This window comes from Pan troglodytes, chromosome 11, assembly GCF_028858775.2.
Source record: "Pan troglodytes isolate AG18354 chromosome 11, NHGRI_mPanTro3-v2.0_pri, whole genome shotgun sequence".
NCBI lineage: Eukaryota > Metazoa > Chordata > Mammalia > Primates > Hominidae > Pan > Pan troglodytes.
Window position 1 is genome coordinate 36,972,486 of NC_072409.2, and position 576,716 is coordinate 37,549,201.

At 38.4% G+C, this 576,716-nt stretch overlaps 6 protein-coding genes, 1 long non-coding RNA gene and 3 pseudogenes across 21 annotated transcripts; 5 read left to right on the forward strand and 5 right to left on the reverse strand.

The window, feature by feature from the left end:
• Positions 1-5,522: 5,522 nt before the first annotated feature.
• Positions 5,523-19,984, forward strand: ALDOB (aldolase, fructose-bisphosphate B). 2 transcript variants are annotated; one of them, XR_008537157.2, is made up of 9 exons: positions 5,523-5,632; positions 10,455-10,576; positions 11,390-11,601; positions 12,845-12,899; positions 13,726-13,886; positions 14,730-14,813; positions 15,741-15,915; positions 16,326-16,620; positions 19,456-19,984. XR_008537157.2 is itself a non-coding variant. In XM_001136159.5 (9 exons), exons 2-9 carry the CDS (start codon positions 10,465-10,467, stop codon positions 19,549-19,551), a joined length of 1,095 nt encoding a protein of 364 aa, XP_001136159.1. In that variant the 5' UTR covers positions 5,523-5,632; positions 10,455-10,464; the 3' UTR covers positions 19,552-19,984. The 2 variants fall into 2 exon arrangements, 1 of the variants encoding a protein (XP_001136159.1); XM_001136159.5 differs by having other exon boundaries at positions 16,326-16,525.
• Positions 19,985-30,738: 10,754 nt separating this feature from the next.
• Positions 30,739-42,571, reverse strand: ZNF189 (zinc finger protein 189). Of its 9 annotated transcripts, none has more exons than XM_063787622.1 (4): positions 42,216-42,571; positions 41,937-42,008; positions 41,393-41,519; positions 30,739-33,464 (listed from the first exon to the last, which is right to left on the reverse strand). In XM_063787622.1, exons 3-4 carry the CDS (start codon positions 41,424-41,426, stop codon positions 31,744-31,746), a joined length of 1,755 nt encoding a protein of 584 aa, XP_063643692.1. In that variant the 5' UTR covers positions 41,427-41,519; positions 41,937-42,008; positions 42,216-42,571; the 3' UTR covers positions 30,739-31,743. The 9 variants fall into 9 exon arrangements, with proteins under 9 accessions (XP_063643692.1, XP_016816835.3, XP_003312257.3 ...); XM_016961346.4 differs by having other exon boundaries at positions 41,393-41,474; positions 41,873-42,008; XM_003312209.7 differs by having other exon boundaries at positions 41,393-41,477; positions 41,873-42,008; positions 42,216-42,545.
• Positions 42,572-42,633: 62 nt separating this feature from the next.
• MRPL50 (mitochondrial ribosomal protein L50) lies at positions 42,634-51,785 on the forward strand. The gene is made up of 2 exons (XM_520157.8): positions 42,634-42,905; positions 50,898-51,785. The coding sequence occupies exons 1-2, from the start codon at positions 42,814-42,816 to the stop codon at positions 51,280-51,282; spliced, it is 477 nt and encodes a 158-aa protein (XP_520157.2). The 5' UTR covers positions 42,634-42,813; the 3' UTR covers positions 51,283-51,785.
• A 4,005-nt stretch (positions 51,786-55,790) lies between these two features.
• Positions 55,791-81,392, forward strand: BAAT (bile acid-CoA:amino acid N-acyltransferase). Of its 4 annotated transcripts, none has more exons than XM_016961345.4 (4): positions 55,791-56,921; positions 70,319-70,843; positions 73,462-73,664; positions 78,927-81,392. In XM_016961345.4, exons 2-4 carry the CDS (start codon positions 70,378-70,380, stop codon positions 79,377-79,379), a joined length of 1,122 nt encoding a protein of 373 aa, XP_016816834.1. In that variant the 5' UTR covers positions 55,791-56,921; positions 70,319-70,377; the 3' UTR covers positions 79,380-81,392. The 4 variants fall into 4 exon arrangements, with proteins under 4 accessions (XP_016816834.1, XP_016816832.1, XP_054514327.1 ...); XM_016961343.4 differs by having other exon boundaries at positions 55,803-56,921; positions 78,792-81,392; XM_054658352.2 differs by lacking the exon at positions 55,791-56,921 and adding an exon at positions 57,864-58,037 and having other exon boundaries at positions 78,792-81,392.
• LOC129135971 (UAP56-interacting factor-like) lies at positions 58,317-70,312 on the forward strand (annotated as a pseudogene).
• Positions 81,383-83,462, reverse strand: LOC735849 (zinc finger and BTB domain-containing protein 10-like; annotated as a pseudogene).
• A 28,568-nt stretch (positions 83,463-112,030) lies between these two features.
• Positions 112,031-117,375, forward strand: LOC472996 (acyl-coenzyme A amino acid N-acyltransferase 1-like). Its single transcript, XM_054658914.2, is given in 5 exon segments — positions 112,031-112,493; positions 113,415-113,617; positions 116,699-116,860; positions 116,863-116,928; positions 116,930-117,375. Coding segments are annotated over 5 exon segments (1,263 nt in total). The 3' UTR covers positions 117,299-117,375.
• Positions 117,376-126,277: 8,902 nt separating this feature from the next.
• On the reverse strand, positions 126,278-420,498 carry PLPPR1 (phospholipid phosphatase related 1). Of its 2 annotated transcripts, none has more exons than XM_001135665.5 (8): positions 420,127-420,498; positions 269,483-269,590; positions 186,671-186,859; positions 165,298-165,430; positions 141,975-142,225; positions 138,471-138,647; positions 133,930-134,061; positions 126,278-127,390 (listed from the first exon to the last, which is right to left on the reverse strand). In XM_001135665.5, the coding sequence occupies exons 2-8, from the start codon at positions 269,543-269,545 to the stop codon at positions 127,358-127,360; spliced, it is 978 nt and encodes a 325-aa protein (XP_001135665.1). In that variant the 5' UTR covers positions 269,546-269,590; positions 420,127-420,498; the 3' UTR covers positions 126,278-127,357. The 2 variants fall into 2 exon arrangements, with proteins under 2 accessions (XP_001135665.1, XP_001135494.1); XM_001135494.7 differs by lacking the exon at positions 420,127-420,498 and adding an exon at positions 269,774-269,993.
• Positions 420,499-429,094: 8,596 nt separating this feature from the next.
• LOC129136044 (uncharacterized) lies at positions 429,095-506,992 on the reverse strand. 2 transcript variants are annotated; one of them, XR_010148614.1, is made up of 7 exons: positions 506,670-506,992; positions 485,861-485,979; positions 458,061-458,147; positions 446,834-446,931; positions 432,223-432,358; positions 431,512-431,655; positions 429,095-430,866 (listed from the first exon to the last, which is right to left on the reverse strand). It is a non-coding gene; the product is annotated as an uncharacterized LOC129136044 (long non-coding RNA). The 2 variants fall into 2 exon arrangements; XR_010148615.1 differs by lacking the exons at positions 429,095-430,866; positions 431,512-431,655; positions 432,223-432,358; positions 446,834-446,931 and adding an exon at positions 433,986-434,049.
• On the reverse strand, positions 467,449-482,306 carry LOC472995 (glyceraldehyde-3-phosphate dehydrogenase-like; annotated as a pseudogene).
• Positions 506,993-576,716: the final 69,724 nt, after the last annotated feature.

Genomic DNA, 576,716 nt, shown 5'->3' on the forward strand with positions numbered 1-576,716 from the left:
TATGTGCACACGCAGGCATCAGCTGTGTAATGCTCGCTTTATAATGTTTTACACTTATGTAGGTCTTCGTAGTTTTCAGAGCACTAATTTACATGATATCGTTTGATCACCGCAACAACACAGTAAAATTAGGCAGTAGTGGTATTATCAGGCCACTTTACACGTTAGAGAAGGGAGGCTGGGAAAAGCTGACTTTGTTCAGCCCCATGGCCAGTCAACAGCAGAACTGGACTCAGCACCCACATACCTCATGCCTCCTTATCTAGAGATTTTTCCACCCTAGCAAAAGGCCATCTCACCTTAATGCCAAAGAGTTTTATGAAAGTTTTATGAAAGAGTTTCTGAAAAGTTGTTATAAGGAAGAGTGAAATAAATACTGTGCTGGGAGTCATAAATGACCTAGGTAATTAACAACCTGATTAGATAGGGAAAAACTGAACTTTGAGATGATTGAGCAAAAGACAAAGAGAAAACACTGACAAGGCAGTTAACAACCCAATTCAAAGACATATGGAGAAATGGGGGTTGGTGGACACTTCAGACCACTGTGTAACTCTTTCCTGTCAGCTAAATACTCGTCACTGAGTGTGAAATTATTTCCTGTTCACTCTGCCTCTGCAACATCCTAACTGCATGTCCATATTTCCTCAGACAAGGAAATCCTCAGTTCTTCAACATACTTCAAGCATCAGCTTTACTCTTTAGTCAAAGGGGTATTTTTAAGCCCCACAATTTGGATACTATTGAATTTACTTACCCTGGATACTTGAATATACAAGGCACTCTAGTGTTCCTAGAATACACAGAGTTCAGATTTCTTAGTGATGAAGAGCATCTAAAAAAATTACCACAAGGAAATGAAATGGGACCCATGACTCTTTCATTCTCATATCTGCTGCACCCCAGTGGCTGTTGCTCCTGGACTTCATGGTGGTGCTTTAAAACTATTTATACTGTCAGATTTGGAGCATCTTAAGAACCTACCACATCTCTCTCACAAACTGACATCTAATACTCTGATTCTATGAACAGACTAAAAAAACCATTGGAGTGTACATTTTAAGTGGGTGAATTGTAACTATGTGAATTCTATCTCAATAAAACCGTAAAAGAATTGAAAGCAGAGTCTAAATAAAGATATTTGTACACCCATGTTCATAGCAGCATTATTCACAATAGCTAAAAGGTAGAAGCAACCCAAGTGTCTATCAACAGACGAATGGATAAACAAAATGCAACATACAATGGAATATTATTCAGCTTTAAAAAGGAAGGAAATTCTGACACACACTACAATGTGGATGAAACTTGAGGACATTGTACCAAGTGAAATAAGCCAGACACAAAAAGACAACAACTCTATGATTTCACTTACGTAAGGTACATAGTGTAGTTAAATTGATAGAGACAGAAAGCAGAATGGTGGTTGCTAGGGGGTGGTGGGGAGGATGAACGGAGAGTTGTTGTTTAATGGTATAGAGTTTTAATTTTGCAAGATGAAAAGAGTTCTGAAGATTGGTTGCCCAACAATGTGAATACACTTAATGCTACTAATCTGAACACTTAAAAATGGCTAAGATGGTAAATTTTGTGTTATGTGTGTTGTACTAGAATTTACTGAAAGTAGGGAGGCTGTGGTTCTTGTGTACCATTGCAAGGCACTACAGCCTGGATTCCTGTGAAATTCCAAATGAGCAATGATAGAAGAGTTTTCAGAACCTAGTATAGTTTTAGAAGAAAGGAATGTTCATACTCTACTTATTATTTATTTCAAAGTTCTCTGGGATGAGAATTATAAGCCAGTTACTCTAGATTTTTCTGAGATTGATACTAATATACACCCATATTGATACTCATATATCTATTGATTCATTTATTCCACAAAAGTTGATTGGTGTCTAGGCATAGTGCTGGATAATGAGGAAACATTGGTAAGACATTACCGGCCCCTACCCCCGTAGGTCTTACAGTCTGACAGATTGAATCAATTGACTTGGCCTTGTAAAAAATCTCGAATATTTGGGCTTTTCATAGGACTTTTCTTTAATGTTACTTCACACAGTCATCCATGAATGCTGCAGTGACAACAGCAACAATAACAACAACAATCTCTTGGTGTTTTTATGTACATTCTTGTATTTGGTTTGATTTTATTTGATTCTCAACTTCAATCTTCTCTTCCTTTTAGAATGCAGGTTTCTTGAGAATAGGCCAGTCTTACTCACCTCATATCCTCTAAAAACTCTCCATAGCTAACAAAATGCGTCATACACATAACAGCAAAACACTTTTGAGAACCATGCTGAGAAAACATAGCTCTATCTCTAGACCAAAGTAATAACTACTGATTTTGGGGTCCTGAAACTATTCCAACCACCAAAGCAGATTGCAATATGATAAGGAAATATCTGTACCACAGTTTGGAAAATATATTTTAAAATGCCAATCGTGATTCTTCCAGTTGCATTGTGTAATGTGGTCTCTTTTTATGAAAGTTCTTTCTCTATAATATTGCTAATTCTACAGTAAGTGTAACTCTATAATATGTGAGATTTATTTGCATGTAGAAGTTTGCTTATGACTCAGACCTCATGTTATGCATTAATAACACATTTATCTCATGGCCTGTGGATTGACTTATATAGATATCACATTCAAACCAGAAGAAATATCTAGAGTTGGGCAGGGAGTAGAGAATAAGCGAGGCTGTTGTTAGAAGTATTGACTGTAACGATCATGAATAGTATTGTTGTTACATTGCCTATTTTAAGATCCTACAATCAAAGGCCTCTAAACCAGAGTTATGCATTCAGATCTAGCTATTTAATGAAAACCTATTCTGTACAAAGCGCCACTCATATGTTATTTCATTCATGCTTCATAATACATTTCTGACAGAGGCATTCCTAGTTCATTTTACAGATGGGGAAACTGTGGACTAAGGTTGAAGAACTTCCCAGTGTTTCACAGCCTCCAAGTCCAATGCTGTTTCCACATATAATACTCAATTTTGAACATTTTATTGTGTTAGGAGACTTAACAAAAATAAAAATGAAAACAAAAACCCTGCAAGCAGTGTATGTTGGTCAAGAGTTGCTGTTTCTCTAAGGTCCAGTAAGCCCTTAGCTTTGTTTTCCTGAACTTTGAGTTTCAGTTGCACATCAAGCCCCAGAGGTGGGCAAATGCTGATGCTACAAGAACAGCAGCAAGTGGCAGCACTCAGGGCAGGAGTACTCATGCTGTTCTGACATTCCTAGCCAGGCTGTTGTTCACGTGGAGCCATGCCCAGCTCACCAAGGACACCTACGTCTGCCGACGCAAGTCATTCCTCCCTGATTAATGAAGGTTTAATGTTCAAGGTTATAAACTGCTGAGAAGGCAATAGGGAAAGAGCTAATTTATGAGTCTGCAGTTACCAAAATGTAAGCAGCTCTGCTTTAGATCACTGTCTTGGAATGAGACAAACTCTCCAGCTACCTGTACTGTGACTCTAGACCAGTTACTTGCCCTCTCTGAACCAGAGTTTTGTTATGCATAAAATGGGGGTAATAAGCGTTTCTTCAGAGAGTCGCTGATATTGGAGATAATCTATGAAAAGAACCAGGTACATCATAGACTCTCAAAAAAAGGATAGCTATTATTGTTGTATAACAAGAATAATTAGTACTAGTAGCATCTCTCAGCAGGTAGAATGTTTTAGCTATGGTTCTGACTACCCCAGCCCTGACTCCTAACAACTTTCATTACACCCACTCTCTATTCTTTCATCACCATCCACCTCTTGTTCCTCCATTCTCCTTTACCAAAAATCATAGAGGATGAAACCTCACATAGCCCCAAAGCTGGTCACATTGGTCTGACAAATACAGCAGCAGGTGCTTCAATGAGCCCAGTTGAAGATGGGGAAACCAGGAAATATGCCATCAGATAGTAAGTGGAGTCAAGGGAGCTGACAGGACCTTTCCCTGGTCTATCCCTCTACTATCCTCAGGACAGGGCTTGGTGGGAACTTCCCTAGCCAAATGAGCCTCAATATTGTGTTTCAAATACTTCAATTTCCTTCAATATTCACATTCAATGATGAATACTTACTGTTCTCAGAAGCCTTTGTTTTCGGGAAAAACTTGATGGTGGCTGAAAACATGATGGCTCTGCTTGGAGGGAGATGCTTGTTTTCCTCTCTCTAAGTATAAATGCTCATTCATACCTCTCCTGGCTTTTTGAGAGGTGGCAAAATGCCCAAGATTGATTGCCAGTTACATGTGTTACCTGAATGAGGCCCTTGTGAGTCTCTGATCTAGGAAAAACAACCAAAACTAAACCAAAACTCTTTTTAGATCACCTAGTTCTGTTTATTTTTTCCTTCATTTTGTTGACATTTCACCTTTTCATCCATAAATTCTGGTGTTACACTCTGCACAATCAAGCATCTTAGTTTTGTTTTCCATTTTATGAATTATTCCAGAGGAACATGTTCATGAGAATTTACCCTTTTTTGTAATTACGGTCATTCCATCACTTTTAGATTTCCCTCATTTATTTGCCTCATTCATCATTTGCCTCTGGAAGCATATAATATTTTTATTTACCTTTTCTGGAATTAAATTTGGGTTTCATACTTAGGAAAAAGCCCTGCAGAATGAACCCATACCCAGACAGTACCATATTTAGGGGTGCTGATGGCTTAGTTCAATCACTTTAAGTTTAATTCTAGTTTTTAACCAAATTTGAAAACAAAAGCACAAAGGTTAAAAGAGAATGGGAATACAAAACAATGATTTCTGGCATTAAATACATCAGAAAGCCCAGCTAGGTTTTGGAGGACTGGAGAAGATGGGAGAGACAATGATTTTTAAAAACAGAATGTTTTGAATTTTATTTCCAATTTGGACAAAATTCACACATGGGAAATTCAAGGATTCAGAATCAATTTCTTTTATTGAAAGATTATTTAAATTTAACTATAAATTATAGAATAAATTGTTGGAATTGACTACTAATGATATACTGAAGATAAATAATGAAAATATAGCATTGATTACCTAATTTGGAAATAATAATTCTTGAATGCCTACTGCGTACAGACACTATACAACTCACTTAATGCTCCTGTGAAATCGAGATCCCACTTTACAGAGAAGAAAATAACAGCTCAGACAAGTAAAAAACAAAACCAAAAACCCGTCACCAAGTTCATGTGTTTTGTAAGTGTTACAGCTACACTAACACTCTTCCTAGTATCATTTAATGGACCCTAGAGCTCCATCATTGACTAGCTGTATGACTTAAGGGAACCTCCTTATCTTCCTTGCCTTAGTTTCCTCATCTGTAAAATGGAGGGTCTGAATTAGGAACTCCACGGTCTAAAGACATTCCTTGCAGCTTTAACATTCTATGAGCATAAGGAGTATATGGGCATGATTTTAAGGACTGGTTGTTTATGAGCCAATCAGAGGTGTTGAATAAACACCTCCCTACTAGGTCAAGGTAGAAAGGGGAGGGCAAACATTGGAAAAAAAAAACATGATGAGAAGTCTATAAAAATTGTGTGCTACCAAAGATCTGTCTTATTTGGCAGCTGCTGCCTCACCCACAACTTTTGATATCTAGGAGGACTCTTCTCTCCCAAACTGTAAGTAAAAAAGCTTCCTTTGTATACCTGGACAGCACCAGTGAATAAGGGGTTAATAATACTACTAAGCTTATAGAAGAGAAGATTGGTTTGCCTTTGTTTTCGGGAAAAACTTGATGGTGGCTGAAAACATGATGGCTCTGCTTGGAGGGAAATGCTTGTTTTCCTCTCTCTAAGTATAAATGCTCATTCACACCTTTCCTGGCTTTTTGAGAGGTGGCAAAATGCCCAAGATTGATTGCCAGTTACATGTGTTACCTGAATGAGGCCCTTGTGAGTCTCTGATCTAGGAAAAACAACTTGAACACTCCTATCGTTAGGTTCTAATCAGTTTTTGAGATTCCTGTTCATTTCAACTCTCAACTCTCTTTTCATAACAACTACTTATTTTAGTGATTTATTTACATATCTACTGCCTTATGTCATTTTCTACATTCTCTTCCCACACCTACTGGTACTGACACTGAAGTTTCTTTGTCACAGAAATAAACCCTTGGAGTATTTTGCCCTTCGCCTTCACCCACTGCTCAAATGAGGAAATGCAACAGGGTTGGAAACTTCACAGAGCATAGTCGTCATTTGATTATGAATTTCCAAACCCTTCATATTTGACACTTTCTAGAACATTTCTTGCTGGCCCCAGACACTGTGAAGACCCTACAGCTTAAGATAGTAGGAATCAAAAGGTTGTGTATTTTGATACATTTGCTCTACTATCTGAAAAATAGGCATTGTGAGAATATGTTGCCTTTTTAAAAAATAACTTCTCTTTAAATAGTTACCTAGGGCTCCATTAGACAATTTGGATGCACCAGAGCTTGAACTCTGCTACCCTGCTATTCATCACTTTAGCTAAGGCACATCTGGGTAGCACCCAGGCCCAGGTTAGAGCCAGAGATACTGGGGCAGGGAATGGGGAAATGCTGAATATCTAAGAGGTCCTTTGGCTTCAGTCCAAGTTTAGAGGAAAGAGCACCATTCAGGACTCGTTCTGGGCTGCTCCGCGTGTGTTAAAGGGCACTGGAAATCAGGCTGTCCTAGGACTGCCCTAGATCATCCCACTGCACTTGTCACTGGGACATTGGGGTGGATAATGAAGCTATTGGCAGCTTTAAGCATCATGTACAAAAGTGCTGCATGCAGTGCCTAGAAATCATGGGCTTTCAATAAATAAGCCTCCTCATATTTGCCTTAAAAATCCATTTGTCTTGTACATAGAGAAGCAAATGAACTTTCTGCTGCCTTCTATTTCTCCAGGAATTAAATATCCATGTTACAAATAATTATGTTTTCACAGAACGTCTTCAAGGAAGGCAGAAAGAACCATACCATAGGATTCTACCTGCTATTTTGCTGAAGGATTAGAAATAGAATTCTAAGTCATAAGCCAATAGGATGTAACTTGCAATCCTAGAACATCACAACTTAGAAGGCACATCAGACATAGTCTCTCTGGCTTTAGTTTCCTCATCTCTAAAGTGACAGGGTTGACGCAGGTATCTCTGAGGTCATTTGTAGCTCTGTTTTTCTGTGGTTACCTTCTGTTGTTAATACAACTTTCCTCCAGATTTATATACGTATTACTTGTTACATATATGTAATAAAGTGTGTGATAAAGAATGTATAAAATGAAATGTGGCCGGGTGCAGTGGCTCACGCCTGTAATCCCAGCACTTTGCGAGGCCAAGGTGGGAGGATCGCGTGAACTCAGGAGTTCAAGACAAGCCTGGGCAACACAGCAAGACTTTGTTTATACCCAAAATAAAAAAAAAAAATAGCTGGGCATGGTGGCAGGCGCCTGTAGTTTCAGCTGCTTGGTGTCTGAGGTGGGAAGATCACTTGAGCCAAGGAGGACGAGGCTTCAGTGAGTCATGATTGTGCCAATGCACTCCAGGCTAGGCAACAGAGCAAGACTCTGTCTCAGAAAACAAAAAAGAAAGAAAGAAAGAAAAAGAAAAGAAATGTGAGAATCTCTCCACCCTACCCCATTCTTCAGAGGTAACTCCAGAGTTGTTACTCTTTGTTTATATAGACACAAAAACAGTATGGGTATATATCATTTTTTAATTAAAAAATAGGAGGACAGTAAATATTGCATACTTCTCTGAAACTTGTTTTTCATTTAATAATATAATGTGAACAACTTCCATCACACTGAAAAAAGTTGGTTTGAGATCTGAGAGAGCAGAGGCTTAGGAGTACGGAAATCGTTCTTTGTCATTACCCATCCCAGGTTGGCCTCCTGTCTCCCTGTGGTGAACATTGGCCTGTGACCCTGTTTTATGATTAACAGAGAGGTGACATTTTTGCTAACATGGTACAGACCTTTAATCCCACTGTAGAAGTTTAACTCCCTGTAAACAGTATTAGTTTGAATTATCCTTTTCACTGTTATTCTGGTTGAGTCAGCATACCCAGATTGAAGAAAATAGTTTGGTAATAGGCAGTAAACAGAAAAATGGAGGTCCCTTAGGTGATTTTTTTTTCATTAAAAAAAGAGAATTAGTAATACATTGCATTTTATAGTGCTTTGTAAAGAATCTTCATGTTTATCATGCAATTTAACAAATATATTTTGAGCAACTACAATGAGCAGGGTGCTCACAGATGGCATTTGAGTTACCTGGCAAAGAGACAACCAGAACAGTTATTATCACCATTTAATCCATAGTAAACTGAGACTCAGGAAGCTGCCTGACTTGCCTGAGGTTCCAGCTAGATTAAGCAGAGCTGGTTCTTAAACCTAGGTCTGTCTGATCTACTAGCAGCAAACCTCTACATAAATGTGTCAGATGTTTATGAATAAGTAATGTCCATGGTGTAATCACCCACAGCGTAAGGTACTCTGGGGTGTCATCAAGGACATTAGGAGTCATCCAAAGGCCATTTTTTTTCATCAAGCTCACTCTTTCCCTTGAATGGAAAGGAGTACTGCCCCTTATCTCAACTTGATGCCTTATTAGCTATTTGTCCTTGGATAAATAATTTACACTCTCTTATATTCTTTCCTAATCTATTAAATGGGAGGGAAAAAGAGCCCAACCACCTTCTGGGATTATTTTCAAGAAAAATTATATAGTGCATGTAAAGCCATTAGCAGAGTGCTTGACAATACATGATCACTTGTTGTTATTATTATTATTGGGCTGATTTTCCCTTTCGTTTCATTAAGAAAATATCTTTCTTTCTTGGTAATTGTCAACTCCTTTGTACAAATGCCTAAACTGAGAGAGAAAGTTTGCACCTTGCTCTGAAGATCACCCCCAGGTTGGCTTTTTTCAGCATGATGATCTGGAGGCCAGGTCCAAAGCTAAAAGTCTTTGACTCCAATATTACAGCTAATATATAAACAGGGCAAACATGCTCTGCTGGTGGCTGGGACATAATGGGCCTTAGAAGGTCATCTTCTCTAGAAATTGTTGCCCACTAGCTTGTCCTATTACCCCAGTAACAGCACTGCAGTTTCATTCTTTTGGGGTAAGACAAGAACCTCTGTTGAAATGGAGAGGCAACAATGAGGTCATCAGTTATACCTTCTCATGAATTAGCTCAGTGGCCACTGACTTTTTATATCAAGGGACAGAGTACTGACAGCCTACCCTGAAGGGATGCAGAAAATGTGGAGAAATATATTTGTCATGAGGATAGGACTGGATAGGGACTCTGCTTCATCCTAGCTGGCACCTTGAACAAGTCAGTTAGCTTCTCTACGTCTTAGCTTGCTCATTAATTAATGAAGATAATACCTGCTATAATTACCTCATTGCCAGTGGATCAGATGAGACCTGAGGTGTCCCTGGGCTTCCGGGAAGTAATATGTAGACATGGAGCATCCACCCTGTGCTGAGTGTATTGGAGGGAGAGAAGATTAGAGAAAGGAGGAGACCCTGGCATTGGATAGGAAGCTACCCAAGATAATCTTCATTACCATTTTTTCTTTGGTAGCCCAACCTATGCAAAAAGCACTCTTTGTAACACCCAAAGTGAGGGCTCTTTGAGCTTGCATTTTCAAGATTAACCCAAAGTGGCAGCCGAACAGGGGCAACGATCTCCTTCAGAGCACAACCACTGTGGAGGCTGCTTGGTTAGGGGGTCTTCAAGCCAGAGTCTCCCCTTGCTAAAGCAGTGAAGCTGGAGCAGGGACTGCCATACAACTTTAGCATCCTCATAGGCAGTGAGAAACCCGAGCCCAGAGGCACTTAGGAAACATCCTCTCTGGTCTGCCCCAAGTGGTTTCATAGAGGGTTGAATATAAGGAAAAGGAAACTTGCACCCAACCCTCTGTAGCCCAAGGCCAAACGGAAGTTAGCTTTAAGACTATGTATAGATTTCTCCTTTCAAGTTTGTTGCCTGGAGAATAATCTGTTGGAACTACAGACTAATAGAGCAAAGTGGAGGATAACTGCAGAGGTCAAGAGCGACATTGTCCTGGCCTCAAGCCATTAAGGAAATCCAGTGGCACCAGGAGTCCACAGAATAGAGAGACAGTCCATTACTGCAGTCCCCTCTATTAGTCATATTTTAGTGGGTCACTAATTAGCTGGTTCAGTGTTTTGATTAGTGATTCCAAAGGTCTGCTGGTGGAAAGCATTCTGTCTAGGATCACCATGAACATTCAGTAACCCACCTTCATTCATTGCAGCTAATTGCAACTAATAAATGATGGGGGAAAAACACACCTCATTTGCTTATCCACCTGCGGAAATGGGTCAGAGGTGTCACAGAGGTCTGCACAGCATGTCTGCACCCCCAACTGTCTTGGTCATGCATCCATCTGAGCCACCCATGGTTCTGTGCACAACTCTCACACACTCTTTTCCAGACCTGTCACCATGGCCCACCGATTTCCAGCCCTCACCCAGGAGCAGAAGAAGGAGCTCTCAGAAATTGCCCAGAGCATTGTTGCCAATGGAAAGGGGATCCTGGCTGCAGATGAATCTGTAGGTGAGTGAAAAAAGCAGTCTCATCATATAACAACATATTATTTTTTCTACACTTAGCAAAAACAACTTGATAATCATATTCTTTATGGAAGTAAAGGTTTATGTACACAGGAGTGGGAGCAGAAGACTCAGTAAGCGTACAGCTTTTGAGTCCTGTAAGTAGTAGGCACATTCCTGAAAGCCAAGGAAAGAGGCTCAAGCCCTTCATTTTAAGCCAGGGGTCATTTGAATCCAGACTTGTAGTAAGGCCAGAAACTTAGTAACTAGCATAAGGTCAGATACACAGGCATCTGCTACTAGTGAGAAGTCAGTTTAAAGTCAGTTCAAATTCAGTTGAGTCAAGAAGGGCAGGAAAGTATCTGCATCTGGAATAGGACAGGGCTTATGGATGGGAGAACCTCAGGATGGCACAAGGGAGAGCTGTGGCAGAGTTGCACAGCCTGCCATAAAATCACAGAACCCTGAGAATCAAGAGCATGCCCCATCCCTCCTTCTGCATGTACATCCAGCAAGACTGAGGACCAGATCAGGGAGGCTAGAGAGGCCTGAGGGCCTTCCATATCCACCTGGACCTGAGGGTGGCTTCCACCCTGACCTCTATATGCCCAGCCCACATACTCCCTAACTAGCCACCTGATAGCAACCAGGGTCTTCTCCCTGGAACACAAAAAATTGAGGCAGGAGCTTTGACTATCTGAAAAAAGAAAGAGAGTCTTGCTTTCCACTGTCGTGAGGGTCTCTGAGATGATGTGGAGAAGGGTGACAGGAAAGCCCTGGCTTGCTCCTTATGCTGCCCTTGGCCCTCCCACCATAGGTACCATGGGGAACCGCCTGCAGAGGATCAAGGTGGAAAACACTGAAGAGAACCGCCGGCAGTTCCGAGAAATCCTCTTCTCTGTGGACAGTTCCATCAACCAGAGCATCGGGGGTGTGATCCTTTTCCACGAGACCCTCTACCAGAAGGACAGCCAGGGAAAGCTGTTCAGAAACATCCTCAAGGAAAAGGGGATCGTGGTGGGAATCAAGGTGAACACCTCCATTCACACCTCACTTCTGCTTTGTCCTAGGCAAACTCCAAGCACACTGGCAAGGACAGGGCCAACACTCTGAACATTCTCCTCATCATATTTCTCTTCTCACCCTTTTCCATCGTCATCTTCCCACAGAGAACAAGATCCTCTTCTAGAGTTTTCCTCCAGTGCCCTCTTCTTTCACTCAAATTTTCTACACGTTCTTAATCTCTTTGCGTCTCAATCTCATTTCTTAAAATGGGAATCTACCTTATGATGTTCTTACAGGGATGAAATGACTAAAAGTTTCTAGGCTGGACGTGGTTGCTTACTGCTGTAATCCCAGCACTTTGGAAGGCAGAGGCAAGAGGATCGCTTGAGCTCAGGAGTTTGAGACCAGACTGAGCAACACAGTGGGACCTTGTCTCTACTAAAAATCAAAAACATTAGCCAGATGTGTTGGTGCATGCCTGTAGTCCCAGCTACTCAGGAGGCTGTGGTGGAAAGATTGATCACCTGAGCCCTGGAGGTCGAAGCTGGAGTGAGCTATGGTCATACCACTGCACTCCAGCCTGGATGACCCTGTCTCAAAAAAAATGAGTAAGATCCTGTCTAAAAAAAAAAAAAAAAAAGAAAGATAAAAGAAAAGGAAAAGTTTATATTGTGTAATTATTGTTAATGGTAACTATCATAATTATTGAAGCATTTACTATTCTATCTTATAACTAGGTCTTCCAATAGTGCATAAACTTCTCAAAAGTGAAAACTAGTATCCATTGAATAAGAGTTTTTACCATTCCAAGCATTCATTTAATTCTCATAACCTCTGGTAGTAGACTCAATTATTACCCTTATTTAGAGATGAAGTGAGAAAACTGAACTACGAAGAGTAACATAACTTGCCCACACAACAAGGCAAGGTCAGAGCCAGTTTAGGCTAATTCTCAAGCTCATGACTTTTGCCTTTGCTATGTAGAGATTAGAGGTTGTATCCTTAATTCTCTTTACCTCCTGTACTAACACAACACCTGGTGCATGCAGGTGCTCAATAAATGTTAGGGTAGACACTCTCACAGTGTACCTTCCAGGTAACTTCCCTTCTGCTATGGACTGAACTGGGTCCCTCGCACTAATACACTTTACTAATTCAACTCCTTGATCTGTAAAAGATGCAAACTGTTAGTTAGTTCAAGAGTTCTGCTTGTGTATTCCTGACATCTGGCACCTGTTAATTATTTGTTAATTATTTGTATCCACAGTTAGACCAAGGAGGTGCTCCTCTTGCAGGAACAAACAAAGAAACCACCATTCAAGGTAAGGATATTGCCCACTGAGATGAATCATGCCAGTATAAGCTAGAAATGAAGGCAAGTAAAGAAGGAAGCAAGGAAAAACAAAACACAACTATTACACTTGTCTTAGAGCCACACATACCTGATTTTCAATACCAGCTCCTCCATTTAACAACTGTGACCTTGGGCCAGTCACTGAAATATTGTGAGCCTCAGTTCTCCTATCTCAAAATGGGGATTTCTCAAAATGTTGTGGGGATTAACTTAGACAATGTACATAAGGTGCTTACCACAGTACCTTGGACAAAGAAGATTAAACTCTGCACCTGGAAGTATTATTTTTAGAAAAAAATTAGCAGCAGTAGAGTGGAAAGTCCCCCCACTTTGAGGTCAGACACACCTGGGTTTGAATCCTGGTTCTATCACATGCTACCTAGATAATTTTGCAAGATACTTCTGCCCAAGTAGACAAGCATTAACTCACAACATTGGGTTAGCTAAGCAGAATTTGAATCCCAGCTCTGTCACTCTTGAGCAATTCAAACTTGGTAAAGTTGCTTAACCATTAGGAGCTTCAGTTTCCAAATTTGTAAAATGAGTATCATATTAACTATTGGTTTCTTCTATTCTATATATGGAGTAGATAGTATGTATGTCAAAACACTATTTATTAAATCTAAGTCTTCTGGTTCAGTGTTGTGATTAATGCTGATATGCTTGGCTGTTTTCAATCGTCAAGCTCAGCGGATTGAAAGCTAAGCAAAGGGAGAACTCCTTCCCTTTATTAGAAGCACCATGGATCAGGTACAAAGGTACAAAGAAGCCTTTCTCTCTTTTGTGACTTGCAGGGCTTGATGGCCTCTCAGAGCGCTGTGCTCAGTACAAGAAAGATGGTGTTGACTTTGGGAAGTGGCGTGCTGTGCTGAGGATTGCCGACCAGTGTCCATCCAGCCTCGCTATCCAGGAAAACGCCAACGCCCTGGCTCGCTACGCCAGCATCTGTCAGCAGGTGCTCTGCCTTCCCCTTGGGCTGAAAAAGAGTAGGCTAGAGTTTTCTTCAGAGCTTTTCTTTTCGATTATACTATAACTACAAATGAACCTCCTTTTCCCTCACCAGTATATCCTAGTGGCATTTTTCACAACTTTTGCTATAGCCAACTGTGGTAGGGAAAGATTTGGTCCCACAAGCCAGTAGGAGTCCAACTAAGCTATGAGTTCAAAGGATAGTGCCATCAACTGCTGCCCTCTGTCAAAGCTCCATAAGCTGTCTTATAAGTGATCGGGCTTTTGAGGCCAGGGAACTTGGTTGTCTGTACTCCGTAACATCCAAGACATGATCCTCTTAGATTCCTAGCTGAAGAGTGACAGCTCTGACCGAGTTCCAATCCAAATAATTCCTTGGAGGATGGTGACCAGATGCTAAAGTTTCCAACACATACTAAAATGTCTCTGGGTCCGAGTTAAGTTTGATTTTCTTCTGTGAGTACTATGTTGGGGTTACTAGAGTTGTGGACAGCTGGAGATTCCCAATTAGAACTCTAAACACTGCTTGAATTTCTTCATTAACCCAACTTAGAGACATCTTTCTTAATGATTTATGCTTAGATGCCCTAAAAAGGCAGTAGCTAGATTCTGAGGCAGCTAGAATAATCTCTAGAAAGAAATACAGTAATTACGGGTTTGTATTTATTTTTTACCTCATTCTGAAAAATTCTACTGCCTTTAAGTCATCTATGTAGTATTTCTCCATAATGGCTTCAATTTATACCAATTGCAACTGTTGAATCTCCTCCTAAGGAAAGGATAACAGTGAGCACAGCTTCACTTTTGCTTCCTTGATTTTCCTTTTTAGAATGGACTGGTACCTATTGTTGAACCAGAGGTAATTCCTGATGGAGACCATGACCTGGAACACTGCCAGTATGTTACTGAGAAGGTAAGTTTTAAATATGAAGGCCCCAATTCTAGTTGAAAAATCTTAGTTTTAGGTAAGAGCTGTTACTTAACATATAACAGCTGTTATATCTGAAGTAGCCTTTAGGATGGATAGCATAGAGAAGGTAGGGAGGTGCTCATCAGCCCTTCACCTTTTTGGCACATGGTACGCTCCATATAGAAAAAGCACAGGAGTTGCAGTACAAAGACTTGGGTCGGAGAATCCGCTTTTCCACTTGTGGGATCTTGGGCAAGTCATATTATCTCTTTTGACTTCAATTCAATTACATGTACACAAAGAAATTTTAAAATAAGACATGTGGCTCAAATGAGAAGATGTAATTAGAAAATACTTTATTCCATCTGACTTTCTAAATTAGCCACAGTGGATCTGAAAGAGGGTGGTTCTATTCATACACTGTGAGAAAGTAGGAGAGTCATAATGTCAGCTGACCTTAGTTTCTCTACTTGGAAAATTATATGGACTGAAATGCAATCTAAGAGCACTTCCACCTCTAAAATGTATGCTTCTATGACTACTCAGCTTCTGTAAACATGGACAGTGGAGGCCCGTTTAGATGACCCCAAATAGCTAAAGCAATGCAGTCTCAATAAGGAATGACATTGACCAAGGGAGTAATGGAAATAAAGGAATGAAGGGCTTCTAGGAAGCAGAGCCATGCCTGTCATTCATGCAGTGAATGAGAAGCTAGATTAGGGGTGATGAAGACAGGCCAGTTTAGTTGTGCTCAGTGGCTATGGATTGCAACACATTGGTCTAATGAGGCCTGGAGATTGGTTCAGAAGCTTTTGCCAAGCAACAAATAAGAATTCCTTCATCCTGCCTCCCTGCAGTGTAAATGTGCCAAGGTCAGGTGGCTCTATGACTAGCTTTGAGTTTCACCTGGTGGGACCTCTTGTCCTTCAGGTCCTGGCTGCTGTCTACAAGGCCCTGAATGACCATCATGTTTACCTGGAGGGCACCCTGCTAAAGCCCAACATGGTGACTGCTGGACATGCCTGCACCAAGAAGTATACTCCGGAACAAGTGGCTATGGCCACCGTAACAGCTCTCCACCGTACTGTTCCTGCAGCTGTTCCTGGTAAGGCCTTCTTTCTTCTCTAACTCAAGGTCTTAGCCCTCATTCTTTGGAGAGCCACAAGCTTTCTGTTTGTCCGGAAATCTGCTTCTATTCATGAAACAAACATCTGTTATCTCACAGGCAGCCAGCACTTCTTCTCCCACTTCAGAATACCAAGCATCCCAAGTCTGCCCAAATGCCCACAATCCATGTATTTCTTCGATATTTCACTGCCTTTCTTACGTATTTAAAGCACTTATCTCTAGCCCAACTAGCTTCAGCAAAAGCAAACTGATTTCTCAGTTTGCTTTAAGGCAAATTAAGCAGAGAAAAGACTGAGACATTACTTTTCTGGTAGGTTCATTGCTTGCTTTCTCAAGCAGGGTATATAAGGTGGGACTAATAGAGTGAAATGGCTTCTCTCCTACCAGGCATCTGCTTTTTGTCTGGTGGCATGAGTGAAGAGGATGCCACTCTCAACCTCAATGCTATCAACCTTTGCCCTCTACCAAAGCCCTGGAAACTAAGTTTCTCTTATGGACGGGCCCTGCAGGCCAGTGCACTGGCTGCCTGGGGTGGCAAGGCTGCAAACAAGGAGGCAACCCAGGAGGCTTTTATGAAGCGGGCCGTGGTAAGATGCTGCCACCTCTTATCTACTTGATGATGTTCACATTTGGGGCTTGACTTTCCAACACGGAGAAGCATTGTTTTCTTCGGGCCAAGAAGGTATCTACAGATAGTGTCTATTAGGCATTTGAAAATGTGGCAGTAGAGGTCAGTATGAGGATTGAGGCTAGAGAGAATTTTGAATTATCCACACTAGAGTATAGTTGATGACAGGAGACTGAAGGACAATTTCAACAGAAACACTTCAGAGGGAAGGAGATAAGAGGACCAAGAACTGAACCTAGGATACTTTTTATTTTGGGAAGGTGAAGAAGAGAAGCAACCAAGAAAAGCAGCGATTATATTGTAGGGTGAACCAAGCATTCTGGGAATAAAGACTGAAGAATTTCTTTCTTTCATGTTTATTTGTTTGTTTGTTTTGAGATGGAGTGTTACTCTGTCACCCAGGCTAGAGTACAGTGGCACAATCTCGGCTCACTGCAACCTCCACCTCCTGGATTCAAGCAATTCTTCTGCCTCAGCCTCCCAAGTAGCTGGGACTAGAGGCATGTGCCACCATACCTGGCTAATTTCTGTATATTTTAGTAAAGATGGGGTTTCACCATGTTGGCCAGGCTGGTCTCAAACTCCTGACCTCAGGTGATCTGCCCACCTCAACCTCCCAAAGTGCTGAGATTACAGACATGGGCCACCACACCCAGCCAGGTAAACAATTTCAAAGGGCCAATAATAACATGCTATAGAGAGATTCAAAAGAAAGGCCAAGAAAAGACCCTGAGATTGGCATTTAGGAGCATACCAGTGACCCTCACTGAAACAGTTTCAATAAAGAGGAAAGGAAAGGTGCCCACTCAAGAAGTTTTTCAGAAAAAGACCCAGAAAGGTTGCCAGGAGAAATGGGGACCAACAAAGTTTTTATTCAAATAATAACCAAAATTTTTAAAATACGCTTTATGAGCCAAGAACTGGGGTGAACAAATGAGACATATCCATGTCCTCCAGGAAGCTTGGAGTTTAGCTAAATAGGAGAGAGCTTGGCATGTTTAAATGTAAAGAAAGAGGAGCCAGAGGAGACAGTAAAGATGAGGAGAGTGGGGATAATTGAGTGGAGAAGAACTTAGAGGAGCAGGACTGCATGAGACTCAATATTAAGCATAGGTGGCACAGCTGGTGTAAGACAAAAAGGAGGGAAGAGGCAGAAAAGAGAATACAGTTGGAATCAGCTCTATATAAGTCAAGAGATGTAGCAGTTGATGACTGATTACAGTTGAGGGTATCTGCTGAGAATGATGAAGAAATGGAAATTTCAATACTGACAGTCGGAAAGTGTAGAAAAGCAGTTAAAGGAACTTGCTAGGAAATTGATCGGACGTTTTGGCCAGACATAGCCAAGCATCAGGTAATGTGCAGCTGAAATAAGAGTGAGTGTGTGGTAGCTTCATTCCTGAGTTTTCCTAACAGCAGTCTAAAGCATGCAGGAAGATTCAGAACGCAAAATAGCGGGGTAGAAGAGTGAAAGTTTAATAGGAAGATAGAAGAGTGACAAATTTTACCGATAGCCTCTGTTAGCTTGCTGACCATAGAGGAAGCTAGGCAAGGAATCAAGAGTAGTCAGAAGTGTGGTGATGAGGCCCTAAAGGGAAGGAAGGCCCCAGGGAAGCTAAATCATCATCTCACAGGCATAAGAGAGGTATCAGATTTTCAAAGTAGTGCTTTACCTTGACTGTGGAAAGCAGGGTGCAGCAGTGCTGCTGTGTGGCTGATGGACTGAGGAGACCTAGCTTACGTGATGGAGGGATTGTGAAAGCGCAGGTCATAAGGGACATCCACACAGAAGAAGGGAAGCTGAGTTTATCATCAAGGATGGTGCTTCCCAAGCTCCAGTGTGGATCTGAATCACCTGAAGGTGATTTTGGTTTTGTTGTTATGATCTTTTATATTTACACACAATAATTGTATAGATTTGTGGGGTATCTGTGATTTTTTATATATGCATATAATGTATAATGATCAAATCAGGATAATTAGGGTATTCACTCCAAATATTTATTATTTCTTTGGGTTTGGAACATTCCAAATCTTCTCTTCCAGCTATTTAAAAATATGTAATAAATCATTGTTAACTATAATCACCTTACTGTTCTATCGAACACTAGAACTTATTCCTTCTGCCTAACTGTATTTTTGTACCCATTACCGACCTCTTTTCATTTCCCCTACCCCCACTTGAAGCGCTTGTTAAAAATGCAGATTATGGGTCTCACCCACTGAGTTTCTAATTCAGTAGGTCAGGGGTAAGGCCAGGGAATTTCTATTTTTAACATGTTCCTAAGGGATGCTGGTAGACCATGAAACACAGTTGGAGAACCATTGATGTAAAATGTAGAAATAAGTCCTGGAGAGAACAGACAATAGCAACACTGACTGGAAGAAGTGGTACCACTGAGTGACATTCAAATATTGTCATAAGTTTCATAATTCTGAATTTATCTTTAACTGGAATGTATACAGGAAAGCAAATGATACTACAATAACTAAATAAAAATTACATATTCTTCTAGACCTATATAGGTAGAAAATGGAAATGTTTTTAAAATAAACATGTTTTTCTTTTGGTATAGTGTACTATACTAGTGAGAAATTTTTCAACTTTAGTTTCCAGTACTGTTGCTGCAATATTGTTGGTACTGAACAGAGATTTCCCCAGTAACTGACACAAACCTCAAGCTTACCAAAGAAATGCTCAGAAAACTGGGATAAAAAGGGGAGATACTTTATAGAAGGGGATGGTATCCCCAGCAATATTCAGCAACATTGCTGTAAAAAGAAGAAAATCTGAGTGAAGGTTTGACTGGTTTCCCATGAGAGGCAGACAGGGTCAAGGTGGGGTCACATTTACTCTAACCAGTCTCCTCTCTCATATTTGTCTTCTAGGCTAACTGCCAGGCGGCCAAAGGACAGTATGTTCACACGGGTTCTTCTGGGGCTGCTTCCACCCAGTCGCTCTTCACAGCCTGCTATACCTACTAGGGTCCAATGCCCGCCAGCCTAGCTCCAGTGCTTCTAGTAGGAGGGCTGAAAGGGAGCAACTTTTCCTCCAATCCTGGAAATTCAACACAATTAGATTTGAACTGCTGGAAATACAACACATGTTAAATCTTAAGTACAAGGGGGAAAAAATAAATCAGTTATTGAAACATAAAAATGAATACCAAGGACCTGATCAAATTTCACACAGCAGTTTCCTTGCAACACTTTCAGCTCCCCATGCTCCAGAATACCCACCCAAGAAAATAATAGGCTTTAAAACAATATCGGCTCCTCATCCAAAGAACAACTGCTGATTGAAACACCTCATTAGCTGACTGTAGAGAAGTGCATCTTATGAAACAATCTTAGCAGTGGTAGGTTGGGAAGGAGATAGCTGCAACCAAAAAAGGAATAAATATTCTATAAACCTTCAGCTGCTATCGGGTTTCACTTTTCTGCTCTTGCTGTCCAAAGACTCAGTGTATTTCATTACTTTTGACTCTACTAGACATGACTGGGTTTCAACAGTAAAGGTCTTCAACTCTTGCTATTCATTGGAATCAAGCCGCAAAATTTTAAAAACTGAGATGCTCAGGCCACACCCCAGCTCAATTAAATCAGAAACCCTAGACCTGGGATCCTCTAACTATTAGATTTCTTAAAGCTCCCTCAGTAATTCCAATGTACAGTCAAGTTTGAGAACTACCAATCTAAATTTCAAGTTTGAGGGTATTTGAAAATTAAAGCCATTCACAATACGAAGCCAGCTAAAAATGTAGAATGATTTTGAGCAACTTGTGGAGTATAATAAGAGAATTAATGTGACTTCAATGCTTGGAGCATTCTTCTTCAAGTGGCCCAGGTTTGGTGAAACAGGACTACCTTGTCATCTGCACGTCCAGGCATATTTCGTAGTTTTGCGGTAAATAATATTCACATAATGATACTGTATTGACTTTCAATTTTCAGAATTAACCTATAGTTACAGCACTTAAGACAACCAGAGTTATAAAAGAGAATTTAAATATTATAACTTTGGACAATATAAAAGTGATGATTTAACTGACAGAAGCTGGGAAATATAAGGGGGAGGAGAAGTGGAGGAAAGCAAAGAGAGTCAGGAATACTACTTAAAACTGATGGGTTAAGAAAAGGTGCTTTAATTCTATTTAAGTAATAAAAGAAATGGATGCAAATCATAAAAATATATATCTAAAATTAAAATATTGATGGTAGTATGCTAAATTTCTTACCTTGAATAATACAAAGACAAATGGTATTGTGTAGATTAACAAATGAAGAAACAGAGGCTTAACATATTATTTAGAGGAATAAGACAGAATTAGCCAAAGGGGCTTACTCTAAGACCTGGGAGAAAGACCTGGGAGTCGGGGCACAGGAAAGATGACATTTCCTTATTACCTGCCCTCTACAGTATTTGAATGTTTATTTCCATGTGCTTGTCATTACTTTTCTAAAAACAACTACATTCATACAAGCAACTCAAGCCTATATTAGAGATCTATTAAGCCCACGGTTTTCATTTTACAGGTGATAAAACCAAGTCCAGAGAAGTAAAATTACTTACTGAGGGTCACACATTTATGGCAGAGCTGAGAGATTAAAATTCAGGTCTTCTGAACTCAAGTCTCTTGCTCAAAAAATGGATACACAGCCAGAGATCTTACAGGGCAAGGTGACAGGCTGTGTTCATTATCTCTGCCACCCGTGGTGTAGTCTTGTACATTTCTCCTTGTACATTTCAGTCAATCATCAAGCACTTCATCTCCTACTGTGTGCCAAGCTGTCCTAAAAGCAGGTAGGTAACACCTTGTGAGACAAAGCTTTTCTGCCAGATAGTTTTTATCTAGATCCAACTCAGCATCGCTGAATTCTTTAGATATTTTAAGAGGTATCTAAAGAAACCTCTCAGATTCTTATCAGTTAATCATGAATTTATAATCAAGGATGAGTTACTTATATATTTTGGTCAAGGCTGAATTACATTTTACTGGGAATGAGGATTTATATAATGCATTTTCCTGGCTATCATCTGACACATTTTCCCTACTAAGGGACTACTGTTGTCTTTGAAATCTTAATCCCAGTAATTTCCTCCTTTCACAGTAATATGCAGACAAGTGTTTTACAAGGCTACAGAGTTCAATTTCGCTGTGATTACTGAGTGAGTATTTAGTGACTTCCCAGCTTTGGTTACTTTTTCAGATTTACTTTAGTAGTTATTAAACACCTACTAAAACTAAAACCTGGTACTAGACATGAAAAATAGAGAAATTTCAGCTTTAGGGCACACCAGACAATTAAGCTTAAATAGCTAAGCAAGAAACACACAAACCATTGACTGGGGGTTGGTAAGTGGGGTGGAGAGTCAGGGTGTAGAATCAGATGTCTGGGTGTAGGAAAGGGAGAGATGGCATTTGGGTTGGACATTACAGGAGAACAAAAAGGAAAGGAATTCATAGAGAGGATACTGCCTGTGTGTAAGAAAATACGTTCATAAGTCACTGGGAGAAGAAGACATTTTGAAGCTATCAAGAGCCAAGGCCACACACACACACACACACACACACACAAATGACTAAGTTGTGGAAAGAATAAAAAGAGGAATTTGTTTTTGCTCTGAAGAGGGAAGAGGGAAGAAGGAAGGGAATGGGCAAGAAAATGAGGGAAGAGAGGAAGAAATGAGAAAGGAAGGAAAAGGAGGAGGCAGGAAAGAAGCTAGGGCAATATGTAATTGTGGGGAGGTGACAGGCTTTTGAGAAGAGAACTATTGAGAGGAGAACTATTATTAAGCAATCTAAAGATACTGTCTTCTTGTGAGGAAGAACTGAGTTTCTCATTTGAGTCTACAGCATGCTTTATAAAAACAATATACTGAGATGATTCATAATGATTCATAATGTGAATTAATTTAGGAGAAGCAAAAAACAACTGTGACAGTGAGAAGATAAGCTTCTAGAAACTTGCAGCAATCTTGGAGTGAGCTTTAGGCAATGCAGAAATGGGATTTCCAGATCATCTGACTTAGCCCTGCTGGAATGAAAGACTCCAGCTGCCGTCTAGATGTCACTCACAGTGACAGAGGAGAAAACTGGGGTCCAGCGTGCTAAGGAAGTTTTCCAAGGTCACATAACCAGTCGGTGGTGAGATTTAGGCTAGTGTGATTTACAAAGTCCTCTTGGGTGGTAGTACTCAGGGTTCTTCAAAGCACAGGTTCTAGAGTCAGACAGCATAGATTCAAATGCTGGTCCTATCACTTACTAGCCATGTGACCTTGGACACATTATACCTTTCTGTCATTCAGTTTCTTCCTCACCAAAATAAGAAAAAGTACATGATCACATATTGTTGTAAGAATAAATGAGTTAATACATCTCAATAACAAGTTCACAATCCCTTATTCACAATTCTGAAATCTAAAAACTCTGAAGACCAAAAGTTTTCTCATAAGTTTTAGTAAATTATTTGGTGGCAAAATCTGACCTGAACCTATCTGTCATCTTTACTCCATCTGATGAGATGCAGCAATATTAATGTGCTTGATTGCAGGTGCTTCCTGAGACCCTGCAGAGGGAGTTATACAATATATACAATATATTGCATAAGCAATATATTTACTCTCTAAAATCTGACAAAATTCTGATTTCCAAAGCACATATGGCCTCAAGGCTTTCAGATAAAGAATTGTGAGAACTGCCCTTGGAACAATATCTGCCACATTTCTAGAGTAAAAGATAAATTGCCCATGCTCAATGCAGCCTGGAGGGCTCATGCAATGCTACCAATCCCAAAGCCCATTTTGAAGAGAGGATGAATTAAGAGAGAGAAGTGATGCAAAGCTCAACACAGCCAGTCACAGCTCTTTTTCTACTGCTCATATAAACATGGTATTCTGGCTGGAAAGCAGTCTAAGTCTCTTGAAATAATCTAAAGCACTCAGTACTGGGCATCAATATGTATAACATACATAAAAATCAGCCAACAAATACTCTTGCAGCACCCACTGTATGCTCAGCACTGTAAAGATACTACATGGTCCTTCTATGCTTACCATGGAAATGAGGAAGACAAGCATGCAGTTAGAAAACAAAGAAAATGGTACAATAATGTGCTAAATTGCAGTGGCATAGGCTAGATGCTGAGATCAAAAGGGAAGGAATATTTTATGGAAGAGGGAGGATTAGCTGAAGGCAGTTTATTATTAGTTATGTGATCTTGGGAAACATAGTCTCTCTGAGCCTCAGTCTTCACATCTGTAAAAGATGCTTGTTTTGAGGGCAATATTTTATATACAGTGCCAGATACATAAGTAGGGAATAAATATTAGTTTTCCCTGTCAGCTGGCTCTTGAAGAAAGGTAAAGGCTCATGAATGAGAATGAACATGAATTGTGTGTCCTTACTAGAGTACAAACTATGTGTTGAGAGAACTATGGGAAAACAACCTGGAATGGTGAGGCTGATTTTCCATAATGGAGTGGCACATGGATGGGCAGAGAACTTTAGAAAGTCTTGCCTTGAAGTGATGAGAAATAGGGAACTGTGGATGACATTTAAGGAAAGAATAACATAAGAGCAGTGCTGAAAATTACTTTCTAGAATGTAGAGGATCAGGAGGGAACCAGGAGCCAGCTAAGTGTCTATAATAGCAATCCAATGTAGCACCTGGCCTTTTGTCGGTGGGGTAGGTGAGTAGACATGACATCTTTAGACAAGAGAAAACAACAAACAATTCCTTGTATGTAGCATAGCCATTATCATCTTAATAAAGTCTGTTTCATTGCAACCTGATAGGCAAGTGCTTGGGACAAATGAAAGCTCAAAATTCTTTACCTAGTTCTCAAAAAGACTTACATACATGCTGGGCTGAGTACTGTGGTAGATGAAAAATAGGGCATTTTCAATCTAATTAAACTAAAGAGCTTCTGCACGGCAACACAAACTACCATCAGAGTGAACAGGCAACCTACAGAATGGGAGAAAATTTTTGCTATCTACTCATCTGACAAAGGGCTAATATCCAGAATCTACAAAGAAACAAACTTACAAGAAAAAAACAAACAACCCCATCAAAAAGTGGGCAAAGGATATGAACAGACACTTCTCAAAAGAAGACATTTATGCAGCCAAAAGACACATGAAAAAATGCTCATCATCACTGGCCATCAGAGAAATGCAAATCAAAGCCACAATGAGATACCATCTCACACCAGTTAGAATGGCGATCATTAAAAAGTCAGGAAACAACAGGTGCTGGAGAGGATGTGGAGAAATAGGAATGCTTTTACACTGTTGGTGGGACTGTAAACTAGTTCAACCATTGTGGAAGTCAGTGTGGTGATTCCTCAAGGATCTAGAACTAGAAATACCATTTGACCCAGCCATCCCATTACTGGGTATATACCCAAAGGATTATAAATCATGCTGCTATAAAGACACATGCACACATATTTATTGCAGCATTATTCACAATAGCAAAGACTTGGAACCAACCCAAATGTCCATCAATGATAGACTGGATTAAGAAAATGCGGCACATATACACCATGGAATACTATGCAGCCATAAAAAAGATGAGTTCATGTTCTTTGTAGGGACATGGGTGAAGCTGGAAACCATCATTCTCAGCAAACTTTCTCAAGGACAAAAAACCAAACACCCCATGTTCCCCCTCATAGGTGAGAATTGAACAATGAGAACACATGGACACAGAAAGGGAAACATCACACACTGGGGCCTGTTCAGGGCCCTCAGAGGGAGGGGGGAGGGATAGCATTAGGAGATATACCTAATGTAAATGACGAGTTAATGGGTGCAGCACACCAACATGGCACATGTATACATATGTAACAAACCTGCACATTGTGCACATGTACCCTAGAACTTAAAGTATAATAATAATTTTAAAAAAAGAAAAATAGGGCATTTTCTAAACATAGCTCTGATTCTTTGAGCAGTTCAGAACAGCCAGGGCTAGGCAGTAGCCCAGGGTCTCAAGTGTCAGAGAAATGTATTCTGCCCCCCTAAGATAATCAAGGTCAAGGCAACCTTCTGCAGCTATGTACAACTTTTCCTTCTCCTGCTCTGTTACTCTGTCCTGTTCAGAGTGCACTTCTGGGTTGCAGGGACACAATGACTGTCATGTAATGTGAGGATTTACCTCAGCCAGTGGACTAACATGAGAAACCTGTTCTTAGAGCATGGCTCCCAGATAGGCAACAACACAGGCAAGACACACACACCATGTTTTATTTGTGTGAATGAAATCACACAATCAAAATTCAGTGTTTTGGAAAGTTAGGTGATTTTTCCCCCGTCTCATGTAACACATGTGGCTTACTATGCATTCCTCAAGTCTTCAAGTCTCCTTGATGATAAAGGGCTGCTTGACGCAACTATCAAACTGACATAACACCTAGCAGGTATTTTTAAATTTTTTAAATACATGTTAATTGATCTTGTCCCACTTGTGCAGTAAAGCAAATGTGTCTCTCTTCTCTTTGTCTGTGTATTATGGTTATAGACGGACTTAGTTTTAAAGAAACCAATCAACCCACCCCTACTACCCACCTGGGGCCACAAAACACTTTTGAATGAGGGAGAATAATGTCAAATATATCAAATACTGACTGGGAACAGCAACTTTAAAAAAAAGGATTGGAATACTTGGACTGGATTGTTTTCAAAAAAGGAGGTGAAATTTATTCTGCAAGCACTGTGCTCAACTAGGTGTGTTCTGTGTGCCCCTAGATTTGCTGATGACATCCTCCTTTAGGAAGACAGATGAATGTGAAATGCCTCACTCATCAAAATTACAGAGAAATAGAATATTTTTGCCTGTTTTTCTTTTTGCCACCAAAGACCCCTTTTACCTGCTCATTTTAAAATTTTATCTAATCAATAATTTGCTTCATCTACTTTAAGCTCAATTTTCTTTCAAAATTGTCTCATATGTTAATACCCAGAAGAAATATGAGTAATTTCATGAAGTTCATAGTTTTACTTCTTGTGATGCCATAGGAGTAAAAAATAAAAATAATTTTTAAAACAGTTTTACTTCAGCTGGGCTCTAAATAAAATCCCAACTATCTCCAGCTGCTCCTTCAAACCTTTATTATTGACAAGACACCTAACTCTATGCCTAACCATGTCCACCCATCTTCCTTCCCTGATCCTCAAAACATGGATTTTATTATTATTTTTTTTAATGGGTCATCTCAAGTGAATTTGATTTTCCCCTCACCCAACCAGACACCAAATCTGTCCTCTTTCATTTTCTCCCAAGTTGAAGAAGGTCCCTGAAGAAAATCTTTCCATAACTGTTAGTACGCATTTCAGCATATCTAATAACTTAATCAACTTTCATTCTGCTCTCCTCTATCTTCAACCTATCCCTCAACTGGCTATCCACTCAAATTTTTCTTCAATCTCCATCTACAGCCCTCTTTATACTCACAGACGAGTAATCTACTTTTATTCTCTAACTTTATAGAACAGTAAAATTAAGCAAGTAAAAAGAATAACCAATAAAGGGTTGCCATTTTTTTTAAATAAAGACATAAATGTAACAGACTATCCTCCCAAATCACTATTATTTCAAAAAAGGACTTAGTTGTTTTTTTTTTTTTTTTTAGAAAAGAGCATACTTTCAGAACAAAGATCTCTAATAATCAATTTATCTTTTTTTTAACAAGGATATTATATTATCATTATTTTTGCTACTTGAATGTAGAATAATTTTTAAGAATTGACCGTATTTGGGAGCTGATGATCTACTCTCCGGACACCATTTAGCCCCCTGAAAACTGGCTCTTCCTAACTCCAGAAGCTGTTCTTACAGAAACCCATTAATGACTAATTATCAAATCCAAAAGACACTCTTCAACCCTTCCTCAGCCTCTCTGCAGCATGCTTCTGGATCACTTTCTGACAGAAGTTATCACTACATGTTGGGTTTCCCATACTTCTGGTTATTCCTGTCTCCTTTGCACCTTGCCTACCCACTAAACAAAGTAGGCCCTAGGATTCCATCTCTGGACTTCTTTTCTTGCTGTATTCTTTCCTTAAAGCTTAATCCATTCATGTCTAAACACTGGTGAATTCCTAAATCAATTTCTAGCCCAGTTCTTTTTCCTGAGCACCATATCCATATCTGCAATTGCCTCTGGACATCTTTACTATCTCACAGACAGACTAACACACATTCAAAATGTTAGTGATCTCCTCATTCCATACAAGGTACACTTTTTTTTTGTCCTGTCTCATTGAATAAGAGCACCAACAACCCAAACTGACTTTGAATCTTTACTCTTCCTTAGTTTTCTCATCCAATTAGCAACCAAATCTCACTGTTTATAAATATTTCTCAAATTCATCTCTTTCTCACATTCCCACTGCCTTAGTTGAAGCACCATAATCTCTCAACTGTACTACTTTAAAGACCTCTTGAAGTTTTTACACAGAAACAAGGCCCTGGCACAATATTTTCCATGCACAATTTTCTGAGAATTAAGATCCACAAATCTAAGGAAGGTCAAGAACCATGGTCCTTGCACACTTAAGAATCAGGTGAAAATTTAAAAAACAAACAAAAAACACAAACAACCAAAAAACCTGGTCCCAAATCTTTCCCTCCCTATGGAACATAGGATTTTTGGGTTTAATATTTGGAAAGTTGCACAAGGGAAGTATTTCTAGTACTAGTAATGTTATTCTTAAGCTGAGTGCTGGTTACACAGGTGTTTAGTAGTGAAAACTAAGAGCCGAACACTTCAAATATGTACCCTTTTAATATACACAGCATACTTAAACACAAAATAGTACCCCAGAATTTTAGGCAGAATAGTCTCCCTAGCATGACAACTCTTGATCTGCCCTTACAGAAGGGCAGCCTTACCTCCTGTCACATTCCCAATTCACCAAGCAATCAGGAATTCAATTTGTAGCTACCAGTTATCTCACAATTCCCCCGCCTTCAGATACTATTTATCTTCCCTGGTACTCATCTTTTAGCTTCATCTTAAGCACCCTCCTCTTGATTTAACTTTTTTCTTCCCTTCTCTTCTAGATACTTCATTTCCCTCTCTAGAGCCTTCTGCATACTTTTATAATTTTCTTGGGAAACAGAAATGGACACTTAACCTTTTTATTTTTATTTTTATTTTTTTGAGATGGAGTTTTGCTGTTGTTGCCCAGGCTGGAGTGCAATGGTGCGATCTCTGCTCACCGCAACCTCCACCTCCCAGGTTCAAGTGATTCTCCTGCCTCAGCCTCCCAAGTAGCTGGGATTACAGGTATGTGTCACCACGCCTGGCTAATTTTGTATTTTTAGTAGAGACAGGGTTTCTCCATGTTGGTCAGGCTGGTCTTGAACTCCTGACCTCAGGTGATCCACCTGCCTCGGCCTCCCAAAGTGCTGGGATTACAGGTGTGAGCCACCACGCCCAGCACTGCTTTTTTTTATGTAAAAATGGCCATACTGCCCAAAGTAATTTATAAATTCAATGCTATTCCCATCAAGCTACCATTGACTTTTTTCACAGAACTAGAAAAAAACTACTTTAAATTTCATATGGAACCAAAAAAGAACCCACCACATAGCCAAGACAATCCTAAGCAAAAAGAACAAAGCTGGAGGCATCACGCTACCTGACTTCAAACTATGCTACAAGCCTACAGAAACCAAAACAGCATGGTACTGGTACCAAAACAGATATATAGACCAATGGAACAAAACAGAGGCCTCAGAAATAACACCACACATCTACAACCATCTGATCTTTGACAAACCTGACAAAAAAAGCAATGGGGAAAGGATTCCCTATTTAATAAATGGTCCTGGGAAAACTGGCTAGCCATATGCAGAAAGCGGAAACTGGACCCCTTCCTTACACCTTATGCAAAAATTAGCTCAAGATGGAATAAAGATTTAAATGTAAAACCTAAAACCATACAAACCCTAGAAGAAAACCTAGGCAATACCATTCAGAACATAGGCATGGGCAAAGACTTCATGACTAAAACACCAAAATTAACTAAAACACTAAAGCAACAAAAGCCAAAATTGATGAATGGGATCTAACTAAACTAAAGAGTTTCTGCACAGCAAAAGAAACTAGCATCAGAGTGAACAGGCAACCTACAGAATGGAAGAAAATTTCTGCGATGGCACTATGCAGAATGACACCATGGCACATGTATACCTATGTAACAAACCTGCACATTCTGCACATGTATCCCAGAACTTAAAGTATAATTTTAAAAAAATGATTTTTTAGGGTTCTATGTTTTTTATAAGCAATGATGTGTATATGCAGTCAAGAACTGTTCACTGTTACTGGAGTTCTGAGTTGTCCAAGGATTTTAAAATTAAGAAATTTCTATAAATTCCAGATTCATGTCCAAGGATATTAAAAATTACGTAGGACTACCTCATACAACCATAGCCTCAAACTACTATGAGGTCAACAGCAGCCAGTGCTTCTGCTATGGAAGATAACCGTACATGAAACTGATGTGACTTCAACAAAAAGCAAAGAAATGTGTTTCAGTGTACATGCAGTGAAAACATACACAATAGATTTTTAAAATACTGAGAACAGGTCTAAGAACCTCATTAGTTGAGATCCTGATCTGGGAACCACTAGTGTAAAATAACTACAACTGGGAAGGTCCAGGGCAGGAAAATTTTATATGAGTCAGGTGCAGTATGTTGTTTTTTGTACTTTTCCTTGGACTACAAATTGCTTTGAAATGTCAACTGTATAGTAACTATGAGTACCTAATTTGAATAAGGGAGTGCACAAAGATATGTATCTTTCTATACATGTACCATAATCTCCACACTCACATGCAGGTACACACATAAAGAGATGGGAAGATGAAAGTCTGGAGGTAATTTTTAGAATGACTGAGGTACAGGAGAAAGGGAAGGGTCATTTGCTCAAACTATTAGGAAGCTGGAATTACAGAATTCTGCTAATTTGGAATTCTATACTCAGAAACTGAAGAACCTGGGCTTAATTGAGCTACTCCAGAAAAGTTTAACTAGTCACACACAGAACAAATGACAGCTATTTCCTTCCTATTTTTGATTCTAATTTTAAAAACACAGTAATGTGTTAGACAGAATTGGTTTTACACTAAAGTAACAACTCTTACACAAAGCAAAAAACAAAACAGGTTTTAATGGTTAAAACAGATGAATTAATAAGTTTATAATAACCATTAACTAAGGGAAGCCCTAGAACAAGAAATAAGGATTTTTAATTGCATGCAAAACCTAGTTACCATAAAAACCAATGCAATACCAAAATATCTCAGCTTCCTAGCATAGACTCCAGGTCTTTTCATTTCCAATTCTTGGCAGTCATAATATGTACACTTTCATATGCACCTGGTTGTGGAGGGATAAGCTCATTCACATAAGACTACAAATATCTCTCACAGGTAGGAGGGCACAAAAGAACAATATCTTCCTCCACTTTTTTGGGTCCATCTTGAAAAACAAAAAAGGCACTCCCAAAGGTTCCTTGGTAACACCTTTGTTAGGTTTCTTAATTACTAACATAATCTTTACATGTAAGGTTAATGGTCCACTCATTTCATAGATCTGGGAACCATCAGGCATTGGAACTGCCTTTAACTCACATGCCAAACAACTGGCTTTCTTAAACAATGACAAAAACTATATACTTGTTTTAAAAACATTTGGGCTTTGTTTCCTTGACAACTTATATATGCTTAATCACTGGACTTTGGCATGCAGAGCCAAACATATCATGGAACTGAAAGAACCACAATATGACATGGTGACAGAAGACTCTTTGAATCATTATTCTGTTTTCCACTATCAGCTGCTCCAGCTCCCTTATACTAATCCAACTTTGTCCCTCAGAGCACCCATGCTCTGAACCAAGGTTTAATCTCTCTGCTGAAAGATTTATTAAAGATACTTAGATAAATTACCAAGTCTTTCTCTACGATCATCAAAGAGTAAGGGAAGTCAAATGCTCATGGGCAGTTGTCCACTATTCACAGAATCTTTAGAAACTATTTGCCTGAGGCCAAGGAGAATTTGCTTTATCACTAAATCTGACCCATGTTGAGCCATACTAAAACTGCACTTGGGTACTAGTCTCAAATCAAATTGAGCTTATGTATTGCTCTACATTTATTGCATCCATGCTGTGTGCAATTTCTGATGCTGAATAAGAGAAATACGGCAATTAAAGGCTTCACCACAAGCGTCACATTCATGGGTTTCTTGGGTTTTCACCTCTGCATGGATCTTCTGATGGTTGACAAGACTGCGCTGTTGACTGAAACTTTTGTCGCACTTCTCACACTTATAAGGTTTCTCTCCTGTGTGTATTCTCTGATGCTGAATAAGACCCGAGTTCCGGCTAAAGGCCTTTCCACATTCATCACATTTATGGGGTTTATTACCTGTGTGAACACCCTGATGTCGAATAAGATTACAAAGCTGACTAAAGCTTTTTCCACACTGTCTGCACAGATAGGGTCTCTCACCAGTGTGGATTCTCTGATGTTCAATAAGAAATGAGCTCCGGCTGAAGCTTTTCCCACAGACAGTACATAGATAGGGCTTTTCACCAGTGTGGATTCTTTGATGTTGTACAAGATGAGCACTAACACTAAAAGTTTTCCCACATTCATCACATTTATAAGATTTCTCCTTAGGGTAGACTTCCTGCTGTATAACAAGACTGCAATTTGGATCAAAACTTTCCTTAGTTTCATTGTATGGATAAGTCTTCTCCCTGGTGTGAATTCTCTGATGCTGAATAAGACCTGAGCTTCTACTAAAGGCTTTTCCACATTCCTCACATTTATGGGGCTTGTCTCCTGTGTGAATTCTCTGATGACGAGTAAGGTTGCAAAGTTGACTGAAACTTTTCCCACACTCTTTGCACTGATAAGGTCTTTCACCAGTATGGATCCTCTGATGTTCAATAAGGAATGAGCTCCGACTGAAACTTTTTCCACACTCAATACAAAGAAAAGGCTTCTCGCCAGTGTGAATTTTTTGGTGTTGTATAAGGTATGTGCTTAATCGAAAGGCTTTCCCACATTCACCACATTTATGGGGTCTTTCCCCAGTGTGAATTCTTTGATGCTCAACAAGCAATGAATTTCGACTAAAGCTCTTCTTACATTTGGTACAGTGATAAGGTTTCTCACCAGTGTGAGTTCTTTGATGCTCAATAAGGTGTGATTTCCAACTGAAGGCTTTCCCACAGTCACTACATTTATGGGGTTTCTCACCTGTATGAATCCTTTGATGTTTAACAAGGCTCCTTCTCTGGCTGAAGCTCTGTTTACACTGATTACACTGATAGGGTCTTTCTCCAGTGTGGATTCTCTGATGTCTAATAAGGGTTGAGCTCACACTAAAGGTTTTTCCACAGTAATTACACTCATAGGGCCTTTCCCCAGTGTGAATTCTCTGATGTTCAATAACAAATGAACTGCGACTAAAACTTTTCCCACATTCATTGCACTGAAAAGGTTTCTCACCAGTATGGACCCTTTGATGTTGAATGAAATGGGCCTTGCGGACAAAACCCTTTCCACATTCTTCACATTTATGGCATTTCTCTTCTGAGTTTGGTCTTTTACGGATAATGTTAGTGTTTTCTCTGAACATTCTCTGTTCCTGGGTCAAAGATTCCCTTGGTATTTCCCATAGGAAGATCCCTCTTTGTTTATCTAACCTACCAACAAGTTCAAATGTTTCTCTACCCATAGGATCCTGGTCAATTTCACTTTTGATTCTTGTAACTATTACACCCTGTGGTTCCACTTCTTCCTCAATTTCTTCAATCTCTTGTTTTACAGTTGGCTCCTCATCCTTATCTCTGTTCAAAACATCTGGAATAATAAAAAGGAAATACAAAGATCAACCAAGGTCTTTGAAGCAAGGAGAAACAAAGTAAGATGGGCAAACAAAGAAACAAATAAAGTCAAGGTGGGATTAATCAGTCTATCAAGGAAAACAGGGTAGGATGAAAAAAAAACTCCACTAAGTTCAAGAAAATTAAGGATGAGAAAGCATTATTGGAATATGATCAGACGAAATAATTAACAGAAGGGACCAGATGCTAATGGCCAGGCATAGTGGCTCATGCCTGTAATCCTAGCATTTTGGGAGAATGAGGTGGGAGGATCACTTGAGCTCAGGAGTTTGAGACCAGCCTGGGCAACAGTGAGACTTCATCTCTACAAAAAAAAAAATTTTTTTTTAATTAGCCGGACATGGTGGTGCACACCTGTAGTCCCAGCTACTCAGGTAGCTGAGGTGGGAGGATTGATCACTTAAGCCCAACAGGTTAAGGCTGCCGCAAGCTGTGTTTGCGTCGCTGCACACCAGCCCTGGCAATAGAGTGAGACCTAATCTCAAAAAAATAAAAATAAAAATAAAAAAAGATGCTAAGAAGGATAAAAGACAAAGATCCAGGGGAAACAATAATTCATTCATTAACAAGCATTTACTCACTGCCCATCAAAAGCACTCCAGAAACATTGTAATCAGCCAGGATTCAGAGATAAGACATGAAGCCCCCCTGCCAAATGGAATGGATGTTAAGTAAAAAATGGGGAAAGAAAATAATATGATAAAGAAAATATTAAGTAAAAAGCAGCTCCTGTATAAAGAGACAAAATGGCTTTTAAAAACAATAATAAAGGGTTAGGTGACAGAGAGTCTATGATATCGAGATGCAGAATAAAATAAGTATTAAGAAACATGGTCAGAGTTCATGGGAGCAACAACCAAAAAGGGCAGTCTGTGGTAGCTTATGACTTTACCTACCACAAATCATACCTCAAGTACACGTGATTCTAAACTCTCTAACAATATAAGACCCAAGGTTCACCATCTTGTTCCAACTGAGAGGCTGCATGACATCTGAGAAATGAAAATCTTGCATGTGTTGAAGAAAAGACAGCACAGTGGTCTATGATATAACAGAGTGTCATATAGTACATCTAGGCCTGCTTCTGACATCTTCCTGATTTTCCATCTCTTGCTGGAATAGATATTAGATAATTCCGCTAGAAGATTCAATAATGACCACATTTATATTTGGCCCTAAACAAGCTCCTTTTTCATACATCCTCTTTTCTCTCAATTTTTTGTGGAGTCATCTTTGAATTTTCTATTTGCTTACTTCATTATTTTATTCTAAAATAACCTTTTCCTATTCCCCTAAGAAACTACTAGAAATTTTATTTCTTCTAAGGCTTTTTAGTGTCCCCTCTCAAATTTTTCAGTGGGCTGTATTTTCTTTCACATAATGAAAAAACATGAAAGAACTCCCTCAACTTTCTGTCCTCTACCTATAAAATTATCTGCCAATGGTACATAAAGATATATCTGATTCTTATGCAAAGCTAATCCATCCATCACTTACCGATCCTACTCACCTCTGGGCATTTGCTTAATTATCCCGTCTTTCCTCTTTCTTCAATACACACTCTCTATTGACACTTTCCTACCATTACATAAATATGTCCAATTTTATCTTGAACCTGAAATCCTTCTCTTTATGAAAGCCAAGCATTGAAAAAAAATCTTAACACCGAGGTTTTCTATTTCTTATGTTTTCCAAGCCCAACCTCTTCCTATTCAATCTATTCTGCAACCTGTGGCGAAATCTGGTTTCTGTTTCCAGCATCTAGAGAAACTTCTCATTAGATTACCAATGACTCAAATAAAAATAAAATGGGCATTTTTTTTTTTTTTTTTTTGAGACAGAGTTTCACTCTTATTGCCCAGGCTGGAGTGATCTTGGCTCACTACAACCTCCACCTCACAGGTTCAAGCAATTCTCCTGCCTCAGCCTCCCAAGTAGCTGGGATTACAGGCACCCGCCACTGTGCCTAGCTAATTTTTTTGCGTTTTTAGTAGAGATGGGGCACCATGTTGGTCTCGAACTCTGACCTCAGGTGATCCACCCACCTCAGCTTCCCAAAGTGCTGGGATTACAGGAGTGAGCCACCATGCCTGGCCTAAAATGGGCATGTTTCAGTCCTTATGTTATTCAGCAGCATCTAACACTGTTGACCACCCCTATTTCTTGACATTATCTGTTTTTGGTTTCTACGCTACTACATTCTTTTATTTCCTTCCCTACTTCTTTGGCCTTTTCTGATAAAGTTCCCTCATTTATTTCTTTTCCTTTGTCAACTGACTTTTGTTATTGTTACCCACATTTACATCCTTACTTGTTCTGTATATACACCCTCCAGATATCTCCAGTTAAATGCCTCACAAAGGGCTCACAATTAACATGATCATCATCATCTGCTTTCATGCCTTTCCCCACCTTTAATTATCTCTTGAAAGGCACCATCATCCATTACCCTACAGTCTCAAAGCAGCAATCATCCTGTATTTCTCCCTTCTTCTCACTGTTAATCAATCATCCAAATCCTGGATTTCTCTCTAGCACCTCTCTTTCATCCTTCACAATCATGTAGCTGCCTTATAATCTTTGGCTCCAGTCTTCAGGCTGCCAACACATTATATATGCCTTACTGATTCTAGAAGAGATCTCTATAAAACAGAATTCTACTCAAGTCATCACCTGTAGATTTAGCAGCTCCCCATCACCTTTAAGATCGAATCAAGCTCTTTGCTATGATACAACTCTTCATGACACAGTCTCTAAGCCTCAAGTCATGTTCCTACCTACTTTATCACACTTTATGTAGGCAAATTGTTTGTGTTACAGTCTTTCATGTCTTATCTTCACATATCTCATTTACTAAATGTCCCTCAACACTGTTTACCTGGCAAACTTTTGGTTTTACTTTAAGATTCAAAGCAATCTTTAAGTTTAAAGCAACAGTTCCTCCACAAAGCCTTTACTAAGTCCACTAGACAGATTCAGGTGTTCTATTTTTTTATTACCAGCCCTCGACCATAATTCTATTATTGCTATGATTACACTGCATTTTTTAACTGTTCGTTATTTGTCTCTTCCACTAGATTGTAAATTCTTTGTGAGAAGGCAGTCTCTTCAGAATATTTGTTCAGTTATGTTAGTTGGATTAGTGGATACTGTTCTGTCAATTTCATTCAAATGAATAAGACAAAATGATCATTACTTGAAGATGATATGAATATATACCTAAAATTCCTGGAAGAAGCAAATGAAAATATAATCATAACAAGATTAAAAAGCTTGTTCTTAGTACAAAAAAAGTTAGTAAATATTATACAGAAATGATATAAATGCTTCACAATAGTAACAAAAAACATAAAACCTAGGAATAAACATAAGAAATGTGTAAGATCCATAAAAATATTCCATACAATTTTTCTGAAAGACAAAAGGATACAGTTAAACAGAGTCAACCAAATGGCTAAAGAGATTCAATATTATAAGGATCTCAATTCCTTTCAATCTATGAAACTAATCACATTCCAATCAAAAATCATATGAACCAATAAAAAAGTAAATAAATCTAAAGTTTAGAAGAAGGCAGACTAGTGAAGTACATCCTGAAAAAGATTATTAAAGAATGACTTATATTACCAGACACAAAATGTAATATATTGTTAAAGCGAATAAAACAATGACATTCACATAAAAATAAATAGGTCAACAGGGTAGGCAGGTGAAAAACACAAGAGTAAGGCTTCCACACAGAGCAGCCTTGAAGTGACTATCCATTAGATCTGGGCTTGGCAATGCTTATGCAATATCTTCCCATCCTGTGGTCATGGCCAATTTTTCTACACAGATAGTTGTCTCAAAGTGGGTTTCGCCAAAGAACCTGGAATTAAAACTGAAATCGCTAGTTATTCGGAAGGTAGCTAGAATTGTAACCTATCAAACCAGAAGCCAAAAGGACAGAAGAATGTGAACATAAGGAGAAAAGACTAAACCGTCAAGGAGAAAAAAGAGATAAGACAGTGTTATAGACTGAATGTTTGTGTTCCCACCAAATATTCATATGCTGAAGCCCTAATCCACAATGTGATGATATTTGGAGGCGGGGCCTTTGGGAAGTAATTAAATTTAGATGAGGTCATGAAGGTGGGGCCCCCATGATGGGATTAGTGTTCTTATAAAAAGAGGAACAAAGACCAGAACGTTTGCTCTATCTCTCTCCCCTTCTGCCATGTGAAGACACAGTAATAAGGTGGCAATCTGCAAGTCATTGCGGAAAGAGTCATTAAAATTGAAGATGTCAAAGATCTGAGAAATTAAGCTATCAACTGTATCATCGATGTAGCTATTAAAGTTTTTTTTAAAAATAAGCTTGAAAAGGAAAAGTATGAATGAAAAGCCAAAACTATAAAGCTAGACAAGAGTTGCATTATGAAAAGCAGTTAAGATGATGTAGAAGAGAATACTGCATTGCAACAGTAGAATAATAGTGATCTCTCATCAAGGGAGCTCTCACCAAAGGGATGGAGATAGGGTTTATTGAGGAGGATGAAAAGACTGTGGGAGGAGAAATGAAGAATATGGAAAGCTGTATTTAAGCTGAAATAAAGAAGACAGCCTACAAGTAGAAGATCATCTGTGGGCACACTGTCACACCTTGTCCATATGGTATTTACATGCTGCAGTTCTAGGAGAAGGCAGGGCCAGGCACTTACTTGGTTCTATCAACCAGAATACCATATGTATGGATAAGCTGGCAGTGACTGAGAGACAACATGGTATATTAAAACACACACACACACACACACACACATATCAGCAGCTGATATGGCTGAAGACTAAAGTGGTGTGCAGGAAAAAACAGGTGAGGCAAGAAAGATAGGCAGAGGCTATACTTGGAAGGTCCTATATGATAAGAAATTAAGATTTTTATCATTTAAGCTATCAGGAACCATCAGAAGTTTTACACAATTAACTAATACAAAATCACTTTGGTGGCAGTAGAGAGAATATATTTTAAAAAAGGAGACTAGTGGCAAGGGGGTAGTTTAGGGGTTAATGTAATAATCCAGTTAAGAGATACTGAGTCTTAACTGTACTTACTCAGTCATATAAATATTTAAGAAGCATATAATATAGGCCTGGCTCTGTGCTAAGTGCTGGAGAAATCAAATGCAACAGGTATATCTACCATCCTCACAGTAATCAGTGAGGTTAGAAAAGTAACATATATAGAATGATTGTAGTATAGTATGATAAATTCAATAGCAGGAGTATATACAAGGTAAAACAAAGAAAGGAGTGCTTAGCTCTGGTAAAACAAAGAAAGAGAAGGCCCTTGATTTTAATGGATTGAAACTTGCCAGGTTTGAATTACTCATGTGGTCTTCAAAAGATGACTAGGAATTGGAAACTCAACAGAGAAGATGATGACAACAATATAAGTCAACATTTATATTGTTCTTAACTACATGTTAGTGTGTCAAGTGTTTTACATACATTAATTCAGTCAGTGCTCACAATAACCCTATGAGGTAGGTGCTATTATTATTTCCATTTTATAAAAAAATAAACTGAGGCAAAGAGAGATTAAATCACTATACTCACCAGGTTAAGTAAGTGGTGGAACAAGGATTTAAACCTAGGCAGTTAGGCTCCACATTACCTTTCTTAGGTGGAAATAAAGATTTGGGCCACGCACGGTGGCTCACGCCTGTAATCCCAGCACTTTGGGAGGCCAAGGTGGGCGGATCACCTGAGATCAGGAGTTCAAGACCAGCCCGGCCAACACAGTGAATCCCCTTCTCTACTAAAAATACAAAAATTAGCTGGGTGTGGCGGTGCACGCCTGTTTGTCTCGGCTACTCAGGAGGCTGAGGCAGGAGAATCTCTTGAACCCGGGAGGTGGAGGCTGCAGTGAGCTGAGATTGCACCACTGCACTCCAGCCTGGGCAACAGAATGAGGCTATGACTTGAAAAAAAAAATGGGACTTATTTTCACAGAGCGGTAGCTGATGACCTGAGTGTAGGTAAGGTCCCCCAAGGAAAGAGTACAGACTGAGGGGAAGTCTGAGAATGCAAGCCAATGGAGGGAAACAATAAAGAGTTTCACATATTCATAGAGAGGTAGACTAAAATAAGGTCCCAAAAGAGTCTACTGCATTTGACAATGACGTGTTACAGATCACTGTTAAACAATTTAAAGGGAGTATTAGAGGCAAGACAAAGGGGCTCAGACACAAGGGGAGGTAAAGAAATACAGAACACACATTAACTACTCTTACAAAATCTTGACTATGAAGAGAACAAGTAGTAAATTATAGGCAGCAGCAAGAGGGAGAGTCTGACTCATAGGAGGGATTTTTTCTTTTTTCCTCTCTTTTCTCCTATTGAAGAGTTATGAACATACCAATCATCAGAATAAGGGTACCAAGGGAGAAGAAATAGTGACTGAAACTATAAGGGAAAAAAGAATGACTGATTAGTTTCTGGAAAGGTGAGAAGATGAGAGCAGCTTTAAGTGTGTAGATAAGAGGCAGAGAAGTTGAGAGTTCATGCTTATTGGCCTTTATTTTCTCTGAGAAACAGAAGGTGAGCTTCACTACTTAATGATGGATAAGCTTTTGGAATAGTCACTGAAAAGAACAGGGCAGTGAGCATATCAGTGACAAAAAATATTGCTAAGATATAAAAACCCAGTGGAGAGTAGAAGAAAAAGGCCATACTTATATACAGGATATCAATCTTTCTGGTTAGAGAATTTCTCCTGCTATGTTTAGCAATTTGGGTAGGAAAGAGGGAAAGGTGCATTTTATAACAAATACAGGATTTGAAGTTTGCAGAATGGGTAGAGAATAATGACAAGTTAGCAAGAGAGCTTGCTGGTGATTAGATGGGGATACAAGCCCAGAAAGGTTGGACACCTTAGTGAAAAAACAGAGACGTCAAGGGACAGGAAACATCGTTAATAATGAATGGGTTTAGGTGGAAAGGAGTAGGAAAGATAGAGAAGTTGTAGTAAGCTCCACAAGGGAAGAAAGCCTGTCTGTTTTGGTTACCCTCGTCTAGTCACAGTCAATAAACTTCCATTGCCGAATAACTGGTCAGAGAATAGGGTATTGGGATTTACGATTTGCCTGTTATGACAAAACTGGTATGATCAATGATGTAAGGTGCTGAGTAAAAGTGGAAAGCAGGGTCCCTGAAGTAAGATCCACTGAGGCTGAAGTATTAAGTGGGTCATCCATGGCACGAGTTAAAATAGACTATGAAACATGTGACAAAGTTATGTGTGAAGGACCAAACTAAAAGTTGACAGATAGTGAAAAGGAATTGAGTGGAAAAAGCAAGACTGCTGAGACCTCAAAGAAGGAGAGATTTTGTTTGAAGGTGGAAAACTAATGCTTTGGGGACAGCATTTAAAAGCTGAGTGAACAATAACTTCCCCCTTCCAACACGAGACAAAGGATGGGGAAGGAGGAGGATGTGGGAGAATAAGCAGCCCCCACTTGAAAAACTGCCAGAGAAACGTTGTCCTTGGGATAGTGCCAGGTTTCAGTTAAGGCCAGGAGGGAAGGAACATTATGTGAAGACGAACAGGGGCTCCAGAACGCAGAGTGAAAAGGGGTGGGAGGAAAGCTGTGGGAGGATGAGCCAGGACGGAAAGTACAGAACAATATGGGAATGAGATTATGAAGACAGGATGCCCGAAAGGCTCGCAGTTTGGTCACCTCAAGGAAGCTAGGGATGAGAGTTATGGAAACAATTAATGGCTAAAAGGTTTGAATCAGAACTTTGGAACAAAGCAGTTTTGGTACTGGTTTCCGTCCAAATGTTCTGTTAGTCTGATTTCTCTCTACCTTCTTAGATATTTTAATTAGAGAAACAGCAGATTCTTACCCAGTGAGACCAGGTTTCCATAATTCTCCATCATGACATCTTTATACAGGCTTCTCTGAGCTGGGTCCAGATAATCCCACTCCTCCTGGGTAAAAAACACAGCCACATCCTCAAATGTCAGCAACCCCTGAAATAGTATGATTTCTGTAGTCAGTTCCTGTTGTCTCAAGGACAATTCTACCACTAAAAGTGACAGAGGCAATCACTTATTGTGGCCAAGTAGGCTAGGAGGAACATGATAACTGAAAGTTCCATATGTTGCCCAATTCTGGGAACGAACTGTAACTGACAGACATCTCAGACTAGAAAGGACCTACGGATAAGGCTTTTCTGATTTATTATGCCCTGAGAGTTTAATTTTAGTAAACTGCCCCAAGGCCTCTCCAAGCTTCCCTCACCTCACTGCCTACTTCAATTTTCCATTTGCACTGGCTTGTGACTCTATTCAATTCAATTCCTTGAGGTTCTCTAAGCGTGTACCTTGGGGTCCAGGCACAGTGCCAGGAACAGAAGACACAAGGGAAGGTCAAAAATGGTGCTTCACCTGGAGAACTCACAAATGAGAGAGCTAGTCTGGAGCATTACTTATTTTCTCAGGCCGATTTATCAAGTCTCTCTAGAAAAAGAAACAAAAAAAAAGGGAGCCAGTGGGCAGTTTGTTCGCGAACCGCACCCCAATGCACTAGTGGGGAGTTCCTTGCAAGGCGCTGGCCCTAAAGAGGCGGTCAGGAGGTTGGTGGGGGGCGTGGGGGAGAAAGCGGTGGTGCGGCCTAGCGGGGGTAGTGGCGAGACAACCGGGATCCCCTGGGGGGTGCTTACTTACCTTCGACTCCGGCGGGGGGCTCGGGGAAGCCATCTCCCAGGCAGAGAATAGGGGCAGGAATTGGGGGCGGCCTCACGGAAAGGAGCCTCTGGTGAGGCCTACCCGGCTGCTGGAAATTAGGCTCGACGAATACGAGGATCCCTGGCTGGGTCTGGCCAGTGCCTGCCTCGGCCCCCAGACGGTCACGACCCCAACAGCATATCAGACGCGATCCCTGGCTGTCCCCCAACCCCGAACCCCAACCCCTACTCCTGCCTGGTTACGCAGCCTTTCAGGCCTCGCTAGAGCCTCCTCCCCGCTGCCAGTTCCTCCTCCTTTCAGCCAAGTAACGCTATGACCGCCCGCCCCCGGACCAGAAGGCGTCACCCAGATTCTTCCCGAGGCCCCCTCAACTACAACTCCCGTCATGCTCGGAAAGAGCGCCGCGGTCTAGACGCCGCCAGCAACAGCTACTGGACTACATTTCCCAGCGTGCAAAGGGCGAGGGAGCCTTACAGGAAAAAGAAAGCTCTTGCCACTGGGATTGTATCCGATTGGCTGGTCTGGGCGCGTCACTGCTGGCTGAACGCTGCGCTCAGGCCCGTGGATCTCATCGAAGATGGCGGCGCGATCTGTGTCGGGCATTACCAGAAGAGTCTTCATGTGGACAGTCTCAGGGACACCACGTAGGGAATTTTGGTCTCGATTCAGGTAAAGCTTTGTGGTGGACGGTGGGTCATGTTCAAGGAAAGTTAAGGAGGATTAGGGACGAATTCAAAAGAGAGTGTTACGCCATCGTGGTCCCGCGCCTGATCAGAGCAAGGACAAGGAGGTCCGGTTAGGGTCCCGAGTTGAGAAGCACTCATTGAGTGGTGGGACCCAGTCTCTTCCACTCTCGGCCTTAGTTTTCTCATCTTATAACGGAAATACCACCCCCTTTCCTTTTCACTTCACTCATTCATTTATTTATTAAGCAAGCAGGATTAACCTCGTGTGCGAGACACCGAGTGTGTTGTCTGCAAACACATGAAAGCGCTTGGTAAACTAAACTCATTTGCCGGCTGTGTTTCTTCACAAGCAAGGTTCAGTAATGAAGTACTGCCTCCTCATTTTGTTTGTTCATTCATTCAGTCATTCAACAGATTTCTTAGGGCCAGCATTACTCTAAGCGCCTAGGATACAGCAGGAAAAACAAAATCCATTCTCATCCTCGAGGTACTCCAACATATGAGGAAACAGGCCCACAGGAGGGAAGTGATTTTCCCAAAGTCACAAAGCAAGTTAATTGCAAAGCTGGATCTAGAACATATGTCTCCTAACTCCCCATCTACTCTTTTTCTGCTGCACGGCTGCACCATGTGTAATTGTTTGAAGGTAAATCTAATTTGACTTAGATAGTGTTTAGGAAATCAAAACGTATGGTAGGAACCCTAGGGAGCAATGTATGCTCTCTTAGGTTTCAAACAAAAACCACTACAATTAGGAAAGATCTTTTTCATCAGTTCAGATATTAGCTTTCCCTCTTCTTTGGTCAATATTTGTTATTACCTCTCAAATCTTTTCCAAGTTTGTTTTATTCATTCACTCAACAAATATTTTTTAGGCTGTTTACTATATGCCAGGCTATATCTTAGGTGTTGTAAGAATACAGTGGTTACTAAAACAGACCAAATTTTTGTTCTCGTAGGGCGTATGTTCTAATGGAGGAAGAAATGAACAAATGTGTAATGTAATTTCAGAAAGTGGTAAATTATGAAGAAAACTAGAGGAAATAATAGATTACTGAGAATGATGATTATATTTTCTTTACTATTTTAAAATTTTTATATATTTAAGATATACAACTTGATGTTGATTATTAGTCAAGCTAATTATCATATTCATCTCTTCACATACTTTCTGTTTTGTTTTGTTTTAGAGAAAGGAGTTCTCACTATGTTGCACAGGCTGGTCTTGAATTCCTGGGCTCAAGTAATTTTCCCGCCTTGGCCTCCCAAATTGCTGGGATTCCAGGGGTGAGCCACCACACCTGGCCAGTTAGAATTTTTGTGTGTGTGGTGAAAACACTTAAGATTTACTCTCAGAAGATTTCAAGTACACAGTACAGTATTATTAATGATCGTCACCATGGTGTACATTAGATCTCTGGAACTTATTCATTCTACATAATTTAAATTTTACCTTTGTCCAACGTCTGTTCATTTCCGCCACCCCTGGTAGCCACCATCCTACTCTCTGTTTCTATGAATTTGACTTTTTTTTTGTTTGTGTTGGAGATGGAGTCTCACTCTGTCTCCAGGCTGGAGTGCAGTGGCGCTATCTCGTCTCACTGCAACCTCCGCCTCCCAGGTTTAAGCGATTCTCCTGCCTCAGCCTCCCGAGTAGCTGGGACTACAGGTGCCCGCCACCACACCTGGCTAATTTTTGTATTTTTAGTAGAGACAGGGTTTCTCCATGTTGGCCAGAATGGTCTCGATCTCTTGACCTCATGATCCACCTACCTCAGCCTCCCAAAGTGCTGGGATTACAGGCGTGAGCCACTAAACCTGGCCTAATTTGACTTTTTAGATACTACATATAAGTGAGATCATGTGGTATTACTCTGTCTGGCTTATTTCTCTTAGCATAATATTTTCCAGGTTCATCCATGTGTTACAAATATCCTTTTTTAAGGCTGAATAAAATGCCATTTTATGTGTGTGTATATATGCAAGCACATAATATATACATATATTCATACATAGGTACACATATACATATAGACACACTTATGGCATTTTATTCAGCCTTAAATATTGTGTGTGTATGTGTGTGTATACATGTATACATTTACATGTATACACACATGCTGCAATGAAGATGAGAGTGCAGATGTCTCTTTGAGATACCGCTTTCATTTCCTTTGGATATATACCAATTAGTAAGATTGCTAGATCTTAGGATAGTTAGGATAGTTCTGTTTACAACTTTTGAGGAAGCTTAATGCTGTTTTTTATAATGGCTATGCCAATATTCATTCCCACCAGCAGCATATAAGGATGCTGTTTTTTCCATGTCCCCACCACACTTGTCTTTTTGGTAATGACCATCCTAATGGGTATGAGGTGATGTTTATTTGTAATTTTTTTTTAATGTTTATGGATGCATAATAGTTGTAGATATTTATGGGGTACATGTGATATTTTGATGCAAGCATACAATGTGTAATAGCCAAATCTGAATAGTTGACGTATCCATCACGTTATTTATCTCTTTTTTGGGGGGAACATTCTAAATCTTTACTTCTAGCTATTTTGAAATGTAAATAAATTACTACTAACTGTAGTCACCCAATTGTGAAATCAAACACTAGAACTTACTCTTTTTAGCTGTAGTCCTCTTCTCTAACTGTATTACTCCTTTTAACTGTATTTCTAACCAATTTGTCTTCATACCTTACCTCCTCACTACCCTTCCCAGCCTCTGGTAACCATCAATTTATTACTACCTCCATGAGGTCATTTTTTTTTTGGTTCACACATAGGAGCGAGAACATGCGATATCTGTCTTTCTGCACCTGGCTTATTTCACTAAAGGGTGTCCTCCAATTTCATCCATGTTACTGCAAATGACAGGATCTCATCCTTTTTTAATGGCTGAATAATATTCCATTGAGTATATGTACGGTTTTTTTAATATCCATTCATCCATTGGTAGAAACTTAGTTTGATTCCATATCTTGGCTATTGTGAATAGTGCTGTAATAAACGTGGAGTACAGATATCTCTGTTAGACTGATTAACTTTCTTTTGGACGTATACCCAGCAGTGGGATTGCCGGATCATATGGTAATTTTATTTTTAATTTCTTTGGAAAATTTCCATACTTTTCTCCATAGCAGTTGTACTAATTTACATTCCCACCAACAGTGTACTAGTATTCCGCTTTCTTTACATCCTTGCCAGCATTTGTTATTTTTTGTCTTTTAAATAATAGTCATTTTAACTCAGGTGAGATGATACCTCATTGTGTTATTGAGTTGCATTTCCCTGATGATTAGAGATCATTTTTTTAATATACCTGTTGGTCATTGTATATCTTCTTTGAGAAATATGTATTCAGATCTTTTGCTATTTTTAAATCAGGTTTTTTTTGTTGTTGTTACTGAGTTGTTTGGGTTCCTTGTATATTCTGGTTATTAATCCCTTGTTGGATAGTTTGCCAATTTTTCTCCTATTCTCTAGGTTGCCTGTTCACTTTGTTTATTGTTGCCTTTGCTATTCAGAAGCTTTTTAGTTTGATATAATCCCATTTGTCGATTTTTGTTCTTGTTGCCTGTGCTTTTGAGGTCTTAACTCAAAAGGTCATTGCACAGACCAAAGTCCTGAAGCATCTCCCCAATGTTTTCTTCTACACAGAAGCTTTTTAGTTTAGTGTAATCCCATTTGTCTATTTTTGTTCTTATTGCCTGTGCTTTTGAGGTCTTACTCAAGAGGTCGTTGCCCAGACCAATGTCCTGAAGCATCTCCCCAATGTTTTCTTCTAGTAGGGTTATAATTTTGTAACTGCCCAGCGGGTTCACTTTGCCTAGACAGAGCTGATGTATCAAGGCAGAGGAATTGCAATGGAGAAAGAGTAATTCACGCAGAGTCAGCTGTGAGGATACTGGAGTTTTATTATTAGTCAAATCTGTCTCCCCGAAAACTTGGGAATCGGAGGTTTTAAAGATAATTTGGCAGGTAGGGGCCCAGGAAATGGGGAGTGTTGATTGGTTGGGTTAGAAATGAAATCATAGGGGGTGTAAGTGAGTTCTTGCCAACTTACGATCCTGGGTGGGATCACAGAACTGATTGAGCCAGATTACCGGCTTTGGTGGTGTAAGCTAATCCATTGAGTGCAGGGTCTGCAAAATATCTCAAGCACTGACCTTGAATTTTACAATAGCAGTGTTATCCCAGGAGCAATTTGGGGAGGATCAGACTCTTGCAGCCGGAGTCTGAATGACCCCTAACCATAATTTCTAATCTTGTAGCTAATTTGTTAGTCCTACAAAAGCAAACTGGTTTCCAGGCAAGAAGGAGGTCTTTTCAGAAAAAGGCTATTATCAATTTTGTTTCAGAGTCAAACCGTAAACTCATTTCCTTCCCAAGGTTAGTTTGGCCTATGCCCAGGAATGAACAAGGACAGCTTAAAGGTTAGAAGCAAGGTGGGGTCAGTTAGGTGTGGTCTTTTTTTTTTTTTTTTTTTTTTTTTGCTTAGCATTACTTTGGCTATTCAAGGCATTTTGTGGTTTCATACGAATTTTAGGATTTTTTTTTCTATTTCTGTGAAGAATGTCATTGGTATTTTGATAAAGATTACATTGACAGTATATCGCTTTGGGTAGCATAAGCATTTCAACAACATCAATTCTCCCAATCCATGAACGTGGGATATCTCCATTTTTTGTGTGTCCCCTTCAATTTTTTTCATCAGTGTTTTACAGTTTTTATTGTAGAGACCTTTTACTTCTTTGTTGAAGTTTATTCCTAGATTTTTTGTGTGTGTGGCTATTGTTAATGGAATTGATTTCTTGATTTCTTTTTCAGATTGTTTACTATTGGCATATGGAAATGCTACTGATTTTGTATGTTGATTTTTGTATTTTGAAACTTTACTGAATTTATAATTTCTAAGAGTTTTTTGGTGGATATTTAGGTTTTTCTAAATACAAGATCATATATCAACAAGATATATAAGATCATATATCTTACATATCATATGTAAGATCATATATCTTACATATCATATGTAAGATCATATATCTTACATATCATATGTAAGATCATATATCTTACATATCATATGTAAGATCATATATCTTACATATCATATGTAAGATCATATATCTTACATATCATATGTAAGATCATATATCTTACATATCATATGTAAGATCATATATCTTACATATCATATGTAAGATCATATATCTTACATATCATATGTAAGATCATATATCTTACATATCATATGTAAGATCATATATCTTACATATCATATGTAAGATCATATATCTTACATATCATATGTAAGATCATATATCTTACATATCATATGTAAGATCATATATCTTACATATCATATGTAAGATCATATATCAAATAAGGACAATTTGACTTCCTTTCAATTTTGATGTACTTTATTTCTTTCTCTTGTCTAATTGCTGTGGCTAGGACTTCAAGTTCTGTGTTGAATACAAGTGATGAAAGTGAGCATCCTTGTCTTGTTCAAGATCTTAGAGGAAAGGCTTTGAGTTTTTTCGCATTCAATGATGCTAGCTTGTTTTGTGTCCTTGTTTGGTGGGTTTGTCATGCATGACCTTTATTATGTTGAGGTATGTTCCTTCAGTATCCAGTTTATTGGGAGTTTTTATCATGAAAGGATGTTGAAATGTATGAAATGCTTTTTCAGCATCTATTGAAATGATCACATGATTCTTGTTCTTGATTCTATCAATGTGATTATCGAATTTGTTGATTTGCAAATGTTGAACCATTCTTGCATTCTGGGATGAATCCCACTTGATCATGGTGAATGATCATTTTAATGTGTGGTTTAATTCTGCTTGCTAATGTTTTGTTGAGGGTTTTTGCATCTGTGCTCATCAGGAATATTGAACTGTAGTTTTCCTTTTTTATTTTGTGTTTGTCTGATTTTGGTATCAGGGTAATGCTGGTCTTGTAGAATGTGTTTTCCTTTTTTATTTTGTCTTTGTCTGGTTTTGGCCTCAGGGTAATGCTGGCCTTGTAGAGTGTGTTTGGAAGTATTCTCTCCTCTTCAGTGTTTTGGAATAGCTGTGGTAGAATTCGTATTGAGTGGCATTAGTTCTTCTTTAAATGCTTGGTAGAGTTCAGTAGTGAAGCCATCAGGTCTTAAGCTTTTCTTTGATGGGAGACTTTTATTACAGCCTCTTTCTCATTATTTCTGTTTGGGTTTTCTTTTTCTTTGTGATTCAATCCTGGTAAGTTGTCTGTGTCTAGGAATTAATCCATCTCTTCTAGGTTTTCCAATCTATTGACTTATAGTTGCTTGGAACAATCTCTAATTAGCCTTTAAATTTTTGTGGTATCAGTGTAATATCTCCTTTTTTGCCTCTGATTTTATGTATTTGTGTCTTCTCTGTTTTTTTTAGTCTAGCTAAAGGTTTGTTGATTTTAACTTTTCAATAAACCAACTTTTTAATTCATTGATCTTTTTATTGCTTTTTTAGTCTATTTTATTTATTTCTACACTGATCTTATTTCTTCTACTAATTTTGGGTTTGGTTTGTCTTTTTCTAATTTAAGGTGCATCTTTAGATTGTTTATATGAAGTTTTTCTTTTTTCATGTAGGTGTTTATTACTATAAGCTTCCCTCTTACTACTGCTTCTGCTGTATCGCATAGGTTTTGATGTGTTGTGTTTTCATTTTTATTGCTTCAAGACGTTTTAAAATTTCCTTCCTAATTTCATCATTGACTCATTGGTCATTTGGGAGCATGTTATTTTTTATGTAGTTGTATAGTTTCCAGAGTTCTTGTTATTGATTTCTAGTTATATTTCATTGTTGTTAGAAAAGTCCTTGATATGATTTTGAGTTTTATGAATTTGTTAAAACTTGTTTTGTGTTCTATGATACAATCTACCCTGGAGAATGTACCATGTACTCATGAGAAGAATATGTATTCTGCAGCAGTTGGGTGAAATGTTCTCTAAGTGTCAAGTCCATTTGGTGTAGAATGTAATTCCAGTCTTTCTTTGTTGATTTTGTCTGGATGATCTGTCTGTTATTGAGAGTGGGTGTTGAAATCCACAACTATTAATGTATTGTAGTCTATCTCTTCCTTTAGATCTATTAATATTTGTGTTATGTGTTTAGGTTCTCCAATATTGGTTGCATATATATTTATAATTGTTATATGCTTTTGCTGAATTGACCTCATTATGATTATGTAATGACCTTCTTTATCTCTTTTACAGTTTTTGACTTGAAATTTATTTTATCTGATATAAGTATAGCTACTCCTGTTCTTTTTGGTTTCTGTTTGCATAGAATATCTTTTTCCATCTCTTCACTTTCTGTGAAGTAGAATGTAAGTAAAATTAAAAGTCAGGTAGGATGTGATACACTCTGAGAGCAGTATAAACTGCTGAAGAGATCACATGAAATCACAATTATATTTGATTCTGGAAATTAGGTAAAGCATCTTGGAAGAGAACAATTTTATCCTAAGACTTACAGAATAAGCAAGATTTCCATAGGTGAAGATAAAAGACCGGCATTTTAAGATATGACTTGAGCCAACACATTGTGTCAGGAAAGTGGGAGTGTGCTTGGGACACAGGATATAGAGTATCACATGGAGTATATGTAGGTAATCAGTGAAAGGTAAGACCAGAAAGGTAGATTGGGGTGGGATCTTGGAGGATGGGGAATCCCAGACAATGATTTACCTTACTTCTTCACCCATTCTTAGGAATTCTAACAGTATGTAAAATATGTACTTAGTTTTTTTCTGTCTCTCCCATCTCAGTTCAACCATGAACGTTCTAAGGGCAGGGGCCTACCATATTCTTTCCTACTCTCAGTGGTCCCCAGCGGTAATCAGCATGCCATTGTTGATTTTGATTGGTATGCAAGATTTGGTCTGGTGTTTGTCAACTTCATTAATGGATTTGTGTGTTTGTTTTTGATCATTCCAGAAAAGAGAAAGAGCCAGTGGTTGTTGAGACAGTAGAAGAGAAAAAGGAACCTATCCTAGTGTGTCCACCTTTACGAAGCCGAGCATACACACCACCTGAAGATCTCCAGAGTCGTTTGGAATCTTACGTTAAAGAAGTTTTTGGTTCATCTCTTCCTAGTAATTGGCAAGACATCTCCCTGGAAGATAGTCGTCTAAAGTTCAATCTTTTGGCTCATTTAGCTGATGACTTGGGTCATGTAGTCCCTAACTCCAGACTCCACCAGATGTGCAGGGTTAGAGATGTTCTTGATTTCTATAATGTCTCTATTCAAGATAGATCTAAATTTGATGAACTCAGTGCCAGTAATTTGCCCCCCAATTTGAAAATCACTTGGAATTACTAAGCAATTTGGAAGAGAAACACATTGAAGTCACTGTTTTTCCCTGAGCAAGGGGGCTGCTCATTAGACCTTTTGATACTTTACCATGTGAAATACTACCAGAACTGTTCTCTAAACCCACTTTTTCTGTAGAGGAATGTATCATCTCTCTTTTTTCTCATATTACAAATGGACAAATAACGGACTTTCTATTTTCATATTTGCTGAAACCATTTTTTAAATGAAATTAGGTCATTATTTATGAAAAGTTTTGAGAGGGCACTGTCGTTAACTTGGGTTTAAGACAGGAGGACATTGCAAGTTCACACCCTTCATAAGCATAAAGTAGTTGCAAGAAAGTATTTTCATCCTGTTAGGATTCATATCTAAGATAGAGTTATGCATTGCACATACACAAATAAACTTTTATTAGATAGATACCTATAAAAGAAACATAAAAGTATGTTGTGTATTACTGACAGTTCTAGATTAATTTCTTTTAGAATTAAAGTAGATTTGTTAAAGTGTATTGTGTGTTGTAAATTTTTTAAGTGAAATTTTCTTGCGCTCTGCCTTGCCATTTCTTTCCAGTAAGTATAATTTTGAAAAAATTAGAATATGTGCCAAATATTGAGTGCTGTGACTCTTCCTCATAAGAGATGTGTCAGATTCTATGTCTAATTGCATATTCTCTTCAGAGGAGATGATGCTTATTTTAAACCTTTTTCTCTATAACTTTTAAAAAGTGGTGCTGAGTATTCACTAGAGTGGCAAGTCTTTGTGCATTAATGCACTTGATTTGTGGAAATTACTTAAATAGCAGGTTATCAGATGGTTCTGAATGACAAAGGTGTTAAATTCGGGATTTTTTTTTCAAGCTTTAGATATGGCTGGAGAGTAATGAGACAGAAGGAATGTCTTACATTGTTTTGACTGCTGACAATTCCTAAAGAAAAGTGATAGAAGGGTTTTTAACAAAATAAATTGCATTTATTCTCTTTCCCAGGGTTACTCCTTTGAAGAGGGCAAAATTCAGTTGGGAATATAAATTCTGGAATCTTCATGAAGAAAATTAGTTAACAGTATAGACATGCCCTACAAATATCATCCACAGGCACTTCATTCAAGAACTTCAGGTGTCAGAGTGCCTGGAGCTCTGGAGCTTAGACATTAGAGTTGATTCCTTGGGGATTGGTTCCAGGACACCTACTTGGATACCAAAGTCCACAGATGCCCAAGCTCCTTTTATAAAATGTTGTAGTATTTGCATATTATGTATGCACATCCTCCCATATACTTTAAATCATCTTTAGATTACTTATACTGAATAGAATGTAAATAGTATTTACAATTGTGAATACAATGTATTTAGTTATGTAAATATGTAAATTTTAAAGTTATGTAAATATGTAGCTATGTAAATAGCTATAAAATAATATTTACAATTGTGAATACTATGTAAATAGTTGTGAACGTAACTATTGTGAATACTATGTTATATGTTATAGTTGTGAATGTAAATAGTATTCACTATTGTGAATACAATGTAAATAGCTTTCACAATTGTGAATACAATGTAAATAGCTTTCACAATTGTGAATACAATGTAAGTAGCTATGTAAATAGTGAATACAATGTAAATAGCTATGTAAATAGTTGTTATGCTAATTAGGGAATAATGAGAAGGAAAAAAAGTATACATATTCAGTACAGATGCAGTCATCTTTTTTTCCCCTCGAACATTTTTGATCCACAATTGGTTGAATCCACAGATGGGGAACACAAAGTCTTGGTAAATTTAACCAACAAGGAGGGTAAACACATCCCAACAGGGAAGGTAAACTGCACATCCATCAGTACCTCCAGAGGGCATCACTGGTTTATAGTTCAATACAGTGACTATATCAGAATAATGGCCTTTAGTTTTCCTGAAAGATTAAATTAGGCTTGCTGTTGTTGAATGAGATAATCAAACATATGATGTAATTTTAAAGGGTTTACATACAGAAGGCCTGCTGTATGTCCTGCTTCTGCTGTGTAAAAGATTCAGCATGGAATCATTGGAATTTTATGTACAGGATTTCATTATCTCATTTTCTATACAATTTTTCCTTCTGATCCAGAGACACGGAAGAACAAAGGGCAAGATGGAAATAAGGGATGAGAAGGTCTATGTGGAAAAACAGTTACAACTGGAGTGGTAACTGCAAAAACCAAGCAGCTTCATGTGATTGTTAGGACAGAAGAAATTTCTCCTTTGTAGCCTAGAGCAATATTCTCAAAATTTAATGCGCATGTTAATCATTTGGGGATCTTTTATTCATTTTTCCATGTGGGGATCTTTTAAAAATGCAAATTCTGATTTGGTAAGTCTGGAGTAGGTCGTGAGCTGCTGCATGCTTCAGAAGCTGATTATGTTTTGAGAACATGGATCTAGATGCTGGTATTGAGGTGGGAGACAAGTACTGCCACCTGAAACAACAGTCTTGGTAAATTTAGCCGACGAGGGTAAACACATCCCAACAGGGAAGGTAAACTGTACGTCCATCAGTACCACTAGAGGGCATCACTGGTTTATAGTTCAATACAGTGAATATATCAGAATAATGGCCTTTAGTTTTCCTGAAAGATTAAATTAGGCTTGCTAACTTGTTTAATGAGATAAACATATGATGTAATTTTAAAGGGTTTACCTTTTTAAAAATTTAATGATTGCTACATAAAAAGAGTATCAGTTAACTAATTTTACTTAGATGGAACTTCTGTAAGCTTAGTAGGTATGCTTAAATAAAGCCTGCTAATAAAATAGAGATTCAGACTCAATAGAATGGTTTTACATATGTAATATATGTTTTAAACAGCATAAAATAAACTCCCTCCTTTCTTAACGTGTCATTTTTCTGATTACAAAAGTAGCACGTTCTTTTTAGAAAATTGGGAAGGAAAAAAGCAAAAACAAGAATGAAAAAACAAAACTATCTTGCCGCTCATAATTACTTAACATTTTGGTATATTTCCAAATGAAAACAATTATTTTCCTGTATTTTACAATTACTATGGCATCATGCTCCCCTTCACATTATAAGCATTTCCCCATATTTTTAAAGACAAGAATAACAAATTTGATTAATAGCATATTATTGTATAATTAGATGTCATGCAATTATTTAACCAATATTCAACTGGATATTTAAATTGTTCCCAGTGTTTTGCTTTGCTGTTCTTTTTAATCCTGCTTTTCTAGTTCTTAGAGAATTCGTCTGCCATAGATCTTTCTACTCAGAAGTAGAAGATACTGTACTGTAAATTTCTTGACCCTAAACCTAAGAATGAACAATTTGGTCCTATTTCTTTGATTCATAATCCCATTAGCATGTATTCTGTGAATCCTAAAACACAAAGTGACAAGGACTTTGAAATTTTCACTAGGTTGTTTCACAGTGCAAAAATCCTAAAGCTTTTACTTGAAAGGTTTCCAAATTTAAAAATAGTCTGTAACCTCTGATCCTATAGAATTCCAAAGTTAATCTTAGCTGTACAGTAACATACTGGAGCAATTATCAAAGTTTTGCTTTCCATCATGAAATACCAAATTCAAACTATGTAACACTGATGTAACAATAATCATATACTGTCCATATTCAAATTTCACCAATGTCCTAGTAATGACCCTTATAGCAATTTCACTTCCAATCCAGGATCCAATCCTGATTTATTGAGTTGGTCATTAATTATTATGTTTCTTGGTCTCATTTATTCTTCAGCAAATTTTTTCAAGTAATTGATTTCATGTAAGTTACCAAATTAGTTAGCATAAAATTGTTCATAATATTCCCTAATTAATGTCAGTTGGATCTATAATAATAGGCCCACTTTCATTTTGAGTTATTTGTTATTTGTGTCCTATCTTGTTTTTATTTAATCAATCTAGGTTGTAGCTTATCAATTTTTTAGCTTTGGCTTCATTTTATAATTTTAAAAATTGTATTATTCTTCCTTTATCATTCAGTTTGAAGTATTTCCTAATTTCCAGTGTGATTTCTTTTTGACTCATGACATTATAAATATGTTTGATTTTCAAATATTTGGGAGTTTTCTAGATGGCTTAATGTTATTAATTTCTAATTTCATTGAGATACATGATTTCAGTATTTTTACGTGTATCGAGATTTTATGGCCTAACTTATGGCCTATCTTGTTGAACATGCCGTGTACATTTGAAGTTGTTGAGGTGATTAGGGTAAGGTCATTATAGTGTTCAAATCTATGCCTTTACTGATTTTTTTCAAGTTTTCTACCAATTGTTAAAAGGGATTTAAACACCTTCACTCATGGTTATGGAATTGTTATTTTTCCTATTTCTCCTTTTAATTCTGTCAATTTTTGCCCCATAAATCTTAAAATCCATTATTTGGATTTATGATTTTTATGATCTTGTCATATAGATATATGATATATATATATTTTATAATCTTAGTCATTACTACTTTAGGTTTCTTATGCTTACTGTTGCATGGTATGTGTTGTGGGAAGTCAGGGACCCCAAATGGAGGGACTGGCTGGAGCCGCGGCAGAGGAACATGAATTGTGAATATTTCATTTTAATATGGACATATATCAGTTCCCAAAACTAATACTTTTATAATTTCTTACACCTGTCTTTACTGCAATCTCTGAACATAAATTGTGAAGATTTCATGGACATTTATCACTTCCCAAATAATACTCTTATAATTTCTTACGCCTGTCTTATTTTAATCTCTTAATCCTCTTATCTTGGTAAGCTGAGGATGTACGTCACCTCAGGACCACTGTAATTGTATCTGACTGTACAAATTGATTGCAAAACGTGTGTTTGAACAATATGAAATCAGTGCACTTTGAAAAAGAATAACCACGATTTTAGGGAACAAGGGAAGACAACCACAAGGTCTGACTGCCTGTGGGGTTGGGCAGAATAGAGCCATATTTTTCTTCTTGCAGAGAGCTTATAAACAGACGTGTAAGTAGGAGAGATATCGCTAAATTCTTCTCGTAGCAAGGAATATTAAATATTAAGACCCTAGGAAAAGAATTGCATTCCCAGGGGGAGGTCTATAAACGGCCACTCTGGGAGTGTCTGTCTTACGCAGTTGAGATAAGGACTGAAATACACCCTGGTCTCCTGCGGTACCCTCAGGCTTATTAGGATGGGGAAAAAATCTTGCTGTGGTAAATCTGAGGTCAGACCGGTTTTCTGCTCTTGAACCCTGTTTTCTGTTGTTTAAGATGTTTATCAAGACAATACATGCACAGCGGAACATAGACCCTCATCAGTAATTCTAAGTTTGCCATTTGCCTTGTGATCTTTGCTTTGCCCTTTGCCTTGTGATCTTTATTGGCCTCAGAAGCATGTGATCTTGTTCTCCCTTTTGCCCTTTGAAGCATGTGATCTTTGTGACCTACTCCCTGTTCGTACACCCCCTCCCCTTTTGAAATCCTTAATAAAAACTTGCTGGTTTTGTGGCTCGGGGCATCACGGTCCTGCTGATATGTGACATCACCCCCGGAGGCCCAGCTGTAAATTCCTCTCTTTGTACTCTTTCTCTTTATTTCTCAGACCAGCCGACACTTAGGGAAAATAGAACCTACGTTGAAATTTTTGGGGCAGGTTCTCCTGATAGGTATGTATTTTTTTCATTTACTTACTTGCATTCTGTTAATGTAATTTTTCACCACAATCCAGACTCTCAGTAATCCTTTCCTTGCTTTGTTTAAAGATTTACTCCAAAAGTGTGGCCTATAGTTTTAGTTCAGCAAATACAAATTTGAAAGATTTATTTATGTGTATTTATGACTAGTTTCTAATGACATTATGTTTATAAGATTCATCCAGGTTATTGCATGTAGTTGTAATTCATTTATTTTTATTCTCTAGAAGAAGAATTGCTGGGTCAAAAGTTATTCATATTGTCACATTTATTAGACAATGTCCAGTTGCTTTCCAAAGTGGTGGTACCAATTTATATTCCCTTAGTAGGGCTTGAGTCTGAGTGATTCACTTCCTAACCAACTCTTATTTTTGGAATTTTTAATTGTTGCCAACCTTATAGGTATGAAATACACACCATGATTTTAATTTGCATTTCTTTGATAATGAGATTAAGCCTTTTCCCATAAGCTTATGATTGTGTCTTATTGTCTATTAAGTACCTGTTTAAGACTTTTTCTCATATTCACCTGAGATTTTTAGACATTACTTTTTTAGGAATATTTTATGTATCCCAGTTAATAATTCTTAATCAGTTGTATCTGTAGCATAAGTCTTGCAAGGTAGTAGCTTAATAGTTTTCAAGTTTTTTATGGAGTATTTGGCTGATCAGACTTCCTTAAAATTAAGTTGAATTTACCAATAGTTTCCTTTAAGTTTGCACTTTTTAAATGCTCTATCACCTCAAAAAAGATCCAGTACTTTTATGGAGATAGTCCTTTTATTGTCATGTAAAATCCTACTAACACTCTGTTCTGTAGCTATTTCAAGAAACCGTGTGAATTAGTTGAGGAGGATTAGTAGGAGATTTGGTGCTCCCCAAATTCTGAAAGTGGGGCTTGAGTATTGTATTACTCATTACTGTGATCACATTTGTAGTTTTCATCTTTTGTTGTCTCAGGAAAGAAAGCATTTGCAAATGCAGAGCCCTTCAGAAGTTACCTTGAGTATTTTATTGCAGAAGAAAAATATGCCCTAATGGTGCCAATAGGGGTCAAACAACTTCTATAAAGAAAATTATTAAAATAATGTGAGTAAAATGTAGTGGCAATCCCTAAGAGGGAGGGATTTAGAGAGAACAGAAAATGAAGAGGGAAAATAGTGATACATTTATTGGGTTCAATAACTGTTAAAAATTAATAGGAAACTAGAGCAAGAGGTATGTGGTAACCTAGCACTTAAGTTAGCTCTGTTATACTTCCAAAGGCATATTTGAGGTTTTGGCCTTCTGGGCAAGTTTTGGTAGGGTGTCTGTCATTTTCCCTTTACTGCTGGAAAAGAAGGCTCAAGAGGAAGAATCCAGGTACTTTGTATTTTAATGAGGACTATTTATTTGGGCCGATTGGAAATAAGTTAAAATCTCTGCTCTTGAATTAAATCAGAGTTTATTTACCTCAGTGTTTGGAATTTTAGCAGTTCATGAGGACAAATAGTCTTTTTGTTCATTTCATAATCTCAGCTGTAGAGTTGCCCAGAGTGCTCAGATAAGTGTGTCTTTTCATTTTGATTTGCTTAGAAAGGATGTCAGTAGGGACTTGCTATTATGATGATATTGAGCTGAAATTTATATTTCTGAGGAAAATGAAAGACTATCAGAAGTCATTTGTTAAAATTTATTTATTCTGTCTTCCCCATCCCCATCAATATTTCTCCCTCTTTTAAAAGACTATTGCCTAGAATTTTATAGAATAAGCCCTCCTATTCTGGGAAACTGTATTGTGGTCCTATTTATATTTTGTTTGAAGGGTAATTTTCTTTTAATGTAAGACTAATGCCATGTTAGAATTAGATTCTGTGAAAATATTTCTTGAAGCTTTGAATATATGTTATACCTATTTATGCAATTCAGGAATGCTTTCTGGTAGTGAAATGTAATGTTAAAAAATACCAAAAAAAGCAAGTATAAGTTTGAGCTAAAGTTAATGACTTTCTAATTGACTTATTTCCGTTTGGGCATGCTGGTTGATGCATGTGATATTTGAATAGAAATAAATTGAATGGATAATATTGTTAGGGGTGGTGAATATCTGAGTTACTGGTGGCAAATCTGTATGGGTCTGCAGCAATCTCATTTCTTGCCTCCTCGAAAGAAAGAATTCAACTGAGGGGCATAAGGCAGTAAAAGAGACTGAGGCAAGTTTCAGAGCAGGAGCAGAAGTTTATTAAAAAGCTTTAGAACAGGAAAGAAAGGAAAACACACTTGGGAGAGACCCAAGCAGGCATCTTGGAGGTCAAGTGCCTCGTTTAACCTTGAACCTAGGATTTTATATGCTGGCCTACTTCTGGCATCTTGCACCTCTTTCCCTTCATCCTTCCATTAAGGGTTATGGGGAGCCACCCACATGCATGGTGCCCTGCTTGTGCTTGGGATGTGGGCATGCACAGTGTGTTTACTGGAGTTTTATGCATGCTTATCTGAGGCTTTCTTTCAAATTCTGGTGGAATGCCCCTGGAAGGTCATACTCTGCCATTTTGACTCTTAATGCGCATGTTTGAGCTCATTCGCCCAGTTCCTGAAAGCTGCCAATTATCAATTTCAGGTGTTTTTATCAGTTGAGAAACTGCCTCTCCCTGGTGCTGGCTGTGACCAATTGTTATTTTAGAGAAGCAGAGTGACCATCACCTGATAGTCACCTGACATTCTGGTGGGTGGGGGCAACCCTCTCCTGCCCCACTCATGCATGACTAGCTACCTACTGTAACAATATGTAGAAGAAATACTATACCTTAAGCTTATTTAGAGTAGGAACTGCATCTTATCTGTCAGTGACTATGACATGTAGACTCTTGATAAATTCTTTTTGAAGTATAATCAATTTGACTAAGAGTTGGAAATGTAGATTCCATTTCTGACTCTCATGTATTTCTGTATGATCTTAAGTACTCAATTTCTTGATTACAAGAAAACAAATGAAATACGGTACTTGGAAGCTATAGTATCACTTATTTTTAAGCTTCTCAGGAAACATATTCAATGTTTACTCACCACTGAATTATCATTCTCAGGACTTCTCTCTCTGTAGGCTCATTCTTGTCAGCATGTATTTATGACTGTGTCTGTCTCATCTCTCATCTATATATACACATATATATGCAACACAAACACTGTTGCATATATTTTCTTTTACTTTCAATCTGTCTTTTTTTGACAATGTGTTTCTGAAAAATAACCACTTGCTTTTTCAATTAGTTTGACAATCTGTCTTCTTTTTTATTTTTATGTATGTATTTATTTTAGAGATAGGATTTCAGCTCTTTCACCCAGGGTGGAGTCAGCTCTTTCACCCAGTGGCATGATCACAGCTCACTGCATCCTTGACCTCTTGGGCTCAAGCAATTCTTCTGCCTCAGCCTCTCAAGCAGCTGGGACTACAAGTTTGCCCCACCACACCCAGCTAATTTTTACTTTTTTTTTGTAGAGATGGGATCTCACTATGTTGCCCAGGCTGGTCTCAACCTCCTGGGATCAACTGGTCCTCATACCTCAGCCTCCCAAAGTGCTAGGATTACAGGCATGAGTCACCACGCCTGGCCTGTGTCTTCTAATTGGAGTGTTTGATCTGTTTGTATTTAACGTAATGATTGATATGTGTGGGTTTAAACTCCCATTTCCATTCATCCCATTTATTATTTGCTCCTTTATTCCTCCTTTCCTCTTGTGGCAGATTGCATTTCCCAAAAATGTATACACAAATACACATACAAATAAGCACACACAGCCAGGTGCGGTGGCTCATGCCTGTAATCCCAGCACTTTGGGAGGCTGAGGCAGGCGGATCATTTGAGGTCAGGAGTTTGAGACCAGCCTGACCAACATGCTGAAACCCCATCTCTACTAAAAAAACACAAAAAAATTAGCCAGGCATGGTGGTGGGTGCCGGTAATCCCAGCTACTCGGGAGGCTGAGGCAGGAGAATCACTTGAACTGGGAAGTGGAGATTGCAGTGAGCCAAGATTGCACCACTGCACTCCAGCCTGGGTGACAGAGCAAGACTCCATCTTAAAAAATAAAAAGCAAATACACATACACGTTTCATCCACTTAAAAAAATTTTACAATGTGATTGACATATCTCCTACTGTTAATAGGTATCAATGTTTTCTCCACTTGAATTTTGATGGGAGCTTGTGACTGCTATTAAATGGCAGAGATTATGCTATGTGATTTCCAGTGCTAGGATATAAAAAGGATACAGCTTCTACCTAGCTTTTTCTCTCTTGTGTTGCTTGCCCTTCCAACCCAGCCACCATGCTGTGAGTAAGCTTGCTCTGTGGTAAGTGAGCAGGTCTATGCAAACCTACCCCCAAAGGCCAAGGGAGCTGAGACACTGAACAAAGAGAGTGACAAAACAGTTTCTCAAAGAGAAACATTTAATAGGGGCTTACAAACAGAAGCTGTGTCTCAGGCGGCTGTGAGACAAAGGATCCCCTCACTGTTACTCCCCAGACCCAGGGTTGATACACCATAGGGAAAGGATATATATGCTTCAGCAGGAATATGTAGGAATTTGCCTAAGGGTAGGATTTATGGTAGGTGCTCTTATACAAGAGATAGTAGATAAGGCAGAAATCTTAAAGGCATTCGTAGAAGTGGGATTAATCAGATGTCAACATGGCAGATTAGAATTCAAGATGGAGTTGCTATAACCTCCACACTCCAGCTTTCTAATCGGGCTTTTAGAACCTCACACACTGTCCTCTTCTTCAATGGTCTTTGAGTTTAGAGGAAGGGTGCTTGATATTGTACAGCTTTAGCAGCAGTGCACTGGCAATGGGAAACAGATCAGGCCCAGTGGGATTTCAGATGAGAAAAAATGCATAGGCTTTCTTGAATCATCTCTAGTCTTTGGAGTACCATGATTTTGATTTTCTCGGATGAAGTAAAACAATGAGAGATAAATAACATTAATATGCACACAAGGGACTACAATCAAAAACAGAATTTGTATGCCAGAACAACAACAACAAAAAAGAACCTATTCCATTAGGGAGCCAACTAAAAACAACATGAAGAAAATTAAAACCGGGTTTGTCTTTAGAGACTTCTTGTAGCCAGAAAATAATTTAGGATTTAGTCCAAATTGTAGGCAAGTAATAAAAACAATGGTTAAGACTAGAATCTAATCATGGGTGTACAATAGTTTTCTTCTGAAACAATTTTTTTCTAAGTTTCTGTAATTCTACCAAGGATAAATTATTGTAGGACCAATTTATTTGCAAAATGAATTTTAGTCTCATTATGCTTGGCCTGATTATTTGCATAAAGTGCAGCAAGAATAGTGATTGGCCATATAGATTCTTTTAAAATTGGCTTTTTTGGAACTTTTAAATAAAGAATCTCAGATTTTTTTAAAGCCTTGAGGCTAACAAAGCCAGGGATTTGCCATCAGGCTGCAATAGCTGTATAAATTGGGTGAATTCTTCTAAAGATTTCCAAATAACTAGAGGTTCCTGGGCATGTCAAAATGTGACATTCGCCGGACATGGTGGCTCACGCCTGTAATCCCAGCACTTTGGGAGGCTGAGGCAGGCGGATCACCTGAGGTCAGGAGTTGGAGACCTCCTAACAATGGTATTTCTGGTTTTAGATCCTTGAGGAATCACCATACTGTCTTCTACAATGGTTGAAGTAATTTACACTCCCACCAACAGTGTACAACTGTTCCTATTTCTCCACATCCTCTCCAGCATCTGTTGTTTCTTGACTTTTTAATGATCAGTATTCTAACGGGCATGAGATATTATCTCATTGTGGTTTTGATTTGCATTTCTCTAATGACCAGTGATGATGAGCTTTTTTTTAATATGTTTGTTGGCTGCATAAATGTCTTCTTTTGAGAAGTGTCTGTTTATATCCTTCACCCACTTTTTGATGAGGCAGTTTGTTTTTTTCTTGTAAATTTGTTTAAGTTCCTTGTAGATTCTGGATGTTAGCCCTTTGTCAGATGGATAGACTGCAAACATTTTCTTTCATTCTGTAGGCTGCCTGTTCACTCTGATGATAGTTTCTTTTTCTGAACAGAAGCTCTTTAGTTTAATTAGATTCCATTTGTCAATTTTGGCTTCTGGTGAAATTGCTTTTGGTGTTTTAGTCATGAAATCTTTGCCTGTGCCTATGTCCTGAATGGTATTGCTTAGGTTTTCTTCTAGGGTTTTTATAGTTTTAGGTTTTACATTTAAGTCTTTAATCCATCTTGAGTTAATTTTTGTATAAGGTGTAAGGAAGAAGTCTAGTTTCCATTTTCTGCATATGGCTAGCCAGTTTTCCCAGGACCATTTATTAAATAGGGAATCCTTTCTCTGTTGCTTGTTTTTGTCAGGTTTGTCAAAGATCAGATGGTTGTAGATGTGTAGTGTTATTTCTGAGGCCTCTGTTCTGTTCCATTGGTCTATATATCTGTTTTGGTACCAGTACCATGCTGTTTTGGTTACTGTAGCCTTGTAGTATAGTTTGAAGTCAGGTAGCGTGATGCCTCCAGCGTTGTTCTTTTTGCTTAGGATTATCTTGACTATATGGGCTCTTTTTTGGTTCCATATGAAATTTAAAGTAGTTTTTTCTAGTTCTGTGAATAGTATTTATAAATTACTTTGGGCAGTATGGCCATTTTCACAGTATCACTTCTTCCTATCAATGAGCATGGAATTATTTTTCCATTTGTTTATGTTCTCTCTTATTTCCTTGAGCAGTGGTTTGTAGTTCTCCTTGAAGAGGTCCTTCACTTCCCTTGTAAGCTGTATTCCTATGTATTTTATTCTCTATGTAGCAATTGTGATTGGGAGTTCACTCATGTTTTGGCTCTCTGCTTGTCTAATATTGGTATAGTAATGCTTGTGATTTTTGCACATTGATTTTGTATCCTGAGACTTTGCTGAAGTTGCTTATCAGCTTAAGGAGTTTTTAGACTGAGATGATGGGGTTCTCTAAATATAGAATCATGTCATCTGCAAACAGAGACAATTTGTCTTCCTCTCTTCCTATTTGAATACCCCTTATTTCTTTCTCTTGCCTTATTGCCCTGGCCAGAACTTCCAATACTTTGTTGAATAGGAGTGGTGAGAGAGGACATCCTTGTCTTGTGCTGGTTTTCAAAGGGAATGCTTCCAGCTTTTGCCCATTCAGTATGATATTGGCTATGGGTTTGTCATAAATAGCTCTTATTATTTTGAGATATGTTCCATCAATATCTAGTTTACTGAGAGTTTTTAGCATGAAGGGGTGTTGTAAACATTTTAGCTTTTATAATCCTATCAATCCTTATATTTTATGCTCTAGTCTCAGGAACTTCTGTACTCCACCCCCAGACCATTTTACCCTCTCTTGTGAAAAAACCTCTGGGTTCCCAGCAAGGAGTTGAGCCAAGGGATGTGGGCCTTTTTGTCAATCTTTATCTGATTAGTCTGTCTCCACATTGCCCCAGGAAATTATTAATCAGCTTTCTCATTGTAATTTTTGCCTTCTGATTTTTGAAACTTCCCCAATCTGGTGTAAATATAGAAAACTGGTTTGGGGCTCTTTAATGTTGGGGAACAAGCAGGGACTCCCTTTGGTCCACCCAACATTTGATAGTGTTGTATTAAGACTCAAAAGGTAAACAAAAATTTTATTATCTCTCATTAATACTATCCAAAAATCTTGTTCAAAAGAGAAAACTAAATTTTGCTTTGTGTTAGAGTATTATCAATAGTAAAGCTAATTTTAATAAAATTTTATGAATGATTTCATTGACTCTCACTCAGCTTTTGACCACACAAGAATTCCATAAAGCTTTTCTCTATCCAAAGGAATATAAATAAATCACTCTACCATAAAGACACATGCATATGAAAGTTCATTGCAGCACTATTCACAATAGCTTTTCACAGTTTCAAAGACATGGAATCTACCTAATGCCCATTAATGCCCTCTTACAAAATTGCTTTCTATGTTTCTCTTTCTCTAACTTTTAGATCTATTTAGTTGTATCTATATCATTTCTTCCATTCATTTTGAAACAATCTTTAAAATACCACTAAACCGGGCCAGCATGCCTACATACTCCTAGTCTTTGTGCACGAGTGGGAGGTGGCAGGCCTCCAACGATGCAGCTAGTCTTTGTGCGTGAGTGGGAGGTGGCAGGCCTCCAACTGTGGCCTTCTCTGCTGACTGTTCTAGTGAGGCGTCCCCAGCCATGAACCATTTTGGTACCTGGTTGGTGGGAGGCATGGTGACCTCGTTGCTGCCACTGAAAGCCCGCAACAATGAAAATCTCAACAAAATTGGTATGTCTTTGGATGATATCATCAAACTAAATTGACAGGGAGGAAAGAAGCATAATTTTCTAACTGGAGCCTGGCAATTCAGGATGAGCGTATGATGGAGAATTCAACAGAATTCTGGCTTTGGTAAGACTAGTCTGAGCACAGAGGACGAGTAATGCCTGGAAAGAGACAGCTTTATGGAGTTATCACTGGCCTTGCATCTAGGAAAGCAACTGGAATTCACAAAGAAATTAATCCTATGAATCATCCATCTCTAGGTGACAGGAATATAGAACGATATTTTCTAGTGTTAAAAAGGAAGGCAAACCTTCTGGGACAAATATGAAGTGCAGAAAAAACCAGTTGCAGTTCTCAAGGGACCTAACCAGCTAAACAGAAAAAAAAACATTCCAGCCAATTTTACCAAGAATGGAAATAAGCCATCAGAAACACATGCGTCAGGCAACTTTTCATTTCAGAAGAGACGTGAAGGTTCAGACCCAGTTGAACACAACAGCAACTGCTGGATAACGTAGTAGGAAAGAGAACTCATCAATGGCAGATTTTTGTTGCAGGACTTCTTTTTAGTTCAGCTAAAGATGTGGTCCTTGTCCCATGGCCACAAAAATTTAGGCTCACAATTTGCGGAGTGAGAAAAATGGAACTTATTGGGCAAAAAGGAGAAAAGGGTGAACAGTTGCTTTCGGCAAAGCCGGAATCGCAGCTAGTGCGCTCCCTGCCTCGCTATTTGACCCACACAGGAAGAGGAGGGGCCAGGCTCCTCCCTACTGCAAATGGCAGAAACTTCGGTGGCACCCCAGTGTGCATTCCTCCCAGTTCGCCCGCGGTTGGAGTTTTTCCATGGACTCCTTCCCACTGGCTGTCTCACTTTCACCACAAACGGAGGAATTTTGACTCTATCTTTGGACGATCCTGGAGCAGTGCAATGCCTAATAACACAGAAATCAGGATTAATTCATACTGCTGTATCTTCATTTTTAACAAAATGGAAGCAATCTGACATAACGAAAGTTCCTAAAGTGGAACCCTTCAATTGACATAAATTGTGCTGGAAAACAGACAGAGATGACTTTGAATGAGAAGTTTAGGATCCTGAAGGAACAAAGAGCCACTCTGACAAACAACAAAGGAGGAAGCTGCTTTGTAACTGTATTAGTCTGTTCACACACTGCTAATAAAGACATACCTGAGAGTAGGTAATTTATAAAGGAAAGAGGTTTAATGGACTCAAAGTTTCACATGGCTGGAGAGGCCTCACAATCATAGCAGAAGACAAAGGAGAAGCAAAGGCATGTCTTACATGGTGGCAGGCAAGAGAGCTTGTGCAGGGAACTCCCATGTATAAAACCATCAGTTCTTGTGAGACTTATTCACTACCATGAGAACAGTATGGGGGGGAACAACTCCCGTGATTCAATTATTTCCACCTGGCCCTGCCCTTAACATGTGGGGATTATTACAATTCAAGGTTAAGATTTGGTTGGGAACACAGCCAAACCATATCAGTAATCATGGGATAGATCCCATATCAAAGGGAATTTAGAGTGATGACGCTGAAAAATTGAATTGCTTGAAGAGTTCATCACAGAAATTCAAGAAACTATGCTTCAAAACATTCACAAGGCTAACTCATTTTTATTTTTGAAGGTTTTTTTTTTTTTTAAATAAAGCAGGTATAATATAATGCCCTGAGAGAATAACAGGGAATATACCTGTTCTTAAAGATTTCATTGTTGGCTCAGACAGAACAATTATCTATTTGACTTCTTCGGTTCCTCTTATAGCAGAAGGAAGATAGAAATATAGAAACTGATTATTTTTATGATAGTGGTATTTAGGATCTCATTGCCTTTGCCCATTTTTTTAGATTTTATCATGACAAATCTTGGCCTTCTGAAATATGGGTAGGTCCCTTTGTTGCTATCAGTTATCCTTTAATAGTGTTGATGCAGTAAATACAGTTGCCTTGTCTTCATGAGAGATATTTTTTAAAATATTGGAATTCTAGTTTGGAGTTTCAAGATTTATGAAAATATCTGAAACTTGGTTCACTTTTCAGGAACATTTTAGGCTAATGCCCCAGAATTATGAATTTTTAGTGCTGAACTTATAATAAGAAATGTGGCTCTAGGCATTAGTCTCAGCTTAAAATGTTGGTGCTTAAAGACTGAAGATGCATATTTACAAAGTTAATCTGATAGGGCCTTGGAGGAGAGGGTCCAGTTTAAGAATCTGACAGTTTGTATTTAGTGAATGAAAGCATGAGAGCAAGTAGCAAGTTGAAAGGCAGGTAACTGAGATGAAAAACTTCAAAACTTAGGTCATGTGTACTGTTTGGATTTAGTGTAGTCTTGAGTCTAGTGTCCACAAATAATTCTTCAAATGATATTTAGAAGAATTATAATTATTAAATGGAGTCCTTCAGACATTTTGATAGTAAAATTAATAGCCATAGAGTCCTAAACTTTATTTGAAAAGTTACTTCTCATTTGAAAAGTTAAAATTTATGAGCTTTGAAGCTTGCTAAATTAATTTATAGCTCCAAAACCAAAAATATACTTGTATATGTCACAAATAACAGATGCAAAATATATAATAGAATTACATTGTACCTTGTTGTTTACCTTTCACTGATTTCTTGTATGGTATAAAGCTCAGTACTGATGGGGAGAAAAGGGCTTCACCCCTACCCCTGAGACCTTTGATGGGCGGGTGGAGTTAGTCTGTTTGCCAAGACAGTGCTGAGTCCTCAGATGTTGAACACTATAAATTATAGTATAATGACAAATTCAGCAAAATGTTCCATCTATAAGTTACAGGTTTGGTCATTTTGAAGCTTGACGTTTTAGTTTGCTATAATGTTAAAAACATCCAAGTAGGTGATAGTTTCTCTGGAGTATATTATTAATGTTGACTTTTCCTATAAAACAAAACATCGTTATCGTTCAGCCTGCCTTGCATTTTATACTAGACTTCATTCTTGTCTCTCATGCTTCTTGGGTTACTTAATGGTTTATGCTAGCCCTGAAAGCTATCAGTAGAAATTTCATGCTTATATCAAAGAATTAAATCTGATCCTTTAATATCTGATATTTTGCCAGTACTTCTAGTGATAAGGGATTTTTGGAAGTCAGTCACAGAATTTAAAAATAAATTCTAGTCTTTCCTCAACTATTTGATACTCATCCCTGTTCCTGCAAAAGACATGATCACATTATTTTTTATGGCTATGGGGACAAATAGGCCAAGTACTCATTGCCAAGCATTTTTGTAAGTATGCATGCTTATATTTGGTCTAGAAACAATGCATTCTAGATTGGTTTAGAATTACTGGTAGCTTATTTTACAGCAAGGAAAAGCAGCTGAGCAAGAATTTGCTGTCTTTAGAACAGTTTGTGAAATATGATATAAGGGTGTTTTCATCTCCTATTCCCTATTCTCTCTCTACTCTGCTCCTCTGACCCTATTCATTGAAAGGCAGCTGCCTTATTTTACATGAAGGCGTGCAATGCCTCAGATTTCTTTCAGCTTGCACCCCTGATCTCGGTCTGAGCACATGGTGAAGCTCTATGGAAAGTTGGCAGATAGAGAAAGACTTACTCTGTGGCTACAGTTTCTTGGAATTCTAGTTTATCAAACCAATCCACACAAATCCATTAAAAGTGCATTAAATTTTCTGTTGATTTCTCCTTATTTTTTTCTGTTGGGTTTATTTTTTGCTGCTTTATCATAATTGTAAATCAGCATGTAGGAGAGAAAATTTCCTGTTTCCTATGGAGCAGCTTGTCACTTGCTGGAGTTCAATTCATGTAGATTCTTTGCATTCTCAGTAATCTAATGAGTTACAAACAAAACAAAAATAAAGACCAAAAAAAAAAAAAAAAAACCAACAACCCCAAAACTAATTTTGTAGTTTATGCAGATAGTTGTGTTTGTTAGAGAGAGAACAGTGGTAACTCTTGTGGCTCCCTTCACGCTAATCAAAAGGAGATGGGCATTTCTTAATTTTTAAAAGGTTACAAAAAGCTCAGCAAGACTTTTATGTACCTGAATGGCCTGTCAGCTTCTAGTTTTGCTTTCCTTTGGGTAAATCCTAAGTACAAAACTATGGATGTTTTTTCTCTAAAGAGCAATACACACACCACCCCTTTTGTTCTTTCCAAAGATTTTATTCTCATTCTTTTGAGAAGATCCTTCTGGGTTTTTTTTTTTTTTAACTTTTATTTTAGGATCAGGGGGTATATGTGCAGGATTGTTACAGAGGTATATTGTGTGATGATGCTGAGGTTTGACTGAACCTGTCACCCTGATATTAAGTACCCAATAGGTAGTTTTTCAGCCCTTGCCCCCATCCCTCTGTCTGTCCTCTTGCAGTCCCCAGTGTCTTCTGTTCCCATTGTCCATGTGTACCCAATGTTTAGCTCCCACTTAAAAGTGAGAACATGAGGTATTTGGTTATCTGTTTCTGCATTAGTTCACTTGGGAAAATGGCCTTTAGCTGCATCCATGTTGCTGCAAAGGACATGGTTTCATTTTTTCATGGCTGTATAGTATTCCTATTCCATGATCCCTCTATTTTTTTATGTTCTGTTGCAGGTAAACTCTTGGATGCAAGGCATTCTGTTTCCAGGACTTGGGGAAGGGATTAGAGTGAAGTCAGATGTCTCATATATATATAAACGTTCAATAAATAACCATATTTTCAAACCCACATCTTATTTTTATCCTCCATTGTACCTGATTTCTTTTAAAGGTTCTGTATAACAGATTGTGTTATCTTCCTAGATGTATTGATACCATTCATGCATATTTTGGCTGCTGCTTCTTTAACAGTGGTTCATTATTGTTATAAAATTTGTCAGCTTGCTTACTGTCTTCTGGAAATTCATTGAAAGCTCTCAGGTGTCTTGTACTAGAAGACTATATCAGGAAGTTTCTAAAGAACTAGAGGGTTAGAACTGACTCCTAAGTGGTCTGACTGCTGATTCAATTCACCTTTCATCAACCCTTATCTCTACTTTATTTTACTGCTCCTCTTTCTTTCTTTTTTGAGGTTTTGAGGTTTTGCTGAAGATATTCCTGAAGAATCATCCCAGGTGCCACACTAAAAAAATGATCCAGTTGACAGCTACCCCTGTGAGTGCACTTGTTGATGAGCCAGTGCATATCCGAGCTACAGGCCTGATTCCCTTTCAGATGGTGAGTTTTCAGGCATCACTGGAAGATGAAAACGGAGACATGTTTTATTCTCAAGCCCACTATAGGGCCAATGAATTCGGTGAGGTGGACCTGAATCATGCTTCTTCACTTGGAGGGGATTATATGGGAGTCCACCCCATGGGTCTCTTCTGGTCTCTGAAACCTGAAAAGCTATTAACAAGACTGTTGAAAAGAGATGTGATGAATAGGCCTTTCCAGATCCAAGTAAAACTTTATGACTTAGAGTTAATAGTGAACAATAAAGTTGCCAGTGCTCCAAAGGCCAGCCTGACTTTGGAGAGGTGGTATGTGGCACCTGGTGTCACACGAATTAAGGTTCGAGAAGGCCGCCTTCGAGGAGCTCTCTTTCTCCCTCCAGGTGAGTAGAATTACTCTGCTTATTGTTATTCTTGTTTTTCCACTGTAAATACATTATCCGTCTAGAAATTTAGCTTGAATAGCTTGTAGAATTACTCTGGTTATTGTTATTATTGTTTTTCCACTTTAAATGCATTATCCCTCTAGAAATTTAACTTGAATATGGATAATACCTAGAGCACTGCTTCCTGCCTTACGATCAATGTTAACCTTGGGTCTGAACAAGAATGTGGTAATATTCTACTCCAGCTCAAGTTTCATCTCAACAATTCTGAAGCTTGTCTAAGAATGTGACTACATATAGTTTATGGAGTCCCTACATTATGGGCTTTACATAGCTTAGGATTTATGCTAAATTTTTCTGCATTGAAGCCAAGATGGGAGGATTAATAGAGGCCAACAGTTCAAGACCAGCCTGGGCAACATAGCCAAACTCTTTCTCTATAAATACTAAAAAATTAGCTGGGTGTGGTAGCAGGCACCTGTAGTCCCAGCTACTCAGCAGGGGCTGAGGAGGAAAGATCTCTTGAGCCTGGGAGGTTGAGGCTGCAGTGAGCCATGTTCCTGATACTGCACTCCAGCCTGGGTGACACAAAGCAAAAAAAAAAAAAAAAAAAAAAAAAAGATAATGCATGCAAAATGCTTATCATAGAACCTGGCAATACTAAGCACTCAAAGATGAACAAATGTTAGACAAAACTTTCTATGATCTGACTTCTGCATACTTCTTCAGCCTTATCTTATAGCTCTAATCTTATAGCTATATGAAGACCCTCATCTTGATGTGATGGAAACCATATCCCAGATCCTTGTACAGGCTCTGTCAGGTTGAGTTTCAGTTTAGGCATGGGTTATTACCTTGTTGCCACAACAAGCTGGAGATAAGATGGACTGAAAGATTGCAGCAAATATAGAGGATGCAAGAAACTTTGTAACCTCTAGTTCATAAATATTACGTATTTATAGACTATTCCATGAATCTAATAATATAGCATGCTTCCTAATGACTATAAAACTTATCAGAACACTCATAGTTTCCCACAGAAATCTCCAAATACCAATAAATAAGTGGTTTAAACATGTTTTGGTACATTTCTCAGAGTTTATTGTGGGGCCAAATAAAGCAAAGTTAATTTCTCAGAAGAAAAAAAGCAATAAAAGCTTTCCTTTCCAAATTCACCATAACCCATGTACTTGTTCAGATAAATTTGAGTTTTTAAAATACCCAGTAAATAGCATGTAGACCACTTTATTATGTATAGGGACCAAGAATTAAATGGCACAAATTGCTGTGCCTCTATTATCCCACCCCAGTTAAAAATCTGCTTATTGGTACAGGCCTTCCATCTTGGGATGATGTGCTGGTTTAGGGTGTGCTGTTTGTGAATCCTCTTGAACACTGCATGTGCTGGGTCTCCTGCTTCAAGTGTGTTTTCTATAGGGGGAACAAAAGAGAGCTGAGTTGTGTGAGGTTATAAGGAGGTTGAGTCAGATCACAAATATTTCTTGACTGTAATATTCTTCCAAGATAAAAGACTCAGTACTTTTAAGTGTTCCCCCATTCTTGTCAATCAGATGGTAAAAACATCCTTATTCATTTATGCAAGTGATAATTTAAAACTAAGATATATTCAATTTCACTTTATTTATTCTTTATTCATTGTACTTAATTATAGTAATTTTAAAAAATTCCCAATACTCCTTTAAATCAAGCCACTTCTTTCAAATATGGATGGGATCACTCTGTCTTAGTTAAAACCACTTATAAAAGAATAGAATATCCCTAATAAGTGCATCGTAAGTTTCTTTCAGTGTGTGGGCTCTGCTTTATTTTGGAAAAAAGCTGCCTATACAGAGTGACTGTAGAATGATACTCTGGCCGTCCCTACTTTTTACCACGTGTCAGCCTGCAAAAAATGAACATGGCGTTATTGAATAAAAGGGCTCATCATTTACATAAGCTTAGGTGTAAGGTTTCATCACTGTATAGTCAAATGAATGTAGCAGAGCAGTGTTAAGTCAGGATTTTAGCTAATACAATCATTTAAAAAAATTTTTTGAATCATGTATTTCTTTGAGAACCAAATTAAATCTGTGGAACCTCTCATAAGTAAAATTCACCTACAAATATATATATACCATATTTTGCATATATTGTAATTTCAGGATCTTCACGGATTTCCTAAAGCTTATTTGTATACTTCTTTATAGGTTAAGAAGCCCTGGCCTAATTTATATGCCTTTCTTTACAACAAGAGTATAGAAGCTACTGTGAATTCCCATTTCCTCAGCTGCAGAGAGTAAATATGTCTTTGAATGTAGTTCCTAGTCAAACGTCTAGATATTGTGTTCCATTATATATTCAATGGACCTTAATTCTGCCCCAGGTAGAAGGCTGAAAGTGTTGGAATTGTATTTGAATATTTAAATGTTAATTTCAAAATTACATTTGAATGTAATTTTGCATTTCTGCTTTGTGTTCTCATGTTTTTATTATCTTTTCTTTATTTATTTTATCTTTTATTATCTAATCATTTGTATTTCTGCTTTGTATTTTCAAGTTTTCTTATCTTTTCCACACCTTCTCTTCATGTACAATTCTGTTTTGTTATTTTTCAGGAGAGGGTCTCTTCCCAGGGGTAATTGATTTGTTTGGTGGTTTGGGTGGGCTGCTTGAATTTCGGGCCAGCCTCCTAGCCAGTCATGGCTTCGCCTCCTTGGCCTTGGCTTACCATAACTATGAAGACCTGCCCCCCAAACCAGAAGTAACAGATTTGGAATATTTTGAGGAGGCTGCCAACTTTCTCCTGAGACATCCAAAGGTAATTTTTGTCTTTTCAGTAGGTTTGAGTCCCTGGGGTTTTTTTGTTTCTGTTTTTGTTTTTGTTAAAAGACAGGGTCTTGCTCCATCACCCAGGCTGGAGTGCAGTGGCATGATCTGACACTTGGCCAGAAGCCAGTGCCTTTTGATACTACAATGTGCACAGGCTAACTTCCTATGAATTTTGTCTTTCTGAGCAAAAGACACTGGATGAGAAATAAATCATGTGAATTATAAATAACATGGGCATGAATAGAATTTCAAGTTCACTGAGAATCGTACTTGGAAGTTAAGAGAAGTCATAGGATATTATGGTTATTTTTTGAAAAGGGACTGGCTGGGTGTGATGGCTCAAGCCTGTAATTCTAGCACTCTGGGAGGCCAAGATGGGAGGATTAATAGAGGCCGACAGTTCAAGACCAGCCTGGGCAACATAGCCAAACTCTTTCTCTATAAATACTAAAAAAATAGCTGGGTGTGGTAGCAGGCACCTGTAGTCCCACTTACTTAGCAGGGGCTGAGGAGGAAAGATCGCTTGAGCCTGGGAGGTTGAGACTGCGGTGAGCCATGTTCCTGCCACTGTACTCCAGCCTGGGTGACAAAGCAAAAAAAAAAAAAAGGATAATGCATGCAAAATGCTTATCATAGAACCTGGCAATACTAAGCACTCAAAGATGAACAAATGTTAGACAAAACTTTCTATGATCTGACTTCTACATACTGCTTCAGCCTTATCTTATAGCTCTAATTATTAACTAGCTATCATTTTTCTCATCACTATACTTAACTGGACAGATAATCTGTATTTCTTTGAAGAATGAGTCTGAATTTTTAGTTACTCACGAGCCCTTAAACATAATACTATTAGTGCTTTCCAATCCATATGCCTTTTAAAATTTTTAAACATGTGCTTTGCTACTATGATATGGGATAGAGTTGGAGTTTATTAAACCTTGTTAATTGCCCAATATTTTTTCTTTCCTTTCCTTTTTTTTTTTTTTTTTTTTTTGACAGAGTCTCTCTCTGTCGCCTAGGCTAGAGGCAGTGGCACAATCTCAGCTCACTGCAACCTCCACCTCCCAGGTTCAAGCAATTTTCCTACCTCAGCCTCCTGAGTAGCTGGGACTATAGGCGCGTGCCACCACACCTGGCTAATTTTTGTATTTTTAGTAGAGACGGGGTTTTGCCATATTGGGAAAGCTGGTCTCCAACTCCTGACCTCAAGTGATCCACCTGCCTTGGCCTCTATTTTTTTTTTTTTAATAAGAATTGAAATAAAATTAAATCTCCATACTACATGGTTTTTTATATAAGGATCACCAAAATATAATCAGGTTTGCAGAAATAAGATAAGCAACAATTACTGACAATCTACTGATGTAGTGAACATTTTAAATGGCTATTTTTGATGCATATAATGGAACTGCCCTCGAAATGTCAGTCAATATTATCATTGTGAGCCTTCTTCTTGGCTTAGATGAGAAGTGGAGAGGTTATGTGATTCTCTTTTTTCACTGTCTTTGCCTCGTTCCCCTTATATTTGCTGTATGACTTTTTCATCACTGTTCTTGCCAGTGTCACATAGATAGCTAGTTAATGATTAATCCAGGCCTGGAAACCAGATTTTTTTCCCCAGACTCTGAGAAATTCCATTAAACCTACTTCACATTGTCTCTTCTGCAGGATGATAGAACAGAGATCTTTCTTGCAGGTCTTATTTCTCTATGTGTTGATTTTAAGTAACTTCTAAGAACTCATAATTTCCTGATCCCAAATTTTGTGGTAGAAGTTGTAACAAGAGTTACTGTTTTGGCAAGGGACAGAAACATATTAAAAAGCCTGCACAGATATGAGTCATGCTTTTTTGTTCTTTCATGTTATACTTGCTTTTACTTTATCTTTCATGGCCAAATCCACTCTGAGTTCCCATCTTTCCTTAACATAACTGTCGCTCTCTATCTTATATATTAAGATATAGGATTGGGAGGGGTGGGGGAGAAAGGTAGGTCAAAGGGTACAAAGTTTCTGTTAGACAAGAAGACTAAGATGTGGTGATCTGTTGCACAGCATGGTGACTATAGTTAATAATAATGTATTGTATATTTCCAAATTGCTAAAAGATTAGATTTTAAATGTTCTTACCACAAAGAAATGGTAAGTTTGTGAGGTAATGGATATGTTAATCAGCCTGATTTGTTCATTCCACCATGTATATATGCACTGAAATATCACATTATGCACCATAAATATGTATAATTATTATTTGTCAATTAAAAATAAAAATTAGGCCAGGCACAGTGGCTCATGCCTGTAATCCCAGCACTTTGGGAGGCCGAGGTGGGCAGATCACCTGAGATCAGGGGTTCAAGACCAGCCTGGCCAACATGGAGAAAACCCAACTCTACTAAAAATACAAAAATTAGCCAGGTGTGGTGGCGGGCGCCTGTAGTTCCAGCTCGGGAGGCTGAGGCCGGAGAATTGCTTGAACCTGAGAGGCGGAGGTTGCAGTGAGCCGAGATTGAGCCACCGCACTCCAGCCTGGGTGACAGAATGAGACTCAGTCTCAAAAAATAAAAACAAAGTAAAAAATAATACATTAAAATTAAAATTAAAAAAATACAGAATTTCAGAGCTTGAAAGGAACTTTTAATTGATTCAAGCCACCCCTGTTAAATATACAGGGTAGGAAATAGAGAGTATATATGACTCATTCCATTTGTTTAGTTTTTTTTTTTCCCTCTTACCCTAAGAATTTCTCACATTTTCATCAGTTTGGCATGAGTTGTATATTGATTCATGTGTTTCTAAGTAGTAGGGAAAATATCCCAAACATTGGTTTATAAAATGCCTTTAAAATATAGGAGATCAATTAAAATAAATACAGGAAGTCAACAAAGGTTTTAGAAAAGTGATGCTTCTCTCTAGTACTCTGTCCTTGCCAGGAGCCAGTGTTCAAGGAGAATCGGAGCTTTATTTTGTGACACAAAGAACAATTTTCTTTAACTCCTCCTTAGAATTCCCAACCAAATTGGTAACTGGGAGCAATACACTCAATACTCAAAAATAACTCATGAACATGTAGTTTCCTTTTCATTTTTACTGCTGTTACCTTAGTTCAGGACAGTATAATTTTCTGCTTATATCAGTGCATTAAGCTGTGGCTTTTCTGCCTCCATTTATGCAAGTCAGAGTTGTAAAATGGGCCTTCCTAGAACACAACTATTTTACTCACTTGCTTAAGAGTCTCCCTATTTATTATAGGAGAAAGGCCAGGCTTCCTAGCATGTTAGACAAAACTTCCTATGATCTGACTTCTGCATACTTATTCAGTCTTATCTTATGCCCATCCTTAAAATTTGTCCTAATTTTCCTCCTTAGTTAGGAAAAAAACTGAAGATGCTTAATATATCTTTCAAAGCTATGCACCATAAAGTTGGTGTTTTCTGTTTCAGACTTATTATGTTATTTCCCACCTTATACTCTAAATTAAAATAATGAAGAACGACTTGTGGTTCCTGTAAATGCCTTGCTCTTCATTGCCTCTCAGTTTTTGCATGAGTTTCTCCTATGGTGAATACATTAGGAATGTTTTGGCTACATTTCTCAGAAAAGTGGCTGATGGTGGCTTAAACATCAACATAAGGTATCTTATTCTCTTACATAACAGGTTTGGTGATAGGTGGTTCAAACTTTGGCTTAGAAACTCAGTGTAGTTTTCGATCAAGGAGATTAGACTGACATTTCTGCAATTTTCTAGCCTTACTCTGAAGGTCACAAAATGACTCTGGCAGTTTCAGGAATTAAGTCAACAGGCCAGCATCCTAGTCTGAAAAGAATGATCATAAACATAGGCTTTCTCTTCATGATTCTGTGTCATTTTGCACGGGGGGCACAAAAAGTCCTTAGGTAGAATATGTTGGCCTTAGAAGAGAGGCTGAGAAAGGGAAATAGATTAGGAGCCATCAGAATTTATCCCTTGGGGCTGGATATATTGCTATGCCACACAAAATCAAGGTCATATTAGCTTTGAAATTGTGGAGAATGGCTCCTGTGTAGGCAACTAACAGTGTCTGCTATACTCAGCATAGAATACCATTCCTTCTTGTTGACTTTCTTGTAATTTTTATTTCTTGAGACAGGGTCTCACTCTATTGCCCAGGCTGGGATACAATAGCACAATCATAGCTCACTAAAGCCTTGAACTCCTGGGCTCAAGTGATCCTTCCACCTCAACCTCCTGAGTAGCTGGGCCTACAGGCACACAACGCCATATCCAACTAATTTTTTAGTTTTGTAGAGATAGGGTCTCACTATGTTAACCAGGCTTGGCTTTCATTTTTTAATACGAAGACTCTTTTGTTTTGTAGCCCATTTCCTCTGAGAGCCTTTCTTTGATCCTGCCTTTATTCCCTGCTAATCTGGGTTGGCAGTCTAGCCTACATACATTCTCATATCATAGAATTTATGATGCTCCAATCATCTGTTGTGTTTTTTTTTTCCTCCTGTGTCTTCATCTGGCAGTGAGTTCCTTAATGATAAGAGATTGTTCCTTTTCTCTCTGTGACTCCCAGTGCTTGCCGTAGGGTAGATAATTTAAGGATGCTTATTTGATGACTGACAATGAGGGAGGAAGCTGAGCCAAGCCTCCTTTATGACATTTTTCTCCACAATGAGAAAACTTTTGGAAAAAACAAAGCAAATCTAGAATCCTCTGTTCAACTGTATCCTACTGATCTCACTTTCTTTCTCAGTCTCTTCCTACAAGGTGTCCTTTCCTCTGAAGGGAGGAAAGTGTACCAATCATCTATACCCTGACCCACATTATTCACAATAGTCATGTGCCATTTCTTACTTTCCCTGCGACATTTGCATTTCTTTAGGGCATTTTAAACTCAGAACCTAAGACAATACTGAATCCGTAATATACAGTCGGTAAAGCTTGACATATTTTTGGAGTATTTCTTTTGAATACATATTATATATTCCAGAACTCTATAGCTAGGGATGTGGGTAGGATTAATACTTGCTTTGTTCTCATTAGCCAGTGAAGTTCTTTGGTTGTTTGAGATTGTGGAGTTTTCCTAAATGAAGGCTAGAATAATTTCTCATTTCTATTATTTTTTTTCAGGTCTTTGGCTCAGGCGTTGGGGTAGTCTCTGTATGTCAAGGAGTACAGATTGGACTATCTATGGCTATTTACCTAAAGCAAGTCACAGCCACGGTACTTATTAATGGGACCAACTTTCCTTTTGGCATTCCACAGGTATATCGTGGTCAGATCCATCAGCCCCTTCCCCATTCTGCACAATTAATATCCATCAATGCCTTGGGGTTACTAGAGCTCTATCGCACTTTTGAGACAACTCAAGATGGGGCCAGTCAATATTTGTTTCCTATTGAAGAGGCCCAGGGGCAATTCCTCTTCATTGTAGGAGAAGGTGATAAGACTATCAACAGCAAAGCACATGCTGAACAAGCCATAGGACAGCTGAAGAGACATGGGAAGAACAACTGGACCCTGCTATCTTACCCTGGGGCAGGCCACCTGATAGAACCTCCCTATTCTCCTCTGTGCTGTGCCTCAACGACCCACGATTTGAGGTTACACTGGGGAGGAGAGGTGATCCCACACGCAGCTGCACAGGAACATGCTTGGAAGGAGATCCAGAGATTTCTCAGGAAGCACCTCATTCCAGATGTGACCAGTCACCTCTAAGAAGACTAGATATTCCTAGAAAATAAAGAAGCAAATCTCTTTACCAGGACCTTCTCTCAATTTTCATGGTGGAATGTCTCCCCCAACTGCCACACACACATTTTGTATTAATTTTAATGATTAAAAAGAGCATAGGGTAAAAACCTGATATTTCACTTATACTGCATAACAAGCTAACCAAACTGGACATGGTGAATAAATCATAAAACAAATCATTTTACTTATTATTTACATGATTTTTCTTTCCATCAGGTCTTCTAAATAGGACTGAGGTACAGTACACTGGCAAAAATAAGAAAAGGCAAACAAGAATAGCACCAAAGTAACAGATACCTAAAACCAAATACCATGTCAGAAAACACTATATAGTAAGAATTTATCAGATTAGAGCAGCAGGAGAAAATTAATACTAAATTATAATCATTTTAGTGATATTTTTCAACTTCATCACAGTAACTTTGCAACATCATTTTTCATTTGTGGGGTAGTAAAATTCATGTCAAAAAGGAAAGAAGGAATGGAGGAAGTCAGTTAGTTCATTGCAATAAATTACCTCTTCAGTTCTTAAAAACATGCCCATTGGCACATAATTGAGACAAAATAACTAAGACTAGAAGAGCCTTGGTTTAAGTTATGAAGCAAATTAAAATGGAAAATACAAGAAAATAGAACCAATTAGGTTGAAAATGCCCCTTACTGAAAATCTGTATTAAAAATAAAATTAATAAAAGTAAAAAATAAAAATAGAAACACAACTCTACTAGTACAGGCTAGCCTGGGGAGTTTGATAAACTGAGTGATTGGGTCAACTATCACTGTACTTCCATAATGAATTTCTTCAGTCATGTTAGAGTAGCACATGAATGTAAGCTCTATAAGGACAGGTACTATATTTCCGTAAGACCCAATAGTTACTGTACATCCCATAAATAAAAAATACTTTAGTTTGATAACCAACTGAATATATGAGGACTGCATGTAATTCAACCACATGGTTGTTTGCTGTACAGTCCTTTGCAAATATTAAAAAATTTTTTTTGCTATAAGGCTTTGATCATATAGTCCTCATAGCAACATAACTACCATCTAGCATGTACCACATTTTGCAAGACTTTAAGTTCAACATTCCAAACTGCCAATTTGTATTATGTCCAAATGCAGTATCCTTGAGGAATATAGTGGGTCAGTTAAATATCTAGAGACATACAAACATCTGCTAATTCATCTCATTGAGATGGATCATTCTGATCTCCATCATCCACCCACTTTTCATCAGCTTCTCCTACTTCATTCTCCTCATAGTCTTTATCATGAGGGATTCTGTATCCTGTCTCTCATCTACACTTGCTGGCCTTCCTGGTTGTGATTTATTGAAACAGTCTACACAAAAACCATAGGGTCAAGATCCATGTCTTACTCCAACACTGGCTGCTAACATGATCTTACATACCATACATTTGCATTTTTATCCTTCTTATGCACCAAGAAATGTTTTCTTACATGTTTTCTCCAAGTGTAAAAAGTCGCAGCTAAATGATCTCACTCCTGTATGAATAAGCAAGTGCTTTTTTAGTGTTTGTTTGCATTTGGCTGCATAGCTACAATGATGGCATTTTAACTTATTCATGATTAGAGATGATGATATGGTTTGGATATTTGTTGTGCCCAAATTTCATGCTGAAATGTAATCCCTAGTGTTGGAGGTGAGGCCTGGTGGGAGTTGTTTGGGTCATGGGGGTGGACCCTCATGGCTTGGTACTGTCCTCATGAGAGTATGATAGTGAGTGAGTTCTCAAGAGATATGACTGTTTAAAAGTGTGTGGCACCTCCTCCCCATCCTCACACTCTTTCTTGCCTCCTCTCTCGCCATGTGAGATGCCTCCTCGCCGTTCACCTGCTGCCATGATTGTAAACTTCCTGAGGCCTCCCCAGAAGCCAAGTAGACGCAAGCATTATGCTTCTGTAAAGCCTGCAGGACCATGATCCAATTAAATCTCTTTTCTTTATAAATTACCCAGTCTCAGGTATTTCTTTATAGCAACACAAGAACAACCTAACATGAATGATTCACCATTTTCCCAAGTTTCTTGTTTTGGCCAAGATTCTGGCAATAATCCATATTTGAAATCAAAGTATCTGGTATCAATTCATACTTGAAGTCACTTGAAGTGCCAGGCATCAAACCATACTTATTATAAAATCATGTGAAGTTCTAACATCACCTCCATCTTGATTAGACCCAGCTTCAGCCAATACATTCTTATCATCATCTGGCCCTGAAAGTAGAGCAACATCCAAATCTGGTTCTTCCAAGATTTCTACTCAAATATGAGTAGCGTATTTTCCTCTGAAAAGGCAATAGATGGCTGCATCATTGAGTAATCTTCCAAATTTGTTTCATTATTAGATGATGTATTATAAATAAATCTCCTTGTAGTTTGGTTTTTCCTCCGTGTTTCCCAGTTTCTTGAATTCCCTGGGAGCCCATATTATTCCAAGCAAACACTTGTTTGACCTTTGGATTTGTTTTCAGCCATTTCAGGAGATGCATTCTGGACCCAACTATTGTCATTCACTTGGTAGTTTTCTCTTTGGCCCTTGTTGACATTACAGCCATCATTTTTCAGTTTTTATATTACTTGCCAAATTGGTAAGATTTAATGTTGCCCAAAAATTGGCAATTTTTTGATCCCATGATGAAGACAGACCATCTCTATTAACTGAGTTTTGTTTGTTTGTTTGTTTGTTTAGACAGTCTTGCTCTGTCACCCAGGCTGGAGGGTAGTGGCACAATCTTGGCTCACTGCAACTTTTGTTTCCCAGGTTCAAGCAATTCTCATGCCTCCCGAGTAGCTGGGATTACAGGCGTGAGCCACCATCCTTGGCTAATTCTGTATTTTCAGTAGAGACAGGGTTTTGCCATGTATGCCAGGCAGATCTTGAACTCCTGGCCTCAAGTGATCCATGTACAATGGCCTCCCAAAGTGCTGGGATTACAGGCATAAGCCACCATGCCCAGCCTGGTTTTCTATTATTATAGTCCACAACTGCAGACCCATGGAACTTCTGATTTAATGCTTATATTTAATCTTTAATAAATTTAGGCATCTGTAATAAAATTTCAGCAAGTTTGAAATTTCACTTGTTTGAAGATAGGCCACTGTCATTATTTTGGCTTGTGAGTACCAGGTTACCAGAATACAAGAAGTCCACAAGGACTGAAAAATTTTGACTGCTGCAGTATCTAAGTGGGTAGTATTATTTCGGTTAGGGCTTTCTTAGTTTTTAACACTATATAAAGTCTTAAAGAAATGGCTGCCAGCAACCAGGATGTTCTTAGGAGCCTTACAGATTTTCTGCTTACTTCAGTGCTGACACCACAAAGGTTACCTTTCTTTTTTGTTCATTTTGTTGTCACAGAAGTTGACAGCAGTAACAGTTCTCATTTGGTCTGCTAGTAAACTCACAGTACCCCTCCTCTGATGGTATTCTTGACTCCTTGGCATTATCTCCATGGAGTCTGTCCTCAACAGAGATGCGGTACCACAGGAGAAGGGTGTTTTTGTTGTTGTCGGTCTCCCAAGAAAGCTCATCATGTCCCACTTGGGGAAGGTTCAGACCTCCGTCATCCATGGGGTCATTTGGCACCAACCTCAAGATATAAGGCCAGTATCCTTGGAATATTGCAGCTAGGGAAAGTCCTTGAGCTACAAGGTCTTTGAGGAGCACTGCAGCTTCTGCACTAGAGACTTGGACTGCATGAGCGGGAGGTTCTGGACAGTCTCTCCTTCACCAGCTCCTACACTCCTGCCCTTCACAGAGGAATGTCTTCGATCTTTTACTGTAAGAAGGAAGTCACAGCAAGAGAACGGCAAGAGGACTGAGAATGGTCGCCTTAACTTTAAAAGGGAAAAATGGTTTCTACTTAACCCAATATCATACGCTGAGAGTCCCATATTTGTAGAAGTAAACTTAGAGTTCTACCTGACCTAAAATATTCCAGTTTGCAATCATAGCAATACATAAGGGAAAAAAGACTGCCACTGAGAAACTACAGAATGCCTTGGCTTATAAAAGAGACATGAAATGAATCAGAGGTTGATGTTTGTTGATGTCCTGAAACTCAAATTAAATATGCTTAGATCTCTGATATTTTAAAATAGTAAAGCAATTATTATTGGAAAACTAGATCTGGGAAAATAATCTATTAGTTTAAGGCAATATGGAAGTTGATATGGATATAAGATCATAGAATGGGTCTACAATCAATAATTCAGCAAAATCTAATAAAATTAAATAAACTTATTTTTGTGCTTAAAAATGTCCAACATTTTGGCATTCTCAGCAATGGGAAAGGAACCATATGAAATTCACAGAATTGCAACTTGAGGACACAGCCATGATGAGGGGATTGTGTGTCTCTAGATTAGGAGCTGGCAAACTCTTTCTGTAAAGTATTAGAGAGCAAATATTTTCAGTATTGCAAGTCATAAGGTCGCTGTCACTATTACTCAGCTCTGCCATGATAGCACAGCAACACCTATGGACAGTGTGTAATGAATAATGAATGACTGTCTGTGTTTCAATTAAACTTGATTTATGGACACTAAAATTTGCATATAGTCTTTGCATCACAAAATAATATTTTCTTTTTATTTTTTCTCCAAGTATTTACAAATGTAAAAGCCATTCTTAACCCACAAGCAGTACAAAAATAGGCTGTAGGTTATTTGGCTTGCAGGACATAATTTTATGGTCCTGGGCATAGTGCAATCCAAATAACCTTGTCCAAGGTCAACTTTGAGGGGTTTTCTCTAAGGGGCAAGTCGTAGCCCAAATATTTCTGAGCTATTAAATTGCAATGTATGGAAGTGGAAGGTGATTGGTGGATAATCAAGGTGAAGATGGATGACAAGAAATATATTTTGAATCGTTTTGTAGGTAGGTGGGGAGCCAGTGAAGAATTAGAGTAGTGGAAGTAAATTGAGGACACTTTGGTTGTGTGTGCCTAAACTCTTTTCCTTCTATCTGCTTTCTGATACTCCCTCTGTTTAGAGTAAAATCATTCCATTTTGTTGAGTGAGACTAATAGCCTCCCTCCTCTTTCAGTTATAGAAGTGGTCATATTTCATAGACCCAGTCAATAGGAACATCTCCTTTGACTATATGAGTAATAATCATGTAATGGCTAACACCTCCAGTCCAAAGTTATATAATAGTTGTCATAACGGGTGTAATTTTCTTATTTCCTGTTTGGGACTTTAGGAGGAATGTTTTTGCCTATATAGTATGATGTTGGTGTTTGGCTTCATGTATATCCTTTGATGTATAGTCTATGAAATATATTTTAAACTAAGAATTTTTTGAATTGTTTTTCAAGTGCCTTTTTAGCATCATCAGAAATAATTCTATGGTTTTTCTCTGGATATCTAAATGGAATAAATTATTTTTTAGTATTTAGTCATCTTTGCATTTGAGAAATGAAACTCATTTGGTCATGATGTATTCTTAATTAACATTAATAAATGAGATTAAACTGTTGTTTCCTTTTTCATGATATTTTTGGGTTAGATATTATACCAATGTACTTCTTTCATAAACAGAATCTTAAAAATTTCTTTTTTAATATAATAGTTTAATTACAATAAAAATTACCTCCTTTTTAGAAAGTTTAGTAGTACGATCCTGGAGATGTAATTATTCCTGGTAATTTTTTAAAAGACAACCTGGATTTTTATTGATATCTAGTAAAATATATTTTTTCTGTATTATAGAGGATATTTCTAGTCCAAACCAGTTCTTTATATTTTTTAGCCTTTCACATACCAGGAAAATAAAAAAAAATATTTAAAATTAAATTACATGATAAAATCTTTAAAAAAAAAAAACCCTTAATCTGGCACACTAATGTTGCCAGAGTTAAAATAGAAAAGGACATGACCTGACACTTTTCAAGGGAAGCCATACATATGCCCAACAAGCATATAAAAAGAAGTTCAACATTACTGATCATTAGAGAAATGCAAATCAGAAACACAATGAGATACCATCTTACATCAGTCAGAATGGCTACTATTAAAAAGTCAAAAAATAACAGATGCTGGTGAGGTTGCAGAGCAAAAGGAATGCTTATACACTGTTGATGGGAGTATAAAATTCAACCATTGTGGAAAGCAGTGTGGCAATTCCTCAAAGAGCTAAAAATACAACTACCATTTGACCCAGCAATCCCATTACTAGGATTCCATTCCCAAAGGAATAGAAATTGTTCTATCATAAAGACACATGCATGCATATGCTCACTGCAACACTATTCACAATAGCAAAGACATGGAATCATCCTAAATGCCCACCAATGATAGACTGAATAAAGAAAATGTGGTACATATACACGATGGAATACTAAGCAGCCACAAAAAAAGAACAAGATCGTGTTCTTTGCAGGAACATGGATGGAGTTGGAAGAAACTAACATAGGAACAGAAAGCCAAATACTGCAGGTTTTCCCTTATATGTGGGAGCTAAATGATGAGAACACATGGACACAAAGGGGGGAATAACAGACACTGGGGCCTATTTGAGGGTGGAGGGTGGCAGGAAAGAGAGGAACAGAAAAAGTAGCTATTGGGTACTATGCTTAGTACATGGGTGACAAAATAATCTGTACAATAAATCCCTGTCGTATGAGTTTACCTGTATAACAAACTTGCACACTTACCCTTGAATCTAAAATAAAAATAAAAAAATTTAAGCAAAAAAGGAATCTAGATAAATTTTTGCTTAATTAAAAACTATGAACAAAACTTTGTAAAAGATACTGACTTTTTTATTGTGATAAAATAGATACAACAAAAAACAGGCATAAAATTTTTAGTTCTATAATATATATGCTGTATAGTGGCATTAAGAACATTCACAATGATAAGCTATCATTACAACTGTCTATCTCCAGAATTTTTTCATCTTTCCAAACTAAAACTTTATATCCATTAAACAATAACATTTTCCCCTTACCCTAGTTCCTGGAAACACCTTTTTATTTTCTGTTTTTGTGAATTTAACTATTCTATGTTCCTCATATAAGTAGAATCCTTATTTGCCCTTTTGTGTCTGGCTTATTTCACTTAATGTAATGTCTTCAAAGTTTATCTATTTTGTAGCATGTGTCAGAATTTTCTTTTTTACAGCTGAATAATATTCCATTGTATGTGTATTTACTCATCATTTTATTTAGTCATTCATCTGTTGATGGACATTGGGGTTTTTTCTACCTTTTGACTATTTTGAATAATACTGCTATGAATATTGGTATATAAAGATGTGTTTAAGCCCTGCTTTTCAATACTTTTGGATATATACCCAAAGTGGAATTATTAGATCACATGGTAATTCTATGTTTGATTTTTTGATGGACCATCATACTGTTTTTCATAATGGCTCCACCATTTTACATTTCCAACAGCAATACACAAGGGTTCCAATTTCTCTGCATTCTCACACTTGTTTTTTTCTTTTTTCTTTTTGTTTTTCTTTTTTGATAATAGCCATTGTGTTGGGGCATACCTTAGGTGGCTTTATTCAGCTAAGGTAATCCTTGAAGATGGCTGACAGCTGAGCGCCGTTTCCCAGCAGTGCTTTCAACAGCTGGATTACAAATCCTTGATTTCTGAAGGAGGATCTCAGTGCAGCATCAGTGTGTCCACCATAATGGCTTACTGAGTTCTGCCACTTATGGGTCCCACTCTCTATTTCTGACAGTTCTCTTTCTGCCTCACCTGGAGATTGATTTCCTCACAGATGCTTCCTCTTCTCATAGTGTTGTCTCTTTCTGGAAGTGAATATTTGTAATTTGTTAGATTTATCTGTCTTCTAGTTTCACTGAAAGTGTGCCTTTTTTTTGTAACACTGATTGGTTTTTAGGAAGAGTGGGGTAATTTAAAACTAAGCTGCCACAATATTCCTATTAGAGCTAAAAGTCAGGAAAATTCCTATAATTATCTTTGATTTTTTTCAACTCTTTCAAATGACTCTTCACAATTGATTGTTTTCAGAAACTTCTGATGAAATTTGGTAATTCAAAAGATAAAAAGAATCAAATAAATCAAATATATTATGATTAAGGTGTTCGTTCACCTTGCTAGCTTTACAATGGCCATACTCATGTTGTCTTGTATGGAGAACACTGACTGATATAAATTTGATTTATAAGTATAAATTCAGGTTGTTCAAATAAGCAGATCAATTTGCATTATATGTTAACTTGCATGTCCAGTCCAAGTCATGAATACTGTTGTAGAGATGAACAATGTCATCACCTCTTTCAAGTTTTTGTTCAAATCTTGAATTATTTTATCTTTTTTAGAGGGGGACAACACATTTAGTTATATTTCAATAAAATCACAATGCTTTCTTTTCCAGTTGCAGCAAAGTGCATGTAAAATTTTCTATTACAGATCCACTTTTAAAAGGTTTCCTATGACATTGCAGCAAGCCTTTTTTTCCAAACAGCGGAAAAATCCGAAATTCTTCCTCAAATAAAAATACATTACAGTCAATGGTAAATACATAAAATTACAGTAAGCCAGACACTTGAAAGGACAGCCAAGAAGTCTTCCAGCAGTTTATTAGAAAGAATGTAGACATAAAAAAAGTCTCTACTGTCACTAACATAAATTGAGGTTTTCAGCCTTGGTACAAGCAGAATAATTAAAAAAAAAAAAGGAAATTCAAAATCCAAAGTGCACTAACATTTTTTTCACTCACTTGCCATACTTCCAGTACAAATATAAATCTGGTCTAAAGCTGCAGACTCTCAAGCAACAATGTACAGCTTCCTTCATCCTCCATGCTAAGAGAATTAAAAGCTTATGGGCCAAAAAATACCAAATGTACAGGTTTCAGAAACCATCCAAGTTAAGTCATTTACTAGTTTTAGCTAAGATAGATCTGGCACACTGGCAAGTGATCACTTACATACAATAGTGTGAAGTGAAGTTTTTGAACACTAAATGTTAGTAGACTAGTTCTGAAGTATACACCAGAAGAACAGCAGGTTATCAATTTAAGGTGTCAGCCAATTTGCTTCCTCTGCTTTTAAGTCCATATTCTATACCCTAAATTTAGTTATCTTTCCCTAACCTGAGAGCTTCCTATCAGTATCTACATTATGAAGAAAAGGAGACTTAGATGATATGTTTTATTTATCACAACTGCTGCATCAATTGCCTAGGACTGCAACAGCTTCACAGAAGTCTGGGAAATGTTCGTGCATAAGGTTACTGCCTTAGCTGACTTCAAATTGCTCCATCCAAATGGTACATATTAACCCTAAGTGAAGCCTTTAAAAACGCAAACAAGTTGACAAATGGGTTAAAGCAGGCAAATACAGCAACTGCCTTCAGAGCTGTCAACTCAGGTATTCTGTCAATTATGAAATCTTGCAGAGAAGTTGCTTTTCTTTTTCAAAATCTAGGTGATGACAATATTCCTTACTCCAGATCTGGCATTTTTTCATCACTGTCTTTTAAATCAGCATCTGCTCCATTGATTTCTGGTAAATCCACATCCTCCTCACCACCCATGTTGTTCATCATTGTTGGGAACAGGCCCCCAAATCTGGCCATAAATTGGCCCCAAAACTGGCCATAAACAAAATCTCTGCAGCACTGTGACATGTTTGTGATGGCCATGACGCCCACGCTGAAGGTTGTGGGTTTACCGGAATGAGGGCAAGGAACACCTGGCCCACCCAGGGCAGAAAACCGCTTAAAGGCGTTCCTAAGCCACAAACAATAGCATGAGCGATCTGTGCCTTAAGGACATGTTCCTGCTGCAGATAACTAGCCAGAGCCCATCCCTTTGTTTTGGCCCATCCCTTTGTTTCCTGTAAGGAATACTTTTAGTTAATCTATAATCTATAGAAACAATGCTTACCACTGACTTGCTGTCAATAAATATGTGGGTAAATCTCTGTTCGGGTCTCTCAGCTTTGAAGGCTGTTGAGTCCCTTGATTTCCCACTCCACATGCTATACTTCTGTGTGTGTGTCTTTAATTCCTCTAGTGCCGCTGGGTTAGGGTCTCCACAACCAAGCTGGTCTCAGCACATCATCTCAGAGAAATGATCAAAATTAGACATGTCTTCTTCTGAATCATCTTCCCAGCTTTTCCAATTATCGAAGTCCATACTAAGACAATTAAGCTTTGCCCTTTCTTTTGCTAACTTTGGCTGATGACTGGCTAGATTCTCCTTTTCGTAAACAATATAAAATTGAGCTGTCTATTCTTTAACACAGACTAATGAAGTCATTTAATATTAAAGTTCTTTCAGCAACTTGAATAGAGGAATGAGAACTTTTGATATGAAAATAAATAAACTTCAGCATAAAATAACAAACATTTACTATCATTCCCTTTTCTTCACAAGACTGAGAAAAAAATAAAAAATTCAGTACATTTTTAATTACCTAGTTAGGAATTTCACTAAAATCTTCATGCAGTTGGGCATCTATCCATATAAATATATTTCTTTCATATAGGCAATAAATATATTTCACTTCCATTGCAATAGCCTGAATATGTAGGATAAACATTCTTTCATATACTAAATAATTGTCAACTCCTGTAAGTAACATTCCAATGTATTTCTGAAAAGACACTGAATTCATATGAAAATTTATTATGTTAGAATTTATACTACTCTTCTTATCATCTATATTTTACATATCATTTTGATGTAGGGTGGGTGAGCCCCAAAGTAGGGCTTAGCCTGCAAGGGTTCTTTGCTTCACCTAGGAAATAATTAAAGGGCAACCTGGTGGTGGGGTAGAAGAAAATAGCTTTATTTAAGTGGCAGTATTATAGCTCCAGCAGTGTTAGAGCTCTGGTGGTGTTACAGTTCTGTGACTGCTCCTGCAGAGCAGGGCTACCCCATAGGCAGTGTGCTGAGAGTAGCATCTCAGGGCAGTTTTTGCAGTCATATTTATACCTACTTTTAATTACATGTAGATTAAGGGGTGGTTTATGCAGAAATTGCCAGGAAAAGGTTGACAACTTTTGGGTCATGAGTTCATTGCCATGGAAAGGAGCGGCAACTACCAGGTGTTGCCATGGCCATGGTGAGCTGTCATGGGACACTGTTAGGCATGTCTTATGGAAAACTGCTTCTGCCTCATCCCTGTTTTAGCTAGTCCTCAATTTGGTCTGGTGTCAGAGCCCCACCTCTGGTGTTGAGTCCAGCCTTCTACCTCAATTTGAACTTCAAAACAATCATTTTAGAAGTTTTAATTCCCAAAGGTTTAAAATATTTACAGGCTCACTTGAGCACCATCCTTATATATCATGCAGGCAACTTGCTAATTATTAGTCTTATTTTAAAATATCAGTGAAATCAGGGGATTGACACTAGCCTTGAAGTACTGTTCAGAAAAAGAAACCAGACCAAAAATCCAGAATAATATGATATATAATAGTTACACATGTGTTATTATTTTATCATGAAATATATACAATAAGCATTTCTTTTAAAGTGTATAGTATTCTGTATTATTTACATTTTTGTGCATAAATGCTATTATTTAAAACAACAATAGGAGTAGTTAATGGTGACAATCAATAGATCAATAGTAATTAATAGAGGACTAATTAAACAAATAATATGTGTTTTATTTAAAAACATGTTTTCTAAATAATTTTTTATTTTAGAATAGTTTTAGATTTACAGAAAAATTGTGAAGGGCACCTGTTTTTTTTGTTTTAGACAATCCCCCTCCTTACATATCACATACACTGCCCCCATCCTTACAAGTTTATGAAATAATACATGGGTGTCCCTGTTACTTAGCATTCAAGAGATGTCACTTAGCACCTCAGTTTCAGGTCCCACATAGCTCATCTTATGTTCATGAAACAAAAGGAAATAGCTTTCCAGTACTGGGAAGATTTGTGCTATATCAGTGTTGATGGAGGATAATTAATCTTTGGATTTCCTCTGCAAAAGACAAGGCCAAATAATTACCATTGATTCCCCTCAGACAGCATAAATGCAACAGATTCTTGGGTAACAAAATGTTCTTCCCAATAATATAATGTGTATTTTTTTCTCTCTTTTTGTTCGAATTTGTGATCCTGGAGGTATTCAGGATTAGCGTAATATTTGCAATATTTGCATGTGGCAGTTAAAGAACATTTTGCATATAGTTTATGTTAATCTTAGATCTGTATCTGTATTTAGATAAATAGGTGTAAAGTGTGATGTCCCTTCTTTGCATAAATGTATTGATGTTGATATCACTTGGAAAGTGAAAATCACAATATAATTGATAGAAATTTATATAATGAAATTAAATATTTTATAATATTTTCTGCAGTTATAATAATTTATTATTTACAAACTTTCAATAGTTTATCTTGATATGTATATTCATGTTTTATTTCTGAATTTAAGTATTACTATAAAAATGTTTTGACCATTCAGTTTCTATAGCCTCTGCAGAACGAAATTTCTCCAAATTGAAATGACTAAGAAACACCCTAACAACTATTATGACTGAAAGAAAGATGTTTCCTTAGAAATGACTGTCAATAGAACAGAAATTATGTGAAAATAGGTTATAATAAATAACATAATCAGTTATTTTGCTAAAATGAAACACAGAATAAATATACAATAATTTATAAATTATGAACATCTTTATTTTATACTCATTTGAAACATTACTGGCCTATCAAAAGAACACTTAGATATGTACTATAATTATGTTTAGGTATTTTTTGGTATTTGTTGACTTCTAGTCACCAAAAAATTAGAGTTTTACAAATATTTTTTAATTTGTCCTCATGAAGTCATATTTAAAGGTAAAAGCATAGAGCATATTTTATTGAACAGTTTTTCTTGATTTCTTTATTTTAAATAATTATTTATTTATTAAGAGACAGGGTCTAGCTCTGTTGTCCAGACTGGAGTACAGTGGTATGATCATCAGTCCTGCAGCCTTGAACTCCTTGGCTTGAGTGACTGTCCCTCTCATCTCAGGCTGCTGAGTAGGTGGGACTAAAAGCATATGTCATCTGACTAGCTATATATATATTTTTAATTTTGGCTCTTTTGACTACTGCCGTCCACGTAAGATATGACTTGACTTGCTCCTCCTTGCCTTCCGCCATAATTGTGAAGCCTCCCCAGCCACTTTGAACTAGATGGGGTTTTGCCATGTTACCCAGGCTGGTCTCAAACTCCTGGGCTCAAGCAATCTGCCAGCTTCAGCCTCCCGAAGTGTTGGGATTACAGGTATGAGCCATCGTGGCCGGCCAATATTTGAACTGAGTGTGGAGTGGCACAGGAAGAGTGGGGAAGGACTGGAGTGAGCCACTGGCTTCAGGTGGGATGCTCAGGTTTTAGTGAGGAATGGGGTCCATCTGCAGACTCCTCTTCAGACTGCCAGTCATGCTCAGTGGTCAGATCCTCTCTTAACAGGGGTTCCCCACATAGCAGTCAAGTGAGAAACTGGAGATTTGCTTGGAAAATACCCCCATCTGTGTCCCTGCTCTGAGCAGGGTAAAGTTTCTGATAAAACAGCACACAGGGAAAAGGATCAATTCTTTCTGTTGACCGGCCTAGAGTGGTCCTGCTATGAGTCAAGGGGAAAGGTGTAAGAGTATTTACCAAGATATCTTCCCGAGAGCCCTCTGATATTAAGGTCACCTGACCCTTCTCTAAATGGCCTTTATTTAACTGTTTCTCTCAGCCTATAGGACTTGCCCAGTGATATGGTTTGGCTCTGTGTCCCCACCCAAATCTGCAGAGATGGGGCCCTCATGGAGAACTTCTGCTAGGGCAATGTGGAAGGGAAATGTGGGGTCAAAGCCCCCACACAGAGTCCCTACTGGGGCACTGGCTAGTGGAGCTGTGAGAAGAGGGCCACCGTCCTCCAGATCCCAGAGTGGTAGATCCACTGACAGCCTGCACTGTAGGCCTGGAAAAGACTCAGGACACTCCACAACAGCCTGTGAAAGCAGCCATGAGGGAGGCTGTACCCTGCAAAGCTACAGCGGCAGTGCTGCCCAAGACCATGGGAACCCACCTCTTGCATCAGTGTGACCCAGACGTAAGACATGGAGTCAAAGGAGATCATTTTGGAACTTTAAGATTTGACTACCCTGCTGGATTTTGGACTTTCATGGGGCCTGTAGCACCTTTGTTTTGGCCAATTTCTCCCATTTGGAATAGCTATATTTACCCAATGCCTGTACCCCCATTGTATCTAGGAAATAACTAGCTTGCTTTTGATTTTACAGGTTTGTAGGCAGAACAGACTTGCCTTGTCTCAGATGAGACTTTGGACTTGGACTTTTGGGTTAATGCTGAAATGAGTTGAGCCTTTGGGGGATTGTTGAGAAGGCATGATTGGTTTTGAAATGTGAAGATAAAAGATTTGGGAGGGACCAGGGGCAGAATGATATAGTTTGGCTCTGTGTACTCAACCAAATATCATCTTGTAGCTCCCATAATTCCCATGTATGTGGGAGGGACCTGATGGGAGATGATTGAATTATGGAGGCGGGTCTTTCCCATGCAGTTCTCGTGATAGTAAATAAGTTTCACGAGATCTGACAGTATTATAAGGCGGAGTTTCCCTGCACAAGCTCTCTTAGCCTGCTGCCATCCATGTAAGACGTGACTTGCTCCCCTTGCCTTCCATCATGATTGTGAGGCCTCCCAGCCATGTAGAATTGTGAGTCCAATTAAACCTTTTTCTTTTGTTAAGGAAAAAAAGTTTTAGAGATAGGGTCTTACTATGTTGCCCAGTCTGGTCTCAAACTCCTGGCTTCAAGCAATCCTTCTGCCTCAGCCTCCCAAGTAACTGGGATTAGAGACATAAGTCACTGTGCCTGGCTTTTCATTTTAAATATTTATAATATTGTATGTAGGTTTTCATTTTTTACTCTTGCTGTAGGTCCCACAAATGTGAGGGATAGGCTTGTACATCACATATGCCCATTACTATGATCTTAATATTAATGCCCCCAAAATTTATATGTTTAAAAACCTAATCCCCAAGGTGATGACATTAAGAGGTGGGGCCTTTTTGGAAGTGATTAAGCCATATGGGCAAAGCCCTCATTGGGATCAGTGCCCTTATGAAAGAGGTTGAAGACAATCTGCTGAGCTTGCATGTGTGGGGGTGGGGCCCTGTGGCTTCCCCCTGCACCTCCAGGCCACTGAGGTCTGCATCTGCCCTCTGGAGTTCAACCCTCACTTAGTGGCACAGTATGATACCCTAGGAGTGACCGGTGCTCCTGGAGGCAGCTGATACATACCTTGCACCTGACTGGGGTGCCTAAAGGGCCAGTTGAGGGATATGAGGAGGATGAACAGTTTCTGAGGAAGATGCACCGTATGCAGCTGGAGGTGGATGTGTTGGAGGGCACCCTGCAGTGCCCGGAGTCTAGACGTGTGTTCTGCCTCAGCCGCAGGATTCCCAATATGCTGCTGAATGATAAGGAAACTTAGAGTTGATTGTGCCAAGTGCCAGTTTTCCTTCTCATGATCGTGTGAATTTTTGTTGATGTATATCCTGTTTCCTAATTCTGCCACGTGTATCCCCAACCCTTGGCCCAATGGCACACCAAACACACCATATTCTTGAGCTTGATAGTATATGTTTTTTCTCATTAAAGGTTCAAACAAAAAAAAGTAAATAAAAAATAAAAATAAAAAAGAGGTTGAAGGGAGGTGCCTTGCCACCTTCACCAAGTGAGGATGCAGAAACAAGATGCTATCTATGGAGCAGAGAGTAGCCCTTACCAGAGACCATATCTGCTAGTTCCTTGATCTTAGGCCTCCCAGGCTCCAGAACTGTGAGAAATACATTTCTATTGTAAATTACCCCGTCTAAGGCATTTCGTTATAACAGCAGAGACCGACAAAGACAGAAATAAGCACAGAGAGATAGGGTGATGTGTTAATAACAAAACCTAAAAATGGGAAAGCAGCTTTGGAACTGCATAATAAATAAAGGATGGAAAGAGTTTACAGGTCCATTGCCATGAAAGGAGCCTTAGGGGCAACTCAGGTGAGGGTTCTGAAGAAGGTGAGGTTGAAGAAGCTGTAGAAATAGCCTCCATCTTCTTAGAGATTACCTAAGTGGTTGTGATCAAAATGTTGATATTATAGAAATACAGATGGTAAAGGCCATTCTGATGAAGTCTCAGAAGAAAATGAAGGACACGTTATTGGCAACTGAGGACTAGATGATCTCTGTTACAAAGGGGCAAAGAACTTGGCCAAATCATGTTCATGTTCTAGAATAAATCTCTAAGCAAAATGTTGAGGGTTTTGACTACTTATAATAAAATGTGGAAGCAGAACTTAAAGATTTGGAAAATTCTCAGCCTGGTCATATTGTATAGAATGGAAAGGTGTGTTCAAGAGAGAACACCAAGGGTGTGGCTAAGTAACCGTTTGATAAGGAGATTAGTATGGTGAGGCAGAAATCAGGTGCTATTTATCAAGATAATGAAAGAATGACACCAAAGGCCTTTCAGTGTTTATTTGTGCTGTCCTTCCTATCATAGGCACAGAGTGCCAAGGCTGGGGGCAACACATCTATGTCAAAAGAGGAAGCTTGGACACCTGTAGGACCTTGACGCCAGGTGGCCTCAAATCTCCACTTCCTGCATTCTGCTGCAATGCTCCTCACCTGCCCCAGGTATGGTTCAAGCAGGCCCATGTGAAGTTTGGGCCACTCTCTGGAAGGCAATATAGTAAATCTTGGTGGTGTCTGTGCAGTGCTATCTCTACCAAAGTGCAGAGTGCACAAGTCGTGAGGGCACGCCTGCCTCCACTTAGATTTCAAAGGATGCCCCAGAAAGCCTCAGAGCCCAGAGAGAGAACTATCACAGGAGCAGGACCACCAAAGAGACCCCCCGCCCCGACCCCAGTATGGCAATGCCCAGAGAAACCGTGGGAGCAGAGCCACCCCCAAGACCCCAGACTGGTAGAGCCACCAGTGTGCAATTCCAGCCTGGGAGAGCCATAGGCATGTGACTCCAATATGTGAGAAATGCTGTATGGGTTTTGCCCAGCAAAGTCATGGACAGGACTACTCCCCACCCCCCAAGTGTTTAGAAGGTAAAATGTCAAGTCGAAGATTATTCTTGAGTCTTAATATTTGCCCTGTTGGGTTTTGGAGTTAGTCAGGATTTATTATCTTTTTCTTCCTTCCTACTTCTCCCTTTTGGAAAGGAAATGTCTGCCCTGTGCCTATCCCACCATTGTATTTTCAAAGCATGTAACTTGTTTGATTTCAGAGGCTCACAGCTGAAGGGGAATTTGCCTCAGGATGAGTCACACCTTTGAGTCTCAGTCATATTTGATTTAAATGAGACTTTGGACTTCAGACTTTTGAATTGGTGCTGGAACAAGTTAAGGCCTGGGGAGCTACTAGGATGGAATGAATACATTCTGCATGTGAGAAGAACATAACGTTTCGGACGGCCAGAAGCAGAACTCTGTGGTCTGAATGTTGGTGTATCCCCCAAATTTATATGTTGAAACCTAACCCCCAAAGTAATGGTATTAAGAAGTGGGACCTTTTGGGAAGTGATTAAATCACAGAGGCTCTGCTCTCATGAATGGGATCAGCCTTAAAAAGGTTGAAGGGAGTGGTTTTGCTCCTTCTGCCATGTGAGGATGCAGCAACAAGGTGCCATCTGTGGAGCAGAGAGCAAACCCTCATCAGACACTAAACTGGCCAGTGCCTTGATCTGGAATTTCTCAGCATTCAGAACTGTGAGAAATAAATTTCTATTACTTACAAATTACTGAATCTATGTTATTTCCTTATAAATAAAGCAGCCAAGGACAGTTACGTGATCCTAGATCACCCATTGCCATAATGTTTTCAGGTGAGACTTACTGGCCTTCAACTCTCAGCTGCCTTCCAAGCCCATCACTATGAGAATATGGAAACTTCCAGAAACCTTTCACAGAACAGGAGAGCAAAAAGAGACTTGCGTGTGCTATCTTTGAATCTCTATTTGTCTAAACACACAATGTCCCATTTTACTGTGTTTTCCAGAACTCCAAACAGGAAATAGAACAAAAGGTTCCTCCGGGATTTTCAGTTTTTCATAATCCATTCCCACCTTTGGTCAAGGCCTAGACCTTTCTAGGCAGGGTTGCCTTCTTCCCTAGGACAATAAGTCCCAGGTCTTTGCCTTAATGTAATAAAGCTTCAGAAGAACAAGAAAATGATTACTGAGAATTGTAAATGCATTGAGAGATATTATTAAATATTATTCTTGCCTTACAAGTAATAGGTCAGGGAGTAGCCAGATATGGCAAAAATTAAAAAGATGCTACTATAGTGAATTCTTATAATTTTATATTGCCTTTATATGCATGTATACTCAAATGTATCCACTTTGAGTATAAGTTGAACTTTCTCATCCCAGAAGCAGGATTTAGTCACCCTTGACAACAATTTCTAGTTCTCTGTCTCTTTCAACTTCCTCACTGTGGCTGATCCAGATATCTGCTTATACAAATGCCTTTTTGTGACCACCTCCTTAGGGGACAGCTAGATACAACTTACTTGACTTGCCCACTGACCCCCACACCTCATACGAACTGTGCAGATATACTCAGCAACCACCTCTCAGTTGCCTGTGACCTCTTGGAACTATTGCCTGCTTGTTCTAAACCCATCAATTAAAACTCCCCTCGGGAAACCTGCTTGGGTAACACCCTGAACCCCAATAAAGGCTTTGGACCAAAGGTCCCTCTCTCTCTCTTGCTCCCCACATGCTGGTTGAGTGCATATCCTGGACAGCTCTCCCCTTCCCGTTGGCGCTCTTTCCCTCTCTTCTCTGATCTGTAAGTAATACGCTCTTCTGTTATTTCGTGTGTTTTGCTAAGTTGCCTCTTCTGTGTCTCACCTGACCAACACACCCAAATCTACCTTCTACCTTCTTTCTCCATCAGGGCTGTCCTAGAGAGGGGCTGTCTTGGTAGGAATAAACTGGACACAGGTCAGACAAGAGCCCCAAAGGCATCTCCCAGTATAAACAAGTTTTCTGTGAGAGGAACACCCTGTCGTGGGTTGGACACCCAGGCATTAGGCTGTCTGCTGATACAGAAATGTCCCATGAAAGACACACTATAAACATTCATGACCAAATCCCTGGAGCCCTGGCAGGGTAGGGCAAGAGTTTTTACCCATGTTCCTGAGAGAGACCTCAAGACCAAATTAGAGGAAAATACAATAGCTATCTAACGAGTAACTTTTTTGAATATTGTTTACAGCCAGCCTTCTCATTACATAGGTAAGTAACAGAGCCTTGAATTTTTTTTTTTTCAATTAATTTAATGGCAGGACTGGGATTAGAATTCGGGGACTTATTCCTATATTTTCTCCATTCCATTATATTGAGATTTTCTCCCATAGTCTATTAAACTCTGTTCTCTGGAAATTTGAAATAAATTTTGGTCATACACCGTCATTGTTTTTATCTTAGGACAGCTAGAAACACTTCAATTTCTATATTTACCCTTCTTATGGAGAACATTTTTTAGGTTCCATTAATGACTAGGAACATTCTTGGATCTATCACAAAAAGAGTCATAGTTTCCATTGATTGTGCTGTAGCTATGTGGAAACTTCATGGAATCCCTAAGTATACCTGGTGACTTTAAACCATCAGAATAGTCTTCATTGTGGCCAGGCATAGTGGCTCATGCCTGTAATCCCAGCACTTTGGGAGACCAAGGCGGGCGGATCACGAGGTCAGCAGATCGAGACCATCCTGGCCAACACGGTGAAACCACGTCTTTATTAAAAACACAAAAAATTAGCTGGGCATGGTAGCAGGTGCCTGTAGTCCCAGCTACTCAGGAGGCTGAGGCAGAAGAATGGTGTGAACCCCAGAGGCAGAGCTTGCCGTGAACTGAGATGGCGCCACTGCACTCCGGCCTGGGTGACAGAGCGAGACTCCACCTCAAAAAAAAAAAAAAAAAAAAAAAAAAAGAATAGGTTTCATTGCAAAATCATTTATTTTTGCTACCATTTCCCCTCTCCTTATCCATGACTTAAGCAATCAGATGTTCCTAAATTTTAACCTTTTTGTCAGTAATTCTAGATTTTTTAAAAAGATACTTTAAAAGATTATAATGGGCACAATAATATACTTCCAAGATTGCAATCTATAAAGTAAAATTTCCCTGATAAAAGATGTTACATGAACATGGTATAAATTAATTTGATACTAAAATTTATGTTAGGAAAAAGAAGACCTTTTTGCTAAGCATGGCAGGTAGTCAGGAGCAGTTCAGTGTGGTAGGTTATAACAAGAGTCCTGAAATACTTCCTGGGATTCAAAAATGAAAAATAATATTCTAGGATAACTGGAAGATTAATTTTAGTTGTGAATAATCATTGATAAGTGTTATTGAAGACCAATCTACATTGTGACCAAACGAGGGTAAAACATAGAGCTTACTTATGCCTTAGCCAGAAATCATTTTTTCCTTCACTATACAATTGAAATCTCTCATTTAAAGTAGTATTTTCATACTGACATATTTAAAACTAGCCAGTTATTTCCTCCATGAGCATGCTATTCATAACATTTCTTAGGTTTGTCAATCAGCCATTGGCAAATGAGGTAAGATAGGGACAATGTTTCATTATTTCATTCTAATTAAAACTGCTGGCTCTAAACCCCCTAGTCACAGCTACTGCATCCAAGTAAATAAAAAAGATGATGCATTAGTGGATACAGGCTTGAGTTAAAAATAATTGTCATTTCAAAAACTTTCCCCTTTCTATAGATTTGGGCACTAGTCTCAAAGTACATTCCAAAGAGAAAATTCATAAATTTCCCAGTCTCCATTAATCCCCTCCCAACTCAACCTCTAAAATCCCTCAAGTAATAATCACTGGGTTTGGAGGCCAGAATCCAGCAGATAAGGACTGTTTTCTAAGTCCAAACTAATCTGTCATTAGTGATGTAAATACTGATCAATGTTCAAAAACTAGCATATGATTTCTGAGGCCTCACTTTGTTGTTTGGCTTGATTATATAACTTTCTTCCTTCCAAACTGATCTTCCCAGTACTCCGGCCATTTGAATGTTTTGAATTCATTCAGTGCATATTTATTGAGCACCCTCAATGAGCCAGGAATAGTTCCAGGTGATTGGATACTTTAAGGAATAAAACAGTAAAAAAAAAATGCCTGCCCTCATGAAGCTTTTATTATATTGCAGTCCCACAAAGGGGATATATCTATAAATAAACTTGTCCTTCTTTCTAGAAGGCACTTCTATACTTCTTTATCCAGTGAGTCCTTACCCAGGTATCAAGCTCCACTCATAGGTACCACTTCCAGGAATCTTTCCTGCTATGTGTTAGGTGCCCCTTCTGAGTATTCCTAGGATTTTATTTTTGGAAGTGCACTTACCACACTCCATTAGAATTGCCTGTTTACTTTTTCTATCTTTTCAGCTACACCAGGGGTCAGCAAACTTTTGCTATAAAGGGGTAGAAAGTAAATATTTTAGGATCATAGGCTGTATTAGTCAGGGTTTTCCAAAGAAACTGAAACTATTTATGCAGGTTGATCCCTAATCTGAAAATCTGAAATCTGAAATCTGAAATGCTCCAAAATATATGGTCTCTATTGCAATCATCGACTGCCATTGTAAAGTGAAAGGAGCTGTAAATAGCACATAAACAAAAACTTTATCTATTAAAACAGATAGAGACTGGATTTTGTCTGCAGACTGTAGTTTGCCAACCCCTGAACTAGTCTACGAATTTCTTGAGCAGGAACAGGGTCCTGGTTAATTCAAACATCCTTGGACATAATGGGAACTTAATGAATTATTGTTGAATGAATATGGAACTGATACCATAATAGCTATGTGATTGCCATCATGGATATGGATGTTGGCAAATTCACAGTCATCTTGGTTACTATCAGGAACTATATCTCACAATAGTTAAGGATGGCTGCTAATGATTACAAGTATGCTTGATTATGTCATCTGGATGGCCATATGTGTTTTTCTTCAGTTTGCATGTGCATATATTTTAGTTAAGCAAATATGCACATATATAGCTGTGTCATATTTTAAGTTTTCCTATAATTTTTCCAAATGGAATAATACAAATACACCAAATAAAACAGAGGTTTATTTAAAATAATTTGTCAATGTTAGGGTATACAGGCACTCTAAATTCTTCTTCAATTGTTTGCAAGGAAAATCAAGTAACAGTCATTAAGCTCTAAAATATGTCAACTACTTTATACCTTAACCTCTATTTTACAGTTCCTGATCCTTCTGGAGAATGTGGAAAATATTTTCTCCTGAAAACACCCCTGACAGTTATTTGTAGGGTATCCTTAGGGATGTCTCATGTGTTAATCAATAAGTTCTATCTGCTTCCCTGTGACGCTGACCATTCATTTTTTCTTTTTCTAGCTCTGCTTGCTCCAGGCCTTCTTCAGTGATATGACCAAAGTTGAGGAATGTCCTCTCACTTTTGGTGTGTGTGTGTGGCTCATACCTACTACTGACAACTGCGAATACCTCCCTTGTATATGGTGAACACCTTACGTCCAGTGCTTTGCCAGTGTCCTAAATTCTCATTCGCTATATCCCTTGATGGTCTATGGAGTACCATGTACCCTGTTCTGGGGAGCAGGGTGGAGAAGGCCTGGATGTACTTCTTAGCTTGTACTTCGCTTTGCCACCTGGGTCATCATGACTTGCCTACCTTTTTCTGTGTTTCTCTTAGAGTCTTAGTAAAAACAACACTTTCTATTTCTGCTGCACCTCTCCTCCACTTTACCTCCTATGTTTGTATCTGGTTCTGGAAATTAGTCATGAATACGGGGTCCTTGCTATCTCATCAATGTACCTCTCATCCAGTATGAGAACTGTGTACCAAAATACCTCCCTCTTCTTCTAGACATCCCAATATGTCTTTGAGTTCCAAGATCAACCCCTTTTTTCCAAGTCTTATGTTTCACTTTTATTCCATTTTATCATATTACTCCCATTTTACGAATTAGAAGGCTGAAGCACATGGAAAGTTAAGTAATTTGTTTGATGTAAGTCGCACAGAGTAATGAAGTAAGGGTTCTAATCTAAATCTGAGTCCAGAGACCAGTGATCTTCCAACTATAGCTTACTGGCTGCAAGAGATACAAAAACAAAAAGGCAAGGCCCCTCCCTTAAGGAATTCACAGCCTAAAGCAGAGTCTACAATCTGTAAGTTAGCTCATTTATACATTTTGACAATGGCCTTTGGCTGATGGGATTAACAATGGGACAATGAAAATTTCAGTAGTTCCAGTTCTGGGTAGCATTTTTGTCTGGGAAAGCTTTTGCTGTCCTTTGGAAAAGTGGTTTCCAGATTAGGATACACATTAGAAATCCCTGTTAAAAATACATATGCAAGAACCTTATCTCAGACCTATCAAGTCAGAACTTTCAGGTGCAGGACCCAGGAATCTTTACTTAACAGGCTCCTCAGGTGAGTCTTATGCCACCAGCTCACATTGCTCTTAAAATTGGTATTTGGGACTTGCTCTCTTAGACACTGTTCCAGAGGAAACTGTCCAGAGACCACTGACTTAGAGGAGGAGACACAGAAGGAACTAAAGCGAAGGAGATTAGAACCAGGAGTTGAGTGAGTCAAGAGAAAAGGCTTAGAAACCTGAGCTATGTGATGAAATATTAGACTCCATTGTGAACACCTGAACTAAAAAGCAGACTGGAGAGACTGGGCTCTGCCCGGACCCTTCGGCAGCATCTGCTGGTAGCCCTGTCGCTGGGGACTTAAAAACAGGAGTAGTGGATGGTTTCTGTGCAGACAATTTCAACTTTCAATAGGCTGGGTTGTTTTAAATGATATAAATTAGCAAGCAACAGGCAAGCATCCAGTGCTTCTAAGTTGGCTTCTAAGTTCAGAGAGCCATCCTGCTTTAGTCTGCCTCCTGCAGCTGAACTCACGGTGAGTATCTGGGGAGTCAGGGATGTCATTGCTTTGTAGAGAGGGTCTGATTTCTGATACATCTGCCTGCAGGGCATCTGGAAAGGCTGCTTTCATCTTGCTGTGTTTGTTTCTCTCATCCCAGAGGAAAACACAGTTCTCTGAGGGACGAGTAATCATCATCTCAGGTGGTTCATTGCTCTGAAATACAGATTTTTGTCAGATGCATCAACCTAACTAAGAGATTGCTGGATGACTATTTTGGAGGCAACATGCACAGCTGGGCTTCCAGAGTAGTAAGGGTCCAGCTAATAAGAATTTATAGAGATTGTTTCTTGACTTTCAAAACACTTTTCTCTGCGATTTAGTGCACGGGAGTAGGGGGAGGTAAGCTGGGGGCGGTATTTCTACCTGGACTGAGAGATGAAGTGCCAGTGATGACAAAAACAACAGGCTCCTAAAGAAAACAAGAGTTTTGTTTCTTGATTAGTAATTTTAATCTGCATTGGTGACTTCTGTTCTTTTATTCTTTGTTTTCTGCCCCTCTTTTTGGCGCTCTACCAGTTTTTGACTTCTCTTTCTTCTAATAGGCCACTGTCTTCCAGTGATATAGACTTGATCCCTTTTACTGCGGTCAGGGACCTCCAGACTCCATAACATTGCTTTCATGTTCAGCCTCCAATAAGGCTGTCTCCATATTGCTAAGGGCTCCCTCCCCAACCACTTCAAGGCGAATCCTGTGGAAGGCAGCAAGGTTAATGCTGCTTGTTCTCCACTGCTTTGTATCCTTTGTTTCCTGAATACCCTGCAGTGTGAGGAGTCCTGGCTTCCAGTGCAAAAAACTGGGGAAGCTGGGAAAATAAATTCAATTGGATCTTGAAGCATCTCCCATCTTCAGAAGTAGAATATAAACAGTCAAGTTGGCTTCTATTCTTTCTTATTCATCGTCTCTCAGAAATTTTACTCAATTTTTTTCTTTTATGCATATCATTTATTCTTTCAAGTATTCATCAAATATTTATTAAGCAGCCACTTGCTTAGTAAATATGTGTCAGGCCCTATTCTAAGAACTGAAGAACACAGTGTTGAACAGGGTAGAATTTCTGCCCTTGAGGAATTTACAATCTGGAATAGTGCTATCAAATAGAATATTCTCCAATGGCAGAAATGTTCCGTATCTACATTGTTCAATATAGTAGCCACTAGTTACATGTGATTATTGAGCAATTAAATTGTGGTTAGTGTGGCTAAGGAACTAGATTTTTGTTTTATTTATTTTTAATTAATTACATTTAATTAGCTATGTATGGCTAGTGACTACTGTATTTGTATAGAGCAGAAAATGGATAGTCAGATAAAGAAGCAGACTTTCACAATATCATATGTTAAGTTTGTAATGAGATAGCTGTTTAGACTAGTAAATAGATCAGGGTTAAAGGCTTTGATTGAATCAGATTATGAAGGGTGCCAAACACAAAGGACCGTCCAAGTCTAACACTTACAGATTCAGCTGGTAAAGAAATAATGAACTAATTTTAGATTCAGCCAGATTATTACTTATATACATAGTGAAGACAAGAGAAGCTAAAGATGTCAGCCCTGTGAGTCCTTATCCCACACACCAAAAGGACGGCACTGAAACAAAAGGGGTCAGATGGCTTCAGCAAGAGTTGTGATACACCCTATTGCTGGCCAGTCAATTCCAGACTGCAGCTAAACTAAACTGCAGTTCTGCCCTACGGAAGCATAGGGGTTAAGTTGGAAGTCTCATGCTCCTCTGGAACCTGGGAGTTATATCAGAAAACCGCCTCATGGCAGCATCCCACAAGATAGAGGCAGATGAGAAAACAACCTCGCGAAGCCTTCTCTGAAGATTTCCTCCCTTGCCATGTTCCTAGGAGGATCACAGGGCATTCCACCCAGATTTAGGTCATATGGCAGTCCAAGCTTTGCCTGTGCATCCCATGTAGACACATGTAGAGTCTCTAGGGCTCCATGGTAGAGCCACTCCCTTGGAAATGGTCTTAAGTGCTATGCCAAAGGATTTAGATTCTACCCTTAAATGAATCCGGGAGCTACTGGAAGTTTAAAATAGAAGAGTAATTTGACTTCTGAGTTTTGCAGAGGTCAGTCTGACAATATTGTAGAGACTAAAAAAAAAACTGTAAAAAGGAAGAAAGATTTGGGAAAAAGGACGAGAGTTTGTGGGAATGAAGAGTGTACAGTTAAAATCATTTATGAACACATGGTATGTGAAGGGCTCTGTATACAGTAAAGGTGACAAATAAATCAAACAGAATTCTGCCCTCAAGAAAATTTCAGATTACTAGGAGAGAGAAAACACAACATAAATGATTATAAGGCTCAATATATTAAGTGCTTTGAGAGGCATGCTGGAGGGCCCAGAGGAAGGAGAGACCTCTTCAGATGGGTGTCCCTTATACAGTAGGTAGTTTATTGATGATTATGACAATGAAGTGTTGGACAGGAGAAGCCTTAAGGATCTTATAAATTAACACTCTGGAATCTATGAGGAGCTAGCTCTGAGAAGCAATAAGCCTTATCAACTAACAAGGGTATGAATCCATGTATATGGATTAGTTGGGATCCAACCGAGAATAAGGTAATACAAATGTAATAGAAAAGTAGGAAAAAGTCATATAGATTAAGCATGGGGAGAGATGGCAAGGAGAAGGTTTGAAGGCTTTGGATTTTGAGGCCGGCCAGTGTCAACTTGTTCTTTTTTTATTTTTTTTTATGAGACAGCGTCTTGCTCTGTCACCCAGGCTGGAGTGTAGTGGCGTGATCTTGGCTCACTGCAACCTCCACCTCCCGGGTTCAAGTGATTCTTCTGCCTCAGCCTCCTGAGTAGCTGGGACTACAGGCGCACACCACCACACCCGGCTAATTTTTGTATTTTTAGAAGAGATGAGGTTTCACCATATTGTCCAGGCTGGTCTCGAACTCCAGACCTCGTGATTTGCCTGCCTCGGCCTCTAAAAGTGCTGGGATTACAGGCATGAGCCACCGCGCCCAGCTCAACTCATTCTTTATCATTGGACATATTAATAGATGGGTTCTCACTTCCCACTTCTCATCCCCTCATTTTGGCATTTCCACTTTACTTTGTCATCCTTCTTCCACCTAAAGGAGGCCAGTTGATATCCATTGCCTTAAAAAAAGGTAGCACATCAGAAAGAGGGAAAAAATCTTCTTTTGGTTTTTGAGTTATAAAAATCCTAATGGCTGATATGCACTCCAGAAGTCATAAATGAGTATGTTTTGTTTGGTTCACATCTTGTTTTGTTGCCCACTGAATACCTTTAGACTGGGCTAAAGACTAGGTTGTCTTTAGTTCTTTACAGTTCTGTATCTCATTTATTCCTGGCCCTTATCTATAAATTTATATTACCTGCTTGGGTCCCCATGGGTATCTGAATTTGGAGCCTCTGGCATACATTGTACAGCAGGTTCAGAAGAATGCACAATAATATATAAGCTTCCCGAGTCTTTCAGCATTATAGAAGTCACAGAAAACTTACTTGGATTCCAAGTAATTTCTATTTTGAGTCTTTGTTCCTCCAGGTGGCAGAGATATAATCTTAGAACAAATACTTAAAATGGAATTTACTTGGAATCTAGAAAAATAGAAAAAAATACATTTTGTGCACGCATGAGTTTGTGGGCTATAATTCTACTATTTCACTATCTGTCCTGCCAAAGTATGCAACAGGGTGTATACTTAACTAAAAGGTTCAGAGTCAGGAAAAATGAAGATGAAATTAAAAATAAAGTATTGAGAAAGAAAAAAAGGAGGGGTAGGTTAAGAGAAGAGTGAGTTTTCATATTTCTACTCTCATTTGGGGAAAATAGTTAAGGTTTATGTGTTGGGTCACCTGGTATGAGTTAAGATTCTTGCTTCACCATTGACTACATAGGCAAACTTGGCTAAATCATTTAACCTACTGAGCTCTATTTCCTAATTTGTAATGTAAGCATAGTAATATGTTTTTATTCCTACAGGGTTGTCATTCCCACAGGGAATAATGACCTTGAAAGAGCCTTGAAAAGTGAAAAAGCTTTACTATGGGAATTAATATTATCCAGTAGCTAGCTTTTAGTAAATGCTTAATAATTGCTGTTAGAGAAAAATAAATTAAGGGGAGAATAGAATTGCCCAGTCTCAAGTATGTCTTTATCAGCAACGTGAGAAAAGACTGATACAGACTGTATGTCTCGTGGCTGTTTAATGTGCATGCTCGGAGTCCTAAAGACAGTCACTGTCCTAACATACAATTCAACAAGTGATTCAAGGACAGAAACATGATGGAATCATTGTGTTTCTTACAGACTGAAAATCAGGTGTCTACAAACAAATACCCCAGCTTTAAGGAGAATTGATAGTAGTGGGCTGAGATTAAAAAAGTACCCACACTCATGGGAAAAGACTGATTTTTCTGTAGCTAAACTAATAAATCCTACAACTGTTCTCCTTAGTTTACAGTGTGCTGATGCTATCAATTCACCAGAAAGGAATCTATACACGAAAATGTATAATATGTCTTTTCAGTTTAGATAACAAGATCATTTTTTCCGGGTTAGATATATTTCTGTTGGTAAAGGTTAAGTGGGATTATATTGAAAGATCTCTTTTTGGGACTAGGGGCCTCAAAATTTGGAGATTTCTGTACCTTGACATTAGTAGCCTTCACTAATATAGAGTAGCAGAGACAACACAGAGAGGTGGTGAGTGATGTGGGATACCAGACCTTCACATAACAGGGTGAGATTGATTCCATCACATAGTCTAGGGGCATAGCCAGCCTGGTTTTAGGAAGGAGTTTGATGCTGGGATTTTCTCTGTTGGTAGACTCTCAGATATGACCAAAAGGAAACCCCAGACTGTCGGGATATCCTAGAGGAATTTCTCACTCAGTAGAACTTTTTAGAAAAAGTAAAAGTCATATGCTTTCCCAAAGTTTGAATCATAGTCTGTTGGCCAGTAAAAAAAAGCATGCAACTAAGTCAGGAAACTTGGCACCTTTTCTCTCTTGACCATGATATGACCTTACAGAAGTCAATCATCCTGAGTTTGTGAAATGCAAAGTTGAACTAGTTGACTCTTTGATTGCAAGTAATAGTTATCAACTCAAGCTAATGTAAACAAAGGGATTCTATTATAAGGATGCCAGAGTGTCTCAAAGAACTCAAGTACAGTTGACCTTCAGGAGTGGTTAGAACCAGGAATTTGAAATCTAGTAAGATTACTTTCTCTGCCTTTCATCTTTATATCTACTTTGTTCATTCATAACTTCTCTCTCCCCCTCTCTCCTTCCCCCTCTCCTGGTCCCCATCTCCCCCTCCCCCTGCCCCTCCCCATCTCCCCCTCCTCCTCCCCATCTCTCCCTCCCACTCCCCTTCCCCCTCCCCCTCCCACTCTCCCCCTCCCCATCTCCCCCTCCTCCTCTCCCTGTCCCCGTCTCCCCCGTTCCCCCCCCGTCCCCTTCCCCTTCCCCCTCCCCTTCCCTCTTCCCCTCACCGTCCCCCCCTCCCCCTCCCCATCTCCCCCTCCCCATCTCTCCATCCCCCTCCCCTTCCCCCCCTTCCCCTCCTCTCCCTCTCCCCCTCCCCTCAAACTCCCACATCTTTTCCCTAAGACTGATTTTCTGGGATTATCTGGATACAGCTTCAGCTTCTGAATTTTATGGATTCAATTACATGTGAGTCCAGGGCCAGGGTAAGGAAAGAGAGGTTCAAGGGTGCAAAATATCAGGAAGACCTTAGAGGCTTAGTCTCTCAGTGACATGAAAGTAAACTTTGGTCCTCTAGGTGCCTCTCTTGCCTCACCTTAGTCTTGACCCTGAGAGAGTGACTGTTGATCTCTGGGTCTCAATTCTAAGCTAGCAAGGTGAAAACATCATTGCCACATCTTGAATCTGAAATTCAGCTCTAATCCAATCAGCAATGGCACCAGGGCTGATGCCACAAGGTACATACATAGCTCTTGAGTGATCATAGCTCTGGGCTTTAGGAGACTATTCTCAGATAAAAAGGAACTGCAAGTTGGGAAGAAAGCCTCAAATCTTCAATCACACATGTACTATATAATATTTATTTCCATTACATTTTTGGTGCTATTTTATTCTGCCCCTTATAAACCTTATAACTCCTAAACATGTACATTGTATAATTTATTATATCGATGTTGAAAGGATCCCTAAAGTTTTCATACACAGTTACTACCCTTGAGAGGCTCATTTGGGAGGATAAAACTAGATACAGGATGCATGCTGAAGAGTGGTTATAGTAAGCAATTCAAATTAATTAACTATAAAAATAAAAGCTGTATTGGGCTAATGCATTGTACAGAAGTTTCGAGAAGGAGAATAATAGCAAGGAGAGGAAGAATCAATGATGTCTTCTTAAAGATATCTTTTTGGGGGACAAAGAGGACAGCAGATACAGAGGCTTACAGGAAGGAATCATATCAGAAAATATTAATACCTACAGAACACTGAAATGTTGCAGGGGACACCAGACATTCTTTTTAATATTACATGTCCCATCTCCCTAACATGAATGAAAGACTCATGAAGTTGGAATTGATGCCACATTCTGTCAAGAACTTTCCCAATATTGAGAAAATATATTCATAATCATTCTATTTATTCAAAATTATTGTATTGACCATGAATTTAAGTGTGTGTAAAATGGTCAGTAGTGCTGTTTGTTAATGAGGTTATCAGGTGGGAGTGTGTACTTTGTAGAAAATCACTTTTTAAAAGTAAATGCAAAAAGACGTTTTCCCCTTGATCCTCTTCTACCTCTGATGACTAATCTCTTCTCTACAGTAGAGAATTGGGCATTGCTGTAGTTGGGATGTTTGACCCCTCCAAATCTCACATTGAATTTGATCCCTACTCTTGGAGGTGAGGCCTCTTGGGAGGTATTTGGGTCATGGGGGCGAATCTCTCCTGAATGTTTTGTTGAGGTCCTTGTGGTAATGAGTGCATTCTCCCACTCTTAGTTCCTCTGAGAGCTGGTTGTTAGCAAGAGCCTGGCATCTTCCTGCCCTCTTTCTCTTGCTTCCTCTCCTCTCATGTGATGGCTGTACATGACGGCTCCCCTTCTCCTTCCACCATGAGTGGAAGCCGCCTGAAGCCCACATCAAGAGCAGATGCTGGAGCCATGCTTCTTGTACAGCCTGCAGAATCATAAGCCCCAAGTAAACCTCTTTTCTTTATAAATTACCCAGCCTCAAGTATTCCCTGATAGCATACACAACAAACTAAGACAGGCATCAATTGCTCTTTTCCTCCACCTGCACTACTGGAGCCTATTTATTTCCACAGAAGTTTTTCTGCACCCAAATACAAACCCCAAAGCCTTTATTTGGAATTATCCCCTAAATAAAATTAAGGACCCCTTGGAGAGTCAAACTTTTAGGGGGGACACCTATTACTGCTATTTCTGTGAAGATATTGTTGAAAAATGGTTCAGATGTATATGCCAAAGTCTCATGTAAGAAATATCTTTTAGAGCTAAAGATCTTTTTGGGAAGGGCCTCACTTTTTCCTTTCCCCTAAGGAACTGATAATCTTTTCTATGAGAATAGTTAGAACAACATAACTGACCAGGCAGCCCTTTTTCCTTTGTCTATCAGTAGATTGGCACCAAACTTACAACCCACAAAACGCCCTTCTTTTCATGTTCCAGGTTTTCTGTGATAAATACTTGTAATCCTAGTCCATATTTTCCCAAATCTTATTTTATTTAATTTTACTCTTTAACTGTTTTACTCTTTGTCAGTAAACAGATTCAAATCTTTTGTGGAATGGGGTACGGAGGAAAAAAGAAAGGAAGGAAGGGAGGGAGGGAAGAAGACCCCATTTTCCTTATAATAGAGCAGGGTACAAAGTGGCCAATCAAATGTATATGGTAGTCTCTTTACTACAAACAACATTGGCATTCATAACTCTATTAGAAAAGCATAATAGCAAAGACAAGAGCATGAAGTTTTATTTTCCCTTAAAAAGAACAAACAATGGAAAATCTGCAAAGAGCTAGAGGTCTAACAATGGCAGGTAGGGATGACAGACTAAAAGGAAAATAACAACGACAATAACAGAGAGTGTGTTTATGTAAGTCTGTGCCCATAGCCATACCCAACAGGTGTGGGGGCTGAAAAGCAGTGTTGTTTCAGAGCCCTTTGTCATGCATTATCCCCCTTGGCTCCTAATACCTTGTAAAGATAGGTCATACGGGTATTATTTCAGCTGAAGAATTAAACCTTAATGTACTGAAAACCACAAAACTAAGATTTACTAGTGTTATAATGGGTAAGACAGAAGGCTGTGGTGTCAGATATAGCTTGAATTCCCACTTCTACTATCAACTACTTGTGAGACTTGGAGCATGCCATATAACCCGTTTCCTCATCTGTAAAATGAGAACAATGAGTACTTTCTGCATGTCTCTCTCTCCCTCCTCCAAAAGTTCTGCACATTTTTCACTAAGTTCCCAGAAGTTTAATTTGGTCAGACCTAATATAAACGTTGCCTTGACCTTTTCTTGGAATTTAAATCTCCAACTTAAAGTCTTCTCTCCCACTACAGAGGGTGAAGCACCACTTGGTCCCTTGCCAGTTGCCAATGTTCCAGCTGTCAGCCACCCCAGCAAGTGCCCTTGCAGATGATCCAGTGCATATCCAAGGGACAGGCCTGCCCCCGTCCCAGGTGGTAACTCTGAAGGCCTCGCTGAAGGACGAGAAGAGGAATCTATTCTGATCCATGGCCTTCTACAGGGCTAATGAGGCTGGTGAGGTGGACCTGGAGCAGGCTCCCACATTTGGAGGTGACTACATGGGGGTACATCCAATGGGCCTCTTTTGGTCTCTGAAGCCTGAGAGGCCTTTCCGGAGGCTGCTCAAGCAGGATGTGATGAACAGCCCCTTTTGGGTCAGTCTGGACCTATATGACTCCATTTGTTTTCAAGATTCAGCCACTGTTCAGCCCAAGGCCAGCCAGACCGTGCAGCGCTGGTTCTCAGGCCCTGGGGTGCAGAGGCAGCAGATCCAAGAAGGTCCAGTGCAAGGAGCCCTTTTTCTCCCTCCAGGTGAAACTAATCTTTTGTGATACAGAAACCACTGTTAATGTGTATTAGTTCATTTTCATGCTGCTGATAAAGGCATACCCGAAAGCGGGAACAAAAAGAGATTTAATTGGACTTACAGTTCCACATGGCTGGGGAGGTCTCATAATCATGGCGGAGGGCGAAAGGCACTTCTTACATGGCAGCAACAAGACAGAATGAGGAAGAAGCAAAAGCAGAAACCCCTGATAAAACCATCAGATCTCGTGAGACTTACTCACTATCATGAGAATAGCACCGGAAAGACCAGCCGCTATGACTCAATTACCTTGCCCTGGGTCCCTCCCAATCGTATCTCCCAGAATTCCTTCTTTGACTCTGGGAATTCTGGGAGATACGATTCAAGTTGAGGTTTGGCTGGGGACACAGCCAAACCATATCATAATGGAAATAAAAACAATAACAAATTGTATCAAATTATTAGAGAACCCGTATTTCCCATAAAGTTTTTTTTTTTTTTTTTTTTTTTTGAGACGGAATCTCGCTCCATCGCCCAGGCTGGAGTGCAGTGGCGCCATCTCGGCTTACTGCAAGCTCCGCCTCCCAGGCTCACGCCATTCTCCTTCCTCAGCCTCTCTAGTAGCTGGGACTACAGGCACCCGCCACGACGCCCGGCTAATTTTTTGTATTTTTTAGTAGAGACGGGGTATCACCGTGTTAGCCAGGATGGTCTCGATCTCCTGACCTTGTGATCCGCCCGCCTCGGCCTCCCAAAGTGCTGGGATGATAGGTGTGAGCCACCGCCCCTGGCCTCCCATAAAGTTTTAAAACTAATGTGCCTGTGTGTGTGTGTGTGTGTAATTTTGCTCACCTTGCATTTTCACGGCTATTTGACCTTTTTTTTGCTCTTTCTGATCCCATTCTCTTCTCTCTTTGCACTCGCAGGGGAAGGCCCTTTCCCAGGAGTCATTGATTTGTTTGGGGACATTGGGAGCCTAGTAGAATTTCGGGCCAGTCTTTTGGCTTCCCATGGTTTTGCAGTGCTGGCATTAGCATATTTTGCCTACAAAGACTTGCCTGACAAACTGCAGGAGGTGGACTTGGAATATTTTGAGGAAGCTGCCAACTTGCTACTAGCTCATCCCAAGGTATTTAAAATACTTTCCATTTTACCTTGGACAACTACAAAAAAACAAAATCACCAGTGTCTGCTCTGTTTTACCAATTTGCACAGACTTGGACACAGCAGAGCTGACAGTTAAATGGGGATGGTAATAACTGCCTTGAAAGATTGTTGAGTTGATTTGTGATCAGTTTTGTGCTTATTGGCACATAGAAGACAATAAATAAATGGTGGACATAATGTGATTATTTTTTAGTGGAAAAAAACCAAGATGCCTTTCATTTGAAGTGTTTGTAACTTATTCATAAGGGTCTCTTCAATGCTTTACTGTCACTCACCTCAAATCAGGAATTCTCTGATTTGACATGTTTTGAAACTTCAGTGATTATCTCTGCAGGGGGATAATGCTGTAGTAAGTCACACTGAAGAGTCCTGAAACTAAGATCAGGACAAAGGTACAAGATCAGGTCGGGAGTATCGGCAAAACTGACTTGACTGCATTACCTGACTAGCTGAATTAGCTTTTCAGTTAGTTTCAGAGCTAGGGGCAAAGTGAAGCATAGAGTAAGTGTCCAATGCCAAGAGCCAGGCTAGAGAAAGGAATCTGAAAAGGAAGGGTCATTTTAGCACTCTTTGTCAAGTGTGTCCTTCTACTATTGAAAACGTAGTTCATGGACCAGTGGCCACAGCATCACCTGGAAGCCTTCAGAAATGCAGCATCTCATTTTCCATCCCTGAAACAGCAAACTGCATATTAACAAGATCCTCAGGTGATTCTTATGCACATTAATGATTGAGAAGGACTGGAATAGTAACATTAACCTAGCTTCTTCTAAGAGGTAAATATTAGTTGAACTAGGATCTATTCTCTTGAGGAGTTCCAAAGTACTGATATTTGTGCTAATGATTAAAAATAGAGGCCAGGCGTGGTGGCTCATGCCTGTAATCCCAGCACATTGGGAGGCTGAGGTGGGCTGATCACAAGGTCAGGAGTTCGAGACCAGCCTGGCCAATATGGTGAAACCTTGTCTCTACTAAAAATACAAAAATTAGCCAGGCGTGGTGGCAGACGCCTGTAGTCCCAGCTACTCCGGAGGCTGAGGCAGGAGAATTGCTTGAACCCGGGAGGCAGAGGTTGCAGTGAGCCGAGATCAGGCCACTGCACTCCAGCCTGGGAGACAGAGCGAGACTCTGTCTCCAAAAAAAAAAAAAAAAAAAAAGAGAAACCCAGAAATAGATATCACAATATCAACAACATCAAGTATCAGGGTTGGTATTCTACTAAGTTTAACTTACTGTTTTGCAGATCAAAATGTTCAAATGTCAGCCATTTCTTGTGGATCAACTTAATAATGGTAAAACAATACTGGCTTACATTTGATGAGTGACTATTTGTTAGACTCTATGATAAACATTTTATATGCAGTCTCATGTAACATTCACAATAGCCTTATGAAGTACTATCAACAGCAACCTCATTTTTCAGATGAGAAAGCATATTTAAAGTAATGTGTCAAAACTACATAGGCAGTAAGTGACAGATACAATCTGATAAGGTCCTTGCTCCAAACCATTAAATTATCTTTGACTTCCTCAAATGTTTTATTCTTTTCCACCCCAACCCTGGAGAGCCTTGACTCTTCTCAAGGAGAGAGAGGATATGTTTCCTATTGGGACATTATCAACATCTTCATCTTTAGTGTTGAGAGAACATGTGTAATTTTTCTAAGCTTATTTGGGTCTTTTTAAAAGATTGCCTAAAAAGAATTAAATCCCAACTAAAATGTTTTCAAATTATTTTTTTTCCATTTCAGATTTAACTATTTGTGAAATTAATCTGAGGAAGAAAAGTCAACTGCAGATATTCAACTTAGATTTAGATTCAGGGGATAAGCTTCAATTTCCACCTTTGCCCCTTGATAATGTTGTGGCCTTAAGCAAATCTTTTAAGTTTCCTGAATCCAGTTTGGCTATTGGAAAGACCAGCTGAGATAATGTGTGTATAGCAGCTAGCATAGAGTAAACTCTGAAAAAAACCACTTTGTTATCTTTGCCCATCTATTTTCTTCCCTCTCTCCCCAAGTCTTCAACCAGTCACAAGTGTTTTAGGTTCTACTCCTGTCTTTCTCAAGGAGGACCTTCTTCGTCCTCCTTGAGATTGTTTTAGCCTACTAGTCAATTTCCGACTTCCAGTTACAGCCATCCTCCTTCACTCCCTTATTCATTAATCACACAGATGTTTCCCAATTTCCTTGGGGGACATTGTACAGTATCAGATTCTTGGGCCCACTCATACCTATGGGAACAGACACTTGAAAAACTGAGTTTCAGGAAGCTCAAATTAAAAAAAAAAATCAGATGATTCTGATGACAGGAAGTGCTAGGGGCACAACTGTGAGCAAAATAAACAAACTAGGTCTTTAATTACCTGTCGTTGTCTGTCCAGAGTGCCCTTCCTTTCCCCCCTCATCTTTCAGACCTTTCATGTCCCCTCAGCTCCCTCAGTCTACCAGAGAACTAATGATCCTCCTCTATGAGCTACTACCTTTTCCTATTGGTACTACAATTCAATTATTTACTGAATCCAAGCCTTTTGTCTTTATACTCTCATTGCTTTCAGGATTAGCTGTTGAATTTATGGAGGTAATATATGGGCAAAACCTTTGTAGCTATAAAATGCTATTTAAATGTGAATTCCACTTACATAATATTTGAGAGAACCTGAAAAACACCTTTTTTTTCTGGCTAGAGGCAAGAATTTTATTCTTCAGAAAGCTTAGTTGGCTCTATTCTTGTAATGCCAAGCATCACTGGTGCGTTAGACTCTTTTTGCCCTTACAAAACTCTACTATTGATGAAGAGTGTTTATTTCTATTGTTTCACTTGATCCTCATAACAACCTTGCAAGGTCAGTATCATCCCTACAAGACAATAAAGGTTAGTGAGAGTTAAGTGGGTAACATTCTCAGTCCCAGGAGCTGGTAAATCTGAGTGCCAAGACTCGAACTTCTTTGACTCTTTCCATCATACTTATTTATTGGCATGCCCGGGACAGCTCTTTCTCAGCTTGTGACCTGTAGCAGATTCCCTTTGTTTTGTGCTTCAGATCCAAAGGCCAGGAATTGGAGTGATCTCCGTGTGCAAAGGTGCCGAGATTGGCTTGGCTATGGCCTGCTACCTGAAGCAGGTGGTGGCCACCGTCTGCATTAACGGGCCCAACGCCAGCTTTGAAGTTCCACTCCGATACGGGGATCTGATTGTGACACCCATCAGCTCAGCTCAGCTCAGGAGCGCCTGCAGGTCCACATCTCTGGAGCTGTGCGCCTCCGCCACTGTAAGGGAGACTCCCCGAGATGAGCTCCATCAGCAGAGTGTGCTTCCTGTTGAAAAGGCTAGGGGTTGGATTCTTTTCATCGCTGGGGAGAGTGACGAATGCCTGGATAGCAAAGCGTACGCTGAGCAGGCCGTGGACCAGCTGCAGAGCCATGGCAGAAGCAGCGGGAGGATGCTGGTGTACCTTGGGGCAGGCCACCTCCTAGAACCGCCCTATGCTCCCTTGTCCTTCGCGTCCTGGAACCCGGGCATTTCCAGGCCTTTGCTCTGGGGAGGAGACGCTGCTGCTCATGCGGCAGCCCAGGAGCACGCCTGGGGGGAGATCCAGAAATTCTTCAGGCAACGCCTCATTAAGACCAGAAGCAAACTCTGAGCAAAAGCTGAGTGATGTTGGGGTGGACAGAGGCTGGAGTGCGGGTGGGAGGATAACGAGGATAAGGCAAGAACACAGTGGGGAGAGGGGGCTCTCCTAGTCTGGCTGGATTCACAGTCATCTTGAATCAACTGGAAGGTGGTCAGACAAAAATCAAAGGACCGGGCACACATTCATGGGAAGTATTTCTCATAAATTGGTACGTGTTTCAAATTTTTGTAAATTGAATCCTAGTTTATACGAACTAAAGCACATTATTATTTCAAAATGGTGATACCCTTGCAAATTTTTTTATTGTTTGTTTTTGTTGTTGAGACAGAGTCACGTTCATTCACCCAGGCTGGAGTGCAGTGCCAGGATCATGGCTTACTGTAGCCTCAAACTGCCAGGCTCAAGCTATCCTCCCACCTCAGCCTCCTGAGTCACCGGGATTACAGGTGTGTATCACCAAGCCCAGCTAATTTTTTTTGGAGAGACAGGATCTGGTTAGGCTGGCCTCAAGTAATCTTCTTGCCTCTGCCTCCCAAAGTTCTGAGATTAAAGGCATAAGCCACTACACCTGGCCCCTTGCAAACTGAATAATCTTCTATACCCCAGTTAGCAATACCCTGGGCCCAGGCATTGCCAATCTAGATAAATTCCCTAGAAACTCCAAGTTACTGACAGAAATACATTTTCTGTTTAAACGATTTTGAATTGCGTTTCTGACACTTGATATGAAAAGTTCTAAAACCACCATTAAGTATAATACTTGCTATAGATTTCCAGTAGAGTCTTATTTTTTTTAGAATAGTGATGCTTCTATTTATTCCTAAAATATATATTTACCATTTTAATAAAATTGAATTTTATCAAATGCCTTTGTGGCATTTATTAATTAAATGAGTTAATATTTTTTAAAGCTGTTAGAACAGTGCCTGGCACACAGCAATTACTATTCTAGAGTTAGCCATTATTATTTTCATAAAGCTGTCCTTCTCCAGTCTGTTAGTGAGGTGAATTTCATTCATTAATGGACTCATTTTTCTTATGTATCTAATTTTAATAAATTAATTTCTCATATTGATTAATGTGGGTTTTAAAATTTGTTTTAGAGCCAATCTGGACATTTATATTTTTTCAGAATTGCACCCATGTTTTCTAGAACACATTTTTCTCTTACAATTTTTGATATGGCCCCTATTGTTTATATGCATGTTTTCTTTTTCTTCTCAGCCTGATTTGCCAAATATTTCTCTTTTATTTATCTTTTCCAGGGACAGTTTTTGGTTTATTTTTTGGTCAAATTGTTTTTTACTGATTCATTGATTTCTGATTTTTAGAAATAAATTATTTTCTGCTGCCGCTTTTGTGTTTTCCTGGCTTTGTGATATGCAGTGCTCTCATTTCATTAATTTCTAAGAAAGTTCTGATTTACTTTTTGTTCTGTTTAAACCCAAGAGTGATTTTGCAAAAGTACAAAGTGTTATCCTGTAAATAATTTGCCATTACTAGGAGGAGGGGAGGAATGTCACTTTGCAATGAAGGAATCAGATTATTACCACCTGAACTCACTGCTTAAGTTTAGCATCTGTAAAAGGGGTCAGTGACATATGCTTCATGATGGGATGTAATGTGGAGGACCCAGCACTGCTTAGAACTACTCCTAATGACAGTTTCAGGAGTAGTGAAACTAATCCTAGGAGTAGGCTTGAAACTAATCAAGCCTTTAACAATTAATTAATAATTACTATGGTATCTGGAGAACAAGGTAAATGGCCCTACAAGTTAACAAATCCAGAGTATGGGTCATTCTACGGGACAACTGCCTTGTTTCTTCAACAAGTTAATTACGTGAAAAAAAGAAAGGCTGGAGTGGGCTGGGGCAATTAACTTCAGAACTAAAAGAGACTTGAGACATATCAACAAAATGTGATGTGTGGCCCTGGTTTGAATAAAGTAACTGTAAAAAGACATTTTGGGGATAATTCGAGAAATTTGAATATGGACTGGATATTAAATGATACTAAGGAATTGTTATTATCTTGTTAGGTGTAATAATACCATTGTGGTTATGTAAAAAAGTCACTATTTAGAGATGCATTCTGACATATTTAGCGATGCATTCTGACATATTTAGCGTAATAGAGTCGTGACATCTGGTAATTTAAAATACTATGGAAATATGGCAAAATGTGAATAATTATTAAGTTTAGATGATGGGTGTAGTCAAGTTTGTTATATTATCTCTAGTTTTATGTGTGCCTGCAATTTTTCATAATAAAAAGTTAAAAAAAGAGATAAATTCAAGATATTTACCTTTCTGTCCCCAAAGACAAGAATGTTAGTATGTACTACATCTTTTTCTCCATGGAATTCCCCCATTAATTTCAGATTATTTTTAACAATAATAATTATGCTTTAATAATTTCCTTGCTCTTTCTTTTTATATGTACAGCAATAACTTTGGCATCCTTGCTCTGTCTTACAATGCATTTTTAAGAAATTCTTGGCTTTACTTTTATTTTGCCATTTGTTCAAAGTACAAGCTCACATAATTCCTTGAAAGATTCATATTCATTTGAATCTTAGTACATCTGAAAATGTCTATCTTTTGCTCTGACATGTTAATGATAATTTTTATAGAGAAAGAATTTGATATTAACAATTATTTTCCTTCAGCACTTTGGGGTTTTTTTCGGTGACAATTTTTGCCAGTGAGAAGTCTGATTCTCGTTACTTCGTGGGATTTTTTCTCTCTCTCTCTGGAAGATTTTTACAATTTTCTCTTTGTTCTGAGATTTCATCAAGATATGACTAGGGTTAGGTTTATTAGTACTCTTTAAATTTATCTTGACTGGCACTATATGGTCTATTTCAAACTAAAAACTTGTTTCTATGTTATAGTTTGAATGTATGGCGTCCCTCCCAATTTCAGGTGTTGAAACTTAATGTTCAACACTTAATGTAATGTAATATACATTAAGTTCCAACACCTGAAAATGGGAGGGTTGCCATACAATGTAATAGTATTAACAGCTGAGGCCTTTTAGAAGCGATTAGGCCATGAGGCTTCCTCCCTCGTGGATGAGGTTAGGGTTCTTATAAAAAGAGGCTTCACGGAGCGTTTGGTCTTTTTGCTTTCTGCCACATAAAGACACGGTGTTCCTTCCTTTGAGGATTCAGCAACAAGGCACCATCTTGGAAACAGAGCAGTCCTCACCAGACAACTGAACCTGCTGGCACCTTGATTTTGGACTCCCAGCTTCTAGAACTGTGAGAAATACTTTTCTCTGTTTTATTAAGCACCCAGTCACATGTATTCTGTTATAGCAGCACAAATGAACTAAGACAATCTGTCTTCAGCTTTAGGACATTTGCTTCTGCTAATTACCTGACCACTTCACCTTCTCCATTTTTTCTGTTCCTTCCTTGGAACTCCTATTAAGAGGATTTTGGAGCTTCTGGATTCGTTCTCCGTGAATATTAAAATTTTCTCTTACTTTTCTCTCTACTTTCCCCTCCTGCATTCTTGGAGAATTTTACAGTTTAACTGTTCAACCCACTCACTTGTTTTTAAGGTGCGTCTAATCTATTTAGCTAATCTCTTGGGTTTTATTTTGATCATTTTTAATTTTCGTGTTCTATAATTGGATCTGATTCTTAAAATGTGTTCTTGTTTTATAGATATGTCATCCTTTCTTATTCCTCCTTTTACCCATGGCTTTCATGAATACATCCAGGTTCTATTGTGGGTGTTGTCATTATATTTAAAAAACAAAATGAACTGGAGTTCCCTCATTGGGATCAGCACCACCCAGGTCTTACTTTTCAGGGATCTGATTTCAGCAAAATGAAATGTGGTTTTTTTTTTTTCAGCTTTCTTCTTTGCAAGGTTCTGCTGGAATCTTGGCTCCCGGGTCTGCCTTCTAGGCTTGACTTAATTTTGCCAAATGTACAGAAATTAGTTTTCAAGGTTGTCACACTTAACTCCCTCAAATGATGAATTAATTCCACAAGTGGTGACTGGTTAGTTATCCCTAGGTATGGACCTCATTGGGCCCAGGCCCTGAACCAGAGAAACCTTCACCAGACAATGGGCTGCTGTGGTGGAGCTGCACCTGCTCACCCGCACACTTAAACACCATGGCTGCTGAAGAGCAAAAAATGCCAAGATGAGAAAACACCTGACTGCACCATCCCTACAAAGACAGAAAGAAACTTTTGGCTGCCAAGAGGGGGAATAAAAAGGGGACATATTTTGTATAGAAATACATATAAGAAGTCTGTGTGACTTTAGTGAGTCTGGATTTATCCAATCCTGAAATACTAAAAAACATCGCTTGAAGTTGAAAAAAACTTTTGGCCTTATAGGACAATTCAACAGAGAAATTACTTTGTATAACAGCATTAAACATCATCCCAAAGGAAGAGTTGTTCTCTGTTCCAAAGAACATGAAGTAAATTGATAGATGGACATTCCATTAAGGTTAATAGGGAAATGTAAGCACATCTTCCTTTTAAAGAGAAAGAGAATGCTTTTGAGGAAAAGAGCTTTACCCTCAGCCTCCCCTCCATTGATCACATGGTTTTACTTGGCTTGATAGGAAAGCCACAAAATGTAACTTTTTATAGATGCTGACACACAGGATACCAAAATGACAAGCCAGGATGAGGACAGAGGCACTAGTTTGGCGAGGTGCAAAAGTTAATTTTCCTGGCGGAGTCATTTCTAGTGTTAGAAGTGTGTGTGGTGTTACCTGGGTTTCCATGAGAAGTAAAACTGTTAGGGGTCAATGGGCTAGAGAGTAAATCCAAATTCAATTTATTTTCCTTTCCAGCTTTTCATCTATCACCAGGCTCCTATGAGTTGGGGGAATCAGATCTGGAAAAGTGTTCTCTAGGAAGAAAGTGTTTATTGAAAGCTATGATCCCACCACATACAATCGGGTCTCAAACTCTGTTGAGTCTGCTTCCTAGATATTTTTCATATCTTTCCAATGCATGTTCTCTTTACCATTACTGCCACTACCCTACATCAATCATAATCATGTTTAGTCCAACACAATACCCTCTTACACTTTCTACACACAGATGTAGCCCAGAGGGATCCTTTAAAAATACAAATCTAACTATGCCATTCTCCTGTTTACTGAGGGCTTCCTGTCCACTGAGGGCTTCTTACCATTTTAGGATAAATTCAAAGTCCATAACAAGTCCTCCAAGATCTCTGATCTTCAGTATCATTAAATATCTTTTTCCCCTTTACTCACCAGCCAGCCTTCAGTTCTTCACATGTATAAAGCTCTTTCCTGCCTCAGGGCTTTTGTATGTGCTGTTCCCTTGGCCTGATATGACTTTCCTTAGGGTTTCTGTCTCATTACCTCCTTATTCTGAATAGCCCAATATGTATGTCACTTCTTTAGAGAAGCCCTAACTGATAACTCTATCTTCCCTGTCTAAATCAGGAGTCCCTTAAAAACATTTATATATTAAATATTTTGTGTTGGTTCTCCTCTTATCCCACTCGACTCTAAGCTTTGTAAGGGTAAGAAATAGGTCTGTTTATTTTGTTATGTATCTCCAGTTCTTCACATGATCTTAGCACATAATAGATGCTCATTAAGTACTTATTGAATAAGTGAATGCATCTATCAATTCTGGAACAATCTGGAGCAAGAATGAGGATGTGAGCAAGGGATTTGGTATTTATTTAAAAATCCCTATAGTAGTATAGGGGATGATAGTAAATGACATGCTAATTCTAGTACATGTCTTGAATTCAACAGAGCATGTTGTGGGAAGCCAGGGACCCCACACGGAGGGACCGGCTGGAACCACAGCAGAGGAACATAAGTTGTTAAGATTTCATGGACATTTATCAGTTCCAAAATAATACTTTTATAATTGCTTACGCCTGTAATCTCTTAATCCTGTTATCTTCATAAGATGAGGATGTATGTCACCTCAGGACCACTGTCATAATTGTGTTAACTGTACAAATTGATTGTAAAACGTGTTTAAACAATACGAAATCAGTGCACCTTGAAAAAGAACAGAACAATCGTGATTTTTAGGGAACAAGGGAAGACAACCACAAGGTCTGACTACCTGTGGGGTCAGGCAAAAAGAGCCATATTTTTCTTCTTGCAGGGAGCCTATCAATGGACGCGCAAGAAGGAGACATATTGCAAAATTCTCTTCCAAGCAAGGAATATTAATATTAATACCCAGGGAAAGGAATGCATTCCTGGGGGGAGGTCAGTAAACGGCCACTCTGGGAGTGTCTGTCTTGTGTGATTGAGATAAGGACTGAGATAAGCCCTGGCCTCCTGCAGTACCCTCAGGCTTACTAGGATGGGGAAAAACTCTGCCCTGGTAAATGTGTGGTCAGACCGGTTCTCTGCTCTCGAACCCTGTTTTCTGTTATTTAAGGTGTTTATCAAGACAATACGTGCACCGCTGAACATAGACCCTTATCAGTGGTTCTGTTTTTGCCCTTTGCCCTGTGATCTTTGTTGGACTCTTATCAGTAGTTCTGCTTTTGCCCTTTGTCCTGCTCCCTCAGAAGCATGTGATCTTTGTTAGATCCTTAGTAGTAGTTCTGCTTTTTGCCCTTTGAAGCATGTGATCTTTATACCTACTCCCTGTTCTCACACCCCCTCCCCTTTTGAAACCCTTCATAAAAACTTGCTGGTTTTGAGGCTCAGGCAGGCATCACAGTCCTACTGATATGTGATGTCACCCCCAGCAGCCTAGCTGTAAAATTCTTCTTTTTATACTGTCTATCTTTATTTCTCAGCCTGCTGACACTTAGGGAAAACAGAAAGAACCTATGTTGAAATTTTGGGGGTGGGTTCCTCCGATAAGAGCAGGAATAGTATAATGACCATAATGTAACCTACTCCTTAAAACAGACTTTGGCAATCTGGTATTTGATGTATTTACCTCTAAGACATTGAACACATTTGAGAGGTTCTGGCAGTTGCCTGTAATAGGGAGTCTAATCAGATTTTTGAAACAAAAATGCCACTTGTGGTTCTTTCACTCTTTATATCATCCCAGTGATCCCTACTCTCTTGCATCTTGAGGGTAGAATTTTGCCTGCTTGCATTCTCTGATTCAGTACAGAATACATATTCTCTCCTGAAGGGCTATATTTTCAGCTACATATAGCCCATCTGTCTATCACAGCCTGATAGGGAGATATTTAGAACTTACCAAAAGGGGCACCCACATGTTTAGCTGGTAAGTGCAGTTTCCTCACCATTGTTAGTCCTGCATCTAAATGTATTCATCTTTCAGCTATCTTCAGGCTCCACTAAAATCCTCTTTATTTCCAAATGAGTCATAGTCTCCCTTCAGCCAAAGTAGGAATAAGTCTGGCATCTATTTGTGTATTACAGAAATTTTAACTAAGTGATTTTTCTGTGTCAGGTGATGTTCTTGGCACAGAATAAAAAAAAAAAAGACATCATAGATAAACACAGGGGCTAACAGCTTCATGAGGTTGCTTATGTCAACACACCTGGCTAGCCTTCCTTTGTTTCTCTCTCCTCCCCCACTTTCCTCTTCCAAGAAGAGTCAGACTTTCTCATGCACCTGTGGGCTTTCCTTAAAAAGAGAAAAGTTTACTGCAGAATTCATTCTCCGAGGCTACAGTCGCCACTTGTCCTATTTGGACAGACGGCTTTTTCCTTGGCAGACAACCCACATGGAGGAGTCTCCAGCCTGAAGAATTTCGAATGACAGACTTGACAGATCAGTGTGAGGCCTGTGAAGTGTCTTGGGGCTAAATAGGAGGCAACACTAAAGTTGCCATGCCATAGTGGTAGGGAATCAGACTCAGGGATTCCAGGGGTAGGAGTCCAGAGATGCCCCTTAGCTCCAAGTGGACCAGAGTGCTGTCTCAGCATGGCTCAGTCATACACCATCTCCCAAGTCCAAGGCCAGGAAAATGGAGTCTGTGGCCAAAGCTCCTGGAATACTACAGATAGGTCCCTTTAAAATCAGAACTAGAAAGAAGAATAGAAGGATAACATGACTCACTCTACCAACTTATGTTCTTAGAAATGCTATCTGGTAGCCAGATACATTGTGACAAGAAATGGGTAATGTAAAAGCAATTTAGACTGCCAGCATTTTTCAGCATGTCTTATGATGAACAATAAAATAAAATGAATCCCTCATTGTTTCTTTTTTAAAAATCCTAAAATATGTTTAGAAAAAGAAAAATCATTCTGAAATTGCGTGACATTACAGGTAGGTAGCTTATACAGGATTGGAGGGCCCAGAGCTTACAAATTATTCCTTCTCACTGTTTCCTTTTCTTCCAGCAGCATCCCTTAAACCAGATAAGTAGGTTTATTACACTGAAAACCCATGAAAAGATGTGGACTCGGTTCAAAGGCATATCTTGATGTAGTGGAAAGAATGAAATTTGGAGTCGGGCAGACCTGGGTTTTGATATTACTGCTGACATATATCGTACGCCTTTGGCTTTGTCACAGCTTCACTGGGCTCAGTGTTTTGAAAACAGACAGATTATGTTTGTGAAAGTTCTTTGGTTCCCTCTCCTAACTGTAGTCAGATATCACCCAGAAGATGTGTATGACATTGTATGTGCATAGGTAAGCTTAGGCCAGAATGAGATGGGGGATTATGAAAAATTTTAGCAGAGGTAACTTTTGTTCTTAAAAACTACTATCTAACTTTTTATTGACAACTCAGAAGTATCTATGGGTAGGCTGAAGGTAGAGGGAGCGTGCTAGGGATCCAGAATGTTTCTGAGTATCTTAATAATTTAAAGAATTTTATTTGCCTAAACACTCACATATTCTCACACACACCTGTGAAGCTATCCCTCAGTCATGCCCCTATTAGAATTTATTTCAGCAGACGTGGAACTGAACAGTGTAAACACTTGAGTTCATTTCATCATGACTCTTCAAATACCTTTGTCCTGTGGATAAAGCTTAAGACAAAAGACATGAGCCAGAATACATTTTGTGATAACTTTTTCTTCTCTTTAGAAAAAAAAAATATGTACAAAAAAAGCTGAGAAGAGCCAACATGGAAGTGTCAAGAAAACATTCTGATAGGTACGGACAAAAGAGCTCCTTCAATCAAAGGAGTTACATATTAGTTCTCACCATGCTAGAAAAATGAGATGCAGTTAAAATTCTAGAATAATTAAAAGCCACAAAGTGAAACTGTTGTTCTGGGGCCCTATGTTGTAGATTCTCTGATTCCTTTTCTGTAAAATAATACTGTGCAAACTGTAAAATATTCATTTTCATATAAAGTCCATATAATATGAGATACAAAACTGTTGAGTTGACAGGGGAGGCTGATGTTGGCTGCTTTTTGGAGAAAAGCTGACAGTGACACCTGCCTGCCAGAAGACATTCCAGAAAGATCTTGAGTTCTTTAGTAGAGGCCATTATCTAAGAAAGAATCATATAACCCCAATACCCTCCAAATCCAGAATTCTCTGACAATTGTTTGTATAACTAGGTGACTTTGTTAATATATCACTTTAAACTTTGAACGTAACAATTTGTTAAGAGATCAGAGTGCAACATTCTTTTTGAAGACAATTTTTTTTCTACAATTGACTTTGAGATTTATTATTAACCAACATTGTCCTTCCTGCAGCTCAAAAGTTTGCCTTTTATTAAAATTCAAAAATTCTGGAGGAGGCAGCAACTGTGGTAATAAAAGTTTAAAGTGAATTGTTATATTTACTTCTGTGTTTATAAAACTGAGAAAAGAAAATTTGTGTACAAATATCACAAAACAACGTCAACCATTGAATAAATGTGGTTCTTCAATGCACGCTTGAACAAGAAAATTTTGTTGGTTTTAAAATTCTGGCATAAATATATTAAAGCTGACCAAAAAAAAAAAAAAATCAGGGCAAGCTACATCACTTCCTCATACAAAAAATGTACAAAACATTAGCTTCTAACTAGATAAACGTAATATTTGTCATCACAGTTTGACATTGAGCAACTGTGTGTTTTGAAGTATAGAATTGGAAGATGATTTTAAAAAACAGCTTGTGACACATCAGTCGTCTCAGGTAACTTCGGTCATGGACGCAGAGTGATTCTGTGGAGCAAACACAAGCAGATAAAATCTGAGATAGGGTTGCCTGACACGTGCACACTCACTTGTCCCTAAATATTCCCTTGTTTTGTCTCCTCAAGGGTACACAGGCTGTTCCCTCCCCCTAATATGCTTTTCCAGGGCCCCTGAATTTCCCTTACCTCTTTGGTTTTTTTATTTTATTTTTTGAGACGGAGTTTCACAATTGTTGCCCAGGCTGGAGTGCAATTGTGCAATCTCAGCTTACTGCAACCTCTCCCTCCTGGGTTCAAGCAATTCTCCTGCCTCAGCCTCCCAAGTAGCTGGGATTACAGGCATGCACCACCATGCCCGGCTAATTTTGTAGTTTTAGTAGAGACAGAGTTTCTCCATGTTGGTCAGGCTGGTATCGAACTCCCGACCTCAGGTGATCCACCCACCCCAGCCTCCCAAAGTGCTGGGATTATAGGCATGAGCCACCATGCCTGGCCTCCTTACCTCTTTTATTAAAACTTCCCTGATTTTTCATCCAAAATAGGATAACTTCTTCACCCAAACTTTTTTTTTTTTTTTTTTGAGACAGGGTTTACTCTGTCACCCAGGCTGGAGTACAGCCTTGATCTGCTGGGCTCAAGTGATCCTCCTATCTCAGCTTCCCGAGTAGGTAGGACACTGGGCACATGCCACCATGCCTGGTTAACTTTTAAATTTTTTGTAGAGACAGTGTCTCACTATGTTGCCCAGGCTGGTCTCGAACTCCTGGGCTCAACTGACCCTCCCACCTTGGCCTTCCGAAGTGCTGGGATTACAGGCACAAGCTACTGTGCCCAGCATCTTCACCTAAACTTATTCTCTATATAATTCTGTCTTATGCTTAAGTATTTTCTAATATAAACATTTAAGAGCCTCAAAGTAACTTAGCATCCCGCACATTTTTAATGTAATGTTTTAAATATGAAACAGTTCTAGTGTTTAAAACCTTTCTACATGTTTTATCATTAGAGTCACAAATTACATAGAAGTGAGTTTATTATTTCAAAATGTATAGAATTTTTGGGGGGTTTGTTTTTAGTTTAACTTTTTTTGGCTAGAGAAAATGTGGCTTACATAATACAGATCCATTAAAATATTTTTCTTGAGACTTGTATCATGGTCTTGTATACGATGCATTTTCATAATGTTTCATGTGTTTTGAGGAGGGTTATATATAATGCACATCAGATCAACCTTATTGATCATGTGTATCCTTACTATTTTTGTTTGCTTATTAATAAGAGAAAAGTATTACAATCTCCTGTGACTGAGGATTCATCCATTTTCCTTGTAATTATGTCAAATATTTTTGTCACTGGCTGGCTTTTAATTAGTTTTAACTATTAAGCTTTTATACATGTAATCAACTAGGTGAGGGTGGATATTTAGGTTCTTCTTTTGAGTAAAATGGGCTCTTCACTGTTTACAAGGTTATTTCTGAGTTGCAAAAATTCTCTCTCCATGTTTTCCCTACCGTTACTCCTCTATTCAATCTTGGCTGCCACAATCAGACAGAAAGCTCCAGGACACTTTTTTTCTTGCATTGGTAATATAATAGAAACTTTAGCAGCAGATAGTAACTGCTCGAGGTTCATCAAATGGAAGCATTCAATTAAAACAACAACAACAAATATATATATATATATATATATATATAACCTCCCACTTCTTGCAAACCTAAAGTCTTGTCTTTTATTTGAACTTAAAACTCAGTGCTTTGGGTCTATGAAATTATTAAATCTTTAACAAACTGTGGCTTTGATCTAATTATTATTATTGCTTTCCTGATTTCTGTCTTTTTTTTTTTTTTTTTTTTTTGAGACGAAGTCTTGCTGCTGTCCCCCAGGCTGGAGTGCAAAGGTACAATCTCGGCTCACTGCAACCCATGCCTCTTGGGTTCAAGCGATTGTGTTGCCTCAGCCTCCTGAGTAGCTGGGATTACAGGCACCTGCCACCACACCCGGCTAATTTTTGTATTTTTAGTAGAGACGGGGTTTCACCATGTTGGCCAGGCTGGTCTTGAACTCCTGACCTCAGGTGATATAAAATATATATTAAATATGTATAAGTATCTTTTAACTATATATGTATACATATATAAGTATATATACATACATAGATGAAGAAAGTAAGGCACCAGGTTTAAGTAATATGCCCAAGGTCACCAATCAAAATTAAACGATATGTATGTATGTATATATACATACATATATACTTATATATGTATATAAATATATATTAGTGTATATATGTATCTATATTTAATATATATTTTATATAATTATATATATTTTTCCCCCATGGGGAAGACATCTGGAGACTCTATACCACATCCAGAGTGAGTTAACACAGTTGCTTCATTTCTAATTTAATTTTTGTTATTAGAAACTGTGTGGACAAGAACTCAACTGAACAACACTCAGCTGATTGCTCATGTACATTGTGAGTGGGGCGGGGTGTAGAACATGGATAATTAAGAATTGGTTCCTTTGGGATCCCAACAACTTTATACAATCATAAAATAATGCTTTGAAAAACTTGACTATTTTTGTTTTATAATTGTTTACTTTTTGGTTTCTCTATGGTATTTGGGAAAGATTTTAGAAAATGCACCCCATCTCAATCAACTATACTAAGGGGAATCACAGAAGGTAGATATTCAAATTTGAGGTAATGTTTTAGAGAGGGCCAGAGCACTGTGGCTCTGAGGGCTGCATGTGGCAAAGGGGAAAGAATGTCTTGGGAGAAAGGGAAACGAGGGTGACTGATGCCCTCCCCATCCAGTCTTCTCCTTAAGATATTTTGAATAGTGGGATGGATTTCATGTGTATGAATGTGTGCTCTGAAGAGAGGTTCTAATCTCTGATCTGAAAAGGTCCACATGCTGGGAAGATGGTTCTGTTCCAAAAATTACAAAGATGCCGTTTCTAACAGAAACCATGGCTGTTGGAGTTGCAAGGGAAGTTCTTGCCCAGAGGGGGGTATTTATTTTGGAAAAACTGTAGCTCAGGTTAAGTATACCAGCCCCCTGTAGCATGTTTTCATATTCAATGCTGGGAGTTGTGGATTTCAAAAAAGAATTTTCATTGAATGAAATCTCCGACTGTGTGGTGTAGGAGAACCAGCAGGGCCTCAGTATTGGATGGGTCTTCATTTAATTTTGACTGGGTGACCTTGGGCATATTACTTAAACCTGGTGCCTTACTTTCTTCATCTATAAAATAGGATATAATAAAACCAATACAGTATCATGAATATTAAATGAGATGACTCTCAATAAATGCTAGTTCTCTTTTCTTGACCAACAAATAAAGGGTTTATCTTTCTAACTATCCATGTGGAAACATTACTAAAAACAGATGCTTGGTGACTTGCATTTTTCACGACTGGTATGGATAGCATAATGTGAGAGGCAATACTTCTCTTTAGCTTTCTGTGGCTTCATTCTGGCTAGCCTGCAGAAGTCCTTCTCATAGTTTCTTATAAATCTCTACTTTCCGTGGATGTTCAAATAGTGATTATGGTCAAATTTGAGGTTCTTGGTTTTGGCTAAAGTGTCTACTTTAGGTTTTGGGACAAGTTTGTATTCATCCATCAATATGTATTTCACACCTAGTGGATGCCAGGATACATGGTAAATAAGACATGGTTTATAGGGTCCTCAAAAAGTCCCAAGTCTTTGGAGGAGGCAGACATGAGGGAACACTTGGCTTTACTTATGAGTGACAGTCACATGAGAGGGGTCTGGAGGGTCCTTTGGCCCAAGTCTGGTATTCGGGCAAGGCCTCAAATTGTATCCATATGAGGCGGCATCCATAATCACAAAGATCTGTTGACAGGTTTGAGAGAAGTTCAACTACTACCTGTAAACAATGAATTAAGATCTATTTTAAGAATCCTTTATCTATCTTGTGAATAGCATTTTTTGAAACCCTGTTTAGCACTTCATTTTTCAATTTAAGTAGAATCCCTCAAAATAGAGTCTGGACATCTCTAGGCCTGATCAACCATCAGTGGCCCTGAGAATTAAGAGAGAAAGAAGTCTAGGGAAGACATTAGACAGATGTCATGCTTGAGCAGTGCTGGGTGGAAGGATGAGGTGTGCAAAAGGGGTGTTCTTATACCAGGATATTCGGGGGATAGCATTTACAAGGACACAGAGACTGGTATGTCTATGGAACTCAGCAAATATTTTCTGTTTCTTTTTAAAATTCACTTGTTTTCATTTTACCACCCCAAAATAGAGACCCTCTCTGACTTCACTAAACACAGGATTGTAATTAGGGAAGAAAAGTTAGAGAGATTCTATTTCACTATTTCATTACAAGGTATCACTATTTAGCTAATTTGATATTTAACCTGTAGCAACAGGCTGTATATAAATAAACCAGAAATATTTTTGTTAACATTTTATTTCTAGACCAAATTAAAATGTTAGCCTTAATACAAATTAAGGGAAAACAAAACAATACTTGGTACTGTATTAATGGAGAACCTTAAATATTTTTCCTAAAATGGAGATACGGAGGTAGATTTCTTGTTCCAACCCACCCCCCCGGCCCCACCCTCAAAACCTGGTTCATTAATAATATTAGATTTAATTAAAGGTAAAAAGGCATAGGATATTGAGACCAGCCTGGCCAACATGGTGAAAAACCATCTCTACTAAAAATACAAAAAAGTAGCCAGGCGTGGTGGCGCGTGCCTGTAGTCCCAGCTACTTGGGAGGCTGAGGCAAGAGAATCGCTTGAACCCCGGAGGTGGAGGCTGCAGTGAGCCGAGATCGTGCCACTGCACTCCAGCCTGGGCGACAGAGTGAGACTCCATCTCAGGGAGGGAAAAAAAGCATAGGGTAGTTTGTCTTAGAGAGATGTCATAGTTAATCATCGTTAAATAGTGAAAATATTATTTTATATTGCACTGATATGAAGTACATAATAATTCCAAAGGGAACAAAGGGAAGTGATTTGTTTATCTTTTACATCTTCTATAAAAATGCTTGAGTAGGAAAATGCCAAATGCAAACAAGATTTTATGATAAACAGACTATGACAAAACATAAACACTTTAGCCGGGCTCAGCTACCCGAAAAAGATGACATGCTAATGAAAATCATATTATTAGTTGTCCCCCTATCTGCTTAAAGAACTCCTACTCATCCAGCTTTCCTACTTGGTACCTATACAGCCTTGGGCAGGTAATCTAACATCACTGTCTTCAGTGTTTTGTTTGTTTGTTTGTTTTTGTTTTTTTTGAGACAGGGTCTCACTCTGTCACCCAGGCTAGAGTGCAGTGGCGCGATCACAGCACGCTGTAGTCTTAATCTCCCAGGCTCAAACACTCCTCCCACCTCAGCCTCTGGAGTAGCTGGGACTACAGGCATGCGCTACCATGCCGGGCTAATTTTTGTATTTTTTTAGTAGAGACAGGGTTTTGCCATGTTGCCCAGTCTGGTCTCAAACTCCTGGGCTCAAGCAATTCACCTGCCTTGGCCTCCCAATGTGCTGGGATTACAGGCGTGAGCCACCACGCTTGGCCTGTCTTCTGCATTCTTATCTTTACCTGTGAAATAGGAATTATAGTATCTATTCAATAGGGTGGTTGTTCAAGTAATGATATATTTGTAAAGCTCCTAGCAATTGTCCTGGGAAAAATTAAGTGCTTCATATCATCTGTCCAGGCTCCTTTCAGTTGGCAAGTCGTCTTCCTGGCTTTCCCTGTCTTCTCAGATGGAGTAGATTTTTTCCCCTTCATTTGTATTCATACAGCACTTTGTGCACCTCTGATTCAGCATGTCATATTATGACTACCTATTTATATCCACCTTTCCTGATCATCTGTGATTTATTTATTTATTTAGTAGAGATGGGGACTTGTTACATTGCCCAGGTTGGTCTTCAACTCTTGGCTTCAAGCAATCCTCCCACCTTGGCCTCCAAAAGTGCTGGGATTACAGGTGTGAGCCACCATGCCTGCCCCTTATCTATGAGTTATTTGAGGGCAAGGACTATATCAATTATTTTTTGTATCCCTGGTATGATGCAAGGTTCTGTTGTAGAGTAACAGATCAGGAGGTACTGTTGCATTGAATTTTTGTCACAAAAACAGGTCCAAAGGGACATTTAGTAGCCTTTTAAAATGTGCCTCCAACTTATATCACTGTGTGTAACACAACCTTTTTCTTTCCAAATATTATCCTAGTTATTAAGTCAAATTGCTTTTTTCCATATGATTAGTGCAAATTTCATGAATGTGATATTATATTGTAGGTCAAAGTATCCTGAAACAGCTAAGGTTTAAGTTAGACATTACTAAGAACTCTCTGAGGATTCATGATTGCCCCAACCCCCGGAATAAATATAGGAATAGTTGAGGGGAAAAAGTGAAGGCTGCCTTTTGTGAGGGCCTTTACAATAAATGAATCAGATTCTCATTGATGCTGGGTAGATTAAGTGGTATTCATGGATTGATACTAACCTCCCAAAGTGTTCAGCCTGTGGGTTTGGTTTGCTAAAACTGCTTTACCATACCTGTGCACTTAAGGTTTCCAGAGGGCTTTCTATCCTAGGGAAAGCCATTAGGGGTACTCCACGGGGATCCTCAGGCTTGGGTTTGGAAGGAGATCCTTGCGTTCCTTTAAAGTTATGAACCACACACATTCCCTGCAGGATGAGGGGGAAAAAAGAATGGGGTCAGACTGCAGCCATCAATGCCTGGCATCTGTGAGGGTGGCAGGCCTTTCCCCTTGAATATCATCACCAGAGTGACCTTTTTCCTTTGAGAGAGGGGAAAGGGACTATGGGAAGTACTGTGGAAATGTCTGTTTAATCACCAGATGACCAGTAATAATCACTCTCCACCCCATTGGGTCTGTTTTCTCACCTGTAAAATAAGAATAGTAATACCCACTTCACAGATTTGTAATGATTAAAGACATGGTGAATGCAAACCACCTCATAATAACAGTTAAAATTTATTGAGGGCCACTATGTGTCTGGCACGACCCTGAGGATTTTATCCAATTTCACTTAACCCACCCAACAATTTCATAAGGGAGGTACTATTATCTCCAGTCTAGATAAGGGGGCACAGGGAAGTTATCTAACTTGCCCAAGGTCACACAGAGATTGAAACTCCAGAGCCCCTAAATCATATCCCTACACTATTTTGCCCCTTAAAAAGTGCCAAACGCATAGCAAGTATTCAGTCCATGTTAGCTGGTCTTTAACTCTTACCTTAGATAGTCATCTTCAGATTAAGACTATTTGCTTGAGATTAGATAATCTTGAGTTTTCTTTTATCGCTTCCATTTAAAACTTTCCCTGTAAGTTACTGCCCACTTTTCTGTTTCCTGCCAAGGTCTTTTTATAACTGACTGTTTCTACCATCTTCCCTGCTTTTTTTTTTTTTTTTTTTGCCCAAGAACCCCCCTTTTCCCTGCCTCTTTCCATACTTTCTTTGTTTCTTCATCCAGCATGTTCGAATCTTTCCTGCTACTCTTCAAACCCTGTAGCACGTTGGCATGCATCCTTTCTACCTGGCTCATCTCCATCTCACTCTTACACTCAGCTTTTTTCTTTTTTCTTTTTTTTTTTGAGACCGAGTCTCACTCTGTCACCCAGGCTGGAGTGCAGTGGTACGATCTCGGCTCACTGCAAGCTCTGCCTCCCAGGTTCACACCATTCTCCTGCCTCAGCCTCCTGAGTAGCTGGGACTACAGGCTCCCACCAGCACGCCCGGCTACTTTTTTGTATTTTTTAGTAGAGACGGGGTTTCACCGTGTTAGCCAGGATCGTCTTGATCTCCTGACATCATGATCTGCTGGCCTCGGCCTCCCAAAGTGCTGGAATTACAGGCGTGAGCCACCGCGCCCGACGACCCTACACTGTGCTTTAACTGGGAGGAGGGGAACCTGTAGAAACTTTGGAGTGGAGAGACCCAGGTCCCTTGGCTGGTTATTGGTTGCATGGCTATTGGGCAAGTTACTTATCTTTGAGCCTCATTTTCCTCATCTATAAAATGAGGATAGGAATATTGTTAGAGTTGCCCTGGGGGCACTTGATTAGCTGTCTGTAAAGCATACAGCATGTGGTACTTGTTCAGCTAGTAACTTCCTTCCCCTTCCTCCCACATTCCGCCTCATGGGAACCACAAACATAAAGCACTATTGAACATTTACAGTAGATATCCTGCCAGTCTCGGTGTTTGCTCTTCTTTTTCTGTCTCCTCTCCAAGTCTCTGCTTTGGAATGCCTCCAGGCTCCTCCAGGACATCCTTCCCCTCCCATTTCCCAGCTTTGTGTGTGTCTGTGAGGTGTGTTCACATGCATGTGCCAACAGGGTGGTCTCTCTTATGCCAGAGCAATTCAACCACAGATCTGGGTCTTACATAAAGGCCATTTGTAGGAAAACAAATTTTGACATCAATTGGGAAGTCACTTGAAAGCACTAGCAGACCGAGTAGTTACTGAGTGATGAGAAACAGGGCTGCATGTTATGGAGAGAAAACAAGTTTAACGTTGAAGCAGGATTTGTGTATGGGGCTTCAGCAAACCCCGATATCATCCCACAAAGACCCTACAAAATTGCTTGGAACAGTCAGAATGGCTCTTCCTCTCTAACTGGGGATGGCGGCTTCAGAACTGATGGTCAGCAACATTGTTTGTCTTTTCTTGAGCCGAAGTCTATTTATACACCATTGATCTCCCTTTGAAACCCTTCTGTTCCCTTCAAGTCACCTGTTTTCTTTCCTCCTTAAAAAAAATTCCTCAGGAATGGTAGTAGGCGGTAGGGGGAAGAGGAGTTGGTTAATCAGTACAAAAATACAGTCAGATGGAAAAAATGAGGCCTGCTCACTATAACAGTAGAGTGACAATAATTAACAATAATTTACTGTATATTTCAAAATAAATGGAATAGATTTGGAATGTTCCTAACACAAAGTAACAGTATTTGAGGTGACGGATATCCCAGTTACCCAGATTTGATCATTATACATTGTATGCTTGTATCAAAATATCACACATACTCCTGAAACATGTGTAACTTCTATGTATCCATAAAATGTTGTTTTTAAAAGGCGTTCCTCAGGAAAGTTCCTAATGAGATACCAAGATTTTATGATGACTTCAGCACTGCTTTTCCTGCAACTTCATCCAGAGTATTTGCATTTTAGTTTTTCATCTTTCACTATAGGAAGAATGCCTGGATCCATTCAAAATACTGGCACATTTTTGTTTTATTTCTCTTCACTTTATTGCATGTTGCAGATATTGTGGTTTTTTTTTTTTAATTGAAGCTTTTTGACAACACTGTGTCCAGCAAGTCTATTGGCACCATTTTTTTCAACAGCACATGCTCACTTTGTGTCTGCGTCAACACTTTTTTAAAGCCATAAAGTCTTTTAAATTAAGGTAATTGGTTTTCTTTTTTTAGACATAATGCTATTGCACACTTAATAGACTACAGAATAATGTAAACATAACTTTTTATATGCACTGGGAAACCAAAAAATTGTGTGCCTAGCTTTACTGTGATATTCACTGTTGCAATGGTCTGGAACCAAAGCTGCATTATCTCTGAGATATGCCTGTCATTTTGAATTAGAAAGAAGCTTCCCAATCAGTGTTCTGAATGTGAGCATTGTCTGTATCTTAGCAGATTTTTTACAAGTTGGAAAACCAAGTTAGAGGCTGGGAGAGGCATGTGTGTATTTTGCATATTGGGGAGGGAAGGAAGAGGGGCTAGGAAAAGGAAGTGTGTTAAGTCCTATGACTGAAATCCAGCTATGTGTGATGCCAGTCCAAATGGATCTTGGACCAGAGAGGGCAGAATAGGAGGAGGGAGGTCCTACAAGGCTATGATGGCTTCTTTCTCCTTGGGGAGGCTTCCTGAACATTGTTAGGGGATTCATTTCATGCACAATATAAGTCTCCAGGCCTGATGATTCATCATAAATTTTTCTGGGCCTGTTTTAAGTCCTTGAAGATAATAGAAATCTGCATCTCTGAGGTGTGAATGGAATACATGCAATGGAATACTACACAGCAATAAAAAGGAATTATTGATACATTCTACAACATAGATGAATCTCAAAATAATTATGCTAGGTGAAAGATACCTGAAAAGATACATTATGATTCAATTAATATGAAATCATAGAAAAGGCAAACTAATACAGAATGACAGAAGATCACCAGTTGCCTGGGGATACGGGAAAAGGAAGGGTGAGAGAGAAAGTTGTATGCCAAAATTGATCAAATTGTACACTTGATGTGTCATTTATTGTATACCTATTATACTTCAATAAAACTGTGAAAGAGAAGACACAAAGAATAAAAATTAACCTCTTTTTATCAAATCCAACTCAATTTAAGGGATTTCCTAGGTGAGCAGGTGGCCAGACCTCCATTTATTTGGGGAACTAAAACATAATCAGAAATACAAGAAAAATGTATTAACCAAAACTCTTCTCCAGGAAGATAGGTGGTTGAGAAGCCAGTTTAGTGGAAGTAAGATTCCCAAGAGGCATGTTCCAATAGTAACAGAGGCCCACTAAAAAGGGTGGGTGTGATCATCTGCAGGGTTTTTTAAATTTCCGAGTAGGAGATGCAACTTCAGAGCTAGAGTTGAGTTTCTTGGGATGCTGGAGAAGAGGCTGCTTACTTCTACCAGTGCTCTTCATTCTCTATTCTTCCCTCAAGGAACACTTAGCTTTTGCCCCCAATATGCTGAGAACAAATACTTAAAGAAGATTGGTTTGAAGGTGTGCCAATTTATCATTAGTCTGCTTGGCCCCAGTCCCAAGCCCAGTGTTGAAAGGGGTAGAGCCAGCTGTACTTCTAGGGGCAATTCTCTCCCTGCCACCCAGCAGGAATTTGGCAATCCAGTTTCTGAAAGGAAAGGGTGTTTTGAAATCATTTTTGTAGCAAAAGCATGCATAATACTTGGAGAATAATTGTAATTCACAAGGTTGGGACGAAAGGAACACAGATGGTGAAGTCTGGGAAACCTGACTCACAGTTTTTCAGAGAGTAGAAGAGGAAAAGGTAAAAAGAGGGAAGTCAACCTACCAGAAACAGGGCCACTGCAGTGCCCAGGATGAAACCAGCAATCACGTCCGAGCAGTGGTTCCGATACTCAGATACCCGGTTGAGGCCTGTCAGGAAGGCTGTGCAGAGAGTTCCGAGGCACAGCACCGGCTTGGCCAGTCGACTGCTCTTTGTCTTGATTGTGCTTGTAATATACATCTGGAATAGGACAGAGGCCAGGGAGTGACCAGGCAGCTGCCTTGTGCTATGAGTACACATGCAAGCAAGCAGGCACATACACCAGCATACACAAGCAGGGGCTTGTGTCAAAGCAACCACACTAACTAGTATTCCTTGAACAACTCCACTAAGATATTTAATAAATTATTTAGGTAGGAAATCAGTGCAGCAAGAACAATGAACAGGTGTACATTCTTCAGTCTTTTGTAATCTAGTGGACATGTGAACAGAAGTTATTAGTGACACAAAGAACGTATTAACGATTAGATTCAGAACATGTAGTTTTTATGTGACAAGTTTAAATATCATTTGGGGTATAAGAAATCCATATGAGAGTCTGAGATACCAAATAAACCTTCTATAGGAATGAAGCTTTTGGTGGAGAAGACCAGGTAGGAGAGTGACTGTAAGTGACAGTACATTTTATTTTTTGTGTCCCCAAAAGTTCCTAGTTGCTTTGTCACACCTTCAGGTGATTAATACCAAAGTGTTGACTGATGAGTTAGTGGACAGGCTGAATTAGAACCTCCCAACAACTGCATCACATAAATAGGTTTCAGCTGTGCTAGTAAATTGACTCCTACATTCCTTAGGACAGCTGTGATCAGCTTTATTTATTCATTTACTCCACTGTTTCTTAAAATATTAAAACTTTTCTATGTGTTCCACAAGATACAAAAGGTCAAGAAGACCTGAGCTAAGTAAAAGATGATACACTTTATGACACCTGAGATGTAGGCGGCTGTTATTATTTTGTTGTGAGGTGCTGGGTAAGACTCTGACGTTTTACAGGTTCAGTTAGCAAATGTGTCCCTGGTGGTTTAGAGTTAGGAAGCCATGCCTTTTTCATGTAAGTACACTTTTTTAGCTAACCTTTAGTAGTAGTTACAAAACACCACTAGAGGGCACCATTGGTCTATCATTTCTTAACAAATGTGCTATGTGAGCTTAGCAATTCTAAAAAATAATATGCTGATACTTATATAGTATGTGTATATGGCCTGAGCACATATAAGTTAAAATAGATGAATTTTACAGTATTACAATAGAAATTCTTAATATTCTAGAATGATGCCTCAACACTGGTGAGAATACCAGAAGATAGGAATCTCTTCTATATAACAGATTCCCTATAAAACTGGTTACATCACAGTTACATAAATTACAGCATATTATTACACTATTTTCAGACTCTAGTAAATGTTACTTAAAACCTATGCTGCATATATTTAGTTGTTCATGCTATTATGTTTTCCAATTATATCTGTCATAAATCTTTCCTATAAGATTAAAAACTATTAAAAGCATGAGCCTATGGTTAGTTGGTATTCTTCATAGTATTAACTAGTACTTAGGAAATCCTTGTTGAGTAATTTCTGAAAGCATTTGACATGTAATAGCGGCTCAGAAGATTTATGCAATTGGAATCTTATATCAGGGTTTATCTCACTATAGTCTGTGAGGCATGATTTGAATTGGATAACATCTGAATCCTTGAGAACATGTTATAGTCACATTTATTCTGTGTGAGCTGATGATATTTACTTCTTTCTTGCCCAAAGAACTTCGTATCTCATTTGTTGAGACAGTAGTTTATTATAAGTAACAGAATAATTTTTATAATGGTACTATAAAAATTAATTTCTCACAGCAATGACTTGAGTCTGATAAAAAATACAGGAAAAGGCACAAGAATACATTGTTTAGGTTCTAGATAATGGAAAAATCAACATTCTGAAAATTTGAAAATATGTTGAATACTTCAGAGGGCTTTATTTGTTTAAAAAAAATACCTGCATAGAGGTTTTTTGGTTTGGTTTTGTTTTTGATAAAGCAAAGACATTTAACCGAGCTATAATCTGTTTTGTAAATTGAGGCTTCTGTGTTATTTGCATCCTTGTTTCTTTAATGTGGGGACAGCTGAAGTCATTTTTGTCACATATTCATGTCACATAGTTGGTGGTTGACAAAATAACCCTATCGATGTGATCCTGTAAATGGGACACAAAGGCACTATCTGCTCCTGGTTGTTTTAAATAAATAGATCAGACTCACAGTCACAAAGAATGACTGTGTATTAATTATTAGATTCAGAACATGCAGTTGTTATGCAACAAATTAAAGAATCATTTGGGGTATAGGAAACCCATATGAGTTTTTGCCTTTTTTCCACCCTAGGGGTGAAGGCACAGACCCGTTTTCTTCCCGCAGAGGCAGAACATGCCTCCTGCAATTACACTCAGTGACAGGAAGGGTAGCATCTCCCTGGGGGGTGGGTTGAGGGCATACTCAGATGTTTGGGAAGAATGGACAATTTGAAAGGAGGCTTCCTTCTGTCTTTTCCCTTCCCACACTTTCCATTGAGAATCACCAGACTAGTCATATTCTGAATATAAAAGAAGTTGAAGTAAGGAAAGGGGGTGTTTTGGGCCAACAGTTGCTCTGCCACTGGTAAATGCACCTGATGTCCACCAGCAATATCGTATCAGCCTGTGGAGCCTTCGAGCTGATCTCTGCATGTCTATATTCTGGGTCCTAAGAATGCATAAGCCAGATAAGAGTGAAATGAAGTTATTTCCAAAATGAATACAGTTAAAAAGTTGGAAAATAAGAGAGACACCATTGTTCTTTAAGATGTGGGACATACTTTGGTTTTTCTGTTACTAGAACAAAAAGAAAACAAGAGAAAATTATACCCCAGTGGGGCAGTCAATGGCTGTGCGATCTGGGGGACAATGAGAAACATACTCTGGGGTGTTGAGGTTTTTCTAGGATCATCCCTGTCTCCTAGCAAAGTCATGGAGAAAAGTGTCAGAGCAAAGGAAAGCTGTGTATCCTGGGTCTGCATGTTGTTGGAGCAGCCATTCATATAAGACCCATGCTTGCAAATTTCTAGGCAGGTGTGAGAAGGTGTGCTGTTCCGAAACCAACGAAAACCTTGACAAACAGTACTGTTGTGGGAGGTAAGAAAATCTCAGACACAGTACCAGGAGTCTGGGTCCCTGCTCTGGTTGTATGATCTTAGCTATACTGTGGGATCCTGCTTTCACATCTGTAAATGGGAGGATGTAATTAGGTGATTATCAAAACATTCCAGAACTAATATCCTCTGGCAGATCAGGAGATTGAAAGTGGGGTAGAAGTGTGTGTGTGGGGGGCTAGTATATCAATAGCATAATGTAGAGAAATATGCCATACATAACTTTAAGAGTCACTATAAGTGACAATGAAAGAATGGAGACAGGGCAGGGAGACACACATCCTATCAAAAACTGGACTTGGGAGAGACAAGACTTGCACACTCACCGTGGCATATAAGGCGGAGTAAATGCTCAGAGCAGCGTGTTTGGAGGGAAAGGATCTCCGAGCCTTTTCTATCACTTCCAGGTCCCCAGTACAAATGTTCCCATTGTTTATAAACTGGTGGTGCGCTTGGCAGTCTGCACTGGTGTAGTTCGGCTTGCACACAGTCAGGAAGTATGGCGTTAAGTGCCCAGTGACCACTTGTCCGGCGTTTACAAAAATGTCAGTAGCAAAAAGTCCAAATGCAAACACCCCTATAAGAAGATTTAAAATCATTAGCAATGGTAACATACTCTGTCAATTGCATTTTTCTCCTAAGAGAAAACAGCGGTGAGAGTCCATGATGGCCTATCAAAATGATTCTAAGTACTCCCCGGAGTATCTTTCCAGGAGTGGTACCTGCTTCCCAAATCACCATTTCTTCCAAATTGATGTAGACATTCTACTGTTAGCACTTTATGGTTTTGTATTGGTAGTTTAGAAAAAGCACAGTCTAACGAAAATAATTTGAATTTTGGAGTCATACAGACACATCACTGGTGACTCATTCACAGTATAAGTTATTTATCTTTTTTGAATCTTGGTTACCTTAGCTGCAAAATGGAGTAGGGGGTAGTTTGGGGAAAAGAGAATAATCTACGTGCAAAATACTTGCTACGGTGTCTATGTAATTAATCAACATCAGTTCTCTCTCCTTCTATACAAAATATCTTCTCCCTGATTCTACTTGGAAATGTAAATCATCTTGGGAGGAGTTATTTACAACATGGCAGGTGAGAGTAAAGGAGGATCTTATGGAATTGTCTTTTAAAAAAATTATTCTAGAAACTTTGCTTGAATTGGAGTTTCATTTGATGTTGGAAACAGAAGATGAGAATAAAGGAAAAGTGTTAAAAACAAATGTTGTTGACCAATAGCCTCCTATTGCTGCTATAACAAATTACCACAAACCGAGGGGCTTACAACACAAATGTATCCCCTTCAGACTTCTGTATTCTGGAATTCAGAAGCCTACAATAGGTTCCATTAAGCTAAACTCAAAGCATTGGCAGGGCTGTGTTCCTTCTAAGTGCTCAGGGTATAATCCACATCTTTCCTTTTCCATGTGTTCTAGAAGTTGCCTTCATTCCTTATCTTATGGCCTCTTTCCAGCACTTCACATCATTCCAACTTCTGCCTTCACTGTTGTATCTCCTCTGACTCTGACCCTCCTGCCTGTCTCTTATAAGGACCCTTGTGATTATATCTGGATAATCCAGGATAGTCTCCCTATCACAACTTCAACCACACCTGCATTCCCTTTTGCCATGTAAGGTAACATTCAGTTTCCAGGGACATGATCATCTTTTGGTGGGGAAGGGTGCATTATTCTGGTTTTGCTGTTGGTCTGAAAACCCTGTGAGTAGGCTATACTTCCTGGATTTTATTTGTTCTCTGGTAAATTCCAGAGGATTAGCCCCAAAAAGCTTGAACATGCAGAGGTTTCCTTACAGAAAGCTTTGCTGTGAGTTATTTCAAGGCCTGTATATTACATCTATGCACTGAGAAAGGCTGTGTAGAGCTATAAGTGGGTTGAAGAGATGAAGATGTATTATATGCAATTGAAGGTAGAAGTTGACAAGTGTGAGAGGCAGCATTAACCCTTGTAAATGTCAAGGGTCTGCTATAGTTTCAACTAAATGTCTACCCAATTTTGACTCCCGTATTCAGTGTTCTGAATCTGCAAATTGTGCTGACTTCAGCACCCAAAAATTAATCCATTATAGCAGAAGTGAAGACTAGTTTGGCTGAAACCTTCGTCTGGTTTTCATTTGTATCTGTGCTGATTGCCATCATCTTTCTTTTCGTGGCCTTGCCAGAATGTGCTTTATCATAATGAGAACTAGCTCTTAATCTTCTGCTGGCTCATACTCATTGGGTCTGACCTCTGAGAGCAGGCATTCATTGATCATCCGAGGCAGTTTTCACCCCCAGGTACTGGAAGTCTGAATGGTTGGAGATTTTCTACATCTTCCAGCAAGATTTTCAAAGACCAGGTTGCTGGGTCTTTCAAGGGGCAATAAGTCTGTCCAGACATAACTTTTCCAGGAAACTAGGGTGATTTAGGATCTGAAAAAGGAAAAGTGGCAGGATCTCCCTTTGGCATTTTGTCAGAAGTGTTTCCAATTAGGGCAGGTTTTATTCTTTCTTTGGCAGAGGATTTCTAGGTTCCTTGGGTCAGTGCCAGCTCTGTGGTCACAGCGATTGTATGGTGGCCAGCTCTCCACACCATTGTCCTGTATGCCAAGGCTGAAAGTGGCTTTCTCTTCTTCTCTCTGCCTTCTGTGGATTGTGTCTGTTTCTTCTGCTGGCTTCAGGAGCATCCGCTGTCCAACCACTTCATTCTGGTGCATTTGATGCAGCTTCAGGAGGTACCGCATCAGCCTGGGAAGCCCACCTGCCCCGTGCAGGCCACACCAACAAAGCGCGGTGGAACCTGCACTGGTAACTCACAGACCATGTCAGATCATACAGGGCTTTTCCAAAGGAACTCAAGCCATCTCTCTCTTACTTCACCCTGCGCTCCTTGGGTGTATTTTTACAAGCCTCAGAAGCTAAAAACAGCTACTTTTGCCCTTAGAGTCAGATGAAACACCATTTGGTCTCCAGTATTGCAAGGTATGATTTGAAGATGTTTTAAAAATGTCTCTGTATCTTGGCTTGGAGTCTAAAATTCTTCAGGTGAGATCATATTTTTTAATAGATATTTTTCATTTCTGTAACCCCACACCCCTCAGATGGTTCTATTTATCTTAAGGCTCTGCTCCATCTGTGTTGTTTCTTACTTCAGAGAAGCCAAAGCCAATTATGTTTCTGAATGGATTTTCCAATTTACAACAGACACAAAAGTCCAGAAGTAAAGCACTTTTTATTTATTTGCCAGAGCTATGTCCTTGTTGTGATTGCTGTGGCTGTGTTCAGAATTCTGAATATGCTTGGTTTGGAAGATCAAGAACTACAACCTGGAGGGCGAGACAGTCTTACAAAGTTTCTGAAATCAGCCGCAGAGCAAGGGAGGAAGCAGATGTGGGTGTCACAGGAGGAGCTGAAGCCCTGCCTGTTCTGATTACAGAAGTAAAGAGGTACTTACAGGCTCCCCGCCTCAGGCTGGTGTCAAGCCTCAGGGGCTGGGAAATACAAATCTCCAGAAGGGTTTTTTGTAAATGTGGACAAAGGGCATCATGTTCCTGCTGGGGTGTAGATTGGGAACCCCACAAACATCTTAGAGAAGTTTCACATCCAGCTTGGCACCACAGCATAGGGTAACCGCATTAGCAATGGCCAAGGAAGGGTCAAATTAGTTGAGAAGAGGCTTGGAAGAAGGACAAAAAAAATTGGTGTCTGCTGGTGATGGCCATGATCAGGTCCCAGTAACATGGATTGTCTAAGGAAACCTGAGCTCTTTGTGACCTAAAAGAACATAACTGATGCACACTGGGCTAAACAAAGGATGAAGAAAGAGGATGATGAAGGTGTTAAAGTCTCTCACTTTTTTCTCAGGGTTTTACCTGGACCCCATCTGATCTCAGATAGGATGTCTTTGGACAAGTTAGGATCTTTGATCCCTAGTAGTTCAGGACATGGAGTGAAATTCTGTGACCCTATTCCTGCTATGGACTCAGCACAGGACTCCAGCACTTGACTCCACCAAGAATGTAGTAGAAACAGTGACAGAACCAGGAAACGTGCATGAAGGGGATCTTCAAAGCCACCAATAATTGGTCTACTGACAAACAATAACAGGCCTCATTCCAGGATCCCTTCAGAACTGGGAAAAGTACAGAACCAGACTGCTCAGTGCTGTCCACACAGCAGACCTTCATTAGGAAGCCTAGATGCATGCAACAGAGTAACAATTAGCAGGGGTTGGTGGGGTGAGCAAAGGAAGGACCATGTTCCTTTTAGGCCCAGAAAGTCTGAGACCTTGGGTAGAGCCTCAAAACTGAAGGCCAAATGTTGCATACTAAATGATAAATGTGTAATTCTCCAGTCAAAAAGGCACTTTGCTGACAGCCTCTGATGGATCATCTCTCATCGTCCACTAAAATCATACATGACGACAGTGAAAAAAGATGGAAACTTGGCCAAATGACACCAAACTGAAGGGAGGATGAGTGAGAGGGGTCCACTGTTGATAACCTTCATATGGAGTATGTTTAATCTCTCTCTTTTTCTCACACACATACACACACTTGCGCATGCACACATGCACGCACACACACACACACTTTTACCTCATGGAAAACTCAAGCTTCTCCTCAGAAGACAGAGACTACAGAGACTGCAGGAGAAAATCTAGGGAAAGGCTTTCTTTCTTTCATACTATCAGGCCCCTGACTCTGAGATCCAGGATTTAGACTCCCCAGAAAACAAGGCTTCTGTCTCCCCACTGGATGAGTTCGCTCTGAATTGGCTGAAGACTCTCCTCTCTTACCTGTTTTTTTCCTAAATGTATTTACAGAGAGACTCCTGGACAAGAACTCAACAGGAGGCGGCAGGGGCACAGGCAAGGGCATTTCGCATTCCAAGAGGACTAGATCCACGTGTTCTGGAGAGCATGGCTACTGCTGGCTATAGCAGCTTTGTGCACGCTCTATAGAGTACCAATGAGCCACACAGTGAGGACAGCAGATGCTAGTTCCTTGGAGCTGAGGAGCTCTAGTAGGAAGCCTGCTAACTAGGGACTGGACTTGGGGCTGTGTATGTCTGCTTTCAAGCTGTAGCTCTGAAAAGTTGGCCAAGAGCAAGTCACACTTCTGCTGATGAATAGAGCATGCATAGGTCTTGCCCCATTTAAGAGTAAATAGGGAGAAATAATCACAGATCACATCGGACGTTGGAAAAATCTCCTATTTTAGACTAGTATGGTACCATTATTCTCTCTCATATTTCTTGTTTCAGTAGGAACTTTACACTTGCATAGATTATTCAATAATTTCCATCTGTCACATTAGAATTGTTGAATATGCAAGCTTTATTATAGCAAGGAACACATTTATTTTTGCTCATCATTGTATTCCCAGCACCTAGCATCAAACTTGGCACATAGTAAACATTTAACAGATAATTGTGGGATCAATGAATGAATTGCTGAAGAAACTTTAGAGATTAACAGAAGAGGATGAAAGAGCATAGAAACTTGTCCATATTTTCTAATTCATGTTGGTGCCTTGCATCCCTGATTTCAGAGAACATAGTTGACAAAAAACCATTTAGCATGTACGTTGCAGGGATCATATCTCCTTTTTATAAAATTCACAAAGTTGGGCATAGTGCTAGGCAACTAGAAAATAAGTGATCATTAAAAACTGGGACTTTATAAGTGTCTCATGAATTGGAAAACTGTAAATCATAATTCACAAATCAAAGCACTCTCTATTCTAATGCAGTGAGAATAAAAAAACCTTAGAGTATGGAGATCTATGTCATACACAACAAATACTTTTTATTGGAGATGTTTGTGAAGCACAAGAAACTCAAGTCATGATGAACTTGGGAAGTATTGATGGGTAGTTTTATTGAAACATGCATATCTTAGAAATGTCCCTATTTCTGATTCTGAGAAATTACAATGGTTGTCAGTTTTAGTATTAACACGTGGGCACATAAAAACTCCTATACATTTTCATGTGGGGAAACTAACACATGGAACTTTAAAAAAGAAAAGAATAGTGAAAAAGACATAAAAACAATTTATCTGGATTAAATTGCCAACAGTACTCTGCATCTATGTTGAAAAGCTACTCTGTGGGCAGTTGCTTAGTCTGAACCGCAGCTTTTACCACCCCTCCCTACTTTCCTTAACATTCGTTCTCAATCTCTTATCAAAAATTGTTGGCCAGGCACAGTGGCTCATGCCTGTAATCTCAGCAGTTTGGGAGGCCGAGGCAGGCGGATCACCTGAGCTCAGGAGTTCAAGACCAGCCTGACCAATAGGGTGAAATCCTGTCTCTACTAAAAATGTAAAATTAGCCAGGTGTGGTGATGCATGCCTGTAATCCCAGCTACTCAGGAGGCTGAGACAGGAGAATCACTTGAACCTGGGAGGCAGAGGTTGCAGTGAGCAGAGATTGTGCCATTGCACTCCAGCCTGGGCAACAAGAGTAAAACTCCTTCTCAAACAACAGCAACAAACCAAACCAAACAAAAAAACCTGTGGGCAGAGTGGCTTGTCCCTGTAATCCCAGCACTTTGGGGGGCGGAGGTGGGTGGATCACTTAAGGCCAGGAGTTTGAGACCAGCCTGGCCAGCATGATAAAACCCTGTCCTTACTAAAAATACAAAAATTAGCCGGTGGTGCTGGGCGCCTGTAATCCCAGCTACTCAGGAGGCTGAGGCAGGAGAATCGCTTGAACGTGGGAGGCGGAGGTTGCAGTGAGCCGAGATTGTGCCACTGCACTCCAGCCTGGGCAACAGAGTGAGACTCTGTCTCAAAAAACAAAAACAAAATAACAACAAAAATAAACTGTTAAAAAGAGGACTGTTCTTTTGTTTCTCTATGGTAAAACGATGTCATGAAAGATAGTGAAAATAGTAGCATGTTGTATGATATTGAGGATACTTGAACATTTTCTCGTTTTCAAAATCTAACCAGCTTTGTGCATCTCTTTGTGGTAGCTTTTCTACCGTGATGTCCACAAAATGAGAAAACATGCCCTCCCATTAGCTTCTGGCCTCTGTTTTGGTAGAAAAAATGATAAAAAATCTTATCCCACACAGAAAAGTACAAGCAAATGGCAGGTGTTTACCAGTGCCATTTCAACACTGTAAGAGGAATACCTAAGGAATTCTTAACACTGTTTCCCCAACCACATTCTGATTCAACCACCAACTTCCATTGGAAATGGAACACAAGATTAAAGAAACACATACCGTTCACTTTTGCTTTTTCTTTTCCACATCAGGATCCCCAGTAGAAAATCTCTATCTAATTCCATTTTTGCCAAGGTACCTCAATTCAACTATTGAAGACCATTCCTTCAGGAAACCACAGTTTCTTTAGGAAAAGTGGTAAAATGCTTTCTCATTAACATGCTTTATTCAAACTGGAAGTTTCCTATGAAGATAATTTATCTGAGGTTACCATGTTCATCCCATTTCCTTATAAAGGTGTACTGACCTGATGAGATGTTTAACTATGACTGCCATGGATACCAGGTAATAATAACAATAGCTAATATGCTGTGCTTAGTACATACAAAGTATTGTTCTAAGTGCTTTGCAATATTAGTTCACCTAATGCTCACCATGACTTTGAGGTAGACACTATTATCTCTACATTTTACAGATGAGGAAATTGAGATCCAGAGAAGTCAATTAACTTGACCAAGGTCATACAGCTAGTGAGTAGAGGAGCTTGGGTTACAAACCGAATAGTAAGGCTCCAGAGGCTATATTCTTAATCATAATTGTCTAAGCTTATTTATTATTAACATACATATGGATAAGCATCAGACCATAAAGATATTTTAGCTTATGCTTGGGAGCACACACACATGCACATACACACAGCACTGAGAAGAGGCAAGGACTTTATAACGTCCCTCGTGAAATGTATTTCACTTGCCACGACAGAATACAAATTCTTCAATTTTGTAGTCAATTTTCCAAAAGGAAGATGATTGAATATCTATGATATGTCATCATTTGAATAAGGCACTTTTCTCATCACTTTAGCAATGAATCTGACTTTTTTCTAGTATGACAAACACAATTGGTGCAAATTGATCCATATGCCTTATATATTGTGCTTCAAAAATAAGTTTCTGGCAAAATTGAATACATCAGTTCCTTGGATAGTAAATTTTAGGTGTTTACAGAGCAATGCTGTAGTCTCTTTCTCCTATCGATACTGCACAAACACCAAAGGCTGACAACAGCCTGCTTGTCTTGATCAGATGGTTGAAATCATAAGAAAAGATTTTATTAAGGTCAATTAATCTGAACCTAGTCATTTTATCTGTTAAAATGAATTATAAGTAGGCCTTGTATCACAGGGTGATTATTCAAATCATAAAAAACAGTTGTAAAAACACTTTGTAAATTGTGAGCCCTTTATTGATATTGCTCTTATAACTGAGAGAAGTAGATGTAACTAAGGGAAGTGGTTATAAATTGATTATAAAATTATTTTTTAAATGCAGGAAAGATATAAGAAACCTACAATTGTAACAACCTGAAACAAATATTTGACTCAGTTATTCATCCTTTGTATTAATAAAGCACCTTTTACAATGCGATAAGCTGGTGGTTTAGAAAAAAATACCCTGTATTTGTCATTGTAATTACTCATGATAAGTGAAGATGAAGGATAATTACTTAATAAAGATGATGAGTAATCAACTAGAAAGCCCACCAAATATTTTTATAAACAAAAGATATTTGTTTATATAAATATAAATAAAAAAATATTTTATAAACAAACAAATACATTTTTACTTCCTCAAAGCATAAAATTACTCTACTTCTTAACAGGATTTTATCTCAAGGATGTCCTCTTTACTCCTTTGACAGGACAATTCCCCAGTGCTTTATCTCATAAATATGAGCCTTCTCTCTCGCCACCTAGCCTCTAAATATCTTCTCGGTCCCTCTAGGCGGTATAATGCCAAGTGCTGCTTAAGACAGAAGAAAACATAAAAGTTTGCCAGAGGCTATGGTAACTTTAAAGTGGAATGGAACCTGTGGATGCAAGTAAGTCTAGAAAATATGCCCTGGATACAAACTAAATGTGGAGAAAAAAATGTAGCTACCAAGAGATATCGAAATATAGGAATATTGAGGCCTGGATTTTTAGAAGGCTTCAAATTCGGCTTTTGTGATTCCATGTTTGTAAGTTTCTAAAGCTGAAGCTGATGATCTGAATCTACTCCCATTCCTACCACAAGATCAGCATCAAGCCCCCATGGGCAGCTCCCAGCTCTGTTGGTGATTTACAGATACTGAGATCTGGCACTGTTGTCCTCTGCTTGATGCATTTCCTAAACAATTTCATTATGTTCTAATGTAATAACTTAAATAGTTTCTGCTCACACCTATAATATCAACACTCTAGAAGGCTGAGGCTGGAGGATCCCTTAAGTTCGAGACCAACCTCGGCAACATAGGGAGACCCTGTCTCTGCAAATAATAATAATTTAAAATTAGCTGGGTGTGGTGGTGTGTGCCTGTGCTCCCGGCTACTCAGGAGACTGAGGTGGGAGGATTGCTTGAGCCTGGGAGGTCAAGGCTGCAGTGAGCTGTGGTCATGTTACTGCACTCCAGCCTGGGTGACAGAGTAAGACCCTGTCTCAGAAAATAAAAATAAGTAAGTTGCTTCCAAAACACACACTACTTTTTAAAAATTATTATAGAAAGCTTTGAAACTACTCTTTACTAACTGTTGAGTCATCAGTTAGTGCCTAGTTTTGTTATATGAATATTTTTGTTATGCAAGATATTGTATAACTTCTTAAAAGTCTTTGAAATATACTTAAAAAAACCTTTACAAAAGTAGTTGTCAGCTGAGGGTGACCCTGCCCCAGGGAACTTTTGTAATGTTTGGAGACATTTTTGATTGTCACTACTGGAGGAGTGAGTGCTATTGGCATTTGTTGGACAGAGGCCAGGGGTACTACTAAACGTTGTATTAATACAATGCACACAAGTCAGTATTCAACTTCTACACAAAAAAAGAATTATCTGGCAGAGAATGTCGATAGTGCCGAGGGTAAGAAACACTGTTTTACAGCAATTAAGTTCACTGTAGTGTCATGAATTTGCATTGTCTAACCTGCAAAGTGCTATAGAAAGCAGTCTTCTGCTCAGTCCTTTATTGGAGTCCAGCCTCTCAACATTAGAGCTAAGGAGGACCCACAGAAAAGAATCACTAGAGTCTCATATTACTCAATAACTTTCCTCTTGATAATTAGGGTAATCTAGGGAGTTCTAGGGTAGGAGTCTTGCTCAGATCTGTAATATTCTGGCTCACCAAGGATGACATTCAAAGGGGAATAGATTCAGTCCCTGCACTGAGCAGAGGAACCAAAAGTAACCTCATCACAATTTCTTGAGACCCAAGCAAAGGTTGCTCCCTGGCTATGCCTTCTAGGCCAGTCATGGTACCAGCTTCAGCATCCTTCCTCCCCTGCATCCTTGAATCCCAGCCACAAGCCCAATCCTGATCCCTAGTAGGAAGCAGCAAACATCTTAGTCTCTAATCTAGTGGTTTGGCTGCTTAAGTGGTCCAGAAACAGGGGTTCCATTTTTTTCCCTGAAGATTCTTCCTGGCTCTTTCCTCTTAACCTGTGTACCTGAGCTTCAACTATGGTTCCTGTTGCTGAATTCTAGAAATTATCTCCATCTGCTTATAGGCCCATGTCCTGCCTTGCTCTTGACATTTTTCTTTTATGATCTAGACTTATGGCTCAGAAAGAAAGTTGGGTGCCTGGGCACTGTCACTTATCTTTAGACTACCTGGGTAGATTGAACTTCTCGGTCAGCACATGGAGCTGGCCTGGTTCCCTGGGCGTCTGGTTCCCTGGGATCACCCCTGTCTTGATTGCTCTGTCCTGCTATGAATTCACTGCCAACTCAACAATTCTCATGGTATACAGCTTCTCCTCTCCATTTAAAATTACATATCTGCTGCCACAAACTCCCTATTTCCTTTCCCTATTTTTCTCTGTACCACTTATCTTCTAACATTATAATTTATTTTGTTTAGTGTCTGGCTTTTTCTATCAGACCATAAACTGAATGAGGGCACATTTCTATTTGGTTCACTCATAGATTCTAAACACCTTAATCTGTACCTAGCATCTAGTAGGTGCTCAATGAGTATTTCATTGAAGGTTGAATAAACACGACCGGCCCCCCAGCTGTATTTTAACTATAAATACTGAATGCAAACAGAAATAGACTAATTGAATCAAATAAAGTCTTTTTCTGATAAAGTACATTTAAATGACTTTCAAAATCGAGGATTTTCTAGTTCTCAAAAAGGCTGACATTAAGCTCGTCCCAGGGTATCAATTCTTACAACCATAAAACGCCATGACCTTTGAAACTGCATTTAAACTATTCATGCTTCACTTAGACCACACTTGATTTATGGAAATTAATTAGCATTACATGAATTCGCTGTTTACCATGGCACTTTTTAGTCTGTCCAGTGCTACCTAATCCTCGGACCGGACCTAAATGGCAGAAGACTTGGCTGGTATTTAATTAAGTTTTTATTAGAAGTAATAATGGATCAACTGTGTGACCCCAAATGAAAAGACTATAATGAAGAGCTCTGGATGACAAGCTATTTTAGTGCTAATAGTCTAATGTTTGCATATTTGGATCAGTTTTTTGATGAACTCAAAGCAACTATTCAGGAAGGGAAAATTAATTTGGTTTTCCTTCTATATGGTAAACAAACCAAAAACCCTCATCAAATTCTAATGCTGTCTATTCATTACTTTTCAGTATTAAAAAGTTACTATTTAATAATTTATATTTACAAAAATATTTACTCAAGTATATTTGTGAACAGAACTGAACTTCATATTTTTTTTGGAAAATGTAACTTCCTTATTTAGTCATTGCCACTGAAAAAGAAAGGTGGGTGTTTAACTCTCTTGAGAATATAAATCTGTGTTGCTGTTACTACGCAATGTAATGTAGTAGCAAAGGAAATGGTATAAAGTAAAAGAAATGAAGAGGGAAAAAATGAGAGAGAGGAGTCTTAATACATGTTACTAATTTGATTACATTTGTTTTTAGAAAGTACAGGTAAAATTTGTTAGTTTAGCCAGTTCCTTTCCTCCCTTTCCACATTATATAAATATAACTTGAGAAACTATACAATGGTTTAGAAGTGGATAGAGAAGTTTAGCTACGATGTTTTATGCTTAAAACCTGGGAGGACAGGCAGCTTTCTTATAATGAGAACATTGCGGGGGGGGGGGGAAATGTATTGTTGGATTTGTGAATCAAAGGAATTTAATACTCTCGGTCAAAGTCAACACCATTAGCATTTGCGAAAGGAGGAGATGGTTGAATTTGAATGTTTTCTCTTTGATGTCACTATTCTTGCCATTGTCTCATTTAAAACTTAATTATTTGGATCTGTGGGGTGAAGCAGAAGCCTATCCTTCAAATCCATGCCACACAGACGAGAGGAGACAAAAGAATTAGAGAAGCAAGTTGAAATTTTTGCTCTTCTATCCACACTGAAGACTGTTAGAGAACTTGGCCATCGTTCTGGATAGCATTTATTCTGCCCTCACTCTTTAAAAAAATTATCTTTAGTTCTTTTTCTGATTTCTAAAAGTAAACATATTCATGATAAAAAATTAAAATTATAGAACATTAGAAAGCCAAAAATTATTTGCCCAATTTGCCCATTATCCTACAATTCAGAAGTGACAACAGCTAATTTTTAGTGTGTTTCCCTTCAGTCTCTTTGCTATGGATAACACAAAAATACACATATACACTTATATAATGTTGCATTCTTTTTATTTAAAAACAATTATGGATTCATAGTGTTTTTTTAAATTTTATTTTATTATTATTATACTTTAAGTTTTAGGGTACATGTGCACAATGTGCAGGTTAGTTACATATGTATACATGTGCCATGCTGGTGTGCTGCACCCATTAACTCGTCATTTAGCATTAGGTATATCTCCTAAAGCTATCCCTCCCCCCTCCCCCCACCCCACAACAGTCCCCAGAGTGTGATGTTCCCCTTCCTGTGTCCATATGTTCTCATTGTTCAATTCCCACCTATGAGTGAAAATATACGGTGTTTGGTTTTTTGTTCTTGCGATAGTTTTCTGAGAATGATGATTTCCAATTTCATCCATGTCCCTACAAAGGACATGAACTCATCATTTTTTATGGCTGCATAGTATTCCATGGTGTATATGTGCCACATTTTCTTAATCCAGTCTATCACTGTTGGACATTTGGGTTGGTTCCAAGTCTTTGCTATTGTGAATAGTGCTGCAATAAATATACGTGTGCATGTGTCTTTATAGCAGCATGATTTATAGTCCTTTGGGTATATACCCAGTAATGGGATGGCTGGGTCAAATGGTATTTCTAGTACTAGATCCCTGAGGAATCGCCACACTGACTTCCACAATGGTTGAACTAGTTTACAGTCCCACCAACAGTGTAAAAGTGTTCCTATTTCTCCACATCTTCTCCAGCACCTGTTGTTTCCTGACTTTTTAATGATTGCCATTCTAACTGGTGTGAGATGGTATCTCATTGTGGTTTTGATTTGCATTTCTCTGATGGCCAGTGATGGTGAGCATTTTTTCATGTGTTTTTTGGCTGCATAAATGTCTTCTTTTGAGAAGTGTCTGTTCATGTCCTTCACCCACTTTTTGATGGGGTTGTTTTTTTCTTGTAAATTTGTTTGAGTTCATTGTAGATTCTGGATATTAGCCCTTTGTCAGATGAGTAGGTTGTGAAAATTTTCTCCCATTCTGTAGGTTGCCTGTTCACTCTGATGGTAGTTTCTTTTGCTGTGCAGAAGCTCTTTAGTTTAATTAGATCCCATTTGTCAATTTTGGCTTTTGTTGCCATTGCTTTTGGTGTTTTAAACATGAAGTCCTTGCCCATGCCTATGTCCTGAATGGTAATGCCTAGGTTTTCTTCTAGGGTTTTTATGGTTTTAGGTCTAACGTTTAAGTCTTTAATCCATCTTGAATTGATTTTTGTATAATGTGTAAGGAAGGGATCCAGTTTCAGCTTTCTACATATGGCTAGCCAGTTTTCCCAGCACCATTTATTAAATAGGGAATCCTTTCCCCATTGCTTGTTTTTCTCAGGTTTGTCAAAGATCAGATAGTTGTAGATATGCGGCATTATTTCTGAGGGCTCTGTTCTGTTCCATTGACCTATATCTCTGTTTTGGTACCAGTACCATGCTGTTTTGGTTACTGTAGCCTTGTAGTATAGTTTGAAGTCAGGTAGTGTGATGCCTCCAGCTTTGTTCTTTTGGCTTAGGATTGAATTGGTGATGCGGGCTCTTTTTTGGTTCCATATGAACTTTAAAGTAGTTTTTTTCCAATTCTGTGAAGAAAGTCATTGGTAGCTTGATGGGGATGGCATTGAATCTATAAATTACCTTGGGCAGTATGGCCATTTTCACAATATTGATTCTTCCTACCCATGAGCATGGAATGTTCTTCCATTTGTTTGTATCCTCTATTATTTCATTGAGCAGTGGTTTATAGTTCTCCTTGAAGAGGTCCTTCACGTCCCTTGTAAGTTGGATTCCTAGGTATTTTATTTCTTTGAAGCAATTGTGAATGGGAGTTCACTCATGATTTGGCTCTCTGTTTGTCTGTTATTGGTGTATAAGAATGCTTGTGATTTTTGCACATTGATTTTGTATCCTGAGACTTTGCTGAAGTTGCTTATCAGCTTAAGGAGATTTTGGGCTGACACAATGGGGTTTTCTAGATATACAATCATGTCATCTGCAAACAGGGACAATTTGACTTCCTCTTTTCCTAATTGAATACCTTTATTTCCTTCTCCTGCCTAATTGCCCTGGCCAGAACTTCCAACACTATGTTGAATAGGAGTGGTGAGACAGGGAATCCCTGTCTTGTGCCAGTTTTCAAAGGGAATGCTTCCAGTTTTTGCCCATTCAGTATGATATTGGCTGTGGGTTTGTCATAGATAGCTCTTATTATTTTGAGATACGTCCCATCAATACCTAATTTATTGAGAGTTTTTAGCATGAAGAGTTGTTGAATTTTGTCAAAGGCCTTTTCTGCATCTATTGAGATAATCATGTGGTTTTTGTCTTTGGTTCTGTTTATATGCTGGATTACATTTATTGATTTGTGTATACTGAACCAGCCTTGCATCCCAGGGATGAAGCCCACTTGATCATGGTGGATAAGCTTTTTGATGTGCTGCTGGATTCGGTTTGCCAGTATTTTATTGAGGATTTTTGCATCAATGTTCATCAAGGATATTGGTCTAAAATTCTCTTTTTTTGTTGTGTCTGTGCCAGGCTTTGGTATCAGGATGATGCTGGCCTCATAAAATGAGTTAGGGAGGATTCCGTCTTTTTCTATTGATTGGAATAGTTTCAGAAGGAATGATACCAGTTCCTCCTTGTACCTCTGGTAGAATTCGGCTGTGAATCCATCTGGTCCTGGACTCTTTTTAGTTGGTAAGCTATTGATTATTGCCACAATTTCAGAGCCTGTTATTGGTCTATTCAGAGATTCAACTTCTTCCTGGTTTAGTCTTGGGAGGGTGTATGTGTCGAGGAATTTATCCATTTCTTCTAGATTTTCTAGTTTATTTGTGTAGAGGTGTTTGTAGTATTCTCTGATGGTAGTTTGTATTTCTGTGGGATCGGTGATGATATCCCCTTTATCATTTTTTATTGCATCTATTTGATTCTTCTCTCTTTTCTTCTTCATTAGTCTTGCTAGCCGTCTATCAATTTTGTTGTTCCTTTCAAAAAACCAGCTCCTGGATTCATTAATTTTTTGAAGGGTTTTTTGTGTCTCTATTTCCTTCAGTTCTGCTCTGATTTTAGTTATTTCTTGCCTTCTGCTAGCTTTTGAATGTGTTTGCTCTTGCTTTTCTAGTTCTTTTAATTGTGATGTTAGGGTGTCAATTTTGGATCTTTCCTGCTTTCTCTTGTGGGCATTTAGTGCTATAAATTTCCCTCTACACACTGCTTTGAATGTGTCCCAGAGATTCTGGTATGTTGTGTCTTTGTTCTCATTGGTTTCAAAGAACATCTTTATTTCTGCCTTCATTTCGTTATGTACCCAGTAGTCATTCAGGAGCAGGTTGTTCAGTTTCCATGTAGTTGAGTGGTTTTGAGTGAGTTTCTTAATCCTGAGTTCTAGTTTGATTGCACTGTGGTCTGAGAGATAGTTTGTTATAATTTGTGTTCTTTTACATTTGCTGAGGAGAGCTTTACTTCCAACTATGTGGTCAATTTTGGAATAGGTGTGGTGTGGTGCTGAAAAAAATGTATATTCTGTTGATTTGGGGTGGAGAGTTCTGTAGATGTCTATTAGGTCCCCTTGGTGCAGAGCTGAGTTCAATTCCTGGGTATCCTTTTTAACTTTCTGTCTCGTTGATCTGTCTAATGTTGACAGTGGGGTGTTAAAGTCTCCCATTATTACTGTGTGGGAGTCTACATCTCTTTGTAAGTCACTCAGGACTTGCTTTATGAATCTGGGTGCTCCTGTATTGGGTGCATATATATTTAGGATAGTTAGTTCTTCTTGTTGAATTGATCCCTTTACCATTATGTAATGGCCTTCTTTGTCTCTTTTGATCTTTGTTGGTTTACAGTCTGTTTTATCAGAGACTAGGATTGCAACCCCTGCCTTTTTTTTGTTTTCCATTTGCTTGGTAGATCTTCCTCCATCCTTTTATTTTGAGCCTATGTGTGTCTCTGCACATGAGATGGGTTTCCTGAATACAGCACACTGATGGGTCTTGACTGTATCCAATTTGCCAGTCTGTATCTTTTAATTGGAGCATTTACTCCATTTACATTTAAAGTTAATATTGTTATGTGTGAATTTGATCTTGTCATTATGATGTTAGCTGGTTATTTTGCTCATTAGTTGATGCAGTTTCTTCCTAGCCTCGATGGTCTTTACAATTTGGCATGATTTTGCAGTGGCTGGTACTGGTTGCTCCTTTCCATGTTTAGTGCTTCCTACAGGAGCTCTTTTAGGGCAGGCCTGGTGGTGACAAAATCTCTCAGCATTTGCTTGCCTGTAAAGGATTTTATTTCGCCTTCACTTATGAAGCTTAGTTTGGCTGGATATGAAATTCTGGGTTGAAAATTCTTTTCTTTAAGAATGTTGAATATTGGCGCCACCCCCCCCCCCCCCCCGCCCCACCCACTCTCTTCTGGCTTGCAGAGTTTCTGCCAAGAGATCTGCTGTTAGTCTGATGGGCTTCCCTTTGTGGGTTACCCGACCATTCTCTCTGGCTGCCCTTAACATTTTTTCCTTCATTTCAACTTTGGTGAATCTGACAATTATGTGTCTTGGAGTTGCTCTTCTCGAGGAGTATGTTTGTGGCGTTCTCTGTATTTCCTGAATCGGAATGTTGGCCTGCCTTGCTAGATTGGGGAAGTTCTCCTGGATAATATCCTGCAGAGTGTTTTCCAACTTGGTTCCATTCTCCCCGTCACTTTCAGGTACACCAGTCAGACGTAGATTTGGTCTTTTCACATAGTCCCATATTTCTTGGAGGCTTCGTTTGTTTCTTTTTATTCTTTTTTCTCTAAACTTCCCTTCTCTCTTCATTTCATTCATTTCATCTTCCATCACTGATACCCTTTCTTCCAGTTGATCACATCGGCTCCTGAGGCGTCTGCATTCTTCACGTAGTTCTCGAGCCTTGGCTTTCAGCTCCAACAGCTCCTTTAAGCACTTTTCTGTATTGGTTATTCTAGTTATACATTCATCTAAATTTTTTTCAAAGTTTTCAACTTCCTTGCCTTTGATTTGAATTTCCTCCCGTAGCTCGGAGTAGTTTGATCATCTGAAGCCTTCTTCTCTCAAGTAGTCAAAGTCATTCTCCATCCAGCTTTGCTCTGTTGCTGGTGAGGAGCTGTGTTCCTTTGGAGGAGGAGAGGTGCTCTGCTTTTTAGAATTTCCAGTTTTTCTGCTCTGTTTTTTCCCCATCTTTGTGGTTTTATCTACCTTTGGTCTTTGATGATGGTGATGTACAGATGGGTTTTTGGTGTGGATGTCCTTTCTGTTTGTTAGTTTTCCTTCTAACAGACAGGTCCCTCAGCTGCGGGTCTGTTGGAGTTTGCTAGAGGTCCACTCCAGACCCTGTTTACCTGGGTACCAGCAGCAGTGGCTGCAGAACAGCGGATTTTCGTGAACTGCAAATGCTGCTGTCTGATCATTCCTCTGGAAGTTTTGTCTCAGAGGAGTACCCTGCTCTGTGACGTGTCAGTGTGCCCCTATGGAGGGGGTGCCTCCCAGTTAGGCTGCTCGGGGGTCAGGGGTCAGGGACCCTCTTGAGGAGGCAGTCTGCCCATTCTCAGATCTCCAGCTGCGTGCTGGGAGAACCACTGCTCTTTTCAAAGCTGTCAGACAGGGACATTTAAGTCTGCAGAGGTTACTGCTGTCTTTTTGTTTGTCTGTGCCCTGCCCCCAGAGGTGGAGCCTACAGAGGCAGGCAGGCCTCCTTGAGCTGTGGTGGGCTCCACCCAGTTCAAGCTTCCTGGCTGCTTTGTTTACCTAAGCAAGCCTGGGCAATGGCGGGCACCCCTCCCCCAGCCTCGCTGCCACCTTGCAGTTTGATCTCAGACTGCTGTGCTAGCAATCAGTGAGACTCCTTGGGTGTAGGACCCTCCGAGCCATGTGTGGGATATAATCTCCTGGTGCGCCGTTTTTTAAGCCCGTTGTTGGAAAAGCGCAGTATTAGGGTGGGAGTGACCCGATTTTCCAGGTGCCGTCTTTCACCCCTTTCTTTGACTAGGAAAGGGAACTCCCTGACCCCTTGCACTTCCCAAGTGAGGCAATGCCTCACCCTACTTTGGCTCGCGCTTGGTGCGCTGCACCCACTGTCCTGCACCCACTGTCTGGCACTCCCTAGTGAGATGAACCGGGTACCTCAGATGGAAATGCAGAAATCACCCATCTTCTGCATCGCTCACGCTGAGAGCTGTAGACTGGAGCTGTTCCTATTCGGCCATCTTGGCTCCCGGATCAGGAAAGGATCGGATTCATAGTGTTTTAACTTTTCACATATCATGAATATTCTCCATGAAAAATTCTTAATACCATTTTCTGAGGTTGCAACTTATAATGGCATCATTTTTTAAAAAAAAATTAGAGATATCTAACTTAAAAAATAATTTTAGTCCACAAAAATTAATCTACATTTCTGATTGTTTCATTAGAATGGATTATTTGCAGTGGAATTTGGGGTTAAAAAAAAGACCATTATTTGTAAGGTTATTGAAATACACTGTCAAATTGCAGTGCAGAAAGGGTTAAATATCAATTTACTTTAACCAGAATTGTATTAGAATCTCATGTTTTTTCATCTTTTACAGCATAAAGCCTTATTTTCTTAAAAATGAATTCACTGGCCTTTTTTGCAATATGGAACTGATGATATTTCTTGGAAAATACTATTTGTAGTAGATTGTGGAATAATTACATAAACTGCAAGAGAAAAGTCATGCCATTTCAGGTTCATTAGAATGGCTACTGGAAACAGTTGTCATTTTCCAACGTCAATTGCATAGTATGTATTTTGGTAGCTTTGGGGCTAGAAAAAAGACTGTTAAGCTCTTCAAAATAAGTTTTTATAATATATTTTGATTACTCCCTTATTTTACTCTAATTTTTTCCAAAGAAAACATTTCCATTTAAAGAGTCTTTATTCTAAGTAGTACCCTTTCTTGTGAAAAAAATTCACATATACTCAGAGTAAGTTACCCTTCTCAAGATTAATAGATGCATTCCTTCACCCCTCCTACAGGAAAAGTCAGAACAGACTTCTCTGGCTTTCTCTTAGAAATTACCTCATTTATGCACTTTAATTTCCTAGGACTAAGCTGAAAGTGGTAATAAAGTTAATTAAACAGAAGGCAAATGAATACTTAAGAATCAGCTTTTATGAAACTAGTTTTAGGCAAATCCATGATTTAACAAAGTTTATCTTTGCTTTTCATTCACCCTAATAAAGACATACCTGAGGTTGGGCAATTTGCAAAGCAAAGAGGTTTAATGAAGAACTCACAGTTCCATGTGGCTGGGGAAGCCTCACAATCATGGCAGAAGGCAAGGGAGGAGCAAGTCATATCGTACATAGATGGCAGCAGGCAAAGAGAGAAAATGAGGAAGATGCAAAAGCAGAAACCCCTGATAAAACCATCAGATATTTTGAGACTTATTCACTACCATGAGAACGGTATGGGGGAACCACCCTCATGATTCAAGTTATCTCCTACCGGGTCCCTCTCACAACATGTGGGAATTATGGGAGTACAATTCAAGATGAGATTTGGGTAGAGACACAAAGCCAAACCATATCAACTCTCAAAAATCATTTTTTGGCAACCTATGTGCCAGGTACTTTGAAGTATGCTGTTGATATGGAATGAAAAAGATACAACTTCTGCTCTCCAAGCAATCATAAATTAATAGGAGTAACAGATTTAAGTAATTATAGTAATATGAGAAGTGCCTATAACAGATGTAGGTGCAAGGCTCAGTGGAGGCCTAGAAGATGAGGCAACTAGTTGATGGGATTGGTAAACAGGTAATGTCTAAACAGCATTCTGAAGATGAGTAGGGTTTGGCCAGCTTGTAAAGTGAAGGGGTAGCAATAGAATATTCTAGGCTGAAGGAGCAGCACATGTGCAGGTACTGAGGCAAGGTGTCACACTTTCCTTTGGAGGGCATGTGAAGCCGTTTAGCATGATGGGAGAGGGCCTCACAAGGGAGTGGCTCCGGATGAGCCTGGAGACATGTGAGGACCTCAGATTGTGAAGGGCTCTGTAGGCTATGATAAGAACACTAGAAATCTATTGAAAGGTTTTAAGCAGAGAATTGACTTGCTCATATTTTTGCTTCAAAAAGCTCAATAACTATAAAACGGTCAATAGATGGTAGCTTTGTGGGGCTGGGGTGAATGCAATGATATTGCAAAACAAGATATAGGGAGACAAGAACTTTTAATCACCTAAACCAGTGGTTCTCAAACTTTCCATGCATCAGAATCACCTGGATGACTTGCGAAAACAGAAATAATCAGACTTAATCCCTACATTTTCTGATTTAGCAGGTATAGAATGAGGTTTAAGAATTTCTAACAAGTTCCCAGATGGTGTAAGGTGTCTCTCAGGTTTTTTACTTGAGCAACTGGGTGGATCCTAGAGTCATAAAAAACAAAAGAGGGAAAGCGTGAAGCAAGTGCTTTTTTTTTTTTTTTTTTTTTTTTTTTTACTAAACCCAGCAATCCCCCTTGCCTTTCAATGCTGTTTCCTCTAATTCTCCAAAGTTTAAATGTTATCTTTTGGCTATCTCTCTGCTCTAGCATCCCTTCCTTAGAAGGAGAATCTCATGATGCTGAACTCTAACTCACCTTATTTGAATGTCGCTGGCTTATCCTCCCAAGGTCCAGCTCTCTATTAGCTTATGATAGACCCAAACGGACTAATGTGTCATTGATTATAAATGGGAATTTGATGCTCCTCCAGCGTGACAAATTTCTACTTTAACGGTGGTCTTTCTGAACCATGCCTCTCTCCAATGTGGTGTCTCAAGTGGGAGTTTTGGATACCACAACAGACAATCTAGAGGACTGGTTCCTGGATGGTGGTGATCTTCTGGCATCCCTCAATAAACAGAGACTTGTGCTACCGATGCATAAAGGTCTATATAAATGACAAGTGCCAGTCAAAATTTTTATTCCTTGGACCCTGCTCCAAGTGGGTGGGTCACAAAAGGTGTAATTTATCTTTGCCAAGGGAAATAACTGACTTTAAAAGGTATACCAATTTAATTGCAATAAATCTCTGCTTTAAATAACTTGCTTTAATTATATATACAGGAAATAGATCGGACAGTAGTCATAAAATCTTCCCTGAATCAAATTATGTACGTGTGTGTGCATGCGTTACTCCTTGGGAAAAGTTACTTTACCCCATTTCCTGTCAAGATTCTTCATATGTACAACTAGGACTATGAAATACGTTACAGGGGCCAGGCACAGTGGCTCATGTCTGTAATCCCAGCACTTTGGGAGGCTGAGGCAGGTGGATCACCTGAGGTCAGGAGTCCAAGACCAGCTTGGCCAAGATGGTGGAACCCCGTCTCTACTAAAAATGCAAAAATTATCCAGCCTTAGGGACAGGCACCTATAATCCCACCTACTCAGGAGGCTGAGACAGGAGAATCACTTGAACCTGGCAGACGGAGGTTGCAGTGAGCCGAGATCGTGCCACTGCACTCCAGCCTGGGGAGAGAGCAAGACTCTGTCTAAAAAATAAAATAAAATACCTTACAGGGTTTTGGGTAGATTAAAAGAAATAATTTCTGTAAAATGTCTAGTTCAGTGTTCTGTATCATAAATATTCTCTTCTCTCCTCATTTCCCCTTGATGATCTCTTATCTTGCCCCTCTGGGAAGTGATCAAACTCTGGACATCTTTGGAAGGAGCCATTGTTTGGAATGAGTGAACTAGATAGTAGTGGCATCATATTGATCAGGGTATACCCCGTAAGCCAATTGCAAACTTGCATAATCTGCAAAAACTTTTATTCTGCAAATAACATCAAATGCCTGAGACTATTTTAACGTTAAGGGTTACTTCTTTTAAATTAGATTTTCTTAGATTTCCCACTGCACTATTTCTTTCATTTCCACTTCAACCAGACAAGTTATTGCATATTTGATTTTGATGTGGTATTTGCTTATTACTTGAAGAAATTCAATCATTTCCTACAACAGGAAAAAAAGATTAAGGATTACCAAAAGGCTTGTTGACAGCATGCTGTATTCTGACCCTCACTTTCTCAGTTGTCAGTTCTCTTGTTTTAAATGGTATCATGGCTCCCTTAAAAATCTGGTCAGGAGATATTTGTAGGATCTCATTAGAATACTGTAATAGTTATCATTTATAGAGTACTTAATGTGTAGGAACTTTGTAAGATCTCTATTCCTACCTGTACCCATACACATTTATTCCCATATCTATAATTATTAATCACTAGCACCTCAGGAATTTTCATAAAAGTCCTAGAAGGAGGGATGTAGAATATGCCTTCATTATTCCCTATCATGAACACTAATAAAAGTATTTGTTTTCCAACTTTGAAAAGGCATTATTTTCAAGAACCTGATGGCTGAGATTTCCCACTCTTTGTTAACTTCCCTGCATAACAAAATTACTGGATGGGAAGTCTGTCAGGAAATTTGACTATTTCTAAATTTATTTTATTGGCGTCCCCTGATGCTCCCCCACCCCAACCCCTTGCCTGACTCTGCTAAAAGGTGTATAGCAATATCCAGCCAATATTAAAACATACGTCCAGGGGAATCTCAGATAACTGCTATGTGGGGGGAAAATCAGTTGAAATCATTCATAAGACAATTTAAGAAGTACCATTTCGAGAGTCAAAAATTTGATGTGACAGTAGGATCAGGAAAATCCCCAAAGCAGCCCCTGCTTTTAATGTTGATACTTCCATAGTTTATTTTACCAAGTGTTTGCCTTTAGTAATTTTACTTTTATGTGAGAGCTTAGTTCAGCACCATCTTGTACTCACCTGTGAATCTTATGATCCTTCGAAGTAAGGGGTTCAGGTAACAGCATTCTCCGGTCAGAATTGTTTTCTCCTGAGCAATCAGGGATTCTCTTGTTGATTTTATGAAATACATGGATATCTCACCAATAAAAATCTAGGGAAGGAATGTTTAAGAAATGTCAAGTTGGAGATCTGTTTGATAAGAGAGGCCCATGGCTTTAAAAACAAAACAAAACTGTTGAGGACCCACAATCATTTTAAAAGATGTTGGAGAGAGATGGTGAATTAGATAGTAATTTGCATTTAACACTTCAAAAGAATTAGAGAAAGTGATAATTGATCATTTCAGATAGAGTTTCAGCCTATAATATTAAAATCTAAGGTCACATGGAAACAAATTGAAATAATAAGTTGTAATAGAATTTATGACAAGGTTCATGCTGGGATTGAATTCTTTTTTAACTTTCTGTGTGAGTAGCAATGATGAGGAATGATTCAGACAGCCAATGTGCCCAAGAAGGCATTATATACACACATCACAAGAGGTGACAGTAAGACCTCACTTTATATCAATAGGCTTGTGAAAACTGGAACTTTAAGTGAAATGACATACTGTATGCTATAAGAATTTAACTCTTCTTTATATCAATTAGTCTATGATAAAATTAGTTTTGTTACGTAGCATGTTGTTTTGCTTAAACTTGCAGTTTCCAAGAACCTATCCACCACAACATTAAGTGAGGACTTTACTCAACTGCATTACTTTATTATGTGCCATTACAATTATTTACATTCTAAATTCTTATTTGATCACATTTGCCTCAGATATATTTCTCCTACCCTGAAATGGTTGATTAGCCCTTCTTTATTATAGGCATCTCTCTCGTTAAACTAATAAATATATGTTACCCTTTAAATTATAATGCCCTTATGTAGATTAGAAGCCCCCTAATAGCAGGGACTACATCTTAATAACTCTTTAGTATCCTTATGGCACCCAGCACAGTGTATTCCCATTTAAAACAAGGAATTGGTAGGAGACAAGTTTTCATGAACAATGACACTGCCATAACTGAAGATCGAGACTCATCAAGGAAGAGTAAAAGGTTAATTACCGTTATCTATTAAATACTGGGCGTTAGGCACTTCAGCATAGTATTTTCAGGCTCACAAGATCCCTCCTGTACGCATAATTATCCTTGCTTTACTGTTGAGGAGTGACAGTTTAGCAAGTTTAGGTAATTTACCCTCCAAAGCATATGGATGGCGCATGGGGCACAGGAATTAGTATACACGTCAATTGGATTCCAAAGTCCACACTTCCCACTATTCATATGCCATTTTGATTTTCCTAATCCTAATTTTAACATTTCCCCAGAATAATGTGATCTCATAGATGATCATCTTTGCTGTACATAGACCTGTGATTTTAGAGAAAATTTATTAATGTTTTAATTCCATACCTTATATTTCTCCTGTCATGCTGGAATATCTGTTTAGATGGATAAAGATGATGACATAATGAAAGGCACATGGATAACAGAAATAAAAAAGTATAAAATTTCAAAACTGGAATCATTTATAATGTTCTCCCTTTATGGGTTTCAGGAACTCGGACACACACAGACAGATAGTATCTGAAGCATCTCTAGAATGTGACCTATAGTTCTATTTCCACTACGCTGTTCTACCTCAAATTTTAACAGCGTATTAAGTCTTTAGCATTTAAAACATGCTGAATTTAACCTGTTTTATTTTCTCTGTCCTCAATATTAAGTAAAAATTTAAGAAATATTTTTATTAAATCACTACTATGGACAAGTGTAGTGGTAAGGAGGGAGAACTCTGAAGCCAGGGTTTCTTGGCTTCAAAGCTGGGGTTTGTGATTTATTAGTTCTGATGACCTTGGACAAATTAACCTTTCCATGCCTTAGTTATCTGTATAAGCAGGATAACAGTGTCTATTTGTAGGTTTAATAAATAAACACACTCATATGTGCATGTGCATGTGCATGAATTGGATATAACAGCACCATAATATGTACTATATTATATAAGAGGGTGAAGTTGTTATGAAATCAATTACAACTGCATTAACATTGTTGTCATCATTATTACTACTATTATTACAAAGCACTTTGTAATGTCACTGGGGAGGCAGATTGCAAGATGAATAAAAGACTTATAACCTCCATGAGTATATAATCTACTGAGGAACACATACAAAGATATTATGAAATCAGATTAGGTCTTATACACATTACAAGGACAAAGTGCTAAGAGGCCAAGGCTCCTGGGTAGAAGGGGATTTCTCTCCTCTAGGAAAGTCACTTTTCGTCCCTAATGCCAAATGAACCTCATGGCTAGGAGACTCTGCTGCTTGTTATATATATAAAAGATGTCATCTTTATTTACAAGAGGGCCTTTTCCCTCCTCTGCTAAGAGTACTTGAACCAGGTATCTATTATGGTTCGTACCCAATGACATGGAAAATCTTAGTCTATCCTAAAGACTTTGAGTTTCTCCAGTTGAGGGCCATTAATATTTGTATTTTTGCTCCTACCCCTTCCTGGAATCTGAAATGTGATTGGTTCCTTCTCTTTTTTTAAATTTTAATTTAAATTTTATTTAAAAGGAAAGAAAAGTAGACTGAACATTTTATGTGGCTTAAAAGATTCTTGCTCTTATAGGCAACAAGGCCCTTGGCATCTCTGTAGCTCAGCAAGGCTTTTGGAGTTCTCCTTAATTCATGACCAACTTCCCTGGAATTGTCCTAAGTCTGGATGATGTGACCTTGAAATGGACAGTGCTGGTTGAAGTTGACATTGGAGAGAATGGGGAAGGGAGAAAAAAACAGAAAAACCACTGAAAAATAGAAAAGTTACTCAATGTACAGGCTAAGATGATTGTAACAGTCATAAGCTAGTTTAATTATTTTGATAGAATGCTGTTTTAAAAACTTTAGTAATAATATTTAGTCTAGCCATAAATTTATTAGGACTACATCTTAGCCAGATTTTTTTTTTAACTAAACAAAATGGTTCTTAGACTTTAGATCTGAAGATCTTGCTTTACAGTTCTGTCACACTCTAAAAGTAACAAGACTTCCTTGGAGTTCAGCATCAGCCTCAGCAGAGATAGGGCAGATATGTGGAATAACACGTGGTACCATGGTGTTATTGGCTGAATCAGAGAGAAATCCACAAGGAAGGGCCAGTGAGGTACAAGAAAGAAGCAAGGCATAGGTGGATTGCAGGTGTGATAGTGGCTTGGCACTGGCACAGAGGGAGTCAAGCAAGTAAGAACCGGGGTGGAAAGTAGGCAGGAAAAATAGAATTCAGAGTCAAACAGGTAAACAATGACCCAGCATGGATCACCTTGGCAGGAGGTACCTATGGTTGTGCAGAGTTAGAAATATTCTCTGCCTAATATCCCTTGGAATTAACAATGAATTGATGCTCTACCATATAAAAATATTTGAATAGCTTCTGGAACTCAGCCCTCTCTCTTTTCGCATAAGACCTGTCTCTGCCAAAATAAGGTGCCAAGGGGGTTTGTTTGTCCCTAATATATATGATGGTACTACACTACCGTTTTTCATCTCAGTGAACAGATGGGGATAAATTCACACATGATTGCATAAATGAAGTAGTATTTCCTTGAGGGAGCTTTCCCTGCTCTTGCAGACTAGATTAGGTATTTTAATTATACATGAATCTCTTACCTTGTGTTTCTCGTTTCTAGCTCTTATCACAAATAATTACATATTATCACTTTTCTTAGTTATGGGATATCCTGCTTGTCTTATTCTTGGTTGCATCCTGAGCCTAGACCAGTGTAAAGTTACACAGTAGTTGCTTAGTGTTGGATGAAATAAGCATATCAAGTTAAAGAAGCTCCTTGAGAATATAGGTTTAATGAAGCCGACTTAAAAGAAGAAAAAGTGATTTCTATTACTTTTCAGACTTAATGAAAATGTGACTGCCTTAGTAGGGAAGCCTTTATCAGGCCCTGTAGGAAAATTAAGAGGCTGTCCTGTCACTGCCATAGTGCACTATACAGATCTCTAGCCCAACATCTACCCAGTGAATGGGATTATTGTTTGTACGTCCCTCTCCATTTGTCTGTGATGTCTTCAAGGGCAGAACTTTTGTCCTTCCTTGTACAATGCCTAGAACAGAACCTGGTATACAGTAGGGGTAATATCTGTTTTTGTTGTCTTCTACAGCCTAATCTTGGAAGTGAAATATTTGTTGGAATAAATATGACATTTAATCCTTAAAGGATTTACTTTTGGATAGAACACTCCAACTTTAATTGCCCTGAAGATGAACACTTGAGGAAAACTGCACTATGTGCCAGAAATCACAGAATTCTGGCTGTATTGCTTAAGAATAAATAAAAATCAGAGAATAAATATAAACTATCTCTTTTATACTAAATTTACTTATTTATTCATGCAGTGCTCAACAATTTGGGGTAGGGAAACACCCACTCTGTGCCTGGCATTGTGCCAGCACTGGAGACACAGAAGTGGACAGATACATAGTAGGAAAATAGAAACAAATCATAATGTGATATGACATAAGAAGTGTGTATGTATGTGTGTGTGTGTATATATATATATATATATATATACACACACACACATACATATAGGTTTCTGTCCCCAGTTCCTGAAACAGAGCTCCTAAGGCCTTTGTAATTCCCTATGTGATTGGATCACCTTTTGTTCTAATGAGACAACTTGGTGAGCTCTGGGTAGCCTAAGGGTAGGGGCTGGTTGCCAGGGGAACCAACCATGTGCTTAGAGGGTTGGAACTATCAGCCTCACTCTCAATTCTGGGGAGAAAAAAGGGGGCTGAAGGCTGAGTCAATAAGCAGTAGCCGGTGATTTAATCACCTGTGTTTACATAATGAAGCCTCCATTAAAACCCCAAATGGACTGCGTTCAGGGAAGTTCTGCATTGATGAACATAGGGAGGTACCCACAGGGTGGTGAGCCCTGAGAGGGCATGGATGCTTTGTGCCCCTTCCCACATACCTTGTTCTATCCATCTCTTCCATCTGGCTGTTCATCTGTGTCCTTTGTAATATCCTTTATAATAAATGGGTAAATGTTAGCAGAGGGTTTCCTTGAGTTCTGTGAGTTGTTTTGCAAATTAATGGAACCAGTGGAGGGGGTTGTGGGAACCTCAGTTTACAGCTGGTTGATCAGAAGTATAGGTAACAGATTATTACTTGCAAGTGGCATTAGAAATAGAGGCAGTCTTGTAAGACCAAGCCTTCAATCTATAGAATCTGACACCAATTCCGGGTAGACAGTGTCAGAACTGAGTTGAATTAAAGGACACCAGTTGGAGAACTGGTTTGCGTTTGAGAGAAATATATCCACATCTGGGTTAGAAGTATTGTGTTGACCGTGTAAAGAGTAGGAAAGACTTTTTTTTCCCCTTTGGAAATGCCATGAAATCACACATGATTAAAAAATAAACCAAGGAGATGGGAGAGTGACAAACACGAGATAATCAGAAAAGAAAAAAGCATTGCTTGTCTCCGTCATTTCAGAAGCCCATTTCTTACTCTACAGAAAATAAGTACAAATTCTAGAAATTCTCCATTCAGTGAGGCTTTTCAATACTTACACAAGGGGGTAAAAAAACAAGATAGTGACATAATTTACACACAACCTATCTTCATTAAAACACACGAGTGTGTACCCACACAGATCTAAACAAAAGCACACCAAAGTATAACAGGCTAAGCAGAACTTATGCAACAGAGTTGGGACTCAAATTCATAAGTAAAATGTCCTAATACTCTCATGTCAAAAGTGATAAGTGGTATAAGGATTATTACTGTCAGCCAACAACAATCAAATAGCAAATGAGGTATGGAGCATAAAAGAAAAATCAGAGCAAGGGTATACACTGATCTATCTAGTTATTGGCATAATGTCTGGATTATATTAAGTGATAATGTTTGTAAAAGAAATACAGGAAGGGAAGAAGTGGGTCATTTTACAATTAAAGTGTAATGAGATATTCCTGGCTTTCAGTTAAAAGTATGATGAACATAAAATGTGCCTATGAAACAATCCAGCTCTCACATGCAAATGAGTAGGCTTCAGAGATGTTCATTTTCCTGTATTTTGCTGACACATAAGGATGGTCCATTCACTGGGTCCCATAGTCTCATATAGGGCCCGATTCTGCTTGAAGAGAGAGAAAGGAGCCAGGAAGATAAGGGATCTTTCTTCTTTATGCCAAGCCTTTAGCCCACATTGGATGTTGTTTTGCTAACCATGGCAGACTTGTGATTCTGGTTTTGGCAATGTCGGGGGTCCTCCATCTTTACCTTTGCCACATCACTTTGCCTCAATCTATTACTCTGCTGAGAGAGCATCTGGGTCATGTGGGACTCTCCATGTGTTCAGACCTAGTTGCCTTGCCTAATTTTGGTCTTTCTGATTGTTGGATAACAAACACCGTAACACCCATGGCAATTGAGAGTATTCTCCAGTGAGAAATGGTCAAGGCCAAACTAGATCTGGCAGTGAATGAACTGCAAATGGATTCCACTGGTCCATTTCTCATCCCCCAACTTATGCCAGCTATAATCCCAACTGACACATGACCTTTAGATGATAGTGACTATAAGTAATGAAGATAACTGTTCTATCTTGATAAAGTTATCTTTTGAATATGAAAACCCAAATGTAAACCAAATAACCCTGAAACACAGGGCATCAGTTTGGCATGTTATCTTTTAGGCTGTGTTTCTTCATAAATTTTATTTTTTAAAACTTGACTGATAAAATTGTAGGTATTTATTGAGTGCAACTTGATGCGTTAAAGTGTATGTACACTGTGATGTTAATAAATCTAGCTAATTAACATATGCATGATCTTACATAGTTATCATTTTTGTGGTACAAACACTTAATGTTCACTTGGAATTTTTCAAGAATATATTTTATTAATTATAGTCACAATATTGTGTAATAGATCTCTTGAACTTATTCCTCTTGTGAGATCAACTTCTGTAGATTCCACATCTACAATTAGAAGTGAGATCATGCAGTATTTGTCTTTCTGTGCCTGGATTATTTCACTTAACATAATGTCCTCTAGGTTTATCCATCTTGTCACCAATGACAGAATTGCCTTTTTAATGGCATATATGTCACATCATTTTAAATCCAGACACTGAGGCAGATTCCATATCTTGGCTATTGGGAATAATGCTGCAATGAATATGGCAGTTCAGATATCTCTTTGATATACTTATTTCATTTCCTTTGTATATACACTCAGTAGTGGTATATAGATTGCTACTAGATCAATGGCAATTCTTTTTTTAATTTTTTGAGGCACCTCCATATGGATTCCTATATGATGGCTGTACTAACTTACATTTCTACCAGCAATGTGCAAGTGTTCCCTTTTCTCTATATTCTCACCAATATTTATCTTTCATCTTTTGATAATAGCCATTCTAACAGGTGTGAGATTATATCTCAATGTGGTTTTAATTTGCATGTCCTTGATGATTAGTGATACTGAGCATTTTTTTTCATATATTTGTTGGCCATTTGTCTTTTGTCTATTTAGGCCTTTTCTTCATTTTTCAATTGGGTTATTATCTTGCTATTGAGTTGTTTGATTTCCTTATATTTTAATAACCTTTATTAGACATATGGTTTACAAATACATTTTCCCATTCTGTAGGTTGTCTCTTCATTTTGTTGCTGGTTTTCTTCACTGTGCAGAAGCATTTTAGTTTGATGTAATCCCATTTGTCTATTTTTGCTTTTGTTGCCTGTGCTTTTGGGTTCATATCCAGAAAATTATTGCCCAGACATATGTCAGGAAGCTTTTCTTCTATGTAAGACCTCATTGCTTTAGGTATTACAATTAAGTATTTAATCCATTTTGAGTTGATTTTTGTATATGGTGTGAGATAAAGGCTTAATTTTACTCTTCTGCATGTGGATAGCCAGTTTTCCCAACACAATTTATTAATGGACTGACCTTTTCCCATTGGGTGTGCTTGACACCTTTGTTGAAAATCAGTTGGCTATAAATGTGTGGATTTATTTCTGGGTTCTGTTCTATTCCATTGGTCTTTCTTTATATGCCAATAGCATGTTGTTTTGGTTACTAATAGCCTTGTAGTATATTTAGAAGTCAGATAGTGTGATGTCTCCAGATTTGTTCTTTTTGCTCAGGATTGCTTTGGCCATTCTAGGTCTTTTTTGATTGATGACTTTTAGGATTGTTTTTTCTATCCTGTGAAAAATATCATTGATAGCTGGGTGTGGTGGCTCACGGCTGTGATCGTAGCACTTTGGAAGGCTGAGATTGGAGGATTGCTTGAGGCCAGGAGTTCAAGACTAGCCTGGTCAACAGAGCGAGATCCCATCACTATAAAAAAATGTATCATTGATATTTTGGTAGCAAATGAGTTGAATCTGTAGATTGCTTCATGTAGTATTAAACATTTTAACAGTATTAATTCTTCTAATCCATGAACATAGAATATCTTCCCATTCTTTTGCATCTCCAATTTCTTTCATCAATATTTTATACTTTTCATTGTAGATACTTTTCATCTCTTTGGTTAAATTCCTAAGTATTTTTTGTAGCTATTATAAATAGGATTATTATTTACTTTTTTTCAGATAGCTTGCAGTTAATATATAGAAATGCTACTGATTTTTGTATTTTGTTTTATATCCTGCAATTTTACTGAACTAGTTCATTCTAACAGTTTTCAGTAGAGTCTTCAGGGTTTTCTATATACAAGATGTCATATGCAAACAAGGAAAATTTAATGTTTTTGCTTCCAATTTGAATGCCTTTTCTTTCTTTCTCTTGCCAAATTGCTCTGGCTAGGACTTTATGTACTATGTTGAATAGAAGTGGTGAGAGTTACCCTTGTCTTATTCCGCATCTTAGAGAAAAAACTTTCAACTTTTCTCCATTGAATATGAATTTAGCTGTGAGTTTACCACATATGGCCTTTATTGTATTGGGTTACATTTCTTTATACCTAATTTGTTGAGGGTTTTTTAAATCGTAAAAGGATATTGAATTTTGTCAAATCATTTTTTTGCATTTATTGAAATAATCATATAGTTTTTGTTCCTCATTCTTTTAAAGTGATGTACTACATTTATTGATTTGTGTATGTTGAACCATCTTTGCACCCTTGGGATGAATCCCACATGATCATGGTAAATGGTCTTTTAAACTGTGCTGTTAAGTTTGATTTGTTAGGGTTTTTTGAGCATCTTTGTATCTATGTTCATCAGGAATGTTGACCTGTGTTGTTGTTGTGTCCTTCTCTGGCTTTGGTATTAGGGGAATGCTGACCTTGTAAAATGAATTTGGAAGTAGTCCCTCCTTTTCAATTTTTTTGGGAGAGAGTTAGAAAAGGTGCGATATCAGTTTTACTTTAAATTTTTGGTAGAATTCAGCAGCAAAGCTGTCAGCTCCTGGGCTTTTCTTTGCTGGGGGACTGTATATTATTGATTCAATCCCCTAGTTTGTTTGGAATTTCTATTTCTTCATGATTTAATCTTGGGTAGGGTGTGTGTTTCCAGAAACTTACCTGTTTCTTCTAGGCTATCCAATTTGTTGGTGTATCATTGTTCATAATAGTCTAATATGATCCTTTGTATTTCTGTAGTGTCAGTTGTAATGTTTCCTTTCTCATCTCTGATTTTGAATCTTTGAATCTTCTCTTTTTTCTTGTCTAAAGGTTTATCAATTTAGTCTATCTTTTCAAAAAAGCAACTCTTCATTTTGTTCTTCTCTGTTTTTCTAGTCTCTATTTATTCTTATTTTATTAATTTCTGGGTTCTCTATTCTGTTCCATTGGTTTATGTGTCTGTTTTCATGGCAGCACCATGCTGTATTGGTTACTATAGCTCTGTAGTATGATTTGAAGTCAGGTAATATGATTCCTCCAGTTTTGTTTTTTGCTCAAGATAGCTTTGGCTATTCTGGGTCTTTTGTGATGTCATATAAATGTCAGAATTATTTCTTTTCTATTTTTTTGAAGAACATCGTTGGTATTTTTATAGGAATTGCACTGAATCTGTTGATCACTTTTGGTAGTATGGGCATTTTAACAATATTCTTCTAATCCACAAACATGAAATGTCTTTTAATTTTTCGTGTCCTCAATTTTTTGCATCAGTATTTTATAGTTTCATTGTAGAGCTCTTTCACTTATTTGATTAAGTTTATTCCTAGGTATTTTATTTGTAGCTATTGTAAATGGGATTATTTTCTTGATTTCTTTTTCAGATTGTTCATTGTTGGCATATAGAAATGCTACCATTTTTTGTTTGTTCATTTTGTATCCTGAAATTTTACTGAATTTATGTATCAGTTCTAATAGTTTTTTTTTTGGTGGAGTCTTTAGGTTTTTCCAAATATAAGATCATATAGTCTGCAAGGAAGGATAATTTGACTTCCTGTCCAATTTGGATGTTCCTTCTTTCTTTCTTTTGTCTGATTGCTCTAGCTAGCACTTCCAGTCCTATATTGAATAACAGTGGTGAAAGTGGGCTTCCTTATCATGTTCCAGATCTTAAAGGAAAGGCTTTCAGTTTTTGCCCATTCAGTATGTTACTAGCTGTGGGTCTGTTTTATATGGCATTTATTGTGTTGAGGTATGTTCCTTCTATACTCAGTTTTATGAGGGTTTTTAATTATGAAAGGATGCTGAATTTTATCAAATACTTTTTTCAGCATTAATGGAAATGATAATTTTTTTCTTCATTCTGATATGATGTATCACATTGATTGATTTGCATATGTTGAACCATCCTTGCATCCCTGGGATAAATCCCACTTGGCCATGATAAATGATCTTTTTAATGTGTTGTTGCTAGTATTCTGTTGAAGATTTTTGCACCCATGTTCATTAGGGATATTGGCCTGTACTTTTCCTTTCTTTGATGTGTCTTTGTCTGGTTTTGATATAAGGGCAATACTGGCCTCATATAATAAGTTTGGAAGTATTCTTTGCTCCTCTATTTTGCAGAATAGTTTGAGTAAAATTGGTATTAGTTCTTCTTTAAATGTTTGGTAAAATTCAATAGTGAAACCATCAGGTCATGGGCTTTTCTTTGCTGAGAAGCTTTTTACTATGACTTTGATCTTATTACTTGTTATTGATCTATTCAAGTTTTGGATTTCCTCATGGCTCAATCTTGGTAAGTTGTATATGTCTAGAGTTTATCTATTTTCTCTAGGTTTTGCAATTTATTGACATATAGCTGCTCATAGTAGTCTCTAAGGATCCTTCTAATTTCTGTGGTATCAGTTGCAATGTCTCTTTTTTCATCTCTGATTTTATTTGTTTGAGTCATCTCTTTTCGTCTTGGTCTGGCTAACTGTTTGTCAGTTATCCTTTCAAAAAACCAGCTTTTCATTTAATCGATCTTTTGTATTGTTTTATAAATTTCATTTATTTCTGCTCTGATCTTTATTATTTCTTTGCATAATTTGGGTTTGGTTTGCCCTTGTTTTTCTAGTTCTTTCAGATGCATCATTATGTTGTTTGTTTGATGTTTTTCTACCTTTTTGCTGTAGGAGTTTATTGCTATAAAATTCCCTCTTAGTACTGCTTTTGCTTGATTCCATCCACTTTGGTATGTTGTGTTTCTATTTTCATTTGACTCATAATATTTCTTAACTTCCTTCTTATTCATTGATCCACTGGTCATTCAGGAGCGTATTGTTTAATTTCCATGTGTGTGTATAGTTTCTAACATTCCTCTTATTGATTATTAGTTTTATTCCATTGTGGTCAGAGAATATACTTGATATGACTATTTTTTGAATTTAACATTTTTTAATGTCCTAAGATATTACCTGTCCTTGAGAATAATCTATGTGCTGAGGAGGAGAATGTGTATTGTGTTCCCACTGGATGAAATGTTTTATAAATATCAAGTCCATTTGGTCTATACTACAGATTAAGATCAATGTTCCTTTATTGATTTTCTGTCTGGACTATCTGTCCAATGCTGAAAGTGGGGTGTTGAAATCACCAGCTATTTTTGCATTGAGGTCTATCTCTCTGGCTCTAATAATTTTTTGCTTTGTATATCTGCATGCCCTAGTGCTGGGTGCATATGTATTTACAATTGTTACATTCTCTTGCTGAATTAATCCCTTTATAATTATATAATGCTAAATATAATGTCCAATATAATGTTAAATTTCTCGTTGTGCTCACTTACTGTTTTCCTCATTTACTTGTATTGTTTTTCTGTATTTTCTTGAAGTTCATTGAGCTTCCTTAAAAACAGTTATTTTGAATTCCTTGTCAGTGAGTTCGAACATCTCTATTTCTTTATGGTCAGTTAGCAGCATTTTATTTTGTCCCTTTGGTGATATCATGTTTTACTGATTGTTCTTGGGGCTGCGTATTGAGATACACACATTTGTAGAAGTAGGTACTTATTCCAGTCTTTGCAGATTGGCTTTGCTGGAAAAGCTCTTCAACAGTCCATTCAGAGATTTTGGACAGGCCATTAAGCTTGGTTCTGAATCTCAGGGTCACTACATGGGTGGGGTATGCCCAAAACCTGGGGCTGCTGAGGCCTGCCTGCTGCTCTGGCCTGTCCAGATCCTATAGACACTGAAGTCAAGCCAGCGGTAGTACAACTGGGAGATCAACTCTGCCTCACAGGCTTGAAGTCTGGGACTGCAGGGTCCCACCCAGGACTGGGACTCAGTTTGTGGATACTACTCTGGAGTCTGGGGCTGTGGGTGCCTGCCAGCCTGCCTGATGCTGGATTTCACTGTGGTGGGCCCAGGGTTGGGGTCCAAGGCAAAGTCCTTTTCTCACACCCCTCTCTTTCCCCCAAGTGGATGGTGTCTCTCTCAATGTTGTGATGGTTGGGGGAGGGGTGGTGCAGGTAATGTAAAATTCTCCTTTCTACCATTTTCAATGCATCTTTTATTATTATTGTGTTCCAACCAGTTACTCTGATCTCTCGCCTGGTTTACTTAGCTCTTGTGAAGGTATTACTATTTTAGCGCATGGATAGCTGCTCAAGTTGTTTCAGTTGGAGGGGGTATGATTACTTGATAGCACTATTCCACCAACTTGCTCCATCCCTCTTCTTCACAAATATTTTAAAAAACATGTGGTACGCAATAAATAACTGATATCAATACAAAAAGTTTAGAGGAAGTTTTTAGATTTCAGAATATAAACAGTCTGTGGAAAAAACTAATCACTGAAAGATGTATTATAATTTTGTATTTTAAGGAAATTTCACTGCATGTTATATGTGGTTGCAATTTAAAAGGGCATTTAGAATTCCCAGAATACATATTTTGTGGTCATACATATGCTAGTTGTGGCTCTAGTACTGGGTGATATCAAAGTTTTTGCTGTTTCCTGAATGCGGGCTTTGGAGTTGAAATCTCAGCTCTCTCCTTTATTGATGTGTGATTTTGGGTAACTAATGGAAACTTTTTGAGGTTCAGTTTTTCTTTTTCTAATGATTTGAATATGAAAGTAGTGACTGTATTACATAGTTGTAGAGAGGATTAAAAAGTGAATGTAAAAGCATATATATATGTCCTATGTTTTCTGTTTGTACTTGCTGGTCTACCCAGGCAAGAATGTGTGTTGAAACAGGAGAAAGAAATCATTGTGCCCAGTCCTGGAGTAAGGAAATATAGTGTAATTCTAGCTCGACTCTGCCCTAACCAGGTGTTTACTTTTGGACTAGTTGCTTGACCTCTTTGGGTGTCAGTTTCTCATCTGTCAAATGAAGAAGTTTTACTACAGGATCCCTAAGGTGCTTTTTTAGCTCCAACATCTTTGCCATTATGATAGGAGCCAAAAAGAGAGGGCTCGTTAAGGGAAACTGAAATCATGTAACTGGGCTTCAATCGCAGTTCAGTCAGTTAAGCTCTCCAAGGCCAGCGTGATTTCTTGCATTGCTTCTTCCTTCAGCCATCATTTCCTTCTACAATCCCATGGGCCTTTACCCTTACCAAGTAACCTTCCCTGAAAGCAAAGTAGACACAGCCTACCCCAGAGTCATCACATTTGCTGATATCTCTGTCACTTTGGGTTGTTAAAGGACAGCAGAAGCTGGTGATCAGATTTTGCCCACACTCTAGATATTCTAAGACTCTGAGGAAGAGGAGAGAGTTCTTTATATACTCCCCAATATTAGTCTCTAAGTAGTTTCAGGGCTCTCAGTCTTACAGATTTTTAGATACTTCTAATATTCTCCCTGGGAGGCTTCAATAGTAATAAACATCTCCAAGAAGGCAGAAATGGTTTTTGTTTTAGATTTTGTTTTAAAGTTACCCAGGAGATTTTCAACCTATAGACCCTGCTGCTAGCCCTAACTGCCAATGTCTCCATGCTCCACTTTAATCTTTCCTGATGAGTGCTGTCACATTGATAACCCCAGACCTGCAGAGAGCTTCCTGTCCCCTTACTTGCTGAACTTTGGCTAGTTCAAGAGCTCTTAGGTGTAAATGATGCAATTCAGCTCTAGACACTTCCTATGCGTTTCAAAGCTCAAGGCTTAAATGAACCAAGGCTGTTTGGATGATTCTGAAAAGAGTTCAGTAAATGGGATAATAAGTGTTTTTGTAAACTGGAGCCTCTCTACTGGTCTTACTCCAGAGGCCACATCCACCCGTTCAGAAGGTGTCTTTAGGTGGCACTTGATATAAAATACAGCACCAAGGTGGTATCATATTTCCAAAGCATAGTGTTCTCTTATATCTTTTTATCTGAACAGTGAATACAAGAGAAATGGGAATTTTAAATGAGTTAGCTAAAATACTGCTTTCAGTAAAAAGTAAAATGCATTGAAGTAAAAATAGAGTAAAAAGTAAAATGCATTGAAAATCACATATTTTTAGGCAAACAATATTCTCTCCAAGAAACAAATTGTCAAGTTCCTTAACATAATCATCTAGTCATCAATTATTAGGAGGGGTATATTGAAGATGGAAAGCATATCTCTTGGTGGCATGATGTCAGGAGAAAAACAATCTCTAAAGGAGATTTGGAGCAGTCATCTGCAGTATGGACAGAAAATGAGAAAATGGATTTAAGTTTTTAAAAAAATCCACAATAATTAATGGGCATATCTAGAAATTTTTTCCAGAAAAATGTAAATTATAAACACTGAATATATTAGCAACAAAGAAAATGTTGTGAATTTTTTTTTAAAAAAGGAAGTCATGTGATAATGTACAAAAGGGAAAAAGATGTGAATTATAAAATGTTATAAAGAGTTTCAACAGATGAGGTTGTTCAGAGCCTGGAAAAGGCAGATTATGAGGAAGTACAAGACCCTACAATGTCTCCTTTGCTTCGGCAGCTGCACCCCTCGTCAGCCAGCCAACAGGCTTGCATTATTGAGAGCCCACTTTGTGATCTGCACTGTGCTCTGGGTTTTTACATTTGCTGGAAGAGCTTACAGCCCAGAAACCCCCAAATGAAGATTCACAATTTTCTCCAAATTGTGCCTTTCTATCAAGTTGTGTTTGTCTCTTCCTTTCCTAGGAAATTCTAGATGAGTCTTGTAATGCATGCGCGCACACTTGCATACAAAATGTGAGCTATTTCAATCCTCGGGCTGGAAGTCATGTTCTGCTACTTCAATACTAAATACTCCCCTGTCACTTCGTTGTGAAGCCAAGAAAAAAGGTTTAATAGCCATTTTTTTCATGCCTTGTGCTGCTGGGGCTGAGATAAAATGAGGGTAAATCAGATTCTCTGCTGAGTAAATCCTCTTATCCAAACAGGCTCTCTTCCTTTGACTCTGAGTGTATGAGTTTATTCAGAAGGCCCGAGGCAGTAGTTAGCCAGGGTTTCCAGGTGGTCAGAACATACCCTGCAGATTTCTTTCAAGCATAGACTGCCACTTTGGGCTAAACGGGGACACAGTAAATCCCCCATGCTCTAACCTTTCCTGAAGATCTGGGATAGCAGTGGCCTTGGCCTTCTGCGATTTATCCCATGTGGCCGTGTCTCAATATGATGCTGATCTTTTCTGACAGCAAAGCACAAAAGGAGAAATAGGAAATGACAGGTTGAACATACAGCAGAGTCTTTCCCCTCAAGCATTTCTTGTGCATCCCTGCAATTGTGAATGGGGTCATTAGTGCCCATCTGCAGACGCGCAGCAGTGCAGGGTGCTAGGTTCTTCCATGGTCAATGTGCTTGAGGGAGCACAGAAAACCAAGGACAGACAAGTCCACATTGAGCTACACTTTTGAGATTTGATGTTAGTTAGTGTCTCACAGATCACTCAAGAGGCGTCACGCTTCATTATACTCCATAGAGAACAGGAAATGGTTTTAAGAAGGAATAAACAACTGTGCAGTTCTGTGAAACACTTAATCCGGCACAGAGGTGCAAAATCAGACTCCAGAAAGAGAGTCGTGATTTGGGAGTTTGGAAGCCTCCAAATGTTAGCTTCTGATGAGAATGTTCATTTTTCAGTTTTCATGGAATCTGAGAACTGGCAGGTGCTTAGAGATCATTTAGCCTAACCATTTCTTTTAGGTACAGATGAGGAAACTGAACCCACAGAAGGAACATGGCTTATCAGAGGTCACACAGTTACTGGAGGCAAAGCTGTGACATGAGACCTGCCTCTCTAGTCTTATCAAACCTGGGAAAAGATGACTGCATTGTGAGGAGAGTGGAGGATGCATACTCAGAAGCAGGAGTGTGTGCTGAGGTGGGCACTTGGGAGCTGCAACAGGTCATACCTCACCAGGATAGGACAGGAGAAGTGAATGCAGCTCCTTGTTCCCAGGAAACTGTTCCCACGAAACTTCCCTGAGCATTATCAGAAAAGGTCTTCTGTTTTCTATCTTGCTGCTGCTCATGTATTTTTAGGTCTTCAGGGAAAATCAAGCGCCATTAGCAGGGTAGCAAGGCCACGCTGCCCTTTGCCATTGACTATCAGCTGCAATCAGCCCTGGTTCCTACCAATGCCCCTCATTTGCGAGGAAAATAAGTGGAACCAAATAGGTGGCTGTCTAATCATGTACAGAACTAGGTGGAACCTTCAGCAAATCATCTAACCTACCTGAGTCTCAACAGTCTCAACTCGAAAGAAATTGGACCACACACTTTCTCTATGTTCTTTGGCTGTTCTGAGGATAAATTAGGCCATGTCTGCACAATATAAGTATATTAAAAGATGTTATTCTTGTGACCATCATTTATGTAATATATTTGGGGGGTTTGTCAGTATTATCAGAGGAATGAGAAAGCTGAATCGGGGTTTCATAATCGAGAACTAGAGTAGAACTGTAGGTGCTTAATGCTCTGTCCACTGACCAAATCACGTTGACTTCCATGGCAGCAGTTGTACTACATTTCAACTTGTGTCATTTGGGGAAAATGAATTAATGGAAGAGATAAGATCAAAAGCTGTAGCCTGGAGAAGAGCTTCTGCTGAAAATCTTAAAATGAAAGAAGACCTATCACTTTTACTCTGAGAGAAGAGAAAATTCTTTGTAAAGTTTTGGTGATGTGTGTTTTTATTAGAATTGCCATTTTCAAGTCTTATTAAAGTTTGGTCATTTTGTAATTATTGCCAAAAGAAATGGACTATATAATTTGTTTTAGAGGTATGTCTTTGGTTTAAAACCAATATACATTCATGTAGAATTTGGAAAGAAATATATAAAAGTATAAATGAAGAACAAAAACTAACATTACCATTCAGAAATAATAGTTGAAAATGTTTACTTTCTTTGTATTCCTTTTATAATTATAAATTTGGGATTATACTTGCAACATCCACAATGTATCTTCTTAGGATATGTTAAATATTCAGACCCACAGACTACATTTGGTGCTGGTCCACTTGGAAGAAACCACAGCTTGCCGGCAGGGTAGCATTACCTGCTTATCTTTAGCACATGTCCTTGCAGTGGTCCAGCAGAACAATACAGCTCAGGTGCATGGGGGCTACATACATTTCAGAGGATGCAGGAATTACCCTGGCTGAAAAGCCACATGCCCTGTAGGAGTCAATATATAGTGTAACAACTCCATAGGCATAGTTTCCGGGGACCCACAATAGATATGCCAAGTTACCAGAGTCACTGTTATTGGAAGTCATAGCAGAAGCACTCTCTCAGGTCATAACAGTTATCTGAGAACAGATGCAATTCACCAATAAGGGCTCAATTTTACCTGGTGATATAATTGATACATATTGTCTTTTTCTAGGGGAAACAGAGGCAGAAAATTGTGAGGTCAGATTCTCTTACAGAAGATAAAAAGATCTTACCCACAATACTGCATACAATTTTTTGGCCTTAAAAAATCCTAATATTAAATTACAAACATGTTCCATCATTACTTAAGGTATTTCAAAAACATGGCTGGCACATAATGTATTAAACCAGTCTGGTATTGTGTATTTAGCTAGTTCCTAGTTTCTAATTATTAAAACTATTACTGACATGAACATCCCTATATACAAATCTTTGTATTTTTATAAATCTAGAAAATGTAATTAATGACTGGGTCTGAAGTTTATTAAGCTCTTAATACATCTTTAACTGCTCTTCAGAAAGAAAATATTGGTTTATGCTTTGACTAGAATTACATGAAAGTCTCTACATTTTGTAAACATAGACTAAGTTCTTTGAAAACATTTGCCAATTTTATATGAGAAAAATGCTGTATCCTTTAAAAAATGATTTTTCTTTGGTTAGTGATGAATTTAGAAATATTTATATGCACAGAGTCTATTGATTGCTGGTTGTTAGTTGTCTATTCTTGTCCTCTCTCATTTTGATTTTGGGAAGCTCATCTTTCTAAGTATTAAGGGTATTTACATTTGAGTCTCCTATGTAGCAAACTTTTTTGCAGTCTTTACTTCTGATGGAAATTTTTATTCTTAGGTAGGCAAATCTACCAGTTTGTTTTTATATGCTTGCATCAACACTGCTAAGTGAGTTATTGTTACTATTCAGAGTGCTTTTGTGGGTATTTATGTGGACTCGCTTTCTAAGCGCTTTACATCCATATTTTTCTTGTTTGTAATATGCATGGAAAAGTTTTTCATTTATGAAAAGGCCTTGAAACATTTTATATTGTTTGAGATTTCTTATTCCTCAAATGTTTGAGGAAAATTATTCCACAGCTGTGTGTCCTGAGTACTATTTTTTGAGACAAATTTTGGCATGTTTAAAATTTTATTCTGTTGGCATTCATATATTCAGCTTTGCTACATCTTTTTTAAAAATTGATATAAGGCATCACTAGTAAATATCTTCATAGAGTTTTCAATTTTATTGAGATGTAAGCATTTATTGGCACAGAATTGTATATACAACTTAAATAAGTCTTAAGTTTATATTTTTATTTTTGCTTTTAAGTATGTTTTCTTAACTGTATTTGTATGTCTGACTTTCTATTATAGACTAGCCAGGCAGATGTACATTTAATTTATTAATTCTATTTTCTGACTTTAACTTTCTGCCCCAATTTTTATTAATCCATTTCCTTCCCTTTTTTATATTTTTTTAAATGTAAAACAGTCTCTATAATTATAAATAGTAACTAAAGGAGAACCTAGGCAACGATAAATGAAATTTCCTGAGACTGGGAAGAAGAGAGGAAATATGTCAGTAAGTCAATGGATCACTCAGGGATGCCTGTCTGAATACACAGGAAATCGATATGCTTATGAGACAGGAAGAAACCAGGACCCAATTCTAGACTGAACCCATGGCCTCCAGGTAGAGCCACCATGAAACCATACCAGACAGAACCCAGTCTGGCCTCCTAGTTTTACGTGGGGTGTGGAGTGTGTCACATTGTGAGGTACATGGAAAGGTGTCCTGTATGCTTTCTCTTATTCTGTAGGCTGGTAAGAGGCGTACAGAGATTACCCTTCCTCTGAGGAATGGGCATATCTCCCTTCACTCTAGAATTGGAGAAAAGAGGTCTTAATGAGGGTTCTCAGTGGAATTTCATTCCTTTCAGAAGTAGGAAGTTGGTCTGTGATTCCAAAGAGGGCAAAAAGCAGTTTCAGCCAGGTTTTTTGTTTCCCTGTTCCTGAACACTTCGTAAATGCCAGGCACTGTGCTAAGTCATTTCTAAGCCCCACAGCAATGCATGAGGTAAGCATTCAGTTGTCCTTATTTTGTATGGGAGGGAACAGTGAGGTGACTTGCCCAAAGTCAGGATGTGAATCCAGGTGTGTTAGGCAGCAAAGCTTGTTTCTTAGTCCCTCTGAAACATCATGTTGTGGCTCATCAATGCTGATCTTAGTCCTTACAGCACAGTCCTATCATTTAAGGTAGAGCTTTGTAGAGCCTGGGGTCAATGAGCCAAATGAATTTATTATGCCCGTATTATTTATCTTCAAAATTCTATTCCATTTCTCATCTGAAAGCAAGCAAAACATTGGCACAAGAAACTAATATTCGAACTGAGTATCTAAGCAATTGCTGTATTCCTCGGCATGCCAGTCAGTATTTTTATTACTGCCGAATAGAGGGCAGGTAGGGGAGGAGGGAGCGTTCAGGGAGTCAGCTGTTAGAAGAGAAGGAGGGGAATGGGAACTAAGATCACATCCTGACTAATCTGACCTTATGGCATATTTAGGCAGAAACACTTAATTTAAAACTCCCCCAAATATCATTTTAAAAAATAAAAATTAAAATGTCTAAGTGTTAAATCACTTGACCAGGTAACACAGATCTGCAAACTTTATGCTGTTAAGCAATCTCTGTAGAGGACTGTGTGGCCCATTTTTTGCCTCATGAAAGGGAAAATGAAATATATGAAGGTAAAGTTGCAACTTAATTTAATGTGATGTAATGTGAACAGAGCCAGAGCCATCAAGAATGAATCACAGCAAACTTCAGGTTAAGCAATTTCTCTCATCTCTGGCATCTATGGAAGTTCAATGAGAACAGCAGGAGATATCAGCCTGAGGGATTCTATTCCACTCTAATCTCAGCCATTATATCAGTGCCAGCACTTACATTCAGAATCGCTTGTGAATACTTGCAACTCATAGCATATTTTTTCAAGAGGACAATAGCTGTTCTTAACACATTAGCCAATCATACCTGTTGATTTATAACATTCTCACATGCTTTTTTAAAAAAAAAATCTTTTTAAAATTCAGATACCGAAAAACAAAAGCCACCCATACAAGACAAGACCTATTTTAATGAGTTTTTCTGCAGAGCTCCATTCACTCTGTTTTGGCTGAAATAGGATGCCACTGATAAAACTGCTGGTGAATGCTCAGGAAGAGAAGAAAGAGGAGAAAAAGCAGACAGAAAACATTCTTGGGTATCTGACAATAAAGAGGAAAGTCTATTTCTGTACTTACAATAGCAGTTGGGGTGGCAGCCAGCACACAATAGAGCACCAGAGGGGTGATGAAGCTTTCTTCCTCTGTCCCTGGGTAAGGCTTCATTAAGTCTCCGTCCTGACAGAAGAATCCTTGGATATGCACCTGAAAAGTGTCAGTGCATTCGAAGTAGTAGGCAAGCAGCACTGTCCCAGCCATGATGACAAGCTGAAAATACAGCATGGCCACACAGAGACATTAGCAGGGCTTCGGAGCAGCCCTTGCCCCTCAGAGCACACTCCCTCCATCACCCCAGCAGCGGCTCTCCTGATATTGGTATTGGCGAGTGTGTGCGTGCCTGGCGCAGCGTGCTCTGGGAGTGTGTGCTTGCTTGTCTGCCTTGTAACATCTGTTCTATAAACCTTCCAGCAAATAATGAGCAGCTCCCATCTGAAAGGCAGATCCCAGCCAGGCTTGTAGAGAGCTTCAGCCCCTGCTGCCACCCTTTCAGAGTCTCAGTATGCATGGGAACCAAGGCACTATAGCCATTTAGGACAGAGGTGAAAAGTCAAAAGGCAGTGGCAAAAGAGTTGTCAAGACATAGATGTGAGAACTGTTCACGAGCAATTTCATACAATATTACAGGTAGACTTACCTTATGAAATATGAAAGGTAGGTAAACCACGAGTAAACGAAGGAATGGACAAATGAAGAAATTAACAGGAAAGCTAAATCCTAGATGGGTTAAGGGAAATTTCGACACCCTAAGTTATTGGCAGGTATTCTACATCAGTCATAACTTTTATCTTTTTCCAAAATGGTTTCTGCCAGTAAGTCAAGGACTTTGCTGATGATCGTATCTTATTATAGAAATATAGCCTTTGTAAGATTTAGACATAAAAAAAAAAGACACAGTTATCCTTTTGTTTTGACTCAGATGTCCTAGATACTCACCAAAGTTTAGATATAGTTTTTAGCAGGTATGTGGAATTGAGGGGATATGGAAATGTAACATGTTTTTCCATTCATATTTGGAAATCACCAATGCCAAGATAAGATGGTGAATAAAGGTAGATAGAAAATACATTTGAGGTCATGAAATTACAGAAACTTAAGCTGGGGGATATCTTAGAGTTCTTCCTGTCTGACACCTTTATTTCATAGATGAGGAAAGTGGAACTGACCACTGCCTGATTATCCAAAAATTAAACTAAACATGTGCTTAGATTGAGCATTAACAAAACAGGCAAACTAAAATGAAGAAAATGTATTTTTAAATGTTGATTTGTTTAAAGGTATCAAAGTTATGAAAAAAAAATCAGAACTTGGTAGGACATCTTTAGATATCTATGGCTTAAAGTTGTTTGTATTTTGAAGTACATATAAGGCAGTAAAGGGAAATCATAATCTTTTCAGGGCTTAAGAAGACTAAAGTTCTTATTTCAGCCCCAGAATGACTAATCCAAGGCCACACAGCTGGTTAGTGTGAAAGCCAGGACTAGAAACCCACGTTTCCTGATCTGTAGGAAAAAAGCAAAAGCTGAGCTGTATCAGGATCTAAAACTGCATCTTATACGAAAAGGTAGAGAGCGATGGGGGAGGCAAAGTAGCTAAACTCTAGCACAGAGAGGCAATTTTTGGCATTCTCATCCATTTTCCTATCCATTGCTTTAGCCACAGCATTGAAGCACAGCCTTTACCCTCTGCCCCACTATAAACCATTCTCTGGAACCAGCACAGCCTCTACTTCTGGGATAGTAATTCTGCAACTCTTCCATACAGTAGCAGATTAGCATCATTTTCATTTTTCTTTTTATTTTTTCACATCAAAGATTTTATTTTTTTAAATGTATTTTTTATTATACTTTAAGTTCTAGGGTACATGTGCACAATGTGCAGGTTTGTTACATATATATACATGTGCCATGTTGGTGTGCTGCACTCATTAATTCATCATTTACATTAGGTATATCTCCTAATGCTATCCCTCCTCCCTCCCCCACCCACAACAGGCCCCGGTGTGTGATGTTCCCCTTCCCGTGTCCAAGTGTTCTCATTGTTCAATTCCCACCTATGAGTGAGAACATGTGGTGTTTGGTTTTTTGTCCTGGCGATAGTTTTCTGAGAATGATGGTTTCCAGCTTCATCCATGTCCCTACAAAGGACATGAACTCATCCTTTTTTATGGCTGCATAGAGACTCTGTCTCAAAAACAAAACAAAACCAGACAGAAGTTTGTACTTGAGACACATTATAACCAAAGAGGAAAGGCATCAAAAGAGGAGAAATTGGAAGGACAGGGAAGATTCTTAATTCAAATGATCCACCCACCTCGGCCTTCCAAAGTGTTAGGATTATACAGGCATGAGCCACTGCGCCCAGCTTCAAGTACAAATTTCTAACCATCTTATCTAAAGGTGTTTACCTTTTAGCTACATCCATTGCTACCTTTCCTTTTATTCCAATTAGGCCACAAACCATCTCTTCATTCACTAGCCCTTACACATGACTTGTTTCTGACTGTTTATGGATTACATTCTTCTAGTATCTAGCGTTTTCTGCTCCCAGAGATGTGGATCTCCAATCACAACTTTGGACTGTCCAGTAATCTCTGGACACTTCCATGTGTTTTTCCATGCTTGGAGTTGTTTATTGGGGCCACATGTAAATCACCAACCTTTATGCCAGCCTTCTCTGCTGTTTGAAGTAATTGGTTTATTTATTTTCCTTATAGCAACAGAGAAGAGACTTGGATAAATATGTTTCCTGAAAGATTGAGAGAGATACTCCAAAGCTACCCCTACTAATAGGTGCTCCTGATTGCAGCTAGTTTATAAAATCAAAGCTATGAAGTTACTGTTTCTTTTATGCTTGACTTGTTAAGTGAGTTGACCTGATGGAAAGGAACCTAGCCAGTTGACTTGATGTTTTGAAGATGAAATAACACCAGGCTTCCAACAGTTTTAAGGCTCTGTCTCTGAAGTTCCGTCTGAACCCCTGCAAAGGGCTGATCTGGGATTTTTGTGTGTGTCATGTGTCTCATCCATGTGGCTGGAAACAATTTTGTCTCTCTTGGCTTCATCAGCTCTTGGGAGATACCTGAATGGGAATAGGCAAGATCTATGGGGGCTTCTGGATAAAAAAAATAAAAATAAAAATGACATCTAGCTTCCTCTTTTGTAGGAAGAGGATTGTATTTTATGGGTATCTTTGTGCTACCACTTCCTTTTTCTAAAAAAAAGTGAAAATGAGGTAAGTGAAAGCAAAAACTTATATATAGGAAAAGAACTCAAGACAAACACAAGGAATGGAAGCTCTTAAAACACAACTATCTTAACACCAAATACACTGAAATCAATGAAGATCTAACAACAAAGAAAGCATTACATGCCTAAATTTGAGATCTATAGAACAAATCTTGAATAGTTGCCTAGCTGATTTAATCCTGGAAGCAGCATTCAGAGAGAACTGGATAAATTAAAAGTTTATAAAAATTTGCAGGACATAAAGAACAGAGAACCTTGGAGACCCAAAGGGTGGTAGTGGTAGGTGGGAGCTTCAGCAGCTTATGTGACAGAACTGACCACCCACCACGAGCATGAATTGGCTTGCCTTGGCTCTTCCCCCGAGCAGCCAGAAGCCAGAAACTCTTCCTTGTAATTTTCTTTTTTTCTTTCTTTTTTTTTTTTTTTTTTTGGAGACAGGGTCTCATTCTGTCTTCCAGGCTGGAGTGCAGTGGCAGGATCTTGGCTCACTGCAACCTCCGCTTTCCTGGTAGCTGGGATTACAGGTGCATGCCATCATGCCTGGCTAATTTTTTGTTTTTAGTAGAGACAAGGTTTCATCATGTTGACCAGGCTGGTCTCAAACTCTTGACCTCGAGTGATCCATCCGTCTCAGCCTCCCAAAGTGTTGGGATTACAGGCATGAGCCACCGCGCCCGGCCTTCCCTGTCATTTTCAAGCAATCCTCAAACTCCCTGGGAAGTCCCCCAATAATGCTATTTAGAGATGCACAGAAGCAGAAATAGAACAACTCAGATTTTGATTTCTAGTTGATTTGCTATTGAACATTCTCCTGTGACTTTTTTTTTTTTGATGCGGTGTCTCGCATTGTAGCCCAGGCTGGTCTGCAATGGCGCAATCTCGGCTCACTGCAACCTCTGCCTCCCAGGTTCACACGATTCTCCTGCCTCAGCCTCCCGAGTAGCTGGGATTACAGGCGCACACCACCACACCCAGCTAATTTTTTGTATTTTTAGTAGAGACGGGGTTTCACTATGTTGGCCAGGCTGGCCTCGAACTTCTGACCTCATGATCCGCCTGCCTCAGCCTCCCAAAGTGCTGGGATTACAGGCTTGAGCCACCGTACCCGGCCTCCTGTGACCATATTTTTAAAGGAAACAGATGCACATACTGCAGGAACAGAAACAACACACATTGATTCTGTCTCCATGAGCAGAGAGATCCATCTCACTGCACTGATGATGCCACACAATTAGCCATCAGCATACTCCTTTCTTCCTCCCTGTCCTGAGACATGATTTATCACTGTCTATGTTTGTGTCACTGGTGCCAGCTGGCACACTTGCCATCTCTGTTGCCTTCCTCAGCTCCATTTAGGAATGCATGGAGGGAGGCCATAATGTTGGTGTCACATGAGCAGATGGTGAGGCCATGCTGGGTGCAAGTACTGGTGGAAGGGTTGAAGATGTCAGTGTGAAAGAAGCAATTATGGCTGTGGGAGTATAACAAGGTGTAAGGAGCTCATGTACCAGGGAATTTCCTCAGCTGTTGCTTTCCAAGAATGACAATCCAATATAGTAGTAAAAAATGCATTAAGTGCTGATCATTCCACGAGGCTTCAGAAGGCAGAATCCAGCAATATCTGAAATTCAGCTTCCTGTGGTTGAAAGCACTGTGTTTCTACCAAGGCCCTTTGCTGGTTAAAGAAAAGTAAAAATGTCAAGAAGAGCAATAATTGTGAAGGTCACAAAGCTGAGAGAAGAGGATGAGAACCTTTTCCAACAGGCTGTTAAGTCTGGAGGAACTGTGGACCAATAATTTATATGTCCTGATACAAGCTGGGGAAACAGGGAATCAGATAATGATGGTGTGACTCATGTAAGCCTGTGTGTCAAGGGCAGTAGGACAGAGGCAAGAGTTTGGAATGAGAGTATACATGAAGCATCTTGTCTGAAGTGTAAAGGGCATCCTAGTGCTAGGTGATCAACAGTCCAGTTTGTTCAGGGCTGAGGGGCTTCCTGGGGCACAGGACTTTCAGGGCTAAAACTAGGATGGCCCTGAGCAATCTGGGGTGACTAAACACAAACAATGAACCAAGCACAGACAAACCAGAGACAATATATCTGTCCCCAAAGAAGTTTCTCATTCTGGTTCGGCCATGAGCTATCAAAGCTAGTCAATCAGCAACTCTTCTTGTGAGCTGCCTCTGAACTCAGTCTAAGTGCTGTGAAGGTGAGGAATTCTCAGACATGCTCTCCAACCCCATGTAATTTGTAATCTACCTGGGGCGTGCCCACCAACACAAGGAACAACAAGTCTTCTGTAGGAGGTTGTCTGCTGATCCCCAGTGGGAGTTATGCATGGCTGCAGGTGCCTGGTGAACTGGTTGGGAGGGGAGTTGATAGAAGGAGAACAATGGAAGGGGGGATACTGCATGAGGGAGAAGAGGATGCATGGGGAGGGAGAGGGCTGTGTGGTGTCTGCTTAGGGTATTGGTTTTGGCCCAGCCCCATCAATATAGATATTCAATTCCATAAAGCGAGGGGATAAAGGAAATGTTGGGCAGAGGGAGTATGACATCAGAGCTTAGGTGGTAAGAACTGACACGGTTGTGACATGAAAGCAATGTCTTAGCCAGGACACCAGGGAATAGCACACTTTAAGGATTTGGATGTTTTTTGGTATTGGGAAAAAGCATCCTAGTCACAAATGTCAATAGTTGCACACAAGGGCTGGGGTGGGAAACCCTCAAGTAGCATTCACAGAACTGGAAACCAATGTAGTAGGCTAGAGGGGAAGCACATAAATTGATAGCCCCCGTGAGACCTCACTGGGGAGCCTTAGAAATAAGTTTGACCCCCTGAGAGGGGATGGAGGTCCTCCATATACAACAGACACAAGAGCCAAGGAGGTGGAGGAAGGAGAGAGAAGGAAGAAGAGAGGGAGGAAGAAAAGGAGAAGGAGACAGAGATGGTAATGTTATATTGTGCATGTCCCAGGAACTGTTTTAAACACCTTACGTAAATTAACTCTTCATCTGCCCAACCATGGTGGGTGGTAAGTACATTATTATTTCCATTTTACATTTGAGGAAACAGGCACAGATTGCATGAGGTCACAGAGCTCACAGGAGTAAACCTTGGATGATTACTATAAATATCTCTCTCCACTCAAATTTGTGTGGCCTAGGGGAAAGTCAGGTTACAAATATAAGTCAGCAGAATATTAAGAACTAAACTATGTTACATACTTGGACACTTTAAATGTTTCCAAGTGTCAGTTTTCTCATCTATATGAAGGTTAATAATCGTCTCACAAAAATGCAGTGAGGTGTGTTTATGTATTCCTATTTTGTTCCAAAAATCAGCTTTCATCAAATAAAGTAAGCTAGCATCAGCAAGAAGTTGGAATGGAAGCAGGAAGGAAATAAATATGGTGATATAAAATACAGGCAGGAATTACATGCTTCATTCTAAATTGTCTAACAGTCAATGCAATAAGGAAATGGTGGTCAATATCTATAAGATCAAAAGCAAACCAATGGTTAAAGGATAAGCAGAATACTTCTGGTATAGTGACCAGACAGGAGTTCTTCCTTTGGGTTCTTGTAAACAACGTAACAGGATAAACAATGATTCAGTGGTGAGTATCATGGTGCTGTTATTTTTTTAAAATTTTTCTTTTTTTAAATTATACTTTAAGTTCTGGGATACATGTGCAGAATGTCCGGGTTTGTTACATAGGTATACATGTGCCGTGGTGGTTTGCTGCACCCATCAACCTATCATGTACATTAGGTATTTCTCCTAATGCTATCTCTCCCCCAGGCCCCTACCCCCTGACAGGCCCTGGTGTGCGATGTTCCACTCCCTGTGTCCAGGTGTTCTCATTTTTCAACTCCCACTTATGAGTGAGAATATGCATTGTTGGATTTTCTGTTCTTGTGTTAGTTTGCTGAGAATGATGGTTTCCTGCTTCATCCATGTCCTTGCAAAGGACATGAACTCATCCCTTTTTATGGCTGCATAGTATTTCGTGGTATATATGTGCCACAATTTCTTTATCCAGTCTATCATTGATGGGCATTTGGGTTGGTTCCAAGTCTTTGCTATTGTGAACAGTGCTGCAATAAACATACATGGGCATGTATCTTTATAGTAGAATGATTTATAATCCTTTGGGTATATACCCAGTAATGGGATTGCTGGCTCAAACGGTATTTCTGGTTCTAAATCCTTGAGGAATCACCACACTGTCTTCCACAATGGTTGAACTAATTTACACTCCCACCAACAGTGTAAAAGCATTCCTATTTCTCCACATCTTCTCCAGTATCTATTCTTTCCTGATGATACTGTTCTTAATATGAGACCTCATATCAACTTAATATAGGTTTCATATAAGCAAAACTCACAAAAACAAGACTCTGAAATAGAATGGAAGAGGTAGGCATTATGATTCAGCTGCAGTTGAACTTGAGAGAGACAGCATAATGAAAGGTTAAGAGTACAGGACAGACTGCCTAAGTTGGAAACCAGCTGTGCTGCCTACTAGGTGTGTGGTCTAAATTTTTGTGCCTCCATTTGAAAAACTGGGTTAATAATACTATAGTACCTAATGCTTCAGATTTTCATGAAGATTAAATAAGACTATGTAACAAGTACTTACAGCAGTGTCTGACTCAACAAAAATAGTTTCCTAGAAGAGTAGATAGACTGTGTATCTTTCAAGACTCCTTCCTTGGTATAGTTTTTCTCAGTTTAGTTTCTAAAAACTAATGGGCAGCAGTGAATTAGAGACTATTTTTCTAGTAAGTCTCCAGTTAGTTAAATACAGAGCTATATCTTTTTTTTTTTTTTTAACTTTTAAGTTCAGGGGTACATGTGCAGGATGTACGGGTTTGTTACATAGGTAAATGTGTGTCATGGGGGTTTGTTGTACAGATTATTTCATCACGTAGGTATAAAGTCTAGTATCCATTATTTTTCCTGATCCTCTGCCCTCCGGTAGGTTCTAGTGTGCATTGTTCCCCTCTATGTGTCGATGTGTTATCATTTAGGTCCCACTTATAAGTCAGAACATGCAGTATTTGGTTTTCTGTGTCTGTGTTAGTTTGCTAAGGATAATGGCCTCCAGCTCTATCCATGTTCCGGCGAAGGACATGATCTCATTCTTTTTTATGGATGCATACTATTCCATGGTGTATATGTTCCACAGTTTATTTATCCAGTCTACCATTGTTGAGCATTTAGGTTGATTCCATGACAGACCTATATCTTTTAATTAAAGCAATTAAAGTGTGGTTAAGAAGGACATCCTCTTGTGAAAACTGAGGGACTTCAAATGTACCAGTGTGTATATGAGAATTCATCCCCTCTTCTTTAAGGACTAAAGAGGTGCCCACAGGCAAGGATATGTAGACGAAATGTGATCATCCAGTCATTCAACTAATGTTGAGTGTCTACTATACACAGACATCAATAATACTTAGTTAAAAAAACTGAGCAACAAAAATGTTAAAATAGCCATGGTCTTTGGACTCATGGGGTTTTCTGTCAGGGAAGACAGATATTATAAAAGTAAGTCCAAAGAAATAATAATAATGACTCTTACTGATTGCCCATGTAATCAGCTATGTAACTTTAAATATATTATCTTACATGATACTTAACACTACTCTGTGAGGTATAATGAGTTACCTCAATCTGAACCTCTGGAGCCGTTTAACTGTTCTTTTTACACTGAAAACCTGCAATTAACACAATGACATGATGTATATAAAAAGCTTAGTACAATGCCTGGCACTTGATAAGTACTCAGCTCTTTTTCTTGCTTTTAAATTTCTATTTGCTCTTCCTTTTCAGTGCTTTTTTACTTTGGGGTGATAGTAGAGGTTGACTGAGGTCTCCTCTTCCTCCATTCTTCTTTCTTAACTATCTGAAAACACTGTTCCTTTAATTTTCCCTTTTCTTCAGCCTGGTCTATAAATGGTGGTACCCACCCAGGATCTATCTTTAACCCCTTTGTCATTTTCTTTCTATTTTCTCTTCTAGGGAGATCTCATCTCTTTTTGTGGCTTCCATTCTTATATTGATTCCATTGACTCTCCTATCATCATTTGTATCTCTGGGTTTTCTCCTGACCACCAACATGGTGTGTTCCATAGGTATTCCAAATGCCACAAGTCTAAACTGGAACTCATTATTTCTCCTCTCCCCAAGCTGCAGCTTCTCTTGAGTTCCCTATCCTGGTAAATCCAACGACCATTGTCTCAGTTACACAGGCTAGAAATCTCAGTGTCATCTTAGACTCCTCCTTCCCCTAGCTTTCTCTTCACGCCATACCTGGTCAGTTGCCAAAGTCTTACTGAAGGGTCTCCTTACATTTATCTCATTTATGCAAACTGCCACTGCCACCTTCAGGCTTCCACATTCTCTCACCTGCACTTTTGAAATCTTGTCCGACCTGCTTTTGCTGCCTTTGGGATCTCAACCTCTCCATGCCATCATTTACCCTGCTGCTAAAGAGTTACCATCCTAAGGTATAGCTATGATTATATCTGTATACTCCTCCAAAATCTTCAGTGATTACTTTGTATGGGCTGAATTTTTGTGTTCTCCCCAAATTCGTATTTCAAAGCCTGAATCCCCAATGTGATGGTATTTGGAGGTGGGGTCCCAGTCTCATGAATAGGATTAGTGTTCTTAGGAGACATGAGAGAGCTGATCTCTCTCTCCTGGCCTCAGTGAGGTTATAGCAAGGAGGCAGTATGAAACTAAAATGAATCTTGGGACCCCAAAATCACTAAGCCAAAGGGAAAAGTCAAGCTGGGAACTTCTTAGGGTAAACCTGTCTCTCATTCCATTTCTAAAAAATGATTAAAAAGCTACATGCCTCCCTCACAAGGAATTGCTTTGTGGACAAAGGCCAGACAGAACTCAAAGTCATCCCCCTGCTGACTGAGATAAATGCATATCCGATTGCTTCCTCTGGAAAGGCTAACCAGAAACTCAAAAGAATGCAACCATTTGTCTCTTATCTACCTGTGACCTGGAAGCCCCCTCCCTGCTTCAAGTTGTCCCGCCTTTCTGGACTGAACCAATGTACAACTTACATATATTAATTCATGTCTCATGTCTTCTAAAATGTATAAAACCAAGCTATGTCCTGACCACCTAGGGCACATGTCATCAGGACCTCCTCAGGCTATATCATAGGCATGTCTCTTTAACCTTGGATAAACTTTCTAAATTCAGACCTGTCTTAGATGTGTGGGGTTCACAGTAGCTACCTGCAAACCAGCAAGAGGGCCCTCACTAGACAGTGTATCTGCTGGCTCTTTGATCTTGGCTTCCCAGTTTTCAAAACAGTGAGCTATATGGTCGTTTATGCTTCCTAGTCTATTACAATTTGCTATTGCAGCCCAGATTAAGACACAGCTATTCTAGGTAAATCCAGCAATTTTCTCTGCATTGAACACACTGGCCTTTGTCCTGCCCATATTTTTTGGTAATGGATAGAAGCAGCCTACCATTCGAATAGAGTCCAAGCCAGCAAATCCCATCAGGCATGGCCTCTTAGTTAGCGGAGAATACATAGGTCTACCTCTCTTCTTGGGCTGCCTTCACCTTCTTACTTGGCCACTCCTTAAAGAATAAATGCAAATACTACATCCTTGTCTTCATTTAGTACTTCCTTCCTCCAGTGTCTCGGTGGTGGTTTATAGGTGGATGATATGGAGAAATGTAGAGCATATAATAATATTACTAAGTAGATTTACAACTACATCAAGGAAGGGATAAATATTTGGTATAACTTAAACTAAATTGGGCTACAAAATTTTCTCTTTGATCTTTTGCTGCTAGGGATTTTTTAATTCAATGACATGGATGAATACATAGAAGAATGTTAAACGTATAGTGATACAAAACTGACAGGCATCGCTAATATCAGAGAAAGCAAGATTAAAAATTCAAAATGATTCTGACATTTGGGATAAATATAAAATGCTACAGCAAGTTTCTGATAGTCAATAATTGCAAGGATCAGTAGAGCAAAAGGCATAGAACTCGAGCCTGAGAGGCTCAAGAGCTCTGGTCTTTCCCAGGGCTGCCTCAAAGAAGGGAAAGGGCAGAGCTGAATACACATGGTATGCATGAGAAAGTGACAGTGGTGAGAGGACGAGCCAAGAGAATTCTGTGAATAGAAGGTCATGGATGACTTGTGCATTTTACTTATTTATTCACTTGTTTAAGGGAGGGACAGGGGATAGATGCAATCCATCAAGGATCTCTATGGTCTAAAATTTTACAGTTCCGCTATATCTTTCGTTAAACTAAACTGATTTTGGTGCTAACTTGAGGTCTCTCTGGTAAAGCAATAGAAGTCAGCAAACTCCTGCTACACACCAATCATGTGCCAAGCCCCTCAGAGGGATGAGAGAAATATAAAGATGAAGTTCTTAGCTTTTCAAGGATATGAGGATGTGACCATATTATCAGTGTTATAACACAATTGGTTATACCTTAACAGATGGATAGATGAGTGGCTGAGAAAGATGGAAGGAACGATGGACAGACACCACAATGACATCAAGAAGTGAATATTAACTCTGAGATACAGAGAAGTATGTGGCAGCAGTGACATTTGAGCTGGCTGTCATGGTGTAATAGAAATGTATGGCCTTCGGAATTTTAAGACCTGGATGCAGTACTAGATGGACCATTAACTACTTGTGCAGCTTTAGGCATTGTACAAAAATGAGTACTGAACTGGCTTTGGGAAGACTGGTTTAACTTTCTGCCTAACGTGTGGCTTTTAGCCTTTCCCTTGTTCTAACAGTCATTTTGAGTCTTAAACCTAGACAGAAGAGTAAATAAAACTTTTATAATTAATTTTGTTGTCCTGTTCATGCTATAATAATATCCACATTAAAACCCTAATGTATGATGTTGTAAGTCCAAAGTAAAGATAACTTACTTAAGGATTTAAAAATAGATTAATCCACTTAATCTAAAAAAAAAAAATAGGATTTTAGCCCAACAAAAGAAGTTTGCCTAGTCATTATGGATGGGCTATGGTGGGATTAAGTTGTATGGGGTTTTGTGATATATTCGATGCTGTACTTTTCATTATTTGAGAAGGGGAGCATGTAATGTGTTTTCTATCACCAGAATATTCTAGTACAGAACACTAGTTGCCGAATTATAAAGAAGAACCCAGAAGTGGATGGACATTGGCTTAGATGAACACTAAAGCTCCTGAAATTGCTCAGAAGTCTTCACAGCATAATGTGATGGCTCCCTCCTGTGCTCACCTGCCAGGAACTGTGCCCTTCTGGCATGAGGTGTGACTATCCCAATCCCTCTAAACCAAGCTGTGAGGCCCTAAGGGAAAGGATCCTTCAAATCTGTAACCCCAGTTTAGCACAGGCACATAATAATAAAATATTGGTTGAATAAGTGAGTGAGAGTCTATAGTTTGTGATATGATATGAAACTGTTTGGGACATATTATTACATTGGTTAAAACTAAACTATCGGTTTAATATAAATGTGTTCTGAGTGGTGTTCTCCAATATACAAGACAGTAATAAGTGCTCTGGGAAAGAAGAGGGAGTGTGGGGACATGAGAGAGAGAAGTATCTGGGGCCAGGAGAAGTTTGTGAAATCTTGGGTTAAACTCAATTTGACAGATTTTGTTACTGGAAGATTCTCAGGGCCTACTGGTATTGTGGAATTCCCAGAAATGCATTTTGTCATACAGTCATTTAAACTCATTTGAACACAGAGCTTCCCCCACTTTCTACCCATGGTGCACTAAATTATCAATATAAAGAAAGAATATTCATGAAACTGAATTTGGGAAATGCAGGCAGTCTCTGAACTGGAAAGAAGAAGGGACGGAGAGAAAAAGTATGACTGTTTATTTGTCTTGGGGGTGTTAGAAGCAACCTGTTTACAGGCATCAAATTTAATAAAAGCCTTTTGTATTGCTACAATCTTTATTTCTATCAGGATAAATATACTATCTGTTCTTGATCATTGGAACCATTGACCTCAATTGTGGTTACAAAATAGGAACATTTTGCTTGGACCATTTTGAGGAACTCAGAGACAAATGCCATCTCATAGTTCAGGCATAGGGACCCCCACATCAGGTTCTTTGCTACACTATTCACTATTATGCATATGTCATAGCAAGCTAAGAAAGGAGAATGAAAGAATGTGGCAAACAATAGCAGCAACAACATACTTTACAATGAGCACCACCCCTGGAATTTCTGCGATTACAGAGATCCCTTTTGGATCTCTGGGTTGCTTTGGAGCAATTCTGGTGAAGCCGTCAGCAGTGGCTGTCTGCTCACCCCCTCAACCCTCGAAAAATATGGCTTGGAGCTCCTCAACTCCTCACAAGATAGTTCTTCTTCAACCCAGTCAGGCTCAGCATCACTATCACCATCTATATCTCTAAAAGACTTACGTATATTTCTTCAAGGCTTATCTGGGTGTAGTTTTATGTGAACACACCATTCTATGAACGTGTAAGCAAACACCTACCTAATATTTTAAAAATTAAACTCTTGAGTTTCTATCAATTATTACGTAAAACACATATATCCTGTTTTAAAGCTTATAAGCTATATGCAGAAAGTTTCAAAAGAGAGGATGCAGTTCAAACAGTTGGGTTAAAGGATAATAATACAAGAGTTGCTGCTGCTGTTGTTTTTTTAAGGAAGCACCGGGAGGAGCAGGAGCAGAAACTAAGAGGAGGAGCAGCAAATGTGTATGGCCAGAGAAATGGGTTAGCAATGGAACATTGGACTTGGCTCCACCACTGCTGTAAGGTCATCTCAAGTTCTGTTATCTTTGGACAACTTTCTCAAAGGAGACAGGATGAAATTCCCAAGACACTAAGATGCTTTGTGAAGTTATAAGGAGTTATTATTTTACCTCTCCTAGCTCGTGAAGTTCAGACCTTTAATCAATCACATAGATGCACTATTGGGGAAAATTGTTTTGCTTTGCAAAGGCACATCTAAATATTTGCAAATGTAGCAATGATAAGCACATTCCATATTGTATTTCCACTACTCAGTTGCATGTTGTTTTCTTGCCCCTAAACTGCAAGCTCCTCAGGAACTCATCTTTGAATCCCAGGCAGCAAGAATGAAACCTGGTGTTTGATAAACACATTTGGAGTAAGATGCATTTCTTAAATAAGATCTCTAAAGCAAAGGCCAAAGGAAAAAAATGGAAATAATTAATTACATCAAACTTCAAGGCATTCTGTTCAGTAAACTAACTCTTCAATAAATTTAACACAAGGGTTAATTCTTGCAGAGTGGGAGAAATTATTTGCAATCTTCGAAACACAGATGTAATTAACATCATATATATAAAACAAACTCCTGTAAATCCTGAAGGGAAAGACAGGAAATCAAATATTTACATGGGCAAAGTTATGAATAAGCAATTTCTAGAGGGAACAATCCAATAGTGTCCTGGAGCTGTGTTGTGCCATCTTATGAGAGCCTATTATGAAATTTCATGAGCTAGTTGCTAAAGGGTAGCTTGAAATTGGTCATGCTGCAGTATTTATACCATGGAAATTGACAAACTGCACAACAAATCAAACTCCCTTCTCTTTCATCATCCCCTAAAGCCAGGAGTTAAACATTTACCGGCCAAATGCTAGAGAAATCCAAATGACTAACTTTCATATACATGAGCTCACTAATGGAGAAATGCAAATCAAAACAATAGTGACATGCTATTTTTATGTCTAATCAAATTAGCAAAAATTTGAAGGTTAGATAGTAAGTGTTGATGAGAATATAGGCAAATGGAAACACCATGCACAGCCAAGAGATTTTAAGTTGGCACAGACATTTTGGAGTACAACCTAGCACTGCCTGGAGAAGGGGAGTGTGCATATGCCCTATAACCCAGTAGTCACACTCGTTGGTATACATCCCATAGGTTTGTGCAAGGAAAGACATAAGGTTGTCAATACGGTGTCATTTTTGGTTAAAAAGTTGGAGGGAACAGGAAAATAAGTAAAAAGAGGTACTGCCTATGATGGAATATTACATAATTGTTAAAAAATAATGTATTGGATTTTCATAAACACATAAGTGGCTCTTATTATATGTCTAATACTTTTCTAAGCCTAAGTTCTTTACACACATTCATTCAGTCCTTATATTTTTACAAAGTGGATATTAGTAACTGTTGGATTGGAGAGTTTAAGTTATTAGCATAAGGTCACACAGCATGGAAGAGCCAGCATTCACCCTATGTAGTATAATCTAGATCAGGGATTCATAACCCCCCTGGTCTGTGGCCTGATAGGAACTGGGCAGGAGGTGAGTGGCAGGCAAGTGAGCAAAGCTTCTTCTGTATTTATAGCTGCTCCCCATTGCTCACACTACCACCTGAGCTCTGCCTCCTGTCAAATCAGCAGTGACATGAGATTCTCATAGGAGCATGAACCCTATTGTGAACTGCACAAGTGTGAGATCTAGGTTTCATGTTCCTTATGAGAATCTAATGCCTGATAATCTGTCACTGTTTCCTATCACCCCTAGATGGACTGTCTAGTTGCAGGAAAACAAGCTAAGGGCTCCCACTGATTCTACGTATGGTGAGTTGTATAATTATTTCATTATATGTTATATTTTAATAATAATAGAAATAAAATATACAATAAATGTAATGTGCTTGAATCATCCTAAAACCATCCCTATCCCCTGGTCCGTGGAAAAACTGTCTTCCACAAAATTGGTCTCTGGTGCCAAAAATGTTGGGGACCACTTGTCTAGATTTTCTACTCTTAATCATTATGTTCTACTGACTAAAAAGCTTAAAAACAAAGCTTAAAACCATTAAGTGAAAAACAGAAAAGAAGCAGAGAAAGACCCGTAGTACAATGATTTTTATCTAAGTTAAAAACATGTACTAAAAACACTACATACTTTTCAGGGTATATACATATTTAAGGGCATATAATAAATATATTAGAGTCAGGATAGGGAATGGTGAGGACAAATCATCAAATGACTGAACCACATACTGGGCAGTATAATTAATTCAATTTGGTAGACACAAAGACCAAATAGAGCCCATGAATGAATATTTAGCATCCTATAGGCTTAGAAGGTGTTACGTTGAATAAAAGGTGGCATTTGATAATAGACCCAAAATACTGTCTTTCTCAATTTATGGTTGTAATAAATCTGACTTGTTGAAAAAGAAACAGAATGAGTAGAAAATAAGAATCATGCTGCATGCTAATGCATTTTTTTTTATTTTTGGAGACAAAGTCTCACTCAGTTGACCAGGCTGGAGTCCAGGGGCATGATCTTGGCTCACTGCAGCCTCCTGGGTTCAAGCAATTCTCGTGCCTCAGCCTCCCAAGTAGCTGTAATTTTGTATTTTTAGTACAAATTTGTATTAGTGTAAATTTGTATTTTTAGAACCTGGCTCATTTTGTATTTTTAGTAGAGATGGGGTTTCACCATGTTGGCCAGGTTGGTCTTGAACTCCTGACCTCAAATGATCCGCCTGCCTCAGCCTCCCAAAGTGCTGGGATTACAGGCATGAACCACCATGCCTGGCCACTAATGCATTCTTCGTCTTTTATTAAATTAAAAAAAAAAAAAGACACCTGATTGCTGTTGACTCTTGTACAAAAGTCCACAACCATGAAATGCTGTGGAACGCTCCACTGTAATTCATTACAGCTATCAGTGTAATAATTTTGCTCTAAAAAATGAGGAATATTTTCATGAACCTACTGTTTCATAGTTTTCAAAGGAGATCAGAGATATAGTAAAGTTCTATTTAAATATTAAAATCACACTTATCTCAAATCTTTTTAAAAGAGTTTTGGTTATAATAGGAATTATTTTCTCATCATGAGTTTTTAAATTAGGGACTTAGGTACTGAAAAGTGATTTTATGACTCCACATTAGAATGAAAACATAAAACGAACATCGAGTTTTCATCATGCCACATGGAACAAATCAATTAAAAAAAAAAAACTTAGGAAACATGGTAAGAGTTTCCTATGTTTGCTTTCAAACAGTTTTAAACAGAAGTACTTATGGTACCGTTTTAATTTCCTTGCCAGAAAGGAACATGATTCTTCTTTCTCCATGAGCATGGCCAAGTTACTTCGGAATTAGGCAAATAAGATGAAAAGGAAAAACATTCTCTCAAGTCAAGCAGTTTGTTTTTCTAATTAAAACAGGTAAATCTCAATGTTGCAAAGAGACTCAGATGTTCTCATTTTCCTTTAAAAATTATTGGATAAGGATTTTTCTTATTTCCCTTTGAAATTACTCAATAGGTTGCCACTAAGATAATGTCTTTCCCAAACACATTTAAGGATCCTGCATAAATGAACAGATTGGGACTTCGGTCAAACTCCTGGTGGCTGTCAGATCACAAGTGTTCAGACCTGCACCTGCTTCCCTCTGGCTGCATCTAAACGAAGCCAATTATACTAGAGAAAGTAATCAGGTGAACACCTAGTTCATCTAGCTTGACAGGTGTTTCACATTGTGGGAGTAACACTGTGCATTTATGGAAATGTTCTATACCTGTGCAATCAATGTGGCAGCCGCTAGCTATAGGTGGCTCTTGAGCACTTGAAATGTGGCTAGTGCAGCTGATGGATGGAATTTTTTTATTTCACTTTTAAATTTAAATGGCCATACGTAGCTACTGGCTCCATGTTGGATGGCATATGATGGCATTGCATTAGCAGGGTGATACCATGAACGAAGCGTAAGTTTAAACCTTTTCTATAGAATACTGTAATATATAAATATGTAAATTGGAAAACATATCATCAGGATTTTTTATTCACTAAAGGTTAATTATTACTAACATTTGGTGTATATTTATTCTTCCAGACTTTTTCCTCCTCAGGCATATAAACACACTCAACCATAGGTAGATTTAAAAATATGTAAAATTACAATCACAATATACATGCTGTTCTACAGCTTGCTTTTCTCTCAACAATACATTGTGACCAACCATCCTTCTATATCAGTACAGAGACATATTTACAGCTACATGAGCCAGTATGTTCTCTTCTCATTTCTGTCATTTCCAACCAAAAAGTCTTGATGAACATGAGAGACCAGAGTCACCTTTAGGGTTATGATGCTGCTTGTATCAAGGGCCCTATCTCAGGATGAAGATGGAGAAGTAATAGGTGGAAACTCAAAAAAGGAGACCTTTGGATGCCAGGTGGAGGAAGTTACATTTCTTTATACACTCCAAAGTATTTTGAGCAAGGCAGTGGCATGGTCAAATCTGTCACTGAAGAGATTGACCCTGGTGGTAATCTATACGAGACTGGAGCAGAAGATGGCAGGCAGAAAAATCAGATTTGGTACAATGGTTTGCTTACGCATCAGTTACTAAGTACTCAGAATACTTCTAACACTGCTGTGCTATTGCATTTCCAGAGCAAGCTCACAACATTCTATCTAGCTTACTCTCTCATAATAAAGCAAAAGTGAAATACCCTGCTTTACAACAGTTTAAACTACTGTGAAAATAAAAAATGATTCATTCACTAAACTTTTGCTGAGCACCTACTATATGCCAGGCAGTAGAGAAACAACAGTGCACAAAAATGAAGTCTTGGTCCACATGGGAGAGGCTGTAAAAGGAACAAATTTGGGGGCTATGGGTTTAAAATTAAAGAAGTTTAATTTTGAACATATTTTGATATGCCTATTAGACATCCAAGTGAGACATGAAGGAGGCAGCTGAATATGAATTGAAGAAAGTTCTTGGTTAGAGACACAATTTGGGGGGTCATCAGAGTATGTGATCAGCTAGTTAGTGAACCCATAGAATAAAGAGGAGTCCAGGAGATGAGACTGAAAAAGGTGATGACAAGAATAGACCTGCAGAGAAAGCAACAGTGAGCCATGGACAAGGATCAGAATCTCCAAAGAATAGGGGAGGTGCTGTGGTGTCAGTGAGGATGGCTATCTCTTGCCACAGTTTAGTCCCCAAATCTATCACCTAATAGTGTTGGCATATCATGAAGTTTGGCATGGAATTTGGTATAATCATGGTGATTCTATCTAACTCACAGCATTGAATGCAGCAAAGACTTCTTTCGTTTTTTAACAACTATGTATAACTGCAGCAAGGAGGCAGGGTTAGTGGTATTGACTGATGGTAAGAGTTTCCAAGTGGATTAATTTTAAGGAGGAGAGCAGGACATTAGTCTGGAAGAAGCAATGAGGAGCAAAAACAACACCTAGCCTGTCACTAAGTCCATTAGTACAAGAGATATGGGAAATAAGACATGGCCACTTGGGAGGGCTCTAGGGAAGCAATGTAATTAAGGAGAGCCAAATTTCCAGTAGGAAAGGGAAGGTACTATTCAGACAAGTTTAAGAATGTAATGGATTTTGCTGATTGCGGGTGAGTTTTGGAATTCATAGAGCAACTCATACTTTGAGTAAGCATAAGAAGGTGCTCTTTGAAAAGGAGGAGGATGGAATCAGTTCGAGATGCACAGAGCTGTGTAAGCACAAGAACCACAGGGTGAGAGAAGACCCAGAGTCCTTATTTTCTAAGATAGGAACAAAGGGCATGACAGAATTAGTCCCAGTGTTCTTTGAGGCAGAATGGTGGGGCTGTATTGGGAAGGGAGGAAGAGCTAGATCTTCTGTTTTGTGCTCTTCCATGTTGTGCTATAAATTGGAAAAAATAATAAGCCTTTGGTACTAACGTAGAAATGCAGTCATTTAAAAAACATTTTTATCATGTAATGAGTTTCCTAAATTGTGGCAATCTAGCACTAGGCAGCACGGATTTAATTCTTATTGCAAAAAATATCGGTTGAACCCCTACTATTGTACTGGGTGTGGACGACAATGTAGAGAAAGGAAAGCAATCATCTCCAGAAAACATAAGCCCTCAAATATAGCTGTGCCCATTGTCCAGCAAGTGATGAGAAGAGATGTGCCAGCTACAAAACCTTTTCTTGCCCTTTGGGATTCTAGGAGTTGCATCTTCTCTATCTCCAGAGCAAAGACCAGTTGTCCACTTCTAGTATTCCTATGTTGGGTATTTGTAGTTGAGAAAAACCTGTACCATTTCATAACGCTCACCTAACTAAACGATCAGACAATGACACACATTAGACCATCTTCATTGTTCAAAATGTGGAGTATCTAAGCCCTTTTCCACACCTAACCGGGCTTCCATTTCCTGTGTTTAAAGAAGTGAGAAAATGTGAGGAAAAAAAATAGTATAGAGTCAACAGAATTAGAAATGACAAAAACACGCTATATGTGCCACCCTCCTCCATCCATGATTATGACAGATGTGCCAATAATTTTTGGGACCCTTTCCTGTTGATCTTTTCCACATGGTACTCCAGACAGTCATTACCAATCGTTTATAATTGGGCCACCCCTGATAACACAAGTGCTACCACCTTTTTAGATAGTAGGTTCTAAAATGAGATAGAATATCATGGGGTTTTAAATACATGCTTGAATGATTTCTAAGCTCACTTAAAGAAGTACCCACAAGGTCCTGAGATGAGAAAACTCTAGTTTCAAAGCATCTTCTCCAGAAGAGAGGCACACAAGAGGCAATCTAGCATGAGATACTGCTAGACATTTGCTCACTGATGGTTTAATTTTGTAGGAAGCCAAATGGCTTCAGCGAGGATGGCTATCTTTTGCTACAGATAAATCCCCAAATCTATCACCTAATAGTGTTGGCATATCATGAAGTTTGACGTGCAATTTGGTATAATCATGGTGGTTCTACCTAACTCACAGCATTGAATGCAGCAAAGATTTGTTTTGTTTTTTACCCTCTAATCTTAGATTAAGTTATTCCCAGATGTATTTTGGTAGGAAGATGTTATTATACTGCCCTGACAATCTTAAGACCACTTTTTGAGTTTTGGCCTCAGAAAGTCTTTCTTCACCTTTTTATATTTAGAAGGAATGCCTAACCTATTTGGTCAACCACTTAAGCTCAGAGCTTGGAGTAATTTAAGGTTTCACCTGGAGAAGCAGACACACAGCAGATACAGTATTTTCGTTGTTTTCTCTAAATTGAAATAAGATAAGAACAGGCATTAAGCTGCTTAGAGATTTGAATTAGAGAAACAATTATCCTAATACACATGATAGGGGAAAGGATCTCAGAGCTCATAATCTCCTGATTCGTATGAAAAACTGTCACTCTGTGGATGTCCATGCTTGACTGGAGGTTATGAAAAGTAATCTAAGCCTCCTTTTCTCACTTTTATCCTCTCTGATTGATTTCTGGTTCTTTTGAAAATGATTGTTCCTCTTTAAAACTTTCTGAACATAGCACAATGCATAATCTGTATCATTTGGCACTCTAACTACTTTGCTATTATACTAGGATTCTTATGCCTGAGCATGCCTTGTCAGTATTTGCAGTTGAAATTTATTCAATGAAATGTGAAAGTACTTTGTAAGATACATTTAGAGCATTTGACTTAGGCCAAGCATGCTGAGCTAAAAAGGTTCAGGAAGTTATATTCTTACACAGTTAATATTGTTCATGACAGGTACCTTTTCATTTTTGACTGCCTGCTTTTTGACCTCTTGCAATGGCCACCAGAGGGTAGGGAACTCACTGTGTGAAAGATCATTTCAATGGTGTCTTCACATTTTTGACATCTTTGATGTCCGAACTGCCATAACTAGGGTGAGTCGTCAGGGAGCTGGTCTGAGCTTCATCACCTGACACCTTATACCTCACCCTCTACTGTCTCCAGAAGTAGATCCTTAAAATTGTTAGTATTGCTATATGAGCTCACCCAGTCTTAGGCCACCCTTTTCCTGAACAGAGTTTATTTATTTTTCTATGAAGGAGAATAAGAACGCTATTCCCTGAGAATCAGAAAAAAAACTTAGCTGGATATACTTAAGAGGTGGTTATATTCACTCAGCATGTTCAGAGACTGAGGAGCCTTAGGAAACAGAACAGCAATAATCAGGCTGCTTTAATTTCTACAAATATTTCAAGGAGTACCCTGGGCCCGAAAGACACATCCCTCTACCTGGGGGCCAGTGAAAAATCAGTGCTCCAGACTAAGAGATCCCCAGTGATTGCAAACACAGCACAGCTCATGTGTTTTCAGAGTCTGGTACATGGTAAATGCTCTATGTGTGCTTGCTTAGTAAATGGGTGAAAGGCAAGATTCAGACATTAGCAGCTAGATGGTAATACCAGACTACTACCCATAACCAGACTACTGCACACCCACTTTCTCTCAAGTGCCTAAAGACAACCACCAGCCAGAGATGCTCTGCAGATTGACATGTGGTAACTGTCAACCCCATCAGAAACTGAAAACACTTTTCCTCATAAATCTCTCTTGAGGCCCCCTTCCTTTTTCTATGGTGGCTGTGCAAATTCTCCTCTCAGATGCTAAGTGGTTGATGTAAGACCCAATGTGGTCATCTAGAAGCCTGAGGAAGGCTGCTGGAGTTGCCTTTGTGTTGCTGCTTCTGTTTTTTTCTCTCTCATTGAAAAATCTTCCGTGGAGACCACGTTTCTGAATCCAGTTGTCTTAAAGCTTGGATCCAAATGACACATTGTTGGGCGTCCCTCCTTCCAGGAGCTGCTGCTCATGGCTTCAGGAAGGAGTCTTGTCATTGCCGCAGAAGCTGCTTTGGGCACCTCTTAGTGTGGTTTTATGGTAAACTAATGAGTTAGAGGCCTCAATTCTTCTATGAGACCTCCCATATACACATGCCATTTCCCTTGTAGTTTCTCTCACTAAATAGGAAGAGTGACTTATTTCAGCCAGTAGAGATGTGTGCTGATGTGACTACAAGCAGAAGCATTTGAGAGTTCATAACTGCTCTTGCACCTCTGCCAGGAGAATACAACTGGGTTAGCTAGGTGGAAGGATGTGAAAGATTCATAGAAGAGAGCTGAGTCATGCAGGTGACAGCAAAGTAACTCCCAGATGTGTGCACCACAGACAATAGCTGGTTAACTCTGAGACCAAGGAGTGTCCCCAGACAAGAACAGGAAAACGGCCCAGTATAGTCTAGACAACCAACATACAAGCTAAATAAATGCCTACTGTTGTATGCCACTGAATTTTGGAGTGCTTTGTTACACACTGTTATTACGGCAATGGGCACCAGATATAGTTACTTTCTTTTGCTGTTGAGGGATAGTATAATTCTGTGATTGAGGCACCAGACTCTAGAAGGAAAGAGATTGGGTTTATATCTTGCCTCTGCCACTCACTAACTGTAGAGAATAACTTAAATTCTCTATAACTCAGTTCCTTCATCTGTAAAATGGAAACAATAGTATCTACCAATAAGCTAATTACCTGAAGAGCTCAGAACTATCTCTAGCATAACCTACTATCTTAGTCAATACTATATCTGAAATGAGAGACTGAATTTTTTTTAAATCATAGAGATAAAAAATGGAAACCCCTAACACTTTGTTCTAAAAGAATTTGTTGCTCAGATACTGGGTGATGCTCAGATACTGGGTAATGATGAGAGAGCGTAGATGTAACTTAACAGAAATACCAAAAAAAAAAAAAAATTATTCATTCTCAGCTGTCAACTAATTTAGCTTTCTTGTAACCCTATTAATTATTTTTCGTCTTTCTGAATCTTGAATCTCTTCATCTTCACTGCTTCTGAACATATCTCAACATTTAAAACAAAACAAAAAATAAAGCCATGCTTTGATTTTTTTTCTTTTAAATTTTTACTGCCTTTACTCAATCTGTTTACATTCCTACACTGCAAAGCTACATGGGGGTTAACTTCATTGACTTCCTCCACTCTTCTCAAATCATCTCATTAAAGTCATCAATAACCTCCTAATTGAAAAATTCATTAGGCACTTTTCAGTCCTAACATTATTTGATGTCTCTGCAGCATTTGACATTCCTGTTCACTCCATTTTTTCTTGAATATATCTCTGCCCTAACCTCCCTTTTTTTGTGGTTATTTTCCTAGCTCTCAGAATTCCATCTCAAGTCTCTTTCATCAATTCTCCTCATATGCACACCTCAAATGGTCATGTTTTCCAGGGTTCTACCATCAACTCCGTATTCTTTCCCTACTGTGCTGGGAGGAATGTCATATACTCCCAGGGTTTCAGCTATCTCTTGTATGTTGAAATATTCATTTATCATGTGAACCCCTTTCCTAAGTTCTAGACCTTACTTTCTACTAAGCTTTTCCAGTGGCTTCCACTACCACCTATACTTTGATGATTCACAGACCTAGAGTACCAGCCCAAAACACTCTCTTGAGCTCTAGACCCTTATTTCTTAATCCACACTTAACATCTCCTCCTAGAAATTTCTTAGGCACCTTATATTCAAGATTTTCCAATCTGAACCATAATGTTCCCTCCCTCCACCTCCTGAAGGCTCCTCTCACAGTACTTCCTTCTCTGAAAATTAGACAACTATCTATACAGTTACTCAAGACAGAAAATGGAGAGTCATCCATGAGTCCTCCTTTCTTTTCTACACTCCATATTTAGCCAGACTGTAAATCTGATCAATTTAATATTCTTAATATGACTCAAAACTGTTCCTCTTCATATCTGCTGCTGTTTAATTCAGGCCCTCATCACTTCTTTCCAGCACAAGTCTCTTAGCTAGAATCCCAACTCCCTACGGTGAAATTTAAGATTCTGACGACCTGGGTCCTCTCTACCTTTCCAACCTCATCTCATAGCTGTCGCCTGCAAATATCCAATTGATGAATCATACATTTCTACTTCAGGTAAGGTTACCTACATGTGTCTCACTTTGTTATACCTCTGTGCCTATTCATATGCTTTTCCTTCTGCTACAATTATTCTTTCTTTCATTTCTTTGCCTAATGAATTTCTTTGAGGCATAATAAGTGTTCACAGGCACTGCGAAACCTCTTTATTTTTTCTAGGAAGCATTAGAAATTTTCCCCTCTGTGTTCACTTAGAGCCTTATTTTCCTGTTATAGCACATGACAGAGAACAATAATTACTTGTTTGCATGACAATCTTCACCATTAAACTGTGAGCTCCTCAAGGAAAGTTGCCAAGTTCTAGTTATCACTGTAGCCTCAGTACTTATAGTTACCAGTACACAGTGAGCACTTAATTAATGTTTCTGGAATAGGTTAACTCAATGTGCATGAATATTGTGGCATCACTTCCACAAAAGCTTCTGTCTCCCATGGCTCCATTAGCAGTTCTAGAACATATAGGCAGTGATAGTTCTGCTTTTCTGTAGGGTGATCAGTCTACATTTAGAATACTTGGTATGATGCTGCTCTTAGATTAAGGCAGATATAAACTGAAAAACATTAAGAGAGCAATCAGGCACCAACATCATGTCAAAGGAGCAATGATTGAAGAAATGGAAATCATTTTGGTGAGGCATCACAAATCAAAAAGAATTTTAACAGTATCTACTGTAATAGAATTGAGAGCAAGCACTCTTATTCTAATAAAACACAAACATGGAAGATCAAAGTTGACAGCAAAGAATTTGTTATTTGCTGCTTCTTGCACTGAGAGGTTGAATCTAATTCTCCTCTCCCTGAAGGTGGTTTGCTTGACCAATAGCATGGGATTAAAAGGGTATGGCAAGATTTCCAAGACTATATCAGAGAAAAAAAAAAAGAATTCCATCTCCTCCCTTGGTCTCTTGGAATGTCTCTTCTTGAAGTACCCACACTCCAAAGTCACTCACTCATTTTCATACTGTGAGAAGCCCAAGGCTCATAAAGAGGACACATGTTGGTGCTGTTAGTGCCAGCAAACTCCTAGCTAACAGGCAGCTTCAACTGCCAATGACTTCTGAACCATTTTGGATTCCCTGGTAGATAACTTAGATAATTGCAGCCACATGAAAAGCCTAAGCAAGAGCCAATCAGCCAGATTCTTTCTGAATTCCTGATCCACAAATTTCTGTGCAAAATAAAATGCATTTTAAAAAATAAATGATTACATTTGGGGCTTTTAACTATTAAAATAGGGTGGTTTGTTACCCAGAAACAGACAGCTAAAGCAACCACTACAAATGTTGATTGATTGATTTGGTAACGATAAACCATTGTGCCAAAAACTGACTTGTACCACTCAGATCTTCCTTCAAGAAAGGTTTTGCTGCCCAGTTACAAGGAATGTGATTATCTGGCACCCTCCAGCTGTTAGCTCCTTCAGGGTCATCTACCTCATATCTGAGCTGTGAGCTTGCTCTTTTTAGATAAGGCCCCAGCCAATGGCTGAGTAGCCATTGCCATAAGGCAATGGTAGCCAATGCCACATTCTTAGGTGTCCCCAGTCAATGGCTAACCAAAATGGGGTGTGAAGGTCTATCTCAAGCTTGTCCAGCCAGCAGCCCATAGGCTGCGTGTGGCTCAGGATGGCTTTGAATGTGGCCCAACACAAATTCATAGATTTTCTTAAAACATGAGATTTTGTTGTGATTTTTTTCAAAGCTCATCAGCTACTGTTAGTGTTAGTATATTTTATGTGTGGCCCAAGGAAATTGTTCTTCTCCCAGTATGACCCAGGGAAGCCAAAAGACTGGATACCCCGGTCTAGCCATTGCTGTACAACTGAGGACTCCTTGAATGAGCAATCTTTGCCTTAGAACACCTCCCTTAGGCTCGCAGAGACCTCATCTGTCTGCATCATGAGCAATGTCTCCACTTGCCCAGTACTGCTGCCTCTCTCTTCACATGTATATTCCCCAATAAACCTTTCATGTACCTATTCCATCTCAGTGTCTGCTTTGGAAAAAACACAAGACATACAACCATCTTGCATTATTTTTAGAAAATTATAATAGCAAAGAGCAACTTTGAAGACATGGTAGCAAAACAAGCCCATGAACACTTGTGTGGCTATTGGTCCCAGTTATTAATGGCTTAAGGTCATTGCTTGTTTTACTGTGTTCAAGTAAAGTATGGCAATGCCTTCATTATTGGCTACCTATACACTTAGCAAATAGCACTGCAAATAAAAGGAGGGAATGAGACTTACACAGAAAGCACCAGGATCCTGATTCTACATCTGCCTGAAGTGGCAGGGCACTCAATGGAATGACAAGCATTTAACAAAGATCCAGTTGGCCTTGTAAGACATTGGCTGATTTTCCTAAACCTTAATCCAACTTCAGTAATTTCCCAACTTTATTGGAAATCCTCGTCTGACACTGCTTGCTTAAAAATATGTGGGCTAAGAAGGGAGGTTGGATAACAATTTCAAGGCATTTATGAAGGAACCTTGAGATTGAATCTTTCGAAGAACATTCAAGTCACATTTTCATAGAAGCTGAAATTCTCTTTTCTACTTAGTTCAAAGACAGTAATTTTTTCATGTCATCCTAATAGATTAGAAAAATTGATATTGTTAAGATGACTGTGCTACCCAAAGCAATCCACAGATGCAATGAAATCCCAAATCAAAATACCAATGATATTCTTCAGAGAAAGAGAAAAAAACAATTCTAAAATTTGTATGGAACCACAAAAGACCCTGAATAGCCATGGCAGTACTTAGCAAAAATAACAAAGCTGGAGACATCACACTACCTGACTTCAAAATATACTGCAAAGCTATACTAAGCAAAACAGCATGGTATTGGTATAAAAACAGACATACAGACCAATGAAATGGAATAGAGAACCCATAAATAAATCCTCATATTCAGAGCAAACTGATTTTCAACAAAGGTGCTGGGAATATACACTGGGAAAAGGACACCCTCTTCAATAAGTGATGCAGAAAAAAACTGGATCTCCATAGGCGGAAGAATAAAACTATACCCCTATCTCTCATCATTTACAAAAATCAACTTAAAATGAATTAGACTTAAATGTAAGACCTGAAACTATAAAACTACTAGGAGATAACTTAGGAGAAATGTTTTAGGACATTGGTCTAGGCAAAAATGTTATGGGTAAGTCTCAAAAGCACAGGCAACAACAACAAATAATAGACAAATGGAACTATATCACACTCAAAAGCTTCTGCACAGCAAAGGAAATGACAGTGTGAAGGAAGAACCTGTAGAATGGGAGAAAATATTTGCAAGCTATTCATCTAACAAGGGGATATCCAGGATATACAAGGAGCTCAAATAACTCAACAATAAAAATCTGATTAAAAATGGACAAATGATCCGAATAGACATCTCTCAAAAGCCATACCAATGGCCAAGAGGTACATGAAAAAATGTTCAACATCCCTAGTTACCATGGAAATGCAAATCATAACCACAATGAGTTATTTTCTCATCCCAGTTAGAATGCCTATTATCAAAAAACTGCTAGCAAGGATGCAATGAAAAAGGAACTGTTACTGTTTTTTAGGAATCAAATCTTATTTTTTCAACTTTTATTTTAGATTTAGGGGCACATGTGTAGTTTTGTTACCTGGATATATTGCATGATTCTGAGATTTGGGGTATGAATCATCCCATCACCCATTACTAGGCAGAGTACCCAACAGTCTTTCTACCCTTACCTCCCTCTCTCCCACCTCTAGTCTCCAAAAAGGGAACTCATACACTGCTGGAAGGAATGTAAATTAGTACAGCCATTGTAGAAAACAGTATGGAGCTTTCTGAAAAAACTAAAAATAAAACTACCATGCAATCCAGCCATCCCACTACTGGGTATTCATCCAAAGGAAAGGAAGTATATGGAAGTGATACCTGCACCCACACGTTTATTGCCGCTCTAATCACAATACCAAAGATACAGAATTGCCTAAATGTCCACCAACAAATAAATGCATAAAGAAAATATGGTATATATGTACACACACACACACACACACTCAATGAAATTCAGCTATTTATTCAGCATGAGTAAGCCTTGAGGATATTATGTTAAGTCAGGCACAGAAAGATAAACACTGCATGTGTAGGAGCTAAAAAAAAAAAAAAAGTGAGCTCATAGAAGGGGAAAATAGAACTGCGATTGTTAGAAGCTGGAAGGGTAAGAAGGAAAGGAGGATAAAGAGAGGTTGGCTAATGAATAGAAAGCTACAACTAGATGGCAGGAATGAGTTCTGGTGTTCTGTATAAGTATGGTTAACAATAATTTTTAAATTTATTTTTATATATTTAGGGAGTACAAGTGCAGTTTTGTGACATGAATATATTGCACAGAGGTGAAGTCTGGGCTTTTAGCCTACCCATCATCTGAATAGCAGACATTGTACCCAACAGGTAATTTTTCAACCCTCACTCTCCTCCCATTTTTCCGCCTTTTAGTGTCTCCAATGTCTATTATTCCATTCTCTACGTCCATGTGTACCCATTGATTAGCTCCCACTTGCAAGTGAGAACATGCAATACTTGACTTTGTTTCTGAGTTATTTCAGTTAGGATAATGGCCTCCAATTCCATCGAAGCATGTTGATAAAAGACTTGCTTTCATTCTTTTTTATAGATGAGTAGTATTCCATTGTGTGCATATATATATATATACACACACACACACACACACACACAATTCCATCATATATATACCCTATATATGTACCTATATATACCTATATATACCTATACACGCCTGTATATATACCTATATATACACGCCTGTATATATACCTATATATACACGCCTGTATATATACCTATATATACACGCCTGTATATATACCTATATATACACGCCTGTATATATACCTATATATACACGCCTGTATATATACCTATATATACACGCCTGTATATATACCTATATATACACGCCTGTATATATACCTATATATACACGCCTGTATATATACCTATATATACACGCCTGTATATATACCTATATATACACGCCTGTATATATACCTATATATATACCTATATATACCCTATATATATAGGGTGTATATATATAGGGTGTGTGTATATATATATATATAGGGTGTATATATATAGGGTTTATATATAGGGTATATGTATATATATGTGTGTATATGTATATATACATATATATAGGCTATGTATATGTATATATACATATATAGGCTATATATATGTATATGTATATATACACACACATATATATATAGGCTATATATATATACACATTTCTCTGATTTAAGTCTATTTAGAGAATAAGCCTATATATATATATATATATAGGCTATATAGCCTGTGTGTGTGCATATATATATATGATATATATGATATATATATATATATAGGCTTATTCTCCAAATAGACTTAAATCAGAGAAATGTGTGTATATATATATGTGTATATATATATACACACATATATAGCCTATATATATATATATATATATGCACACAATGGAATACTACTCATCTATAAAATGGAATACACAATGGAATATATATATAGCCTATATGTGTATATATATAGGCTATATACACACACACACATATATATATAGACTATATATATAGGCTATATATATGTATATATATATGATGGAATTTTGTGTGTGTGTGTGTATATATGTATATGCACACAATGGAATACTACTCATCTATAAAATGGAATACACAATGGAATATATATATAGCCTATATGTATATATAGCCTATATATATGTATATATATAGGCTATATATATAGAGAGAGAGGCTTATTCTCCAAAGAGACTTAAATCAGAGAAATTTATAGATGTGTATCTGTGTTTAATGTGTCCTTACTTTTTGCTATATATACACACACACACACACGACCTTTCTTTATTCAATCAGTTGATGAACACTTAAGTTGATTCCATGACTGTGCTATTGTAAATAGTACTGTGATAAATATAACAGCGCAGGTATCTTTTTTTATGTAATGATTTATTTTCCTTAGGGTAGACACCCAGTAGTGAGATTGCTGGATCATTTGGTGGTTCTATTTTTAGTTCTATTGGGAAATCTCCATTGTGTTTTCCACAGAGGCTGTACTAATTTACATTCCCACCAACAGTGTATAAGTGTTCTCTTTTCTCCACATCCTAGCCAACATCTATTGTTTGACTTTTTAATAATAGCCATTCTGACTGGTGTAAGATGGTATCTTGTTGTGGTTTTAATTTGCATTTCTCTGATGATTTGTGATGTTGAGCATTTTTCACATGTTTAAAGATACACTTGTATGTTGTCTTTTGAAAAATACCTGTTCCTGTCCTTTACCCACATTTTAATGAGTTTGTTTTTCTTGAGTTTCTTGTAGATTCTGGATATTAACCCTTTGTCAGATATATAGTTTGCAAACATTTTCTTCCCATTCTATAGGTTGTTTGCTTACTGATTATTTATTTTGCTATGCAGAAGGCTTGTAGTTTAATTAAGTCCTATTTGTCTGTTTTTGGTTTTGTTGCATTTGCTTTTGAGGGTTAACAATAATACATATTTTCAAAAAGATAGAGGAGAGGATTTTGAATGTTCACATGAAAGAAAAAAATGTTCAAGGTATTAGATTTGCTAATTATCCTGATTTGATCATTACACGTTGTATACATGTATCAAAATATCACTGTATCCCATAGATATGTACAGTTATTACACGTTAACTAAAAAAGGAAAAAAAAGATGGTCATTTTTTCAAGTGTATTATGGTAACTATGAAGAAAATGTGTGTGTGTGTATGTGTGTGTGTGAGTTTAGAGAGAGAGGGTAACAATTAGTCTATGATTTAAAAATAGGAATTATATATTCTACTGGCATTCTGTCCTTTGGTCCACATTTATAGAAATATTTGCTTTTTCTCTGATAGTTATTACTTTTCCTAGGGAAGAGAAGAATGCCAGGAGAAGGACATGATTCCTCTGTTCAAATATTAGAAGAATTATGAGAAATTAGATTTGTTACAGCAAAAGTTATTATAACAGCCAGAGGGTAAAATTGGTCCAATATGTATTTGGAAGTTAGACAGAAAAAAATTTGCATTGACTTTTTTTGGAATTGTTTAAAGATAGATGCTATAGTTTGCTTTGATAGGTAGTGTGTTTTCTATTGCTAGGGAAAACCAAGCACAACCCTGGCAATTACTTGATGGAGAGAATACTAGAAGGCATTCAAGTAAATCTAGAACAACAGGCTTTAAAGTCTCTCTACCAGAAATTCTATAAATACTGAAGAAACAGTAAGACAAATATGAAGGTATTATGAGGAACTCTCCCACTCTAAATATAAATATAATGTAACAGGAATTACATTACTATAATCAAATAGTTCTGGTTCCCATTTTGTCAGGTATAAAGCTCTCCTGACATCTTTAAAATTATTTTTTATAAAGCCAGCCAAGCATGGAATAACTTCATAGCTGCTTTAGCAAAGACTAATTCAGGAAATTACACTAATGAGAGGCTAATAAGTCACACTAAGATGAGCCTAGAAGCACATGTCTTTTTCAGAGGAAGCTGGTGAATACTGTGCCTGTAAGTGAGAGGTTTATGTTCTCATTTTCTAAGGAAAGGTTTTCAGAAATTTATCAGTAGGGGGCATTGGTGTTCTATCAGCAGAAGAGCTAGACCCAAGAAGTGCTCTTGGTAATTGAGCACTTAGAAATAATCAACAAGTCAAAGCAGATAAGAAACTATTTTTTTTTCTTGGAAAAAATTCACATAGAAATGTCATCTGTTCTAAATGAAACTTTAGAAAATGAAAGTACAGCATGTACATATTTGGTTTTTCCAAGATAAATGAAAGATGCTAGAGGTTTTAAAAAAATTTTGTTAAAGAGAGACTAATATCACAGCAGCTGCAGATTCAGCACTTCCAATCTCAGGAATTGAGAAGAAAGCTGAATTTGCATCATGGTGAACTAGCATCACTAATGCTTACAGCTCCCATCTAACTGTCATGAGAGTGAAATTAAACAGTTCTCCCTGTGTTCGAAACTTATTCAGTACAACAAATACTGGTCTGTTCTTCCCTCTCCCCTTCTACCCATATAGGCAAAGTCAAACAATCATGAAAGGAATCGGGGGAAAAAGTAAAATATGCAAATGTGGAATGCAGAGATGAGCTAAAGAGCTGCACTTGTTTACCTTAGACACACAAGACCCACAATTTTTCCTGGATAGAAAGATTGTTAAATACCATCAAAAATAAATGCAATTCTTTCCACATCTGCCATGATATAAATGCTAGATGTCAGGTATAATTATGTATGAATTATCATAGTTTATAGAAAAACTTGATATCCCAGCTTTTTAAAAAAATCTCTGTACTCAAGAGTATGTTAGTTTTATAACTTAGGAATTAGAATCCTGAGACTTAATGAAATTCGGGATCTTAAGAAACAGCAAAAAGTAAGGATACATTTAAACACAGATACACATCAATAAATTTCTCTGATTTAAGTCTATTTGGAGAATAAGAAGGCAGACTAATTCTCACCCACTTTTAAGGTTCATTCAGATTTTACCTTCATTTATTTAACACAAATCAATGAAGTCACTTCTAAGTAATTGGCAGACAAAGGCTAGGTATTCTGGTCTAAATTTGCCTTGGCCTATGGGGCCATATTCTGAACTCCTGGAACAGGAATTTCTAGTTGAGATCTCTCTCTCTCTCTCTAATGCCTTAGATATATATCTCAACTTAAGCCCTTACAGCATTAAGGTATAGAACTTTTGTTTGTTTTTTTTAAAAAAAATACACTCGGAGATTGGAGAGAAGGTAAAACCCTAAGGACATGATACGAACCAAGTCAATAAAAGGGAGGGCTATTGGCTCTGCATTTTTAATAAATTATAAATTTGTAAATTGGGAGAGAGAAAAGGTGGGAAGCCATTGAGATAGTTCTCTGGAGGTGAAGTAGCCATTAAAGCTCTCCACATGATGAGAAAACTTTTTAGAACTAAAATGTCTAAATATGAAGTTATTTGCAACATTTCAAGGTAAACTCACCCTCTTCTCCTTATACTTTCTACAAACAACTGCCTTGTGAGTGGGTATGTGTATGTTACAAATAGTAGGGGGGAGAAAACAACACCTTGGCTCCATGTTGATGCCATGTGGAAAAGGATAAGAATTTGAATGACAGAGAAGTCACACAAACTAAGCTGAATATGCAGAATCAGGACCATGAAGCTAGAGGAGACCATGTAAATGTAAATCCTTCTCTCATTCCTTGCCTCTCACCACCTTCTCCCTACCCCAAGAATTCACAGAAATCTTGGGTAGTACTCTGAACCTCTGCAAGTACAGAATGGAGAACTGAGTCAGTATTATAATGATATTAAGGGGTCAAGTAGCCTTAGCTGACTTTGGAATTACATGGTGGCAAAGCCCAAAAATTATTTTCAAACCATGTTTAAAGGGTAATTTTGTCTTCCTTATACCCTCCAATGCAAAGTTGTTCTGGCCACTTTCTGAATAACTGAGGTCCTGAGATTCTGGTCTCCACTTCTGTCTTAGATAATTTTGTGCAGCTATATCACAATACCTGAGACTTATAATGGACAGTCCTGGAGGGTGAGAAGTCCAATATCAAGGAGCTGGGATCTGGTAAGGACCTTCTTGCTAAAACATTACATGTCAGAAGGTGAGAGAAAGAGCAATAGCAAGAAAGGGCTAAGTTTGTCTTTATATAATGCACCATTCCCACCCATGAAGGTGGAGCCTTCATGGCCTAATCATCTCCAAAGTCCTACGTCTTAATACTGTTACAATGGCAATTAAATTTCACTATGAATTTTGAAGGGGACAAACATTAAAGCCATGACAACTCCCATCCCCGTTGGGTCATTCTGGCAGGGCCCAAGGCACAGGGTACCATCTCTACCACCATCAACCCTTCTGATGAGCTCACTTTCATTTTAAGTTTGTGATTCAAACTTTCTCTTTTTGTAAACATTATTCCATTTTCCCCAGTTATAAAATAATTTTTTAATCATTACACTTTCAGAAGTAAATGAAGAATGGCCCTAAAATCACACACCTACATCCAGTTTGGCATGTCTATATTTAGAGAAGCTTGTTATGGTAGTAAACAGAATTAAATGCAGCCATCTGTTGGTAAATGAAATATATGTTGAGTAGCAGTTACATTTCAGTTCAGAAAAAGATTCTGGGCTTAATCTAATCCTTTGAAAGCTAACTCAAGTCTATTTGGAAAGATTAGTCCTATGTATGAGATGTATATTCCAACACAGGTTTGGAATCTGAAGTGCTCAGATGCTGACCTGAATGGGGAAGTTTCGGTGATTGGATCAGGTAAGAAAGTTGTTCAGTGTAGGATCAGACACATATTTATTTTAGCTGGAGTCAGATAAGTCAAAAGAAAGTTAATAAGATAAACGGAAGTCTTTAGGTACCTATGAACAACCGGACATTTTCTTTAAAAGCCCCTCGTAATGTTGAGTGCCTTTATACCCATTTTACTGATTGAGGAAACTGAGGTTCGCAGAGAAAAAATAACTTGCCCAAGACCTCATAGCTAGGGCAAGGTAGTGATGGGGATGAAATGCTGGTATAATTCTACTCTCTCCATGAAAACACAGATGTAGCTCAGCAGGCAGGCAACTAGGGATGTGATTACAGGCCCAAGGCTATTGTGATATGTGAATCAGTGCTGAGCAGTACAAAAAGCAGATTTGTAATCAGAAGGTCCAGGCTCTGCTACTCATTAGACCTATGACCTTGGGCAAATTGCTTGTTACTCTTTAACCCCAATTTCTTCATTATTTTTTTTTCTGTTTTTAAGAAAAAAAAAAAAAAGAGGAGGAAGAGGATACAATTATCTACTTAACCTGAAAAAAGCTCCCCAAACAGAACAATTTAGGAGCAGTAACATGTAGCCTTTTTATGTCATGATGCCCAGTTGCCCAGTTGTCCCAGTGACACTAGCACCACAGTGAGAACAGACACTCCAAGGCCACTGGTCTACTTGAACCAGTTTTTGCAGAACCAGGAGAGCAGATGAGATATATTCCAGAATTTCTCAGCGAGGCTCAAAGACCTGCAAAGAATGCTTTTGGATAATCAGTTGTTTACTTTCGAAGACATTAAAAAAATAAAACGGCACCAGAAAAATTGGCCTCCCACAAATCAGTTCAACTTCCTGTCACTAACTGTATTCAAATATTTTGTTCATTCACTTGTGGCTGCACTTAGGCCTTTTTCCACGGCAATATGCTTCTGCAAGCATAAAAGTGCTGAAATGTGTGTTTGTATGTGATTTTAAAATTTACCTTTGAAAGTGTAATGCTTTGAAAATTACATTTAACTAGGCCACATAATTTGATGATCAAGAATAGGGAGTTTGAAGTATAAGACAGAAAAAGTAAAAATATATAAGGAAGATAATGAGAGAAATTCAAAATATTTGTGTCAATATGGATTAGCATAAACTTGGTTTTCTCTCTGATGCTGCATACAGCAACAGGAAGGAAAATCGACTACTTTAAAGCAAGTGAATCAACAATGAGCAAAGTTCACTAAAATAAAATAAAGTATACTTTGATGTTTCTCTAATATATGGGTTTTATTATCATGGTGACACAAATGAATCTTTGTCAAGGGTGAGAATTCCCTGGGTAGTAAACTCCAGACATTTTGACTTTTGTAGTAACATTTTCAAAGCCATTAAACAAATTCGAAAGAAAAAGGTCATCAGATTTGTTTTGCAATTGAAAAGAGCCTTGGTTAGCCCCAATCAATAGGATAATCACATAAGACATTTTAAAAAACAATGTGGAATCTTCCTCCATTTTCAAAAGCACCTGAGAAAATTAAACTCTTGCAATAGGAGAATTTGTGCTAAATCTCTGCTTGATGTATATGGCTTAACCTGCTTGGGGGTAGAAAGAAACCAAAACTAAAAAAAAAAAAAAAAAACGATCTCATTTATAGCCAGGAGACTTCAGGCCACAGATGGTTCCCACTGCTCTCTTACAAGTTTTTTCGTTTTTTTTTAATTGGGGCACCATTTTCTGTTTCTTTTTTCCCTTCCCGCAATAGTCATGACAGTGAAAGGACTGGGCATGGTGTAGGGGTTGTAGGAAGGGATATAGTGAAAGTTTTCCTGAAGAAAAACTCTGGCCTTGGAGCTGGACAGTTCAAACCCCTCTTCTGCTGCTAAATGGCTGTGTAAGCTTGGACAATTCACTTAACCTCATCAAGTCGTCATTAATAGGGAAAGTAATTCCTAATATGACAGAGGACAAATATCAATGCATGAGGAATAACAACCTCCTGCCAAAGAAAATTCTGGCCAGACAGCTAGATTCCTTTTCATTCAATAGATCCAGAATTAAACACTACAAGGCAGAGAGTACAGCAGAATTCACTGGAAAAAAAATAAATAAATTTTAAAAACCTGCAAATTCAGAGCAGAGAATGACTAGTTCAAAAAAAAAAAACTTTAATAATGTCTAAAAGTCTGATGTTTTAATTCTTTTTTATTTTGAAACTAGCCTTTGTGCTTTGGTGGTGTTGATAAAATAGCATCCACTTTAGCCCACGATGGGTTTTGAATCAGTTGAGAGAGGTGTGAGAGAGATCAAAATAGTCCCTCATTACTTCTAAAGGCTGGGTTAGAGACTTAGGTGGACCTCCTAATACTGAACCACAAAATCAGGTAGATGTGCCTACTCAGTCATAGATAGTGCTAGAAAACCACAGTCCTTTTCCACACAGAAGGAACAGACTAGAACACATATTTCCTGTGGTAGCTGGCTCCCAAGCGGAAGGAGAAAGGAAGATGCTGAGCTATGCATACCTAGTTTTTCTTCCAAACTTGGCAATCGTGTACTTTATTGCATCCCAGGGGAAGAACAACTGAAGGTGTGGACAGAGGCCAGGGTTTATGCCCTTACGGGTGTCTTTCCATATGAAAGGAAATATCAACAATCAAAAATGTGCTTCTGTGAGCGTCAGTCATCTCAATTCATCCTTGTTCAGTGGAATGAATTGGATTTACAATAATTTATTGTAATTAATAGAACTCTGCATCGATATCCTTAATGTTTAAACAATACATCTCAGCATCCTGATGAATACATCCTGGTTTTATTCTGGAATGGTTTGAAATGAGATATGATATGTCCGGATTTTCCTTTTCTTTATTAAACCTTTTAATGCATTTAATTTCCAGAGATGACTGGATTGGTTCCAGGAGAGGGAGGGGAGAAGCCTGTATACATCTGTAATGATCTCTGACAGTGTGACATGGAGAACTGATTTTTACAGCAGTAGTCAAAATTACAGTAATTAAGAGAAAATACCCACATCTTTATAAACAGAGTGTTAACTGATTCAAAAAGAACTTAATGAGAACTTACAAGAGGAAGTGCACGTTTGCCACTGAGTATTAAACATTAATTAAAGTCAGAAGGCAATAGTCAAATTGCCTCTCCACTTCAGTCACTTGGCAAGGCACAGAAATTGGAGAGGCTTTAGAATCTGCTGACTTTGCTGGCTCTGACCCTCCAAATGGGTTCTGTAAATTTATGGTCAGTTTTGCTGCTGAATTTTACTTCCTATTAAAGATCTTGTTGTAGAAACTCAAAGATGAACGTTTTCAAATGCACACAGCATTTTAGAATTGGACACCTTATTTTAAAAGAGTATTTTAGATGCCCTTTTTTATTATAAAGATAAATTTAAAAAAATTTATCTGTGAAATACAGCATGAAATCATGAAATAAAATATGCCTAGAAAATATTAGAAGGAAATACATCAAATTATTAGAAATGGATTCCTATGAATGATTAAACATTTGATGAGTTTTTCTTTTTTGCATTTTATATGTATTGGTTTTATAAATGGAAAAAAATAAAGTGTTAATTTCTCAAAGTTTGTATATTCTCATGGAATAGGTCATCAGTGCCCCAAAATTGGCTACAGGGTACACATGAGAACTAGCTTTTGTTTCGTTTCTGAGATCTTGGGAATGTTGCAAATTTAATAAGATGCAAAATGATAAACACAGCTAATCCTTGAATACCACACTGCACTGTTTTTCTTTTTACTGAATGACTGCAGATACACTTTGTCATTTCAATATACAATTACACTTGTGAATTAATGTATCATTGTGGCTCTGATCCAACATCAAACCCTTGATCTGATAACAAACAAGACAAACTTCTAGAAGCAGACCTAACAACTTTTTTATTCTGAGTTTAGAACTGACCAGTTTGAACAAGGCAGGTCATAGGAATGGTCAGATGAATCTCCTTGGGGGCTCCAACCCATGAAACACTTTATATTAACTCCTAGGCAAATAAGACAGTGACTTGAGGTGGGTGGGAGGGGGGAATCTTTCCTTGTCTTATTCATTCAACTCACTTATTTTGTATTTTTCTCCTGTGAGTTTCTATTAACTTCCTATTGGTCTTCTCTAGTCAATCTACTCTCCCAAAAATTTGGCTGCTACTTTGTCCAGTTGCCTTCGACTTCTGCACAAAATTCACTATTTAACTATTTTAGATTATGACTCCCCCTTTCCTGTCTAGCGTTTATGGTGTACTCAATTGGTTTTGCTTTTAAATAAATAATCTCATTTCCCTAATACGTCACATCCCCAATAGTTCCACTGGAATTTACTATCAACCTCTGTCCAGTTTTTCTTCTTTTGTTTAAATTTATTAAGTTATTTACCTTTTCTACTTCTTTACATTTTACCCTCTATACTTAATTCCTTCTTGTCTGTTTTATATACTTATTCTTTGACAATGTCTTTAAAATTTTTTTACACCGCACTTTTAAGTGTGATATATTCTGATCAACCCTCTAGTTGGTGAGGCAAGTATCACATCCATTAACAGGTGAAGGAATTAAAGAAACTAGGATCCAAATAAAGGATGTGGACCTCACTCTTTGCTTTTAAAATCCAGTGTTTGTTCCACTGCATCCCTACTGTGTACAAGGAGCATTTGAACCACAGCTTTGGTCAGTGGAGGGAGCTTATATTAGGCCTGGAAGGAGACACCTGCCGTGGGCATGTGGGTAAGGGGAGTTTGCAACATTATTTTTCTCACCTGCTCTCCCTAAACTTCTTGATGGAGTGTGTGCATGTGTGTGTGCTCCTGACAGCAATAACAAAGTATCTCAAACATCCTAGGCAGCCATCTTGAATTTGTCAGATTGATCTGAGTTAAAAGGAAAGCCGGCTGAAAGCAGTGGTTTGTGTCTGTAATCCCAGCACTTTGGGAGGCTGAGGTGGGTGGATCTCCTGAAGCCAGGAGTTCTAGACCAGCCTGGCCAATATGGTGAAACCCCATCTCTGCCAAAAATATAAATAATTAGCCGGGTGTGGTGGCACATGCCTGTAATCCCAGCTACTTTGGGAGGCTGAGACAGGAGAATCACTTGAACCCAGGAGGTGGAGGTTGCAGTGAGCTGAGATCACACCACTGCACTCCAGCCTGGGCAAAAGAGTGAGACTCCATCACAAAAAACAAAAAACACAGGAACAAAATTGAAAAACTAGAAACTTCACATCTTCTGAATAACTGTGGGTTCTCCTGTTTTCATTATGTCAAATGAAAAATGAACAGATTTGGGGGCTGTTTAACCTCAAAATGAAATTATGTGTAGCCTGAGCTGCTGGCCTACAATTCACTCGGAAACTCTTCTGAAGGAAAATGTTAAAGACAGGCAACATACAGAATGGGAGAAACTTTTTGCAATCTATTAATCTAATGTCGAGAATCTACTAGGAACTTAAATGGATTTACAAGAAAAAAACCCCATTAAAAAGTGGGCAAAAGGCATGAACGGACACTTTTCAAAAGAAGACATTCATGCAGCCAACAACAAACCTATGAAAAAACGTTCAACATCACTGATCATTAGAAATGCAAATCAAAACCACAATGAGATACTATCTCATGTCAGTCAGAATGGCGATTATTAAAAAGTCCAGAAACAACAGATGCTGGCAAAGTTGCAGAGAAAAAGGAACACTTTTACATTTTTTTATTTTTTAAAGTCAACGTATGTATGGCATTGAAGCCACCATCACATTGGGCCAAGGGAAATGTATTCCCAGTTGTGATTATTGGGGCTCCCCTACGGGATCCTAGTGCATCAAAGAGGCCCTCAAGGTGCTGATCTATACTGGTTAGCTCTGCAGCCCTTTGTGTGCAGCCCACAAAGTCCCTTCAAGTTCCCATGGCTCTGCTGCTTCTGTTTCACAATTAGGGCACAGGCACCTTTGCTGGGGCTTGGAGCTGCAGGGTCCAAGGTTCAGCCTCTTTTGGTGCCCCCATGTGGTCACCACCTTTGAGGTTCCGCTACCTCACAGAAGATCTGCCACCCAACAGGACATATGTCTCCATTAATAGAAAGACCTAATCATTTTGTTCCTCTTTTCCAGTTTTGGGGAATATGCTCCTTCCTTCTCCCTTCTGGCCCTCAAGAACATGCCTCTTCTCTTCCTGCCCCTTCAGGTATACCAGTATAACAACTTAAAAAAATATAAGCTTTGATAAAACACAAGAGCTGTGTCAGATTTATATGTTGAAATCCCAGCCTCCAAGGGATGGTATTAAGAGATGGGGTCTTTGGGAGGTGATTAGGTCTTGAGGTTGAAGCCCTCATAAATGGGATTAGTTTCTTTATAAAAGAGACCCAGCAAGCTCTCTCACTCCTTTCTGCCACATAAGAACACAAGGAGAAGACAATCATCTATGAACTAGGAAGAGGGCCCTTACCAGACACTGAATCTATCAATGCCTTGATCTTGGACTTCCCAGCTTCCAGAACTATGAGAAACACATTTCTTTTGTTTATGAGCCACCCAGTGTATGGTGGTTTGTTATAGCAGCACAAACAGCCTATGACAACAAGAACAATCAGTGACTTTCAGTAGCTTCAGCGGTTTTCCCTGGCATATATCTCTGTAATGACTAAGGCACACTCAAGCCCTGGCTACTTGCTTGGTACTGGAATGGGATGAGTGAGGAGGGGGGAGGGGAATCAACACACATACATGTGTGTGCACAAATTAATATCTCAAAATCTTTTTCTGCCTCCTTCTAATAAGCAAAGGGATTCCCAGGAAAATCACCTTTGGGAAAAGCTACCATGACACTTGTTCATAGTGCAAGCACCTAAACCATCATGTCAGAGGGTAAGCTCAGGAAATTAGATTGAAAAGTGATGAAAATAAGCCATGGGCTCTTTGGTTCTGTAGAAAGAACATTAAATTGGGAGTCAGGAGACCTGAGGTCAGACCTCAGTTTTCTCACTTACTTACTGTACGATCTACGAAAAATGACTTTAATCTCTCTGGGCCTCAGTTTCCCCAGATGCAAAATAAGGGGGTATTGATGGGTTGATCCTAAACATCCTCCAAGCCTCAATATTGACAACTGGTTTGGTAAAATAGGAAAGGATCTATCATTTTTACAAGGCATCTTAATGATCCACCAGATCGCTGTCTCTAGTATCTGACACATTTAAATTATATTTCTTGGTTACATAGGGGGTGGGGGTGGTGGTGGGGTGGGGGGCGGGGGGATAATGCTAACTGAGTGTATGAAGCCTCCAAGAGTGAACACAATGTGTAAGCATGGGTGTGTGACATTTCAAAACCATCTCATTCTGACTGCTTTGGGTCCTTCTTTCTTTGTTCATTTGGAGTTATTTTCACTGCATGCTCCCGCTTCGTGTTCAGCTGCACAGGAAGTTTTTGCAATTGGGGTAAGAAATTCTGGGAAACAGGAGCTTATGGGTAAATCCTTGTATGGCAGTGGACCAGCTCTTGCTTTGGGTGAGCTGTGTGGAATTGGAATGAGCCAGTCAGCCCTGCACAGAGAGGTGAGGCATGGCTCTCGTTAAATCCATCTGCGGTGCCTGCTATTTTAGGGAAGCCACAGTGTGAGCAGTGGCAATATTTCACTCCACAAATGGGCCATAAGAAACATTAAAGATGTCATGTATTCTAAAGAAATTGACTTAATGATCCTACTCACTTAAGGAGGAATTGCTGGCAAAATTCATTCCTTAAATGAGTCCAAATGACAGATTCCTGCACAAACACAAATTCATGCTATCATGCATGAATTAACAAACATGCTAACATGGTAAGTCCTCAGTAAGATCTTGGAAACTGACTTTCAGCAAAATGACGTACAACAAAGCCAATTTTACCATAGGCTAATTAATATAAACTGGAGTTAAGTTCCTATGGCACATTTCTGGTTATAAAAGTATCACCAAAGTTCCAAAGACAGATATCAAAACGCTTTTAATATTAAGCATTGCAATAAATGTGAACTATACATACATTTAAGAAAGATTAATAAAAAGATAATTATATACTAAGGGTTGAGGGTTGATATTATTATTTATCCCAGCAACTGGAAGAACCAGCCCTGGACAGGATGCCATCCCATGGGAGGGACACTCACACCACACCCACTCTCTCAGGCTGGGACCACATAAGCACACCACTTCACCTAATGTGCGTAGCTTTGGGATGTGCAAGGAAGGCAGAGTACCCAGAGAAAACCCACAGACATGGAGAAAGCATGCAAACTTCAGCCAGACTGTGGCACTGACCAGTAATCAACTTTTTTTCCTTATCAACATTGTAATGAAGCAATGTTATTTGAAGACCTGCTGCACAGCTTTTTTGCACCCTCAGATCTCCTCCATTGTGTCTATAAACCCCAACCCTAGGCCTGAGGGCACTCAGAGCTCATAGTGTGTTTTCTTTCCCAAGTGAAACCGTCACCACGATGCCCACTTTATAAGGAAGGAATAAAACACTCTGTGAAAGACTCAATGACAGCAGCCCAAGAATCATTAACTTTGAGTTCAGTGAAAAGAAGGGAAACAAATTCAAAGTCATCAAAATGGAAGCTTTTAATTGTTCCCCACCATGAACTAAAATGAATGTTCAAAATTGAATAGTGGATCATATCTTTTGGATATGACCCTGGCAACCCCCCTATTTTCTGGCAGAGCACTTTAAATCATTGTTAGTGTGCAATCATCAACAAAAGCAAAGACCTTCACCCAAATTTGTAGAGAATGTCCATTTTTGCAGAAGTTTTCTATTTTCTTCAGCTTCTTACATTGCCAATTGCCAGAGACTATGGCACAGTGGAATATTCTTATTTATTCCTCACAATAGCTCCCCTAGGGAGGCTTGAGGGCTTGTTATTCCATCTCTATAATATGGGGGAGATTTAGCACCAGATATCAAGCCATATGTTATAATACATCATTAATTGAAATAGGAGAACTCGGGCAGAGGTTTCATATTATTACATAATGTTGACACATTTTAAAAAGAAACTAAAAACTATTTGTTTTCTACAATAATGAAGTACTGGTTTGGTTATACACACATATAATGTATATATGTACTTCATATATATATATATTTGTATTGGTTTGTTCTCATGCAGCTACGAAGAAATACTTCAGACTGGGTAATTTATAAAGAAAAGAGGTTTAATTGACTCAGTTCTGCATGGTTGGGGAGGCCTCAGGAAACTTAAAATCATGGCGGAAGGCACCTCTTCACAGGTTGGTAGGGGAGAGAATGAGTACAAGCAGGGGAAATGCCAGATGCTTATAAAACCATCAGATCTTTTGAGAGTCACTCACTACCATGAGAACAGCATGGCGGAAACTGCCCCCATAATTCAATTACCTCCACCTGGTCTCTCCCTTGACACGTGGGGCTTATGAGGATTACAATTCAAGATGAGATTTGGGTGGGGACACAAAGCCTAACCATATCAATATTCATACATCATTTTCTTTAAATTGATACAACTAAAGTGACTGGATGTTTGATTTTACACTACATTCGCCATTTCATCACTTCCCAGGGGAACTCAAATTATCTCAAAATATAGCACAATTTCCCCAATTATGTTTTTTTTTTTTGGAAACAGGGTCTCAGTCTGTCACCCAGGCTGGAGTTCAGTGGTACCATCATAGCTCACTGCAAGCTCAAACTCCTGGGCACATGCAATTCTCCCACTTCAGCCTCCCAAGTAGCTGGCACTACAGGCTCATCCCATGGTGCCCAGCTAAAAATTTTTCTTTTTTTTTTTTTTTTTTTTTGTAGAGATGGGTCTCACTTTGTTGCCCAGGTTAGTCTCAAACTTCTGGCTTCAAACAATCTTCCCACCTCAGTCTCCCACAGCACTGGGATTACCTGTGTGAGCCACTGCACCAGGCCCCACTCCATTTCTTAAATGCATTTCTTCATACTCTTAGATGGTAGGTTGGGAGATAAGTAGTCTGTAGCCTCTTTCACTGTCACTAGTTGGGATAGACAACCAAAACACTTAAAGTCCTGGTGCTTTACTTAGAATGTATCATTATAGGTCCTGTTGGCTGCGGGTGAATTAATGAAGGATCTACTATCATGGCGGGGGCGGGGGTTTGCTTTATGATGAATGGTCTCACACAAATTCTATTTTTAGAATGTCGTGACCGACACTATTGTACACCAACAAACTACTGTTCCCATGCAAACTCAGGAGAGACTTGCCACCAACAGCTGGTGTCCTTCACAGCTGTTGACTTCCATACTGTTTTAAGACCTGTCATTCTCAGATAACTTAGACATATCAGAGGCAGATACGTACTTCCTTCTGAGACTATGGCTTTTAAATCTTTGTTAGTGTAAAATGTCCTTCACAGACACAATCTTACATAGAACTCAAATATTAGAAACATGCTGAAGTGGAGGTACCCTAGGAGAAGCAGTGAAGAAAAAACACACAGGTTTCCTCCTGGTCCCACTTCATACCATCTTTAAGGCTCTCTCTCAGAAGGCTAGCCCTCTGCAGAACCCAGTTTGAGGACTCCTGCTCTAGACTATCTGTAGAACAAGCCACATCACATACAATTGCCCATATTCTCTGAGACATATGATGGAAAAATGGTAGACTGCAGAATCTGCCTTTTAGCAAAAACCACGCTGGTGTGTATTGGCACATCATCTAACAGGAATTCCCCTAGGACACACCAACCTGAGGGGAGAGCTGAGTTGCCTTATGATGGGACTGTCGTACATACTGCTGGCTTCCCCAGTTTCTCAGGTGCTACTTCAATTCCCAAGTTGCTGCAGGGCTGCCCCAGCTGCTGCTATATTTCTCTGAGGACTTGGTGTCACTACCTAAAGAAGTCATGCATTGCTCTCCTGGTGAAGAACTTGCTTCACCATTGCTATAGATGCTGTTGTTGTTATATGTTGATGCTGATTTTCTACACGGTCTCTTTACTACTAGAACAGCTAAGGATCCTCTCATTATACAAGGAATTTCTTTTTCCTATTTTCTTTCCTTCTTCCACTCATTTAATCCTCAGAAAAAGAGAAAAGGCTTTGAGTTCTGTCTTAGTCAAGTAGTGTTGAGCATATTTCTTGATAAGTAACAAATTCTTAGCAAATGTATATTCTCTGTAAATATATATTCTTCTAAGATATTCACTTTTGGAGACAAAAAGCACACACTTCAGAGTGAAACAGCCATCATTTCAAACCTGTGTACTGCTTCCTGCAGGTGGTATGATTTGGGGCAGTTACTTCACCTCTCTGAGCTTCCATTTCCTCATTTTTAAAGCACGGTGGCAATACCTACCTCAGGGTGGTTGTAGAAAGAAAGAATATGGTGTATGTGACTGGTGTGGCATGCAGTAAGTGCTCAAAAAAGGTAAGTTCCTTTCTTTTCCCCTTGAAGAATGAAGTGCTGTACTACTTGCAGGGGGTCAGTCTGGCTCTGCCCTTCAGGGAGTCCCTGTGAGCCAGAGGTTCCAGCCATTCCATAGGAGCCAGCTGGGGAAGCCTCTCCAAAGAGCAGGGTAGGACCCACGGATCTGGGTCCACCATACTGTTCTTTACTGACTAATGGGCTGTCCCTGGACACTTATCTCAAGGAGTTTCCAGCAATGTCAAGCAAAGAAAACAGGCCTTTGATAAGAATGATACAATGGATTTTGGAGACTTGGGGGGAAGAGTGGGAGAGGGGTGAGGGATAAAAGACAACAAATACAGTGCAGCGTATACTGCTCAGGTGATGGGTACACCAGGATCTCACAAATCACCACTAAAGAACTTACTTATGTAACCTAATACCGCCTGTACTGCAATACCTTATGAAAAAAGAAAAAGAAAACAGGCCTATGGTAAAGTTGCAAAAATAGAACAGGGAGAGGGGTAGTGTTAACAAAAACTATCAACTGTAGGAGGCATGTTAACATTGTTAACAAAATTGGTGTAGAAGCATGTTATTTGTCCCCAACCCAGCATCCATTTCTTCATCTTCTGGGATTATCGTTCTAACATACTTTGAAAAACCAGTTCTCCTTACTTTTGGCTATATGGTTTGATGGGGATTAACCCTATCCCTTGCTCCAGGGTAGAGCCTTGATTGGCTAAAGCCAACAACATGTTCAACCTTCTAGCTGCAACCGTTGGTTCAGAGATGGGCATATGACTCAATGAGAACCAGTGAAATATTTTTCTGGAGCTTAAGAGGAAAAACAGTTAAATTTCTGTGGAGCTACCATGAAAGTGTGTCTTCTTTTTGGATGGGGTAATATGAAGCTGTATGACATGAACTACTACCACAAGAGGAAAGTCTAGAGCTGCTAGGCCAAGGGGTGAAACATGAAGATAAAGAAAGGGAGCTAAGAAATTAAATTAGGTGGGAGGAGTGTGAGAGGATAAAGTCCATATTTAATGTCTTTGTACTGCTGGATCAAGCCTTATCTTAAGCCTGTATCCATCTGGACTATAAGATTAGGTAAAGCAATCAGTTTGAAAACAGTTTTCCTGATATTGCTGCTTATTAACTGTGTAACACTTGGCAGGGCCTCAATTTCCTCATCTGAAAGAAAGGATTTAATAACATCCTTTTATAGTTGAAGTGATAAAAAATGAGTTAATATATGTAAACCACCGTGCTCAATTAAATGACATTTTTAACATAAAAGTGGTTAGAAGGTCATATAGAAGTATCATCTAGAAGAGTGGTTCTCAATTGAAGCAATTTTGCCCCTCAGTGGACATTTGGCAAAGTCTGGAGACATTTTGGGTTGTTACAACTCAAGGCATTTAGTGGGTAGGGGCCAAGGATACTGCTCTACATCCTGTGATGCACAATGCAACCTCCCATAACAAGGAATTATCCAGCCCCAAACATCACTAATGCCAAAGAAACCCAGATCTAGAGAACACATCTACTGATGTCGGTGAAGTGCTCCAGTTGAGGCTTCCATTATTTCTGCCAGAATACTATGGGGAAATGAACAAAGGACACTGGCACGATGAGCAAGTACATAAGATGGTAACACCAAGGGACAAAACAAAGGGATTCCCTGGCTCTCTGCCAAGGCTATGAGCATTCTACCTGTGAATTTCAGAGTAAATGAAGGTTCTAAGAGCCCAGCTGAGGTAATGCATAGATTAGGGAGCTCTAGAAAGTGTGAGCTTGATTACCCAATTAGAACTGATCGCAGGATAGCAACAAGAGGATAAATACCATCCAGGTGGGTATGGAGCAAGACACAATCTCAGAAGAGCATGTTCCCTGCATCTTTAGGTATTATGAGGAGCAGCACAGTCAAAATGTTGAGAATTTGATACCACTAGTAGAACATCTTAATATCATTAACGATCTACTGACTTCCTGTAGGTAATATATTGTTTTATACTCAAACATTATACACATACATCTCTGTGCTGAGAGAATTTGCAAATTCTGGCATGGCGAGGAAATAGAACACTGCCTAGTTCAGTCTAACAGATATTCCTAGATAGAGAGCAACAAGGTGAGATGGTCCTATAAATCATAATCTGGCCCTTTGTAACAAGGATAATTATCATGAAGTTGCAGAATACTTCCAGATTTCAGCATTAAATGCTTCTTTTCTCACGTACCAGGTAGCTGGAGTGAATTCAGTGTTATGTACCCACCTCCTACCCTTGGGGCAGAATTGCTTAAAGTAACCCAACTGCGAACCTCCACGGACCAGCTATCTACATGGTGTCTGGGAGCCCCATCCACCTACAGTGAGAGGTGAGGACAAAGGCAAGGACAAGCTTTAACAGAAAGCTTCCGTAGCATTAATGCTGATGCTGTGTGACTTCTCTTCCCCTTTCACAGTAGGGGAGAAGCCGGATGGAGGAGCGTGTTCATGACATGGCTGGTTTAAAAACTATCCTTTCCTCTGTTCCTCTGCTGACTCAGTCAATTTCCCTAAAGGACATATAGATGTGTGTGAGTGTGCATGTGTATATGTATCTGGTGGCAGCTTTAATTATCACCGCTCATTACCTTTTTCCCTGTGCTCATTTTAATTGTCTCTGTGACTTTCCTTAGCAACTTATTTGAAAGCATTCCAGTAATTCTTTTCCCATTTCTGTTGGTGAAATCTTTATAATAGTCTTTTTATTATCCGTGTTTTAATGGTTTTAGTTTGCTACCTGCCAAGATTGCTGTAGTCTTAATCATTACATTTTAAAAGACAGCTGTTAGAAGTTTCTTTAACTGCACAAATAACATGTTAACAGCTGAACTAAAAATGAAATAAACTTTTAATTTCCCATGCTTTGCTAATAAAAATAGTAATAATAACAATAATAGCTAACATTTGAAAGCTTACTATGGGCAAAGCACTGCACTATGCCCTATATATTTTTCATTTAAGTGTCACATCCTTATGAGATAGGGAGTATAGTGTTATCTACATCTATTTTGTAGAAAAATAAACTGAGTCATAGGTCAAGTACCTTGCTCAGGGTCATGTCAAGTGGTGCTCTGTCAAACAAGGAGGGGCCACATGTCCCACTCAGAACTAGACTGATGTCAGAGTTGGAACTCAAAGACTGTATTCTGATTCTTTCCTCTGTGGTTTCTTCCAATATTTATCATTATGCATACAATAGTTTTTATATTATTGCAAATACAGCATCGACAGACTTTATTGCTTATTCTTTCCACTTAACAGAATACTGAAAACACTTTCCAAGATGCTATCTCATATTCCCAATGTGGATCATTTTTGATCCACATTGATAGCATATTCTTGATATACTATCAAGAATAGTGTATTCTTCCATAAAATTGATAGATCGTACTTGAATTGAGAATACTTGTGTTATATGATATTTATGTGGTTTTTGGTTTTTCATCTTTTAAAAGAATCTAGTCATGTATATAGCATTTTCTAATTTTGATTTATTTTTTGAGATAAATTCCTAGGAGTGAAGTTACTGAGTCAAAGGGTAAGTGTCTTTTTAAATAATTCTTCAAATGTGTTCTTCAAATGTTTTCCAAAATTATGCTTGGAGTGAGCATTTCTTGAGATACTAGGTTTATCATGATTCTATTAATATAGAAATTTATCATTATTTTAAGTTTGTATTATTTCAATAGTCATTTTCTGTTAATAGGCAATTGTTTAAGAATTATTGAGGTTGGACAATTCATTAATATATGGTTATTTTCAATTTCTATAAACATTCTATATCATATAGACAAAGAATCAACAAACTATGGCTCATGGGCCAAACCTGGTCTATTGCCTGTTTTTATAGTTTTATTGGAATACTTCCACACTCATTCATTTATGTATTATGTATGGCTGCTTTTGCATACTACAACCACAGAGTTGAATAGTTTCAACAGAGATTGTATGGCCCACAGGTAGAAGTGACTATATAATTTACAGGGTCCAGTAAAAATTGAGAATGTGGAGCCCCTTGTTAAACAATTATTGGGAATTGTTTAAGACAGTGACAGCAGAAGTTTCAACCAAGTGCAGGTAACAAGTCCATGAAACTGTCCCTGCCCACAAGGCCTAAAACATTTATAATTTGGCCCTTTACCAAAAAAGTTTGCTAACCCTTGGTATATATGTTTAATCCTAAATCTGTTATAATAGGTTCAAATGTCTTCTTTTTCTATGATTTCCCTTTTTAATTATGACATTCATGTCAAAACACTGATTTTTTTTTAAGCAGGGCAGTGATTTTTTTTAATGTGATAGAATCTTCAGATAATTTCTTTCAATAATTACTACCTCAAAGATCAGACAGTTGAATCTATTCTCTTCTGGTTATTTTTAATGATATTACTTCATATATTTAATTCTATTCACAGCATTAATTTTAATGTATAGTATTAAACATGGGTTATATGCTAATCTACTTTAAAATTGAGAATCACAATTCCAACTGTAAATATTTTCCTTATTCATTGCTTAGTAATGCCTACCTTACCATACATGAATTTCTTATATATAACTGGTCAATTTTTGAGCTTTTCAACATATTTCATTAATTTCTGATTCTATTTTTTGTTCTTTAGCTCAGTGGTTCTCAACCAGGGGTAAATTTTCTACCAAGGGCACATTTTTGGTCATCACAACTGAAGGAGAAGGTGCTACAGGCATCTGATGAGTAGAGTAGAGGCCACTGATGCTACTGAACATGTTACAATGCACAGGACAGCATCCACAATAAAAAATTATCTGGCCCCAAATATCAGTGGTGCTGATGTTGACAAATCCTACTTTAGCTTTGTATTTTATTTACTGATGTAAGTACCTTAAGTGCCATTAAGGGCAGATTCTCTTCCTAATTTCTGTTTCTTTTCAAAAAATTTATTTGCTTTTGTAAAATTCATTTTGTAAATGAATTTTAAAACAGCTCTGTCAGATGGGATCACATTAATCTAAAAAGCTTCTGAGTAGCAAAGGAATCAATCAGCAAAATGAAGAGACAACACTCAGAACAGGAGAAAATATTTACAAACTACCCATCTGACAAAGTACAAATAACCAGTCTATCTAAGAATTCAAACAACTCAAGAGGAAAACAAACAAACAAAAAAATCCAATCAAAATGGGCAAAAGATCAGAGTTGACATTTCTCAAAAGAAGACATACAAATGGCCAACGGTTACATTTTAAAAGTGTTCAGCATCAATAATCATCAAAGAAATGCAAATTAAAACTCCAATAAGATATCATCTCATACAGTTAAAGTGGCTTTTACCCAAAAAATAGGCAAAATGAATGTTGGCAAGGACATGAAGACAGACAGTAACAAATACTGGCAAGGATGTAGAGAAAATGAAAAACCTTCATATACTGTTGGTGGGGATGTAAATTAGTTCAACCACTACAGAAAACAGTATGGAGGTTCCTCAAAAAAACTAAAATTGGAACTATCATATGATCCCGTAATCCCACTGCTGATATATATCAAAAAGGAAAGAAATCAGTATATCAAAGAGATAGCTACACTCCCATGTTCATTGCAGCACTATTCACAATAGCCAAGATTTGGAAGCAACCTAGGTGTCCATCAGCAGATGAATGGATAAAGGAAATGTGGTATATATACACAACGGTATATTATTTAGCAATAAAAAAAATAAAATCCTGTGATTTTCAACAACATGCATGGAACTGGAGGACATTATGTGAAGTGAAATAAGCCAGGCACAGAAAGACAAATATCACATGTTCTCACTCATACGTGAGAGGTAAAAAAATGAAAAATGAGCTCATGGAGATAGAGAGTACAATGATGGTTACCAGAGGCTGGGAAGGGAAGCAGGGAGGAGAAGATAAAGTGAGGATGATTAAATGAGTACATAAGTACAGTTAGATAGAATGAATGAGGCCAGCTGGGCGCAGTGGCTCACACCTGTAATCCCTGCACTTAGGCGGGGGAATCACGAGGTCAGGAGTTAGAGACCAGCCTGACCAACATGGTGAAACCCCGACTCTACTAAAAATAAAAAATTTGGCTGGGCATGGTGGCGCATGCCCTGTGATCTCAGCTACTCAGGAGGCTGAGGCAGGAGAATCCCTTGAACTCGGGAGGTGGAGGTTGCAGTGAGCCGAGATGGTGCCACTGCACTCCAGCCTGGGCGACACAGCAAAACTCTGTCTCCAAAAAAAAATAAAAAAAGACCTAGTATCAGGTAGCACAATGTTGCTGCCTGCCTACGTTGCTAGGTAAAGCTTTCTGAACCTCTTCTGGTTCTGAGCACTGGACAATTCATAAATCACTGTTTCTTTGTTCAGATAAACTCTGCTAAATTTAGTTTGACTAAAGTTTTTCTTTTAACATTTCAAATAACTTTACTATTACAAACATAAAATTTCAGGAGAGTTTATCTGGTTCCTTTAGCTTTTTTGTTTTCTTTTCTTTCTTTCTTTCTTTTTTTTTATTTCATGGAGTCTTACTCTGTCCCCCAGGCTGGAGTGCAGTGGCGTGATCTCGGCTGACTACAACGTCTGCCTCCCAGGTTCAAGTGATTCTCCTGCCTCAGCCTCCTGAGTAGCTGGGATTACAAGCGCCCGCCACCACGTCTGGCTAAGTTTTGTAGTTTTAGTAGAGACAAGATTTCACCATGTTGGCCAGGGCGGTCTTGAACTCCTGACCTCAAGTGATCTGCCTGCCTCGGCCTCCCCAAGTGCTGGGATTACAGGCGTGATGCACCGCACCTGGCCCCTCCTTTAGCTTTTCAAGCTATAAAGTAATATAGTTTGTTGATTCTTTCCAATGTTTATTTTTGTTTAGTTTTGAGAGCATACAGTTGGACTTCCAAACCAATTTAATGAATAATGCTGATAGAATTAAAGGTGTGAATTATTTCTCAATTGAGCAAAATGTTCTTTAGAATATTTATCATTTAAGTTAAAAATAACAACTTTTAATGACTTTCTGCATGAAAATTTAAGCTCCAGATTTTTGTCTTAAAATAGTTACTACTGGAGTTTTGATTTTATTACACAGTACATTCACGTGTGTGTATGTGTGTGTGTGCATGTGTATGTATCTACACACCTATCACATATATAATAAACCTCTAAAAATTAATGTGACATGACAAAGAGCTGGGTATGTGCTAGCTAGTTAGAATATGTTGGCAGTGCCATGATGTACTTAAGCTTATTGAAGTATGAGGAGCTATTCAAGGATAAAAGGTACCCTTGTAGCAGGTCAAATTGTAATTTTCCCCAGCATTCCTGCAGAATGTGATTGATTCTTGAATGGACTTGAACAAAAATATTTCTGACCTAATCCTTAGTCCTTCAGTCCTTCAGTGACAGCAATCCCTAAGCTCCCTTTTTTATTACCAGCATCTGTCTTGTCACCTCATCCATCTCTTTATACAGATTTTTCTGGAGGCCTTACAGAGCAGTCAAGAGTGACTGAATTGCACATTCTCTTCAGAGATCAGAACTGTAGCCAAACACTTCTCTGTAAACTGACCCATGTTCCTGGTTCTTTCTATGAATATAAGGAGTCATAGAAGTTTGCATTAAGGGATACAATACTGATGAAAGAAATTATTTAATTCAATTATAACCTTTATTTCTTTCAGTATTTAACCTTATGTGAATTATATTAAGACAATGATACATTTGCATTTGAGGTGTTTATGATTAAAGTAAGTTTCCCTTTGCTTTTTTCACAGTGTATTTTCCTTGTTAAGTACCGAACATCAGCTTTAGAATCTGATTGGCAATATGGAGGAATGGAAGGATCATAAAAATGAATTGCAAACCAAATGGTATAAAGTAGGAATTGATAAAGAGTATCCTATAAACAAAATGCTAAGATATATCCTAAAGACTCAGGTGGTCATAGGTTTTCCCATGATTGCTCCAGATAATGGACATGAAAGCACACAGTAACCATGTTTAAACCATACCTTTTAATTTTAAAGTTGACATTGAAAAATGACAGAAAGGTAATGTATTTATAAATTTTATATGCTTCTGCACTTTTACTATTTTAATAACCTTAGAATTTCCACATAATATGAAATTTAAACAGATTCCTTATTTTGAATTTAATATAGTGCTTTAAAAAAGTATTTTTAAGGATTTTATCTCTTTCTGATTGCTTACTTAAACTATGTTATGCATTTTTGGATATTCAAATAAGCTCTTGATTTAGTAACTAACATGGATCAAATGTTTAAAGGTTTGAAGAGGTATAAAAATGGCTAAACTATTATAAAAATTCTGATAAACTGTAGAAGAATAGTAAGTTTGCATTAAAGGAATGATCGAGTAGACTATGATAGGAATAAAACCACTATGAATTTGAACCCTAGTTTCACCATTAGCTATAATCATCTTGGGCAATTTAATTCACCTCTCTGTATTGCAGTGTCTTCATCTGTAAAGTGAAGGCAATAATAGCATTCACTTCATAGGCTTGTTACAAGGACTAAAACAAGTTAATTCATGTAAACTATTTATGACTACAACGGGCAGAGAACAGTGAAGAATGAGAATGACTGGCATAAAAGAAATAAAATACTCTAGGGCAAACTGAATGGCACTTCTAGATAAAAATACTCAACAAGCTATTACCAGTGAGGAAGAGAATTACACAGTACAACTGACAACATCATCATACACTTGTACTCAATCCTCATGTTACAGATATCTCTCATTCCTTTCAATATAGATATGTCTACCATATTCAAAGAAGACAACTTCCTATATAGTTACACAATGATCCTTGATAACTCAGAGAATATACATCTGACAATACCTGTTTATATAATCTGAAACCTATACTTATATACTGACAACAGTGCATTTTTCTCTCAAGAGTTTGATCACTGGACTCAATATTGTACTAAGAAGAATGATGTTGGAAATTACATTTACCATAAGATAAAATATGCAAATATTTTGACAATTATTATTATGATCTTCTGGAATCATGTATGTTACTCTGCATATAGCTGGCATTTTGATTTACTACTATCAGATTTTAGGGAAGAGAAGGCATCTCAAAAGCAACGGAATGTGAGTGAAGAGCAAAAGATGTGGCCGGGAGTGGTGGCCCATGCCTGTAATCCCAGTACTTTGGGAGGCTGAGGCAGGCAGATCACTGGAGGTCAGGAGTTTGAGAACAGCCTGGCCAACATGGTGAAACCCCATCTCTACTAAAAATACAAAAATTGGCCAGGCATGGTGGCGCATGTCTGTAATCCCAGCTACTAGGGAGGCTGAGGCAGGAGAATCACTTGAACCCAGGAAGCAGAGGTTACAGTGAGCCGAGATTGCACCACTGTACTCCAGCCTGGGTGACAGAGCGAGACTCCATCTCAGAAACAAACAAACAAACAATAGCCAAGATTTGGAAGCAACCTAGGTGTCTAAGAAAAAAAAAAAAATCTCACAGCAAAAAAGCAAAGGATGTGGTGTTAGAACAACTTGAATTTGAGCCCTAACTTTACAATTAGCTGTATAATCTTGGCCAATTTAATCCACCTCTCTGTATTTGTTTCCTTGTATGTAAAGTGGAGGTGGTAATAATATCCATTTCATAGGCTTGTTACAAGGATTAAAACAATTTATGTAAAATACTTAGCTCGGTGCCTGATATATAGTATTAGCTGTTAGCTATTATCATTTATAAATGAAAGATCCATTTTTAGTTTGGATTCTAAGAAGAAAGTTACTCCTTCTGTCCAAAAGACTAAAATCTTTTCATCATATGAGCCCATTAATAATAAATCTCCCAGAAGAACTGAAGTCACAGAGAGGGACAGAGTTGCTTTAAGAACAAGCCAGGCCTAGTATTAAGGAGGTGGGCCTAACTAGTAGAATTCAGATTTGTTTTCCAGAATGGACACAACTGAGTAATTAGCTCCTTTATAGAATATTTTCTGGCCAAAGACCACCAGGAAACCCCTAGAGTTGAACCAAGTTTGGTTTGCTTGTTGCAGCAAGGGATGATGCACACCATGGGACTGTGTGGTCTTAGATATCTCAGTCACTCATTAGATAAGACAGGTAAATGTTTCGTATTTTTTGATTTGGACAATGTTTTCTCTGTTTTCAGATGTGAATTCAGAGTAGTCTTCTTTTTGTCTTGATCCATCATGGTCATAGAATAGCCTTGTTTGATGATGGTGTGTATGAAATATTTTGTGTTCATCTGAGAACACCAAGGCCCAGTTGATAGTAGTACTAGGACAGCTCCTGGGTGGCAGGGGCTGCCTTTTTTTCTTACCATCTTAATGAATCTTATTTCTGACTGAGTAGGTGACCCCTTGTGAAATCCCCTATCTTTTCTGAACATTAATTTCAGCATCAACATCTTAATTCTGAACTTAACCAGGGGCAATAAAACCGTAATTATAGGCCGGGGGCGGTGGCGTACGCCTGTAATCCCAGCACTTTGGGAGGTCGAGGCAGGTGGATCGTGAGGTCAGGAGATCGAGACCATCCTGGCTAACATGGTGAAACCCCGTTTCTACTAAAAATACAAAAAATTAGCCAGGCGTGGTGGCGGGCGCCTGTAGTCCCAGCTACTCGGGATGCTGAGGCAGGAGAATGGCGTGAACCCGGGAGGTGGAGCTTGCAGTGAGCTGAGATCGCGCCACTGCACTCCAGCCTGGGCGACAGAGCGAGACTCCGTCTCAAAAACAAACAAAACAAAACCGTAATTATAATAATAGGATGAATATAATATTAAGTTCAATTACAATTAAAAATGGAAGGATACCCACTTCCATGGTAAAGATAAAGCAGTAGATTGCATTCTTCTTCTAAATTCTAGATTTTAAATGCCTCTCCATTTTTATCAACAAAATTGATCAACATAAATGTGTCAAATCCATCATATTCATATGATGCAAGGCCAAATTTTGAAGAAAAATTGATTGGAGACTAGGAATCCTCTTATAGTCTGTCATAAAGAATGAGAGAAAGAAAAAAAAGTCAAGTACCCCCTGCAGAAGACTCAAGAGAGTGGGTGGGAATGGCGAGGCACAGACTTGTCTTCCCAGTCTGTTCCTTAACCACTGCTTACTTCCCATACAAAGCCCCACAGAGCCCAGGGAACCCCTGAGCCCCTGGATTAAGGATTCCTAAGTTTCTGGTGTTATTATCTCCTAATACTCCTGTCTTATACCAGATGATCTCTGCAGTACTCTAAAGAAATAGCAGGGGTTACATTAATTTCTTCAAGGTATATGCAATTCATACCTCACTAAGCCAGAAGTACTTTTGCTATGACAAAATGCCACTGTATATTGTACTGCAGCACTAGCCACTATTTGTAGTGTTAGCAAAGCATGGTTGATGACCACAACTTAAAGCAATTATCAGGACATTAAAAAAGTATGTAACATTTGGTTTTATAATTCTAAAAATAATCCTACATCTGAAGAAAACTTACTTACAAGGTTATGAAAGTAATCCATATACTTCCAGGAAGTATGGCTCATTTTTCACATCTAAGACAACATTATTCCTGGGCTCATACCTGGGTTAACAGTCACTGCACAATCAAACTGTCTGCAGGAATCAATGTCAATCTTGAAGACAGAGCAAATGATTAGATCAGCGAGGCTGTGACCCAGAACATAGCTGATGTGCTATTTTTAAAACTTCTCGCTAAAAAATTATCCACATTTGCAGTAATTCGTTAGAGTGACTACCTCAGTAGCTGAAAAATGAACAAACCCGGAATAGTCAGATTCCTTGACATTGATTTGATGTGGAAATCAAATAGTTTGGCTAGCAAGAAAACTGCAGTGTCAATTACTCAAACTATGTTGCAGGTTTTACCCTATTCATCTTCATGGTTTAAAACAAACATCAGTCCCTCATGTGATTGGTAGATCCTATCTTTCTAATGAATAAACAATAAAAAGGGGGTTTTATAAAGGGAAGAAGCACAGATTGTTGGGCTGTGGAGGTGCTGATGGACTGAAGGGGCCAAGAAATCCAAGAAACGACCCTAAAGGGAGTGACAGATAAAGAGCAAAGGTGTTTCATTCATTCCACAATTAAGGTTGGTCCTGTCTATAACACAGCTATGCTGAGTTACCCACACATATCTGCCAGACGGGAAAAATTCACAGAGGAAAAAGTCCACCTCTTTGAATCCACAGACCTCATGCTTAGTTTATTCATTTCATTTCAGAGAAAGCTTTGTGGAGAAACTCACATAGTTTCTGTAAATGGAACACAGAACACACACATTCTCAAATATTTATGCTTGTTACAATCACCTGGAGGGCTTGTTAAAACACGAATTACTGGGCCCTACCCCACAGACTTTCTGATTCATTAGGTTTGAAGTGGGTGTTGAGAATTTGCTTTTCTAAAAAGTTCCCAGGTAATGATGATGCCACTGGTCTGGGACCCCACTTTCAGAAAAACAATTTTTTTAAATGAATTCTTTCAGTTTATTGGTTTCTGAGCTGAGGGTAGGCCTCCTTTCTTGCCCAATACACTCCACATGTGCTCAATAAATGACAGTAAGTGAATGAGGAAACCAAGGCACAGACAGACTGAATGGCATGCCCAAGTGAGATCCTTCTTTTCTCTTAGCCTGGCCAAAGGTGGGAAGCACTAAAGGATGTGGAAGTGGCCAGTATGATCTGTCTCTGTAAATGTGAAAGGTACCAAATTACAATGAATTAGAATTTTTGTGGGTCTTTTAGAAAACCACTCCAAAGGCTCCATTATAAATGTTCTATTTCCTTTTTCTGACTGCTGTGAAAAAGAAAACTTAGTAGAATTACCTTTACAAATGTATTAATTTATTTTACCCCAAGGATATTATATTCAGTGATTTGGCAAAACTAATCTGAACTAATAACAGGCACATTTGCTGAGACTAAGCAAATTTTCCAGTAGAGAGCTACTTAGCCACTTGGAACAAATGAAGGTTGAAGTATAAAGATTAAAGAATAGCTGTAATGTCCAAAAGAGGTAAGAGTGTTTACAGAGACATCAGCACAAATTGACGAAAATGCAAAGCCAAGAATGCTAACAAAGAAAACGATCACCAGGGAGCGAAAAATTCACCAGGAAATTTTCCATCACTGACAAATGCTCAGGTTCAAGAGACATTCTCCATGTGTGTCTCCAGAGGACTTTTAATCACTGTGTGACAACCACACCTTCTCAGAGCCTTTGGTTCTATCCAGTGGAGTCAGGCAAACAGTGACTGTGCATTCACTTCTACACTGTCCCTTTAAAAATCCTAAATCTATTCCATAGATGAAAATTGAAATCTCACAGCCTACTGGAACCAATATAAATGAGTAAAATTGGGAGAATATAAGGTAACAGGTAGTAGTGAGACTTGGCTAACCAAAAAATATATGCTCCCTTTTAAGGGGGAGCTGCACCCCAGCTTTAGGATATTGTTGCTCTATGGGATGTGATCCCAGTGTTACCAGATCTTTCAATTTTGCAGGAGGCATCAGAATTTGGATTTCCTGATAAGCACTGTGTGACCCAAATGAAATATGTTTGTAGGTAGAATAGGGCCTCTAGCTTTTCATTTGAGACCTTTCCTTAGGCTCTTGGAAGTCCTTCTGTGGTCCTGTTTACCTAGTTCTCTTATAATCTCCTTCTGGATATATATTCTGTCCCCTAGTCCCCCCAAAAGCACTCTTTCTTTTTTCAAAATCTCTCAGAGGCACAGAATTCTTCTTCCCCTGATTCTTGAAGGACCACACAGGTAGATAATGGTTCTATCAGGAATTGTCTTTGACTACTTCATATGCCAAAATACAGTCCATTAGTGATGGGTTTGTTTTCCACGGTGAATGGGGGTGGCCCAGTATCATACAGCCTCATAAGGGGAGCTGACTTAAGGGGAAGACACTTAGGTTCTATCTGCCCTAGCCAACTTACTTCTCACACCCCCACTTCATCTCAGGCCCCTGGAACGACTTTCAAAAAAAATGCATCTGGGCTCTAAGAAAAAAGAATACCCAATTGTTCGGAGCATGAAGACTGCCAATCCCCATTCGGGCTTTGAAAAAGACTGAACTGAGGAATAAAGGGTTTGAAGACAGCTTTGCTTCGTTCTTCCAATTTAGGTACAACTAAAGTGTAGAGGGCAATAATAATACTGCAGGTAATCTGGTCTAATGCTTCTAGTTCCTTTCCTGTCTCGTTTTCCTTCCTTTTTTAAGAGGAATTAGTGAGGGGAAAGAAAAGGTTTGAATATTTAGATTTTTTTTAAAGGTTTATCTACTCATTCCCTGAGCCAATATTTATTCAGTATTTTACATTTGTCAGATATGGAGCTTACAGTCTGTGAAAGATATACACACACAATAAAAAAGTAGGCAAATAAAAATTAAGATAATTATAAATTATAAAAGGTACAATCTGGAAAATAGGATAATGCAAATCACAGAGGAAAAATATCTTAGTACTTATTGCATGTTTATATTCCAAACCTAGGGTGGAAAGGGGTAGGTGATGTCCCTTTTTGAAGGATTTCAGTGCCAGGGGTTATATTCCCTATAAGTCCTGGCTTGGCAATGGAGGGGTTGCTCTGGTGGTCCACTCTATGCCATTAGAAAGGATGTCAAGGTCCTTGTGGCGCTAGAAATCTCTTTGGCCCTGGTGCAGCTTGGTCCTTGAAGCAGCTCTGAGTCCTGGAGGAATGAGTACTTTCAGGTATGGATAGTAGTTACAGGGAAAATATAATTAGCTCACATATAGGTAGACATTCAACAGATGAACAGGAAAACCTACCTAGGTGTTGTAGTTGGGAGCTGAATCAATTTTTCATGTCCAACCCTTTTCAAGAAGAGACTCTGCTGGTAAGTGAGCCAAGTTTAAACCAATCCTGTCCTCCATCCCTACCTCTGCCCCCTTGCTGTGGATCAAGAGAGGGTTGGACAATGTGCCCACAACTCAAAAGCACAGAACAGAAAAGGCACCTAAACAGCAAGCAGAGAGCTCAGACTCTGGGAGAAAGCTCAGGCTGCAGAGTAGAACAAATGGAGTCTAGGGTTAATAGATCAAAACAGCAGGCATTTTACTACGCATTTTCAGATATAGTCCTACAGCATAATCTGTACTCAAAGGAGAACTTCCAGAAAGTTAACTATCAGGTTGAGAGTATGAACCTGGAAATCACATGTGTATTGTGTGTGTATGTCACAAGACTTGGTCCTGAATATCTTCCTGTCCTGAGTATGGATTCAAACATTCACAGATAATTGTTGTATTTACAAAGTCCTAAGTTTAAAAATGCCTCCAGAAATCATTACAGGTCACTAGTTTTAAAATCTTTTTCAATCCCATCATTTTTGAGAAATGAGCTAGTTCCCTTAAATCCTGTATTCACTAAGACTTTAACAATTCTCCCATTTGCCAGGATCTTTGGGGCACTGTGATGGTATAATTTGTGGGCACACTCTCCCCACCCTCATGACTGTCTTACCCTCTTCCCACCATCAGTTGACAGTCTCTCTGAGGAGATATAGATCATATCCTTCTTCCCAGTTATAGGAAAGATTATGATAACTAAGCTGACTAAAACTAAGTAAGCAGCACCTCTTTGCTTTAGTAAAACTCATGTTTGTCTGAACCTGTGCTATTTTACACAAGCCTATAAGTACAGGACACTCATAGACCATTTACAGGAGAGTTCAAATATGATATCACTTCAGTGCCTGGCATACGGCCCAGCATAAAGAAAAGTTTCAATAAGTAGGTATTTAATAAATGTTTGTTACATAAAATCTGATTGAACAGTTTTAAGGTTGCAGGCTAGTCTATGACATGACAGAGCTCTTAAGTGGTTATATTTGCCATACCTAAAGGGAATTTGTCAATGTAAACTTTATGAACATCAAAAAAAGGTGAACATACAAAACAAAATGTTTAAATACATATGATGTCCCCAAATAACAACAATGACTTTCAGATGAACATCTCATACCTACTATTTATTTTCCTGTAGATAGCAATGCATTACTTATTCATGATTTATGTCTTCTTAGAAACATCCAATTTCTGGCATTGACAAGGCCCCTTCTAGGTGAAGAGATTTTTCAAAAACATCATATGAGCTTCTCTAGAATAGTTTTTCTCAATAAATAAGATCCACCTGCCAACAGCATTTAGCATCAGGTGGGGCAATTATTTAAAATTTAAATTTCTAATCAACCGCTTTTCCTGAATCTGGTCTTTGAGAAGAGAATCAGGAATCTACATTTTTTAACTCTCCTAGTGATTCTCATGCATACTGAAGTTTTAAAACCACTGCTCTAATGCCTTCAGGGTAGAATAAGATACCTGCCAAAAGAAATAAAAACATGCATTGATCTTAGGAAGCCCCCTAATAGATACATAAGGATTTTGTGAGCGGTAATGACTCCATTCTTTCTTCTAATAGGGACTTAAAACTTTGAGACATGAGTACCTTAAAGGGTACAAAAATAAAATCCACATGCAACTATAGAATGAGTTGGTTACCACATTTCTCCTCCCCATTCCCCTCCCCACCCCCACCCCACCCCCCACCATATACACAAACCTTCTCTCCAAAGATAGAACCTAAACTTCTTTCAGGGACCCTGGTAAAATTGAGTCTTACTCACTTTAATTTGTGGTAGACTAGACTGGACTGGGGTGAGCATCTCATATACCTAAATGTTCTCAGTTCTTAAAAAGTTGAAAGTTGAATTTGACTTGCAGGTCTTTTGGGATCTCATTCATAGTAGCCCAGTAAGAAAATACCAACACCTTAGAGATACTAGAGAAGCTTACAAATCCATTCAGTACTCCCAGAGCCCTCAAGACCCAGTTTGGAGTGAGGTTGGTCTCCAGGGAAGTGCACACAGTAGCCAAGCCCTAACAGAAGAGCCCAACCGTGGCTTTGCTTTCTCAATATACGGAAACAGCAGCTGCAGAATGCTCATCAATATGGCTGGCTGGAACTTAAAATCAGAGCTAATCATACTCAGCATCTTCACCTAAACATCAGCAAAGCCTAGGCATTCAGGTGGAGAGGATCCAGGTGGGAAGGTCAAAGCCAGAGATGATTGGGTTTAGTGCTGGTCTAGAATGTGAATTGCCTTTCCTTTGCCATCTCCAGTACAATATGATTTTCATGCTTATCTTGAAACTCCTGATTTCCCTTATTCATAGTGTGACATAAAGTCCTCTAGGAAATAGAGGTTGGGGCAGGTGAGCCCTACAAATCTCCAATGGGCTTGAGCTGGTTGCTACTACCCCTTTCACACCACTCTACCTCTTGAGAACAAATAACAAAAAATCTTGCATTTATATTGGGTTATGAGACCAAGCTTAGGTTAACTCAGTAAACTGCAACACTAAAAGATAGGGAATCCTTTTATACTGGTATAGTTCTGAAGACTAATGGGAAAGGAAGAGAAACTTGTGTTACAGGGGAAGCAATCTTAGTACATCCACACAAAGTTTCCACTGATATTTATCTTTACAGACCGCTTAATCAGGCCAGTAATAAGAAAAACAAAGATATAACTCTTTCTCAAATTCCTTTCCCTATTCTGATCCTACATGGAAAACACTTTCTCATTTCTAAGTGGTAGATAATATTTGCTTTCAGGAAAAAAGAGGAAAAAAATTTGCAAATCACATTCTGAATGCCATAAAATTTGTCTTTTAATTTTAGAGTAAAAATAACTTCTGAAGTTATATATAGATAACATATCAATATGTGTATATAGATATATAATGTATCTAATGTGTATATAGACATATATATACACATCTATATACACATTACAAATAGATATATGTATTTGCACAGATGTCCATTTTTTTCCTCCCAATTTCTACTAGATCCACATAACTTTTATAAGTCCCATTGCCTTATTTCATAGGATCATTATGCTTGAATCTGGAAGAAACCTTAGTGTTCAATATGTACATTTTACAGATGAGCAAAATGAAGTCTAGAAGCTTCAAAGTGATTTCTTCAAGGCCACATGGCTACAAGTTTACACAAGAATGAAGATGAAAATCCAAATTCCCTGATTCCTGGCCCAGCACTGTTTCCAAAGGACCATAAAGTCTTTTTCCTCCCATAGGGTCTCTGCTGAAATCTTATATAGCTTGGTTTAAAGAGCATAAAAGTTATGCTTTAAAAGTAATGGCAAAAACAGCAATTACTTTTGCACCAATCTAATACTTTTATTGCTCCATCTTGCTCCATCTGTAACATAGCCTGGGTATAGAAGACATACCAATAATGTGAAAGAATACTGTGTTTGAAGAAAAACTGCCTCACTGCATTTAGAGGTAGCACTGCCCCCAAATCATTTAGTAATGACAGAGTTGATACTGTTTAAAACATGTATCTGCAAGAGGTTTGTAAAAAATCGATGATTTGAGGTCTTGGGATTATTTGATATTTCCTATAGCTCTCAGCAACTTCCATTCAATTCTGTGCAATAGGAGTTTATTGAGCATTACTGCAGAGGTAGCTAGTGCCCTGCCCTAGTCCCTTGGTGCTCACCATTTTCTTACAAGAGCGAATCTGTGCCTGAGGGTTTTCTGAGATTCAGAAGTACACCGACTATATGCAAGGCTGGCCAAAGTGCCCAAAATTCAATGCCTCTGGGAATAAACCTCAAACAACAATGTAGCTACCATATGACAGATATTCCAGCTTTCTTGCCCCTCAGCTGGCAGAATGCTGAGGCATATTCTGGCAGCCTTCTAGAAATCTCTAGCATGCACGGAGCCCCATTTCTCCACAATGAGAGGTGCTCTTTAATGCACCCTGTATCAGCTTCATTTCTTTTCCATTTCCGTGCTCTCTATAGTACTTTCTGGGATTACCACCCAGATAAACGACTTGCATTCAAATCCTCATTTTACGGTTGGCTTCTGGAGGAATCCAGTCTAAGACAAGCATATGCTTTGTGCACATAACTGTTCAATAGCAAGCCTTGAGGGATATGAAGATGGAAATGATATTACCCCAGCCCTCAAAAGGTTGAGGACAGGGAGGGATAACTAGACTTCTAAATATGCAACCACATAGGTAAGACAAGAGAAGACAAAATATTTTGGGAGGATAAGGGATGTATGTGATAAAAATATTTTCACAAATAAAGGATTCCCACAGTGAACAGAATTTGCCAATAAGAACTTACCATGAAATTCTCTATAGCATGACATTCTCAAATATGCTAAGCAGTCACATTATGCACATTAAACAACCAACCAAGGTCTTAATTGTCCTTGGAAGCATGTGTCAGAGAATTTGTGATTGCTTATACAATGCAAATTTGCATGACCGATCCAAAGGGAAAAATTTCATGCAACTTCTTGTTTTTTAGTGGCAAGAGTGGGCACATAAACCTCCAAACTGGTTGGACCTGATTAATTCCCTATTTTGCATCTTGTGTTTGAAGAGAGTCAAAACTATCCGTTTTTTCTTTTCATTCAGTTATGTCAAAGTATGCTAATTTCTGTGGGAAGCAAACAAATTGAATAAATTCTGTGTATGTCATTAGGTTGAGAAGCCAGCCCTTTGAGCTTTCACTTGAGCTAAGAATCATGCCAAAGTCAATCACATGTTTGCAGGTCACAGACGTTCACCACACAGAATCCTATAAATAACTCTTAACCCAAGACGAGTTGCTGAATAAATGACATAATAGAGCAAGTTGAATAAAACTACGTGGTAAGAAACCTGAAGAATACCCGTGAACTGATACAAGGCTAGCTTTTTCATATTTGCTCTAGCTGGATTGTCTTGTAAGCTAATGATTACCGAGAATGTAGCCTGCCAGGTTCTAGGCACCTTAAAAACTCTATTTAACTCTGAAAACAGCCTAGTAAAGCAGGTATTATCATTATTACCTTTTTATAGTTTAGAAAACTGAAAGTCCGAGATGGTCAGTAACCTGCTGAAGGTCACACAGATATTTTGTCAGACCCTCAAATCCAAACTTTCCCTAAAATACCATGCTGTCTTACTCCAGAGCTGAAAACAAAGCATACTATATTTTAGCTTCAAAGTGTTTCATCTTAGGAGATGCCAAAGAAGAGTCTGAGGAAATATCAGCTAAGAGGAACTTATATTTTAACAGTATAGAGTTGCAATTATTAGGTGCTAATGGTTTCAATATGTCTCCTCCAAAGTTCAGGTGTTGAAACTTAATGGCCAAAGTGGTAGTATTGAGAGATGGGATCTTTAAAAGGTGATTGGACTATGAGGACTCCTCTCTCATAAATAGAATTTAGGTCCTTATGAAAGAGGCTTCATACAGCATTCAGCTGTCTTGGCCTTTTGTCCTGTCATGTGAGGACATAGTGTTTGTCCCCTCCAGAGGATGCAGCCCTTACCAGACAAGCTTGATCTTGGAATTCCCAGTCCCCAGAACCGTGAAAAATACTTTGCTGGCACCTTGTTCTTGGACTTCCCAGCCTCCAGAACCATGAAAAATACTTTTCTGTTTTTTATAATTTACTCAGGCTCATATATTTTCTTATAGTAGCACAAACAGATTGGGAAATTGGGTCTAATAACATGTAGTTCCAGGGAAAATGAGTCTTTACTATTTTTCTGTGATTATTTTATCTATTATCAAAAGAAAATTAATGAATTTTTAAGTTGTCTACATTCCATGCAATGTATACCAAATACTTATCCCCAGAAAATCTGAAGATGTTCTCAAGGAAAAGTTGCAGGGTTTAATATCACATGATTAAAATGCGTTGGTTGGGTAGGATGTGGAACACATTAAATTTCACAGAAGGATGGGGACCTACACAGAAATAATGGCATACAACATGAAAAATAAACAAAATGAAATTGTCTACACTGACTTAGTTTTAGTTAGGTAATAAGTACCCTGGATCACATAGCTCTCAGATTTAATTCAAATCTCTTTAAAAATTGTTTTAGCCCTCTATCCTTCAAATCGTATCACCTAGTTTTGTTAGAATAAAGTTTTTCCACTCTGTATGTATTCTCTGCCTTACTGGGTTTCCCATAAAGTGAACTTTGAAACAATGATGTGGGTGTAAGCAGTTTATTTGTGAAGTGATCCCAGGAAACATGTTGGATGGGATCACTTCCCAAAGGGATGGGATGGGATGGGAAAGGGAGGGAAGCCAATGAGGTCCATTAATGAGTGTGTTATCACTATGGGCAACTGGCATTCTATTTTGCTGGTACCCTCTCAGAGACTATATCAAACTCCTGTGAATTGTCCCACTGAGGAATGAGGAAGCTGGATCATTTTTCTACCATCAACCCTCCTTCTTTAGTTGAGGACTGCTCCTGAGCCTGCTAATGCCCCGTCAATTATAGTCTATTTGTTGCCCTAGCATGTTCCTACAGCTGGAGAACAGCCTCAGGAGGAGGACAGAGAATCCTATCTGTTCCAGAACTGTTTGCAAGGCCCCTGGGGATAGATCATGAGAAAATGAGCATCTCCCACACTCTACTGGTGTACCTTCTCACAGTGAGGTTCTTTATTCATTTAGTTCTCAAGCTTTACTGGAATGACCTGAAAACTTATAAAATGCAAATCTCTAGTTTCGTCCCATTCTGATTAAAATCAGTGGTTGGGTTCAGAATTTTAACAAGAACTCCAATCACTCCAAAGCAGGTGGTCTGTGTGCTGCAGTGTGAAAAAAGTGTGCTAGTGAAACCAAAGGCTATTAATGAATCTCCATACAGGCTAACTAGTACCTCAGAGATAAAGATCTCTATCTCAGGCATAGATGTACCTTATTTTTCTGTGTCTCAGTCCTCAAATATAAGCTGTTACTCCTAAAGAAAATATGAGTATGTGGATGAGTTAACACTTTGCCAGTCCAATTCTGAAAAATCATTTATATGGGGAAACAAATCACTTTTATATCCAACAGATCATGCATCAGGAGAAAAAGTATCAGATACCCTTATGCTAGAGTGACCACATTTTTCTAACACATGGTCTGCTGAAGGAATAAATTTATGGGGAAAATAGGACAGAAGAGTTGACATTAGGACAGAGAATAAAGTTATTTTACTTACATATGCTGGTTAGAAATCTTGGGAAAATATTTTCAAGCCCCTGCCACAGGGACTAGCAGATAAACCAAAGCAGCTTTGCAAAGCATCAAAGTTAGGCCAACCATCGAGATTGTGTTTTTAAGTTTCCTGAGTTATAAGAAAGGGTGACATAGTCGTTCAGAATGCAGTCCCTTATATTTAGAAGTTTTTCAATAACTGAGTTCCTTTCACATTTTTATCTGTCTACTATGTATTACGGAAAGTGGGCAGTGAGAGCACTGGGGCCATGACACTTGTTCCCCTCTGAGAAAGATATTCTGCAGTCTGAAGGAATATGGTATCTGTTGTATATAGTGAAAATCTCAGCTCATGTCTCCTTTCCATGGCTCCAGGTTCTCAGCACCACTTCTGTGATCTCATATCACCAGGTAAGGTCTAAACTCAAAATATTCAAGAATGCTCTTGTTTCCCAAAGCCCTTACGATAAATACACTGCATAATATGGCCTGCAAGTTACTGCATGATTTGGCCTCTGCCTACTTTGCCAGTCTCCTCTGTCACTACTCCCTGTCTCATCCTCTAAGCTCCAGCCTTGAAACTCTTTTAGCTCTTCAAATTCTCAGTACCTTTATAGGTCTTGGTCCATGCCAAGCTATCCTTTCCTTCTGAAGCCCTTCTCCCATGAGCCTATGCCTTCACTTGAATACCACCTCACTGTCTTCAGGTATTGGTCTACATGTAAATTCCTCTGGTTGGCTTTCCTGACCCCTTCAGACAGGTGACTGGAAGCTCCTGTAGGATCTTTGTAGACCCTAGGCTCTCCTAATCTTGAAGGCTCCACTTCTCATCATGTTATGTATGTGAAGATATACCACACTGCCCATTATGAAATCATTCTTGCTATAAACATTCTGAAATAAGTTTTATAGGTCTGTTCTTGAAATTTTTGAGTGTGAAATTTGTCATTGATTAGGACAGAATCAAGACCTGCAGGTTTGGTTGTGACTCCGTTAATAATCAGTTGTATGATCTTAGACAAGTTACTTAACCTCTATGAACCTGTTACGTTATCTGAAACGAGGGATTTGCATAAGTGATCTAAGGCCCCATGTAGCTCTAAGAGTCTATGCTTTTATCATTAACTGTGGGGAGGGATGTTTTTAGTGGTGGTAGGTTCATGGGGAGTAGGGCACAGATTGTTTACTGATGTACATGCACCACAAAGACTGAGAATATCAGTGGGTATGCTGGCCAGAGCTACATACACAAGTATATGTAGAAAATATAGTACTAAGACTGAAAATAAGGAAAACTATTTTACATAATGAACAATTTATTAATCTAAAATAAAAGAAATTCAGAGTACTCAAATATTATTTATTTTCCTAAACAAGACTGACAAGTGAAATGTGAGTATAATTATTTATAGTCATACTCCCTAAGGCTTGGCATTGGTGAAAACCACATAGAATGTCTTGTAAAAATAATCAGGTATTAGAAAGAGCAACTCTCATTATTTCTATTGTGCTTTGAGAAATGATATGTCTTTGGATCTTTTGTGAATATAAATAGTTTTCAAATTTCAGAAGACATAACCAGTCTGTAACTTTGTATAAAGAATTCTGTATTTCATACTACACACATCAATAATTTAATGCAGTCTTTAAACATAGTTATTTTATTTTTTCTGATAAAAAGTAATACAAGTTCAATGCAGAAAATGTGTTTTTAATCCCAACACCCAGAAACAGACACTGATTTTGGTGCATACCTTTTCTTTATAGGCATACACTTGATAGGCACATAGTTCCAAAAAGGCATCACATTTTACATCTGTCTTGCCCGGTTGGAATGGAGAGGTTATATGGCTTGGAGCCTGCAATATCTATTGCCATGACTAACACACCTGGCATATCTGAGAAGTTAGTGAGTCTGATGGTTCACAAAAGCCATTTTTATGAATTAATCTTCATAGAGAAAGTAGAAGAAAAAATGATAGTAGGAAAGACATGGAAGTCTGCCTTAAATATTTGCCCTTAAGACACAGCACCCCACTGATGTTCAGGTGACAGTGAGACATCAAGTTTGGGAGCAGGGCTTCTTCCCGCCTCTGTGCGGAGAAAGTATAATACTAGTGGGTCAATATTAGCATCCTTCCTGTGAGTAACGCTAGCAATGGCAGGGTGAGGCAACTTTACATGCTTTCTTTGCTTGAGGAAACAGATACGCGTGACCAAAATTGACAAAGAAAAAGGTGGCTAGTTCTCTGGGTAACAAGGCAAGAGACTGCTTCATGAACACAGATGAAAATCTCAGGCTCAACCTGGCAATTGTGTAGAGCTGTTGGAATCCTCTGTAAACAGGTCTGAGCAATAGATACTGGTGTTCTAGTTCTTACTGATACCATGACTGTCATCTATATTCATGTACTGGCGAAGCCTGGGGAAACTCAGATTACATACTGCTTTGAAGCCATTCCCTCCCGCATTCACATAACTATCTAATTTGAATATTTCCTCACGAGGCTAAATCTTTAACAATTTTTTTTTTTTTTTTTTTTTTTTGAGACAGAGTCTCGCTCTGTTGCCCAAGCTGGAGTGCAGTGGCCCGATCTCGGCTCACTGCAAGCTCTGCCTCCCGGGTTCACGCCATTCTCCCGCCTCAGCCTCCCGTGTAGCTGGGACTACAGGCGTCCGCCACCACGCCCAGCTAATTTTGTTTTTGTATTTTTAGTAGAGACGTGGTTTCACCGTGTTAGCCAGGATGGTCTCAATCTCCTGACCTCGTGATCCGCCCGCCTCGGCCTCCCAAAGTGCTGGGATTACAGGCGTGAGCCGCCGCGTCCGGCCAACAATATAATTTTTTAATCAATGCATAGTGGTCCACTATATAAAGGGACAAGAATTTTAAAACCAATACTCTGTAGTTTAGTATTGGGAATTTTATTTTTCATAATTATTAACAATTTTGTGATAAATTATCTTGCAGTAAAATCTGTCATATTCATGATTATTTCTGTAAGATAGATTATTAGGAGTGTTCTTTTGGGGTCTAAAAAGAATACAAAGTCTTGAAAATTTTGCTAAACATTGCTAAGCTACTCTCTCAACAGACTGCCATTTTATATTTCATCCTCTTAAAAGCAGACTTCCTATAAAGTCTGTTTTTATAGGCTCCGAGATAGATTAGAATGGCAGTTGTCTTAAATTATTATAGCACTGAATTAGCTTAGAAATTATGCTTCATGTAATTTTGGAATTAAGATTCAAGAGAAATTCTAATACCTTGGCCAGCCACACATATCAATGATGGTCTAGACTGGTTGATATTATATTCAAAGAGGGATTAATTCAGTGACAGAAAAATGCATCACAAAGCAAAGAATGAATTTACCAGCTACCTGTGCAAAATAATACACTGCATTAGACAAGATGCTATCTTTTATAGTTCTTACAAATATAGTATGTTCACTTCAGAGTCTGTCATTATCTTGGAATGGTTGCCTGGGCTTATGCCCCATGAGGGAAGGCAAGAATGTAAAATTCTATGAAGATCAAAGTATTGGTATATTCATTCAACGTTACGAAGAATGCTTGATTTAAAGTACTGTAATGCTAATTCTCAGGGAAATTCACAGGGAACACGTGATGTTACCACATGCTATACAGCATAGGAACAAGGTGGTCTGGAAAGCAACGCAAAGCAGGTGGCAGATTGAGGAAAGCTGGGGTAGAAGCTGGGAGATGCCAGATACTTCGGCATATATGGTTGTCACTAGGACTGTCATCTTTGGAATGACAGGTACTCAGAGTCATAAGGAAATGTTAATGGTCTCCTAGTCCAGTCACTCATGTAGTACTAGAGTCTTCTCTTCAGCCTCCTACCACTTGGCAAACTGGTCTCTGCTTGAACTCTTTAGTGACAGGGAATGCTATCAGCACCACTTACTATATAAATTATTTAATGAATAAAAAACCCAGCAAGCACATGCAAATGCCTTTATGAACTAGAATATGTCTAAGTAAAACCTTTTATTATCTGGATGATTTGGGACTTACTTTTCAGTAGGAAGACATTAAACCATGAGGGAACTGTGGTAATCATTTAGGCTATAAAGAATCTCGTTCCCTTCAATATATTTGTGGAAGGCAATTCCCTACTCTCTTTGAAGTGGGGCATGGCCACATTTCCATTGCTTTGGCTAACGAATATCAATTAAATATGAAGCTATAAAAGCCTGTGTTGTGAATCACCATGTTTGTTTGTTTCCCTTTACCAAAGTGACCGTAAAAGCTTGTTGAGATGGAGATACCAACAGGATGGGTCCCTGAGTGATTGTGATGAACAAGCTCTCAAACCAACATACATGGGACTGGCAGTGTGAGAAATCAGCTTGTGATATGTTAAGCCACTGAGATTTAGGCATAGTCTGTTATTATGGCAAAACTATCGCATACTAATTATTAAGGTTGGTTTTAGAAGAGATTATTTTAAAATGCCAATTTAGAATATTTAGCCTGGGTCAATATATGTATTTGGTCCAATTTCCTAACATCTACAACTATGATAGCCTACAATCACAACCTGTGGTCAATACCTTATTTAAAAAACTACATGTAATTGCACTCTGCGTTTTAACTCTTTTTTTTTTTTTTTTTTTTTTTTGAGATGGAGTTTCACTCTTGTTGCCCAGGCTGGAGTGCAACGGCGCTCGATCTCGGCTCACCGCAACCTCCACCTCCCGGGTTCAAGCGATTCTACTGTCTCAGCCTCCCGAGTAGCTGAGATTACAGGCGTGCACCACCATGCCCGGCTAATTTTTTGTATTTTTAGTAGAAACGGGGTTTCTCCATGTTGGTCACGCTGATCTCAAACTCTTGACCTCAGGTGATCTGCCCACCTCGGCCTCCCAAAGTGCGAGGATTACAGGTGTGAGCCACCACGCCCAGTCAGCATTTTGAACTTTTTAAGGCACAAAGTAAACACATTTTAGAAAATTGTTCAAATCTTAGAAAACTACATGCATCAAATTCAGTTTGGTGATGATCACTGGAGAGGCAAAGAGGAAGACAAGACCCTGTATGGAAGGGTTCATGGGAGCTTCAACTATATCAGTTATGCTTTTATTATTTTATTTTAAATCTGAACTAAATAATGTCAAAATGTTAAGATTTTATATAGCTGGGTTGTAAGTACTTGAGCAATTATTAAATTATGTTTTATTATATAGAATATGCTTGAAATCACTCAAAATACATTTTTAAAAGAATGTTACTTAACAGTTATAGACGTCAAAGGAGTTTTCTGATTATCAGCTAAACCTCCATCAAACAAAATGAGCCTGTATCCAGAGTTCCAGATAGTTGAGATTTACCTGGATTAAAATGTAAAAATATTCTTTAAGCTCTTAAAGGAGGGCAGATTGTAGAAGTCTCATATTTCAACATTTCTGTATGTCTGAACATATCAGAAAGGACTTCCTTACTCTATCTTTGTTATCCAATGGAGAAAGTTGACTTCCTGAATGTGACTCTGAGACCAATAATTATGCCTACATATTTGTAGTGGAAGGAATATAAGAGTTGCATTTATGTTACATTTAAATCTCAAGTGTAACATCTATTGGCAATGTAGCCTTAAGTAAATCAATTAGCTCCTCTATACCTTTTCATTTGAAATTTAAAAAGTGAAGATGAATTTCTATTGCATAGAGTCAATATTATCCTATTGATTTTTTCAGTACTCCAGTTTTATACTAAAATACCATACAAATGTCAAATATGGTGTATTTAATGATATAACACCAATATTTGGGGACATAAAAAATCTGAAACCTGAATAATATATCTTAAGATATGTGCAGATTTATCTAGTTCATCAAAATGTTGACAAGAGCAAAGGCACTTTCATTCTGACCTTATCCCTTCTCATTCAAAATGTTTCCATGGTATGTTACAGTTATCATTACCATTTTATAGATTACTAGTGAGGCTGTATATCTTATACTTATGAGATTTGTATTTCCCGCCCCACCCCCAGAGTCAGATTGGGTCTTTATTATCTCTGAAAGGGCAGGATGGGGAGAGAAGGATGAACCATTAAGGAAAATAGAAAAAGGGGATAGTAGGGGAATTACAGAAAGACAGGGGGTGGGATATTTCCACGCTCAACTCCCAGTCCTTCCCTTGGAGTCTAACCACCTGATTGCTGTGAGAGCAGTATTTCCTTCTCTCCTGATTCCTTGTCCTCCAGTGCCAGACCCATTTTCTTAGTCCTACATTCTCTTCTCTTCTTTGTGACAATTTATTTTAACAGTGGACTATATCTCAAAATACTCTACTTGTAGAGCGTCAATTCTGAAGAACAGAGGAACCCTCACTCAATTGGAAGAGCATCTAAAGACAAGGATAAAGGGTGATGGAAACCATAGCTCATTTTAGAACTTAGCACTGATATTTCAATACCATGAAAAATAGATACTTGAATATTGGTATTGTCCTTGTTCTGATATTGCAAACACTAGTCAAATGATGTTTAAGTAAGAAAATGCATGCAGAAGTACTTTATATTTGTCATTGCAATTTAAAAGACTCTCAAAAATTTTTATTACTTTGTTTGAAGCCTTATTCAGTAACCACCTTAATATATATTATAAAAATATTCAAGCCCAGCAATGTCACATTTCTAGGGATTAAACTATGCAGAGTCCCTCTCTTACTATCAAGGTTGTATGTGTATGTGTGTATGTGTGTGTGTTTTGTTGGTTTTCTTTTCAAATTTGTTGTTTTATATTGGGTAGAAGCTGTTGTTTTTCATTATTTTCATGTTAACATTTATTAACCACCTACCTCTTGGCAAGCACATTCAGGTACAGCCACAGTTTTTTTTCCCCCAGAAGTTCCCATAAGGAAGTCATTTTTATTTCCATTTCACAGATGAAGCAATTGGGGTCCAAAGAAATTCCCCAAGTTTATACTAGCAATAAATGGCAGAGCCAGGACTCAAACTCTGTGCTTTTGACATCAAATTGTTTTCTCACTCATTCTATATAAGGATAAAATTATGATACTTTAATAAAATCTAGCAGAGTTTTTAAAAAGCCTCTTTTGCGTCTTTAGAGAAAAAGCTTTCAATGTTACTTAAATGTAAAAATGTAAGAGTTGCAATCTAAGTCTCAGGAACAGGGCAGTCAGCACTGCTGAATTTGGGCACCTGCAAGTAAAGGGCCAAAAGCAAGGCCAAGAGACATTCGTTTTTCAAAACCTGAGACACACAAAATAAGGGAAACATTGAAATGACATTCAATGTCCAAAAGTGATGATAGGAATTCTTTAAGTTCTGGCCCCAGAGAAAGACACTCGAAATCATCAAGTTCTTGCTGAACTTCATGATATTATTTATCTGCAGTCTGCAATTTATAACAATCACCTGCTAGGTTCAAGCTGAGAAAAATGAGTTGTCAAAAATAGGCAATAAAAATTGCAAGTATGAGCAACCATCAAAATGATAAAACTGTCAGACCTGTACACATCAAACAACAATTTCATTCATTCTGTCCAATTCCTGGTACTTAATATTGTCTGCTATGGTAACTAAGCTGCACTTAGAGTTGCTATTAGCACAAATATATATAAAAGAGACTTGGCTGAGTTATTAATGGTTTCATAGAGAACATGGTAAAATTGTCTGGAGAGGAATCCACTAATGTCTGGGAATATCTGTCAAACAGGGTATCTCAGTCTTTTAAGCATTTTGGAAAATATGCCTGATAGCTGTGAGAAGGCATGAGAGACCTCAGGAAGTTTACATTCCTGTTTTTCAGATGTTTCACTCACCAATTAGAATGTGTTTTTCCTCAGAGAAGTCCTTTTTACAAAAAGAGCCTCAAGCATGAGAAGTTTTGCTGAAATGACAGTGAAGAAAAGGAAGGAGGAAGAAAACAGGAAGAGAGAAAGAGTATCAGAAGTGGAATGGGAGAGAAGGAAGAAGGGAAGGCAGAAGGAAGGGAAAAAGGACTAAGAATGAAAATCACAGACTATTTGAATTTTATCTCTTTTTAATTTTGGGGGTATGTTTAAGTACCTTTATTCTAACAAAAAGTAATGTTATGAGTTTAAGGAGAAAAAATGATGAGAAAATAGATGTCCTCATGTTCATTAAAGATTGTCAATTTTCTCCTTTTCCTGCACCATCTGACTTCTCTAGCTTTTGTCTGGCTCAGCATTGTTTCAGCTTGCTCTGGTAGAACCAGAGCAGTAAAGAGCTATGACCTGTCAGCCAGAAATATCATTGTGGACTATCTTGAAATTTTAGTGATTCTGTCTGAAAAGTGATAGAAAAGTTTATATCCTGGCTTTTAAAATCACTATCCTATTTTTAAGGGATCTGGCCAGGACTACAAGCTACATTTCAAGATCAGCTGAGACTGGGAGATGTACAAAAGAGAAATTTTTCTGAATGTCTGTCATTCAAGGATTTGGTTTTCAGAACTGCCTGCCATGTCCATTACATATACTTCTTGATCCATTCTGCTTTCCTCCCACTGTTAATCCTCTCCCTTTCAGCTTTTCCCTGTAGGTGCTCTCGTAATCTACAAACTTTCTTCTCTCTCCAGTGGTATCTTAACTTTTCCTTTTGGTCTATAAGAAATTCAAGGATTACCAGGGGCAATGCTGCTCCTGACTTGTGGTCCCCATAAGACCTTTTATGTTGCCTGCTGTATTGTCAGGCAGCTTCTCTACCACTATTTCAGCCTTCTGGGTGAGTCCCAGGCAGCCTCCTCAGTCATCAGCAACTTTGAATTGTAGAGGCTGGTTGGCATCTGTTCTCCTCACCAACTGCCACAAATAAACAAAACATCCCCAAGTCAAAACTCTGCTCATACAATTAAAATCACCAAGAAAATGCACATCAGCATTCCACTATGAGCAGCTTATATGTCTCATTACCACCCTGGATCTGTCACACACATTTCAAGCATGGCCCAACAGTCCCGGCTCTATGAAGAACTTAGTGAGATCCAAGTTACAGAAGGATAGTTACTATGTAAAGTATCCAAAATGGCAAAAGACATAATGCCTTGGGGAAAAATGTAGTTACTGAATAAGTGTTTGTGGAATGAATGAATGAATGTATTCATGAAACAAAAACGGCATGAAAACATTCCACTGCAAATATCTACAAACAATGGTTATCCCTCTCTCCTTCCCTTTCAATTCACAGGTAAACTGAAAGTGTTCTATATAATCCACCTGCTGGTATAGGAAGACTACAAGGAAAGATCAACTTTGACTATACGTTTGAGACTTTACAAGTTTGGTTGCTGAATATAGAAATTAAACCCAAGGGCAACAAACATTTATGCAAAATTCCTCCAAAGTGATATTCTCAAAACCTAAGGTCTACATGAACCTTACAGAAGTAAGCTCGGCTAAACTGGAGCTAAACAAAAACCACAAATATAAGGAAACAGTCCTACATGAGCTAAAGACAGCAGACACAACCAACAGGAGGATCAGAGTGCCAATATTTTCAGATAATAGGACAATCTGAAAATATATAATTACATTTAATATAATTAAAGACAAAAGAAAACCATAAGCACAGAAAATGACACTATAAAAATAATTTTAAAAACACAGAATTTCTGGAAATTAAAAAAACAGCAACGAGATGGGCTAAGAGATGGAGTGAAAGAATGAGAAGATACACATAGATGTTGCAGAAAAGATATTTGAAGCAGCAATGGTTGAGAGTTTTACAGAATTAGTGACAAACATGACTGTTAATATTCAGGATACACAATAAGTCCTAGCTAGTATAAATTCACACTTAGACATATTATGTTGAAATTTCAGAGCACCAAAAGAGGTGGAGGATTTAACCCCCCAACTCATGACAAGGTTGGAGGGTCAGACATGCCTCATTTTACCCTCTTCCCTTTTGGAATTCAGGAAAAGTTGACCAGCGTTTACCATCTACACAGACTTTAAGTCTGATAAGAAACATTTACAATCTATTCTCTCTGGAGCCTGCTACCTGGAGGCTTCATCTGTATGATAAAATTTTGGTCTCCATAACCTCTTATCAAACCGGACATTCCTTTCTATTGATAATGACTCTTGCAACAAATTGCCAATCAGAAAAATTTTAAATCTACCTATAACCTGAAAGCTCTCCCCTTCGGATTGTTCCACTTTCTGGATCAAACCAATGTATATCTTAAATGTATTTGATTGATGTCTCATATTTCCCTAAAATGTATGAAACCAAGCTTCACCCTGACCACTTTGAGCACATGTTCTGAGGGTCTCCTGCAGGCTGTGTCACAGGGCGTGGTCACTCATATTTAGCTCAGAATAAATCTCTTCAGAGTTGGAATCTCTTCATCAACAGTACTAGACTCTTGATGAAAGGATTGCTAAAGGATAAACTTCATGAGCAAATTACAGTAGGAGAGGAATAGTAAGCAAAGAAACTGATGAATGCAGGTAAATTCAAAGAAGCCCAACTGAAAAAAAGGTGAAAATTTTAAGGAAAATATAAAAATGAAGGATGACATATAAGAGCTCGAAGTAGCCAAAGAATGGTCATTGATTGTTTAAGAGAATCATGGAGCTATTGATGAACTTCAGTTTGTGTTGTCAAATATGTATATTTAAAATTTTAAAGTAATTTAAAAAAAGAAATATAATTTTTAACCAATAAAGGAAGGAAATGGGGGATTAAACCAAATTAAGTAATCCAAATTAGATGATGGTAGGGAGCAAGAAAAAAGTAAAAATCCACGTTTATTCATAATTGAATAGTAAAACACTTGAAATATTTTCTTTAAAGTCGGCAACAAGGCAAAGATATTTTCTACCACTGCCTCTATCCAACGTTACAGGGGGGTTCTTAACCAAAGCAATAAGACAAGGCAAAAAAGTAAAAACATGACAATTGGAAAAGAAGAAATAAATCTGCTGCCACTTATAGATGATGTAATTGTCTGAAAAAAACCTACAGAATATATGACATACTCATAAAATTAATAATAGAGGTTTTTAAAATTTCTTCAAAGAAATTGATATACAAATATCAAGGTTGCTTCTATAATGCAGCAGAAAACAACTGGCAAATGTAATTATCCCCTAGCAATTCTGCTATGTGTCAAACTAAGAGAGCTCTTGCATATATGCACGAAGAGACAAAAATAAGAATATTTTCTGCAAAAACATTTATGACAGTGAAAAAGCATATTAAGCAAACAAACGCATAAACACACTGTCCCTCAGTAGCTATATTTGCACAATAGGATAAATTGCAACAATTAAAACGAATGGACTGCCAGTCTGGATAAATCTCAGAAACATAATGTTGAATGAAAAGGCAAGTTGCAAAAGAAAGGTTCAGCATAGTGTCATTTATGTAAAATTTTCCTAAAATATTTATGAATACATACATATGTAGGAAAATATAAGCCATGCATGGGAAACATGTAGGGAAAAGAAGCCCCAAACTTCATACATATAATGACTTCTGGCTTCAGGACAATAGGATTTTGGCCATATCTGTAACATTTTATTTTCCTTGACAAAAATATTTGAAGCAAATATGAAAAAACTTTAAGATTTTGTCTTGATGGTAGGTGCAGGGATGTCAGTTATTTTCTGTGATTAAATTCTTTCATAATTAAAAAACAGTGAAAAGATATTCATTGGTCAAGTTGACATTTTTTACCAAGTTTTGTGATATCCTTGTTATAGTACCTGGAATAATATAGGTAAACAATAAGTGTTTGATGAATGAAATACATGAGAATCATGAGAGCCACTTTGAGATTCACCTCCTTCCCACTCAATGTCTTCTGTGTCTTACTTCCCTTCCCTTTTGCCTGCCTATTTCTAAGACAGGTCTAAAAGAATTTCCATGCAAAATAAGAACAACAATACAACAAGAAAAAGAATAAACCATCTTTCCTCTCCCAGATTTTTAGACTTCTATTTATGTTTGTGTCAGGGTAAGCTACAGAAGAACTAATTTATCTCCCTTGTTGCTGCTCCACCCGCCAAGCTCATCATTCACCCATTAGAGAGGTGAAAATCTTCGGAGACTACAGCTTCCACCAATAAATTAAACATCTCACTTTGAGGGTTGCTTCCTCCTTGATTTTTAAGAAAATATAAAATAAAATTGCTGCAGGGAGGATAAAGATGATGATGGATGACTTATTCCCTAACTTCCCCCAGCCTACTTAAAAAATTATTTTTCATATAACAAAAGAGAAAGCAAACACTGAAAAAAGTACTAGTATTTTACCTTCTAACCTTTTCGCATGAGCTGCAGGAAAAATGATTTTTTCCCTTCACCACAATATTAATAAGAAGAATCGTAACCAGAACCCACAATATGTATAATTATCACTATTGTCTGAATGGAGTTATTTTGGCATCGTATAGCAAGTTAAATGCAAAATATTAAGAATATGTGTTTCTTGTTGAATGATGAGTTCTTTGTTTACCCATTCAGATATTTAGCTTAAATTGAGTCTATATGTACCTTCGCTTATATTAACATCTCTGTTCCAACCTTCTCTCCTATCTTTACCTGGTTCTGCAATATGAACAGATTATCAAATATCACCAGAAAATAAATTATGAAATATTTGTTCATCTAAAAGTACCAAGCAATGTCTATAAGGTGAAACTCAATGATCAGCCAAACACCCATATATTTGATCAAAAATCAGAATGCTCAAAATTATCTGACTATATAGGCAGGTAAAGTTATTTCAAGTTGGAGAACATAAAAGTTCTTGTCTAAGTGTTTCACAGGATTTGTATAAACAACAGATGTACTGAAAGTACATTTTTGCTAATATGAGTAGTAGTTTAACCCAACTTTGTTTTTATATGGATAGTAAAGTGGATCAACACACATTTCTCCCACAGTCAGCCAAAAAGATGTCGTAAGAAAGAATATGCTACAGCTCACCCCTGGGTTGTGGAGACTATCCTTCAGTTACCCAGACAGAAGTTCAGGATACTTACTTTTCAGCTGTTTACACTGTCATATTTTAGGTCTGATCGTTAGGCTAAAAAAAACCGATCCACTAGACGCCCTATTTTCTTGATAAGGCAGATACAATAACATCTCTGGCAAATCAACATCTTATTTTGAGATAACCTAGAAAGCAGTTTTTTTCCGAATTTCCTAAAAAATTCATGTCTTTGTCTCCTCTATAGCAAACATAGAAACAGAGGTAGAGTACAAAAGGAGTTCCGGAAATTTAACCAAAAAGATGCTGGAAAAACTGCTAGTACAAAGTTGGAGAACTGAACAAAGTAATTCAGGACAAAAGAAGTCACACATTGCACAAGCTCCCAATACCCTACTAAAATGTCCAGAGGAGATAGTAAACTCTAAGATTATTTTTCTTTATTTGGGTTCCAAGGCAAAAAACCATGAACTAATATCATCTGTAAAATGCATGGATCATTGACTTCCTGAAACAGGATATTGATTTTTTAATAAAAAAATTAATTAAAATGCTTCATTCTCTTTCATAGTTAACATTCACATCATTGTCGAAAATAGAAGAAATATAATAAAACACAATATTCATTTTATTATATTTCTTGGATATATTAATTTGGATATATTATATATCCAAAGGTGAAGTTTAAAAAATTCTTACTCTATGACTTCCTATTTAAGAAACATTTTGCATAGTTTATTAATCTTTACCAATATTTGTGCTATCAAAATTGACTTACCAATCATAAAATTAATTTTATAAAATAATCTATCAGAATAAAAACTGTTACTTTTATTTCAATTTGTCCATAAAGGTTAAAAAATACACATACCTCAACAAATATAAAACACGGGATGATGGAATAACTTCGTTGAGTGTTGTTTCCTACAGCCATTTCTCACACCATATAGCAAGACTGCACCGTCAAAAACTGTCCAGGCTGAAATAGAAATAGGTTGCATAGTATAAGAACCATATATTGAGAAGTCCCTTAGGTACTTACATAAAAATATCAGCTACCTTCTAGATAAGCAGGCTGTGTGCAAAAGCAATACAGTGATCTACAACACAGTCAAGTCAGACTAATAATCATTCCAATAAAAAGCAAATAACATATACTTGCCATGAATAGTTTTACAGCCAAAATGACCAGGTCAGGAGCTGCTTGTGCACATAGCTAGTGAATAGAATTCTAATTGCCTAGTACTGCATAGTGCCTTACCCCAGTAGACTGCCCTAATGCCATGAAATACAATTTTTGGTATAAAACTTTTTTTCTTGTCCATCCTGCATGGATCTCTCTTACTTGTTCCTAATCCTCCCAATTTGCAACCTAGAGAATTGTCTGTTTATGCTCTGGTCTCTCCCTTTGAAGCTGACATTTAGTACAGAGCCACCAATCCCTGACTTCCTTCCTTGACCATTATTTGTCCTTGCTCTCTTGAATACACAGCCATGAACAACTTCAGGTTAATATGTCACCGATCTGTTTCACTGGTTTCCCTCAGCCCTGTGTGTGACCCAAACATAAAACAGTAAAGGCATAACACATTTCATTTAACTTATAAGACATTCACTTAGCTTACAAGAATGGAGTAGCTGGGCAATAGCAGATTGTCATTAAATATTTTATTAGAACACATCTTCCCTGCTTTGAACTGAAAATATAATTGTATTAGGAGATTAGTTAGTTTTGATTCTTCTTAATACAATGAAGTAAAGATTTTAAGCTTTAATGAAATTTCCAGTCCAGAGTTTTAAAAATCCAGTACATTTTTTATTCTCTAGCCAAAGCAGTACTACACATTTCAGATATCTGCTCTTAAAGTCATTATTTTTCATTTGTTCTGTTTCTCTGTCATCCCTACCAACAGTTCTTGTAGATTTTGATTACAGTATGAAAGGTAACATAGGAAGTACCAGTCTATTTGAATGGCCAGCTGTACTTTTTAAAAGGTCAGACATTAATTTTAATGTCTTCATTTCTATCCTTCCTAAGTTTCTTTCTGCCCTTTTCCAGAATGAAACTTTAAAATACATATCCTTCCCTTTTGAGATATCAACTCCTCACTTGTCAATTAAAAGTTTCTCTGATGAAATTTAATATTATGTGCTTTATAAATCCATACCAACCACAGTATTTAAGTTTTAGGCAACTTAATTTTTTTCAATTAAAATTGGATATTTTCTGTTATAAAATCATACCCATACTACATGTGTTATTTCACCATTCTATTTTAGGATGTTATTTTCTACAATAAGAAAGGAATCTACATGTAGAAAACACATTGAATTGATTGGACAACCATCATTTTAAAATGGACAACCATTTTAATTTTGCCATTACTTAACCCGAATATCTTAGAATTTACTTAGTATTTATGATATAAATGAACTTTCCTGTTAGCATCAGCCAAATACAGTGTTGTATATCTGAAAACAAAATTAAATATTAATCATGTTCAAGAATGCAGAGGCACGAGAAAAAGCAAAGGCATCAGACACCTAGTGTTTTAGATGGCTTCTCCATGCAATTAATAAAGAATAACAATAAAGTGGAGAATATAAGACAAGCTTTAGGATACAAAATTCCCCTCTATTTTCATTTTTCTGGTCCAAAATGCAACCAAGCTTTTTATATGTATATGGCTACATACACACACAAAGAGACGGGAGTAACTACAGTGAGGTATATTTTATATATACCAATTCACTCATTTTAAGTGTACAATTCAATATTTTAAATAAATTTACCAAATTGTACAACTTTCCCATAAGATAGTTTTAGAACTTTTTAATCACCCCTAAAAGAATTATCATGTCTATTTACTGTTAATTCCCACCATCAACTCCTTCACCATATCCCAAAGCCAGGTAATCTGCTTTCTGACTCTACAGATTTGCCTTTTCTGGATATTTTAAATGAATAGAATAATATAATACACGACCTCTTATTTCTGCATTTCTTCACTTAGCATATTTTTGAGATTCATTCATGTTGTTGCACATTCAGTAATTTTTTTCCTTTTAACTGCCAAATAATATTCCATTGTATGGCTATTGCACCTTTACCAGTTGGTAGAAATTTAGATTGTTTTGAATTTTTGGCTATATCCAGTATTTGGTTGTATTCAATATTATGGAAAACCATGCTAATAACATCTGTGTACAATTCTTTGTGTGGATTTATATTTTCATTTCTCATGGATATTAGACACCTAAGAGAATTGCTAGGTCATATGTTAAATTATGTTTAATTTTTTAACAGCACTACTAAAACGTTTTCCAAAGTAGCTATACTATTTTACATTCCCACCAGCAATGTATGAGAGTTCCCATTTCTCCACACTGTCATTGACATTTTTATTGTTTATCTTTTTTATTATAGCTATTCTACTGGGCGTGAAATGATATCTCATTGTGGTTTTAATTTTCATTTTGCTAATAAAAAATTATGTTGAGCATCTTTCCATGTGCTTATTAGCCATTTTTATATCTTCTTTTGTGAAGTGTCTATTCAAATACCTTTTGTGGCTGGGTTGTTCGTCTTCTTATTTTCAAGGTGTAAAGGTTTTTTTGTACATTCTATATACAAATCTTTATCAGAGACATATTTTCAATATTTTCTTCCAGTCTTTTGCTTATGTTTTAATTTTATTTTTTCCATCTTTTTCATTGATTGAAGTGAAATTCACACAATACAAAGTTAACCATCTTAAAGAATACAATTCAGTGACATTGAGTACCTTCACAGTATTATGCAACCACCACCAAGTTCCAAAATATTTTTTCACCCCAAAAGCAAGCCCTGTTCCCATTAGCTGTCTCCCACTTTTCTTTAATTGACAAATAATAGTTATATATATTTATGAGGTATAATGTGGTGTTTTGATTTTTATAATATGAAATGATTAAATCAGCATAATTAACAAATATATCACCTCAGGTACTTATTTTTACTACCAAAACATTTAAAATCTAATTTTATAGGAATTTTGAAATATATATCATTATAATCACCATTCTGCACAACAGATCATTAAAGCTTATGCCTCCTGTCTACCTGAAACTTTACACCCTTTGATCAACATCTTCCCTTTCTCCATCCATCCCCCTCTTCCAGCCACTGGTAACCATCATTCTACTCACTATTTCTATGATTTCAACTTTTTTAGATTCCACATGTAAGTGAAATCATACGGTATTTGTCTTTCTGTTCCTAGCTTATTTTACTTAGCATGATGTGCTCCAGGTTCATCCATGTTATTTCCCCCTTTTTAAGGCTAAATAATATTCCATTACAATATTACATATATATGTTCACCAAATAGTATAGTAACACTATACTATATATACACTACCTAGGTGTCAATTATCAATGAATGGATAAACAAAATTTGGTTTATGTATGTATGTGTGTGTGTATATATATACACATACACACTATATATATGTGTATATAAGTATGTGTGTATATATATGTGTGTGTATATATATATATACACATACGCACACTATATATATACTACCTAGGTGTCAATTATTAATGAATGGATAAAGAAAATCTGGTGTATTAGGTATGTGTGTGTATATATATATGTGTGTGTGTGTGTGTATATACACACACACACACACATACCCCCAAATAGTATAGTAATTTGGTGTGTGTATATATGTATGTGTGTGTGTATATACATATATATACATATACATACATACATACATGTATATACATACACATATACACACACACACACACATATACCCAATTTCTTTATCCATTCATTAATAATTGACACCTAGGTAGTTTTAATATCTTGGCTGTTATGAATAATGCTGCAATGAACATGAGAACGCATAAATACTTTTGGCATACTGATTTCAATTCCTTTGGATACACACTCAGAAGTGGGATTACTGGATAACATGATAAATTATATACTTAGTTTTCTGAGGAGCCTCCATACTGTTTTCCAGAATGGATATATTAATTTACATTCCCATTCAACAGTGCACAAGCATTTTTTTTTTCTCCACACCATCGTCAACACTTACTATCTTTCATCTTTTTTATAATAGCCATTCTAACAGGTATGAAGTAATACCTCATTGTGGTTTTAATTTGTATTTCCCTGATCATCAGTGATGAGAATATGTATATACATATAATATATATAAATTTATAAATATATATTAGATATATATTACATATCTAATATATATTAGATATATAATATATCTAATATATATCTGTTGGCCATTTGTATGTCCTCTTTTGAGAAGTGTCTACAAAGATTCTTTGACCATGTTTAGATTGGGTTGTTTTATTGCTATTGAGTTGTTTGAGTTCTTCATATATTTTAAATATTAGCCCCTCATCAGATGTATGTTTGAAAATATTTTCTTCTGATCTGTAGGTTGTCTCTTAACTCTACTGTTTCATTTGCTGTGCAGAGCTTTTTTGTTTGGTGTAATCCCGTTTGTTTATATTTTGCTTGTGCTTGTGCTTTTGGGGTCATATCTAAAAACATCTTTGTCCAGTCCAATATTGTGAAGCATTTCCCTTGTTTTCTTCTTGTAGTTTTACAGTTTCGGGTCTCATGTTTAAGTACGTAATCCACTTTGAGTTAATTTTTGTTTATGGTGTGGAATAAGAGTCCAATTTTGTTCTTCTGCTTGTGTAGATCCAGTTTTCCCAACACCATTTATTGAAGAGACTATTCTTTCTCCACTAGTGCTTTCTTGGCACCTCTGTTGAAAATCAATTGACCACAAATATATGGGCTTATTTCTGGGCTGTCTATACTGTTCTATTGGTCAAAATGTCTGTTTTTAATGCCAGGACCATGTTGTTTTTGTTCATTATAGCTTATAGATTTTTAAGTTAGGTAGTGTAATGCATTCAGTTTTATTCTTTTTTTTCTCTATTCCTTTGACTGTTTGAGATCTTTTGTGGTTCCATACAAATTTTAGAATTGTTTTTATTTCTGTGAAAAATTACATTGGAATTTTGGTAGGGATTTCATTGAATCTATAGACCTCTTTGTGTAGTATGGACATTTCTTTTAATTTCTTAATTGTATTAATCAGGGTTTTCTAGAGGGACATAATCAATCAGAATTAATGGAATGTATGTGTGTGTGTATGTGTATATATATGTGTGTGTATGTGTATATATGTGTGTGTCTGTGTGTGTGTATGTATGTGTATATATATATATATATATATATATATATATATATAAAGGAGAGTTTATTAAGTATTAACTCACACAGTCACATGGTCCCACAATAGGCCATCTGCAGGCTGAGGAGCAACGAGAGCCAGTCTGAGTTCCAAAACTGAAGAACTTGGAGTCTGATGTTTGAAGGCAGGAAGCATCCAGCATGGGAGAAATATATAGGTTGGGAGCCTAGGCCAGTCTAACCTTTTCAAGTTTTTCTGCCTGCTTTATATTCTCTGGCAGCTGATTAGATGGTGCCCATCCAGATTAAGGTGGGTTTGCCTTCCCCAGCCCACTGACTCAAATGTTAATATCCTTTGGCAATGCCTTCACAGACACACTCAGGATTAATACTTTGCATCCTTCAATCCAATCAAGTTGACACTCAGTATTAACCATCACAAGTCTACCCCTTGTCAATTTGAACCCATGCACATCTTCTGAGATTATGCATAATCTTCAAATAAAGACAGTAATAAGGTCATAATTATGTCTAATGTAATACAACTACCCTTCATACAACCGGAAATGTACCAATCCCCAACCCAAATACATAAAGTTAACAATACTTAAATGCTGATATGAAGTCAATAAATCTTATGTCACACGATAAAGGAAATAAAATGAAGATATTTTCTTAGTACAAGTGTATACGTGCACAAACATGTTTTTAACAAAAGAAGGAGGAAATACTTAGGACAATTACAGTCCTCATTCCTGCAGCTGGTCAAGTGGTCATAGCTGGTATTGGTGATTAACTTCTTCTACTACCCATTCTGTATTCCCTTTGCCTTCAGCAAGCAACTCAGCAGGTTGTGCTTTTTCTCCTGATGGTGTGACCCAAACCTTCATTCCTGAAGGGTCTGGGCCATTTGTAGTCCTGCCTGGATTAGGCTGTTGTAGTTTCCCATTGACCTTAATCACAAGGCATGGTAATACTAAGCAACGCCCTAATGGATCTCCTAATAGATTCCATGCATACTCTTCCTTACCTAAGTTGTAGAGTAGTAGACTGATTTCATCTTGACAGTCCAGGTCTATTATCCCAGCCAATACTGTCACTCCCTTCTTAGCCCATTGACTTAAAGGTAGGAGAAGCCCAAAGTTTCCAGGTGGCACTCTTAACTTTCAGTATAATGGAATCATTGTTGTATCTCCTGGTGACAGTGTTCCTCCCTCTGGAACTAAGACCTCTAGGCCAGCAGAACATAATGTCGCGGGAACAGGAAGCAAAAATTTTGCTAGTGGATCACTAGGGGTGATGGTGAGTGGTGCCACTTCCACTTCCATTCCTTGATTCCTGGACTCACGAATCCTGGCTATGGGAGAAACAGTACCGTATATTGGACACTGATTCAGAGCATACACGGCCTTCTGGCGAACTCTGCCCCAGCCCTGCAAAGTATTGTCACCAAGTTGGCATTGTAATTATGACTTCCAAAGGCCATTCCACCATTCTATCATTCTAGCTGCTTCAGGATGATAGGGTACATGGTAAGACCAGTGAATTCCATGAGCATGAGCCCACTGCTGCACTTCTTTAGCCACAAAATGAGTGCCTTGTTCAGAGGCAATGCTGTGTGGAATACCATGATGGTGGATAAGGCATTCCATAAGTTCACAGATGATAGTCTTGCCAGAAGCATTGCATGAAGGATAGGCAAACCCATATCTGGAGTAAGTGTCTACTCCAGTGAGGACAAACCTCTGCTCTTTCCATGACGGAAGAGGTCCAATATAATCAACCTGCCACCCCAAGGAATGATGCCATATCTAGGGCTCAGTGTTGGTCTCTGCTGCTGGCAAATTGGGCATTCAGCAGTGGCAGTAGCCAGGTCAGCCTTGGTGAGTGGAAGTCCATGTTGCTGAGCCCACGTGTAACCTCTATCCTTGCCACCATGGCCACTTTGTCCATGGGCCCATTGGGCAATGACATGAGTGGCTGGGGAAAGAGGCTGAGTGGTATCCACAGGTCATAGGTCATTCTATCCACTTGATCATTAAAATCCTCCTCTGCTGAGGTGACCCATTGGTAAGCACTCATATGGGATACAAATAACTTCACAGTGTTTGGCCACTCAGGTCCCTCCACATTAGTGATGTTTTTTATATTTACATTTTACTAGTTAGCCATTTTTACCCAGAGACTTTCCTTGTTAAACTTTAATTTCAAAGATCATTTAATTCAGATACTGATTACCTTACTATTATTATACCAATCCAGATTTTTGAAAGCAATTTACGATGTAAAAAATACAAATCAATGTCAAAATAAAATTAATATTGGGAATTATCAGAAAAGACTAACAACTTAATAGAAATTATATAAATTATACAACCTAATAGAAAAATGGGGATAGTCAATTTAAAGAAGAAATATGGATGACTAACATGAAAATATTTACAACCTCATTAATAGGTTATAAAAACTAAAATAATATTTTTTGTTTAACATCCATGAAATTGGAAGAAGGTAAAACTCTGATAGCATCAAAGGTTGGCCATATGGAGCAGCAAATGCTCTTCTACACAGCTGAAAGAAGTGCTATTTGGAACAACTATTTTGAAGAATGATTCAGTAAAACCTAGTATGGTGGAAGATTCTCATTCCTTTCACCACAACAAACAAAAACAACAAACACCCTTAGTAAAACTCTTACCATACAAAACATACATCAGTTTTGTTTCTATACACTAACAATGAACTGTCTGAAAAAGAAATTATGAAAATGAGCCAATTCACAATAGCATTGAAAAAGAATACAATACTTAGGAATAAATTTAAAGAGGTAAAATATCTGCACTGAAAACAGTACATGTTGATGAAAGACATTGAAGAAGACACCAAAAAAGAAAAGGCATCCCATGTTCATGGATTGGAATAATTAGTATTGGTAAAATGTGCAGACTATACAAAGTGATCTACAGATTTAATGTGATTCCTATCAAAATTCAAGTGGCATTTTTCATAGAAATAGAAAAAAAATCCTAAAATTTCCATGGAAAAAGAACCCAAATCGCCAAAGCAATCTTGAGCAAAAGAACAAAGCTGGAGGCATCATACTTTCTGATTTCAAAATATATTACAAAATTACAGTAATTAAAACTTACTTTCTTTGCTGAGACTATTTTTTCATTTGTTTCAAAGATATTTGTAATTTTCCATTGAAGCATTTGCATGATGGCTGTTCTATGATCCTTTTCAGATAATTTTAACATCTATGTTATCCTGTCATTGGTGTCTTTTGATTGTGTTTTCATAATTAGTTTGAGATCTTTTTGATTCTTGGTATGAAAAGTGATTATTAAAACCTTAGGATATTATAAGGCTCAAAATTTTCTTTTGATCTTGTGCTGTACTGTAACTCCCCTGACGCTGCTCAAGTGGGTGGAGGCGGAATGTCACTTTGTAACTGCCATGTGAAGGTGAAGTCTAGGTTCTCCACTTGGCCTTCTATTATACATGGTTAGAGAGGGGCCCCTTGTTATTGCTTAACAGAGGTGGAGTCCAGCACTCCCACTAGGCCTCCACTGATACCACCCTGGTGGAGACAGAGGTACCTCATTACTGCCCCTAGGTGGCCTCCACAGATACTGCAAGAAGGTGGCATTGTTATTTGTCGTAAAATTTCTAACTTCACATTAGGCTTCCTCTGATACCATCCCAGTGAGGAATGCGTAGGAATGCCTCATTACTGCCTGTTGGAGTAGGAATCCTGGCTCCCCACATATTCTCTCTTACCACCATGGAAGGGAAGATACTCATTGCTCATCAAGAAATAAAGTCCTGGCTCCCCACTTGGCCTCTGTCCTGAACCCAGGAAGAGTTTTGGGACCCTCCTTACCTCCTGGCCAGGGTGGATATCTAAGCACTTAATTCAATCTTTCTAGTAGGTGGAGGTGGGGCCTCAGTTTTTTCTGTGGTGTTTGACTAGGGTCAAGAAGGTTATTATCTAAAAGTTGTCTGGCTTGTCAGGCTACCCTTTTCCAGGCCCTTTGGCTAGAACAAGCAGGCTTTCCTTGGGTCATTATTTGTCTGCTCCTATTGGCATTTGTGGTTGCCAGCTTCTCCAATATCAGGTCTGAGACACCTGAGGCAAAAGAAAATCCTGAGAAGTCACTACTATGTTGTTCCTTGTGTTGTGAAGTCCTTAGCCAGTCTGGCTTTTCTCTCTCTTGAGTCTTCTTTTCTTTTACATAAAGCATCCAAGCTTTCTAGTTGTACTTAGTGAAAGGAATAGGGAAAGTATGTCTTACTTTATCTTCTCAAAGCAAAAGTCATCACAACTCTTTTTGAAGAAGTACCACATATGGCAGCCACCAAGATTCTCACTTAGCCCAGCCTTGCTGTGTTCTCATGAATTTGAGTTTCTTGGTGACAAAGGTTTCAAAATACCATAACAAGCCATATAATTTATTCATTCACTTATTCTTAAATTATGCCAGGTATCCCACTAGGCATGACTAGAAGCAATAAGCTAGTCAAATACCCTGTATTCTATGGGCTAACAGATATCAAGAAGAGACTGAAAAATATATAAACAAATATAACAATGTATCATAGGCACTTATATGAAAAAGAAATAATGGTGGCGCCAAAGAATGATCAATTCTAACCCTTGTGGTCAGAGATGTGTTATCTTTTAGGCACAGTAGACAGTGCCTAGGACCCACTTTTTAGCAGTCTACAAAAATGTTTTATTTTATTTTAAAATCAGAAGAAAAGTTAACTTTTAGGTAGACAAAAATGTTTTCAATATATAATATTAATATATTCAGTTTTATGCCAATTCAATTGTAAAATATAAATTTTAATTTTTTCATGAAGAAAGGTGCCCACAAAACTGCTTAGGGCCCATGAAATAATAATGCAGCCCTAGTTGGAATAAACATAAGTAAAGGTTTGTTAGAGGAGACAACTTGTCTAAGTTGATTAAAATAGTGTTGGTGTTCCCCTATCAGACACGGGAGAGAGAAGCATTTCAGCTAAAAGGAACAGCAGGAGCAAAGGTTTCCAAAGATAAGAATCAGCCTAATATGTTTGTAAAACTCTAAAAACAATACCAGGTCAAATGTATGAAGTTCTAGGAAGAGCTATAGATGCTACCAAAATTTGTTTATGTACTTGAAGCTCATTATGCACAAACTCTCGTAATTAGAATACTTCAAGGATAAGAATTACAGAATTGGTTATTTCCACATCAGATAGGAACTTAAAGCAAAGAAAAAATCAATATTGACAGACACTGATGTTTCTTGCTAATTAATTCAAATAAAGCTCTTCATTTCTAGGAGGTAAATATATTATGAATCAGACTTCATTGGAATATGAATTTCAATAAAAGATTCAATGCTACCTCACGTGCTCCCATGGAATTTTCTACATAATTTCTTTCCTCTTGTTTATGAGAAATATAATCATTCCTAGGTAACTCGGGACAAATAAAAATAATTACCCATTACAAAGTATCTGTGTCTGTGGTACAGAAAATGGATGATGATGGAGCATGGTGATAGCAGGAGGGGAACAAACCTCTTTCATTTCTAAGCTGTGCAAAGTCAGAGCCACATGATCAGTCAGAGAATGTGCAGAGAATAAAAATGCCCTTCAAAAGGGTCTCCATGACCTACTGGGCCTTTCTGCCCAGCCTTGATGTCAGTTAAATTGCTAGTGGTCAAGTCACAGACCATGGTCATTTGTAATAGCCCAGCACTTATGATTTTAAGGAAGCTACAAATTGCTCTTTGTATAGAGGATATGTTGAATTAATCTTTTTAAAACGTCATGATGATTCCGTTCAAAATTAGAATGACTTAATAGAGTTCACTAAAATAAAAATCTAAAAAGCTAGGCAACAACAAGCCCACCAAAAATTGTACCCTTCGAAGTAAGCCCAAGAATTCTGCACTTTGAGCCTACATTGATTTTTGAGCAGTGTTTTTTCCTTTCTTTTCTTTTTCTGACAGGATCTCACTCTGTTGCCCAGGCTAGAATGCAGTGGTGCCATCACAGCTCACTTGCACCATTGACCTCCCTGGTACAACCAATCCTCCCACCTCAGCCTCTTGAGTAGCTGGAACTACAGCACATGCCACCATGTCCAGCTAATTTTTAAAGTTTTTGTGGAAACAGGGTCTCACTATGTTGCCTAGGCTGGAATATTTTTTCTCAACTCTGTCACTGTTGATCTTGCAGGCAAGATCTTTGTTGTGAGGGGCTCTACTGAACATTTCTGGATGTTTAGTAATATTGCCGGCTTCTATCCTCAAAATGCCAATAGTAGCAATTCTCCCTTTGCCACCCAAGGGTGAAAACTAAAAATTTCTACAGACTTTGCCATATGTCCTCTTCAAGGGGAGAGAGAAAAAAGGCATGGAGACTTCCCCTGATGGAGAACTACTAATTTAGGAGAATTAAGAGCAGAGCCCCTAGGATGAGAATTTTTGAGCTGGTGAAGAAACTTCTTTAGCTGGGTTAAAAGTCACAGTTTTAGCCAAGGGGACAACCATATTCCTGCCTAATACCTAACAGAGGGAAATCTGAAAATTACCTCAGGGCCTTGTTGTACTGGGGGAAACAAAGGGCTTCCCAAGCCCAGAGTCTATGGGTGATACTAAAACACTCTGAACTCCAGAAGAAAGCAGGGCTGTTTTATCCATTAGGTACTATAGGGCCAATTGCTAGAGCCTGTGAGCTATTTAAGAGCCCATGAAAATACATAAGAAATTGTTTAAAGGCATCAAAAATATGCAAAACCAAATGAAAAATATGTAAAAATACGCCTGAAAAGGTAAAACTCTAGCAGCTTCATTAACTATTAAACTTAGTCTTCACAACAATTTTGTTAATATAAAAATGATTCGTAAGTAGGCTACTCTAAATATAAAAATAATCCTTTGCAGAGAAACTATAAATAACTGTATATTAAATTAGTGACTCAGGAAAAGGATTTTAAAAGAATAGTTAAAATCTTTTCATTTCACTTTGCCATGAAATAAAAGTTTACTCTTAGATGTAGATTATTCTTTATGGGTTTGTTATCCTAGGGATTGGGGCCTCAAAAAGTGAGCACTGAAGACAATCTTAACAACCTTAAAATAGCTCTGGAGGGATTTTGCTTCCAGCCAAGATAAAGTAAGTCGGATTTCATGCCTGAAACAACTGAGAAATACAGACAAAAATAAATGAGACAATGGTATTCAAGACATTGGACGTGAGGCAATAAAGTGCAATGATCCTTGAAAGATGGGAACAAGCAGAGGTGAGCCCCATGATTGCCCTAGCTTATAGTCTGGAGAGTATCTAGGCAATGATACAACAAGGGGAATCCAGGCAAGTGGCCAGCGATCACCCTGAGTTGGGTAGATAGAGCTGGGAATGTGGGGAGGCCATGGCATCTCAAGTTCACAAGGCAGAGTTCCAGAGAGGAGAGTGCTGCAGAGAGAGAGCACTTGGGGGTTTGCAGAGGGACCTTGAGTCTTCAGCAGAGTACTGATGAGCACATGCATGGGTGGAAATACCCAAGGCCCAGAGAGAAACCATCTAAGAGAATTAGAGTAAGTAATCATCGGGGTTTACACAGGGCCAAGAATACTTTCTCTTCCCACCAACCAAAGTAGAAAACCTCCTAACTAACTCACCAGATATCAGGTGTACTTAGGTTTTGACTGAATAATAATTGAGCATGAAAACATTTCTCATCCAGGGACCATAAAGTGACACTGAAAAGTACTCCTTGTAGCATATTTTGTTTTTTTTTTCCCCTTCAGTGTGTCTGTTACCAAATACTGAATATTCATTGAGATATCTTTTATTTTGCAAAAGACATCTTAACATGTTATAGCCAGTCTTTACACTACTGAGTGGTATGCTTTTTCCCTGGTGTTGGGGCCTCCTGGAAGCAAATATGTGTGACAGCATGATCCATGGCCCAGGTCAAGTTGAAGGCATCTCTAATATGAGTTCCACAACATTTAACATGGTGAAACTCCCTAGAAGTTCCTCAAAATTAGGTTGGTTCACAATAAAATGAGATTATGGCTAGAATTAAGGGAGAGTGGTATATTTCTATATGATGCCAAATCTTAATTGGAGGTAAGGCAGTTGGAGTAGAAAAGGAAAAATTAAAAGATAAGAAAGAATGAGATGTGAGAGTTACATTACATCATATTCCCCAACACTCAGAGCAAGCCATGATCCCAAAAGGGAGCTCATCTTTGACACAGGTTAAATAGGCATTCCTTTCCTCAGTGATACTGAGCTACCCCTCCCTATTCTGAATCATTTCTGTTCAGTACATGATCCTCAACTAAGATCAAATTTAATTTTTAAATTAATTTGCATTTAATTTCTCAAAGCTAGAAAAATCTATTTTTTAAAGACCAAAGACATTAAGGGATAGGAACTCATCCAGTGAGATTGCAGGTGAGTGCAAAATAGATTTCACCAATAGATGATGTGGGATTTAGGAATACACTCTTTGAGCTTTCAAGAGAAATACTTTGTTCACTTTTAGAGAGTTGCAAAGCTTATAAAGGACAATGTGAAGACCCAGACACAACAAGAGGGTGGCATTGGCACTGCCCTTCTCTACAGTCTCTCCGCTCCAGTTTCTTACTGCTAGATCCACAATGCAGCCCTTGAGCTATCCCCGACTAAGGCAGTGAGATACAAAGAATGGAAGACCTACAATCCAGGGAAATCTGAAATTTAGTCAAATCTTTGCAAACTACCCAGACTCAGGAACACTGTGAGGATACCTGGGCCCCCACATTTTTCTTAAGTGACTTTTTAGACCCAGGGGTAATTCCAGGTTTCCTCAGGGCTCCCACAGTACATTGTCCTTGTTCATAAGACTAGTCTTTCAGCTTTGTTCCTATGGCTTAAATCTGGTGCATCACAAATACCTCATTCTCCCTCTAATCCTGAATCCCTGCCTGGACCTCAAGTAAGTGACCAGGACTCAGCTGCCCTATTTACCTTTATGAATCTTTTGAGCTTATATGTCTGGTTCACAATTAAGTTCTGTGCCTGAATGGAAAGTCTGCAAGACAGTCATTGCTGTCTTGGGGTTGGGGACCCCTGGCCTAGAACACTCTTACCCCTCTATATTTGCCTAGGAAAATGTCTGCCTGTTTTTCAGATCTGCAATTAAATGCCATTTTCTTTTCTTTTTTTTAAGAGACAGGATCTTGTTCTGTCACCCAGGCTGGAGTGCAGTGATGCAATCATAGCTTACCATACTCTTGACCTTCCTGGTTCAAGTCATCCTCCTTCCTCAGCCTCCCCAGTAGCTGGGATTACAGGCACATGCCACCATGCCTAGCTATCCTTTTTAAAATGTTTTTGTAAAGATAGAGTCTCACTACATTGCCCAGGCTGATCTTAAACCCCTGGACTCAAGTGATCCTCCCACTTTGGCCTCCCAAAGTGCTGAGATTACAGGCATGGGCCACTGTGTCTGGCCTAAATGCCATTTTCAGTGGGAAAGTTTTGCCACCTTCTCAGACTACTTCAAGTCTATTACACACTTTCATCATACTTCTTACTAGTATGTGATATGGTTTAGCTGTGTCCCCACTCAGATCTCATCTTGAATTATAGCTCCCACAATCTCACGTGTCATGGGAGGGGCCCAGTGGGAGGTAACTGAATCATTGGGGGTTCTTTCTCATGAGATCTGATGGTTTTATAAAGAGGAGTTCCCCTGAACAAGTTCTCTCTTGCCTGCTGCCATGTAAGATGTGTCTTGCTTCCTCTTTAATTTCTGCCATGATTGTGAGGCCTCCCCAGCCATGTGGAACTGTGACTCCATTAAACCTATTTCCTTTACAAATTACCCATCTTGGTTATATCTTTATTAGCAGTGTGAGAACAGATTAATATAGTATGTATTGTGTAATTGTTTCATATCTTTATTTTTCTGGACTGTCAACTTTGCTCCATGAGCCAGGACCATGTTTGTCTTGGTCAGCACAGTAACTTTAGCACTTCATACAGTGCTTGGCACATAGTAGGTACACAGTAATTGTTAATATAAATAACGTCCCTCAGCTACTCAGCTCCATCATTTGATTCTACATTGGCCCTAGATCAGTTTTTTTAAGCTCCTGATTGACTCTTAGGTCTTGGGTCAATCCTCAGTAGGTCTTGAAAGAACTCAACAATATGGTCTTAATCTAAGTCTCAGGTCAATCATCTCTGCCTACTGCAACTAGGTAGAACTCACTCTACCTTAGACCCAAAGAATAGTGAAAAATAAAGTATTTGGAAGTCCTAGACATAAAAATGTAAACCAGAACACATTTTCAAATGTAAAATTGAAAAGAGAGATGATTCTATTGAATTCTACCTCTGGGACTTCATTATTATGAAAAAAATCACTTTAGATTATTTTTTAAAAAGATACATACCTTGATAACATTTGATAACATGTAACAAAAAGCAATTTTTTTTAAGTCTGAGTTCATCTAAAAAAGTAAGCCATCTCTGTTAGAGACTAGTCTTTTTAAGACAACAATAAGAACAAGAATGATGCCAACCACAAAACTCAGCAGGTGACCTGAAGCAGTTGAGAAGAAAGCAGAAAGCATGATAATGTCAAAATAAACTAATGGGAAGGGAGTATCCTGAATTATCTTATGGTCCACCACGAGGAGAACTGCTAAGTAGGAAAACACCATCCCCAGACTAGAAGGGCATTGCCCTAATTTCTTTTTAAAATTGTTCTTATTGTTTACCTCTAATTTTCCACTAGAAAAAAATGGCCACAAAAAGTAGAAGGGCACAAAGAGATTTGCTTAATTAGAAAGTAGTGAGTTAATGTTTCCTTCAATAAAATCAAAGGCTGAAAGAAAATGAGTTTTGGATGCTCAGTTAAACTGAGACCTTAAAGCAGTGGAGCAAGAACTGAAGTACACAGACACACAGACACACACACCCCAAAAGGGATGAGACATTGGGAAAGTCCCCAGCAAAAGTACTTGGTTTAAAGTCTGGGGAGAAAATAGGCCAAGAATATGTTGTCATTGCTGTCGACTTAAAAGTAATGAATATGATTCTTAAGCATACTTACGTATTTGTATTCTCTTCTTGCTTTGGTTATAAAATTTCAAATATAAAAAAGTAACTGAAGTTATCAACAACAAAATTAATAATGAAACCCCTATTACATTGCCATTATGATTCAGGTTGTAGGACTGACTACATAAAAGGTCAAGGATTGTTTTGTTGTGGTCTCTCACATTCTTTCAGTAAAAAATGTCCATAAGGCTTAAGATGAACTTGCATTATGTTGAAGTCTATTGTAAAATGGGCCATATTTTAGAAAGCCTTTAGTGTTCCTCATGTCATAATGCCTTTAACTAAATTATTTTGAAGATGAGCATTGAGAAAAAGGTTCCACTTTATCCATTCACCCACCCATCCAATAATGTGTTAAGTACCTTCTGGGTTCAAGGCCTTATCTTAGGCTTTGAGTCATGCAAATATGAGTCAAGCAGTCATTGACAGCAGGTAGCTTACAACCTAGCAAGAGAGTATATGCAGATGGAAATGCAGAATCTATTTTAAAAAATAACATAGAGAATGAGAATTCATAGGAAGTAGAATTTTTCCATGGATGATAGTTGAGCTAGGTCTGTGAGGACAGGTTAGTTATGAAGAGGCCCAGGAGGAAGGAGAAGGATTTCTAGTCATAAGGAATGGAATGAGCAAAGTATGGAACAGAACATCCCATATCATATCTATGGTATGAAATTTGGGTTAGGCAAGTTTGGCCAGCACATAAAAGACACCAAGGAAAGTAGCACTGCAGATAGTGACTGGGTTGTTGAATCCAAGTTAAGGATGTTAGAGTCCCTTTATTAACTATGGCTAAGAGAATGCAAGAGGGATGGCAGTGGGTGTCCACTAGAGGGAGACTTATTAGGTGCCACTATCCTTTAGGACAGAATTAGAATTGATATGGTTTGGCTGTGTCCCCACCCAAATCTCATCCTGAATTGTAGCTTCCATAATTCCCATGTGTTGTAGGAGGGATCTGGTGGGAGGTAATTGAATCATAGGGGCAGGTCTTTCCCATGCTGTTCTTATGATAGTGAATAAGTCTCAGGAGATCTTATGGTTTTACAAAGGGGAATTTCCCTACACAAGCTCTCTTACCTGCCACTGTGTAAGACTTTGCTCCTCCTTTGCCTTTGATTTTGAGACCTCTCCAGCCATGTGGAACTGTGAGTCAATTAAACCTCTTTCCTTTATAAATTACTCAGTCTCAGATATGTCTTTATCAGCAGTGTGAGAACAGACTAATACAAGAATGATGCAAGAGCTGGCTTCAATCTAGATTTTGTATTTTTGAGATGAGCAGGGAGGAGAGGTAGATAGAAGCTCTTGTTTGAATCTGGGATTCTCTGAAGTGGCTTAAAAGGGACATTTGTTATGTTATTAAAGTCAGAGGGACCAAAGTGCCCTTTCAGAACTCCTGTCCTGTCACTGATTCCTCTCCATTGCCCTTTGATGTCTGCACTAGTTCTCATCTCCAGGGCCACAGTGGTTTCTAATGACTCAAGAGATGAGGATCATTAATTAAGCAGAGAGAAAAGAAGCCAAGGATCAATTCCAGAGTAACAAATTGCAGGAGAAGAGAGGAAATGCCATGAGAGACTAGAATTCTGAAAAAGCTGTACAGGAAAGTATTTTTGGAGGTGGTGGTTCCAGTATATTAGACAGCCCTTTATGGTCTTGCCTGCAGGGATGTATGTCACAAGCTGTTCTGACCAGTGGGGAATCTGTGATACTGTTGTTCTGCCAAGCAAAGTTGCATTTTCCAATTTAAAGCTAAGCTGCCCAGGAGCCAAGCTGTTTGTTTTTCAGAAGGGGAGACAGGAAGAGAAAGTGTGTGTGTTTGTGTGTGTGTATGTGTGTGTGTGTGAGAGAGAGAGAGAAAGACAGACAGACAGACAGACAGACAGACAGACACACACACACACACACACACACACACACACACACACACACACACACACACCCCAAGAGACATAAAGACAGAGACAGCAATCCAGGAGTTGAAATACCAAATCTATCTGCATGTCTACTCCCTGGAACAGTGTTTTTTTTTTTTTTTTTTTTCCAATAGATCTTCTGGCACCCTCAGAAATCACTGCCAGGAAGTCCCTATGCCCTAGCGACAGGCTAACTAATTAGCTCTGTTAGACCCCATTGGAATCTCACAGGAGACAGGAAAAAGAAGTGAGAGAAATTCTCTTTTACCACAGGAGATTTCATAGCAGAACTGAGACAATGCTGGGGTTGGCCATGGTTTGCCTGCACTGCTACGCAGTCAGGGGAGCACTGTGTGCATAGTGGGGCTAAACCAACTTTAGAATTTTAAATGAGTATGATCTGAAATTTTTGCTCATTAATCTCCTTGACAAACATTTATTAATGACTTACTAGTCCACGCCAGGCTTTACTGAGGCCATTGCTTTATATTTTAAGATTTACATTTAACACTATAATATTTCTGGAGTTGATTTTTGTATGATATAGAGACATACTGACCATTCTTTTTAATACTGCAAACTGCTTTCCTTATCTAAAATTCCTGATACTTAATCTATATCTTCTCTTTCATCGATGTCACTTATCATTGGACAAATTGTCCTTCTTTAATGTCTGAATTACTAATTGTCTTTCTTTAATGTCTGAATGTATTACTAAGTTTCACAACTTCTTGCCTATTTTGTTCAACAGTTGTACACTAAGTGTCTTTTGGAAAGATGATATTAAACAAGTCATTACAAGTGGGATAAAAACGATGTCTCCCCAGAGCCTATAATGCGGTATTTAACATAGGCTAGGGGGCCAGGAAACTGTCCCATGAAAAACTGATCTTTGGATGTATAGGAATTAAGTGAGGGTGAGAAATATATTCCTGTCAAAGGGAATCCTATATAGGAAGTTCCTGAAGTGAAAAAAAACCATGGCTGTATGGTTGAAACATAAAGGGCCCAGGCAATGTGGACGTGCAGTGATGCTGGAGAAGAGGCAGGGCCTGGGATGCAGGAACAAGTAGGTCATACTATAAAGTTTGGAATTAATTCTAAGAATAGTAAATTATAGAAAGGTTTTAAGGAAGAAAACTGCCATGATCTGATTTGCTTTTATTAAAGATTGTTCATTTGGCAGAGAGTGACAGAAGAATGAATATGGTAAAGTGGCCAAAGACTCCTATGATCATCTAGACAAAAGGAGATGGTGGCTTAAGAATTTGGCATTTCAGACAGGCAGGTGAGTGAATTCAAAATTATTAAAATAGCAAATAGATAAGATTTAATAATTGATTAAAGTGAGAGTCATGGGGATGTCAAAATGCTTTTCCTTATTTATTTAAATCCCTCACACTAAAACAGTCATCTTTTCTGTTTTGTCTCCAGTGGTGATGAATAGATGAAGAAGAACTTTCTGCTTACTCTATTGTCAAATCACCTGCAGCCTCCTCTTCTGTCCTTTTCATGAATCCCCATTTTTCCTCTCAACCTTCATCTGGCCCAGAATCAGGCACAGCATGGAGCAGATTATTATTGAGAATTGCCTTTAAATATCTCTTTTAAAAATACCATGCTGCAAGAAAAATGACAAAAATAATATCCTATTGTAAATTTATTCCCCAAACAAATTGGAGTTCCTACAAGTATTTGCATCCTGTATTTTCTCTTTGCTTTTCCAACTCCTACATATCCTTCAAGGCATAGTTCAATTTCTACCCCTGCCATGAAGCCTTCTCAGATGACTGTATTCAACTCAGTCAATCATTCATAACAGTCATGCTTTGATCTACCAATAAGCCATGCAACACTTACCATCTCAGCCATTGATTTCGTGCTTAACCACAGGCAACATTATGTCAATGACAGAGTGAGAAAATCACCATCTCTTAAACCCTCTTAAGCCCAGTCTGATTTGCTTTTTGTGCATTCATTTTCTTTCAGTCAGACTCCAAAGTTCTTATTTAACTTCCTATAGACACATGTGTTATCTTTCAATCCTGATTATAATCAACAGGGATCTCTGACTTACATAATTCTTTATGTCTCTCACAGCATCTGGCCTGGTGCTTTAAATGTTACCTAAGTGAACAACACATGGCAGATATTTACGATTGTTCCAAGGAGAACTGTGGAAAGGGTGACTATAATTTGCCTTTAGCTCCAACTCCCTCTCCTCTCACCTCCAACCCCCTCCCCTCTCATATCTGCAAAAGACTCTGATTAATGCATAGTCAATCATAATATTCATGTTGGAAAGAAAATGAATGAAGTCAAACAACCTGGTTCACCTGGTTCTTGTGCTAAAATTACTAAACAAACAAACAAACACCCTGAAAAACAAACACTTTTAGTTTTACTCCTACTTCATCTTTCCCCTTTAATTTTTAGGGAAAAAATTTATAACGCTGTCAAAATGTAAGGATCACGGGAATGAAGAAAACAGCAAAATTTTGGCCAGGTGCAGTGGCTTGCAACTGTAATCCTGGCACTTTGGGAGGCCGAGGCAGGTAGATCACTTGAGGCCAGGAGTTCGAGACCAGCCTAGCCAACATGGCAAAACCCTGTCTCTACTAAAAATACAAAAAAAAATTAGCTGGCCGTGGTGGTGTGCACCCGTAATCCTAGCTATTCTAGAGGCTGAAGCACAAGAATCACCCGAACCTGGGAGGCAGAGGTTGCAATGAGCCAAGATCGTGCCACTGCACTCCAGCCTGAGCGACAGAGCAAGACACTGTCTCAAAAAAAAAAAAAAAAAGAAGGAAAAGAAAATAGCAAAATTTAAATAGCATTCATTTATTTAAAACTCATAACAACTCTATGAAATAGATCCAATTATAAACTGCATTTGATAGATGAGAAACATTTACAGAGAGTTTAAGCAGAGTGCCCAGGTTCACACAGCTGGTAAGTATTAGAGCTGGAATTTATACCCAAGTGTCTGGCCCCAAGTTTGAACACTTAGTCACCACATCAACTTCTTCTCTGTAAAAATAAAAAAAAAAGGAAGTAAAGGGCTTAACCCACATACCTGGTCATTAGCTTTCTGGCTGATGGTTAGTTTACTGTTTGATACATTGGTTCATTTTAGCATAAAATAAGCATGCAGGGATGGTGACTCCCTGATACATGTCCTGAGTTTTTCATAATTTCAAACAAATACCCACGAATTCCTACCAAGATACATTCAATGACGATATTTAGGAGACCTGCTCTTCTTTCCTATGTCATTGAAGCTCCACACCTCACAGGATGGTAAAAATTATTCCAGGGATTTGATATTATTTTGTCACCCAACCTGGAATGGTTAACATAAATTAGCCCCTCCAAAAGATTTACATCTGCTGACTGACCATGCCACTATCTACAAATGAACTTTGGATGAAGTTAACACCTGTTACAGTGTTCTCATCCATTTGTCCTTTTTTTTTGTCTCAGTACTTGCTGGCTTGTGACCTACAGAGTAAAATCTAGATGGGTTCATTAAACAACCTGTGCTTCAGCCGGATGTCACTAGAATGCCACCAGAAGAGCAAGATTTCCTCTCCAAATCAGCACCAACCCCATCACCTGAGCACATGTATGTAACTTTGCACCTAGATGAAAAAGCACCTGTTCAACAGACTTCAGCACTAGTTTTAGTCTGACAGGTGTGGATTTGAAGCCAGATGACAACTGGAATCAAGTAAGCAAGCTAGTCCCTGAAACTTGCTGCATTTCTGTCTACTCCTTTGTATTATGAGGGGTAAATTTTTTGATGTGTGTACTGTTTAGCACATGCCAAGTGTTCCATAAACATTTGCTGAATGAAAGTTCTTACCCTCAGCATTTGTAGTTCAGTTCTCTGTTTTTGTCGTGGAGTGTTCAGACATCAAATAGGAACAAACTACGATACTATTCTGTTCAATAAGAAGGGACTGCTTTTAGAGAACATTAGCAATACTTTTTAAACATTCTCCTTATTCACACAGATAAAAAGATCATTAATTACTTAGCTTAGGTTAATTCCCAGGATACCTAATTTGTTCACATCTATTTTCAGAAAAGCTTAAGATTTAAATATGAATAATTTCGACAATTATTTTTTCTCACAGAGAAACCACAAGGCAGTCAAACAGGCAGCGGTTTGCAGGCTATATGTCAGCCGGTGGGGCTTTATGAGAAGTTCATTCTTGAGATTGGAGGAGAAATGTGGATAATAAGTTAAGGAGAATGATGAACCAATCAGCAAGAAAAACCTGAAAAGCACTTGTAGGTTCTGCCTGAAGGCCTTAATTAACTGCATTCCCCACAGCACAGAACAAACCCATCTGGACAACCAAGAACATAAAAACCCAGCATGCAGAGCTCCGTGATGGGTCAATGCTAACAAAATGGTAGGTCAAACCCTCAAAGCTTTTACAAGACCCAGAAAACAAAAATCAAAAGCATTGGTAAGGTTGAAGCTAGAATGTCCCAAACTTAATAACACAAAAAGTCTAATTATCTCTAGTTTAGCCCATCAAGCTAAGAAGCCTCAATGGCTCTAAAAAAGGAGGAAGAGATAGCTACAGCAATGTGTACATATGCTGTTGGCACAAAATTCACAAATTCTTCCCTAAGCAAATAAAGCCAGTCACAGAATCATTTGCTTTGCCTTTGGAAGTTGGTCACTTTTGTCACTGCTTTGTGAATGAGCCAAAACTGTTTCTAACCAGAGCATTTATTTAGGGCCTTTGTACTGACACAGCATGGGAACAACCCAGAATCTTACATCAATTCTGTGTTAGGACAAAGGCAAGACAGAAGATATTCCTGCTGCTTGTGGGGTGGGGACAAAGCACTCTCAGGCTGTGTTTAATCATGCAGACATACCTGGCTGGCTGAAAAGTGAAAATTGCAATCTTTGGAAAGATTGTTTGCTGGATACCCAGTACCATATGATATAACATGAAATAACTCATTATGCTTTTCTTCCAGTCCTTTAAAAATAATATTATCTTTTTTTTTTTTTTTAACAATTGTGGATACTGAGGCTCAGAGAGGTTAAGTAACTTGCCTCAGGTGGCTACCAGGCTAACAAGTGTCAAAGCTAGAACATAAACTACGGCCACTGCACTCTAAAGTCGGAGGGCTTCCTACTTTACCATGCTAGCTCCTTATCCTATACAATGCTTACCTAGGATAGCCAGGCTATCAGTATTTTGAGAGAAAAAAATATTGAAATATTTAGTCTAAATGAATGCTATGAATTAAATACTTAAAATAATGAAGTCTGGGGTAAAAACATATCCCATGAATCTAGTCCAAGTACCCAACCTATGCTTAGAGTTTCAGAAAAGAACTTTTACAGTTTGAAAAAGGTAATAATTTTTTTGAGAGACAAATGGTCTTATGGTATGGGAAAATCCCCTTATAAGACACTCTTTTGTCTTTATTTTAATAAAAAGATTATATTTTGAATGCTTCCTGTGAGGTAGGCAGAGTGAAACTCTCCAGGATTGCCTTAATGAACCCCCATAATAATCTTATAAGGCAGGCACTCTTATTAATAACCCCATTTTACAGACAAGGAAACTGAGGCCTAGAGTAGGTCCATAACTTGCCCTAAATCAGACAAGTAAGCCTTAGTGCGAGGGTACAAATCTAGTTTGTTAATGTGGTTTTCAGGGTATGTGGAGACACACACTAAAATACAAGGAAGTAAAACCTAATGAGTTCCAAATATTCTCTGGCTTAACATCAGTGAACAGTTGTGCTTATTTGCAAGTTTGTAGAGAGATACCCCATAACCCAATTCTTTCCTCAACTTAATGTGTGTCCATATTCTTCTCATCATCTTTGGTTTCCTAGAGCCAGAACATCTTAGAGTAACTGAGGCAACATGATAACTACTATGTATTGAGCCTATATTTGAACACCTGCAGTGAACAAAATACTCTTACAGCTTGTTCCATTTGTAGTCAGCTCAGAAAATCATACTTATATTCAGCTGACAATGTTGAAATGACTTTTAGGAACCTCCCACTTGTATCTCTTATAGGTCAAGGGCAAAAAACTGTGCTGATGAAATGACATTATCAAAAGCAAAGCAGTTTAATGCTATTCATTGAAGCACAAGTGATCTTGAAGGAAATTGAGAGATATTCTTTTTCAAGGACAGCTTTAATAGCTGAAGGGGTATAATGTTTTATATCCAGTCAACCATCCGGCTACAGACAACTTGTCACACTAAAGTGGTTTACGATTTTTCTTTTTTTAATATTTCGATGACATGTTGAATGCATATAAGAGGTTAGAGTGAACAAGGAAGTTAAGGGCTTTCTTTTTTCAAAATCATATTTGCATTTAACTTGAAATTCTTTCCAGTCATATGATTTTTGCATAAATATTTATGGGATCTTGATGGCTAATTAGATTATAAGTCTTTTATCCAGGAATTTGTCTAATTTTATGCTCTCCATCAAACCTGAGCTCTGTGCTGATCTTCAGTCCATGTTAAACAAAATTGTTTTAACACCCTTTAAGGCTGCATTTTAAATTCTCCCATTTGTTACTCATACTATGTCATGGAATATATAGTCTTTATTTTTGGATGAAAGTTTAAAGACCCAAATCCCTCAAAAATTGATTTCTCATGTGAAAGCTCTCATTTTGATCAAAGAATAATAAAGTGCCAAATGCCTCAAAAGCAAAGAAAGCAAAAGGCACAAATGGGCACTTTACATCATCTGCCAGGCAGAGTTACATCAATGTCTTCATGTGGTCTCCACAACAACCCTTAGAAGTGGAGATTACCATCTCATTTTACTGTGAAAGAAAGTAAGGAGGAGAAAGGCTAAGTGACCTGTTCAGTATCATGAAGCAACTAAGGAAAAATTATTCTCCAACCAAGTCCTCAGACACAACCCTACTTTTCTAGTTGGAGGAAGGTCAACTTGCAATTATTCAGATGGGAATAAAACCATTCTCCCATTGTTCTTATTTCTAGAGGCTCAAGCTGTCTCCAGGCATGCACTTTACAAATCCAAATGGGTTTTGAAGAGGCCTTTTCATCTACACTTAGCATTCTCACTCCACGTCTTTATCCCTTAAGATAATGCTATCACTGCCATCAAATTTTTCTTAGTACATTTTGTTCTAGCATCATCATGTCACAAAAAGCAAAATAAATCCTCTTTGTGGAAGAAACTTAAGTTACAGACTTAAGCATCCAGCTCTAAAGGTCTCACTCCCTGGAAAATGACATGCAAAGGTTAAAACTATCAACACAAAGCTTGGAATACAGTAGTTGTTCATTTCAACCAGGTGGGTACCTATCAGTGCCTCTTTCTTCATGGAAGCATTGTACACAATATCCCTTCGCGCTCATTTGTGGAAGTGATTTATCATCCTTGTATGCCTGGAATCTTTGTGCTTTTGCACTCCAGTTCTGACTCTCCACCTCTTTCTAACTGGTCTCTCTTTTAGCCCTTCTCTTTTGTTCTACAAACTCTTATTTCTTCATAGAACATTTAGAAATAAAGTAGTGTAAGTGCTGAGTTTAAAAGGTCAAATAAAACTACAAGGCTTATAGCCCAAACAGAAGTCTCTCATTCCACCTTTCAGCTCCATGTCCCCTTGAAACATTTCAATCATTTCTTTGATATTTAGTAATTAGATTAACACATTTAAGAGTAAATAGTGTTATTCGTATCATTATGCAGGAGAAAAATCATTTTTACCCAAATTTCAAAGAAAAAAATTCAGAAGGGAAACATATTTCCAGAGCCTAAACTACCACTCAAATCTTTCAAATCAACTCAAAGTAGTATAAATTTGAGGCCAATGCCTATATTTATATCTCTGTAGTAATAGACACCAACTATAGGATGATGACTTTTCCTAAGGATATGAATTCTGTGACTGGGGGCTTGTTTCCCCACTTTAATTTCTAAATACCTAGATTAATTCACTGATTATTTTGAATCAAATAAGAGCTTCTACTTCTATTGAAACTGGAGCCAGGCATCATCAGGATTATATTATCAATTGCATATGTAAGATGGGGGTAGGTTTTTATCCTATAGATTTCTAATTAAACATGTTTGACTCTCAAAATTGAAAGTATATGAATTTAGCAATAAGCACACACAAAATTATTACATGAAAGGTTAATGGAGAGTCCATTCGATGCCATGCCTCCATTCACTCAGCTGAAGTCAGTCCTCCAAACTTAGGAGAAGCAATTGGTGTTAGCATGTACCCCTGAGCCTTACTGCTTCAGTTGATCTGGCCCAACTCCCAGCTGTGCAGTATCTGCAACTTCTATTTATCTGGAGCTATTTTCCTGAAGCAGAGGATAATTGCTCAGTCACCTGCAATGCAGGCTAGAAGTGCCAGAGAAGTAAAACTCCAGGAAGCAACCCTCAACCAACGTTTGAAGGTATTTGGAGTAAAAATGCCTCAGCTTTCCCACCTTTTGGTTGAGAAAATTCTGAGGCATGCATTTTACACTGTTACAGACTTTCCCACTGAGTTAAGTTCCAGCGACTCATGATGATAGCTCACTTGACAGTTTATCCTTTGTCAGCTGTCTTCCTTCCCTTTCTCACTGTCCCACTCTGCTACTGATATTTCCTCGGCTTACCAAAGAAACTATTTGTATCTGCTTTTTTGTCTCAAGGCATGTTTCTGGAAGGATCCAAACTGAGATGAAAGCCAGCTTCTTCATTTGAATTCTGGTCCTATCACCTTCCATCTCACTCTCTCCTCCATTGACCTCTTCTTCTTCCTAGGAAACAATCTTTTCTCACTCTGTGATGAAACCCTCTCTCATCCCTTTCCAGATATCTTCCTAACTCTACCCTCCATTTTCCTTTTAATTCCATCTCAATAGTGCTTTGAGGTTGTAATTTTCCCATCTTTACTAATTGCAATCTGGCTTCTTTACCATTTCTCTATTGAAGCTTTTTTTACTAAATAACAACAAACTTTTAAGTGCCAAACCCAACTAACACTTTTCTGCCCCTAGTTTACTCCATTTCACTGTAGTTTGTAACACTGTAGAAACCATCTTCCTTAAGCTTGTTTTTTTATTTATTTTATTTTTTATTCACTTATTTTATCTTTTGAGACAGAGTTTCCATCTGTCACCCAGGCTGGAGTGCAATGGTGCAATCTTGGCTCACTGCAACCTCCACCTCCCAGGTTCAAGTGATTCTTGTGCCTCATCCTCCCCAGTAGCTGGGACTACAGGCATGTACAACCAGGCCCAGCTAATTTTTAATTTTTTTAAATAGAGATGGTGTTTTGCCATGTTGGCCAAGCTGGTCTCAACTCCCAGCCTCAAGTGATCCACCCACCTTAGCCTCCCAAAGTGCAGAGATTACAGGCATGAGTCACCACGCCCGGCCCCTATAAGTTTCATTTACCTTGACTTCTGTGACACCACTCTCTTGATTTGCCTCTTACATTTCTGATTATTTCTTTGTAGGCTGCCTTGCTGGAGTCTATTCTTCTGCAAACTATTTAAGTACCGATATACCCCAGGGGTTTCTTCTCAGACTTTTCTTTTCACCATATATGCTTATCCTGGGTAATTTCATTTATCTACATGGTTTTAACCATCACAATATGCTAATAATGCTCAAATCCACACATTCAGGATTGATGACTCTTTTAAATTTAGACACATATAGCCACCACCCAACTGGACATATTTACTGAATGTTTATAGATGTCTACAGTTCATATATCCAAGACTAAACTCATAGATTTTGAGCTCAAACCTCATAGAATCTGCATCTTACTTAGTGAAACCTTGATATGCCTAATCACCCATCCTACCTCTTAAAGATCATGACCAATGAATCACTTGGCAAGTGAATTTTACCTCCTGAATATTTCCCAAATTTGTTCTCTCCTTTCCATCTTCATTAACACAGAAAAATCAAGTGAAGTGGGGACCAAAAAGTGTAAGCTGGCTTAGGTATTTAGAATCTGTCATTTCAAATCTGTGATTGAAATAGGTCATTATAATTCCTCATTAGCTCCTTCACATGGTATAATACCCTATTTATGTTCCTTATCTCCAGGCTTTATTCCACCCATTAATCCTTCCTCAATACTGCTACCAAATGATCCTTCTGTAATAAGTGGGACCATGTCAATGTCAGGCTCACCAGTATATAAAGACAAAGTTTAAGCTTCTTTATATGTCATATAGGGACCTTTATTATCTTAACCTTGCCTAATGCTTGCCATTCAGAATCACTTATATTTCTCTGCAAATACTAGGCAATAGCTCTCTTTAGTTTTTGAACTCAAGCTATTTCCTCCATCTGGAAAGCCTTCCCCTCTCCTCTTCCCATTGACATACCATTCATTCATTAAAACCTCCCTCAGGTATTCCCTTTCTCTGATTCCCAAACCCTATAAGACAGAATTAATCATTATGTCTCATATTTTTTCTATTCTTTGTATATAACTATTTTACTGTATGTAGCATACCAAGTTCTATTAGTTTGCTTCTGCAGCTATTTCTTTTTTTTCTTTCTTTTTTTTTTGGAGACAGGGTTTGACTCCCATCACCCAGGCTGGAGTGCAATGGTGCAAACTTGGCTCACTGCAACTTATGCCTCCCAGACTCAAGCAATTATCTTGCCTCAGCACCCCCAAATAGTTGGGACCACAGGCAGACACCACCAATACCTGGTTAATTTTTGTATTTTCTGTAGAGATGGGGGTTTGCCATGTTGCCCAGGCTGGTCTTGAACTCTTGAGTTCAAGTGATCCATCTGCCTTGGCCTCTCAAATTACTGGGATTACAGGTGTGAGCCACCATGCCTGGCCTTCTGCAGCTATCTCTAACATTAGCTAGAAAACCTCTCCACCCACAACAAACTCGGAACCCATGGTCAAATGAAAGTAGTGGTATACAGTCTACTACTTTGTAGGACTTTATGTATTTGTTAGTTAACCATTATATATGCTGAATTCCCATCTTCCTTTTAGACTATTCATTTCATGAGGACAAGGTCAGTATCTCTTTTGTTCTCTGCTATAACCCCAGTGCTAAGTATTATATCTGCCAGAAGAAGTGTTGGATAAATACTAGCTGACTAATTGGCTGACTCCTTAAAGACAAGGCCTATATTATATTCATATTTGCTCTTGCTTGAATGTGTCCCCAAAATCCATGTATTAGAAATTTAATCCCCCGGCCCAGCCAGTGGCTCATGCCTGTAATCCCAGCACTTTGGGAGGCTGAGGCAGGCAGATCACTTGAGGTCGGGAGTTAGAGACTAGACTGACCAACATGGAGAAACCCCATCTCTACTAAAAATACAAAAATTAGCTAGGTGTGGTGGCGCATGCCTGTAATCCCAGCTACTTGGGAGGCTGAGGCAGGAGAATCACTTGAATCTGGGAGCTGGAGGTTGCAGTGAGCCAAGATTGCACCACTGCACTCCAGCCTGGGCAACAAGAGCAAAACTCCATCTAAAAAAAAAAAAAAAGAGAGAGAGAGAAAAGAAATTTAGTCCCCAATGCAACAATGTTGAGAGGTAGGGCCTTTAAGAGGTGATTAGGTCATGGGGGCTCTGCCCTTGTGAATGGATTAATGCTGTTGTCACGGGTGCGGGTTCCTGGTAAAAGGATGAGTTCACTCTCCTTAATCTCTTGCATATATATGCTTGCTTGCCCTTCCTCATGCGATGACACAGCAAGAAGGCTCTCACCAGATGCAAGCCTCTCAACTTTGAACTTCCCAACCTCTGTAACTGCAAGAAATAAATCTCTGTTCTTTATAAATTACCCACTCTCTGGTATTGTTATAACAGCACACCATAGACTAAAACAATCTCCTTTCTCCAGTTCAGCAGGACTGGCCCACAGAAGGCATCAATAAATATTTAAATTGAATGTCAGTCACCCTACTCAAATGGCCTGGAAAACAAGCAAATAGACTGTTTCCTGACAGTTAGACAATCTCATTTTCTTTTTTTTTTTTATTATACTTTAAGTTTTAGGGTACATGTGCACAACATGCAGGTTTGTTACATATGTATACATGTGCCATGTTGGTGTGCTACACCCATTAACTCATCATTTACATTACGTATATCTCCTAATGCTATCCCTCCCCCCTCCCCCCACCCCATGAGAGGCCCCAGTGTGTGATGTTCCCCTTCCTGTGTCCAAGTGTTCTCTTTGTTCAATTCCCACCTATGAGTGAGAACATGCGGTGTTTGGTTTTTTGTCCTTGCGATAGTTTGCTGAGAATGATGGTTTCCAGCTTCATCCATGTTCCTACAAAGGACATGAACTCATCCTTTTTATGGCTGCATAGTATTCCATGGTGTATATGTGCCACATTTTCTTAATCCAGTCTATCATTGATGGACATTTGGGTTGGTTCCAAGTCTTTGCTATTGTGAATAGTGCCGCAATAAACATACGTGTGCATGTGTCTTTATAGCAGCACGATTCATAATCCTTTGAGTATATACCCAGTAATGGGATGGCTGGGTCAAATGATATTTCTAGTTCTAGATACTTGAGGGGATATCACCACTGATCCCACAGAAATACGGACTACCATCAGAGAATATTATGAATACCTCTAAGCAAATAAACTAGAAAATCTAGATGAAATGGATAAATTCCTCGACACATACACCCTCCCAAGACTAAACCAGGAAGAAGTTGAATCCCTGAATAGACCAATAACAGGTTCTGAAATTGAGGCAATAATTAATAGCCTACCAACCAAAAAAAGTCCAGGACCAGATGGATTCACAGTCGAATTCTACCAGAGGTACAAGGAGGAGCTGGTACCATTCCTTCTGAAACTATTCCAATCAATAGAAAAGGAGGGAATCCTCCCTAACTCATTTTATGAGGCCAGGATCATCCTGATACCAAAGCCTGGCAGAGACACAACAAAAAAAGAGAATTTTAGACCAATATCCCTGATGAACATCAACGCAAAAATCCTCTATAAAATACTGGCAAACCAAATCCAGCAGCACATCAAAAAGCTTATCCACCAAGATCAAGTGGGCTTCATCCCAGGGATGCAAAGCTGGTTCAACATACACAAATCAGTAAATGTAATCCAGCATATAAACAGAACCAAAGACCAAAACCACATGATCATCTCAATAGATGCAGAAAAGGCCTTTGACAAAATTCAACAGCCCTTCATGCTAAAAACTCTCAATAAATTAGGTATTGATGGGCCAGGCACGGTGGCTCACGCCTGTAGTCCCAGCACTTTGGGAGGCCGAGGTGGGCGGATCACGAGGTCAGGAGATCAACACCATCCTGGCTAACACGGTGAAACCCCGTCTCTACTAAAAAAAAAAAATACAAAAAAATTAGCCAGGTGTGGTGGCAGGCACCTGTAGTCCCAGCTACTCGGGAGGCTGAGGCAGAAGAATGGTGTGAACCCGGGAGTCGGAGCTTGCAGTGAGCCAACATCGTGCCACTGCGCTCCAGCATGGGAAACAGAGCAAGACTCTGTCTCAATAAATAAATAAATTAGGTATTGATGGGACATATCTCAAAATAATAAGAGCTATTTATGACAAACCCACAGCCAATATCATACTGAATGGGCAAAAACTGGAAGCATTCCCTTTGAAAACTGGCACAAGACAGGGATGCCCTCTCTCACCACTCCTATTCAACATAGTGTTGGAAGTTCTGGCCAGGGCAATCAGGCAGGAGAAAGAAATAAAGGTATTCAATTAGGAAAAGAGGAAGTCAAATTGTCCCTGTTTGCAGATGACATGATTGTATATTTAGAAAACCCCATCCTCTCCACCCAAAATCTCCTTAAGCTGATAAGCAACTTCAGCAGTCTCAGGATACAAAATCAATGTGCAAAAATCACAAGCATTCTTACACACCAGTAACAGACAAAGAGGGAGCCAAATCATGAGTGAACTCCCATTCACAATTGCTTCAAAGAGAATAAACTACTGAGGAATCCAACTTACAAGGGATGTGAAGGACCTCTTCAAGGAGAACTACAAACCACTGCTCAACGAAATAAAAGAGGACACAAACAAATGGAAGAACATTCCCTGCTCATGGGTAGGAAGAATCAATATCGTGAAAATGCCATCCCCATCAAGCTACCAATGACTTTCTTCACAGAATTGGAAAAAACTACTTTAAAGTTCATATGGAACCAAAAAAGAGCCCGCATTGCCAATTCAATCCTAAGCCAAAAGAACAAAGCTGGAGGCAACATGCTACCTGACTTCAAACTATACTACAAGGCTACAGTAACCAAAACAGCATGGTACTGGTACCAAAACAGAGATACAGACCAATGGAACAGAGCAGAGCCCTCAGAAATAATACCACACATCTGCCACCATCTGATCTTTGACACACCTGACAAAAACAAGAAATGGGGAAAGGATTCCCTATCTAATAAATGATGCTGGGAAAACTGGCTAGCCATATGCAGAAAGCTGAAACTGGATCCCTTCCTTACACCATATACAAAAATTAATTCAAGATGAATTAAAGACTTAAATTTTAGACCTAAAGCCATAAAAACCCTAGAAGAAAACCTAGGCAATACATTCAGGACATAGGCATGGGCAAGGACTTCATGTCTAAAACACCAAAAGCAATGGCAACAAAAGCCAAAATTGACAAATGGGATCTAATTAAACTCAAGAGCTTCTGCACAGCAAAATAAACTATCATCAGAGTGAACAGGCAACCTACAGAATGGGAGAAAATTTCTGCAATCTACTCGTCTGACAAAGGGCTAATATCCAGAATCTACAAAGAACTTAAACAAATTTACAGGAACAAAACAAACAACTCCAGCGAAAAGTGGGCAAAGGATATGAACAGACACTTCTCAAAATAAGGCATTTATGCAGCCAACAGACACATGAAAAAATGCTCATTATCACTGGCCATCAGAGAAATGCAAATCAAAACCACAGTGAGATAGCATCTCACACCAGTTAGAATGGCAATCATTAAAAAGTCAGGAAACAACAGGTGCTGGAGAGGATGTGGAGAAATAGGAACACTTTTACACTGTTGGTGGGACTGTAAACTAGTTCAACCATTGTGGAAGACAGTGTGGCGATTCCTCAAGGATCTAGAACTAGACAATCTCATTTTCTATGTATAATTTCACACATTTCTACTTGCTCATCATTATTTTTGGAAGATCATCAAATCAGGAAGTCCAATGGCAAGTTAGACAAAGAGTGGCAAACAGATTGCTTTTGTCACACCAACTTGAATGGATTTATAGTAGTGCTTTAAGTTTTGTACTGGGAAAGATTCTGAGGCCATGTTCGACCTAAGGGTAAGATCATGAATTAGCACTAATTTATGGACTGGGAGAGAGAGAAGTGGCAGCGCAAGTGCTACATAGTTGCCATCCCTTTGTAAACCAATGGTAGGGGAGGGTGACAAGTAATACTGCCACACAGGAGGCTTCATTGGTACATGCTCAAGCATTCATCCAGAATGTCAGAGAACCTGGCAATTAGCTCATTGCTTAGGATGCTGCTCTGCTATTCTGTATGACTCTAGAACACATCAAAGCAACATGGCTTTATCTCACATTTATGCAATAGCTGCTATTTGCCTCTGCTTAAGGACACTAATATATTTTCCTTTGATAATAAGTACAAATATTTGAAGCCAAATAAATAAAAAGGCCTTTGGGTATTCCAGCAACTAAGTTTCTTAGGATAAATTTGACTTACATAAATTATTTTCTATAGAGAATATTACCACCTTATACTTAGTTTCCTACATTTTAAAGTTGTTTTTCCGCCATTATTTCATCTGAGAAGAGTTCCAAAGAATTACACAGCCAACTCATAAGGGCAACAAATTCCCATTACTTTGGTGTTATCTAGTGTATAGAGTATTTTCTATAATCCACACATGGCTTTCTTTTCATCTGATTTGACCTTTAAAAACATGCCATCTGGACCTTTGCTTAAAGATGTAAAGGTGTTTCCATTTTATTCTGTTCTCTCAAATACCACATGTTTAAGACTATTACAGGAAAAAATTCAGTTAAATAGAAATGGCAATGCTGTCCCAAGTATAAACTACAGCAGACCAATCATGTAAAATGTGTATATGTAAGAGTGAACATGTATGCCTCAGAACTCAAGTAGAAAGCAGACTGCACCGAGAACGAGAGCCACTGCCCTTAAAGGCATGTTGAAATGTCATTTTGTTAGAGGCAATGAGATCTGAGTTCACAAACATATCATAAAGAAGCAGGTCATATCCTGACAGATCAGCAGGGAGCTGGATCTGAAGTGGAAACAAGCCGAGTGGCTCTTCCTATGATCCACCGCATAACCACCTAGTTGATAGAGACAGTCAGAGGAGAACAGGATGATAGAGAGACAAGAGGCAGCCATCCCCAGATCATGACACTAACCAACTATGACTTAGAGGTTTTGCTAAAAACCACACCAGATTTTTGAGTGACAAAAATTGAAATCAGATGCCTAAGATTAAAATAAATAACAAACACAAAACATAACAGATTTTGTGAGAAGGCTTTTGACATAAGAAGGCTCAACTAAAGTTGCAGAATGCTCCAATTTAACTGTTCTCTTTCATTGTACATAGATATATTCTTCAGAAGCTAGCAGCCCAAATCAAGAATAACTAATAACCAGAAAGGCACCAACTTGAGACCTATGCATAAAACTACAAAACTAAAGCAAGCAAAATTAAACAAAACTGAATTCCTCCAACAAAGAAGAAAAGAAGAAAAATTGGATTAAGATCATTTAACAGAAAAAGAACCATCAGATAAAAAGGAAGGATTCTACAAATAAATCTCAAAAGACACAAAAATATTTCATATAGCTGTAGAATGAGCTTAAAGAAGAGATACAGAATTTCAAATAGGTGATTACTATGAGATTATAGAAGATGATAAAAAGAGTAAGTTGGCAGAGAAATGGAAAATAAAAATAAAAGCATGATAAAGTCCCAATAAAAGCACATATATAAAATAAACACAACTGAAAAACAGCTGTGGATACAGTGAAGAGGCTTAAAGAAATGACATAAAACAAGTTAAGAAAAACGAAGATATTAACATTTTTATAAAGATGATAGATGTAGAAGTCAAAGGGAATCCTACAGACCTATAATTGGTGTTCCTGAAAAAGAGAACAGAAAAAATGGAATACAAATATTAAAAGATTTAAAAGAAGAAAATAAGCCTGGAATAAAGATTTGAAACTGAAGATAAAAAAGACATATCTTTCCCTAGGAAAGCCTGACATAGTATTGATGATGTTGCTGAACTCCAAAGATAAAAAATATTCTATGGATGCCCACTTATAAAGAGCAAGGAGAATAAAAACTTCTATTGGCTTCTGACTCCCTTCTAGCAACATATAGAAGATATATGACAATGTAATGAATTAGAATAGAATGTAGAATATAATGAAAAACCATGAATAAAATTCTAAAGAAATGAAAACATGACCTGAGAATTTTATAACCAGCCAAACTATTCTCATTGTCTAGCCACCTCTAGTGTAAGCCAGGTATGGAACTTACTGTAGGGAAGGTAAAGCCCACAGGTCCCAGATGGAATATCTGGTGCACACATGGGTACCCCCGATAACCATAAGACTGTGGGGTCTTACAGAGTTCTGGAGTCCTCATAGATAAGTCCCAGAAGTGTTTAACATGGTAATGATTGTAAGGTTAGGGATTTTTAAAGACTGAACTCTTGAGGAATTTTCATTTGCTTATGTATTCATTCATTCACAAATATCTGTAGAGTCCCTGTTATATTCCAGTGTCTATGCTTTACTTAATTCTGGATGTGTAATGTATAGAGTTTTATGGTAATTATTCCTTTTAAACATAGCTCTGATAACAGTGTTTTCCCACTCTCTCACACATGTGGGGAAAACACAGGAAGAACATGTCAACTGTTCACAATTCTGTGGAGCAAATTTCTGCAAGAATACATAACACTGGTGCTTATTACCTAGATATTTCAAATACAAATTTAAAAATGCAATTGTCTTTAAAGAGTTTTAAATAAAAGATAGTGGGAGATCATCACTTCAGCCAGAAGGATGGGGAAGAGAGTGCTAATAAAAGGTTTTGGGGATATCTGGCATTGGAATTACAGACAGATTTGGACATGTGGGGATGAAGGCAGAATGACTTCCAAGCAGACGGAATTGTGGGAATAAAGGCAAAGAAATGGGAAAAATTCTAAATATGCCCTGGAATAGGGAACACTGGATTGGAGAGTACTAGAAGGTAAGGTGGGATGAGTCTCTGTGGGACTGGGTGGAGGGCTTCAAAAGCCAAACTAAGGTGTGGGAGTTTTATTCTGCAATTGGTGTGACCAAGTGAACATATAGCAAGACCTACATTGTGTTTTGGGTAAGAATAATCTGGCAAAAAATCTTTAAGAGGAAAAATGAAGAGACCCTGACATGGGGCTATTTACAATGCTAATGGAGGGGCTTAACAAAAGACAGAAAGGGCTTAACCTCACATAATGGGAGTAGGGAATAGAGCTGGAGAGAATGTTGGAGATTCATTCCATGAGGCAACAAGAGAGCTGAAGAAACAGTTCCAACAAATGGCTGAAAATGAGATGAGAGAAAAGTGGTGGAGGATCTACATTCCAGGTCTGATTACTTGGGAGCTGCTAGCAATTTTCTTACTCTTTAAGAGCTTTTTGCAGGAGTTGTATATGTAGTTTCATTGCAAGGCAAATGACCGGGCAGGGTTTGAAGTCAGATAACCAGTGGCACTTAAGTTTCCTATAAACGAGGGCAGAGTCCCCAGGCAATGAAATATGGGACTGAAGTAAAGAAGATTGGTCACAAGGGCATTTACTGTATGAGGGTCCAAGGGAGGTACATTCCAGAGGAGAGAGTATGGAAGACTCAACTCATTTACCCACCTCACAGTTATACTAAGGCAAGGCACCCTAGGCAATTGAAACTCCATTCCGTCCACTCGGAGCAGAGAGGCAGGTTGATGACAGCCTAACTGCACACATGTAGGACCCTCTCCTAATATCCACCCTCAAGTGAATGGGCATCCAAATTTGACTTCAGTTATGACCGTGGTTTGCAGAATGCCCTGAGCCAGGAAAAAGAAAGCCCCTTGGACTTGACCGTAAGAATGGGCTTTGAGGTCAGAACACTCCTGGGCTTAAATTCCATTTCTGCCACTTACTAAGTGACATCAGGCAAGTGACTTAACTTCACTGAACCACTGAACCAGGATGTTAATATCCCACAGGGTTCTTGGGAGGATTTGACAGGATAATGAGAGTAAAGTGAATAGCAAAGAGCATGAGATGTGTAAACAGCAAATGGGTGCCTGGGGCCCTTCCCCCCACACTCCCAAAATACCTGCTGTATGAGCTGCTGGTTTCCTGCACAGTCACCTCCAATTCCTGAAACTACGTCTTCTCTCTTCTCCACGTATGTCCCCCTCTTTCCTTCTCCTTCCCTGGAATTTATTTATCTTTGTCCATTTCCTGGGTCTCTTTTTCTCCTAAATTTTGCTCTCCCGTCTTCTTAATTCATCGGTCTCTATGCTTTATGCTATTCTGCTCCTTCCCCACTAAGCAAGTATTACTAAAAAGACAGGATGAGCCAAAAAGGCAGTTAGTATGAAAATTCATCATCATGATTCCCAGAGTAATTCAAAATATCCCCTAATATTATGAAGAAATAGGTGCCTTCATAAGACTAAAAGTGGCTATTTTTGTAAAACCCACCCAAAGACAGAAAATGGGTAATTCTCACAAGGAGCCCTTACTGTGAACAAATACAAGACATTCCTTACAAATTATAAATGTGCAGACATTGGAAATATACTAGACCACTAAGCACGAGGTAGAATTCTGCTCTGAGCCACAGAGAACAACTTGTGAGTGAAGTTCAAATGAGGCCATCAAACCAGCCAATAGGTAATTCCAAGCACAGGACCTCTTTTGTAGGGAAGTTACTCTCAGCCTGCACATATAGTTTCTGTTTAGTTCTAACGTTATCAGGTAGCTGAGCTGTGACTCCACTGTTTTAAAAATGTCATAGCGACATTTCACCCAACAACACAGCCTTAACAACATCCTAGTTCTTTTTAATTAAGCAGCATAAATCAGAAACAAGTTTCTTAAAATTCTTAATGCCACGTGGAATCAGAACAAGGCTTACAATTGCAAAATTATCAATATTGCAAAATAAAGCATCTCTGTATTTTTCACATTCTAATGTCATATGTTTCTGGCAGAATTTTAAGCTTCTTGACCCTAGGATGATGGCCTGTGTCATCACTGAGAACTCAGGCAATGTACTGTGTCCTAGCTGGGGGTGAGAGGGAGATTAGAGGCAGAGAACATTTTGTTAATTGTTTCTTAGGCCCTTACTGGGGAGTAAGGGAACTCATTCCTTCTGCACTTCGTGCTTGGAACTTGCTTGTTCAGCCAGTTTGTTTAGCTGTGCTTTCAATAATGGTACTTCACTGGTTTCTAAAATTCCCGGGTAATCCAAAAGAAGGACAGGACATGGGACACATGATTTTGAAACATCCTACCTTTCTTTCTGCATAGTTAACAGAAAGTCTCTAAATTAGACTGGCTGGTAGTTTTTGGAGTGTTCTAGGAGACCTATACTTTCCACTACATGGGCCTCCATCTAGGGAGGCTTAATATCAGGTATCCTTATAAGAGGAGATGAAGTGTATTACCCCTTTTTCATTCAAGACTGTTCTGAAGGCTCTTCTCCAACCACACTAAGAATCTAACTGCCTAACTAGTCATTTTTTCAACAAACATTTATTGAGCATCTGTTATGTGCCAGGCCCTGTGCAAGTCATCGGGGATGCAGAAGCAAACAAACTATAGTTCCTCAAAGCAAGAGACACATAAAAAATTATGCTACACTATGAGAAATGCCAAGAGATATGAAGCACTATGGGAGACAGAGGGAAGTAGTAATTAATTTTATCTAAATAGTAGAATGAGGGAAGGATTCTCAGAGGTTATGTTTAAGGAATATTTTTTTTCTTTTGAGACAGGCTGTTGCTCTATCACCCAAGCTAGAATGCAGTGGTGCCATCATGGCTCAATACAGCTTCAACCTCCTGGGCTCAAGGCGTCCTCCTGCCTCAGCCTCCTGAGCAGCTGGGACCACAGGCACTTGCCAGCATATTTGGCTATTTTCGTTTTTTTTTTTTGGTAGAAATAGGGTCTTGCCATGTTGCCCAGGCTGGTCTCAAGCCATCCTTCTGTCTTGACCTCCCAAAGCGCTGGGATGGTAGGCATGAGCCACCACATCTGGCCTGACATTTCTTTTCTTATTCTGATTCTTATTTTTTAATTTTTTAACTGACAAATCATATATATTGCCAGTCATGGTGGCTTACATTTGTAATCCCAGCACTTTGGGAGGCTGAGGCAGATGGATCACCTGAGTTCAGGAGTTCGAGACTAGCCTGACCAACATGGTGAAACCCGTCTCTACTAAAAACACAAAAATTAGCTGGGCGTGGTGGCAGGTGCTTGTAATCCCAGCTACTCAGGACGACGAGGCAGGAGAATCACTTGAACCCGGGAGGCGGAGGTTGCAGTGAGCCAAGATCATGCCATTGCACCCCAGTCTCAGTGACAAGAGCAAAACTCCGTCTCAAAAAAAAAATTGTATAGATTTATTGTGTATAATATGATGTTTAAAATTTGTATACATTATGAAATGGCTAAATCAAGCTAATTAACACATGAACTACCTTACTTATCATTTGTTTGTGGTGAGAACACTTAAATCTACTCTCTTAGCTATTTTCAAGTATATAATACATTGCTATTAACTGCAGTCCCCATGATGTGCAATAGCTCTTTTTAACTGATTCTTCCTGTCTGAAATTTGGTATCCTTTGACTAACATCTCCTCAGTCCCCTCAGCCCCTGGTATCCACCATTTTACTTTTTTCTTCTGTGAGTTACAGCAACATGAATGAAACTGGTGGACACTATGTTAACTGAAATAAGCCAGGCACAGAAAGACAAACACTATATGATAAGTCTGGACTTTCTCACCATGGTGAGAAAGGGGAATAAGTATTAAGGCAAGAGAAACAGCATGAGCAGAGGTAACAGATGAAAAAGTATTTGGCATGTTGAAAATGCTATGAGTAGTGTGGTTGGTTAGAACACTATTATATAAGTGAATGAGAAGGTGGGGAAATGAAATTGGACATAGACCAGTTTATGAAGGATTTAGCAAAATGTTCTTCAGACCAGTAGTTTTCAAAGTGTGGTCTCTAGACCATCAACTGAAAATGTGTTAGAAATGCAGATTCTCAGATCCCACCTGTATTTGCCTGCTAGGGCTGCTATCACAAAATGTCACAGACTGGATGGCCTCAAGAACAGAAATTAATCTTCTCATAGTTCTAGAGGCTGGAAGTCCAAGGTTAATGTGTCAGTAGGTTTGGTTTTTTTCTGAGACCTCTCTCCTTGGGTTGAGATGGCTGCTTTCTCACTGTGTCTTCACATGGTCACCCCTTAGTCTGTGTGTCTCTGTGTCCTAATCTCTTCTTACAAGGACACCCATCATTGGATTAGGGCTGACTCCAATGACCCCATTTAACTTAATTACTTCTTTATTATTATACTTTAAGTTCTAGGGCACATGTGCACTACATGCAGGTTTGTTACATATGTATACATGTGCCATGTTGGTGTGCTGCACCCATTAATTCGTCATTTACATTAGGGATTTCTCCTAATGCTATCCCTCCCCGCTCCCCACCCCCAACAGGCCCCAGTGTGTGATGTTCCCCACCCTGTATCCAGGTGTTCTCTTTGTTCAATTCCCACCTATGAGTGAGAACATGCAGTGTTTGGTTTTCTGTCCTTATGATAGTTTGCTGAGAATAATGGTTTCCAGCTTCATCCATGTCCCTACAAAGGACGTGAACTCATCCTTTTTTATGACTGCATAGTATTCCATGGTATATGTGTGCCACATTTTCTTAATCCAGTCTATCATTGATAGACCAAGTCTTTGCTATTGTGAATAGTGCCACAATAAACATACGTGTGCATGTGTCTTTATAGCAGCGTGATTTATAATCCTTTGGGTATATACCCAGTAATGGGATGGCTGGGTCAAATGTTATTTCTAGTTCTACATCCATGAGGAATCACCACACTGTCTTCCACAATGGTTGAACTAGTTTACAGTTCCACCAACAGTGTAAAAGTGTTCCTATTTCTCCACATCCTCTCCAGCATCTGTTGTTTCCTGACTTTTTAATGATCGCCATTCTAACTGGTGTGAGATGGTATCTCATTGTGGTTTTGATTTGCATTTCTCTGATGGCCAGTGATGATGAGAATTTTTTCATGTGTCTGTTGGCTGCGTAAATGTCTTCTTCAGAGAAGTGTCTGTTCATATCCTTCGCCCACTTTTTGATGGGGTTGTTTGATTTTTTTCTTGTAAATTTGCTTAAGTTCTTTGTAGATTCTGGATATTAGCCCTTTGTCAGATGGGTAGATTGTAAAAATTTTCTCCCATTCTGTAGGTTGCCTGTTCACTCTAATGGTAGTTTATTTTGCTGTGCAGAAGCTCTTTAGTTCTTTAGAGGCCCTGGCTTCAAACAGAGTCACATTCTGAGAGATGAAGTGTTAGGGCTTCGATATATGAACTTGAGGAAAGACACAATGCAGCCCATAGCACCACCCCAGACCTACAGAAGAAGAAGTTGACAAAGACATGAAGGATGAAGAGGCAGCCTCTAGTCTGTCTGGTAATCTCTCTAGATGATTTGATAGACTTAAGTCTGGAAACCAATGCTATAAGTAGAGGGCATTAGAAATTTCTAGTCACAGCAACAATATGACACAACTGTGTTTTACAAAGAACATGCTGGCATTAATATGGAGTTGTAGACAGGCAGGAACTGGATGTAATGGGGCCAAATAAGAGATGACGAGGAAATGAAGAAAGCCATTGATCCATCCACTTTCTCCGTGCCTCATCCAACCAGGCAAATGTTACAAGAGAAAAAAAAAATCACTGAACTTGGATCTCTAGTTGCACAATAAATTTATGAACATCTACCTCACAGAAGCTTTTAATACCCTCAGGCCAACCCACTATACCCCACTCTCTGGAGTTTGCTTTTCTCACTCATACTTGACACTTGTCATAGTACTTATCACAATCTGATCTCAGTTGCATCCTCTGCCCACTATAATGGGAACTCCTTGAGGACAGGGGCTTTGTCTGTCCTGTTCATCACTGAATCCTTAATGCCAAGGGGAAAAAAAAAGCAGCAGCAGCCAAATGAAGGAATTAAAGAAACAACAGTGGAAAATGAAAAAAGGAGACAGATTCAAGAGAGTGAGTTTTAGGAGACACCTGGAAGGATTCTGGGACTATTCCTGAATTCTTATCTGGGTGAATGTCCTCAAGTTAAATAGGGAATGTAGAAGAACTAGCTGAAGCAGGCGAAGATATGGGGAGCATCTATTCTGGCCACACAGCAAGCTGGGACAAAGCAAAGACTAATCACAGAGGAAATTCTTCGTAGGAGTTCCTCTTATCCCTGATGAAAGGGCCATCCAAATAAAACCAAGTCCAAACAAAAGCATGTGGGGTCAGGCCACATTTAAGTACAAGCCTAGCTGTCCTGGCTACTATAGGCCAGAAACAGCACAAGTTTCAAGTTCTGATGGGTCTTTAACCCATCTACTCATTTTTTGTATTAAGTCACTCAAAATGTATGACCAGAGAGAGGCAGAATGGTATAGTGGCTAATAGGGCAAAGTCTATAGCTAGAATGACAAAGTTTGAATCCCTGCTCTACTATTATTAGCAGTAAGACTTTGGGCAAGTTACTTAAACTTTCTGTACCTCCTTTCACTTACATGTAAGATAAAGTCTAATGAGATATTCTCTTGGTGAAGGAGAAAGTTGGGATCACCTAGTGAGAGAGATGATCAGATAGATTTGGATTCAGAAAACTGGTAATGGTTTGGACTAGACACTGGAAGATAAAAAGTAGATTGGCTGAACAGGGAGAACCAATTGGGCCCAAGAATGAGAAATCTGCAGTGATCTGGCCAATTAGCAGGGTTATGCATTTTATTTTCTATATTGTTAGGCAACAAAGGAGCAGCAGTAGAGAAAGTCAACAATGGGGTTGATCTGGGGTGGGGAATCACTGGGTGGATATAGGGACTGAAATTCTAGGGAGTGTGGGAATAGGTGTCAGTGACGGAGGTTCAGGTAAAGATGTGTGTTTTCATGCAGTTTTCCAATCTCAGTTACTCACATACTTCTTTATGTCTTTCCCATGTCCATCCTATTGCTAGATAATCAACTTTGAATCTACTATTTTTACTTAGTCTCATTCTAAGAACTAAGGGTTGGATTCTTTTCTAAGCCTTGTTCAATAAATGTTTTTAAATACTCATCCATATACAACATAGAATCCTCCTGCTTATCATATGTTAGGAAAAATTTACCATTATTGTTAAGAACTTGAGTTTTACTTCAATTTCATCTAACAGGGAGTAGTAAGATTTGCCATTTGCAGTGTGGTTTTTGGCAAAGTACTTAATCTCTCTAATCCTCCATTGGTAATAATGTCTACTTCATAGATCGTGCCCAGAATTAAATAAGATAATTCACATCAAATGCTTACCCCAGTGACTGGCATAACGAGGATGCTCAATAAATTACAGCTATTTTTGTTATATCAACCCTCCTAGTCATTAAGAATTTATGATGCTAATGATTAAATAACATGAAACATAGCCAATACTTTCACAGTGTGGAATCTTCCCTTTTGCCAGAGGAGATTTCCATAGATTCTCCTGGGAGACCGGTCTCTCTTCACAATGTATAACATGCCATGTTCTTCACAGTTGGTAATTAATGTTTATTTTCTAGTCAAGGAATTCATATTGAAAGAATATGACACTCCTACATAGAGTTAAATTATACAGAAATGTCATATTTTCTTCCAAACAGAAACTTCCATGTTTGGATCCTTTTGTCACAGGATTCCTGCTAGGCGTCATCATCATGAGACCTCTAAGCAGAGAGTGTTGCCTTCTGGCAGACCTTGAGGTCGCTTATCTCACAGAGCACACTTTCCACCTCTTTCTCACATCTGCCTTGCATCTTGCTATTGCCAGTTAGTTTATCATCCTAGTACTGTACTGTCCTTCCTACTAGACTAGACAGAGTACATACACACCAAACTGTGGGAGTTCAGTAAGTCTTATTACGCTTTTCACAAAAATCATCCTCCCCACAACTCATTGGCCAAATTCCATTGTAAGTAATTGGTTATTATCTTTTTATCCCTATTCTGCTCCACACTATCTAAGGGTATAACAATTTTACTGGCTTCTGTTAGGTTATTATGTGTCATTAAATAGCTGCATATTGTACCTTCTAGAAGGGGCTATTTAGTCTTCCACAACAGATGAGATGATGAAGAGCTATTTAAATGGGGGAAAGTCCTTGTGGAGACAGCCTGTTTTGTAAAAACGTAAGGCATCTTCTGCTGCCTTTTAGCCACTTGCCAATACGTGTGAAGATATGAAGAACATTTTGCATACCGATTTCCACCCTAACGATTTCAAGGCTATTTTATCCTTGCTGGCTTTTCAAATACCTACACCTTTTCTGCTCAGTAACAACCAGAGTCTAGTACACAGTAGACCTCTACAAACATTTGCTGAATGAATAAAACTCAAATTGGCTTCTGTACATTTCAGCAATCCACTTTCTCTACTTATTCACCTTATTTTCTGTTTCCCTAGAAAAAACAGAATCTATTCTTCAAAAGCAATTTTTATGAGAATGTTTAAAACCTTAGTCCTTTTGGTGACACAAAGTGGGGAGTAGAGAGGGATGTAGGTGGATAGGGAAGTAATGATACCTTTCTAGTGCCTTTTGTACTCATACTATCCCTCTCATTTGAGGAGGTTATAGATTCACAAGCTTTGTCTTATTAACTCTATCAAATGGCAATTTGTGGCAGATGCTTATTCCACTTGTTCCTGTGAGCAGTTGAGGTACAGAATAGGGAAAGGCTCTCCAGCTGTTTCAGATCATAGACTCTAGCTGATTCCAGATTCAGGTCTAGATTCCAGGCCCTCAGTCCTTAGTTCTGAAACCACATCTACTTTCATCTTTTAGTTCAAAATGGCCATTCTAGGGAGACTGTGCATGTGTGGGAATAAGGAGTATATGATAACTCTGTACTTTTGGCTCAATTTTGCTGTGAACCTAAAAATGTATTAACTTCTAAAATATAGTCACTCCACTGGCCAATTATATATAACTCTTGGTTTACATTTCCATGCTTACCTGGAAGTAAAATGGCAATATAATGGCAACACTCTCAATTTGAGTGTAACACACTGCCTATTCATTCTTTTTGCAATCACTCCCTGGCATCTTATCTGACTACCTCCTCACCACACTGTCAATCCTGAAGGGGAAAAGGCACCTATACTCAATGAGAATTTCTCTTTTCTTCCAGTCTAAATCTAAAAATCATGATAGCTTTTTAAATGTCTATAGAGTAAACAAATATGAAAAGCTTTAGTTTGTAAAGAACTGTAAGCCCAGTTCCTGAGGACCAACCAGTCAGATTCTCTCTCTCCTTCATGTCTTTGGGTGGTGACATTTTCTCCTTTAAGCACACACCCCTCATTAGCTCTGGCAATGCACACTCTCACAGGTCTCACCGCATGGGAGACAATGCCACTGGCTTCTTTCCAAGGATGTAGAGGCGCAGCCAAAGTGGCTAACATTCCATATGGTGGTGAACACAGTTCTGTCTTTATAATGTATTCATCCCAAGAGGCCTCATGGCAAACTAATTAATTTTGCAATTGGTAGTTTTTTTTTCATGTATTTGTTGTGAAATAATCTATATTTCTTCACCCTTTGAAGACATTGGTATCATTAAACATGATACTTTGACAACATGAAAAAAATGATACTTAGAAAGCATTAAGTAAATAGTTATAATGAGTTCTAATGGTAAAAACAGTTGCTGGAGACCTCTTCCCTTAATATGAAAAGACAACTATGTCACATTGGTAGGATAGGCACACAGAAGTGGTCACAGTTCATGAAGAGTCAAGTTTAATCCTACCAAACTCTGGGGAAAAAACATGAAATTTGAAATGGAAATACACAGATTCAAATCCTAGTTCTGCCACTTTTTAGCTTTATCATCCTGGTAAGGTATTATCTTCTCTGAGCCTTAGTCATCCTCTGTCACTGGAGGGTGATAATTCCTGCTTCACAGGCACTTTGTGAGCATTAAATCAGGCAACAGATGTGGCACACATATCAGAGTGCCTGGTGCTAATGAGTGAAGTAACTCAACAGAGGTCACACAGCTAGTGAGAGCCAGGGCTGGGGTTCAAATTTAATAATTCTGGTAGCTAAGAGCATAAGATTTAGGACCAATCTTGTACCTTGATTTCCTTACTTGTGAAATGGAGGTTGTCATATCTATCCTGCATCTCTGTGATGAGAAATAAATAATATTTGTAAAGCATTTAGTACAGCACCCAGCATGCAGTAAACCTTTAAATTCATTAAGTCTTTCAATAGACAAGCAGGCAGATAGATATAAAACACCTGTTTGTGCCAGGTACTACACTAGTCTTTGGGATACAGCAGTAAGTGAAATATAGCCTGTCTTATAAATGTTAACATTCAGAAATATGACCATGACTTTTAACAACCCAGTGAGTTATGACGTAGATAATACTGACCTCAGTGTGCAAATGAGGAAATTGAGGCACAGGAATTCATTTCTCAAAATCACCTCAGTGGCAAGAACTCTGATCTGTATTGACCCATAGCCTACTTTCCATATTACGGAAAATAATACTAGGACAGACAAGATGGTACAAGATGACAGAGCTGTCTTAATGACTGGATGTGCGTAACTTAGTTACCCATATGCATGAGGGGTAATAATGATAATTCACACACACAGCCTCATCGATGCTATCTCTGTGCTGTGTAGGTAGCCTGGTACAGCAGAAAAGCTCAGGATTTTAGTCAGAGGATCTGGATTTAAATCCTGCCTCTGCCACTTGCTTATTACTTGTGAATAACCTGATAACTTGAACCTGTCTGTTCATTTACACAGTGGGTATGACAGTACAGTCAGGGCTGTTTTGGGAATCAAATCAGGCATGGATGTTTAGGAAATTTGTAAACCCTAATACATTATGGAAAGAAACATTATGACTATTTCAGAGGCAAACTATTTTCTTGCATTACATTTTAGCCTCTAGTTATTTTCTAGTGGTACCACATACTAGAAGCTGTAGACTGCTCTTTAGAGGATATTCTTGAGCAGTTCACCCCAGGCTGCCATGTCCAGTATGCAGGCTATGCCTTGCACAAGGACACCCAACTAAGGAGGCAAATGAAAGCTAAAGAGCAGCCTACTCTCTGCTCACGAAGCTGTACACCCCAACACAGGACCACCTCCAACCAGAGGAACTGGCATCCTTTTCTAATTTACCCAAGACAAAGTATGGGCTATCAGTGTCCCTAACTATGCTTTACATTCTCCTGTTTTAATCTTTCCTTCTTCCATCGATTCCTATCCAACTATGTATTTCTTGTCCCTCCAACTTCCATTCCTTGTGACCTGTGCTCTTCTCCTCCCTGACTTTCTTTCTCACCTGGCAGTGAAAACCAGCATAGTGCCTCTCCCTGACAGTTGCTTCTCTTGCCTTTACATATTTCCAAGCCCAGTGCACTTCCTTCTCTCCAGAACTGCCCCTCAGTCTGCCAAAGAACACCACCTCTCTGACTGCTCTTAAGACTTAAGGAACAGGCTCAGTGAAGAGCACATCTTTTTCATTTTTAATTTTTATGGGTATGTAGTATGTCTACATATGTACAGGGTATATAAGGTATTTTGAAACAAGCATACACGTGTAATAACCACATCCTGGTAAATGGGGTATCCATCACCTCAAGCATTTATCATTTTTTTAGTTACAAACATTCCAATTATACTTTTAGCCATTTTAAAATGTAAAATTATATTTTAAAATGTACAATAAATTATTATAAAATAATCACTCTGTTGCACTAACAAATACCTGATCTTATTCATTCTATGTAACTATATTTTTAGACCCATTAACCATTCCCACATCTCTCACCCCTGTCCACTGCCCCCACTACCCTTCCCAGCTTCAGGTACCCATCATTCTACCCCGAGAAGATCAACTCGACTATAAGTCAGAAGAGCCAGATGCTGCAAGCCAGGTACCCACGTTCAATTTCTCACCATGCTAGTATGACTTATAATAACACAACATGCTTCTGTACATAAAGTTCTTAAAAGTAAACACACAGAATAAATACAATTCATGAATAAACATATGCTGACCTTATTGACCAAAAACTGAACAAGAAGGAAGAGATTTATGAGTAAAAGATTCAATAGTAACAAGTAAAGGTAGAGAAATTGGAAGCTTCACTAAGGTGATAAAAGCAGCTTAAAGTCAGAGGAAAAAAGGACATTGTCATACAAACCATGTGTTAAATGGCATCAAATAGGATCAGCAAAAGAGAATCTACAAGCCTTTTGTCCCCCAGTTTAAATATATCCAGTGAAAGAGATCTCCGATTTAGTGTACATACATGTATTTACTCTCTCAACTCTAATACTGACCGCATAAGCTATTCATGTGAACATTATATGTTTCTTCCAGGCACTCTGGAGCAATTTGCAACATACAAGCAGTATATCAGATTCTAGAGGGAAGTGGGCTGGTAATAAATGGTGAAAGAGAAGATGAGATAATTATTCCCCACTAATTCCTATTTACCCTCCACTAAAGGAGGGAAGAAGAGGAGGAGGAGGTGAGGTAAGAAAAGAACTCCGAAGTAATTAACACCCACTCAGAGGTGAAGGAGAGAGATTAAAGCTGATGAGGGGGAAAAACGTATCAGAGAAACTTTCCTAAATCCCTGTAACTTCAGTCACGGAACACACTATCTGCTTTTGCATTTTGCCTACAGTTTCTGACCTGCCTCCTCTTCCCAGCATAGCCATCTAAAATAAACCTTGGGTGTGTTAATGGACAGGATTTACCTGACTCTCCTGCTGCTCCTTTCTTCGTTGAGAGCCTGCTGGGCAGACAGAGGCAGGAAGGGAAAACTGAAAAATGTAAAGGTGAAAATGTACAAGAATGTAGCAGCAAACAGAGATCTCCAAGGAGGTCAATCTCCAGCTTTTATCAAGAAAGGACTCCTGCAGCAATAAGATCTGCAACCTTTAAGCCGGAGGTAACTCAGAGTAGAAGGGAAACGTCTTTCTACTCTAATGACCGACATAATTCAGGAACGCAACCCAACAGAATATAAACTCCAAACCAGCAGATCTTAGGGAGCTACAGGGAGAGCAATCCTGAGAGCCTCATTTTTGTCATTGATCTTGAGGTAGTTGGTAAAAGTGAGAGAGAGAAATACACTGTAGGAAAACCAAACAAAACAAAACTGGGCCATTTAGCCTGCCAGGGACAGAAATAAGGAGACCCTTAAGAGAGGAGTTTGAAATCACAGTAAACAAGTGCAAGTGATGTGATACAATAGAAAACACGTTGCCTAGGAATCAATACCTGATTCTAAGCCATCACTCCAATAACCAAATGGGGATTTAGATAAGGCCTTTGTTTGAGTGGCCTATGAATTAACATTTGCTTTTTTCGCTTTAGGGAATATGGTGTGGATAGAAAAAGGGCAGCGATTAAGCTACAAAATTAGAAAAATTACCATGGGGATAGCATCAAGCTAATTTCCCCAGTCCAGGCTCTTTGTAATCTCTAATCCCACACAGCTATGCAGTTGCAAGTTCACTAGCCAGGGAGTCAGGACTAATAGGGTGGACCTAACACCAGCTCTGACTCCAATTAATAATGACACAGAGAAATAGTTTTCATGCCTCAATCACCTCATCTGTAAAATGGGGAAGGGTGTGAGCTGAGCCATAAGCTCGACTCTCTGCAGGTCCTCTGTTGCCTCATAAGCCATACCCAGCCCTACGTCCCACTATTTGCCCACAGATATCCTCTGATTCTCCCAAGGTTTATCATTCATCTGCTGCTCCATACCAGGCCCAGTTCCACCATGTCCCACACATTTGCTCTTGCTGTTCTGTTGGACTAGAATTAGAATCCATCTCTACCACCCTCCAAAATCTTTTAGTTATTTGCCATACACTGAACAATTGAAGTTCATCTTTCAATTTTTCCTGTTCTGGCCATGTGTGGTGGCTCATGCCTGTAATCCCAGCACTCTGGGAGGCTGAGGTGGGCAAATCACTTGAGCTCAGGAGTTCAAGACCAGCTTGGGCAATGTGGCAAAACACTATCTCTACAAAAAAATAAAAAATTTAGCCAGGCATGGTGGGGCATGCCTGTAGTCCAAGCTACTTGGGAGGCTGAGGTAGGAGGATCACTTGAGCCCAGGAGGCAGAGGTTGCAGTGAGCCCAGGTCACACCACTGCACTCCAGCCTGGGTGACAGAACAAGGAATGGTCTCAAAAAAAAAAAAAAAATCCTGTTCTTACAGACCACAATATATCACTTGACACTTGGACTGTATTATCTGATGCTCTCCTCAAATTATTTTCTATGACTTACGCTTGTCTCTTTAAATAGCAAATTCCTTAAGTGTTATACTTTCATATTTTCTATAATTCTTAAGCAGTCAGTAAAGGCTTAACACACAGATATAGTCAGTTTGGCTTGAAGGCTGGCAGAAACTATTAGCGGATGCCAACTTCATCTTTATACAGTAGAACAAAACTCCTGAACATTTCCTAGAACTCCAAATCTAAACTTGAGTTTAGTTAGGCTAACAATCTGTGATTTCCTCAACTGTCCTTGAATATTAGTAATTCAAATATTTGAACGCTTTCCATGAGCCAGTTCTATGTGCCAAGTGCCTTGTGTATATCATCTTATTTAATTCTCACAACTACCCAATAGATAGCATTATGGATCCAATTTTGTAAATGGAGAAAATGAAGCACAGCAAGGTAAAGCAACTTGCCAAAACTCAGAGTAGTAAGGAGTGGAGCTGGGACTTGCACCTGGGTTGTCTAAGCTTATAACCACCATACTATTCTGCTATATGGCTTAAGTGCCTGTTTTTACTTTGCTCTAGTTTTCTTCACTTTCCTACAGGGATAAACTCAAGTATAGTAGGCATACAACAGTCATCCTCTTTCTAGTGTGGAAGGAGGATGTTCTTTAAGCTGAAAACATTGAACAACAGTGATACGGTGTTACTTACTCTTTACTGTGCTCACTTGATGCCAGGCAATACACGAAGCACCTGTATATGTCATATCATTTAATCATGATCGCCTAAAACTAGCCATGTAAATATCATGTATAGTAGATCCAACTATTATTCAGTTTTTGCAGATAAAGTGATTGGAGCTTAAGTTAAATAATTTATCAAATGACAAAAGGTTTCAGATGGTGAAGCTAGAATTCAAATTTAGTTCCATTTGATATTGGAGGCCAAATTCAACCTGTTCACTTTCCTGTGTTCTCATGTTACTACAAGTTATAGTGCTTTAATGATTTAATTACAGCAAATTTTCTTTCATAATGGACATAAACTCGCAGGAAATAATTAGATCTATATTCTTCCCAGCAGCTGAAAACTATGCTTATTAAAAGGAAAACAATATTAAAGTATAATATCAATTTCAAGCATGTGTAATATAAGAGAGATAGACCATGTGTGGTAAAGGAAATTTTGTGGATCAAAGTGGGTATTGATGGGGAAAATTCTATATATGGAAAAAGAAAGAAAAAAATTATTTTATTCCTAAGACTGTTACTGAAACTTATCTTTCTATAAGTTTCCTAATTGGAACTTGATTCCCAAGGGATTTCTATCACAGCTAAACACTAATTCAGTTGCACAGCTTTGTAGCATGATTGAATCTGGTGGCTAAATTTAGACCTGAGAGAACACAACCATAATCCTTGCTTAAAATTATTCAAGACAGAGACAAGTTCCAGAGACTGAGGAAAAAAGAAGGGATGAAAAAATCCACTTAAGTACTGGAATTCACTAATGCATTCTTTTATTATTAAGACTTAATAATAAAGCAGATTTAGGTTTACAGCAAAATTGGGAGGAAGGTTTAGACATTTCTCATATACCCACTGCCCATACATATGCATAGCCTTCCCCAGTAACAATATCCCCCACCAGAGTAGTGCATTATTGCAACTGATAAACTTACACTGACACATCATAAGCATCCAGAGTCCATAGATTACATTAGGGTTCATTCTTGGCTTGTATATTCTTTGGGTTTGGATATGTGGATAATAACATGTATCCATCATTATAGTATCACACAAAGTAATTTCACCTCCCTCAAAATTCTCTATGTTCTGCCTATTCATCTCTTCCCCAATCCCCAACTCCTGGTAACCACTGACCTCCTTATTGTCTCCATAATTTTGCTTTTCCAGAATGACATATAGTTGAAATCTTACAATATTTAGGCTCTTGAGATTCGTTCTTTCACTTAGTAATATGCACTTTAATTTTCATGTCTTTTCATGGCTTGATAGCTTATTTCTTTTTAGCACTGAATTTTACTTTGCTCTAGTTTTCTTCACTTTCCTACAGGGATAAACTCAAGTATAGTAGGCATACAATAGTCATCCTCCTTCTAGTGTGGAAGGAGGATGTTCTTTAAGCTGAAAACATTGAACAACAGTGAAATAGTGTTGTCCAATGAGAGGACACTGAGAAGGCACAGTGCCCCCTCAGTTTCCAAACTATCTGTATTTAAAAACCACTACAACGTCATTAGACATTACTAGCCAAATAATCTAAGACAAATGTAGTTATGGAAAACCAAGATAATCCCAATACACCACAGCTTCTTTTACCAACACAAATACAGCACTTGCTATAAGCCAGATACTGTTGTGACCACCTTGTTTCAACTCATATCAGTGCTGGGAACAATGCTATGAGGCAGACACTATTATTATCACCATTTCACAGATAGGGAAACCAAGAGAAAGATTAAGTAACTGGCACCAGACCACACAGCCAGTAAGTGGCAAAGCTAAAAACTGAACCCAGGTAATCTGAGTACAGAGTCCATGGTTTTAACTCTTTACAAACAATTTCTTTCAAAGCAAAGTTCTTCACTACCTGTTTCTCTAGAATTTAATTCTTCCTTTGAAAAGTTAGGTTACAATATGTACCTTTCTCAGACTCTGTGGAAAGTTAGCTAAGAAAAAGAAGGTAAGTGTTGGCAAACCTTCCATATCCGCATGTAGATGTTGGCGTCTGAGGGAGAGCCTTCACTGAGCTGAACAAGTGGGCTCCCCGCTCACGACGAGTCCTCTACATTCCGGCTCCATCTGGCTCACTTTCTGCTTCTACTTCCCTAATAGAACTTCTGAGTCCTAAAAGTCCTTCTCAGGTGGCCCCTTTAAACCTGATGATCTCAACAACAGACACAGCTGGGGTCAAGGAATTTGGAATTGCCTTAGGAATTAGAGGCTTGGGTTTTGGCACCTGTCTTCACTACTTTTAAACAAAAATACTACTTTAGCTACCCTCCTCAGCTTAGGTTTCAAATATGACAGGTATTCTCCCCTTAAAAGAAATATTAATGAGCGGGTTCAGGAGTTCAGGTAATCTCATTTCTCCCTGCATTCACGCATACCCATGATTATTCCAGAATGAGTTTACAGAATGCTGTACCAGGGCATTACAATAGGCAATTTTTTAAAAATGCCATCAAGGTCAGGTTAAATCACATGATTATCATTATTAATATGCAATTGGCCTTATCCAGAATGAGAAGGGAAGTAGAGGCCATTAAGCACATATTTATCGTTAAAATTATTTCTAATACTAACATGATTATTATTCTCACAACAAATTTGTGATGTGTGTACCTTTATCTACATTTTACACATGCATAAACTCAGGTTTATAGACGTTTAATAACCTGTCCAGGGCTTCCTCTGTAAGTAGTAAGAGGCTGAGCTCATATTTAAAGCCATACCTGTCAAAACCAAAACACATACTTTTTCAAGTACTTCTCGACCAGTTTATTAAATCTCTCTTTGCACCTGATACACATTCTCTGTATTATCCTATTCTCTACTGAGAACATCTGAACACACTTGCACATATGTTGCCAACTCAGCTTAGCACAAGTGATGGAGAATGGAGAAGATAAGCACCCAGAAGTGATTTTGTATTATCTATATTTTCAGCCATAGTCTGCTCATTCTTTGTTAGTTGCTTTATTCTTAGTAATTGGTTGGGAATCAGCAGAATTAAAATCAAACTGAGAAAGTTCTCAGTAAATTTGTGCCAGTCTCATAAAAAATAAGTGCTTAACAATATGTAATAACATGTATCTAATAGTGATAGCTACCATCTATGAAGTGCCAGACATTTAATCTAATTAGTTTTTAAAGCATCCCTCTGAGGTTGGCATATAATTAGCTCCATTTTATGGAAGAGAAAACAGGTGTAGGGATGCTGAGTAACTTTCCTAGGGTTATGCAGCTGATAAAGTGGCAGAGCTTGGATCATATAAGCTCTGTCTGACCTGAATGCCCCCAATCTGCTCAGCGTCATCTGTGTGATTGTCTCAAAGCAGGAGCTTCTCACCATGAAAACATGGAGACAGTGGAATACTAAAGGGAGATGCAGAATAGTTTCTGTACAAATTTTTTTTGCTTTTTCCCCCAGCTTCATGAGGTATAATTGACAAACTGAACATATTTAAAGTGTAAATTTGATGACATTTGACATATGTATATACCCATGAATCCATCACCATAATCAAGATAATGAGCATTTCCATATCCCCCAAAAGTTTCATCGTTGTCCTTTATCTAATGCTCTGTTTTCTCATCCCCAGGCAACTACATTAACTGCTGTCAAAATACATCAGTTTGCACTTCCTAGAATTTTACGTAAATGGAATACTATTAATATATATTATTTGTTGTCTATCTTCTGCAATTAGAATAATTATTTTGAGATTCATCCATGTTATTGTATGAATTTTTTTCCCTTTTATTTTATTTTTTTATTTTTTTTGAGACAGAGTCTTGCTCTGTCGCCTAGGCTGGAGTGCAGTGGCGTGATCTCGGCTCACTTCAAGCTCCATCTCCCAGGTTCACACCATTCGCCTGCCTCAGCCTCCTGAGTAGGTGGGACTACAGGCGCCCGCCACCACACCTGGCAATTTTTTTGTATTTTTAGTAGAGACGGGGTTTCACCATGTTGGCCAGGATGGTCTCGATCTTTTGAGCTCGTGATCCACCCGCCTCGGCCTCCCAAAGTGCTGGGATTACAGGTGTGAGACACTGCACCCAGCTTTTTCCCTTTTTTTATTGCTATTGCTGAGTGTGTGGATATACCAAAATTGCTTATCCATTCACCTGTAAGTGGATAGGTTTTTGGGTAGTTTCTAGTTCTGGGCTGTTACAAATACAACTACTATGAACAATTGTTTACAAGTTTTTGTGTGGACATATGCTTTCATTTCTCTTGGATAAATATCTACCAATGGAATGGCTGGGTCATATGGTGCATGGGTAACTTTTTTTTTTTAAGTTTCTCAACTGTTATTTAAGGTGGATGTACCATTTCACATTATCACCAGTGGTGAATGAGAGTTCCAATTGCTCCATCACTTTGCCAACATTTGATATAGGCAGTCTTAAATTTTAAACAAGGATCTCTTGGGCCCCTACAGTGTGCTCTATAATGAACAAGAGGGCATGGGAGCACTAAAGAATTAGAGGACAAGGAACTCTACCCTATATGGTTCAAAATCTACCTGGGGAGACAATAAAGTAATGAGAACACCTTTAGTACAGATGTATATCTATATCTATGATCTGTGAGATATAAGAAGGATTAATATTATATAATATCTATATATGATATGTTAGGCATTATTAAGTATAGTTGGTCAGGTTTAGCTTCTAAGAATAGATCAGCTTTGTACCAACTTTGAGAGAACAACAGGATTTGTATTATTAGAGAGAGGAAAAAGATGGGGTTTCAAAGTCCTCTATTGATTGAGTTAACTTGAGTACACATTTTAACCTCTCTATTCCTCATCACAGAGGGTTATGTTGTGAATTACCCTCATCAAACAATAAGACAGAGTATTATGGAATCATCCACTTTCAAAGCTCTCACCAGAGAAGTTGTCAACCCTGCAGATTACATGGATTTAGGCAGAGAAACTGATAATACCTACCTATGTATTTGGAGAGATAACTCAGATTCACTTGGGCACATCAACAGAAAAAACATCACCCTCCTGTCATGTTAAACCTGCACTCAGCTGAGTACCAAACACAGTATCTATTTGCTGCTTTGAAGAAAGTTCAGGTCTACCATGCCTTTAAAACAGCAAATGGAAACTGAATTTGGCACTCAGTAAACTGCCTGCCATAGATTGGTTCAAATAATACAAGAGTTTGGCAAGAGTAGGTAAGATTATTATTATATCTCAAAGGAAAAAATGATTTATATGCACTTTTAAAAATAAGTACTCATCCTTTTAAAGAAATAACTTCTCTGAATTTAAACAAAAATCTATAAAGATACATTGGGAAGAATCATGATTCCAGTGAAGTTTTTCTTCCTTTGAATTTCTCTACAGCTGAATGTTCTGGTTTGTGTTCCAATGTAAGCCACAGACCACTTGGTTCTTTAAAACTATGGTCCCAGTTTTTCCTTAAATATATCTCTAGACACAGAGCCCATGTTCCCCAAGAAAATTCTCAATATCACAATATATCTCAATAAGCACAATTCTCATAGTGCTTAATGTTTTCTAGATCCCAGTAAAATTCCTGAACTACTTTTTCTAGAAATTCTGTTAACCTTAATCCTTACCTGCACCTCAGCCCAATATCACCTACACAGCCCAATATCTGATGGATTTAATTCTTCCTACTCTCTTTCTCTATTTCTCATCCCTCATCCTCTTGAAATGATCCTCTAACTATCTATCTGTTTCATTCTCCTCATTTACCCCACCCTTTCCTGGGAAAAGCTGAGTGTTGGGAGAAGCTGAGGCAGGGCTTGCATGTCTGACATAATGTAAAAGAGTCTTGGAACATGTCCGGGATCCAGGGTCTAAAACCCCCCATGGCCTTTGGAACACCAAGCTCTGTGCTAAAGGGTGGAGGGCTACGCTGACACACCATAATCTAAGGCCAGGGCATAAAATCCCTCGTAGCTTGGATAGAATCCAGGGCTCGTGGCTCTGGAATGTGTCTAGACTTGCTGGCTCTTTGCTCCTTGCTCTCCCAGGATTGATTGTATTTTGAGTTAAAAGAACCTGCTCTCCACTATCTCAAGTAGCAGAGCAAATGCTAAACCATCACAGCTGTAAATCATGTGCTTAATGCAATGTGCCTTTTCAACCTCCACATTCTCACCACCTATTTCTTTGTTGGATTACCAATAAATAGCGTGGGCTCCCAGAGCTCAGGGCCTTCACAGCCTCCACAATCACAATGGCCCCCTGGTCCCACTTTACTTCTCAAACTGTCTTTTTCTCAATCCTTATATTCCGCCGGACTTCGTTGCCCCCATGACCTGGTGTTGGGTCTGATCACACAAACATTCCTGGCACCCAACATGGGGTGACAAAGACCCTGGTGAAGGAACGCTAGAGCATATGAAAGCAGAGGACACATCGTCAAAGGACACCCGAGGATGTCTAAAAGAAGCTCGGAGGGAAAGTTGAGTACTTGGAAGAACCAGGGTAACAATGGGACAAATTGAAAGCAGACATTCTGCTTATTTTTCTTAAGGCATTTATTACAAAGAGGGGGAGTGAAAGTTAGTACTTAGAATTTGTTATCACTCTTTAGTGCAGTAAAGCAGTTTTGCCCATGGTTCCCAGAACAAGGGACTATGGAGTTGGATAAATGGGAGAGAATTGGCAGAGATTTTTAAAAAGCGTATAAAGATGATGCAAAAATTCCAGTCTCAGTTTGGTCAATGTGGGCGCTAATAAAAGCAGCTCTTGAGCCATTTCAAACAGATGATAAGGCAGATTCAGATGAGGAAGAGGAGGATGAGCGTACACAACTAACTTCAGATTCTGAATGTGAGGAACAGAAACTGGAGGAAATTAAATGAGACAGAAACTGAAAAAAGTATGTTTTACTAGCCTGTCAGCTCCACCTGCTGAATTAAGTGAATAGCCACCTCCTCTTTCTCTCCTTAATGGGAGAGAAAATCAATTAGCTATAAAACTTACCATTCCTGTAGTTGCAACATTAAAACCTGGAGCAATTGGTAGTACTAAGACCCAGTGGAATCTGAGGTTTGTTTATTCAGAGGGCACCTCAATAAACCGAGGCATATCTGGCACAGTCAGTGCCCTTACAAACGGCAACAACTGTCTCCCGCCGTGGCAGGCAGTGCTGTTGTGGACCTCTGCAGCACAATTCCCATCTCCCTACTTCCTGGAGAGCCACCAAAAAAGGTCCCTATGGGAGTTAGGGGACGCTTGCCCTCAGGAATAGTTGGTCTATTGCTTAGAAGGTCTGGTCTAAATTTGAAGGGTGTCACTGTGCATACAGGAATGATTGGTTCTGATTATACCAGAGAAATGCAATTAGTTATTAGTTCCTCAGCTGCATGGTCTGCTTCCCCAGGAGAAAGAATTGCTCAGTTGTTGACATAAAGCTGGGAAGCAGCACAGTGAAAAGAACAGGAGGCTTTGGTAGTACTAATCCAACAGGAAAGGCTCTATATTGGGCTAATCAAGTATCTGACAAAAGACCTATTTGTACAGTAGACCTGCTGTTGGATACTTACAGATTGACACACAGGCCTGGTTGGCAGTAGTCCCCGGAAAAAATAAATCATGGGCTGCTTTGCATAGGACAAGTAAAGCCATCTTGAAGCTTCAGTTTCATGGTTAACCTGCCTCTGCTAGAGAAAAACAGATTTAATGAGCACACAGGCATGATATGGGCTGAATGTGTTCATTGTGGTGTTTGTGGCCTTTATGATGGGAATGTTCAACCTCTACTCCTACTACATTGGTGTAAAACAAAATGAAGCCTTCACAACAGAGTTTTAAGACAATGTTCTGGGCTATATTTGGACTTTCTGAAGTGAGATCAGTGGTCATCAATTATAACCACAAATTCATTGAAAATATTGGTTATGTTCTTTATGGGGTCTGTAATGTTAAAATGGTCATTGTTTTGCTAAATATGTGAACTGCCATGATCAACAATTTATTCCAGGAAATTGAGGATGACTCTGATGTGGAGTGGAAATTTGCAATGGCCTAACTCTTGTTTTCCTGCTTTAGGCAGGAGACAGCACTTCCTATTCCCTTCAATCTGGTGCTGGGTCCAGGGTCCCTGTTTTGTCTCTTGCTGAAGCTTAAAGCATGGATTTCTGAGCTCTACCCAGGGTCATAAAAAAGGTTTCCAGGAAAGATGTAGAGATAAGTAAGTAAGTAGAGATAAGTAAGTAAGCAGAGATAAATTGAGACAAGTAAGTAAGTAGAGACAAGTAAGTAAGTAGAGATAAGTAAGTTAAGTAAAGTAGAGACAAGTAAGTAAGTAAAGTAGAGACAAGTACGTAAAGTGGAGATAAATAGAGATAGAGATAAATAGAGATAGGGACTTGCAGGAACTAACAGGTACCACAGGGACAGATAGGGATAGATGAAGACTAGCAATATAAGGTCAGTGCCCTAAAGAGGTACAAAAGTAGAGACTAGCAAAGACTAGCAGAGATTTGCAGGGACAGACAAGAACATTCTGAATTATGGAAATTAGCTACGGCTCAAAGGGCAAATATAAAAGGAATATAGGGGAGGGAGGTAAGGATAAAAATGCTCTTTCTTTTCTCTCCAGGACCTTTTGGTCCTTTAACTAAACTTAATCAAGGGGTGGATGCATTGGTTTCTGCAGTCTTTGCTGGCACAAGCATTCCATTCTTTAACTCGTCTTAAGGCCGCAGGCCTTAGAAAAAAATATGGTCACATACAAAGAGCTGGGAAAAAGGAAAGATAACTATATGGGGAAGAGGATTTGCTTGTGTCTCTTCAGGTGATGATCAGGTGCCTGTGTGGGTGCCCACGAAACATCTGAAGATCTATCCTGAGCCACAGCATCTAGTGGGCCCACCTGTACAGTGTGAATTGAAGGTTTGAAAAGCCTTGATTTGTTTTCCCTGTGCCTTCTGTTAGAAGGGGCCTGTTTCTCATTATCAGTGGCCTCCTGGCTACAGCCAAAAATGTTTTTGCTTCTGTTTCATTAGATTTACTAATATGGAGGTGAGGGTATGCTTGTGTTTTTGCAGGAGATGAATGAACCATGTAGGTGCAATCCCCATGACATGGGGACAGATCAAGAAAACCGCACAGGAAGCTGAAAAACTGCTGGAGCACCAGGGTTTTACCTACAGATGCTTAATGGACCAATGCTTTCTGACTGAGCTTCTCTCTACCCTGAATACAAGAGACCTGAACAGTTAGGCAGGAGTATCATCACCCCTATTCAGCATGAAGAAGTTACAGAAGATGGACCTTCATCCTTCTGTAACCCCTAGAATTAAGGGTCCTCTTGAAAAAGGGAAAGGGGAGATGTGTGGGAACTATTCAAACCAGAGCGACTCCAGTTTGAATAAGGGCTAAGAAAAATGAAGCTGGATCACCAACCGGCAATTAAAGGCTGCAGAGCATGAAAGTGCCTTGCTCAATTAAAAGAGGCCACCTTTTATGCTAGAAATAATGATAGCTAGTAATAATGATAGTAATAATAATACCTTCTGTTTTACAAAAAAGAGAAGAGGGGCATGTTGGGTAAAGCTGAGTGTCAGGAGAAGCTGAGGCAGGGCTTGCATGTCTGACATAATGTAAAAGAGTCTTGGAACATGTCTGAGGTCCAGGGTCTAAAACCCCTTGTGGCCTTTGGAACACCAAGCTCTGTGCTAAAGGTGGAAGGCTACCCTGATGCACCATAATCTAAGCCCAGGGCATAAAATCCCTTGTGACTTGGATAGAATCCAGGGCTCGTGGCTCTGGAATGTGTCTAGACTTGCTGGCTCCTTGCTCTCCCAGGATTGATTGTATTTTGAGTTAAAAGAACCTGCTCTCCATTATCTCAAGTAGCAGAGCAAATGCTAAACCATCACAGCTGTAAATCATGTGCTTAATGCAATGTGCCCTTTGACCTCCACATTCTCACCACCTATTTCTTTGTTGGATTACCAATAAATAGCGTGGGCTCCCAGAGCTCAGGGCCTTCACAGCCTCCACAATCGCAATGGCCCCCTGGTCCCACTTTACTTCTCAAACTGTCTTTTTCTCAATCCTTTGACTCCGCCAGACTTCATCACCCCCACGACCTGGTGTTGGGTCTGATCACCCCAACAACCCCTCTCCATGGGCTCCCTACTATCCTGTGAGCACCCATCTATCACTGGACACATTACATTTATGGTAACCCACAGTTGACCATACAGGCCAGATCAGACTCAGGCCATCTGATTTCCAAGCTCAGAGACCTAACCATAAAAATATTCTACTTCTTAGTGTCTTGAAGACCTCGGGACTAACTTATAGATAGAGCTATTCAATATTCCTAATTTGGGAGGACTTTCAGATTTTTAATATTTGGTATCAATTTCAGAGCATAGAACAGTATTTTGGATTTTGAAAATATAGAGATATATTGATATGGCTTATAGGGAGAACCATCTATAACAAAGACCTTGAGAAGCTTCAGAACAGTAATTCCTTGGCACAAGCCCAGGTGAATCTACCATACTGATGTTACATTCAGGTCTAAGGGAAGAGTGCTTTTATGAGGCCCCAAAACATTGTACTTAAAAAAAGCTATTTATATTAAAAGTTACTATTTGCAATTCTGAAAACAGATGTAGACAAATACAGATCTAGCTCCTCTGGACAGAACTGAAGCACAGCAGTCTTTGACAGTAACCAGTTGCTAACTAGGTGTTAGAAGAAAGACTGGCTAGGTGTTAATGAAGATGGAAGTACAGTAGTATACAAAATGCAACAGCTCTAATTCAGAGTTTGTTCTGGGTCATATTTAGAACAGAGTATTTTTCATAGGGATGTCATTTATTTCACAATAAATTTAGTGGCTCCATTGATTCTGATTAGCTACAGAAATCTTTAGTGATGACTGAACATTAAGGTGAACAATAAATATGACTCTACAGATAACTTTGGGAATATACTACTTTGAAACTGTTTTTGATTTGTTTTAAATTAAATATCAACCTTAAAGCTTGCAGAGATTTTGATTAACCTTATTTTTTCCTAGTCTATTAAGAAAAAAAATTAAGCTTTATACAGTTTCCACTTCTGGAAAATGAGATTCATCTCAGAGTTCTTGTGAGATAAAAAGCTCTTAGAACCATGCCATGCACACAGCAAGTGCAATTAACTGTTTGCTGGTAATATTATTAAAACCAACAAGTGTAGACAGTCAGTATTTGTAAAACGAAGGAAAAATAAATATGTTTTAAAATGCCTGGAAAGGGTATATATTTTTATGATGTATGACAGTGTTCCTGTGGTGAGATTAGCCTTCAGTGACAGATCAGGGAAGATTGCCAGATAAGATTCCTTGTTACAGCTCACATGCTACTTCTGAAAAATCCCTTTGTACACGTTCAAAGCAAATGGCAATAACTAACCGGAAAAACAAATGAATACAAAGCAAGTTTCAATGTCTGTTTTCATACAAAGGAAATAAATACCCAAAGGCTAACTATTTGGACATGCTCCAGCTTTCTTTCTAGACAGTATTGGAAAATGCTACCTCCATGTTCCTTGGGGTGGCACTGACCTTTTTGTTCTTTAAACTACATATTAATGAAATAACTTAACCACATTGTCATGGCCACATTTGTAATCAGTCTTCAAACAGCTTCCCTAGTGCATATCCTATATCTAAAGAAGAGTAGATACTCAGCCAGTGTAATATCAAGGGAAAAAGCTGCTACCTTCTGGAAGAATTCACTAGTCTTACTTGACTACACTCACAATTCTTACAGCATACCTGGTTATAAAATTTTTGCAACTCTTGTAAATCTAAGATGATCACTTATTTTTTGCCTTCTTTGAGCACCATATCCACTCCATTTGCTGACATTCAGTGTGAAAACTGACTATACACACATTCTGAGGTGAATGTAGAATGAAGCTGAGGTAGGTTTACCCTGCAGTCATTGACCAAAAAAATGCTCCTTGATTATGTATTACTGTTTTAAATATTATTTGCAACTAAAATGCATTTTAATACTCAGGAGAACAGAGCTTTGGTCAGCATAGCCTTTATTTCTCCATAAAAGGCGGCCTGGTGTGTTGAAAAGACAGCCATTCAGAGAGATCTGGCTACAGATTTGGGTTCTACTATGATGTGAACTTAGACAACTGACTTAAATGCTCTGAGTCTCAGTTTCTTTACCCGTGGAATGAAAAGAATAACCCTTGCCTAACAGGGTTGTTGCAAGCATTAAAGGATGTAAAGTGCTTAGCACAATACCTGATACATAGGAGCTCAATGAATGCTAATATATTCCTCATCTGATAAAAAGAAGTTAGATATTGTTTTTAAAATGCATTGCACTATTCTGCTGGCTATGATTTCAGGTAACAGTAGTAACTTGTTAGAAACCCATTTTAGAAGCCTGTAATAATTATGTGTCCCAAGTGCTACAGAAGACTTTACAAAGAATCTGATCTGGCCATCAGAGAGAACCAGTGGTGACAATTGGCCTTCCCCTCTACCTAAAACCCCCAGGATTATAGTTCACCTCCTTGTGAATCAGCCCCATCAATCTTTAGGCAAGTTTAACTTAGAAAATGCTATTTAAGTTGAGTCCTTGTTTCCCTGTAATAGCCACTCACTGATTAATTCTAATTCTGTCCTCTAAGCCACCATATGTCCAATGCAATGAATGTGATTATGGTAATAGGAAGAAAAAGTCACTAAATTCTGGATATAATAGGAAGGCCCTCGTAGGGCCATATTCTCTTCCAGAATACAGAGATTCTTAAGCCATTTGGGATGAGTGGCTGAGTAACTGGTCCTCAAACCCTTTCTTTGGTGATGACCCCACACTTACATCTGTTGAAGGAGGGGAACATATGGTGGTGTAATCATCTCCATTGTTTAGCTGAAGAAATGGAAATATCTTAAGATAAAAGAAGGAGATGGCACTTATCTTATAGACACATACCCACCCATTTATTCAACTGCACCTGTTGCTAACCAACTATGAACAGAAAGGCAAGGATAAGTCATTGAAAAAGATGCCTCACAAGGAAGTGAGGCTCTAGCCAATAAGGATATTTATGATGCTTCCTTAAGGTGTAATAAATATAGATGATACAAGGATAAAGACATTGATAAGATACAATTGGCCAGTAACCTTGAACAAAAATGTGGACATCCAAATGTTATCTTTCCTTGAAATAAGTTGCAAAGCCTAATGCCAGTAATATCAGCAAATCTAGCCATCAAGGCTAACAATAGGAACTCACAACAACGGATTCCATTGGCTAGAGTGAAGGTGCTAACAGGAGTAAAAATAAAATGGAAAATAAATTGTGAGAGATTTCTGTCTCTTTCTCATATGTGGCAGATGATTATTTTTATTATTACATGTGCAAATATATTTTGGCTGGAACATCACTTTAGGTGTCAAGATGTGTGACTTAATCAGCCACAGAAAGAATCCCAAGACCTGTTTTAGCCAGTAAGCAAAGCCAATAAAACAGAGGCTAAAAGTAGAAACACCTGCTAACTTCTAATTATGGCAGTAAACTGAGGTTAGATTGGCCACTAGTGAGGCTGTTGAGTAGCCACTGATAACCTGAGTTTTCACCTATGTATGGCACTAGCCTCCACAGTTGAGTATGAAACCACAGATGAGACAGAAATGGGTGGTTTGGGTGGGGAGGAAAGTGAAGAAGGATGGGGAGGAGATTATTATTCCAGAGCCCAGAGCCACTGCATTCTCTAAGCTAGATAGAGGGGCAAAAAGGCCAATTGAGGTTATCTTCGAGGTCCTCTGGAAGGCATCTCATCCAGCTCTGGCCTCTGGTGATCTGCAGAAGGCAGAAGTATTATTGTTATGGTGTTAGGCTGGTCCTTACTCCACATGCTGAGTTTCTAGTTTCCCATTGATATTCCCTAATCTACTTCAGGGTTTTCAAGGTGCCAGCTCCTCAATATCTCTACAGCCTGATCTTTCTCCCAAGAATCTATTGGTTCTTCTTGATTGCTGATAGGCATTTTCCTGTCAATCCTGCACTCTCACATGCAGATACCTGTACTGATAGTTCCATCACCTCCAGAGGGACACTGGACCATGCTGTGCAGCCCTCTGCTGCCCTCCACTGGCCATATCTGATGGCCAGGGTTTGTTCTGAGCTCCCCAGGCACCACGGTGTGAAATGGCTTACTCTTGAAGCATCTCCCAGGAGACCAGTGGGCTGCCACATTGCCAAAGCAGCTTACCACCCTGGAACACAAGAATACCATAACACAGGGGAAAGCACCACTCTGAAGGCCCTGTCCACAAATTACTCTTCAAAGAAGAGGTATCAGCCTTTCATGTACTAAACATATGTTGACCTCTGTGGACAAGAACATGGTAAGGCTGGGGAGACAAGAGATGAAAAAGAAGTAGAAAAATACTCTCAGAAAGCTCCTGGTGCTGCATGTCCAATTTGGCTGGCCCATTCCCAGGGGCTTGATTTTAGTATTGGAGAGAAGCAACTTACTCTCTGAGCCCCAAGCCCAAGCCCTTCAGGAGCTTCTAGAAACAAACTTCTCATGTTTCATAGATGTCATCCAAATTTGAATTTTACCTGCCATGTCTTTGTCTTAAAAAACAAACAAACAAAACAAAAAAAAAACATGGCATCAAAGTCAAAGACATAGGGTCTGCCTTCAAGAAATTTCACAGTTGGAAGGAGAAAGATAGTCATAGAAAAAAAAATAAAAAATAAGTCATGATGTGGCAAGAGCCAAGCTGTGTGGGAATGAGAAGCAAAGATAATTAATTAGGACTGTGGGGATAAGGCGAAGCATTTAAGGGTTGTCTTTGTAAAACAGAAATCTGATCAACATTGTCTACAGGCTCAAATAGAAACCCCTTAGCATGATCTAAAGTAGGCTTCATAATATTTCCCCTACCTTCCTTAACAGCTGCTCTCATCATTCTCCAATATCTGCTGGTCCAACTGAAATTCATCTTTATCTCAACCAATGTGCAACCCCAGAACCCATGGAGAGAGAAAGAGAGAGAGAGTTCCAGATATCCCTTCCCAGTGCAGATATCAGTCTCAGATCTTCTGTGCTTCACTTACTCCTCAATTTCTCGTCACCTCTTGTTTGATTTATTCAGCTCTCTCTTTTAGACCTTTATCTGGAAAGACAATTTTGATCTGTAAGGTCTGAAGCCAGACACATTCTCTCCCTTGGATATTTATGTGCTTTCTCTTTGGCTGTCTCAGCTCAGCCCCGCTAAACCCAGATGCTCAGAACCCAACCAGGCAACACCTATGTCCCATCTGTGAAGTGGCACCTGAGATCCTGAAACATTATTGCCCACAGCAGGTCATAGCCTCTGTTTATCAGCTTCCTCCCCATCTCTGTCCTAGGATGTTAGTCATAAATCAAAGCTATAGCAGCTACACTGTATCTTAGGTAATTTCTCTGAATATTTTATTTTATCTTCTTTCACCCATTGGCTACCATCTGAATTGTTCCTTTATGCTTTTTCCTTAAAAATACTGCTAAACTTACACATTCTGTCTCTACTGACAGTGTCCAACAAAGCAGCCCTTGGACAGGGTTAACCCCAATATCCCAGAGTACCACTTAATTTGAAAAGAGGGAGTCAGACAAAACTATGGTGATTATGAGAATACTGGTAGGATCAAGGAATGTTTATTGAGTGCTCAGATGTGCCAGGTTCTGTGCTAGGTACAGGTTGTCATTTGATCTTCACAATTGCCTTTTGAAAGAGGTAGTATCTCCATTTAAAGAGAAGGACACTAAGACTTTGGAAATTAAACTATTTGCCTAAGGTTTTCTTTCACATGTGTGATTTCAGAGCCTGTACTTTTTTTTTTTTAAGTGAAAGCAAGTTTATTAAGAAAGTAAAGGGATAAAAGAATGGATATTTCATAGGCAGAGCAGCAGCATGGGCTGTTGGTTGCCCATTTTTATGGTTATTTCTTTATTATATGCTAAACAAGGAGTGAGTTATTCATGAGTTTTCCAGGAAAAGGGTGAACAATTTCCGGAAGTGAAGCTTCCTCCCCTTTTTAGATCATATAGGGTAACTTCCTGACATTGCCATGCCATTTATAAACTGTCATAGTGCTGGTAGGAATGTCTTTTAGCATGCTAATACATTATAATTAGTGTATAATGAGAAGTGAGGACAACTAGAGGTCACTCTTGTCATCATCTTGGTTTCGGTGGGTTTTGGCTGGCTTCTCCACTGCAGTCTGCTTTATCAGCAAGGTCTTTATGACTTGTATTTAGTGCTGACCTCCTATCTCATCCTGTGACTAAGAATGCTCTAACCTCCTGGGAATGCAGCTTAGTAGGTCTCAGCCTCATTTTACCCAGCCTCTATACATGATAAAGTCACTGTGGTTTAAAAGCCTCTGACATTTTCCCCCTTCCTTTTATAAGAGAACCCTTAATCCTAAGGGTTGCAGAGGGATGAAAATCCATCTTCTGTAACTTCTTCAGGCTGAATAGGAACAATGATATGATATCCCTGCCTAACTATGAAGGTCTTTTATATTCAGGGTAGAGAGAAGCCTGGTCAGAAAGCATCAGTATGTTGAGGGCCACTCATAAATCTTGAGTTTCAACAAAAGGTGATATTTGGAAGATTAATAAGTGCTCAATTTAGGAAAACATTCAATAAGCTTATCTTGCATTTCTTTTTTTACTTTTTTTTTTTTTTTGAGATGGAGTCTTACTCTGTCACCAGGCTGGAGTGCAGTGGTGCAATCTTGGCTCACTGCAACCTCCACCTCCCAGCTTCAAGCGAACCGTGTCTCAGCCTCCTGAGTAGCTGGGACTAGAGGCACGCACCACCACACCCAGCTTTTTTGTATTTTTAGTAGAGATGGGGTTTCACCATGTTGGCCAGGATGGTCTTGATCTCTTGACCTTGTGATCCGCCCGCCTTGGCCTCCCAAAGTCCTGGGATTACAGGCGTGAGCCACTGCGCCAAGCCGTTATCCTGCATTTCTACACAAAGAGTACAACAGCAATATATCCCACAACAGTTAAGCAAAATTATCCCGAGTAAACTAAATAAGAAGGCTTTCCATGAACTGGGCAACTGATGGAACCAAGCTGATATGGGACCGCTACCTGATTCCAATATGTGGACAAAATTAGAATATTGATTCAGACTTTTACATTACCTATTCCTTTTGTTTCTTCTGAGCAGCAGCCAGAGATCACTGGTGGTTTCACAAGAATAAGCAGAGTTAGTCTAAATTCAGAAAAAAACTTAAAAAACAACTCATGAGACTAGAATCTAATAACAGACATACTATAGTTCCCAAAACACAATTATTCTCTCAGAGCCTGTACTCTTAACCGCATGTTTTTTCCTGGTTGCCTGCCTCTCAGACAGTCAGTACTCTATAGCTATTTATTGGATTTTCTAGATGAAACTGACATTTGGCCACAGAACCGCATTTGGATTTGTATTAATTCCTAGAGAATCTTGAAAGTTTTGTGCTTCTACAGAATGTTCTTCTCATTCTCTGAAAAACTGGAAGGTCTTGAGTAGAGTCCAAAATCTACTGCTAAGTAGTGAGAGTTATTTGGAACTTAGCATAAAGTGGTCATCTTTAATGGAGTAAATTACTATTATTGTTGCTGTTATTATCTCTTTTAGTTGAATCTGAGGGAATTCTATGAGAATAAGGAAAGCAAGAAATCCCTTTCATTAAAATGGGATGCAGCTAAGTGTAGTTGAATCTGAGGGAATTCTATGAGTATAAAGAAAGCAAGAAATCCCTTTCATTAAAATGGGATGCAGCTAAGTGTACATTCAAGTAATATGATAAAAGCATAATACACACATGCCATATGGTATATATGCTCATTTCACTGTCAGGTTTTAAGTAACGGTTGCTAAAAAGGCTATTATACAATATGGTTTTTTATGTCTCTTACATCAATGATTTTCTTTTAAGCTCAATTCTTTGTCCTCTCTTACATTCCCTAAGGGAAGAAAAGACACATCTTTCTATCTCAACTGGCAATTTGTACTTTTAAAAGTAAAATTCCAAAAGTATGATAAGACTACATCTGTTGTGTTCATCACTATAGCCCCAATGTTTGCCCATTTAGGCACCCAATAAATACTTGCATATTGAAATCAGTCATCACTCTCACAACTATCACAATCGCCCTCATAGGCTAAATTTATGCAGGTTGCTGATGCTTTGTGTGAATCAGCCTGGGAGCACGGATACATGTAAATGCTTAGGCTGCCTCTTTTCCCGTGCATTCCTGAAGCTCCATTTGGAAAGAAGAAAGCCATCTTCCAGAAGTGAGTGGGGCACTTCGTTTCACTAGGGCTTTGGAGTGGAAATGGATTGAGGTGTCATAAATGAATGTACTTTCAGTACTGTGGAGATGGGACAGAATGTGAGAAGGCAGCATAATCAAATGCAGTCTGGCCCCAGAGTGTGATGCTGAAGTTACCTGGAGAGTCATCTCCAGCAACTGCAGGGCTCAGACTATGCTGAGAAACATAATTAGCTACAAGAGATAAGAAAATAAAAAGGAGACCTCTCCACCACCTCTCAAAGGTACTGAATAAGTTCATCTAAACCAGACCATTAACAAATTGTCCTAAGCTCTCCCCTTTATAGAGATGCATGTCTACCAGCATCCACCTACTGTGCTTGTAAGGAGTGCAGGAGAAACAGTAACCCCTCGCTGACCATTCAGGTCTTCATTAAATTGGGACCAGCTCTACCTAAGCACTTTGCACTTAGAGAGGCAGATATGTAATTGTTAAGAGCATCTGTCCCAGAACCAGATTAAGTTCAAATCCCTTTTCCACTGTTGCTTACCCCCAAGATCTACCTTAATTACGCTGTGCTGTGTCCTGAGGCGTTGGCCTGTGTGAGTCACATCAGCTGGCTTCCTTACCTTCCTGCCTCCCAGTGGGGAGCAATGGCAGGAGACAGGAAGAAAGGAGAGTGAGGTCTGATACTCCTACCTCTCTCCCTGCAGAGTGACCTTGGGCCAGCTACATTCCTTATCTAAAGATCTCAGTCTTTTGTAGATGACCCTATCCACACAGCCATATCTATTTCCTGGATCTTCAGGTTTAAGGTCTCCTTAAATCAGACAAATACAAGTGTGCTATCTGTCCCCTGTTGGGATCCTGCCTGATACACCATTTACTAGTATGTGATTTTGGTGAGTTACTTAACCTGTCTGGGTCTTAGGCTGCTCATTTATGTTGGGGATGATAGTAGTACCCTGGTCACAAGGGTGTTGTGAGGATGAAATGATACATTAAAGCAGTTAGAACAGTGTTCAATGAAATATTAACTACTGTTATTACAGAAGCTCAGTTTGAGAAGATTCCTCTTTTTTAGCCTCAGATTGGCCTCATTCATTCTCTCATTCCTATTCTTTCTCTCTGACTTCATTTGAAAGGAAAATGCCTACACTTTTTTTAATGCTTCAGACCATCTGAACTGTCCCTATTTTCTGCCTGTCACTGTCTTTCCCTCCTTCCCTATCTGTGCTTCCTCATATCATCTCCTAAGAAGTCCCCTTCCAGGTTCCAGGCCTTCTTCTCTGCCTGCAGACCCTGCAGCTAACCTTTCCAAGTTTGCCTTCATTTATTGCTGGGCAGAGACTTCTGCACAATTCTGCAACATAACCAAAAGAACCACAGAGCTTCATGTTTCTGCAGAAATATGCAAATTGCTTTTTTAAAAGTTTTCTTGTGAAGAAAAAAAAGGTACGTCTATCAACAATGCGGGAGTTTGGTTGGTTTTCTGTTTTTGTTGTTGTTTGGTTTTTTGCATGTGAAAAAGCTTCAGTGGCAAAATAGACTGTTTTTGTTTTTTTGTTTTTGTTTTTTGTTTTTTTTTTTCTGTTCTTTCTTAACACTTACATTTTCCCCCAAGCATATTCAATACTAGACTATTTAAGAAGTTGTAAAAATTCCTATTAGGAATGTAATTATAGTGCCGTGGGTACATTTGAATTTTGGTTTGCAAAGATCTTGGGAAGATAAATTTTCTGGTTCATCTTATAAGAGATCTATTTCCTGCAGAAAAATTAAAAACCTAAATAATAGTTATATATCCCTTACTCATATCACTTTCTTGTTGCTTCTCTAAACAGCAAACAGTATTTACATAGTATAAAGGCATAAATGTACAAAAACACTGACCTAATGCCTTAGTGTTTTGTTTCGTTTAGTTTTGGTTCAAGTAAATCAGAACCAGTATTTAGTTTTCACAATGGAGGCTACTAAAACATCCTCCAGGGTTAAAAAAAAAAAAAGGATTAACATGCTTAAGAATTAAGCAAGAGAATAAAATTATTCTTATAACTTCCTCTCTCAACTCTGATTACCATTCTATGACCTCCTGAACTTGAATGTCTATGTCTAAAAGAATAACACAGCCATGATTGAGGTTCCAGGTATATACAATTCTGAATAGATAATTAGAAGCATATTTCACGATTTTTCAGTTCCCAAAATGAGAAGTAAAAAACTAGAAGAAAGAATCCATCTTTTAAGCTGCAAATCATGTTCACTGAAAATAAAAGAAAATATCTGAGGCAGACATCTGAATGGTCAGTGTCTGCCATGTGAATTGACAGGCTCTTGTTTCTGCTGGGTTTATTTTGACATAAATGATAAACAAACAAGCAAGTGCTGCCACCTGGCATTTGACAATGTGAAGATGAAGTTTTAACACACCTGCTCAGATGTTCCACAGTTAGACAGCTGCCAGCACCACTTCCTATATCAATTTGGAGGAATGAAAGGTGCACTCTCAGCATTCCTCATTCCCACATTTCCCCAGAGTGTGAAACACCATACGGAAACTGTCAAGCTCAGTTCTGCACTGCTTGGGGTAACTATGGAGTCATGTGGGGGTTCTGCATGTGGAGGGAAGGAATTGCTGCATGCCAGGAGGAGACAATGATTAAATGCAGGAAGAGATAGCTTCTGTATTAAACCATCTGAAAGACTGCTAATGACACTGTTTGCATCTGAAGCTGTTAATCTTGGATATTTTTAGATGAGAACAATAGCCAAACTCCTAAAATCAAAAATTGTATCCTCTCAGAATATGAACCCAATACTAAATAGGTAAGGACAGCAATCTTATCTAAATGCTATTCATGAAAATAAACTTTTATTTCCTTCTGTACTCACTTTTTAATTCTATATGCGGAGTACCTGTTGCCTATTATGTAAATATAAATACATATATGTTTGTGCTTCATAAAACAATATAGAAATGACAGAATCTGAAAGTTGTCTTCACCACCATGAATACTTTTGTGATACAAAAGTTTCTAAGTGACAAACTAGGTGTTAAGCTAATATGCAGGTAAGATGTTTAAATAACATTGTAAAACTGCATTGTCTTTAAATATGATTCTCAGTTGACATGTATGCCTGCTGATAAAGTGTGTATATGGGGACACGGAAATTCCAAATGATCCTCTGAACTTCAATTTGTTTAAATAAAGCACATTATGTGGTTGGGAAGGGAGGAGGTGAGGCTGAAGCAACGCTGTATCTATTTAAAAACACTGGTATTTGAGCGAATACATTTTATTCAGTTCTACTACAAAGACTTTCTAATATTTATATGCCTTTCTAAATGTCTCATTATCCATGGTAGGTTGGGTGGGCAGATGCCTTAAAACGATATGATTCAATTGGGTCAAGCAGAGAGAAATGCAAGCATTTGCACTGCTGTGGGGTCAGAGAGACTCAGAAAATAATAATATGCAGTTTTTACAACTGTGCTATTAGGTTTCACTACCTGGTATTTGAAATTTTCACAAAGTAACTGACAGTGCTTCATAGTTTGTCTATCTTAGCAAAGTAAATAAATCTATTTATAAAATGCCAGACTAGCACTAACAGAATATTGACAAATCATACCAAATTGCATTGATAATTTAATGTTATTTAGGCATGCAAATATAGGTATAACAGGAAAATACTATCCCCCAAATATTTCACCATACAATCTCCAAAATATTTTTATTAAAGGAATTGACTGCTAAATAGAGAAGGTCTTATGAATGCATCAGTTACATATAAATTCTATTGCATAAGCAAAGCATTATTAGCATTACTGAACTATGAAATAGAATTGGGCTACAATAATATAGAATCAGATATTCTAATAATATCAAGAGAAGATTGATTTACCCTTAGCAGGAATATCTTCCTAGCTTTTATTTGTTATTTTCTGAAAATGACTTGAATTGCTTATTTTCTTTTTAATAGCAATAACACATGTTCTTTAGAGAGTACTTAGGAAACATAGATTTAAAAATAAAAAGAAGAATATAAAAATCACCCATTACCCCACCGCTAGTCATGTTTTGGTATATATCATTTTAGATATTTAGTTACACTGTCCATACTTTTCCAAGGGTCATCATCTAATATATGATTAATATTCCTTTATGACATTATTTTTAATAACAAACTATAATTCCATTAACCAATCTTCTGTGGTTGATCACTTATATTGCTCCCAATTCTTCACTATTATTAGCAAGGCAAAAAGAACATCTTATGGGACCATGGCTTTGCACACATACCTAGTTATTCCCATAAGATTAATTCCAAAATATCATATTGCTGGATCAAAAGGTATACATCTTAAGGCTCTTTATAAACTATTACTAATTATAGAAGTAACACATGAACCTAATTTCTCAAAAAGCAAACACCTATATTTTTTCTTCCTCCATGCCACCCTGCACTTCAGATGTAACCACTGTTAGCAACTTCTTATTCGTCCAGAAATTACAAAAATTGAAGCATGCTAAATCTTAGCAATACCCCTTGGAGAGTATTCACTATCAGGACATTATATCTCTACCTCAATCCTTTTGATAATTTATTAGATTTAGTGGCCTGGATATATCATGGCTCATAAAAACAGTCCACAATTGATAGACAGTAGGTTTCATTCAATTTTTGCTATTAAAAACAATGATATAACATTCTTGTATGTGTGTTTTGCAAATTTGTGTAAATGTTTCAGAATAAAAGGAATTTGCTAGGTAAATGGATAGATGCCTTTTAATTTTGCTAGATGTCCCCATATTGCCATCTAAATAGTTGTGTTTATTTACATTTTTATTATCCTCAGCAACACTGAGTATTATGCAACATTTTAACCCTTGTCACTCTGCAAGCTAAGAAACTGTATTATTTTTGTTGTTATTGTCATTTGTATGTTTTAAATTATAAGTGAGATCTATCACTCAATCTGAATCTCAAATTCAAAAATCCTGTTGAATCATCATATGAATTCTGAAGCCTGGTGAAATTCTTGTTCCTGCTATTCTTCAGCTAATTTGTTAGCTAAAAACTTGTTTTGTAATTTATATTATTTACTTTACACACATATTATATTGCTTTTACAGATGATAATTTAAAACAATAACAAGAGCTGTTTTCTTTTAGTACTGTTAAAAATGACTAACTGTTTACATGTCTGGGATACTTTGCTGGGAAATTATTGAACAGAAGCATCCCCACCTTTCCTAAAGCAGAGTCACTCAGCACCACACAATGGCCATTTGTATATGCCAAGAATTCAAAGTAGCTTTGAAAGTGTCATGTCACAAACAATCTGCCCAGTGGCAGATATTATATATGGCTAGTTGATTATGAGGAAAATTTTTTAAAATATAAGGTCATACTCAAATACTCCAAACTGTATTGAAAAAGAAAAAAGGAATATACCCAAGAATACTAACAGTGATGATCCTGGGATAGGATTACAGATTACTAAATTATAAGATCTTGCCATGGGAATGCTAAAAAAATCAACATTAAGTGCTTTGTGCATGAACCTACTATGTATACCTTTTGAAAAACATACTAGAAGAAATTTTGAAATTTACGGGAATAATAATTCACTCAGTGAGTACATTTTGAATACTTCCTGTGTAGCTATGATTGTGCTATAAGCCAGAAGTATATGGCATAGCACTGGCTTTATAAGAGCTCACAATCTTAGATATACGAAACATGATGAGCAATGTCAAAAGAGAGAAGATAATAAAATGCTTATTTAAATGCATCAACTATGCCCTTAGGGAAATCTAAGTTTCAGTTTTCTATTGAAATGATGGTGTTTAATTACAGTAGATCAGAGGTTCCCAAACTATTTGATTTCAGGACCCCTTTATACCCTTCAAAAATACTGAGGACCGGCCGGGCACGGTGGCTCACACCTGTAATCCCAGCACTTTGGGAGGCCGAGGCCGCTGGATCATGACGTCAGGAGATCGAGACCATCCTGGCTACGGTGAAACCCCATCTCTACTAAAAAAAAAAAAAAAAAAAAAAAAATTAGCCAGTCGTGGTGGCGGGCGCCTGTAGTCCCAGCTACTCGGGAGGCTGAGGCAGGAGAATGGCGTCAACCCAGGAGGCGGAGCTTGCAGTGAGCCGAGATCGCGCCACTGCACTCCAGCCTGAGTGACAGAGGGAGACTCCGTCTCAAAAAAAAAAAAAAAAAAAAAAAAAAAAAAAAAAAAAAATTATTGAGGACAAAAAAGAGCTTTTGCTTATGTGGGTTATATCAGTCTTTACTATATTGGTAAATAATATTGATAAACTGAAAAAATATTAATTCAGGAATAACACTAATAAACCCATTGCATATTAACATAAAAACACATTTTATAAAAAATAGCTCTTGGAGATGAAAAGAATTCTGAAACTTCCAAAGCGGACAAAAGATGTAGCTTAATTGTTTGGAGTTAAATTATGGCATGAAGTGGGATTTACCAGAAATAAAGAAATAAAGGAAGAATAAGGATAAAAGGAACTGAATTACAATGCTATTGGCTTTTATTTTCTCTAAACAGAAATCCATTTTGCTATCTTAAGGTGACCAAATTTCTTGTATGCCTGGACAGTTCTTGTCTATGCCAGTTGTTCTGGCATGACTACTTAGTTACTAACAGTGCCTGTCTTCACAAAGAGTCTCAAAGTGGACAATAAATTATCTTATCATACTACTTATCCAAAACATTGCATAATCATTTCTTTATGCATCACTTATGCGTGTATTTATTTCATTCAACAAACATCTATTGAGCACCTACTGGGTACCATATTCTATGCTATCAGTCAGGAATACAAAGTAGAATAAGCCTTTGCAAGATGCTTACTATCTGACAACTCCTGGTCCATAGACAGATCAATTGATTTTTATCATGCATTACCTGATTCAAGTCTCCTTTAACAAACATGATTATTATTATTATTATTTCCAAAAACATGGAATTACAATAGTAGAAGATAAAAGTTGTTCCTACCTTCAAGGAGTTTACAAGCTTATAGTATAATGGGAAAGCAGACAATTACATAAAAATTACTAGAAACATGGTAAGTGAAAAAGTTAGTAACTTATAAACAGCATGGAAGAGGTGATGGCAGAATTCTTTTTTGGGAGAATAATACTGCACTTGTATTTGCAAGTACTCTTTAAAGGGCTTCTAGCCTGGCTTTAAAGGAAAAAGTTTAAACAGAGGAGCTCATCTGCTTTGTGGTTTAGGGTTATCTGTATTGGGTTCATGGGTTTATTCTCTAAATATATTCAAGAAATACCATCGTTCTTGAGAATCAGCTTCTATAGAATGATGAAGAATGCAGAAAAAAAAGATTTGCCCTCAAGGAGCTAATAGTTTTGTTCAAGGGTTTGAACCATATGGTCCATTGATATCTAAAGGATCTTTACATTTGTTTATTCTTTCATTCATCCTTTTATTCCATTTATTCAAGAGGATGACCATATATTCCGTAAAGTGTTTCATAAGAAATTTTGGAAAGCAATAATGTCTGATGCTGAATTGTCATTGTTTCCTTTTTTTTTTTTTCCATTTGAATTACCTCAGATTATCCTCAGGTCTTCAAGAAATGTGTCAACCACTGTCCAGAGCTGGTTCTGGAGCTGCAGCTGGACCAAAAGGTGACATACAGTAACAAAGATTCAGGAGCATTGACAGTAAACACTCATTTTCAGGACAGGACCACATTTCCTTTAGTATTAGCATACTAAATAAAAGAATGATAAATAAAAAGCCAGAAAACCCAAGGACACTTATTATATTTTGATGGGAGAAATATATGATGATATGTAAGTCATCACTGGCACATTAACCCAGTCCACATGTTTCTTCAGAGAGGTCCTAACTTTGATAAATCCTTAGAATAATTCATGACTGCCATCCCACCACACAAAAAAGTCAAGAACCATTGATAAAGAATGAGAGAAATGTAACTAGTTATAACACAGAGCAAATGCTATAATAAAAGAATGCACAAAGTTCCAGCAGTAAGCTCAACAAGACACTAACAGGAATGGGTGTGCATTTCTTAAGGCTTAATTTACTTACACATACCTTTTAGTATACATAATACTGCACACTGGCTCAAAGTGTGAGTTTTGAGATCAGGCAGATCTGCATTCACATTTGATTCTCCCACTGTTTAGCTATGTTACTGTGGGTGAATTACTTTGCATTACTAACCACAGTTCTCTTAGCTATAGAATGGGGAAATAACAGTCCTAACTGTGGGGCCTTAACTATGAGGATTAAATTATAAAGAACCTGGGGAAATACCTGTGTATTATAACTGCTTGATAAATATGAACTAGGAACACAACACACACACACACACGCACACACACACGGAACAAAGAGTAGTTTCTGATGAACTGTCTTTGAGCTTCTCCCATATATTATCAGAAAATAATTCCTTGAAATTTCTTAAATGCTAGCATATAAAAGTGTGTGTTCTAAAATACATTTCCATAATAATTATATTATTTTAGTGGTCGAAAGTAATGATGTTGCACTTTAAGCAGGTGAGTTGAGAGAAGTGTGAGGAGTTGGGGTGGAAGACTCAAACAAAGGCAGACAGTTCCAATAATACCTAGAAAATGCAGTCTTAGGTTTTTTTCACAAATAAAAATAAATAAGTAATTAGAAGGTAAAACCTAATTCTTATTCCTTTCCCAGGTCCCCCCTTTAATCCACTCAGTCTCATTAGCCTGCCTTTGCAAATGGAGATGAAATAATTTTGCACTGCAAAATAATCACTGCCACCCCAAAGGTGAGATCTTCCCATCTTCTTCACTTTCCATGTGTGACATTCTTTAAATCAGACCCTTTTATCTTTCTACTTTGCTGGGTTCTAAATTTAGTTAGGGACCCATATTAACTCATTTTTTTTTTGTAAATTTCATGTTTCAGAATATCGCACGTAAGAAAAAAATGCCTAAAACGTGATTCTTGTAAAGGAAAGGATGAGTCCCTCTGACCGTATGTCAGGAAAAAAAAGAAAGAAAATAATCAGCCACCACATTTTTTTTCCCAAATCTATAACTCTTTCTCATTTTACTGCAATACACTGAGAAAAAATCATCATCAGTGACTGGATCTGGGAAGCAATTTATTATTGGACATTAGTGGAAAACTCTCTTTCAGTTCTATACAGCACAGACTCCTTCACTGCCTCAAGAGGAGAAGAGGAGAAAGAAGGGCACTTTCTGGTGAGCCATATTTCTTTAGTGTACTGTCATCCCTTGGTATCCATGGGGGAGTGGTTCCAGGACTTCTCAAGAATACCAAAATCTACAGATACTCAAATCCCTTACATAAAATGGTGTAGTTTTTGCATATAACATACGCATGGTCATTCTCCTGTATATCCTAAATCATCTCTTAATTCCTTATAATACCTAATACAATGTAAGCGCTATATAAGTAGCTGTCATATCGTATTGTCTAGGGAATGATGCAAAGGGAAAAAAGTCTGTACCTGTTCAGTACAGATGTAACCATCCTTTTTCTCCCCATGTATTTTCAATCTGAGGTTGGTTGAATTCATGGATGGGTAACCCACAGACAGGGACAGTTGGATATATTTGCATTTCGTGCTTTTTTTTCCCACCACAATTAATTTCTCTCAACTTTGCAATATAGGTCAGAAATCAGAAAACAAATCCTTCTTCCTAGTCAATATTTAGGACATGAATATTTACCAAGTGGCTCATCACAGGATCATAGACAAAAAGGGAAACAGACACAGACAAAGAGTGCTGGGCTAGGAGGGACATTAGAAACAATTCAACTTTCTCCATCATAATAGCATTCATAGGGTTTTGTTTTGCTGTTGCTGGTTTGTTTGCATTTTACTAAGCACTTTACATGGCTTGTCTCTTTAAATATTCACATCCCCCCTGACCAGCACACTCCTCCCCCGCCTCCTCCCGACACACACACACCACATCCATCTATTAGACTTATTTTATAGAAAATTGAGGTTTAGAGGGATTGAGTGACTTTCCGAGAGTCAAAGAACTAGTAATTGGTGCCTTTAGGCTTTGAACCCAGGACTGAGCAACTCCAGAGCCTGTCCTTGTATAAGAACAAGCATGTCGAGGACAGCCTTTAAACGCTCATCTATAGACAAAAGAGAAGTTAGTGAGCTCTTGTTCTCTTATATTCAAGACTCACTTCTCACTTTCCATATTTGAAAATGGAGGCCCAGAAACTCCAATTAATGAACCAAGACCACAAAAGTACCCAGTGGCATGGCCAGGATGGAACTCAGGAATTCCTGTTCCCAGTTGGTTCCTCTTGAACCACACACTCTAACCTTGACATTTACATTAAATACACTTTTCCTATTTTTAAAGGGATGCACTGTTTTGAGAGGCCACTTGCTGCTGCATCTTGCCTGCTTCCCTGATGGGCTGACTTCATTTCCCTTTCTCTTCTTTTACCCACCATTCACATATTGATGACCCCTGGGGCTCCCCATCTTTAGCCTCTTTGTTCCCCACTCATTCACTATTCAGTCCCATTCCCATGAGTTTAGTTATCACTGACAGATCATCTCCACACTTCTGTCTTTGACCTGAACTATCCCCTGACCTCCAGACCCTAGAAGGGGTATGCAACCTCCCCTTCTGAATGTTGCAGAAGTGCCTCGATTGACTGTGTCTGATATCAAATGCATCATCCCTCCCTGTGCATCCTGCCTTCCTCCCCCATCTCATTTATTCGTTCTACCTGATACTCATGACCCACCAGGGCACAAGTCCATGAGTCCTATTGAATTTTACTTCTAAAATGGCTTCTTATTCTGCCTCTTTCCACTGCTTTTGCTATAATTTAAGACCTTATCATCTGGCATAAACAGATGTTGGCAGTAGATTTCCTGCTACATTTCCAATCTATCTTCCACTCGGCCTCCAGAGTGATATTTCTGAACACAAACCAATCACATGACTTCCCTGCTTAAATCTATCCATTGATGCTCTATCACTTACTGGGAGGGGGAAAAAAAGCACCACCATGTTCAGGTTCAGTGTTATGGGCCACAAGGACTTCTGTGACCTGATCTCTCATGAACACTCTAGTCTCATTCTCTACTCCTCATATTTTCATTACACAAATCCAAAACTACATGAGGTTCTCCAGACATGCCAAGCTATTTTATATTTTATGCTTATTGCCTTAGCTGGGCCCTCTTACAGAAATACCTCCCCCACCTACCTCTTCCTGGCATCCTGAAGAATTCCTAATCAGCTTTTGAAACAGACCTCACACGTCATCTCTTCCATCCACACATCCTCCTCTGGGTGGATTCCATTCCGAATGTGGCCATTGTTTCTTGTGTGTCTCTGGTCCTTGGACACTCATTGCTGCATTTCCCACAGTGTATGGTAATTATTTGTATATGTTTGTCTTATGATACAGACAATGAATACTTTCAGGTGTAAAACACATACATACCTTCTAGAGGTTAAATCTACTTAGATGGTACTAGCACTCACTCAGATATTCCACATACCCTCAGATTTTAAACATGCTTGTTCACATGTTTGACAGAGGTATTGAGATGTAACACAGGTTCACTTATATTCTAAGCACATCATTCAAATGTTACATGTGCTCCTGTAGATGGCACAATACTTGTTTGGGTGATACATTTGTCCCTTAAATGTTAACATGTTCACTTAGATCTGACTTAGATGTTAATCAGTTCACTTGGATGCTACATGCAGGTGTTACACATACTTAGGACAGTGGTTCTCAAAATGCACTTTCCAGACCACCAGGCACAGCGTCACCTGGAAGCTCATTAGAAATGCAAATTCTAACCTCACCCTTAATCTGCTGAATCAGAAACTCTGGGGTGAGGTCCCAGCAATCTGTGCAAGTTGTGCAGATGATTCTGGCCATGCTTAAGTTTGAGATCCACTGACTTAGATGTCACACACCCTCATTCAGATGTTCTCCCTGCCTGCTCAGATCATGTCCTTATTCATGTGGGCGATACACATGTTCACTAAAATGTTACACATGTCTGCAGCTTTGATCTCCTGGGCTCAAGCAATCCCTCCCACTTTAGACTCCCTTGTAGCTGGGACTACAGGTGTGGGCCACCACATCTGGCTAAGTTTTAAATTTTTTTGTAGAGATGGGGTCTCACTATGTTACCCAGAGTGCTTTCAAACTCCTGGGCTCAAGCAATCCTTCCACGTCAGCCTCTCAAGGTGCTGGGATTACAGGTGTGAACCACTGTGCCTGGCCAGCTTTTCTAAAAACCATATTCACTTAGATGGCAAAGAGCTCCAACATTACACACTGATATTCATATAGCACATGTGCTTATTCAGATGTTATTCCTGAGATATTGCAAATCCTCATTAGACAGCACACATGTACGTGAAAATAATGCAAATGTTCACTGTATTGTTAACAACGCTCATTTAAATCTTACATATGTTAAACTATTCACTTTGATCTTTGATATTCATGTGCTTATTTAGCTATTACCTACCCTTTTGCAGATGATACACATGTTCACTCAGATCTTATGCATGTTTATACATATGCTTCACAAACATCTTCTGATGTTATATGTGCCTATTCAGATCACTCTTGCTCATGTAGACACCCATGGATCATTGCATCATTATGTCCACTCACTCAGATATTGTATCCTGTACCAGGTGTGCATTGCTAACCAATCCATGCTAGAGATGATCAAGGAGTAGCTACTGTTCTGGCCACTTCCCATTGTGATTATGGTATTCTTCTTCTGAAAGGTATACTTGGTCCTCTATGGCCCCCAACCCCTTTCCTGATGCTGCTGGCATTCCACTGCTTTTTAAGAAGAATGTGCTGGCCCACCCATTGCCTCATCACTTTTTGTGATCTTCAGGGTAGCCCAAGCACACCACTGTTTACACAGAATTTATACCTGTTTGCCACACTCAAATACCCTCATCTACTTGAAGAAAATTGTTCTAGCAATTGTAAGGCTTTTACTGGATTTGAATGTGCTTATAACCACATCTTCTGTCATTTTTGGCAACCCACAGTCATGTAACTACAAGGCATTCCATGTTCATTCATTTCAGGGAAGCTTTTGATTGGTTCTACTTCATGATGTTACAATTGCTTTAACCACAATCAATAAGAAAGGCTTGGACAGCAACACTGGGTCAACATTTAAAGCAAAGAGTATTGATTGAGAACTTATTATGAATTCAGCCTCCTTCAGAGGCCCAGAAATACTTCTCTGTGTGTCCCAAGTGTTTCCTCCTCCAATTTGCAGAGAAAGAGCTTGGTGTTTGGAGTCAGACTGGTGGTAATTTGAATCTCGGTTCCACCACTTACTCTGTGACCTTGAGAAAACCATTTAATATTTCAGAAACATGGTTTCTTCATCGTATAAAGGGGATAGTAATGCCTACCTTGAAGCTTTTATGTGAAAGTTTTATGTCTGGCACATAGTATGTGATCAAGGAAGTTTAGCTTTTAAAAAAGGATTATGTTATAAGCTAAACAAAGGCAAAAATTATGCTTTCTCACATTGAAACTACCATGATACATGCAGGTAAGGTTTGGACTGGCAGCCAACTTCCATTTATACAGGCAAACAAGCCCATCACAGTCTCAAGAAAGATCCAGACCAGGAACCTCCAAGGAGTAGTAAGGACAATGCTCAAAAGTCCAGCAGTCTAACAAACAATCAGCTACTATAATTCTACCCACAGCTGTCAGAAAACTCCTCAGCAGAAGCATAGGAAGCAGTGGGGAATGAATAGACGTCCCAATTATCTCAGATGTTATTCAAATAAAATCTTGGAATAGGGATTCAGTCTAAAGTCCCATCCTATTGACTGAGGCACATGAGGATAGAAGAAGTGAGACTATTGAGCTTGGAAAACATGGTACTAATGGACCATTCCAGGACAGACAATTTGAAGATCTGAGAAAGGGATAGACAACTATATAAACAATGATTACAGTCACTATTCAGACACCTTACACTGGGTCGGATTAGCTGCAAGGCCATCGACAACACAGCCTGGAGCTTGTGTTCAGCACTGAGGCTTGATGCTACCAGGCACTAGGGAAGAGGATGGGGGTCCTTGAAACTTCCTGCCTAATATCAGATTGTTTCTAGAATGGAGATAGACTGAAGCCCCATGGGAGGTCACTAGTGAGCTGGAAAAAGTAGAAGCAAGAAAGTGGGATTGTAGATTGGTGACACAGTGGCTGCTAAAGTAGTTTTCCCATGTTTGCCACATTTAACTCACAATTTGGTGCTTATCAACCAAAAGGATCACCTGGCTGTATGCATTCATTCTTTAAATGAGGCAACCTATGTGCAGTGTTCAGAACAGTGCCTGACATAGACTAACGACCATATAAGCATTTTCTAATATGATGGTATTTATGAATTAATTCAACAACTATATAATGTATAGCTGCATGTTTTAGTTTTGAGGGATATAGGAAAATAAAACAGTCCTAAGCTCAAGGGATCAATAATCTATTAATCTAATCTGATTTTTATAAACATAAAAATATAAAAGAAAGAATGCCTAATTATGCATGGGTTTGGTGAGGTGGGTGTGCTCCAGAGAGCTTCTCTGGTGTGTTTGAGTGCATTCTGCATTCCTGTGTATTCAGCAAGACAGAGAAAGTAGGATATTGCAAAAGAACACTAGCAACTGCAAAGGCACAGGAGGGTAATACAATCAGGGAAATGAAAGGAGCCAAAGATACTATACAGAGAATAGAAAAAATGCGAGCTATAGAGGAAGGTTAGAACCAGATAGCAAAGGTCTTAAGTGTCTTGATAGGATATTAGACATAAGCCCATGGGTAATAGGGAGCCACTGAAGGTCTTTAAGCAAGAGAACGGCTTGAGTTGATTTGTCTTTTAGAAATATCACTCTGGCTACCATATGAAGAATATCTGGAGAGTGGCAAGGCAGGAAGAAGGGAGCTTACTAGAATATTCTGGCTGCAATTCAGATGGATGATGATGATGCCCTGGATAAAGGAGGAGCAGGAGAGCTGCAGATGGGAGGTAAGAGGTAAAAATTATGGGATTTGATGATCACATGAACAAGGGGTTGGGAGAGAGAACGTGTATCCTATCACACTTTCAGAAAAACTGCAAGTTACAAATCAAATGTTGCATTAGAGCTGGAAACAATGGTCTGCTCCTTTGGTGAGTAATCCAGGAATGCTGGCAATGATTCACAGATTCCTGGTCATCATGCATTCTGGGCCTTGACTACTTCTGGGATGATAAAGCCCCAAAGCTGATCTAGTGAAAAGAGGTAGTCACAATCTCCATTTCATTTAAGCAAAGAAGATGGAAGTGGCTGCTATGTAGTAGTGATGCACTTACATGTCAGTTGAGTAGATGGATGAAAATTTTAAAGTTAAAGTAGAAGAACATAGGGTTGAATGCAAAATTGGTCCATGGTTATGGCATGTTTGCTAGATGCATCAAAACAGACAAGGAACTAATTACATGACTTCTGAATAGGCAGAAGGCTGACATTCTGAAGTTTCTAAGCTCTATTATAGCTCCCATGACCAAAATATTCAGTTACAAATGTCAGGGCTACATATTAAGTGGGCACTCAATCGAGTGAATAAATTAATGAATGAATTTTTCTGAAATATTAAATCTAGCTTTCAAGATTCCCCAGTGATTACTTTATCGTTCATATTTTCTACATGGGCTTGGTGGCAGCCTATTAATAACTGAGAGTGTTGATTAATGGATTAGTATTAACTTGGAGGGAAGTTTTAGCATTCCCAGGTTTCTGTATTTGGCTCAATCCTGTTCAAGCTTTTAGTCTATAATTTAGATGAAAGTGCTATTGTTATTCTTATCAAATTTGAAAATGACTCAAAGCTGGTGACTTGCCTCTCTCCTTCCTTCCTTAGAAAGCAGTGAGAGTGTGTCTAAGCTCAAGCTGCCATAATAAAAGACCATAGGCTCGGTAGCAGTAGCTTAAACAACATTTATTTCTCTGGAAGCTGGAAAGTCCTAGACCACAGTGCTATTAGATTTGGTGTCTGGCGAGGGCCCTCTTCCTGGTTTGCAGATGGTCATTTTCTCACTGTGTCTTCACAAAGAAGAGAGGAAGAGTAAGCTCCAGTCTTTTCCTCTTCTTATAAGGACACTAATCCCATCATGGGGACCCTCGCCTCGTGACCTCATCTAACCCTAATTCCCTTTCAAAGAGCCCACCTCCTAATACCATCACATTGAGAATCAGGGTTTCAACAGATGGATTTTGAGGGGACACAAACAATTAGTCCATAATAGGATGGAAGTCAAGGAAGATTTCCATGAAGAGGTGAGCCCTGAGCCGAGATCTGGAGGATAAGCATGGACATGGGAATTCACTTCAGAGACAGGATGCAGGGTGCAATGTTCCTGCAGCACGAGGGAGTAAGGGCCCCTGGAAATGCTGAAAGGCCAGTGTGCATGGGGCACAGAGAGGTAGGATGAGGCTCAAGAGGTAGGCAAGGCTGGACTGGGCACCCATTTTATTTAATAAGGATTTAAACTATGGTGATTCCCTTATTCACCAAATTTATGTTGAGAAATTACTATGTCAAATATCAGTTAGGCACTAAAAATATACTAGGAGTGATAAACAGGACAGATATGACTCCCTCCTGGTCCTGATGAAACTTAGAGTCAAGAAGAGCAGAGAGATAGTTAAATAAACAACAATAACAATAAATCACAGTGCAAAATTAATAGGTTCTGAAATAGGGAATTAGGGACATATAACAATTTGGAGGATGGGGATCAGCAGAGGCTTCCTAAAGAAACTGACATTTAAAATGACACCTGAAAGAGAAGTAGACTTTAGCAAGACAAAGATAGAAACACAATGTGTTCTACTTTGAAGAAACAGGTGTACGGGCCCAGAGGTGAGAGAGAGCATGTTGTGCTGGAGGAAGATGAAGTTCAGAAGCAGCTGAAATAAAGGGTGCAAGGAGAGAGTGTCAAGAGAAGCAGCTGGGGATGTAAGCAATGGATACATCAAGAGGGGACCCATGCTTCAAGTTAAGAAGTGCAGAGGGAAGGAGGCGTTTCGAATGCCTTGGCAAGGAGAAAGCCAAAAGCTGGGAGGCCAGTTAGGAGATTATCTGCATAATTCAAGTGAGAGTTGATGAGATCCGAATTACAAGTCAAGACAAGAAAGGAAAAGGAAACTGGAATGGTTGAGATATATTTAAGAGATAAAAGCCTTTAGATGGAGTAGCTAATTAGCTAAGAAAGGTATGGTAGGCAGAATACTAACTACCCAAAGATGTCCCTGGACGAATCCCCAGAATCTATGAACATACTAGGTTATACAGAAAAGGGGGATTAAGGTTGCAGATGGAATTAGGTTGCTAATCAGATGACCTTAAATATAGAGATTATCCTACATTATCATGGTAGGCCCAATGTGACCACAAGGAGCCTTAAGGGTGGAAGAGGAAGACAAAAGAGAGAGCCAGAGGAATTGGCAGTGTAAGAAGGACTTCGGCTGAACTTGCTGGGTTTGAAGATGAAGGAAGGCAGCTATGAGCCAAGGAACACTAGGAAAAGCAAGAAAACAGATTCTCCCCCAGAGCCTCCAGAAGACATGCAGCCCTGCCAACATCTTGACTTTGGCTCAGTGAGGGTCATTGTGAACTTTTGAACTCCAGAAATGTAAGATACTAAAGTTGTACATTTAAATCACTAATTCTGTGACAATTTGTTAGAGCAGCAATAAAAAATTAACACAGTGAGAGAGAGGAGGGATTGAGGATGATACCAAGATTCTGTCCTGGGCAACTATATGAGATGGTGCTTCTGTAAGGAAACATAGGAGGGGAGAAACAGGTTAAGGAGAAAGGTGTTGATTCACTTCTAAACACATTGAATTTGGAGTTCTGCAATACTGATGTCAGGTACATGCATGGGTCTGAAGATCAGAAAATAACTCTAGATTAGAGATGCAGATTTGAGATTGATTAACATATGTGGTAATTTAGGCTACCAAGCAGAGGAACAGTGGAGGGGGGAAGAAGAAAAGGGAGGAGGGGAAAAGAAAGGGAGGGAAGGAGGATAGGAAGGGACCTAGCACACAGCCATGAAGAACAGTGGAATTTAGAGAATGGGGAAAAAAACAGAAGCACATGAAGTTGAAAAGGAGCAGCCAAGAAGAAAGGAAGAAAACCAGAAGGGCACAGCCATGCAAGGCAAACTTAAAATATGTTTCAAGAAGGAAAAGTGGGTCCCAATAATGCATTATTATTATTATTTTTTTTTTTTTTTTTTTGAGACAGAGTGTCGCTCTGTCGTCCAGGCTGGAGAGCAGTGGCGCGATCTCGGCTCACTGCAAACTCCGCCTCCCGGGTTCAGAATGCATTACTATTGAAGAGGTTATAGCAGTTAAAAAACGGAGATGTGAACACTGAACTCAGGTGGAAGGAGGCTACTGGCACTCTGGAAGCCAGACTGGGGTGGGTCAAGGGTGGATTGAGGGAAAGCATAATCATCCATAAGAAAATGCACAATTTCAATAGAAATCAAACAACACCTGCATGTGTGTGCACACAGTTTTTCATCTTTAAATCAGCAAACATGAAATCTTTTTTATTTATTAAATTTTATGCAGTCCTGGTGAAATTTCAGGGAAATAAGGACTCTTATACATTGATAAAGATTGTATACTTTGTGATATGTGTTGAATTATGTCCCCCCAAAAAGACACATTGAAGTCACAACCCCCTATACCTCAGAATGTGACCTTGTTTGGAAACGGGGTCTTTGCAGATTTATCCAAGTTAAGAGGTTCTAATCTACTAGGGCTCATGTCGTTATATAAAAAGGAAATTTGAATACAGACACAGAGGGCAGAAGGTGTGAAGAGACACAGGGAGAATATGCTGTGTGAAGATTGGAATCATGCTGCCACAAACCAAGGAATATGTCTGGGGCTCCCAGAAGCTGGAAGAAGCAAGAGATGATCCTTCCCCTACAGGTTTCAGAGGGAGCACAGACCAGCCAACACCTTGTTCTCAGACTCCAAGCCTCCAGTCTGTGAGACAATAAATTTTTGTTGTACTAATCCACCAAGTTTGTGGTATTTTGTTACTGCAGCCCTGGACAACTAATACATCTTGCAAAAATCTGCCCCAGGACAGTTTAGAAATATGTGTCAAATGCTTTTAAAGCAGTAATTTTGACTCAATCTCAATTAATTTATAATAATTAAAAAACAAGAGACTCTTAAACAGGAAGGTTCACTGTGATAAGTTTATAATGATGAAAAATTAGAAAAACAAATCAAAATGAAAATAAGAAGTTGGCTGACTAAACCATGTATTTATAAGGTGAAATATCATGTGTTAAATACTATTAAAATACCATTTTAGAAGAAAACTAATGATATGAACAAATGTTCATACTACATTTTTACATGGAAAAGCAGGTTACATTTGGTCCGATATTATTCCAACTTTGTACTTCACGTGTATATCTAAACAATGACAAGTATTAAAGGAAAGCGTGGGCGATTTCTATCTTCATCTTAACACTTTTCTTGTTTTCTGATTTTTCTACAGTGAATATAATCATGAGAATACTAATAGTATTCTTCAAAAAATATTTAATTAAACTAGTTACAATAACAATGTGTTTGGTTAACAACAATTAACTACTATCTATCTATTTATCTATCTATCTATCTATCTATCTATCTATCTATATTCTAGCTTTATTACTTACTATGCATTCCTGGGCAAGTCCCTCAACTTTTTGAACATCTATTTAATAATCTGTAAAATAAGAATAAGAACTTTCTCATTTGGCTGTTGTGAGGATTGAATGATAAAACTGATATAGCACATATTAGCATAATGCCTGCCAAATACTACATAGTTAATAAAAGTTACCCACTATTATACGCCAGTCTCCTAGAATTAGCTTATCAGGAATCAGAGATCCATGATAACTCACCAGGAAAGGTAATCCCTGTGAGTTTTAAATGTTCACGATTTATAATTGTTGTAAGGTGTCAAAATATTTGTTTCATCAGCTGAGTACTAACATTCCAGGATCAGTAATGATGCAGCACAGCAAATATGAGTAGCTCTTTTGTGTTTGTGTTGTTACTTTCCATTTAATGTTGTAATTTCATTATAAAGGAGATTTTTAGACATGGAATAATAAAAGGCTAAGCAGGTTAAAAGTGATTACTATAAGATAAATGACAGCTGAAATATCATTGCCAACCATTTCTCATTGTAATCCTTGCTGTAATTTCCTCAAAGCATTTTACAGGGTGAGAGCAATAAAAAATGTCTTTTTGCTCATATAGAGCTCAACAATGGAAAATTTTATTGCTGATTACTTAAGATGTTCTGATATAGTTATCATGAAAATCAACAGTTGCTCAATATTACAGAACCAAACTCTGCGTTTTATTTTTTTTTTTAAAGAAAGGAAACACAAAGTGAGACTATTTATTTTCAACTTTTATGCTATTCATCTGGCAATTTCATTTGCCTACTATATGGCCTATCTGACTTCTACAAATAGAGAGGAGACAGTAGTTTCATAAGCAAATAAATATTTTTATATTAGAATTATTTACTTTAACTTTTTTCAATAATTATTTTATTTTTAATTTTATACATTTAAGGTGTACACCATGACGTTTTAATATACATACCGAAGTGATTACTGCCATCAGGTAAATGAACAACCATCATTGCACATATTGGAAATTTGCTGAGAGTAGATTTTCTGTACCCTTACCACAAATTCTTTACTGGTCCTCAAAGTCACTTTCCATCTGGACATACCTGCACCGTTTTATCAGAAATTCCTTGATGTTCCCTGCAATATCTAAATTCAACTAGTCATTTCCATCAGGATAAGGAGGGTAGAATTGAAGGCAGGGGAAATTTTGATGCTTCTTTTCATATTCCAAACTATCAGTAAGGTCCTCTTCTAATTTGTACTTGAAAAGGCCTAAAAGCATTTGTTCCTGCAGTGTTGACAAACTCTCTACCATGTACCAGTCTCTCTGCTTAGTGCTGGCATTTATCAGAGAGACAGAGATACATCTAACACCTGTTATTAATGAGTCAAATTTCAGATTAAAGGAATGATCGGTGATTTCATTTGTGGAAGAAACATTTGCAACAGAAAATACGCAGACAATTCTGAATAAAATAATACCAAATAGTCACTCTCACTTCTAGAAAAGATTACGATCAATGATTAGCAACACTGAATGGGTTAATTTCTCCCTTCCCACTTCCCAGATAATCTACTATGTAAGACCCTAGAGACTTATTTACATAAAATGTATTGACACTTCACATCAGTGTAAATGTGGTTTCCTGTTCATTATGCCACATTTTCTGAGAACAAAGAACAAGTAAATTCAACCCAGTCTACACTGGTTTTAGAGGGCCACTAAAGTGAGACCTAGAGAAACAAAGCTAGAGTGAATAAAAAGTGAAACCCACGGCAAGCCAAGTATTTATCCTACATTTTATAAACGTTTCTTTGGTAGAAGTAGATATAATTTTTACATCTCTCGTTCTTTTCTTCTCATGATTTCTATGGCTTCCTGAATAACATGTATGGAGACTTTTAGTAGAAAAATGAAGATGACAATGAGAAAAGACTAGCAGAATAAATAAACATAAAATAGGGACATTAAAGTACATATTCAATTAAAAATTTCCTTTCTTAAATGAAGAGAGAGTCAGTAAAACTTCACTTCTTAGATTTTATAAGAATTATCTGTCATCATAGAAAATACAAATCTAATCTCAATTTTTTTAATTTTTATTTTATTATTTTTTTTTTGAGACAGAGTCTCACTCACTCTGTCACCCAGGCTGGAGTACAGTGGCGCAGTCTTGGCTCACTGCAACCTCTACCTCCTGGATCCAGGTGATTCTCCTGCCTCAGCCTTCTGAGTAGCTGGGATTACAGTGTACATCACCATGCCTAGCTAAATCTTGTATTTTTAGTAGAGATGGTGTTTCACCATGTTGGCCAGGCTGGTCTCAAACTCCTGACCTCAAGTGATCCACCCTCCTTGGCCTCCCAAAGTGTTAGGATTATAGGCCTGAGTTGCTGCTCCCAGACTTTCAAATATTTTTTTATTTGGGGCTGACCTGCTTCTCATGAGATAATATTTAGATTAGTCATCAAAGCCTTGGAACACTGTGGATATAGAGTTTTCTGTGCTGGTAAGAAGTCCATGAAGGAGTATGGGAACTTGCTTATGGATTTGTGGCTATTGGCCTACTATACAGATTTTGTATATAGATTTTGACCAAGGATATGAAGGTTATCTACACACTTCTGTTCTACTCTGTGACTGAAACCTCTGATACTAGAACAAATGTTGGGTGAGAGTCTCAGATTTCTATGAGCAGTGGTGTGGTTGACATAGTAATGTATAGCCCAGATCACCCTTCAGGGGAAGATTACTGAAGACAGCCTCCAGATACAAGCATCTTCACAGTCACTTCAGCTGTAGGCAGCTACCTGGCTATGGGACACACCCTTCATGGGGTAGACCACATTTGGTTACTGAGCAAAATGGGCAAAAAGGTCCAATCATTTTGACCCATCATAGGACAACTCTGATGGAAAATTCCTATCCCAGAGCTCCCTGACAGATTGGCTGAGATTTTGTCAGACATATATCACCGTTTACCTTCTTCCCCTGCCTAAGCTTGCTTCCTCCCACCTCTTCCATAAGTGCTGATCCCCAATAAAACTCTTGTGCCCCAAATTCTAGCCTAATATCTGCTATCAAAGAGCTCAAGTGATGACATGAGTTGAGTATACAGAGATAAATGTCCTCAGTGTTCAAGAAGCTACATTAAAGACAGTAGACAAATGAACATAGTCATCACATCAATAGATTAAAATACAAAAAGCACATGATCGACTTTTCATAAAATCTAACACTCTTTCATGATAAAAACACTCAATAAACTAGGAATAGAAGGGAACTTCCTCAACCTGATAAAAGGCATCTACAAAACATTCATGGTTAACCTCATACACAATGACGACAGATTGAAAATTTCCAACCTAAGATCAGGAACAAGGCAAAGAGACACTTACAGTTAAGGTCTTGATTGGGATGAAGACAGTAGAGCCCCCCGGTCCATTTCCAATGAGGGAAGTGGAACCCCAAGAAGCCAGAGTAAGTTCTGGGGACAAGCTAAAGAAGTGAGTCCACTTTACGGATTACCCAGTGCCTCCAGTACCACCTTCTCCTGAAAACTAGCCCCAGCCTCGTTTAAAGTCCCTGTCTTTGACCTACTGAGGAATAATGGAATCCATTTTCTAAAAACTTTCTGGCAAAAGTTAATGAATTATGACTTCACTTCCAAATAGGAATTGAATTTTTTCTATCGCTTTTCCCCCCTCTATTCCTATAGTATCTTTTGTCTTTTAATGTTGGCCCCAATGTTTGTTTCTAAGACTTCATGCCTCTATGTTTAGGATTATGATTATAAATGGCCCCATCTGGCCATGTGCTCTGTAGACGGATCCCATCCTGTCATCCTTGACTCTCCCCTACCTCCTTCATCTTCCTTACTGACCTCACAAGCAGCCCTGTGAATTGGTCAAGTCATTTTTAGATTCAAGGGGTAGCAACTGAAGTTAAACTAGCTTTAGCCAAAGAAAAGGATCTTGGAAAGATATTCTAGAGTATCTTTCTTTGTAACTAAATAAATAGTTGAACAACCAAATTGCAGGAAATGTATCACTGGGCCTTGGAGACAACTGGGGCCAGGGATATGAATGCCATCTGGACTCTTGTTCACCCCCTCCCTCTTGTGTCTGTTTCTCTCTGTGAACCTGCTCCATTCTCATTACAGTGGTATCCTAAAGCAGGAGATCATGGCTATCCATTGGCTCCTAAGCTTCCATAGCAGACAGGTACAGAAACTGTGTTTTATTTTAATACGAAAAATAACAAACATTCTATTGGTCAAGGAATTAAGAAATAACTAGCCCATGAATCACAAAAATAATGACCAGGCCTAATCCATCCCAGAGAGGAGTTCTGCTTATGTGGCAAGGATTTTTGTTGCCATTGCTGTTTATCTTAATTGGAACACCTTTAGGTGGGACATGCATTCTCTGGCCAGACTCAGGCCCTGTCACACTGTCATATTCATCGATGTCACACAGCATGATTGTCCCTGAAAGAATTTGGGTTTGTAGCCCAAGGTAGATTGAATTTCTTAAGGATAGGCACTAGGCCTATTTTCCTTTCTTTATGCTTAGTACCTAGTCAAAGACCTACATACCATGTCCCAAAGAAATCCTTGAATCAAAAATTGAACAGAACTGTAACAAACCAAAGAAGCCTTGCAAAGCAAACTGTCACATCGTACATTAGAAAAGCATGACTCCCTCTATGAAGCTCCGGTTTTCCACTTTTTTCTTTCCTAACAAAAGCCAGAGACTTTACTTCTCCTTTATAAACTTGGTGTTATAATAGTACCAACTGCACAGAAGATTGTGTAGATTAAAGATAAAGAAAATAGAGCATGTGGCTCTGGGCCTACCAGAGCAGCATTAAATAAAAGTAAATCATTGTCATCACTGTCACCATCATCATGTCAGCATCATCATTGCCACACTGCTTTCACTCTTAGGGAACCCCCTCCATAGGCATCTGGTGATGCATAAGAGTTTTAGTTCCTTTAGTATCACTGGTAGGAATTTTCACCATGTACCTTGCTGGGCACAGCATCTTCAACCTATCCAGATCCTGGAATTTAGAAAAGAGACTGGGTCCAAGCAGGTCTCAAAAGCATAGCACAGACTGTGTTACTCCTCCAATGGCTAGGACCACCTGATCATTTCCAACAAATTTTCCCTGATTAGACAGCCTCCCAGGAATCCCACACAGAAAGCTCTGAGTCAAAGTCCCCTTGTGTGCAAAGCTTAGAATAGGCCTCATTATAGTGACTGTAGAGAACTCCTCTAAACCCAGCCATTCAGGCCAAACACAATTTATCTTCTATGCTCCATAGTTATTAGATCTACAGATTGGGACACATTTAAACTGCATCCTCCTTACAGATGAGCTGTAAAGATTAATTAGGCAGTATCAGCCAAGGTGGAGGTCTCATGAGAATTATGCATGACTGTACTTACTCTTGTTTTTATAAGGCTTGGGAATATTCTTTCTTTCTCTCAGTTATTTAAAATAAAGAATCTGATCATTTATAAGTAAACAGATGAAAGAATAAATCTTCGTATTCAATGCGGCATTCCTCAATCAAGCCTTCTTCTTTAAAATAGATAAAGGAATCTACACTGAGGATGCTGCATGGTAAGCGATCACTCCTCTTACGGGGACACTGCTTTATGGTGTAGATGTAATTTTCAATGTCATTTTGATTCAATCTTTTGTTAAAGATCTACCTTGAGTAACCAATTGATTTTTGTTAGTCCCTGGAGTAAATGCTTACGGGAGGCTTCATTGCATTTATTTAAGAGGCTCCTGCTCCTTTATGAAATGCATTTGATTTAATAACAGGAGAAAGAAAAAAGGCTTCATTTACTACATGCTATTCTTTCCAGTCAATTTTGCATAACTTTTTTTTTTTTTTTTTTGAGACAGAGTCTTGCTCTGTCGCCCAGGCTGGAGTGCATTGGCACGATCTCGGCTCACAGCAACCTCCACCTCCCAGGTTGACACCTGTAATCTCAGCTATTCAGGAGGCTGAGGCAGGAGAATCGTTCGAACCCCAGAGCCGGAGGTTGCCTTGAGCCAAGATTGCGCCACTGCACTCCAGCCTGGGTAACAGAGTGAGACTCAATCTCAAAAAAAAAGAAAAGAAAAATTCTAGAGAGAACTAGTGGACGTTCCTGTTCCATAAAGCAGGATTCATTTGCTGATCTGTGCTGTAGAATCAAGCGTTTACAGGCCTTAAACTAGATTCTAAAGAAAAGGCCGGGCCTCAGCTTACTCCCATGCCACTTAGGAAATTCCTTTTTCTCCTTCTTCTCCCTTCTGATATTCGGTATCTTTGAATAGTCATGACAGCAATGAAAATCAGGGTGATGACAGTAGTTGTCCCTCACTGGCACATGCTGAGCAATTTACTTATATTTGCTTATTTAATCTTCACAGCAACCCTAAGAGGAACATTCACATCATCCCCATTTTACAAGTAAGAAGGCTGAGATTTAGAATGATTAACTTGCTTGATCCAAGTCACACACATTTAGACCCAGGTTTATCTCACCCCAAAGCCCATGATCTTTACTCCTGAATAACACATGGGACTGGAAAATCCTTGCCAAATAAATAATCAGTATACCAGCATTATCGTTCCAAATTTAAAACCCAGAAAAGGTAAGGAGTGGCCAAGCTTCCAGGGCAAACTAGTAAATGACAACTTTATTTTCATGAGCTTGCCTTTGCAGTTAAACATATATCCAATCCAGTTTAATGCATGGCAAAGATAGCTTTCTCCCTGCAGCACTGGATTCCTCATATGCAATAACATCTCATCACCTAAGGTGAACTTCACAGGGGCAAACCACTTTTTTCCTAAAAAAATAAAAATAAAAATCCCCTCCTTGGTGGGGGAGGAGGAATGCTTTTCTGCTTACCCCAACACCCCCTCACTCTCACCAGAAGAGAGAAAAAAATTACCCCCAAAATATCTAGGTAAGCTAATGTTATAACTAATATGAAGGATAACAGAGAAGAAAAATGAATGGCTGAGCAAGTAAACCTAGGGACTGTAATAGTAACAGGGTAATCAGACACCACTTTTTCAACAAGAAATTGGAAGATATAGTATTAATAGGTGGATTACATGTGGTGGTTTTCAAACCCATGGCTAGAGCCCCTTATTCCCCTCCACAGTTGTCTCTAAGGCACTGCCCGTCTGACAGCCACTACATCCTCCACTCTCAAAAATGAAGCCCAGACATTAATTGGATGTGACTGACTTGATCTCAGGGACAACTCTTCAATATCTAAAGATGCATCAACCAGAGCATTGCACCTGCTTAAAATTGCAGATATTTCCTAATCCAGACAAAGAAAAGAGTGTGCTTCTTCTTGCACCAATTGTTGTGCCTTACAAAGGCAATGCCAGCCAAGTTAAGATCCAAGCTTATGCTCCTAGCTCTGTGTCAATTCAGCTACTCACAAGCTTCAGCGGATTCCCCTGATAACACATTTCAACATCCCACACAGTCTGGAGATTTCTGCTATTACCTAATCTCCATTCCTCTTTCTGAGATTTAAATACATCTCTGCTCATCTTATGTTAAGCAGAAACAGAATTGGACCATGTCGATATGTAACACAGAGAAAAAAATTAATCTAAATTTACTGTACCTATTTCTGATTTCTAATGGGGAAGTATAGGGATAGAGATGCCATAATTCATATAATTCTCCACTTCTTCTAACCCAATTCAGAGACTAGAGGGGAGGAAATAGATTGGAAGGCATTTCTGATTTAAAGTGGTGAATTAAATACATGCATTGGCCGGGCATGGTGGCTTACGCCTGTAATCCCAGCACTTTGGGAGGCTGAGGTGGGTGGATCATGAGGTCAGGAGTTCCAGACCAGCCTGGCCAAGATGGTAAAACCCCATCTCTACTAAAAATACAAAAATTAGCTGGGCGTGGTGGCAGGCGTTTGAGACAGAGAATTGCTTGAACCTGGGAGGGAGGCAGAGGTTGCAGTGAGGCGAGATCGCACCACTGCACTCCAGCCCGGGTGACAGAGCGAGACTCTGTCTCGAAAAAATAAAAATTAAAAAAAAGCACATACTTAGTTCTGCACCCACCCCCCAAGCCACATTAAATCCCAAGCAAGATATTTTTTAAATGCTTGAACTCACAAAGGAAAATGGGAGAGGAGACAATAATCTAAAATGTTGGGGGCTAGAGAATGGATGGATGGGTGACAACTGACTTGGTAGACTGAGAAAGCAGAATTCTAAATCAGCGGCAGGAAAAGGCAAGAAACAATCTGTTCTACACTGCAGAACTCCCACTAGGCTCCGGAATCAATGGCACCAGATACTTCTGAAAGGGAGAAAGATGATACGGCTAAACACAGGAAGATGTGTTAGAAGAGTGTTTAGGAAGCATTTGCTCCTCATTAGTCTACTACCATTGTTCTTTCTCCATCTTAGTAGAGCCTGGAGCTCTATTCTCAGGAATGGGAAAAAAGGGTCTCCAAACAGTTGAGTGCAAAGCCCCATACTGAAAACGATAGAATTATAGAGCGTTTACAAACTGAATGCTCAGACCTCAGCCCCTTTCCATCTCTCAGTTCCCCGAGGTTGGCAGACATGCAGGGGATTAGAAGAGATTTCTCTGGGGATTGTAACCAGCCAAAGAGAAAAATCTAAAGATATTGATATCAGTATTTTTGTTGTTTGGTTGTTGTTGTTTTGGTGGGGGTTAGTTGTTTGCTTGTTTGTTTGTTTTTGTTTATTTTTATTTTATTTTTTGAAACAGGGTCTTACTCTGTTGCCCAGGCTGCAATGCAGTGGCACAATCATGGCTCGTTGCAGCCTCAACCTCCCCAGGCTCTGGCAATTCTCCCATCTCAGACTCTCAAGCAGCTGGGACTACAGGCATGTGCTACCATGCCTTGCTAATTTTTGTAAAGGCAAGGCTTTTCCATGTCAGCCGGGCTGGTCTTGAACTCTTAGGGTAGCCTCCCAAAATGCTGGAATTACAGGCATGAGCCACTGCACCCAGCCATATCAGAAGTTCTGTAAGAAAAGAGTCCATCCAATCACCCTACAGTAAAGGCCAGAGTCAACAAATCTCTCCATAGTATGCAGAGAATCTAAATATGTTCACATTTCAAAAATCGAATTATCAGATAGAACAGAGAAAACAGAAGAGAGGAACTGTCAGTGAAAAAAAACTCAAGGAAATTTTCTACACATGGAAGATATAAATCTCAGATTTAAAGCTCTGGCTAGCCTAATGGCCCAGTGTAATGGGTAAAATAGATTCCTATTAAGACATTGTATGAAATTTCACAGTAAAATTTCAGAATTTTAGGGAGAATTAAAAGATGCCAGAAACTTCCAGAGAGAGAAAAAAATAGGCTTTCCTATAAAGAATGGAGAGTCTAGGCTGGGCGTGGTGGCTCATGCCTGTAATCCCAGCACTTGGGAGGCTGAGGCAGGCGGATCACGAGGTCAGGAGTTCAAGGCTAGCCTGACCAACATGGTGAAACCAAGCCTCTACTAAAAATACAAAAATTAGCCAGGCATTGTGGCGCACACCTGTAATCCCAGCTACTCAGGAGGCTGAGGCAGGAGAATCGCGTGAACCTGGGAGACAGAGGTTGCAGTGAGCCAAGATCATGCCTCTGCACACCAGCCTGGGCGACAGAGCTAGACTCTGTCTCAAAAAAAAAAAAAAAAAAGCAATCAAAATGAAAAGATAATAGAGCAATACCTTCAAGATGTGAAGGAAATAGTGAGTTTTGATCTAGAAGCCCTTACATGCCCAACTATTATTATTTAGCGTGAGGATAAAAGAGAAACAGATTCAGACATGAAAATTCTAAAACAAAACACACAACAACAACAACAAAACCTTCCCTCTTGTGTATCCTTTCTTGGGAAGATACTGAGAGATGTGCTCCAGCAAAACAAAGGAGTAAATTAAGAAAGTAGAAATAATGAATTTCAGGAAACAGAGGATTTTACACAAGAAAGCAGAAAAGAGAATCTCCAGGATGACAACAAAGGGAGATGGCAGAATAAAATGTATGCAGCCTGCCTAGGAGCTCACCAGACCAGACTGGGCCAGGTCAGAAGTCCATGGGAATGATTTCTACAAGAAGATAACATGAGTGGAAACTGCTGAGGGGAAATTTACTTTAAAACATGGAAAGCAGATGCTTCTAGGGAGGTGAAAGTGGTAGGGAGGATGGCATTTCCTCACTAATATATTAAAATATTTAACTCAATACCATCCACACATATAACTTTAAAAATATTTTTCAAAACACTATTTTTAAATAAAACATACATGAAAGGGTAAGACCCTGACAATCTAGCACATTGTTTAGAGGTTGACATTAATTAATCTTTGCATGTACAAAAGGAGGTCAGAATCAAGCTTGAGGGTGGGGATAGGAAGAGGGCTGAGTTTTTCTGTATGAGAAACTGAGAATACTTTTTTTTCTTACTAAGAAACATACAAGAATTGAGACAGGAGGGAATGAAGATAGAGGAGAGCAAAAAGGAAATAGACTGGAGCAAGTACTAGCAGAAATGGCCAAGAGATTTATTTATTTATTTATTTATTTTTGAGATGGAGTCACTCTGTCGCCCAGGCTGGAGTGTAGTGGTACCATCTCAGCTCACTGCAACCTCTACCTCCCAGGTTCAAGTGATTCTCCTGCCTTAGCCCTCCAAGTAGCTGTGATTATAGGAGTATGCCACCATGCCTGGCCAGATTTACTTTAACTTATAGGTACCTGGACTATCTCACATCATCATTCTCTAACCTTAAGGCCAATCTCAACATGGAAAAAAATCTAGAAGCACACACAAATTTGATTCCCAAAAAACTGAAAATCTTAACTAGAGATTCTCAAGGAGATCAGGAAGGAAGTTGTATTTTACTTCACACAGAAAGATTTCCTAAAACACCTTTTTAAATATCGTTGTCTGTCCCCAGGGTTTTCTACATTCTACTCTGAATAGGACCTGCTCACATCTAGCCCTTTTTTGTTGCCAGATCTCAGAACTCAGCCTCACTGACACTTCTCTGACCCTACCTGGAGCCTTTGACTTCCCCCCTCCTCCCCCTCCTCCCCTCCTCCCCCTCCTCCCTCTCCTCCCCCTCCTCCCCCTCCTCCTCCTTCTTCTTCTTCTTCTTCTTCTTCTCCTCCTCCTCCTCCTTCTCCTCCTTCTCCTCCTCCTCCATTTCCTCCTTCTCCTCCTCCTCCATTCCAGACTCTCTTTTCTTCCAGGTAAAGCAATTTGACTTTCTCCTAGCTCCTCCAGGTCTACTTTTCACCTGTCGGCCATTAGCTCATCAAAGGTATGAAAAGGAATGATCATAAACATTTACAAATTCTGTTTCCCCCTCACATATAAAAGTGAAAGGTCTTTCTGCAACTGTAGTGGATAGTGGTACAGAACCCGTATCTGCTTCCCCATTCTTCGGGACTAAGGTGCTGGTTTTCACACCTGTGTCCCTTTTGGAAATTGCCCTTTCTAAGGGAGCGGCCTTGCCCAAGGTTAGGCCCCCTACCCAGGTCATATAGGGGGGTTCCTAGATGCAGCTCCCTTGCCTCAATTTGGGATGACTCTGAAGGTCTTTCCCCACTTTGGAGCTCCTCGTGGGATTGTCTAAGGCCTCTGTGGTGATGCACTGCAGTTTCACTCCCTCCTCTGTCCAGTCAGCTTCCTACCCCCTCACAGGTGCTATTCTGAGCACATCCTCCAATAAATTTTCTGCACACTAATCTCTATCTCAGAGAAGCTGACCTAAGACAGTCAGTTACAGGCTTTAGGTAACTTAATTAGCACTATTTGAATGCATAATATACCCACTAATGTGGCTGCATATGTCTAGAATACATGAAAAAAAAGAAAACAAAGAAAACAAAGGCAGCAAAGTTTCAAGTAATACACAAATGGTTAAGCCAGTCGGCTGGAGAAACGGGGTGGCTGGTAGAAAAGAGAACATATGGGAAGGAATGAAAACTCAGGGTTTGTCTTGGAGAATTGCCTCTGGCCATTCCTAGGAATCCTGTCTAGTCCTAAGAAGAGAGAGGGGCATAAGCAGGAATAAAAAGAGTGGCTTTTTCTCAAAAGATCTGTGAGATGTGAAGAAGCAGAGGCAGCATTTATTTGGGTTTAATCTGTCTAACTTTGGCATCAATGGGGTGTGAGGGATTTGCCCCTTCAGCAAAGCAGCCATAGCACTAGTCTACTGGCATGCTACCACAGTGCCACAAGGACATATGACAAAAGGTAACACCTCCAGTAATGGGAGGTGGCACAGGTCTACCTGTGATAGTTGTGGCACAGACAAAATACCCTCATATAACTTTATCAGGTATATCATAGGAAAAGAGGGAAGTAGGGAAGAAGCAGAGGAAATGGCAAATGTGAGTAGTGGAAGAAGACTTGTTCTAGAACATTCTTGAATCATCCCTTGAAGACTCAATAAATATCCAGAGGAATTTTATAGTAGGAAGGTTAAGTTTCCACTTTAGAAATATGTCTTACACATACACACAATACCAAAAATGAGCTGATATCCAGAGTAAAATAGACAACTAATATTAATTAATAACTCTCCTAATTATATTCCATTGCTAAAGTCAATTGTTTATTTCAACTAGAAAATCTGCCTTATTTAAGACATTAGTACTCAAAGACAATTAATAATGGGTTTGCATTTCCACAAGTGTGTTTGAATTTCAGTTATCTGACATCTCACAGTAGGGAATTGCTATTTGCATTTTCAGGTACAGACATCTGGGATTCAAACATGAGACTGAACACAATTATCCTTCACAATAAAAGCAAATAGAGCTCAGCATGAATTTGCTAATTGTTCTTTCCCACTGAGCCACAATTTTTAGTCAGAACATATACATAAAAGAGTAAGTACCAATATGCCCATTCTTCTCACAAAGGCCAAAGTTATCTTCTCAAAGGCAGAGTCACATTATTTCAGTCTTTTGCTTGAAAGCTTCCAATAGAGACTAAAACTCAAATTCCTTATCACGGCAAACAAGGCTCTAGATCAGCAGATCCAAGCTTAAGCATGCATCAGAGTGACCTGGAAGGCTGGTTAGAACACAGATGGCTGGACCCCACCCCAGAGTGTCTGATTCAGGAGGTCTGGGGTGGGCCTGGAGAATTTGCATTACTCACGAATTCCCAGATAATATTGATGCTGCTGGTCCAGTGACTGCACTTTGAGAGCCACTGCTGTACCTGCTCAAGTCCCTGTCCAATCTCCAGCTTCATCTGACACTCTCCCACGTGCCCCTTCTGTGTCACTGGCCTTCTTTCTGACCCTCAACACCTCATGCTTGTTCCAGTTTCAGGGTCTTTGCACTGATTGTTCCCTCTGACTAAACTTGTTCTCACTTTGCTCTTCACCTTCTCTGAAGGGCCTTCTTACCCTATCCCCCAGCTAAAGGAAATCCTCATCCAACCACTCTCCATCTACACCACTGTCCTATTTTATTTTCTATCCCTGGCACTCATCTCTATCTGAAGGTATGCTATCATTAATTGCTTATATGCTTATTATCTGCCATCTCTACACAGAGAAAGCTCCAAGTAGGCAAGGAATTCCTCTGGCTCTCTGTTTATCTGTAGCACTAGGGGGTAAATGATAAATAATTTTTGAATAAACAAATAAATCTGTGGAGGAAACCAGATAGCAGTTTGAGTTTTCTAGTCACAAGAGAGCTTTTTTCACTAGGCACCAAATGACTCTACCTTGATTGGTCTCTTTCTATTACTCTCATCTGAGAACTGTTTGTGACCTACGTCATCTGTAATTAGAAAATGTATTCCACATGTCATTTGTAATTAGAAAGTTAGACCAGGGCTTATAATTTAGTACAAAGCTGGTGGAATGTTCATTGTGCTAATCAGTAATATTATGCTTACTCTACCAAAGACAATAAAGCTATTTTATAAAAAGACCAATGGTGTGGTGAACAAATCAAACATATTTTAAAATGAAGCAGAATTCAAATTTATTTTGATGTGAGGCTATTACCTGTGATCTCAGGCATATGACTCTTAACAAGTCACCAAACTGAAAATCCATACAAGGAAATGCTAATTTACAATACTTGAAAAATTCAGTTTTCAACCCAAACAAAAATATAAAAGATCTACTTCTCTTAAACACTGGATTATTTAAGAATTCTAACTGTTCTCCAGCTCTTAACATAAACCTTAAATTTTATAGCACTAATTTGAGCAGTTTCCCGCAACTGGTGTCCATGAAAATTTATTTTTAGGAGATGCTTAATGTTTGGTTCAAATTCTGTGGCTCACAGTAAGTGATCTCCCTTAATTTCTTTTGCTTGGGAAGGAAAGTAAAACACCGCACTTTAGAATCAGATCCTCCTGGGGGTTGTTTTAATGACACTTCATAAACTTGTATCTCTAGTTCTTCCTTTTCTTATCATTGCACCAAACATGTTTCTATTATTTGAAATTATTTTTCTGGGTAACCACTTGATAATTAGTGCAATATTTAGCTCATCCAGTATACAAACATACTCATACACCATTCTCTCGGTGTTCTGTTAAACCTGGCAGAAAACCTACCACATAGTGATGCTCAGTGGGTAATAAATGAATGAATGACCAACATAGCAACCAAAGAGAACAGGAGCACAAAGTCATAGTTAGAGAAAGGATAGTTGGAGGAAGGAAACCTGTTTCTCCTATGCCTTGCACTGCCCCATTTTCTCAGAGAAATGTTTTACTTAAGAATGGACAGAGCCTTGATGCTTATTCAAAGAGAACAATATTTGCGGACCTGTTGCTGCAAATGGGTTATCATGTAATGTGGCAAAACAAGTCACTAATTAGCTGGGTCATGTTGGGTAAGCTGCTTTACCTCTATGAACCTCACTTTTTCTTTTAGGGAAAAATTGGTGAGTTTACATGATTTATGAGAGCCAAAATTCCATGCTTATCTATTAGATCTATTTCTAATAACTGAGGAAAAATGCTACATCCCAATGTCATACTTGATTTTGTGATAGCTAATCACCTAAACTGAAATATATATAGCATTCACAAACCATCAATTTAATGTATTGCATGTTATTGATCCACAAAGACACTGGATGCCATGTTCACTTTTCCTGATGCATCGGTATACCCCCTAGGACTTCACAATTGAATTCAGAATTGAAACCTCGGAGCCATAGTTTTTTACTATGGCAAGGCCTGAGTCATACTTTGTTTCATGCGCTTTCCTGGCTTCATTTCTTTGGGACAGGAATTATATAGAATATCTTGGTATACTTTCCTTTCTCATTTTGTGATTTTTATGGTATATGTGCTGGGAATATCATCACATGATAATAGGATATTAATATTAATGGCTTCATCTTCTTTCTTCTCTCTCCATAAAACAGATTCATATAGATTAGCACTGGCTGCTTCAGTGCAGATACGCAAACATGAGCCAAGGCATGGAAATCCGTGTAAGGAACAACTTAACTTAGAGTAAGTGAAATAGATTCATCTACTTTTATTTTTCTAGCTGAACACATTGTAAAAATTAAGCAAAACAAAAGTCAAGTGTGACAAGGATTTTAATCAGAGAATATAGTAGATTGCCATCATCAAAGCCCATACAAAAAGACAAGCCTAATCTTACTGAGCTTATCTAGGTATTCAGCAATGACCAACCCCAAGAAACCCACTGTTCTACAATCAATTTCTCCACCAAGGGAACTTATTCAAGCTAATGAACTGAGGGAAGACATAGGACTGCAAACAACGTCTGAGCTTTTTTTTTTTTAGCATAAAATGTAAATGATCTAGGTTGCATACAAACCAATAGGATGGTTCACTTTTAATGAAATATGTAAATTCTCCTTTACATGTAGCCCTGAAAAGTTGCCAATTGAAGAGAGTCTTTTCCCTGATTAGCGGCCCTTTGCATAACACCCCTCACTATTTAGTCATTGAAACAAAACACATGCTGTGCACAGCTGCCTCAATTTATGCAATAGATTGGCTGCAAAATAAATTTCAACCCAGATTCCTGTATTGGTGAGCTACAATTCAGTTGGAAGTTCCTTTGAGAAATAACACAGCAAAAATTAGAGTTTTAAAGTATCACCATGCTATACAAACATGCCATGATTTATTACTTTGTGCTCAGATCATCTAACCTAGACCCATTCCTCTCCAATTGTCTTTGTTTTATCTACATAATAATAGTAGCTACCTTTGATTTTCTGCATTTGTCAGGGTAGTTATATGAGTTTGTGTATTCTCACCCTACTTGGTTAAACCAGTTAAGAATTCCTAAACATCACAAATTTGGACACATGCTTTCTTAAAGTTTTCACGAATAGCAACCATGAATGGTGAAATTATTTTCTTTAATACAACATGCGAGAATAAAAAAGCTTTCATATGGATGCAAGAACTTCTAAACTTCTCTGTGAATCTTCTCCTGAGTTGCTACAATATTTTCCTTTGTTTTCTTCTGAACTACAAAGCCCATAATGACAATCTAAGATCTGGGAAATATTAACATGTTTTCCATGGCATATGATGTAAATATCATTTCCTTGGCAGCAATTTTATTTGAAAAATGTATTATTTGCCTACCCTACATCCCATGCCCAATGAATAGCAATTTTACTGCCAATTCCACTTGCCCAGCATCTACTGAATGCATCTCTTCCTCTCTATTCCCTCAGTTAATCTTTCTCTCTCAACTTCATTACTTGTGGCACAGCGTGATTTGTTATACACCAAATCAGTTCCCTTCTCTTCCTGGGCACACAGCTAGACTACACGTCCCAGCCTTCCTTGCAGTTAGCTGAAGCCACATGATTTGGTTCTGGCTATAATGGAATGCATGCAGAAGTGTTATCTGCTCTTTCTGGATGGCCCATAGAATCCTTTTGAGAATACCTTCCTTTCTCTTTTCCAAATTGTGAGCTGGATGGAGGAGAGACTCCAAAGACCTAGAGGAGGGCTAAGCCACAACACATAAGGAAGACGAGGGCTTGAGTCACAATTTGGAGGAGAGCTGTCTGTACAAATGAGCCACCCAACCAGAAACATCTGCAGTGGATTTGCAAAAATGAGAGGCAAACATTTACAGTATTGACACTAGACTGTAGGGATATCTGACACAGTAAATAGGCTATCTAACTAATACACTACTAAAATAGCCTCATCTCCCAGCTGCTTCTCTCTCTATCCCATTGTCCATACTGAAATCATGTGTATCTTCTCCAAACACCACGTTCCAACCATTACCCCCATTCAAAAATGATTCATAGATACACTGAATAGACAGTTGCTGTATATCTATTCTGTTCCAAGCTAACCTCTTACAGAATCTCACAGTTGAAATTCCTTCACCTGGCTTTCTAGGATTTCCATTTGTGTTTACAAGTTTGCCTCTCATTACACACCCTACCCTGAGCTCTATGTTCCTAATTCCTGGCAACCCAAATTATTCACTATTCCTGACATAGTATTTAGATTGTTTGCCTTCATGCTTTTGATTTCCTTTGTTCTGTTTCTAAACTTTATATTTCTTTTTAAGCTTCACTGTGAATGCTATCATTACCAGAAAGCTGCATTCCCCTGAATCCCTAGCTGAAAGTAATCTTGTACTATCTCTGTCTGTCTGTCTGTCTCTCTCTCTCTCCTTCTCACTCCCATCACTCTCACATGATTTTTTCTGTTTCTCCAAGTTCTGCAAGTGCAAGGAGGATGAATCCACACACCTGTCTCATTCCCCACTGGAGCTGACACTATGTCTGGCACATAGTGGGTACTTCATTGAATGACTACCACTTACTCGTTGGGGCTTACTATAGTGCCAGAAGGGTAATAGGTCATTGTTTAATGAATGTGAAATCTACATTTCCACCAGGTTACATCAGTCTGCAATTTTTAATACTTTAAAACAGCTTAACTTTTTCCCTCCAAATATCTGTTCTTCCTCAGCACTGCCTACAGATGGCTTTCCATCCTTCTGGTTGCCTAAACCAGAAACCTAGAATGACTCCTCTCTTCCTTACCCCCTGAGCTGTCCCCTGCTGATGCTACTTCCTAAGAAGACCTCAAATGCATCCTATCTTCTTCAGCCACTGCTCCCTTAGGGCAGGCTGACATTGTCACCAAACTGGCCTTACCCTGCGTTTAGTGCAGCCCTCGGCCTCCCCATTCCTGGGTCCACTAGATACACACAGCCAGATGGTCTTTCTAAAATCAAACCTGATCTTGTTCTTCACTCATTTAAACTCCTGAAAAGGCTTTTGACTGATTTCACAATCCCACTCTAGATAAAGTAAGCATAAACTAACCCAAATTTTTGTAAATTGATTAATTCATTTTAACTCAGCAAATAAATGTGAAGCACCTCTTTGAAGTGTCAGATGGTGTTGTTAGTGCTGGAGGATACAATGGAGAACAAAAACAAAATCTGTGCGCTCGTTGAATTTACATTCTAGGGTGGGGATGCACAGTAAAGAAAGACAAAATAAATACACTATTTAGCATATTAGAAGGTTACAAATGTTGAGGGGAAAAAATGGAGCAAATATTGAAGTCTGAGAGTGCAAGTTTAGAGGAAAGATTATGATTTAAACGAGGAAACCAGGGTAGGCCGTTATTGAGAAGGTATCACTTCGGGTGGAAGATATGAACCAGGCAGACAGAGGAAGTAGCCAGTGCTCAGTCCTTAGTCCTAGAAAGAAGCATTTCTCGTCTGTATGAAAAGGTTGATCTAATAATCTCTTGGTAATCTCTGCTTCAGCCACCAAGACCTGCTTCTAGTTCCTTTATGTGCCATTCTTCCTTTTCTGGTTTTTTTGCGATGTTATTCTCATATTCACTATGATAGGAATATGTCAAAGGAGCCCAGGATCCAACTGAAAGAGTTCCCAATGGCCAAGGCTGGAACAATTTGAGCAAAATATATAGTAGTATTGGATTATAACCCAAAGTATATAATAAACATCTACGAGTCCATACTGACATAAATGACTAAGTAAATAAATGAGGGAGAAGAAATGAATCTCCTGTACAGAAGAATTCCAAATAACTTAAATTGATAGTCCCCCTGACCCCATGAAGTCGGAGCATGTCTCCCCATTCTTTAAGTGAGGAATGTGCATAGTGAATTCCTTCCAAAGTACGGAAGTGGGTAGGGACAAAAGTAATTTGCTACAGTGGAGAAATCTGACACACACTATCTCAGCCAGGTGATCAAGGTTAACATCAATAGTTATAAGTCACATTGATAGTATGTACTCTTGATACGATATGGGTAGAACAGCACTATTTTCCTCCCCAAAACCCATAAGCCCTGTTAATCATGAGAAAACATCAGAATTCCCTCTGTTCTTCCCTTCCCACTTTCCGTAAGTCCTCCTAATCCCTTAGGGGTTAGCTGAGCACTGCCTGCCATTCTCTCAAACTGTAGTGTGCATACAAATCACCTGAGGTGAAGCCTGGCAGTCTGCATTTCTGACAAATTTCCAGATGATGCTGATGCTGACAGTTAGGGATGTAAGTGTTGCCAGTCCAGAGGGCTGGTCAGTGGTTCTCAACTTTGAATCATATTGGAACCAACTAGGGAACTTTTAAATACCTGCCTTTCCCACCAACAATACTCCACCCAGATCAGTCAAATCCAAAATTCTGAGAGTGGGATTCAGGTGTAAGTTTATTTTCCAGTTTTCCAGGTAATTCCAATGTGCAGGCAGGTTAAGAACCTGTGGAGTGTCCAAGATGCCTTCTAACTCAGAAACGTATCACTGGGATGGCCAGGCCTTTCCAGGGAGGACACCACTGATACTGCTCGGTTATGTCACAACGTTACCATTGTAGACACAGACCTGCAACACAGTGATTCTAATCATGGGCTCTAGAGAGGGAAAGTGTAGGTTGAAATCCAGCTCTATTACTTGATCTTGGGAAAGTTGCTTTACCTCTATCAGCCTTAATTTTTTCATCTCTAAAATGAAAATCATTATATCTAACATGTTGGTTGTTGCTCTATTACAGGATTTAAAAAGGTGGTTACGCCCAGCAACTCACAGGTTATCAGGAGCCAGGCTGCTGTAGATTTTAATATGAGTTTTGCAGCATCACAGCTTTTTTTTTTTCCTAAACAAATATGCTGGTTTGTTTTCTTGCTTTCCTCCTGAAGAGCATCCATATGGAAAATAACAACAGCCACTAGGGAAGGCTAGATCATCTTAAGTGCCACCAGGGGAATTCTTTCCAGTAGTCAATTTCCTCTTCTGTCCTCAGTTCCCAAAGATACCCTAAGCAGAAGTCACTGTTTTATTTTGTAAAACATTTGCCCTGGATAATGGACAGTAATTCTAAGCAGTCTTTCAGCAGACAGAGCCCTTTTCCTATCCCCTGTCATCCTGTGCATAATAAGCAAAGTTGATATACTACACTCACTAGAAGTAACGTTCTTGTCTGTCTTCATTTGCTAGCAGTGGATTATAGTTTTGATTGCCTTACATGAATCAAACACTCTCTTAGTGGAAGCTGCAACAGCAATGAAATCATTAGATGGTTCCACCTAATTAGTAAGTCTTGAGCACATTTGTCTCTCGGTGTTTGGGGAAGGGATCATAGACTCAGGGAGGCTAGGTTTTAATTTATACTAAGCCTATGGGCACCCTGAAAAATAAGAGCATTTTTCCTACTCTCAGTTCATGAAGTTTCACCCATACCAAATGTTTCAGCATTAGAGCAATCTCAAATTCTACCCCTTCCCACCCTACCAGGCCTGGTTAGCAAGACTTGAGAAAAAAAATATTGAAAATGTATTCATAAATCCAGGTCTTTCCAAAGCTCTTCAGTGATGAATGAAAACCCTGCTCCCAAATACTGCTTTTTTAAGCCCCTACCGGGACTTGTCTGCTCTGTCCACTTCCCTTCGGGCTTCCATCAATACACTGGCTATGTCTCTACAGCCATGACTCTACTGACATTGGAGTGTTATCTTTCTTCTCTCCCACATACAAAATTTGAGAAGTATTTTCCCTAGAAATAATTTATAAAGACTGGTTGGATTCAGTAATGTCATTAGTATAATTAATTCAGTTAATATGTGTAAGGTCCTAGAATAAGGACTTGTACATGGTATTTGCTCAATAAATGTTTGGCATTAATATAACAATTATTGCCCTTATAATAGTGGATCAACCATATTATTTTCTGAATAGGCTTTTGTGGGCTAATGTGTACTTTAGACACCTTTTAATAATAACTGAGTACCTTCTCAGCATTTAGCATTATGTTAAGCATATGCTTTGCCTCAAATAATTCTCACAACAGCCCTATGAGGAAGGTACTGTTATTCCTCACTTAAACAATAAACAAACTAAAACTCTGGAAGGTTAAGGAAACTACTCAAGGTCATACAGCTCATAAGTGCCAGGCCTAGGATTTAAACACATGGCTTTTCTGTTCTTAAAGCCTGTTCTCTTAGTCACAACACTCAACTCCCTAACAGAACAATGCTTGGTCTACCCTGTCCATCTTTGCTGTTCTCAGCATCCACCTAGAGGAAAGAAAGGAATCTGTTAGTGCCAAAGGGTTTGGAAGTCCAGGGAAGACTTTTTATCTGCACTCCAGACAAAGTTTTGAAAGGTGGATTGTGACCTCTCTCGGCAGAATAAAAAGCACTTGACTTTTCCTCTGTTCTTTCAAGAGTCCTTTCTGTCTTCATGTTACTCATCCTCTAACTTCCTAAGACTCACTCATGCATACCCTCTTATTAAAGTCCTTTAGTTATTAATGAATCATTAATTTATATTGATTATATATGTATTTTAACCATCCTATTCAATATAATATTCTTGAGGGCAAGAACCATATTTGTTTTACAAAATTCACAGCCCAAGGCCACAAGAGCCAAATGTCTCCTTTGATTGACCGTACTTCCTCAAATCCTATCCTAAAGCAGATCAAGATAATGATGGTGATATTATATGAAGTAATGTTATTTGCTCACTAAATATAGGTCCTTCCTTTGAGTCTTTTTTTTTGGTGACTTGTACTGAGACAGAAATATTATATTGTTCAGTTACAGTTTGAACCTATAAAATAGTTGACTACCAGCAGGAAAAAAATTTATGACCTCGCAACAGAGTTGAGGCATCATTGCAAATGAACACTGTCCTACCATTACAGAGAACAAAGCTTGAATAGTAGCTTTGCCATTTACTAGCTCTCTATCTCAGGCAAGACATTTAACATATGAGAATTCTCTCATCTGGAACACCATCATGCAGGGTGATAATTTTTTCATCTTGTGTAACTAAAATGTCTAGCTCAGAGTAGCTGTTCAATAAATGGTAGGTAAGTGTTTATAAATGGTGGGCTGGGGAAATTCAATGAACCCACCCCAGGAGCAACAAGCACATCCAGTAGCTAGTTCTTGGTTTCTAATATGATTTTCCAATTAAAGGACCAGGAATCCTTGAAAAAATGGCTGATTCTAGGGCAGGGGAATAAAATATACAAGATGAGTTTGGAACATCTTTTAGTGCCAGAAAGTAAGGAAGTGCCCAAAGAAAATCACTATGATGGGGATATGTCAAAGGAGCCCAGGATCCAACTGAAAGCACTCCCAATGGCCAAGGATGGAACAACTTGAGCAACAAAATATAGTAGTATAGGATTATAACCTAAAGTATATAATAAGCATCCATGAGTCCATACTGACATAAATGATTAAGTAAATAAATGAGGGAGAAGAAATGAATCTCCTGTACAGAAGAATTCCAAATAACTTAAATTGATACTCCCCCACCCCCACCCCATGAAGGTGGAGCATGACTCCCCATTCCTTAAGAGGGGGATGTGCATGGTGAATTCCTTCCAAAGTATGGAAGGGGGTAGGGACAAAAGTAATTTGTTACAGTGGAGAAATCTGACACATACTATCTCAGCCAGGTGATCAAGGTTAACATCAATACTGATAAGTCACATTGATAGTATGTGCTCTTGATATGAGACATGGGTAGAACAGACTATTTTCATCCCCCAAATCCATAAGTCCTGTTAATCATGAGAAAATATCAGACAAACCCAAATTGAAAAACATTATATGAAATATCTGACCAGCATTCCTCAAAACCATCAAGGTCATCAAAAATAAGGAATATCTGAAAAGCTGTAACAGTCTACAGGAGTCTAGGGAAACATGAGAAGTAAATGCAATGTGGTATCCTGAGTGGGATCCTGGTACAGAAAGCAGACAGATAAAAATTAAGAAAATCTGAATTAAGTGTGGATTTTAGTTAATAAGTGTATCAATATTGGTTCATGAATTGGGACAAAAGTACCATAGTAATGTCAACAATAGGGGAAGTTAGGTGAGGGTTATACAAGTGTTCCCTGTAATAGTCTTGCAACTTTTCTGTAAAAATAAAACCGCTTTGAAATAAAAAGTTTTTTTTAAGTCAATGAATCCTTGCTTAAGGTCACACTTGGAACAGTATATTTCTAACTATAAATAAAGTCTCATAGTAAAAATAATAGTGGGATTATGTTACACATTTGATTAAGGATTTCCTGCGTATTTTGGAACTTGGAGTAATCTAACAGTTTGTGAGTTCTCTAACACAAATTATCCACCTTTTAAACCATCTCATGAGAAGACTTTACTGAGATGGTTACAGAGCAGCATCCCAGAATGCTTGACAATTTCTTCCTACAGAATTGTGACCAGGGTAAAGAATATTTTTGACCCATTTGTTATAAATAAAATGCTTTAATGAAAACAGAGAATTTGTTATGTAGAATATTAAGGCTGGGAAACCAAGACCAATTATTCTGAGAAAAGCTGTTTTCCACAAATGTGCCAGAGAAATGTTAAGAATCAATACAGCCTATTTCCAAAGGTTTGAAAAGAAGTGAGTGCTCGATTCAATGTCAGGGTTCTCATAATATGACATCTACAATACCCTGCAGAGGAGGCATTTTTCAAATAAGAAGTTCTGAATACATACATACCTCAGCTACTTAAAGAGCGTTCTGTGCATGGAGGAGGTTAAGTGCTATGGAATTCCTTACTGGCCTGTATAAAAAAGTAGGGTGAGAGAGAAAGCCTGGTAATAATAAGTCCTTAAAATGCTCTGCAAGTCCAAGGATTCATTCCCTCCTGGTTGATATGACAGTTTAAAAATATATGCACAAATCCTTTGATATTTCTTGATATGGTTTGATTGTGTCCCCCAAAAGTTCATGTCTTAAAAAGTTGGTCCCCAGTGTAGACGTGTTGAGAGGCAGGACCTTTGGGAGGTGATTTGGTCTCAAAGGCAGAGCCCTCATGGATTAGTCCATTCATTGATTAATCAATTATCATGAGAATGGGTTGGTTATCATGAGAGTAGATCTGTTATAAAACCCAGTTTTGCCCTCTCTCCTGAGCCCCCTTTCCATGAGACTCCCTGAGCGACCTCAGGACTCTGCAGAGTCCCCATCAGAAAGAAGGCCCTCATCAGATGCACTCCCTCAATCTTAGACCTCCCAGCCTCCAGAATTGTAAGAAATACATTTTTATAAATTACTCAGTCTCAGATATTCAGTTATAGTAACAGAAAACAGACGAAGATGCACCTCCTACCCAGAATTGGGGTCCATGTCTGCTCGGCTTGGACCAGGAAGGCTTTTGTGACTGTTTCAACCAATGGCATACAGCAAAATGGATGCCCTGCTTCCAAGGCTAAGTCATAAATGTCAATGTGCTTCTGACTGGCTCACAGGAATACTTGATCTTTGGAAACCTGCAGCCTCTGTGTTTGCTCTGGCACCACTGTTGGTCTAGCTCCAGCAAATATTTGACCATAACCCCATTCATTCATTCATTCATTCCATAAATATTCATTCCATTACCCTATTCATTCATTCATTCATTCATTCTATAAATATTAATCCCATGAGAAACTCTGAGCCAGGTTTAGCCAAGAATTCTTGCCCCACAAAATCCATGAGGTGATAAAATTATTGTTGCTGTTTTAAGCCACTAAGTTTTCAGGTAATGTACTATACAGCAATGGCTAATTGGAATAGTTACTTTAAAATAATTCAAGAATGAGTTGGATTAATATAAAGTGTCAGTACAGGGTAATAATGATGCATTGACTGTGTTTTGTCAAACCTGTCTATAGAATCATAGATCTATAAATTTATATTAATGGTAATGGTGTTTTAGTTTAATACTACAATTATTTACTCATAACCCAGAACCTTCTGCTTTAATTTAGAAAATATTTGTTAAGCATCTACTGTATGTCAAGCACTGTGACAAGCATTAGGAATTCAATAGTGTAAAAGACAATCATATACCTAGTTTCATGAGCTTACACTCTAGTGGGAGAAACAAACAAAAGTAAGTAAACAGATCAAATGATGGCCAATTATGGTAAGCGCTGTAAAGAAAACCAACAAGGTACTTGGGACAATCTTACTTTTGACAGGTGATTAAGAAAGGTGTCTTTGATGGGGATAGTGTTTAAGAAAAACCTTAAGATTGAAAAGAAAAATGACCAGACAAGTTAAGGGCAGCAGAAATTTTCCTAGAAGAGGAACAACATAGACAAAGGCACTGAGATGTAAATATGCCAGGATCAGGGTAAAAGTCAGTGTGGATGGAGCTTAATACGTGAGGAGTGTGGAAGAGACAGCTAGTGTTCTACCAGAGAATGTCTATTCTGTGTTGAGGAGCTGAATTAGAGAAGTGGCTCTCTAGTAAAATATTTTATGTTCTCCTCCTTCCCCCTTGCATGTAAGCATAGTTATGTGACTGAATCTTGGCCAATAGCATGTGGGTGGAAGTGCCACCACTAGAAGGGTACTCACAACCTCTCCACTCTCTGCTTAAGCGCCAGCTGGACACTGATTGACACATAAAGGATCTGTGAAACTACATGTGAGGATGCCATATCACCTTCACCGTGAGACCCTGAATGACTGCATGGGGCAGCCCCCATCATTTCTTCCACTCTCAGCTTGGTCCAGAAGAACAAAGTTCACAAAATTAGCATTTCTTTTAAATAAAAAGAAATAAGTATACAGTTCAAGGAAGTGCCTCGTGCATTACCTAGCGGCTTTTACACTTTCTGAAAGTCTTAATAAACACTTTATATGTTTTAGAAAACATAATCTCCTCAAATATCTCACTCTAGCTGTGTTAAAGAAAGTTTATGTCAGGCTTCTCACCCCTTGTGATATATGAAAAACAGTTGACTGAGAACACACAAAGATCATGTGATCTTTATCAAGCCAAGCCCATTCCTGCTGCTCCCAAAACTGAACTTTGAGCATGACCTAAGACTCTGTAGCAAATTAAGGTATCATCATCATGAGGATTACACAAATCTGGTGGACACAATGATAAATGAATGACCCAGAGTAAACCATATTTCCAAACACAAGCCCAAAGACAACACAAGCACTTACACCATATGATAACATAGAGCCTATTATTTTTGCCTTACCTTATAATTGTTATCTATTGGATCAGTTTTCATTTGAGAGTCTCTTCTGGGAAAGAATATTTAGACAAAAAACAAATTTCAGGTAATTTTAGTTGCCTTTCCTCTCTACATTTCAGGAGTTAGTGCTCTCAATGCAGTTACAATGTGTCATAAGATGTTCTAAACATGTTCCCTAAATGTGGCAGTTTAAATCACTGCATAAAATAATACAGTCTAAAATATGTGAGGATTATGCCTATAACCTAGCATTAAAATAATTTTTTTGCTATGTTTAAGTATAAAACCTATCAAAAGGTTTGCTTATTCTGCAAAACTCAGGTCTACCAATATTAAAGGAATATTAGCCTGTATGTAGTCTAATGAGGGCTAAACTAAAATCCAGGCAATCAATGAGCCCCATTTGCACAATTATTATTGGAAAAGAAAACATGTATTTTTAAAAATTACCTTCTTTCAGAGAATATCTGTAAGTTTGAAGGGATTTTTCAGCTTGCATTGAGGTGGTTAATGTTGTTTAATGTGATCCTTGACAGACATTTGCATGAAATCCTCAGGTTTGTGAAGGAAAACATACACACACACACACACACACACACACACACACACGCACGCCACATTTTGTCATTAACTGTGAATGCCCCAGAAATACTTGCAAAAGACAGAATTTGATTGACAGCTAGAAACTGCATACATTAACCATTTTTCAATTTTGGCTACTTTAGCCTTTACCTATGCAATTATATCACCTGATGAACAAAATGCAGCTGTTCACAAGTAATCAAAGCAATTCCAAATAGCATGATAATTCTTATCTCTCCTGAAGATTCTAGACTCAAGCCAGCTAGATAGTTATTTCTTGATTTTCTCACCCCAAAATTTTGTTTGGATTTTAGAGGAACTGTAGAGGTTATCATATTAAAGCAGTTCAAACTGATTTCCAGAGACCTTGACCAATTATTTATTCATTTATTCCATAAATATTAACCTGTATCTGCTATGTGCCAGTTACAATAACTATGTTTTAAGGACCCTGCAAAAATACAACATCTTCCTTGATCTTGAGAAGAAAATAGTCTCTAACAAGTCTAGGGAATACAGACTAGGGACAATTAACTCTAAACGACCCTGGGAGCCTCAGGAATCAAATGAGTGAATCTTACTAGGTTGGTGCAAATGTAATTGCTCTTTTTGCCATTAAAAGTGATGGCAAATCCAGAAGAAAATCCCAAAATAATAAGCTTCAGTTGTTTAAAATGTGACTTGTGCTCCATAACAGAGATGTCTGACTGAGCTGCTTTTTAGTCAGCTGTCAGAAGTGTATCATGCAGTGAAAATCTTCAATTCCTGAAAGTCCCTCTCTTTCTCACACACACACACAAACTGCAGAGCATTTTGCAAGTTATATCTTAATTAACATGTTTTTTTAATATCATAAATGAAAGTTAATGGGATGAAGAGCTCAGAAGAACACCTCACACCGCCTAGAAATTTGCCTCTGCTTTCATAGAGGCAATTAGATATATTTCATATCTTATAATTTCAAGATATTAGAATGGCAAAATGAGATCTTCAATCTGTATATGTGAGACTACAGAGTAATGCTGCTTTTGTAAAGGGCAGAGCAGAATCTATCACCTCAAAGACATGCAGGCCCAATCAGGGTATAATCCACACTGGGAAGTTAATTATTTAAGTATTCTGGGGGCTTTCTCCACAGTCCTTTGGATTTCTTGAATGGTGACAAGTCTTCATACTGAGACACTAGGATTAGTTTGGGAAAATGGTCAAAAGCAGTTCAGAGTTTGGTTTGGTAAATAAGATGAATTACAGAATGAAGAATTACCACTTTTTTTGTTAAAAAAAGGAGGGAGTGATTATAAATTGATAAAACATTTTTGTACTTTATAAAGTGGCTCTGGGGAAAATTCACAAAGGGAAATTTTGAAAGTGTTTTAATAAATGGCATCATTACTGGAATAAGTTATATATAGAAATTCTAAAGTGACAACTTTAGAGAGAAAAACACACATTTAAATGTATAAAATCCCTGTATCTTGCTACAGAGTGTAAAGCTTACACTCATTATTTTTAATGCATTAAAAAATAATGTGGCTCACGCCTGTAATCCCAGCACTTTGGGAGGCCGAGGCGGGCGGATCACGAGGTCAGGAGATCGAGACCATCCTGGCTAACACGGTGAAACCCCGTCTCTACTAAAAATACAAAAAATTAGCCGGGCGTGGTAGCGGGCGCCTGTAGTCCCAGCTACGCGGGAGGCTGAGGCAGGAGAATGGCGTGAACCCGGGAGGCGGAGCTTGCAGTGAGCCGAGATCGCGCCACTGCACTCCAGCCTGGGCGACAGAGCGAGACTCCGTCTCAAAAAAAAAATAAAAATAATAAAAAAAAATAATGTGTTAGTTATCTAAATTATTCTATATATTTTTAATACTCAGCCTCTATTTTAATTGACAAGTAAAAGTTATACATATTTATGTATGGTGAACAGCATGGTGTTTTGTTATACGTATATATGGAGAAATGGCTAAATTAAGATAATTAACATATGCATTACCTCACATATCAATATTTTTTGTAGTGAAAACATATGAAATTTACTTTCTAATCAATTTTCAAATATACAATATGTTAACTGTAGTCACTATGACATACAATAGATTTCTTGAACTTATTCCTCCTGTGTAACTGAAATTTTGTGTTCTTTGACAAGCATCTCCCTAATTTTCCTACTCCTAGCCTCTGGTAAACACCATTTTACTCTGTTTTTCTGAATTCAACTATTTGACACTCCACATATAAGTGAAATCATTTGGTATTTGCCTTTCTGTTTCTGGCTTATTTCACTCAACATAATATCCTCCAGATTCATCTATCTTGTTGCGAATGACAGGATTTCCTTCTTTTATTAAGGCTGAATAGTATGCCATCATGTATATATAACTCATTTTCTTTATCCATTCATCCATTGATGATAACTTAGGTTGATTCCATATCTTAGCTATTGTGAATCATGCAGCAATGAACATGAAAATACAGGTATCTTTTCAACATACTTATTTCAATTCCTTCGGGTATATACCCAGTAGTGGGATTCCTGGATAATATTGTAGTTCTATTTTTAGATAATTTTTAAAGCAACCTTCATACTGTTTTCCATAATGGCTGTACTAATTTACATTCTCATTAATGGTGTGCAAGGGTTCCCTTTTCTCCACATCCATGCCAGCACTTGTTATCTTGTCTTTTTGATAATTGCCATCCTAACAGGTGTGAGGTGATACCTCATTGTGGTTTTAATTCTCTTTGCTTTGCTGATCAGTGATATTCAGCATTTTGTCATATACCTGATGGCCATTTGTAAATCTTCCTTTGAAAAATGTTTATTCAGGCCCTTTGCCCATTTTTTAATTCGATTATTTGTGGTTTTGCTATTGAGTTGCTTGAGTTCCTTATATATTTTGGATATTAACCTCTTATAAGATATATGGTTTGCAAATATGTAAATTCTTGCATATTTTTAATCTCATTACTTTGCAGCCATAATGCCTATTCCCTCCATGTAATTATAGGAAGCATTTTATATACACCAAATTCAAAAGCCTTTTACAGACAGGTGGCTGGTGAATTACCAGATCCTTAATTCATAAATTTAACTTGTTATACTCATTTAGTTTATTGTGTGTAATGCACACAAACCCTGAATGATTCACACAAACTATTTTTTACTCATAAAAACATGCTAAAACCTTTTCAGAGAGTTGCTTTTGTCTCCTTTTGGAGTGCTCATTCTTGAGTGTGTATAAACAAGCAAATTCTTTGATATTCAAATTAATGAAAGCAGTGGAAAAGAGAAATGAATCCATCTGAAAATCATATGCTTCCTTTTGATACATATTAATGAAAAGATCACACAAAAAAAGTTATTTAAGAGAATGTCTACCTCATATGCAATGAAAAACTCCCTTGCTGGTAAAAAACAGACCGAAAAGTTATTTCACAGATAATCACAAAATTGGAATTTTAGTTCTCCCCCCACCAGAATAGTAAGTGGCTGGAAGTGTGTACTTTTAGGTGGGAGTAATATGGACTGAAGCCCTGACTCAGAAATTTGTTAGCTGTGTGACCTTAAGTTAATTAACTTTTTTGAGCCTTAATTTATTCATCCATAATATGAAAATAACACCAATACTCATTTTACAGAGTAATTTTAAGGATTAAATAGTAGTGCGCATAACTTGCTTAGTATAATGCTTTGGAACTTAATTATTGTTATTACTGTTGTTAATACTATTTTTAATTTGAGAAACTCTTTTGCCTATAAAATGGGGCTGCCCCGTAATTGAGCAGTGAGAAATAAAAGAGATGGCATAGAAAATTAGAAAAAATAATTTAAATGTTATGCTATCCTGGGTATCATTATGAAGTACAAAATGCTATTTTGCCTATATCACAATTAACAGTAAGATGTCTATTCCCCATACTATTTCAGACTGAACATGCAGTCTAAGTAGTTGCATCTCCTCTGTTAGCAATGGGGGATTGAGTAACTTTAGTCTGGGATGGTTGAGTTTCTCTGGGCTTCACCAACAGATGGGATCACAGTAGCTGTAATAAATCAAATTTAACTGTCTCCTGCCCCATCTGTTCAGGCAGGACCTGCAAACAACCCCACCCCCACCTCCTCAGAGTCTCACTCAGATATGTTTGGTGGGCCCCACGAAGGATCTTATGTGAGCTCACAAATGGCTCTGTTAGTTCTCATCATCACATGGTACTTGTCAGGGTCTACTTCTCCCACTCCAGCTCTCTTGGTCAGTGTTCACAGACAGCAAAGCCATTTGAGGAGGGTCCCTTGCTGCTACCATAGCTGCTGATACCGCCCCCTCTCCCATATAGAATAGTCATGCCAAGTATGATGTATCTCAGTGCTCACAAAACCATGGACCTCTAGGTGTGTTCAAGGAAGAAGGCTCTGGTTCCACACTTTCCCTCTCAGCTTTGCCACACCATTACTTAGAAGTGGTGCTTTCCAATGGGCTCAGATGGGGCAGAGCATGAAGGTAGATGTTTCACAAAAGCCATCATGTTGTACTCCCCAGGCCCACTTTCTCTTCCTCCTCACCTCCAAATTTACTCATGCAAAAAGAAACTAACAGCCTGTCTAGCCCATTGTCTTCTCAGGTGTACACAAATATGCTTGGTTATAAAGGTAGATGCAATGTGGGCTCAACCAAACACTCCTTCCAATAGAAAAGAGTATAACCTAGTGGTTAAAGCATGTTCTTCAGGAACAGACAGAAGGTTCAACCTCCAGGCTTCTTATTTACTAAGATAATATCTCTAAATCTCAGTGTCTTTCTCTGTGAACTGGGAATACTAAGGACACCTTCTGAGCTATTGAGAAAACTGTCAGCAAATTAGTATAAATATATAAAACACTAAGCATAGTTCCTGGCTCATAGTAAGCACTAAAAAGGCAGTAGTTATTAAATGAGGTATTTTTTTTTACAATATACCATCACCTTGTTTATTGTGCATTTCCACAATGCCCATTAATATATAACAGTTAAAAATACTAAATTTTTCACTAGAATGATATACCTTGATAATGCAGATACTGGCTTATTCATTTTAGAGAAATAATCTACTTTTCTGATCATAAAAATAGGTTTCCAAATGATATTGCTACTTACAGTACATTTTTGCAGAATATTAATGTCATTCCTTTAACCAAGAAAATAGTTGATCAAATCACGCTTTTCACCCTTATATATCTAACATTACACTAAAAAATTGGATTACTTTTTGGGAATAAGAATAGGATTCATTCAAACATTTGCTAGTAATGTATTATTTCATTCATTTATTCTAAAGACACAAATTGAGGCCAACAAAATGCTAAGCAATGAACTAAGTGCCAGACATACGGGGTTTACAGGTGAGGAGATGGCTTTCAAGGTGGGCAGAACAACATAAACACTGGCAGGCTTCATGCATTAGGTATGTTTGGTGTATTGTCTTGTGCCTGGAAAGCTGAGCTAGGGGACACAGGGCAGAGGGCTGGGGGGTTGAGTAATGAGTAGCCTGGCTTGACTGATGTGGTAGGCTCATCTCTGAGGAGCAGTGGAGAATAACCCTCAGACTTTAGAATTCCTCCCTCCCTACCACTCCTTTGTGGTTCATACTTCAGTCCACTCCATCCCCATTTCTAAACTCACTGGTCCACTGACATGATCACAATCTCCTTATCTACATCTGCATCTCCAGCTCTTCCACACCTACTGAACTACTTCTTTGGAGTTCAAAGGTTGAGTAATTGATGAATTCTTCCCCTTAGCCCTTGCACATGAATCCCCTTCTAATTTGCTCTAGTACATTTGCCCTACTCAGGCTATATTCTGTGATGATTTCACTCTCATCTTGTTTGTCTTGCATTTTCATAATATTCTGGGTCCACTGCCACCACACCCATTCATCTTCTAACTTGAATCACTCCAAAGGCCACAAGGTATTGCTACAGAAAAACAAAAATATACTAGCCCATGCTATAATAAATCTGTGATAGCCTACATCAGGGGGCACTGTTAGTGTGGCCCAACAATCTCTTTGATTTTTTTTTTAATTACCTAAACAAATTCTCTCAGGATTTGTCCCAAACTGCAACAATTCAAGCTTTAAAGTGGAAAGACTTTGCTTTAAAATCTATCGCCGTAACTTACTAGTTGGGTGAATGTCATCAAATAACTTACTCCTTCATCTGACAAACTTCATCTCTAGACTAGAGTCAATAACATCTGCCTTACATCTGTCACAGTGTGCAAAGGCTCTAAATGAGAGCTGGCAGAAGATCATATTTTTCCCTCCATCCACACAAGCACTGGGTTTCTTCTGTCAGCCTCTCTTTTCTCACCTAAAGACTATGGGTAATAATAGTACATACTTCCCCAGAATACCAAAGAATTAATAAAATAATGCCTGTAAAGCACTTATGCAGAGACTGGCACTTAAGAAGACTCAATAAATGGAAGCTGTTGCTATTGCTGCTTTTGTATTAATAACTTGCATAAAGTAGAAACTGTCAACTACAGATACAGGAGGCAGTTAGCTTTGGGGAACATGACGTAAATTCCAAATGTATTCCAAGCAAACAATGGCTTTATAACTGACAGCTTGAAAGAGATGAAGTTAATTGTGTCTACTAGCAAGAGAATCCTCAAAACATCTACGGCTATTCACTGTACCTCTCCATTCTACCCATGTGATGTGGAACCATGTGGCCCAACAATAAACCAGACAGATCAATAAAGTTAAAACAAGAATTCCCACATGAGAGAATGCAGGGGGAAAGACCCATCAAATTGGATTATGACATAAAGAGCTTCTGTGTGCGTGATGAAAATATCTGTAAGTGATTTTATATGATCTAAAGCAGAATACTAAGGGCCAGTGATTACATAAATAATGGAGCAGGAAGATAGCATAAAGTATTTAAGATTATTCAAGACAATGAGTAAGCATAAAACTGCCATTTGAAATGAGAGTGTCTAATCCAATTCGCTAAGGAATTGATTAACCGATCTTTTGATTTACTTGAAACACTTGGCCAAACTGCTTTCAGAAAGATAAAACCAACTGTCTCAGCTGGAGACTTAAAGGTAAGCTCTGTCTTGAATGAAATAAGAACTCACAACACATTTCATAGCCTATTATTTGGTTTTAGAGATTGTCTTTATTAGGTGGGTATCAAAAGAATGCTTCCTGGATTAGCATAGGAGAGGAAAGACTAATCCATTTAGATCTTTTTCACTGTTAGCATAAAAACTCAAAAACAATTTAATGTTACAGATGATCCTCCTGTACAGGATGCAAAAATCCTTCAAGGAAAATAGAACTTAATTTTATTCAAAGTGTGAAAAGCCCCATCCTAATGATAACCATTTTATATAATCATTGGTTCTAGTTGAACCTTTCAGTTAAAGGGACTTGGAATTTTAAGAACTGAACTATGAGCTCAGGTTAAGCAGTCCACATGGAGCCTTTCGCTTATGAAATGACCACGTTGTTAACCAAGAAGCAAAGAAAAAAGTGCTTAGCTCCCCTCCTGCCACAGACCGTCCCTGCCTTCATGCTCACAGCAGGGCCGGGGGCTCTCCGTATCTGGTTCCTGCTGCTTCAGCTCCTAATGGCCTTCCTCAATTCCCATTCTGTCTTTTCACTTTTGGCTGACACAGCAAATGCACACGGAGAGGTTTTGCGGCATAGTGGAAGTCAGAGACTTGAAACAAAGAAGGCTCGTTTATTATTTATGTATTTGTTTATTTATTTGCAATTCCCTCCATTTGATGGTCAAGGATTTCAGTGGCCGGCACCTTGGAAAGGCCCTGGAACAAATCAATTTTCAATAACCTCAGGGATCACAGGGTACTGGATAATAAGCAATAAGTCTTTGTGAAGAACAAATCCTGTCTAAAAGAAGGGTTTGTCCAAAGCACAGCTGAAGACAGGAAGGCCTAACAGAAATATTACACCTTAATGCCAGTACGCCAATACCATTTTGGATTCTGTTCCAATTGAGTCTGTCATCAATATGCTTCAGAAATGTTTCTGGAATCATTTTTTGATTCAGGTCAAAGGTCGTGTCCAAATAAATGAATGCATGAGAGGGGCTTGAAAAATTATCTGGTGAATTGAAAGCCTTTGTGAAAATTATGTTATAGAATTCAGGCTACTTGGGGTATTAAGTTTCATGAGGAAATTATAGTTCAATGTGGGCAAAAGTATTCACATTAATAATTTTTGATATTGAATTCTATGATAAAAAGGGTTTTTTTGTGTGTTTTGTTTTGTTTTGTTTTTGAGATGGAGTCTTGCTCTGTCGCCCAGGCTGGCGTGCAGTGGCTCTATCTCAGCTCACTGCAACCTCCGGCTCCTGGGTTCAAACGATTCTCCTGACTCAGCCTCCTGAGTAGCTGAAACTACAGGTGTGTGCCACCACGCCCAGCTAATTTTTGTATTTTTAGTAGAGACGGGGTTTCACTATGTTGGCCAGGCTGGTCTCAAACTCCTGACCTCAAGTGATCTGCCCACCTCAGCTTCCCAAAATACTGGGATTACAGGTGTGAGCCACCTCTCCCAGCCTGATAAATGGGGTTTTATATACCTTTTTCTAGAGATTTTGTGAAGTATCAGAGGCCATCATATGCTTCTAATATTTTACAGAATAAAGACTTGTCTTCTCAGCCTCATACGCAAGGCCATTTATGATCAAGCCCCAGACTATCCTTCAAGATGCATCTTTCCCCTACAACTTCCAGATCCTTTACTGCAGCCACACAGAAGTACTTTCTTTGTATTCACTTATTGATTCATACCCTTGTTCATTCATTCAACATACAGACAGTATCTCATTTGTTTTTCCAAACAATCTTGTAAGGTAGGCCGAGGAATTATCATTCCTCCCAGAGCAGGGACATGAATATCCTGTTAGGGCATTTGAACATAATCCCTGAAGGACACAGAGATTCCACAGAGGACATAAAATTCAAGGGATTTTTGTCATGAAATTGAAATTGTTTATTTTTGGAAGGTAACTCTGGAGGCATTAGAGTAGAAGAGTTGACAGTGGACACAAAGGATAATGTAATGATCCAACCAAGGAATTCTGAGTCTAAATGAATCCTGTGGTGATGGGAATGGAGAAGTATGAAATCAATATGAGAGACCTTTAGGAGGTAAAGTAATGGAGGGCTTGATGACATTAAGAAAGGAAGTGAGGGGGAAGAAGCCTCCAGGAGGAGACCTGGTTTTCAGGCTCCAGTGATTACATAATGGTGGCCCCATTAACTGAAATGGGAAGTGTAGGCAATGCAGGTTTGTGAGGGAAGGTAAATATTTTTACACGTTCTGTTTTAGGTACTGTGTGGCATCAAAGTTGAGATGTCATCAGGCTATTTAACATGTGAATCTGGGCTCTTCTGAGTGGAGATATCAAAAATGGATTGACATAAAGTATCTATTTTGTGCTACCTCCTCCCTGTCCTTTTACTCTCACCTGACTGATCAAAGACTTTAAGTGCCAGTTTCTTTTTACCAGCGGCTTAGAAGTATTTGTGAGATAGCGAAATACGGGTGACCATTGCTGACTGAGTCCAGTTGCCTCCCTGGAAGGCAGTTTAGCAAAAAGAGCCTCAGTTGACAGTAGGCCCACCCTATGTGGAAGATTTTCTTTTAAGCCACAATGGATTGCAGCTCTGATTAAAAAGTGGAATCTCTTTTTTCTACCCCCTGAAACTGGGCTTGGCCATAGAACTTGCTTTTGCCAATGGGACATTAGAAAATATGACCTAAGCAGAGGATACAAAAGTTTTTGCACATTGGGGCTTGTCCTCTATTACTGCTGGGAAATCTTCTGCCACCATGCAAATAAGCCCAAGCCAGCTTCCTATGAAAAAAGGCAACATAGAGGGAAATCCCAGCCACTCCAGCCATGTCTGTCTTCTCCGCTATCTTGTATGTGCCAAGTGAGGCCCTAGATGCCCTTGATTGTGGCTTCTCAGCCATTCCACTATTGATTATAAAATATTATAGATCGTTCCTTGCTGTGAGTGTGGAGGGCTGTCCTGTGCATTGCAGGATGTGTAGCAGTAGCTCAAGCTTCTATACACTAGACACCATAGCACTACTCCTTCCCCCATTGTGGCAGCTAAAAATGTCTCTAGACATGCCCAAAGTTCCCCAAGGGGACAAATCACCACCAGTTGAAAACCACTCATCAAGACCATACATACGGTCTTAAAGCTATGTTCAGATATATTTTTATAATAGTAGCAAGTAACACATATTTATTATGTGCTTATTATGTTCAATACACTATGGCATATTTTATGTGGATTATGTTATTAATCCTTACCATAAGCATAAGAGATAAGTATTATTCTTATCTATATTTTACTGATTAGGAAACTGAAGTACAAAAAGGTTAAATATTATGCCTAAGTTTACCTAGCTAGTAAGCAATAAAGCAGATATTTGAATTCAGGCAGTCTGTTTCTAATATAACTCATTTACCTACCATTGAATTCTTATGTCTCATTACATACTAAAATCCAGTTATAAAAGAATATGTATAGGGTAATATCATTTTATTTTTTTAAATGAAGAAAACTCTATGTAGGCAAAAAGAAAGCCTGCAAGGATACACGTTAAAATGTAAATAGTGGTTATCACCAATGCGTGTTGGAATTACTTACACTTGCTCTGTATCTCTAAATTAAAAAATAAATGTCTACCTGCCTTGAAGAAGGTGCAGAGTAAATGGAAGAGAGTAACATGTGTATAAAATAGCTGCAAAGCAAGAACAGTAATGAAGTAAGCACTAGCAGAAGTAGAAATGTAACATGAAAATTAAGTAGAAAATGATTATTTCTGACTAGAAGCATCTGAAAGATGGAGGAAGATTTCAGTAGGTACTGAAGGATAGTTAAAACTTTGACAAGTGCACACCAGACAAGAAGGTCTAAGACATGGGAGCAGGAATATGTGGGGCATGCTAGTGGAAAGGCTATAAATCTGATGCAACTTGAGCAAGTAGAAAATAAGGTGAGGAAGAAAGTCTGGGGCTTACTATTGGAGGATATTGAGTGCCAGAATAAAGAGCTTAGATTTCATGATGAGCTGCTGCTCATGTTGAGTAATGGGGCAATAATGATTAGCGAGAGAGAGACAGAGAGAGAGAGAGGTAGTGGTAGTGGTGGTGGTGGTGGTAGTAGTAGTAGTAGTAGTAGTAGTAGTAGTAACAAAGAATTGGAAGGGATGGAGAGAAGAGGATATGGGTAAAAACTTATGGGCAAAATAATTACATCCTTAACTGAGATAGCAGTATAAACAGAAACAACACTGAATGTTGTGAAGAACAGAAAATGGAAGCTCATCAATATCAGCATTTAAGGGACGATAGAGTGAGATATGCTAGAAAAGTAGACTGAAAATAAGAAGTAATAGAGGCAAGATGAAACTGTGAAAGGATCATCTTCGGGAAGTCCTGGGAGGAGACAAAGTGAACCTAGAGTGACAGTAGAGTTTGGATGAAACATTCGATTGACAAAGAGAAGGCTAAGGAGACTGGGTAAGAGCCGATGGATGAAAGGAGATGTGCAGAGGCAATGAGATGAAAGGCTAAGAGGTTGTGGTAACACAAGGGTTTCAGAATTTCAGGTTTTGAAACTCTGTGAGTTTCAAAGTGAGAACAGTTCTAGTTTGTCTAGGATCAATCAATGCTGCTATTAATAGGCATCAAGATGGGCCAATTGTGACTATTATAAATGTTTTGTATCAATTTGGCACTACCAATAGAAAGACCAGCAGAAAGACAAAATCCACTGTGTAATTTCATCATCCCTCCTCCCTCTTCTGGGTGCATGTTCTATCCTACTCCACAATACTCAAACACGTCCTTACAATACTCCCTGTCCCAGATGCTGTCTCTTCACACTTGGCTTTGCCAGGAACAAATAAACAGCAGAAAACCCAGCACCTACTCATTTGGGAAATCTTCCTCACAGATGTCTGGATATCAAAAATAAGACCCAAGCCCTTCTTGGAAAGCTCAAATATACATATAGTTTTCATTACTTTTCTGTCTTTTATATTAATGACTTCATATTTAAAATAAAATCTTTGCCATTACTCCCCTCCACTTCTCATAGTGGACAGAAAATTCTCTCAACACATGTACATCTTTTTGTTTTTTTTCCAAAAAAAGACATTGAGGAAAAATCAAATCAATTTGGAACTCACAGAATCACAGATCTTGGAATTTTCTGGAATCTTTACGGAAGCTCCTGTTATAGTTGTCCGGTCTAAGTGTAAAAAACTCAGAGAATTGCTTATACTCTTTTTTTTTTTCTTTTTTCTGAGTTGGAGTCTCACTCTGTCACAGGCTGGAGTGCAGTGGCATGATCTCGGCTCACTGCAACCTCCGCCTCCCAGGTTGAAGCAATTCTCCTGCCTCAGCCTCCCGAGTAGCTGGGGCTACAGGTGCACGCCACCACACCTGGCTAATTTTTGCATTTTTAGTAGAGACAGGTTTCACCATGTTGGCCAGGCTGGTCTTGAACTCCTAACCTCAGGTGATCTGCCCACCTCAACCTCCCAAAGTGCTGGGATTACAGGCATGAGCCACCGCGCATGGCCTATACTTTTTTTTTTTAATTAAGGCTCTTATTAAAAAGATCACTTGTTAACATACATTTTGTTTTTATACAAAAATAGAATTTTACAATACCCATTACTCCATATGTTGAAAAAGAGTATACCATAGTCATTAAGAGTGGCAACTTCGGAGCCAGCCCATCAGAGTTTAAGTCCTAGTTCTACCCCTAAGCATTTGTGAGACCTTGGACAAGTCATTTAACCTATATCTGTCTGCTTCAGTTTTCTCAACTGCATATTGATACTGTGAGAACTTAATGAAGCAGTATATGTAAAATACTTGGAATAGTGCCTGGCATATAACATGAAGTATGTACTTTTAAGCCACTATTATTATTTTTCTAGCTGCCAAAGGATAATGAACATTCTTCCAGGTGAATAGACATAAAGTCACATTTGTCAAAGCGGCATAATGTTTCAATTTATTTAATACTCTATAAATTTATTCAATGTCCTCTTGTTAAGCATTTAGATATTTTTCCAGATTTTATCTACTAAATGCTGTATCACTGGATACATCCTTAAATATTCATACCCTTATTTTTCTAGAATATCTTCTATCTTCCCTGAAGTTGGATTACTGAATGAAAACATAATTAATTTTGAAAACATTTGCCAATTAAGTCCCAAAACTGTTATAGTAATTCACACAACTGTCTGCAGTGTTCACAGTGTGTTTTCCCACACACAGGGGCACACACAAGTGCCAGTGCTCAATGAAAACAAAATTTTAAAATTGTTTACTGATCTGATAGCTGCAAAATGATATCTTGAGCTTTTATTTCTCTAACCACTAGTGAAATTGAACTTCCCTTGATATGATATTGACTATTTGCCTTTTCTCTTTTATAAGTTTCTTATTTATACACTTTGCTCTTTTTTTATTATCTATTTCTTATCATTTTGTAATGTTCTTGGAGAGTATGTTTATTAACCCATTTTATGCCATATGGCATGCCTTTTCCTGTATTTTAAGGCATCATTGCCTGTGGGTACTAGTGGATAGCCACCCTGTAGAAGATGGCTCTGAATCAAGATTTTTCCTGACCTCTGAGGATCTGTGGCTATTGAAGTATGCATATTCAATGCAAATGCATTAGGAGATGTGCATGTTTCCTATTATAAAATCAATGCTTCTGTGAATCTCCCTGAAATGAGACAGTGTCACATTAATCTTTATACTTTACCTAAAGTAAAAGAAGCCTTTTCCTGAAAAATGATTTTTGGCTTATTGTGATTCATTAGCTCACTCTAAGCCCCATTTCTCCAGGTTAGTCTTACAACCTAAAGTGGTGTATTCTTCTCTGATATCTTGTAGGAATACATAAGACACTCAGTAAGAAGTTAACACAGTTTCTGAGAGGCCCAAGGGCTCTAGGATCCCTGTGACTTTTAATTAGCTCAGGGAAGGCCTGGTACCTCCTATCTTGAATGTTCACTAGATCAAGGATTATGCTGTCTTATGTCTATGCCTTTTGTCTTCCCAGTGAAATTATAAACTCGGTTGTCATTTTTCATTTTGCTTTTCAGGAGCCCCAGTGTTTTCTTGGACACAGAACAAGCCTATTTGGCATCTCTCACTATGAGTAATGATCTATTTATGGACTGGTTTCTCTGACACATTTCTGCTGACATAGTTCTCAAGACACAGAAGAAGAAGAAATGAAATTGGGCCAAATGGTACCTGAGTGTGGCACATGCGATAAAGGAGCAGGTGATTCACTCAGTCAGTCAAGTCAACACATTTTTTTCTAACTCCTTCTATATACTAGGCTGGGGTCCACCTACCGGTATGGCACAATTTGAGGAAAACCGCAAGATACACCTAAGTTAAATCACTTCCTTCAACATTAAAGGTTCAGTTTCTAAAGTTCTTAGCAATACTTTAGCTGTGATCAGTAGCCTGAGCAAAGAAAACATGAGAGTAATCAAAAGGGTAGAAAACAAAATTGAAGGGCTGCTCAAAGACAGGAGGGTATTCAAAACAGACTACTGTTTTGAGCATTATAAATTTTACACAAGCATTATAAATGACATTTGAGCATTATAAATTACACGAGCATTATAAATTCACACTTTTAAAAAGCACAGGTACTGAGCATCAAATACTGAGGAAATCGCATTATTCCAACCTGGGGGTGGATTCATGTTGGCTGCAATGAAGCTGAAAACATGAAAATAGAGAGAAATTGAAATGATACCATTGTAAGGTTACAATGGAGACTGCTTGGGCTGATGAAGGGAAGGAATGGTGTGTTCCCGACACAAAGCACAGAATATGCACCACAATAAGGCAGAGTAGGTATAGAAGACAAATATCCACAAACTGGCTAAAAGACAATTTGCTTGACACAGTGCTCAGATATACCCTTAACATCTTTTACGCAAGTTCACTTCTCAATGGACAGATGAAGTCATTAAGTAGATTATTACTTTATAACCAATTCTGATCAACAGTGATGTGAAAGTATGGAAGACATCCTCAAAACTTGAGAGTTCCTGACTGTCAAGGAGGAATAGTGCAAGAACTTCCTAGAAGGAGCAAAAATCCCTTAATCTAGAAATCGTTAAAACGACTAAATGTATGTATATGAGAGGAGGGGAATCTCAGAGTAAAAATAAGACTCAAAAAACTATAAATCATTCTGCTGGGGAAGAAAAGATGTATTATCTAGGGCAGCATTAAATTCTCATAGGAGCGCGAACCCTATTGTGAACTGCGCATGCAAGGGATCTAGGCTGCGTGTTCATTATGAGAATCTAATGCCTGATGATCTGAGGTGGAACAGTTTCATCCCAAAACCAACCCTCTTCTCCCCCGACCCCCAATCTAGTGAGATCAATGTGACCAAAGAAGGGGGGGTTTCAGTAAGTTCCATTTTAAAGGCCATATACTAATAGTGATACTTAACCCAGATAAATGCGTTAAAATAAAATAATTAAAAGGATTTATGAAATTCGTAACAGCAAGAATAAACTAAGGGAATAAGAGTTGAGAAAACACTGAGAGATTAAAGGATGTTTTACTGGGTTTTGTAACACTAAAAGAGGTAGCCCGGGTGCAGTGGTTCACGCCTGTAATCCCAGCACTTTGGGAGGCCGAGGCAGGTGGATCACGAGGTCAGGAGATCGAGACCATCCTGGCTAACATGGTGAAAGTTTTGTCTCTACTAAAAACACACAAAAAAATTAGCTGGGCATGGTGGCAGATGCAGGTAGTCCCAGCTACTCGGGAGGCTGAGGCAGGAGAATGGCGTGAACCCGGGAGGCGGAGCTTGCAGTGAGCCGAGATCGCGCCACTGCACTCAAGCTTGGGCGACACGGGGAGACTCTGTCTCAAAAAAAAAAAAAAAAAAAAAAAAAAAGAATAAAAGAGGTAAAGAAAAATTGGAGCAGATGATGGAGAAGGAAAAATGCAACTTGGCGATTTTCCTGTTGCTCTGGGCAGGGGTGGAGGGGAAGTATGAACTGTAAAACAGTCTGGGGGAAGGGGAGGGCGTCATGCATTTAGGAACAGCAAGGGCTGTCTAAAATGGCCAGAAGAGTAGACAAAGACAAAAGCAAGGGAAAAGTAGCTCTGGGGAAAAAAAAGGGCAGAAAACTGGGAAAATGTCCAAGGAGAAACTCTCCTGGGTGAAGTCCACACACAGCAATGGATAAAGTGAAGTTTGTGTTTAGTAGGGCCTCAATGCAGTGCACTTACAGACACATAGATGCATTAGAATGTGTATGTTGAATTTTGTGGAGTAAACCAGTGTTGGTTAGTTAATATAAATTTCTGTAATTTTGGAAGAAGCTATGATTTTTTGTTGGTTTTCAACATGTCCATATCTGGAGGATGTTGCTGATATTTTTGTAATCTAAGATCAAGGAAAGGGGAAGATAACTGATATTTATTGAGAATGAACAATGTCCCAGAGATTTACAGACAGCTCAGATGCTCCTTACAACAATCATATGTGGTAGGTATTATGAACCCATTTTTCAAGGAAGAAATTGAAGGTTAGAGAGGTTAAATATCTTTCCCATGTTAAAGCTAGTAAATCAGAACTGGAAATCATCTGGTGGATTCCAGAGCCCAAGCTCTTCCTATTATCCTATACTATGTCCACAAGGCAGTGCAAGGATATTAAAAACTCTTCAAACATCAGGTGTTGTCATCACTCATGGCTTGTACAGCTTTGGGGCTAGCCTCTTATCTGACCCTGTCTTGTTAAAATATGCTTCTTTAGAGCAATCATTTCAGATCTCTAATCCAGTGCATTGTTGGCTCATTCTCTCCCTACCTATTGCCAATTAGGCATCTAGCTTCCAACTCTCAGAAGCTCAGAGTCATTCCATGTATTCATTGCTCTTTTGGTTCACTTACTCATTCACTTCCATTCACTTACTTATTACACTTCCATTCACTCACCCATTCCACAAATATTTAATACATACTTAAATATATTGAATAAATAAAAGAACAGGAATGTGCCTAGTTTCAACTATTGTCTAACTGCCAAGACCTCCATCAGCCTGTTCAGATTCTATCTAGACTATTCATCCAGTTGAATTTTCCTAGTGATTCGGGTCAAAAATGGTTTTAGCTGCTCCCACTCCCAGCTCTACAGAGGTCGAGGGCATTGATACCCTTCTTTTGGCACTGAGTTTGGTGCTTTCAAACCACACAGCTATGTCTGGCAAGACCTTGGTGCTTCTAATCTAGGTAGTCTTGAAATAGCTGATTCCTTTTGGATCAGCTCAGACCCCTGCTCCCTTGACCCTTTCCATTTTCATCTTTTGTAAGCAGCCCCCTTCTACACCAATCTACAGTTTTAAAATCAAGGCTGAGAATCTTCTTAACTCCTCTGGGTAATCTCAGATAGTCCTCAAATTAAGAAGGGAACATAGTAAGCATAACACCTAATACCCTTAAGTAAGTAATTTTGGGCAAATTAGGTAAAGAGATTCCCTGTATGAATGCCACACGTGTACTCAAGTTTACCATAAAACACTTCCTAGACACATTAAAGAGAGACACATCTGATCCTAGGGTGATTTATATCCTCAGCCAGCACATGCATTTCCATCTGATTCATACTATATGCTTTGGTTTTCAATTGAAAAATGAACAGTAAAAATTTGAGTTTCACATTGCTGGAAGAGTTACTTCATCTCCTTTCATTTTCTATAAAATGATGGTGCTAAATTAGTAACAACGTATTAATGAGTACTTGTGCAGAATTTTAAAATTTACCCTCCAATACTTTATCTCAAAACAATTCTCTTTGAGTTACCCTTGTCTTCATTTTACGAATGAAGCAATTAAATCTCAGAGGGGTTAAGAAAATTCTCAGCTGCACAGTGAATAAGCCAGAAGTAAGGCTTACAGTCAGAACTTTTGACAGAAATCTCACACTCTTTACAGCACACTCCACCACTTCCAAATGTTTTCTGTGTTCTCTTTCAGGGAGGCGTGTATGAACTGCAAAGTTGTCTAGGGCAGAGTGTGGGGATCAAGCAGTAGGAGTCAGCAGCAAGGGCTGCCCAAAATATGCAAGAGAGCAGACAAATACAAATGCAAAGGAAGAACTGTCTATTCATTTCCTTAGCCTATTTTTTGATGGTATTGTTTGTTTGTTTGTTTGTTTTTCTTGCTAATTTCTTTGCGTTCCTTGTAGATTCTGCATATTAGTCCTTTGACGGATGTATGGATTGTGAAGATTTTCTCCCACTCTGTGGGTTGTCTGTTCACTCTGCTGACTATTCCTTTTGCCATGCAAAAGCTCTTTAGTTTAATTAAGTCTCACCTATTTATCTTTGTTTTTGTTGCATTTGCTTTTGGGTTCTTGGTCATGAAATCTTTGCCTAAGCCAATGTATAGAAGATGGCCAAAAACATGAAAAAGTACTCAACATGACAAGGATTAGGGAGATGCAAATTAAAACCACAATATGATACCACCTTACTCCCTCAAGAATGGCCATTATCAAAAAATAATAAAGAAAAAAATAGATGTTGGGGTGCATGCGGTGAAAAGGGAACACTTCTACACTGCTGGTGGGAATGTAAACTAGTACAAACACTATGGAAAACAGTGGGGGAGATTCCTTAAAGAACTAAAAGTAGAACTACCATTTGATCCAGCAATCCCACTACTGGGTATCTACCCAGAGGAAAATAAGTCATTATACAAAAAAGATACTTGCACAAATATGTTTATAGCAGCAAAATTCGCAATTGCAAAAATGTAGAAACAGCCGAAATACCCATCAGTCAACGAGTGGATAAAGAAACTGTGACTGATATATTGATGTATGTATGTATATATGTATGTGTATATGTATATACACATACATATGTATATATGTGTATGTATATACGTATATACATATGTATATACATACACATACATATATATATACATACATATATATACACACACATATATATATATGATGGAATACTACTCAGCCATAAAAAGGAATGAAATAACAGCATTTGCAGCAACCTAGATGGGATTGGAGACTATTATAGTTAGTAAAGTTACTCAGGAATGGAAAAACAAACATCGTATGTTCTCACTCATAAGTGGGAGCTAAACTATGAGGAAGGAAAGGCATAAGAATGATACAATGGACTTTGGGGACTCAGGGGGAAAGGGTGGGAAGGGGGTGAGAGATAAAAGGTTACCAATTGGGTTCTGTGTATACTGCTCCGGTGATGGGCAAACCAAAGTCATCACTAAAGAACTTATTCATGTAACCAAATACCACCTGTTCCCCAAAAACCTATGGAAAAAAATGCAAAGGGAAAGCAGCTCTGGAGAAAAGGGGCAGAAGATTAGGGAAAAGTCAGAGGAGAAATTATCCTGGGTGAAGTCCATATGAAGTGACTGATAAGTATGTGTTTTCATCTCCTATAATAATCAAACAATTATTTTTAATTCCCATTTTAAAAATGTTTAAATCATTCTCATTTACAGAATATTACCCTGGGAATTATAATTTCATTAAACTTTCTTTTGGTCAAAAGTATAATCACTTAAGTTACAGGAATTCCTTAAACTCAAATTGAGAAATAATCCAGAATTTTTTTTGAAGAAAAAGAAAAGTTCTCAAGTCTCTTGCTGTGGTTCTAGATGTTCAGTAGCAGGTCTCTTTGAAAGGTGAATCTACCTTGGCAGGTAACCCATCATTATTATCAGGATGGTGTCCAACGTGGCATGAGGGGGAATCTAGCAGAAAGTCTCTTGGCTACAGAAGATCTGGTAGGCCAGGCAAATTCCTAGACAGAAAGAAGTGTCCCTAGGGTGATCAGTAAATGCTTTCTGAATGAACAAGAGGAAAAAGAAACCCTCATCTCAGCAACCGTCCCCTTGGATCCACAACAAAGAATCTTGAATTCAAGAAAACACCTAAAGGAACAAAAACTTACAGGTGAGTGGAGAGTTTGTGAGAGAGGGGAAAGATTTCACTCTTGGATGAAGGCTTACCCTTTGATGAAAGAAGCTATGTGGAGTTCTCTCCTCCAAATGCTCTATTGAAAAAGCTACAAATTATCTGATATATTCTGATTTATCCTCTAGTGACTTTAAACTTCTTGTAATGTCAGGCAATCCATTCACCCAGTGCTGAATGATTAAATTTCTCTTCTCTCTGTTCTTCTTCTATAAATTATATTTTCTCTATATGTGTTTAGCTTTCCACCACCTGCCTCCAGACTTACTTTCCCTGATGACGCTCATAAAAGCTAACATCTTTTAAGAGTCTAGGCCAACATATTCTCTTTTAACATGGTTAAACTTTCCAAGAATTTTACATTTCTTTTCAATTGGTTTAGTACATTCTTCCATGTAGTTGGCATTTAAGTGAGTGAAAACTTCTGTTCAAAGCAAGAGAACCATAAAACATTCAATAATTGCTCTCCAAGGAAATCCACAGAGACGGAGACTCAGACTTATGTTTTTCAGGCAACACTGCCACTCCTTACACAGCTTCCCCAGGAGGGACTCCAGGCACAACTTCAAGTAGTCCAAAGCTTCTTTATGGCCCCAAAGTCCTCCACAGAGCTGCCTCTGGCTGCTGTCCCCTAGACCACACAGACCACAATAAACCACATAAGAACATCTGTCAGCATTTCACCCAGAACCAAACCTAGCAGCCAGAGGTACATTCACACTTAAAGATCCCAAGATAGCTAGATTTCCCATAGAAATTAGTGTTTCCTCAATAACAGTTCATATATAGAAATAAGAAGGTATATGTCCTAAATATTTTTAGTTCACCAAAGGTATTTTCTCACCTTGATTCCTTAATCTGTGTCGCATTTGCTTATTTTGTTGTAGCACTATACAAATGAGTCTTTATATTAATATAAAATGGAGTTGTATTTCTATGGGTACCACTTAATTTCATCTTCTTCCATATGAATTGCACCGCTTTACCTGGCCATCTTCCATTAACTAGCTAGAGGGAGGCAGAATTCAGCTCCATCAAGAAGAAAGCTTTAACGTTGGAAGGTCCCACAGTGAAATAGACTCATGGCATAAGTAAGCTCTCTGGCATATGCCCCAACTACCAGAGATCCATGTACTCGAACCCAGGTTGAGACACCTCTGCCTCATTAAGAGCTGTCCTATGGGACCAAGCCCCTACATTGGGGACCATTTTCCACTATGCGTTCACAGATCTCCCCCATTCTGGGCCTCTGGAGCTAACGTCACATTTTAGATGTTCTCTTGCTCTCCTGCGTTTCAGACCTAGTGATTGCCACCGGTGTCTTAAATCCATTCTCAAGACGATAATTTTTTGTTGTTGTTCATTTATTAAATACATTTTAATTAAATTTATAGAGTGTGACAGGTACTCTTCTAGGTCTTGGAGGTATAACAATGGACAAAATATACAGAGTCCCTCATCTTATGATGCTTACATAGTAGAAGGAGGCCAGTCACAAATAAACAAGTAAACAGACATATGAATAATAAGGCATTTATCAGTACTAATGCAGAAATGCAAATCAGAGTAAAGAGTTAAAGATTAATGGGCTGAGTGTTTTAGACAGTTATGAGGGAAGGCCTGTCTGATGACACTTGAGCAGATGTGGTGGTGGGAAAGGGAGACATTCAAGTTTTTGCAGAATAGGCATTCCAGACTGAGCTAACAGCAAACGCAAAGACCCTGAGATGAAAGTATGTTTGGGGCCGGGCGCGGTGGCTCACGCCTGTAATCCCAGCACTTTGGGAGGCCGAGGCGGGCGGATCACGAGGTCAGGAGATCGAGACCATCCTGGCTAACACGGTGAAACCCCGTCTCTACTAAAAATACAAAAAATTAGCCGGGCGTGGTAGCGGGCGCCTGTAGTCCCAGCTACTCGGGAGGCTGAGGCAGGAGAATGGCGTGAACCCGGGAGGCGGAGCTTGCAGTGAGCCGAGATCGCGCCACTGCACTCCAGCCTGGGCGACAGAGCGAGACTCCGTCTCAAAAAAAAAAAAAAAGAAAGTATGTTTGGGATGTTTGATGAACAACTCTTAGGATCCTGGTCAACCACAGCTCACACCCAATCAGATTCTATCTTGGGTATATGCATTATAGTCACCAAGAAGGGGAAGAAATGGAGCCCTGATGCCAAAAAGGAGAGGCTGGACAGTTTCTTGTGACATAGTATGAAAAAAGAGATTCCAGCACTGAGTAAGTGGCTGGGATTCTTAACATTCACACCTCAGTTCCATGATTCTGTGCAAGCATATATATGTGTCTACATCCAGGTGACCTACCAGTATAACTAAGGCAAATGAGACTTGAAAAAACATATTTAACTAGTAGTGATAACAGTGTTATCTTTATGTTTGAGAAAGGTAGACATTATCACCAATTCCCAAGTATTTGCATGAAAATAAAATCATGCAGACAAAGAGGGCTGAAGTTTAATTTTTATAGCAAAGTTTTGATGTATTGATCAAATGCTTTCATTTTCCCACCTCTTGCTATGTTCTGAATTCTACAGTTCATGGATCAGCAGTGACTAAAGATGATATTCTGAAAAGTTTTCAAATTATTAGCATATTGAGTCATATTTTCAACTTCTGGTTTAAGTCTCTATTTTTTTTTTTTTAGGAGGCAATATGGTTTGGCTGTGTCCCCACAAAAATCTCTTCTTGAATTGTAATTCCCACAATTCCCATGTGTCATGGGAGGAGCCCGGTGGGAGGTGACTAAATTATGGGGTGGATTTTTCCTGTGCTGTTCTCACGATAGTTAATGAGTCTCACGAGATCTGATGGTTTTAAAAAAACAGGAGTTTCCCTGTATAAGCTCTCTTTTCCTGCCACCATCCACGTAAGATGTGACTTGCTCCTCCTTGCCTTCTGCCATGATTGTGAGGCTTCCCCAGCCACGTGGAACTGTGAGTTCTCCATTAAACCTCTTTCCTTTGTAAATTGCTCAGTCTCAGGTATGTCTTTATCAGCAGTGTGAAAATGGACTAATACAGAAGGTAAGAGTGTTATTCAGTATTTTAAAGCTTGACATCTAAATGGTTCTAAGCACTATGTCAAGTGATATAGCCCTTATAGCTGTATATCATGGGTATATCAAAAATAATGAATGATAATGGCAGCTACAGTTTCATTGGTCATGTTGTGGACTCTGTGTTCAGGCAAGTAATTTATTTATCTCATAAAAACATCACTGTGGGAGGGGTACTTTTATTATCTCCATATCACAGATAAAAGATCTGAGACTTCATAAGAGTAAGGAATTGGCATAACATCACAAAGCTAGTGGATGGCAGAGCTCAGCCTAGAACCTAGCTCCATCTGACGCTCTAGTCCAAGCTCTTAACCACCACATGATCCTGCTTTCAGAGCAGGGAAGGATAATTAGAGTATTTAAGAATCAGAGTTCTATTTATGCTACTATCATGGAGAAAAATCATTGGTTAGTACAACAAAGACTTCATGACTTGATTAAAATTAGCAGGTAAAATTAATTTATCTTGGAATTCATTCCTTAAGGTTCAAGATGGCAAGAAGCTAAACTGAAAAATAAATCTCTACCAATATGTTTACAGATGAACACTCTCCCTAGGTAACATGGGCACCACCTGATTTCAATATTACAGCTGATTGTTGTCTAACTTCAAAGTGTTATTCTGTTGTGAGAATATCAGGCCATGGAGGAGGAGAAGATAGAGTGCAGTGAGGGGTTATATGGGCAGGGATGGGCGGGAGGATGGGCACGCAATCTCTGCAGCCATTTGTGGGTTAACAGCAGTTACATAAGGCATGAATTTCAATGCGCCAGAAATCTGTTGCTCAAGCTAGTATTTGTGGAGTTCCCTTGCTCCCTCTTCTTGATGTGGGGGTTGATTTGCAGTCAAGTGTAATGAAATCAGCACTGGTTTAACAGGCTGGAAACTGCCTGTTATCCCAGCCTCTTCAATCACCAGTTGTGGAACCCTGGACAAATCACTTAACCTTGATGGACCTTAACTTTCTTATCTAGAAAAATTAGACAATTTAAAAATTAGATTAGCCCTTCAAGCAATTCTGTGAATCAAGGAGAATTTACAGCTTTTGCCATTTATTAAGTCCTCTCGTTATTTTTTTCTCTTGCTAGAATGTGAATGTTTCCAAAGTACATCGTACAGTAGGTAGCTCTTCAAATGAGCTCAGAAAAAATATTTGTTCAATGACTGAATATACATGAGGACTGATGGCCAAAGGACCCTAAGATATATCAACTGAGCTCTATTTTAAGATGGAAAGCAACAGTCATCCTTTTCATATAAGAGTAATATTTACCAAATATTTATTAATGAAAAGAAATTGCTTCTATTTGAAATTATAGCTAAAAGTAAATAGTAAAATAATATGTAAAGTTAATCCTACCTTTATAAAAATAATAAATGTAAATGTTAATGGACCAAAAAAGTTGAAGAAATATACACCAAACAACTGATAGTCGTTTTCTGGGAAAGAGGTTACAGCAGAAATATGAGTGATATTTACTTTCTACACTAAGCACCTCATTATATCTACATTTTGTATTTTATCATAGTACACATATAATTGGCTTAATTCATTTTTAATTGCTAAAATACATTGTTTCAAACTAGCCTGGCCAGGAACTGTCTGTGTCACCTATTACATGTCAATCCATGCAAAAAAAAAAAAAAAAAACTAGACCCAAAAGACTGTCTCAAACCTAGAGATATTCCCTTGCTTTTACAGCAGAAAAAAAAAAATACAGACAGATAACGTTTTTTCCAGTTAATACAAGTGTGAATGAAAAGGTCTTTCTATTTTTTAGTTCCTGTGACCCCCAGGAGGGAAGGCTGTGGGCTGATTATTAGAGCATTTGAGTGTGTGGGTTGCCTGGAAGCGATAGCTAGCAAAGGCTGGGAGATGGGAAAATGATAAAGCATGCTTGGCTTACAGAGCTGCTGAGCCGAACAGCAGTGCTCTCACCCAGATATTATTCTTGTTAATTGTATCTGATTCCACTTGATTATGTATTTCATTGAATCTAAATGTTAGTGGGGGAGGTCCATGCTACTCATCAGAAACCTCAATAAAAAGGGCACCCCAGAACCCCTTGACAGAGAGCCATGCAAACACATTACCCTTCATTGTGACAGATTTGCTCCAGTAAATATGATCACTTTTTCTTCACCCTGTGTCTGTAAGCATTTCTAGAACACTTGATGCCATAATAACCAGAGAAAAAGCCCTTTCTAACATAATGGAGGCAATATACAATATGGACTATCATGTCATGTAAAAATTTATAACATTCACACAAGCAGGGGATTTATTTCTTATGTGTATGCAGTTCTTCTCCCTGTTGTTATTGATGAATGGAAAAAGATAAATGTACCGTATAATGAGGAAATAACAGCACGATGTGGAGCTGACTGCTGACTTCCCATCCAGTTAACATGGACAAGCTGCTGAAGCTCTCATCTAAGGCTTCATGGCATCATGGGTGGCAAGAAGGTTATGGGGTGATCTGAAACTCTACACCTTTGAGAATCAGAAGGATTAAATAAGATAAGCATAGATTTTGGACTCAGATCAGGTTTTCAGTCCAGCGGTAGCTTTGAGAGCTTAGGTAAGCTCTTAATTCAGTTTTCTGAGACTTGGTTTACTCAGCTGTCAAATGGGGATACTGATACCTATTTTCCAGTGTGTTGTAGAGGTTAATAATCCATAGTAGTAGCTCGTATGGTACATAGGAGGCCTACTGAAAATGTCTTTCATCTATTTCTTTTTATCCTTTCCATTCATGCTTCTTTCCTTTCTTCTTCTTCTTCTTTTTTTTTTTTTTTTTGCCAGAAATAGCCAAGCTTTGTCATTCTACCTTCCAAGCTTGGCCATTCTACCTTCTGACCTCAAATCTTCAAAACAGGCCAGCAGTGCCATAAGCCAAGACCAGCCAAATTTATAAATGGAATAGTTTTCTTCTCTTTTCTATCTTGGGTCTTGGGTCTTCAAAACACTTAAAAATATGGAAGTATAGTTATAACTACATGTAAATTTACAAATTAAGGACTAGTCTAGATGATCTTTACATTTTCCTCTAGCCCTAAGACAAAGAGATAAATAGAGAGATGGCAGGCAGATAGAGCTTTTATTCTTATCCTTTTGGCTTTGCTTTTACAATGTGAATATAACGTTTATTGACCAGAAGATTAGCCAGGTCATGAAATGCTTATTAGCAGTTCATACCACCATGATGAATGGTGTTTCAATATTTTCAATCAGGGCCCTTGCCATATACACTGTTCCTGCATTTTTACACCAGTATAGGAAAGCTAGGATGTATCCTTTGTGGAAAGAGCAGGGCTGGGACTAGGGTCAGATGAGTGAGGCACCTGCATTGGGCACAAAATTTAAGACATTCCAAAAAACTCAGTAATCAAGGTAAACAATATTTTAATGCAACATTTAAAAAAATCGTAATGCAACATTCCATGATGAACACACACAGTATCAAAATTTTAAATAAAGTCAGGAACCAATCCTGCGTTTGCTTCTCTCACCCCACCCTCACCCCAGCCCTGGGCAGAATCTGGGTCTGAAATTACAATATGAGAATTCTGGCCTCCATTCTGATATCACTTAACTACAGTAAGCAAAAGCCTCAGGTAAGTTGCTGCAGTTCCTTAGTTCTCAGTTTCCTTGTGTCATTTCACTTGAAAGTCTGACTAGGTAACTTCTAACGGATCTTTGAACTTGGGACAATTCTATGATTTTCTATAATATGAAGTTGCTTTATTTGAAGTGTCATCAATGACTCAAAATGAGAAGTTCGTTCAGTAATTGATTCAGTTATTCAATCAAAAACGTTTACTGAACACCTATATATGCCAAGCACTATGTTAGGCACAAAAAAATACAGAGTTGGGGACTACTGAAACACATAGAAAGAGAAGCCAACCTTAGAGTTAAGAGGTCAGGACAACTTCCCTAGAAAGAGACTCTAACCTAAAAACCCAAAGGAGTTAGGGGAAGACAAGGACAGAATTCCAGAAAGAGGGAACAGCATGGCGAAAGGCCTGAAGGTAAAAAGAAAAATCTCATGGGGGTAACTGTAAGAAGTTTAGTTTGGATGAAACATTAATAGGATGGATGGGGGGTAAAAAGTCTTTGATTATAGCACAGTAATAGAAGTATTTGCCAGAGTATAATGCAAAGACACAGAGTTATGAGTCAAACCTGGGTTGCAGTTCCTGCCCTGCTGCCAAATAGCTAGATGACAGAGTTTCCGCATCCACTGGGATTCTATTTTAGAACACATGACAAATTTTTCCATGAAGGGAGGCATTTAATTTCCTACGGAATGTTGTAAATCTCACATTTGAGATATTTACAGTTTATGTCCCTCAGTACCAAAGAGGTGCTGTAATTAGTACAAGTAGTCGTTTCCCTAAAACAATCTGCTAAACAGCTAAGTCCCTGTTGTCTGATGCCTATGAGCCTGAAGGTGCAAAGACTAGGCTAAACGCAAGCAAACTTTCATCTTCCCCAGACAGGTGTGAGAAGTGGGCAACTAGGCAAGTGTTATTGGCAGGTACTTCCAGCACATGTCTACTCTACCTAGGCTTATGACAGCCGAGCTGGTCTGCACCTGCCATATTTGTGTCTGCTGATTTAATTTCTGCACTTAGGAAGACAGGATTCAAGCCAACTATTTATAACCAACCCCCCCGCCCCCAAATTTTTTAATGAATGCAAAAGCACACCATCTCTTGAGTCCTGAGCATAAAGTTAAAGCTTTATGTTTTTAACCTCACTGCTATCACACTTAATACTCTCCATTTATTAGGTACTTACTCTGTCCGACCTTTACAACAAACTCAGTTAATCCTCACAAACCTCTGCAATGGGCTCCATCTTAAAAGCAGGAGTAATTGAAAGCACAGAGAAGTAAACCGTGTGCCCAAAGTCGCACAGTTAATAAGTGGCAGAGCCAGAATTAAGAATTCATTTAATTTAGAATTCTGAATTAATTCAGAATTAATTCAGGTTAACAGCCTAATTCTAGAGCCTGTGCTCTTAACCGCTGTGCTACATAAACAAGTCAGGCTCATCAGCCTGCATACCCAAGTGGTACCATTGAGGTATGGCACTCAGAGGCTCCTTAAGTTTCCAGGACATTTAAGGATCTGAATTCTCTGAGTTTTAGAGGACTCATTTCAGTCATGTAGTTGTGGGGAAGAAGAGCATCTGCTGTATCTGTCCTCAAATATATCTTTGCATGCTCTTGGAGAAAGGCATCCTTTCTCCTCTCTCTCTCCTCTCCTGTTCTCATTTCCCAAACCCTTTGTTCTTAGACACTAGCTGGTTCCATCTGCTCCCTTTTGATAAAAAATGCACTTGAGACTCACTGTACCTTCTCACTGTACCTACAGCCCCATAACTCTTTCCCCTGCTAGACTTCATAAGTGACTGATAGTTACGCATTGCACGTTTTTTTTTCCTCCCATTCCCCACTGAACTCTGAAATGGTTTCTGAGCACACTGCTATACTAAAATTGCTTTCCTAATGGTCACCAGAAAACTCTTTTTCATTGTCCTTTTTCAGTTCCCTACTTTCAACCTTTTCAAACTCCCCTCACTTAAAATCATCCTGGTAATTTATACATTTGATGAAAGGAAATTGCTTGTACAATTATGAAAATGGGCTTTGAGACCTGACTCTGATACTTTGTAACTTGGTAGCTATGGACAAGCTACTGGGACCTCTCTGTTTCAGCTGCTTCAGCTGTAAAGTGGGAATAGGAGTCATAGGTGTTGTCAAGATTAAATAGGATTCCATGTGGAGGCATTTAAACAAGTCCTGGCACAGTTGGGACTGTTTCTGTGAAGTCTGAGCACTCCTCATGGTTCCCTGAGGCTTTTGCTTTCATGCCAGTTCTTTTCCTTCTTGTCTGAGTATTCACTTCCTATGCTCTTTCCTGGGGCTTATTTCTCTCCTTAATCCCTATATTTTGCTAAATGCTGAAATTTAGTCTTTGGCTGTATGGTGTCCTTCTCTTCCCATCTTCTTCCCTAATAAAAATAATACTTGGCATTTACTATGAAATCACTAGATGCTGGGATCTCTACTAATGCTTTCCAAGATGTTCTGGTGTCGCCCCAAAATCAATTTCTGCAAAACAGCATTAAGCCTTTTACTTTCCTGAGCTAACCTCCTTCCCCATCCCTCTGTCACCATCAATCCAGCTACCGACGGTCAAACCCGAAGTGCTATCTTGGATTTGCCTTCTGTTGCACTCCCTGTAGTCAATTTGAAAACAAACTCTGACTATGTTTTTCCCCCATTCTGGCATCTCTTAGTGGCATTTTCAGATTGAAATTCAACATGTTTGGGCTTGGTTCAGTAAGGGACCTAGTTCCTGGGTCTGCAGTGTTGATGGCTGGAACACAGATGATCTGGCCCTCATTCCAGGATGCCAAGATGCAATGAGCTCTTTAAATGAGGTCCTTATGAACTCTCTGGTGCAGATTATTTTTAAAGTTTTCACAATGTATATTAAATCAGGAAATTCTGACAAGAAAGGGGGAAAAGGGAATTTATACACACTGCCATCCTACTATGTATCAGCAACTGTGCTAAATGCTGTTGCTTCCAAGATGCAGTGATGAGCTCATTTTTTAAACATAAAAAAAGAGTCATGATGCTATTTCCTAGTGGCACTTCAGGGTACAGTTCTTCTTCATAGGGGCAGCTGAGAAAATGTGTTTTTTTGTTTTGATTTGTGGCCTCCTTGGCATATTTTAACACTGACCTCCAAGTCAGTTGATCACGTTGGAGAAATGGAAGTCATGATTTATCTTCTACTATTCTAATGCAGGAATCATCACCTCATGGCTGGATTTCTCATTCATTTATTTAATGATTCATTCAACAAATATTTATTGGGTCCCTACTCCATACCAGGCCTGTGCTAAATGCTGGTGATGCCACTGTGAATGCCTTACTCTCACAATGCGAAAAAGGCAGGTACACAAGTGAATGCCAGGAAAGAAGAGGGTGATATAGGAGCACACAGAAGAAGGAAGGCCCTTCTTATATTAGCAGGCTTTATTTCACTTGTCTTTCAGATACATCTCCTCTTGTCCACCCCTACTGCCACCACCCTCGTCATTTAACACCTACGTTTCCACAATAAGTTCCCTGCCTCCAGTCTCAACACCTCCAAGTCATCCTCCACACTGTGGTCACAGTCATCATTCTCTAATGCAAATCTGATCATGTCTCAAACTTTCTCAACTTTCAAACAAACACCCCTAGCCTTCCCCATAAAATTGAAGTACTTATGCTTGGATAGTTCCATTCACACTTGATTGCTGCTTATGTCTCTTGCTTGATGTTGTGCCACTGCAAAAAGCTAAGAACCCGTATCTGTCGCTACAGCCACACAGAACTACTTCCAGGCCTTTCAGAGATATTTCTGCCTGGAAAGCCCTTCTTTCCTCCTTGTCCTTGTTCAAGACTCAGCTAATGTCAAGCTCTCTGAGAAACCTTCTTGATCTTCTTACTCTCCTTGAGTTGGATGCCCTCCCTTTGTGCTTCCATGGCATTCTGAGCATATCTGTAAAAAACTCACTCTATAGCATTACTTGTTAATTGGTGTCACCCAGATGCTGTTCACCCTCAATGGCTCTAACCACATGAGATGGCTTATTGCCACCCTAATTTATCAGACACTCTCAAGTATTTCCTCTGCCTGGAATGTCCTTTCTATCCTTTCCTCCCTGGTAAAAGACTATTCATTTTTCTCAAAGATCACCTGCTCAAATCCTCCAGGGAAAGGAAAAAATCACTTTCATGCCTGTACTATTGGCACATGGTTTAACCTACAATTACAGCAGTTAATCAGATTGCATCATAGTTAAATACCTGTTACCTTGATGATTGGGACCATTTTTTACTTTCTTATCTTTTTTTTCCCCAGCCTCCAGCATGTAACAAGTACTTATACATGTTTTCTGAATGGTGAGAAAATCCAGGAGGAGGGGATGAAGTGTACAGCATACACGTTAAGAGCTCATAGTACAATACAGAACCATCCTGCTTTCTATTTCATGTGTGTTCATCTTGTATTTACAACTAGAACATAAACACTTTGAGGGACAGAACTATGTTACATATTTTATATGACTTCCAATGCTAAATACAGGATAGGTGGTCAATAAATCCTTGTAAATAGAATCTAGTATAATAAAAATAAACTGATCTTGCAGATGAAGTAAGAGGAAATATATAGTAACAAAGCAAATAAAGAGCTCTAGTGAAAGCAAAAAATATTCTTGATCTTTTCTTGCCAAGGTTTTCAAAGAAAATGATGAGAGTGTTCACCATGGGATAAAAAGGACATATGCTGACAATTATAGTTAAATCCCCTGTATGCGAATTTCACTTGAAAATATTCCTGGAAAGGTCTTTACTTCCCTAGTTATTTGAAAATAAAACACTCAGATTTCTATCTTACTGAATACCTTTAAAATCATAAAAGTGAAACTATTTTAATAATAAGCATCCCTTTCCCAATTCCCCCCCACCCCCCGCTTCTTTTTTTCCTTTCTTAAAAAAGCTTTTCACCTTTGGCTATGCTTACTTATGAGTGAAGATCACTTTCATAAGTCATTTCTCAATTAATCTCACAAATATCATGCTTTCTCCCACTTCAAAGAAGTCACAAAATGTTTAAGATAAAAAGGTCCCCATCCCAAGCAGCAGAGAGACTCCCCAACCTGTCATCTCAAAGTGAAGAGAAGCCCTCACCCCCACCCGTGAGGAGCAGCAGGCGTAAGTACTGGATCTGAGCTTCCGGAGTTTACTTCTGTCAGCATCAGCTTGGCTTCCAGATTCCCCATACACTTTTCCTAAAAATACAAGGCTCCTGACGTGCACAAGAGCCAAAAATGTACCTGTCTGCCCAACCCGCCTTTCAGGTACAACCAACACGTCAAGATGGAGAAACTTCCACACGAGGCACTTTCTAGACCTAAACAACTAACTTGTAAGTATGCTAAACGTTATCCCAGAAATAGTGAAGTCTTTTACACTCCAGATGTGACATTCTAGACACCTCAAAACTAGCGTCCCACCAGAAGAATAGGAGCTGCCAACCATACAAGCAGAAGGGGCATAGAAATTCAGTGAAGGCTGTAGTGTACGTCCCCTCCAGTCAACCTCTTCCGGCCTTCATTAACCTCTAGTCACACCTCTCCTAAGTGACCATTATTTGTCCCTCTTCTATCTCCCTTTGTCCCAGTCCTGGACTCCTCACAGGCTGACCCAGTCTCTGCTGTTTCAAAAGGCCATTCGATTTGACGCTTTTCCCGGGTGCAGCGGGTGCACTGCACTCTGAGATCCCGCCCCAGTAGTAGAAAGGATTTTAGGAAATCCTTTTCTCAGGACCTTTTCCGTTGGGCCGAAGAGATATTCAGAACCGTGCCTGTCCACCAACTAGATAGCAGACACCACAGAATCTCTCCCAGGAAAGAGGTTGAAAGGAAAAAAACCCGACATCCCCACAAAGAAAAATAATAACCCAGAATCCTCCACATATTCCACACGTGCGTGTCATAAAACCCTTGGGAAATGGGTTGGGAGAGGATAAAGCCCCGTCTTCCCACTGCCGCCGCCGCAGCAGCAGCCCCTGTTCAGCTCCCAGCGCTGCCGCGGTGGTGTGCGTGAAGACAGCACCTTCCCTGGGGAGGAGAGATCCTAGCGTCCTCCGTTCTAGGAGGTGATTATGGCAAGCCTGTCAGTAACTCATCATTTATCCCCGCACTGACCCAAGCCTCACCCCGGCGCCTTTGGCACCGGAGCTCGATGAGAAAGCCGAAGGCCGCCCCTCCAATTTTCCAGGTGACACACACACCCCACTATGCGCCTAGGACGCAGAGGGGTGGAAGGGAAGGATGACAGGTGCCCATGCCTGAGGGAAAATCAATGGCAACCCTTACAGCTTGGGGTGAGAAATCTCAACCCCCGCCCGGGTGGGAGGACTTGGCATCAGCTACCTGCAGGGCGCCTCCGCCTGCACACCCACCCAGCGCGTGCAGGCTCGCGTTGCAGCCCGGAATGCAGTCAGGAGGGTGGAACGGGACGGAGGGAGCCTCCACGCCCCCTTTGTCTCCACGTTTCCCAGATGACATGGAAGGAAAGTTTATGAGCAGGGAGGTGGTAGCTTTCTGCTGGGTCAATCTGACACCTCGCAGGAGGCGACCCTCCCTGGGTTCGTCCTCTCCTCTGCACAGCCCCAGCGCCGCCTTCATCTGCACCTCGACACCCACAAGCAAGGCATGGGACACCTGCGCCGCCGGGTCCGGCCAGGAGCTTGCCCCGCGCTGCCCTACTGCCCCGGTGCAGAGACTTCCCCAGCGGCCCGGCTGCGGGCGCCGCACTCACCTCCCGCAGCGGAGCGTCCTCCAGTGCGCCCTACTGGGCCGTCCGGCTCCCGGGAGCGAGGTACATTCAGGCGGCGGTCCGAGACACGCTCTCCAGGCGCTGCTGCATTCCGCTTGCGTGGGAGAGCAAGCCGGCGAGCGAGCGGCGCGGGCGTGTACGAGTGTGTGTGCGAGTGTGTGCGCGAGTGTGTGTATGTGTGTGTCCGTGTTTGTGCGCGCGCCCGTGGGGCGGAGGTGCGCGGGATCACAGATGCCGCTGGGCGCCCATCCCGCGCTCTGCTTCCTCCGCTGCCTCCTCCTGGCGCTGCAGCTTGCACAGGGTCCAGGTTTCAGGATCTCCTGTTTGTTTAATGAAAGGAAAGAGCAAAAGGCTGGCGCGGAGGGGGCGGAGGAGGGGAGAGGCGGGGAGGGTGCCGGGCTGCGCATGCTCAAGAGAGACTCAGCTCTGGCTCCAGAGCCCAGACAGAGCAGAGAGAGTGAGCTCGGGGTAGAGGCAAGCCAGCCAGATTGCGTCCAGCGGCAGTCGCTCCGCGGGGTTCCCAGCAGGCAGCGGGGAAACCCCGCCGCAAAGGTGCGCCCTGCGCGGGGACTCCGCGGCGCATGCAGAGCTGGAAGCCAGTGGTGGGATCCCCACCCATCCTTGGAGACCGCTTCTGCCTCGAGTCCTCGGTAACGTGGGGCTGTCCTCTCCCGGTGTGGTTTTAGCGCTGGCGCGGGCGTTCCTGTGGGCCATTCTCTTGCTTCTACCCTGCGGGCAACCGAGATGCGTCTCCCCAGAGGTCCAGGAGGAACCACAGGCTGCAGGTCGCCCCGAACTAAAATGAGTTTCCTGGTGTGTGCTTCTTTCTTCCCCTCCCAACTTCCACTCCTTTAAGAGCAAGAAAAGGCAACGTCCAGTCGGGTCCCACAACAGCTTTAATGGGGCGAGGGCGAGAAGGGGGCTAGCGATAACTCTTCCAAACAATAAAGGAGGAGTGGAAGGAAGGTGAGTCTCTGAGGACCCCATACTAAGCCGCCTTTGATGATAGGGGTAAATGGAAGAGATATTTGCCCTATTTAAGAAGGCAAAAAAAAAAAAAAAAAAAAAAAAAAAAAAGAACAATGGGTTCATTGTCCCCTTGCCTAGAATGCCAACGCAATTCTAGGTCTTTGTGAGGCCTCTGGCTATTTGGTAAAGTGGGAGAACTGTCAACTCGAAGAGAGTCCAGTAAGAGAACCTGAGCCTGCTATGGCACAGTAACCTGAGGCCAGGGGAGATGGCAGGTGAGAGTCGTTGCAAGTAGAGTGGAAACTTCTTGGATCAGATTGTTCTGTGAGCAAAACAGAATGGTTAGGATCCATTCAAGAGCTTCTATTTTCAATCTCTTCTCTGTTTAATCGTTCTGTCTCCCCACACACCACACCCCATTTTCTTTCCTACAGAAGAAAAGACATCCCAAGCAGGAAACTCCCTGGAAAGAGATTTCTACCTCCTTTTTATTCATTTTCTGTCCCTCCAGAAAAGGATAACCTTTGGTCCCCTCTGCTTTGGAGGAATAGAGGACAGCCTGCCTTGTGCAAATCTTTTCCAAGCTTTCATTAAAGATCACCTCTAAGCATTTCCACTTTACAGTGGAAGCGAGCAGATGCCTTCTTGCTGAACTCTGACCCACATACCATTCATCTTCCCAATAATAATGCCAAGTGACACTCGAACAGCAGGACAATTAGATCAAATCCTAGAGCACACCCAGAGGAGAAAAAAACAGCATGTCTAAATACCACCAACAAAAAGTTTAGGAGAACAGACTTAGAGGAAGGAGAGAAAAAAAGGAAAGTTCTTAAAAAGAGAAAGTGCCCTGGGTGTAGTGGCAGGTTTATTTTCTCAGTAGATCCTTGAAAGAAGTAGAATTGCAGCATCTCTTTGCTTAAAGGACAAGTGAGAGTAAGTCTCCATCCACCAGGTAGGGGAGATCAGGTTCTCCTGAAGAGCAGCAAAGCCTCTATAGTGAACCATGTAGGGTATTTGGAGCTCCTCCTTCCATGCTTGTTTATATCAGGACTTCCCTTTGGTGCTCGGCTTCTTGGAAGGCATCCAAGATAGATCTGCCTTGTTGTCACGTTCCCCTCAGAACAGTAAACAGTGTTCACTAGAATTGCAAGGTGTTAGTATTGGTAGGGCCAATTGCTTCCTTGAGGCAAGATAGCCATTCTCTTTGCCCTGGTGCGTAAGCACAAGGTGAGTGACGGCTTTGAATTCATGAACTAAGAGGGGCTGGGGTTTACAGTTCACTCAATAAGAGACAGTTCTAAGGCACTTCCTCCTACAATGATAAGTATCCAGGGTTGCCTGGCCAAGAAGCCCACTCTATCTGAGCCTGGCCTTGGGTGAGAGGGAAAGGGATACCACTCCCCTCAATGCTTAGGGACCATCTCTAAGCAGATGGACCTGTTCGCCATCTCAAAGCAGAAAGTAGCTCCAACAAGGTGAAGGGTGAAGGAGAATTTTTAAATGCAGAATTGCAAATAAAGTGAAATCTCTTTATGGTGTGTCTGCTAGGAGATGGTGAATGAGCAGTTCTGGAAGAGATTTTTACTGTTTGGGGACAGTAGGGAAAACACAGGGACATTAAGTGAGATGATGTACATAAAGCACTTAACATAGTGCCTACTGCCTAACAAGCTCTCCATAACCTGTAGCTCTTATTTTGGTTATTAATATTTTCATTATTGTGGTAGTTTATTTTTTTAAAAAAGGCTAAGAAGCTCTTTTTTCCTTAGCTTCAACAAGCAAAGCAGATTAAAGCCAAAAGCCTTCCAGTTTTTCCTTCTGGCTTCCTCCATCGCCCCCTCACTCATCACCCTGATCACTGATGTATTCAAATCCATGTAATGAAAAGCATGCTATAAAGATGTGTGGCAGTGTGAATGGGGAATAGCTCCAACTCTCACCCTTCCACCCACAAATCTAGACGTAAGTGTGAGATAGCTTTGTCTTTCAGTAACATGCCTCAAGCACTTTTTGCCACTCATGTCTCACAGTGATTAAGGACTCCTGCCTGGCAGGGTCTCTTGCTATAACACCCCACCTACATTGGAATACCAAGCTTTGTATTTTCACTTTTTTTTTTTTTTTGCCTGCCTTCTAATTTTAGCTATCATATGTGTTACTCCTCCTAGGTAACAAAATGCCCAAAGCCAATTAATATGCACACATCTGCAGATGGTTTGAGATAAATTAATGGTAAGAATTTCAGTGGCTGCCAGTATTTTTAATGCTCCTTTATCACAGATTTCAGACTTAATACTCATCTGCTCTACTTAAAGAATAATCCCTAAACTTTGTACTTCCTTCTACCAACCAAGCAACATACCTAATGGCCTTATTTCCTATATCAGCAAAATAACCTAGCATTGTTGCCTGGATATATATGAAATTATATATTTTTAAATATTATATATATTAAATTATATATTTTATTATATTTTTATTACATATTATATATATGAAATTTTATATTTTTAAAGAAAACTAGCTATTAAATTTTAAATAGAAGTAGCTATTCAAAACATAATATCCAAAAAAATTCTATAATTAATAAAAACAAGTAATAGATGAAAGGACTGAACATTAAATTCTCCCAAGCTATGGAAGCTATTGAGGTGTCTGGATTCTTAGAAAACTGTATTTTCTTATAGTTTTCTTTATGTTTACATATAGTTTTCTAAGAAAACTGTATGAAAATTGTATTAGGTTATATATAGGTGAAGTAACATAACTCTGTCATGATATAGCATGTGCAAAGATTCTGCTCTGAATATTTTCTAAGAAATAGGAAATGCACCATTTCCATTTGAATTGTACCCTACCTATAATTTTGGTTCTTTTCAAAAATCACTCTAATAAGACAAATAAATATATAATGTTTTCTTCCTGTAGAAATTTCTTATATATAGCAATCTTTTCTGGTTCAATAAAAATGTCAGGCCATTAGTATAAGGGCTAAACTAGTGGTTTCTTATTCCAAGAATCAAAGTGTTTCTGGAACTATCAAAAACTATTACAAGACTATCCCTATAGCCCTTTGCATATATTCTTACTGTAACTCTTAACATCAAGTTCTTTTTTTATATCTGACTTGTCCCCCCTAGGTTGGATGTAAGTCATTCAAGAGCAGAGTTTATTTCTTTTTTATGCACCTAGCGCCTTGTGAAAATAAGAAAGATGTATCTGTTCAGTAAATGTTTAAGGAGTAAATGAATAAATACATTGCCAAAAGTGAATTTATGTTGGTAACACGTTGACTTTGAAATAGACTACCAAGTACCATGATACTTGGCATTCCTTATAGATGATGAAGTCAGTAGACACTGTTTTGTGTGTGATTATCTATAAATGGGAGTTGAGATGAGAAAAGCAAATCAGGCTTCTGTAGATAGTTTTTATCCCCATGGAAACATATATATTAAGCACATTCTAATTTTTCTGGTTTAGAAAGTGAATTAGTTTTGGCTCAGAGTGTACTATTATTCAAAGGATAGATTCATGCTGGCCAAACTAATCCACCAGAATAATGTTCTAATGTATTAAACTTTGCCCCTAAGTAGGACGAAATATTTGGGTCAATCATGGTTAGAACTCTTTTTTGTCATCAAGAAAATCCAAAAAGCAAAAAGGACCACCCCCAGAACTTTACCCCCAGCATTTCTACTATAGCTGTCTTGAATGAAAGGGTCTAGTAAGAAGCTGGTTCTGTTTTCATGTAAGGGTCTAGTAAGAAGTTGGTTCTGTCTTCATGGATGGGAATTTGGGTGATGAGGAGTTTGTGGGGTGGAGGAAGGCTTAACTATGAACAGTCTCATCTCTGATCAAAACTACTCTGAGACAGGGAAAGTAGGATGAGAGGACCAGGGGATCGGCGTCCTGTTTATCTTTTATCTTTCATTAATTCATGCACCTAATAAAGGAGTTTATTAAGAATGATCATCAGAGAAAGGAGATCCCAAAATAGAAGCTGCAGTCTTTTATAGCCTAATCTCAGAAGTAACAGGCCATCACTTCTGCCACATTTTTTCAATCATACAGACCAACCCTGGTACTCTCCTCAGATTATCTTAATTTTAGGGTGATTTATGTTTCTTGCTGGGACCCTGACTGATACAGATCTCAAGAATCTCTTTGTTATTTATGGACTCATCTCACCCACCTTGGACCTAATGCTTGTTGCTATTTCATACGCTCTGATTTCTAGGTTTCTTCATATACCGTGGTTTATAACCTGGGTTAATGCCTCATATGGCCCAGCCCCCAGGATCTATGCACATGTGTTGCTCCAGCAACACTAGGAGCTCCACTCCCACCTAGTTTTCCATGTCTGCCCAAGTAGGACCCAGATACCTATCACTGATTCCACCACTGTTTGATTCCACCTCGTGGTGCCATCCCAGTTATCCCTCTCAGAAGCCTCATTGGGAAATGTGAGAATTGTGATTCAACCTCTCTTGGACTTTACATTTTGTAGATATTCTACTGCTAGATTTTCCCTTCTGTGGACTCTGCCCTAATCCAGGAGAGATAGGTTTGCAAAAGCCCATCTATCTCTTTTTCTCAGTCTGTTCCATGCTGCCAACATGGAACCATTCACTCCCAGTGGTTGATAAATCATATGTCTTTATTTTTATTATCTTTAAAATGAGAGAACTGAACTAAATTACTCAATCATCCTTTTTTTTTTTTTTTTTTTTTTTTTTTGAAACAGAGTCTTGCTCTGTCACTCAGACTGGAGTACAGTGGAAGGATCTCAGCTCACTGCAACCTCCCCTTCCTAGGTTCAATTCTTGTGCCTCAGCCTCCCGAGAAGCTTGGATTACAGGCATGCGTGACCACACCAGGCTAATTTTTGTATTTTTAGTAGAGACAGGGATTCGCCATGTTGGCCAGGCTAGTCTTGAACTCGTGGCCTCAAGCTATCCACCCGCTTCAGCCTCCCAAAATACTGAGATTGCAGGGGTGAGCCACCACACCCAGCCCTCAATCCTCACTTTTTAATAGTCTAGTCCAGGGGTCAATAAACTTATTCTGCAAAGCACCAGATTGTATATATTTTAGGCTTTGTGGGCCATATGGCCTCTGTCACAACTACTCTGCTCTACAGGCATGGACAATGAATAAAAGAATGAGAATGGCTGTGTTCCAATGTATTAAAACAACAACAACAACAACAGGTGGTGGACTGGATTTGGCCAACAAGCTATAGATTGCCAGCCCTGAGTCTAATTCTTCATTTTCCACACTTCACCTCTGGCATCAGCAATGTATTCAGTAGAAGGAACTTCAATCTTGCTTTCTGTCCTGACTGTAGGAAAATAATAAGAACCATGAAATCTGTGCAGGAAATCTTAGTCTGTTGTCAGTTTAGGGGCTCTTCATCAGCGAGTGTGGCTTTCACACTATCTTAAGAATGTATTCGGAAAATTATTTTTTTCCTTTTTGTAAGGCAATTGGCTGTGTTTTCCACATGGAATAGTGGAAGCAAGGGCAACTATACTATTTTTAACCTAAAACCAACTTTTGTAGCCCTAAAAGTTCAGTGAGAGGAATATTGTAAAGGAAAATAAAAACAATAGTGTGAGCATGATACTCCTATTAAAATGGGGCAGGTAAATATATTCTAATTATAACTAGTACCTTAGGAAAACTGCCTCTAAAGATAAACTCAACCTCAATAAAACAAATATATTCTTATACAGGCCCCAGTATAGGAGCAACACTTCTGAGTTGAATTCACACAAGTTGAGCTGCTGTCTGAGCATTTTTCCACATTCAGCCCAAGTTATGAAATTCAGCTTATCTAAAAATTTCACTCAAATTTCACTCTGAGTTACAAATTCAATGCAATCCCTATCAAAATTCCAACATCTTTTTTTCAGAAATAGAAAAATCCATTTTAAAATTCATATGAAATCTCAAGGTTATTTGAGGGAACCCAAATAACCGAGACAATTAGAAAAAGAGACAATTTAGAAAAAAAAAAAAATTGGAGGTCCCAAACTCCCTGATTTCAAAACTTACTACAAAGCTAAACAAAATAGGGTAGTAGTGGCCTAAAGACAGACATGTAGACTATTGGAATAGAGGACCCAGAAATAAACCCTCACATATATGGTCAAAATTATTTTTGACAAAGTTGCCAAGACCATTCAACGGGGAAAAAGACAGTTTTTTCAACAAATATTGTGGCCAACAGGCACAATAATGAAGTTAGACACTCACACCATATTCACAGATCAACTCAAAATGGATCAAAAACCTAAACACAAGCAAAAACTACAAACTCTTAGAAGAAAACTCTGAGTGGAAAAGCTTCATGATATTGGATTTGGCAATGATTTCTTAGATATGACACCAAAAGCACAGGCAACAAAAGAAGAGACAGATAAATTAGACTACATCAAAACTAAAACCTTCAAGGGACACTATCAACAGAGTAAAAAGGCAACCCATGGAATGGGAGGAAATACTTGCAAACCATATATCTCATATGTCTGATAAGGTATTAATATCCAGACTGTATAAAGAACTGCAACTCAACAACAGGAAAAAAACCAACCCAATTAAAAAATGGGCAAAGGAGTTGAATAGACATTTTTCCAAAGAAGATATACGAATGGCCAATTTTTCACCATAAAAAGATGTTCAAAATCACTAAGCAAATCAAAACCACAATGAAATACCACTTCACTCCCATTAGGATAGCTTTTATTTAAAAAAAAAAAAACAAAAAAAAAACAGGAAATAAGTGTTGACAAGGATTTGTAGAAACTGGGACCCTTGGTCCAATGGTGGGAATATAAAATGGTGCAGTCACTATGATCATTTTTCAAAGAATTAAACATAGAATTACCATAAGTTCCAGCAATTCCATTTTTGGGTATATACCCCTAAAAATGAAAACAGGGACTTGGATTCACAATAGCCAAAATGTAAAAGAAATCCAAGTGTCCATTGACAGATGAATGGATAAATAAAATGTAGCATATACATATACATATACATATACATACAATGGAATATTATTCAGCCTTTAAATGGAAGGAGAATCTGATGCATGCTATAAACCTTGAATACTATGAGAATTAAGCCAGTCACAAAAGTAAAAATACTGTATGATTCTACCTATGTAAGGTACCTAGAATAATCAAATTCATATAAACAGAAAGTAGAATGGTGGTTACCAGAGGCTGCAGGTAGCAGGGAGTAGGGAGTTATTACTTATGGGTAGAGTTTCAGTTTTGGAAGATGAAAAATGTTCTTAAGATGGATGATGGTGATGGCTGCACTTAAAAATGGTTAAAATGGTAAATTTTATGTTGCATGTATTTTACCACAATTTTTAAAATTAGAAAAATAAATGTAATTCACTCCTTCAATTACTCCCTCCCAGCAAGCTTTCCCTCTCAAAAAGAATTATATTGATGATACCCATAATCTAGTAAAAACAGGATATTAGGCTGACATTGGGTTGAATTCCAGCTCTGTCAGGGAATGTTTTAGCTACATGCCCATAGGCAAGATACTCTAAGCCTGTTTTCTCATATATAAAATATGGAAAGTAATTTATCTTACTAAATCATGAGAAATAAGATAACACAAAAGATGTCTGACAAGAAATTGACACTTAGTAAACAGAAGCTATCATCAGCAACAACATTCATGTTTCCCATCCAAAAGTCATCTTAAAAACTTCAGGTCATCTTTGGCCTCTTATTATAACCAGTTATCATATTTTGTCACTCTGACAGGACAATTCTTTTTTCAAAATGTTTCATGATTTTTTTTCTTTCTTTTCTCAAGGCTAACATCCCAAGTATCATCCCAAGCTGGGGTGATAAGGATCTACAAATGGATTTTGGTGCCTATATATATATTTTTTTTAACTTTCCTATAGGAATTAGACTATGATAGTCATTCATTCATTCTTCTTTTATTTAACAAATAGGTATTGTTTGTGCCAACATAATCAATGAAATTGAGGTCAGGACCTCCAGACAGTGCTCTGAACAAATCATGCCTAATATTGTGACTTTGTATATTTATGTTATTTTCAATTTACAAATGTATTTGGTAAAATAACAATTTCATGAAAAGTATAAAGGAAAAGCCTCCGGGACTTAGCTAGAAACAATCTTAAGGTGTTGCTGGAATAATATACTATAGTCACATGAATATTTTATGTTAACCACCTAACTTTGATATAGATATGAGTTATGATTTTAAGTCATTTAACTGAAATGTTTTAAGACCATGGCTCCTAGCCCTTGGATAATTCCACAGCACTTTTAATGGTAAATGATACATTAACTTAGCAAAGTGTCTAAACCACTCTTCTAACTAGGAAAACTGTCTCAGGAAAATTACTCAACAATATACCAAACTATACAAATCTCTTCATAAAATACCAATCATAATTAATCATCATTAATTACCAATTATACTATCATCATCAACAGATAACCTTCATCGGAATTAATCACCTTTAGTACACATAACTTGGTAAGCCAAAGATTCTATAAAGTGAAGTGTCTGTTGTTTTGGTTTGTAATTTTCCCCTTTTGGCCAGTAATGCTATCCGTATTTCCTCATTTCCTCTAAGAAAGCGCCATTCTCCAACAACTAATCCATTTGTTTTGAGTGGGATTGAAAAACCTCTCCCCGCTGCAAGCATGTGCATAGAATTCCAGCCTAGTTAACCAGAGTTTCCCATTGCTCTAGTCATTTTCCAAAACAGGAAAATTAGATTAAAATTCAGAACTTTTGTTCCCATGGGAAAAAAAGCCTCTTTTATACTAGGATGCTAAGCAGTTAAAATGCTGTAAGGCTGGGAATGACAGAAGAGAAACTTTAACACAATTTTGAATCCCTAATCCTACTATGCCCTAAAATATCAGTGGACTTTTCAGTTACTTGAACAGTTAATTTGTTTTTTGCTTAAGGCATTTTGAATTAGATTTTCTTTCTCTGGCCCCATTGAAAATGTCTTTATCGACACATTCATTTGGGCATCTCTGTAAGAATAAAAATGGTAAACAAAAGGGAAAGCAGGCAAAGGATGAGGACAGTGTGTAAAGGATCCCTGTGGCCACACTGTGACTGGTTTCTAGCCCAGGACATTTTAGGCAGTCTTTCACTTATGAGCATATATCTTATGTGTCCTCTTCTCCTTTCCTGAATTGCCAGAATCGATGGCTGGCACTTTTCAAGGCTGACACCCACCATTAGACAGATGGAGCTGAGTGGGGCCAGGCAGAGGCCAGGGAGACCCTGCCAACTCATTTGGCCTCAGGCCCAGCCCAACTCTATAACCACTGCTGCTGTCAATATCCAGCTAAGGCTGGTCTGAGTTCTCTTTACTGTCAGCTTTTCTAGGCTCCTGAAGTTGACAGTGGCATTGCTCCTCCCAGGCCCGGTGGATACATGTGCCAAATCACAGCTTTGCATGGTTGGTAAGGTATCCCATGGCACTCAGGCAGACTGAAGCTGCCTCTCATCCCAAGGGCTCCTGCACTGCGGGGGTTGTCAGCAAGAATGCCTGGAACAGCTGTCACCCCTCTGCTTGCCAGACCGATGTGACTGGCTTTGTTGGTATTCTGTCCTTCCCCACACCTCCCAAAGTTGTCCAGTTCATAATCCCAGAGAAAGAGGAAGTGTTCTTGATTTGTCCTCCTCAGCAGGTTCATCTTTTATTCTGCATCTAGAAGGGATCTAAAATGTGATCATGTCACTCACTGGCTTAACTTTTCAAGGGTTTTCCCAGGCTGATGCTCAAGGTCCTTCATGATCTTGACCAAGGATATATCTGCCCCAAACTTCACCATTCACAACCCACCCAAATCTTGTCACCTCCAAGCCATTCCAAATGTGCCAAGTTTTCTTCTATAAGCACCTCTTACATGCTGCTGTGACTTACCCCGTCATGTCTGCTTAAGTCTTTTCTGTCCTTCAGGTGTCAGTTCAGATATACCCTCATTCAGAAAATGTTTCTGAATCCCCCAAAATAGAGGAGGGGAAATAAAATACTCCTACTCAGTGTTCTCACAACCATCTGAGTACCTGTATCGTAGAATACTGTATTGTAACTACACATTTATAAATGGCTGTGGTTTGACTATTTTCATCCCCACCAAAATTCACGGTGAAACTTTTCATCACCATTGTGATAATATTAAGAGGTAGGGCGTTTAGTAAGTCATGAAAATGGGGCCCTCATGGATAAGTTTAAGGATCTTATAAAAGGGCTTGAGAGTGGGTTCATTCTCCTCTACCCTCCCACCATTTGAGAATATAGCATTCCTCCCCTTTTTGCCCTTGTGCCTTCACCATGTGAGGACCCAACAAGAAAATTCTCACCAGGTGCCGGCACCTTGATCTTGGATTTCCCAGCTTCCAGAACTGTGAGAAAATAAATTTCTGTACTTTACAAATTATCCAGTTTCAAGTATTTTGTTACAGCAGCACAAACAGACTAAGACAATATGTGATTCCTTTTATAGCCTGTGAACAAATTGAAAATAGGAGTTATGTCTCTTACCTGGTACACAATAAGTACTTCACTTATGTTTGTTAAATGAATAAATTAATGACATATAAATAGCTGTGCTTCCATATTAGAATTAGAGCATAAAATAAGACAGTAAATGCCTAACTCCTAGGAGATGTTTCATTTCAGGAAAAATGTTACTGCTGCCTTCTGCTAGTCCACAGGAGTGCCTGATTCTAAGTGAATGTGAATTGTACTGGCCAGGACATAGAGAAGCAGAAGGACTCTCACCACTGTTTCTTGCCTCTTGTAGGTCTCATAGAGAAGAACTCTTGGCTGTGGAGTATCCCATCACCACGTCCACCAAACCAAATCACCTTATCTCTGTGCCCACTCCCAAAGAATAGCACATCATGGGTGTATACAGAGCACCAGGGAGCACAGCCCTGCTTTGGCAATCAGTGTTACCAGTGTCCCCACACTGTCCATGACTGGCAGGGATAACTAGCAGCAACTGTACTGCTGCATGCCCATGGTAATGAGTGTCAGCAATATTGAGGGCAGTGAAACTTCCATGGCACCTGCAATGCTGGCTCCGTTGTATTTGCTTCATCCCAAATATTAGGATCTATGCTAATAATAGTGTGCTGCAGCGGCAGTTACAATGTTGAGGCTCCCTTTTCTAGATTAGTAGTTTCCTCTTACCAGCAGCCAGAGCTAGAAAATAGAAAATTAAATAAATTAAACCCAAATACAAATTAAAGAACAGAATATAGCTGGTAGAAGAGAGGATCTTTTCATCAATACTTGTGCTTCCATCTCATATACCGTAGAAAACTGGAAGAAGCTAGAGAATCATTTTTTTCTTCTGTCAATGAGACCATTTCCTCTAAACTAATATGGTCTAAGATAGTATTAAAACTCTAGGTACTGTACTGAAATAGAGCCCCAAACCTTGAGTTCAAACCTTGGTTTTGCTCTTTATTTATTTCTCACAATGATGTTGGATAAGATCCTTCTCAGCCTAGGGACCAGTATCTGTAAAATGGGCATAATGAAGACCCATCTCATTGGATTAATATATGGATTACATAAAATAATGTATATCAAAGTGCTTTAAACACATGGGGTGTGATCCGCAGCCACTCTGCAGGGCATAGTCCTTTACACATAGAAGGCGCTTGATGAATATGGGTTGAATTGAAATGCAAGGGAGCTATCACTAAACACAGCATTGAAATGTTGCAGGATAAATTGACAGTTCCTTACTTTCTCCACTTCGGGTCATTCTCCTCAGTTTGGGAGAAAGAATTAAGATTTACCAGATGGTTTGCCACTGAGTAGGAAAAATAAATAGGAAGTGAGTCTTCATTTCAGTGAAACCAGTGCCCTCAAGGTTCTGAAGCAGGAATCACACTTCCTGGGTACCTTTAGAGATTCTCACCATTCCATAAAGCTCCTCCATATACACTCTAAGGAAGTTTGGGGGTGAAGAAGCTTCAGGGAGTGGTTAGCTGCATTCTCTTGACTGTTAAGTGGAATTGGGTTTTTCTAGTTGTGGGTAATGGAAGTACTCAACATAGCCAAAGAGGACCAAAAAAAAAAAAAAGTCACACATGGCTTCACCACACACTGAGAACAGAAAAGGGCAGTCTTGGCAAATTGGCTGTCAACAGATGCCTTGCTAACAGTGCTTCAGATGATGGGAGTCATGATTCAAGCAAAGCAGGAATCAGCAAACTCACAATGCCTGCCCAGTGGGCAATGAGAACCATCGAGCAATGCTAGGTATAGATGCAAATACAGACTTATGGGAGAAAGGTCCTGCAGTAGACCAGAGTGTATGCCCTTTTAAAGGAAGATACAGTTGTCATGCAGAAAAAGGACACAGTGTTATCAGTTCTTGGTTTTTCAAGAAAAGGTGCAAGTCAGGTTTTACATGAAATCTTTGATTTTTTTGTAAAAGTTGAATATTTTTGTTTCCCAAAACGCAGACAAAGAACCCCTGTGTTGGTCAAGGAAATACATCTACAAGCAAGATTTAAATCACAGTCAGCCAGTGTGCATCTTCTGATGTAGAGTTTCTCTGACACTCTTCAGAGATTTCTTGTTTTCATGAGGGTCATAGTCTACACAATGGCACATCCTAAGGCCTGTGGATGACTGAATTATGCTATAGTCACAAGAAAACCATGAAGTGCATCAGGATCCTTAGGAAAAGAGCTGTGATGTGGTAGGGCACAATTTCTTGTGAACCAGGGGCAGTATGGCAAATGAGGGGTAAAGGCTTTCCTATGCAGCTCAAACAGCATAGAAGACACCAAACACACACACACACACTCACCAGACTAGATCTCACCGACAGCATCACACAAGTAAAACCATGCAGCAAACTCAATAGGAGAGTCCTGTAGGTGAATGGAAAGAGAGTTGTGCTAGGAAACGTAGACTTAACTGCAAATCACCTAGCTTGTAAAATGGTGATTAAAATAATGCACTCTTTGTAAGGTAGTTTAAAGGATTCTATGAGATTCTATGTTTGACACCTAGCATACTGTTTGGCGAATAGTATATTCCATTATTATTGTTATTATTAAAGAAGTTAAGCCCTATTCAAACATGGACTTTTCCTGTAACACACATTTCATAGCACCCAACTCACCGAGTGATAGACCTCACAAATATCATCTGTGGTGGGTTGGTTTCATGGTTTTGCATATTGCTAAAGAGGAAAGGGTGAGGGAATCAACTCAAGAGGATTGTTTTGCAGAATTTAGTTACACTGCTGCCTTCCCCAGCTTTGCTCATTATAATTTTCCACTGGGCTGTGGGTGGAGAGTGAGTAATGTCACATTGGACAGGAGGAAAGCTCCCGGGTAGCAGAGCTTTTTGCTAATAATTAAGCCCTTTTCATAGTGGGAAATTCCGCTGAAAAATGAGGCTATCACCATTTTTATTATAGTTGACATGTTTCCCTTTACCACTGACTAAACAAGATCTTTTTAGGAATGGAGAGGCAAATGCTTAATGACATTTTCCAAAGGAGTCTTATGTATATCTGAGCTCTGATCTGTAAACATGGCTCCAGTTGAGTAGATGGAAGCTGTGTGTTTGCAGTTCTGAATTTGTCAGCCTGTTCACTTGTCGATTTCCATGTGCATTTACTCTTACCCTCTGTCAGTCTTATGAGTTAGCCCACTTGAGTGATTGGTATATAGATGAGCTATCATAAAATGGGCAACATGTATAAATGTCTGCAAATAAAAAATTAAATTAACAGACAATTCCTTGCTGGCCACCAGTCATGTGTATTCAAGGTGAACTAACTAGCCCAACAGGCAACATTAAATGAGGGTCTCACTTCTCACTGCCTCTCCTTGAAGGCTTGGATCATTGCACTATGGACTATAGGAATTGTTCCTGAGAAGACATTGATATTATGTGAAAAAAAAGAACAGATTTTTTTTCTGCATGCATTTTGATAAACATTGAAAATTTTGCTTTATATACAAGGGGCTACAACTTAACAATTTAGCATATATATACAGAGAGCTTCTTTTTGGCAATAGGCATAAACCTAGAAGCCAGTAATTGAATTTTATCAATAAAATATAATGGATAATCTAGATAAATAAAATAAATTACTTGAATTTTACTGAAAAACCTCTCTTATAATGTCACAATTTTTACTTTGTTGTTTCACATTTATACATGATGTATTCACGTTGAAGCACCTTCCAGCAAGATAGAGCTACTGTAATGTTTTTTTTAAAAATTAATTAAATACAAGTAAACAGAGAACATCAGTATCACAGAAGATAGCAGGAAAGTCATATTGGCTACAAGGATTAATCAGATTTCTGAACATGAGTCTCAAACCTTTCTCTACGTTCTCTGTATGTTTGAGCAAAAAGCAAAACATGAGATGATCACATCATAGAAAAGAGAAGAACCTTACCAATTTCTCAGGAATACAAGCTTTGGTTGATTTTGTATTATTTCACTTATTACACAGTAGTTTTATTATTTTATTATTTCTACTGATACATCTATTAGCTGAGTTTTAAAATAAAGATCTAAGCATGGTAGTTCCTCCATCCTGTGGGAAGAATAACTCATGCTATTTATTAGTAGAGCAATTCCAGTGTCTATTTTATAGACTGTGATTACTTTCTGCCTATTTTGCTATTTCTTAGTAAACTTTTGAAATCCACAGTTTACTTCATTGAGTATGTGAAATGTCTGTTCAGTTTCAGCAACATTGTGATTAATTTAATAAGAAGTATTCTTACAAAAGCACAAAAACAGAAAAAATCTATTTTACAACAGTGTTCAGATAGGGAATCAGAAATTACTTATCATTAAACAAACTATCATCATAATCTCCTTCTGTGATGATGCTTAGAGTCATTCCTTTGCCTTAGCTTCAATCTATGGAAAGTGGAAAGAATAAGACACACACTTGAGTATTTATTTGGATGAACATTCCCCCTTCCTCGTTCCTGCCAAGGTTTTGGTAACTCTGCCTGAACCCAGTCTACAATCAGCGTGTATTTATGCAGAAAGAAGGGCAGGACAGGTTTCATGTCCACTTTATGCACAGGTTGAACAGCATGAATGGGAAAGTTTCTTAAATGTAGACTGAAAGGAAATGTAAGGTAGAATACCTTCATCTTTCTCTATGTAGAACCATACTTGATTTTACAAGCACAAACCCCTCTGTGGAGCTGCTACATGCATATACGAAGGGGATAATTTCAGTTAATTTGTATCTAACACAAAGTACCCCCTAAAGAAAGTAATTTTTAAAATTCATATTTTCTACTTCTTATTGTGTCAGTTTTTGGTAAGGTGAATTTTTCTGGTATGTTCATTGCATTTATATTTCAATTTTATTGTCATAATATTGTCCACAATGCCATCTTAACTACATTTTTACTATTTGTACAATATATAGTGAGGTCCCTTCCTACTTACTATTCCTGACATTGGTTATTTGTATCTTCCTTTTTAAAAATCAGTCTTTCCAAGTGTTTCTCTATTTTAGTAGTCTTTTCAAAAAAAAAAACTTTTGGCCTTTTTATTCTCTTTATTGTTAATTTTTATTTTATTAATCTTTGTTCTTATTATTACATCCTGCTAATTTCTTAGAGTTTAATTTACTGGGTTTTTCTTACTTTCAAAAGGTAGATGTTTAATGCATTGATTTTCAGCATATACATATATGTGCTCTCTCTATATATGTATAGTTATTTTTATATTTTTAAATTTTCAGATTGACAGATTAAATTGTATATAGCATGACATTCTGAAACACATAAGCACTGCACAATGGCCAAACCAGCCAAGCGACATATGCATTACCTCACACGGTTGTCATTTTTGTGGTGAGAACATTTTAAACCTTAGCATTTTTTAAGAATACAATGTATCATTGTTTATTATATAGTCACCATGTTGTACAATATATCTCTTGAACTTATTCTATCTAATTGAAATTTTGTAACCTTGGATCATTTCCTCAACCCCCTCCTTGACCACCACCCCAGCCCCTGGTAACCATTATTCTAATAAGATCAACTTGTTTTAGATTCCACATATGAATGAGATCATGTGGTATTTGTCTTTCCATGTCTGGATGTTTCACTTAACAAAATGTCCTGCAAGTCCATCTATGTTGTTGCAAATGTCAAGATTTCTTTTTTATTTGTATATATTTTAATTTATGCATATTTTAAATCCATAAGGACACTGTTATACATTGAACATCTACTTCTATTTATCTATGTATTACCTTTCTATTGTCTTTCATTTATTTCTGCATCTCCACACTTTCATCTGGGGTCATATTCCTTCTGTCTGAAATGTACTTTTGAATTTCCTTTAATGATGAGTTATCACCGTTCTTGTTCATCTGGAGATGTCTTCATTTCACTTTTATTCTTGAAGGATATTTTCATAAGGTGAATAATCTAGGTCAGTAATTTTCTTCCAGGGCTTTAAAGATACTCTTTTTTCTGGCTTCATTGTTTCTATTGACAACTGAGCTATCAGCCTTGTTCCTTTAAAAGTAATGTTTTTTCACTGGCTGCTTTTAAGATTTTTAAAAAGAACTTCCAAGTATGATTTCACTTAACTTACCTTGCTTGGAGTTCATGGGGCTTCTTGAAAATGTGACTTGATGTCTTTCATCACAAAAGTTTGAATACTTTTAGCCATTTTCTTTCAAAATATTGATTCTGGACCATTCTTCTTCCTTCCTTTTGGTTCAATTCCACATATATCAGATCTTCTAATCATGTCCTGCATATTGCTTATGCATTCTTCTGTATTTTCTATCATTTTGTCTCCTTGTGTCTCATTTTGGGTTTTTTTTTCTAATCTGTCTTTCAATCACTAATTCTTTCTTCAATTGTTTCTACTCTGCAGTTAATTCCATCTATTAAGTTGTTAATTTTGGCTATTTTTTCATTTTCAGATTTATATTTGATTTTTTTTTAGTTTTCAATTCTCTACTGAAATTTCTAGTCTTACATTTTACACCCTTGAATATATTGGGCATACTTAGTTTAAAGTCTAGGTATTAACACTGCGCTACTGGGGGTCCTATAAGTCAGTTTCTATTGTTTATCATTTCTGCTGTTTTTCATCTGCATTGTCTTATCTCTTGATTACTTTTACTTTTATTGTAATAATTTCATTTTGTTTGTAGGAATAATTTGAGACCAAATCTCTCCCATGATTAGTTTCTGCCTGGTCCCTGGGGCACTAGCAATCTAGGATTCACTTTAATCCAGTTGAATGATTGTCAATATTTTTGCTAAGGCTGCTGTAATAAACTATCACAGACTGGGTAGCTTAAACAACAGAAATTTATTTTCTCATGATTCTGGAGGCTAGAAGTCTCAGATCAAGGTGCTATCAGGGTTAGTTTCTTCTGAAGCCTCTCTTGTTGGTTTATAGATGGCTATCCTCTCCTTCCTATGTCTTTACCTGGTCTTCCCTCTGTGTGTGTCTGTGTCCTAATCTTTTCTTCTTATAAGGACACCAGTCACATTGCATTAAGGCTCACTCTAATGGCTTCATTTTAACTTAATTACTTTTTAAAGACTCTATCTCCAAATACTGTCACAGTCTGAGGTACCAGGGGTTAGGACTTGAACATATGAATTTCAGGGTGACATAATTCAGCCCATAACAATGAGTGAATGAGATGACTCAAAGCTACTGACATATTGGGAAGGGGTGCTATTTACCTCTTAGTTCAGTGCTGCCACTCTTTAAGATCCCAAGACAAAGTCAAGGAGTTCACCAGGGTCTGTGCTTTTTGTTGGTCCCTGGAATTCAAGCCCATAGCCCCTTAGTTTTATGAGATTCTCAAAATGTCACTCACTCAGGTTTGTAATCTCTCAACACTCGCCCTCTGCAATCAGTAAATTCTCAAAAGCTCTCTTCCTCTAGCCTAGTAAATATTCAACAACATGTTGGCTGTCTAGTATCCATGAGTGGATATGTAATATATTTTATCCAGATTTTCTAGTTGGCCTCAGTGGAAGAACTGGCACATTTCTTTCTTTTCATTGTCTATCAAGAATGAGAGATTTCCTTAGTAATGTGTATATGTGTTTGTGTGTGTATTTAAATAAACACAGTTGTATATATTATTAGTTTATTACAAAATAATGTTATGAAAAATTCAAGGTATAGAGATATGTTTACAGAAAAAATAAACATGGACCTCACTGCCATTTTCTACTTTCCCACCAATCCCACTTTCTCCAGAGGTGACAACTGTTTTGACATATTACTGTACATCTTCACATAAAATGTACTGTACACTACCATATGTACATAAAATATGTGGTCCATTTTCAATAAATGGCATCAGACATACCTTAAGTTCACTTCATGTCTTTCTTTCTGTGTAGGTTCACATAGATAAACCACATTCTTTTTAATTGTTACATAGAACAACTAATATGAATATACCATCATTTATTTACCCATTGCTGTATGATGATCATTTAGATTATCTTTCATTTTTTGCTATTTTGAACAGTGTTGTAATGAACATCTTTGCACATGTCTTTTCCTGCACACAGATAAATATTACTAGGTAGAAGTGTGCATGCACTTCAGATTTTAATATTTACAAATTTCTCCCCAAACATTTTACCAGTTTATACTACTGGAAATAAAAATGTATGAGAATGCCTGATTCACAGTAGTACTCTCACAAACTCTAATTTCCCAAAATATTATGAGCATCTTTTCCTGTTATTGATGATTTTTGTTTTTCTGTAAATTGTCTGTTTATGGCCTTTGCTCCTTTTACTATTTATGTCCCTGTCTTTTTCATTTTATTTGTATCAGCTATTTAATATTTGCAATAGTATTTTAAAGTATAATGCCAAACTGCTGCCTGGTTTTAATTTTTGTGACAATTCAATATTTTTAAATTGCATGTGATTAAATCAATTTTTTTCTGTGTTCAAAATTTTTATCACTCTTCTGCATTTTCTTATCAGATATTAGTTTTAAAGTCATCATCATAAATTTCATTTTACAATCATGTATGTGTTGCACTGAATTTATTAATGTGTGAGAATTGTCAACCTAAAATATTGACTCTCTCCCTCCATTAAAATAGTACCTTTTCATTTATTCAGGACTTCTCTTATGTCTTTCAGGAAAGATTTATAGTTTTTAATATCAGTATTACATATTTCTCATTTGGTTTAGTTTTACATATTTGAAATATTTTATTATTGCAAATGCTTCCAAATTTTTATGGGTCAATGTGATTTTGCTTTGTTTTCTTGTAGAGACACTTACGTTGAGAAATTTTCTTCTTTCTAGGTTACTGCAAATTTTATCAAGAATGAGTATTTAATTCGATTAAATGCTTCTTTGGAATCTTTTGGGATGATGATATGATTTTTCCTCTTTCAATCTGTTAGTGTGGTCACTTGCTTTAATAGAAATCATTTAATGCTTGACCATTCTAGTATTCCTGAGACTAAACCATTTGATAAGGATTTTGATTTTAAAATATTATTAGATTTTTCTTGATATTTAAGGATTTTACATCTATTTAATAATAAAATTTATAATTCTCTCTCATTTTTATTTCTCTGTCTAGTTTTTGTTTCTAGATTACAGAAGCCTCATGTACTGAAGTAAAAAAAATGTTTATTTGTCTCTGCCATGAAATGGTTTATATAGCATCGGAATGATTGGTTATTGAGTAATTTTTGTTGTTATTTCTGGTATATCGTTTCTAAGCAACCTCTATTTGGACTAGTTTTGGTACAATATACATCTCTGTTTCAATGTGGAAATGTTTTTTAAAACTCTTAAGTTCAGGGGTACATGTGCAGGATGTGCAGATTTGTTACATAGGTAAATGTGTGTCATGAGAGTTTGTTGTACATATTATTTCATCACTCAGTGATTAAGCCTAGTGTGCATTAGTTATTTTTCCTAATCGTCTCCCTCCTGTCACTCTCCAGCCTCCAATAGGACCCAGTGTGCATTGTTTCCCTCCACGTGTCCATTTGTTCTCATCCTTTAGCTCCCACTTACAAATGAGAACACGTGGTATGTGATTTTCTGTTCCTGCATTGATTTGCTAGGGATAATGGCCTCCAGCTCCATCCATGCCCCTGCAAAGGACATAATCTCATTCTTTTTTATGGCTGCACAGTATTCTGTGGTGTATATGTGCCATATTTTCTTTATCCAGTGTATTATTGACGGGCATTTAGGTTGATTCCATGTCTTTGCTATTGTAAAGAGTGCTGCAATAAACATATGTGTGCATGTGTCGTTATAATAGAACTTTCTATATTCCTTTGGGTATATACCAGTAATGGGATTTCTGGGTCTAATGGTATTTGTTTCTAGGTCTTCCAGGAATCACCATACTGTCTTCCACAACGGTTGAACTAATTTACACTCCCACTAACAGTGTAAAAGCATTCTTTTTTTCTCCACAACCTCACCAGCATTTATTTTTTGACTTTTTAATAATAGTCATTCTGACTGGTGTGAGATGGTATCTCATTGTGATTTTGATTTGCATTTCTCTAATAATCAGTGATACTGAATTTTTTTCATGTGATTGTTGGCCACATGTATGTCTTCTTTTGAGAAGTGTCTGTTCATGTCCTTTGCCCATTTTTTAGTGGGATTTTTTTTTTCTTGTAAATTTGTTTAAGTTCCTTATAGATGCTGGAAATTAGAACTTTTTCAGATGCATAGCTTGCAAAAATGTTTTCCCATTCTGTAGGTTGTCTGCTTACTCTGTTGATAGTTTATTTTGCTGTGCAGAAGCTCTTTAGTTTAATTAGATCCAATTTGTCAATTTTTGCTTTTGTTGTCTTCATCATGAAATCTTTGCCCGTGCTTATATCCTGAATGATTCAATGTGAAAATTTAATCCATTCACATTTATTGTGATTGAAGATACATTGGTATTCTTAGCATCTTATTTTCTTTTTACTGTGTTTGCTTGGAGGTTTTCCCCTTTTTTAATACTTTTTTTAGAATTGACTAATCAAATTTTGTTGTATTTTTCTTTCCTTTAATGGTTTGATGGTTTTCTATGTGCCCTTTGATGGCTACACTTAAAAGTTTTATTTTTATTTATTTCCCTCAATATCTAGAGTTAGTATTATAACCTCCTCTTGAATTACAATAACATTATCATATTTGTAATTCTCTTTCTCTATACCCTGCCACTTCCTTTTTTAGCTCCATGTTGTTGCTTTTTTTTACTATACATTGACAACTACATAGTTGTAACAATATAATTTTATTTTTATTTGTTTTATTGTGTACCACTGTTTTATTTTCCCTTGTGTTCTTTTTGGATTGTATCTGTTTTACTGGCATATCTTCAGTTGCTATTTCAAGGGGTTTCCCTGAGTAATTATATTTTTGAGAGTGCATGTGAGAGAGAGAACTTAACTTATCCACTTAACTTTTCCACTTATGCACAAATTTAGCTGAAGTGGAATTCTTGATTCAAAATTATTTTCCTTAAGAATGGTTTAAGGCATATTTTCATTATCTTCTGGAATCTAGAAAAGTCTAATAAAAATCCATTTTTCTACCTTTGTAGGAGAAATATGTTTCCCCTCTAGAAGTTTTTAGGATTTTCTTTTAACTATTGTCCTGAAATTTAGTATGGTTTTTAAAAATCTTGGGGACACTTTTCTACTTAAAAGTTTTGGTTTTGTTCAGCTACATAAAGTGCTCTTTTGTCTTTCTTTTATTAATTGATCTCCATTCTATTGTCTCATTCTGAAATAGCTTTTTAGGCACATATGTTTGACATATGTGTCTCTTCTCCTTTACAGTTTGTCTCAAATCTCTTTCAGTCTGTCTTTTATAAAAATATGTCATTGCATTTAGGGTTTACCCAGTTAATCCAGGATAAACTCTGACTTTTAAGACCCTTAACTTAATCATATATTTTGCCACAGAAAGTAAAATGCATTTGCTTAATAAGATAATACTCATAGGTTCCAGGCATTAATAAGTAAATTAATTTTTGCAGAGGAGGACATGTTTTCAGCATACTACAACAAGGGAATCATGGTTCAAAATAGAATACATTTCAGATCACATTTACTTTTCTTTGGGTTAAAATTTGTTGGCTCATTGGATTGCCTAGACTGACTCTTATGTTCAGTTCAACAAATGCTCAGTCTGTAAAATTGGCAATACAGCATTTAATTCTTATCTACTTCATTAGCATATGGAGAAATAAAATGAGATATGATATATAAAGCATTTTCTGATGGTATCATGGAAAGAATAGAGGGCCTATATTTTACATTGTAGGTTCTAGAATCAGACATTGGAATTATAGCCAGAGTCTTGCCACTTAATAACTTAGTGACCTTGGTCTCTTCATTTATAAAGTAAAGGTAAGACATCTATTTTTACAAGTTCGTTGTCATAATTAAATGAGGATTCATGTAAAAATGACGGACATGCTGCCAGCTTCTTGGCTCATAGTAAGATTCATCTTCCTCTTTCTGCTCTGCCAAAAAAAGGTTTTGTACACACTCTGTATTGCTAAAAGATGCTAAGATGCAGATAAGCTTAGATCAGCAGTTTTTATTTCAAGCAAGAAAGACAAACATAGATAATAACTATTTAAATAATTAATAGGCTGGAACAAACTATTCACTGATGCTATGCATGAAAAATAAGAATTCTCTGCCAGGACCTAGTTCGTGTCCTTGGTCAATACATTTTTCCCCTTCTTTGTTTCAGGAAAACTTAACAGTATTGTGCAAAAATAAATAAACAAATAAATAAATAAATAAAAATAAAAATAAATAAAAAACTTAGTCATGGCCTAGGAAAGTATAGACAAGTAAATTGTAGTTATTGCTACTAAGTTATTATCATTGACTTGAATTCTACAAGATATTACTGGCAGTATTACTATTCATATATAAAAGCAAATGAGAGTGTGATTCAAAGGACTAATAAATTACTCTAAGTTCACTCCATAGTAGTTCTATTTCCCTTTACATCTCTGGCTAAATGGCTCCATTCATTAATTCTCCAGACTGATAACATCGAGCCTGTGGATCTAGCTACTAGGTGGCCTTTTACTCATGGCCTCTCACAGGATCACAGACTGAAACCCTGGTGTCAGGCAGAGGACTCATAAATGGGGGCCTTTGACCAAAAGGAAGCCTTGATGAGGACCCGTTTATATTAAAATAAACTCCTTCTTTACTTCTACCATTTAAGTGGTGGCATTTTTCACAGCTTCAATATCTGTATTCCTCTATTCTGGGGGACGGTAGCAGTTCCCTGGGGAATCTTGCACAGTCTCATGCATTCAGCTACATCCTATGACCTTCAAATATATAACCCCAACTCTAGCTCAGTCTTTTATCTTCTCTCTCTCCCTTTCTCCTGCATCAGGCCAGTAGCCATAGCCTCTAGCCTTGAGATTACTCAGGCAAGGAACCATAACTGTCTCTGTGAGGCGCCCTCGGAGGCTCTCTCACCAGATTCAAGGGGCAGCCACTACTCTCTTTTCTGACCCTCTGGGCTCAGAGCAAGAAGAGGCAAAAAAAAAAAAAAAAGCAGGTTCTGGGGCAGGGGTAGGAAACTTCACACTTAACTGCTGATACAAATTATCTCGTGGGCCTGGTGGATGTTTAAAAATTACTCTAGCACTTGAGGTGCTATTAGCATCCATTGATGACTTCCTGCTGGCTTTTCCTAACCATAGTTCTCTTGACCTGGTAGAGGCTCTCCTTCAGCTGGCCACTACAGGTATCCTTCAGTTTCTGCACCCAGTGCTTCACCCTCAGTTTCTACAAGATTCCCCTTGTACTCTGGTAGACACTTTTTTGGGCAAAATGTTATTTTCAGTGACCTCAGGCCAGCATTCTTGTGATAGACATGGATTCCATGCCTGTTCCCCAGGATCTCCTTTGGCTCTTTATTGGAGGAAAATGCATTGTTTTCAAAATTTAGCCTTTATTGTGCTTCCATGAGCAGCTTCAGTTAGCATCTCCCTCTTTGATAGTCTCTGGCACAGACCAGGCATCAGTCCACAGTGTCTTCCAAATGCAGGAAAGAATCTGGCCCCCCTCAGTAGACCTGAAGTGAGGAAAACTCACTCATCCCATGCCCCTCACCCATCCCAGGTTGGTTAGGAATCAGAGTTCTACACAAAGAAATTTTGTCGTCTCCAATCACCTTAACCTCTTATAGCCTCAATATGTATAAGTTGTTTAACTAAACCCACTCACCTTGGAACATACCATCCAGTCTTTACGCCTTAGTCAAAAGCTAAGGATGCATCCTATTTTAACATCCAATTTTTCTAAATTGAAGGACTTATACAAGGTAACTCATATAGTTTGAATGTTCGTCCCTGCTCAAATATTACATTGAAATATAATTCCCAATGTTGGAGGTGGGGCCTGGTGGGAGGTGTTTGGATCATGCGGTCGGATTCCTCATGAATGGCTTGGGCCATTCCTTTGATGATAAGTGAGTTCTTGCCATGAATTCACACAAGATCTGGTCATTTAAAAGTGTGCAGCACTTGCTACCCTCCCCCCTCCCCCCACCCCACCCCTCAACAACTTTCTGTTGTTCCTGCTTTGGCCATGTGACAGGCAAGTTCCCCCAATTGGCCTTTCACCATCGCTGTACGCTCCCAGAGGCCTCCGCAGAAGCGGATGCCAGCACTATGCTTTTTATACATCCTGTAGAATCTTGAGCCAATTAAGCCTCTTTTCTTTATAAATTACCCAGTCTCAAGTATCTTTTAAAACAAGGCAAGAGTGGTATAATTCAGTAACATTCATGTTTCTCTCTCTTGCTCTTCATGTCACCATTTTGTGCCTACAAAGGTGAAATAGTGCCTGTCACGATTGCCACTTTGCGAATTTATATGTAATGAGACTTATTCAGCTTCAGGTCTTATGGATAGACTTCTTTTTTCACAAGAAGCAATTTTTATTTTTTATTTTTATAAGTCATAATCTCATCTGACAAACAGCAGGATGAAAATAACGGGGGCTGGATAAATAAATGAGTTAATTATGGACGTTCTCATTTTAAAGAAACATTAAATCATGCAGGATTATGCAGAGTGGGGTAATTGTTCTTGATTTGAATTATTAGAATACAGCATTCATAAAACCAATACCTTGTTGGTTTGCATAATTCAGTTGCAAACCAAGTGAGTAGTGTTGGTTCCAGCCTAATTCTCCATCTCTGCATTCCTCCTTCTGCCAATCCATGGGTCTCCTTTTACCCTACCTGCATTGTCAGCTCCATCCCCAGGTAAGAGGAGTGTTGCTATAACAAATTGCCACAAACACTACAAATTTATTACCTTACAAATTTGGAGGTCAGAAGTACCAAGTGAGTCCCAGTGGATAAAATCAGGCTGTGCTCCTTTCTGGAGGCACTAGAAGAGATTCTGTTTTCTTGCATATTCCAACTTCTAGAGGCTGTCTGCGTTTCTCATCTCATGGCCCACTTCCATCTTCAAAACCAGCAATGGCTAATCAAGTCTTTCTCACATTGCATAATTCTGGTCACTGCTTCCATAGTCTCATCTCCCTATCTATTCTAACTCTCTCTTCTGCCTTCCTCTTCCTCTTTTAAATACATTTATGATTATATTGCACCCACCTGTGTAATTCAGGTAATCTCCTTGTCTTTGGGTCAGTTGATCAGCTACCTTAATTCCGTCTGCAACCTTTGCCACATTACAACATGTTGACGGGTTCCTGGGATTACAATTTGGACATGTTTGGGTAGGGCATTATTCTGCCTACCACACAAGAAATAACCCCAAACTGCAGCAGAAGTTACCTAAATCTCTCGTTGCCTTCACCTTCCATCACCCCTTAGGAAGCAGGTGTCTACTATTCTAGCTGCCAATCTGACCCTGGCATCCTAGCCAATAATCTATTCGACAATACCTTCCAAAAAAGGACAGGATTCTGAGCCTGTTTTGCAAATACAGGAACATTCAGCCATGCCCAGGTGTTTACATACTGTCTATGTCTGCTCTCATGCTACAATAGCAGATTTGAGTGTGAAGCCTGCAAAGTCTAAAATATTTATCATCTGGTCCTTTATAGAAAAGCTAAAACGTTTGTTGGCACCTGCTATGCAGAGCTGCTCCCTTTTGAATTTACTCTTATTCTTAGATTGTAGCCTTTCATTGTCCCTACTGAAAAGTGTAGACCAGGGTCTCTCCCCATTGGTGTACTCTGAACTTCATTTCTCACACCACCAGCCCTGTTAGTCTGCTACAAGTTGAGATCAATTTCTCAACCTCTAGGCTGACACTTTCAGAATCAGCAAACTGTCTTGAGAAAAAAAGTGCCAAATGCAAGGTTAACTTATTTCCCAGATTTTTTTTTCCTGCAAATCCCTTCTATTTTAGTAATCCTCCAATGCCTTCAAACATACATTGTTTTTACTTTGTCTAGCTTTTCTAGTTGTTCTCAGTAATAGGATTAATCCAAGCAATCTGGTCTGCTATTGCCAGAAATATACTTTTAGTGCTGGTTTTATATTTTTGTTGCCTCCAAGTCCTTGTTATAGTATCCATATTCCTTTATATTTCATTCTCCTGTCTTTTGGGTTTATCTTATGATTTCTTCATGGCTTTTAGAATTTCCTAGGAAATATGTTTCCTTGCTTTTTTTTTTTTTTTTTTTTTTTGAGACGGAGTCTTGCTGTCACCCAGGCTGGAGTGCAGTGGCACAATCTCGGCTCACTGCAACCTCTGCCTCCCAGGTTCAAGCGATTCTCCTGCCTCAGCCTCCTGAGTAGCTGGGATTACAGGCATATGCCACCATGCCTAGCTAATTTTTGTATTTTTAGTAGAGATAGGGTTTCACCATGTTGGTCAGCCTGGTCTCAAACTCCTGACCTCGTGATCCACTCACTTCGGCCTCCCAAAGTGTTGGGATTACAGGCGTGAGCCACTGAGCCTGGCCTCTTTTCTTGCTTTCTAATGAGGAAGCTAGGTCTTATGCAATATTCTGAATTCTACAGTTATTTTCTCAGGTAAACTTATCTTTAACTATTCAGAATAACACTTTTTCCCTTGTTGTGCACTGATTTACTAGAGCCCTCATGGATTTAGTTTTGTCTCTGTCTTTCGATCCATCTTCCAACTAAGCAAAATTAATTTAGACTTGATAATAAATTGGTTGCTTTTAGTCTCCCTTATCAGATGAACAACAAATCTGATTATTAGTTTTGTCCTCAACTAGAGGAAAAATAGATGCATTATTTCCATTCCAAATTTTGTCATAGTTTCCTCCATCTTCTGGTGTATTGTGCATCATTGCTCTATTCAAGTGAAATATCCTATTCTCACTGCTCATTCTTTCTGATTCTGAATTGAATGAGTTATTAACATTTTTTCTCTTACAGCATTTACTGCAATGAAAGTTCTTACATCTCTCATTTTTGATATTTTTTCCATTTTCTTTTAATGAATAAATATGCAAAAGTGAGATACAGTGTTTCTGCCATCCCATGGAGAAGCACTGATAATCAGAGACAACTGGTTAAGTTTTCTGATTCAATGGTACAGTCCCTAGTTTTCTGGTTCCAGAGATGTACACAATTTCTTAATTTCTCAGACTGAGTCTGTTTCAAGGGGTGAAGCCTGAATATGTTCTTCTCTAGTCCGGCACTAAATGCATTTGTGGAACTCTCTCTCACATTCTTGTATTATATTTCCCACAAATCTTAGTTTTTTTTTTAATGTTGGCTTGAAACGTACCTTATATAATTATACTCCTGTTTAGGGAGCGTATTTAGGAACTGTGAATTAAAGGTCAGCATCTACTACCAGTAACAATTCTGTAGAATTAAATCCTGCAATTATCCAGGGACTGGGTCATTCCTTTCATTCCATAGAGTTAAATGCTTTTCATAAATATTCTACTCGGGCTTTCCATATTCAAAGGAATGACATGGTTTGTGATATGAGTCACGAAAATATAAATTGATACCAATGTAAGTACTTGGCATAAATTAAACTTAATTTTCTTTAAAAATACTGATTTGTGATTTGATACCCAGGAATTTAGTACAGTCAAGGATTTCTTTTTGTTTTATGGAAGTACTAATGAATTACAACTTGCATTTGGATATTTGGGTGTCTAATAGATAAACAATGTTGTACAGTGGGGTCAGAAGACCCCACTTAAGGGTTACAGCTATAAAAATTAGTTAATTAGCTTAACTTAATAAATAAGTTAAAAATAAGTTAATTAGCTTAACTTAAGGGTTACAGCTATAAAAATTAGCAGTAAAAATTTGTAAGTTCTATGTTTCCTCCTAAATTTCATTATGTACATATAGATTATTCATTTGATCCTGTAAAGAATGATTATTGTTACAAAATCCTTATTGTCTACATTTTTATTGTTAATGTTGTTATTAGATGGCTTTCCTGGACATCAATGAATACATGATAAAGATTTAAAATAATTAGGAACTACAGAATAATATAGCAAAGAGAAAATATTCCTAATGTTACTACCCAGAAATAATTATAGTTTAATTAATATTTTAATTTTTTTCTATGTATCCATTCACCTTCATATATACTGTACTTTGAAATTTTTGGTCATAGCTTGTATTTAGTTTTATTTTTACTTAATAATTTGATCATTTTTACTTAAAATTTTGTGAGCATTATCCATGTAATTAAACATTCTTCAAAAACATTTAATTTGAAAGGAACATATTATCATATAAATATAGTACTTAACATAATTCTCTATTGTTGCACATTTTAGTTGTTTTCAAGTTTTTCTGGTTATAAATAATGCCATGACTAGCATTCATATACCTAAATCTTTGTCAGCAGCTTTGATTAATTTATTCTGTTGAGTTCCCCTCAACTGTAATTATCAACCAAAGATATGAACTCTTAAAAATCTTACACAAATGACCAACCTATTTTGCAGAAAGGTCACACCAATGTTCATTTCTATAACAGGATGTTAGAGTACCTTTTATACTATATCTGCCACTGCATTTAAACATTTTTTAAAGTATATATTTATTAATTGATAGGTGAAAATGGCATGTTATTTTAATATTTATTCCTGAATTACTAATGAAGATAAGCTTTTTTTAATCTTTTGAAATGTCTGCTTATGTTCCTTGCCCATTTCATCTGTTGTTTATTACTGTCTTATTCTTTGTTGGGCTTCACAGATACTGAGGTTTTAAAGATATTTTTATTGTGCCCTAAACATCTTTTCCCAATTTGTCAAGGATCTTTTATTTTTGTTTGCTTTAAGCTCATAATGTTACTTTTCCTTTCCAACTTTAATTTTAGGTTCAGGGGGTACATGTGTAGGTTTGTTACAAGATGTAAACTGCATGTTGCAGGGGTTGGTATACAGATTATTATCCAGGTAATGAGCATAGTACCTAATAGGTAGTTTTTCAGTCCTCACCCTCCTCCCACCCTTCACCCTTAAGTAGCCCTGGTGTCTATTGTTTCCTTCTTTGTGTCTATGTGTACTCAACGTTTAGCTCCCACTAATAAGTGAGAATATGCAGTATTTAGTTTTCTGTTCCTGCATTAGTTCATTTGGGATAACAGCTTCCAGCTGCATCCATGTTGCTGCAGAGGATGTGATTTTATTCTTTCATATGGGTGCATAGTATTCCATGGTGAACATGTACCACATTTTCTTTATCCAGTCTATCATTGATGGGCATTTGGGTTGATTCCATGTCTTTGCTATTGTGAATAATGCTGCAATGAACACATATACATGTACCTTTATAACAAAATGATTTATATTCCTTTGGGTATATACCCAGTAATGGGATTGCTGGGGCAAATGATATTTCTGCCTCTCTATCTTTGAGGAATCGCCACAATGGTTGAACTAATTACACTCCCATCAACAGTGTAAAAGTGTTCCTTTTTCTCCGCAACCTCACCAGCATCTGTTGTTTTTTGACATTTTAAATCATTGCCATTCTGACTGACATGAAATGGCAACTCATTGTGGTTTGGATTTGTATTTCTCTAATGATAGTGATGTTGAGCATTTTTTCATATGCCTGTTGGCCACATGTATGTCTTCTTTTGAGAAGTGTGTGTTCATATCCTTTAATCAGGTTGTTAGGTTTTTGCTTGTTAATTTGTTTAAGTTCCTTATAGATCTGGATATTACGCCTTTGTCGAATGCATAGTTTGCAAATATTTTCTCCCATTCTGTAGGTTGTCTACTCTGTTTATGATTTCTTAAGCCCATAACTTTTGAACAGTTAAAATTTTCTACATTTTTAGACTTAATATGCAGTTTCCTATCTCAATGTCAGTTCAATACTCATCTACACAAATGTCTAGTTGTTTAGAGTATTATTTTTAAATACTTAATTATATATAGTATGAAGTAAAAATAAAACTGTTTTCAATATCCTGCACTGAATAACTTGTTCTTCATTATTTATAATATTTATTATATAACACATTTTTATATATAGTAAGATTTATTTTAGGTCTAACTCTACTGCTCCTTTGATGAACCAGTCTTTTCTTACTCAAACCCCACACTATTGTAATCTCTGTGATTTTGTAATACACTTTACTAATGGTCAGAGAAAGTTCTTCCCCTATTACACACATTTTTAATCTAGATTTTTAAATTATTTTTTCACGTTATACAAGTGCTTATACTTGAAATGCTATAAAACTACAAATTAGGGAAGAAATGATACCTTTAAGATATTTTATTTGTCTTCCCACACAGGAGCTGGTATAATTTTCCACCAATACAAGTATTACTTTAATATCATCAAGTAAATATTTGTAATTTTCTTTATGTAAACTTTTCTTGTGAAAATTATTACTAAATATTTTCTGACTTTTGTCATTATTGATAATGGGAAATATTACCCCCATTCATCTACTACTTGCTTACTTTTAGTATATAAGAAAGCCATTGATTAAAAAAATGCTTATCCTATGTCTGATCCCTTTGCTGAATTATATTTCTTAATCCTAATAATTAGCTTATCTTCTTCCTGTATGGGTGTATATGTAGACATATTATCTACAAGTAATAATACTTTTGTCTCCTCAAGTATTATACATTTTATATCTATTTATTCTTTTATTGAATTGCTATAAATTCAAGAGCTATGGTAAATGGCCACCATGAAAAAACAGTAATAAGTATTTTGCTTTCCTATCCTCCCAATCTTAGCTTAAATGATACCTCTCTAGTGAGAGCTTCTCTGGCAAACACTCTACATAGTACCTCCCATTAATTTTATTTCATTATTCTGTTAATTTTCTTCATAATACTTCTCACATGAAAATTGTATTTATGCAAATAGAAATTATATAATTTCCTATTCCTTGTATATATTCTACTACAGTGCTACACTGGAAGTAACATCAGAGCAGGGATAATGTCTGTTTTGCTCCCCTCTGGTATACCCAGCATGTTTCCTAGTCCCTGCCATAGAACTGATTAACAAATAGTGTGTCTATTTCTAATTTAAGTGGAAAGGTCTTTGGTGTTGCATATTTTAAAAAAAAATTATTGGTTCCAAATAAACATTGACGTTAAGAAATACTTCTATTCCAGCTTTTAGGATTGTTTTATGAAGAATAAATGCTGTGTGTTATCACACAGCATTGCATTTTCAGATTGCACTGAAATTATAACATATTGTCTCTAATCTATTTATTCTCGTTAAACCTATCCAAATTATTGTATAAACAGATTGTCTAATACTAAATCATCCTTGAAATTATCACATGAATCCTACTTGGTTGTGGGTGGACTTCAAATATACTATTGAGTTCAACTTTCTTGCTTTTTTTTTTTTTTTTTTTTTTTGAGAGAGGGTTTCACTCTGTCACCCAGACTGGAGTGCAATGGCATGATCTCGGCTCAGCACAACGTCTGCCTCCTGGGTTCAAGCCATTCTCCTGCCTCAGCCTCCTGAGTAGCTGGAACTACAGGTGCGTGCCACTACCACCTGGCTAATTTTTGTATTTTTAGTAGAGACGGGGTTTCACCAGGTTGGCCAGGCTGGTCTTGAACTCCTGGCCTTAAATGATCTACCTGCCTCAGCCTCCCAAAGTGCTGGATATTACAGGGGTGAGCCACAACACGCAGCCCTTTCTTGCATTTTATTAAGGATTTTTGCCTTTGTAGTCATAAGGAAAATTAATCTATGTTTTTTTCATTGCTGTTGCAAACTGTCTAATGTTTTCATAGTATTATTAAAGAATTAATAAATTGGATACTTTTTATCTATTTCACAAATGAAACAGTTTATATATGATGGGAATTATTTGTGCTTCATAACTTAGAGAAAATTTACCAGCTAAACAGTCTATAAGTACTTTTAAGAAGTAATTATTGTGTGACTTTTATAATTTCTTCCATAAATATAGAATTTTTTTTCAATTTCTATTTTTTTCCTGAAGCAATTAATGTATGGTCTCATTTTCTTAATGTAAAATTAGTTTCTGTTCTCTGAAGAATATTCAGTAATATATATATAGAAGTAAATGAATATCATCTATAGGCTCACCACCTAAAGTTAATTTCTGTTGATACCATATTTCCTTCTAGGCCCTTTCTTATTCATTTACTTGTAACTATACATATATTTATATAAAAACAGTATCATTTTCTATATATATAGATATAGCTATATATATAGTATTTTGTCATGTTTTCAATTAACACTGTATCATGTTTGTTTTCTTACATTTGTGAATTTTCTTTGAGAATATGAATTTTATGAATGTACAGTATCTAATATTTAAAATAAGTTTCCAATATTTTACTGTAATAATGCTTTCATAAGCTTCCTTGATATTTGCCTGTATATCTGTATCCTTAGCATCAATTCTTCGAAATCAAGTCATTTTATGTTGAATACCAAAGTGTCTATGCAAATTTAACTTTTACCAAAGTGTTTGAAAGGGTGTATTCCACTGAGCCATTTGAAACTTTATATATATATATTTTAATCTATAGCATTTTGAAAAGCAAACCATGCTTCATTGTTTGTTTGATAAGTCTTTCATTAACTACTGCAAATTTTTCACGCATTTATTTGTAATTTGTCTTTCTAACTTATGAAATTTATTCACCTAATTTGACCAATTTGATTTGTAAATGCTGTATACATACTGGAGATATAAATCTTAGCTTGACCTTCAGAAATTGTAAGCAAATTGCTCAACATTAGTCAATAATGAAGCAAAGATTATAACCTGTTTTATTTCTTGCTACTTAATTGATGTTTCTTTACACTGCAATAAATTATTAATATTTCCTAGCCATGTGATCTTCGGCAAAATATTTTACCTCCCTGGAGCTTGTTGATTAATTATTATACATATTTTAATATATTTATGTTTATTAACATTATGTATGAATCATATTTATCAAATTTTTCAAATAAAATGTTGAATTTTGCTTTTTCTCCTGAATATTAAGTAATCTCACACCAAAATCAAACAAATCCTGATTCTAAGGATATTTACTGATAATCCAGTGATGCCTGCAGATGGGTTTGAATAAGCTTTTTGAACTTTATATTATAGGTCTCCAAGAATAGGATACCTTCCTTCTAGCCACATCATCACTGAAGCTGAAGCACGTTCTTTTTCCTGTTCAGCATTGAACACTTTGAATATATTATGACAATTATGATTTGTTTGTGCCATCTTGTGTGTGTGTGCATGTGTGTGTGTATATACATATATATGTATATATATATGCTAATAAAACCTTTCCATTAACAAAACTCATTGAAAACAAATTCTATGTCTACTTGTGATTTATCTTCCCTGAGACCTCAAATATCTAGAAATATTATTTGCATTTATTCTTGTCATATTTCAATATTTTATTGTCAATGTTGAGTGTAGAAAGAGGTGGAAAAGGAGAGTGATAATTGTGAAGTTGATCACTGGATGAATCAGTAGATGCTAGAAGAAGACTGTGCAAAAGAAACTGAAATAAAGAAGTACTGACATTTGAGTAAATAAGTCACTGGTGAGTCTGTCTCTTTTTCTTCTTTCATATTCTTCAGCCTGAAAGATTTGACTTGCTGGCAGTTGTAATAGCTATTATGATTCTTGCCCTTCAATCTCAGAGTGGTGTGAAGCAGTGAGAGAATAATTGGAATTGCTCAGTCTTAAAGAAGATTTGATCTAGCAAAATTAACAATAAGGAACTTTATTCTCAAAGTTAGTGTCTTCAGGGATAGGTGATCCATAAAATTTCTGCCTCTTTCTCAAAAAGGGGCCAACAGGACTTGATAAGGTAGGCCTGGCTATAACCATTCTCATTCTCTTACCAACCCCAAGAAACTAGACCCAATTTCAAACTGTTAAGCTTCAGAGAGTTGCTTTTAATTTTAGCTCCTCTCCAGGTCCCATGAAAATTGTCCCCTCTTCATGGGGATATAAGATTATCTGGGGCTGAAACTTGGCTTTACGTAAGTTGCTGGCCCTTCTCATATTTGGTCATGATTTGAGAATTAAGGTCCTGACACAACATCGAATTCCCAATCCCAGGTCTATGACAAAGTCTAAAAAGTAATGTTGCTCCCATTTAGGGCAGTTATTTTTCTAGCATGAATGCAAAGAAATAAAAGAAGCTGGAGAAAGAAAGCACACCCATGAAAGAGAGAATTTTTGGTTAGATCCAGTTCCTTTCAGAGACCAGCTATACTTTTTTGCCCTTACATTCCATGAGAAAAAAAAAATGCTTTCTTTTAATAAATGCTCTTCAACATAAGTTAGCTCTGAAAAGTTTCTGCTAGTTTCAATCAAAACAACATTGGCTAAAACTAGCCAGAAAAATTTATTCCATATCTACCTACTAGGCCCCAGCTATGATTCAAACATTCTCTTTTGCAAACACTAAATCTCTGAATATCCTGTTTGCCCCAAGAACACTTCATGCCCCCAAACTGCTTCTCTAACTTTCTTTCCTAAAACATACAAACAAGCAAAAAATTCCTTATAAACAACTTCCTATTATATTTATACAATATTTGAAATTGTGATTGTTTTTAAGAGGCAAAATGGTCATATTGAGGTATTACATGTAAAAGTGTGAATGACCAATAGTTTAAGTCCCCCAGGGATATTTCTCTTAGAAGTACAACTTTAAATCCTACTTGTTGAATTGTACGCATCAGAAAAGGCTAAAAATGACATTTTGATTCCTCTCCAATTTAAATTAACCCAACAGAATGAAACTATTGTCTTTGGAACCATATTTGAGTTCAACACTAAAAGTAGCTAATTTCCTATATCTTAATATCCTTAGCCACAAAATAAAGACAAATATATATCTTTCAGATTTGTAAAGACAAATAAGATAATATTTGTAAACTATATAGCAAAGTTTATAACATTCAAGTCACAGCTGTGACTAGTCACATTAATTAATTTATTCAAGAACATATTAAATTTGCCTTACAATAGAAGTCTCCTGCCTGGCTTCATATTAAGAACAATCCTCAAGGCATCAGTGAATTTGTTGGCTAAGGTTGGTTGGTCTCACAGCAGAGTGGAAAAATAAAACCCTACAGTAGAGAATTACAAATACTTGGCACAAGTGTCACCAATCCTAGCTTCTGTATCTATAGCAGACATTGCTAATAGATCCCTGCACACTTTCTTATCAACCAGAGACTCAGAGTTTTCAACACAGTAAGTCCAGGCAGTAATTCCTGACCAATCAGAGCTCACATCAAGATTAAGGCACGTTTCTATTAATAGTCTAGGACAAAGGTCAGCAAACATTTTTTGTAAAGGTCTAGAAGGCTGTTTTGTTTTGTTTTGTTTTGCAGGCCATATGGTCTCTGTTGCAGCTACTCAAATTTGTCTTCATAGTATGAAAATAGCCACAGACAATATGTAAATACATGGGAATGCCTGTGTTCCAATAAAACCATATTTACAAAAATAGGCAATAGATGGCTTGAAACTTGCCAACCCAAGGTTTAGAGGCTCTCCTAAAGTCAAGGGGAGTCACAATAGTGGCAAATCCTGCTGAAGTCATTTCAGGAGAGTTTGCAAAAGAGGTGTTTTATCAGCTGGCAAGGGGAGGGATATAAAAATGATCTTTAGACCAGGAGAGTTCCCTTGCTCAATTTTTTCTGAAATCCTGTTGTTTCAACTTTTCTCTCAACTCTCAGAGATTGCAGAGGGCACTGTGCCCCATTTCTCTTGGGTCTTAGCTGATGCAGTTGTGCTGTCCCTGATATTCACTAGCTGATGTTTCCAACCCAGGCCATTTACTAGGAGTCCAGTTATGTTACATTACAATACTGGTTTTAGCCTTGAGTTTGAGGTTCCTTCATACTGATACTCATAATCCAAAAGATCACTGGAGATTCCCATTCCCTCAGTATTTAAAGTAATCCTACAGTGTTGCCTCCCCTATGGAGTTGCAGATAAGCAATAGCAGACCCTTCTACTCTCACTCTTGGAGAATTCTCAAATTGAGTCCAGTGTTTTATTTTCTTTAATAGAGAGAAATATGGACGGTTGAGAGTATGACCCTAGGCAAGTCATTTGATCTTTCAGAGCCACAGTTTCCTCATCCACAAAATAGAGGTGGTAATAATACCTTTGCTACCTACCTCAAGAAGTTATATGAGGCTCAATGGATACCTTTTTTTTTAACTAAGGCTCAAAAACATTATCCACTAAAACTCCTTTCAAACTAGCTTTAACACTGCCATTAACTCCCACCCACATTACCATAATAACTCACATACTGTGACAAACATCAGGGTTAATATTGGAGGAATAAGTCTATTTGCAAATCAAAGATGTTTGTCCCCATGAGTGTCCTCCTACCTTCATTCATCAGCCTTTTGCAACAGAGAATGTGTAGAGGTCTCCAGATGGATCCTGGCTTTCATTTCCTTTTTGGCATCCCAGCACCTGCAATCAGACACACACAAAGTTATGTAAATCCTACATGACTATGCCAAGGAAGGTGATAATAAAATAACCTAAGACATAATGGACTCAAGTAGTGACTATTGCTGGGAAGCATTAGGTAAGAATCATTTACCATAACAGCTTTGACTTGGGCAAAAGAGCCCTTCAAATTTCAACTGAAGTCCTCTTTAAGAAAAATGAGTAACTAATAACCTTATTGTAAAATCAAAGCTGTTGCTTGCATTCTAAATTCCTTCAGCTGCATGGAAGTGTATATTTGACTTCTTGAACAAATTCAGATATGAAAATATTCCCATAGAACTTTTAAAACATTCATTTCAGAACAAACTACCTTTTCTTCATACATACATTTACCAAATGATGGTAAACGCCGTCTTTTTTGTGTCAAAAGAAATTCATGACAAGAGATTTTTCCAAGGTCACTTAGTTCTTTTGTCTATCAGTTTCCCCACAGTAGAAACTCTACTTCTGCCTTTGTAAAGTAAAATTTACAAATATCTGCTTTCCTTCTTTGTGAAGGTATAAAAAGGAACAAATGGAAATATACAAATGTGAGTAATTTGAGGTTGAAAGATCCATGTTTAAAAGTTCTGTAAACTTTTTAAATGATCTCCTATAAGTTAAATAAGAACAATAATCCCCTTGCCAGCAGTGTTTTCCTTGAAATGATTTCTGCAATGAAAAATCAAATAACTCATATTTTTGTTACCCTCTCTTTTCCTCCAAGTGTCTGCTGCCTCTCATTAAACATAGTCTCTGCTATTCAGCAGTTTTACTACCACTCTATTGCCTCCTAAACTAATAAGGTGACCAACCGTGAAAAGCAGGACATACATCATTCTTACAAAGTGCATAATGTTTACTCTTCACAGAGCATGATGCTTATAATTTGCATAGTCCAAAACTGACAGTATGTTTGTCTATTTTCCCAACTGGGAAAAACAAATCAAGCTGTTTCTGTTCAGCTGCGTGGGTCCAGATGCTGGGTACCTTATATTGTACAATAGTCCCAGTAGTAAATTCAGGATCCCACTGTTTTTGTTCAGGAGATTACGAGTGTCCTGCATTGTTGAAGTGGAGGATTTTCCACACAAATTAGTTTAGATGGGCCAAGTGAAGTGTCGAGGCCCAGGCAGCATCACTGCTGTTGGAGGGTCAATGGGTCTCTCTCTAGAGAGCCCTCACAGACATGATGAAGGCGTTAACAGTGCCTTGGCAGGAACCATCACACACTGTTATGAACAGTCTGCAGGTGAGGCTCATGTCCACAGCTTCATGATTCTGGCCATGAAATGTGCCCACCCTAAGAGACTAGGCATTGTCTCCTACATGATGACTTTCCACTCATGGAGCCCACTGGCCTCCTCCCTAGTCTCCCTCCTCTCTCTTTACTCTCTAAGGCTGGGCTTCCCAATTCCCACCCACCCTTTACCCCCAGGTCAGAGTCTTCTGACTGGTCACCTATCTTGTTTTCAATTTTTATTATGTAGGGTTTCACTGTTCATTTAGGGCTTTACTGGCGGACTTCTGAAATGCTGTTTTCCTCTCCTGGGTCTTGCTCTCAAAGCTTGCATCAAAAGCTTTGTCTTTCACAACGCTTTCTCTGAATTGGGCTACAAGAGTCCGTTTTGGAAGACAAAAGTTAAACAGTCTTTCTTTTATAATCATCCAACCATTGTCAAAGTATTAAGTGTCTCTGGTTGAAATGGGGAAAGGTGATAAATGGGATACGAGCTAACTGGCATATTCCAGTATATTATCTCCTTACATCAGCCAGTGCTCTCTTGAGTTTTCTCTAAAGGCAGGAGACCCAAACTGAGGCGATCTTCTGATTTTCATCTCTTCTGCTCAGGGACTTGCCTACAGACTACTTCCCACTCATAAGGAGACAAGGAGAGAGCCAGGACAGTCACTGGCAAGGAGCCATTTCCTCTATTACTCAATGTATCATGTTAAGCAATATATTGCCGTGAGATACTGTTTTAAGAGTTTCTCTGAAATCAGGTCAACGTGCTAATGGAAGTCATAATGAAAAGTAGACCATAAATTTATCTCTTCTTGAATTAATGAGAAGGCACTGTTCCAAAGTAGGCCAAACTTTAAAAATTATAGTTTAATGAGTACCTTCACACCCCCACAAAAATACTTTTCGAAGAGAGTTATTTGAGCATAGAAAGATTTTGTCAACTCTCCATAATAATAATAGCAATACCTTCTCTTTCTTAAACACGTACTCTGTACAAGCGCTTCACATATGACGGCTCACCTAATTCACCCACAACTCTAAGTGGTAAATATCTCCCCATTTTACTGAAGAAATTGAGGCTCAGCAAGATTAAATAACTTGTCCAACTTCACATAGTCAGTACATACTCACACAGTCAGAATTCAAACCCTATGTTATATGACTCAAAAAATGTACTTCAGAATAAACTACAGAGCTGGTAACAATACAGATACCCACCACCTAACTCCAGTGATTGCTGCTAAGTCTTGGGGGTACAAGTCACCAGGCAGCTTACATCCCTAGAGTTGGGTGCTAGGCTGCCTTGGTTTATAATCCTGAGCACTGATCTGGATGGTTGTGTGATCCTGGAATATTTGCTTCTCTATGTCTCAGTTTGCTCATTTTTTTAAACATAGAGAAAATGATTGTAATAATGTCTTCATCATAAAGTTATCCTGAGGACTAAATGAGTCAGCATATGTAAGCTGCTTATAATAATATCTTCACATAGTAAACACAGATATTATTGATCTGATGCATTATTAATCTGATCCTCACTTACCCAACATATCACATTAAGCAGCATGTTTCTGTAATATATGGTTTCAGATCTGAGAATGATTGTGCTGCTCTTCTTCTGACCTCAGAAGAATGTATGGGAATAAGCATCTAATCACATAAAAAAATTCAGAGAATTATCCTTTTCTACACTGCAAATTTTGTATAAAAATCATAGGAACTAGCCATAAGATACCTGAAGAATATATTCCCAGCTGTACTATAATATAGAATAACATCTGATAAAACAATTACTTTTCACTAGACTGTGAGATATAAAGCAATTGTTCAAATGTAATGAGTCAAATTTGTTACATTTGAAGTCTCAATCATGTTTATAATAAACAGGTGACTTTTTATTATAAATTAGAGTGCAGGCTGCTGGATACATGAGAAAATATTAGTACAGTTCAGGCAAGTAGCTTCTTGCCCAAAGCAACCTATCCCAGGTGTGCATAATAAAAATATTCTGTTCACAATGTGTCACCTCTTTTATCAACTCTTTCCTCATTCTAGGTAGGCAGAAGCATGTGTGCTTTGAATTCCTAAAATAAAAATGGCCCAGATAATCCTGTGTTCACTCTCAATATATGTAATTCAACAATGATTTAGAAAAAAATATATAAGTGAAAAAAAGAGAACACCTCTTAATTAGGTTTGTTTGGAGTTCTTTTGAAGAAAGGAGCTACTTCAGCCATTTCAAACATGCTGATTGCATGAGTCCGTTTTCACACTGCTACTAAAGACATACCCGAGACTGGACAATTTACAAAAGAAAGAAGTTTATTGGACTTAAACAGTTTCACATGGCTGGGGAGGCCTCACAATCACGGCAGAAGGCAAGGAGGAGCAAGTCACATCTTAGTTACGTGGATGGCAGCAGGCAAAAGAAAGAGCTTGTGCAGGGAAACTCCCCCTTATAGTACCATCAGATCTTGTGAGACTTATTCCCTATCATGAGAACAGCATGGGAAAGATCCACCCCCATGATTCAATTACCTCCCACCAGGTCCCTCCCACAACACCTGAGAATTCAATATGAGATTTGGGTGGGGACACAGCCAAACTATATCACTGACATAAAAAGACAAATGTAAGAGAATTTATAATATATATTTATTAATTCATCAAATCCCTATTGAATGTCACCAGCATCTTCATCTTTGCAGATGTTCAAGGTCCAGGTGGTTCACAAAATCATGTTCATATAGGTACATGTTGCAGTAAATGTATTCCTTTTCAGATTCTAAGTCGTTCTCATAACTGCAATTGTTACTACATTTTGCTATTAAACTCTAGTTAATTTTAAACCATATTAATGTAATGTATTTTATTTTAAAATGTGATAAATCTCTTGATTAATTTGATTTATAATATAAATATTAAACACTACCAAAATGCTAAACAACTTGTTTTTGGAATTCACATGTAAAGCATTTAAACCTTATTTGAACTATGCTTTTATCTATTCAATCCTTGCTACCAAATGCATTCTTACATTCACAACCTAGAATTAATATTTTTATCTCAAACATTTTAAACTAAATCATTTATATTTTTATTGGAAACCAAATCCACTCTAGCATTAATTATGTTTGTGTTCAGTTTTAAGCATTCAATTATATTTGTGTTCTATTTCAAGCACGCAACTCTTTCAGTAAGAATTTTATAGCTAGAAGTGTATTCCTGCTCTTTCAATACCTTCATTTTCTGCCTCTGTGGGATACCATTAGTCATCATTAGGATAGGATTCTGATCAAGGAAAGAAGCATGTAGGTAATGGAAATACCAGTACAAAGATGAGCATTGTGACATAAAATACTATATTTATTAATTACTTCCAGCTAACACTACAGAAATAATATAGTCCTCTACTGAAGATCTTACAACTTATCAAAGAACATGGATGGAACCTGAAATCCTGATTTGAGGAATGCTTACTTTAGAAACTACATTATTAATTTATTGTCAAATGTACTGGCATATAATTTAATAGCTTATATACTACATAACACAAACTGTGCACACTGTAAAATAGCAGACGTCTAAGGCATGTGACTCAAACATTCACAATTATTGTTATGATATAAACTGCTGGGAAAATTATTAGAATTTTATAATGTAGTGTTTCAAACCTAAACCGCAAAAATAAGACAGTGAGACCCATCTATTGGGATATGATGAATTCAGTTATAATATAATATATGGTGTTATATTATAAATTAAGAAATCAGTTTTTGTACATTTATTATTGCATAAATATTTACTGAGTGCCTATCAGTATGCTGAGGGTTGGCTATCTCAAAGATAAATAGGGTACATTCCTTAACATCAAGATGCACACTGCATTCACCAACAAATACATATCAATAATGACTATTCTGTTTGAAAGGTTTTATCCTACAGGTCTGTACGAATTACCATTAGTGCAAGGAAAATGCAGTGACAAACTTCTTGGATCACTCTGAGCAGTATCACAAAAGGGATGACATTTTGAATGTGGGTTTAAAGAATAAGAAAGAGTTCCCTAAGTGGAAAACTAAGAAGACGTATTTCAGAAAGAGGGAGCACCAGCTGAAAATTAGATGCCTGATGGAACAGAGTGAACTTGCAGAATTGCAGAGGGTCTGGGATTGGCAGAGGGTCAGAGGCATGGTGGTTGGGAAACAGAAGCAGCTGAGCCCAGAAAGGCATATTAGGAGGAGATTGCAAGGTTTGGCACTGGAAACCATGTTAAATAGGTTGTATTTCATCCTGGGGGCAAAACAAAAAAAGAGGCCACTAAGGATATTCACCAGGAAAACCATAGATTTGTTTCAAATATATTACTGCAGTAGTCACTCTCCTTGATGAGAGCACTCAGTGGTTATGAGTCCCTTAGCACCTAGCACCTTGCAGAATGATTTCTCAGTGGACACTCAAGAGACAGTGTCAATTAACCACATGAGAGTGGCTTGGATTGAATGGTCCTAATATAACATATTGTCCTGGTGAGAGGTGAAGCAAGCTGGGCTTCTGGGTCAGGTGGGGCCTTGGAGAACTTTTCTGTCTAGCTAGAGGATTATAAACACACCAATCAGTGCTCTGTGTCTAGCTAAAGGTTTGTAAATGCACCAATCAGCACTCTGTAAAAATGGACCAATCAACGCTGTGTGTCTAGCTAAAGCTTTGTAAACACACCAATCAGCACTCTGCAAAAATGGACCAATCAGCACTCTGTGTCTAGCTAAAGGTTTGTAAACGCACCAATCAGCACCCTGTAAAAACGAACCAATCAGCACTCTGTAAAATGGACCAATCAGTGCTCTGTAAAATGGACCAATCAGCAGGACGTGGGCGGGGACAGATAAGGGAATAAAAGCTGGCCACCTGAGCCCGCAAAGGCAACCTGCTTATCCCGGCGTATCTGTGAGTGTGCATGTGTGTGCATGTGTGCATATGTGTGTACAAGCTTTGCCTGACTCATTCATGAATTAATTCATTAATTTAAAAACATTCAGTATAGATTCACTATGACCTATGTATTATAATAGATTCTGGGATACAGAGGAAATAAAACAAAATCCCTGACAAATTATCCAGTACTGTTTTATTTATTCATTTCTTCAATGACCCAGCTATTATTTGAGTGTCTCCTCCAAAACTCACATTGAAATTTAATTGTCATTTCATTGCCTACATGGGTGGGAAGAATGCCTCTATAGACAGTTGAGTTCAGCCTTCTTCTCTCTTGCCTCTTCTGCCCCTTGCGATGTGAGTATCCAACCTTCCTCTCCTCTGGAAGACTTCATGTGCAAGGCACCATCTGGGAATCACAATCACCAAACCTGCAGCTGCCTTGACCTTAGACTTCCCACTTCCAGAACTGTGAGCCAATACATTCTTCATACATTACCCAGTCTCAGGTAGTCTATATAGTGAAAAAAAATGGACTAAGGGAGACCACTTTAAAAATATCTGAGTGCCTGATGTGTGCTAATTACTGTTTCAGGAGATATACTGATAAGTAAACAGGTAGTATAACTGTGTAGGGTAAATGCAAAATAAAACAAGAAAGCATTGATAGTTCTGTGGGACAGTTCTAAGAAATTTTCTACTGGAAGTGAAGTCTGAAATGAGGGAGAAGAATAAATACAACTTACCAGGAGACGAATGGGAAAAGAAGGATAGTGGCCTGAGGCCTCAGAGAAAAGAGAGTAGCACTTCTCAGGCCTGTGAAGAAAAAGAACTTTGTACACCCCTAAGTCTGTATACAGGAGGTCAACATGGCTGGAGCAGAGAGTATAAGGTGGGGGAAAGGGAGTTGGAGCTGGAAGAGGAAAGCAGGAGCCAAGTTGTGAAGGGCCTTGTGTTTCCTACAAGGTTTGGATTTGATTGATCATGATGATATAATGGTAACTCAGACAGCTGTGATCTCTTGTCTGTGAAAACCTACAGCCTGGTGACATTGACTGGACATGGTCAGATTTGCACTTTAGAAAGATCACTCTTCATCTCTGTAGAGAATGTGCTGGATGAGGAAATGAGAAGGTCAGAAGCAGAGAGACCAGTCCTGCTCATGGACATATTCCCAACAGCTAACACAGGGTCTGGTGCATAGTAGATGTTCAATAAATACAAACATGTGGTGGAGTGGAGGTCAAAGATAACCCCTGTTTGTTAGCTCTGTAGTACACCCATCAGCTGCATTCAAAGAAGCCAACCATAAGTTTCTAATAAACACTCAGTCTGTAAGGTTAAATCTTTGCATGTTGTCTTAAATCTCTAGGCTAGTTATTTTCTGTTTCCAAAGCCTATTAATAGATGTTCCCTTAGGGACCTATAAGAAAAATAACTAACCTCACACACTATTAATCAAACTCACTTTTGTTCACTTTGTCAATATGTACTGAAATTACTGATTTATTATTTTATTACCCTATTTGAAATGTCCTATACAAAATCCATAGATCTACTTTAAAGCCTTTTGCAAACAGCCAGAGTGATCTTTGGGAAAAGCACATGATTTGGAGGCATAAAACCCAGGTTCTACTTCTAGTTCTGCTTCTTACTGGTTCTATGATCACAAATAAATTATCCACCTTTCTGAACATAAATTTTCTTACTGGCAAAACGAATATAACAATACCTAATTCATGTGGTTGCAAAGATTAAATGAGATCATATACATACACATTATTTTGTAAAATCTATGGAATTATACCGCCAAAAGTTTCCTAGAACTGATAAATACTTCAGTAACGTTTCAGGATACAAAATCAATGTACAAAACTCAGTAACATTTCTATACACCAATGAAGTTCAAGCTAAGAGGCAAATCAAGAACACAACCCATTTACAATAGCCACAAAAAAATAAAATACCTAGGACGACATCTAACCAAGGAGGTGGAAGATCTCAACAAGGAGAACTACAAAACACTGCTGAAAGGAATTATTGATGACACAAATAAATGGAAAAACACTCCATGTTCATCAATCAGAAGATTCAAGATCATTAAAGTGGCAATACTGCTCAAAGCAATCTACAGAATCAATGCAATTCTTATCAAACTACCAACGTCATTCTTCACAGAATTAGGGAACAAAACTATTCTCAATTTCATATAGACTCAAAAAAGAGCCTGAATAGCCAAAGCAATCCTAAGCAAAAGGAAGAAAGCCACAGCCATCACATTACCCAACTTCAAACTATACTATAAGGCTACAGTAACCAAAACAGCATGATACTGGTACAGAAACAGATACATAGACCAATGGAAGAGAATAGAGAACCCAGAAATAAAGTTGTTCACTTATACCCATCTGATCCTTGACAAAGTTGACAAAAATAAGCATTGGGGAAAGGACTTACTATTCAATAAATGGTGCTGGGTTAACTCGCTAGCCATATGCAGAAGAAAATGGATCCCTACCTTTTACCATATATAAAAATTAACTCAAGATGTATTTAAGATTTACATGTGAGATGTAAAACTATAAAAATCTTACAAGAAAACCTAGGAAATACCGTTCTGGACATTGGCCTAGAAGAAGAATTTATGACTGAGTCCTCAAAAATGATTGCAACAAAAACAAAAATTGACAAGTAGGACCTAATTAAACTAAAGAGCTTCTGCACGGCAAAAGAAACTATATATTAAAAAAAAGAGTAAACACACAACCTACAGAAAGGGAGAAAATATTCACAAACTATACACCCAATAAAAGTCCAATTTTCAGAGTCTATGAGGAACTCAAACAATTCAACAAGCAAAAAACAATCCCATTAAAAAGTGGGCAAAGGACATTAAAAGGCACTTCTCAAAAGAAGACATATAAGTGGTCAAAAAACATAGGAAAAAATGCTCAATATCACTAATCAGAGAAACGCAAATCAAAACCAATCTCACATAAGTCAAAATGGCTATTTTTTTTCAGAACAGGGGACTTTATTGATGGTACACAACACAGTATGATTCCCTGGGCCCCTCTCTCTTTAGGAGGTATGACATGGAAACTGTGGCAAGGGAGAGTCTCAGTGTGGTACGGGACTGAGGGCCTCTCTCTTCCTCTGGAAATCTTTCTGGGGCTGGTGGCCTGGAGGTTCTTATTCCTTGGAGGTCATGTAGACCATGAGTTTCACCACCCTGTTGCTGTAGCCAAAATCATGGTCATACCAGGAAATGAGCTTGGTATAGTGGTTTTCAAAGGTGATGCTGGCCCCAGCATGGAAGATGGAAGAGTGGGTGTCATTGTTAAAGTTGAAGAAGACAACCTGGTGCTAAGTGTAGCCCAGGATGCTCTTGAGGGGGCCCTCTGATGCCTGCTTCACCTTCTTGATGTAATCATATTTGAAAGCTTTCTCCAGACAGCAAGTCAGATCCATGACTGACACATTGGTGACAGGGACATGGAAGGCCATGCCAGTGAGATTCCCATTCTGCTCAGGGATGACTTTGCACACAGCCTTGGCAGGGCCACTAGATGCAGGGATGATGTTCTGGAGACCCCCAAGGCCATCACGCCAGTTTCCCAGAGGGTCCATCCATAGTCTTCTGGGTGTGGCAGTGTGGCAGTGAAGGCCATGGACTGTGGTCGTGAGTCCCTCCATAATGCCAAAGTTGTCATGGATGACCTTGGCCAGGGAGGCTAAGCAGTTGGTAGTGTAGGAGGCATTGCTGACAATCTTGAGGCTGTTTTTGTATTTCTTATGGTTCATGCCCATCACAAATATGGGGGCATCAGCAGAAGGGCCAGAGATGATTCTCTGTTTTGATTCTCCCCTCTAAGTGAGCTCCAGCCTTCTCCATGGTAGTGAAGATAATGGTAGACTCTACAACATAATCACTATTGGCATCACCCAGTTTGATTTTGGTGGGATCTCACTACTGGAAGATGGTAATGGGATTTCCATTGATGACAAGCTTCGCATTCTCAGCCTTGATGGTGCTGTGGAACTCGTCATGGGTGGAATCATATTAGAACATGTAAATACCATGTGGTTGATGTCAATGAAGTAGTCATTGATCATGACAAAATCTACTTTGCCAGAGTTAAAAGCAGCCCTAGAGACCTGGTGTCTAATACAGCCAAACTCATTTACTCCACCTTCACTTTCTCCATAGCGTCTCAGGGATGTGGCTGGCACTACACAAGATGTAGCTGTCTGTTGAATGGGAGAAGCAGAGAGCCAGAATGGCTGCTATTAACAATCAAAAAATAACATATGCCAGCAAGGCTGTGGAGAGAAGCGAAAACTTATACACTGTTGGTGGGAATATAAATCGGTTCAGCCATGTGGAAATTGGTGAGTCTCAAAGTTTAGAGATTTCCCAAAGAACTTAAAACAGCACTACCATTTAACCTAGCAATCCCATTACTGGGTATATACGGAAAGGAAAATAAATTGTTCTATCAAAAAGATACATGTACTCGTATGTTCATCACAGCACTATTCACAATAGCAAAGACATGAAATTTACCTGGGTACCCATCAACAGTGGACTGGAAAAGGATAGCGTGGGACACATATACCATAGAATACTACACAGCCATAAAAAGAACAAAATAATGTCTTTTGCAGCAACATCAATGCAGCTGGAGGCCATTATCTTAAACAAATTAACAGAGAAACAGAAAACTAAATGCCATTTGTTCTCACTTGTAAGTGGGAGCTAAACATTGGGTACACATAGACATAAAGATGGGAACAATACACACTGAGGATTTCTACAGGATAGCGGGAGGAAAGAGGGGCAATGGCTGAAAAGCTCTCTATTGGGTACTGTGCTCACTACCTGGGTGACAGGATCATGTGTACCCCAAACCTCAGCATCATGCAATATGCCCATGTAGCAAACCTGTACATGTACCTCTCAAATCTAAAATAAAAGTTGAAATTATTTTTAAAAATCTACAGAGCTATTAACGTACAGTGTCATTGAAGTTATTATAAAAACAATTAAGAAAATAATTGTACATTATAATTAAAATGAGTATGCCCCCATTTCTTGACAAGTAGCTCTTCTCTCACTAATATGGTTTACCTAGGATTAAAGATTTACTTACATCCAGACTCTAAAGGGATGACTTAAAGGAATCACAGTAAGAAACAAGAATTGTGAATATGCCAGTTTCACACTCCTGGGGTCTAATTTGGTCTCCCTGCTTAGACCAAACCCGGAGAATGATTAAGAAGATATTCACCCAAGGAAAGAATGCAGCAACAGGTCCATAGAGAATATAAAAGGCTGTAGTTTGTGTAAACGAATCATACTCTGGAAAACATAAGGAAACTATGAGGACAAAGTCACTTGTTGAAATTTGAGGAGATTCTTCACTGTTAAATCTAGAATGATAGAAAAGTGAGAAGCCATTAACACTGGTGTGAGAAGGAGTCATATCTTGCTTATATAGTCCCCATGTACAAGTGGGTATTTATTAACGCTATATGTTGCAAATACAAACAAGGAATAGAGGTAAGCCATGATACTTTGGGGAAACACTATCCTTATCTCAAAAGGAAAATAACCCACAAAAACAAAAAGGAAGCTTCTTAGCCTAATTCTTCATCGATTTCTAGTTCATTTCTAATTCATAATAATTTACATTTTCATGGAATTTGCACATAATATTGCCAGAGCCATTATGTTTATTGCTACAAATGGATTGAATCTGTATAATTTATACTTTCTTTCCAACATCTTTTATTCACTCCTCAGAGCATAACTGGCTAAGAAGAGTAGTCAAATGTTCCTGGAGAAGCTGTTTGCTATTCCTTAGCACTTTCTTGAGAAATGTATATGCCTCCTAGTCCCCAATTACATATAAATATATTATGTCAAATATATATATACATATATTCACTATGTAGTGCTATTTTCCCTAATTAATATACCTTAGTCCACCTCTGAAGAGAAATATTTACTTATTCATCCCTTAGGAAGGCATATTTCTAGCTGAAGAAAGCCTACATTTAACCACCATTGCATGTAAAGTTCTAAGCACAAGGCCTGGCACAGAGAAAACCCTCAATAAAAGTAAACTATTATTATTGCTGTTGTTTAATTGTACCCTTCTTAAAGTGTGAAGTAGACATTTGTGCATGGCAAGAGTATGCCCTTCCTTTCCCAAGCACCTCATTAAAAATCACCTTATTAACATTTGGCTATCTCCCCAGGTGCTGCAGGCCTGCAACTTCCCACACAATCAGGGGACAAAGTTTTATTCTGAAAAAAAATTTCCTTTGTGTGATGCACTATTTTCCAGATGACCCAAATTGAAAATATAAAACTCTCCCCCAAAACGCAAGGCTGAGCCTTGTGACAGTTCTACTTTATGGAGTAGTGGAGCAAGCTTAGGCTATGGAAAACTGGATTCAAATTCTTGTGCAACCATTTACTTAAAGTAACCTCATATAAACTATTTCTCTCTCTGAACTTTGAGTTCATCTTCTGTAAAATGAGGATATTAATACTCATTAATGGTTGATGTAAAAATTAAATAATGTATTTTTAATAAATATATATCCTCTTATATCTTGTCTGGCATAAGGTAGGTGCCCATCCAATCCTAGCCTTCTTCCTATTTGAGTTTCTTGAAACTATGAGGTTGAAGGCTATAAAGACTTTCTAACAGGTCTTAAAGAAGTTTTATTTGCTGTGTACTAGAAGTCAGCCCAGAATATCAGTCTAGTTTCTCCTAAAGCTGGGTTATATCAATTTCTGAGTGATGATGAGATGTGCCCGTGTTTCCAGCTGGCATTTTAGCTGACATACCTGGGCTTGTGGATCCTGATTGGTTTACTTTTCCAAGCGAACGCTTGTTTCAGGCAAAGAGTATCAACTCAACATAAGTAATCTCTGTCTCTTCTTCTATGGATCTTGCCTCCAGGGCCTGCTGCAGATTTTTCAGAATGGCTTCTATGCCCTCTGGGGTCCATTTCTATTTTGGAAACAGCCAAAAATCATTTGAACCCAGACAACAAGGCAGGGGAACAAGCTCACGTAACAAATTTAAAAAATGTTTTCGGCATTGGCGATAGGATTGCCTCCCAGGACGATGACTTTAAAAACCCACAGCTGGGTGCATCCATGGGTGTGTTTACAAAACAAAAGAGCCTCTGTATCTTTTCAAAAAGTATTTTCCAGTTGGGAAAATAAATGCATACCATTGTCAGTACATTAGGATGATATTAAAGTGTTTTCCAACAATTTAGAAATTAAAATCATACACAGCGGCTATGACTCATATACAGTGGATGTGAACCAGAAGAACGCTTGTGAGAGAAACAGATGTGACTTGGATGAACTTGGGGAAGCAGACCTAGATTTTGACACTATTTGGTAAGTGAATATCTAATTAATTACACGTGAAGAGGAGGGAAATATGAAGCGCCAGAAGTTGGCAGCGTTTTACTCATCCCTGTCCAGGCTGACAAGCATATACTCTCCCATCATTGGAAAGGTGAATTCTGCTGCAGAGCTGGATGATTTATTGGGTTTCCCTTAGCCACAATAAAATGTCTCTCAAGACTTACCACCTTCATTTTCTCTGATTCTCAGTTAGGAAAGTGACCTTCTGATAACACTGGAAGTGTTATCAGGGTGCAGGCTAACCCAGGGCCACAGCGAACTCTCCCAAAAAAATCACACATTATAACGAACCTCACAAAACCCCAGCCCATCTTCTGTCAAACGTCACCCTTTTTGCCTACAAAATATGCGCATTACTGGAAATCTAAGATTGCAGAAAATTATTCAGAAAATCAAAATCATCTTAAACTCACAACCCAAAGATAATCACTGTTACCACGTTGGTTTATTTCATCTGAACTATTTTTTTTTACATTGCTGAGATCAAATCGTACATTCAGTTTTCTATGTTGTTTTTTAATTAAGCATTAAAAATAGATATTTCTTTAATTATCATAAAATATTCATAAATATAACCATTAAAATTGTATAATATCTTATCAAGCGAATTTTTCAGTGTACTTATTAATCCTCTATTGCTGGATATATTGGGTGGTCTCTAAATTTTTGTTGTTGTCTTTTTTTTTTTTTTTTTGAGATGGAGTCTCGCTCTGTCACCCAGGCTGGAGTGCAGTGGCGCGATCTGGGCTCACTGCAAGCTCCGCCTCCCGGGTTCAGGCCATTCTCCTGCCTCAGCCTCCCGAGTAGCTGGGACTACAGGTGCCCGCCACCACGCCCGGCTAATTTTTTTTTGCATTTTTAGTAGAGACGGGGTTTCACTGTGTTAGCCAGGATGGTCTCGATCTCCTGACCTCGTGATCTGCCCACCTCGGCCTCCCAAAGTGCTGGGATTGTTGTTGTCCTTTTGTAAAAAGAATACTGTAATAAGCATATTACTGCAAAAAGGCTTATTCTCTATTTGGGAGTATTTCCTTGGTTCAAGTCCTCACAGTTAATTTTTAATCTGACTTATCTCCTTGTTTCTATATTTAATTGCCTATTGAACTCCTCCATTCTAAAATTAACATGGTTGAAGCAGAGCAGTACTGAGGGTGAGACCTTCCCTTGCCTCAGTCTAGGCACATTAAAGTATTTTCTGCTTCAAGAGAGACCAATCTTAAAGCTTGAGCCAGGGAATTGCTGACAGGGGAAAGTGACAAGGATTGATGGGAGTGGGAAGTTGGTGGGGGAGGGAGAAATGGTAGCCCTCATCTTGTCCTTTAAAATCTGGGCCTATAGATCTTTGCTATGTAAACTTCGACACCAGTCAGAGCATGTAACACTTCACTCTATTTCAAAATGTATTAGCTCCTTTATTACCTTGTCAATCCTCAGAATAGTCCTGGTTCTGGACTATAATAACTTCTAATATCAATCCCATTTTACTGAGACTCAGAAACAGCTTGTCCAAAGCCAGATAAATAATAAAGTTGTACTCAAATCCAGATCTGTTCACTGAGTTTGTAACATTTCTACCTCACAGCGATGTTTCCTCTCCAGTAGTTGTGTCGGGGTGGAAGAGAAAATAAACCAGGCTACTAGATCTTTTATTCTTTGTGAATGTGTTCAAGGGGCAATGATGGCAGGCATCGATCTGTAATTCTAACAAACACAGTTTAAAATCCCACATGGACTATCTCACACATTGATCCACCTGAGACCCCCCAGTTTGAGTGATGATAGAAGCAGATGGAAATTTGCAGTAGTTATGGGAGATTATATATGTTCTGGGAGCTCAGAAGATCTAAGCACTTCACTATCTATAATTGAAAATGTACTGGAGCAAATGGAAACTTGTGATCCCACATATATTTTATCAGATGCTTTGGACATTAAAGGAATTCTTGGGAAAATTATAAATTGGAACGCCAGTCACGTAGCTTTAACAGAAAAAAAATCATACTTAGTCTTTGGAAAGAAAAGAATAAATTGGCCATAAAATAATTCATAATAGACTTGCAGCTAGAATTGGTTATGAGAGAGTAATATGGTATAAAAGATAAGAAATAGAATTTCAAAAATGCATGGGAGCCATTGCTAATTCTTTATACAGGAGCAAGAAGAATTGTATGGTGACAGTTAATTATTCTGAATGGAATGCAAAAGAAAGACAAAAATAAGCATTAAGAGTATAACATAAGTCACATGAGGGAGAAATGGAGGAAATACATTTTTCTTTATCTCCAGTTCTATAGGAAGGAAATTCCACTCAAAGGAAAACCAACAAATTGCTTTCACAATAAAAAGTACTATGCAAACATAAAAAAGTGCCTCCATTTTCTCATTTCATAAAGAGAGGGACTCTTACACAAAGAACTTGAGAGCCAATTTTAGTAAAAGGTAGAGGTATATTATTTAATTAAATACTGTAAAGGTACTTTCAGACAAAATGGTGGCAAGGGCTGTCCTTACCCCAAAATTCCCAATAAAATGTCCAACAAAGTGTATAAATAGAGTCTACACATTAGAAATCAGCAATGAGTTCCTGACAGAATAGACAAAATGGACCAGATTAATGGAAACCATTAAAGAACGACCTGAGATGAATTACTGAGAAAGAATAGCATACCTGGAAAGCAAATGGGAGAAAGTCCCAGCTTGAAGGGTAAGAGCTTGAGAACAAGAGTTGGCTGTGTTGCTGGTGGGAAATGTAAACGTAAAACATTTGTGGACCGGCAGCAATGGGCACAATACTGAAGACCACTATAGAGATTTGCACTGGGTGAAAATGTGTAAAACAAATAGAGATGTGGGTTTTGCGTGGGGTATGGTATGTGTGCATGCATGTGTTACAGAGAAGACTTCCATGGGGTTCCACCTTATAACAATAGTAAATAAAAGAAAGTCCAATCTTTGTTTAGGGCTGATAATCTGCTTCTTCCCTCCTCTGTTCTTTTTTCCAATCTGCACCTAAATTTCCATCCATAAAAAAATTCAGACAGGAACACACAGGCTCTCTAATGGAACCACCTGAGTTCTATCCCCAATAGGGGTAAGAATATATTAGCACAAGGGAGCTATGAAAAAAAATTCCACTGTTCAAAGAAAAGAGGAAATTGGCAGGTATGTTTCTTTTCTTATGCTGTCTTCGTCAGGTTTTTGTGTCAGAGTTATCTTATAAAATGAATTGGAGAACTTACAGCTTTTTCCATGAGCAAGAACAGTATAACTATAGTAGCATAGGAATGACCCATTTAAAAGGTTGGCTAAAAACTCAGTTGTAAGAAAGTCTATACCCAGTGCTATTATAGGGGAGAACTCTTGGACAATCTTTGCCAATTTTCCTTCTTTTTAAAGTTATTTAAATTTATTTTTAAGTTATTTTTTCTTTTCAATTTATTGCATCAAATTTGTGTGGGACTTCCCTCAAAAATAGAGACAGTAACAGCCCTGTTTTAAAACTTTTATTCTGAAATTTACAGTCACTTTTGGAGGCCCCACCCCATATCACATCACACATTAATTTTGAGTGGGGGGTAGTAAAATAACGGGCAGAAAAGATTTTTTAAAGTTTTTCTTAATTTTATTGTAATTTCAAATATATAGATTTTTAGGTTGGTGTAAAAGTAATTGCAGTTTTCACCATTACTTTTACTTTTGCACCAACCCAATACATGATTCCAAACTCAAAAGATTCAAAAATGTATAAAGTCCTCACTTGACATTGTTGATAGGTTCTTGGAAATTGTGACTTTAAGCAAAATAACAAAACATGAAACCAGTTTTTTTTCTCATCAATGTTATAATGAAATAGGTTGAACAAAATGACAATATTCGAGAACCTGTTATGCATCATTTTGCTTAAAGTCACAGTTTCCAAGAACCATCTACAATGTTAAGGGAGGACTTACTGTACACAAAAAGTCCCACATTTTTGTCCACAAGCTACTTGGTTCCATTACCAAGACACAATTTATTGTATATTCTGAAATGATTTGTAAAGTTTTATTTTTTGACATTAATAATTACAGCTTCTAATTAATAGTTGATGTTTCTAGCTTACTTCTCATTCTTTTTATTTTCAAGTGTATGTATTTCCATGCTTACAGTCCTTTGGGATGCCACAGGCTCTGGGTCTAATCACTGTGCTTGTAGTGCCCAATTGGCAACAGGGTCCTAGAGTAGATTTTTTTCTAACAACTCTGCATTCCATTTGCACCCCTCCCCAGTGACTCCCACCAGCAGCGACACCACCACTATGCCCTCTCTGTGCCCCGGGCAGACAATGAGCCAGAAAAATCTGTGACTTGGATTTTTAAAAAAAATCTCAAGGACCATTTCTTTTTTTTTTTTTTTTTTTTTTTTGAGGCCCCTTACACTTTATCAGGCAAAAAACAGGGCTGTATAGAAGAACAGTGCAAACGCCGTACAATCTTGACAAGTAAGTACAATTTTACATGTTAACTTCTTATTTGTCTTGGTCTTTTTCAGCATACACGAGTAGCAGCTGGCCAGCTGGAACATACAACTGAAATTTTAATTATTATTTGTTCTGCTGTTCAGTTACAAGTTTGCACAAGCACGTCCATGTGATAAACCATCATTTTCCCATATGTCATCCATGATTGCCCAGAGGTGTCTCATAAAGAGAGTTTCTCTCTGAATCCTGAAGTACTATATGGGACCCTAAGTCATCTTCTAGATAAAGGATGGGGAGAGTTAAGCACAATAGAGTTTTTTCTTTAATTTGGCTGTTTGAACAAATGATTTTCTAAAGTCAGTAAATCAATCTTAACATTTTAATAGCTTCAAATCTTCTGTTCTTGGTCAAAGTCTTATCACGTCCACTCCCCCATTTCCAGAGACAATGTTGGAAGATCATAGAAATTGGCATTTGGGATTGTGTGAGGTTAAACAGGTTTATAAGATTTACAGTGCTTACATTCTTCCCAGAGTAAGCACCAGGTAACTATCCCAGAGCTCTCTTGCAAAGCATTTTACTTCAAGTTAAAATTTCTAAGAACCTATCAACAATGTCAAATGAGGACTTACTTTATACGTTTTTTAATCTTTTGAGTTTGAAATCATGTATTAGGTTGGTGCAAAAGTAAAAGTAATGGAGATATATATATATATCTCCATATCTATCTATCTATAGTTATATCTATCTATCCATCTATATCTATATATCTATCTATATCTATCTATAGATATAGATATAGATATCTCCATTACTTTTACTTTTGCACCAACCTAATACATGACTCCAAACTCAAAAGATTAAAAAGTGTATAAAGTAAGTCCTCACTTGACATTGTTGATAGGTTCTTAGAAATTTTAACTTAAAGCAAAATGCTTTGCAAGAGAGCTCTGGGATAGTTACCTGGTGCTTACTCTGGGAAGAATGTAAGTACTGTAAAAAAAAAAATATATATATATATATATAGAGAGAGAGAGAGATAGAGAGAGAGAGAGAGAGAGAGAGAGAGAGAGATACCCCTAAGTATGTGGTATGTTTGGAATTACACCCAACAAGATCTTAAAAGTGATAATCCCTGGATCACAGAATTATGGATGTATTTTTTCCTTAATTCTACATTCTAGTTTTTCCATAGTAAAAATGAATAACTTGTGTTTAAAAATGAATTAAGAGAAAAATGTGTTCATGCTTTAAACTAAAAATTATACTGTAAGAGATTTATTCAGAGGTAGTAATTAATAGGGACCACAAAAGCTGGGATATGGGGATGTTTATCACAATATTTGTCTTTTTTAGTTTTAATTGAAAACTACTTCAACACAAAAAATTCTACCCAGAGTACCTAGATACCAGTCACCTGGGCATAGATAACAATTACCTATAGACCCCTGCACCCAGGTTAATCATGTATTAAGATTTTGCCATTTTTGCTTCAGATCTTTCTATAAAAAATAAAATATTACATTCAAAATCAACACTTAATCATCCAAATTCCCTGCCTCCTCAGTGTTAACAATCCTCATGAAGTTGCTGAGTAGCCTTCCCATTCATGTTTTTGTACCTTTTTTAATAGGCATACATCTCTTCAACAGTACATAGTATTTGGGGGCAATTATAAAATTTACATGAATCATGTCTTTCTGTATGACTATACCATAAGTTCCTTTTTAATAAAGCATTGTTTCAATATTTATCCACATTGATGTATATAAATTTATTTTGATTGATGTTACTCTATTAATGTATCATAATGTATTTATCTATTATTTTATTAGTGCACAGTTTAAATTACTTAACAGTTTTTCATTATTAAAATGATCACCGAAAGACATCCTTGTACATGTCTCTTTGCACATATGCCAAAGCTTATCTCCGTATATACCTAGATGGAGAATTGCTAATCCCCAGGTAGATACATCAACTTTCTAGACATTGCTAAATTACTCTGCAAAGTTAATGAAGCAATTTATACTCCCACCACCTACATATGGGAGTTCCTGCTTCCCCATATGTTCATCAATAATTGATTTCACCTTTTTTTTTCTGGCCAGGCATATGGGCATAAAATGGTAACCCATTTTATTTCTCTTCTTCAATAGCTAAAATGTTGTTTATAGTTTCATATAGTTTTTGACCATTTGGGTCTCATTATTTGTACAGTTCCTGCATATATCCTTTGCATATTTTTCTACTGGGTTATGTTATCTCTCTTTTAAATATGCAAAACTTTTTATATATTCTGGTTACTAATTATTTGTCAGTTATAGGCATGAAAGTGTTCTTCCAGTCGTGACTTGACTTTTCATTTTGCTTATTTTTTTATATAGAATGTTTTCATTTTAGTCAAATATACCTATGTCTTTCTTGATAGTTGTGCTTTTGGTATCTTAAGAAATTATCCAATATCCTGCCATCATTTGTTTTTCCTGTGTCTGAAGATAACTTTACAGAAGCCACTGCTCCCCTGCTCCCTCTGCCAGTGGACTGAGTTGGAGAAACCACTCTGCCCAGTGCAGTGTCTACTATATCTGATTCTGAAGACATCAAGGCTCTCGGGTAGTACAGCTCTCTCCTCCTTCATTTATAAAGTATCTCCTCAGAGAGTCTTAGTTATTATATGGCATTTTGTGACTTTAAAAAATTTCATAATTATCAAATACTAAGACTTTTGGAGTGGTACAAGAAAAGCAGTTGAGGATCAAGAGGCCTGTACTCAGACACCACTCTTATGACAGCAGAAACCATGGCACAAAATACAATATTTTTATTAGTATAATATCCAGCCATAAAAAAGGATGAGTTCATGTCCTTTGCAGGGACATGGATCACACTGGAAACCATCATTCTCAGCAAACTAACACAAGAACGGAAAACCAAACACCACATGTTCTCACTCATAAGTGGTAGTTGAACAATGAGAACACATGGACACAGGGAGGGGAGCATCACACACCAGGGCCTGTCGGGGGTGGGGGACTAGGGAAGAGCTAACATTAGGAGAAACACCTAATGTAGATGAGGGGTTGATGGGTGCAGCAAACCACCACAGCACATGTATACCTATGTAGCAAACCTGCACGTTCTGCACATGTATGCCAGAACTTAAAGTATAATAAAAAATAATAAAAATAATAAAAATATCCACCAACTATAACTCCCTCACAAAACATGTAATGCAAACTTTAAATTCAAGCATGCTTATAGAAGTTCAAATAGTTTTACATTTACCTAGAACTATTAATATTCTTATTTAACAAATACACATGAATAGTTGACATTTATGTAGAGACGAAATAACGTTCTTGTAGGAACAAAGAAGTTTCAGCATTCTGAAAACGTCGATTTTTTTCTTTCAAGTGTAACTTTAAATAAGAAACATAAAGTTATACCAACAATATTATAAGGATGAAAAACAGTAAAAGCCAAAATCGAACAATCTCCAGATATTCTGCCCCTTGAGAAAATGTATACAAGAAAAACTTTAGGTGACAAGTACCGCCAAAGGCTCTTAGAATTAACTTCAGCATTATCAGGACTCCTCTGCAATCACTACCAAAATGCAGTATTCATTGTATGATCTCATATGTAGAGTATAAAAAAAGTCAAACTCATAGAAATAGAGAATAAAATGGTGGTTACCAGAGATCTAGTCAAAAGACTAAAATTGTCAATTACATACGAGGAATTATTTCAAGGGTGCTATTGTACAACATGGTGACTAAAGTTAATAACGATGTATTTGAAAATTGCTAGAAGAATAGATTTAAAGTGTTCTTACTGCAAAAAATAAGTAATTCAGATAATGCATATGTTAAATAGCTTGATTTAGCCATTCCACAATGTGTATATATAACAAAACATCATGTTATACACCATAAATAGATATAATCTTACTTGTCAATTAAAAATAAATAAATGCATACATATATAAAATGCAGCAGTCATAAGGGGGAGAAAGGCATTGAAAATACATAAAATTCCTGAATCAGAAACAACCACGAAGACTCTTTGCAGTCAAAGTGTTGATAATTACATTTAGAATGACCATGAGAGGGGTATTTTCATAGTGAAGAAAATATATATGTCCTATCATGCCTGGAACAGAGTAAATATGTAACAAATGAAAATTTTCATTATTTTTAAAATTATTACAGTCAACAAGGAAAAACAGAACCAAATCTGAGGGAACAGAGGGCAAATTATTATACCAATTCTGCAAACAACAGCATTATTTCCTCTGACATAGACTGCACAACAAATGAAGACTCTAAAACAGATTCTAGTTTCAGCGAATGTATGAATAATGATTTTGATGTCACTCTAAAATAGAGACAAGTGAAAAATATAAAAGATAAGAAGAGTAAAAGAATGATGAGACCTTTCCTAAATCCAAATTTAATATTGTGACTTTAACCAGTCATTTAACTCTATTCTGACAACTGTCACAATAAGAGTTCTATCCATTCTAAAGGTAGAGCATAAAGCCGCATACACGTTTAGTCTTTAGTTGCAATTCAGAGGACCCCGTGCACTCCACCTTCAGTGTAAAGAAGCAGATGGCTTCTTTAATTTAGTTTCCTAATTATACATTCTGTCCTCAAGTGTATAATTTGTCCTGTTTATGAAGAGTTAAACCTCTGCATCCAAGTGTTCCTTCCAACTAAGAGAATGAAAAGGAAATCTTCTCTCATTAAGGAAATTACAGGTTTTGAAGTACGTTGATGTTTGAAGAGAATATTGTAACATAATACAGTTCTTTAACATTTTATGTAAAAGTTTCTAAATTATTCTGTAATTACCTTGTTTAAAAATTAAGAGACAATGATGAGATTTGTAGAAGTATTTCCTAATTTCCTTTCCTAAGTCATACAAATTTTCTCATTTTCCACCAGTGATATCACAAATACATCTTTCTAAATACCACATCGGTTTAACTTACAAGAAATCCTTTCACATAGTCATGGCAATCCTAAGCTATACTTCCATATTTGAGCTAAGTTTTAACTTTCTCAAGTTGTTATCAAACTAATGATAAAGAATTTATGTGGAAAAGTAAAAGTTACTCTTTTTATTTTTATTTTCACAGAACCTTATAATCTTTTGTAACACAAAATAGATGTGGGAAATACTGAAGCTTCCAATATGCTGCTAGATCTCCCCTTACTATGTAATACACACACAATTACTAAGTAGAAAACACATTCTGATCTGTAACTGTTCTAGAAATACAAAATAAATCTGAGTTCCTATTACAAAGAATATCAGACTGGTTAAAATATGAAAAACCTGTTAGGTGAAACTTATAATTGTCCTTAAAGAGCCCTAAATATTTGAAAAGTGTCCTAGAAACAGAAGGGAATGGGAAACACAAGGATGATGAAAAAGTTGATCTCTTGGAATCAAATGACATTAAATAAACATTTACTCTCTGAGATTCACAGATTCAAAATTGGATTAGGCACAGAATCTGGCCTCAATGAGTTCACATATAATATGTAAAGTAAGAACAATACTTATACATTTTATATTTCTAGATATTGTCCAAAGCGCCATACAACCTCCGACTCCTGGGTTCAAGTGATTCTCCTGCCTTGGCCTCCTGAATAGCTGGGATTACAGGCGTGTGCCACCACGACTGGCTAATTATTGTATTTGTAGTAGATTCGGGGTTTCACCATATTAGTCAGCCTGGTCTTGAACTCCTGACCTCGTGATCCACCCGCCTTGGCCTCCCAAAGTGCTGGGATTACAGGTCTGAGCCACCGCGCCCGGCCTTTTTTTTTTTTTTTTTAACCAACCAGGGGCTTCTGCTAGCAGTTTTCTGCAAGGCTCCTCCCGTCCTGGAGAACTGCCTGGGAGAACATTTCCAGGCAAGGCCTCTGCGACACTCAGTCGGCCTTGCGTATTTCCAGTTTCCAAACTTTTTCTTGAATGCATTTCTCTCTTCAATCTCCCCTTGGTCATGACACTTCGAAGCATCGCTGGCTACCTGAGTTCATCCTTGCCAAAGACTTAGATTCTGGCCCCTCTTCACCCAACACCTCAGAGCTACCTCCTATTCTCACTCATTACTGACTTGGGTGGATCCTGGAACTCCAGCTGGCCCTGAGCCTGGGCACTCTCTTGCTCCTGCTGGGAAGTCAGGGAATCTTTCAATGAACTCAAGTTAATGTAATAAAGTTTAGAAAGATGCAGGAACACCTAAATTGATCCCACAAGGACATTAAGTTGTCAAGTGCTTGAGCAACTGAAAATTATGACAATGATGATAGCCATCTTTTTTCCTTAGGTACTCTATCCCTACATACAGGTGAAGAAACAGGTTCACATGGGTTAATAACTTGCTTGAGTTCACACAGTTTGTAAATGTGAGGAACATAGCTGATATTTGATCCCAAGTTGTTGAGCTCCAAGGCTGTGCTCCATGTAAGAGTATATAGTTTTATTTTTATTTTATTTTATTTATTTTTCTTCTGTCTAGAGATTTTTATATTTTATATATATATAGGCTTATATGTACATATATTTTCATCTTTTATATTTAACATATAATTTTTTTATTATACTTTAAGTTCTGGAGTACATATGCAGAACATGCAGGTTTGTTACACGTGCCATGATAGTTTGCTGCACGCATCGACCCATCATCTAAATTAGGTATTTCTCCTAATGTTATCCCTCCTCTAAGCCCCCACCCCCTGACAAGCCCTGGTGTGTGATGCTCCCCTCCCTGTGTCCATGTGTTCTCATTGTTCAACTCCCACTTATGAGTGAGAACATGTAGTGTTTGGTTTTCTGTTCTTGTGTTAGTTTGCTGAGAATGATGGTTTCCAGCATCATCCATGTCCCTGCAAAGGACAAGAACTCATCCTTTGGGAGAAAATATTTGCAACCTATCCATCTGACAAAGGGCTAATATCCAGAATCTACAACAAACTTAAACAGATTTACAAGAAAAAAACAACCCCATCAAAAAGTGGGTGAAGGATATAAACAGACACCTCAAAAGAAGACATTTATGCAGCCAACAAACATATGGAATAAAGGTCATCATCACTGGTCATTAGAGAAATGCAAATCAAAACTACAATGAGATACCATCTCACACCAGTTAGAATGGTGATCATTAAGAAGTCAGGAAACAACAAATGCTAGAGAGGATGTGGAGAAATAGGAATGATTTTACACTGTTGGTGGGAGTGTAAATTAGTGTAAATTAGTTCAACCATTGTGGAAGACAGTGTGGCGATTCCTCAAGGATCTAGAACTAGAAATACCATTTGATCCAGCAATCCCATTACTGGGTATACACCCAAAGGATTATAAATCATTCTATGATAAAGACACATGCACACGTATATTTATTGTGGCACTGTTCACAATAGCAAAGACTTGGAACCAACCCAAATGCCCATCAGTGAAAGACTAGATAAAGAAAATCTGTCACATATACACTATGGAATACTATGCTGCCATATTTATTTATTTTTGAGACGGAGTCTCACTCACTCTGTTGCCCAGGCTGGAGTGCAGTGGTGCAATCTCAGCTCACTGCAGCCTCCGCCTCCAAAGTTCAAGTGATTCGCATTCCACATCCTCCTGAGTAGCTAGGACTACAGGCCCATCACCTCGCCCAGCTAATATTTTTCTTTTTCTTTTTTCTTTTTTTTTTTTTTTTTGTATTTTTAGTAGAGACAGTGTTTCACCATGTTGGCCAGGTTTGTCTCAAACTCCTGACCTCAGGCAATCCACCTGCCGCCTCGGCCTTCCAAAGTGTTGGGATTACAGGTGTGAGCCACTGTGCCAGGCACATTTCATTTTTAATAACAGTATCTGCAATACTGACAGGATTGAATCAAGATGGCAAATACTATAATGGAGGAGCTGGAGGCCACTGCCACTTAATAATTGCTGATATTAAATGTTTACTATATACCAGGAACTGGGCTATACATTTTATAGAAACCATCTCATTTAAACCTCAAAAATAACCCTATGGGATATACAATGTTCTTATCTTCATTTTAAAAAGGAAAAGAAACAGCTATGGCCCAGAGAAGTTTAGCAGGCCCCACAGCTATTAACCAGTAGAGTTAAAGTACCTTGAGTCCAGAGCCCATGTCACCAGTCATCATACCTAACCATTCTATCAGCCATTCTGACCATTTGTCAACTTGACAGATGTGGGGGTTTGTTCCATTCCTCCTTGCTTAGATGGCATCTCTCCCCTCCTTACCATTCTTGCAGCTTCCAACTCAAGCTACAATATCAATCCTTGCTGACACAGTAATCTTAAAAATAAGTGTAACTAGTAAAACAGGATCCCAAAGCAAACTCTGAATTATACCTTCTTTACTCGTTTTCTGCAATGGCTACCAATGTCCACTAAAGATATATATCTCTGTCTCATAATCCCAGGATGCAATAATCTCATCCAAACCCAGAGGAGATATGTGTGTTGTGTGTTTAAAAGGTAAGAACTGGGTAACTCTACATTAGGAAAACTGGATATATTTGATCAGTACAATGATATGTTGTGCTATTGTTTAAATAAGTGTTACCCAAACTGTACTCCTTTGACCTCCTTGCTTTAGAGTTATTTGGAATGGTTTTTAAATGCAGATCTGTAGGCCTCCCTCAGCCTGTCTCCAAAAATTCTGGAAGGGGTATGGAACTCAGTAATTTTTATTTAGCAATTCACAAACTGCCCTAGTATTTTGGATATAGATGCACAACAGAACCCCTGGCCCCGTTGTGCTTGTTTCTATACTCTTCAGTATTGTATAACTTGGTTTTGCAACTGTTTGACATATTAAAGATCAGGATTTATGTTACCTCAGAGCTTACAGAATAATTTATTACTCCAATCATTATCAGAATAGATTACTGATATTATAGGTACACCCAAATATTTCAAGAATTTTATGTACTCTATTGTCATGGAGGCCCAGTGTGCAATGATACACACACAGCATGCCCCTAAAAGTAGCAAACAAAATTTAACTTGAGTACTTTTTATGCATATTATGTCATACTGATCTTTAATTGCATTAGCCCAAGCACTGCAGAAAGATGCTAATCAGTATTTTGAGTACAAAGTGTTTTACACTCAACAAAAGCTTAGGAAACTGCTTTATTAAATCCTTCTCCTGAGGATTCACAGTCATACTAAATTTTTGAGAGGCTCCAGTGTGAAAAAGAAACTTGTTAACTTTATATAGTATTTCACACACACAAAAAAACTTATTTGTGCAGAGGATAAGCTTTTTTTCCTTCTTTTCTGCACATTTCTTACCACCAATTTGCTTCGTTCTGAATTAATTTACTCGACAAATGTATGTTGTAAATATGTGCAACACTATAAGCTAGGCAGTTATGTTAGATCTGAGGATAAAATGATGACTAAACTAGACAGACTCTTCAAGAGCCACATTCATTATCACTTGAAACTTGTCAAGTCACACAGGTTTCTCATAGCCCAAGGGGCTCTGATTCAATGCAATCAGCTATATTGCCTCAGTTCCACTACTGACCTTACTTTAGTTACAGCTTTCAAGAGGCTTCGAGAATCTCCAAACAAACCCAGAGCTGCTGCTGAGCTGGGCTTGACAAGCAGAAGAACTCCCCAGGTGGCTGCATATCCAAGTTAGCCCTGTAACAAGTAGAGTATTATAGAATCTGTTTTGGCATACATAGTGCAGTGGCTGCTTCAAAACAGGCATTTGAACTGGTTGTTGAATCAAAATTTAACCTGCAAATTTTTGTGCTGGGCAGGAGTTTTTTCATACCATGAAATAATGCTAATTATTTGTAAGGCTATTTTGAACATCCACTGACAAATAATGCAGATAATTGAGGTATTTATTTGATAATGCAGGTGGACAATCCTTTGTAATTACACTTTTGTTGCTATTGGCTTATTACTTTTCTCCTGAAATAGGGAGCACAAATGAGTTCACTGAAAAAGCAGATCTTCCTTTTACCCATAATACTATTGCTTTGAGAATGACTGAAAGCATGGTACATAACAGACACATAAGAATTAATTTCAGAGTTTTATTTATTTTAATGGTCACACCAATGATACATACTCCTAATTCTGTAACGCTATATATATCCTCATAGCTGTTATAATTTAGGTGATTATAATTTTGTATTTGCAAAAGATGCCTTCCAACATGGAAGATGCAGCTAACCATCCTACAGTACACAGAATTGTAACCTATAAAGGTTTTATGATTGCGAAACATTAAACTCTGCCTTAGTTCCCTCCTATGGCAGAGGAGATAATACCAGAAATTTAGAAATTGAAATAGGTTCAAAAATTAGTGGTCAAAAGGCTCCTAGTCTTCAATGCACATAGCACAGTGCTATTAGAGATGTCCTACTGACACATAGAGGAAAATACCACTTCACTTTCACAGTCTCCTAATGCATAGGTTATTGTCCAAACTCTTCAATGTGGTTATCAGAGCATGCCACAATTTGTTCCCAATCTACTTACCTTAAACTGTTGCTTATAACCGACTTTTGTAATCCTCAGGAAGAATAACATGACTCACTTTGGTACCCTGTATTCTAGACATCAGCTGGATCCACCCTGCTCATCAACACAGTGACAGATATTGCTGCCAAATCTTGCACACATCCACATTACAACTACTAGCTTTCAATGCCTTGTGCTGTTCCTATTTTTATCTGACCAAATAATGGAATGCTTTGCTTTGGAATTTGGACAAAACTGACAAAATCAGACCTAGACTAAATCAAATATGTTTGTTTCTTTGGATATGTTTGTTTCTTCAAGGCTGCAGAATTATCCTTCATCTATTTAATCAAGAAATAGTTAGCAAATGCCTACTGTCTGCCAGATACTCTGCTAGGGAGTGTAGATGCAGCAGGGAAAATAAGAAGACATCTGGAATTAAAAGTACATTTTCTCAAACCATATGAGGTTCAATTCTGAATATGTAAGACAATGTGCAAAATTAAAATAGCTTCTTCGTTTTGAAGTTGTATGATCAATTTGGGTCATATAGGCCTATAACCTCTTCCAGGCTCACTCCCCAACCAGCCCACCAGCCACATCTGCCACTATGGGGCTATTTATGGAATCCTAACTTTCAGCCGAAGAAGTTTCAAAAGGAATACTAAGTAGAAAATATGATGGAAAAAATAAAGCTCATTTGGGAGGTAGAATTAATAAAAAGTATTAAAATATAATTGAGTGACATAAGTCCCTTGTGTAAGAGAATGTAGTATGCAGGTTACATGTTATGGTTGAGATTCTCTCCCAAAAGAAAATTATCAAAGATACCACTCTGGCAATGTGAAGTTTACCATTTAGCATACCAAAAAAAAAAAATGCAAGTTGTGTTACGGCTTTATAACTTGAATTTGGGAAACTATCATCTGATTTAAAAAGAGAAAATAAGTGTGAGTAGGAAATTAACATTCTGTTATCAAAAATCTAGACTTCAATCTCTTAGCAGAAAATTTTACAATTTTTCTATTAATCATTTATTTACCTTTTAACATATGAGTTTCTTATTTGCCTGTATTTATTATTATCCATTGAATAAAATCTATCAGTCTTCTAAAATCTATCACTCTTAGAGAGCATAGTATAACTAGATATGGAATATAAATGCAATATGTGCATGTTTATTTGCATACCAATAAACTGTAGCACTAAACAATTCATTTGGGGAGCTTGTTTGTGATAGCACTTTATGAGGTGGCTTTAAACAAAAGGTAGAAGAAACTGGAGCTATTTGTGTTTGTCTCAAGAGAATAAAAGCTTTTTCCTTGAGTTCTCTGATGCATGTAATGTTTGAGATTTACAGAAATAGCATCCTTCTCTCAAGAGAATAAAAACACCTCCAGGCAGAAAAATAACCCTGCAACATGTAACTAGCAGGTAGTCTGTTTCATCAATTACTTAGATAAAAAATGCAGAAATTTGAGAAAAACAATTTTAAACTCCATTACAAAAGCACATATTTCCCTAACAGAGCTGATAGTCCATTCTGCTCCACCAAAAGAGAAGGCATAGAATTAATCAACTCAATTCTTTCTGTTTTGCCCCTCTGTCCTCCCCAGTTCCCTCTTTTACCCCATAGAAATTCTACAGTTCCAAGGGAAGCTTTGCAATTAAGGATAGCTTTTCACAGCATCAGTGGTCAGCTTGTCCTGCTGTCTACACTGCTGGAAATCTCACTGAATTCTCCAGGTATTCAGTAGCATTCTCTGACAGGAAAGGGGGGAATGAAATCCTTCCTTCTTTCCAAGTTAAAGCTTCTTCATCATCAAAATCCTGAGTTTCCTTCTGCCCCTCTTTAACTCCTGCAGGTTGCCTTTCCCCCGACAGGACATCAGGGTCCTGACATCCTGTTCAAGGGATGCTTTCCCCTGTAACAGCACTAGATTCTTAGCTGTTCCCTTCTTCCTGACCCTCTCTCTTCCCGTGGCTTCTCCATCACTTCTTGAGCCTGGTTTTCCTTGAGCACATCTGACTCTCCTTCTCAACTTGTCTTGCCTTCTTATCTTTGAAATGTTGGTGTTCCAGATGTTTCATCCTCAGTCCTCTTTTGTGTCCTATATTCTCTTCTAAGCTAGGTGTTTTTAGGTAAGTCACTTACCCTCTCTGATACTCAGTTACACATATGTGGTAGGGGTGAAAGAGAGTGGACTGGATAGTTTCTAAAGTTTAATCCCATACTAAAATTCAGTGATAATAACTCAGAAGGAAGAAATGACAGTGGAGATAAAGAACTGCAAATCCTGAATGAAAATAGATGGGCTTGGGAGAATGGATCTTGGTAAGAATACCATGAGAGAACTGGATGCTGCAGCTCAGAACAGGATGCCCCAGTAACCCTGTGGATCCCACTCTCTTTGGGATCCATTGAGATTCTCTAATAAATGCCAAGGGCAGTGTGAAACAGGGAAATAGTCACAAAAGGGAAACCAGAAAAGTGTCTGGATAAGGGGACAGATGTGGGGAATCCTTTTCCTTGCTTCCTAACTCAGAGAAAAGCAAGGTAGAAGCAACATACTCTAAGAGTTACTGCTTACCTGGTTTTGCTCCAGGAAGCCCAAGCACAAGACATTTTACTCTGATATTCAATTAGAGCTCACCCAGGATTCAAAACTCTTTTTTGAATCAAAGTACTTTTTTGAGTCAAAGTACTCTTTTTTTTTTTTCAGACAGAGTTTCACAGTTGTTGCCTAGGCTGGAGTGCAATGGTGCATCATCTCGGCTCACCGCAACCTCCGTGTCCCAGGTTCAAGCGATTCTCCCGCCTCAGCCTCCCCAGTTGCTGGGTTTACAGGCATGCACCACCATGCCCAGCTAATTTTGTATTTTTAGTAGAGATGGGGTTTCTCCATGTTGGTCAGGCTGGTCTCAAACTCTCGATCTCAGGTGATCCGCCCACCTTGGCCTCCCAAAATGCTGGGATTACAGGCTGAGCCACCACACCTGGCCCATCCTTTGATCATGGATTCTATTAGGACAACAAAAGGTTTTCTTAATAATTCCAGGTATTCTGGAACGAAAACTCTACACACATGGTTTATGGGTAACTTACATGTAAAAATGATTTTTTGATGCCTGGATCACAAAGTTATACACAAAAATTATAAAGAGTATTCATTTGGGAGCTGATATAAATGTCCAGCTCTTCCTCAGTAGGGACCTGGTAAGAGGTCACCAGGTGTGGCTCAAAGCTATAGCTCTGTCCTAGCTGGGTTCACCTTCTTTCACTGTATAAGTGTTGTTGATTCTTATCCGTGAATCTTACCCTGCCTACATGGGATGCCTATTCTTGTTTGGGAGCCCTTAGTGCTATCTTCCACCTTCTATCACTGCTCAAGAAGTTTGTTTGTGCCAATAAGTCTACAAAATGCCTGAAGTACATACTCATTACCCAGGTGTAATGGATCTGGCCTGTTCCACAAGACTCAGGTTCAGATAATGTCTTGTCATTTTCTCATATTTGTTTTGGAACAGTGGTTCTCAACTGGGGAACCCCAGAAAACATTTGGCCATGTCAGGAGACCACTTTGTCACACTGAGGGGCTAGGGTGCTATTGGCATCTCACAGGTAGAGGCTAAAGATGCAGCTAACCATCCTACAGTACACAGAACAACCCCCACAGTAAAAAATTATATGACCCAAAATATCAATAGTGTCAAGACTGAGAACCCTCAATTGAGACCCAACTCAGAGTGCTACCAGTCAAGATTCATGGGAACTCACCTAGGGACTCTCTCCCCCATCTCTCCCTCTCTTCTCTCTGGGGGTTTAATAAGTCTGAAAAGACACGTGTGTGACCCTGAGCTGGGCGTGGGGAGTTGTGCCTCTCAGCCTATCGTTACCTGATGTTGTTCCTGGTGGCCAGATGGTACCACTGATCTGACACACCAGGAATTTGTTCTTACCTCTCGTTTCCCCACAAGAGCCCCTGATTCTCATTAGAAATATCTTGATGTCTCAGGATCCAAGACTAACAGAAGGTTTTTTGCCTTTTCTGGAAGAAATGAAAGCCAGGGCTTTAGGCACACTATGCCTTCATTAAACTCTCAAGGGGAGAATCCACATGCCTTTCAATTCTTGCTGATAGGACCACAGCAGTGGAAACAAAGCACAAGGTAAGTTCCCAGTAGGTTCCCCCGCTCTGTATAGATTTGTAGTAACTTAGTCTGATTCTGGTAATGGCAACTCTCACTCTGCCTGCCTCCTTTTAGTCTGTGACTCTGCCTGTCTTCTCCTGAGCTGGGCCTTCAGGGTCCTGAATTCTGCCCCTAGAAAGACTGTACCCTAAAGGGTACTCATCTATACCCTCACTATTGGGCATGTCTATACCCTCACTATTGGGATGGGAGAGGGCAGGAAATTGCCACCCTTTAGACAAAAGAGTAACTCTCTGATAGGACCTCAGAGCTACAAATGGGTGTCAAAGGGTGCTAATCTATACCCTCACTATTGGGCATGTCTATACCCTCACTATTGGGATGGGAGAGGGCAGGAAATTGCCACCCTTTAGACAAAAGAGTAACTCTCTGATAGGACCTCAGAGCTACAAATGGGTGTCACAGGGTGCTAAGCATGAGTCCTCCTGTGGCCTATCTCCCATGTCTCATCCTCACCATCAGTAATGGTCTGAGATTTTCCTGTTTAACCATTTCATACTTGATGTGTGTAGATACCAAGTGATATGGTTTGGCTGTGTCCTCACCGAAATCTCATCTTGAATTGCAGCTTCCACAATTCCCATGTGTTGTGGGAGGGACCAGGTGGGAGGTAATTGGATCACAAGGGCAGGTCTTTCAGTGCTGTTCTCCTGATAGTGAATAACTCTCATGAGAGCTGATGGTTTTATAAAGGGGAGTTTCCCTGCACAAGTCCTCTCTTGCCCACTGGCATGTAAGAAGTCCCTTTGTTCTTCCTTCATCTTCCACCATGATTGTGATGCCTCCCCAGCCATGTGGAACTGTGAGTCCATTAAACCTCTTTTTCCTTATAAATTACCCAGTCTCGTGTATGTCTTTATTATCCATGTGAGAACAGACTAATACAACAAGTCTTCATCACAATACTTATATCATGGAATTGTAATTATCTGTATACTCATTTGTTTTCCCACTGGGCCTAGAGCTCCTTGAGGAAAAAGACTGTTTTAGTTATTGCTACAAAGAAAGCACAAGACAGAGTGCTTGTGCATAAGAAGCACTTAGCATTACAGAATTAAAAATGCATTTAACTAAAATATTTTCCAGTGAAATATATGTAAAGATTTATAAAGGAAGGTATTAATAGGGTGAGACTAGCTATCCAGAATTTACAAGGTGATATTTTATTTTATTTTATTTATTTTTTATTTTTTAGTTCTTTGAGAAATCTTCAAACTGCTTACCATGGTGCCTGAACTAATTTACATTGCCACCAACATTGTGTGTGTGTGTGTGTGTGTTTTTATTATACTTTAAGTTTTAGGGTACATATGCAAAACGTGCAGGTTTGTTACATATGTATACATGTGCCATGTTTGTGTGCTGCACCCATTAACTCATCATTTAACATTAGGTATATCTCCTAATGCTATCCCTCCCCCCTCCCCTCACCCCACAACAGGCCCCCGTGTGTGATGTTCCCCTTCCTGTATCCATGTGTTCTCATTGTTCAATTCCCACCTATGAGTGAGAACATGCAGTGTTTGGTTTTTTGTCACAAGGTGATATTTTATATAAACCAGTTAAAATACCAATACACAGCTCTTCTGAAGCTTTTAGCACAATGGAATAAAAATCAGAAAGTTTTTTTCTTTTTTTTCTGTCATCTGGAAATTGTGGCAGCAAATAAATTCCTCTGTCTTTTATTTTTGGAAGACGCTGATAAAATTTCACGCATCATCATTTGAATTATTTATTTCACAAGGTTAGACGAAAAACTTACCTGCAAGTTAAATAGAAGAGACACCAGAGTGAGCTTTCACAGGCTTGCTGGCTCTCATAATCTCAAGAGAGAAATGACTAAAATCAAAGTGTTCTATGGAGCTATAAGCAGCTTCTCTCCAATGGCCTCTGTAATCTAAAAGCTGCCTGCTTTTAGAGATAGTTCTGAGTTATATAAATGATCTTTCTATTGGTCTCGTTTAGCCCAAGGTCAGGTAACTAGTATGCATGTGTATTTCATTAAGAAGAATTCTGGTTTTGCACCATTGGATATACTTGACTCACAGGAAAGAGAAATGAATGAATAAAGTTTGCACTTACAGTTTTTTCCTGGCTCTTAGGTCTTGTTACTAAACTGTTGAAACACCTGAATTAAGTCTATGGGAATAAGTTTGAAGTCTTTATAATAGCAAATTATAACCTATGTTTTAAGGTAGCTACTCTCCAGCTACCTTAAAAAGTGGCGTAAAATTATCAATACAATTTATTTTTATTTATTTTAAAAGATTGACCTCTATTATGAAAAAGAGGGACTCAGGTGTTGATGTGAGAATAATTATTATAGCCAATGTAGTTAATATTAATCTCAGATGTGCAAATAAGTAGACCATTATAATAATATTAACAACTTGACCTAAAATATACTTTGAATTTCCATTCCACCAAGATAGGATAAACTTAATCTCACATATTTTGGGGTTCTATACCTCAAAATAATAAAAGCCATATATGACAAACCCACAGCCAACATTATACTGAATGGGGGAAAGCCGAAAGCATTCCTCCTAAGACCTGGAACAAGACAAGGATGCCCATTTTCACTGCTCCTATTCAACATAGTACTGGAAGTCCTAGCCAGAGCAATCAGGCAAGAGAAAGAAATAAAAGGCATCCAAATCGGAAAGGAGGAAGCCAACCAAATTACCTCTGTTTGCTAATGATATACCTAGAAAACCCTAGGGACACCTCTAAAAGACTCCTAGATTTGATAAATGAATTCAGTAAAGTCTGAAGATACAAAATTGTTGTACAAAAGTCAGTAGCATTTATATAATCAATAAAGTTCAAGCTGAAAACCAAATGAAGAACTCAATCTCATTTACAATAGCTACCAAAAAAAATACCTAGGAATATACTTAACCAAGGGGGTTAAAAATCTCTATAAGGAAAACTACAAAACACTGATGAAAGAAATTGTAGATGATGCAAACAAATGAAAAAGCATCCCATGCTTACAGATCATAAGAATCAATATAGTTAAATGACCGTACTGCCCGAAACAATATACAGATTCGATGCAATCCCAGCAAAATACCAATATCATTTTTCAGGAATTAAAAAAAAGTAAATTCATATGGAACCAAAAAAGAGCCCAAATAGCCAAAGCAATCCTAAGCAAAAAGAACAAATCTGGAGGCATCACACTACCTGACTTCAAATTATACTGCAAGGGTAAGGTAACCAAAACAGCTGGTACTCGTACAAAAATAGACACCTAGATCAATGGAGTAGAATAGAGAGCACAGAAATAAAGCCACATAACTATAGCCAACTGATCTTTTTACAAAGTTGACAAAAACATACCTGGGCAAAGGGTACCCTGTTCAATAAATAGTGCCGGGAAAATTGGCTAGCCGTATGTTGAAGAATGAAACTGGACTCCTATCTCTCACCATATACAAAAATTAACCAAGATAGATTAAAGACTTATAGACCTAACACTATAAAAATACTAGAACAAAATCTAGGAAAAACTCTCCTGAACAATGGCAAATAATTCATTGCTAAAATCAAATGCAACAAATACAAAAATAGACAAATGGGATTTAATTAAACTAAAAACCTTCTATGCAACAAAAGAAATAATCAAAAGAGTGAACAGACACCCTGAAGAATGGGAGAAAATATTTGCAAACCATACATTTGAAAAATGACTAATATCTGGAATCTATAAGGAATGCAAACAACTCAACAACCACAACAAAATAACCCCATTAAAAAGTGGGCAAAGGACATAAACAGATATTTTGCAAAAGAAGACATACAAAAGGCCAACAAACATAAAAAAATGCTCAGCATCAGTAATCCTCAGAGAAATGCAGGTTAGAACCACAATGAGATACCATCTTATAGTAGTCAGAATGGCTATTATGAAAAACATGAAAAAATAACAGATGTTGGTGAGGGTGCAGAGAAAAGGGAATGCTTACACACTGCTAGTGGGCATGTAAATTAGTACAGCCTCTATGGAAACAGAGTATGGAGATTTCTTAAAGGAATAAAAGTAGATCTACCACTCCATCCAGCAATAATCCCACTCTTGGGTATACACCCAAAGGAAAAGAAATCATCATATCAAAAAATACTTGCACCCATATGTCTATCACAGCACTATTCATGATAGCAAAGATATGGAATCAACCTAAGTGTCCATCAACAGATGATTGTATAAAGAAAATGTGTGTATATGTGTGTGTGTATATATATATACACACACACCACTATATATATATATACATATACACACATTTTCTTTGTACACACACACACACACACACACACACACACACACACACAATGGAATACTATGCAGCCATAAAAAAAGAATGAACTCATGTCTTTTGAAGCAACATGGATGGAACTGGAGGCCATTATCTTAAGTGAAACAACTCAGAAACAAAGTTAAATGCCACATGTTCTCACTTATAAGTGGGAGCTAAATAATTTGTATATGTGAACATATGAAATAATACATGTAAAATACTCAGAAGTGTGGAAAGGTGGGAGGGGGTGAGGAATGAGAAATTACTTAATGAGTAAAATGTATATTATTCAGGTGATGGTTACACTAAAATCCCAGACTTCATCACTACACATATAGCTATGTAATAAAATGGCACTTGTACCCTCTAAGTCTATAAAAATAAAAATTTAGGGTTCCCTCCCCTTGCCCAAGAGTGTGTTTAAAATCTGGGTGATTTATACAGTGCTATGCCATTTTGATGTAAAGGGTTGGATTCCCATCTGATGTTCAATATCATATTTCTGTGCAGTTTTCCTCTGAGAATGCTGTGACCCCTTTTGGTTCTCTGTTATCAATCTGCAGAGATCGCCACTAAAAGAAATATCACCAGCTTCTCTCTGCCTGCCCCCTTCAAGTTGGATGTATTTCTCTTCTTCTTCCTTTTGTTTTATGGACACGTAATATATTCTAACCTTTCTGTGTCATACTGAGACATCAAAATCTCCACCAAACTGGCTAAGACCCATTCTTTCTAAACTTACCACACCTGTTTCCTCTCTGAACTCCAGGCTTTCCCCAGAAAGCAAGGTACAGGATCCATCTTCATGGACCAATCCATCCACCTTCTTCTACCTGGGAGTTAGCAAAGTCAACCTCTTTCTCTTCCATCCCAAACATTTTGGCTGTGCCTAAGCTTCTCTCCAGTCACCTAAGGGCCTAGGTTTTTTGGAGACAAAGTCAATAAGACTCCTTTGTTTCTATCTTTTATCCTATCCTGTCCCCTTCCTTGAGCAAGGAGCATAGAACTGCCCAAATCATTGAATGGGGTAGGGGTAGGAGGTTGATGAAAAAGTGAAGTACACATACGAAAAAAAAAATGTTAGTATCTCAAAATGTTATCTCCCCACACTTACCACATTTATTGAGTATCCTTCCCTAGTCAGTATTTTTTTAATTGCATCCTACGGATTGCTTTTTGGTTTTGTTGGTTTTGGGGGTTTTTTTCCTGCTTACACATCTTTCAATCCAACTCCACTGTTTGTCCTGAGTAAGCTTGGGTGGATTGTCACTCCTCCTTACACCCCATTCTGATGTTGCCACTTTCCTTCACATAAGGAGTCTGGGGTTTTCTGCACAACCCAGCTTCTGCACAAACAGCTTCATTTGTGATTCCTAGCAGATGGACTAATGAGCTAAGGTTGGATCTTCCCTTCCTCAATCTGATCATTTCTTTCATCCCTATCTATTAACTATTATCTGTGTTCCACATGTCTCTACCTGTTTTCATTTTTTCTCTGACTAAATATCCCATAATACAGGACATTTCTTTCATAGTATACCATACAATGCAGTTTTTTCTGAGCCTCTCTTCCTCCTGCAGTGTGTGTCTTTGACATTGTATTTACCTCATGGACTGGAGAAAGAGAACTGCCATTGGAGGGTTGATGGGCTGTGGCACTGTCACAGAGTCTGGGAGAAAGGATTCCAGATCAGTCTGGCTCAGAGGGGAGCGGTGTGTGCATAACTTGCAAAATGACCCTGGATTTTTCTAGTTGTGTGACCCTTCATTATCCTGAGTTGGGTATAAAGGGAAGGGATTGGTTAGAGTTTTTCATCACCTTCCGAGGGACTAGATTAGGTGGAGCACATGGTACATCATCTAGGAAAGTGCTTCTTAATTCTCCCCCCTCAATGATGCAGTTAGTGAAAAATTGGGCCAGACTTTGAACTACATTCTTTTCTTTGTCAGTACCATTGTTAATTTTATTATATTTTCATATTCTTTTGGATTTTCAGTGAAATTTTCATGGCATATCTATTAACCACATCCAATATACCACTCTGCAAACACAGATGTCCCAAAGCTGGAATTTTCACCCATGTACATCTAATTCCAAAGCCCCACATTTTCTGCTACTTCATGGTGCCACCTTAAATGTAGTACATTCAGTTCTGCTCCTTGAATTCATGAGGCTGTTTTAAAATAGATTCTAATACTCTATTTTATCCTTGATTTCTGTTTCCTGAATTCCCTGAAGTTATTCAGTACGAAAAAATGAGCATTGTATATGTGTGGCCTATTTCTCAAATAACATCAGTGGATGGAAATACTTCCAGAGAGAAGCCAGCAAAAGGCATGAGACACATGGAACACAGAACTTTAATAAAAATATCTGTTTTTATAAATGTTTAATAAAAACATTTTTAAAAAGTGACCTGGGACCCCACAATTGAAATATAGTATGACATAAACAGAAAAAGTCCAGGCTTTGGGGTTTTGAGAGAAGCAAGTCCACCACAAATCCATCTGTTCTGCTACCTTGAGCAACGATTCTGAACCTCGGCTTTCTAATTTGTCAAATGGAGATCATTATGTTTACTTCCCAGGATGGTATATAAATTAAATGAGTTTATGCCTAAGGCTTTTGACAAGCACAGGAGGTAAATGAAAAATAGTAGTTGTCTTAGGTAAGATACTATTGACTTCGTGTAAAAGAATACCTAACAAATTGACTTAATTAATAATGAAGGTGACTTATTATGTAGATGAAAAGTTAAAAGATAGAGTCAGCTTCATATACAATTTAACGTGGCAGTTCCTGATGTCATTTCAGGATGCCAGTAATTCTGTGGGCTTGTCTTCATTCTGCTCTTTTCCTCAGGTCAGCTTTATGTTGAAGCTAGCTTCCCCAATATTAATAAAATGGTTCACTGCAGTGAGAGAATGAGCACTTGTTCCAGAATTACTGGCAGGAGTCATGAGATTCACTCCAGAACCAAGTGGCCAAGAAGATGGAATCCACTGATTGGCTCAACTCAGAACTCTGAGTTGGGAGCAAAATACAAGCTTATTCTCTTTGTTCTCAAAATATCTACTGTTTCATTTTCCTTCAATTTCTTCTACATACCCTAAGTACTCCTTTTAAGGAAACCTTTTCTAGTCTAGGTTTGAAAGATGAATAAAGGGTACCCTCTCTTCTCAAACTATGTAGAATTCTGTACCTATTTCTAAAAACTCAGGTATTTGGAAATCAAAGCTAGAAAGTCCTTTGTCTCTGTGTTTTATCTGTGCCTGTCCCTCCTCTGTGACAATGCTCACTTGATTCTTAATTTTTCTTTTCCTCAAGTCAAAAAAGTTAGAAAGTCTTACAATTATTTAAGCCACACACTCATATTTGTCTGTGGAGATGAGATATATTACACACATAATACTTATTTCAATAATCATCAGCAGTTTCATCTCGATGTGACTTTTTTTGCAGCTGCCTTGGTATTAGCAATAAACTCTAAGGACCATCTTGCTGATACTTTGAACAAATAAATAAGAATATTTCTAATCACTAGCCCACAAACACAAGGACTTGAGCATGCACAAAATCTTAATATACTCCTCAAGCACTACTTGTGAGAGCTACACTAACTCTTGGTTTGGATTCCTATTTCCAGATATTGTTGACTCTAGGTATTCTAGTCTTCATCATGCGTTTGGGGTTTGATAGTGAACCTAACAATCTTTGGGATTCTCTTTTTGATCTTATAGTTTAAAAATAAATCAAGCAACACCATCAAATGGCTGAGAACAAAGAAATTCAGCTTTTGTGATTCTAGACCAGTGGAACCATAACTGCATCTAGTTACATAATCTTGACATATTTTGCCTACTGTTTGTCCAAACACAACATTACTTCACTAGAGCTGTGGGTAAGTATCAAACAAATCTACATACAGAAAGACAAACAAGCAAACCTATCTGGCTTCTAGAATGGCTTTCTTCTTTTCCTCTCCAAACCTAGAAAGTTGATTTGAGAATTGGTGACATCACAATTTACATATGGCATTTAGCAAGTACTCAATTGATGGTAACTTTACTCTTTACTATCATTATGAGAAGAAAGATATACAGACGGTCCCCAAGTTACCCTGGTTTGACTTACAATTTTTTTACTTTACTATGGTGCAAAAGGGATAGTCATTTGGTAGGCTTCTTGACTTAAGATGAGACTAAACCCCTCAGAGGTTGAAAATATTATTAAGTCAAAAATGTACTTTCAACTGAAGATATTTTCAATTTATGATGGATTTATCAGGACATAATCCCATTGGAAATTGAGGAGCACCTGTGTATTCTTCCCAAACTCCTGGTCTGGATCTTCAATTCTGTTTCTCAGTACAGCCCCAGAGGGTGGTAGAGAGGCTTTGTAATAGAATTCCTAATTGAAATTAAATACATGGGGATTTTCAGTGAAGCTGCAAGTAGGAGATCTGTGTTTCTTAGATTAATCTAAACACTGTTCTGTGTTATTAAAGTTGTCTTGTATTGTGCTGATGTTGGATTTGGCTGAAATTTTAAAGATAGGGCCTTTTGTCTGAAGGCACTTTTTTAAAGAAATGAGACCAGGCATGGTGGCTCATACCTGTAATACCAGCACTTTGAGAGGCCAAGGCACAATGATGGCTTGAGCCAAGGAGTTCAAGACCAGCCTGGGCAACATAGAGAGACCTCATCTCCACAAATAATTTTTAAAAATAGCCAGGCATGGTGGCATGTCCCTGTGGTTCCAATTTCTCAGGAGGCTGAAGTGGGAGGATTGCTTGAGCCTGGGAGGTCAAGACTGCAGTGAGCCATGAGTGTGCCACTGCATTCCAGCCTGAGTGACATTGTAAGACCCTGCCTCAAAAAAAAAAAAAAAAAAAAAGAAATGTAATAAATACAAACCAAGGAATGAGGGAATAATCTGGTAGTTCATAACTGTGGTCCTCATGTACCATTGAAGATGTTTAACCATACACAGGAGTCACCAAATCCCAGGTGGGAATCCAAGTAGATAACTAAAAATCACCTAGGTAGACAACCCATAAGAGTAACAATTCCTGACATTGGACTCAAGTCATCTTCTACACAGAGTTCTTCTAACCTGGATTCTTCCTTTAATAATAGTTTGCCTATGACAGTGCCTGGCACAGAGTGGGCATTTAATATACAGGCATACCTCACAGATACTGTGGGTTTAGTTACAGGCCATCCCAATAAAGTGAATACCACAATAAAACAAGTCACGCAAATTTTATTTCCCAGAGCATATAAAAATTATACTTACACTATATTGATATTATAATCTATCAATTATACATTATGTCTAAAAAGATGTACATACTTGCTTTTAAAATACTTTATTGCTAGACAGTGCTGACGCAGAGACAAAAGTGAGCACATGCTGTTGAAAAATGGCAATGGCACCAACAGACTTGCTCAATGCAGGATTGCCACAAACCTTCAATTTGTATTTTAAAAGAAAAAGGCAGTATCTGTGGAACACAATAAAGTGAACCACAATAAGATGATATATGCCCAAATATGTGTTGAATGAATAAATAATTAATCAGACACCTTCAGGTTTTCGTGGGCTTTGACACTCCAATCACCTTCTGCACAAGCAACGACCTTCAACATTAGAGATGTTTTCAGATAGATATGCAAAGACTCCAGGAACCATTGTTAAAAAATCAATCTTTTCTCCCATAACACATTAACCCAGGAGAGATGTAAGCACGAAGACATGCCATCAAGACTGATCCCTACCCATTTATTAACTTAGAATAACTAGGGTCTTTTGTGGGGGTAAGGGAAGGTCAGGTAAATGTAAAACTGGGAATCTTGGAAAGAAAAACGCAACATGTATTTCCCTCCAAATGTTGTCATATTATATTTTAATCTGGGACAATCAAATGCAAGACTACAAACAGTGAGCAGGAAACAAGCACTTCTGAGCAGACAAAACAAGAAAGTGTTTTCTGTCACTCTGTTAATCCAACCTCATCCATGCTATCGTAAGGCCCTGGAGTAGAAAGGAAAGTACAGTCTCTGTCAGCCTTCCAGACTGCATCAAGCTTCCCCAGTTAAAAAGGTCTGCATTCTCTACTCTCTCCTCTAAGAGCTAAACTCCAGTCCTGCAGCTTCTATGGACATGTGGAAGCTGCAGACCAACAGTTTTAAGAGTAAACAAAGTATTAAGTAGGCTGTCAAAATGAACCACTTTCTTAAGGAGCGCACTAAACCAACTGTATCTCACAAATTAGTTTTTCCTGACAAGGTTCAATATTTATAAAGTAATCAAAACAAACTAAATTACCAGGAAAAACTTCAGATAATTTGCAAATACATGGAAATTAATCAACATGCTTTTGAACAACCAATGGTTCAAGGAGGAAAATAATAGGGAAATTTTAAAATATCTTGAGACAAACAAAAATGGAAACATAAAATACCAAAACTTATAAGATGCATCAAAAGCAGTTCTAAGAGGGAAATGTATAGCAATAAATGCCTACATCAAAAAAGAAGGAAAAACTCAAATACACAATATAACATTACATCTTAAGGAACTAGTAAAACAAGAACAAACTAAGCCAAATGTTAGTAGAAAAAGAAAATAGTAAAGATCAGAAAAGAAATAAATGAAATAGGGACTAGAAAAAAAATCAATGAAACTAACAGTTGGTTTTTTGAAAAGATAAAATTCATAAAACTTTAGACAAAGGTTAGACTGAGAAAAAAGAAGACTTAAATAAATAAATCAGAAATGAAAAAAGAGAAATTATGACTGATACAAAAGAAACAGAGAGGAACATGAGAGAATATTATGAACAACTATACGCCAACAAATTGGATAACCTAAAGGAAGCTGATAAATTTCTAGACACATGCAACCTACTGAGACTGAATTATGAAGAAACAGAAAATCTGTACAGACCAATAATAAGTAAGAAGACTGAATCAATAATTTTAAAATCTCCCATTAAATAAAAGCTTGGGACCTGATGGCTTCACAGTTAATTCTACCAAACATTAAAAAAATTCTACCAATCCTTCTCAAACTCTTCTAAAAAATTAAAGAGGAAGGAATACTTTCAAACTCATTTTATGAGGCTGGCTTACCCTGATACCAAAGGAACATGAGGACATTACAAAAAGAAAAAAAAACTAAAGGCTAATATGCCTGATAAACCTAAATGCAAAAGTCCTCAAAAAAAAAAAAAAAACCACTCTGGCAAATCAAATCTAACAGCACATTTTTAACATCATTCATCATTAGCAAGTGGTATTCATCTCAGGAATGCAAGGAGAGTCAAACATACACAAATCTATAAATGTGGTAAAACACATCAACGGAATGAAGGAAAAAAATATGACCATCTCATTAGATGCAGAGAAAAGCATTTGACAAAATCCAATATTTTTTCATAGTAAAACTCCCAACAAATTTGGTATAGAAGGAATGCACCTCAACACGATAAAGGTCATATATGAAAAACCCACAGCTGACATACTCAACAAGGAAAGTTGAAAGCTTTTCCTTTAAGATCCAGAACAAGACAAATGTGCCCACTGGAACCAATTCTATTCAACATAGTACTAGAAGTTCTAGCCAGAGCAATTAGACAACAGAAAGAAATAAAAGACATCAAATGGAAAGGAAGATGTCCCTGTTTATAGATGACATAATCTTATATAGAGAAAATCCTAGACACTCCATCAAAAAAAAACTGTTAGAACTAATAAACAAATTTAGTGAAGTTGAAGGATATAAAATAAATATACAAAAATTAGTAACATGTATATACACTAAAAGCAAACAATATGAAAAATAAATCCAGGAAACAATTTCATTTACAATGGCATTAAAAAACCTTAGGGATAAATGTAACCAAGAAGGTGAAATATCTCTACACTGAAACTATAATAGTTTTATGAGAGAAGTTGAGGAAGACACAAATAAATGCGAAGATACCCTGTGTTCATGGATTGCAAGAATTAAGGAAAATGAATATTGTTTAAATGTTCATACTACCCAAAGCAATGTACAGATTCAATGCAATTCCTATAAAAAATACCAATGACATTCTTCACAGAAGGAGAAAAACACTCCTTAAATTTGTGTGGAATCAAAAAAGACCCCAAATAGCCAAAGTAATCTGAAGCAAAAAGAACAAAGCTAGAGGAATTAGACTGCCTGATATGGAAGTCTACTATAGAGCTATAGTATTCAAACTATCATGATACTGGCATAAAAACAGACATACAGATCAATGCAACATAATAGAGAGCCTAGAAATAGATTGACCCATTTATAGTCAATTGATCTGTGACACAGATGCCAAGAACATACAATGGGGAAAGAGCTAATCTCTTCAATAAATTATCCTGAATATCCACATGCAGGACAATGAAATTAAATGTCATCTCACACCATGTGCAAACATCAACTCAAAATGAATAAAGACTTAAACCTAGGACCTGAAACTTAAAACTATTAGAAAACATGAAGGAAAATCTCCTTGACATTAGTCTGGGTAGCAATTTTTTGGATATAACTTCAAAAGCACAGGCAACAAAAGCAAAAAAATAGACAAATGGGATTACATCAAACTAAAAAACTTCTGCGCAGCAAAGGAAATAATCAACAATAAAGAAATAACCTAAGGAATAAGAGAAGTATTTACAAACATTTATCTGATAAGGAGTTAATATACCAAACATATAAGAAACTCAAACAACTCAAAGGCAAAACAACAAATAATGTGATTAAAAATAGATGAATTACCTAAATAAACATTTCTCAAAAGAAGACATACAAATGGCCAACAGGTATGTGAAAAAATTTTCAGCATCACTAATCATCAGGGAAATGCAAATTAAACCACAAAGAACTATCACCTCATCCCTGTTAGAATGGCTATAATCAATAAGACCATAAGAATTGTCAAGGATGTGGGGGGAAAAAAAAGGCATCTTTGCACATGCCAGTGGGAATGCAAATTAGCATGGCCATTATGGAAAACACTATGAAGTTTCCTCAAATATAAAAAATAGAATTGCCATATGACCCAGCAATACCACTACTGGGTATATATCCAAAGGAAATGAAATCAGTTTGTCAAAGAGATATCTGCACTTCCATTTTCACTGCAGAATTATTTACAATAGCCAAGATATGGAATGAACCTAAGTGTCAATCAACAAACGAATAGATAAAGAAAATGTGATATATATACACAATGGAATAGTATTCATCCATTAAAAAGACAAAAACGCTGTCATTTGCAACAACACTGATGAACCTGGAGGACAATATGTTAAGTGAGATAAGCCAGGCACAGAAAGACAAATACCAAGTAATCTCACCTATATCTGGAATATAAAATTGATATCCTAGAAGTAGAGAGTATCATAGCGGTACCCAGAGGGGGAAAGGAGGATGAGGAGAGAGTGGTCAAACAATATAGAATTACAGTTATATAGAAGTCATATATTCAAGGATGTCTAGTGTAAAGTGACTATAGTTAAATGACCATTTATTGTATTATTGAGAAAGGCTAAGAGAGTAGATTTTAAGTGTTCTCGTCACTAAAATAACTTTGTGAGATAATGCATATGTTAATTAGCTCAATTTAGTATTTCTTTAATGTAAATATTTCAAAACATCACGTCAGACATGATAAACACATACAGCTTTATCTGTCCATTTAAACAAATAAAAAACACTAAGGAAACTAATTTAATTTTTAAAATAAGAAATGAAAAGGGAGAAGGTAGTATAAAAGGGAGGGAAGAAAGGAGGGAGTGATTAAGGAAATAATACAATTGTTATTTTATTTTCTACTCGAAGAACAATATAAGTGATACCAGTCACCATTTTCTAAAAGGCTGAGCAATGTAACCATGACTCGATTTGATTTCTATAGCTATAATTTGGAAATGAGGACCTTCATTTCTTTAAAACTACGTACTGTAAATAAAGACCTCAAAGTAAACAAAATTAAATCCATGAGTTGAAGTTTTTGCAAAATACAAATTGACTATTTTTTATGTAATTTTATTTTTCAACTTCTATCCTTTATGTCCCTCAAAGTCCCTCTTCCTTGATAACAGTCATTATCCAGCTGGCTGTATCCTTGTGAAAACACCATCAGCCAATGTAGCTGCTGGTGGGAAATCCAGGGCAAGTTTCCCCTAAGAGATTTCAAGAAAGTAGGTAGACTAATTTACAAATTATTTCTCATGTTTCCTTACAAATTAGTAGTGACTGTAGAATAAATGAATTTATATTTTAAAAGAGAAAGGAAAGGAAAAATAAATTTTCCATCTTTTCTTCATTTATACAAGCTTTGATTGGATTTCAAAGGCCTCCACTTAAAAAAATCATTGACTCCCTGGGTTTAAGGGATTATTGTCTGTGGAATTTTTAATTACTTTTTGAAGCAAAAAGATAATTGGATTGAGGATTTGACCAATAAAAGAGAAACTGATTTGTTTTTTAATTTTTGGGATTTTAATTAAAATCTATAGTCCCTATCTAGTTAGTATCTGATACATTTTGGCTCAAAGGGTCACTCCTCCTCCCATGTATAAAGTCAGTCACATGAGCACATATACCTCTTTAGACTTTTCTATACTATACAGTAAATATGTCCATTAAATGAAGAAATAAATACATGACAGCTCAAGGTTTGGAAGCTGTGAGTGGCAGTGTTTAAATGTCTGGACTCTCAAGTCAAATGTCATAATTCACATGCCATGCTCATTTCAATCACTCTTTGTCACTGTCAAATAGATTTTACTGTGCAGGGCCCTAAACTATATGGGCACTACAGGGACAAAAAGATACCAGCCTACATAAAACCACACTGTTGTCTTTCCAAGCGTACCTGTATCTATCCTTCTATAGCCTGCCTAATTCTTTATTTAAATTTTACCATTATTTATATTTATGTAAATATTATTTATATTCCTGTTTTAAGCCTCTTCAGATACTTAACAAACACACACCAAACCAACCAACCTACAAGGTATTTATGTTTCTCAAGATTTTAAAGACATCTCTAAGCACTAATGTTCTGAAGGTACAATCCCCATCAGATTCCTTAGGAGTTATATGATCTCAGGAAGAAACAAAACATTGTATGACTTTCATTCATCTCACCCTCTTTGAGGAATGATGCTGAGGGCACACTTGGGTGTGGCTATTACATGTGATTCAGTACCACTGCTGATGACTTTTTGTTGTGTGACCACTGGTGCAGTTTTCAAAGCCTTCCCTCTGTCTTTTTAATTCCCCCAGTCATATTTACCCAAAGTTACCTTGCTGGAAACTATCCTTTGGAATGATCATGTTTCTTTTCTGTCCTTGCTCTTGAGCTAACCCCATTTGATTTCAGCCAGGACAAGCTGGTTTATCCTCTGATGTCATCTCCACACATGGCTGGTTCTATTATGCTTCATCACTGCAGTCCTAAGAGGCATTCCCCAGAATTGATTTTAGTTTTAGTTTCATATTTAGGTTTAGGAAACAACTCAAGTACTCCCACTGTGACATCTTGGAGTTGATATAGGTTTCCCAACTATGTAAAACATAATAAATTCCCCTATTGGACATATTTGTGTTTAGTGTTGAGTTGGATACCACATCCATTATACTGTCAGAGGCCATTCTCAATTGTTAATCACATTCCAAATTCTTTGGTCCTCCAGCCATTGCCGACAAGAGTGTTACTTATGTAGCAGAATGAACTGGGAGCTTTCTGCTGTCTCAGCCAGTCTACAAAAGACTTATGAACAGCCTCTGGGACTTTGATTCTGTTTTTCCAGTTTATTTATGTCCATGACACTCTACCAATTTTCTAAAAGTTAGCCCTTTGTGTTTTATATTAGCAGTACTATCTTGGCATACACTAATAATAATTAATGAAATATTAATTGTTGCATTTATTTGTTTGTACAATTACCACTTTTATTATTCTCAAATCATCCTTCCTAAACTTAATGACTTTGCTCTTAAGAAAGCAACACCCAACTTTGCGATTAAAACAGGTTTCAAGGGGGATAAGCATTTGAAGTCAAACTCTTGTCCCTAAGACAAACTCAAAAGTGTATATACTTATAAGTACACACTTAAATTATTTTATGCAATACAAAATAAGTAACAAATATTTACCGCTGGACAGAGTACAAATTCTAAGTTTGATGTAAAAAAGATGAAAATTCTTCCAATCAGTTACTACATGCTTGTCACCATCGTTGGTATTTACCAATCAAAATGAGCAGGTTCTAGAAGCTCAATGGATGCTTGTCAACAATATGGCTTGAGTAATCATGTGAAAACTATGCCCAATTGGACACCCAGGTGAGTGTTTACATAGATCAAGAACATAGAAAATTGACATCATGCTGGACAAGCAGAGCCATCCAGTGTAGTTGTTAAGAATGTGAAGATTACTGTAGAATTAAATTCAAGATGGTTGACTAGGAACAGCTAGTGTGTGGTGCTCTCATGGAGAGGAAACAGAATGGTGAGTAAACACTGGCTCTTCAAGTAGATCATTAATGAGACCACATCAGGATTCACCAAGGAAGCAAGGGGACCCACAGAGAATAGAGAGGAGTGAAGCCAGGAAGCTGCCTATCCAGGACCAGCCTGGAGCGAGGGGAAGCTCCCTAATGCAGAGAAAGGGTGAATGAGTGAGAGTGCCCAGGGATCCACACTTGCCACATGGACCTTTGTAATCCTGAACACACAAGCACTCACCGCCACAGCCCCTGTCTAGACCACACAGAGAGCTGCCTGGAGTTTTTCCAGAGGCACTGCTCTGGAAACCCCATAGACCCTGAATCCCTAAGCAGCCAAGCACCAACTGCCATAGCCCCAGTAGAGGTCAAACTCATGGTGCTGAAGAGTAGTCAGACTGCCCCACTCCTCCTCTCCAGGAAAGGCTCGGCTTGGGCTTCCAACACAGCAACCCCACCCCTGCCTGAACTCTGCACTCACCCAGGAACCACCTGGACAGCAGACCGTCCACTTCCCATGCCCACTGCTCCTAGCAAGGCAAGGCTTGCCAGCTTGGGCTTCCAGCGTAGCAGCCCCACCTGAACATTACGGTCAGTGACAGCTCTGTGTTCTTCTAGGGCAAAACTCCCAGAAGTAGCAGACAATGCTTGACACCTTTATGTGCCCCCAATAGTAAAGTTCAGCATTGCTTGGGTGGGAGGGAAGTATGAGCGTGCCATGTTCCCTACAGCCACCAGTCTTCATTGCCCCAGCTAAGGGGTCCTGCCATCCCTAGTGAAAGACCCACAGCACAGCTGCCCTGCCCCCACCTGGTCATTTCACCTACAGCCCAGAACCCTTCTGAAAACCCAGTCCCCACAGGCCTGTGATCTTCCTTCAGGCTCCCACCACCTAAGTGTTCCACCAGCCCCTGCCTGAGAGTTTGACCAGTTACCAGGGGACCAGCCTTCCTGCCCCATAATAGCCACCACATCAACTCTGGGTTAGCTGGACCCCGATCAAGCCCTTTCAGGACTCATACATGCTGTTTAGCAGATCATATAGAAGGGCCTGGGAACTGGGGATCTACCTAACCCAATTCAAGTTTCCTGGAACCTGACTACTTTCCCCAGAAACTAAGGCTGAGCTGACTCAAGCAGCTGACACCACCACAACCAACACCTACTCACACTGGCCCAAAGGTGGAGCACCCCTCCACCCCTCCTTTAAGAGAAGCAGTAGCATTGCTACATTGGAGAACAGGCGAGCCTAAAAGCTATCTGTGTCCGGTTGAGTGACAAGGTTATGCCCTGAAACCACTCCCATGGAGATTCACAAAACAAGCATTGCCCATACCTCCCAGCTACACTGCAGTCCAGAGACAGATGACAGTGTGTGTCTGAACTAGGAGTCACAAGCCCTGGAACAGGAATGTGACAGGGAAACAGACCATATTGCTGCCTATCTAAAAGTGGGGGCCAGTTCAACCACTTCACCCCCCTCTGCACAATACCCTCTGCCAAAACTTCAGCACATTTTACCAGGAACTCCCCCCAGCCACCCTCATCAAGGCTGGTGCCTTCTGTCACTATTGGGATATTGGTGGGAAGCCAGGGAGGGGCTCCAGCTCTGCTCAGCTGTGTCCTGCCACCTCTGTACAACAGGAAGCTCAGGATACTGGGCACCCCAATGTCCAGTCCTTCACCCAAAACAACAGACAGCACCTCACAGTGAACAAAAACCAGGTTCACACCCACCAACTTGTGAAGCACCTGGCTCTTACCTGCAAATTCCATCTACCAGCCTGCAGGTTGAGCCATATAGCCCAATAAAAAACATGCCAAGAGAAGTGCATAGGACTACAGGAGCAAAGCCAAAAAGCCCTACCCAATACAATCCTTTTCAGATGAGAAAGAACCAACATAATAATTCTGCCACCATAAAATATCTGAATGCTGTGATACCACCAAAGGCTCACACTCTAGCTCTCCTGCAATGATCTCTAGCAAAAACAGAGGCACAGAGATAACAGATGGAGACCTCAAAGCATGGATTGCAGAGAAACTCAACAATATACAAGACAAGGTTGAAAATGAACAAAAATCAACCTCTAAAGCAACTCAGGAAATAACAAAAGAGGTAAATATCTTAAAAATAGATCAATTAGAGATACTGGAACTGAAAAACTCACTTAAGGAATTTCAGAATACAATTGAATGCTGTATCAATAAACCAGATCAAGCAGAAAGAAGAATTTCAGAGCTTGAAGACTGGTCTTTCTAACTAACCCAATCAGAAAAAAAGTTTTTTTAATTTAAAAGATGAACAATATAGGATCATGTAAAGCAATCAAACCTATGAATTATTGGCATTCCCAAAAGTGGAGAAAAAGTAAACAATCTGTGTATTAGTCCATTCTCATACTGCTATAAAGAACTACCTGAGACTGAATGATTTATACAGAAAAGAGGTTTAATTGGCTCACAGTTCCACAGGCTGTGCAGAAAGCATGGCTGGAGAAGCCTCAGAAAACTTAAAATCAAAGTGGAAGGGCAAAGGGGAAGCAAGCACGTCTTCACACGGCAGCGGGAGAGAGACAGAGCGAAGGGAGAAGTGCCACACACTTATAAACCATCAGATCTCATGAGAGCTCACTCACTATCATGAGAACAGGAAGGGGGAAATCTGCCCCCATGATCCAATCACCTTCCACCTGGTCCCTCCCTCAATATTGGGAATTACAATTTGACATGAGATTTGGGTGGGAACATGGAGCCAAACCATATCATCCTGGAAAATATATTTGAGATAATAGTTTAAGAAAATTTCTCTAATCTTGCTGAGTATAGGAAACCCAAAGAACACCTGCCTGATACCATACAAAGTAAACATCAGCAAGGCATATGGTCAGTAGACTGAGGTCAATGCTAAAGAAAAAATCTTAGTGGCCACTAGGGAAAAAAGTCAGATCATACACAAAGGGAGCCACATCAGGTTTAACAGTACACTTCTCTACAGAAATTCTATAAGGCAGAAGAGACTGGGAGTCTATATTTAGCATTCTCAAAGAAAGGAAATGTCAATCAATAATTTAATACTGGTCAACATGGTGAAACCCCATCTCTACTAAAAATACAAAAATCAGCTGGGCGTGGTGGCAGGCACCTGTAATCGCTCCTACTTGGGAGGCTGAGGCAGGAGAATCACTTGAACCCAGGAGCAGATGCTGCAGGAAATAGGAAAAGAAGAAGTCAAATTATCTCTCTTCACTGATGATATGATTCTATATATAGAAAACCCTGAAGGTTCTGCCAAAAGGCTCCTAGAGCTGGTAAACAACTTTAGTAAAATTTCAGGACACAATGTACAAAAATCAGTAGCATTTCTATACATCAATAATATTCAAGCTGAGAGCCAAATCGAGGACACAATCCCATTTACAATAGCCATAAAGAAAATAAAATACCTAAAAATACATCTAACCAAGGAAGTGAAGGTTTTCTACAAGGAGAATTACAAAACTCTGCTGAAAGAAATCATAGATGATGAAAGAAACAAAAAGAAAAACATCCCATGTTTATGGATCAAAAGACTCAATTTCATTAAAATGGCTACAATTCCCAAAGCAATCTATAGATTCAATACCATTTCTATCAAACTACCAACATAATTTTTCAAAGGATTAGAAAAAACTATTCTAAACTTCACATGGAAACAAAAAAAGGAGTCCAAAAAGCCAAAGCATTTGGGCTTGGTTCAAAGACTTGGAACCAACCCAAATGTCCAACAATGATAGACTGGATTAAGAAAATGTGGCACATATACACCATGGAATACTATGCAGCCATAAAAAATGATGGGTTCATGTCCTTTGTAGGGACATGGATGAAATTGGAAATCATCATTCTCAATAAACTATCGCAAGGACAAAAAACCAAACACCGCATGTTCTCACTCATAGGTGGGAATTGAACAATGAGAACACATGGACACAGGAAGGGGAACATCACACTCTGGGGACTGTTGTGGGGTGGGGGGAGGGGGGAGGGATAGCATTAGGAGATATACCTAATGCTAAATGACGAGTTAATGGGTGCAGCACACCAGCATGGCACATGTATACATATGTAACTAACCTGCACATTGTGCACATGTACCCTAAAACTTAAAGTATAATAATAATAAAATCAAATTAAGAAGCCAAAGCAATCCTAAGCAAAAAGAACAAAGCCAGAGGCATCACATTAACCAACTTCAAACTACACCATGAGGCTACAGTAACCAAAATAGCTTGTTATTGGTACAAAAAACTGACACGTAGACTAAGGGAATGGAATAGAGAACCCAGAAATAAAGCCATACCTACAACTATCTGATCTTCAACAAAGTCGACAATAACAAACAGTGGGGAAAGGACTACCTCTTAAATAAATGATGCTGGGATAACTGGCTAGCCATATGCAGAAAAATGAAACTGGATCCCCCACCCCTCACCTTTCACCATATACAAAAATTAACTCAAGTTGGATTAAAGACTTAAACGTAAGACCTAAAACTATAAAAATTCTAGAAGAAAATCTAGGAAATATCATTCTAGATATCAGCCTTGGCAAAGAATCCACGACTAAGTCCCCAAAAGCAACTGCAACAAAAAAAATATTGACAAATGGGACCTAATTAAACAGAGTAAACAGACAGAATGGGAGAAAATATTCACAAACTATGTATACAGCAAAGGTCTTATATCCAAAATCTTTAAGTTTCAACAAGCAAAACTCAAATAGTTCTATTAAAAAATGGGAAAAGCACATGAAGAGACACTTCTCAAAAGACAACATACATGTGGCCAACAATTATATGAAAGAATGCTCAACACGATTAATCACTCAAAACCACAATGAGATAACATCACATTCCAGTCAGAATGGCTATTAAAAAGTCCAAAAACAACAGATGCTGGTAAGACTATGGAGAAAAAGGAACACTTATACACTGTTGGTGAGAATGTGAATTAGTTCAGCCACTGTGGAAAGCAGTTTGGAGATGTCTCAAAGAACTAAAAAGAGAACTTCCATTTGACTCAGCAATCCCATGAGTGAGTACAACCTCCCCGCCAAAAAAAAATCTTCCTATCAAAAATAAATCATTCCATCAAAGGAAAATAAATCATTCTATCACAAAGACACATGAACTCACATGTTCATTGCAGCGCTATTCACAATAGCAACCTAGGTGCCATCGATGATGAACTGAGTAAAGAAAATGTGGTACATATATACCATGGAATACTAAACAGCCATAAGAAAGAATGAACTCATGTCCTTTGCAGCAACATGGATGCAGACACAGGCCACAATCCTAAGAAAACTAATGCAGGAACAGAAAACCAAATACCATGTGTCCTTACTTATAAGTAAGAGCTAAATATCGGGTACACACAGACATAAAAACGGGAACAATAGACACTAGGGACTACTAGAGTGGGGAGGTAAGAAGGGGGCAGGTGCTGAAAAACTACCTATTGGGTACCATGCTCACTACGTGGGTGATGGGATCATTTGTATACCATGCCTCAGAGACACACAGTTTACCCATGTAACAAGCCTACACATGTGCCCCTGAACCCAAAAAAAGTTGAAAAAAATAATAAAAATAATAAAGATTACCATAGCTGGAAAATGTGTACTTCATGAAACTCTTAGGGCTTTGTTAAAGTATTTTTTGCCTTTTGAATGTTTGAAATGTGCCTTAACAGAATTCAAAACTAAAACTTTAAAAAATTGAACTAACAGGACTGGGCACAGTTGGCTCATGCCTATAATCCCAGTGTTTTGGGAGGCTGAGGCAGGAGGATTGCTTGAGGCCAGTAGTTCAAGACCAGCTTGGGCAATACAGCAAAACTCTGTCTCTATGAAAAAAAACAAAAATTAGCCAGACATGGTGGTTCACACCTATAGTTCTAACTACTTGAAAGGTTGAGGCAGAAGGATTGCTTGAGCTCAGGAGTTCAAGGCTGCGGTGAGCTATGATTGTGCCACTGCACTCTAGCCTGGGTGACAGAGCAAGACTCTAGCTCTTTAAAAAAAGAAGAAGAAGAAGAAAAAACCTTTATTTAAAAAAACAAAGTACGGAAACTAAGGGCCTGTTCACCATAGAATATTATGCAGCCATAAAAAAGAATGAAATCTTGTATTTTCAGTTACATGGATGCAACTGGTGGTCATTATCCTAAGCAAATTAACACAAGAAAAGAAACCCAAATACTGCATATTCTCACTTATAAATGGCAGCTAAACTTTGAGTACACATGGATACAAAGATGAGAACAACAGACACTGGGAACTACTAGAGGGGGGAGGGTGGGATGGGGCTCACCTATCACTCTACTGACTCATAGCTGTGTGATTAAGTCTCTGAGCCTACGTTTCCTTATGTGTAAAATGAGAATGATAATAATATATACATATTTCATAGAATTGTGAAAATTCAAACATATATAAACAAAACAGAAAAATAGATGTAAGTAAAAATAGTAATAACTATAGTTTCTGCTTCTTACCTTACAAGTACCTAGACATGGTACCTGGAATATATTAATCATAAGCTATAATTGTTTTTTTATTACAGTGCGTATTTGGAGTGGTCAGTGTGTCTGAGGTGGTAAGTCTGTACTGAGATGCTGACTTCTCAGTGTATGTAAAGCAAACCGGAATGCCAGTCCTTAAAGTTGGTCAGGAAATCAGGAATAGACAGTGAATGTGGAGTGGTCAGGCCATTCAAGCCCCAGGGGGCCTAGGGTGGGCAGTCAGCAGAGGCTGGTGAGGTTGGTGCTGAGCTTTCATACTTCTCCAAAAGCAAGATCAGGGTGAAATCTTGCTTCTCCAGGGAGAGTGGACCCTAAGGCCTTTATAGCCTGGATGGAGGCAGGTGGTTATTGCTGGCTACTAATGTGCAGATTTATTCTCTTTTTCTAGAGACTAGTCCCTAAATGAAGCCCCCAGTGTAGATCCCAGGTGGGCTAGAATGTAGGGCTCTTCCTTTTCTTTTCTTCTCCTTCCTTACCCTCCTAGTTCTTCATTCCCATAAAGTTGCCCTCTCCAATTTCCGGGCCTTTTCACAGTGAAGTTCTCAAAAGGTAGCACAGCTGGCAGGTCTCCAGCAGGTGCAGACTCTGGAGAAGCACTGTTCAATGGAACTTTCCATGATGATGAAAATGTTCCATACCTGTGCTGTCCAGCAGATTAACCACTAGCCACAGGTGCCTACTGAGCACTTGAAATGTGGTTAGTGTGTCTGAAGAACTGATTTTTTAATTTTAATGAATTTTAATACTATATGAAGCTAGTGGCTAATATACTAGATAGCACAGCTTTAGAGACAGATACTCTGCGTTCAAGTCCAAGCTCTGCATTTTCTTGGCACCATGAAATTGGGAAAGTACCTTTAATTCTCCGAGCCTCAGTCTCTCATTATACATGTGGGTTATATTATTACTGACCTCATAGTGCTATAAGATTAAATAAACTCTTAAACAAAAGCACCTAGAATCAGATACAATCTACCCTAATATTTCAATAATGGTAGTTATATGCTTCAACATGCATTAGTTTTTCCCTGTGTTTCAGCTGGGTTTGCTCTTCTCAGTGTATTGACTGGTTGAAGTAATCAAACCAAAAATTATGTCCAGCTGACCCTTTGGTAAACATACAGAAAACATCAACCAGTAGTCCTGATGGAAATTTAATAAAAAACATTTTCAACTGTACCTTGAGGAAATAAACAAACAATCATGCCTAACTGAGCCATGTAGAAATATAACTAAGCCTTTTTAAAAAAAAAAATCAAAAGATCTCTTATTCTAAGAGTGTGTGAAAGTCTGAGTCACAAGAAAATTTCTTAAAGCAATGATATATTTTGTTTGATTATGGAAGTGTTGGGCCTTGTCTGAACTATCTAAGATATTTAATAAATAAAGGATAATTGACAATAAAGTATCAAAGGGGTAAATCAATTTAATAATTTTCAGTTGAATAACTGCTCTGTGTCTAACTCTGTGCTAAATGAAATGGGATCCCAAAAAAGAAGATGACATTGCCTCTGCTTTTGAAAATTTTGCAGTGTCTTTAGAGATGCAATTTTTTCTAATACAAATGGCAGATGTACAAGATAGGATAAATACTATAGGTGTTTGGAAAGAGCAGAGCTCAATAGTGGCTAAAATGGTCAAGGGGTTGTTTTGTGGACAGAAGTGTGCACTTGGTCATAAAGCCTAAAAACAGACAGTGCTTATCATCTAGGTCTGAAGAGATTAGAATAGAAATAATCGTTTCTGAAAGCATGTTCATGTGGCAAGCATTGTTTAAATTGTGTAGGCACGTATGTGAGTTTCGTTTGGATTCAATTCAGCTAACAAGTATTCACTGAGCATCTAGTGGGTGCCTGGCAAAAACACATCATAGGCAGCTTGTGGCTTGTTCAGAATTGTACAGTTGAAAACTGCACGAGGGGTGGGGAATCTACATTATGTAACGGCAACTTTGTAACCACATATTCATAAATCAGAATGTCCTAGTACATGAAGAAGTAAACATATGGTTATCATGACAACAATTGTTACAGAAATACGACTGTCCAGTTATCTAGTGGTGTCCACATTAAATCTTTACTTCATTATTGTGTGCTTAATGTTTCTGGTTTCAATACCCTTCATTACTTCTTTTAAAAGAACATCTTTTAACAAATATTCTCACTTAGTAGACCAAAATCTTATTACTTTTAAAACAGTTACAAGTACAGGTCTATCAAGCCTTCCATATCTCATATTCTAAGCAACAACTTTGATCTCCAGCCCTGCCCCAGGCCTACTGAATGAAAATTGCTAGATCTGCTTTTAACATAATTTCCAGGTGATAGATACACACATGAAAAGTTAAGAAGCACTTCTGTAAGGAATATTAGATATTATTGAACTAATTCAAAAACACGGTGCCAGTTAACTCAGCCCTGCACCCTTTAGTTTCATTCACAGCTAGTTACATGTAAATTGGTCTTGTGAAACAGACAGGAGTAGTGCTTTCAAGGTGAAATGACAAAGGACTCCTAACAGGTACTGACATTCTCTCTTCCTCAGATAAATATTGAACATGAATTTTTAAGATGCCAATTTAAAAAGCTGACAAATTGCTTTCTTACCTAGGTCACCTACATGACTCTCTATAGTCATCTTTCTCATCAACTGTTTCTTTTTAAAAATTAAAGTCTGAGATGTAAATGCAACCTAATTAGTGTAATAAACGATGAATTAGATCATGATGAAAGGAGAATTGGAAAGAGTAAGGAAGAAAGAAATATCAAGGAGGTTGAGAGAAATGGAGGAAGCCAGCTGTTTCTTAGAATCCCTGCTTCCTTAACTTCTCAGGGTACTCCTGTCAGACAATCTGTCTCCCACACCCACCCTGAGCAAGTCCTCCACACTTTAGGATGATGGAGCAGAGCTTGAAACATGACCCTATGCAAGGGACACTCATTTATGAGACACTTTCTAGAGCAAATGAAATTAAGCCCATTATTACATAACTGGAGGCATACATCCTCTAATTGATGTTAAAGTTTACTTTTTTTAAAAAATGGAATAGAAGTGCATCTTTTAACATGGGATGATTGATTTAAAAACAATCAAAAAAGGATCTAGTTTATAGCTGTTGCATTTTTGTAGTTATTAGCCACCAACCAACAACTCCTTATGAAAAACAAGGGAGGAAATCATTGCTTGAGCATGGTTTCTTGCTCTTGTGTAAAATCAAATGTATGAAAATTTAAATCCAATATCATTGGCTGACTCAACCAATCACAATGATGAAGGCTGGGAGTTTTATATAAATAAACTAAATATAATCATATAAACATGGGAAAGAAAGTATAAAAAGGGCCCTAATAATTGCAGTGTGCTGATAAATGTTTAACAACTGGCTTTCTGGTGGAGGGAAACCTAACTGTAGCATTTGCTGATTTCCATGACATAAATGCTCCAAACGTGCTGTGTTTCAAGCTGTCAGTGTTGTGTCACTGAGCACAGAATTTGGAAGAGATGCACACAATTGGTCTCTGGTTCCCATGAAAGTCACACTAGCACACTCTCACAAATAACTAAAGGTACAGATTTTTCCACTCATCAATAACTCAGCAACATTTGATATTTGATCTAGATATGTATTTATTTATATTATGAAAAGATAAGTTGTTCTGTTAATCTTTTTTTAAAAAAAAAACAAAAACAAGAAAACGGAGTCTCTCTCTGTCTCCCTGGCTGGAGTGCAATGGCGTGATCTCAGCTCACTGCAACCTCCGCCTCCTGGGTTCAAGCAATTCCCCTGCCTCAGCCTCCCAAGTAGCTGGGATTACAGGTGCATGCCACCACGCCCAGCTAATTTTTTGTATTTTTAGTAGAAACAGGGTTTCACCATGTTAGCCAAGATGGCCTCAATCTCCTGACCTCGTGATACACTCGCCTAGGCCTTCCAATCTACTGTTAATCTTAATCACAGGTGGCAGGGCCAAAATTTAAACTTCAGAAGAATAAGCATATGAATTTTAAAGTCTGGATTTCCTTTTTCATTTTCACCATATCAGAAAAAGCCTTCAAAGTCTTGCACTTTTATAATATCCACCTGCATGTCAATCATTCTCATGCTTATGTTTTTAATACCTGTTAAAGATGGGGATCTATTCTCTGCGGCTTAGGTTTTGCTTTCTTGGATATCTTCCCCTGAGTTTCTGTCACTACATTGGATGTAATCATGAATTCTAAGGAGAGATATGAAGCAATGGCCATGAATATGTATGCTTTGAGTTACTTCGTCATAATTTTTGGCAGCAATATTCTTCAAGATTGGCATATGAAGTTGAAGTGGTGCTTCAAAAATAATTTTAAGCTAGATATTTATAGCATGTACAAAGCAAGCTTACAGTTATTTGTCACAGATATTTTAATCACATAATAGAAAATAATATTACTTATGAGTAAAGTTTAAAACACATGAAATCACAAATCCCTACTGCTATACATTGTGTTCAACTAATAAGACAAACTCTAGTACGCATTTATTGTAATATATGTAAATATGAGATTTCTCATTCAAAGGAGTGTCTTGTTAGCATTTACTTACGCCGTATTTCTCAATCTTTCAAAGAAATATTAATGATAATATATTTTAAAAACACAATTCACAAAGCCAGTAGAAATTAAGGCTGTCACACCGCCTAATGCCAAAATCTGGGAGAAACTAATAATAACTAAGAAAGATAACATGAATTTAGAAAATTGACCAAAGCATCAGCTCATGGCATTAACCATCTTTGCTTTGTGGAAATAAAAGAACCATGAAAAATAAGGTAGGAAAAATCTACTATAATCCTTGCAACATAAAGTGTTTCTTAAACCCACATAGAGGAGCTGCTCCCAGGAATCATCATTGTATAACTCTTAGAACTTTAGTGGAACATGAAGACCTCTGAACTCATGAAACCACTTTTTCCCATCTCCATAGGCATTCCTCTACATCCTCTTAGAGTCTGTAAATCCTAGAAAAATAACTGGGCAGGAAATGGAAGTAGAGGTTTAAGAGGGGCACAATTACAAATGGCATGGGGCGTCTTAGCAAATTTATTCACAGTTTTTAATATCCTAGAAAATTAGGCAATGACGGAGAAGCTGCCCTCACTGGGGACATGGCTGCTAAGAAATGGGAATTTAAGACCTGTGTACATGAATCTTCCTTCTTCCAACAAGAAATCTAAGAAAGAGATTTGATCTCTGTGCAAATAGGAAGAAGTACATAGGCCAAATTAATCACCCTATTTGTTGATAAACACTAAGTCTATGTGATAGTTATTTTTTTGTGTTAACTTGACTGGACTAAAAGATGCCCAGATAGATGGCAAAACATTATTTCTGAGTGTGTTAGAATCGACAGCTGAGTAAAAAGATCCGTCCTTGCCAATGCAGGTGGGCATCATCCAATTCATTGAGGGCCTGAGCAGAACAAAAAGGCAAAAGAAAGATGAATTTGCTCTTTCTGCTTGAGCTGGCACATGCATCTTCTTCTGCCCTCAGACATTGGCTCTCCTAGTTCTCAGGCCTTCAGGCTTGGACTAGAACTACACCACCAGCTTTGTTGGGCCTCCAGCTTGCAGAGAGCAGATTGTGACAGATCGTGGGACTCCTCAGCCTTCATAATCATGTGAGCCAAAACCTCATAATAAATCTCATATACATATATATGGTATATGATATATATAGCTATAGCTATAGATAGATATCTCTTATTTGTTCTGCTTCTCTGGGGAATCCTGACTAATGCAGTCTATATAGATGTTACCTTTACCAAGGATGAGTAAAAAAGAAATGTAAATATGGAACAAAACAAAATATAAAACTGCATAATAGGAAAAGGCAATATCCTGGAGACTCAGAGAAAAGCATACCTTTACAATACTGTCAATTGCAAGGTCTAAAAAAATTCCAGAAAATACCAGTAAAGTGTAAAAGATATGTTATATATTTTAAAAAGCAACAAGTTCTTTTAAAAGCTGAGATGAGATGAAAGGGGTAAATGGATGAGATAACAAGGAATTGAAAAAACACAATAGCAGAATTTAAGACCACATTGAGAAGGTAAAGAACAAAATCGATGCCGCAGAAAATGGAAGAAGTTATGTCATTTAAAAACTTGAAAAGCCTTCTTAGAATGCTGGATTACTCTGTTCTCACACTGCTATGAAGAAATATGCAACATTGGGCAATTTAGAAAGAAAGGAGGTTTAATTGACTAAAAGTTCTATAGGGCTGGGGAGGCCTCAGGAAACTTACAATAATGGAAATCACCTCCTCACAGAGTGGCAGGAGAGAGAATGGGTACTGAGTGAAGGGATAAGGCCCTTATAAAACCATCAGATCTCGAGAGAACTCACTCTCTATCACAAGGACAGCATGGGGGAAACTGCCCCCATGATTCAATTATCTCACCTGGTCCTGCCCTTGACATGTGGGGATTATTACAATTCAAGGTGGGATTTGGGTGGGGACACAGAGCCAAACTATATCATTCCACCCCTGGCCCCTCCCAATGTCCTCACATTTCAAAACACAATCATGCACTTCCAACAGTCCCCAAAGTCTTAACTCATTGTAGCATTAACTCAAAAGTCCAAGTCCAAAGTCTTATCTGAGATAAGGCAATGCAATGGGGATACAGGTATTGGATGAATACACCCATTCTGAATGGGAGAAATTGGCCAAAACAAAGGGGCTACAGGCCACATGCAAGTCCAAAATCCAATAGGGCAGTCATTAAACCTTAAAGTTCCAAAATGATCTCCTTTGACTCCATGTCTTACATCCAGAGCATGCTGATGCAAGAGGTGGACTCCCATGGCTTTGGGCAGCTCCACTCCTGTGGCTTTGCAGGGCACAGCCTCCCTCCTGGCTGCTTTCATGGGCTGGCATTAAGTGTCTGCAGCTTTGCCAGGCACACAGTGCAAGCTGTTGCTGAATCTACCATTCCAGGGTTTGGAGGACGGTAGCCCTCTTCTCACAGCTCCACCAGGAAGTGCCCCAGTGGGGACTCTGTGAGGGGGCTCCAACCCCACATTTCCCTTCCACACTGCCTAGCAGAGGTTCTCCATGAGACAGCCACCCCTGCGGCAGACTTCTGCCTGGACATCCAGGTGTTTCCATATATCCTCTGAAATCTAGACAGAGGTTCCCAAACCTCAATTCTCATCTTCTGTGTACTTACAGGCTCAACACCATATGGAAGCCACCAAGGCTTGGGGCTTGTACCCTCTGAAGCAATGGCCTGAGCTGTACCTTGGCCCCTTTTAGCCATGGCTGGAGCTGAAGCAGCTGGAACTCAGGGCACCATGTCCTAAAGTTGCACAGACAGGGGGAGCCCTGGGCCCAGCCCAAGAAACCATTTTTCCCTCCTAAGCCTTTGGACCTATGATGGGAGGGACAGCCTTGAAGTTGTCTGACATGCCCTAGAGACATTTTCTCCATTGTCTTGGTGATTAATATTTGGCTCCTCATTACTTATGCAGATTTCTGCAGTGGGCTTGAATTCCTTCCCAGAAAATGGGTTTTTCTTTTTTACTGCATTGTCAGGCTGCAAATTTTCCAAACTTTTATGCTCTGCTTCCTCTTGAACAATTTGCTGCTTAAAAACTTCTTCCACCAGATACCCTAGATCATCTCTCTCAAGTTCAAAGTTGCACAGATCTCTAGGACAGGGGCAAAATACCACCAATCTCTTTGCTTAAGCATATCAAGAAGCACCTTTATTCCAGGTCCCAACAAGTTCCTCATCTCCCTCTGAAACCACCCCAGCCTGGACTTAATTGTCCATATCATGATCAGCATTTTGGTCAAAGCCATTCAACAAGTTTCTAGGAAGTTCCAAACTTTCCCACATCTTCCTGTATTCTTCTGAGCTCTCCAAACTGTTCCAACCTTTGCCTGTTACCCGGTTCCAAAGTCACTTCCACATTTTTGGGTATCCTTATAGTAGCACCCCACTCTCCCAGAATCAATTTACTGTGTTAGTCCATTCTCATGCTGCTATGAAAAAATACCCAATACTGGGTAATTTATAAAGAAAAGAGGTTTAACTGACTCACAGTTCCACATGGCTGGGGAGGCCTCAGGAAACTTACAATCATGGTGGAAGGAACCTCTTCACAGGGTATCAGGAGAAAGAATAAGTGCCCAGGGAAGGGGGAAGCCCCTTACAAAACCATCAGATCTCATGAGATCTTACTCACTATCATGAGGACAGCATGGGGGAAACTGCCCGCATGATTCAATTATCTCCGCTTGGTCCCACCCTTGACATGTGAGGATTATTACAATTCAAGATGAGATTTGGGTGGGGACACAGAGCCAAACCATGTCTAATGTGGGGACTAAAAATAACCACATATAACTAATGAAAGATACCATTATAGATATGGAAGAAAGAAAACAGAGAACAAATATTCCAATTTTTAGTGATGTTTAGTGATATTAAAGGAGAGACCAGAGCAAATTGAACATTATGAAGAAATCAGAATAAATTTTAAAAGAAAAAATGATCAAAGCTATAGTTTAACAAAATCCTTGAGCTTAGGAAAAATAAGTGCATACATTTCTTAAAGGGTTCCATACGTCTAAGAAAAACCTGCTAAAGATACACAACCACTACCTATTTGGATGCCTTTTATTTATTTTGCCTGATTGCTCTGGCCAGGGCTTCTAGTACTATATTGAATAGCAGGGTAAGAGAGGGCATCCAAATCTTGTTCTGGTTTTCAAGGGGAATGCTTCTGCCTTTTGCCCATTCAATAAGATGTTGGCTGTGGGTTTGTCATAGATAGCTATTATTTTGAGGTATGTTCCTTCAATGCCTAGTTTATTGGGAAGTTTTTTTAACATGAAGGAATCTTGAATTTATCAAAAGCCTTTTCTGCATCTATTGAGAAAATCATGTGGGTTTTGTCTTTTGTTCTGTGTATGTGATGAATCACATTTATTGATTTACATATGTTCAACCAACCTTGCATCCCAGGGATAAAGCCTACTTGATCGTGGTGGATTAGCTTTTTGATATGCTGCTGGATTCAGTTTGCTAGTATTTCGTTGAGGATTTTTGCATTGATGTTCATCAAGGATATTGGCCTGAAGTTTTCTTTTTTTGTTGTGTCTCTGCCAAGTTTTGGTAGCAGATGATGCTGGCATCATAGAATGAGTTGGGGATGAGTCCCTTCTCCTCAATTTTTTCAAATACCTTACATGCGGCCAAGAAGCATTAAAAAATGCTCAATATCACCAATCATTAGATAAATGCAAATCAAAACCACAATGAGACGTCATCTCACACCAGTCAAAATGGCTGTTACTAAAAAATCAAGAAATAACAGATACTGGCAAGGTACAGAGAAAAGGGAACACTTACACACTGTTGGTGAAAGTGTAAATTAGTTCAACCATTGTGGAAAGAAGTGTGGCAATTCCTCAATGAACTAAAAACAGAACTACCATTTGACCCAGCAATTCTACTACTGGGCAAATATCCAAAGGAATATAAATCATTCTACCATAAAGACACATTCACATGTACGTTCACTGCAGCACTATTCAATATAGTGCTGCAATACAATAGCAAAAACATGGAATCAACCTAAAAGCCCATCAACAGTAGACTGGATAAAGAAAATATGGTACATACATACCATGGGATACTATGCAGCCATAAAAAATAACAATATCTTGTTCTTTGCAGGAACATGGACAGAACTGGTGGCCATTATTCCTAGCAAACTAGTGCAGGAACATAAAACCAAGTACTCTATGTTCTCATTTATAAGTAGGAGCTAAATGATGAGAACAAATGGACACATAGTTGGAAACAACAGACACTGGGGGACTATTGAGAAAGGAGGACGGGAAAAGGGAGAGGTTCAGGGAAAAAAAAAACAAAAACCTGTCAGCCAGGCACGATGGCTCACGCCTGTAATCTCAGCACTTTGGGAGCCCGAGGTGGGTGGATCACCTGAGGTCAGGAGTTCGAGACCAGGCTGGCCAATATGGTGAAACCTCGTGTCTACTAAAAATACAAAAAAAAAAAAAAAAACAGCTGGGTGTGGTGGCACGTGCCTGTAATCCCAGCTACTCAGGAGTCTGAGGCAGGAGAATTGCTTGAACCGGAGAGGTGGAGGTTGCATTGAGCCGAGGTCGTGCCATTGCACTCCAGCCTGGGCAATGGAGCAAGACTCTTGTCTCAAAAAACAAACAAACAAACGAAAAACTGTCAGGTACTATACTTAGTACCTGGGTAATGAAACAATCTGTACACAAAACACCCAAGTCATGAATTGACCTATATAACAAACCTGCACATGTACCACCAAACCTAAAAGTTAAAATATTTTAAAAATAAAAGAAACACAACCTCTTGGCAAACCTGACAAAATTTTGAACAATCAAAATAAACGAATTTTTTGAAATCTTGTAAACATCTGGATAAGATTACTGATACCTGAATAAACTTACCTCTAAAGAATTGTCTTCCAGTGGGTTCCCCCAAAGAAGATTCTGAGACAAGAGTTTGCTGATCCCAGGAGGAACCTGTAGAGGAGTGGGTACATGAAATAAGGAAGAGTCAGTAATGATTAAAGTCACCTTTATTGAGATTGTTACAGCTGTAGGCAACTGAAGCTCAACTGTAATGGAGAAATCTAGGAATATAAAGCATTATCCCACTTAAGGGGTGAGGAAGCTGAGATATTTATCCTGAACTACTATCCATCTCTGGCTAAAAGGTGACGAAGGGATCTTAAATCCTGTTACTTCAGGCCAGCCCATGTGCTGACAGAAGTTCTCAGCACAAAGTCAGATGCTTGTAGTAGGACACTGTTGCCACATGCTAAAAAGGTGAATATTTAGATTATGTGGGAGAGTACTGAAAGCATCTGTGTACAATGATCAAGAACCTAGCTAACCAAGGTTTCCTTTGTACACCACAACAAAAAATGCTAGAAGGCGGTGAATTAATGTCAGCAAAATTTCTAGAAGAAAAGAATATGTATCAATAACTTGATATCCAACCAACTCTTTTATAGGCAAATACAACAGCCAGACATCTACATATGCAAGACCTCAAAAACTGTATGGCCCATGCACCATACCTTTTAAAAAATAGTTGAAGATTTCCATGCAAAAATAACATTTAATCATACTTATTTAACTCTCTTCCCTCCCAAATTCCCTTTGAAATTTCAAAGCAAGAAAAAAATGTTCATCCTCAGCATAACCCAGAAAATAACTTCATCCATCATCCAGAAGCTTCAAGGTATAGCAATTTCTACAAGGTATAGGAAAAATAAGATCTGGCTGAAAAATTTACTGAGCATCCCAAGGTTCAGTGCATGCATATTTAAAGTAATTATTAAGATGAGATCTAATGTGGGGCAGCTTCCCAAGTGACTCCCAGTGATCTCTGCCTTTGGTATTCATACTTTTGTGTAATTCCTTCCCAATGTACACGCATGTGTGCTGAACCTAGTGACTTGCTTCTAATAGAATACAGCAAGAATGATGGCATATCATGTTTTAGATTAGGTTATAAAAGACTGTGACTTCCCTTTCGCTAGTCCTCTCTCTCCTGCTGGTGCTGTTTCTTGCCTGCTACCTTGCTCACTCTGCCATGTTGTGAGATGCTCTGTGGAGGGACCCATGTGGCAAAGAACTAAGTGTAACCTCTGACCAGCAGCCAGTGAGAAACTGAAGCCTTCCAACAACCACGTGAATGAGCTTGGAAGTGGGTGCTTCCCCAGGTGGACCTTGAGATGAAACTACAACCCCAGCCTATACCTTGACTGCAGCCTATGAGAGACCCTAAAAAAAAAAGTCCCAATTAAGATGCCCAGATTCTTAGCACTCAAACTGAGATACTGTCTTAAGCCAAGTTTGGAATAATTTTTTACAAAGCAAATAATATACCCAGAAATCTCTCCTAACATGGAATTTCAGGACTTGGCAATAAGGCTGGGTCATCAGGATGCAGTGGATACATTGAACAAATTTAAGTTCTGCATCAGTACCCATGCTAACCTTCCTTGTGAAGCAGTGCTGTTCTCAATGGTGGAAGCGTTACTACAATGAGCTCTCAAACACTGTGGGCATGCCTGTTAGAGGTCAGCTTCAGACCCTCAGCCATCTCTCTGTTGCTGCCTGTAGTGTACTCAGGGCAGGGCAGTGGGAGTGCTCATATTTAGTGTGAGAGCAATAAGTGGGTGCATATTCTGGGGAAATTTTAAATACTATAAATAAAGCCAACTAAAAGTCTGATTTCTGTTATCACCATGTACTGGCAATTCTAAACAATGTCAAGGCAACTCCTCCCCATCAGGCCAGACAGCCTTTACCGCCTCCCCTTTGGTACATCACTGACTGCTATGACAAAGATTTTACAAATGGTTGGCAGAGCTAGACTCCCTGCTGTGCATAGCCTTCTTGATAACTCCATCTGTACATTTTATGGAAAATTGGATCCTTACCCAACAGATGCCCCCACAGATCAGAGTAGCAAGAAAGAGTAGGAGGAACAGCAAAGGCAATGGCAGGCTCAGGATCAAAGCAAATGAGACTCTTATGATTGACTTCCAGGAGTGCACCAGTGCGGCAAGTACAGAGTGACTACCCATGCTCACCTGTCAGGGGCAGTGTGCATTCTCATTTATTCAACAAATATTTATTGAGTGCTCAACTGGAGCCAGATACTTTTCTTGGAACAGGGAATCAGTAATGAACAGACACTAATAATTGCCTTTGTGAAGCTCATATTCTAGTGGAAATAGACTGGCATAAATAAATTAACAAGTAAAATATATATCAGATGCTGATAAATGCTATGGGGAAAAATGAAGTAGGGAATGGGGGAATGGAAACGTGCCAAGATGGTTTCTGTCATTTTAAGTAAGGTGCTCGGGGAAGATTTCAGGAAGTAGGGGACGTTTGAACAAAGTCGAGAGAAGGGAGACAGTCACGTGAGTATCTAGAAAAAACAATCCAGGTAGAAGGATAATTGAGTCAAAAACCCTTACAGGGTAGTATCCTCATTACTGTTATCTCACCATCAACGAGGTTGAGAGGAGGGCTGGAGTGGTGTGAATACGCAGAGAGTAGTAGGAGGTTGGATGGAGGGGTGGACAATGACTTTTTTTCTCTTCCTCTCCCAAATCTTCTATGAATTCCTGTCATCTGTGGCATCTGCAGTAGGAGCCTGCTGACAAAGGATTCTGGAAAATAAAGTGTGCAGGCTTCCTGCCTCTAGGACACTGAGGAGAGAACTCAGGTGGGCAGAAAAAGTGCAAGATACCAACAGGCAATTCAGCACCTCCACTGTCCCCAAACTTTCCTTCCAGGATCTGAAAATAATACCGTCAAAAATACCTTCTAAGACCTTACAACACTGACACAACCTGAAAGCATGAAAGAAACACTTGCCTTCCAGAAGACCGGATTTCTAGTTCAATTCTACTACTTGACCTTGAATAGGCAGGCCCTTTAAGCTCTCTGAATCTCAGTTTCCCAACCTGTCAAATGGAGATAACCATATCTATATCTCAGAGTCAAGGAGGTCTCATGATTCAGTGCATGTGAAGGACTCGTCCCAGTATCTGGTAGGCTCTAAATAAACAGTAGATATGATTATAGATGTAAAATAAAAGGATCTGTGGGTTCTACCTCTGGTTCCACCTCCCACTAGTGAAATGACCAAGCAGTTGTTTTCACTTTTCCAATCACTGATTTCCTCATCTCTAAAATGAGAATTCCATGTGTGACTTGAAGAATAAAAATTTTGACTCCAAAAATTAAATAAGTAAAACACAATAACAAGACCTAAAGCCCTGTTGTTTTAAGGATTAAATGATATAATACAGAGGTGATACATAAGCTGGCACATAGTTAGGTTCTCAATTAATGCTAATTATTATAATTATCTAAAAAAATCAAGGGATTGGATTTCTTCAAATTTCCTTCCCATCCTCACAGTCCTTGGTATTTATCGTCAGTGGTTCTACAAGGTGGGACTTTTGTAAGTTACCTCTTCAAGAACTTGTGGGATTTACAAATTTTAATTTCCACTTAAGTAAATTCTACCTGACACACTGTCGCCAGAACATAAGAAAAGTAGAAATACATGCCTGTCCAATCAAATGTATGTCCACCGTCCAGATTCCTGAGCAGGAGCTGAAGTCAAGAGGCAGGAGTTACCACAGGAGGAGACCTTTCATAGATCATTTAGACAAACTCACTCCATTACTTTCTCATTTATCCACCATTTGGCCTCCTGGTCTCACCTGAAAGGGCAACTGCAGGCGGCTGTCCCATTTTCTGAGGCTTTTTCAGCAGAGTAAACCCAGCATGCAGGACTAGGCTGTCATCAAGCAATGTGAGGCCAAAGTCAGTGACAATCAGGAAAGGGGAGAGGAGAGCAGGCAGCAGCCATTCAGTCATCAACCACCCTGCTTCCCAGAGTCCCAGACACAGCCCTGGGAGGAGTGAGAACACACACAGCGGGAGACCATTCTCTCACTTCAACCCATCAGGGCAATTTCCTGAATGCAGCCAAAAGTGATGCTGAAAGGAAAACTGTTGAAGGAGCAAGGGAGACAATGAATGAGAAGATCCAGATATGAGTACCCTGAACTCTTGGCCAGAATGGAGAGTCACTGTTTAAAGGCCATATCAATGCACAGCTAACACAGGAATGTGAAACAATTCTTCACATGACCCTTTACTGTGACAGTGAGGAAACAAGCTGCAGGTGTACTCCATCTGAACACGTTCTCAACAGCCACTAAGTAGATAAGCTACATGTAAATAATGCTCTTTCTACTCCTCCATTAACCACTCTGTATTAGTCGGGGTTCTCTAGGGTATATGGATATATGTATATCTGAAAGGGAGTTTATTAAGGAGAATTGACTCACATGATCACAAGGTAAAGTCCCACAGTAGGCTGTCTGCAAGTTGAGAAGCAAGGAGGCCACTAGTGGGTCAGTCCAAGTCCCAAAACCTCAAAAGTAGGGAAGCTGACAGTGCAGCCTTCAGTCTGTGGCTGGAGGCCCGAGAGCCCCTGGCAAATCACTAGTGTAAGTCCAAGAGTCCAAAAGTCAAAGAACTTGGAGTCCAATATTTGAAGGCAGAAAACATCCGGCATGGGAGAAAGATGAAGGCCGGAAGACTCAGCAAGTCTGTTCCTCCCACCTTCTCCTGCCTGCTGGCAGCTGATTAGATGGTGCCCACCCACATTGAAGGTGGGTGTGCCTATCCCAGTCCACAGACTCAAATGTTAATTTCCTTTGGTAACACCCTCACAGATACACCCAGGAACAATCCTTTGCATCCTTCAATCCAATCAAGTTGATACTTAATATTAACCATCACACACTCCAATTTTTCTTAGAGGACGAACCAGGCATGTGGCTAACAACTTCTCCACTCGTCCCTCCAGAACTAACATTCACTTAATTATTGATTTATTCATCCATCCAACTGCCATGCTGGACCCCTATCAACTTCATTAGGTATGGCACCAGGTTCAAGACGCTGAAGAACAGACCTGACACCAGCAAACTAAAACATAGGTTTATTTAGGGGAACTTACAGGGTGGTCCAGTGGTAGTGGGTGTGGCCACTTGTAAGAAACATGCTGTTTATATAGCACTTTCATTTATCACCCTCCACCCCATCAACCTCCATATGGCAACCCTAGTTTATTGTTTTTTGTTTTTTTGGTGTGGGTTTTTTTAATTTTGTTTTGTTTTGTTTTTCTGAGATAGGGTCTTGCTCTGTCACCCAGGCTAGAGTGCAGTGGTACAATCGTAGCTCACTGCAGCCTCAACCTCATGGGCTCAAGTGATCCTCCCAACTTAGCCTCCTGAGTAGCTGGAACCACAGGCATGAACTACCATGTCCAGTTTTTTGGTTTTTGTTTTTTTGTTTTCTTAGAGACAGGGTCTCACTTTGTTGCCCAGGCTGATCTCAAACTGTCAAACTCCTGGGCTCTAATGATCTTCCCACCTCAGCTCCCAGAGTGCTAGGATTACAGGTGTGAGCCACTAGTCCCAGCCCCTCATTTCTTACTTTCTTGCTGTCAGGTGCATCTGCCATACAGGGTCATTCTCCTGGAATGCCTAAGTTAAGTTACTGCTTTCAGATGTGTCAACCCCAGCATCCCCTTTAATGGCCCCCACAATCTTAGCATACCATTCTCCCACAATTCCCCTGGGGCCAGGTGTGCAGAGGCACACTGCGGCCAGACACAGCAGCAGGAATACAAACTACAACAAAAAAGAACAGGGAATATAACAACAATCATAAAGTTTTTCTAAGTGCTTGGGAGTTGATCTTGGATGTGCCACAGCAGGCCCGTGGTGGAGGAGAAGGGCAGCTCTCCACAGACCCAACCATCTGTCGTGTTCTGGAGAGAAGCCACTGTCTGTGCCTAGTCAATGAAGACGTTTGCTGCACACTGTCTATGGGCAGAAGGTGAGATGTTTAGTGGGTACAAGAAAGGACAAGTTTGCAGTACTAAATGATTTCCCCTCCCCCTCCCCACCATGTTGCACATGAGGCCAGAGCAAGACACCAGGGGCACCGCAACATTCCACAATGAGAAGATGATCATCCCCCCGTGTGCAAGGGCAGATCAGGACTCACCATTCCAGAAAGAAGTATGAGGGGGAGTAGGGAGCAAGATGGGTGTGACCCAATATCTCCCTCCAGGCCTTTCCCAATAGAGTCGAAAAACCAAACCACTGGGGCCCGGTTTGCCATTTCCAAGGCCACATAATGATGTGCTCCCCAGTGGGCAGGTTCCATGGCAAGGGCAATAGCAGGTTACCTTGATCAGTGTGCACCCCACACCTACACAGTTTCTCCATTTCCCCAAAGCTGGCAGCCACTTGGGCTGCCCAAGACACTGGCTGTCCTACCAAGGGGCTCAGGATAGACACTAGCATGCCATACCATTAGATAGGTGCCAACTGTAAAATGATGTCTTTCATGGCAGCAGTGAAAAGCTCATTGTCAGGACCTCGGTAATGTTAAGCATAGATAGCATGCTTTGTCCCTAATTCCGGGAGGATATCCTGCAATTCCTCCATAGTCTGTCATTGCAGAGGAGACATAGGGATGTCTCCCTCATTTGGCCAGGCTGCCTTGCAGCCTGCAACCACTCAGCTAAGAATAGGAATGGCCCGATGTTCACTATTGAAGCCATAGAGGTACTGCCTTAGGGCTGTGTGGCTTGAGATGGATGCCATTCCACTCATCTTGAGTCCAGACAGTACGACACCCTTTGCCCCATGTCCCATAGATGGAGAAATCACCCCATGATCAACTCTCTCCCCTTTTGCCTGAACCTCTTTCCTGGCTCCACAAATTACATAGCAGTATAGTCCTACATTGTGGCATGCTGCTGCCTTTCAATTGGGGGCAACTCTTGGTGGCCTATTCCCTGCAGGCCCAGTTGGCTCACTTTTATCTTGGTAGTGACCACTGGATGTGCAGAGGATACAGGAACCTCTATGGGCTGATCTCAATCCTCACTCTCTTCCTCACTAGAGCTCTCTATGGAGTCCCAGGACAATTTAGTCATGATAGCCCTGACTCATTGATGTGGCAGCCAGTGACCCTTCAAACAGGCTACCTGATAAGCCAAGGTCTGCATTTTTTCACCCTGTGCTCACAGGCGGGACAGCAAGGTCTCCGACATTTCGGCCTGAACTAACCTGGCACCTCTTTCTAATCATAGCTCATCCTATAACTGATAAGCCCTCACCTGTGCTGCAAGCTCAGCTTCCTTGGCTGTTCACAGTGTAGTCAGGAGCAACCAGCCAACCACAGCTGCCACAGTCTAGGCACTTTCACATAGTTGGATCCACCTACTGCAACAGCTCTTCCAGACCCTTCAACGTTTTGGGGTATCCCTGTACGCACGTGTTGGGCCTCATCCACCAAACACAGGGGCTATTGGGCCCCACATAAATGTGTATGGCCAGCCTGGAATTTCCCCCATGGACTTCCCCTTCCCCAATCCCATCTTCTTGGCACTCATGGGATTTTTCTCCAACATCCCAGCTAGCTCACCAATTGTCTGGTGGACCCGTGTTTACCTCAATAGGAAGGGCACCAGGTTCAAGAGGCTGAAGAAGAGACGCAAAGCCAGTGAACAAAACATAGGGTTTATTTGGGGGGAACTTACAGGATAGTCCAGTGGCAGCAGGCTAAATGGGAGAATCACAACCACTTATAAACACCATGCAGTTTATATACCACTTTCACTTGTTGCCATCCTCCCAGCAACCTCCACGTGGCAACTCTCATTTCTTATGTCATTACTGTCAGGTGTGTCTGCCATATAGGCTATGCTTAAGTTATTGCTTCAGGTGTGTCTGCCACAAGGGATTATTCTCAGGGATGCTTAAGTTACTGCTGTCACATGTGTTTACCATATAACAATGTGTAACTATTGAGTACACGCTATGCCTCAGCTAGGAACTGAAAATGTAACAAGAACAGGACTTCATTCAGCCCCAGCCCTCAAGGAGCTCTTGTTTTGGGGAAAGAGACAAATAAGTTAATGCACAATTATAGTATACTATGATAAGTATTGTGGGAGAGAAGGAAATGGCAAAGGATGCCAGAAGGAAAGCATAAAAATCAGAAAGACACATGGGGAAAGCTTCCAGGAAGAGCTTCATTGGAACTGAGTATAAAAGAATCTGGAGGAGTTAGCAAGTTGGAAAGGCAGTGATGTGGGGGTGTTAGTGGTTAGCATTAGAGATGGGATTCTAGGCACAGGAAACAGCAAGGGGAAAGGCATTGTGTGTTCTAAGTCCTGCAGGTAGCTCGTCATGAATAGGAGTGTGGTGGGAGATGAAGTTTGAGTCTGCAACTCAGAAAAAGAGCCACAACCTAGAGCCAGAGCCTTGCAAGTCCTCAGCCTCAAAGATCTTACTGAAGCCACGGAAGGGAAAACTATTGCCTGTGGGGTGTAGTGTGAGAAATACAGTTCAAGGACCAAGACCTGCAATGGAGCTGATTGTTTCTTAACGTTCTATTCAATTCCAGACACCAAACTTCACCACACTAAATCTTCCCCGCCCTTTTTCTTCTGGTATCTAGACCCTCCCTCACCCAGCTACCATTTCCTGTCTCTACAATTTCTAGTGTTGTCCCCAGTTGTCATTCATATAAAGATAGAAGAATAAGGACTGTCAACTCTTTAGGTTTTTAAGTGACAGTAGGATCTTGGGTACGATTCTGCTGTAGAGAATCCTTTTATAGTAAGAATAATCATTTGCAATAGGTCTGTGTAATACATTGGTCATAGAAAGATGCTGACATTTTTATAAAACAGAGTGTAAACTGTATTTTAACCTCTACATGTTGCTAATTAAGCATTTTCCACCAAGTCAGAGAGCAGACGGTTTCACAGACTTTACAATCTTTTGTTTTAATGATGCCTTTGTAGGAATACTGACAGAAAATATGTTCTGTTGTTTTTCCCTATTCATCTTTGCTTACAGGGCAGACTTGATAGATTGTTCTCACTAAACTTTTTCAACTTAAGATTTCTGACTCCTTTTGGCCAGGGAAGCCCCAGGTTTGGCCTTCTGGACTTTGAAAGCATGTGAATTTATTTTTATTGGAATTCTTCTGACTAATCGTTCTGCTGCCGCATATTGTAATTATCTGCCCAAGTTATCTTCTGGAAGGAGATGCTGCCTCTTTTTTCTTTTAAGGACTGGACACTTTCCTGTCTGTGATGGTGAAGGGCTCCCCAGTGCATCTTGTCCCTATTGAAGCTTCCTAGCTCCATTGTCATGGTAACACCATGGCATGGCAAGGAGATGCAGAGGACCTATGATGACATTCAGGCTCAGCTTCATGGGTGTATGACCTGTGCATTCACTCAAGGCCCTGCACTTAGAAAGGCAAAGACCAGCAGGGTGCAGTAGCTCACACCTGTAACCCCAGCACTTTGGGAGGCCAAGGTGGGCGGATCATGAGATCAAGAGATCGAGACCATCCTGGCCAACATAGTGAAACCCCGTTTCTACTAAAAATACAAAAATTAGCTGGGCATGGTGGCACGTGCTTGTAGTCCCAGCTACTCGGGAGGCTGAGGCAGGAGAATCACTTGAGCCAGGGAGGTGGAGGTTGCAGTGAGCCAAGACTGCAGCACTGCACTGCATCCAGCCTGGCAACAGAGCAAGACTCCATCTCAAAAAAAAAAAAAGAAGAAGAAGAAGAAAGAAACAAACAAAAAAGAAAAAAGAAAAAGAAGGAAAGGCAAAGACCCCGTGCTTGGCTTAATGCTCTGTCATCACTGCCTTGAAAACATTGATAATGTTTTCACAAGAGGCCCCAAATTTTCATTTTACTTTAGGCCCCATAATCTCTGTAGCCAGTCCTGTTGACATTATAATCCCTTTTAACGACAAGAATCAGCCTCAATTTTTCCATAAACACTAGGTTTTCAGCCGCAGCAAAGCCAGTTTATTTCTTCCTGCCATCGGTGCATGGCTGCATGCACCTGGTAAACCACAAGATTTCAGAAGTCCAGAGGGCACTGGTACACCGGGAGAACATGGGCAGACACATACCCACACTCAGCTGAACATCGCCAGGCACCATACGCAGCTTCTTTGCCAAACATCAGCACTGTTCAGAATAATAAAGACAGAATTGTCAAGGTACTGCGAGTTTCCCCACAGCTGTCGCTAGCTGTGGCTAACCTCAATCAACCTAAGGGCTGTTCCCTAGAGAGTGGTACTTGAATGATCCAAAAAAAAAAAAAACTTACAAAATCACAATTCACAGTAATCTGAATCTGCTTTCAGGAAGTGTGAAAAGTGATGTCTGTTCAATTAGACCTTTTATTCATTTAAATGCAGTACTAAAAACCAGGTTAATAGAACAATGCTCTGTTTTTTTTCTTTTTAGTCCAAGAACACCTGGCTTGTTAGAAAAGCAACCCGAGAAGAGAAGAAGGCATCTCTCCAATTGTGGAGAGGTTTTATGCCTAATCTCTTTATTTATTTAGATTTTATCCAAAGGAGTAAAGCTGTTATACTGGATTTCACTTGCAATCACATGATACTCAGTTGTCAAGGATATGAATATGCCTAAAATTCTAGCTACAAAAGAAAAGGAGGTCTGTGTGCATGTGTGTAGGTATATGTGTGTATGTACATAAATATATACATACATAATATACATATAAAATATTTTTCAAATAGTGTAGAATAATTTTGAAATACTGACTAAAATTTTCTTAGCCAAAATATTTAAGGTGATAGATATCCCAGGTACACTGATTTGATCTTTATATGAGTGTATTAAATTATCCCATGTACCCTGAAACTATGTACATCTATTATACATCAATAAAAAATTGTTTAAGAAATATATACACACATAGACAATATGAAAAAAGGATGTATTATTTCATTATTAACTTTAAGATTTTGATGACACATTGAAATGATATTTTATATATATATATATATATATATATATATTCTGTTAACAACAGAGGCAGTGGCATACTAGAGCAGCTTCATTGGCTCTCGAGTGCTGAATGTACATTTTCAACTCCACATTCAGTGATGTTATATTGGTATTTTGAAATCAGCCATGATTTCAATACCATTAGCATCATGGTATCATGGTGACATGTGCTACAACCCAAGGCATTTTCCCCCTGGAAATCCATGTACCAACACACCATTCTATTGAGCTTATTGTAAAAGTCCTAAATAAAACTTGGAAACTGTGAAAATTAAAACATTGTAGATCCAAGTGATTAAAACAAAACAAAACTGATGAAGAATGATTATAGTAGGAGTTTCAATTCCACATAAAGGAAGAGAGGAAGCTGGAAGAATAGCACTTACCTCCATCAGTTCCAACCTGTTGCTTCAGACTGTCTTCCAGGACAGCACATGATAGCCTAAGACACAGCAGTTAAAATACCACATGTTCTAACTTATAAGTGGGATCTAAATGATGAGAACACATGGACACAGAGGGAAACAACACACATTGGGGCCTTTCAGAGGGATGAGGGTGAGAGGAGGGAGAGGATGAGGAAAAATAAATAATGTGTACTAGGCTTAATACCTGGGTGATGAAATAATCTGTATAACAAACCCTCATGACACAAGTTTACCTATGTAATAAAACTGCACTTGTACCCCTGAACTTAAAATAAAAGTAAAAAAAAATCCTTCCCCTGAGCAACACTGCTCCTGAAAATGCAATGAGTGAGTATGTATAGTCTATCTTGGAGCTAGGCTACCTAATGTCATGAGGACGAATCACAAAATTAAATAATTACATAAAATATATGCCTTCATTTTCTCAAAGTCAATACTACTAAAATAAACACATTTTATAAAGATGGGGACAATTAAATCAATTAGAACTCTGTTTAATTATCCCATTTTGCTGAAGTATATTAAAATAACCCAAACATTATATATAACACAGAGGGAAATAATGATTAAAACTGAATAAGAATGTTGTCATTTTCTTTCACATCAAGTCTAATCATATGAAAAGACCCCTTCTCAACAGGGAACTATGAGAAATTAAACAAAGAATTTATTGGTCAGCTGTCTGTGGCTGCATAAATTTATGGCCAAAGGGAAAATTGCACCAGATGTATTCTGCAGGGGGAAAGGGACCACTGCATTTCATTAGTGCTAGCAAAGGTCTTACAGGAATAATTCAGCCTTTTTTATTTAATAATTTCAGCTTTTAGATCATCACTAACTTTTAGATATATCACTAACCACCCTCCACAGCCCATCAAATACTCAACATTTTATTTTCTATTGACTTCTTTCTTTCTGCAATTCCTTAAAGGAGGAGAACTAGAGAGAGGGAAGGAGAAAGTTTTTAGGAATCTTCAGGTCATATGTGTTGTTTAGAAGGAAGGATTGTTTATACTCTTGTTTTATAATACAAATTAAAGAAAGCAAATCTGGGCAAAATATTTTGGACTAGTGAGAATCCAGAGAAGATGCAATGCCAGCATAGATTAAAGACACTAATTTACAGTACTAACTACTAACACTCTAGGGCTAACTACTAATACTCTGGAGCTAACTATTAATTCTTTAGTTCTTTGTGCCCAGCACTGTTCTGAGGTGTCACAACAATCCTATCAAGTGATTATCTTTGATAGGCCTCATTTTACAAATGAGGAAACTGAGCACAGAGAGGGTAACTAAAACATCAAACTAAATTATAAAACCAGAAAGTGTAGTTGTAAACTAGACTCTAATATCTGTGTACATACCTCTATACTCCGCCGCTTAAAGCGTGAAATACCTGCCTTGAGAAAGCCAAAGAGATGAAAATATAAAGCCACCAAACAAATGATTTGGGGCAGGATTTAATGACTGGTCTTGTACAGAAAGTTAATCTTGTATAAAGTACCATACATGTATAACACATTTCTGTTTTTCTTTGAGGAAGTTTTCTACCATCCCAGACTCAACTCTTGTTTATCTCCTTAAAAAGATGTCCTCTTCCCCAGCTCCTGATACAGCTAGCATCCAGAATACAGTGTTGCTTATGAAACAATTTTTCAATGAATGAATCCATCAACCAATTAATCAGTTAGCCAATGAATGAGATAATAGCTTTGGCGTTAAATTTATCTGTAGCTGAACAGTGCTTGATGTGGTTTATTGTTTGAATAATCCTTCATGGTCTCAGAGTATCGGGATAAGCTTTGAAAGTTTGTAGACTGGAGCTGTGAAGACCTAGTATGGATAAAATGGAGAAATAATACTGAGAAAGATAAAGGTATTAGTCTTTAATGATGTACTGAGGATGTACCAAACTCAAGACTGTTCACATAATTTAACTCATTAATTCTCACAACAATACATTTGATAGATGAAAAAATGGAGGCTCAACAAACAAAGTTATTTGCCAAAAGTGATGCTGGCAAATAAGTGGAAAATTGAGGTTGTGAGGCCAATCTTTTTAACTCCAAAGCTCTTTTCACTACCATCCAGTATTTCAGGGGGAAGTGCAGGAGTGGAACAGGAGACGGGGAGGAGGAGAGAGAAAGCATAAAGTGAGTGTAAGATGAAATTTAGCCAGGAGAGAAGCTTTATCTGTGAACTTCGGTTTCTGCTCCAATTTGACTTAGAAATATCCAGGCAATTATTTTAATTCCCCAATTTCCTCAGCTGGGATTAAAATAAGCATGACCCAGTTGTCACAGTCCTCCTGACAGGAAAGTCAGTGCTGACATGCAATTAACTCGGGGCTTCACTGTGTGCTGGCAGGAGTTCCCATAGGGAGGTAGCCTCCATGGAAGTTCTTTTTCACCTTCTGAGTTGGAGGTAATTGTCCCTGTATGGGAAATTCTAAACCTTGGTGCCTTCAGGCAGAAATCTGGCCATTGATTTGCAGAGCCTTGGTACTATCCTGGCAGCTGCAGATGCCCCCTCAGCAGTTACAGCTGTCTGGTGGGACACCTGTTCTCCCTAATTGAAGGTGATGGGCAAGGGGCTGGTGAAGAAATATTGGCAGCAGCTCCTCTAATCTCTTGTGATTGGACAAAAACTCACAAGGAGCCATAATGTAAAGGAAATTCTGCCCACAGTAGCATTTTTCCAGAGAAGTACCAGTTTGAGATGCGGTGAGTTAGAGACACCCAGTAGAATCTGATGAAGGGCAGTAAAGAAACTCCTTTAGAAAAGAATTCCTGGCGGTGGCTCATGCCTATAATTCCAGCACTTTGGGAGGCCGAGGTGGGCAGATCATGAGGTCAGGAGTTTGAGACCAGCCTGACCAACATAGTGAAACCCCATCTCTACTAAAAATACAAAAAAAAATTAGCTGGGCGTGGTGGTGGGCACCTGTAATCCCAGCTACTTGGGAGGCTAAAGCAGGAGAATACCTTGAAGCCTGGAGGCAGAGGTTGCAGTGAGCTGAGATCATGCCACTGCACTCCTGCCCAGGCGACAGTGCGAGACTCCGTCTCAAAAAAAAAAAAAAAAGAGAATTCCTAAGGAGAAACTATAAAGAAGTAAAGAGTGCAGTGCCCTCTCCACATTGGTAACACTATACATTTAAAAATCTCCAGCATTCACAATGGCTTTCTTCATCCACCTTCCTCCTACTTTTTAGTAATTGGTTTAATGGACACTAAAAGCATGATGAAGAATGTAGTGTACCCAATTTATTCCTACAGCTAATTTCATAGATAGCAAGCCCACACCTTACATGCTGCATTGAATATATAGGTTACATTTAAAGATCAATATCACTTGACGGCAATTTGATAAGTGCTTATAATTTAATTTCCAGTTATGACATTTACTTAATCAAAACTTTGGCAATGAGAGTCCATTCAAGTACAATATGCAATAAGAGGATCTGGAAAAGAGTCAGAGGAAATCACAGGGTGAATATTCAGAAACTTAAGTGCATGATTTACATCCACTATAACTTAAATAAAAACTCTTATGTCTTTTAAGAAACATTCACAAGCATTAACTATCCCAACACTTGTGGAAAACATAATAATTACAAAACATTTTATATGTAGGGAGTCTGGTAGAAGATATGAACAATCCAGAAATGGCACGATCAATGTAAATAATGAGATTTAATCGGAAATACCTTATTAACTAATTATATATAAATGATGTCTTCATATTGCATTATGATCTGATACTTTTAATCACTTTAAATATATTTTGAGTGTGATTTTTAATTAAAAAGTAAATCATACTCAGGAAAATTTAAAGGCAGCTTGGAAACTGTTTTTAATATATCTAAAAGTTACTCTAGGTATCTAACTTAAAGCCCTCAAGTAGGACTATTTTGTTATAAATAATCAAAAATTGTTTTTGTACCACTAGAGTTCCTGAATACAGCATTGTTTTCCTCATTTCATATTTTAAAGACATTGTGTCCTCCTAGTAAAGAGTTCCACAACCACACATGAAATCGTTTATATTGGTCCTTTTACTTGAAACTTTGGGCCTTTAGAAGAACATGGTTAGAGTAAGAAGAAAGAAAACAACTTTTAAGTAAATGATGAAAGATGAAAGACCAACACAGAATGTACAATATTTCAATTCAAACCTTTAAATGAGAGTGCCAAAGAAATGTACTCTTCACCTAAAAGACAGAAAAAGAGCATGGCCTTGCCATGCCAAGTAGAGAAGATTCTGGGAGCTTTCCAGGTGCTCCTTCCCTTAGATCTATCCTCTATTCTCTTCATTTTTCTCCAACATCTCAGACATCAGCAACTTGCAGAAGAGAATTTCCCTGACTCAAAATGTAGTATAGGGGAGTTAATCTTGGCACCCCAGCACTTCATAAATGATTTTTTGTGGACTCTTTTCCTAGGATTCAGGAAGGGGATATGTGCTATCCTCTCCCCTCACCCCCGCCCCCGCCCCCCCCCAAACACACACACACAGAGAGAGAGAGCGCAAGGTAAGTAAGGAGAAAACTTCCTTGTGTGAATACAGTACTCCCCAAGAGGATACCTCCTTCTCTCTTCCAGGCCCCTTATTATACCCAGTTGGGGGAGGGCAAGCCTGAAGAGAGGCAGATGGTACCTGTGGATGATGGTCCCATGAAGAGAACGTGAGGCATTTTTGCCCTTAGCTTTAGACCTTAACCGATTTCTGCATTTCTGAGCCAACTGAAAACATTCTACTCCACACTTAACACCAAAGTCTTACATTGAAAACAGCCTAAATGCTCATCTATGGTGAAATAGAAAAAAAAAATTGACATATTCAAATTATATAATATTGTGTTAAAAGGAATTAGCTAGATCTATGTATACCAACATGGAAAGATCTCAAAAACATAATGATAAATATAAAATGAGGCAGAATGAGATGTATAGTGCTCTCTAGCCTCAGTTTCCTCATCATTAAATTAATTCATTCACTCAGGAAATCTTGGTTGATCTGGGGCCTACCATGCCCCAGAACCTGTTTTAGGCAATAAAGATATAGCAACAAAAAATGAAAGGAAAAAAGGTTCTTCCTTCATAGAGTTACATTCTAGTGGTGTGAAACAGGGAAACTAACAATAAATGAATAATAAATTTATGGCAAATCAGATCTATTGTTTTAAAAAAGCTATAAAGAAAAATAAAACAGAGAATTTAAAAATGTAGCATTAGAGGGAGAGGACCAGAAAGTTTTGCAGATAAGATTTTGCTAGAATGGTGATATCCTAACAAAGACATAAAAGAGTAGAGGAGAGAGGAATAAACCCTTGTTGTGACAAATGCACAGATTAAGATTTGAGGTTGTTAGTGAAGCCTTCTCAAGCCTATTCTAATTAACATACATCCTTTCCTATTTTCTTTTCTTCTTCTTTTTTTTTTTTTTTTTTTTTTTGAGATGGAGTCTTGCTCTGTCGTCCAGGCTGGAGTGCAGTGGCAGAATCTCAGCTCACTGCAACCTCCACTTCCTGGGTTCAAGTGATTCTCCTGCCTTAGCCTCCCAAGTAGCTAGGATTATAGGCACATGCCACCAGGCCTGGCTCATTTTTGTATTTTTAGTAGAGACGGGGTTTTACCATGTTGGCCAGGCTGGTCTCGAACTCTTGACCTCAGGTGATCCACCCGCCCCAGCCTCCCAAAATGCTGGGATTACAGGTGTGAGCTACCACACCTAGCCTGAAAAAGGGTGGCTTTTTTTTTTTTTTTGATGGAGTCTTGCTCTGTTGCCCAGGCTGGAGTGCAGAGGCACAATCTCAGCACAATGCAACCTCTGCCTGCTGGTTCAAGTGATTCTCATGCCTCAGCCTCCTAGCAGCTGGGACTATGGGTGTGTGCCACCATGCCCAGCTAATTTTTGTATGTTTAGTTGAGATGGGGTTTTGCCATGTTGGCCAGGCTGGTCTTGAACTCCTGACCTCAGGTGATCCACCCGCCTCAGCCTCCCAAAGTGCTGGGATTACAGGTGTGAATGAGCAAGCCTGGCCTCTATTTTCTACTGTAGATAAAAAGCATTCTTTATTTTTATATCTTTTCAGGCATTTCGGTGGGAATCTACTTCCTGGGGCTGAGAGGCAGACAATTAAACTTGGAACTAATTTTATTTTGAATCAATGTGTACCTTTTAAGGGATTTGGTAGAAAAAAATTATTGTTATTGAGCTACTCAGAAATAATTGTGCCTAATATACCTGATGCTTAAGCAAGAGTCACTATTAAGAATTCTGATATTGAAAATTTTTAGGAAGCTGAATAAAAGCATCTGGCTTGTTTCCTGAAGAACAATCCAATATATGTCAAAATCTCACTAGCTTGCCTCTCAAATTTATTGTTTAATCTAATCTTAGCTACAAAGCTAACCGTAAAGTTAATGGCAGAAGAGATTCTATGACAAATGGAAGAATATCAAAATTAATGTCTAGAAATAACTGGATATAAAACCCAGCTTCTTAATGGACCTGTGATATTAAGCAAGATAGCTCACTTCTCTGGGACTCAGTTTCCACATTCATAAATGGAAATACACTCCTTCCTCTCAGAAGTTGAAAAAAAGGATATATAAATGTTTGCTCTACATCTTTCCCTGTGCAAGAATCTAAACTCTATAAATGGAAAGAGCATGCCTGCTGTATTAGTCCCAGTGCCTTAGGACCTATCAGAGGCTATCCTGGAACATAAAAAATGCTCATTAAATTTTTATGGACCAAATTAATGAATATATGATAATATCTGAAATAGTGCCTGGCACAGAAAAGATCTTCACATAATAAACATTAGTTTTATCCTTTCTTTTCTTTCTTCTAGCATTCTAGACATTTTTCTCTTCCTAAACTATTTAACCTAGTCCTGTGCTAGTAATCATGAATCTCAACAGTTTTTTTCTTGTTTGGAAGTTGACTCGTTTGGAAGTTGTCAGGAGTATAACAGGAATCTTCAAGCCATGAACATGATCCCTGCACTGAAAATTGACTTTCACCAGAGTGTGATCCCTAGGTAGACCCTGGGTCTCTCTGTCAGCTCTGGCATCCTAATATACATGTTGTGCCTCTTTAGAAGTCTTTTGTGACATAAAAAGAATGCATTGATCAGCTTACCTCATTGAGGGCCTCAATCCAGGTATCCTGCTCCTGCCTAAATCAGGTGTTTCACTCAAGGTGTTCAGAGCCCAGGAGGAGTCAGCAGCAGGCTATCATAGCCTCCTGGCTTGTGGCTAGAGGCACAAACTGGGGCCACCTGCTACCTCTCTATGGTTTGCATGGCATCTCAGAGGTAGGAGGTGGAGAGTGCAGTACTAATAGTTCAGAGATCTAAGCTGTTACTTGAAGTAAAGAAATTGAGAAGAGACTGCAGGTATAAATGCTGTGAAGAGAAGCCACATAGCATTATATTTAAGTGGATACTGAAGTCAGACATGATTCAAACTGCAACTTCACTAACTTTACAGCATCTTGGCAATTGCCTAATCTGCCTGTGCCTGGGTTTCCTTCTATATGATTTGATACCAACAGCCAACATCTACCGAACACACCCTATGGGCTAGAAACTGTTAATACATGCCTGTATTAAATCCTCACAATAACCCAATGAGGTAGATGCCAGAATTATCCTCATTTTACAAATAAGGAGACAAACACATGGAGTGGTTACATTACCTGCCAAATTCCCACAATAAAGTCCATTACCCACCTGGGTTCAATGCTCAACCAGCCAGCACTCATGTTCACTACACCATGGTGAGGACTGAATTCAATGATACATAGAATAGTTTCTGGAATGTCATCATGCCTTAGAAGGACCATGACCAGAACTGCCTGGCCAGAAATAAGGGATCATGAAGTTCCATAGGCAGTGGGATTGGTTAATAAAAATTGGAGTTTTGAATCTCGTACTGCAAGGCTTGGGAAGGAATGAAGTTTGGAGCAGACGAGAGGAAGTCAATTAAGAGAAGGGTGACTATTTGGAGAGGCAACCAACAGAGAGGGGACCTTAAAATGGTTCCATGAATTGCAGTAGGTAAGGATAGTACCATGCCTTTAAAAATTGGTGGGGTCACAGGGCCAAGAGTGAAAGTGGGCTTTCAGAAGAAGTGAATGCATTCAATTTCAGTCATCTTAGATTTAAAAAGCAAGCAAGACATGGCAGCCATACAGAAGATGACAAGGCTTCTTGTGAATACATGAGGGTAGACATAACAAATAAAATGGTGTAATTAAAAAGAAATGGAACTCACCTTGAGTGAGCCTCTGTTTCTATGCTTTTCTCTCAACAATCACCATTTATTAGGCTCCAACTTACTATTATTACATTTTCATACTTCCTTTACATATGAAAGTAGGAGAGCTTTGTGAACAATTAAGAAATTTTCACAGGTGCTTCTTTTCTGAATAAATTGTTATGTGAAATAGTTTATTTTGGCAGATTCTTAGGGCTTGAGCCTTTATCTTGAAAAGAGGAAAGAAAGGTCTTTCACTTAAAGTGGCTTCTCAACCATTATAACTGAAAGAGATAACAGGAAGGAAAAAGCTTTCACAACCTTTTATCTGAACATTCTGTTGAACTGTTCAAATTATAAGAACTTATACCTGAGTTCTTAAATTTTCAAAGTGCACAAAATAAACTTTCTGTTCTCCTCAGAAATCATGTGATATTATCCCTGCAGGAGAAGAGTTTGGGAAGGTTTAGAACATTCTTTAAGCTTTTCAATTGATGTCAAATGGAATGGGATACCTGCCTATGTCAGGAAGCTCATTTGCTTCACCCTGTGTCTGCCAAAGTCCAATATGCTGAAATTCTCACTCAGTGGTTCCACTCCGTGGGATGCTTTATGCCACCAGGCATTAACTATTGAACTGCCAGTCTCAACTACCACTATAAACAGCCTTAGTCACATAGAAAAGTTACTTGAGAAATGGCTGCCTTTGCAGGAAGTGGTGCCTGGAATAGTGTGATGCATAATATTTCACCAAGCATGAAAACAGATGGTAACAAAGGTGAGAAGTCACCCAAAGTGTCTTCTTCCTGGAGAATCCTCACCATGCCACATCAGAAAGGTATAATATCCACGGTATTGTTGACAACCATATTGTTCAGCCTCTACCTGGCTGTGTAGTCCTGGACAAGTTACTTAAACCAGCTGGGTTATCAATTTCCTCATATGTAATATGAAGATAAAATGCCTAGTTCACAGTATTGTTATTGAAAAATCATATGAATAAAACACCTTAGAATAGTGCTTAGGCATTCAATACACGTTAGTATCTGTCTCTCAGTTCTCAGTCATGAGCTTGTTCTCTAACTATGGCCCAAGTACTACCAGAACCCACTTTTCTCTGCATTTATGCATTTATGCCCCCTTTGGAGGGGGTCATAGGATCAGTATAAATGGTCAACAATATTTGGCTGGCAAAGTATTACGTTTTTTGACACCTGCTGTACCTTACACTGTGGACATTAAGAAATGTCTGTGTACTAGCTTAACCCAAAGAAAAATACTTACATATGAATTTTGCAATTAAATCCTCCCAAGACAATATGAGGATCAAGCAGAAGGCTGCAGAAAGTGGCACTGAAGAAGAGACCATAGAAGTAATATATTTAAGAGAGAAAATGCACTCTTTGTCCATTGCTCTAGGAGATTTGCTCCCATATTTTTCCATTCTCTCTTGGTATTTTGTCTTTAGCATCTGTTAATAAAGACATTTACTAGAGCAGGTTGATCCATCTGTGGGTCAACAGGAAAATACACAGATTATATAGATCCTACATATCAACCTGAGGAAAGGTAAAGAAAGAGAAGGTATCATTTGGGGACACTGTATTGGAGAAATTCAAGATGGGAGGCTAAATATCTAATCCTAGAGCTGCTATAATTCCAAATTCATAATGCTTATCTAGGTAATACAAAATACTACCTCAATCCCCTTTGAGGCCTTCCTAAATTTCTATCCTTTGGACCCATTACATAAGCCCATTTGACTATGTGTTGTCCCCAAGTTAGCTGTGGAATCACAATTAGTAAGTCATTCTAGAAAACTGTACATATCACAAATAATTTTAGAGTAACACCATCTAGAGATGTACCAATCATTTGCCAATTTGTCCAAAAAAAGACAGATTAAAATATGTGTTGTAGAAGCATGTGTCATACATATATCAGTAAGAAGAAGTGATCATGTCAGAGGTTCTGATATTACAGTCATTCAAATGACTTTCTCCTCTTGGTTCCAGGTCAAAGGAGCTCCCTTTATTTCACACATAAAGATAATAATATAACACATTTCCAGTGATAAATAAGGCATCATCTTCTGTATGGCTGCCATGTCTTGCTTTCTTTTTAAATCTAAGATGACTTCTTCTTCCCTACCCCTTCCAAGTTGCTATCAATCTAAGCTACTTTTATGACATGTCTTAAGATTGGAACACCATAATTAGGTGAATTTCTTACATGCAGACTATTGGATCATAATGTCCCTTGCATTAGACCATTATGCTCAAGATAAACCAAAGAAAGCACATAAATCTGTTTGGTCCTATTCATTCCTTAAACCATTTTAGAGAGCACTATATCAGGACAAGCACCATTCTAAATGCTAACAATATAGGAGTAAATGAAAATTTTCCTGTCTTCAAGGAGGTTACAGCCTGTCAGACGAGGTTTGCCCACCACTACATATATACAAAATAGCACGTCGTGTGCTTTAGTAACAGTAGAGGTGCCAGGTACCATGAGAGCACAGAGATATCAGCAATTCAACTGGATCTTTATTAATAATGGAGAGTGGAGGCACATTCAAAGTAGAATATCTAAAAACAATGCAAAAGATTGGTGAGCTGAGGAATGATGGTGTTTTAGCCTAGGTCCCCTAGAAAGCAGAACCTGAAGTAAGTCTTAAGGCACTAACACTTAATTTGCAAGGTGTATTCCCAGGACCACAAAAGTAACAGAAAATAGAGTGGGGTGTTGGGGGGGGGGGGGTGGAAGATGTGATACAGGGTGATACAATGCATTACAACAGCTATAGCTTCACAAGCAGAGAGACAGAGCATGCCACTCAGCAAGCACGTTTGCTAAGTACAACTCTGGAAGCACCACATGTGGAAGTAGTCTACAAGGAAGAGGAAGAAAGAAAATGTCTGTCAACTTTTTCATCGATCAAGGTTCTCCCAGGGGTGGGTCAGCTGGCCCCTCGACAGCTGCTCAAGAATGCAGATCATACACTAGGGAGTGATGTTCATCCAAGTCTGAAAATGAAGGAATGACCTGAGGCAGGTGGTGTGACGACAAAGAAAGACAAAGATGCAAGCAGTGGAGGACTCCGGGAAGCCACTCGAGGTTTTTGTGACTAGAAAGCATGGAAGGAAGACAGGGCAGAAAAAGCAGAGATTAACTCGTAAAGACCTTTGTGTACACATTTGAAGGGTTTGGATTTTGTTCTGTGGGTGAAGAATATTTTTAGGAAAGGGGAAGTCAGTCAGACATTGTTCAAGGTTAATTGATTATCCAGGTAAAAGTGGATCCGCATTTTCTACTGATTGCTTCAATATTTACCCAAGGTTAAAGAAATTCATTTTGAGACACTCCAAATTTAGATATAGAAACAATCAACTGAGATGCAATAATTATTCAGGGAGCAGACAAACTGTCAATGAACAAGCAATGGTAGATGCTCTTGTCTATTTTGTTTAACTGAAAATAGAAATTAAATTATTATTTACTCAAACAACAGATGGATACCAGGTCCACATGGCATCTTGAGATGGTCTTGAATTATGTGAGTTGGCTGATATCACTGTTGAAACTCTCTGGGAAAGAGCCTCCTTTTCGCACCTGGCTTACAAAGCAACCACCCTGGAGGATGCAAACATATTTAGTGCTCTTTGAAACACAACCAAGAAAAACATCTGGCATTTTTTGGAAGAATGGTTTTTTTCACTGTATAGTAAAAAAAAAATCGTTGTTGTCTAGCAACAGCCAACATTTCTAGACAGCTTTTCATAATCCATAATCTCATTTAATCAGCATGGCAAGTTTATGAGAAAGGAATTATTACCCCCTCGTACAGATGTCAAAATTCAAATAGATTCAGAAAGATTAAATAGTGAGCACAATTCCTACACCTAATTAGTGGTGCTGCTGAAATGTTGGACCTTAATACATTTGTCTCCAAAGTGCACATTTTTTCTGGACTACCTTGCTGCCTCACTTTGTGTTGTGAAAAGACAAAGCCTGGTTTTTGTTGTTTTTTGTTTGTTTATGGTGAGAGTACAAAGCCACAGAATTTGAAAATCTATTAAAACACTCACACCCATAATTTCCCTATGGCAAATTTCTGAGAATCTTTCTTGATCAGATTTATCTTCTCACATGGCACAAAATCTTGAGGAAATGAGTTCCACATATCTGATGTGAAGTTGTTCTTCCCATTAAGGGTATTTAGTTCATACCCTTAAAGCTTACAGAGTTCCCATGATTTTAATATTCTGGAATTCACCTTGATGATTTCAAAGATTTTTAAATATCATACACCATCCTTCAGTCAATAGACCTGAATTTAAGTCTGAGCTCCTTCACTATATAGGTTTGAACAAATGATTTAAATCATATGAACTGCCTCTTCCTTGGATGTAAAATGGGACTTTCTTATGGGGTTTCTAGTCTGCTAGATGAGAGATTTATACAAAGCATAAAATAGGCCATTGTTTGCCCAAGAGTTACAAGGGTATCGATGTCAGCACCCCCAGTGGTGCACACACCTGTACATGATCCTGTACATGATGCTGACTTGAAGTATGTATCACTCTTGAGTGCCCAAATCCTCTGATTTCCTTCAGAGTCAGAAAAATGAAAATTTGCCTTCTGAAATAAAGACACTGTATAGATAAGCTGTGTTTGTATGCATGCACCTTAATCTTTACAGTGAAAAAGAAGAGTGACCCTTTGTCTCCTGTGTTCTCTTTTACAGTTAATGTCAAATACAACAAGATAAAAGGTGTAAGACCCCACCTCAGACTCTGTCATCTTTCCAGGATCTATTTCTCCAGGTTTGCCTCTTTTTTCCTATGGGCTTCACTTTTGTGTCTCTCTCTCCTTCCTGCTCTGATGCTGCTGTTTCTGAGATGAGATTAGCAAACTTAACCCCCTGGCATAGATTCCTAGCTTTCACTTAGCAACTAGATTCTGGTTCCTTCTCATTCTCAATTCATTCTCAACTCATTCAAAAACTGTTGCAGAAAATTCATGATAAGATGTGCTAGAATAATAAATGTCTTGCCCCTTTTCCCTGATCCCATTGAAACTACCAATGAACATAAAAATTAAGCTGCAAAAATATTTTGAATATTTGAAATTGCAGGGATGTAACAATATCTGGAGGATGTTTCTTTAAATTAATGTATTTCCACATAGGAAATAAAAGCTTAAACAAAACATAAAATAATAAAATGCCATGATATTGTGAGTTTTTTTACTTTGTTTTACTCTTATTTGCTTCAAAATGTTAAATAATGAGCCTGAATCACTCTGTAAATAGAAACAAGATAAATGCTATTTTTTAAAGAAAACAAAAGAAGAAAAAAAGCAAAAACATAACATTGACTACATTTTACAACTTAATAGACACTGTAGTTCATTTTGTCTACTTTGGATCATAAATAGCAATACTAAGTACTTTGAAACATGCTCCAAGGCTAGTAAATAAGATGTGGCATATAATTCCCACAGGAAAAAGACAATGTGCATTTTAATGGTCTTCTGGTTAGGCAAAATGTAGATATTTGAAATATCTTCTAATGAGTTTGGTACTAAAATTTGAAATATGCTGATAACATACCGCAAAACATTTCAACAGCACAGCTATTAAGCTGATTTTAATTTTCCATTTAATCATAATCATAAAGAATATACAGGTTACATTTAGATTTATTTTAATGATCTTCAGCATTATTATTCTATTTCTTGAAGCATTCTTCATCAGCACTCTGACAAAGGGAATTTAACATCTTTATTTACTTTTACAGCTTTCTCTTTTGCAAGGGACATTATGATCCAATAGTCTGCATGTAAGAAATTCACCTAATTATGGTGTTCCAATCTTAAGACATGTCATAAAAGTAGCTTAGATTGATAGCAACTTGGAAGGGGTAGGGAAGAAGAAGGCATAGGCAGATAATTAGAAAACTCTATTGAAGAGCTTGAGAAATGATTAAAGTATCAATGTTGAATCTTTAAAACACTTCCAGTACAGTCTGTGACCGCTTCGCAATGATTTATGAATTTATGTTGCCTTAGATTTTCTTCATATTCACATCTTCCCTCTGTTCTATGTCATTTCTTGAAATATAATTTTTAGAGACTTCTTTCAATTATATTTTTAATTAGGCTCAGAAATACTATCTAATCCTCTCCAAATTTCTTTCTTTCATCCTTCTTTCTTTTTTTTCCCTTCCTGCAAGTTGAGTGCACTATGTTCCTAGAAACTGCTAAAAGCCAGTTGTGCAAGTGACATAAGATACAGACCTTGCCCCTCAAAGAGCTCATAGTTGAAAATCAAGTCAAATTTGTAAATAAAGAACTGTGAGTTCCATAAGAACAGTTTTCACAATGCCCTTAATAGCACAGAGAAGGTGAAAAACTCATGTATGATACAGTTAACAGGGAAGAGCCCAGGTAGGGAGATTAGTTAAGATCTTATTGCAGTTTTCCTCCAAAGAGAGAATGATGTCTTCAAATATGTTTTATTAAAAAGAAAAGGTCAAAAGGAAATAATTCTGATCGAATAGGAAGCTGAGGGCAGGAACTAGTAGGGCCAGGCTGCTGCTCTCAAGTATGATACAAGCTAGGGATGGAGAAACACAAACACAATGTGGTAAAGATTATAACTGAGTGAATTTTTGAGCTTAAAAGGGAACTATAAAGGCCAGAACCCAGGAGTAACAACTATTTTTTCTATTGATAATGGCTAACATTTATTATGTCAGGTTTTAGGCTAAGTTCTTGACCCGTATTATCTAAGCTAATGTTTACAGCAACCCTAAGAATTAAGTAGATTATTTTCTCAATTTTATAGATGAGAAAACTGAGATGTAGAGAAGTTAAGCAACAAAATACATAGTAGTAAAATCAAGATTTACCTACAGTCTGACTATTCTGGGCTCTTAACCACACTCCTAGTGGTTCTACTTGACTGCATGTTTGATTTGCCTGGGAACCTTAAAAAATGTATTGATACCCAGACCTACTTCAGACCAAATAAATCAGAATCTCTGGGTGTAGGACTCAGAATTGGTATTTCTCTTTTTTAAGTTACCTAGTGATCCCATGTTCAACCATGTTTGAGAACCACTCTATTATTCTCTTCTTAAAGAAAAGCTAAGATGATATTGAGTTGACATTTGAGGGAGTAATAAAAGTTTAGCTTATGGAGAAGCAGAAAAGGGCACTCCAGTTGAAAGAGAAGCATGAGCAAAGGCATGGCATATTAGGACAAAGGGTATGCATCATATCCAAACCAAGAGCTTTGTGGGATGGAGAAGGCAAGAGAAGCTAATTGAAACTAGATTTTGAAAGGCCTTGAATTCCTCAATAAGAGCCTCTTATTTTATTCATCATGCAACAGAGTTTTTAAGTGTTTTTAAATATGGGAGTGAAAGAGAATCTGATCTATATTTTAGGAAAAAAATGGCTCTTTGGGGTAACAGGTATAATAAAGTTTAGTAAATGGCTTAGGGCATATTGAAATAATTTGAAGAATTCACATTTACCAGTGATTTGTTCTCTTGCGTCCTACTGGAAGTGGACATACTGTTTGATATTTATAATTTAATTCAAAGTTAATTCTCTACTCTTACACCACAGCTGTTATCCAAGAGTACATGAACTTGAGAGATTTAAAATCAATTTAATAATCATTTAGGTATAAATAGAACCAAAGTGACTCACTAGCCTCTGTTTGGTGTCAGGTTTTCATCCTACATGGAGTGAAGACAGAGAAAAAGGTGAGAGTAGGAATTAAAACTCACATTTTTAAATTAGACTCAAATATTTTTTGTTAATCTAGAAAACTCTCCTTGAACCATGAAAACAAATGACATTTCTAAAACTATGGCCTATCTCATAAATCATGTTTTCTTTACCAAACTATTGCATGTTTTTAATCACCTTACCATTTAGGAACGGGATGTGGAAGACATGGGAATACCGCAATGAATTACAGTAGAAGGCCTTCTCTCATCTTCTCTGTAATCTCTCTAAAAAGCCAGGCTTCCTGCTTCCTTTATGACTGGAGTCAGCTGAAGAGACCCCTCAAGAATGACACGTAGCATAGTGCTTAGCAGCTGTTTTCATGTGAGGCTCCATAAGAGAATTAACTATAATTCCAGCCTAAGGTACTCATTGTACAGAATAAATTAACTTCCCTTATATATCTAAAATGGTACTAGCTTGTACTGTCCTTGGGAAAATTGAGAAAGTAGTCACTAAAATCATTTTCTGTAGGGTTTAATTCTCTGGTAGAACTCAAGTGCTAAATCAGATGTATGGAAAAATCATGGGTTGTTCAAAGAAGAGGGAGCAAGCATATCAAAAATACTCTTATCTCAAAAATAAACCATCCCAGATCCATATAATTATGAGACTGGAATTTAGGGAAATACATATATCAAGACTATTTTACTTTTTAAAATTATTCTACATTTCCTGAATGTAGTGCTAAAAGAAAAACATTAGCCAAATTAAATTTAAAAGAGTTTAATTGAGCAAAGTACAATTCAGTCAGTCTCCCAAGCTCAGAGACTCCAGTGCAGCCATGTGGTGGAAGAAGATTTATGGATGGAAAAGGAAAGTGACATACAGAAAACAGAAATGATGTACAGAAACAGCTGGATTGGTTACAGCTCGGCTTTTCCTTATTTGAACACGGTTTGAACAGTTGGCCACCTTTGATCAGCCAAAACTCAGTGATTGACACAAGAGTAGACTACAGTTTGTATATAACTCCATTTAGGCTATAGTTCGCAAAGTACAGAGAAACCTTTAGGCCAAATTTAAAATATGTAAGGAGGCAGATTTAGGCTAAACTTGGTCTAACAATTCCCCCCTTTTGGTCATCTTCTCAATTTTGAGAGATTGGCCAAAACTTTAGTCATTGATTGATGTCACAATCACCATCGTAAATATACTTCTTTGGTGTTTAAACTCACTGGGAAATAGCAGACATGGGTTTTGTAAGGTGGGAACAAGGAATTTAGGTTACATTTTTTGTGAGGGTTAGAGTAGAGGTACCTCCTTATATGCTAGAATGTCCTGTTTACAGGAGGAAAAAACAAAACCCGGTCTGTTCTAGAATCTATGTGTTTCTTTAAACTCTTAGTTTGATTATGTCATATTTAGCACAAGTGACTCCATTTGGTCTGGTCTGTTAGGGCCTACTGCATGAGCTTAGTCCAAAACAATGGCCTCTCATAATTTTGTTTAATAATTCCCCCCTTTTGGTCAGGTTCTCACTTAGGTGAGAGTATGACCAAAATTTAGGGCCTTAGCACCTCTCTCAGTTACCATCATTTTGGGTTTCTGGTCTTAGTACGTCATTTACAGATTATGGTGCCCTCATGGTCACACATTTCTTTCAGGTCTTGTCATTCCAGTTGAAGAGAGACCACTTGACATTCTATAGATGGCTGCATGCAAACATTTAAAACTTTTGAGAGAATACAGTGCCCCAGGGAGACTACTATTATGACTATCAGGAGGATAATACCAAAAGTTTGGAGTATGCTCCTTAGCCAGGGCTCCATAAACCAAACCACCTAAAATCAAATACATTTAAAAATGAGCTAGATAGTCTACTCACTTTAACTAAGCAGTCTCTTCATTAATCCCCTACAACTGAATCTCTGTAATGTCTGATGTGATGTATTCCTCCATGGGCAACAAGTGCCAGCAGCTGCACAGATACTTCTCTGTTTAGTCAGTAAGTAATCTAGAGCAATTCTATTATTTAGCATAACTTTCACAAGAGAATTTAAAGTCTGTTGTGTAACCATAGCCTTTATGGTAGAATCTGCTATAGAGCCTATCATGAGGGATAAATTTCTAATCATTGCCTCATTTACTCCAAACCATGGCAAAAGAACCTAACAGTTGATGCCCTTCCAGAAGAGTAAAGACCTCCTGTCAATGTTCTCTTTAACCTATGATGTGGGTTAAGAGGAATGAACCAATGTTCTATTTCTGACTGATTATGAGACAATGTAGGTACCATTAAAATTTCTTACCTACATTGAGCCTTCGTCTTTCATCTATCAAGGCATAAGTTTATCAAATGTATAAGTTTGGCTACAAAATCCTTCACAAGTAAAATTATACCCCACGAGTACACACAACAGACTCCCTGTACACTTCTATTGTTTATAGAGGCATAAGTAAGGGGGAAAAAGTGAAAGAGTCTCATGATAGCAGAGAAAGCTTGACCTGTGATTTGGGGGGAAAAGCTATTTCCATTAAGGATGCTATCTTCTTCTGGGAAGAAATTTCCCTGGTTAGCTTTACCTTAAGGTTTCCAATGGGTATACATTCCAAGAGTGTGGAGGGATCCTTCTGAGTTGAGAGATTATGAACCCAAGATTCAAGGTCCTGAAGTTTTGCTGCAGTGTGGATGACAAGAGCATTCTTTCTCTGATGTTCTCAGATCTAATCTTTGGGTTCTGGATTGTAAAGGGATTGATTGTCCTCAGTCAGTCAGTGAACCATGAAAAGCTTTCTTTAGCTGGTGAAAATACACTGTGGCATAATGAACTACTGTTATAACATCAGCCCTCTTGCATGGGAAAGCTTTCATACAACCAGAAAACATGCATTGAAAATGACAATTGGATGAAATCTGTCTATAAATATTTAAAAGGTCCATCAGGTAGTGAAATGTACCTGAAGTTTTGATTGTCTTTTCAGGAATATGGGTTTGACAAAACCACACATTGGTCATAAACTATTTTAGCAATTTAGAAGTCACCACACCAATATTTAATTTGGATCATTTTATCTTTTTCATGATGAGTCATGATGCAGAACTTGTAATTAAAAAAAAAAAAAGCCAAAAGCCTTAAGGACTCAGGAAGGACACGGCGGCCATCCTGGTTCTCCATGCTTAACATTGGACTTATGTCCTCTTGAAGTTGTTTCTTCACTTTAGGTGCATAGCACTGACAACTGATGGGTTACCATAGGTAATTTCACTTAGACCATGGAGTTCATTCAAATTGTGTATCTAAACAATTTCAGTATTGGCTGATTTAGCATGAAAATCTGGCAAAGTATTTTCTTGGTATTCAATTAATTTTTGTTCTGTTTGAGTTAGCAGTTTTATAAACCGGTCTTTTTAATGAAGTTCTAGGAATTCTTATCTAGTCCAAATTATGTGATTCTAAAGCTATCAGAAACCTATATTCAAAAGTGCTTTTCAGGGCCCTTTGCACCCTTTCATGAACCTCTTTAAAGACACCATATTATAGGATTTTGCATGCTTGTGAAGTTTTCAGAAATTGCATCATAATACATACAAATGGCCAACAGACATATGGAAAAAAAGGTTCAACATCAGTAATCATTAGAGAAATGCAAATTAAATCACAATGAGATATCACCTCAGACATGTTAGAATGGCTGTCATCAAAAAGACAAAAGACCGTAAGTGTTGTCAAGGACGTGGAGAAAAGGGAACTCCTGCACACTGTTGGTGGAAACTTAAACTGGTACAGCCATTATGGAAAACAGTATGAAGTTCCTCAAAAAATTAAAAATAGAATTACCATATGATTTAGCAATCCCACTACTGGGTATATATCGAAGGGAAATGAAATCAGTTTGTCAAAGAAATGTCCACACTCTCTGCAGTGCTTGCAGCACTATTTTTTACTATGTTTACTGCAGCACTATTCACAATTGCTGCATTATGGAATCAACCTAAGTGTTCATCAAACAACAAATGGATAAAGAAAATGAGGTATATATACACAATGGAATGTTATTCAGCGATTAAAAAGAAGGAAATCCTATCATTTGCAACAACATGGATGAACCAGGAGGACATTATGTTAAATGAAATAAGCAGTCACAGAAAGACAAACACCAAGCTTCACTTAAATGTGGAATCTTAAAAAGTTGGACTTGTAGAAGCAGAGAGTTAATAGTGGTGATCAGGGGCTGGGGTGGAGGGTGGTAGCAGACAGATGTTGTGCAGAGAATACAAACTTTCAACTAGTTAGGAGAAATAAGTTCAAGAGATATACAACATGGTAACTATAGTTAATAACGATGCATTGTATTCTCAGAAATCAGTAAGAGGCTAGGTGTGGTGGCTCATGCTTATAATCCCAATACTTTGGGTAGCTGAGGCAGGAAGATAGCTTAAGCTCAGGAATTCAAGACTAGCCTTGACAACATAGTAAGACCTTATCTCTACAAAAAATAAAAATAAAAATTAGCCAGGCATGGTGCCACATGCCTGTAGTCAGAGCTATTCAGGAGGCTGAGGCAGGAAGATCACTTGAGCTCATGAATTTGAGGTTAGAGTAAGTTATCATTGCACCACTACACTCCAGCCTGGGTGACGAAGTGAGACCCCCATCTCAAACAAACAAACAAAAAAATCAATAAGAGAGTAGGTTTTTAAGTGTTCTTCATAACAATAAAAAAAGATGAGTGTGTGAAGTAATGCATACACTAATTAGCTCAATTTATCCATTCCACAATGTATACATATTTCAAAACAACATGTTGTACACAATAAATATATATAATTTTTATTTATCAATTAAAAATAGAAGGAAAATCTATTTTGTTCTTTTGAGTGTATTAAGGGAGGAGGTTTCTTGATTTTTTTAAGCCATTATCCTCAGCAAACTAACACAGGAGCAGAAAACCAAACACTGCATGTTCTCACTTATAAGTAGGAGCTGAACAATGAGAACACATGGACAAAGGAAGGGGAAAAACACACACTGGGGCCTTTCTGGGTGGGGGGATGGAGGGAGGGAGAGCATCAGGATAAATAGCTAATGCATGCAGGACTTAATACTTAGGTGATGGGTTGATAGGTGCAGCAAACCACCATGAAACACGTTTACCTATGTAACAAACCTGCATGTCCTGCATATGAATTCCAGAACTTAAAATTAAATTAAATTTTAAAAATAATAATAATTGATTACAGAGCAGGTACAAATGTAAAGAATCTACAGAAGTCAAATTAAGATGTAAAAGGAATCTTGGTAGGAAACCAAGCAAAAAAGTAATTTTTTCTTAAGTTTTTTGTGAAGAACTATATCTCTTTTGATGGCCATACAGGGCACTGAGGAGACAGAAAAAGTCACAGGTCTTTAGGTAAAACAGGCAAATCCCTCCTCCACAAGGCCCCAAATAAAGCTGGAACATCTAAGATTTTCATCGTACATATAATGGTGGGGATGTGAAGTAAATCCATCTTGCAAAATAGCATTATTCGGAAACCAAATTGTCTTGGCCCTGGTGCTGGGTGGAGAAGAAAAATACCATACCTGAGAATTCATAGATAAAACTTACCACTCATGCTACCAGTATAGTCTGAAAAACCTCAGGCAGATAATTTGATATAAAATAGTTGGCTATGCTCCACGGAATAGTAAACACAAATTCTTTCTAAAAGAATGTAATGCAATCTAGGCTTCAGAAAATTCCCATAGATAAAGTTCCAAAGAGCATGAGTTCACAGTCAAAAATCCCAAAACACACAAGAACCCAAAGAACAACCACTGAAAGCATCCAAAACAATAAGCAAAGTCGGACCAGCAAAGATTCTAGACAATGGTATTCTTAGACACAGAACACAAAATAGCTATGTCTTACGTGTTTAAAGAAATGTTTAAAAATCTTTAAAATGTGAGCAGAAAACCAAGAGGAATAGCCAAACAGATTGGGAAAAGAACCATATAATTCTTCCAGATATTAAAAGTATATTCTATCTTCCACCTAGGATGCAAAAAGTCAGCAGAGAAAGTCGCTCCTACCCTAACAATAAGAGCAAGTCTGATAGCCTATAAAAAACGTCTAGTCTCCACAGAGAATTGAGGCTGCAAGGTAACCTACTGCACTAAAATCCAAAAAGATGGCAACACCCTCTGAGAAGAAATGAATCCCACAGCTGTTTCATCTTCAGCAAAGGAGTGGAGGTAGGAGGTAGCCACCACAGAAGTTGGCAAGAATAAAACATCTGAGGCTTTAATAACATGTTAAATGATGAGTTTGGGTTGGCACAACAGTTTAGAATGACTGGGGGCCCCAGACAAGGGGGGATTCTTACCCATCCACAAAATCTTTTTACTAATTTCCATTGAACATTTGTGAAAAAGATTAGGGGCAGGAGAGGAAACTTGAAAAAGATTGTCCCCGCAGTAAACACAAGCAGGGCCTGCCTAAGTTTGAGGTTGAGAGAAAAATGAGAGCTGACCTGCTAAGCCCCAGATTCTGTGTGAGTAAGAAGCAGGGTCCTCCCCTGTTGGGAGAGGGCAGGAAATCCTGCTTTGCTCCTCTGAGAAGAGCCACCCCCACCCGGTCTCAATCTGACTTAAAGTCACTAATCTTTTTAAGTTAAAAAACATACCTGCTGTAAAGTTAGTTTTATCACTTTTACCAGATCTTCAAATATACGGAAAAACAAATAATAAAATCTCGCAGTCTCAAGACTGCTTTTTAGGTAAATATGTAGAATAACTCCACGAAACATTAAAATAGTTCATTGAATCTTGCAACTGAGTTCACTTACCTGATTATCTAGAATTCATTGGGCAAAAAAGGGAATCTTTTTCTAGGGAAATATCAGCACTCTATAGAGAAGTGTGGCAGGAAAAAAGTGCCATTTCACGTAAAGGTAGAAGAAGAAGTTCTTCCTATGCCATGGTCATGGTCTTCCCTACTACTGCCACCAACAACAAAATACCTCCTCCAACTTCCAAACACTTCTAGACTACTGGAATTAACAGTGGTCTAGATAGATAAGGAAAGAGTGAGAGAGAGAAATTTAGAAGGCAAAATGCCTGTATGAAAAACAATCATATTGAGATGATTTTATTCTTAGATGTGAGTGAGTGATCTAACAGTAGGTTATAACTACAACTGAATATGGAGGGAGAGGGAGAAGGGGGTATCTGAAGACGGAGAGGGCATAATTTAATTTTATAACCTAAGAAATTTGTTACAAAGTAAATAAAAAAGATAACAGTAAAAAGTTCAGGTTTCATACAGATTTTCTGTTTCTGGTTCGACCAAAACTAATAACCAATATATGCCTTCACTGACACCCACATTTCTTCAGTCAACCTAATTTTATTCAACAAATATTTATTGAACTACTATTATGTGCCAGGTACTGTTCTGACCATTTAGGATACATCATAGAGTAAAGATTCCTGTCCTCATGGAGCTCCCATACCAGTGAAGGGAGACAGAGAATAAACAGTAAATATGATAAATGAGTAAATTATTTAATATGTTAGGAGGTAAGTGTGATGGGTAAAAGAAGGGGTAGAGAGGATGGGAGATCAGAAATGTAGAAAATTGAAGTTAAAATATTAAACAGGATGGTCAGGGTAGACCTCATGGAGAAGGTCAGATACGAGCAATGACAGAAAGGAAGTAAATCAAGCAGTTAGCTTTCCGGAAAAATTCCTGCATGTGGGACATCTGGTATTCCAGCTGTATTCAAGGAACAGGAAGGAGGGCAAAATGTAGAGCAAGCAAGAGGAAATGTAATGGGATTGGAGGTCATCTCCTCCTTTTTATTCATTTTTATTCCCACTCCAAGCTATTAAATCCCACTTAAGGAAATCACACAAATGCAGTGATGGACTCCACCTTGAGATAAATTATCCAACTTCAGCTGCTGTAACTCAGTCCTAGTTATGTTCTCCCTTCCCTGAATCACTTCCCACAGCAGAACTTCCAATTATATTCTTATCAAGGTGGCATTCCTGCCTCCAGACCGTCACCTCTAAAGATGCCCTTGACTCCTACTTTGTTCAGAGAGGAGAAAAGACACTGGCTGTGCTATTCCCATGTAACCCCACTCCCCATCTCACACAGTTCAAAGGGAGACTATCCTCCTACTCAAGGCCAGTCTCTGCACCTGGCCTGGGCCCTTAGCACTTCCATTGCCCCTCTCTCACAGACTCCTGAGTCTCCCTCTCTGAAGTTTCCTTATTGAATGTGGATGTCTCTCCTCAATCTCACTCTCCTCGAGCAGTTTTGTTCATGCCATCGCTATATATTTCCATCTAAATGTTGATGATTTTCTCATCGACTTCTCTAGTTCTGAGTTGTTTCTGAGGTCTAAGCAAGAATTCCCAACTGTGTACTAGACATGTATGTTCTAATGATACATCAGATATAATGTGTCAAAAATCAAGCATAACTCCACCTTCCAGATAAATTAATACTTCCCCTGTTTCCTGTCTCAACAGATGGCATCATTACTCTCTCAGTCATCTTGACTTTACAGTCAGCTTCTCTCTTTCCTTTATCTCACATTTATAATCAGTCAAGTTCTATAAACTCTACCTTATAAATGTCTACCACATCAATAGCTACCTTTTACCAAATACCTGCATTCACCCCTCACTGGCCTCTTCATTCAAAGACAAAAATCCAATCATGAGCATCTTTTACACTGATGCAAGGAATAATGAGCCAAGTGCCATTTGCTGTCTCTACATAGCCTTTTTTGATAAATGAGATTTGGATTTTTGCTTGTTGTTTTGTTTGGTTTTGGTTTTGGTTTTAATTTTCTAGTACCCAATGAGGTAGGTGCTTAATTCCATTGAACAATTCATGTGAACAAGAAAAAATTGATTGGCTTCTATGCAAATTAAATTCATCTTAAAACCACGCCGTAACAGAAAAGTTAACAGGGTAAAGCACTTGAGTTCAGACTGGAGAAAAATTAAAAGCTTGCAAAGCAAATAAGGGAGTCTGGAAAGAACTTCAGAGGGAGAGAGAGAAAGAGAGAGAGAGAGACAGAGAGAGAGAGAGAGAACACCACTGGAGAACATATATTTTTCAGAGGAAGCCTGGAGTTTAGGCTGTCATAGGAAGGATAATGAGGAATACAGTAGGCAAGAGTGAGCTATGATTGCACTACTGCACTCCAGCCTGGGTAACACAGCCAGACCCTGTCTCTCAAAAGAAGAAAATGTAGGCAAGAGATGGATTCTATATCCACCAGGGAGCCATTGAAGAGTTTTCAGCAAAAGAGTAACCTGAGAAACATAGATGTTAGGAAGACCCCACTGTATGTTGGTGGGAGGACTTGGCTTAAGTCATTTTTATTATCCCCCACAGAATCCAGTACAGTGCTTTCAAAGAATGTGTGAAAGTCAGAAATGAACTGTATTCTATTGAAGTAAACGATAGAGACTTTGTGGAAAGCAATGAGTGGCTGTGTTGTGTGCAAAGCACAGGCCTGAGCTGCCTAATTTGAAAGGGGATGTATTGGGCTGTTGTAAAGTTGAGACCAGCTTGTAAGCCCCACTCTCCCTGTTTGAAGGCTGGTGGTTGCCATGGTTACGGTTGCATGGGTAGGCTTATTTATAGCTGTACACTATCTTTAGTGAATTCCACAACAGATGAGAGAAAAATTCAACTGTGAAGCCATTTAAGTGCATTGGAAGCACTTAGGAAGAGCAATAGAATTAAATATACACTAGAGAATCTCAAAAACACTAAGGAGAGCCCCATTTTAAACAACTGTTTTATGAAGAGTGTTCTGTGTAAATTGAAAAAATAAAGGGGTAGAAACTGCCAAAATCTAGGCTTCTGCATGCCCTCTACTAGCTCTGCCTCTAACAATTTATAAGCATAAGCTCTAGGATAGGTTTTGGAAATAAATAAATTTTCTTTACCGCTAATCACATGCAAGACACCTACAGATATCAGGTCTTTCGATTCTTACAAAAACAACATAAGATAGGTACTATTATTATCCCCATTCTGCACATTAGAAAAGGAAGTAAAAAAAGGTTAAGAGTTTCCCAAAGCCACATAGTTGGTAAAGACCAAGCTAGCCAAGAGCCCAGGCAGTCTGCTTCCAGTAATCTTAACCACTATGATATACTGCCTTGTTTTAATATGTATAACAAAAAGGTCTGGGGACCAGAAATCACTAGAGACCAAGAAGCTACATTTATTTCAGTTTAAAGTGAATACAAATATAAAGTGATTATTTGATAATGCAGAAGACTGAGAATTCATGCTGCAGAACAAATTGTACCCAACCCAAAAATTTCAAATAAAACAAACCAGGGGCATCCTACTCCTATTTCAAAAACAGCGACAGTAGGATTACTTTATAAAGAAAATTTATCTGTTTTATGTCAAATTAAATATAATTTTTAAAATTCTATTTTATGTGTGGGTGCACATGTGTATGTTCATGTGCACACACAAATTTTGGGAACACATCCATTATGAACCACAAAGTAAAACTATAAATTATTTTTAAAGGGATGGATATTGACAGCTATCGAGCATGTTCATTCATTTAATCTTGACAAGTAAATGAGGCAAGTATTATTGATCCCTAGTTAACAGAGGAAAAACTGAGGCTCATGCTGGATAAAATTCCCCTAAACACACATACCAAGTGGCCAGCAGAACTGGACCTGAAACGTAAGTCCCCCTAATGTCAAAGCCTGAAATTATTTTCTCTGTATCTTTCTGTGTCATCCTGACTTCAAGGGAACCAAAATTTGGCCAGTTTCTAACTGAGGCGCTCCTCAAAGCCAAGAAAGCTGTCTTTGAAAAACCACAGCTGTTCAAAGGAGGATGACAGGTAAAAATTTGCCTGGACAAGTCCTAATTCAGTGCAAGAACCGCTCACTTTTTGGACAAATGTGTATTAAAATACCATGACTTGGGCTGGAATACATTATTGTAGTATTTCTATATCCTACACTGAGAGTAGTTTTGAATAAAAGTAATATGGTAAGTCTTTGGAATTTGTATTTGTTGTTAGTGATCTTATAATCTAAAAAATCATATGATGTTTGTTCATGCTTTTTATCAGATAAATGTTTACTAACTCCTTAAAATGTTCCTCTAAGTGTGGTAGGTTCTGGGGATTTAGTGTTGGATAAGACAAACATAATTTTGAATGCCAATGAAAGTGCAATCTTAGACTCAAAGAACATTCAGAATATTCATTTATTCAACAAATGTTATCTAGTAACTCCCATAAACCAGACAATATGGGAGATATTGAGGACATAATGGTGAGTAATTCACATTACTAGAAGTAACTTTAGAGATCAAACATATGACAAATGACTGAACTGAAAATACCAGGAGACTCAGCACTCATCCAAGGTCCTACAGTGAAATTGGAGTTAAAACCAATGGTTAGTAACTGTCTTTTTGACCCCTGTACTTTTCCTGAGGGCTCAAAACAGTGGGAAGCCTCCTACCTTCTCTAGCACTTCATGGTATGACATAATTACTACCTGCTATCTTTTCTTCTAAACTGGGGGAAGTGCCAGAAAGAAGCAACATCACATCTGCCATAAAGGTGTTGGAGCCACAATTTCAATAATAAAGAATTATCTGGTCCAAAATGTCAGTAATGCCCAGATTGAGAAACCCTACTCTAGCCTATCTTCTTATTAATAAAAAGGACTATAGAATATGTATGACAAAATAAAAATCATCCTTTCTGTCTAAAATAAAATACAAACTCAAGGAACTAGGAAGTAGTTTGATGTGACTCAGAAAACAAAAAAAAAGTAGAGAGTGGTTATCCTGTTATCTTTAAATACTGAAAATGGGGAGGGGGATATTTTGGGAGTTTATCACCAGTATCAGTTTGAATAAAAGGTTCACATCCAACTGGACCATGATTATAGGTTTAGACATGTCTTGACCTGCACATCTAACTCATTTCTGAGTCTGTATACTTACCAAGTAATTCTCAGACCTCTGTTGCTTGCATATGCAGATTATTTCAAGGAGAAAAAGGCCCACTTATTGAGTAGCAAAAATCATAGGGCAGATGGTCTTTTTGGCTTTCAGATGCAAAGTAGTCCTGTTTGGTCTTAAATCAAATGTAGGTAGACCCAAAACTCTGGTCAGTGAGGTCCCAGGTCTATAGAATATTATAGTTCAGAGACATAGAGTCTACACCAGCGCTTAACTGCTTCCTACTGCAGCCACTACATGCCAACTTCTCATCCCACTATTTTTGTTCCCTATGTAAGTATCTAAGTTAAAATATTGAAGTCCTGGCCATGAACACAATAAGTAATTATTTCTAGTAATGACAAACATTTTTAAGATACTACTTATGAAATTGAATCTCTGCCTTGAGGAGTCCTCTGACCAGAAATGATAAACACAGAGGAATTAAAGGCCAACAAATTGGCAAAACTCAAAACATTTCTCAAGAAATTTCAGGAAGGGAAGGGTTGTAATGCTAATATAAAACAAAACTGTTTGCAACCAGCCTGGTGAACATAGTGAGACCTCATCTCTTAAAAAAATAATGTTTAAAAAAACCAGCCAGAAGTGGTGGCAGGAGCCTGTAGTCCCAGCTACTCAAGAGGCTGGGGCAAGAGGATCACATAATTCCAGCAGTTTGAGTGAGCTGTGATCACACCACTGCACCAGCCTGGACAACAGAGCAATACACTGTCTCTAAAATAAATAAACAAACAAACAATCTTTAAAAATTAAAATAAATAAAATAAAATTCAAGCCCTAAAGGAGAAAATATAGCATTTTATATTGATAAAAGCTAAAAGGCCATGTTGAACATTTATGTACTAAACAAAATAGCATGGAAAACAAAAACAGCTATTATTTGTTCAGTTCTTTGACTTTAACCTTCAAAACAACCTAATGAAGTAAGTATTCTGAAAGGATGAGATCAAGACTTAATATCTGAAATAAAAAAACACAAAGATGATTTTATTGCTTACCTAAATAAAGAAGAGCTATGCTGGTCAGGCACAACCTCTCCAAGCTGCTGATATAAGGAGAAAACGATATATCTATAATTAAACTTTATGTGCCAAATAATGTTGCCTCAAAATATATTTAAAGGAAAATATCTTGGAAATATATTGAGAAATTGACAAAAAGACACCAGTGAAAGATATCTACAGAGCAAGCAAACAATACATGTCTCGTTATGGTGACATGTATTGACCTTCAAGGTAGAGACCTCCACATTGTCATTAAGCCGGAGGGATCATCAGCATTTAACAGGGAGGAGCTGGTCACTTCTGTAGGCCCAGAGGGTTCAATAGGATCTGAGGTTTCAAATTTATGGAGTAAAGTGATACAGATAGCCCATTCCAAATCTCAGAGTCCCACACCTTTCCAATCAGGTCCTCCTGAATTTGGCATAGAAGATTTGTTGGAGTAGAGGGTTCAAATTTCTCAAGAACTCTGCTACTCTTAAGTTTTGGACCTCAGATTTTTCTTCTCTTTCAGCTAAAAGAGGTACATCTCTATATACACTGCTAAGGAGGCACTCTGATTTACTTATTTTTTCTTCATCTGGTGATTAAGCTTTAGCCTTTCATTGTCTTCTCCAATGCATCAGTATTATGAAGCATGATCGATTCCATAATTCTCATAATTTCTGTTTCCCACACAACTCTCAAGTGCCTGAGATATTGCAGCAACCAAGGCATTCCCTTCCAATATTATGCAATCCCAATGAAAATTTTAGCAATTGCAGAATTACAGCATGCCAGGGGCCATGTACTCTATCTACGGTTGGTGATGAGGTTTTCCTGCTCCAAAACTGCACTATAGATTCGGCTCCCTAAAACCATTTCTGGTACCAACTGTCATAGGTTTGGCTCCCTGGAAACATACTCTAGAGTAGAGATTTGCATGAATCACCCCTTGGGGGGTGATTTCATGAATGACAACTGTGAGAATTGGGCAGAGGGCAAAGTTGATCTATGATATGTGATGCAGTTACAACAGAGGCCTTGCTGATCCCACAGGGAACTCTGGAGAAAGAATGGCCCTTTAGGGTTGTCTGAAATTAAGGCAAGGGGCAATCCTTGTAACTCCACCTTGACCCTTTATTAGACATGCGCTACCCCTGTGGAGGGATAACCTTGGGAGAGAAGGCCCCATTTGACTGAGGCAGCTCCTGGAGAGGAACACCTGACAGCCATTAGCACATAATATTCCTGGCAGCTGGGGGAATGTGTTCTGGAGTGATCTGGGTATTTGGAACTCTATGAACAGGAAATAAACCTTCTTTTTCATGTAATTTTGTTTTCTGTCTAATATTTTACCCTATTAACAGAAAATAGACTTAGTGTCCATAGTAGTATGAGGGGTTTTGTTTTCATATTTTCTAGAATGTTCTGACTCTGCACTTTCAAGCCAGCTAAGTATTTATTTTAAATTTATATAGAATTGTTTAAGATAACCCTTTTAGCACTGCCACCCCAATCACCTACTTTGTAAAGAGCTGTTTTCCCAAAATATTTTTAAACCCATCATGCAGACATAATGGGATATCCAAATTAATTGAAGGTTTTCTGAAAAAATTAGTTAGTCTTGATTGACTTTTGGCAAGTAACTAGTTGTGGTTAAGAAATTAAAATCACAGGACGGACGCGGTGGCTCACACCTGTAATCCCAGCACTTTGGGATGCCAAGGCGGATGGATCACCTGAGGTCAGGAGTTCGAGGCCAGCCTGACCAACATGGTGAAACCCCCGTCTCTACTAAAAAAATACAAAAATCAGCCGGGCATGGTGGTGGGCGCCTGTAATCACAGCTACTCGGGAGACTGAGGCAGAAGAATTGTTGGAACCTGGGAGGCAGAGGTTGCAGTGAGCTGAGATCGTGCCATTGCACTCCAGCCTGGGCGACAGAGCAAGACTCTGTCTCAAAAACAAAAAAAAAGAAATAAAAATTATAAATAATATATTTGAAATACTCACCATGGTCTTAGGGCCTCTACAAAAAAATTAATATAGCTTGGGATATGGCCAAGGGTTCTGATTTTATAAGACCTTAGTTCTTTATAATGGAAAGAGATGAGGATAGCGAGCCTGTATTATTCAAAAGAGCAAAAGATACTGATTTATTAATTTATTTATTTTTTAAATTTAGTAGACATTTTATGTTGCTTACCACTTTTTTTTTTTTCAGAAATGAGGTTTATATGTGAGTTCAGCAAAATCTCTTTGAAATTAAGATATCGGTCACTTTCTTTCAATCACCACTTACAGTGTTACTTATTTTTAAGGCAGCGGCTCAGATAAGCAAGACTAATTCCTAGAAGACTAAACATCAAATGATCTGATACCCGAAAAAAAAAGACAAGTTTGACAAAAGATCTGGTTCTCTCCTCAACTTTTTCTTAGTACAAAAATGAAGTAATATACTCACTACTTGTGGTCAACGGTATAACCATGCTGGATGACATTTTAAAAAATCAGAACTCCTTAGCTCCTGAGTTCCATTTGCCTTCATTGTCCAATTAACAGGAATAAAGTCAAAATGAATCAAGAAATGCTAAGAAAACATCAGCTACATTATATCATCCTAAGTCTTATAGCCCGAGCACACCATATTGATGGATACAAAATTAGAGAACCAGCTAATGTCACTAATATTTGATGAGTTCCAAAACTGAAAAGGATGCCAGGACATAGAACGTGGAAAAAATGTAATCCCAATATTTAAGGAAGAGCACCACAATATGAAACCAATCATTGTGGTCACCTATAAAAATACATAGATCACTAGGGGCCAACACCAGTTCACTAGGTCAACCGGTCAGTTTGTCCTGACCAGTTTGTAGATTGGGTAAATTAGGGGAATGTAAGGTATAGTCTGTGCAGAGCTTAGCCAGCATTTGATGTTTTATCTCTCATGATATCTGTGAGAACAGCATAGAGGAATATCAGTTGGTTCCCAGTATAACTAGACATATTCGTTGTTGGTTGAATTATTGTACTGTCAAAGAAGACGTATGAACCCTCTTGAGAAGTGAGGGCGGAAAGGGTGGTGGCACATATAGATGCAATTCGGATTTTAGAAACAGCTGAGATGAAAATTCCAGTTCTGGCACTATCCTGGCTGACTCTCTGAGCAAGTCAATCCCTGCTCTGATGACCTGTAGCACCACTCCAATGGGATCTCTATCACATTTGTTCTCTTAAAACTAGTCTTTGACATTGGTTTTCAATATAGCTTCCTAACTGAAATATCCTTTAAGATTCTGTCCATGCCTCTGCAGAGAATATAGACTTGTCTGATTATAAAACTCAGTGAGGAAAACTTTCTTTCCTTCCATTGCCCTTTTACTTCTTAGCAGCTCTCTTCTTGAACTTTTAGTGTCCCTAAATTCTTTTTTTTTTTTTTTTATTATACTTTAAGTTTTAGGGTACATGTGCACATTGTGCAGGTTAGTTACATATGTATACATGTGCCATGCTGGTGCGCTGCACCCACTAACTCGTCATCTAGCATTAGGTATATCTCCCAATGCTATCCCTCCCCCCTCCCCCCTCCCCACCACAGTCCCCAGAGTATGGTATTCCCCTTCCTGTGACCATGTGATCTCATTGTTCAATTCCCACCTACGAGTGAGAATATGCGGTGTTTGGTTTTTCGTTCTTGCGATAGTTTACTGAGAATGATGGTTTCCAATTTCATCCATGTCCCTACAAAGGATATGAACTCATCATTTTTTATGGCTGCATAGTATTCCATGGTGTATATGTGCCACATTTTCTTAATCCAGTCTATCATTGTTGGACATTTGGGTTGGTTCCAAGTCTTTGCTATTGTGAATAATGCCGCAATAAACATACGTGTGCATGTGTCTTTATAGCAGCATGATTTATAGTCATTTGGGTATATACCCAGTAATGGGATGGCTGGGTCAAATGGTATTTCTAGTTCTAGATCCCTGAGGAATCGCCACACTGACTTCCACAATGGTTGAACTAGTTTACAGTCCCACCAACAGTGTAAAAGTGTTCCTATTTCTCCACATCCTCTCCAGCACCTGTTGTTTCCTGACTTTTGAATGATTGCCATTCTAACTGGTGTGAGATGATATCTCATAGTGGTTTTGATTTGCATTTCTCTGATGGCCAGTGATGATGAGCATTTTTTCATGTGTTTTTTGGCTGCATAAATGTCTTCTTTTGAGAAGTGCCTGTTCATGTCCTTCGCCCACTTTTTGATGGGGTTGTTTGTTTTTTTCTTGTAAATTTGTTTGAGTTCACTGTAGATTCTGGATATTAGCCCTTTGTCAGATGAGTAGGTTGCGAAAATTTTCTCCCATGTTGTAGGTTGCCTATTCACTCTGATGGTAGTTTCTTTTGCTGTGCAGAAGCTCTTTAGTTTAATTAGATCCCATTTGTCAATTTTGGCTTTTGTTGCCATTGCTTTTGGTGTTTTGGACATGAAGTCCTTGCCCACGCCTATGTCCTGAATGGTAATGCCTAGGTTTTCTTCTAGGGTTTTTATGGTTTTAGGTCTAACGTTTAAATCTTTAATCCATCTTGAATTGATTTTTGTATAAGGTGTAAGGAAGGGATCCAGTTTCAGCTTTCTACATATGGCTAGCCAGTTTTCCCAGCACCATTTATTAAATAGGGAATCCTTTCCCCATTGCTTGTTTTTCTCAGGTTTGTCAAAGATCAGATAGTTGTAGGTAAGCGGCGTTATTTCTGAGGGCTCTGTTCTGTTCCATTGATCTATATTTCTGTTTTGGTACCAGTACCATGCTGTTTTGGTTACTGTAGCCTTGTAGTATAGTTTGAAGTCAGGTAGTGTGATGCCTCCAGCTTTGTTCTTTTGGCTTAGGATTGACTTGGCGATGCGGGCTCTCTTTTGGTTCCATATGAACTTTAAAGTAGTTTTTTCCAATTCTGTGAAGAAAGTCATTGGTAGCTTGATGGGGATGGCATTGAATCTGTAAATTACCTTGGGCAGTATGGCCATTTTCACGATACTGATTCTTCCTACCCATGAGCAAGGAATGTTCTTCCATTTGTTTGTATCCTCTTTTATTTCCTTGAGCACTGGTTTGTAGTTCTCCTTGAAGAGGTGCTTCACATCCCTTGTAAGTTGGATTCCTAGGTATTTTATTCTCTTTGAAGCAATTGTGAATGGGAGTTCACTCATGATTTGGCTCTCTGTTTGTCTGTTGTTGGTGTATAAGAATGCTTGTGATTTTTGTACATTGATTTTGTATCCTGAGACTTTGCTGAAGTTGCTTATCAGCTTAAGGAGATTTTGGGCTGAGACAATGGGGTTTTCTAGATAAACAATCATGTCGTCTGCAAACAGGGACAATTTGACTTCCTCTTTTCCTAATTGAATACCCTTTATTTCCTTCTCCTGCCTGATTGCCCTGGCCAGAACTTCCAACACTATGTTGAATAGGAGCGGTGAGAGAGGGCATCCCTGTCTTGTGCCAGTTTTCAAAGGGAATGCTTCCAGTTTTTGCCCATTCAGTATGATATTGGCTGTGGGTTTGTCATAGATAGCTCTTATTATTTTGAAATATGTCCCATCAATACCTAATTTATTGAGAGTTTTTAGCATGAAGGGTTGTTGAATTTTGTCAAAGGATAGTGTCCCTAAATTCTATCCTTAGCTCTTCCTTTGACTAGCCTTGGAATAGCTTCAAGCTGAAAATAGTTAATACTCAAAGACTGTTAATGAATTACAAAAGCTGATATCTACCAAGAAGGACAGTTCTAGTGACAAGCCATGGGGTATCGAAAAGAGTAAAAAGAATAGAAGCACAGAGGTAACTGTGTCATCAGACCTAAGGGCTGAAAGTAAAAAACAAGTGGAAAGTTAGTGGCCAGGTCAGCCCATAAAAAGAGCAATTAGAAAGAAGAGACAGGAACCAGCAAGACATACCAGAATATTCCTCATGTAAGAAGGAACTGTGGGGCCCTGAGCTTTGTTAGAGGTTTTCTGTACAGATGTGTGATGATAGCTCAGAGTCAAGTGGAAAAGATGTGGCTGTCAGCTTTCAGGAGTCCCTGAATAACAGCCATGTAGTACCTCTGTGGAATGCTGCCTGAAGAAAACAATATGGTCCCACCTTCTAGAAGACACCCTGCCTTATAAGCTCACTTACCCCTTGGGATAACAAAATTTACACTAACAACTTTGTCTCACTACAGATCATAGGATAATTTTGAGTGAACAATATTCAAAACAACTGAAAGAAGTGTGATGAAAAGTCATTGTGGTATGTTCTTTTAATAGGAATAAGAGAGATAATAGCTACAAAGACTTTTTAAACAACACAGAATTCTATGGCTGTGTGCCCTGAAACTACCTGTTTTCTTTAATGACAAACTATGTATTTTAAAGAGTGAGCATTATTGCCTTTTAACTTAGTAGCCTAAATCATTATGTGGTATGAATTTTCTTCTCCAGTGACCCATGGTTCTGGGTGCTATTGATTGCTAAAATAGCATCCAATATTGAAAACCTTTCAAGGTTTTATGATTGCTATTTGAAAGAAGTATGATACAGAATAAACCTGTAGTGGCTCCTACAATCACATCAAATTTCACATCTCGAGTATAATTAGCATGACATTTTATGGATTTAGCTTGAAGAAGTCTACAAAATAATTCTTATTTTGCAGAATCAAAGAAAATTAGGCATTTAGATAACTAGCAGTTATCTTTGCTCAGATTTTATTATTAAAATGAATTCCTAATTCTATCCGCCAAGAACTCCATTCTCATTTGGAAAAAAAAAAGTCTTTCTTCTCATGAGCTCAATAACTGAAAGTCCATGGGAGTCACATAAAATGTCAAATTTATTATCAAGTACTCATTGGTTTAATTCTATTTTATGCTGGCAAACATCTGGAAGATTATGAAAAATAAATTATTTTAAGAGCATGAAAACAATAATAGGAAAAAATTAATTAGGGTTTTGCTTACATATTCATTTGTAAGTCAACAAATATTAATTGAAATCTATTAGACCACCCAGTCCTTATCTTACCAAAGCCAATTATTTATTATAAGTCATTAGCATATAAAACTTAATGATAATTTACTTTGATGTTTGCTACATGTGAATTCATGAAGATATTTGAATTTCATATCTAGCACTTCTCAGCATCAATCCAAGATCAGTCACTTACTTTTTACATTGGACACTGTGGTTGAGCATAAAGTTTCTAGAGTAACATAAGGTTTATAACGAAGTTATAAATAGTACTTGAATTGGGTCTTGCCAATGTGACTGATGAACATTGTCTAGGGTTTGGTCTCAAACAACGCAACACACACACACGCATACATACATACACACACTCGAATAGTGACCATCTGTTTCTCTGGTTGCCATCAGAAACTCATTTTTCATTTCAGGAACCACTTCTCCCCTGTTCTTAAACTACCTGGTTTGAGTGAGGTGACCTCTACTTTTCCTTCCAGAGAAAGACACATGACAGGGCCTGGTCAATCATTGTCCATCCTTCTGGTCACAAATGGCCAGGTGACCAAAGTCATACTAATCAGAGCCCTCCTTGGAAGTTTTTCTGTGACTATTGGGGAAAAAATTGCTTCTCTTCTATGATTATAGAGGCTAAGGACCCACTAAGAGGATGCGGTTAAGAACAGCTTTGTGGCCCTACGGAAAGAAACTTTCTGGCCGGGCGCGGTGGCTCATGCCTGTAATCCCAGCACTTTGGGAGGCCAAGGTGGGTGGCTCACGAGGTCAGGAGATGGAGATCATCCTGGCTAACACGGTGAAACCCCATCTCTACTAAAAATACAAAAAAAAAAAAAAATATATATATATATATATATATATATATATATATATATATTAGCCGGGCATGGTGGCGGGAGCCTGTAGTCCCAGCTACTCGGGAGGCTGAGGCAGGAGAATGGCGTGAACCCAGGAGGCGGAGGTTGCAGTGAGCCAAGATCGTGCCACTGCACTCCAGCCTGGGCGACAGAGCGAGACTCCGTCTCAAAAAAAAAGAAAAGAAGCTTTATGAGAATGAGTCCAACAGAAGAGTGCAGCTCTGAGAGATGGAGAAAACAAAACAAACAAACAAAAAAATTCTTAATGACATCAATCTAACCTCACAATCCAACCATTTCTAAAAACAGCTTGACCCCTTGAACAATCCCAGTTATATGAGCCAATTGATTCCAATTTGTGTTTCTTTGTTTAAGCTGATTTGAACTGAATTTCTGACATTTGCAACTGAATAAATCCAGACAATATACATACATACCCACAGACTCATTATCTTCTGTTTGTGATTTTTTCCTTATACCAATATACATCACACACACACACACATGCATACACACAGTGTGCTACAGAAGCTTAGCATTTGTCCTATAGATGATGACAAAAAATTTTACAGCATGGTTTTCACCTTCATGACCAAGAGAATTTTGCTGAAACTCAGCAACTTTTTATCTGATTGATGTGCAACAACATGTTCTGACTGCTTGCAGAAACTCTTTTAGCCATTGACCCAAACGTGACAATACTTCAAATTGTGCATCAGCCCTCCATCTGGGTAGCATTATTCCTGCCTAAGCTCTGAGAATCAGAAAACTCACTCACGTTTCTCACAAAGTTGGAGTCCCGTAAATTATCCAGTCTCCAAAATGTTGGGCCTAAAATGATGTAAACACCTGGAGGTTCTTACCCATGATTATATAGGCATCTGTTTTCAGTTGGAGCTTTATTCCTTATTGACGCCAAATTGAGACTGGCTTAGTTGTGCATTTTCTATATCTTTGGCTGACAGCATATTGTCAGAGTTTGCTCGATTATAGCAGAAACTCATAATTGTTTTCAGCTGCAAACAAATGCAAGGCTGACCCTATAGAGATACGTGTCTTTTGTTCCTTTGATCAGTAGCTTCAGTTTGTCCCAACAAGATGGCATCTGTACACAGCATCTCAAGGTTAACTGCATTCAGTGTAATATATTCTGTTGTATTATTTGACATGTATACTAGTTGTTAAATTTTCTTTTCTTCAAGATAGTAGAATTAGGACCACCTTACCAAGTAGACACATGTTAACCTTTAGAAAAGTCCTTTCACCTCCCTGAATTTCAGACTTCTCAACTGCAAAATGGAAGAATTACTGACAACTTTCTGAAACTGCTTTTAAACTCAAATGAGAAAATTTACATGAAAGCACCTTATAAAATATAAAGTTTTGAATTTCATATCTATGAAATTCATATGAAAATATATGATGGTATTGTTGCCATTTCTGCTGTGGTTGACTTCATTATTGGCACTGGGGTATAAAAAAATAAGTGTATTTGTATGTATTAAGCATCTAGCATGTACCAGGTTCTGGTCAGACAAAAATCCTATTCTCTAAATGCTTATAATCATTAAAAAGACATTAACAAGAATAACTTCAAAACATAATATAGCCTTTTTTACTATTTTAACTAGCAAATCCCTTTCACAATAATATAGATAAATGTGGTCTGATAGAATTTTCTATGATAACACAAATGTTCTACATCTGTACTGTACAATATGATAGCCACGAGTCATGCATACTACTGAGCAAGAGAGATGTGGCTAGTGTGAGTAGGAAACTAACTTTTTAAATTTCATTTTAATTAATTTAAACTTAAATAGCCACACACAGCTAGTGGCTACCATATTAAATAGCACATATCTAGAAGGTCTTCAATACCTTGATACTTGTTGGCAGATTTGACAGTTTTTGCATTGTATGCTGTAATGATGTGATTTTAGGTTGAAAATCTATTACATTTTAAATTCCATTTAAATGCAATCTTCCACAAATCACATATTTATATTTAATATTTATATATAAAATATAATATATAATTCCAATTTTGAACCCAGTTTCTTATTTCAAATGATTTACATTATTTACTTGAATATTTGTCCTTTTTAAGAATTATTTATCACTCTGGGTATATGTGCCTGAGGTTACTAAAAGCCAAAGAGAAAAAGAAGAAAAAAAGAAAAAGAAAAAATTTACACCACCTATATATAAAAACAAGTTTTGACTTTTTTCTGCTAACAGTGAGAAATGCTATTTAATTTAAATTAATTTTGTAAGTAAAAGTATAATTTTAAATGCATATTATATTGATATGGGCAGCCAAGAGCATAATAAAATTTAAATTTAACTGCATTATGGCATAAAATAGATTAAAAACTATCTTGCTGAGGAAGTTTGAAATTCATATATTTTACACACAAAAATACATATTTTGTTTCATTTGTCTGAGGATGCACACTCCTCTAATAGTAACACACGTGGTAAACAACAGTCTTTATCCCCACACAAATGAAAAGTCAACTTTACATTCTCCACTTAATATTGATTTTTGAATTCTTCTCAACTGTCCTGCTGTGCTACATGAGAATTTTGATCAAATGGATGCAGCTTACAGATTTGAGAACTATTAACATTTTATATGCCTTATTAACTTGATGTATATCAGTTTCTATATTCCTTATGTCCCCATCTTAAGTAATTGTCGAGCATTAAGAATAATTTTATTCTTTTTTTATTATACTTTAAGTTCTAGGGTACATGTGCACAACGTGCAGGTTTGTTACATATGTATACATGTGCCATGTTGGTGTGCTGCACCCATTAACTTGTCATTTACATTAGGTATATCTCCTAATGCTATCCCTCCCCCCACCCTCCACCCCATGACAGGCCCTGGTGTGTGATGTTCCCCACGCTGTGCCCAAGTGTTCTCATTGTTCAATTCCCACCTATGAGTGAGAACATGTGGTGTTTGGTTTTCTGTCCTTGGGATAGTTTGCTCAGAATGATGGTTTCCAGCTTCGTCCATGTCCCTACAAAGGACATGAACTCATCCTTTTCTATGGCTGCATAGTATTCCATGGTGTATATGTGCCACATTTTCTTAATCCAGTCTATCATTGATGGGCATTTGGGCTGGTTCCAAGTCTTTGCTATTGTGGATAGTGCCACAATAAACATACGTGTGCATGTGTCTTCATAGCAGCATGATTTATAATCCTTTGGGTATATGCCCAGTAATGGGATGGCTGGGTCAAATGGTATTTCTAGTTCTAGATCCTTGAGGAATTGCCACACTGTCTTCCACAATTGTTGAACTAGTTTACAGTCCCACCAACAGTGTAAAAGTGTTCCTATTTCTACACATCTTCTCCAGCATCTGTTGTTTCCTGACTTT

Bases quoted from the DNA above. Each gene is read 5' to 3' on its own strand.
- ALDOB (XM_001136159.5), top strand. From the start codon at position 10,465: ATGGCCCACCGATTTCCAGCCCTCACCCAGGAGCAGAAGAAGGAGCTC. The intron at 10,577-11,389 runs GTGAGTGAAAAA...CTCCCACCATAG, and splicing joins GGCTGCAGATGAATCTGTAG to GTACCATGGGGAACCGCCTG. The intron at 11,602-12,844 runs GTGAACACCTCC...TTGTATCCACAG, and splicing joins GGATCGTGGTGGGAATCAAG to TTAGACCAAGGAGGTGCTCC.
- ZNF189 (XM_003312208.7), bottom strand. From the start codon at position 42,248: ATGGCTTCCCCGAGCCCCCCGCCGGAGTCGAAG. The intron at 41,520-42,215 runs GTAAGTAAGCAC...ATACTATTTCAG, and splicing joins GCCCCCCGCCGGAGTCGAAG to GGGTTGCTGACATTTGAGGA. The intron at 33,465-41,392 runs GTAAGAATCTGC...TTATTATTCCAG, and splicing joins TGGAAACCTGGTCTCACTGG to ATGTTTTGAACAGAGATAAG.
- MRPL50 (XM_520157.8), top strand. From the start codon at position 42,814: ATGGCGGCGCGATCTGTGTCGGGCATTACCAGAAGAGTCTTCATGTGG. The intron at 42,906-50,897 runs GTAAAGCTTTGT...TGATCATTCCAG, and splicing joins GAATTTTGGTCTCGATTCAG to AAAAGAGAAAGAGCCAGTGG.
- BAAT (XM_016961343.4), top strand. From the start codon at position 70,378: ATGATCCAGTTGACAGCTACCCCTGTGAGTGCACTTGTTGATGAGCCA. The intron at 70,844-73,461 runs GTGAGTAGAATT...GTTATTTTTCAG, and splicing joins AGCTCTCTTTCTCCCTCCAG to GAGAGGGTCTCTTCCCAGGG. The intron at 73,665-78,791 runs GTAATTTTTGTC...ATTTTTTTTCAG, and splicing joins TTCTCCTGAGACATCCAAAG to GTCTTTGGCTCAGGCGTTGG.
- PLPPR1 (XM_001135665.5), bottom strand. From the start codon at position 269,545: ATGGCTGTAGGAAACAACACTCAACGAAGTTATTCCATCATCCCGTGT. The intron at 186,860-269,482 runs GTATGTGTATTT...CTGTATTTTCAG, and splicing joins CGTGTTTTATATTTGTTGAG to CTTGTCATCATGGCTGGGAC. The intron at 165,431-186,670 runs GTAAGTACAGAA...TTCCTTCCCTAG, and splicing joins CTGCCACCCCAACTGCTATT to ATTTTTATTGGTGAGATATC.